The 576,716-nt window shown below is 34.3% G+C and overlaps 15 protein-coding genes, 2 long non-coding RNA genes and 2 other non-coding genes across 32 annotated transcripts; 10 read left to right on the forward strand and 9 right to left on the reverse strand.

Moving 5' to 3' along the window:
* Positions 1–25,493: 25,493 nt before the first annotated feature.
* LOC125056817 lies at positions 25,494–28,983 on the reverse strand. 4 transcript variants are annotated; one of them, XM_047660110.1, is made up of 4 exons: positions 28,637–28,983; positions 27,902–28,381; positions 25,849–26,062; positions 25,494–25,626 (listed from the first exon to the last, which is right to left on the reverse strand). In XM_047660110.1, the coding sequence occupies exons 1-4, from the start codon at positions 28,639–28,641 to the stop codon at positions 25,570–25,572; spliced, it is 756 nt and encodes a 251-aa protein (XP_047516066.1). In that variant the 5' UTR covers positions 28,642–28,983; the 3' UTR covers positions 25,494–25,569. The 4 variants fall into 4 exon arrangements, with proteins under 4 accessions (XP_047516066.1, XP_047516070.1, XP_047516069.1 ...); XM_047660114.1 differs by having other exon boundaries at positions 28,791–28,982; XM_047660113.1 differs by having other exon boundaries at positions 28,751–28,982.
* Positions 28,984–29,454: 471 nt separating this feature from the next.
* Positions 29,455–57,580, forward strand: LOC125056683 (UHRF1-binding protein 1-like). The gene is made up of 29 exons (XM_047659941.1): positions 29,455–29,657; positions 30,088–30,289; positions 31,044–31,154; positions 31,355–31,432; positions 31,826–31,930; positions 33,503–33,629; positions 34,303–34,463; positions 35,179–35,329; positions 35,867–35,993; positions 36,630–36,735; positions 36,853–36,964; positions 37,043–37,134; positions 39,006–39,141; positions 40,218–40,390; positions 41,326–41,440; positions 42,331–42,462; positions 44,006–44,175; positions 45,341–45,513; positions 46,289–46,428; positions 47,712–47,849; positions 48,423–48,594; positions 49,855–49,972; positions 50,550–50,684; positions 52,164–52,175; positions 53,738–53,869; positions 54,472–54,615; positions 55,534–55,826; positions 56,478–56,589; positions 57,472–57,580. Exons 1-29 carry the CDS (start codon positions 29,614–29,616, stop codon positions 57,508–57,510), a joined length of 3,750 nt encoding a protein of 1,249 aa, XP_047515897.1. The 5' UTR covers positions 29,455–29,613; the 3' UTR covers positions 57,511–57,580.
* A 1,681-nt stretch (positions 57,581–59,261) lies between these two features.
* Positions 59,262–60,682, forward strand: LOC125056808. The gene is made up of 2 exons (XR_007118117.1): positions 59,262–60,137; positions 60,169–60,682. It is a non-coding gene; the product is annotated as an uncharacterized LOC125056808 (long non-coding RNA).
* Positions 60,683–62,056: 1,374 nt separating this feature from the next.
* Positions 62,057–162,804, forward strand: LOC125056977 (protein kinase C and casein kinase substrate in neurons protein 2). 7 transcript variants are annotated; one of them, XM_047660371.1, is made up of 13 exons: positions 62,057–62,182; positions 89,510–89,594; positions 117,066–117,310; positions 126,756–126,904; positions 138,537–138,725; positions 152,309–152,320; positions 155,354–155,580; positions 155,821–155,941; positions 157,285–157,539; positions 158,240–158,341; positions 158,900–159,039; positions 160,325–160,524; positions 161,056–162,804. In XM_047660371.1, the coding sequence occupies exons 3-13, from the start codon at positions 117,094–117,096 to the stop codon at positions 161,166–161,168; spliced, it is 1,725 nt and encodes a 574-aa protein (XP_047516327.1). In that variant the 5' UTR covers positions 62,057–62,182; positions 89,510–89,594; positions 117,066–117,093; the 3' UTR covers positions 161,169–162,804. The 7 variants fall into 7 exon arrangements, with proteins under 7 accessions (XP_047516327.1, XP_047516328.1, XP_047516325.1 ...); XM_047660372.1 differs by lacking the exon at positions 62,057–62,182 and adding an exon at positions 67,738–67,851; XM_047660369.1 differs by lacking the exons at positions 62,057–62,182; positions 89,510–89,594 and adding an exon at positions 112,658–112,781.
* Positions 131,554–131,637, reverse strand: Trnal-uaa. Its single transcript has one exon. It is a non-coding gene; the product is annotated as a tRNA-Leu (tRNA).
* Positions 162,805–163,481: 677 nt separating the features above from the next.
* LOC125056732 lies at positions 163,482–166,536 on the forward strand. The gene is made up of 4 exons (XR_007118102.1): positions 163,482–163,579; positions 163,652–163,810; positions 165,739–165,900; positions 166,249–166,536. It is a non-coding gene; the product is annotated as an uncharacterized LOC125056732 (long non-coding RNA).
* Positions 166,537–167,240: 704 nt separating this feature from the next.
* LOC125056855 (myotubularin-related protein 13) lies at positions 167,241–263,916 on the reverse strand. 3 transcript variants are annotated; one of them, XM_047660172.1, is made up of 40 exons: positions 263,501–263,916; positions 249,515–249,600; positions 247,015–247,170; positions 218,061–218,177; positions 216,428–216,647; positions 214,931–215,172; positions 214,329–214,579; positions 213,062–213,253; positions 212,091–212,199; positions 206,437–206,570; positions 205,802–205,913; positions 204,882–205,066; positions 194,567–194,702; positions 194,216–194,337; positions 193,503–193,600; positions 192,594–192,756; positions 192,275–192,380; positions 183,160–183,294; positions 181,994–182,162; positions 181,397–181,533; positions 180,651–180,808; positions 179,995–180,149; positions 179,454–179,619; positions 178,451–178,582; positions 178,008–178,116; positions 177,494–177,645; positions 176,940–177,076; positions 176,275–176,470; positions 175,663–175,798; positions 175,311–175,493; positions 175,006–175,173; positions 173,296–173,445; positions 172,284–172,429; positions 172,053–172,200; positions 171,670–171,870; positions 171,343–171,472; positions 170,975–171,101; positions 170,362–170,441; positions 169,834–169,916; positions 167,241–169,085 (listed from the first exon to the last, which is right to left on the reverse strand). In XM_047660172.1, the coding sequence occupies exons 1-40, from the start codon at positions 263,553–263,555 to the stop codon at positions 168,993–168,995; spliced, it is 5,775 nt and encodes a 1,924-aa protein (XP_047516128.1). In that variant the 5' UTR covers positions 263,556–263,916; the 3' UTR covers positions 167,241–168,992. The 3 variants fall into 3 exon arrangements, with proteins under 3 accessions (XP_047516128.1, XP_047516127.1, XP_047516126.1); XM_047660171.1 differs by having other exon boundaries at positions 176,940–177,082; XM_047660170.1 differs by having other exon boundaries at positions 176,940–177,094.
* Positions 198,634–203,994, forward strand: LOC125056856. The gene is made up of 4 exons (XM_047660173.1): positions 198,634–198,703; positions 200,428–200,586; positions 201,413–201,574; positions 203,787–203,994. Exons 1-4 carry the CDS (start codon positions 198,635–198,637, stop codon positions 203,958–203,960), a joined length of 564 nt encoding a protein of 187 aa, XP_047516129.1. The 5' UTR covers position 198,634; the 3' UTR covers positions 203,961–203,994.
* A 291-nt stretch (positions 263,917–264,207) lies between the features above and the next one.
* On the forward strand, positions 264,208–266,774 carry LOC125056807 (putative Ras-related protein Rab-33). Its single transcript, XM_047660094.1, has 5 exons — positions 264,208–264,588; positions 264,788–264,907; positions 265,037–265,186; positions 265,649–265,762; positions 265,940–266,774. Exons 1-5 carry the CDS (start codon positions 264,388–264,390, stop codon positions 266,015–266,017), a joined length of 663 nt encoding a protein of 220 aa, XP_047516050.1. The 5' UTR covers positions 264,208–264,387; the 3' UTR covers positions 266,018–266,774.
* A 1,348-nt stretch (positions 266,775–268,122) lies between these two features.
* On the forward strand, positions 268,123–268,194 carry Trnaw-cca. The gene has a single exon. It is a non-coding gene; the product is annotated as a tRNA-Trp (tRNA).
* Positions 268,195–269,951: 1,757 nt separating this feature from the next.
* Positions 269,952–324,055, reverse strand: LOC125056776 (E3 ubiquitin-protein ligase UBR1). 2 transcript variants are annotated; one of them, XM_047660063.1, is made up of 30 exons: positions 323,805–324,055; positions 322,033–322,147; positions 307,111–307,259; positions 305,994–306,158; positions 304,787–304,941; positions 303,866–304,008; positions 303,429–303,525; positions 302,330–302,472; positions 301,123–301,215; positions 299,934–300,187; positions 298,533–298,711; positions 297,469–297,666; positions 296,611–296,797; positions 294,626–294,811; positions 292,693–292,841; positions 291,353–291,518; positions 290,840–290,954; positions 283,847–284,058; positions 281,442–281,608; positions 280,390–280,565; positions 279,975–280,060; positions 278,939–279,066; positions 278,312–278,428; positions 277,065–277,291; positions 275,885–276,077; positions 275,029–275,268; positions 273,710–274,702; positions 272,863–273,054; positions 272,002–272,101; positions 269,952–270,350 (listed from the first exon to the last, which is right to left on the reverse strand). In XM_047660063.1, exons 2-30 carry the CDS (start codon positions 322,119–322,121, stop codon positions 270,304–270,306), a joined length of 5,346 nt encoding a protein of 1,781 aa, XP_047516019.1. In that variant the 5' UTR covers positions 322,122–322,147; positions 323,805–324,055; the 3' UTR covers positions 269,952–270,303. The 2 variants fall into 2 exon arrangements, with proteins under 2 accessions (XP_047516019.1, XP_047516018.1); XM_047660062.1 differs by having other exon boundaries at positions 301,123–301,236.
* LOC125056777 lies at positions 286,788–289,832 on the reverse strand. The gene has a single exon (XM_047660064.1). It carries the CDS (start codon positions 289,727–289,729, stop codon positions 288,575–288,577), a length of 1,155 nt encoding a protein of 384 aa, XP_047516020.1. The 5' UTR covers positions 289,730–289,832; the 3' UTR covers positions 286,788–288,574.
* Positions 324,056–325,094: 1,039 nt separating the features above from the next.
* LOC125056754 (protein arginine methyltransferase NDUFAF7 homolog, mitochondrial) lies at positions 325,095–327,186 on the reverse strand. The gene is made up of 6 exons (XM_047660032.1): positions 326,632–327,186; positions 326,387–326,527; positions 326,177–326,296; positions 325,822–326,082; positions 325,505–325,696; positions 325,095–325,334 (listed from the first exon to the last, which is right to left on the reverse strand). The coding sequence occupies exons 1-6, from the start codon at positions 327,052–327,054 to the stop codon at positions 325,146–325,148; spliced, it is 1,326 nt and encodes a 441-aa protein (XP_047515988.1). The 5' UTR covers positions 327,055–327,186; the 3' UTR covers positions 325,095–325,145.
* Positions 327,187–327,808: 622 nt separating this feature from the next.
* Positions 327,809–337,889, forward strand: LOC125056643 (RNA-binding protein 28). The gene is made up of 11 exons (XM_047659859.1): positions 327,809–328,156; positions 328,641–328,775; positions 329,270–329,533; positions 330,034–330,201; positions 330,493–330,685; positions 331,033–331,210; positions 331,507–331,666; positions 333,297–333,402; positions 336,370–336,534; positions 337,193–337,292; positions 337,376–337,889. Exons 1-11 carry the CDS (start codon positions 327,889–327,891, stop codon positions 337,871–337,873), a joined length of 2,235 nt encoding a protein of 744 aa, XP_047515815.1. The 5' UTR covers positions 327,809–327,888; the 3' UTR covers positions 337,874–337,889.
* A 3,241-nt stretch (positions 337,890–341,130) lies between these two features.
* On the reverse strand, positions 341,131–369,166 carry LOC125056495. The gene is made up of 8 exons (XM_047659620.1): positions 368,812–369,166; positions 367,481–367,558; positions 356,295–356,437; positions 350,030–350,195; positions 345,924–346,054; positions 345,418–345,555; positions 342,619–342,796; positions 341,131–341,453 (listed from the first exon to the last, which is right to left on the reverse strand). Exons 2-8 carry the CDS (start codon positions 367,550–367,552, stop codon positions 341,313–341,315), a joined length of 969 nt encoding a protein of 322 aa, XP_047515576.1. The 5' UTR covers positions 367,553–367,558; positions 368,812–369,166; the 3' UTR covers positions 341,131–341,312.
* Positions 369,167–369,343: 177 nt separating this feature from the next.
* Positions 369,344–374,337, forward strand: LOC125056494 (probable ATP-dependent RNA helicase Dbp45A). Its single transcript, XM_047659619.1, has 9 exons — positions 369,344–369,535; positions 369,648–369,841; positions 369,917–370,128; positions 370,209–370,344; positions 370,550–370,719; positions 371,182–371,409; positions 372,763–372,890; positions 373,189–373,342; positions 374,002–374,337. Exons 1-9 carry the CDS (start codon positions 369,463–369,465, stop codon positions 374,321–374,323), a joined length of 1,617 nt encoding a protein of 538 aa, XP_047515575.1. The 5' UTR covers positions 369,344–369,462; the 3' UTR covers positions 374,324–374,337.
* Positions 374,338–374,987: 650 nt separating this feature from the next.
* LOC125056648 (toll-interacting protein-like) lies at positions 374,988–384,174 on the reverse strand. Its single transcript, XM_047659867.1, has 8 exons — positions 383,973–384,174; positions 383,516–383,635; positions 383,343–383,418; positions 382,557–382,668; positions 378,640–378,754; positions 378,022–378,108; positions 377,469–377,639; positions 374,988–376,363 (listed from the first exon to the last, which is right to left on the reverse strand). The coding sequence occupies exons 1-8, from the start codon at positions 384,015–384,017 to the stop codon at positions 376,253–376,255; spliced, it is 837 nt and encodes a 278-aa protein (XP_047515823.1). The 5' UTR covers positions 384,018–384,174; the 3' UTR covers positions 374,988–376,252.
* Positions 384,175–388,264: 4,090 nt separating this feature from the next.
* On the forward strand, positions 388,265–452,380 carry LOC125056424 (myotubularin-related protein 8). Of its 2 annotated transcripts, none has more exons than XM_047659510.1 (18): positions 388,265–388,545; positions 436,063–436,179; positions 437,319–437,481; positions 438,228–438,385; positions 439,168–439,340; positions 440,617–440,704; positions 440,935–441,067; positions 442,328–442,403; positions 443,003–443,159; positions 443,582–443,725; positions 444,166–444,272; positions 444,605–444,733; positions 445,584–445,710; positions 446,323–446,453; positions 447,812–447,923; positions 448,767–448,901; positions 451,839–451,965; positions 452,255–452,380. In XM_047659510.1, exons 1-18 carry the CDS (start codon positions 388,522–388,524, stop codon positions 452,281–452,283), a joined length of 2,130 nt encoding a protein of 709 aa, XP_047515466.1. In that variant the 5' UTR covers positions 388,265–388,521; the 3' UTR covers positions 452,284–452,380. The 2 variants fall into 2 exon arrangements, with proteins under 2 accessions (XP_047515466.1, XP_047515465.1); XM_047659509.1 differs by lacking the exon at positions 388,265–388,545 and adding an exon at positions 389,717–389,952.
* Positions 452,381–455,564: 3,184 nt separating this feature from the next.
* On the reverse strand, positions 455,565–457,664 carry LOC125056823. Its single transcript, XM_047660123.1, has 4 exons — positions 457,299–457,664; positions 456,933–457,114; positions 456,251–456,636; positions 455,565–455,889 (listed from the first exon to the last, which is right to left on the reverse strand). The coding sequence occupies exons 1-3, from the start codon at positions 457,465–457,467 to the stop codon at positions 456,307–456,309; spliced, it is 681 nt and encodes a 226-aa protein (XP_047516079.1). The 5' UTR covers positions 457,468–457,664; the 3' UTR covers positions 455,565–455,889; positions 456,251–456,306.
* Positions 457,665–576,716: the final 119,052 nt, after the last annotated feature.

Consider the following 576,716-nt stretch of genomic DNA (forward strand, 5'->3'; position numbering starts at 1 on the left):
TAGTTGTAAGATTACGTATTAATAAATAAATACGAGGTACGCGCGGCGGAGTAGAGACTCTTGGGCCGTGGGGTTCAAGTGAACAGGCGCTAATTAAAGATTTGAGTTGACGCCTGGTAGATTGTACCGGTGACCCCAGAGCTGGTGCTTTCCTCGCTCAACGAATAAGTATCAAATAGAGCGAGAAAATTCTGGCAGCATTTCCTCGTTAAAGGTAAACTGCCACAGGGACCAAACCTTTAAAATTTCTTTTAGTTTTCTTTTTAATCATTTTTATTTTTAACAATAATAATAATAATTTATTTATTGCAATAGTATGGTACAAAAATGTGTAAGGTGGTACAATCGTAAGTTTTCATAAATTATTAGTACCTATTAGTCAAAGTCAATTCTTATATTATTTGTATCGTACATATCATATCATACTTTATTAAATTTATATCAAATACAGTGTCCCACGCAAATAATCATTTATTGAATTCTAAATTCGACTTAAAAATATGTATGTTTCTGTGCACGAATAAGGATATTTCTAAAATATAAATACATGGAAGAGATAAAATTTAGAGCTTCTTAAATACGCAACTATCAAGACTGTTTGCTCCACAAATTGCTGTAATACATTTCTTTTGAGCTTTAAATACCCTATTTACTTCGACTGAATTTCCCCAAACTACTAGTTACTTTGTACGTTAAGAAAATTGTAAATACAAATTATACGTAAAATGTAATGAAATTTAATAATAAAACTAATATATTCAAATAGTTTCCAGATGTAATGAAGATACGGTGTATAGAATAACGAAAAACAGCATTGACGTCAACAATCCCTGACCTACATAATGTTTTCATCTGCTGACCGGGAATATTGAATTTTCATTATGATGGAGTACAATATCGGTTTATTTTCATGTGAAAAGCATTCGCACCTTAATAATAGTTTAAGTAGTTTGATTAAATAGTTTTAACCCTTCAAGTCCTGCTTTCTGATAGCTTTTAATTAAGAAGTATTTTACAATGCATGAACATTTAATATAGAACTAAAATAATATAATTTATAATTAACAGAGCAGTGTTGGCCTAGTGGCTTCAGCGTGCGACTCTCATACCTGAGGTCGTAGGTTCGATCCCCGGCTGTGCACCAATGGACTTTCTTTCTATGTGCGCATTTAACATTCGCTCGAACGGTCAAGGAAAACATCGTGAGGAAACCGACATTTCTTAGACCCAAAAAGTCGATGGCGTGTGTCAGGTACTGGAGGCTGACCATCTACTTGCCTATTACATTTAAAAATGATCATGAAACAGATTCAGAAATCTGAATCTAAAGAGGTTGTAGCGCCACTGATTAATTATTTTTTAGTAACATTTAATATAGACAGACTTACTTGAACGGTCTTGGTAGCTCATCTTTTTATATGGATGATCAATGAGGATCAGTATATTTTTTAAGTGTATTTCCTATGAAAAGCAGAGTTTCAGATAAATGATAGTATAACGCATCATTTCTCAAAAAAGGGGTCGCGACCCTTCGGGGGTCGACTTTGTTTTTAAAAGGGGGTCGCAGTCTGTTGGAAAATAATAAATACAAACTACATATAAGGTATATAAGGTATAAACTATATAGGTACAAGAGATTCGTTAAAAATAGCGCGCTATGTTCATACTATTATCATTTTACAGTCACGGGGTCGCATGACTGTTTAATGTTTTACTTTTGGCTTTTTCATGGGTACAATGTTATCAAATATGCACCATATTCCACAATTAGCCGATTCGCTCAATATTTACGTTATAGACTTGTAATTTGTTTTCATATGAACCGCAAAGATTACAAATTGACATTCATAAAAGGGGTGATGGTGGTAATTATCCTTAAGAACACATATGTACATAGCATAATTGTGGTTTTAGAATAACTTATTGTATATAGTTTAAAGGCATCATGCATCATGACCTAGCTTCGTAAAGGGAATGTCTGGGTAGCAGGATCGATTGCAATTCAATTTTAGTTCGTTCTCCGCCACACGGATTACAGTTCACTGTAAAGTCAAAAAGATGTGAAAGTATGTGGGAGACCAAAAAAAATGGCGATTAAAAAGAGTGGCGGAGAGTTTATTGCCAGTTCTTCTCTTCCGTTCTACGCCCTTGATTTGAGAACTGGCAGTAAATGAAAATTAGAAGCATTAATATGTATTTCTTTACGGACGAGTCATAAGTGTACATTATATTACCTATATGATTAAATGATTTTTTACCAATACTTTTAAAAAATTAGCCTCAGCAATTCTCCTATTGTATAAACCCTAATATAATAAGGTAATAAAGCCCTAACAAAAAACTGTTCTTTATTTAGACGTATTGTATGGTAAACGAAGAAGAGCCCGACAACGCAAAAGATGGAAGGACGAACTAACAGTAGGCTACAACTGGAAAGGAGTCGCAAAGGATAGAGAACAGTGGAAATAGTTAGAGGAGGCCTTTGCCAAGAGGCACACCGAACTCCAAGATATACTGTAGTGAAATTAAAGAACACATATCAGAGTTTCGGAATGTAAAGGCTATATTATTATTATTATTGTATGGTAAGTTGCACAAGCCTACCTTGCGTGACCATGCTATAATACTTTAAGTGGATTTATCGTAATGAGACACCGACCTTCACTCACTGAATGCAATCTTGTCCTCAATGCAATTAATTTAATTTGCATTAATACTAATTATAAGGGGATTTTAATTTCTAAAAAAAATACGGCCAAACCAATCAATTTCGTATTTTTTTTAAAGACATATTAGGTCGCCAAACTCCAAAAAAGTACATATATTGTTTCTTTGCATTTTTCGTCATCGTTTCTTGAAGTAGGGCAAATGGAAAAAATATATGGTGGAGTTGAGTAGTTTATGTATCCATTTTGAAAGATCGATACACGATTTCAATAACTTCGCTCGAAAGAAAAAAAAAATACAAATATAGCCAATTTTTGACACTGAATTCATTTTATGACGAAAATGTATATAGAACATGATTTTGAAATTTACACGATATATTTTATCGCAAGCCAAGTAATCCATTTCAGAAAAAAAAATTGATAACATTACATTAATTTAATATTTTACATAACTAATTGTTATTACGGCCCGCCTCAGTGCTCCAGCTCTCCACTGCGCCCCGGAGTCCACCCCTGAGACAGAATTTCGTGATGGGATAGGGCCTTAAATGGATAGTAAAAATATATCATTTATTTTGAGTTCTATTGAATTTTCAATAAGAGCTGTTGCAAGCAAGTGTTGTTGTTGTATGTTTGGATGTCGTAGGTTCGAACCCGGCCGTGCTACAATTTAATTTCTATGTGCGCATTTCACTCGGTGAAGGAAAACAACGTGAGGAAACCTGCACTAGATGCAAAAAGTCGACAGCGTACTATTAGAAATACACAAATAATCACGTAACAGTTATAAGTTTATAATTAAAACCACTTTTATTCATTTCGCAATCCCACAGCTAACATAAATTTTATATAACAGAAAACAATTGTTATAAAGATATAACCATAATATATACAAAAAGGTTCAAACATTTACAAAAGGAAAATAAACAATAAATATTATTAAATACATTTAACTAGGTACTTAATTCGACTGTGTTGTGTGATGGTACGAAAGTGCCGGTATGTACGTAAGGGTGTGTATGTAGGTTGTGCTCATGATGCAGGATTTAGCGCTGTGGACATTCTTAATATTCAAGCATATTCCGCGATAGCTTAGCTTGATTTTCTTAACCAAATAAATGTCTCTGTTTCTCCTATATTAAGTAAAAATTCGTTAAAGAAATTCATTGTAAATATGTCGTATGTAAACATATACAGTATTAATTTATTATCACGAGAGAATGGGTTTGATGTCCGCGGCGCGACGGTTGGCGGGACCTTTCCCTGTGACCCCGTGACCTTAGAGGGAGAGGGTGCAAAATATCAAAGGTCTCAAAAGGTCGGTATTCTATTGCCCCTTACATAATAACGATATAAAAGAACAAAGCAGCAGCCATTGTGAATTTAATTTTAATTATTTGAACACGAAATGTTGGCGTTCTAACACATGTATCCTTTTTCATTGGTAAGTTTCCCCACTAACGGAAATAAAAAACAAAAACAAACAATATTTAATAATAATATGTATTGATTGTAATAATTGAGGCGTAATTAACAAATGAATAAACATCTAATACATCGATAACAATTTTCCAAAACAATATTTAGATTGCAAACAATGTTATGTATTTTCCAATCATAATTTATATTATTACCTCCAAGTGTACTTGAAATTAAACAGTAATTAGGTCAAGATTTGATATTTTTATTCTATCACTTAATCAATATGTAATTACATCAAATTGATACTAATTTCATTTTGTATTACCAAAATATAATTTTGATAAAATAATAGATATAACAATTTACAAATCGTGGCAATTACAGCTAATATAAAAACCGGGACACGGCGCTGGTGCTGCTTCCCTTCTTCCCCATGTTTCAGCTTGAGGCTAGCATTGACTTGGTTAATCTAACGTATAGGTCTGCCACAGAATTGTCAAATATGTCACTAAGAAGAATGGTAGACGAGGTGACGGGGGCCCGCCGGCCAGCGGGCTCCGACTCGCCCATAAATATAAGGATATTGTCGGAGTAGTTGTCGCCAGGGTCCGGCGGGAGACAACCAAGCCCACCAGACATAGTTTAAGCAAATTAAGCCCCCCCCCCCCATTTTTATAAATGGGGAGGTTTGACACTCCCCTGCTTACACAGATCTCGACATCAGTTACAGAAACCTATAGGAAAGTATGACACATTTTTCCTATAGGTTTCTGGACCTATAGGAAAATATGACACACACAATGACACATTTTTAAACAGGTGACAGACGTAAATGCAAAAGAATTGGATTTCCCCGTTTTCCTATTGACAATTTATCGTAGGAAAATAAATGTTCTCAATACAATTGCCTATTTTCAAAGCCAATATTATCAACTCTAAATATAAGTTTAAAATTACAAGGTCACTTCTTCTGCTGTTTTTACAAATATTTAGCTCTTTTATTTTTTAAACCAATAATGACGACCAAAATTTATATTCCTCGGACTAAATTTAATATGCAATAAATGTATACTTAGAATTAATTTAATTGTCAAGGGAATCTCCATTTTGTTGCGTTTTCCCACTAATGAAAACATGACATAGATAATGATAGAGATAGATTGGGCAAACCGATGACTAAAGATTACAGACTATCAAACGCAAAATGGCGGGAAGGTTTAAAGAACTATTATCAAGTGTGGACATTTATTTGTTTGAAACAGCCAGATATAATGTTGCAATGTTTTAATAATAATAATAATAAAATCCCGTTTTATTGCTAATCTTTTCCAAAAGTAGAATATACTTCCTTCAGTGCCATTGACCGGAACCCCTAAGGGAATCCTCCAGCTTTTTCCAAATATTTTCCATTGCTTTCTTTCTCCATTCCTCATCCCTCTCTTACCCTTTCGTGCCTTCCATATTGTCTTTAAAGCATTTTTGCATTCTAATAGTGAATTTATCTAACATACAAATCTTTTAAATTAATAATTTTATAGGTAGCGACGTTTACTATCGTATGTTAAAAATTATAAATTCTATATGAATTATTAATATAATCTTTTGCGCACAAGCACGCACCTAGTTGAAGGTATGATAAAACTTCAATGAACCTATCTTCCTTATCACGTATTAACCTTGTTATTTATACAGATTGAACGCAATTAATAAAAATACATTTCACAATATACGCAAATGGTTTGGATAACATGGGCAGAGTCTGCCTAGTGATTAAACTATTGTTTCCCAACCGTTTTTGTGCTAAATTCTTACGCACACACATAACTTTCAATTAAAAAAAAACGTGTGTGTACTTATGTGCACGCGTTAGAAGTTATACTTCTTTGGCGTAACAAGATAATTTTTTTGACGTGATAACGTCTTTAAAATCGTTTTAGTCGGGTGACATGTTCAGAAACTTGTGTCACACCAAAACCTCAGGAGCGCGATCGCAGGTATAACGAGAGAGAGACGGACCGATCTCCCGTCTCATCTCGAGCGCTGCCAGTCATTCCGTGAATGTATGAAGAAAAATGTATATCATAGTCGAATAAGTAAACTTGTCATTTTACACCCGAAATTTATCATCAAAAGTGTGAATAAAACGATAGATGTAATTTAAAATTAGAAAAAATTGTTATCTTCATTAATTCCTTACTTCCCAAAAACTTATATCACCAATAAGACGTTATCACGTAAACATCTCGATCGTAAACCTACTTTACAAACAACCAATATTTTTTTTCAAAAATTTTATTCTACATCACCCCACATCCCCACACATCTCTAGGCAACGCCAAAGGATCAAGTTACTCGGAGATGGATTGGTCCCTCTTCGTTGAATACGGTCAAGTGGAAGTAGCTGGTACTGGGGGGAGCTCACCCAGAGGTGAAAACTCCATGTGGGGCCGAAATTGCGCTTTATATAGTTGCAAGTTGGAGTGAAGTACCGTCTCGCCCTGCTGAGCACACCAAGCTTTTTGAAGGAACGTCGTTCGATATGTCAACGCCAAGTATTCCAATGCTGGCTGTGGCTTTAAGAAGAGTGTCTTCGAAGAGGAGCAGCGACAAAGGGTGTTTTTTAGCGGAAAACGCGCAAACTTTTCCACTTGCGTCGCTTGATCTGCTGGCTTATTTATTTTGTGATTATAATTGCTAATTAAAGTTCATTTGTATGCTGAGTAGATTAAAAAACCTAAACACTGGTACTTCCTTTTACTTTACAATGCCTCCTGTCCCATAAAATATGTCCAGAAATGTGTCTCAAAATAACTTAGTTATTTTAGTTGTGATAAAATTAATAAAAAAAAATAAACAAATTCGTAGATAATTCAACCTAATACATGTCCAAAAATGCGTTAATAAAAATCTACTGGACGCAATTTCACGTAACTTGGACTGACCTAACGTCTCTATCGTCGACAAACATACATACATTTAAGAAATTTAGCACACGCGCTTGTAAGCCTATTTAGATCTCACAAATAATATAATGTAATCAATATCGTAGATATAGGTCAAACAGATAATTTCCTTTTTGATTCGGTTAGTAATAAAAAGAGAGAGAGCAGTGTGGGCTTGGCTTCAGTGTGTCTCTCATCCCTCAAGTCGTAGGTTCGATCCCCGGCTGTGCACCAATGTATCTACCTACATTTAACATTCGCTCGAACGATGAAAGACAACATCGTGAGGAAACTATCTTGGCTTAGACACAAAAAGTCGACGGTGAGTGTCAGGTACAAGAGCTTTGTTTACTAGATTGACAAATGATCATGAAACAGATACAGAAATTTGAGGCGCAGAGCTAAAAAGGTTCTAACTGTACTGGTATTATTAATAAAATCGCGGGTGAGCTCTTTGTTTTAAATATTTCATCATTTAAAGGATAAAAAATTTCACGACCTTCAAATGCTAATTGAATAGCTATTGTTCATAAAGTAATTATCAAACTGTTTTAAAATATTTGCGCAATTAACTTTATTTTACGTATTATAAACGTAAGGAGAATTAAAGAATAGTGTTCTAGTGTTTAAGCTGATATTCTATCTACCGCATTTACCTCAAAAAGAGTTCAATGGATTTATTCGGATCATCTGCAATTGAGTTTCATCATCGGACATCAAGGCAGATAACGAAATACCACCCGTATCACCCGTATCCGTCGTTCCACAACTGAGCGTATTTTAAGACCCCACACCAACTCTATGTGAAACCAGCTGGAGCTTGCAGCAGTCCTTCAAGAATAGAGCGTACCAATTCATAAAGGACGGATGGACTTCCTAACCCTCTGGCATTGAGAATATCACTTAACATAAGATGAGCCTTCAGCCCGTTTGCCCCCTGTTATATATGTCACCGTAAAATTGTAAACACCGTTAGATTGTAATCTATCTCGCTAGATTGTAAACTGTCCAAAGATTGTGAACCTCAACGAACTGCTTACAATTTAACGTATTATTATTCGGTAGTTATATGAAACTGTTGGGAAGTAAAATTAATCTGTAATTGACCAAAGAAATTTGAATGATAACTAAGTTAGTGTAGTACAATCTACCGAATAATAATACGTTAAATTGTAAGCAGTTCGTTGAGGTTCACAATCTTTCGACAGTTTATAATCTCGCGAGATAGATTACAATCTAACGGTGTTTACAATTTTACGTTAACATATACATAAAAAACATTCAATGGAATATAATGTACCCGATGAAGGAGAACTTCGTGAGGAAACCAGTCTTAGACCTAAAAATCAAGATCAGTATTGTGACCCATAAATCTTTAGCTATTTAAATGTAAAGTGTGGTGTATGTAGGAATAAAAACCAAAGGAAATTTTTTTTTCTGTTATTCAAGCGTGGATTCGTTTAGAAGCAGATTCATCGTAGAACAAAGTAACCCAAGCAAGGACCAAGAATTCGCTTATTAGCCCTACAAGGTATTAATTATGAAATACACAAGTTTGTGTTTGTATTATGTATTACCGATTTGGAACGTTTTAAGAACGGACGCACTTTTGAGCCTTCTGGCAATGTGTCCATGGGCGGCGGTATTACCATCAGATGAGCTACCTGCCTGTTTGCCTCCTGTTGCAAACGACCACAACTCCCATAACCAATCCCAAGGATCCACCCATGGCCGGTGGGGATCTGGACCGTGTTGCTAATCCAAATATAATATTTTCCCGAACATTGTAAATCTGAAATAAATTATGTAAACGTTAAATGAAGTACATAATAATCCACTTAATATATATTGGACCCGTTTTCCTTATTATCAATCCATAAAAATTCCTGTAAAACAAGATAAATGTAAACACAGTTTACTACGAATTGATCATTATTTTATATTGCGCGGGCGCCGATGGCCTCGCTGAAATCATCTCTGAAAAAGTTTAAACTGAAATAAAAATAGGGCTTGCAAAATGTAGTAGTTTTTTTGATATTATAGATTGATTTATATTTATTTATTTATTAGTAATCTTACTGCTAACATACATATTATAAAATAAAACACTTCGACAATATACAAAGCCAAAACAGATTACATTGATAAACAATATATATAAAACAGAAAACATAAGTATATAGTATTGTATATATACATTATATTATTTAACATTAATAGACAAAGAAAACTGAAATTTAACGTTAAACAAACGACAATATTTCTTTTAGAGTACGTTTATTATTGTTATTTTAATTTTATTTCTTACCTTTTTAGTTTTAGTTATTATTCATTTTTATTTTTTTGTGTCTGTTTGTTTTAATTTTTCCTTTGATTACTTATGTTCTAATATAATTGATGTGTATGTGTAGTGTGTAAAATTTGTGATGTCATATTTTCTTTTATTTTTTTAGGCATACACATCCTAGACGACGCCAACATCTTCCAATTCATAAAGTGCAACAGGCTCAAGTGGCCGGGACATGTGCACCGAATGGCGAACGACAGAACCCCAAGGTCTTTACTAAACTCACAACCCGGTGGCAAGAGAAAACCCGGTAGACCGAGACTGCGTTGGTGGGATGGTGTTGTCAAGGACCTCGAAACAATAGGGGTTCGCAATTGGACGCGGGAAGCACTAGATAGATTCCGATGGCGCAGTGTACTTGCGGAGGCTAAGGCCCACAAGGGGCTGTATATTGATGATGATACACATTGTTTTAGAACTAGATGACCCCGTGAACTTTGTTTCACCAACATATATTTGTGTCAAAACTTTTAAAACAGACCAAAGAGGTCGGCGCTCATACAGCAGACTACATACTAATACTATGAAACACATATTTTTGAAAGATTCTACAAATATGTAAATGACAACCAAGTGACAATTTTTTATTTCTAAAAAGACGTCCATTTCCCCATCTAAGAACACTTTGTATAGGGAAATTCAATTGTCGTTTTTTAGTATTTTTCTTTAATTATTATTGACGTTTCCCATCGTTTAAACCTTCCCTGATCTTCCACAAATATTTTCAGATCATAATTAGCCAAATCGGTCCAGCCGTTCTCGAGTTTTAGCGAGACTAACGAACAGCAATTCATGTTTATATATATAGATAAATAAAAGAACTAAATTTATACTGCTAAACAAAGTCAAAGTTTTCCCGCCACTTCAAATATAGGAAATTTTCCACATCCTCTTTGGTGAGGTGGTAAATATCAACATCCTCATAATAAGTCTTATATACAAATATTTTTTTAGGTTATAAATATGCTGCCACCAAAGATTTTCAAAGTACATGGGAACGTTTCATTTAGTATATCAAATACCAAAATTATGAAAGCGAATGTATCAAAGTTGCAATTAATTAAGCTTAATCAATCATTTCTCATACATTCTTAACAAGCTCTAGACGAGCATGCTAGATAAGACTCCCCCAAGGCTGCCCTTAACAATCCTGGCGACGGCCAGAGGTGGCAGAAGCACGAGTCATGGGTTGATATGGCCTGAAAGGAAGAGTGTGGCTCAAAATAGAACGCGATGACGATGCACTGTGGACAAAAGAGGGGCCACCACAACAATAGCGACTTGGGAAATAAATAAATGTTTTAAATTCCGACTAGTAAACAACTTTTCTTTTGATATATTTTTATATGTTTGTTGTTGAGTTGTTTGTAGATTCTTTTAGTATTTCTAAAAGAATCTATGTACCTACTTGGTTATACAATAAACTATTGAATGAAAAACTCGACCGTTTTTTTTTTTTTTCATTTTATTTGGAAAATAATTTAAGGCCAAGATCCGGCCTCCACTCCTTTGTCGCCCTTAGGCCTCCAGGCCTCTAAATTAATCAAATTCTACGGCTTCATTGAAACATCCTGAATCGTTCCTCTAACAGACACGTCATGTGTCCCGTAACATTCATACCAAGTGACATTCTGTGGCTGCCAAAATATTATCTCGCCGGGTATCGATCCAAGTACCTCCGACTTAAAGCCACGATATGCTAACTAATCTATTATAAATATTTGTAAAACCCTAATTTTAAACTACTTAGCGAAGCACTCATCAAAACAGATTTACTGAAAACATTGATTTCATGGAAACCCATTTTCGCGAGGTTTGGCGATTTTCCAAAACCCGTATCCGGAAATGCAGATAGCACGTATATATTATATTCAAATGAGCGTGTAATTTATAGGATGTGGAGGTCAGAAGGCTGATAATTAATTAGTTATGAAGCTGCCGTCTCTATTGTCTTAACAGAAGCGATATTTTTTTATAAACATGTCTTCACTGAGGCATCATGGAACATAACGATATTTTTTTTTATTGTTGGGAAATCAATTTGACGACTCATTGGTCTAGTGGTTAGTACCCCTGACTACGAATCCATGGGTCCCGGGTTCGATCCCCGGCTGAGACGAACATCGATGTGATGAGCATTTGGTGTTGTGCTTAGGTCTTGGGTGTTTAAAATTTAAATATGTATTTATATGTCTATCTATCTATAATATGTATTTATATCCGTTGCCTAGTACCCATAACACAAGCTTCACCAGCTTAGCATGGGACTAGGTCAATTGGTGTGAATTGTCTTTAAAAAAAAAAATTACTGACCCCCGCGCCGGGGCAACGATTTTAAAGTGACACGGGGAGTGTGGGGGTGAGTCCATGGTGCAATGGACCCCTACCCACTAAAGCCCAACAGCCCCATCTGTTCGCTATGGACGGGAGGCGCGGTAACAGTTACCCTTAATCCGTTTCTCCGTCATGAGCGTCTGCTGTGCGAGCCCAATTTCTGAGTTGCCCAATTCGGTGCGAAGGTCATAGTGGAGTACGTGCGTAATCGCGTCGTTGACTTCCAGGCTGTTCTTGGGTTCTTACATTAAGGTCCCAATGGAGGTTGTTATTGCGAATGTACCAGTGGCGATATTGAATAGACGAAACACGAAGAACAAATTTTTTTATTGAAATCTTTGCTAAGACTTGTTTAAAATTTCGAGTAACTTTGTCAAAAAAATAACATTATAAATTTCAAAGATACTTTTATTATTATCCAACAAAGAATAAAACGTTTATACTGATAAAAAACTTTAATTATTGTTATTAGTATCCGGACACTGGCCTTAGAATATTAATTAAATTATGAACGGATATAAAATCCAAACTAAATCTACTAGGATTCGGACGTTCATTTCTATTATACGTATACACTAGTAGACCGTAGATTTTTAGTAGATCATGTATTCAATACAAAAGTAACACATACGACTAAGCCAGCAAGGAGGTCAGGATTTGGACAGAATTTGAAAAATATTTTAAAATAGTTGCTAACCCGGCTAACATTTTTTAGTGCATAAAAATAACTATCTACTGTAATAAAAAATGGAGGTTGATCGTAGTGGGGTGAAAATTAAGGGTTGTATGTATTTTTTAATGCCACATAATAAAAAAATATAAAAACCAAAAAAGAAAAAAAAATGTTTTGGGGTGGACACCCCTTATCACTTAGGGGTTTGAAAGATAGATAGTAGCCGATTCTCAGACTTACTGAATATGCATAAAAAGTTTCGAAAATACGGCAAAGAGAAGTGAACCCGTTTGGTAGATGGACTCTAATGCAATCAATCAATCATAATATGTTTATTCAGTTTAGATGCATCTTAGGGCATACTTATGAATGTCAAAAACGTTTACAAAATTCGCGAAAGAGTAAGACTACGTACAATAACAGCGTACAACGTGGGTGTCATATATTTTTCTTTTTAAGTCTTTAATATTTTTTTTTTCTCATGTAAGTGACATTTATGTTTTTATTGAAAATAAACTTCTTTATAATATATTATAATCGATACTTTTAACTGTATTCGTTACAAAAATATGTCTTTCCTATTTATAATATTTGATTTGATTTTACTTTTATAAATGATATATTTCTCAACAATCCTTTTCACATGTTTTAATCTATAATCATTATACAACAGCTCCCTCATACAGATACCATGTGTATAGACCATACACTCCGAAGGGATCCCAATCATATTCTCAAGCAGGCGTTTGATTGGAACCCGCAAGGATAGCGTGTGTGGTAAACAAACTTGGCGACATTCAGTTGCAGATGAGGCAAAGAGAACCGGAAAGACTTGGAGCGTAGTGAAATACGAGGCTCAAGACCGAACCCGATGGAGACTCATTGTGGACACACTCTGCCCTATCTAGGGGTTATAGGACATTAAGTCAAGTAAGTCCCTCATGTAGATAAGCTAAAATCGCTATATTTATTGTATATAAGAAATAAACCTATATATAAATACCAACAATTTATTAACTCCATCGATAAAGTGGTATTAAAACTCTAATAATAAACTTTATCGCTTGGACGTTAATAATTATGGCACGTGTATTACTCCACAGGTGTGGAAAATTCAAGGATATTATGAATATATAAGTATATTTCAACTTACTAAAGAATGGCGTGTAAATTCTTGTTTTTTTATAGAACAGGGGGCAGACGGGCAGGAGGAAGACCATGGACATTGGACACCTAATGCCAGAGGAAGTGAGGGGATCCTAAGTCGAATTTGTTCGGAAATACTTCACTGGGCAGCTGGTTCCACATAGAGGTGGTGCGCGGCAAAAAATTCCTTATGAAATGCTTAGTTAATGACGGACGTCGTGGTGCTACGGGTAGAATTTTGTATTCTGCCTCGATGTCCGATGATGAAACTCAGCTGCAAGTAATAATCACTTAAAAGTCTCCGTGGTAAATACGGTAGAAGATGCAGACCCCACATTTCTACGCCACGCCAAGGGGTCAAGCCGCTCGGAAAGGGATTGGTCGTCGACCATTCGAACCGCTCTTCGTTTAATACGGTGTTGGAAGGAGCTGACATAAACAAATTATAATAACTTAGATTATTTTACTTTCTTTTTTCTTTTGCTTGTTATCCTGTATCCTAGCTACCTTCAGTACCGTCGATCGGAACCCCTTCACGGGTAAAGGCCTCCTCCAGCTTTTTCCAACTGACTCTGTCTATGGCTCTCTTTCTCCATTCGTTTCCTGCTACCGCTTCAATTTCTTCTGTCCATTTATTTGTGTATTTTGTTATATGCCCCGCCCATTGCCACTTCTGTTTTAGGGCACAACAATAAATATTAAGAACTTATTTTCGCTAACGATTAAAGTAAAAGCCCAGTAGGGAGACGGCTGATAGCCAAAGTTGGTGATTCCGTCCATTCTTTTGTGCCTGTCACACGCCGTCGTGGTGCACAGCCGGCGTTCGAACCTTCGATCGCAGGAGAGTCTTACGCTCAGGCGAGGCCAACACATTATAAACATGATAATGTATTGAATTAATGGATTTTCTGTTTATTGTTTACAGAATATGATAGTAATATCGAAATGTTTTTCGACCTACAAAGGTACTACTTTCGGAATTATATTTTAATATTTTAAATGTATTATTATTTGAGTAAGGACATTTATTGAGTAAGGAGTTTTATAGTGGACTTTTGACACCCATCCAATTTTGATAAATGATACGCCAATCTGTTTTTGGCGCTATGTAAATGAATTTGACACAAGACAAGATCTGAAAGATTGACAGCTAAACTCCATTATTATTATTTATTATTATTTTTCATGCGTCCTATCTCAGTTTAGTTTCTTTTTGTTCCTGTTCAGTTTCTATTTCTTGATAACTAAATATAATACTTGTATTTTTACACTTCTTGCCTATCTTATGTAATTTAATACATATTTTTTTCTTTTCTCACATTGGTTGCCTGGAAGAGATCGCTCGAAAGCGATAAGGGCGCCAGTTGCCTTTCCTTTACATGTAATTATGTTAAATTTTTATATTATAAAGCAACCAAGTGTGATAAATAAATATTACAGAGGCTGAAGAAGAAATATTAACAATATCAATAACATTATTTGTATGACGCTATCTGTGGGTGTAACCCGTAGGGACGAACATAGACTAACTAGAAATATTTACTGCCTACGACGAAATATTACATATAATACCACACCTTCACAATTTCACGGAATAAGACCAACCCATAATTAATATTTAAATTAATCCATAGTGTTTCACGGAAGTATGGCTAAACTTCAACTAAAATAATATTATACAATTCAGTTATTTTAATTTAAAAAAAATATATATAAAATTAACAGAAAACCTTTTGCTATCTATTAATCTATTCTAAGATTTAACATCTCAGTATTGCCCTCATACGCTTCACAAAAAGGTCGCCTCCGAAGAGTCAAGAAAACTATTAAGCTGCAAGGGGAATGGGAGTTTGTTGACGCTGTACTGTGCAAGTAGCATACACAGCAAAAAGGTTTCCAGCAGTGGTGATAAGCGTCCTGAACGTACATACTAACGACCATATTTTACTACTATTTATGCATATGCTATGGCGAATATATGCACCCCAAGTTAGAATAATCCTTACCACAAAACACTTACCACTTTTGAAAACCCAGGGCGGGTTTTCAAAAGTGTCTACGAGTACGTGAAGTTTGCAGATCACAAAAATTGGAGTTCTAGTAGGACACTTAAGGATTCTAAAGTTCCTGATAGTTATTAGGAAGATTTCTAGCCATCTAGGTCCAGAAAATGATTTTATTTATAAGCTTAAAATGCTGTGCCAATCTCACATAGCATTTATTCTGGATTTCATAAAATAAGGTCTCAATAAAACAATACAAACAAATGAAATAGTTCTCTGTAATTATTAAGTAAAATATTGTGTTCTGCTAACTTCTTAGACACTTTTTATGCTTAGAATTTAAGACGACAATTCTTTGTTTCCACGCGAATGATTTCGAAGTGGGCAGCAACAGCAATCTGCAATCATCCACATTACAAAATATATATCCCAATCTGCACTAAAAAGTATTAAATAACCATATTTCTTATTCGTATTGAGTGGTCTAATGCCAAGAGAATTAAATAAATTGAACTATAACTAATTTATGCAGCCTTGGCCAAGTGGCTTCAGCGTGCGACTTTCATACCTGAGGTTCGATCCCCGACTGTGCACCAATGGACTCTCTTTCTTTGTGCGCATTTAACATTTGCTCGAACGGTGAAGGAAATCATCGTAAGGAAACCGACATTAGACCAAAAAAGTCAACGGCGTGTGTCAGGCACTGGAGGCTGATCACCTACTTGCCTATTAGATTTAAAAATGTTCATGAAACAGATTCAGAAATCCGAAACCAAGACCTAAAGAGGTTGTAGCGACTGATCCACAGAGGTGCTAAACTTGAACATACTAATTATTATATGGTCAAATACAGAACAGTAACCTCTTTACGTTATCGTCCCTAATTCATTCCCAAGGTTGGGCAGAATTTTCCAAATTCCGTCTACAAAAACAAACCTAGGAGTTCAGTCACCTCTCATTCGAATTATTCGGGAATATAACAGAATAAACACTACTTATTCCGAGCTTGATAGTCGGTAGTGGGCTGATCAATTTAAAAAAAAAGCGTTGAAAAGCGCCTATCTAGTATTTAATTCGTATTGTCAAGCAAATTAGTTGTGAAAATTGTAATTGGAAGGGAAATTTGATAATTTTTTTGTGAAATTTATGTTCACCATAATTGTTATGTATTTAGAATAGATTGTAACTCATACTATATAAAATGCATTAAATATGATGTGGTGTACTTTAGTAAATAAATAAATAATACACAAAAAAACAAACCAGATTTGGCGAGAGAAGAGAAGAAGAAGGAGATTTGGCCTTCCTTCGGGGCCTCGAGTCTTCTGGTCTCTCGCCAAGGCCGTCCAAGAGAATTTTTGTCAGCCTTCAATTCCACCACTGCACAGGAAGGATTTTCCATGTCTTTTTAGTTTTTATGATATCTGGTAAAATAGGATTATGTGTTTCTCCGACCCACATAATTCTTGGGAGAACTTCATTCTTACCTCTCGGATTGGGTCACAGGGCGAATCTATAGGTTGTCAAATCAGTTTGGAATATAGAGTATGAAATATAAAGATATCGTAAATGAATTAAACGCTGTTAATAACCTGATCATTATTCAACCCTAGCAACACTTGCAATATGAATTTTACCCTAGTCTACCCCAGAATATTGCTATGACACTGATTCTTACCCTAGCACTACAAAGGCTTAGAATTATCAAAGACACTTCAAGTAACTTATTAAAATTTCTGTTCCTAAATGTCCGTAATGAGATATGAGAATTTTATCCGTTTCATTGTAAAGGAACGATTATGCATTTACGCCGGCAATCGAACCAATCAGCAGCGCCATGACAACTACTAGTATTATGAGTTAATTTATGTAATTTTAAGTAGTTAAGGTAAACTGTTTTTCTTTAAGTTAGACTACAAACAATAGAAGACGTAAATGGTTTACGTATGCATGATAATGACGACATTAGTACGCAAATCGTTAACGTATTTACGGGTTTTATAGTCATTTTTAATTCGCCGTATCGCCGTTATGCTAAACAAAAGATTGGAAAAATACTGATTCATTGACGTATATTTGACCTTTTTATATATGTGTTTATATCTCTGTATTTTTGTAATTTATCTTACCCAGATTGTCTATATCCTATCCTTACACTGTGATTGTCGTAGTACTTTATATTTAAGGACCGATCTGGTCGCCAAACTCAAAAAAAGTACATTGTTCTTTCCATTTTTCGTCATCGTTTTTGAAGTAGGGCGAATGGAAAAAATATAGGGTGGAGTTGAGTACTTAAAGTACCTATCCATTTTGAAAGATCGATACACGATATAAAAAAATCCAAACAGCTAATTTTTGACACTTTGAATTCATTTAATGACGAAAATGTATACAGAACATGATTTTGAAATTTACGCGATATATTTTATCCATTTCTGAAAAAAAATTACATTAATTTAATTTTTTTGTTGAATTTCCACCTTTAGATTTATTATTTAACTGTCTGCGTGTGTCATTAAGTATGTTAAAGGAGGGCCTCGAGGCTGATCCCCTTTGGTGGGCCAACCTCCTATAGATTTTACCATCATCCAAGCGTTAAACCCATATAGAGATGAGGATTACCCGTTCTTCGGGCAATGTACCCCACCCCGCCTATTTCCATTTAAACTTATACGCCCTTTTGGCCATGTCAGTGACTTTAGTTCTACGGATCTATAGAATATAGTAATATTTATTTATAGCTATTTTCCAAGCAGCTTTTGACATTAAAAAATTGACTGACCATACCCCACCCCAGGCTGATCATTTATTGGGTTGGGTTGACTCTCTCCTCCTAGGTACTCACTACTTGTACGGACTTGAATTCGTGTTTTGATGTTAGTTATTTCGACCATGTATTTGCGTTTGTTCCCACGAGAATGTTAGTACGTGCTCCTATTTCACCATGCCTCCTGCTGATAGATGTCTAATCTTTGTTTTTAATTTATTTTATTATTATGAATTAACTATTAATTAATAATTGCCTAGTGTAATATTTTACCTAAGTCCAGCGTACTCTATGTACTGTTACTTGTTCGCCATGCGACTTGCCTAGAACTTCATTAAATGGCTCGTGAAACCTACTGTAGGTGATTGATTAACGTGTCGTATTGAAACAGTGATGTGTTCAGACAAGAACATATCAGAATAGTTACGGTCGTGTGTTCTGAAAAGAACAGTTTCATCGTGTCGTAAGACACGGTAATTTGCCCTGACAAGGGCAGTTGTCAAACGTTTTCGTCGTGAAACAAGAATAATATGTCCTGAAAAGGACAGTTGTTAGACGTTTAGTCGAGATACGATAATTTGTCCTGAAAAGGACAGTTTTCAGCGTTATCGTATTGCTACGATACCGAAGTGTTCTGAGAAGAACACGTTCGTACGCTTCGACGGCTGCGTGCAGAAAAAGGCCAACTTTTTGCCGTGCCGCAGTTTTATCGCCTACTCTGGTACCTGCGCAACCAATCAACGCTCCGCATCTTGGCACCACATGTCAATATTAGTTGTAAGTGTAGGATAATTTTTAAGTATAATTGTACACAGTTTTGTAAATAAATTCATTCACTATTCCATCTTCACCTCTTCTCTACAAGTAATTAGGGAGTTTTATTTTAACATCGACCAAATAATTCTGAACCAGTCAACCGAAGCAACATCCCTAAAGTGGTGACCCCGAGAAGAACAACCCCGAGAAGAACAACCCGAGAAGATCAACCCCGAGAAGAACAACCCCGAGAAGAACACCAAGAACATTGAAGATGTCGACAACAGAAAATTCCGGTGCAGAGCGTCTAACTTCATCAACACCGTCGAGCCAAGAAGTCTCCGGTATTTCACTGTCGCTCCGCGTGCCACCATTCTGGCGTGACCAGCCGCTCCTCTGGTTCTGCAGTTTCGAAGCAGCAACCGCCGATTTAAAACGAAGCCAGGCCCAGCTTGCCCAGATGGTCATCGCACAGCTTGAAAAGCAAGATATACAAAACATCGCTGATCTCATTTGCTCGCCGCCGGAAGCAGATTACTACAACGCAATTAAAGACCGTTTAATATCGCTATACGAAGAGTCTAACAGCGCACAAACGAAGAAGCTACTGTCGCAAGTCGAGCTCGGAGACCAGAAACCCAGCCAGCTGATGAGGCAAATGAAGCAGCTTAATAAGGATAAATTTCCGGAAAGCACCATCAAAATGATGTGGCTCGAGCATCTGCCGCCACACATTCGTTCCGTGCTAGCTGTCAGCGAAGCGTTTAAAATCAAAACGACGCTTGACGACCTTACCTTGCTCGCGGACAAAATGATGGAAGTCCACACGCCGTCGCAACACATCGCTGCCGTCGCAACGCCTTTCGCATCTGTACCATCGCCACAACCACCTCATCCGCAACAATCAACCATCGACACACTCATCGGTGAAATAAGAAGATTGTCTTTGGAAGTGGCTGAGCTACGAGCACAACCTCGCGACAATTACCGCAACAGTCGCTCTCGCCACCGTTTCCTATCACGCTCGCGGAACGCATCTCCATATCACAGCGAAAACCGACGAGAGTCGCAGATGGAAGACCGAAACCGAAAAAAATCTCCGATGCCGTACTGCTATTACCATCATCGCTACGGTATGGACGCGAAGAAATGCGCACCACCCTGCAGTTTCAAGCCCATTAACCAGTCGGAAAACTAAAAGTAACGCTGGCCGCGGCGGGAACTGGCGTTACCGAATCATCACACCGCCTTTTCGTTACCGACAGGGTAACAAAACTTACCTTTTTGGTCGACACAGGAGCCAATATCTCCGTGCTACCAAAGAAAAAAGGCTCACGCGAAAAACCACTGCCGTTTCAACTGTACGCCGCCAACAACACTGTAATTCCTACATACGGAGAGAAGTCACTCACACTCGATCTCAACCTCCGAAGACCATACACATGGAAATTCGTCGTAGCAGATGTGTCCAAGCCAATCCTGGGAGCAGATTTCTTACAGTACCACCACCTCATTGTCGACGTAAAAAACCGACGATTGATCGACGGGAAAACACAGCTGGTAACTAACGCTCAACTCAGTACTGCGGGCATACCTACAGTTCGCAGTATAGACATTGGGCAAAATTACCACAGCATACTAGCAGATTTCCCAGGCACAACTAGACTCACTTCAATGAAGCTAAGTCCTAAACATTCCGTCGAACACTTCATTGAAACAAATGGACCGCCTCTTCACTGCAGACCACGCCCCATTGCGCCGCATCGCTACGAAATGGTCAGGAAAGAATTTCAGAACATGATTAACCAAGGGTTATGCAGACCAAGCAAAAGCCCTTGGGCATCACCTCTTCACGTCGTGCCTAAGAAGAGTGGAGAGTTACGCGTGTGTGGCGATTACCGAAGGCTCAACGCCATAACCAAGCCCGATCGGTATCCCATACCACGCATACGTGATTTCACTTACCAACTCGCAGGGAAAAAATTTTTCTCCACACTTGACCTCAACCGCGCCTACCAACAACTGCCAGTCAGCGAGCAAGATGTGGAGAAAACCGCCATCATAACACCATTCGGCCTTTTCGAGTTCCCGCGCATGTGTCCTGGTCTAAAAAACGCCGGCCAGACATTCCAACGTTTTATTCACGAAGTACTGCGCGAACTCGACTTCGTATTCCCTTTCGTTGATGATTTACTGATAGCGTCAATCGACGAGGAAGAGCACCGAAAACATCTACGCACCGTATTACAGCGACTAGAAGAATACGGCATTACTATCAACCCATCAAAATGTGTTTTCGGCCAGCCAACTGTCAAATTCCTCGGTCATCAAGTCACGGCGGAAGGAATACAACCACCCCAAGAGAAGGTACAGGCTATCACAGACTTTCCAAAGCCACAAACCGTAGAGGAACTGCGACGTTTTCTCGGTATGATAAACTTTTACCGCGAAAATGTCAAAGACGCCGCCTCCATACAAGCGCCGCTAAATACTTATCTGCACAACATCAAGAAGCGTGACAAAACGAAGATCGACTGGACCGCTGAATCGACGCAAGCATATGAAGCATGTAAAGAGAGCATAAAAAACGCCGCTTTACTCGCTCATCCGTCTCACCATGCGACGCTTGCTATATTCAGCGACGCGAGCGACAAAACAGCTGGTGCCGCACTAAATCAATTTGTGAACAACACATGGCAACCACTCGGCTATTTCTCGAAGAAATTCAGCGACGCACAGACTCGATATAGTACCTATGATCGAGAGCTACTCGCCATCTACATGGCTGTCAAATATTTCCGAAAAATGTTCGAGGGACGAGAAATCATAATATACACGGACCACAAGCCGCTAACTTTCGCTTACACAAAATCAAATACAAACAGCGAATCACCGAGACGCACCCGACAACTACTTTATATCAGCGAATTTACCACTGATATACGACACGTCAGTGGGTCTCAAAATGTAGCCGCAGACGCATTATCACGCATCGACGCAATCACATGTCCATCGCCGATCGACTACAATTTACTTGCAAAAGCTCAAGAGCGCGATAGCGATACAATGCAAGCACTCAGTCTACAGAGCAACCTATCTTTCAAGGAAGTTAATCTGCCCGCGTCAAACATCAAATTAATCTGCGAAACTTCAACCTCATACATACGTCCGTACCTACCTGAAGAATACCGACGTACCGCATTCGACGCAGTACATAACGTTAGCCACCCTGGAATAAAGACCACGAGGAAATTAATTACGCAACGCTACTTTTGGCCCTCAATGAACGCAGATGTCGGCAAGTGGGCAAAAGTATGCATACAGTGTCAGCGCGCCAAAATACAACGCCACACAACAAGTCCATTGTCAATTTTTTCACCAACCGAACGATTCGAACACGTGCACATCGATATCGTTGGTCCGCTACCTACCGCGGCCACCGGTCATCGATACCTAGTAACAATGATCGACAGAGCGACAAGATGGCCCGAAGCATACCCATTATGCGAAATAACAGCCGAAGACGTCGCCAAAGCATTATACGAAGGTTGGATTTCCCGTTTCGGTTGCCCTGCTACAATAACAACGGACCAAGGACGCCAATTCGAAAGCAGAGTATTTGCATCTCTTTCTCACTTACTCGGCATCGAAAAAACGCGTACAACTGCATACCATGCACAGTGTAACGGTATCATCGAAAGATGGCACCGTGTCCTTAAAGCCGCATTGAAAGCAAGACTACAGACCGCAAGAAGCTGGATTAACGAGCTACCAACCGTCCTACTCGGATTACGCGCCGCTATGCGAAGTGACACCGGCGTAAGCGCCGCTCAACTTACCTACGGATGCAACATACGCTTACCCGGTGATTTCTTATCAACGACCCGCGATAACGTCATTATGGACTCTGCCTACATAGATCAGCTGCGCGACGCAATTCGTAACTTGCAACCAATGCCTAACCAACCACACAGCAATACAAAACCTATATTCATAAACCGCGACCTGCAGACATGTGAATACGTATTCGTACGCATAGACGCCGTAAAGAAGCCATTACAAGCACCCTACGACGGACCCTATCGCGTGCTGAAACGAGACAGCAAGATATTCACGCTGCAGTTACCTAACCGTGAAACAAATATCTCTATTGACAGACTCAAACCCGCCTACACAATCGCCGAGCCAGATGTGCCGACTGATACAATACCGAGTACCTGCAACAAGCAAATCACATCAAGTGCGACCGAACTACTTAAACCATCAAATAGCCTGAAACATCAAAACGACAACAACTTGAAACATCAAAACGATAACAACCTGAAACATCAAAATGACAACGACCTGAAACAACAAGACCTGAACAACTCAATACCTACAAGGACAACTCGCCGAGGCCGCGTTATACGCCTGCCGGTACGCTTCGCTAGAGGGGGAATCCTGTAGGTGATTGATTAACGTGTCGTATTGAAACAGTGATGTGTTCAGACAAGAACATATCAGAATAGTTACGGTCGTGTGTTCTGAAAAGAACAGTTTCATCGTGTCGTAAGACACGGTAATTTGCCCTGACAAGGGCAGTTGTCAAACGTTTTCGTCGTGAAACAAGAATAATATGTCCTGAAAAGGACAGTTGTTAGACGTTTAGTCGAGATACGATAATTTGTCCTGAAAAGGACAGTTTTCAGCGTTATCGTATTGCTACGATACCGAAGTGTTCTGAGAAGAACACGTTCGTACGCTTCGACGGCTGCGTGCAGAAAAAGGCCAACTTTTTGCCGTGCCGCAGTTTTATCGCCTACTCTGGTACCTGCGCAACCAATCAACGCTCCGCATCTTGGCACCACATGTCAATATTAGTTGTAAGTGTAGGATAATTTTTAAGTATAATTGTACACAGTTTTGTAAATAAATTCATTCACTATTCCATCTTCACCTCTTCTCTACAAGTAATTAGGGAGTTTTATTTTAACATCGACCAAATAATTCTGAACCAGTCAACCGAAGCAACATCCCTAAACTACTTTAGCCAACTTTTTAAAGAGCTTGTCATTGTCAACCATGTCAAAAGCTTTTCTTATGTCATAATAAGCCACTTACTCATGTCCGTCGCTTCAGATATAAGAATAATGCGTCAGGTAGCTTTATAGATTACACCCGTTACTTCTTGTTAATCTAAATCCATGGCATATAATATGATGTGTTCATAAAAATAGGGAGTTTATTTCTAAGTTTCATTCCTGAATTTTCCGTTACATTCATAATCGTAACAGAACATATGTATAATATACATTAGTTTTTGACAAAATAAACGATACAATTTGTGAAAAAGATTCTTAAGAATTCATACCGAAGCGTAAAATCTCGAATCTTAATATGGTGATTGTAGCAAAATGATTGATTATCTAAACTAGTGAGAGAAAATTAGATGTAAGATTAGGAGGTAAATTATTAAGGGATTTTGTTTATAGAAATCACAACTGAAGCCTTTACACCAAAACGACAGCAGTGAAGCAATACTGTACCAATTTTTATTGCTAAGCTTTTTTAAACAGGCGCGTTTCCAATAAAGGAAATCGCTACGCTTAGCCTCGAATTATTTTAATGTATTTTAGAGCTCTAAGTATAATTGAATGGTAACAATTTTAATAGATTTACTAATAACCTAAATGTTAAAAAACAATAGTAGGACCTTGTATGTGAAAATTATACGAATTTTCATTTTATCCATCGCGCCAAAAACTATTACAGTTTCACATAGACAAAATACTGAATTTGAAATTAAACTATCACGGCTTTGCATAAAAATTATTTAAATTCGAATTGCGCACCAATCCATAATAAGTCTGTAAATACAGATTATAGATTCTTCAATTTCAGTCTCATTGCACCTCAGAGTAAACCAAAGAGTATAAATTATGAATAAACGTAATACAAATGCTCGCTGGCATGGGCGGGGCATTTAGCAAGAAGCATAGATAACAGGTGGATTTAAAAAAAAACTATATGGAAAGGATCAAGGATAAAAAGGAGAAAAGGGCGCTCATTATTATTGTTTGGTAACAACTGTTTATTTTTAACCAAAAGAAATTTTTTTTTTGGGTTATCTTGTAAAAATTTGTGGGTTATTCTTACCGTATTATATTACAACTGCTATGGATGGATTTCGGGAGGTACGATTTGAAAGAATCGTGTAACTGTTTTAGGATAATTCCGGTGTCGGACTGGTGTTGGGTATGGCGACACTTATTAAATTTGCTGTTTTATTGTTTATTCCAAATTATATATATTATTTCCAAAATTCCGAGAAATTGTGTACTTTTATTCTGCAGAACATCTAGAATTATGTAATGTAATCACGTTTAGTAAACGAATAGGGTACAAGAGCGATTTGAGACACAGAAAGAGGTTAGTGATTAAATAAAAATTCTTAATAAAATTAGTAGTAAAAATATATTCAACAATGAAGAGGAATCGAGTGCCTGCGCGCAGCGTGGCGCGCTGTTTATATCAACGTCGAACACTGTAGGCCGAAGATTTAGCCCGTTGTATTTTTTTTAATAGAATCTGAAAAGATAGATTCATCACTGCTCTACCTACATATAGTATTTCAAGTTAGGCATAGAATTCCAAAATAACATAAAATAAATATTAAAATAATAAGTAATAAAATTATCGCTTTAAATAAAAAAAAATATTTATATATTTATAACGAAATTTGGTTTTTACAGAGAAGCTCTGTTTATCCATGTTTATTCACAAATACAGTAAAATACTAATAAGTGTTACCATATTATCATGGTCAATTTGTCTCTGTTTGAGTTTTCTATGGACAGCAGCGGAAGGTACAGGTTTTTTGGCAGGATCTTTCGCCGCACACTTTTTGTTATTACGAGCACCAAGAATCTTGTTCAAGAGAATGTGATTGTGCCTTTCAATCTCTCGTAATCTTTCATTCGTGAAGGACATATTAATTCGACGGGTTTGGGGTACTGAGATTGATCTGAAATAAACATTAAGGATTAACCAAGAACGTGTTGAGGTTGTAGGTTCCATCCCCGGCAGTGCACCAATGGACTAGTCTATGTGTAATGGGTAAAAGAAAACATCGTAAAGGAAACCGGCTTGCCTTAGACCCAAAAAGTCGACGGTGTGTGTCAAGCACAGGAGGCTGACCACCAACTTGTCTATTAGATTGATTAGATCATGAAACAAAAACAGAAATCTGAGGCCCAGACCTAAACCGGTTGTAGTGTAATTGTTCTACAGATTTTATATTAATTACCTCCTATAAATCGTATTTACTGTTTTATAAGAATCGTATTTTACCTATGATTTGCGTGATAGGTTCTATTCAATCAGGGGCTTGAGACAAAATCACGTGACAAATCGTGAAATAATGTCAATACATATTCGTTTAGCGTTCACGACTGTCGTGAAGTGGTTTCAAACCCCAATACAGAATTTTAAATAACTTGTTCAGTAGTTAATTACATTACAAATCTCAAAATGTTTTTATAAAAGTGGAGATCGTACTGATAAGTGATAACATGTAGTTGATTCATTTACATTACACTAACACATTCACTCACATGCATCCACACTAAAGGCCTCTATTCACTTTGATTAGTGCGTGTGCAAGTGATTAGTAATTGAGGATGATTAGTGCAGGTCGGCAGGAGGTAGTGCAAGTAGTGTCCAATTCTTGTTTAGTGGCTCTGTTAAGTAAATTCGAGAAGTTAAACATCAAGAAGCGCGCTTGCGATTGGAAGAAGTATTAAACGCGGTGCTATCTGAAACCGAAGAAGTTTTGGAAGCAGAACTTGCAAGACCAAGAAAAGTATGGGTTCGAAAATGGATTAATAGTAGACCCATTCATGGCGCAAGCTACCAACTGTTTAAGGAATTGGCTGCTGAATATATGACGGAATATTACTTTGCTTTCAGGTTGACCAAAGAGTCCTGCTGCCTATCTAGACTAGGGATGCTCGATGATCATCGATGTTGAGAGCAAAAACATCGATGTTTTGACATCGATGTTGCTATAACAAAAATATCGTAACATCGATATTAACTGAATCGAGCATCGATGTTAACTCACGGTCTTCCGTCCTTCCGTCCAATGCAACTTACGAAACAAATTATGTCTTCTATGAACGCATCCACAAATCAGGTTTATTAAAATTTTGAACGCATATTCATTATTTGCGCCCAGGTAGTAGTAGTAGGCATAGTCTCGCTCGCCATAGCTCTCTCACACTTCCTCATTACTCTTTATCAACAAAGAAATATATTAAAAGGTTCTTCCTTATCAACATTACTTTTCATTCAGTCAGTTGTTAAAAAATATGGGATATGTATTATTAATGCAAAAATCATCGATGTTGTCCAACATTCGGTTTTCGATAAACATCGAACATCGATGTTGGGCTTTCGGATGTTTTTCTAACATCGATCATCCCTAGTCTAGACGTGTTTTGGCAGGGGGAAGAGAGGGCGCACGGGGCGTGGCTACTCGCAGTTCACTCGAAAAAAAATAGAACACGCTTCTAATCACTTTACTACGCAGGCAACTAATCAGTCGCTGTCCACACTTGTTTTCTCCTAATCTGATCACTAATCAAAGTGAATACTGGCCTTATCACGCTCGCGCGTGTTACGCGTCGCGTATGCTGTTAAAAATTAGGAGAAGTTTTAAAAAAAACTTAGGCTTTGTTATGGAAGAGCTAGGAACCCTGACTCGGGTATTTTTTACGTGCAGGGGTTTCCAAATCTTACACGTAGTAATGTGTATCTACTTATAATTAATAAACTTTTTTATTATATAATTTTTAATTCTTACCCATAGTCAGATCTGCCAGATATAGACTGAGGTTTGCTCGATACAGATGTATGGCTTTTCGACATCTTAACCGATTTATTTGTTTGATCGTTATCCAATTGTGTTTTAGATGAACTACCGCTGACAGATTTTGTAACTACTTTTATCTCCTCCACCTCACTATCCTCTTCAAACTCATCTGAATAGTGATCATCATTTTCATCGTTTTCTTCAGATTTTTCACTTTCAGATTCCGAATTGTATACACACGTCTCGACGCAAATATTTGGCGGTCGTTTTACAGTATCAACTATGCATCCCATGTCAAAATTTTTAGTAATTTCATCGATATCGTTGTTATTTTCTTCCTGGTAAAGCTGTTTTAATTTCATTTTGTTAGTGTCACCTCCAGAATATTTAGTATCTATGTATTCACTTATTTTTTCTACTTTGCATTCAATCTGCGACATTAGTGCCAAGCGTGCGTCTTTGTGGTCAAAGCTAAAAAATAATAAATAATAAATCGTCAATGCACTAACATATTCAAGCGATTTATACTCGTAAATGAACACGTTAACTACTTCTACGCAGACCTACTACAGTATGTCTATTGCAGTAGTTGCTGAGTTAAAGTATATTAACTTCTACATAGACTCTCAACTAAAATGTGCTTGAAAGATTTTTTTAACTTACTTAGAGTTTATATTGTTTACAAACTTTTAGATAAACTATACTCCGAGCACAAATAATAGTTACCACATTATATTTTCAAAATATGTTAAAAATTATAATATTTTGTAAAATTCTCGATCACTACGAAATAATAATTCATAGAAACACTTAAAAAACCGTTTGACAATGACAACATACGAATATGTAATTTTCTTTTTTTAGCGTTTGAATTTCGCACCCCAATGATTTAATATTATTTGCAGCCAGGAAAACATTTCACTAAAATTTTGTACAGGTGTACTTCTTTATTTACAAAATTTTATATCAATAACTGTTAAAACATTAGCGAATGAAAAATGTTCATTGTTGAATATCATCTTCGAATGTTCAAGAACTGTAAAATCAATAATGACCTATCAACATGTAAACAAAATAATAGGAACCGCGCCGTCAGTTTAAATAGTTTTCACAGACTAAAAAGACAAACATTACAGGTTAAAGAATATTGTCGCTGTCTTGAATGTAGATATATTATATAAAACCTGAAAAGATTAAAGGGTATGGTTATGGTCAAAATCCAATACTTTTTTGTCACATGTAAGTAACACTTAGCGCTAAGCGCTTTCAGATACATATAGTACCATTTAATACCTATAGAAATTCTGTTAGTTTAAATCGGTATACACTTAAACGAGAATATAGAAAACTAGGTATTGCTCACTAATGCATTTTACTGATTTTGGTTCTTCTACTGATGCAAGTAATAATACACCTCTGTTATATACCTTAAGCTACGATAGTAATCACAGCGCAGTCGCTTTCCTGTGTCTTGTGATTCTGTGATTTCGAGTTTCGACTGAAACATTAAACGTCAGTCAGAACTCAGTCAGAGTTAAGAGTATTCTATGTTGCGAACGGTGAAGTGTAAACGTCAAAATTTTTCAACGAAAATAAATCACTGTACAAAAACTTGTTTTTTTACGATAAATTACAATTCGATATGTTTTTTGCAAAGATTCTCTAAATAAATTCGATATTAAAAGGGTTATCGACACTTCGAAATGGTTACAATAATCAAAAACCAGCTATTGAAACACTTATCCAGGTACTTTATGATATCGCATTGATATTTATTGTTATATTTATTTACGATAATCAGGAGGATCGTAATGCGCTAATTAGATATATATATTAAGATTTTATTAAGGGCACTGATATTGTAATAATACTCGTAATAAATATAAGTTTTACATAAGTTATCTTACTAGTAAGATCTTTTCTATGAAATTGAAAAAAACTATTTTTATTTTTTTTACTTGTCATATTACTTCAGCAATGTAAGGTAATGCTATAAATCTTATTCTTATTGGATTCCTCTACTTCATTATTGGATTTAAAATAGCAAAATTAAAGTTATTAGTCTGTATTTATAGTGCCTTTTTAAAATACAATATCATAACATCTTGTAATGATGAGTAACAAAAACAAAAGACAAGTAAAATTATTCTAATTGATAAAAAAAACTATTATTCCAGATATACAAAGAATTTATCACCTGAACAAATATCATTGTCAGCCCTTCGAGGCTCTGGTGAGCTTCAGGATTTGACCTTAGATGAAGATTTATTGACAGAATTGTTGGAACTTCCTGGCTGGGTGCGCTTGACGTCAGCTAAGTGCAACCGTGCCTCATTTAGAATACAATGGACCAAGCTAAAAACAGTACCCATTGTTTTGGTAAGTGTATATAATATTCGAAAGATTACCTTTTTATATTTAAGCCTAGCAAGTACACAGTCTTATGAGAAATGATTATTGTATTTTTTTAAGCCAATGTCAGTAGATCAAGGATTGGTAATCAACGAAGCGAAACTTAATTAGATAATGCTTGTAACTATGTTATTAGTTTTTATAGCATAATGGTTTATGAAATTGTTGTAATATTTTGCTACTGAATAGGCATGTATTTGCAAGCATTGTATTAAGATTTTTTCAAGACCACCTGTTTTCATAAAAAAATTAAAATTATTCCAATTTGTAAAAAAAATTCAGATGGGTGGGGATTTATAGACCTATTCTGTATAAAAGTGCTAAAAGCACCATCTTAAGAAGCTACTTTGGTATTTACTTATTAATGTAAGTAAAAACATTCATTAAGGTAATTTTTTGGTATGGTTTGACATGGTGTAGACTTAAGAAGATTTCTTAGTAATTTAATTGCTTGTCCTGAAAAGTAATGAAATTGCATTTATCATATTCTGACCTATGGCCACAGATATATAGATATAATGAAACAACCTTATCTTTAAACTTTTGAGTTTTGAAAAGTATACATCCAATATTACTTTTCAATCGAGTTCCATTTACAAACCAAAAATATGAGAGTGTAAAATTAGACTATTAAGTATATGTACATATTTTACCATAAATAAGGATATGATATGTAATAAACAAGCATTACATTGATTTTATGCTTAATGAGTTCTTTCAGAACCTAGACGAAGTGCATATAGCATTGGAAGTATGTGCGGAGCCGCGGGTCATGAATCCCAATGCGGCAGCAGCTATGCCTGTTCCTGGGAAATATAGTTACATACATAAGGTAATATTTTGTTAGTCTAGTTGGTTAGTGTGCTATCATCATCCATTCACAAATGAATTGTTTTTATAGTACAAAAATGCTTACATACTAACAGCTTTATTTACATAAATAAAGTTCTGAGTATGTAAGCATGTATAATCTATATGATGAAAATAAATATGAAAACTTGTATAAATAAAATAAGTAAAAATTGATTTCAGGTCATAGATGGCATCTCAGTGGCTGTGAATCATGTTCAAATAGATTTTAATTGTGATGCATTCACCAGTAGTGTTCAGGTAAATTATATATTTATTTATTAAGTATTTAATTTAAAATATGGTAAACACAATCCAGTGTTATACAACTATTGTTGTGAAATAACTGTTATGAAATAAGTTATTATAGTAGGTAAAGTTCATAACATTATCATGGATGGACATCAGGGTCAAAATGCAAGCTTTAGAACGCGCCATTCGTACTTGCATAACATGTTAATATGATCATAAAATCAAGATGAGATATTTCATTTAAAAAAATCTATAATAACACCATTTATTCCTCACAGATCAACACACATGTTACCTTAAAAAAAATTTAAATTGTAACTAAATTAAACGTCATATAAATTTTGTTAGTTTTCATTTTTTTAAATGCTACATGGGTAATAAAAACAAAACATTCCTATCTAGATCTCAAGAGTGACGGTAGAGTCACGCACACCGGATGGCAGGAAGGGTGATCTAAGACTGACTAGAATCAAGTCACCCGACACTGGGCAGCTGCTTATATTTAAGGTAATTTAGACTAATTAAAAAATGTTTGATATGAATTTCTACTGTTTTTTTTAATAGGAAAGACCTTCCATTTAATTGTAATTGGTGCATAAACAAAGATGACTTGACTTTCTGTTTGACTAATCTCAAAAAGTTTGTTTTCTATTCCATATTATTTTGTATTTTCGTGATTATTTTGCATGAAAACTCTAAATCAGCGTTTCTTAACGTGGGGCCCACGACCCACAGGGGGAGATATTTATTTGTTAAGGGGGTTTACTCGAAAAATAATTAAAATAATTTGGTATATGAATTTCGGTTTTTCATTATATGTTTTGGTAACAATTTCCTAGTAATTTTTACCTAAACCTATCATTTAAGTTTCTTAAGTGTACAATTAAATTTTTTATTTAAACTTAAAATTTTAGAAAAGCTAAGGTAAAAGCAGTGAATGAATGGGGGAATGGTACAAGAAATTTTGGGAAGCACGGCTTTAAATAATATGTTAAGGGGCCATCCATAAAGTACGTCACACGTTAATGGGGAGGGAGGGTATCACCGAAATATGACATCGTGTGACAAGGGGCATGGGGGGGTCCATACTTTTGTGACGTCACATGTTAAAATTTTAAATACTAAAACCATTGATATACAAAAAACCCAAGATAGAGTAGAGTAGAGTAGATAGAGTCTCGAATAAAAGTAACCCTCGAAAGTGTCCCGAAACACTATTTCTATCTCTTTCTATAAGTTACAAGCATATATTATTGCAAAATCAACCTTACGCGAATTGTTTAAAGTTGTTATTACAACGATTATTTTTAAATACATACATAAATTTAAAAAATGTGTGACGTCACATCAAGAGGGGGGGTTATAAAAATGTGACAACCTGTGACAAGGACGGGGGGGGGGGGTTCAAAAGTTCTAAAATTCGTGTGACGTACTTTATGGATGGCCCCTAACTTCTGAATCTACGAAAACAAATTGCAGATTATTTTAAAAAATCGTCCCGCTTGCTTGACTTGTTACTTAAAGCTAACCTAAAGCGGCGTTCCCACGAAGCGTTAATCACGACAGTCAACCACGCTTTCGTGAAATACACTTCTGTGTGAACGCATAGGCGTTAAACTTGCTTTCGTGAGGAACGGCGCACGACTCAAGCGTGGATAGATCAAACGTGTTTGATTTTCAGTCGTGATATACTGTTCGTGAAGCCAAGATATCGTCACAACAACGTGGAATTCAGTTTAACGACAGTGAAACTACGCGTTTTTTGGAGTTATATTCTATGGAAAAGGTGTTATATGATCCAAGTTTGGAGGAATACCGTCTAATAGCGAATAGTACCGGATGAATATGGATGTTTCGATAATGACTAAGTCGAAACACGAAGCGTGAACGGCACGAAATCCCCCAACCATGTGAACGTTTCATCAATTCACACTTTCGTGAGTGTCACGAACGACAGTTGACTAGCGTAGTTGACTGTCGTAATTAACGCTCCGTGGGAACGCCCCATAAAGCTAAATAGAGACGTAATTTTTTACGGCGTTTCAACTCTGTATTGTATTGTTTATCTTTTGTTTAAAGGAATTGGAGTGGCAAAGTGCCAGAATAGAGGCGAAGGCTCATGGGGTAGCGGCAGCTAATTTGCCGCCTTTGCGTCTTCTACTTGGAACAGCGCATTGCCGCATTGTGATTAAGAAACGTCTGGCTGGTATGTCTTACAGATTTTGTTCTATCAATATATATACTAGCTGATCTGAATATATTTTATTTCTAGAAAACATTTTTTTGGTCCAATAAAAATAACTATCTAATATAATAAAAAATAGGGGTTGTTCGTAGAGGGGTTGTATGTATTTTTGTATGCTGTATCATAATAAAAATAAAAACAAAAAAAATTGTGTATTTTCTTTGGGGTGGACACCCCTTATCACTTAAGGGGTTTGAAAGATAGATAGTAGCCGATTCTCAAACTTACTGAATATTTTCTAAAACACGTAAGCAGAGAACGTTTTCATAACATAATCAAATAAATAACACTTTAACGTGGACAGAGTGGTATACAATAAATATAAAAATTTAATCTATACAAACTGCATATATATGATATATTACGTCAAGATTATAAATGGAAAAGACTAGACTAGACTAGACTACTGTACGGCACATCCTTTTTTAATATGTCTAATAAAGTTTTTGTTTATTTTTCGTTTCTCTCTAAGATACAAGAGGTACAAGTTAAGGCTAGAAATTTTTTCCGATCAAGTTTTCTTATTTTTATAAGCGGACTATTACAAAAACAGATGTTTGGAGTTGTTTAAATTTGTATTATCTGTTTAGAATTGTCTAAAAGCCGAACAAATAATATGTATTGGAATTTTTAGATTGTGCAGTGCTCGGCTCGCGTTTAGTATTGCGTCCTGAGCCGTTGGCGTGGGCGTTAACGGACGGACAGTTACGTGCAGCGGTCGCGTGCGCGGCCGCATTGGCCGGACCAGTACATAAAGCGACGCAGCTCGCTACTAGGACTAAAGCTGCTAAAAAGGTATGAGATTACCACAAATTTGCACTATACTTAATTTTTATACAAAATAAGGTTAAGTTTGTATGTATTTAATACCGTTGGTATTTGGAACCAGCTGCCCACTGAAGTATTTCTGAACCAATTGGACTTAGGGTCCTTCAAGTAAACAGCGTACCAATTTTTTAATGGCCGGCAACCAGCTTTTGCGTCAGGCTGTGTGTGTGGTCGGGGGTCACATCAGATGAGCCTACGTTTGCCCCCTATTCTATAAAAAAAACACGTGTGCTGAATTTCGTAAGTGATAGTATGTTGTCAACGAATTTATCTCAAACTTTCCATTTAAAATATTCCAAGTTAGGAAACAGTTTAAGGTTCATCCAAATCGGTAGTTGTTTTTGACATGTTGACAGGTATATCTTAATTATTATTTATTGTATTTAAAAAAATCAGTGGCGCTTTAGATATGGGCCTCAGATTTCTGAATCTGTTTTATTTAATTTTTCAATCTAATAGGCAAGTAGGTGACCAGCCTCCTGTGCCAGACATACGGCGTCTTCTTTTTGGGTGAAAGAACTGTCGGTTTTCTCAAGCTGGTTTCCTTCACCGTTCGAGCGTATATCATATGCGCCCATAGAAAGAAAGTCCATTGGTGCACAGCCAGGGATCGAACCTCAGGGATGAGAGAAAGCTGTAGCCACTAGGCCCTGCTCTTTTTTTACGTTAACATTTTTAACAGATAGAGGAACCAGTGCAACAGATATCGACCCGATCCAGTTCAAGCGAGCGCGACATACTCGCTCGAATGTTCGCTAAACATGACGTGCGAGAAACATCCTACCATTTGCTGGCACCGAGGATCGACTTGCATCTGTGTGATGATCCAGGATGTGAGTTACTTATAAGGGAGCGTTCAAGTATTACGTCACGCAATTTGGGAGATTTTTAACTCCCCCCCCCCCCCATGTAACGCGCCGTAACGTTTTTCTGTACCTAAAAGTTAGCATTATGTGGTGTAAAGTACTGGAAAGTCGAAAATAATATTAACAATAACGCGTAATTCAATCCCCGCCCCACATCGTAACGTTTTATAATAGGACAAAAATTCGTTACGTAATACTTGAACGCTCCCTAATAGTATTTAAAAAAAAGCTATTTAACTTTTTCTACAATTAATTTAAGTAATCTCAGTGAGTACTTAATTTCTGAATTTTCCAAAAGATTTATTGTTTTAATTATTTTCTAAAGGATTGTAAACAATTGTTTTAAGAAATAATACACAGCATTTTTAATGAATTAGTGAAATTGTACATACATAATTTTATTATTACTTTTAGTTGTTTTTTTTTTTAATTTTAGCTAGTGATATTTTTGCAATGTTTTTTAGATTTAAAAAAGTATATTCTTATTAAAAACATAACTTTTAGTGGGTAGATCAGAAATGCCTCAACTGGCGAACGGTGGCGCTCTCCAAGTGACGCTGGTCAGCATGCAGGCGGATCTCTTCCCCTATCACAAGGCTTCTGATGATAGAAGGCATTGGAGGGGATATAGGTAAAAATATTAATTATCTGAATTATATTAAGTACTAGCGGATCCGATAGACGTCCTGTACACATGTCGTACATACAAATCAAATGCAATAATCTTACAAAAATTTCATCAAAATCTGTCCAGCCGTTTCAGAGTTTAATATAGTGAGTACGTTAACATGCACAGAAGATTTATATTATATATATACCAGCTGTTTATTTGCTGTATAGATAAATAACCTAGATACCGACTGCAGCGCCATCTGCTGGGCTGATTGGAACTGAAAAATGCACGGCGCTAGCCAAACGCATACAAAAAAATTCATTCAAATCGGTCCAGCCGTTTAAGAGGAGTTCAGTGACATATACACGTCCAGTAGAATGATATATAAAGATAATTAATTATGTTAATTTCAACTCTATCTCTTTAATAAATATTATTCCGGCATTGTCTTTCAAACTAATACTTTGAAGTGTGAAAGAAGTTGTGAAATCAGTTAGGTTAGGTGATTTAAAAATTTACTTTTATTCATAAATAGTTGGTGTTTTGCAAAAAGCGTCATTTAAATTCGATACGAATTATAATATTTTATTCTCCATTCTATTTCAGTGCTTTCGAGAATTTTTTTTAAAATATTTTATGCATTTTTTTGTATAGAGAAGCAGCCACTCCTCACAGCCAGTGGTTATCGCAGTCTCTGTCCTCTTTCTGTGGATCTCTGTTAGATCTCTTGGATCCCAAGCCGGTTACGCCCAGTGCAAAGGTAAATTAAAATATTTGTACGCAAGATTATACGCGTACTAATATGTAATTCTAAATTTTTTTTTACAAAATAATAATAATTAAAATTGACATATCTGATTAATGTTTAATATTCTAGCCTAGCAGTAAAGAAGAGAGAAATGAAGAGTCGCTACCGAACGGCGTAAGTCATAAGCCGGCCTCGCAGACATCTACTTCTAATGCTCCGTCCACACAAACTACCTCACAAGGTAATGAACAATATTATATCTTTCGTAAGGTTCATAACAGAATTGTTGTGGAAATCTTATAATTCATTGTATTTCCAGCATCGCCAACAAGAACGAGAATACTCCAGCAGTTGGGCAAACTGATGACAACGTGCTTAGTTTTAAGAATAGATGACTTTACGGTTTACAAGGTATGTTAAATGAACCACAAAATGATGAAAGATAAAATTCAATTTTATACTCAGATTTTTATTCCGTAGAATTCTGACATTTCATAAGTGTTGCAACTAAAAAAGTTCTCCACCGATAAAAGGACACATTTGACTTATTTGAGGGCAATAAAAATGCTACGTGTTTTTTAGGTTTTGGTACCAAAAGGTAAATCTAAATATTTACTTACTCAAGTGACCTAATACAAAAATAACAAATATTTCAATATCACGAACAATATATCGAATTAACCTTAATTACTTTATTTTATTCTTTAGCTGGCATCACTGTCTACTAATACCAGGTTTAGTAAACCTTTAAAAAAAATGTTATCTTTACTTTAGCGTTTTATTTTCTACTTGTGATGAAAAGGGACGTAATTATCACTAGCCGTTAAACCACTTTTAATGTGGAGCACCGCACTTAATAAAATGGGTATATTAACAATAAAATGTTTGTATAGACTCAGATGTTCAGACTCTTATTGAAATTGAAAAATGTGCCCGTCCAAAAAGGTTTGCAATCTCTGACATGTCTAAATATGATAGCTGTCAGAATTATACGGAAATAAAAATCAGTTTATAGGTGACTTGAAATAATATTTGAAAAAATTTACAAACACAAGAAAAATAAAACGCGATAATAAATCAAATCGAATTAATATATATAATAACCAAAAAAGCTAAAAGAATGAACGTACTATATATTGTATATTTTACTTTACACTTACAATATTCTTAACCTACACAGTAATAATAATAATTAAAAACTGATAAATAGTATATTAAAACAAATTTAAAAATGGTCCCGGTGGCAGTGTACCATTAAGGCATTTCTTCGCTGTATTGCGATACTTATTCGTTTAGCGAGCAAAGCACCAGCTCTGGGGTCACCGGTACTATCTACCAGGGGTCCTGTGTACTTGCACCCTCACGGCCCAACAATTTTGTTCCCTATGAAGTAGAGATTTCAAAATCAAAGTCAATATAATCTATCGGGCTAATATAGTCAATCGGGTTGACAAGTTAAACTATTCGTAACAAAACGCTGTTAAAACTGATGTTTAAAATATCGGTGACGTTAGTAATTAAAGAATAAAGTGAGATGGAGAAAATTTGTTATATGGATTTAATACAGTGTAATATTTTTTAATGTCGTGATAAAAATTACTTCACGATTGCTATCTTTCTGTTCATATAATGTCATGTTCCTTGAATAATAATAATTTATTGCAAGAATATGGTACAAAAATGTGTAAGGTGGTACAATCCTAAGTTCGCATATTGTACCAGACATAATGGCGCGCATATTTGTCTTTAAAGGAATTTTACATTTTTAGTCATGAATTGGTCAATTCTTATATAATTTGTATCGTACATGTCATATCATACGTTATAAAATTTATATCAACTAGTGTCTCACGCAAATCATCATTTATTAAATTATACGTTTTTTTTCCAAAATTTATATCGACAACTCTTTGTTAAGACTGAAATTAAGCACTCCCTTAACCGTCGCTGTAATGAGGACAATCAGATACTTTGAAAATATGTTATAGAGAACTTAAAAAGGTGTAGCGCTAACCTGATCCATGCAACTTCGCTCACAATATCGCACACAACTCTTTATATTGAAGAAATCGCATCGGTCTTCAAAGCATCCGCGAATATACAATGTATTATTAAATACATACATATTTATTATGTAAATACATAATAAATATTCCTACGAATAAAGAAAATAATAGCAAATAATTAACACAGCATAGCTCCTTAAACGACTCGGTGAATGGTGTTTTTCATCACAGATAGATTCATATAGTAGAGTTAACAATAAGGTTTTGTGTCTATAGGTATCAACGGGTTCTAAGTCGAGAGAAGCCCCTCGACCACTAGTTAGCGCAGAAAAGGCCACATTGCCCGGTGATGCTGGCCTTTTACATGCTGAACTCACTTTCTTCTATTATCCGGGGGATGTATGCTTTCCTGGTAAGTATTGATGAGGTTCAATCCGTTCCAACTACTTACACATTAAATTATTTTCAGATTTATTTAGTAGATTTTTAATAGGATTTTTAGTAACATCCTTGTGCCCCAATCATTCCATTGGAGAAATCTACTCCAAAGGACTCCAACTTGAATAAAATAAACATAAAAAAAAAAATACGTATTTGCAATTATACCCAATAGACTCCCTAGATATGAAACCGAAACGAGATACTGACCAATCAAAATGAAACGAACTGTTTCGTCATTCGTTTTACGCAAATTAATTGTTCTGCAATTTTTTTTTATCATTTGTGATTGTTTTAGGAATGGTAGTTAATTCACATAATAGTATCTTGTAATACAAAACATCTCCTGATAAAGAGGACTGTATATCAGGAGTGACTTACCAGTTCCATGTGTTTATGTATTTATGTGGATAGCCAATAGCTTGTATAAGAATTACAATGCTATGCAAATGTTAATGAAAAAAAATCTATATACAGCCTATTGTAAAAAAACGAAAACAATTTTAATTGAATTAAATTTACTATAATTATTCCAAATAATTTAGTACATTTTCCAAATGGTTGTTAGGTTTAGATAGTTAATAATATTAATATACGTGAAATGCCCCTTATATATGAAAAACAACAATTTTACTAATGATATAGCCAGAAAATCTACGAAATTTACGAAATTTGGAAAAAGAAATCAATATTTTAACCAAAAATATCTAAATTGGTGTATGTATTTTTCATTAATGTTAAATTCATGCTACTAATTTAATTACATATTGTTATGTTTAAAATTTTGTCCTATCTATTGTGCAGGCATATTTCTGCGTCTGTTTATGTTTTTTTTTTAATTTCGTTAGACATAATTAAAAGTATGTATATTTAAAAAAGTGCACTAGCCCCCACACTAGGATTGCCTGTGTCGTGGGTAGCTAGTCTCTTCTGTTTGACATATTAGCCTCTGCCTATAATTTTGAAGCTTACCACCAGTTAGCTCACAATGTTTTCCTCTATAGTTGCTCATAGATAGATAAATCTAATCTATCTAATCAACAATTTCAGTGCCATCGCCAAAAATGTACGTACAAGTGTCGCCCGTGCGCGTGAACGTAGACGTACCGAGCATAGTTTGGCTAACGGCGTTCCTGCCGCACGTGGCCGCCGCAGTTGCTTCGACTACCACGGATGACTCATCTACATATATGGATGTACGGTCGGAGGTTATTATGCCCAAGGTATGATGTAGATAAATTAATTAATAAAAAATTGCGTTCGTGTGTGTAAGTGTGACATGACTATATACTTTGTAATTAAGTTTTAGATTTTTATTTTAATACGTGAATATAAGTCGATATATTAGGTACGAACTGTGATTTTCAGAGAAAAGTTATGTTTCCTTGTGTTAAGGGAAAATTTAGTCTTGTTCACTGCTTTGAGGCAAAAAAATTTCTAATTTTTTACTGTTTCTAATCCTCACACCAGTTTCTCACAAACGTAGACAATAGATGTGTTATTTATCTGTAAATGAGAGTGTATGGCGTGTGTATGTAGTATTCAATTAATTTTTTATAATTTATTTCGATCTAAATCACAGTAAAGGACGTTCATATCAACTTAATAAGCAGACTCAAATTAAATTTCTAAATATTCTAAACAAACATAGTATATTCACATAAATTCTCATGTTCCAGTAGCTTTAACCAGACAATATTTTCGTCTCGACATATACGACAATACGATAATTTCTTGATGTTTGTGACGCCTCTGACTGACTTTTCACACAATTTCTGTGGTTTACTACAACTGTTCTAAACTAAGCATGTTCGTACTTTCGCTTAGTTCAACTAACGTTTACAATACTATTGAAAACAATTCAATTAGACCTATTAAAAGGCTCTTTTGAAAGTCAAAATTACAAGCTAAAATATTAAAAAAAAAATGACTAGTTACCCCAAAAGGACACAGCAAGAAACTCCATACTTACTCTTTTAAAATAGTTTTTACAAAATTACATGGATTTGATAATTATATGTGAAGACCATAAAAAAATTATTATGTAAATACATGGTATTCCTTTACCTATTCGATTTCGTGCCAATTTTTTTTGACTAAATGATTTGTATGTCCTTGTCTTTTATGGGATCATTTAAAAGGTATTTTTTTCCTGTAGATAGTGTTAGAAGCAGGCCCGGAACATATATCCCAACAGCGTGACAGGCCCAAGGAGTTGCACGTTTGTACTGCACGGGTCACATTCACAAATGTGCGGGAATCAGCAAGGGCTAGTGAGTAGTACAGTTACCTAGTGCGTACGTTGTACGGACGCCCGAAAAGGGCAGTCATCGCGGCCCATAGACACTCATGTTTAGTGGGTGCGTTGCCGGCTTTTGGGGGAGTATACTCTACTTTGAAAAAGAGGTCGTATCTCTCATGGAATATTCTTGTAACATTAAAATGTATTTGTTATTACTTAAATAAAAGTTTTCTTATGATTATATATTATTGACGTCATAACGTCTTATAAATGGATGAACGCCGGCAGCAAGCCCAAAAAAACATGACCCGTTGTCATGTCCTATCTGAGCCGAGCCTGATTTCTGAATCTAAACCATACAAGGCGCCACCTAAACGCATACAAAAAAATCATTTAAATCAGTCCAGCCGTTTAACAGCCGTGTGACATACACACGTATAGTAGAATTATATATATACAGGGTGGCCAAAATGTCGTGGATCAAACGCTATAAATAGTATGTCTAACGCAAGAACTCATTAGTACCAATCTAGTGGATATTATGAAAAAGATAGATGTAGATTTTTTCGAATTTTAATAAGAATTAGTGAAAAAAAGTCAATTTTCTTATAAAACGCAAAATAAATTATAACTCTGCAGGGGTTGAGCTTAGAGACCTCCCGTAGAACAATTTTTTGCAGCTGATGACCTCATCTATTTGCGTTTGATCCACGACTTTTTGGCCACCCTGTATAATGATGTGTAATATAGTGTACATTATATGTATTTTGAAAATATAATTTTGATTACTAAAACGTTATTATTTATTTATTTATTAAGGAAACTAAACAGATATATCTTTATACAGAAAAAAATAAAATTAAATTATAGTATATAGATTCGATATCGAGACAAAAATACTGAAGGAATTTAATATTCTAGATACAGCAGGCACAAGAGCGGATCTAGCGTCCATAATCGCCGCTCTACGTCGCCTCACTCCACGCGGCCATTTTCCATGCGCAGACGACGATATGGACCCCATACACCAGCAGTTTGTTTTACATGCAGATAGTAAGTGTGATGAGATGTTAATTCTATACTCTGATTTTTAATTCCGTAGAATTCTGACAGCTATCATTTTTTGACATGTCAGAGATGGCAAACATTTTTCAATTTCAATACGAGTCTGAACATCTGAGTCTATACATACATTTTATTTGTTAGTGAATGTATCCATTTTATTAAGTGCGGTGGCTTTACGGCGATTGATAATTACGTCCCTTTTCATCACAATCAGTAAAAAACGCACATGTATAGATAAATTTTTTTTTAATGTTTTACTAAACCTGGAATTAATAGGCAGTGATGCCAGCCAGCTAAGTAAGTAATTAAAGTTAATTCAATGTATTGTTCGTGATATTGAAATATATTGAATTAACTTGTATGTTATTTTTGTATTAGGTCACTTTGTAAGTAAATATTTTGATTTACCTTTTTATAGATAGAACATAAAAAATACGTAGCATCTTTTTTTATTGCCCTGAAATAAGTCAAAGTTGTTATCAACACTTATGAATTGTCAGAATTCTAAGGAAAGAAAAATCAGAGTATAGTTTATTTCTTTGTAATTTTTGGTTTGTCTTTCTGTGAATGATTTTACTTGTGATTATTTGTCGTTTTCCTCCATTTAAGAACTTTAATCCTACGTTTCAAGGAAGAAATGCAGGAGTATGTTTCAAACAAAAGCTATTCTGCTTTTATTCAATTATATTTATTGGAGAAATATTGGCTTCTTCGATAGCATCGTCATTACAGGGTGTAGTGGCCGTAACATGGGTAAAGTGCGAACACAAAAGACACGAATATTGATGGTAAAATATTTAATTTAAATGGTTTCCTTATAACACTTTAAACGGCATTTTAAATTATAATGAACAGCGAGTTCAAGCACAAATCTCTCAAACCCAACTCGGTCCAACGTCTATTCACCACAATGCTTCACCGAATAATCAAAGAAATGTGTCGCGTTCCCCCGAACGCACTGTCCAAAGACAAGATGGCGCCGCAACCCCACTCGAGCCATATGCGCTGCTCTGATTGGTCGTAACAATACTCGTACTTTTATTCGTTAAGTTATGATATTAAAGTAGGAAACAATTCAATAATAACAAAACAAATTAAATAATTAATCTTAAAAGTAATACAAACAAATCAATGATTAGCAAAGATTAAAATACAACGGTCAATTGACTTGATTTACATATAACCCAATGATTATAAGGAAATGATAAAAAATATGTTCTCTGATATATTAATTCATTCTGATTCTTCTATAATTGAATGAAAGCAGAATCGTTAGCAAAATCATTCCAACATTCCATAACTAATGACGTCATTGTTGTTGTATAGGAACATGATTTCTAAACCTACTTTTTTGTTGGAATAATCGACTCCTGTTCCTTGAACCATGAATGAATGTTGAACCTCTCTTTAGAAGGATTTTTTTATTTACAATTCAAGAACTAGATACACATCACAGCAAATAGATTTTAATATAAAAAAAGATTTTTAAATTGAAGAAACATACATAAATACAGTTATTTTGAATAATCAGGTCTGGACGACATAGACCGCGGCAATTCAGTAACTCCTGAATTACTTTGGCGCGAGAATCGTTCAATTTGGTGCGCAAGAGCCGAACCTTTATGGATCGACTTCAGCGGCGCAAGAGCTACTAACTATAAACCCTCGCCCCTGCTTGACGCCACGCCTTTGACCGCTTGGGTGAGTTATATTTAACTGATATGGAAATGAAGGAAGGAAGGAAAAATAAAATTTGGTATTTTTGTTTATGTATTGTGATGATTGCAAGAGCAGTGTTGACCTAGTGGCTTCGGCGTGCGACTCTCATACCTGAGGTCGTAGGTTCGATCCCCGGCTGTGCACCATTGGACTTTATTTCTATGTGCGCATTTAATAGTCGCTCGAACGGTGAAGGAAAACATCGTGAGGAAACCGATATGTCTTAGACCCAAAATGTCGATGTCGTGTGTCAGGCACTGGAGGCTGATCACCTACTTGTGTATTAGATTTAAAAATTATAATGAAACAGTTTTAGAAATCTGAGGCCAAGACCTAAAGAGGTTGTAGCGCCACTGTTTTTTTTTATTGTGATGATTAATAACGTTTTTATTTACTAAAGTTCTTTGAAAGAGCAGTTTTAGCATGAAGCTTGAGCGTGATAAATCAGCCTATTTAGTTTTTTTTACATATGGGGGCAAATGGGCAGGAAGCTCATTTGATGTTAAGTGATACCGCCGTCCATGGACGCTCACATTGCCAGGAGGCTCGCAAGTTCGTTGCCAGTCTTTTAAGAATTACTTAGTTCGCTCTTTTCTTGAAGGAATGTCAACCATAGATCAATTATTAGCCTATTACAAAAAATGGGATGTGGCTGTGTCATGGACACGGCCGTGTACAAAAACGCGAATACGTTATTTAATAATAAAAAAAGATAGATTTTGACCACAACTGATGATTAAAACTTAAACATGGTAGCTTCTTCAAGTCAAAAGTTATACAAATTAAAAATCTCGATAAGCAGCAAAATAACTTCAAAATGGCGGAGCTTCCCCCTTCACCGCGTGTCCGTCCACCGTTACTCTTATCATTATCGTAATGAATTCTTTGATCCTTAAGCGAGTTTTAATTCTGGATGTAGAGGATAAATTCGAAGTGTATCCCCCGATTTTGTTATAATTAGGTTTTTTTGTTATTTGCTTAGACCATAAGTTTTGACAACAATTATAACTGTTCTTATTATTATGACATGATAATTAATTGACTTGACATGCCTATCTTTTAATGGCTGATTGTGCGTTTTTTTCATAATTAATGAATGTACTACTTTCTATGCAAACGGATTATTTTTATTTAATAACATTTTCAGTTATGTTTTGAAGACGGCTTCAATCGTATCTGGATGATTGGGCGGACCTGTGGTTTGGCTGGTTTACAAATTAACCACTACCAGCTGCTGTTCCTGCTGAGACAGCTGGAGAAGCTCTCGGAACTCACAGCTTGGCTCTCACACCAGGCTGGAAGGATGCCTGAGGATCCTGGGTAAGTGTTCTGTGCCTGCCTAAAGGAAACGTAATCTTCACCATCCTAAATAATAGAAACGTACTACTCATATTTTCTGAACCGTTTACTTATTGTTTAATATTAAAGTCATTTTACGTCTCATCTCACCGTCATGTTTAGTAAAGTGGTTTTTAAGTGACTAATTAATTTTAAATGTATTTTTGACGTGACAACGGCTAATAAATCGATGAACGCCGGCTGACTCACGAAAACGCATGACTCTTTGTCCCGTTACGCTCACTGTTCCGTTACGCTCACTGTACCGTTAAGCTCATTGTACGCTTGCGCCGCATCTATCTCTTTTCCACTCGATTGGCCTATGCGTCCGAGGAGTCACTCCATCTTTGTATCAATACAAAATAGTGATAATTCAATAAAAGTTATTAAATTTTTTGGTTAAATTTCATCAATGCACAAAATATGACGTTGTCACTTTAAACTATCGTCCGTAAATCGACTTTACATACCACCATTTTTTATTTTTCAGTATCAACAGAAATATCGAAATAAGTGTTCTGTTTCCATATATGTTATGACTAACGAATGTTCTTTCTTTTTTCATCTAGAAATTCTCGATTCATTCATTTAAATGTAATTATTCAATAATCATTGATACTGTTTAAATATCTTTCTTCTCGGAGTTCTTCTATCTTTTTGGGCCATTCCAAGTGAGGACTTTTTGACCCATCTACCATCAAAAACGCGATAAGCTAACAAATATTATCAAATTATTGATAATGGATTTTTATTACAGCACAATTGTGGTAGGAATGGTGGTTCCAGCTGTGGAAATGACGTTAGTGCTTCCAACGAGTTGTCCCGGACAGGAAACCTCTTCCAGAGATCTGGATAGTGTTCCACTCGACTCATCCAGCTTACAGGACCTGAAAATGGGTAACTATCATGTCCAAGTTCTTATTAAAATATAAATATGTTTGAGGTTATGATGTTTCGAGGGCATACATTAAGAAATTTGTAAAAAGGTGATTTAAATGTTATCAAAACTGTATCAGTGTTTATCAAAAGTGTATTCTAAATAAACGTAATTTTGAAATGGTCTTAGATTCTAGATAAATAGGGACTTACTCTTGGCGTAGTTTTCGGCACCGACTTTCAACAATTGTTAAGGGGTTATATGTATATATATTATATTGTTTACTTTTAATTATATACTATAGTTCACCACATATATATTCAATATCAACAGAATATGTCACAAGCTATTTTTCATAAAATACGTGACAATCCATAAACATAAATGTATCAAAAAATAAAAATAATAAAATATTACACTTCCAATTATAGATTTTACTTTTCTTTATTTTGAGGATGCAAACTCACCTGATGTAAAGTGGATATCATAGCCCAAGGACACTCACATTGCTAGAAGGCTCGCAAATGCGTTGCCGGCCTTGTAAATTTTGCTTAACAATGCGGATAGGCACTTAACAATTCTATTTTTAATTAACACCATTACTTCTCTAATACAGTGACAATTAATAAATAAAAATGTTGTTTTTTTGCCTTCTTGGAGTTGGCTATAATTATTGAAAGGATAGTCTTGTTAATTCTTGATTTTGAGTTTTAACGTTTTTAGAGACTAAAAATTAAACATGGACATAACATTTATTACTAACAAAAACACGCATAATAACAATAATAAAAATAAATATAATGAGAGATAATTCCTTTTCCCTTTCGGTTCGTTTCAAGTGTGTAATGCGTGTGTGCTGTGGTTGTAATTGGCCCTGGCTCAGCGTTATGCTGAGGTGCAGACTGTTCCTTAAAACTACGGTTTCCTAGAAAAGCGGTGCCGTTATCTAACGGCCATAATGTAACGTTGGGTGACGTCACCCATACGTTGTCTATAAATAACATCGTAGTAGGTTTTCTAGAGAACGTTGAGTGTCACCGTAACGTCAAATAGCGGTGCTGTCATTTGCATGACGGCCGTCATAGCGGTGATAAACATTCGTTCAACGTTTTTGCGTGTAGCGGTGCCCATATTTAATTAATACAATGAGTGGAAACGTGACTTGGTCGAGCGAAAATGATTGTTTTTTGCATTATGTTAAAAAGTAAAGACGGACGTTAGTTAACGTCACCGCTTTTCTAGGAAACCTAAGCTTAATAAATGAGTTGAAGCTATTTAATAATTTTTGTAGGCACCTCCCTAGGTTCCGAATCCACGATGGCTCCGTCAATGATGGACAGAGATAGCGGAGTCCTAGCCACGCACTCCATAGAAGTGTGCACGGCGCAAGCTTTGCCCGCTGAAGAATTAGCACCACCCAGCCCTGGCCTAGGATTTAGCAGTGAGTAAATTTATAAAGGAGAGTTAATTTCGGTGGCAGTTGTTGTAGGTTTATCTCTTCCCTGTATTTATATTGTAGAAATATCCTTATTCGTGCAAAGAAACATACATATTTTTTTACAAACTGGCTGTGCTGAAAATCAATTTGGTACTGTTTAGGAAAAACACCTTTTGTATGGCAATTAAAGTTTACAATAATTTAGCAAAAGAATTAAAAGATCTCCCGACTAGAGTCCTTAAAAGTCGACTTGGTGTATTACTTTTGGAAAAAAATGTACTATTCAATAAATGATTATTTGCGTGACACACTGTAGTTGATATAAATTATATAAAGTATGATATTATCGTATATATCATACTTATTATTTAAATATTTTGTAGCAAATCGCTTTGCCTACAATTATTATTATAATACACATATTTGTGCAGTTGTGTGTGGGTGACTTAATTAAAACGAAACTGGCTTGCGTAGATATATTAATAAAATAATTGGAATGAATTGTTGTTTACTTAAAACATAGCGTCGTCCTTCTGAGTTTGTACGTATATATATATAATAAGGATTGTTTTAAAGGTTTCTCGTCTATGCGCCGAGGTCTGACATCTCTGGTGACGTCAATTGACAGTGCCCTGACCCGTGATGAAGGCAGAAGTGACGCCGCATCTACGGCGAGTTCTGACAGCGAGCGATATGTCATTGTGGGACTTGCTGCTGAATCACCCTTGGATGCTGATATGGCATTCAGGTATCAAATACAGTCAGTAAAGAATACAGTAATTACTACTAATAATAATATTTCAGATACTTTCCATTTATATTTCTGTTATCTCATGAATTCCTAGATATCTGTGTTTCCTTTTCTGGCAAAGGCCTTCCCCAAATTCTGCCATTCTTGTCTCTACTCTCTGCTACCTGCTGTTTCCTTTATACCTTCTAAATTGTCTTATTTTGCGTTTATTATTTTTGGCACCAGTTTTATACTACACTCTTCTTTTCTGTTCTTGCCATTCTTGACCATTTCCACTTAAGTTTATTTATTTTCATTGAGACTTGCTACCTTGGTTATTCTTCTTAATGATGTATTTTTTTTATCTATTCTTCTCTTCCCTATCATACATAATAATAATAAATTGCTACTAGACGTTTTCTATTAAATACTCATTTTCTCCCGGTTTATTTGTCTGCTATTCTAACTTTGTATTGGCACTTATTTCTAAAATTTGTTTAATAATTAAAAAAATATATCTCCCATGCTAATATCATGGGTGGACCCAAGGGAGGTCACTGTCCACTAATAGACTTACGCTATATGTGCGCTTTTAACATTTGTTCGCACGGTGAAGGAAACATCGTGAGGAAATTTGGCTTGCCTTAAGCTACGGTTTCATAGAAAGTAGTGCGACCGTATTTTTGAAGTGTTATTCCAATTTCGTTTCACAAATTTTGCTTCATCTGAGCTTGTCTGTACTCTATGGATTTGATATTGTACAAAGCTTCATGATTTTTAACAAAATCAATTAATTGTTCATCATTTTCGCTCGTCCAAGTCATTGTATTAATTGAATATGCGTACCGCTACACGTGAAAAACGTTGAACTACTGTTTATCACCGCTATGACGGCCGTCATGCAAATGACAGCACCGCTATTTGGCGTTACGGTGACACTCAACGTTCTCTAGAAAACCGACTCCGATGTTATTTATAGATAACGTATGGGTGAAGTCACCCAACGTTACATTACGGCCGTTAGATAACGGCACCGCTTTTCTAGGAAATCGTAGCTTTAGACCCAAAAAGTCGACGGCGTGTGCACAGGAGACTGATCACCTACTTGCCTATTAGATTGACAAATGATTAAAAAAACAAATAAATCAATGGCATTATATTTTAACAACCAGCATTACGCGACGCGAAACATGTGTGAGTGAGTGTAATGCGTATAAATGTGTAACTACACGTCAGCTTAGGAAAGCTTTTCAACAGCTTTTATAACTTTTCTTACAGGGAATTTGAACACGGTCGCACTTGTAACAGTGGCGTGGAAATGGCTGCGGAGGTGGTGGAAAGATCATCATCACCGTCAGACCACTCCATCACCAGCTCGTGCAAACGGAGAGATTTGGTAAGCAATATTTTAAACTTAAAGACATTATACTGTTATTTTCAATTCCGTAGAATTCTGACAGCTATCATTTTTTGACATGTCAGAGATTACAAATCTTTTTAGCCGGGCACATTATTCAATCTCAATTCGAGTCTGAACATCTGAGTCTATACATACATTTTGTTGTTAGTTAATGTATCCTTTTTATTAAGTGCGGTGCTCCACATTAAACGTAGGGTTACGGTGACTGATAAATACGTCCCGTTTCATCACAAACAGTAAAAAACGCACAAGTAAGGATAACATTTTTTTTAAAGGTTTACTAAACCTGGAATTAGTAGGCAGTGATGTCAACTAAATAATAAAATAAAGTAATTAAAGTTAATTCGATATATTGTTTATGTTAGACACTTGAGTATGTAAATATTTAGATTTACCTTTTTGTAGGTAAAACATAACGTAGCATTTTATTTTTTATTGCCCTCAAATGGGTCAAATTTGTCCCTTTTTTAGTAGCAACACTTATGAAATGTCAGAATTCTACGGAAGAGTTTAGTTTATATAATATATCTAATGAAACATTATAACTGTCAAGATTTCCACGTGTACTTGGCGTCTGAACAACATCTTCCTCGTTCAACAAAGTGTTCCGGGAAAAACGTCTTTACGTCTAACAGCAGATGACCTAAACTCCGACGAATGCTCTTCCATACCTTGGGATGAATTTCAGGTATATTATTTTAAGCGCCTTCTCTCTTATGTTGTATTAAATCGAGCGAGATGGCAATTCACACATTGTTGGGTCAGTTGTATTGGGGTTTTATCTAAATAAACTAATTAAGACATTTATTTATTTATGCACACTTTTATATTTATACAAAAACAACAACAAAATAAAAATTATAAAGCAATGGGCGGCCTTATCGCTATCAAGCGATCTATTCGAGGCAATCTTATAAAAATATGAACCTAAAATAATACAAAATATAAATTTATGTAATAAATTTAGTACTTCTTTGAAAGTACGTATTTCTATTTGTCTTTTGTCCCATTTATATATTTATAAAGTGATAAACACAAAACATACAGAAAGTTTCATAAATGGGGTACGATTTTGGTTTCTCTGATATTTTATCTCCCATATTTTCCACTTTTTATAATAAATAAATTGTAGAAATATTATGTTTAATACATAATTAAGATATTATAGCTAACCCAACTTTTTCCCAACACAACATGCGTCATGACATTTTCATCAAAAACTATTCATTGACCTAACATTTTCCAGAATTGCCACACTAAATATAAATATTTTATTTTAACATTTTCAATTTCATACACCTTCAGAACACAATCTCCACCAAAATATTATTTAAAAAAGACGATTACTACTATTTAGATTAGTTCTTCACAGTGCCACATACTTTTCTTGGCCGGCAAGAGCGTCGCTGTCATAGATATTAGTATTGCCAGTAAATAAAAATTAACCATTATAATGAAAATAATTTGAAGTCATACAGGTTAACTTAATAATTTATTGAAATGTCTTAATAAAACAATGTAGACTATCTACAAAATATAGTTCTAAGCTTAAATAAATATGAGATATAGATTTGTTACCTGTACTATTAATATAATTGTATCTTTAAAGATTCCTAGCAATCAGAAAGGTTCGATAATTAAAATAAAAATAAAAACATTTTAGTTGGATTTTTATTAGATGTTGGTAGATTGAAAATTATGCGTTGTATTTGAGAGTTAACTGACAATGTCAGTCTGACATTTCAAAATGGCGACGGTAGTACCAATTTCAGCCGGACAAGAAAAGTATGTGGCACTATAAATGTCTACTACAGCCACATAGTACAGATCTCTGCGATATACTAGGCCATAACTGTGAATAAAAAATAATAATAATCGTCTATTATAAAAATGTGTTAACCAGTCTAATCACTTTATTTTTTTATTAAAATCTCTAGCATGTTTTATTTTTCGATTTTAAGTCTTATATCGTGTCAATACTCCACCATTATTATTGGAAAGTGGTAACACTAATGGTAGAGGATTGCCCAAATGCATGATCATCATCATATCATGGTCCATCGTATCCCCAATTGAAATTAACAGACTAAAGAGGAATGCAGTTTCTAATTTGTTGTCTATGTGTTTTTCTCTATGGCAACACCGCCCGCTCGGCTATCGTGAACAGACCCGGCTCAAGGTATTTGTGAGGAAAACGTAGTGTATTGTTAAGTGCCATAGATGTAGACGTTTGTGTCGTAGCCAAGGGGGTTTTGAGTGTGTGTGAGATAGATATTTTCGTCTTACTCTATTTTATTTATCATTAAGCAGTAAAAAGAGACTCCATTCAGCTCGCATTGAGAACCTTATTCAACGAAGCTGATTGGCTAAAAGGCAACAACCATATTAATAAAATTGATAAAAAATTAAATCTAATAAAGATTTACGTCAATAAAGATGAAGATATCTATAATAATGTGCTTCAATCTATGCACCTTACCATCCACATGACATCACCCTGACAACGTATACGTATGTATACGCAGATCACGAATAAATATTTGTTACTTAATAAACCTGGGTAGCAGGTTATTATCAAATTAGATTGTTGCATGTATTCATTGTACATTTCATAGCCATCTCATGACATTGTAGAATATCTTCTTATTCATATAAATAGTCTGTCTCTTTTCGACATAGCGTTAAGATAATTTGACAGAAAGAAACAAATGAGTGCTCTAAAACAGAAGGACTGATTTAGTTTTTATGAATAAGGAGGTTAAGTGTAAAATAGCAGATTTAGTTTGCGAAGGAAAGGTATTGCAAGTATTTGTATATATATATAGATTTACACATTACATGACATGACATTCACAAACATATAGGATATGTTTTTATATGTGTATATATAGTCTGTTGCTGATCAAAAACTGAAAATGAATTTTATAGGGAAACTGCTACTTTTGCTAGATACATGAAAGCTTCGCATGAAAATGATATTGCTAAAATGCCTTGAATTTAATTAAATTGTCTTCAGTAAACGACCGCTGAGTCTCGAGCTATTCATTAATGCTATAACGAAATTTAACCGAATTCAAAAAACCTAAAATCTACCCGCAAATTTTTGGTTTAGTCAGGAAATTTAGCTCTAATACCCGCTAAATGTTCTTAAACATGCGATGACAAACGCGTTGATGCTGTTAATAGACCTCCGCTGTGAAACCTCCACCATTTGAGAAATAACAATCGAAAAAAAATGTGGCTTTCGGTCAAATCGAAAGTCCATCTTTCCTGACGCTCTTATAAATCATCCTTATCATCCCCTCAACGTCCGTCGTTCCACAACTGAGCGTTATTGAAGGCAGTGCCACGCACCACCACTATGTGGAACCAGCTGCCCACTGAATTATTTCCGAACCAATTCGACTTAGGGTCAAGAAAAGAGCGTGCCAATTCTTAAAAGGCCGGTAACGGCCTTTTGGCAATGTGAGTGCCCGTGGGCGGTAGTATCACTTAACATCAGGTGAGCCTTCTGCCCGTTTGCCTCTTATTAAATTAAAAATATTGGTGATTGCTACATGTTTCCGATCACTACAAAATGGCGGCCAACGTTCAGAAATGGCGCCTGAGCAAATGAGCGAAATTACGGTAGATAGAGACATCATAGCCAGTTTTGTCGTTTGAGTTTCGCAGCGGAGGTGCGCTGACAGCATTAAAGTATTCTAGAATCAAAGTTACGATTAAAATTTATCAAATGTACAGAGTAAATTTTCAATGCGCGCTCGGGCTTGGAACGAACCTGTTGCGAGCGAAGATGACACGAAACCGCGGGACAGTCCGAAGATCGCTGCTAGGCTTGTTAGGATTGAACAGCCTAAGGAGTTGAATGACAAGGTATGTATTAGATTAGGGATGATCGATATTAGAAAAACAAATTAATACATATTTCGATATTTTTATCAATTGACTGAATGTTAAGTAATTATGAGAAAGGAACCTTTTATCTATTTCTTTGATAAAGAGTAGTGAGGAAGTGTGTGAGAGAAAGAGCGAGCGAGGTTAAAAGGGAACGACCGATGCGCAGTTGGTAAAACGTTACGAAGCGGGATGGGGATAGAATTACGCGTTATTGTTAATATTATTTTCGAGTTTCCGGTACTTTACACAACATAAATGGTATCTTTTAGGTATAAAGAGTCACTGGGTGGTAGTGAAACATTTAACTTTTGGGTACAGAAAAACGTTACGGCGCATTACATGGGGAGGGGGGGAAGGTTCAAGACTATCCAAAAATTGCATGACGTAATACTTGACGCTCCCTTACATAAAAATAATGTATTATGTGGGTAATATGTGTAAAAAAATAATAATTACTAATGACGTAATCACCAAATATGAAAATCAAAGACAATATATTATCTCTGGTATCTTTGAGTTTAAATTATCGAGAGTCCACTGTATCATCATTTATAAAAACGGTTCCATATATCTTTCAGGGTGAACCAACCGGACTAGCGCCATTTGAAGAGTTACTTGAAGCTCAGATTAAAGACTTGAACATGTCCTTAAATATGAGTACAGCACTTGCACTCTCGGAGTTCATTGAGGATGAGGTGATTGCACCCCCTATGCCTTTGGAAGTAAGTTCTCTCTGTTTTGTACATAATTAAATAAGAATAAGTCTCTAACATCTTCTAATATTCCTTTTCTATATACATTTTTATGTTAGATGTGTAAAATTCAATATATTCTTGGTACTTGGAGGCTTTGCCGCTACCTTTTGCAGAAAATAGGTAAAAATAGTGTAATTTGTTTTCATTTAAGAATTGTAATAGAATTTTTAATTTGTTTATATTTTAATCAGCACATTTGTTGTCTAATATAGTTTAAAAACTAGGTCAGAAGTAGAAAAGGCTGCAAATTAAACAGAATATTACATTCTGTAACTGTTTAGTCTTCTTGAAAATCTTCTCTTCTGCTTTTTTATTACACATATAGGAGTTCCCCTAGCAGAGGCTGGGTTAGAATGTAAGAATACGTGCGTTTGATTAAGAAACATGTTGTTGTTGACAGTAATGTCAAACAACGTTCATCTAGAATCACCCTAGACCATTAGTTGTTGACTCCCCCAGGTGCACGCACGATTTGGATCGTCGTTTCCTAATGGTTTTGGTCAGATGTACCCCTGGAACTTTAACTGAACTGACGTGTAACTCCTTGCCCCATCTTTCTTCTTCTTCCTTCCATCTTCCCTACATAGTTTAATATGTTAATTTATGCGGCAGTTAAACTGGCCGGGACAGAAGTGCCTTCCAAAAGACATCTCACTTAACATCAGCTGAGATTGTGTCAGCTGTCCATGTCTGTGTAAAATAATGTCAATTTAAAAGCTTTAATTTTTTGCCCGCTTGGAGCGGACTGCTAACCAATCACAATAAAAAGAAGCACGACATCATCTCTTTTCTGACATTCTCCCTCAGGGCTTCTAAAACTTCACGTCACTTGAGTATTTTCAAACCAATCTTGGATATCTTGTAATTCTTTGTAAACAATTCCAGGTTCTAATATCCAATCTAAAACTCCACCTAATAGAAGATAGACCGACCAGGTCCATTTCCTCTCCACCACCACAGCCATTAGACTTGGATTTAACTACCCTTCGACTCACGCGGGACACGAAAGGCATTGTCCACTTGGGACCGCCACAAGTTGAGCCTCCGAAGCCACAGAATCCGCCAGAATTGAAAGAGGCTAAAAAGGAGATTGAGAGGTTGAATAAGGAGAACGAGGAGTTGAGGAAACGACTCGCTACTATGGACAGGATTTCGGAGGATAATCGGGAGTTGAGGGCGTAAGTATACTGGGGACGCTTTATTTTATTTTGGTAGCGTATAACAGGGAACAAACGGGCAGGAGGTTCATCTGGCATTAAGTGATACATGGACACTTACATTGCCAGAAGGCTCGCAAATGCGTCGCCGGCCTTTTAGGAATTGGTACGCTCTTATCTTGAAAGATCCTTGGTCGAATTGGTTCGGTAATACTTCCGTGGACAGCTGGTTTCACATAGTGGCGGTGTGGAACTAAAACTGCCTTAAAATACGCTTAGTTGTGGAAGGACGGACGTCGAGGTGACAATCACGTATTCTGCCCTGACGTCCGATGATGAAACTCAGCTCGAGGTTGAGCTCATAATAAATCTTCTAACAGGATCATTTTTTATTAACGTTTTAAATTCTCGTGGATTCCAGTTGCGTCTCTTTTACTGAAGTGGAAAGTGTATTTTCCTTTGCACAAAATATTAAACTGATGTTGGATCTTTATAATAAACGGAAACCTTGCGCATTCTTAAGTTCTCATATTATTTTCATTCACATATATATCCTTTCTATAACATATATTCATAAGTATTTGATAGTCCTCATTGCAACATGTTTGATGAGAGCAAAAAAAAACCTTTTCAATTAAAATTAAATAAAACGATGGTTTTTATAATTTCCAGTGTGGCTGAAGAAGTGTCGGTATTGCGTCATTGCGCACGCGCAGCGCAACAGGAAGCGTCGAAGCTTTTGGCGGATAAACAAGAATTGTTGGAAAGTTTGCGATTGATGATGGTAATATTTTGATGATTTAGTCATTTTTGTAACAAATTATAGAATATTGATTTATATTATAACTATACTAAATTTAAAAAAATTAGTGGCGCTGCCTGTTTAGGTCTGGGACTCAGATTTCTGTATATTGTCAATCTAATAAGACAAGCCTGTTTCCACACGATGTTTTCTATACTATAACTATACTAAATATATGTTAAAATAGTTTAATATTGATTTGATAATATTCCAAAGTTATAAAGAAAGGGACGTTATTTATCTACCTATTTTAAGAAAAAAAAATCTCGAAATGGGATTTTCATTTTGCTGTTTATAAACAAAAAAAGTGCGTGCGTACAAAGAACACATTTCAGAAGTGAAACTTCTTTGGGAAAATAATTTATAACTCTTGTTCATATTTATACAAATCTAAAACTTTAGATTTCCGAGACTTAGAGGGAGGGAAAAAGGTAGGTATTAGGAATTTACTAAATTTAATTGTCATTAAAATGTCACAAAAAAGTGTCGAATTTTAATACAAATTATAAATTTATTTCTTCGATAATAAAACTGAGTGGCATTTTAATTTACAATTCGTCATTTGAGAGTTCAACAAATTATTTTGCATAAAATATAAAATACTAATATTTCGTAAATTCTCTTTACGAAATTTTAATTTTAAAAATATAATTTCTATAAGGTGATTCGCCCTTCTCACTCTCTCTCAATCGGGCTCAATCGTTCTCTCTCTTTTCTTCGACATAAACGCTGAAATCTTCGTGACGTTCCGTAAAAATTTACCCTCATACGCCTAAAGAAGTTTCACTTCAAAAATTCTCAGTTTTTTTAATTCAAAATTCAATATTTAATTTTCCAGCGTTAATACTCTTAATTTGTTTTTAGGAACAAAATATGTCGACAACATCCCGTGGGAAGAGGTAGCGGTCGCCTTGCTCGCTGGACTGTACGGCGTGCTGTCGACATACCAAGGACTAAACATACATATATGTTCCAAAAAATTGAACTCGGGTAAAAGTTTAGTCGACCATTTCAAATATAAAAGTACTATAAACCTTATTTAGCTAAATATGTACTGGATAGTGTGGGACAACGGTGATTTCTAGTGTATTTTTCAAAATGTGACATAACTAATTGAGGTTTATAGTTTCTGAATAAGTTAATTAACTAAAAGGTTAACTTAGTTATCGCATATCTAACTATTTAGGCTGACTTAGCCAGGTTCTGAGACCTGTACGTACCCATAACACGAACACGGAAAATCGACAAAGAATAAATTTTTGTATAGAAAACAATGCGCTGCGCGTGTATTTAGAAATGAAAAAGATAAAAGTGTCTTTCAAGCAGATTATGGAGAGTTGAGCTGTCAAAAATGAAATCATATGAACGTATACTTGACGGAACTATCATAAAATTCGTGCTTCTGACGTTTTTAAATCGACTTCAATACAAAAACAAATACTATAAAATGACCGTTCTAGTACTAAATTCGATCGTTTTTTTATGTATTCTGAAGAATTTTTTTTCTATATGATAACCTACGAGCCGTTAAAACAACGACTGATAATTTAAAGGCTTGGATGAGATTACGAGCGATAAGTTTTTAGGACTGCTAACAAAGAATTGCCAAATATTGGGGTAATTGTATATGTTGAGCGAGCCCGCTTTAAATAATTATCAAGCACCAATTTAGAGCAGCTATTCCCAACCTGGGCTCACGTCCCACAGGGGAGCTGTTTGATTATTAATTTAATTCGAAAATTATTTGGAATTTGCATTTCAGATTTAGTATATGTTTTGAAAATTTACTGTGTTTTGTTAACAATTTCCTGGTAATTTCTTCCTTTAACCTATCATTTACGTTTCTCAAGTGAACAATTCAATTTTTTAATATTAAAAATTATTTATGCCATTGGGGCATAAGAACGTTAGAAACGCTACGGTGGGGCATGGCACAAAAAGCTTAGAGCATTTCGCATTTCATCTATTTAAAAATCTTTGAAAGTATAATGAATTGCAAAATTGCAAATAAACGCTTCTACGCGAAATTTACGTAATTTTGGTAGTACCAAGAGACCACTGGCAACATTTTGAAATGTTGCTATATCAAAAATAAACACTAAAAATAACATTTTACGAAGACTTGTGAACAGTCAACAATGTGTAAAAATTTCGGTAAAGATTGTTCCATAGAATTAATTCACAAGTAATAACACTTAGTGTTTAAATTTCGTGTGGATAAATTCTTTGCCTTAGAAATATGTCGACTATGGGGACGGTTTCTTGGATGGGCTCATGCCCATGAACGGGACTATACATAACAATTATTTTTATATTAATCGTCTCGCCAGTGATCTTATTTATATTGTTAAATAATAACGAAAATATTCGATTTAGATAAATGTCGTTTTGTATCTGTTTAATCAAAGATTGACATTGACAATTGATGTATGAGGTCACATTTCGAAAAAAAACCTTTAATACTCTGAGGTTTAATATTGAGAAAAAATGCAACGCAAACAAAAAATTATGCAAAATCTCTTTCAATATTATTGGTCTTTGAATTTGTATTTTGTAACATAACATAATTGTTTTTTTACGTGTGTCAAGTCTTAAATAATTTTATCGTCAAGATATTGTTATACTTATATACAATTTTCAGTTATTAGAATATTTTAGTTGTTAAATAATTTTTTTGAAGTGTTAAATTGGCGAATAGAAAAAAAGCTAAACATTTTTAAAGACTTAACAGAATTTCTTGTAAAATATAATTGTTTAAAAATGTACTTAAGATTTCGACTGTTCTCCGTGTTTGATGTGCCCTTTAAATTATGCGAATTAACGTAGTTTGTGCCAATACTATGTAAAATAGGTCAAGTGAAAGAAATATTTTTTGTAAGGTCCATTTATTTAATCCTATCAAGTATCATCGGAACTATAAAATTTACCTATTACACTTGATAAATAAGCAATAAGACAGCTGGCTACAGTGTTACCCCGCACGAATATTTTCCCAATAAATAGGGAGATTATGTTTTATATAAAAATATAATCTCCCTATTTTAATATATTTGGTATGTTGAGATTAAAAAAAAACCAGTAGCTTATTATTATAAAAACTCTATATCAAATACTCCCTGTTCGTTAGATATCTAGGAGTATAGTTTATTGGAAATTGTGCCTGTATTGATCATAATCATATATAAAAGCTTGATAAGTGTTGTGTCACTATTATATTATATCAATCGAAGTATATACTCGTAAGTTAGATAGTATTTGATGGTAATTTCTTAATGGGCGTATTTTTCTTATAATTGTAATGTTTTTTGCTACGGTTACTTCATTTATAGCGAATCCTATTAAAGTTGTAGTCATCTTAATATAGTGCAATAATTATGAATTAAAACAATATAATATATACATCATTTTTATTACAATACAATATGTCTATACTTTTTATCTGTACATCATAGCATGTATAAGAAATTGTGTGTCCATTTAAATTTCAAACATAACTAATAAAAAAGGTAAATAGTATTGACTTCTTATAGGTTGTTACATAAATTACTTAAATAACGTTAGTTCCTGGTTTCGTTGTGGATACAAAAATATAATAGGTAACATTTACTAAGTTTAGGTTGTTTAAGAATTGAAATTTTGACTTTATTTATGAAATTATTGCTATCATTACAATTTCGTTTTAATCAAATATTTATTATCCGAGTACTTACTTTCATGATTTATATTGCATATTAGTATGTATAAACCAAAGCCATTCAATAGTGAGGTACTTTTTCATTGATTAGTAAGTACAATTAATTATTATAATCACTAAGGTTTTTAAAGAATTAAAATATTTTATACAAAGTTTACAAAACTTTTTATTTAAACAAATATGAAAGATCTCCATTTCTGAAACTTATTAGGACTTTGTTGCATTTCCAATACATTACGGTAAGAATGTTGTATGTATTGTAACTTGTAAGGGATTTTTATATATCTACTCGTACGCCTATAATATACAAAATGAAATTGTTGCAATATTATGTTTAGTTAAGATGGAATTGTTAAAATTAAATATCATATTCTTTACAAATATTTGTTTTAATTGCTTTAAAAAGCACCAACACCTAATGCATGCGAGCATCTCCTGATCGAGGTCATGCTCAGTAAAACTAAAATTCTCCTTGGAGTGTTCTACTCTCCTTCTCTTTCAGTCGCAGGTTTTGAAAGTACTCTTGAAAGGTTTGCTCCTCTCTATAAAAACATAATAGTTATGGGTGATTTCAACACCTGCTTAATGAAAGACGACTGCCTATCGAGAAAGTTGCTCTCCATCACCGACTCTTATAATCTTCATAACCTGCTACTTAGTGCCACGCACAAAGTTCCGCACTCCTTCCCTATTGGACCTTATATTTACCTCTTCTCCTGACCTAGTTACTAACCATGGCCAACTTCCTGCTGTTGCTTTTTCTCATCACGACCTTTATTTGTCACTCAATCTGAAACCTCCTAAACTAAAACCCACCGAAGACCTAAGACGCAATTTCGCTGCGATTGACACCGAGCGTCCACTTATCAATGCGGCCAGAATCGACTCAATGGTAAAGTTAATTTATTATATGCCTCCATTACTAATCTTCATGATATATGCCCCCTTGAGGCCCGTTAAACTGAAGTATTTACCTGCTCCTTGGCTCAACGATGAAATCAACTTTGATTAAACAAAAAAACAGCGCTAAAGCCAAGATGAGAATGGCCAAAGAACGAGTATTTCACAAAACCTTGCGCAACCGTTGTAATACGCGTTGCCGGGATGCGCAGAAGCGACACATTCACGACTCAGTGTCAAACTTGCCTACTGATATCGAAATAAACAGCCTAAATGTGTTTAAAAGTGGTTGCCTGGAAGAGATCGCTCAAAAGCGATAAGGCCGCCAGTTGCCTTTCATTTAATTTTGTCAATTTTATTATGTTATTGCAACGAAGAATAAATAATAAATTAATATTAGATAGATTATACTTATATTTGCTGTTACGTTATTGAAATTTGTAAAATTATTAATATATAAAATTAAAGTCGCAGTTGCTTTACCTCACTAAAAGTACTTCATAATAATTCAGATAATATTTCTAAATACCCTAGTAGAATTAAGTATAACTAATACGTTTTTTTTTATATAATCGTTAAATAGATGTGAACGAACAGTAGTGAATTTCATTTCTTAAACTTGTAAATAAGTTATAAATGTAGGGAAATGTAATGAATAGAAAATGGTAACATCGACACGTGAGCAGAAAAATAACGTGACTGATAATAATGGCAACATCTTCAGTTATGGCCGTCAGTCAGTTGGAAAAGAAGTTTGTGGTTGTTGCTTAAGCTTCACAAAAAAATATAAGTTTCTTAAATTTCGTGGTAGAGTGTTAATTGACAAATTGATAACATTTTTCGTGCATTAGTGCTTGACTAGATATATCACAATAATTTTCGTGGAATGTTTTTGTGCCTTCAACAGTAATAGGATCAGAGTAGTGATCGCAGTTTAATATTGGATTATAGTTGCTGTTTACACATTCATACATTGCCCAAGTAAGTTGCTTTCTTGTTGTTAAAATAAGTAGGGATATTTAATTAAGAATACTTAAATTCCGATTTTCCGCCACGAACTCGATTTTCGAAGTACTTGTACAAAACCGGAGAGATAACGGCGATTTGAAGCAGATTGCGTTTAATTCTGATAAAATACCTTTCTTCGTGACGTATATAGGTCTAAATATAAGATAGAAGTTACAAATATAACCCCATAAATCTCGGCGTAAAAAGTACAAACTTTAATTGTTGATATAATTGCATGCTCTATTTCCCTCTGAAAGCCAAATCATAACATATTTGAAAGGTGAGCGGTGTTTTCGACTACATTTAGTGCAATAAAGTACCATTAAGACTTTCATAAATACTTCTTTAAATTCATCTTATGTAGATACTGCTTGCATAATAACTTTCTGATTCACAGTTACTGAGTAATCAGAGTGTTTTTACTTATTCTACACCTTTAATTTTTTCGACCACACTATTAAACTATGCTTTTGTCAGCTTAGAAGTTTAATTGGTATTGCATTATATTATGAGTTTATTAAATGAAAACTGTATGTATTGCTGCTGCTTTGAAAATGACGAACCCTTATTTTTAACCTCTGGTGAGTCACAATACCTTACACAGATTACAACTCATGGTATAAAAATTCACTTAATTCAAAAATTATCACTTGTGTACACAAACTGAAATCATCATAATTCTGCAATTCAAGGTTGTTGTTGTGTTTTCTTATTACTCATATTTCGGGTTAACATTCGCATTTATGCTAGTACATTAAACAATTTTGTATTCATTATTGTTAAGTGATGTAACACATGCCATATATATTGCTTAATTATATGGAAACTAAAAATATATTCTTTAAAACAAATAAGTCCTATTCCAATGAATAGGTGAGTGATATTTCACTACGAAAGCAAGTTGTAAATATTGTATGCCGAAAATTGGTAATGTTATAGTGATGATAGTTGTTCAGAGCTTACAGTCTCCACATAATTTCTACAAATATATGCTTTATAGTTATGTAGTATCTTTCTATTAAAGCTTGGACTAAGCTAAATACAATTGCATGTTTATTAAATATTAATAATGTTTTAACATGTCAGTTTTATTCAAGACCCGTTTGGAACTATGATTAGTAACTGATTTATATTATTAACAGGTTTAAAATTGAAGTAGAATAGATTTCAAATTATAGTTATTATACTTATTCTCTTTTTCTATCAGTCACATAATTTTAATAGACTTTGAACCACCTGTTCAATTAGGTTAATGATAATTATATGCTAAGAATTTAAATGGAAATTATAACCAAGGATATAATAATTATTATAAATAGAAATGAACACATTATTATCTACAATGATAACAATGGAAGATTATACAAATTACATTTCACTCATTATGATAATATGTTTCTGACCATTTCACACTCACCTGCTTGTTATAAATTTGCAATTACTTATAAGATTCTTAACTAAAGTTCTATATTAAAATTGCCCTCTTGCTGGCCTTTGATGTTGCATAAGCTATCAGCTTAAATCATATTTATCGTAATTGCTATAGAAACTACTTGCCAGTACTACTATATCTTAAGTGACAGTCACATTAAATATGTTTTTTAGTTACGTCATAAATATGCTGAAAAGCACTACTTGATCTGTGACTGTATTCAATTTCCATTATGGAATTTATTTATTGTTACACTTTATTGGTTTTGTTATTTTTAGGGTGTTTCCTATTTAAGATAAGCATGACAAATAGATAATACATTGGTTAACTTACTGTATTACTAGTCAATTTGTATACTTATAGTATCACACTTTGCTTTCATTTGGAAAGTACGGAGGTCCTGGTATTTGGTCATAAAGTAAAATTATCATTAAAATACAATGTTATAACTCCATAAAAGTGCAGTTAATCTAGCTATATACAGCTTACTTTGAAATTTAGTTTTCCATAACTAAATTATATGGATATTTTGGTAGTATTTATGTAAAAAAATTTAAATTTACTAAACCGATTATCAAGTTCATTGACCAGCCGTAATTTGAATACCAATAAATGTATTGACCGTAACAATACAAATTATTGAATCGGCATTCGGTGACCAATGAGCAAGGCGCGGTCGGCCTTGCTTTGGTTGACCGTAACCAATTCCTCAACTGAATAGTTGAATACCATAGATGCAGTTATGTAGGGCGAAAGGCTGCCTTGACTGGTGGCAAATGTTAAAGGCACTAATAGTTACCAAAAATTTATTAAAAATAGCTTAGGTGTATATTTTCATTTCTGATTCCCTTGAACTTTATTGCCATTACCATATATGTAATTAATGCTTGTTTTACGCCTTCTTCACCCACAAGGGCAAACATCTGTGATATAATATATGGGATAGAGTTAAGGCCCTATCCCAGCACGAATTCCTGTGTCAGTGTCTCGGGGTGGACTGCGGGGCGCAGTGGAGAGCTGGAGCACTGAGGCGCGCCGGCCCGTAGTAATAATTAGTTATGTAAAACATTAAATTAATGTAACTTTATCAATTTTTTTCTGAAATGGATTACTTGGCTCGATATAAAATATATCGTGTAAATTTCAATATCATGTTCTAAATAGGTACATTTTAAAATTGGCTATGTTTGGATTCCTTTCTATCGAGCGAAGTTATTTAAATTGTGCATCGATCTTTCAAAATGGATACATAAACTACTCAACTCCACCATATATTTTTTCCATTCGCCCTACTTCAAGAAACGATGACGTAAAATGGAAAGAAACAATGTATTTTTTTGGAGTTTGGCGACCAGATAGGTCCTTAAGTGTGATTTGCTCTACCATTGGTTCTCAATTACTCTGTTGTTTATATTTACCCATATAAATTTATGATCGCTTTCAAGCCTCAGTTATTAAGATATTTTTCGCTCGTTTATTATCAATGTAACATGAGAGTGATAAGCGCAATTTAATAGCCATTTCAGGCTCACGTTTACGCCTTTTCTCGCCGTAGTAATTCAACTTTACTTCGAACAATGAAACAAATTATTTACTTTAATATGTCATTTGTAAAATACGCTACAGCCAATGGAGTAATATTTCGATAGTGTAGTACGATGGTAAATATAAAATTCATCGGCCACCTGTTATGCAAATTGATTTATATGCCTTTATATATTACGCAAATCCATCGTACTATCGGAATGTTTACTTTCATAACACATTTACGAGATTCTTGACAATACATAATCAATAATTTCATCATTCATTTTCAATTTTATAATCCGGATTATAGTAGTAATTAAAAAAAATAACATATAAAAATAATATGCCCAAATAGTTTGGGCCTCAGATTTCTATATCTAGTTCATGATCAGTTGTTAATTTAATAGGCAAGTAGGTGATTAGGCTCCTGTGTCTGACACACGCCGTCGACTTTTTTGGTCTATAAGGATTCCTTACGATGTTTTACTTTACCGCTAGAGCGAATGTTAAATGCGCACATAGGAAGAGAGTACAGTGCACAGCTGGGGATCAAACCTACGACCATAGATATGAGAGTCGCGCGCTGAAGCTACTAGGCCAACACTGCTCATAGTACTGCTTACAGTAGTAATTAGACCACACTAGAATTAGAATATTAAAGGGTTTCAATGGTATTTCATATAAAATTAAGGCACTAGTCGAAATAGAGAGCCCGTCCCTTCATTAGTAATATATGTAGATTGTAGATTGCCGGCATTTTTCAGAATCACCAGAGATAAACGGAAATAATAATAATTTTTACCCTGTTACATCAAACAGTATCCTTATTCAACTAGTTATGACACATTAGTATTTCCTAATTCTAAACAAAAGCATTCATTATCTAGTTTTATAAGTTACAAGTCCTTCATAGAACTGATATTTGTATTGTACATTTCATAGTTGGTAAATAACATCCGAAATTGCGTCTTAACGACGTATTTAGAATGTTCTAATGAAATCGTTAAGATATCTTTGAGATATATTTAATTAGAATTTATTACAATGGGACTGTTATTTGGGTCTGTTTACAAATGACTGTTTTAATTAAGAAGTTTATTATTAAACGTTATATGCCTTCCCAAAAGTTCAAGATCATCTTGATTAGTTATATATTAGTATTGTTCATTCATTACTGTACTTACAAATAAAGTCACAATGAATAGTTTGTTTTATTTAATAGAAATTTTATGATACATACAATTTATTTCTTCAACCAAGAATACATACGAAACAGTTATAAGTTAAATGTCCAGTCGAAGCTAAATGTATGCTTGTGAAGAGAGATTATGGGATAATTGTGGGTATGATTTCTCATAAGTAAATAAATAATTAAAATAAAAAACTAAAGTTGTCCAATATTAATGCAATGTTACTTTTGATATAAGAATGATACAAATGTATCCTTTTAATTAGGGATGCATCCGATACCGATACCGATATATCGGCGATACTTTGGGTTTGCCGATATATCGGTATCGGCGATATTTTAATTGCCGATACAACGATACTTTTCAAATTTCGCGCTTTAAAAAAAGTAATGTAAACGCGCATCTTGTTTGATCTGGTGTGTGGGAAACGAGGCACGGACTATCTATGCCCCTCATACCCGCTTAGTCCCCGCGTATTCCATTTCGCTAGACACTTTAGTTGGTTTTTAACTGCTATCGCGCGTAGTATTTTTTCAATACCAAATTAAATAAAATACAGAATTACAAAAATCTTATCAATGTTAATTTTAACTATTAACAGTTATTTATTTTATTTTAATTTAACTATTACTCTTAATTCTTGATTTAATTCACTAAACCTTTAATCTTATTAAAAGTTTGTGACTGTTTATATTTAATAATAAAGAAGAAAAACTTTAACCAAACTTGATATATTTTACCTTAATTTGAATTCAATAAGCATTAGTATCGGTATCGGTATCGGAATCGGCGATATTTCTATAAGAGTATCGGTATCGTATCGGCAAAAAGGCGTATCGATGCATCCCTACTTTTAATACATGAGGTGTTTATTTTCGCACTGATAACAAAGCTTCACCTATTTTAAAGCTCTGTTTATGTGGTGGTAACAACACCAAAACTCTACCAATTGTATCAATTAATAAATAAATGTATACAGTATGTCACAATATACAGTGGCTTAGATCTTCACGGAGAAATAAATAAATACGTTATAAGTTTTTCCAGAGATACATAAACCGATTCCATAAAGTATAGACCAAGAAGTAGTAAGTAATACTTGTTAAGGAAATATTAAAGTTGTTTTTAGTCAAATGAAACTAATTTGTGTTTTTTTTCGTACACAAAAGGATATGTGCTATTACAATAATTCGATCTACAATTCCAAACATATATTGTGTAAGCAGGTTTCTCCAATTAAACAAAAAAAACTAAACATATCCTGCGATGACCCCGCTGATTTCAACAAGTTCAGGAAAACGGTTATATATTATCCGCTTCATATTAGTAGTTGTTCGCTTTGTCGGCGTTTTGCAATTCGAATTATATCCGGATGTTGAAATTTGACCGGAACTACTTGCCGGTGCGATTTTGTGCTAGAAGAATTTTAGTTTAGTATACTCGTTGTGGTGCTCGCGAGTTTTTGGTGCTGTGATTGTTTTAATTTGATCGCGGTAAGATTTTAATTAATCTAAACTAATATTATTAGGAGGAAAGATTTGTATGTACCTACTACTGTATCGATTATAAAGAAATCTTTGACGGTTTTTTTTTCAGTTATTAGCTAGTCTTAAATATAGTTTTTGGAACTGTTTTGTTTATAGAAGTAGAGTTCTACGCTTTTTAATAGAATCTCACCAGGTCTTAAAAGCAATCGTTGGAAATACTTATAAAGAATTTATTTATTACTCCGTGAAGATTGAAGCCATTATATATTGTAACGTACATTTATTTATTAAAACAACTTGGACATTACAGACTTTTGGTGGTGTTAGACCCACCACATAAACAACATCATTAAAATAGGTGAAGCTTTTTGTTATCAGTGCCATTTTTTTTATTATTCTTATATAAAAAGTTATCATAATATAAGAAAGAAAAATTAAATCAAAAGAGCTTCAAAATACTTTTTTAGACAGACCAAGATTACTTTTATTACATTTGCGCTCTCTTCTTAAAATAATCTTCTTCTCAGAGGACAAAGCAGTGTTGGTCTAGTGGTACAGTGTGTGTCACATCCCAGAGGTCGTAGGTTTGTTCTCCGTTTGTACACCAATGACTTCTGTCTATGTGCGCATTCAACACTTGCTCGTTATGTGAAGTAGAACAGCGTGTACTGAGACGGTCACAGCGTAAAGTTGCCATAAGAATTGCTAGGGCATACCGTACCGTATCCTGTGACGCGGCATGTGTCATAGCCGCCACTCCGCCTTGGCATTTGGAAGCTTTGGCTTTGGGTGAAATTTTTTGGAGACTAGCTGAAGCCAGGAGTGGTGGTTTTGACCCACCTCTGGAGGTAGTCAAGGTCTGGAAGGAGGAGTATCGCCGCCTAATTTTGCTAGAATGGAGGGATGAGTTAAGTGAATGTCGGTTTGGTTTACAAACCGTTGATCTTATTCGTCCCTTCTTGAAACACTGGGTGGACCGACGGTGGGGATCGCTTTCCTATCGGCTCGTTCAGGTTCTCTCTGGGCATGGATGCTTTGGGAGTTACCTGCATCGAATCGTTGGGAGAGAATCGACACCTGCTTGTCATCATTGTGACTGTAGAGAGGATACGGTGAGGCACACTGTTGAGGAGTGTCCGGCTTGGGACGGCTTTCGCTCGGTCCTTGCTGATAGCATTGTTGGCAATCTGTCGCTTCCACTAATTATCCAAAGAATGGTGGAAGCTGACAATGACGGCCCATGGAATGCCTTCAAGGCTTTCTGTGAGGCCGTCATGACTGAGAAAGAGAATGCGGAGCGTCAGCGCGAAAACAATTCTGATGCTCCGCCGGTAAGAAAACGACGACTGGGGCAGCGACGCCGTGCTTTCGCACGTCTGCCCTAAGTTAAGATGATGATGATTTGTTCGTGGGAGGAGTCACGTTGATATTGTGGCATTCGCGTTTTGGCGGGGGTAAGGATAGGGCACAGCTGTTACCTGCCTCCGCCCTTTGGCGAGCCGAAGGCATCCGTCAGGTTTTAGTGGGTAGGTGTGTATATATTATGTCTGAGTCCCACATAATCCCTGCTGGAGTAAAATTCAGCAGGGATATGCGTAAAAGCATTTCCTGACGTTAAAAAAAAAAAAAAAAAAAAAAGTAGAACAGCGTGTGATTGGCACAGAAACTGCCGCTGCAGAAGTTGTTACTGAAATCTCAGATTCTAGCTTACTCAGACCTAAAAGGTTGTAACGACACTGATTTTCTCAGAAGAATGTCGGCGCATATTTTTGTTCAATGATTAGTCACCATTGTAGCCGTAACGAGGTCGCGATTCAGCTTACTCGGTAATTAACTGCACGATAGATGCGTTAACTAAGACATGCAACATTGCGTTGTGCGTTTGCGCATTGGTTAGAATGCAATTACTTAATAGACGTAAGATATACTAGATCGTAATGGAAAGGCTTCGATGCGAATGTTTTAATATGTAATTTTAATGAAAGATTCTACATGACATCTGATATCTGACAATTGACAACTTTACGTGGTTATTAGAGGCAAGATTTAAAAATCGACAGACTCTCTCGACTATTATTATTAAGTATTAATATAGTATTCAAAGGGATATATGAAAACTGTAAAATTTATACATAAATCTCTAAGGCATTATCTGCCGCGCACCACCTCTTTGTAGAATCAGCTGCCAGGTATTTCCGAAAGGGGCCTTTAAGAAAAGAGCGTAACATTCCGTGAAAGGTCGGCATCACATCCGGCGTTGCAGGTGTCCATGGGCGGTAGTTATCACTTTATTTAAAGTGACCCCAATTTGCCCCCAGACCCATTAAAAACCAATTCCTAAAATGCTTAGCAACGCCCTTGCATTTGCAATTGTGAATGTCTAACGGCAGTGATATCTTGACGTCAGATTAACTCCTGCCCATTTGTCCGCTATTTCATAGTGTTATGTGGTCCCCACTATATTATTAAACTTTCAACTGTTATTTTTTGCCTTGTATAAGTTTAACCATATGTTCATGTAGTGATAAGTTATAGTTAAGTACCTAATGACATTGTTTGTTCCCCTAATGTATCCCTACTCCTACCCAAACCTTTAAGTACCAAATCCCGATCCTTTCAAAGGCACTTCTATTCCATATTCGAACTCCAACGTTAGTTTTTGTAAACATAATTTTAAATAAAGTTTGTTAGTTTTAAAAACAAGTTTTAGTCACTGCCTCATAACAAATTTGGCGCAGTCGGTAGGATCTACTTGTGTAGTAAGACGAAGCAAACGTACAAAGGACTAGCATCGCCTAGTACGGTAGCCTTAGGCTTTTAATAGTTTTCGCCGATACTATGCTCTTGTGGTTCGTGTTACTGTGGTAAGTGGCATTTTACTTGTGGCTCATTCTTTTCCTATATTTCCATATTTTGTGTGTTTTATATATATTATCCTGTATTACTATATCTTATATTTCATTTAATTACATTATTCATATTTAACTACACACGCATTCTACATTTTAATAATCATCATGTCATTAAAGACCGAAAGCATAATGAAGGCATCACCAGTTAATATTCAAACTCTTATAAATCTTATTCCTATATTCGACACAAACAATCACGATGAAATTTACGGTTACATTAGGTCCTGTGATACTGTGTTTAAACTGTCATCTCCGTTTGAACGGGAGACTTTGTTAACTTGTGCTCTAAATAATATTAAAGGCATCGCGGCCTCAGAAGTTCGGTGTAAAACTTACGAGACGTGGGATGAACTAAAGAGATTTCTTATTGAGAGATTCGCGAATACCAAGACGATTCAACATTTGAATTTAGAACTTCAATCGATTTTCCAGAGACATGATGAGTCCTTAACCCAATTTTATCATAGAGTAGATCTTTGTCGTTGCAAAATCTTAGAAAAACTACACTCAGAAATTTGCGATTCAACATTAGACGGACGTGTAGCAACCACCGAGGAAACCGCCTTAAGCATATTCCTCAACGGTCTCTCTACAGACATGGGTATAATGCTCAGAACAAAAGGTTTCGATACCTTGAGAGAAGCAGGTCGTTTTGCAATGCAAGAAGATCAAATTAGGGCTATGAACAAAGCTAGGCAATCTTTATTTAGACCAGTTCCAACTCCTAGGCCAGCAATTAGGAGTAATGCATATCAAAATAATTACCAATCTATTAGAAACCCAAATATTCCATTCAGGCCTCCTAATCCTAGATTTTCTCCAAAGACATGTGCTTATTGTAAAAATATTGGGCATTCAATAAACGAATGTCGCAAGAGAGCATACAACGAGCAAAATAAACAACGCGCTCTCCCTGCACCAATCCGCCATTTAAACTTAGAAGCGACCAACGAAATGAGCGACCCGTTGGAAATCGCTACCAGCTCCTACTCGATGAACCCAGCTCTTTAGACTATTCAATGCTTCCTCAAATTCCAAAATCAAGTCGAGTGTTACAAAGCACTGTGCCTGCATCCTTGCATAATAAACCAGCCTATCGGAGGCAATGCAAAGAAGCTTGCACACAGACAGATTTCGAAGCTAGCTTTATGCAGACCTACAAACAGGGTAGCCAGTCCCAAACCTTTGGTCATAATACGGATTCTACTATTTCTTATAAGCACGATGAATCTCCAAAATCCTCTGAATCTAAAAATCGCACTGTATCTTCTAACCCCACTGTATCTCAAAATATCGCTGAATCTTGTAAACCCGCTGTATCTCATACTACTACTAAATCGAATTCAAAATACCATTATAAAAAAAATAAACGTAAGTCGAAATCAAACAACAAGAATATTAAATCTTTTTCAATCTCTGCTTTAAATGATATTCCTCCAGAAAATCTCTTACATGCTACATTTTACATAGATAATAAACCTGTGACTCTTTTAATTGATACCGGTGCTGGTATATCTGTCATACGTAAAGATAAAATAGGTTTAGCTTGCATTAACGAATTAAATATAGTTTCTATTCAAGGTATTTCCAGTTCTCAATCTCAGATGCTGACCTTAGGAACGGCAAATATTTCCCTTGACAATTTACCTAAACATAAATTTCATGTTGCAAACCTTAACATAAAAGCTGACGGTATTTTAGGTAATGACTTTATGACTGAATATGACTGTAAAATTGAAGTACAATCGAAAATCTTAACAATTGGCGTCAAAAGTTATGACTTATTTTATTTACATGAAAAACTACAAGATTTAAATTCACAGAACTATACTGTATCCCTCGAAAAACAAGTAATTAACAAACGATCGGAAACAGTAATTAGATGTACAACAAATTCTATGAATTTTGGCGAAGCAATCGTTGAAAAACATACATTAGATCATGGCATTATTATTCCACGCTCATTAGTGACCGTCGCAAACAACTCTTTTCTTACAACTTGCATTAATTTAGACAAACAAGATAAGATTATTAGCACTCCTTCCATCCCTGTTACTATTTTTGACTTTGACAAACATACTAAGGAACAAACTCAACATGAGATAAATAATTTTAATTGTATTTCCCAAACAGATCGTCAGAGCAAAGTTTGGTCCCTCATTAGAGGCGACCATTTAAACAAAGAAGAATCAAACTCCCTAAATAAAATCGTAATTGAATATTCTGACATATTTTATACAGAAGGTGACAAACTGACATTTACAAACCATACTAAGCATACTATTCCTACCACATCAAATATTCCAATTAATACGAAAACATATAGGTTTCCACATATACATCAACAAGAAGTAAAAACCCAGGTCGATAAAATGCTAAATGAAAATATAATACGTCCGAGTACTTCACCATGGAGTAGTCCTATCTGGGTAGTCCCTAAAAAAGTAGACGCCTCCGGCAAACAAAAATGGCGCGTCGTTATCGATTATCGTAAACTTAATGATATAACCATAGGTGATAGTTATCCTTTACCTAACATTACAGATATACTCGACAAGTTAGGACATTCTGTTTACTTCACTACTTTAGATCTCGCCTCTGGATTCCACCAAATCGAACTCGAATCAAACGATATTCCTAAAACTGCCTTTAATACTCCGTATGGACATTATGAATTTTTAAGAATGCCATTTGGATTAAAGAATGCTCCAGCAACTTTTCAACGTGCTATGGATAGCGTACTCTATGGATTACAAGGTGAACGTTGCTTTGTCTTCTTAGATGACATAGTAGTCTTCGCCTCTAGTTTACAAGAACACGAACAAAAGCTATACGAAGTCTTCAATCGACTTAGGAAAAATGGCTTAAAAGTTCAACCAGATAAGTGTGAATTCCTTAGGAAAGAAGTAGCCTATCTAGGGCATATAATTTCTAGCGAAGGTGTAAAACCTAATCCTGATAAAGTTCACGCAGTCGATAATTTTCCAGTTCCCAAATCATGCAAAGACATCAAGTCTTTCCTTGGCCTAACCGGCTATTATCGCCGTTTCATTTCTAATTTTAGTAGTCTAACAAAACCTTTAACTAGTCTCCTTAAGAAAGATGTTCCTTTTGTTTGGGGTGAAACTCAACAATCAGCCTTTGAAGAATGCAAACATCTCCTTACCAATCCTCCTATTTTACAATATCCTGATTTTACTAAAGAATTTATTTTAACAACAGACGCTTCTCTTCATGCGATTGGCGCTGTTTTATCGCAAGGGCAAATAGGTAAAGATCTACCTATTGCGTATGCATCACGTACTCTCAACAAAGCAGAATCAAATTATTCCACCATTGAACGTGAATTATTAGCCATAGTTTGGGCTGTTAAGCATTTTCGTCCCTATTTATTTGGTAGAAAGTTCAAGATCGTTACCGATCATAAACCATTAACATGGCTTTTCTCTATAAAAGACCCTGGAAGTCGTCTCGTTCGCTGGCGTCTCAAACTCGAAGAATATGAATACGAAGTAATTTATAAAGCTGGTAAAAATAATACTAATGCCGACGCACTCTCTAGGCCTTCAATTCTTAACACAAATACTATTGACTTAACTTGTGACAAAAATACTGATAAGAACGAAATCGATTCTCACGACGACTATTTACAATTAAACTATCAACACTTTACAGAAATTTCAGATTATAGTTTCGACACTCCAAATCTACATATTTCACCAGATAAGCTGTTAGACGAACGACATAAAGACATATTTATTGCTATTTCTTGTGACATTTCCGATAAGAACAATCTTTACAACGAAGCTATTTCAATGTGTTCTCAAGTGGAACCATTTCTAAAAAAGTCTAAAGCACTCTACGAAACTGACTTATTGGTTTCCAACAAAAAACAAAACATTTACTTTAACTATTCTCGACCCTTATATTTCGATCCTTGGGATTCTGAAAGCTATTTTAAGTCACTTCTTAGCTGTTTACAGAATAACGATTTGAAATCACTTTACGTACCTGACTTAAAAGATGACGCAACTTGTAAATTAAAAGGCAATGAACAACTACATATTACATCTTATTTAGCAGACATTTATAATTGTAAGATTACTATCTGTGAAAACAAAGTGAAGACTCCTAATCCTGAAGATATTCCTTCTATTTTAAAATCTTTTCATGATGACCCTTTGTCTGGTCACCGTGGTATAGTTGAAACCACACGAAAAATAAGATCAGAGTATTTTTGGAAAGGTATGACCGACACTATTAAAAATTACATTGACAAATGTCAAATTTGCCAACGGAGTAAGATACAAAGAAAAACTTATAAAGCTCCAATGGTAATAACTTCATCATCCACTGAACCTTTTGAACGTGTCTCTATCGACTTAGTTTCTTATTCGGAAGTAACCCATGACTCTAATAAGTACATCTTAACCTTACAAGATGATTTAACAAGGTTTGTACAAGCTTATCCTATTGTAGATAAACAAGCAATTACCGTAGCAAAGACTCTATTAATCTTCTGTCAACATTACGGCGTTCCCAAACGATTTCACTCAGATCAAGGAACAGAATTTGTAAATAGCATCATAAAACAATTAATGAAATTGTTAGGTTCAAATCATACATTGAGCACAGCTTACCACCCTCAAAGTAATGGTTCTATAGAACGTTTCCATGCTACTCTTAGAGATCATATACGATCGTATCATAAGAAAAATAATTGCAATTGGGATCAAATAATTCCTTTCGCAGTTATATGTCATAACACAGCAGTTAATCAATCATTGGGTTTCACGCCTCATGAATTACTTTTTGGGTATAAACCTCGATCACTCTACTCTCTAAAAGAATTAAACGAATATACAACCTGTGATTATTTACATGATCTTAATGAACGACTCAAAGTTTCTCGTGACGTTGCTTTACGTAACTTACAAGCGATGAAGGAAAAAGCTAAAGAACGTTATGATAAAAATATTAGAAACATCGCTAAGTATAACGTAGGCGATTACGTAATGCTCAAGGTGCCTAACCCTAATAACTTAGATTCGAAATGGGAAGGTCCTTATCTTATTGTCAGAATAGGATTCAATGAAAATTACATTATCAGAAAGAATGGAAGAAACCAAATAGTGCATGCAAATCGTTTAAGACCATCGCACGAATCATAAATTATTTAGAATAATTATCGTTACTAGATTTTTTTTTACAAACCAATTTTAATTCTATTTCAGTTTACCAATTGCTATGGCATTTCCCAATACTATATCCGACGGAGAGGAGAATCCTAATTATATACATTCGTTTTATACACACATGAATAATCCTTATTTTAGTTTTATCATATGTTCTATAATAAAAAAATTATTTTACATTATACTATACAAAATTTATATAATTATAAAGAAAATAGTTACAAATAGGTTTAATTCTAATTAGAATTCTGAATAGGTCGTAGTCTAATTCTTGAATATTATTATATTTCTTTCAATATTATATTTTACAAAATAGTTATTTCCATATTTCAGGTACTCCACAACCTTTGTTGTCGGGGATACCCACATACAAAATATACCTTCAAACTCAGGACTATATTATGAAGAAGTTGGTGAAGTTCTAGTGTCGGAAAGTTCTTGGAAACTCATTATATATAGAGATATCGAACCATTATTCTTATCGAGGGATTCTCTAAAACGATTAGTAAATAGTTATAATTTTATAATCAAACAAAATTCTAATTTACCTAACGTCGATACTACCAGTTCTTTTATTAAATTAAGTATTATGAATATAGACTCAAGGTTGGATGAATTTCAATATTACACAAGCGACAAGCGTTTCAAGCGCGAACTTATAGACGGTCTAAGCTCAGTTCTAAAATGGCTCATTGGTACACCAGACGCAAAAGATGCCGAATACTATAATGAATGTATAGATCTCTTAGAAAAGCAACAAATTTCTACGAATGATATTTTAAAACAACAACTCCAAATTCTTTCTTCAACCATTACTAACTTTAACAATACCATTTTAAAAATTTCATACGATGAACACATGATCAATGAAAATTTAATGAAAATTAACTCCTATATTAACTCAACGAATACTTTACTTTTTAATCTCAGTGTATCTGAACAGATCTCAACTGTTTCTATACAAATTCTAGAACTCGTCACGTCTCTAGAAAAACAAATTGATGATATCGTTGCGAGCATTTTATTTATTAAATCGGGAGCAGTTCATCCTTCGGTCATATCGTCAGTAAGTCTTTACAAAGAATTATTAGCATCAAGTCATGCTAGAACATCAGGTAACCTAGTGGCAACCGTGAGTCTTCAAAACATTCATAAAATTCTAAACTCTGCCACAATTACATCATATATTTATATGAACAAAATTATATATATATTAAATTTTCCTTTAGTCAAAAATGACATACTTACCTTATACCATTTAATTTCAATTCCTATAAAACATCCTGAGTCCTCCTTATATTCCACAATCCTACCTGAGCACATGTATCTTGCTATCAGCAAAAACAGTCAACGCTACCTGACGACGAACTCCGTGGATAAGTGTCATGAATTCTCTCCAAACCTTCATGTATGCAGTAAGGTCACAATCTTCAACTCAAACGCACAACCAATCTGCGAAGTCTCCATCTTGCTGACGAATTCTAAAGACATACCTCAAAACTGCGAGGTATCCACATTCTCTGCGCATTTCAACACATTTCATCCATTAAAAAATAACAAATGGATTTTCATACTTTCGAAGAAAATTACATATGCTATGGAATGCAACGGAAAAACTACACATGGCGAAATATTTGGACACGGAATAATTCTGCTACAACCTGCATGCAAATTTTATACACCAATGGTTACACTCATCGCTGAAGACTCGAAATCGAAAAACATAAGTCATCCCATTGTTACTGTCGACGTGGAAAATCGCTGCATCGAAGGAACTCCAGATCTTTATAATCCAAGACTCGTACCTATCCAAATTAACGATGTTTCCTTAGACTCTCTCAATACTATTAAAGACGAGATCAAACATCACTCTAAAATACTAAATCAAGACAAATATATCATTCAAGAACATCCATACAATTTCACTCTAATGAGTTTATCACTTGGATCAGTCCTTCTTATTTATACTCTTTACAAGTTTTGCAATTGTTGCAACCTCTTCAAATACTTTTACCCAAGAAGAAACCCTCACGAACAAGGATGCATTCAAATATTTAATAATTGCTTCGACCAATCCCGAAGACGACAACAAATAGAAATCCCGATGTCTACATACAATACGACGACGACGACGACGGCTTGCATCAGCTCGGACGACGAGGAAGAGGACGCCCAACAAACTTCTTCAAAAAGTTCACGCCAACAGGCGCAACCTTTATTTTAAGGGGGGAGGTGTTATGTGGTCCCCACTATATTATTAAACTTTCAACTGTTATTTTTTGCCTTGTATAAGTTTAACCATATGTTCATGTAGTGATAAGTTATAGTTAAGTACCTAATGACATTGTTTGTTCCCCTAATGTATCCCTACTCCTACCCAAACCTTTAAGTACCAAATCCCGATCCTTTCAAAGGCACTTCTATTCCATATTCGAACTCCAACGTTAGTTTTTGTAAACATAATTTTAAATAAAGTTTGTTAGTTTTAAAAACAAGTTTTAGTCACTGCCTCATAACAATAGTCTATTTTCCACCCAAAAAGTATATATATATATATATATATATATTAATCTATACGAAAACCAATAATACAATGCCATTAAAAATGTTATTACTTCAATCATTCTTCATTCAACAAATTGAGTACAAATTCAAATAGGCAATTTAGACCAATCATTTTTCTTCAACAAACATAGGCTCGAAACAATCGCAATCGATTGAATATAATTAGTACGTATTCAAAACGACTCATCATCAATCTACAGGTATGCGGGAGAGTCACGATTTAAACTGGTTTTATGTCTCGCGGCTAGTTATTTAACCTGCTCACTATAGAAACCTAGTTTTAATTTATTTATAACTTGCATAAAATTATACAAGAAAATATGACACAAATTTTTACACACAAACGTCAATTGTATTAGAACATAAGTAAGCTAAAAAGGCAAAACACATCCACATAGGCCTCAAACAGCAAACTATTTTAATGCGACTGTAAGCATTTTCTTTCCGGACCCTAACAGCTTTTTCATCAAATTCATGTATTCATATAGGTAACACAATGTACACTTATGAACGTTAATTAAGAAATACATATTTAATGCTTCTAATTTTACATTTACTGGCAGTTCTCAAATCAAGGGCGTAGAACGGACGAGAAGAACTGGCAATAAACTGTTCTTTTCAATAGACCAAAATCTACCTAACTGGCAAATAAAAACCTAGTGGTTTCTTAGGAATTCTACCTTTTTGAAGGAATGCTGCAATATCCTAAAAAAATAACAAGTTCAAAGTCATGTAAATTATGTTTGGTATTCATTCTTATTAGGATGGAAATATTTCAACAAAAAGTGCATGTTTAACCTTGGCAATGATCGTGATTGGCTTGCGGTATCTTGTGGTTAAACCTCTCAAGATAGAAATATATTAACAAGTTTGGTACTGTCGTGTCTCGACTTATTCCAGGTGTGATGCTTTCCTCTTAGTCTGTGAAATTACGTTTTGATTTATACTATAATATAATATACGAAATACTTTTTGAAGTGAAACTTCTTTAGGCGCATGAGGGTATAGTTTTTAAGCATGAAATAATAATATTATTCACACAAAGCTGTGCAGCGTTTTTGTCGAAGGGAGAGAGCGATTGAGACCGATTGAGAGAGAGTGAGAAGGGCGAACGTAGCATGAAGCAAATAACCATGGAGCGAGAGTAGGGAGCAAGCAAGTGGGAAAGAGAAAGAGTGAACGTCGCATCACGCGCAGTTCCATGGAGCGAGAGGTGGGAGAGAGCTTTAGTGAGAAAGATTGAGAGAGCTCTCACTCTCAATCTTACACAACATAACATTTTTATATTTTAGCATGATATATAATCCGCATCAATGATTGTTTTCATCTATTTTTTTTTGTTTTGTTTCCACAAGTATTGCAAAATTAAAGCAATATGAAATGTATTCTTTGTTTTGTTTCTCATTTCTCAACCATTCTATCACAATGTGCCAGGGCACAGCTAGTATATTATATGTTTTGAAATATGCCCTTAGATTTTAAATATTTACGTATTTATTTTAGAGTGACCTCGTTCGTGTTCTCAAATATCGTTAAATCAACAGATCGTTGGAACAAATTAAAGTAATACGCTCTGTTGCCTACAAATATTATTTTTGTTACAAGATTTGGTATTTATAATTGGCGTACGAAAACCACATTTCGTTCAAGTTTATATCCATCATTTATGTTATGATGTGATGTGAAAGTAAAATACGGAATGAGTATTTTTTTTAATTAAAGTGATTATAAATATCAGTTATCAAGAAATATGAGGATATTTTATTAACAGGGATAATTTGTGAACAAACAAACACTTGCTTATTAATTTGGAAGCCTAAATATTTTTTTGTAGAACATGGGCAAACGGGCAGGAGGCTCACGTAATGTTAAGCGATAACATAACACATGAACACTCAATGCCAGAAGGCACGCAAGTGCGTTGCAGGCCTGTTAAGAACTGGTACGCTCTATTCTTCAACGGCCCTAAGTCAAATAAGGTTTAAATCACATATATTTGTTACATAGAAAAATTAACACTTGAAGTTATCAAATAGTAAGGTTTATAATACGGAGAAAATTTTATAACCTTTGGCTTTCTCATTCGATCTGGCAACTTTTTCCTAAGATTATTTCTTAGTAAAATTATGTAACCCACTTCGTGATTAACGAAATGTTGTCTCATTCCAAGCTTCTTAAATTCTGTGTCTTGCTAGTTAATTGTCAGCTATTTAGTGCTAAATAACTGGATATCTTTGCAACTCAGCCAAATATAGAGTGGAATGTGCAGACTAGCTCTCACAATTCAACTAGTTGCTACCCGATCTGATTGCTCCAACCTATTTTGTATGAGCAGTAATCACATAGTATTTCTATATGTAATTTCCGGTTGTTGATATTTTTGTTTATATTTAGTAGATTGGGTGAAACAATTGAAAAGTAAGCTCAATTTTAGTTCATATTCGACGTTTCGAGCGCTTATATTAAGTAATGTCCCGGAATCTTAGGAAAGGCTTGATCTTCTGTATATGTTCCTATACGATTTAAAAAACAAATAGCCTGTGTTCGAGTGCTACATAATCAGGATTACATTACGTCCATGCCATTATGTTTAACGTCAGTACACGACCTCCGACGAAGAGAAGACCTCCAAATTCTTCCACTTTTCTCTCATCCATGCCAACATTTTCCCATCCTTCCCCTGCTATTATATATTCCATCTTCCCAGGTTTCTGGTGGGCATACTCTACTATATACTTTATAATAAATTTGAATTACCTCAATTGCAGCGCTACCTTTTATACCGGCAACGACCAGAAACACCCTACTGCTTTCAGTTCCTCCTACATTTAATCACTAAACTATCCATTCATTATTAATTCGGCTACGTGCACTGCACTTTTTCAACATATTCAATTCTCCTTCAAACATTGTTAAAACACTATCAGACATTCACAAAATTAAGCCGATTTTAACACAAGAGCTTCAGTTACAGACACACAAATACAAACCCTACACGCATTCTCTCTGTGTATATTATTGTTTACTCTGTAAATTTGAATTGGCGTTTCGATTAAATAATATTTTTTATTAGTTAAGTTAGCTGTAAGGTTTTTCTAAATAAATAAACTATTAGTGCAAACGGATCTGTAGTAACTTATGTTTTCACTTAATTTCTATTAATATAAATTTTTACATAAAAACATTTTAGCTTCGGGTTTTATTATACTTTATATAGTAGTAGATGTTTTGAACCTGTGTTAGTTTTCTAATTATATAACATTAAATTGGTAGCGTGACCAGGCCAATAATTTTCGAAGACCTGAATTGGATTAACCACATGTGACCTACAAAGGCGATAATGCTGCGGCTATTATCTGTCCACTATAATCAGTGAGCTTAAAAAGCAACATACATTCTGCTACTATTTTTATCTCGTTCTCGAACCAATGAGGAAAATGTGTTTCAATTTCCCTAGAAACACGGCGCTTGGTATTTAGGAGTGTTGATTTTCATGTAGAGGTTTACAGTTCATTATAAGATTTTTTTATTTACTAAATATGGCTGCTTTATTTGTCTTTCTTACAACAGATGTTTATTCATTATTATACATATAAAAGAGTCGAGTTAATACTGAATATATATTTTTTTACAGTTAACATAAAAATGTGTTTTATGTTTACTAATATTATAAACAGGAAACATTTGCGTTTTGTATATATGATTGTATTGTTTTCACACAAAAACTACTGGACCGATTTCAATAATTCTTTCACTTTTAGAAAGCTGCATCTTGGGCTGCCTAACAAAATAGGCATACCTACCTAATAAAAATGGAATAATATAATCCGAGGTGTTGTACAGTATTATATAATGTACCTATCAATATGTATCTACAAAAAATAATGTTTTACCCATGGGCACAACAATTTTAATAATCAAGCTACAAATTCCTGGACTGATTTCATTACCTACTTCATTACTTGCTACCTTGAAATCAAAAATTTTCAATACCTGTAGAGTATTTTTAAATGTACTAATCACGGACATTCTACGTAAATGATGTTACGAATTTAAAAATGTAGGACTTTTATTATAACAAAAATATATATATTATATATAGTAGACTTTCCACTACCAATAGATCGGAATCTACGCGATTAAAACCGCGGGGCATTGCTAATTCATTATAATAAATGCATTACAATGTGTAAGATTTGAGTCCTCTCCAATAACAAACTTAATACTTAATTCCCTAACAAAGTGCTTAAATACTGATATAGTTTTCCATATCCTCATAACAACTAATAGTAATGACCTGACAGAATCATTCACTTCCTAATTCACTTGTCTATTCACAGCGCTGGGAGATAGTTGTAATAGCGAAATAACATGTTTGTTGAGTTCAACCGCAGTGCCATTAAAATAACTCTTGCCCACGCACTTATACAGTACAAACCAATGTGAACCCTAAACCTATTAAGATACAGTCCCTTTTCCGTAACAACCTCCCTTATACCATAACTGGTAACAATTTATCGTCGTACGTATCTGAAGATTTATCTGTTTTGCGACGCGCATTGATTATGCGACCTTGACCGTCAAATGTTAATATATCATGATGCATCCAGTGTCTAGTCTTGTCTATTGTATGCGGCAAGTATCTATGCTGGTTTGAAGAATAATTGCGATACAATTTTTTATATATTTATGCCGATGTCTCGTCACATATCATGCTGAAATGTGCTGTCCAAGATCTATATTACTATATTTAATAGCTCTGCACCATTTCTTTTCTAAAGTCTTGACTTAAGGCCCTATCCCAGCACGAATTGGTGTGTCAGTGTCTCGGGGTGGACTGCGGGGCGCAGTGGATAGCTGGAGCACTGAGGCGCGCCGGCCCGTAATAACAATTAGTTATGTAAAACATTAAATTAATATAATTTGATCAATATTTTTTTCTGAAATGGATTACTTTGCTTGCGATAAAATATATCGTGTAAATTTCAAAATCATGTTCTATATAATATATATACATTTTCGTCATAAAATGAATTCAAAGTGTCAAAAATTGGCTGTTTGTTATTTTTTTCTATCGAGCGAAGTAATTCAAATCGTGTATCTTTCAAAATGGATACATACACTACTCAACTCCACCATATCTTTTTTCCATTCTCCCTACTTCAAGTAATGATGACGAAAAATGGAAAGAATCATTGTACTTTTTTGGAGTTAGGCGACTATATTTAGGCAAAGTTATCTTGGAATCCAATACTATTTCTATATACGGGTGTCATACTCAAATACATAGTAAAGACAGACCTTTAAGTCTTTTAAGAAAAGACTTAAAATATCGGTGAATCAGGAGCGCTCTGAGGTGTCTATGGGCGGTCAACTTCGGTTCAAAGATACTTTATTTCTCAAAGAATTACATTCACTTAGTAACTTAATATTCGTTTCTATCAAAATATTATTTATCAATATTACCCGAGGTTAATTGAATTTGTTACAACACAATAGATTATGATTTATATTTATTCCAGCAAAAATTACTTCAACGTTTTAAAATAGCGAAATATTGCGACTTTAGCCAGACCAATGGCAAAGCTAATAGGATCATGGGTTTCAACGGAATCCGGATTTTGCTTTATCTGTTTTCGTTGGCTAAATCTTTTTCTTTCGAACTCCTAATCGCAGAGCTTCTAACACAATAAATCTTCTGTTAGTAATTTAAGTACACATAACATGCCTTTTAACCAATCGTCTAGCGGAGACAAAACCTTCAAAACTATTTTTACATCAATTAACTAATATTCTTAACTATATGTTAATGTAATGCCCGTGAAGTGTTAGTGAGATGTGTGTTAATATTTTTTTATATAGAACAGGGGGAACGAGTCCACATGATGTAGTAATACCGCCGCCCATGGACATTCTCAATGCCAGAGGGCTCGTTGCCGGAGTTTTAAGAATTGGTACGCTCTTGAAGGATCCTAATTAGAATTGGTTGGGAAATACTTGGGCAGCTGGTTCCACATAGTGGTGGTGCGTGGCAAAAACTTAAAAAAACGCTCAGTTGTGGAACGACGGAAGTCGAGGTGATACGAGTGGATTTTCGTATTCTGCCTCGACGTCCAATATGATTTTCTTTATACGGTACGAGGCTTTGTGGGTGTGTTATTAAAAGACGTAGATCAAGCTGATAAAGCACTGTCCCTTTGGAGGTGATTCATAAAGAAAACAGATTACCTTTAAATGTGTAAAAATTTATGTCAATGAAAGACAATACTAAGTGATTCATAAGTTTAAAGGATACAGACTGTACGGTTCTTAGGTCATCGAGGTGCTTTAAATATTAGAGGATTTTATTTTTACTGCATATTAACCACTCGCGTACAATAATAGAATATAAGCGAAATAATGAAATGTTAATTGCTATGAAACGAATGAATGGAATGTAACAGTTGAAGAGAGTGCCTACGTCTGGCTATATTCTCGGGGCGTGACTCCGACGATTTAGGAAATCGCCACGCTATTAAAACCAAGAAAGCCTGAGTGAGCAAAATAGCGTTGTAAAATTCCAATTTAGGTATTATTAAATCGCCTCACATGTCAACATTATAATGAGCGTAATACATTTAACTGGTCACATAGCATCTGTAGGAGAGTCAATTGATTATTAATTAAGAGAAACCAGTGAGGCCCGTTTGAATACTGATTTGAGACCGGTTTGTGATAGTCTTTTGTTATTAATATTACATATACTAGATAAAATGTTTTTCATGGAATTTGTATCGACTTCGGTCATTCAAAAGAGCATAAGTTCACGTGTTAATCATAATCAGATTAGGGTAAAAAAACCGTCTTCACCGTGGTAGGCGAGGCCCTTTACTTCGTACTTAGCTCACTCCAGTGAGCTTCCGTCCTGCCCTTCTGGTGATTGACCACCCCGTGACGGCCCAAGCCGAGGTTCGAGTCTCACAGGAGACGCCCTTGCGCTAGTCGTAGGAAAAACGCCCATTCAGACTGAGCTACGCTCTCCAAAACTGCCCGAGCTGAGATGTAAAGGCACTTAAGGCAAACAGCGAGATTCCATTAAAAAAAAAAAAAAAATTTACGTGTTAAAAAGCCGGCAACGAGCTCTCGAGCCTTCTAGCATCGTGACTGTCCATGGGCGACGGTATCGCTTAACATCTGTGCCACTGAACCTAGTAACATATGCAGATGAATGTAACTAAAACCAAGTACGCTTATGAACGTCAACAGAAAAGATGTTTAATTGATTCTAAAATTATATTTACTACCAGTTTGCAAGTCAAGGGTGTAGAGCGGGCAAAAAGAACTGGCAAGAAACTCTCCGCGACTCTTTTTAATCGCCAAGTTTTGAGTCATACAAATTGTTTGAACTGTAACAAATCAATTCCAAGGATTAGTCAAATCGCATACATAGTTATTCATTCATAAATTCGTTTACATAATTATGATCAACGGCTTGCGTTACTTTCTAAACATCGTTAACTGCTGATCGCGTGTCGAGTCGCAATCACTATCTCGCTATCAGGGTCGCGCTACATTTAGCGTTTTTTACACTTTTTATTACATTTCGAACACAATGATGGGAAAAAAGGTACTTTGGTATAGAAAGTTTGAATCCTTGAGGTGATATAACGTATGCTTTCGTGTTTGTTTGATTTTGTAGTGTCCAAATATATTTTAATATAAAAAATTTAGACCGGCAACGTACTTGCGAGCCTTCAGGCCGCTTGCCTCAACAAAAAAAAAAGATTTTGCACATACAGCGGAAACTCTTAATACCGAATTTCAAGGGACCGAGAATTTTTCTTCATTGTAGAGAATTGCTGTTAAGTTATAAAGAGTTAATTAATGTATGGGTTTTGTGTTAAACCAACCAAAGTGTATCTTTTTTTTATGTTATAGAGAGGGTTTTGAAATATTGAATTTGAAATTAATTTGAAATAACGTTATAAATAGTTTACACTGTATATAGTGCATCAACTTCAAATCCATAGATTAGGACAGAGTATTTTTATAGATCCCGCTTTATGTAATGTTCATCAAAATCTACAGCCTTTCCTGGAAAATTGATGTCCAATGCAATGTTAAGTGTAACTCATACATTTATAATAATCTTTTTCCAATGTTTTATTTATTTTACAGAATAATACAATCTATATTACATTTGAAAACCACTGTAGTCTGTATGTAATAATATATAAACTATATATATAACAAAGTCGGTTTATTAAATCTCTAAGTAAGGGACCTTCTGTCTTAAGTTATTACGTAATTAGCTAACCTAACAACATCTTAAACTGACTAAATATTTTTTAATGTTTTTAATATATAGTTTGACTTGGCAATCTAAGTTAATGTAACTTGTGAGATACTTTGCATGCGATGGCCAAGTCAATGTATTTATTTATCTGTTTAACGCCGATTAATACCTTATTAATGAGATACTTTTATATAGTACCTAAATAACAAGATAGTTCTCATGGCGACAAAAAACGCATACTAAATTCAAAGGCCGCAAATTTATTTTTTAAGCAATCAGCAATGGTATTAACCACGGCTAATTATGCGCTGGGTTTTTGGGTTTATGATTTGCGTAGGTCATTGCTCTGTTACTCTAGTTTACAGAAATGTGGCTTCATTTTCATCTTTAGATTGTGAAAAGTGTGCTACCATCATATGGTGTTGTGTAGGTACAAGTGATGGATAACATTATCAGTGAAAATATGCCGTGGAGAAAGTTATATTCATAAAAAACAATTGCATCCTTTTAACTTAAGTACTTTTTTGTGATGAAAAGAGACTAGACGGATTTATTTTATTGAATTAGGGGGCACATATCGCAAATATAGTCTAGTTTCTACGGTATTCTGCAGCTCTACATAATTTATTAATTACACATTTAATTATCCCATTAATAATATAAACGTGTTAAAATATTTACGTAATTTAACGCGCATCACAGCGAGGTTAGCGAGGCACACTCTAATATCCGCTAACTAGATGATCTTCGACTGTAAAAGGCTAGATTTATGTAAATAATTCTACAATCGTGTTTATATCCGTTACTGTTTTATATATTATACGTATATTTTATATCGTAGATGTACTCTTAATTTAACTGTTAGGTTATTTATTTTATTTTTGCTCTCAAACATTACACATGTTACAAGAAGTACAGTCAGATACTTATGAATAGAAAGGATATATATGTGTGATAATAACATGAGAACTTAGGCGCAGCGCTAACCAGATCCATGGAACTTCCTCACAATCGATTAGCCCGCAATATAGTGCACACAACTCACGAGGGGACTCTTTGTATTGAAGAAGTCGTATGGGTCCGCCAAGCATCCGCGAATGTACACTGTAAATACATAATTATGTAGGAATTAATAATATAATGAAAGCAAATAAATAATACAGCAAGGTTTCTAAAACGACTCGGAGGAAGGTCTACGTGGAGTTGCTGAACATGACGCTACAACCTCTTAAGTCTTGGCCTCAGATTTCTGAATCTGTTTCATGATCATTTGTGTGATAGGCAAGTAGGTGATCAGCCTCCAGTGTCTGTGTCCACACACCGTCGACTTTTTGGGTCTAAGACATGTCGGTTTCCTCACGATGTTTTCCTTAACCGTTCGAGCAAATGTTAAATGCGCACATAGAAAGAAAGTCCATCGGTCGGGGATGGAACCTACGACCTCAGTTATGAGTCGCACGCTGAAGCCACTAGGCCAACACTGCTGAACATGTCCACCGAGGCATTTTGTCACGGTTTTATTATAAATCCTTTTAGTACAACATGAGATATCCCGTAACCCTTAGTAAATAAACTTATAGAAGACCATTGGAATCTTGGAATATTCAAAAGATCGTTTTGCAACATGACAGCACTTAGTCGAAGTTGACGCAGCTGCCTCATTCCCTAAAGCCAGTTCTAATCTTCACGTCAATAACGTGATTTAACCCTTATTTGACAGATATAAGGTTGCTTTTAGTTTGTATCAGGTCCAGCTAGGGTGTGATGAGGGATGACCAAGGTCGCTCATTGTGTGGATCCGGTAGCCGAACCACTTATGTGGATGTCGTAATTACTACCTTTTTATGTGGATTTATTATTGGCTCATTTTAAAGGGGATCTTGACTGACAAAAATTTACCTTAATTCAAGCCTGGCCAAAAGTTGACAGATTTTTAGTGACGATGATTGTGTGAAAATGCGATTGTAACTTTAGGCTGTACATTTTTACTATTACAGTGGTTTTGGAAATGATAATATCCAAAGAATTTAATAGTATTCGGCTAAGAAACGGAACACAGGTATCAAAGCTCAAAAAGATATCCTTAAAACGCTATCAGTCATTTAATGTCACTATATCAAGCCGATTTTAATACACAGGCTTCAGTTACAGACACACAAATACACACCCACAGCCACACACTACACTCATTCTCTCTCTTATATATTTAAGTTTGTAAATTGGCGTTTCGATTTAAACATTATACTACAACATATAATACTAAATAAATAATAAAAATACATCAGTGGCGCTAAAACCTTTTTATATCTGGGCCTCAGATTTCTGTATCTGATTATTATTTTCAATATAATAGGCAAGTAGGTGATCAGCCTTCTGTGCCTGACACACACCGTCGACTTTATGAGTCAAAGGCAAGCCGGTTTCCTCATGATGTTTTCTTTCGTTCGAGCGAATGTTAAATGCGCACATAGACAGAAAGTCCATCAATGCACAGCCGGGAATCGTACATACGATCTCAGTAATGAGAGGCGCACTCTGAACCTACTAGCTCTGTGACTCCTAATATAGATCTAAATGTTGAGTTTTTGTACCACACAGTTTGCGCTACGGATGTTGAGGGTACTACATCGAAGTTGCATAACAAGCCACTTTCGCCAGCGTGCTGTTTTGATTATTACGTAGTTAAAAAATCTTTAACATTTTTTTTCTTTTTTCAGATTGTGCTCAGTGTAAAGTATAGATGAGACGCCGGTAGAGTCCGGTATTCGGCGAGTAACGCCACGCTGCGCTTATTGTATACTTGTAAGTTTTTATAACATTTATTACAAATGTATAGAGAATTTTTTTGAAGTTATACTTCTTTAGGTGCGTTATGAAAAATTGATGAGAGTGAAATTTTACGATGCGCGCGCACCGTGACACAAAATTAACAGTATGAAGTTGCCCACGGAAGATGCTACGGCATTGGACATAATTTAAAAACAACATTCGAATAATAATAGAATTTATGTTACACTTTAATGTAAGAGAATAATAATAAATATTTATTTATTTAATTTTTCAAATGTATTGAACTTTATTGACTATAATGATTCCTTTTCCAGTCTTTGATTATTAAATTGTAATTAATTATTTGCATGCAATCAAAAACTATTTTTAATAATGCCAAAGAAGTATAACTTCTTCTTACATAAGTACACGCACCCTTTTTTTAATCTTCTGCAATCAGCCTCTTTTATCAGATTGTATAGAGAATTAAGTCAATCTTGGATGAGCGATTTCAAAAGATATATGTTGGCTATAATTTATATGTTTATCACCTTATCTTATGAGTTCACGCGTCTCAGTTGACATATGCCATAGCAGCTCTAATTTGATTAACTTTGTTAGTCATCAGTTAGTAACTATGTTGTTAAATGCTCGCTTTTTTATTTTTGTACTAAATGTTAAGTTTAGTTTCTCGTTAGATTTTTGCCAGCTAACATATCAATATTTAAAATTGTGATTTTTTTCCTGTGTCTTGTATACACGATTTATTTTTTATTTTTACACAATAACAGGATATTTCAGTAAATTAATTAAATTGCACTTAATTATACAAATTGACTCAACTAATTAAAATATTAATTTAAATACTCTGGACTGAAATTTGCTAGGCAACCCATATGGATTATATTTATTGACATATTAAATTAAATATAAAATAAGTTTCATTAAATAAGCATCTCGGTGAAGGTCGTTGTAAAGCGGGATCTTAGACCATAAGTATTAGTTGTATTATATTATTTTTCTTATTGCGACTGAGGCGGAAACTAACTGCTGTGGTCTCTGGCAGAATGACCAGCGCTGTGGAACAGTCTGCTTCTCAGCAGAATAATAAGCCATGGCCAATTACAACCACAACACACACGCATTACACACTTAAAACGTACCTTGTTCTTTAAAAGAAAAATAATTGTTATCTCTAATTCTTTTTTTTGTGCTATTTTATATATTTCTGTGTGTGTGTTTTGTGAGTAATTATTGTCTTTGTCTATGTCTAATTAAACGCATAGTAATCCGGTTAAACTGTATATTAAGACTTTATCCCCTGAAACTGTCCCATTCCCATTAAGCTGGTCAGTCTCCGGACGAGTGACCCGTTCACCTGACACGTTCAGTTATTTCCGTCAGCTGAGTCGAGCCGAGACGCCTCAATTGCTCTCTATTCATCTAGTTACTGGTGCAACGACCTTGCAGCACGATTCATGGGACATTCACATGTTGTACTAGGATAATTGATGGTTAATGACAAGGCGAACAAGCAAACTATCGAATATCAAAAATGCTCATCAAAATCATTAGAACGGGATTAGTTAACCAGAAGAGCCATTCCGATACTTAAGTGGTTTGATACTGCTCACAGGCACTTTTGACGCTGTGGCATTCTACTGGATAAAGTATACCTATGATTTCGTGCTTGTAGGATTCTGGTGTTTATAATAATTATAATGTATTTGCAAGAATATGGTAAAGAAATGTTATGGTGGTACATATAATGGCCACATATGTCGTGCAAATTTGTCTTAAAATGTAGAATTATACATAGAAGTTATAATTACATTATGAGTGAGTCGTTATAGTCATTTGAATAAAACACTATTTTGACCGGATTTAGTTATGTATTATTATAAATTTACAACTATTTAACATAATTTTAAATTTATCCGACGTTTTTATAGTCAATTCTAATATTATTTTTTCACTACATCATCAATTTCACACTCAAATAAACAATGATATTTTTTTCCCAAAAGTTAAAGTTTCCTAAAAGTTTTTTAACTAAAATGACAGCAACTTTTGTAGTAATATCTTGAAAGGCGGAAAATAAAGCTTTTAGCTAAGCTTACGTTATTTATGAACAAGAAAATTTCCGACAGTCTTAAATTAGTGCAATATTTTATAAGTATATAAAGTTTTATGTTTATATTGGTGAGGAGCCGGTCAACGCCGAAAGGCTGATGAAGAAAAAATCTAGAATAGATGTAGAAATAAACATTATTTATTTTTAATGAAATTCCAAATTACGAAGAGTTCAAATTACTAACCGTTTTAATAACCACGAGGGGGAGTGGGGACTCAAGTAAATATTATTTCTATATTATTCTTATTTATTAACAATTAAATATAATTATTAACAAGTTTTTATTTCGAAAAGGAGTTCGTAATCTTTTTTTGAGTGATCGATTACAGTCTATAATTGTCCAAATAATTTTAAAAAACGATTGACAGGTATATGATAGACACTTAGAAGTTATCGCATATTTGCGAGCAAAATACTATTTCTTCATCTTCAAAGTACCAAGATGGGTGTCTATGGGCTGCAAAGACTGCCCTTTTTGGTCGTCCCGCAAGCTCGTTTGCCCCCCTAATATATATATAAAAAAAAAGAAAGAAGACCAGTTAACAAGTGTCAAATAGAGGCGACTATATATCCCAGTAATGCGAAAAATATATAGAGCCTGTGCAGGGCCACATTTTATTATTACTATTTGATAATACATAATATTTAATTAAACACACTATTATACTGTTTATTTAGTATGAATCACACGCGTCACGACGTGAGCGCATCGTGAGTTTCGAATAGTCGGGATCTATTAAGACCAATACGAATGCTAATTTGTTGGTTGGAATTCTGATCATGTTAAGTTAGACACGTTTTTAGTGAATGTCGACTTCTGTAGCAGTTGAAATTCTATATTTTATTATTTGTTGACCGTTTAGCGTGGGTGTTTTATGTGTTTTAGTAGTTGTAGTAGTCGAAAACGGTAACCGAAAGGAGTGGCCCAAAAGGACAAAGAAACAAGCGCAGACCAGACTGAAATGACAGCTGGCAAAAATTTGATGAAAATATGTTTCGATGCGCAGCCTCGATCCTAATATACTATTAATAAAATAAATCAGTGGCGCTAACCTCTTTAGGTCTGGGCCTTAGATTTCTGAATCTGTTTATGATCATTTTTCAAACTAAGAGGCAAGTAGGTGATCAACCTCCAGTGCCTGACACCCGCCGTCGACTTTTTGGGTCTAAGACATGTCGGTTTCCTAACGATATTTTCCTTCACCGTTTGAGCGAATGTTAAATGCGCACATAGAAAGAAAGTACATTGGTCCACAGCCGGGGATCGAACCTACGACCTCAGGGATGAGAGTCGCACGCTGAAGCCATTAGGCCAACACTACTCGAAATCTACTATATCCCATATATACTATACTTGGGTACAGTACTGTACATGGGTTTTGAAAAACGTTACGACGCGTTACATGGGGGGGCCCCCCTCAATATCTCATATAGGTCAATAATCTCCAAAAATTGCGTGTCGTAATATGTATAGTGTGTATAGTGTATACATGGCTTTTATTTCACTGTAAATTCTAGAATCTTTCTTAGTAGAAGCTGAGAAATGAATGCTTAGAATTGGGTAGGTCTTTGTGATTCGCAAACTGATCTAAATTCTAAGTAATAATGACCATTTATTTTCTATTTAAATGTACATCACCGTTTTAATGTCTTCTTTTAAATTACAAACACTACGTCTCCATAAATACAGTAGTTTATGACTGTACTCGACTTGAAACGTGTTTCTTTTATGTCCATCGCAGCGCAGATTTATCGTTATTTTTTTCTAGAAACAGACATTTTATTTTCTATATACGTTCCTGTTAGGGCATCTTTACTTGCTCTAAGGTGGAGAAATAACGTCTTCGCAACATTTATATTGCCTCTGGTTGCTATTTCAACATTATCTCTAAGTGGTTTGTAAGACTAGTTTTTTTGTGTGTAAGAAATATCTCAAGAACAGGAGCTGTTTTGTAAATTCTTTTAATATAAAAGATATTTGCAAACTCTTAATCCCGCTTACGGATAATTAATAAAATTCTATTGAAGTGAAACTTCTTTAGGCGCATGAGGGTAATTTTTTTACGGATGAAACGCAATAATAATAGTAGCGTCACGAAGATGCTCAGCGTTTTTGTCGAAGAAAAGGGAGAAAGCGATTGAGACCGATTGAGAGAGAGTGAGAAGGGCGAATTACCTTTTTTATTTTTGAAATTAAAATGTCGTAATGAGAATTTATGAAATATTAACTATGTATTTTATATTTTGTGCAAAATAGTTTATTGAAATCTCAAATTACGAATTGTAAATTAAAATGCCACGTGTTTTTATCATCGAAGAAATAAATTTATAATTTGTGTTAAGTAATTTTCCACACTTTTAATATTTTAATGACAATTAAATACATTTATTAGCCCTAGTAGCAAATACCTCAAGGTTTGACGACGTTGTTAGCTCCCGACAGGATGAGTAGGTCATGCTCAACTCGTTTTTATGACATTTCGAAAAAAAAATTTTTTAAATACAGTCAAAATCTGTTATAACTACATCGAAGGGACTACTCATATTTGGTCGTAAAAACCGATAGTCATAACAGCCGATAACGTTGTTATTAAGTACCTAATACAATAGAATTCAGCCGGGACTTTTGAATTTGGTCAATATATAACCGGTATGTTGTTCTAAGCGATGTCGGCGTAAACGGTTTTGACTGTACCTTAAATTGATAACATAAAATACAACAATAGATATATTATCTACATAATTAACTAAACCTTAAAATAAATAAATTAACAATAATGTAAGAGACCTAAAGTAATAAAAATACAAGTATATGGTTAGGTCTAGTCTCCTTGAGCCTGGACATTGTGTTGTAGAATATGTCTATTACATTCCTTGCCAACAGAGCGGTTACTAAACTGATTGTATCCGAGATCGTTGAACCTATTAAATCTCTATAAACTCATAGACCCTTGTTACCGAAATAACGTCTTCCGTCGGGCACCTAGTAACGTTGCAGTCTTTGTGTTGCCAGGTGTAGATTGAATTGTAAAATTCCTTGTACTCTTATGTAGTGAAATATGATTTGCCAATCAGTTTATCATTAGTACAGTGAAATCTCTATAACTCGAATGTCAAGGGAAATGCAAAAAAAATCGAGTTAACGCGTTTTCAACTTACAAGAACTTCGATAATCATATGATTTAGCTGTTGAAATTTCATTATATTCCAGATATTTAGGGGTTCAGCGGAAGGGAATGACAATTTTTTTCGACTTAGGTACTGAGGATTTCGACATAAAGAGGTTTGAGTTATAGAGATTCCACTGTATTTTAACATTCGCTCAAATGGTAAAGGAAAACATCGTGAGGGAAACGGCTTGTCTTAGACATAAAAAGTCGACATGTTTCAGGCACAGGAGGCTATGACAAATGATCATAAAAGAAATCTGCGGAATATTGTGCTATTTATTTATCGTCAGTGAGTTGGGGAAATAAAAGAAATCATACAGTTTTATTTTTATTTATTTATTTATTTATTTATTGTATACATGATCCTAAATAGAAAGAAGTTGGCGTGGTGGAAACACAAACTGGACACAGTTAAGTTTATGGATTAAAGTAATAAATATTTTATTAATGTAGGTACACATTTCTTAATCAGTTTCAAACAGCATCCCGTTGAGATGCAAAAGCGATTGCATTGTTGAATTTTTTAAATTATTGGGTGCTTATTAATAACATTATTTAACATTGACATACTTTATGCAAATAATTGCTACAATCGTTAAGTATGTAGTTATCAGTGTTGGGCTATAAATCAAACTGTCAGATAGCCAGCGCTGATACAGGTCTGTGACAGCGACACATCGGTTTTAGCGTGAAATGTACGTTGATAGAATGTAAGCAACGGCGTATAAGAGTCCGATGTGTCTGGTTGGTTTTGGCTGATTACCTTCGTGAGCGGGGTTAAAATAGGTCAATTTCACCGCTGGTAATATAGCGATACTGTAACTAATATATTTGTATTCAATTCCGATGTCTGTAGAGCAGATGTCGATACACAATGTGGAATAAGTGATACCTGTATTTTATATTCCATAAGAAACATAACACATTGAAGTTGAGAGTGGAAGCTACAGAGTGCCTTTTATGTATAGCTGAGTTTCATCAGACGTCGAGGCTGAATACGAAATTCCAAACGTATCACCTCCCCGTTCGTTCGTCGTTCCACAATGGAGCGTTTTATAAGCAAATTTTGCCGCGCACAACCACTGAAACTAGCTGCCCACTGAAGTATTTCCGAACCGATTCTAATCAGATTCGAGAAAGAACATAACAATTCAAAAAAAGAACGCGCCAATTCCTTTAAGGCCGACAACGCACTCGCGAGCCCTCCGGCATTATGAGTGTCCATGGGCGGCGATATCACTTAACATCAGATGAGCCTCCTACCCGTTAACCCCTCTTTTATAGGTATTAAGATTAAGATTGAAGTACTAAGATTCATATATAATCCAAAATTGCTTTTATGTTCTTTCCATATTTCTTTCTCCATATCTCTTTTGATGTTTATAACTGTATACATTGACCTATTTAATTGTAAAGATCGATTTCGTATTAATATGCTCTAACTAATTTAACGGATTAAGATTCTATGCCCAGCGAATAAAATCAATTATTGAGAAAAAATGAGAGCGTGTTGTCGTGTGTTAGGTACGTCGTTATTTTCAATTGAGTATCGTTAGTCGTTACTATTAACTTACTATCGTTAAGCCCTCTTTTTAACTATATGTATATACCAATGGGCCTCAGATTTCTGTATCTTTTCCGTGATCAAACTCAAAATAACTTTATTCATACAGGTAAACAGGTAAAGAAGTACACTTATGAACGTCAACAGAAAAGATTTTAAATTGATTCTAAATTAACATTTACTACCAGTTAACAAGTCAGGGCTTAGAGCGGGCAAGAAGAAGTGGCAAGAAAATCATTACAGAATCAGATCATTACTAATAGGCAAGCAGTAGATGACCAACCCGTGCGTGACACACGCCGTCTACTTTTTGGGTCTAAGGCAAACCGGTTTCCTCAAGATGTTTTCTTACACCGTTCGAGCGAATGTTAAATTTGCACATAGGTAGAAAGTCTATTATTGCACAGCCGGGGATCGAACCTACGATGTCGCGATGAGACTCACACGCTGAAGTCACTACGCCAACACTGCCCTGCGATTCTGTAACTCACTTTTCGAACTCACACAGCGGTTTTCGCATCGGCGATCGCTCTCAAATCAGTCTTGAAGCAGTCATTTTATGATTTGGCATTCTTAAAAGGTGGGAGCTTGTAGTTTATTTCGAAAAATAGTTAGAGTTCGAAAAGTGAGTTACAGAATCGCAGGGCAGTTCTCTTATCCTATTTTTAACAGCAGACCCCATTATTACGTTTTGTTTTAATTATCAATATTATTATATCAATTTATTAATGTAAAATAATAAGTCTAATACAAGTTGTTAAATATAATTTTTGTTTTTGTTAAATATAATTTTTTTCTTTAAGTAGCGAATTACATAATACTAATTCTTGTACTACTTTCCATGATTTAAATTTCCTTTATTAATTTCTTCTAGAAGATCGCATTAACGACCCTCAGTTACAGAGTCAATACTTAGCGCTGTTTCGTATGTCAAAAACGTACTGGATTTATATATGAGAGTCATAGTTCGCGCCAAGTCTCAATTAACATTACTTATTGTTATTTCACGCACTTCTTTTTATTTTACTTATTATTATAGCATTAGTGTTAATTAATATATATTATGGTTGATCATTTTCGTAACTCACCCGAGCGTACCCGAGCGCTATTTTCACATTATAATAGTTGTAAATAACGAGAAAATGATGGAATCGTGCGCATCGCATTGTCGTGTTTCCTCGTGTTAGTATGAGAGGTGTCAAGAGTTCTGTAAATTATATAAGTGCATATTATATACATAGTTATCAGCTGGCACTATTGTCTTCGACTGCATTTACCATGTAGAGTGTTCAAAGGAGTTCTTCTTGATACCTGAAGCTGAGTTTCATCATCGTCGTTCCACAACCGAGCGTTTTATGGCAATTATTGCCGCGCACCATCACTATGTGGAACCAGCTGCCCACTGAAGTATTTCCGAACCAATTCGACTTAGGGTCTTTCAAGAAAATACCGATTCTTAAAAGGCCGGTAATGCGCTCGCGAGCATTCTGGCATTGATAGTGTCCATGGGCGGTGGTATCATTTAACATCAGATGAGCCTCCTGTCCGTTTGCCCCGTGTACTATAAAATAAATGAAAATGCATGCAGTAATTGCAAATGAAGAGGTTATTAAGTATTATGGGAAAGTAAAGGAAGAATTCATTTCAAAATCATCGTAGGCACAACGGGTCACTGTCAGACAATGCTGAGGCTGTTTCAGCGCAGAGTCACCCACGTAGTCCTGGAATGCGTGGCTGTGACTCCAGAAATCCTCGGAGCAGTGAGATCGCTCCGTGAAGCCTGCCAGGAAACTTCTACGATTCTGGATGGAGCTAGGCTTCAACGATGTGTTACCCATGCGCTACAGCTTTTATACTTTATTCCCTTCTTTGACACGACACCCCATTCATACCACAGAATGAGTTACCTGAACAACTGTGGCACATGAACGCTTACACAACATTAAAAGCATATATTGCAAAATATACAGTATCGAATTTACTCGCAAACTAACATCGATTGGTTTAGCATCACCCACAAAGCTGGGTAAATTGGCTCTACAGAAGCAACAGAAGTAACAACTAGAGTAGCACACGCGGTGTCCAATTATAAAACAAGTGGAAATGTGAATAATAATGCAATAACAGTGATTATGTTAACCACAATTAGTGGGTTTAATGACAAGAAAGTGGATTGAAGCAATTCAGACTTTAAAAATGAACAACTTTCCTAATCATTTTAATTTTGTTCAGTGAGAAAGTTACATTTGTTTGTTAGGTGGGTTAGGTATTAACCAGATGTCAGAGTGTTTCGCAGACGATACAGCGCAACACTTTAGAGGTTTGTCCGGAGTTAGTGGAGCTGTGACCGCCACTTTCGGATTGGATCTGTCATAGTGAAAGCTATGGTGGAGACAGCGACGGCCCATGGATCACTTTCAAAGCGTTCTTTGCCGTCGTAACACTTAAAGACTACGCGGGGAGGGTTCGGGAGTGTAAGCCAGACGCCGATCCACAACGCAACAAAAAGGTTTAGGAGACGACAACGAGATTTCGCACGTACTTGACTGTGACCTTAGACAACTGTATGGAATGGATGCAAGATGCAGGTATATACAAACTGGATTGCGACTGTGGCCTGTCTTACATAGGGCAAATTAAACGCAATATGTCCAGCAGACTCAAAGAACACATTGCAGACATAAGACATAGACGACACACAAAATCAGCAGTCTGTGAACACATACTAGATAGGCCTAATCACTACATAGGCTTTGACCAACCGAAAGTACTTACGAAAGAGAAAAGATTCTTCCCAAGATTGGTACGCGAAGCCATTGAAATCAAAAAACACCCCAATTTCAATAGAGAAGACGGCCTAAAATTGTCAAACACCTGGGATCCAATAATATCCAAATTAAAATCTCAAAAAGAAAAATAATCCGCGAAAATAGAGGACACCGTGAGCCATTTTTGCCAAAACCATCCATCTTTTAGTCGATACCAACTACGGGGAAATAAATACAGATAATGCAACTTTCTCTGCAGTCCTTACTATAAAGGACTATTCCTTGTTTGTAGACTTAATATTAACCATATATTTTATAATTACATTTTAAAAAAACCGGAGACACTAAAAAAGGTGTCAATGGGCTGCGATGACTGTCCTATATAAAAAGAGATGAATTTAATTATCTATAAATATCTTCACCGCAAAGACAAAATAAAACTAATTTAATTAAACAAGCTATAGTAAAGTTACGGGTTAAGGAATTATATCGGATGAATGTATTGAAAGTAAAAGTTGACAAACACTGCTTCTGTGATGCAAATGAGTATTGTTTAATAATATGTAATTGTTCCGCCTTTCATGACTGTGTTGCGTGTTTGACTTGCACTTGAAAAGTGTGTTACTGTAACTCCACGGTTAATTATACTATATTATATATCTTGGAAACAATGGAAACTTGGGCGTTTTGTTTGTTTGAATTTGAAAAGGCTTTTAGATCTCTTTTAATCATCATAAATTATGACGTCCCATGAATAAGTAATGTGTGGCACGCGGCGTCGTTCATTTTCGGTTATATCCGCTCAACCTGTCGTTCGCTACCTGTATCAAGCAACTGTTAGGATAGTGATGTGACATTTGTCTATAAAAACGTTAAATATATTTGTTTTTTATGTGTGGTGTAAATTGTATTCAATTCCGCTGTCTTTGTGCTTAACAAAATTAGGGTTTCGTTAAAACAAATCGTTACTAAGTTATGTCAATGTATCAGTAAAAAAAATTTGCCCGACACGAATAAAAATTTGTATTTTTACACAACATATTTTTCTTCAAACTAGGTATAAAGTCTTTAAAAGATAAAGCCAATATATTTATTCAAGAAAAGAGCTTTCCAATTCTTAAAAGGCTGGCAATGCACTCGCCCACTGACGTTGAGTATGTCCATGGGCGGGGGCATCACTTAATATCAGGTGAGCCTCCTGTCCCGTTTTATACCGTACAAAAAAATATAAACGATTTTAAAACAAATAGTGACTTTCACCAGTATAATACGCGAAATAGTTCTATTTTGTTTGAATGTTGAACTTCTTATATGGAAATTGTATTCGTTTTTACAACAAACTCCACAACGTAAATTAATTAATGAAGCTTTTTATAAATTTGACGAATATTTAAACGATCCTAATCCTTGGGATTGGTTTTCTCCAGTTCAAACTATTTGTATGACTCAATACTTGGCGATTAAAAAGAGTAGCGGACAGTTTCTTGCCAGTTCTTCTTACCCGCTCTACGCCATTGACTTGCGAACCGATGTAAATTTACAATTAATTTAACTTCTTTTTGACGTTCATAAGTGAACGTGTTTACCTATATGAATAAAGTTATTTTGAGTTTGAGTTTATATACAAAAATGACATGCATGAATAGTGGCTTGAGGAAATATTTTAAGCAATTCTTAGTACAAAAGAGATAATGTTTTGAAACATTTATGCAATAAACGTAAATCTCGACTGAATCGTAATCTGACACATCACTAGTTCCGGAATCGGCTCGCGTCATGTCCCGTTAGTAGATGTGTGGGCGCACATTTGTGATTCAACCGTCAACGCTTAATCCGTGTAAACATGTGCGTTGTATAGTTGTATACGTTTTTGTCTATTCATTGATTTTTTTGTTTTGTCACAATTGAAAATTATTTTTACAATATCTTTAGGATTTTCCCATTTAATACAGAAATATTACAGCTGTATGTTTCCAAGTCTTTAACCAAAATATATTTCATTCTAGACACTTTGGATTTTGAATCACAATTTAGACATGTTTTAATAAGTTTGTATATTTGTATAAAATTAAGGCTGTTTATCATGAGATACTTACATAAAAATCTTAAGAATAAAATAAGATTTTTTGTGTTTTTTTATTTTTTTTCTACTACAAAAGTTAATAATTACATTATTAAAACTATGTAGCTGTAGTACAACATACAAGTTTATCAGATAAATTAAGGTTCTTAACAGGCAAAAGTTAATTTAACATAAACATAATTTCTAATCTAAGTAATGCATATGTTACATACAGCTACACAAGCTTAACTTCATTAATATAAAATCTTGAATTCTAAAAATTTATGAATGACATGTTTCAGAAATAAAAGATCAGAAAATGTATACATTTTTATATACAGTGGTATATCGACATACGAGTTTAATTTGTTCGCGACCTTGCTCGTATCTCAAAGCAAAATTCCATTAATTCGTTACAAGTTCAGAATCCAAAACCTCAGATGTTAAATAGTTTTTAATAAGAAAATGATTTCTCGATAAAATTCATGAAACATCATCTTCGGATCCACGGTTATGAAAATCTAATAATGTTTTGTGAATGTACAAAAAGCAAGAAAACGCGAACCCAACTTATTACAAATGCGTCGCAAAGAAAGACAAACAGACTGAGTCTGAGGTGGGAGAAACTGGTAGTAGTGTGGGATTCCTCGTATCTCAAATCTGGCTCTCATCTCAGCAAAATATCACTCGCTCGGCTACTCCTATCTAGCCTCAGTTTAAAACTGGAAATGAAACAATGAATCATTACAACGCCATTCATATTTTTCTAAACAATAGCAATTCGGACGAGTCCGTGAAAAATTGTAGGTCGAATGCATTTGAGTGGCGAATTGCGGACAATCGGACAATAGTGTATTGGTTACGGGGAATTTTTTGGGTAATTTGGTTGTTTAATGAGCCTAGTAGCCTAGTGGCTTCAGCGTGCGATTCTCCCGAGGTCGTTGGTTCGATCCCCGGCTGTGCACCAATGGACTTTCTTTCTATGTGCGCATTTAAAATTCGCTCGAAGGTTGAAGGAAAACATCGTGCGGAAACCGGCTTTCCGTAGAAAAGTCAACGGCGTGTGTCAGGCTACGGAGGCTGATCAGTGATCACCTACTTGCCTATGAGATTGAAAAATGATCATGAAACAGATTCAGAAGTCTGAGGCCCAGACCTAAAGAGGTTGTAGCGCCTCTATCTTAATTAGGTTGTTATTCTTGACGTGGTACGATTTATATAAAAACATAATAAATGAAAATGCTCTTTTTTATCCTACTCTCACTTCCACTAACAAACTATATATTTACACAAAATTAAATGTACATTAAGTAGCTGTATATAAAACATGCATTTTAGTTTAAAAAATTGCTAATTATTTAACTTCCCACACTTAGCCGGAATAACACTAATTTTATACAAGTATATGTACCTAAAATCAGAACCGAATACGGTAGCAAAAATATAACTTATTTCGGGGCGAGTTATAACAGCTTACCTCTTGACCTACGGGAAATAGTAGCAGTGGACCAGTTTTCAAATATGAGTGCGAAGATTTTTGGTGTATGGACTCTAATGCAAACAGCTTACGACCGTGGTGTGATATATTTTAGTTTTTAATGAGAACTTCTAAGTTAGATTTATATGTATATGTTACATGGGTATATGTATAATTTAAGGACGAGTCGATTTTTATAGGTTCCTTATTCCATACATTTTTGGCTGTATTTATCATTCAGCAACGAAGTATTGAACTCGTACCCAACAATTTACACGTAGAAGGTGGATAGATTAGATTAAAGAAACAATAGATATAGAGTACTATTACATATATATTATATATATATAATATATATATCTATAGGGCGCGATACGGAGGAGGCCTTTGCCAAAAAAGGGCACACTAGATATAAAATATAATTAAATGTAAGGTCTCTGAAAAAAGGCTTATTATTATTATTTATCATTTTGGATCTTACAACTTACTTTTTTGATACTTGTTCATATAAGCACGAATTGGCTGAATATGCGAAGTTATATTATTTTTAATTTTATCTAAAAATCTGCATACTATTAATAAATAATCCTTGGATGGGTGATAATAAAATATTACGCATTAGATACAGCTAGTGTGCACATTGTAAAATCAATCTTTGCGAATGACACCATATTTAAATCGAGCACATTGTTCACACAGAAGTACATACAGGTGACATACATATGTGATTGATTAACAATATTTGCTGAGACGAAACGCGTAATCTCGGCCGTATGCCACAAGTGAGGGCGATATTAATTTTCTATTCACAAATAACGAATAATTGTAGGTCTAGAAGGGAAAAGTAATGTAATGAAAGTTTACAGCTCTTAGATTTATTGCATTTTTATTTTAATAGATAAAACTGAGAAGGTATAAAATAATTACTTACCTATATGACCGATTATAATACCAACTGATAACCTAGACTAGATAAAACCTATAAATAAAACTAAAATATTACATACTATTTGTGTAATTTTACTTCAGTCTAATAATGGTAAGCGAAACTATCCGAAACTAACGGATAATCCGAAATAATTACATATCCCTAACCGTATCCGAAACCGATATAATTTAATTCCTATATCCATATCCGAAGAGATCCATAGTTACACCTTCGAGATAAATGCGTGATAATATTAATTAATTAATTAATAATTAATCTAAATAAACAGCAAATCTAATAAAATCAAAATTATTTGTAAATCAAACATACCAATGCTGCCACAGATATTCCCGCAACAGCGGTCCTAACTAATGTTCGTAGGTTGTCAATATCAGCGGGATATTGGGAGAAGTACGTCGTAAATAGGTACAAAAGGGGTGTTAATCTCGTACGAAACAGTTTGTGTTGTGTACGGTTCCTGGGTCTTCGGAATGTTAAATAAAACGGGATTTTATTTTCACTCTCACATTGTACAACAATAGAATAGCTGTTAATTGCTATGTAATGAATGCCATGTAATATAAATACTGAAGAGAATGCTGTGTCTGGCTATACTCTCTGGGCTTGACCGTCGATTTAGGTAATCGCCACTAAGGGTGAGATCTATAGAGCGCACTTAGACATTGCTCAGACTTAACTATAACCATTCTTTACTTTTTTAAAGGATAATAAAGAAGGTATTGCATGAAATGAAACATCAATTTCTATCTTAGCTTGAGCTTAGCTTAATCTCACCGTTAAAATGTCTATAAATATACTAAATCATAGTTTAACCTTAGTGTTTTTCGTAAGTAAAGTCTGAGCAAATTCCAAGTGCGCACTATAGATCTCACCCTAAGAATGCCTGAGTGAGCAAAATGTACAGCGTCGGCCCGTACACATTTTGTATTATCAAACATTTTGATTTTCTTGAAATTGTTGGCCTTGCATCTTGCATTTTATTTCCCTTATTAGATTAGATTTTTAGCAGATTATATAAATGTCTTTATCAATGAAACTAGACTGTGAAGTTTAATTCAAGGTTTGGTATAAATTTATAATCATAATAATAACGAAAATTATAATCTTCTACAATATGAAAGGATTTTACTACATGTATAACAATAGATAATAATTATATGTTTTATTTATATGTTTTATAATTTCTCTTCGAGCTTATGCTTTAGACCAAGCGATGTGCGCGCGCACAATAGGCGTGGTGAGACGCACGCGCACACAATGCCATTTGATGTTGATCGCTGATACCCTCAGCATACAAAGCGTCCAGCTTATACAGCTTAGCTTCTCGTGTTAATGGAATTTGTAACTGTTTATTCTTTTTGATTGGCTTTAACAGATGTTATCTTGGCTTTATTCTAATCGCAGTATCAAAAGTGAGGCCGTTTTTGTTGCTAACATTTTTAGTATCAAATTTTGTTTTACGGTTAAACATAGAGCTTGTGAGGTAAGGCGTGGCGGTTATGCTAACTGGTATATTTGCTACTCGTTACTTTATTCCCAAAACTTATAAATACTTAAATATTGAGAAGGACATAATTTTGTGCCTAACATGCGTCGTCATTATTGGGTCATCATGAAAGAAATCATTATAAGTGATGTTCTATAGTCAGAAATAGTAGTTTTATAGGTTTTTAATATTTGTAAAAGCAGTGTTAGCCTAGTGGCTTCAGCGTGCAACATTCCCGAGGTCGTAGATTCGATCCCCGGATGTGCACCAATGGACTTTCTATGTGCGCATTTAACATTCGTTCGCCTTGCCTTAGACCAAAAAAGTTGACGGCGTGTGTCAGGCACAGGAGGCTGATCACCTACTTGCCTATTAGATTGACAAATGATCATGAAACAGATACACAAATCTGACCTTCAGAAGGTTGTAGCGTGACTGATTTATTAATATTTGTAGACCAGTGGTCACTCAAATAAATTCTTCCTATATTTTAAATTTGTGGAACATGTTTAGTTTAACTGTAAATAAGGTACTAATGTACGATGCGAAGGCTTAATGTGCGTGAAATTTATGTCCATACAAGTGTATTCGCTAGAATGGGTTTGTGTATTCTCTGTTCGTTTGTTTACCTTAGCTTTGACCACTATTAGAAAGACTGTTTTGATTGAATTGCGTCTTTATTTATTTGGCGTAAGGTTTAGTATACAACGCACACAAGTAATGTATCAATCTGTGTTTTAAAATGTTATTGCAATAACTTTATTGATGCTATTATTTGCTAACTACAAAAAATATTCTTGCCTTTTTTGACGTGACAACGTCTAATAAATCGATGAGATAATACGAAAAGTACGAATAATTGTCCCGTTACGCTCATTGTCCCATTATGCTCATTCTACGCTTGCGCCGTATCTGTATGTTTTCACTTGTCAAACATAATCACAAAATGCTAAAAAATAGTTTCTATTTAACTTATAAAATATGACGATAGTCGAATACAACTCATGATACTTTCTATTAGTTGGTCATATTATTTTTTTAATAAGAACATATTTTCTTCATCAATCTTCATTTCCAAAAGGGATCGTTCAAGTATTACGTAAGGTGCATAGGGGTGAAGTGGGGTCTTTGATTTTCTTATTTACTGATTACGTCAACAGTAATTATTTTCTTTTTTACACATATACCCACACATTGTCTATGCTTGAAAACGAAATGCATTTTCGAGGATTTCTACAAAAAATTAATACGTTTTTGTAGTATTATTTTTGAAAGCTTTACTTACTTTTGCTGACAAGACCAAGGGGGATAAATTGCAGTAAATCTGCTTACGTAATTCTTGAACTGCCTAAACAATGTCTCAACCTAATATTCTATATTATATACTCTCTGACAACTTGTCAGAGTAGCAAAAAAGTTATAAAACATTCACCGCTTAAAATATAGTACATCATGCAATAGTGTAACTGAGGTTTAAATATTAACTTTGTGGTCATGCCTTGAAGTGCTTGAGCGCCTCACTTCCGAGTTCGCTTCCTAAAGGTGAACCGGTGCCGCGTCTTGAGGCAGGTCGGGTCACATTCCACTGGCTCATGAAATTATATTGGTATTAAAAAGTAGCCTGGATATAGCGAATGTCGAAGCTCTGGTATTTAAGATATATATTTATATCACTTGATGGTTAACGTGTTTATATATAACGTTAAATTGTTTATATATATAATGCAAAAAATACTTTTTATAGTTTCAAGTCTAGTCATCAAACCATCTCAAATCTCATAATCATTATCAAAATTTTTGGTTTAAAGATTTAAGATAAATTCAGCAGTTTGAGCTAATAACATAATACTGAAAATTGGCTACAATTAAAGTAGAAATATGGTTGTTTGTATGTATGTATGTATTACCGAAATTCCTTTGATCTGAAAAAGATGAACAGGTAGTGAAAAATTAAAAATAAATAGTGGCGCTAGTTATGTAACCTTACATTAGTTAAGTTACATATTATATAATTTATTTTAGTAAATAATTAGAAGCGCAAACCAAATGTTAGCCATCGTCACACACATGGCACCAACAACACACGCCCATGGAGGCTCATGAATTGTAATACAATATTCTTGTTTCCGATAATGTCCAAAAAGCTCGATTTCACTTGTATTGAAATGTCACTTAGATTTATTACTCTTAGATGAGCCAAATTTTTTTTTTAGTGTCGCAACCCGAGTCATTTTATGTTATATATATATAAGCTAATGTTTTAAACCATTTAAGCCATCATCTCCATACAACAACCGCCATCGAACTTAATTCGCTACAACCTATTTTTTTAGGTCTGGGGCTCAGATATCTGTATTTGTTTCATTTGTCAACCTAATAGGCAAGTAGGTGATCAACCTCCTGTGCCTGACACACGCCGGCTTTTTGTGTTTAAGGCAAGCTGGTGTTCTCTCGATGTTTTCCTTCACCGTTAGAACGAATGTTAAATGCGCACATAGACAGAAATACCTTAGTGCACAGCCGGGGATCGATACGACCTTTGGGATAAGAGTCGCACGCTGAAACCACTAGGCCAAGTCTGCACTTAAACAAGTAGTAACTAGTTTTTTATTACATCAAGCGTAATAACATTATTGATTACCCAATAACCGAACGGATGTATGCATAGTAATTATAATGAAGCTTGTCGGTTAATAGGCCGAATCGCTTACATTAAATTTTCAGTCCATCGTAACGTTACTTTGCTTAAAAGCGCCAATTAATGTAATTAATTTCGAAACCATTTTACTCCACATTTTGATGGTATTACATTTTACGCAAGAGATGTCTTTGTGTTGATAATCAAAAGTAATAAGGATCGTGTCGCGTGTCTGTTGATGGTGACAGATGCTGATGGGGACATTTTTATAACGGGGGCGAACGGGGAGGAGGTTCACATTACCTGGAGAGTTGTTACCGGAGGTTTTGAAGTAGTAATCTCTTTTCTTGAAGTCGAAACAGTACGTTTTTTTATCTGATTTTCGTTTATTTCAATAAACTTTTTAGCTTCTCAAAAGCATTTATTTTTAATAAAGTTTAGTGTTTAGCTTAGAGCAGTGTTGGCCTAGTGGCTTCAGCGTGCGAATCTCATTCCTGACGTCGTAGTTCATTTAGTATATTTTAGAATGAATGCCTGTATGCCTTACAGGCTAAGCCAAGCTAAACAAAAATTTAGAAGGTCAATATTAATCTATAAAAATAGGAAAAGTAAACATCGATCAAGTCATCTTTCAAAGTACTTTAAATAAATATTTAGAAAGTGATTTCTATTATCTACAAATTACCGGACGTTACGTGATATTTGTGGTATTTGAAATAGGCTTTGATCGCGCGCATGCGTATAATGAATATTAATTCTCATCTTACCACATTTTTGAGGTACAATATTTTATTTATTTATATTATTCACAAATATTGGTACCTCCATTATATTTACAAAAATAAAATAAAAATATATCATTGTCGCTACAACCTTTTCAGGTTTAGGCCTAAGATGTCTGTGACTGTTTCATGATCAGCCTCCTGTGCCTGACACACGCCATAGACTTTTTGGGTCTAAACCTAGCCACTAGGCCAACACTACTCAATTGATAAGATATAAGCTTGGACTAATCTTAGTCATTCATAATAAATTCTAAGGTGGGGCATGGCACGAAATAGGTTGGGAAACACTGGGGTAAACTGATTTAGAAAAAATTTCAACTCCGAAAAGACACCGATACATATTCCCAGATATGCTTATAATTTATTTATTTAGTTTTATATCATTACAATAGAAGTAAAAATAAATCAGTGTCGCTACAATCTTTTCAGGTCTGGGCCTCAGATTTCTGTATCTGTTTGATGATAATTGGTAAATTTGATTCGCCTACTGTGACACACGCCGTCAATTTTTTGGATCTAAGGCAACCCGGTTTACTCACGATGCTTTCCTGTATAGTTCGAGCGAATGATACACATAGACAGAAAGTCCATTGGTGCACAGCCGGGGATCGAACCTAAAGCCGGTTGCAGACCGAAAACTAAGCTATGCCAAGGCTAAACTAAGCTATGCCAAGCAAGCTAGGCTAAGCTAAGCTAGAAATAAATAGCGTGCACACCAACAGCTAAGCCAAAGCTCAGTCAGTGTGGCGAAGGATGTGCAAATGGTGTGCGGGGTAGCGGGAGGGGCTTAGCTTAGCTCGTGTAGCTGCGCATCGGCATACACAACTAACTTAGCTTCGCATATTTTAGTTAGCTCACATAGCTTAGTTCGCATAGTTTGCGGTCTGCACACAAGTATGGAAAACTGCGTCAGCTATGCGAGCTAAGCTAAACTAACTTAGCTTAGCTCTTGGTCTGCAACCCGTACAAGAGTCGTACGCTGAAACTATAGGCCAACACTGAACTATAAATATCATTTAGGAACACAATTACTGACACATTATTCTCATATGTTACCGTTACAATTTTAGAAATGCAAAACTCACAAGGTCATTGCCACCGTCCATATTCAATAAAGTAACGAAAATCTCCATTTGATAACACGCCTTATGCGAACGCTGAATCAGGCTTTACAAGGTCATCGAAGCCAGTTTTTCAGTACCAAAACAAGTAAGCTATAAGGTCCAAAATGGCGTGGCATATAATTTTTTTGGGGTATAATCATCATTTTGACTCATTTCGACGTTGAGTGTCCGCGTTGAAGGTTCAAAGTATCAATGTTCTTGAATAATGTGTTTGTGTGATGTGTGAAGAATCTCGGATAATTCTGTCGTCACGGGCTAAATATACGCGGTTTGCCGAAATTTAAGTGGGCTGTTTTGTGTAGCAGTTGGTTTTTATTTCGGGCTGGGAAGTGTATTAAAATATTAGCGACTTTAAAATGTAATATAACGTAGATGTTTCTCGTTTAAGGCTTTTGTCTTTTAAAGGAAATATAAAAGAAGAGTACTGGCCAGAATACTGATATTTTAATATCGTAATATTATTAGTATATAACATTTGATTTAAGTTTAAGGAATTAATTATTATGCTAGCTGGTCAATATATTCTTGTTGTAAAAAAAAATATAAACGATTTTAATTCTGTTTCGAGTATTATACTAAGTTAGTATAATTCTCGAAAAGGAATTAATCTAAGCGTACGATCAACCAGGCTCCAGAAGATAAAACACTCCTTATATGGAAATTGTATTCGTTTACAACAAACTCAAGGGAAATGAGAGAATCATCACTGAATAAATTCAAGACTCTCGTTAAACGTAAATTAATCAATAAAACTTTTTATAAATTTGACGATTATTTAAATGATTCTAATCATTGGGATTGATTTGCTTCAGTTCAAACAATTTGTTTGACTCAAAAGTTGACGATTAAAAAGAGTGGCGGAGAGTTTCTTACCAGTTCTTCTTGCTCTACTACTAATTTAGCTGTTTTGTGTGATGGTGTAAAAGTAAGGGGAATGTACGTGAAGATGTGTATTTAATAAGAAAAAAATCCTCAGTAGGTAGGTACTTCCTTTTCGTAATGGTGATAAAAATAAATATATTTCTATTCCAATTTTTTTAAAATGTTGAATAAATGTGAATAGAATCATCTTACCTTGGGCGCATTAAACACCTCTCCATTAACAATTTTTAAAGTTGAGAACCGTGAAATTGGTTTCGATTTAGGGCCAATTGGCTAAGATTAATAAACAATTTGAGTAAATTAAATCTCAATTAATTAACCTCGACTAATAACAGTTATCTGTTATGTTGTAAGTTTATTTATGACGGAACCTGATGTTTAAAATTCAGCCATTTATTCTTTAAAATGTCTAGTATTAGAAATTGGCTGAACTATAAGTCTGAGCGTCAAATTGTAATATGTATTGGTTTTTATCCAAGTAAGTGATGCACTTTTGACGTGTGTCTTCTTGTAGGTATGAGTTTCTAAATGGTTATCGTCACACAAGTGTTAATTGCGTTCATAGGAAGGAGTTACACAATATGTTTTATATACGAGTGAGACAGAGGCTGAACATTTTATGACAATTTAAGATTAATACGGGTTAATAAATAAGTTATTTTGTCGGATAAAATAATTTTAATTTAAATACCGGAGGCAGAATTTATTTATTTAACAGTTTATTGACAATCTACGGTTTTTTAAAGATAATATTAACAATTTGTAAATTAAAAAATATAGTCTAACGGATACACTATATATACGGAGAATAACTACTATACTAAAACGTTATGTACTTAAAACAATTAACTAATAGTTTGTGTAAGTGAGTGCGTCTTATTGTGATCTTTAAAATCCATTCGATTTCGATTTGCTTATCTCCTTCGAAAAGACGCGTTTGGAGATGATATGGAATGAGACGTGTCTTTATATAGATTTATTTGAGTAAGGGTCTGTTTCACAATGTACGGATAAGTTATACGTAAGTTCCAAATTAGCTATTCATTACTTATTGGTAGGATAAACACTATTGTTGCGTTTCACGACTGTTAGTTAGCGCTATTCGTTACATAAAGTCCATCATAAGTTATGAGTCCGATGAATGTCAAATAGCACAATTTATCTTCCAAATAATTTATGTGTTGCAAAGCTATTTGCTACTTTATCCATACATTGTGAAACAGACCCTAAGTCTATTATTATGAGCATAGTTTTTACTAAGATATACATATGAAACAGCTCAGTATGACAAGTTTTGTGATCGAGTACATTTATAAACAATTTAAGGCAATCAGTCTCTCTCACATTCTAGAAGTATTTGAGACCGTAAAGTTGGAATTATTAATTAAATAAGTTCGTCGTCGAATGGAATAACACGCTCACTTCATTTATAAATACCGATTTCTCTGCCGTTTAAAGAAACATCTTTCATTGACTTATGTTACGTAGGCCGACCGGTTGGTATGCGTGCGCGCACCCGTAACGCAACCCGTCTGGTTACCTGCTATCAATATTATCTTACGTACGTATTAAATTTAGCTGATATCATTGCGCGTGCGGTGCTTTTCATTTAAGTACTAGATTCTCAGACGCTAATTTATAGTATATTATATATATTCTCCAGCCACACACAGCTACTATGTGGAACTAGCTGCCCCCTGAATTTAAGGTCCTTAAGAAAAGAACGTACCTATTCTTAAAAGGCCGGCAACGCACTCGCGAGCCCTCTGACATTAAGTGTCCATGTGCGGCGGTATCACTTAACATTAGATGAGCCTCCTGCCCGTTTGCCCCTATTCTATAAAACTGTTTGAATCTGTGGAAAAACATAGCATAGTTTAATTTATCAATACGAACAAAACTTATTATAATATGTTAAATAAATCTACGTACATTACTAACGTGCACATACAGAATTATCATTTACGTAGACTAAACAAAAAACGCTGTGAATAATTCATATTAATTGTTCATCCGAGATTCTATACACATGCCCGAATACAGATATAGTGTCTTTAGTTCGTCGTCTGGTTTATCATAACTGAAATAGTCCCTAAGTGTTTGTGTGAATATGGCTAAACTATGCAAGAAACGCGGAAGACGTTGCCGAAGTAAAATGCATCATTTGATGCACACTTTAGGGTAAGTTATAACTAATAAATATAGTTTAAAAAAACTATAAAACACGCTTTTAAAGCACATCAAACTAAAAAGTGAAAAATAATTCCTAATTTAGGCTGAAAATGGTAATGAACAAAAAATACTGGTATTATTGTGAAAAAGGGTGGGTTGCTCGATAGACGAAAAATATGGCACAGAGCACCATTTTCAGCCTAAATTAGGAATTATTTTTCACTTTTTAGTTTGATGTGCTTTAAAAGCGCGTTTTATTGTTTTTTTAAACTATATTTATTTTCCACTTTTTAGTCCTAGCAGCAATACGTGTTGTTTCAATATAATCGTATTGCTTTGTGGACTTAAAAAAAATTTCATTGTTTTTTCGAGATAAACCTATTTTTTTTTACTTTTATAAATTATTATATTGTCGCTGGTTCTTTATAAGTGTACAAAGTTTGAATTAAATCTGTCCGTTTAAAGTGGGTCAAAATCGAGTCCGAAGGAGTCGGTTACATACATACATATTATATACATACAGGTGAAGCTAATATAAAGCGTGTAAAAATAAATCACAACTTCTTTTTCAGTAAAACTTACACATTTATAACAAACCCTTAAAGATTCATGTGGTATCTCGAATTGTTGCCGACATATGGAACCAGGCTAGAACACTTTAAGAAGTTGTCATTTGTTTGAGTTTAAGATATTTAATAATCAGGTTGATTGCCCCAACCTTTAAACTAAATATATACATTTCGTTTACCCTCTAGATATCCTGGGCATCCCATTTGTACCTCCAATGAACGCGTTTTTCCCAAAATATCGAGCATTCTGATAAACGAGCTAGGTCTGGATATCCATAGTTGCTCCCCCACACTTTAAAATTGTGAAACTATTTTTTTTTTGTGTTTTTTATGTTTGCCTATAAATGCTTGTCACATTGAATCTTGTATTTTACTTTTCGTGTGCCGAGCCTTGGCAAGCTTTTGTAAATAAATAAGATTGTGTATCTAAAGGTGTACTCTGATGATACAAAGCTATTCGTTATGATCTAATGGGTGATGCAATCGCATATCAAGGCAGGTGATGTCGGCTCATTATGTGATTAAATGTGATCTTTGAGATGTTTGCACTGGAGTAATTAAGACGCTGTTTTGCGGAATTTTAATCGTATCATTGAGAACGTGACTAATGTTTCGTTATGTGGTCGTAACAAGAGTTGATGTGGAAAATATTTTTTATAGGACTAATGTTTTTGATTGTTAACTCGTTGTTGCATTTATAATTTTAAAAAAAACATTTTATTTTTTCGATATAACTTTGTTTTTATTGTTTTATGATACAACATACCAAAATACATACAACCCCTAATTGTCACCCCTCTACGATCCACCCCTTTTTTATTATAGAAGATAGTTATTTTTTTTGAACTAAAAAAATGTTTCCTAGAAATACATGGCAAAACAACGTTTGCCGGGTCAGCTACTTATTATACAGTATAAAATCAGGTAATTGACTTGGTGGCCACGATCGGCCTTATCACTAACAAGCAATCTCTTTCAGACAACCCTAGTACGGGTAGTAGTCCCTTTTTTTAATACCAGCCGTCTTTTCTTTTTTATTACGTTTTCTTCTCGCCGCTCGAAGCCATGATTTCTTACTTCTCCTTTTTTTACTATACGTCTGTATCAATGGCATAATTTTGTTTATTACATTATGACATTCATACCCATGGGCGAGCTTTCTATCTTTTTTGAGTCTGCTGTGTGATCTCTATAAATGAAACAATATAAAATACACTACATCTTCTATATAAAACAACACGTCTTTATATGAAATAGCGAAAATTCTACGCTTCGCTGCTAGCGTATAGTAATTAAATTTTATTTCATGAATATAAAGCGTTTTTATTATTAAGAATGGATATTTCTTTTGTAAGACTACGGTCCGTATTTACGTCATTTGAACAATACACGCTCACATATTAATATGTCGCAGTGCAGTATGTGCTATTCAATATCTAATGTAACTAAGATAATAGAAGACTATAGAGTTTTTAAATATGTAGAAATCATGTCAAATATAAATGATAAGATATTCACAATTGTTCAAACCTCGTATGAACACGAATTATCTGCGTGTTTCGGAATTGTTTCGGGTTTTAGCTAACCATAACACTATGAAGATGTGGACATTTTCTACCTTACCAAAGAGGCGTGAGGAAATATTTTTAGAAGCGGGAAGACTTTCTCTATTTATTAGTATTAATTTCTTTTCTTTGAAATATTAAGTTGTCGTTGTCCAATGATAACTTCGTTTTTTTTTAAATATTTGTGTCCTTAACTTATGTTTTCTGTTTCGTATATTTTGTGCACGTAATGTCTTTTGGCTTTCTTCATATCTTTTATTAAATGGATATGTGTAGGTAGCTGTAAGATTACTTATAAATAAATAAAAGATTTTTGTGTACGAACAGAAATCGTTGCCTTAATATTTGACTTAATAAACATATTAATATCAGAAGTAAGGGTTGGCCTGGCGAAACCAGAACACAATATAAATTACTTATTTGGACATGAAAGATACCAAAATTGATATTTCGCTTTTGCCACTTCGAGCGTGCGACTCTCATCCTTGAGGTCATAGGTTCGATCTCCAGCTTTGCACCAATGGACTTTCTGTCTATGTGTGCATTTAACGTTCGCTCGAACGGAGAAGGAAAACATCGTGAGGAAACCGGCTTGCCTTAGACCCAAAAGTCGACGGCGTGTGTTAGACACTGATCACCGATTAGATTAACAAATGATACAGAATTCTGAGGCCTAGGCCTCAGAATTCTGTATCTGTTTCATGATCTCTGTTTGTATCTGTTTTAGGTTTGGACCTAAAAAGGTTGTAGCGCCACTAATTTTTTTTTATTTATTTAAAAAAACATTGTTTTAAAAATAACACAATATTAGTGATATGTCTATTGTCTATATCGACCTCGGCCTTCTCGAGGTCAGCAATAAGATTTTCCGAGACACGTCTTGCATTTTCTACGTGATTGATGGAGCCTTGAACTGTAGGTCAGTTTCATCGATACACCCGGAAGGATTAGCAGTTTATACTAAGGTTTGAAGGGAAGTTGTAAAAAACAAGGAAGATTTTGTACCGGACAAGTTGCTGTTACTGAACCGTTTGTGTCCCTCCCTGTACGTTCCTTTCTTATGCAAGTAGTATCGTATATTGAGAACATTTAACATACCCCAACCCAACCTTTTAAGGTCTGGGCCTTATATTTTGTATGTGTCGTGTTCATTTGTTTTTGAAGTTATAACTTCTTTTGGCGCGTTAGGGAAACATAGTGAGAGTAAATTTTTACGATGCGCGCGCACGCCGTCACAAAAAACCAACACCCTGAAGTTAGCATAGTTAATATTTTAAAATAAAAAATGACCATTTCTTTTATTGTGTAGAAATCATTATGAGATATTTATCTTACACGTTATTTAACTAGATTATGTCATAATAAAACGTTCTATTTATAAAATACTTTTTTCTATTGTTAGTGTAGTTTTTTTGACAAACGTAGAATAAGACGAAAGATAAAATTTTATAATCACTAGTAAATTTATAAAGGATAATGAAAAATTGGAATTTAAATTCCAAATAATTTTAATAATAATTTTCTATATTAATTTAGTGAGATCCTTGCGATTAGGTACTGTACAGAGATTTTATATTGGCTTCCAATTTGTTTAGCTTCAGTCTCAAGTCTCCATGTTGTTTTATATCCAGCTGATTTCGATTGTCCCCCTTAACAATCAAATTTGCCCCCCTGTGGGCCGTGAGCCTCATGAGAAACACTGCATTAGAAGTACTATTTCGAATTGGGTATATGAATGAACTTTTCCCTCCCTACAAGTTGAAGGCCGCTTCGATAGATGTCCTGTCTTCTATTGACCACCGAAAGTCATAGGTGTAGACGCTACCGTCATAATTTAATTGTAAGATGTCTTCAGGGTCATTCACCTATCCATGAATTTTCTAACACCTCGATTTCACCATTTCACCATTCACCATGCCTCCTGCTGATAGAGGACAAATCTTTATTTTTAATTTATTTTATTATTAGATGATTTTGACTGACTTTAACACAAAAACTTAAAATTTATCACATTATAATAATAAACAGTAGCCATACAATTTCCGTGTATTTCAAGTAATAACGTCGAGAAAAAATTCTTACCAACGTCTTGTACTACAGTACCATCTAAAGGTTATAATGATACATCAGTGTTACATATGTGTTATTTATTGTTACAGAGGGGCGGTGTGTGAGTGTCGCACCGCCATGTCGCACCACAGCGACGAACAAGCGATGCTATCGGTCACCTCTGACTCGTTCTGGGAGCCTGGTAACTACAAACGGACCACCAAGCGAGTGGATGATGGACACCGGCTCTGCAGTGAACTGCAAGGCCTGGTGCAGGAGCGAGCTGAAATAGAGAAGACATACGCCAAAAGCCTTCGAGGCTGGGCGAAGAAATGGAATGACCTTATTGAAAAAGGTTTGTACCTTCTGCTATATTAAATTCTACTCATTCATCAGAAATTTGTGTAATCCCGACCAAGTTCTAGTCATATATGTGTCGCAGATTCAACGCGATTAATAATTACTTTATTACTTAAACACAGTCAGTGCGCACGTCCGGCGCAGGCGCCGATCGGAAAGCAACTCTAGCATTTCACGACCGATTTTACGCACTGCTGACAAATTGACTTTGACAATTGACACATTGACATTTTACAACCTGTAAGATGTCTATAATATTGCGTAGTGTTGCCATTGTAATAAAACAAATTTCATCGTATTCTATTATAACCTAATCTCTGACATATATATATATTTTCTATTGCAAACTTAATTTATTTTAGGTTTTATTGGAATTAATTTTTGCAACATAATATACATAATTATGAGATATAACGCTTTGTGTACTACTATTAATCTATTCTAAAAAAAATTAGTTTGTTATGGGAGATCTGGGACCGACACGGGTATTTTTCACTTAAAAAGGTTCCCAAATCTTACACATTGAAGTTCATTGTTATAACGAATAAACACATTTTTTTTTAAATACATTATGTACTCAAGTAGTTCACCAGTATAATACTCTAAAGAGAACTAATCTAAGCGTACGACCAACCAGGCTCCAGTAGATAAACCACTCCTTATATGGAAATTGTATTCGTCTTTAAAACAAACTCCCAAGTAGTCCATTGAAAAGTTACATTTGGGGTTGCGTTTTTTAGAGGACGCAATTTTATTTATGGAACATGTAGGGGGGGTCAATACAAGCTTAACTCCAAGTTTGTGGGGTTGGCGTGCTTGTCCCCCGGCCGCCATCTTGGATAAAGGGGTCCAAAAACCATGTTTTTGGCTATATCTCCTGAACTATCCATCGTACATAAAACTTGCAAAGACACATTTTGTAGCAAATCGCTGTGTCTACGATTATGTCCATGTAACTTTTTATCATAAATCCAAAATTCAAAAAGTTATAAATAAAAAAGTGATAGCTAGCTACCATTCTAATAACTGATTGATAATATAATTATGTCGAAGATTACCATATCAATGGAATAGGCCTACTAGGAATACCAATAAGTAAAATTGTAGGAATAAAAAAAAAATAAAAAAAAATAAATTTGGAAAATTTGTTTAAAATAAACGAGAGATCTTAAAAGTAAGGTAAAACTGCTGTTTTGATCGGCTTGTCATGAGCATTGACGCAACTAGTCAACTTTAGAAATAGAAAATATTTTCACTTTTTTTACTTATAACTTTTTAAATTTTGGATTTATGATAAAAAGTTACATAAACATAATTGTAGGCACAGCGATTTGCTACAAAATGTGTCTTTACAAGTTAAATGTAGGATGGATAGTTTAGGAGATATAGCCAAAAACGTGGTTTTTGGACCCCTTTTTCCAAGATGGCGGCCGTGGGACAAGGGTGGCGACCCCACAAACTTGGTTTTAGCTTTACACTGACCCCCCCTACACATCAAAAAAATAAAATTGCGTCCTCTAAAAAACGCAAGGTTAGGCCTAAAAAATGTAACATTTCAATGGACTAAAGTGAAATTAAAGAATTATCACTGAATAAATTAAAAACTCTCGTTAAACGTCAATTAATCAATAAAGCTTTTTATACATTTGACGATTATTTTAATAATCCTCATCCTTGGGATTCATTTGCTCCAGTTCAAACAATTTGTGTGACTCGAAATTTGGCGATTCAAAGAGTGGCGTAGAGTTTCTTGCCAGTTTTTTTTCCCGGTCAAGGGCGTAGACTTGCGAACTGGTACTAAACGTAAATATTTTCCGTTGACGTTCATAAGTGTACATGTTTACCTATATGAATAAAGTTATTTTGAGTTTGAATATGAAACGAATCCCTTCTCCGACCGAAGTTTAAAGATTTATGGTATTGACCACTTTCACAATTGCTTTATACCTAAAGAAGTATTGAAAACAAGTAGATGCAAATTTTATAGCTCGGAAGTCAGTCACAATTGGAGAAACTCCCAGGTCAGGTGAACAATGTTTACTAACTTAACCTCACTTAATTCCTATATGGTATGTGTTACGTATGATAATCTAAACATATTACGTATATATTGAGGAGAATTGTTACTAAGAATAGAACATAAAAACAGATAATTAATATGAAAGTGAAAGGGATAGGAGTTTTATAATGCAAATAAAGTATTGATGTAAAAAGCTTTCTGTACCGGAAATAAATTATATTACTGTAATGTTGAACGTGCACTCACAAAGCAATATATGATAGTGTTTTATATGTACAAAATGTTGAAGGGATTGTACTGGGGCCATTGATTTGTATCTAAAGCTTTGAATGACCGGCTGTCCCTTATGGGCTCAGCTTCAGTGACGTAATCCTGGAATGCGTGTGGCTGTTCCTTCCCAGCTGATACTACCTACCTCTCCTACAAATTGGAACATTCAATTGTGCCGCGGGCGGGAGTTTGCGTGTACGTCAGAGAGGATATCTGTTCTCGTCGCCTCGGGACGCTTGAAGGAAGGGACCTATCCAACCTCTGGCTGCGCGTAGACTGCGATGACCATCTGCGATTGGCTTCCCAAAGAACAGAAATCCTCGGAGCAGTGAGGTCGCTCCTTGAAGCCTGCGTGCCTAGGAAAGTTCTGAGCTTCGGGAAGGAGCTAGGCTGGCTTAATTAGCCAGGACTTCGACACAACAGACCACATGAGCGTCTAGCGGAAATTGAGTCCACACTACAAACATACATGTTCCTTAGATGAGGTATTTTCAGCATCACTATCGATCGCTTTGATTTTGTAACACCTATTATTTTGAGGTGTGGCAGAGAAAGAATGAAAGTAGAATAAATGCCGTGGAAATGAGAGCGTTAAGAAGATGTGTAATGTAACATTGCGTAATAGGATAAGTAATAGTGAGATACGTGAGCAGTGGAAAAGAGTACGCAATGATGAGGATACGAAAGGGGGGTATGCTTAAATGGTTTGGCCATGTAGAATGGAAGAATGAGAAGCAGTTAACAAGTAGGATATACAAGGTATGCGTGGTTGGTGTCGGGTTGGGTAGGCCTTGTCGTATTAACCTGGATCAAATCCAGCAGGTACTAGAGAAGGGACAAGTTAAAAGTACTCATAGCCGACCAGCTTGCATGGTGAATGTCCAGAAAGTGGATGAGGCGAGTATGTCAGGATCTACGATCCTCCATGTGGTGAGGTCTTCCCCTTCGGGAAAAAGGCGTCATAATTCAAATTAATTATTTTGAACAGCATTCCGCCTCGGTCCACCGGTCTGCATTTGACATATATAATTATATATACAAAATGTGAGATTATTTTGTAACCGGGAGCATATTTTATACTCTCATTGCAATTCCGTCCTTACCAATACAAATAAAATTCCTCAATTTTCATAGTAAAAGCTGAAAACTGAAACCTAATATAACGCCGTGTCACTGATGCTTACATAAGTTGTTCGTGCCGTGTTTTGCGAAATGTCAAGGTCAGCTAATTTATATGCCTCACTGTCTACCCTCTGAATTGTCTACCTTCTGACGTAGGAACGAACTAAGTCATTGTTACCAATTGTGTCTTGAGTGTTAAAGTAAACTTGAAATAATATTATTTATAAGTAATCTTACAGCTACACATATCCATTTGTAAATATAGAAAGCCAAAACAGATTACATTATTAAACAAAATATACGAAGCAGAAAACATAAGTCAATTAAGTACATTAATAGATAACAAAAAGAAAACTGAAATTAAACAAAGTACAACTTAAATTTTACAGAAAAAAATAATTGTTACTTCTAATAAATAGAGTCAAAATCCTTTCGCTTCCCAAATATTTTCTCATATCCTCTTTGGCAAGTTGGAAAATGTACACATCTTCATAATTTGTGTTATATATATATACTACCAGACCGGCCAAGCGTTGCTGTGGCTAAGGTTTTTGTTATATTACATAGTAGCAAACTATTCAAAGGAAACGGCAGGAAACCAACAGCCATGGTGATCATCATGCTGGTGGCTATGCCATTAAATTGTAGCTTATGTGAAACGTTGGCACATTCAACACAGCGCCATCTGTTAGAATTGTGTCAAATAATAAACAAATAATTTGCAATAAAATAATATTGCGAGTATAAATTGTTAGTATAAATCCTATCTTTTAAGTTAGATCAAACTGCACACGGTGTGCAAATTTGATTGATATCGGTTCTGTAGTTTAGGAGTCCATAGCGGACAAACAACGTGACACGTAATTTATATATACATATTAAGATTATTAGTCGCTTATATAGTTAACTACGCATCGGCGAATTACGCAGATAACGTCGTACGAGGCACATGAATATCTTGTCGCATACGGGAGATATAAAAAAATAATGACAGCAAATAGGCCATAATAACGGCCCATTAAGATTTGTTGCCTTTATCTTGTGTAAAGAATTATAGATTAAACGGAGATCTAACTAGCTAACTATGAACGATGTCATTGTAAAAGAAAATTATAAGTAAAATTTTTCTTACTGCAATCAAAGACCTCTAAAGGGCCGTTTGAACGATGAGCTTTCCCACCCCAGAACGGCTCAGGCGCCGGGGCTGTATGGAATGTTGAGTAGGACAACTGAATATAATGCTGGAATTCCTAAGTCCTTATCGCCTATCAATAGATTGCACTATCTTAATTCATTGAGATAGCGTTCTAAGTAAACCAGGTGACATTATCATGAGAATCTAAGGAGTAATATATTGATCCCATATCAGACTTTTTTGTCACGACATATATACTATCTTAGACCGTTAACTAAAGCACTCGTGAGATAAACCTGAAAAATTCCAAAAATCCTTCAGGAAAGGGTTCAGAGCAATTTAGTTTATATGATTAGATTTCTCGTGAGATTTGTTTATTATTAAAATTAATACAGATATAATGTTTCAACTGTTTTATAAACACAAATATCATAAATTAAATCTTTGATTTTCTTATTCGGTGATTACGTCATCAGTAATTATTTACTTTTGCTCACAAGAAGGGTGGGGGGGAAGGTATAAATTACAGTAAATCTGCTTACGTAATACTTGAACAGCCCCTTTCCCCTGTTCTTAAAAAAATATAAATGTCCCAAACAATCCTTTGGAAAAGTAATTGATTAAAAAAATATGGTTGCTCTAGTTTTAATTGAAGCAAGTGTGTCATCCGTTGTTCCGTATTAAACTTTATCAAACTATAAAGCAATGTAGCGATAATGAGATTATCACTTAATTAAAAGCAAGCGATTAACACAGTAGCGGATGCGTTGATCTCTGATAATTTCTATCGTAAACTGCACTGTTCAATTAGCGATTTCCTCACCATATAAGGCACCAACTTTGCTTTATAAACACGATACCGGATTTATATTTACATCTTTATTTTTGTTTAAAGTAGTAAAAAAAATCAACAAACACTTTTACGAAAAACGAGCGCCAAAGGGAATGTACGTTTTAAGGTTGATTTCAATTATTTAAATGATAAATGATATACAATTTTTATCGTGATATCAAAATGAAAATTTGTATCTGTAAATCAAGTTTTAACTCTGCTTTCGATAGTTGAATAATGGAAGGTCAACGACCTTTGGCCGATGATAAAAAGCCTACCGATACTCTTATATAAGTGTTGAATAAGCTAATATATTCGAAGTGCTTGTGTAATGCACGATAAATATTTAACACGACGCCCTCACGTATTTGTTTGGTGAAATTGAATTGCGTTTAACAAGGACTTTATCACTTTAAGGTATTTCACTCATATTGCGCTGTGTCCAGATACGTGAAATTTATGTTCAATTGTATTGTTTTTTTTAAAATTGTGTTTTATTGGTTTGGGTAAACTAAAGATTTTCGTTATTGAATGAATGAAGCCGTTATATCAAACAACGCAGTTCTAACACTCAATAAATATTGAATTTATATATTTTGATATTTAATATTATAATAAATTTACTTAATCTTCCTTGATGTTTGTTTATCTTCTGACATAGGCCTCCTCCAGATTTTTCCACTGTAGTCTGTCCTGGGCTGTCCTTCTCCATAGAGGGCCTTGCTGCTTCTTTTTTAAGATCGTCTTCCCATTGCATCAAAGGTCGTCCTCGGTTTCTTTTTGTCGTTTTCGTGTTGTCTTGGATACATTCTACAATATCTTTATTTCAGAAATAAAGTAGATGTTTATTTCGATTAATTAATAATAATAAAAGCCTTTTTCTGTCTGTTTTTTGCCACTCTCTACCATGTGCCACCTGTTGTTTCATTAATTTGGTCTATCCACCTTCTAAATTGTCTTCCTCTTTTGTGTTTCTATTACCTTGGGCACCTGTTTAATACTTTGTTGCTCCACTTTCCTCTAGCCCCGCTCATTTCTTTGCTACCTTAGTTATTCTTCTTAATGATATATTCTTTATTTGATTTATTCTTATGGTAGGGAATAGAGAACATAGCGTTTATTTAGATATCAAATAACAGTTTTAGAGAGCTTTTTGAAATACCCTTTTCACAGCCGGGCATTAAAACGTTTAATAGTTTTTCTGAGAATTACAATTCTTATGATATATCCCCCTTGTTATGTAATTTATGTGGACACAATTTGATTTAACAATTACCGTGCGTGGACGTGAAGAAAGCTATCGAAACTAAAAGTAAGATTTCCACTAATTGTATTCAACGCATGAGCCACGAATTCGACACGTACCTTATTCGAATCGAAAATCGAAAGTATTTAACAATACACACGTACGTAATTTATTAAATGAATAGTTTTTATTTTAGTATATAGAACATTTATTATTATTAGTTTTGATGTTGTTTCTGCACTGGGTATCTCCACGATTGATTATTATATCTTTAGTGGTCGTTTAAAAGGTGTTAAATAAAAGTATGCTCACCCATTCAAAAGCACAAATCTATTCTGCTTTCATTAGTTACGAGAACCTCAAAATCAGGACTGTCAAAGAGGAGATCAAGACCTGAAGTATGAAATACAGAAAAAGGCTAGAAATACATCCTAATAAGCTTGCCACGCAACTAACTATACCGGACCTAATAAATAGGCTTAAAAGGCGACGAATCCTAAGTCTTGATAGACACGGTTGAAAGAGAGGAGCAGTCTCGATGGAGATGTTGCTCTGAACGCCTAACAGCTCTCAACACATCTGCTCATAGTCTAGCTGACTGATTGCAAGATAAAGACTTATATAAAAAAAAAGTTTTGATGTTGAGATTTTTTTATATCACTTATTTATAAACGAAAGTGTAGGCCTTTTGGGAGATAAGTATGATAATAGGGTCCTTCAAGAAAAGAGCTTACCTATTCTTAAAAGGCTGGCAACGCACTCGCGAGCCCTCTGGCATGGGCGGCGGTATCACTTAACATCAGGTGAGCCTCCTCCCCGTTTGCCCCCTGTTCTATAAAAACAAACCGAATTTTCAATTCACCTCGTTCGTTATGTAGAAATAGTCACTCGAAACGTTAAGTTAGGTAAATATAATATTGACTTATAGTATTATAAAAATCACAGACGAAAATAAGATTTTACCTACTCTGCCATCGCATATAAGGCATCGCATTTGCTATCGGTCGGATTTCATTCATATTACCTCCATTTATATTTTCCGTCTTAAATAAAATTGTATAATTAAATCAAACTCAATTCTCGGTAAGAGCTATTGTCAAGGATACATTGTATCTCGAAAATTCGGTGATAAATGGTTTACTAAAGGAATAAATTTAATTTTCACGTACATATCTACAATACTGAAATGTATGGGATTAACGATAATACACGTAGCGATGTTTGTGTATTGTGGGTCACCCAGAGGTTAATCTTGCGATTACCTTGACTAAAGTCTAATAAACAACTACAAAACAATACTGCGTACCTCATTACCAGAAGTTTTTATCTTGTGACGAACTGAAACACGAGAGCTGGGAATATAATAAATGGAGCGTTCCATTCCTTAATAAGCCAAGATATCTCAAATGAGGCTGGACTGGCCAGACATAGGGGAGTGCTTATCTATTTACATACCGCAGTGAATTTTGGGTGTGGCAGAGAAAGAATGAAACAATAAATGCCGTGGAAATGAGAGCGTGATAGGATAAGTAATAGTGAGATACGCGTGTGGGTTAAAAGAGGATGTAATGATGAGGATACGAAAGGAAATGTTTAGGTGGTTTGGCCATGTAGAATGGAAGAATGAGAAGCAGTTAACTAGTTCTAAGTACTAAGGTAAGCGTGGATAGTGTCGGGTTGGGTAGGCCTTGTCGGACAAACCTGGACCAAATCCAGGAGGTACTAGAGAAGGGACAAGTTATAAGTACTCATAACCGACCAGCATGCATGATGAATAGATGAATCAAAGGAGGTATGTAGGGTACCGTAGCAAATGGAGATCCGTGGCCTTTCCCTAACTCCTCGGGAAGTAGGCGTGAACAGTTTTGTGTAATTCGTTATTTTTTTTATTGACAACAATTAAAGAAACCAAAAAAAAGGAACTGTTTTTTAGGATAAGTGATATAATACCTTTTTAATTTTCTATTCGACGTATTTAGGAAGCAATATTTCAGTTGCTATTTTATATCTCATTATATATCTTTGTATTTAGGTGAACATTGGTATTGCATATACAATGTCATTACTATGTTATTAGCGGAGATTAAATCTAGATTCGCCCGGAATCCAATGAGAGCTCTGAAGACCTTTAAGGTCAAAGTGAGGTCGAGGTCGCGGAAGTGTACTAGCATTGGCAGTGTATTTAGTGGAAATGAGCTAAACAGATTTTGTATCTGTATTCATTATTTTAGTTTAACATTTAATATTAAATAAATTTATTTCTTTGTAATGGTTGTACGGTGTTCGTAAAGTATAATTTAGCAATTTAAATAAATTAATAATAAATGTTGATGTGCATGTGTCGTAATTTTTTAATTTGAACCCAATAATGGATTTAAAATTTTACCCTCCACTAGTCTACCACGATTACGATAAATAAATAAAATATCTTTATATTTATCTTTGAGTGTTTCTTGAGGCAGTTCTTCTCCGCGCACCTCTACTACGTGGAATCTGCTGCCCTCTGAAGTAATTCCGAACCAATTCGACTTAAGGTCCTTCAAGAAAAGAGCGTACCAATTCTTTAAAGGTCGGCAACGCACTTGCGAGCCTTTTGGCAATATGAGTGTCCGTAGGGGGCAGTATCACTTAACATCATTGGAGTCTCTCCGTTTACCTACTGTTACATAAAGAATAAATATCATTAATAAAAATGTATTTATTAGACTCGAAAATGTCCCAATTGGTATTTAGCGGTTGTAGTCACAAAGAACTTAAAAAAATATAATAAAATAAAAATCAGTGGTACCTATAACGTTATTTAATTTATTAAAAGGACCGGAGTATGGCACGATGGAGGCGGCGTGGAAGGGTGGTATGGTGGAAGCCGAACGGCTGTCAGACCTCCACCTCAGCGTGAGGGACCGGCTCGTCAACGACGTCATGGCACAGATCAAGAACTGGCAAAAGGACACGTATCACAAGGTCAGTTTAACTAAAAAATTGGGAATTTATTCCTGCGTAACCTTAATATGACTTGTTTTAAGACGTCGGCTGTGTACCAATAGGGTTTTGGTTTCTATATGTCCAGTTAAAAGTAGCGCCTTAAAATCGAAATCTTAAACCAAAAAATAGATAACGTATGTCAGGCCGAGCGAATGTATGTATCATCCATTGTAGAGTATCAGCTAAATGGGCATCTTCTAGACATCAAAATGATTTACATTTACTGCCAGTTCTCAAATCAAGGGTGTAGAACGGAAGAGAAGAACTGGCAAACTCTCCGCCACTCTTTTTAATTGCCAAGTGTTTTGTTTTACACGACGTTTGTAAGGAGCTGCAACCATTACACCATGTTCCACATGACATTTTAAGTAATAAATAATAATAAAATAAAGATAAAACAAAGATTTGTCCTCTATTAGCAGGAGGCATAATAAATAAATAAATAGGAGCACGCACTTAAATTCTCGTGGGAACAACACGCAAATACATAGTCGAAAATAATTATATATGTATTACATTTCCTAATTACATACTACAATTCAACCTGTCTTATGTTTTTTTTTTAAATATTTATAATAATAATATGTTAGTATTTATACCGAGAATTGATTTTAATTTGAATTCTCATTAGGTAGGTCTTACATACAAACAGACTTTGTAAAGGCAAGTAGGAAGCTATTTAATGTAATGTGTGTGTGAATGAGGTTTACGTGAGTTCTTAGGCTTCTTAGTTATTTCAACAAGACATACTTATGTTAACAACTAACGCAGTTACCTGTACACTGTACAGTGAATTATTATTTTGAATAAAAAATAAATACATCGGTAGCGCTCAGATTTCTGAATTATTTGTCAATCTAATAGGCAAGTAGGTGTCGAGGTGTTTGTGTCTAAGTCAAACCAGTTTCCTCACGATGTTTTCTTTACCGTTCGAGCGATTGTTAAATGACACAGAGAGTCCATTAGTGCACAGCCGGGGATCGAACCTACGATTTCAGGGAGTCGCAACTGAAGCCACACCAAGATATAGATATAATTTAATTGATGATTAAAATGGCAGATAACGGAAGGTATAGCTTATTATATTAAAATACCCGTCAGCTCAAAGCAATGAATAAGTAATAAGTTGTCGTTAATAGTCAAGGATGATGTAATTAATATTTGAAACGCAAATGCATTGTCTTTGAGATTCTATTCATGTTAATATTTATAAGTGGCTGTACTCATTTCTATTTCTGTACTGCAATACAATTGCGAGAGTTGCAATATGAAGTAAATAAATAAAATATAATAATTTAAAATTGCGTTTAGCACTGGAGTAAGTAAGTAAAAGAAAACAGGGAAGATGGTTGGTTAAATGGTATTAAATAGCAAAAAATGATTGATACAAACAGAAAATAAAGAGAGAGCCTAGAGGAGGCCCTCATACTCCAATAAGGGGTTCATGCGAGATAAGCATGATAATTAATGAATTAAATAAAAATAAAAATAAAGTTTTTATTCATTTGACAACATTTAATTATGTGTAAGATTTGGGAACTCTTTTAAGTAAAAAATACCTGAAGTATTTTATTTTAGTTGTTTAGTATATGTGTATTCCTTTATTGCCTATTGTTTTGTGTAACTGCCGTGTGGTAGACATTGTTAACGGTCTAAGTGCAGTTAAATATTATTTTTTTATATTATCTTACATAATATATTTCATCATATAATAATATATAATGTTATTTGACTCGTTAATCAAATATTTTTCTTAATTAAACAAAATAAAATGGTAACAAACAATATTAAATAATTAAATGTCTTAATTAGTTTATTTATATAAAAAGTTTTAGAAAAATGCCCCATGAGACTGCGCAAATTCGAGCTACTAGTAATAATATATTTAATCTATTTGTGCGTATTTTTTATATACAGTGGTTATTTGCAGAGGGTCTAAATTACATTTAGCGTCACGCAAAGCGCTCCTACGGCTTTCTGCAATTTGATAATGGATTATCATAATGCTATTAAAGTTAACCCTTCCTAATAACTTAACACTTTGCGTGATAACTTTTTCTAACCCCTTTTCACCCATTATATGTAGGCAACTCTAACGTTAGATTGGTATTATATATACCTATTACCTATATGGCGACTTTCACCGGTATAATACTCGACACAGAACTAATTTGAGCGTACGACCAACCAGGCTCCAGAAGATAAACCACTCCTTATATGGAAATTGTATTCGTTTTATAACAAACTCCCAAGCGAAATTAGAGAATCACTGAATGAATTCAAACCTCTCGTTAAATGTAAAGTTTTTATAAATTTGACTATTTAAATGGTCCTAATCCTTGGGGTTGATTTTCTCCAGTTCAAACAATTTGACTGGACTCCATTTTTAATATGACACATAAATTAGCGATTAAAAAGAGTGGTGAAGAATTTCCTGCCAGTTCTACTTGCCCGCTCTACGCCCTTGCGAACTGGTAGTGAATGTAAATATAGAATCAATTTACCATACTTTCTGTTGACGTTCATAAGTGTACTGGGTTACCTATATGAATAAAGTTATTTTGAGTTTGAGTATATATAATATATACTATGTATATAACACGTGCGCGATAAGTTGGGACCTTCTAGGAATGTGGCTCCCCGCCCGCTGCCCCTGAACTTCCCTGATGGCGCCCGTATTGTACCGTTCGCATCGCAAGTTTTTTACTAGGATTTTTAGTCTCCTTTTAGTTTCGTTTGTGTTATTGTTTTGTTGTTGTAGTTTTTGTTGTTATAGTTCTTGTTAAGTTTTTTTTTGTTATCATTATGAAGGGTAAACCTTTACATAGCGGAGAAAGAAACCTCGTACTAAAAGTGTTAAGAGTTTTTTGAAAACGAAAAACGGAACAAACAGTTTTGTGTACCTGTTGACCAGGTAGTAAAAAGAACATGTATGGTAACGGAATATCGAAAACCACGTTGATGAGAATAAAAAAGGAAGCCAAGCGCTTACAAAATACTTTACCTTCCTTCATTTACAAAACGTTACCTTCCTTCACTTTCTGTGATACATAATTAAATAGTATATTATATTATACTATTGTATTCAAATAGTGTAAAAATTAATAAAGATTAGATAAAAAGCAGCATCATCCCTGAATAACATAATAAATTAGGTTAAAAAAAAACAAGGACGAAGCCGCGACGGCTGCTCGTTGTGTTCGCTTTTTTGCGGACGGTACAAACACGCCACTGTGACGTCACCGCGCTCAGGTCCAAACTTATCGCGCACGGGTTGTATATCTATATCCCTCTTGCCTGAAAACCCACGAATGAAACTCAATCACAACATCTTTGTTATCGATTGCCAACCTTCAATTAGGCTATCGAAGACTGATGTATTCCAATAACATAAAAAGCTATGAAATTTGAAAGGTTTTATTTAGAGCTCTTCTGATCGGAGGGTATTGTATTATATTGTCTTTTATTAACATAACTTTTACACATTTAAAGAAAACACTTTTTTACCGGATTGAAGTTATGTATGCTTCGAGGTGCTTTAAATAATAGATGATTTTATTTTGACTCTATATTAACCACTCGCATACAACAATAGAATATAAGCTAAATAATGAAATGTTAATTGCTATTAAACGGATGAATGCAATATAACAGTTGAAGAGAGTGCCTGCGTCTGGCTATACTCTCGGGGCGTAACTGACGATTTAGGAAATCGCCACGCTTATAAAACTAAGAAAGCCTGAGTGAGCAAAATTTACACAGATACTATTAATTCCTTAAACATGTTATCAACAAGTCTAGACTCTGTCTCTGTACTCTGTCATTCGGTATTCCGTACACGACCTATCATTGAGATGCGACGTTTCACGTTGTACTGAAGTTTAGTAAAACTATAACAATGAATATATTAATAAATAACTGTGCATTTTATACGTTTTTTATATACAAACTAGCTGACCCGGTAAACTTTTTGCCTTGTATATTAGGAAACATCTATCATCTACTATAATAAAAAATAGGGGTTGATCGTAGAGGAGTAAAAATTAAGGGTTGTATGTATTTTTGTATGCCGTATCATAAAAAAATATAAACAAATTTGGTATGGACACCCCTTATCACTTAGGGGTTTGAAATATAGATAGTAGCCGATCCTCAGACATACTGAATATGCCTAAAAAAATCATAAGAATCGATCGAGCCGTTTCGGAGGAGTATGGGAACAAACATTGTGACACGAGAATTTTTTTATAGAGAAATTGAGATTATGTATTATTTATTTCATGATAATGACAATTTAATATAAAACAGATGTTTCTAGCTAAATAATTATGAAATTCCAATTTAATTTCCAAACAAAACGAACGCAATAAACCCGGTGTGTATCATTATAGCGTAATTTCGTTATGTGTGGTGATTTTAAATTATTACGACTCGCTGATTCGCTTAATGCATATTTAATTTAAGTCGAATTGCTATGTTGTTTATTTTTTTATTTATTGTTATGTAAAATAAAACTTGTATAAACATTGAATCAGAATTTTTTCAGTTAAAATATATTTTGGTGTAGGATAGATTTTTTTATATAATAATAAATGCTTAAAATAAAATAAAAAAGGTGTTTACACTTTTGTCAGGTGTGGGGTTCGAACCCACGCTCCCTCTCGGGAACCAGAGCTTAAATCTGGCGCCTTAGACCACTCGGCCAACCTGACTTATCGGTATTTCTTGAATATATTAAGTGGTAGGTGCCAGTGTCCTTTTATTTCTTAACTACTGACTCAACCTGGTTTTGCTCGTAGGTTAACAAATGTAAATTTCATTTAGATCAATAAGTATAATCCAAAAAAGGTTTAAATTGAATGAAAAACTAAAGGATATATGTTACATTACCAAATTTTTGGGCGTTGCGTACAGTAAGAAGTAAGAACGCAATAATTATTTTAAAAAAAACTATTCACAATCGAACTTAAGAATCAAATCCTTTTCGACAAACGGAATATTTTTTTTTTGTAACAGGAGGCAAACGGGCAGGAGTCCCTGCCAGTCACTTAACCTGATGTTAAGTGATACCACTGCCCATGGACCACTCACATTGCCAGAAGACTCACAGTGCCGGAATTATAAGAATCGGTACGCTTATTCCTTGAAGGACCCTAAGCCGAATTGGTCCGGAAATACTTCAGTGGGCAGCTGGTTCTGCATAGACGTGGTTCGCGGCTGTATTAATAAACTCTCAATTATAATGATTTTAATGAGGTACTTTTCGGCATTTAATTTTGACATCATAGTTTGCCAACGATTACAACTGTTTGCTATGTAAACACAATTTTCCGCATAGCATACTAAATTATAGTTAAACTGCGCAACTCTTATCAATGTTTGATAATACGTAATGTAAAGAGTGAATATTTATTTTTTATAATACAGATCTTTAAAAAAGTATTAATAGTTTTGTCTTACGTTCGATATTGACTATATTTGGGCCTGTTTCCTCAAGATGTTATCCTACTGGTAGCCAAATGTTCGCACATAGAATCTAATAGTGTACAGCCTGGATTGAAACGCATGACCAGGCTACGATTTCCCTATGAATATGTTTTATCAAAATCCAATATGGTTTTTTGGTATTCTTAGAGGTCAGTTTCGACTTTGGGTCAAGTGGTAAAATTTCTCTTAACTACGTATAAAATATAAGTTGTGGGAAAATTGAATAAAGGAAATGCGTTTATGTAAAGGATAAAGATTATACAGATTTTTCAGCCTTAAGACTTGAATGACGATGTCTTTGGTTTAGTACAATTCCATTTTGGTACAATTCCAATTTGGTACAAATGGTATCAACTTCGGTACAATTTGTAGTTTTCGCGACTTCGTATTTGTAATTAGTTATATATTAAGAATTAGTTAATATAAAGAATTTCATTATTTCTTAGGCTAGTATTACACATGTACCTATATATTTATTTAATATGAACGCTTAATAACATTATTTACAGATACAGTAAGACATCACTCGTAATTTTTGGATTTTTTCTCATAATTTATATCTTAATTCCTAATGTTCCTGAAACAATTTAATATCTAACACAATATCTATGACTTTATAAGTATGTAAGCACACAATACATATACTACTCGTTAATAATTGATTAAGTATCTTTTGGCCTTGTGGCTTCAGCGTGCGACTCACATCCCTGAAGTAGGTTCGATCCCCGGCTGTGCACCAATGGACTTTCTATGTGCGCATTTAACGAACGGTGAAGGAAAACATCGGGACGAAATCGGCTTGCCTTAAATCCAAAAAGTCGACGGCGTGTGTGAGGCACAGGAGGCTGATCACCTACTTGCCTATTATATTGACGAATAATCATGAAACAGATAAATCTGAGGCCCAGATCTAAGAAAGGACGTAGCGCGTTGTTATATTTTATTATAATAATATAATAATTGAAATTGAATTTCAATACATTATCTCTCATGTTACGTAAATGAAGTGCTCAAGACATTGCATCGATTCGTGATAGTGCTATCGTGCACGTCCACAATCGTGACAATTTGCTTATCTTCAAGAACCTTATCAGTGTCGAGTGTTTTCGTATTTTACATTAGCGTCTAGCGTCTTCACAAGACGATTAAGTCCCAGGTTCGATTGAAATTTCATTACCTACAAGAATTACAACTTAAAAACAATTACATGGTTAAACAGGCTACCTATATCTACTAAGTGATCTCTTCAAACCGTATTTGAAACAAACTGTTATAATTGGAAAATATACAATAGTACATTTTTCACTATAATTTTCCGTATATCAATAACATATTATATTCTTCCAATGGAATAGTTTAAATACAGATTTGCCCCCCAGCGACTTTCTCTTGTTCTTAAGGCCGATTTACATTATCTTAGTGTTTAGGAGAGTGCTTTAGGATAGTACTTTAGTTGAAACATGTAAACGCTACTTGCTTTAGTAAACGCTACGCTAAAGAACTTGCCTTTCAAGTTGTACTAAAGCACTCTCCTAAACACTAAGATAATGTAAATCGGCCTTTAGACCTCAAGAGAATGCTCACTGGACAGAAATTTTATTATAGTGAAGAGTTGGAAATGGAAAAATGATTTCTAAAAATTGTAAGACCGCTAAAACGGTTGTATGGCTCTCGAAGGCGACATATTCAATAAAAAAAAATATATTAAATCGGTGTCGCTACAACCTCTTATTAGGTATTGGCCTCAGATGTCTGAATATGTTTCATGATCATTTTTAAATCTAATAGGCACGTAGGTGATCAGCCTCCAGTGCGCCGTCGACTTTTTTGGGTCTATGACATGTTGTTGACGGTTTCCTCACGATGTTTTCCTTCACCGTTTGAGCGATGTTAAATGCGCTCATAGAAAGAAAGTCCATTGGTGCAAAGCCGGGGATCGAACCTACGACCTCATAATGTACCTTATTCCTTTTTTTATTTCTTTCCATAGTTTTTTATTATTATTTTTTGATTATTTTGACTATTATTTTGTGTGTTTCGTTAGTATGTTACGTTATATTAAATTCTATTAAGAAAAATATTTGTTCTATGTTAGCATACGAACGGTTTAACCCACTTAATAAGTTCAATAGATGTAAATATATTTACATGATGTTAACAGCCTCACAAAAGTTAGTCATAAGAGTACGGATGTGATTTTTCACCATTATGCAACTCTCATGTAACACTTGACATGAATAAAATCGGTGAAATCTCATTTGGAATGCGACCTCAAGACCTTGCTTTACGACATTTCTTTCACCAGCCTCCGTGCCATAGCCATGGAAAATCCCACGGCTCCCAAAAGTAACAGAAACAATTATTAAGGAGACGAAATAGATGCCGTGATACAAATAGCGTTAATCGAATTTTAGTACAGAAATCCAAATTTTTTTAAAAAACATTTTAAGGTTCGTAAAAATCGCGCTCTTTCGACATGTATAATATAAAATAAAAAAATAAAAATAGCCCATTCTCGAGTACTATTTAGGATTACATTATGTTTATGTTATTATTGTATTAAATACACATTGTATCCCTAACTTTCATACTAACTACTAACTGACGTGAGACTGATCTTAAATTATGATTCATGTGCACTTATTACCTACTTTTTATTTTTCATGTATCCTTTAGTTTGTTTTTGTTCTTGTTAAGTGTTTTATTTCCTTAATAACTATATGTAATATGTATTTTTGCACTTCTTGCCTACCTTATCTAATTGAATACATTTTTTTTCTTTTCTCACAGTGGTTGCCTAGAAGAGATCGCTCGAAAGCGATAAGGCCGCCAGTTACCCTCCTTTACATTTAATTATGTTAAATTTTTATATTGTAATCCAACAATGTGTAAATAAAATAAAACATAAATACTGCTGAATATGGTTAAAATGAGTATTAAGAATATTCATAACGCTAAATCACCTGCATCACGTACATACCCTCACGTTTACACCATCACACAGTACAGCAGAATTAGGTATTAAGTACGTATTTCATAATTTTATTGAATTTTTCCTGTTGTCAATATTTTTGGCTTTATTTTTAGTGTACATGTTTGCTTTTATATATAATTTTTGTTAGCTGTAGGATTACGAAACAAATAAATTATATTAGTTTACGTTAATAGGTATTTGATTTTTTTCTAAATAACGACATTTCTGCTATCAAACATTTCAATCTGTTTATTTTATCAATGTTATCGATTGATATCAACACGTTCCAAGTAAATTCGTATAAGTGAAAGAACTGATGAAGTCACCGCTAAGCAGGTTCCATATTGATTCCTTGTGTAACACCTGACATGAATATCGTTGACATCTCATAATGCATTCGACCTCGCTCGTAGGAGCTGTTGCAATGGTACAATGGAATCGTAGTTTCACTTCATACGAAAGTATAAGTAATATTATAAGGCCGGCAACGCATACGAGAGCCCTCTGTCATTGAATGTCCATGGGCCGCCTTCCCGTTTGCCCCCTGTAGTATAAACAAAGTTTCTCAAATATTTTTTCTTACTGGCATCGCTACCATTATTAGTATAAGTTATCTTATAGCTAAAAACAGTGATGGTCTAGTGGCTTCAGCATGCGACTCTCGTACCTGAGGTCGTAGGTTCGATCCCCGGCTGTGCACCAATGGACTTTCTGTCTATGTGCGCATCTAACATTCGCTCGAACGGTTAACATCGTGAGGAAACCGGCTTGCCTTAGACATAAAAAGTCGATGGCGTGTGTCAAGCACAGGAGGATTACCTACTTGCTTATTAGATTTAAAAATGATCATGAAACAGATTCAGAAATCTGAGACCAGGACCTAAAGAGGTTGTAGCGCCACTGATTTATTTTTTTATCTTATAGCTACACAAATACAAAGTATGTATAAAAGAAAACACTTAGACAATCAAAGCCATAACAGATTACATTGTTAAAAATATACGAAACAGAAAACATAATCCAATTAAGTACATTAATAGATTAAAAAAAGAAAACTGAATTTAAAGAAACTACAACTTTAATTTTACAGAGAAATAAATTGTTATTACTGTTAAATAAAGTCGGTCTTCCATTTTGACGATTTACAAATTAAATTCGATTACTGATAGCTTAAAATCGTGTGACTAAAGACTCGTTTCAGTTAGGAGGATTTAATTAAACTTTTTTTATAAGGAAACTGTTTTTATAAAATAAAAAATATTTATTATGGAATATAAGATACAGGTATCACTTATTCCACGTCATTAAATTTGTATCGGTAGACATTCCTACTCATCGGCGAAGAAGACAGAGAAAAAACTCTCGGTACTCTTTTAAAATATCAAATCATCATACAAAATGACTGGCAATATTATACAATAGGATCAGCCTCGTGGTTAAGATGTTTCATAAGGGACTCGTTTCCCGGTCGGAGCACAGATTATAATAAGGGTTTATTAATTATATTTTAGATCTGCGGTACATTAGGACTCCTAATCTAAATTTCTTGGAGCGGTCCTCAGGGAGGCTTATGCAAACTAAGATAAGTACGTACCTAAATCAAAATATATAACTCGCAAATGTTTCGGGTTTTATCTATCTATGACACTAATTATGATGATGTTGCCTCTTCACAGGATGTGTTCCACCTGGGATTCACTAACATCGACCCTTTTTCGCACTCCTCTACTGTTTCATTTAAGAATAAGTTTAAACTCTTAACGCTTAAGCCTTGTAACTTCCTTGTTTTTTTTAAATAGCTGCTAGTTTAGTATTAAATTTTGTGCTGTCATGTTTTGTCTTGTTTTACTTTGTATTGTAGTTTTTATCAGTGAAACTTTTTTTGTGGATATGTCCAATGTGTCTATTTATTTTATTTTCACTGTATAGAGAGGTATCTGTTTAGTTTCCTTAATAACTAAATAAATAAATAGATGTTTTCCAACTCACCAAAGAGCATGTGAGGAAATATTTAAAGAGGCGGAAGGACGTTGACTTTGTTTAGCAGTAATGATTTAGTTTTTTCTTTGAAATATTATGTGTTAATTGTCGTTTGTTTAAATGTTCTGTGTTTCATATATATTATTTATCTCTGTAATATGTTGTGGCTTTATATTTTAGAAGTGTTTTATTTTATAATATTTATGTTTAAGGGGCCGTTCAAGTATTACGTAAACAGAGCAATTTATCCCCCTCCCCTTCCTCTTTTCAGCAAAAGTGTACAAAAGTAAGTAATTACTGTTGACGTAATCATCACATATTTAATTAAAGACATATAGTGCTTACGTAATACTTGAAACGCCCCTTAGCTGTAAGATTACTCACAAATAAATAAAAAAGTAAAATATATAGTAATGAGAGCCTGCCATATAAACTTACATAGTTATTGTAATTCTCAAATAGTTGCTTCCTATGTTTACATTGATTATAACGTCCGCTTATATAACAGTGACGTAAGTAAATAAGTATCGATGTCATCCTGTCGTGTACGGCCTTGCAATGAGCAAACAAGTGCATGTAATATTCGAATTTCCTCTCAACATTATTCCATGTAGTATATATATAACGGTGTAATGTTTCTATTTAAATTAACTTGCTGATGCTGCGGAAATTATGAAATAAGACACCATTTCATTATGATACGCGGTTAATTATGATATAGTTACTCAGGTCATTTGTGAACGTCTCTACTGCGTTCCCGAAATTGGATATATTACTTATATTTTTAACTCAACTACTATTAATGTCTTCCAAATCACTCCGAGACTCAATGTATCACTTCGAAATAAGAGAATTTACACACCAATGCAAATGATATGCAAACCTAATCTCGCCCGACTCTACCTATTTTACTACCCTCACCATATCAAACCTATTACTGCTATCAGCCCACATTATTCCTGCCAAAACTGTAAAACTTTTACGGTCGTAGATATGGAAGTTCCAAATAATGTAATTTGATTTACTTTTTTTAAGGAATACTAATAATATAATTCAAATAAAGTGAGCTTAGTTTTAAAAATTTAGGATTAATTTAGCTGTATAGGAATTAGTTTAACTATTTAGGCATATCTTCCAAAATATCATTTAACGATAACTTGTTGTCCACAGTCAATGATTCAGCTTAAAGAACGGAAAGAAATGGACGAGGCATTCAAAAAAGCACAGAAGCCCTGGGCGAAATTCTTGCAAAAGGTAGAGAGGGCGCGGATGGAGTACCACACGGCGTGCAAACAGGAGAGAACAGCGCAGAACCAAGAGAGAAATGCTAGTGGCGACAGCTCTTTGAGTCCTGACCAGGTATGTCCAGTAATATACAAATAACATGTTCTATAATAATAGCAATATTACATGTTAATAGTATACCAATAGCGCTTAGGCCTGGGCCTCAGATTTCTGTATCTGTTTGGTAATCATTTCTAATTGACAAGTAGGTGATCAAACTTCTGTGCCTGACACACACCGTCGACTGTTTTGATAAGGTATGCCGTTTTCGATCATAGACAGAAAGCGACATGAAACTCAATTTAGTCTTTAACGTTATCACTAAAAAACACCCGTGTTAAATGAATGGTGTGATATAAAAGTATTTTTTTACTAACAAGTTAAACATACAATATACATATACAATTTTTAGTTGTTGAAGCTAGGGAAAGGTTAAAGGTAATCTTCACCTTTTCATCGTCAGGGTAATTATAATATAAGGGAGTAGTTAATTACATTATTAATTGGTTTAGGGATTCAATTATCTCGCAACCCTCTAATTTAATAATCTTATCGGCTCGTTCGATTGGTAAGCTATCAAATTAGTAAAATTTATTTATAACTATACAAATACCGTAACATCTAATAGCCAATGCGACAGTTGTGTCGCTTCATTATAGCTTTGAGAACATATAAGAAAGATAAAATATATTTTCCTTTTCATGTGGTAACTGTGATACTTGACAATAATTGCTACATAACACTTACATTTTATAATTAAACTATTGAATAATAAAAAATAATCGATTTTTCAAAGACTATAGTCATATAAGAATATAGTCATAGTCAAGGCAGAATACAAAATACCATCTGAATTGACTCGACGTCCGTCGTTCCACAACTGAGCGTTTAAGGCAGTTTTGCCGCGCAAAGTGCGGACCAATTCTCAAAAGGCCGGTAACGCACTTGTGACCCTTTCGATTATTATTTATTTTTGATAATATTCAATACGATTCCATTTAGTTAAGTATTTCTTTTATGATTTTAGTTTTCGTAGTTTAAATGTTAAATACACTTCAAAGCGGTCAAAGTTATTTCAACCAGGTCAGAAAATTTCTAGTTAAGAATGGAAACGTATAATTTGACGATGCATTTTTAATATAAATCGACACGTATCTGGGTCGTTTAAATCCATGTAACTTACTACATAAACAATTCATCGTATTGGTAAATCAATTATTTCCGCGGTTCACCGACAATTATAAAGTAATATTCTAATAATTCAATAAAGCGTTCGAATGTACTTTGGAAATTTGTTTACTAAAATCGGAGCGTGACGCAGACACAAAATTGTCACTCTATAGTTGCACGACATAATTATCAGTCTTATTTACCAATATGCTACTAGCTGTGCTGTGCTGTTCCACCCGCGTAGCGGTCGTAGCATGTAGCCAAAAGCTTTTGTCGGTAAATAGAAATTCAATAAGTTTTTTTAATGAGAGTTGTTTGTACTGTCTCCAGGACATAGCCTCGAATTTATGTATCAGTTTCGTTTATTTTTTATTATATGCTGCTGGCTAATAGGGCTCGGCTTGGGTCTAAGTTGTGTTAATCACGATGATTTTCCATCACCGTACGAGCGATTTCTTTGGCACTTGATTCATTTGTGAATACACTGTACTGCTCAAAGGCAAATACTATCATGATAAAGACATTAGACAGAAAATTATTGCAACAGAGGTCAGAGGGCTGATCACATTTGTATTGTCACTACTAAATGTATTATATATCTAATTATTTATTTATTTTATTTGTTCAGATAAAATAATCATCCTTATGTTAGTATAAACTTACAGACTAGTGTTATTATATTATTATTAAAAGCTAAACATAGTAAAACTCATGAAAAAGATCTGAACTGACAAGTGTACGCACAAAATGTCATGATAGGTGAAGACAGGCCATCTGCCACAGTCTTCAAGATGCTGTTCAGCCCCATACACGGTTCAACAAAGACCCTGATTTAATTCTAATAGTAGCCCAGAAATCATTTGTGCGGGCTTGGGCGAATATCTCCGAAGCACTGCAGAAACGAGGCAGTCCCAAGAGCATCCTAAAAGCATTATTGTATTGAATACACATGGCAGTTAGTGGTCTGACAGTATAGTTGACTCATAGACTACTCATGTAAAAGTTTTGACAAAACGCTTTTCACTTGTTTACTAGAACCAGCAAATCTACGAGCCAACATATTACCTCTGGTCGCCATTGCCCTGCGTTCCCGTTCAATATCTATTATATCTTTTAGGTTTTCAGATAGCATATGCGAGATATTTAAATTCCTTCGCTCTCTCGATGCCTGACGAAGACTATTTAGAGAAAAAAAATGTATGCTCTTTAGTAAATTTATTCAAACGTTAGACTCCTTAAGGACACGAGAAATACAGCCTTTAGCATAATCGCACCTCAACATAGTTATCTCTATCGATCCGTTGGCCTCTTCAAGTTCTTTGACCACTTGGCCCATTTCTAAGGCTTATTGAACGAGACTAGACTAGGCAATTTACATTTTTTAATAGAATATTTATATTTTTTATCCAAATCGATACTTACGGCGGTTAAGTAGTTCGTATCGGGAATTGGAGCGCAAATTATATTAAAATTTTGAATTTATTCTTCACTTGTGGGTTTGTCTGTTGTGTGCGCTACTGCTGTCCGAAGGGACAGGAACGGGAAGGGATACAGTAAACTCCCCTATAACGCGTTTACGTATAACGCGATTTCAGTCCCCATAAAACGCTGTACTTCCCCCCTATAACGCGGATATTTATCACGTTATATTTATGTAGTGTGAAATTGTTAATGTGAAAATCATTATAAATTTCAGTCCATAAATAGTTTTGGGTACCTTTGCACATGTTTCAACCTCTGGACAAGTACTCAAAATGTTGTTTTTCGTTGTAAGGTGATATGATTAGGGCTCTTTAAACGTTATTAATTCCAGTCATCATTCAGTAATACTGACTATCACAGTAGTACGAATGTTCATGGCCTTACAAAATAGTCTGAAAATAATCTACTTAGTTGCGTCATAGTTTAATTTAGCGATGTGTTTATTGAAGATATTTTATAAACTACTCCACGGCCTTGTGGTCACGTGCTTATGTAAATCACCGTTTTAAAGGTGATTTATTCAACTGGAAAATTTGTATGCGTAATAGCCAGAAATTTTCACCTCTTCTTTCTCTATAGGTCTTATAGAATATTTAATGAATCCCAAATGACTATAATTTATTTTTATAATCATGTTTTTATATTTGCATTTGTTTTTCTCGGTTTTTGGTAAGTTTATAACTTATTACTAGTCTTTATTGTATGTAGCACTTCTTGTTTTTACTGTTTTCTTAAGTAGGGTTGACTGAAAGAGATTGCTTGGTAGCGATAACACCGCTGGTTGCACAACGTTTTTCAATTTGCTGTTACTATCTCATATGCATTTTTTCAAAAAGTTAAAAAAACATATATACCTGTTTTTCACACTTGATTTTCGGACTGTTGGAGGTAAGAATTTGTTTCTTGCTTAATATGAACAAAGAAACGGACAGCTTTGCCTTGCCTTTATGTTCTCTTATGGATCTCATGTTTGAGAAATTGCTCTATTATAAAACATGAACCGAAACCCCATGTCATCTCCTAATACCGCTAAATAAAAACGCTTTTCATATAAATGATATCTTGACCTAATATAAATAATTTAAAATCCATTCAAAAGTATTTTCCAGTTCGTTGACGTGGAAAATTGTTAGTCTAATTAAATAAAGAAATGTTACAAATGGAATCCAATTAAGCAAACTTAATTCTCCTTCTAGACGCCATAGCGATAAATGTACAATTGGTTTTCACACTGTTTTACTCGAAAACTTAGATATTTAATATAAACCCTTATTGATAATAATAATATATTTTATTATTGTACACTAAACTACTTGATGTGCTGTCAGGAAAAGAAGGAATTTAAATATGTTATAGAAGGCAGTTAAATGTAGGTACATAGGTTCGAACCCCGTGTACCAATAGGCGCTAATAGAAACTGGCTTGCCTTAGACCCAAAAAGTTGACGGCGCGCGTGTGTCAGGCACAGGAGGCTGAATGACTTGCCTATTAGAATGATACATGATCATCAAACAGACATCTGAGAAGATTTATTTTATTTTATATTCAATGTATTGTACCATCAGAAATTATTTTTTTATTAAATAAAGTTTGGAATTAAATTAATATAAGTTTGTAAAATATTAAACGAAAATTTATGATCTGCATTTTTCATATTTATGCATCACTAATAAAATCAACTAGGTCAATATTATAATTCTAAAATTTTCAAGTCATTAATGAGTTTTCCTCCTATTTTCCCGAAAAGGGAAATCACCTTCACCAATCCCAATTTGCTACTTACGTCCGTACCTACTCTCGCTCCTTTCATACACTCTCCGTGTCTGACCTGTGAAATTTACTAGAAAATTCAATACATTTGGAATATTCTCCGGCAATACACTTGCAAGCCTACTGGTACTGTGTGTCCATGGTTTTATCACTTAACATAAAAAATGAAATCAGTTAATTTCTTTTAATTAATTTGCTGATGGTACGTCCGGCGAATTAGTACCATACAAAGCAGATGAATGGGTGTTGTAAATGGTAACATGACCACAATCTACGTGGCGTATGGGCCATTGTCTCTATTCAACCAATTAGGCGAGACTGTCCGGTAGAGTTACCATGAATTAACAATTTTAGGAATACTTTTGGCTCTGAATTTAAATCATTCTGTGTAGCTTGATGTTTTGACTTTGGCTTGATGAATTGTGTCGTTTGAACAATTTTTGTCTGATTTTTATGCTATATCCTATAATCTACGTAGGGTCCTTCAAGAAAAGAGCTTAACAATTCTTAAAAGGCCGGCAGCATACTCGCGATTGTGACTTTTTTAAAACAAATGTCCAACACACATCAGTCGATCTTCTTTTTTAAAATTGTTAATTGTATAACCGATTCTCTTAACGTTATGCCCATCATCGCCATTTGATGATGATGGAGAGTTGAGGGTATCTTACTCTACAAGGGACAGCTAAACTTTACTATAAATATATGATATTTTTCTTCTGATCCTATAGAATAAAAGTTTTGTTACCATGGTAACCAAAACATCTTTATTTTATAATGAGGCCCTTAACATTTATTCCTAAACCAAGGTGTTTACCAGCACCTGGGGGTGGACAACCCTAGTGGTCTCCAAGAACTGGGTCTCTTTCTACCTAGGGGATATGTGATGGCGAAAGCCAAGGTTGTTTGTACCAAGGGCCTAAACCAGTCTGTTGCACAGGTCCCCGTTAACAAAGATGTTGCGCTCACTCAATGCTGTGTACGATACTATCGACGTAAAGATGTTCGCAGAGTGAGTTCACAGTAGCGTTATTGTATATTATGTATTTAATATTATATACTTTACATATTGTATTGGTTTTGTACTGTAAGGATAGCGTATGTATTTTTGTTAATTTTCGAGGTATTGGTAACAATCTTTTTCTTAATGGTTCTATTTTATACAATTTACGGGTAGAAATTAGTTAACCAACTACGACGTGTACATGTAGGGACGATGTCTAAGTTGCCAATTAGTTTTGACCTTTCGGTACGCAATTAACAAACATCACGATATTGATGATATGGTAAAGGTATATAGAAAAGCTTGTTAAAGATTTATATGATAATAATAAAAGCCTTTATTTACTAATATATAAAATTCTCGTGTCACAATGGCTCGATTCTTATGAATTGTTTTATACATAATCAGTAAGTATGTGAATCGGCTACTATCTATCTTTCAAACCCCTAAGTGATAAGGGGTGTCCATCCAAAAAAAATATTTTTATTTTTTAGACAAAATTTTTGTTTTTATTTTTTTATAATACAGCATACAAAAATACATACAATCCCTAATTTTCACCCCTCTACAATCAACTCCTATTTTTTATTTGTTAGTTAAGAACTTATAATTTGAACTCTGAGGTTTTTATAGAGAAAAATCACAGAAAAACCTAAAAAGTTTTCATTCCCAAAAACCGAACCGTCTCTCGAGTAGCATAGCAAAATGTTCCATGTTGGTATGTACTAAAAAGGTAGGCTAGGCAGTAGGGAGAAGAGAAGTTCGCAGGGCAGCTAGTTTACTAATAAAATTGTAATTTTAACCTTTTTTTGTATATGTTTTTTTTTAATTTTTCTATCACCGAGTCATCCGACATTTCCCTTGTTGTTTTTTTAACGTGCTGATCTTTTCCATCCCTCCTGTCTTCCCATCTCTTTATTTGACGGTCTTTTTTCATTCTCCCGTCTCTGGGATTTATATATTCCATTATTGTTCGAATAAATAGGTAGGTACAACATCCACCATCCAAGGAAAAGTACGTTAAAATTAGGACAGTCCATATGTGTTGTAAGACCAACGATTTGCTACTTATTCTATTCAAGATTTTAAATTCCGGTCTATACAAAGAGCGCCTCGTTACGCTTGCATTTTGCAAGTGCACGTTTGTTGGGGAATGTGCATTGCTTTCCTGAACTGCTTTGAATCGCGTTAAGTAGGAGTTCGTGGTTATATAATATTAGATGATGCCTTGGTTTAGATACGTTGAAAACTTTATTAAGCAGATTCGATATACATTAATTACTATGCCATCAAATTCGACAGTGTCCTTCAAGAAATGAAGAATAATCAAAGAATTTAGAATTCATATTTAAAAAGCTGTATCATACCTTGCCGATAGACGCATGGTGCACATAACATCCCGCATACGGTGAGATAAGGCATCTTGAGGAAACTGGCTTGCGTCATACACAGAAGGCTCATTAACTACAGGCCTATTAGTAAAAATAATAATTACAAAACAGATACAGGAATCAGAGGCTATAATATCTAGGATTGTAGCGGAATTTGTGTTTTTCTAAATTTCAAAATATTTATAATTATTCTAAATTTAAAGTAAGGTTTTTCGGGGCCTATGGATAAATTATAAGTGAATGTGATTGATTGTAATTTTTTACTTACAAAAGGATTTTGTTTTCTGTAATAAAATTCTTCTAAGTTCAATGCTAGCTATGCTACCTCAGAGACGGTTCGGTTTTCCGGAATGAAAACTTTTTAGGTTTTTCTGTGATTTTTCTCTATATAAACCTCAAAGTTCAAGTTATAAAATCTTAACTAACAAATGAAAGATTAAGGTTGATCGTTGAGGGTAGATGAAAATAAAGGGTTGTATGTATTTTTGTATGCTGTATCATAATAAAATAAAAACAAAAATGTTGTCTTAAATATTTAAAATAAAATTTTGGGATGGACACCCCCTTATCACTTAGGGGTTTGAAAGATTCTCAGACTTACTGAATATGCATAAAAAATTTCATAACAATCGGTCGAAATGTTTCGGAGGAGTATGGGAACGAACATTGTGAGACGAGAATTTCATATATATAAAGATGATAGTCGCATCCTACCAAGGTAAAATTCAGAATGATATATTATGTCAAACATTCTTGCGATACTGGAATCGTACTTTACATACTTAACTTCCGTTTGGAGTCGCTTTTCGCTCTAATTCTTGTCTCTGAATATCTTTTATGTTTTGAACTACGCAGAGGATTTTGATAGGAATTTTATCAGTGTTTCAAGGATTTATATGATAATAGTTTATCATTAAATATAAGCCCTGACAAGTTTATTAGTATTGTCGAATTAATGTAGAAGTTTCGTGGTTAAAATAATAAACTACTCTTGTAAATAACTCTATTGGGATAAATTGAGCCATTTCCCAAGGGATAGGTTAACCAATTTCAGTAAAACGCTTCTTAGATGGTTAAATATTAACTTGTAGTTACTGCCAATAAGTTCTTGCGCTGTAAGAGGATTTGAAGTTAGATTTAAAGTTTTTTTTTCAAATTTAAACCTAAAATTAAGTTGGATAACGCAAGTAGTGCCTCCTGGCGTAAAATGTTTTTTTTTTTTTGTTGAAATGTTAGGTGATACCACCGCCCATGGACACTCAATGACAGAGGGCTCGCGATTGCGTTGCTTTTTTATAGTTGTACGGGATTCCTGGGTTCGGTTTTCAGCGAAGTCATTGTTCTATTAGCATGGTTATGTTTAACACAAATGATATATTTGCTTATATCGTAAAATCACTTTGTACTTAAATTATTACTTTAAAACGGATTTACTAGCAATTCGGTTACCATACTTGCTGTAAAAAATCTCAGAACATGGGAATAGATTCATCTTAATTTGATTAAAATATATTTTAGAAATTTATAATTATCATGACGTGAACTGAAGTATTTATTCATGTGAGACAGAAGATAAGATTGTTCAATCTCGTGAAAAACAAAAGAAACTCACTGCAATAAATGTTCAAAGTTAAAATTTGATATTTTTGTTGTCATAGTTGTAGACAGCTGTTGGAATAATTGCTGTGATTCACATTGACCTAAAAAGACTTTTGTGCGAAAGGCAATGAGCACCGTTTTATACTAAATATAGTTCAATTTTTAGTCAAATAATTTCAGTTAAATTTAACTACCTAAATTACAAAATTGTTAGTATACAACTGAATGAATAATGAAAAAATATAGTAAATGCATGTAGGCCAGTGATTCCCAACTTTTTTTGTCCTATACCCCTTAGCCTTTCTAAAATTCTTATGCCCCCGAATCTAACACAATTTTTTATTTTAAAAATTGAATTGTTTACTTGAGAAACTAAAATGATCGGTTGTAGGAAGTAAAGTTTCAAAACCTATAATAAAAAAAACTGCAAGAAATTATAATTCCAAATACTTTTAATAAATTTCGTTTGGGCTATAGAATCAAATTGCCCCCCTCTGGGGCATAGGCCCCACGTTGGCAAACACCGATGTAGGCGTTTCTTATGGACCTGACACGTCCTGTGTTTTCCTTTGATAAGAGGAATTGCGTAATTAGGAAAATGTCTGTACTGGGTACTGAACTTATACATTTTTTTTCTATAATTAGGTTAGAATTGAAAGCAAAGTTTGTAATATGAAGTGATTTAAATCTTAAAAAAAGGTTTAAATTAGGTTTTATGTCTGGACTTAAAGCGGCACGTCAACCTAGAAAGTTGACGTACCTCTGGTTGTAGGAAATTAGCTGTCTCGCTTGCTGAGTTCCGTGGTTGGAATAGTTAGTCTGTAATGTTTAAGTTTATAGATTATTTTATTGTTAATAACAATAAAAGCCTTTTACTTCAGATACTAACAACACAAAACATTTATATTTCTATCATCTCATTCTTTTTAGGTATATGTGGTGGGCCCTTTTATGGTAAACCTGAATTTTTATCTGAATAGTAAGGATGTAAGTGCCTTCTTGATAAGACCGTTAAGGACAGAATATGAGCTTATGGAAATCAATTAAAATAATAAATAAATACGGCATTAATTAAGCGTAAATCAAACACTGACTAAGAAAATATATAGAATTTAATACTTATATAACACCAACGCGTGCAATGTCCTTGCGCGCACGCAGCGTAACGCCCTTGGTAACGCACACCTTGGCACACATTGCGGGTGCAATCTTACATCGCCAACGATGGATAAGGAAATGATAACATTCCTGAATTTTTTAATTGAATTCACGTTACAAATTATGTAGTTTTTGTTCTACGAATTATAAAAACACATTTGCACAGATATTTCTCCGTAATATTACAAAGAGGAATTTGTGTGATTGTACTAATAAAACTCAAAAAAAAACGGCTGTGATTTCGGAGTAAAATACACTTAATGTATTTACAAAAGGTTTACAATAATTTGTCCAAAGAATTAAAAGATCTTCCGACTAGAGTTTTTAAAAATCGACTTGGTGTATTACTTTTGGAAAAAATATATTATTCCATAAATGATTATTTAATAACGTATGATATGATAATATGTACGATACAAATAATATAAGAATTGACCAATTCATATGACTAATAATGTAAAATACCTTTTAAAAAAATTTGCGCGCCATTGTGTACGATTGTACCACCTTACACATTTTTGTACCATATTCTTGCAATAAATTATTATTATTATAAAATATTTAAAAACATAAAATGTCCCAGCCGTGTGTGTCGTAGCCCGTGTAAACAAATGTATCGAACTCCATAGCGAGATGTATACTTTGAATAACCTAGGTAAAATTACAATGTTCTAGCACCTCTCTGTACATTGAATAACCCACTGCAACCAACATCTCCCTTCCGTCACGGTACAGTCTTTTAGTGTCTTCACTACCACAGCGGCCACTAGAGAAATATTAATTTTCATTGATTTTCCGTTTCTTTTTGAACAGTCCTTGCACGTCTTGCCTCTTGCGCGAAAATTAATCGAGAGGTTGCGTTGAATTCTTTAAATTGCTAAGACTATAGAGATTTTATTACGTTCACTTATTACATTTTCACAAGAGAAATTAAAGACATTAATTTTTCTTAATAAATTGCACGTTTATAAGTTAAAGCTGTTTTCTACATTATAAGCTAATTTAGTAGCTATTAATGCAAAGAGCAGTGTTGGCCTAGTGGCTTCAGCATGCGACTCTCATCCCTGAGGCCGTAGGTTCGATCCCCTGTGCACCAATGGACTTTCTATGTGCGTACAAATATCGGGGAACCGGCACTAACCGGGAACCTTAGAACCAAAAAATCGACAGCATCTGTTAGGCATAGAAGGCTGATCACCTACTTACCTATTAGATTAAAAATGATCATGAAATATACAGAAATCTGAGGCCCAGACTTAAAAAGGTTGTAGTGCCAGTGGTTTTTAGTGGCCATTAATATACTGTGACTAAACATTTCTCGTTCGTTACCTGTAGGAAATAGTTATTTAATGCTTTACTTTTGCTTTGCTTTAGACTAGTAATCAAAAACCCCCACCACCAACCACATCTCATATATTTTTTATTTCCTAACTTTTATTCCCATCAAGACTACATTCTCTTAAAATATTGTTTAATATTTTCAAAAGCTGTTAAGCTATTCGAGTGGCCATCGACGTGCCAGGACTGCGAAACGTGACCAAGGGCAAGGTATTGGATTCTTATCGAATTCCACTTAAGGGTGTGAACACACAGGCTATTCACTAGTTTCCGCGTGATTCCGCTTGGAAACAAGAAGCCGTAGTTTAAAATATCTAAGGGTCGAAATGACAACGGGAGAGGAAAGTTATTTTGTTTAGGATAATAAATCAGTTAACATAAATCGTTGATACCGAGAACACTCATACTATGATAACAGTAAATAATAATAAAAAAATAAGCCAGTGGCGCTACAACCTTTTTAACTATCTATGGGCGTCATTTCATAATCATATGTCATTCTAATAGACAAGTAGGTGATCAGCCTCCTGTGCCTGCGCACGCTGCTTTTTTGGTCTAAGGCAAGCCGGTTTTCTCACGATGTTTTCCTTTCACATAAAAGTCCATTGGTTCACAGCCGGGGATCTAACCTTAGGGATGAGAGCCGCACGCTGAATCCATTAGGCCAACACTGCTAATAATAATAAAGCCCGTTTAATTTAAGTCTTTACAAAAAACAATTTAAAGTTTTTCTTTTATTATTCGTTGTCGAAACTTTGTCCGTAAAAGTCGGAACTCCTTCACGGGTAAAGGCCTCTTCCAGCTTTTTCCAAACATGTGTCCATGGCTTTCTTTCTCCATTCTCTTCCTGCTAACGCTTCTATTTATAGGACTTTAGTCCAAATGTAATAAAGTACTTATATTTGTAAAATTTTCCTCCGTTTGCTTGGAATTTATCAGTATGACATAATATCTCGATACGATGATCCGTGTACTTAACATATCTATGCTATTCAATCTTATATCTATTGCGACGCTATGTAGTTTTAGTATTCAATTTCGTTTTGTATTTAATTTACTAATTAAATACTTAAGAGTATTGCGCAAACTTCCTTTCTCTAGATTTCAAAATTCCATACTTTATTACATTACTGCTATTAATTTTAGCTTAATTATAAGCGAAGGAAATATTAATTACAAATTAAAGTTAACTCATTATTGCTTAAAGTCTTAAGTTGGTTTAAGATTATTCTAGAATCGTGTTATTTGTTTATTCACATTTGAATTGTCGTAATCTTAGGCTTATCATTACGATAAAAAATACTTACAACCAAATATAGAAGAATTCGAAGAACTAACATTAGAAAAGAATAGACGCAGCGGGAAGAGGCCTATGTATTAGGTCACGCTGATAACCAAAACTGACTCATCTGATGTATTAGATTATGTTAGATTATGTGACTTAAACAAGTGTTTATATATTATATTTCCTTATATATATTTTTCGGTATTTACATTACAAACTTTTACTGATAAAACAATGTTAAAACAGTAATACCTATATCGTTCATATTCTAATATGTTCTGCTCTATATAAGAAACAATGGACTGGTAGGTATAGAATGCGGGTAGATGTAAAAGTTTTAACACTTAGACAGTGCGGGAGACAGTCTCATTTATCACGGGAGAAGTGTCACTCGAGATGTACATTATTCTATGTTCACATGAATTCAGACGTTTTGTCTGATAATAGAGTCTCGAGAGTTTAATATTAGAAGAGGGTAGAATATGTCAAACAGTTTTATTTGGGGGCACAGTTAATAAGTGTAATGTTTAGTATATAGATGCTAAACATTTTCACTTAAATTTGCCCATAGGGGCCTGTAATAGAAGTGAAAACATTCTATCATACCTATCCTACTGGCCCAGCCTTTCGATTCTGTAACTCACTTTTCGAACTCTCACAGCGGTTTTCGCAGAGGCGGTCGCGCTTAAATCAGTCGTAAAGCAGTCATTTTATGATTTGGCATTCTGATAAACAATGAACAAAACAAGCTCCCTCCTTATCAAAAGTGAGTTACAGAATCGCAAGGATGAACAGGACAAATCACTCAGGGAAGTTTTTGATTTTGACAGTAATTTCACCACATTCCCTTACATACTGGAAAACACGAATAGATGAAACAAGTTTATTTTGTACTTATTTAAATGACTGTATTATTTGTCTGAAATAATTTCATATAAAAAAATGTTGTTCATAAAACGTTAAATGGAAACTAAAGTAATATTGCAAAATTCTATTTTAACCAAAGAATTTAATTGTAATTGTCCGTAGTAGATAACTTCAATCGAGATTGGCTTTGATTATCATAATTGCGTTGTATAGATGCAACCTTCCTTTATAATTTCGATTTCTAATACTATATCTATGACACGGAACAATGACCCTTGGCTGGATTAATATTGTGAGCACAATTCTGTCACCGACACTCGCCTTGGAAAGCTGCCAATAGATAAATGATAATTTCACGAATGTTCATAGCTATTATTTATCGCCACTTGGGAAAATAATAGTTTTGTGGATTTACCCATCATGGCCTATACAAATGTCCACATTTTTAGAATAAGTTACCAATCTTTGCCGTAACAACAACTGTTTCAACGGGAATGGAACCCGGGATTTTCCGACATACAAATAAGTTATTTCACAATAATATTTGAATACTACTTTTATTACTAAAATACGTTATATTTTGTGTTGCGAACAGAGAGAGGCGATGGTAAGACTGTAACAGCTAATACAAATTATCTTTTGTGTGGTAGAATCGCTAAGTTATTTTTTTTTAAATCTTATTGGTCATATATTTATATATGTTTTATGTGATATGGTGAAGTTTTTTTTATTTGTATAAAATTTTGCATATAAGCTGAATCGGAGATTTATTTTAGTTTTAAATCGTAGTCGCAAATGATTAGTTTAAATAATGTTTATAGTGATTTACAGCAATCGTGGTAACGTGAAATTGAAAAAAAGTTAAGAAAATAAAAAAAAATCTTTATTCAACATAATTAATAAAAAATAATGTATAGTTATTAGAGAAAGTACACTAGCCCCCACTAGGCTTCTCTGTGTTAGGCTATTGTGCGTGATAGTGCGCGACCTATGTCAAAATCCATAATTTTTTGACGTACATGTGTCCAACTAAGCGGTAGGCCTTGTTTCTGAATCTAACGTTCCTACGCCTAAGATCATTTTTTTAATATGATCATTAACGATTTTTGTTTGGGAAGAATTTTTAAACAAGTCACTAAAGCTATCCCGTTTTTGGTGTTATAACATCGCATCTGTTTGATTAAATTTTGTCCCAAACTTGGTATTTCCCTCAGGACTCCAGTGGATAAGCTTTTACGGAGTCGTAGACTTCAAATCTCTTAAAGTATTAAACGCTCAACATTTTATATTTGTACTATTGGTATTGTGATTATCTATATATATAAAAATGAAACCCGTTTTCCGTTGTCACGACATCTGTCTGATTTTTTTTATATAATATACCTTGAAGTACGAGGATGGTTCTTACGGAGAATATTAAAAAAAAATTGAGTGAAAAAGTCTAAAAACAACACTTTTCTATATTCCCATACAAAATATTCGTAATAATACTTAAAAGTCAATTTGAACTTTAATACCATAGCATAAAGTTCAAGTGTTAGTGGAGGGGTTCCGGGAAGGTAAATTTTTATTTTTTGACATAATGTATTTGTTGTCTTATCATTTTTCTTTTTTTTATCTTACTAGCTAGACCGGTGTCCCGAATAGCAGAATAAGTATTTTAAACAAATAAAGAATCGACTGTTAGGCGGTACGATGTTCGCCAGGCCAGCTAGTGTTTAATAATTATCATAAGGAGACAAATGAAAATTAAATTGAAACAATCTATTTCAGATTTTTTATAAGTTAATCTTAAAAAAGTTACTTATTAAGTCACATATAATAAAAGCAAAAGACTAGGATTACTTAAAACATTCAATAAACCTTTTCAGTGAAATTTTGTAGGATTAAATTTATGAATAAAACTCGTGAGATTCGCGTAATTAGCACATTTCCAGGTCCTAGTGAAATGTAATTAGTGCTGTGCATACAGTTTTTATATTTTGAGTGACGATTTATTTAAAATATGAAAGTACTGATCATTTTTCGTAAATAAATTAAGATATAATTATCTTTATTATCAGGATCTCTTGGAAAATTGGGTAGTTACAACACACTCATAACTTTATTATATACTTCTAAGGAGCTCTAGGTACATTAAATAACCAATAATATGGCACAAAGTGATTTTTCTACATAATTTAACGACAAAACAATTAAATTTCTCTCTCTTCGTTTATTAAAAGTTTATTTTTCGTCACAAGTAAATGCAATTTTATTGTTACAAAATTAATTATTAAGTACTTAATTATATGTAAAGTATTGTTTATTGGCGTAAAACGAATATTATATTTAGTAAGAATTAAGCTGTTTTCTCAATAATTAAAGTTTAAAAAGTAACGAACGTAGCTAAAATATAAAACAATTTATCATACAAATAAGTTATTTATGTATAAAAACTGCACACTGCGTCGCCGCCGGATGAAGCGATAAACTGGAAGCCGCATAATTATTCTTCCGAATGACGGATCTCATCCAGACAGTGCGTCTGTCACTGAAATTACATTTAATGCCTGACGAGGCCTGACAGACCTATTACGTTATCAGAGACACGATAAAATGGCCCATTTTATCGACTGCTCATATTTCCTATTAGAATATTTCCACTGGTACTAAATCTTTTCTTTTTTTCATTTCGTTGATTAAGTTTTTATTGATAAGGGGTTTAGTACTGATGTTATATTTCATAGCATGATTTTTTAATGTTCTCAAATAAACTATCTATCTTTTCTCAGCTCTAAGCTCTTCAGTAATATTACACAATTTTAAATTAATCACTCATTTGTTTCGTTGGAATTCATTACTGTTGGAAAAAGATCAGTGTTTTAGTTGATAGATAGGAGACGTTTTATAAAAAATAGGATTTAGCGTTTAAAATAGATAGCAAAGGATTGCTAATATACTTTTTATTGTAAAGAGTATGAGAAAGGGAATTTTTGGTCGCTGCAGTCCTTTTTGTGTCGCTGTTAAGTCATTTTTGTTTGGTATAATCATATTTAATATGAAAAGAAATATGCTATAATTAAATATATAACCACCCCGGTTCTCTTTCTTCACGGTCTAGTAGAAAGTCAGGTTTCAAGTTTGCTTGAAGTTATCAAGAACTTCAAGCAAACTTGAACTTCGTAAAGCTAAGTTTGCAATCTTAATTGGTTGCTAAGTGAAGTCTTCATATTATCCTGTAAGCTATTTGTTGAACTTTGTGTATTGCTAGCAGTATCTTTGTAGTAAACTTAGACACTTGTGTGTGGGTATAATAAATTTTTTGGTAGTCAAATAATATCCGTTCCGAATCGGCTGACAATCATATGTTATGATGGCGTAGTCTTACTCTTTTGCGAATTTTGTAAACGTTTTTGACATTCATAAGCATGCGCTAAGACGCATCTAAATTGAATAAACGTATTTGGATTTGATTGATTTGATATGAATATTTTGCAACTGTCTTGTAAAAATTCGTTTTCCAGAGAAGCCCGAGATTTACTGTAAAATAAAGCCAATTAAAATAATTTTTTTAGTTATTAGTATTCACGAAAACCAAAGATAATATCTGTTATCTTCTTTTCTAGAAGTCACCTAATAATACCGTTAATAATTTCAGATTAAGAAAATGGCGGAACGTGTGACAAAATGCCGTGATGACGTAGCGAAAAGTCGTGATAAGTACCAGGCTGCATTGGCTGAGATTACGGCCTACAATCCCCGATACATTGAAGATATGACAGGCGTCTTTGACCGCTGTCAGCAGATGGAGGCCCAACGACTTGTGTTCTTCAAGGATGTGTTGTTTAGCTTCCATAAATGTTTGAATATTAGCCAAGAACCCATGTGAGTATATATACAATCTTCTTACTTCTATTAATTATTTTTATCATACCGCAGTACAATCAGTAGATAATAACATACTACCTACATAGTTGAAATATTATCTAAATGAAGCTCAATAAAAAGAGGGCCGAAATCCAACAAATTGGCATTTTTTTTAAATTAAGACTTCCCCAATAGTTACTATCCAAAGAGCATTTTCGTCTTAGATAAATCGTTGAACAATTCCACCAAATTTTTCAGATTACCACAAATATACGAAGAATTCCACCATACGATCAACAATGCTGACCACCAAAAGGACCTCAAATGGTGGGCGAACAACCATGGCATCAATATGGCCATGGCGTGGCCACAGTTCGAGGTATTTTAAGTCCGCAGCATTACATTTCCCTATTGGTACACTGACAGCTAGCTTCGTGTCTACAATATAGTTATAACCATCGAAGCCTACTTTTATGGGAACTAACCATTCCAACAGCTAACAGTTTTAAGGTAGTTTTTGCCGCGCACCATTATGTGGAATCAGCTGCCCACTTTTCCTAATTCGAATAAGGTCGAATTAGGCCTTCAAGAAAAGAGCATACTAGCTCTTAAAAGACTGGCAAAGCAGTTTTGGTTCTGGGAATGTGAATGGGCGATGGTATCACTTAACATCAGATGAGCCGCTATTTGCCCCTGTTCTATAATTAAATAAAAATATTGATAGCTATAGTCCTCTAACATTAAAAGAAAGATTTTGGTACTTCATCAGTGAATCTCATGAGCTACTTACCTGGTTCTGTGTATATTAATTTTTTATGCTTCATTGTATAAAACGTGCCAAAGTACGTCTTTTATCATTATATTTTCCCGAAGCAAAGCCCTTTGAATACTTAAAACCTGTAATCATGTAGGTAAACATTGATAATGACAGTAGACAAATTTTCTCTTACGTATTATGATGACAAAGCAGCTGTCAGTGTCAACATATAAAACAACTTATGTATGCCTCTAACTATATGCTTTTTTATTAGATTTTGATTTGGACGAAAAGAGTTATTACCATCAGAAATTTTTAAAGTACCGTTGGAAGGTTTTCGAGAGACTCTTTTCCTCTAAACAAATATTAGGTACGCATGTTAGAGAACTCTTTTTCTTCTCGATTGGCTGTTTTAGTTCAGAATATGCCTGCTTTAGCCTTCGAAAGTTTAACTTTAGCTTAGTGTAGTTAACTCCAAAGTAAACTAATATTGAGCCGTGTTTGAACAGACACAACGTCATTACAAAATCTATGAACAAACATAAATTTTGAAACCTTACTCAAGTTCTACACGTTCACACGATTAAAACTTCTCTCATATCTTTTGTTAATTAAATTCAAAGTTACACCAAGATTCAAATTATAATTTAGCTGAATCCCGAGACTTTGGGATAAAGAAAGTTTCAACAGGACTGTGTAGGCGGATAGACAGCGGTCGGCACAAATTACGAATAAAACTACAAACTTTTATAGGTACTCCGATTACTATACAAAGATTAGTCTTGTAACTTTTTGTTACCGTTGATTAATATTTCTATACATAAAAGTAAATCACACAACACGCATTTGGCACAACAGAACAATGGAAAACGTTCGCTTGAGATAGGCATGATGCCAAACAAAAAACACAACAAAACCACACCGAAGCGTTACGAATTTATGTGCTAGACTAGAATAATCATTAGGACGAACCGTCGGAGACCACAGAGCCGATACGATACAAATACCTTCCCGCTGCGGCGTCAGCGGTGATAGACCGCGTGGTGACCACGGCAAGACGACCGCGAAATATCTCCGTGGGTGCGCTGTGGTCACGCACACAGCGGCATCTGCGACTCGCCCTGCCATCTATCTGCTTCAGGAAAGAGAGGGACCCCAGAGTGGCGCCCTCTGACACCACTAGCGTGTATAAGGGAGAATATTTTACCAACTCCTATATGGTACGCCGTCACGGTGTAGGTGCGGCGATTTTCAGAGCAGGCTTCGTGGTCGACAAGATGGATGGCACATAGGGATTTTACACATAGGAACTACGGCTCCGGCTCGAAGGACCAGAAATGTATCACGCACTATCACAAAGCTCTGTCAATCGCCAAAACAACCGTTGCACGATTGCTGAATGTGACTCTTCACTGGTTTTGGACATACACCGTGATGGTTATTAGAATGTGGACACTGCACTGTCATTGAATTTGTAACTGTTAAAATCTCATCGACACTTAATAGGGGAAATAAATTGGTTACTATAAATTAATGTAAACAAATTAAAGATTTAATTTGAGTCTCTAGCAGTTACAATAACATTACACAATATATATATAGCACCACGCATAAATTTTCAATATGTTAAAAAATTAAATGCTTTTAATAAATCCCCAAGCAAATTAATTCTCGACTTAAGCATGGCAAACCCATACTTAAAATAGCAGAGCTTGTTGTCGCGGCTTATTGAAACTGTAAAATAATGTTTGTTTTAATTTTTTTAACTTTGAGTTTGCCTTCGTGGCGTGAAGTTGGGATCTTATACCAGTAAATACTTGGTCGCTTAAATTCATCGACTTCCGGTTTGATTTTGGTCATCCCAACTTCCGCCACTGTGTGTAAACGTTCCCGTCGCTTGATCGCGTGTTGGAAAACCAGGAATACACGGAGGAGTTCCGGGACATCGCCAAGGGCAAATCGAAGGAGAGCCTGCCCACCGGACCGATCACCTTACTCAACCAGCGCCCTGTCAGCGAAGACGTACGTCTCTACGCTCAGTTGCTTCATTCGACATTTCCTTACCGCACTTTTCTCAGAATTATTTTCCTTTAGTTTAGTACGTCCAGAAGTCGTTATAGATCATTTTTAGATGAATTCAATGATAAAGAATGTCGAGTGGAGTAATTAAAGCGATTTGTTTTACTTTTAAACACGAGAATATTTTGTTAGTCGATATTAGAAATTAATAAAAGCTACGTGTTGTATAGATTTAGATAGACGAAACAAAATATATTAGTGTGCCTCAATGAAGGGCTAAGCACATTTTTGATTGTAACGCGGAAAATTAAATTTACAAGTACTGAGTGTGATTAGGCCCATGATGGGATTTAAATGAGAATGAAATATGATGCTGTCTGCATGTTTATATATTAATTTATATAATATATTGGGAGCGTGGGTCATTCTCATTTCGATCTATATAGTTTATTTTTATCAATGTTGCATGATTGTTGCTTACGATATGCATATTGGCACGATTATTAACTCAAAATCGATATTTTTTATATCGCAATATCTAATTATGAAATATCGATACAGGAACTCCCGCCAATAACAAACAACAAAGTGAAGGCAAATCACACGGAGCCTGTAGTACAAGTGAATAACGCGCCGTCACAGAACAGCACAGCCAATAATACCATAGACAAGAAATCTATCAGTGCACCGATCGCTGTCACGTGAGTATTCCTTCATTTGTTTTTAGCTTATAGTTCTAGAATTAAATTTATTTTAAATCCCTCTTGTATTTTTAAATTTGATTCTAAGAAAAAATTGTCTATGAGAAAATTGAGTCTATGAAAAAAAGTATACAATCTCTCAACTTCAACGCCCAACGGGATTTGGACATATTTCTGTGTCTATAAAGATTTAAACACAATGTACACTTATGAACGTCAAAAAAAATTAAATGCTTCTAAGTTTACATTTACTGCTAGTTCTCAAATCAAGGGCGTACAACGGAATAATAAAGATCTAAAATTAAAATAGATGGTTTAAAAAGTCAGTAAAAAATTAACCGGGGGGGGGGGAGGGGGGAGAGTATTAAAGGGGTGACCACTGTGTTATTCGTTTAATTCTGATTGGTGAACAGAATCTTGTCTGATGACGCGTTGCTATGTGATGCGTCATCATACGTCTATTTGACCAATCACGAACGCAACAGTTCGCCTACCGTTAAACATTCCCCATTTTCCCATTCCTAATCCTGATCCGTGTCCTAGTATTGAACGTTTGGAGATCTACACGTGTTCGTCGACGTCTCACGCACCCGTTCGCCTTGCGGTACGATCAGACAGGGCGCAACATTCACGATATACTATATGTGAAGTCAATGATGGGTTCGATTGGCAGTTATGTATATTTTAAGTGGTATTTTATCTCTAGTTTTTGTATAGAGCAGAGCAGGTTGAGGTCGTAGGTTCGATCCCCGGCTGTGCACCAATGGCCTTTATTTATATGTGCGCATAACATTCGCTCGAACGGGGAAGGAAAACATCGTTAGGAAACCGACATGTCTTAGACCCAAAAACTCGACTGCGTTTGTCAGGCACTGGAGGCTGATCACCTAGTTGCCTATTAGATTTAAAAATGATCATTAAACATGTTTTTGTATATATAGAAAATATATTACCTATCTTTGCTGCACTCCATTTTTCCATATCCTACAATTTTTGAATTTACTGAATTTTTATTTATAACTTTACGCTACGTGAATACAATATGAAATTATCAATATTAAGATCGATGGTCTATAATAATAAGATGGTTCGTAGGCATTCACATAACTACTACTTTTTTGTATTATTATAATAAACATACTGTATGTTTTTTTATGTTATGTATATGTTAAGTGTAAATAAAACTAAATAACGCCGGTTCACTTATTATTTTTGCGATAAGTCGCAAGCCCGTTGCGATGGTGTTTTCTGAATATAAAATACTAATTAGATGCTTAAATTTCAGAAACGGTACAGCATCAGCGCCAAAATCCAACAAGTCGTCGCCCGTGAAGGAGCCAAGCCGGCAAGATAATCCATTCGAAGAAGAAGAGTGGGAGGAAGAGTCTGGAGGTCCTTTGACGGACACAGGTGAACCAGGTGTGCCCGTACGAGCTTTGTATGACTACACTGGCGCTGAAAGTGACGAGCTTAGCTTCCGGCAAGGTAAGTGCTGCTTTAGGGTTTGATTCACTTTGAACTTTTCAGCAAAATATACGTTATTAATAACAAAAAGAACGTGTGGCACTCGGGGACTGCCGAAGCTATTGTATAGCATTTTTTATCAACTTATGCAATTATATTCTTTTTTCTTTGATATTAATTAAATCTACCACTCTACCAGTCTCAGCCTAACACGCCTATATAGTCTGTCTCACTATAACGCGTACCGGCTGCACCGGCCGCGCTTACGCTACGTCAGCGATCTCGTCAGAGAGATGTGAATACGCAGTATGCGTTCTGTCCCACTCTAACGCACCTGCGCTACGTCACCATTCACGCCAGACCGACGTGGGATGCAGTATGCTTTCTGTCCCGCTCTAACGCGTATTGGCCGCACCTATATTACGTCATCGTGTGTTAGGATTTTATTTGCGTTACGGAATTTCTTGATTCGGTCGCCTCGTTCAAAGCCCGCGATAAAATTTATGCAAAGCTTAATATTTTAAATATTTAACTTTATTTTACTCTTTCCAGGTGACTTATTCGAAAAACTAGAAGACGAAGATGAACAGGGATGGTGCAAGGGGCGAAAGGATGGCCGAGTTGGGCTCTACCCCGCCAATTACGTGGAGCCAGTGGGGCATTAACGCCCTATTGCCCCTTACCCTAACTGCGCAACTATATACTTGTGAAAATGCCGCGAATTATTTAATACCACATAGAATCCTGAAGGAGGTCATTTTAATATATTTTTAAGTTAAATAAATATTTAATTGTAAAACAGTTTTGGGTAATACAATTGTATTCCATTGTAATAAGATTGATTACAAAAGTTAAATTTCGTGACATTTTCGCGAGACTAAATCTGGACGTAGTGTAACGTCACTCGACTTTGTAAAATGACGTAACCGACTCTTTGTATTGTGTATTAAAGTTTATATTTACTATTCAATACTTATCGAAGCGTTGTAAATTAGTAAATTATATTTAAATCGATTAGCGGAAATAGCAAAGGTATTTGTTACGTTGTGGTATAATTGACGATTTATCGACTTTAGAAATTCTTTAAATAGCAGACGTGTGTTGGGGAATTAGATTCAAAGTCTCCTACGCCTAACCCATTCAATGTGAATCAAATATCTTATGTTTGACAAATTAATAAGGTGGTGAAAATCAGTCTTCGACAACTTCAAAAACAAATAATTAAAGTCATATGAAATTTTAAGAAAAGCATCTAAAAACATCTATAATTTATTAGTATGTATAAACTATAGATGTATGTGTAAACTCAAATCTCAAAGAAATGTTTAGTTTAAACAATTTTGCAATTCATTTGAATTTTTTTTGTCTGACAACGCGTAAGCAAGCTATAAGCTAAATAAATGATTGTAAAATGTTGCCAAAAAAACTGAATTTGAAAAAAAAAAATAGCAGACGAAGATGAACAGGGATGGTGCAAGGGGCGAAAGAATGGCCGAGTGGGGCACTACCCGGCCTATTACGTAAAGCCAGTGGGGCAACGCCCCGTATTGCAACATATATACTTAACATATCCTATAGATTTTGTTATATCTAAATAGAAATTGGATTGCGCTGAAGGTGTATGAGATTTTGATTTTAATTTAAAATCCAATTGAATAGTAGATTTGGGTGTAGAATCAATGCAAGTATTTAATTACGATTTTTATAAGGTATAAATGGCTCTAAACTGGCTTAACGAGTGATATACGCGTGTGTTTTGACGTCGTTTTAACCGCGATTTTTTAAATCTAACGTGCACCTAAACGTTTTTTACTCTTTTTATACGGAGTTTGAACGGCCAAGGGTATTTTTCGAGGTTATGTACACGGAAACCAAAAATTTTAAATTGTAGAGCGGGTTTAAGGGTTTGAAGACGGCCTCTCGGCGCTTCGGTTTAGAGAAATGTTCGGTTCGACCGACGACTAGAAGCCAAAAATGTACGTTAACGCATAGTTCTGTACATGTCTCGTAGTGTATTTATTTCCTGTATATAAAAGTATTTACGAAGCGAAGGGAGCCTTTAGATGTAATGTATTAATGTTTTCCTTTTATTTTATACCTCGTTTTATTGTTGTATCGTGAAGTAGCAACGAGTCACTAGTTGAGGCAGCGTATTCTTGACTTGACGCGGTCGTAGGTTTATTTGTTATAGGTTCAGAGACCACTGAGAAATTCATTGTATATTATTATCAGAGAGGGTGGCGACGGACCACTTATGTTAATATATTATTAATATTGGTAAAATAAATTGTTACAATATGATGTTCGTTGTTTTATTTAGCAATTCATTAAAAATTATAGAGGAAAATCTTTAGAAAGAGATCCTCTACAAAATTGTTCTGACGTATTTTTTTGATAAAATCAAAAGGAAAAAAGTTATAATTATATATATAAAAATCCTTTTTAGTAAATTAGGTTAGACTTAAATTACTTATTAGTCTTAAGTTAGGCTAGATTGTAATGGTCCATGATGTCTTACACATGTAGAAAGAAAAAAAGAAAAAATTTATTAAGGAAAAACGGATTTTTTTCACTTTTTTACTTATTACTTTTGAATTTTGGCTTTATAATAAAAAGTCACAAGTCACAGACATAATTGTAGGCAAAGCGATTTGCTACAAAATATGTCCTAACAATTTTTTTGAACGATGGATGGTTTAGTAGTTATAGCCAAAAACGTGTTTTCACCCCTTTTTCCAAGATGGCGGCCGGGGGACAATGCGCCAGCCCCACAAACTTGAGGTTAAGATAAATAAAATTGCATCCTCTCATAAATGTTCAGTTTGGCCCTCAAATTGTACAATGGACTAGTTATCAGATAGTAAATCGAAATCCTTTCATCTATTTCCTGATTTAAACAATACGTTGCGTTTAACACGAACGACAGATACAATCACATGTACTATGGGAGTGTTCATTATGTTTAAATAAAAAATAATGTAGTGACTTGTAAATCATTTATTCGAAAATGTTGAAGCTTATACGTGTTACAACGCTTTTTTGCGTTATATATTTTACTAAAGCTTCTGTAAATTTGGTAAGAGCCATTTAATTTTTACATATAACAAATTCAAAAGGCTTGATATTTAGCTTTTTTTATGAAAATCAGGGTTCGGGTCTCTGGTACATACACACAATTCTCGACTGCAATGATGAATTACCGCGAATGGTAGGCAACATAACCATCGACAAACATAAATTGAATCGTACGCATGACATATATGACTTGGACATGGATGTATATGAAACCGTTGGGAATACCTTTGGGGTAAGCTAATAATATCTGCAAAACTTACAATTACAGTAGAGGATATGACATTTTCTTTCTGAAGTTAAGTGATACCGCCGCCCATGGATACTTACATTGCCACAGGGCTCGCAAGTGCGTTGCCCAAAGTCAAATTGGTTAGGAAATACTTCAGTAGGCAGCTGGTTTCACATAGTGGTGGTGCGCAAAAACTGCAAAAAAACAAGAAAGACAAAGAAACTTTTAAAAAACAAAAGCGCGCCAAACGTATCTAAAAGGCACCAACAGTGTTGACACTTGTAATCGTAGCAGTCATGCTGTTAAATAGTTGCGCTCCCTCAAACGTCAGCACACTTGCAGTAATTTGTGCTCATATTTGGCAAAACAATGTTGTTTGCTCGCCTAGTGGTCGGCCAAATGTGTCTTTTCGTAATTAGATTAGCGTGGATAGGACTTTAGAGACGAGAACAAAGACATAATTTAAAAAAAAGGGTGCGTGTACTTATCAAAGACTGGAAAAGGAGTCATTATAGTCAATAAAGTTCAGTTTACATTTGACAAATTAAATAAATAAATATTTATAATTATTCTCTTCCATTAAGTGTAACATAAATTCAATTATTATTCGAATGTTGTTTTTAAATTATGACCAATGCCGTAGCATCTTCCGTAGGCAACTTCATCCTGTTAATTTTGTGTCACGGTGCGCGCGCATCGTAAAATTTCACTCTCATAAATTTTTCATAACGCGCCTAAAGAACTTAAACGTAACTTCAAAAAAATCGGATGTTAAGTAGACCAGTGTCACACATCTTGCTGTTTGTGTTCTACTTATAATTAATGTGGAATAAAGATTTTACAAATTTATTTTGCCCAGTCTTGGTTAGCAAGCCTAGTTTTTACTGCACTGCCCAGTATTTCAATGAGAGAGCATAAATGGGGCTTTATATCCTAGTGTAGATGTAGATTTCTTGGAAAGTAGCGAGATAAATTACATAGTAATCCACAACGCGTTATAAATTATTCTTTTATGTAGTTTATGTGGACCGACCGACCACAGTTAGTTTACTTTCAATATTTAGCCCCGCATATTTTACGTGACTTTGTTTCTCGATTGGCACATCGTTAATGGTTAAAGATATATTACATTAAATATAACGTAGCATGTTTAAGTATTATTGATAGTTAATATGTTATATTGGAACCACTCGTTAATAATATTTACGTTAGTTTCTGCTTGTTCAGCGATGTTGTGGAGTGTATTTTCTGTATATAATTTGGTTTCCGTAAAAAGAATACTATGTTTCGGACTAAAATCGTATTTGGTCTTAGAAAGGAATTTAAAGGAATTCAGGTGTTTTGCTAAAAACCAAAATTCTTGAAATTACCGGTAATACAGGATAGGTAGTTGCTGTATAGGAGATACTTTGGACACCTTAAGTGAATTTGGAAATGTACCTACAACTTGTTAGAAATTGATTGTATGAATTTAGGTTGTTTATTGTGTTAATAATTTATTCTGGAGTACACGTTACAAAATTAGATAGTGACTGAATATTTATGGTTCCCATAGTATTTTAAGGGTATTTTGTATTGTGAAATACTGGTTAAAATAATGCCAAAAAACTTCGGGTGTGTTTTTTCTACTGATGTACTAACAAGTTTCGGAGTAGCGCGACTTTATTGTTTGTTAAGCTATTGATAAATTTACACATATTTTAGGGTATTTACCATTATTTGGTTTGTGTTTATGGTAATATGCCTGCATCGTAATTTGAATTTGTTTGTTTACTTTTTAAGAAAATCATGCTGTAATGCGTTTTCAACTATTTTTCTTAAACGTACTCCGTATGACATTTTATTCAATAATCTGATGTCTTCATCAGTCTTTCTGTGGCTTATTAAGAATCTTAGTTTTTTATTAACGTAATTATATAACCTTATTTTAGGTACTAATCAATTTTTACAAAAAGACAGACGGCGGTAGCAAGCTATTTCAAGTGATGGCAGATAATGATATAGAAAAGTTTGTTGAAAAGTATGCTCCTAATAACGCGAAGGTAGTGTTTACTAAGGCTGGAATGGATCCCCCAGGTTTTCCTGTCCAAGCGGTACAAACTCAGATATTTTTAATTTTTTTAGTAAATTTTGAGTTAAGGCAACAAAAAAGATTGTGTGTTAGCCAGATACAATTCTAATATTTTTTTTTAAGCAGTGTTAGCTTACATGAACGAGTTTCTCAATACTGAGATCGCAACATAGACGCTGTGGACACCTGGTTTTGAGAAAACTGCATTTCAGCCCTACAAACCGACGTCGCGGTGGCGTTGCAACACTTTTCTAAGAACTCTTTTCTTCTTTTCTTTTAACAACTCCTTTATTTCAAAATTTTAAATTATTGCAATTGTGGTACATAGAATAGCTTGTCTCGGGTAAAAATACAGATATTGTGTTTTCAGGGTTCATACAAAATAGAAGACTTCTTCTTTGACCATTGTGAATTGCCAGATATTGCCATATATGGGGAGTTCACCGTAGATGCATTTATCGTGAAAGATGATATACGAGTGGCATGCTTCAGGGGACACGTTGAATTCAAGGAGGACGAAGACGATATTTGCAAACGAACTTCTTCCACAGCAGACCAGATAGGGAATTTGAAGACGTTCTATTGAAAATATCCTGATATTTATAAAGACATGTTTTCTGTTTCATATATTTTGTTTATCAATGTAATGTGCTTTGTGTCTAAGTGTTTTCTTTCATAATATGGATATAGGTAGATGTTAGATTACTTATCAATAAAGAAATAAATATAATCCCCGGCTGTGCACCAATGGACTTTCTTTCTATGTGCGCATTTAACATTCACTCGAACGGTGAAGGGAAACATCGTGAGGAAACCGGCTTGCCTTATCCAAAAAGTCGTTGGCGTGTGTCAGCAGGAGGCTGATCACCTACTTCCCTATTATATCATCAAACATATACAGAAATCTGAGGCCCAGACCTAAAAATGTTGTAGCGCTGGTTTGCTTGTTTATTAAACGAAGCTTTATGGTGTGAAAACGAAATTATATTAATATTACCAAGAATATTTACAAACTTAATCCTCGTGTATGTTAAGTTTAAAATAAAATTAAGGGACCGTTTACTAAGTTCTAAGGCAGGAAACTAACCCAACTACGATGAAAGAAGGTTCAGCTATAAAAAGTTCGCATATTTAGACTTTCTACTTCAACTGAACAAAAAAAAACGTATGTGTACTTATGTACACGTGTTAGAAGTTTGTTGAAAAACCGACACTAACAATAGAAAAAACTAAAAATGTTGACTATAGCTAACTTCAGGGTGTCGGTTTTTTGTGACGGTGTGCACGCGCTTCGTAAAAATTTACTCTCATCATTTTTCCCTAACGCGCCAAAAAAGTATAACTTCAAAAGAAAAACATATATTTCAAAATCTCTTTATTTCCATTGTACGCAGTTACACATTCTGTCACGCGCCAAGCGATACATCAAAATGGGTTTTGAAAAAAATATTCTTTTCCACTTTTCTATGAAGCCAACGGGAACATCGATAAGCGGGTAATAAGATCTTCAATGCATTGTTTGGAACAAACTAAGGATTTACAGTCCACCGATGTGACAAGTCTAGGGCATTCTAAAGGTTGGTCGCAATGACGTCAAAAACATTTTAGATTCCGACGACATCAATGCACGATTCGACTCTGAATTTTACCCTGATTTCTGACTTGTTGAATCTAGTCCAGTTATCAAGTTAATAACAGGCGAAATGTGCTTTGGAATACCCACTCAAGTAACTCCAAATCACATTTGTTCCGCAAATAAGAAAAATATGGCAAAAAGAACAGTAAATTAGTAATTCAAGGGATTGGGACAATGCAATAAAAGTCCAAAATATTTTGTTTTTCGTGTAAAACTACTTAAATTATAATAGTTTTAAGCTAATTTTGAATATCTCCAATCCCCTTATGCTGTTGAATTGCAATTCGCACATAGGTATATCCCACTATACCGACGCAGCAAAACATTTATCCAAAGCATTTTTTTATTAAAACACATTTGTGTCCAGGATTAATTAGCTTTAGACTGAACTTGGGTAAATTCTGCCCGATTCTTTTTTAAATGCATAAGCTCACAAGCATCGTTCCTTAAAGAGATTTACGCCACGCCGGCCTCACTGATATGTGAACACAAAATATTTACATGAGTAACCATAATTGATGGATTCAGCGGAGATCCCTTAAATATCACTTCGAAACCTACACAGTACGACATACACTCCGGCCGAACTAAGACTGACGGATGGCGTTCAATGAAATACGTAATTTTAAGTGTACCAATGGACACGGCGGGAATCGTATCTAAGACCGAGGTTCTCCTTTAAAATATGAAGGATTGAAGCACAAATCAATTGGCAGGTTTTTTACCCTGTTACTTTAATAGATATTCTGATTTCAATATTAAGTACCTATTAAAATAAATAACATCGAAAATGTCATTTTTAAACGCTAAATTAGATATTTTTAATTGAGGGTAGACAGAAAAATTATCTAAATAAAGGTACCCTCTTAGGTGGAAGAAAATATTTATTAGATTTTTAATATAAATAAAACAGTGTTAGTTCGGCCAGAAACCACTACACAATGCGACTGGAATTCTCATAAATACTTTTTACGAAAATATAGAAAATAAATCTAAGTTAAAACGTAAATAGTGGAACAGAAGTCTTTACACAACAATTAATTAGGATTAAATATTTACAAATTTCCAACATAACAATATATTTGTTGACAACTAGCGTTAACAATTTATTTTACCTTTGACAGATTCATTTTTAAAAACGAATATAAAATTTCCCTTCAACTGTCTAATGTTCATAAAGTATTTAATTATTCATTCAAGAACATCGGTCAAAAATTACGAATCTTTATGTACTTCTATCAAAAGCAAAATAAACGTATTTTAAATATCAGATAATGCAATACGTGAAAATTGCATTTTCAAAGTACAAAACAATGAATAACTATAACAATAAACGAGGTTTTCAAAAGGTATCAAACAATTTACATAAAATGCTGAGAAATGCCTAAATAACGAGAAAAGTCACGTGAAAAACCTTTGTGACACAGTGTGACAGATTTGACAGCTGACAGATTATATGACACATGACGTATGACACTTCACTGTAGGCAGGCCTGCAGCTTCTCGATCCACTCCTGAGCGGCATTCGCGTCGCTCGCGCAGAAATTGTACGTTCGTCTGCTCGTTCGTAACTGGAATTTTAGAAGAAAAAAAATATTGGTTGTTTGTAAAGTAGGTTTACGATCGAGATGTTTACGTGATAACGTCTTATTGGTGATATAAGTTTTTGGGAAGTAAGGAATTAAGAAGATAACAATTTTTTCAAATTTTAAATTACATCTATCGTTTTATTCACACTTTTGATGATAAATTTCGGGTGTAAAATGACATGTTTACTTATTCGACTATGATATACATTTTTCTTCATACATTCACGGAATGACTGGCAGCGCTCGAGATGAGACGGGAGATCGGTCCGTCTCTCTCTCGTTATACCTGCGATCGCGCTCGTGAGGTTTTGGTGTGACACAAGTTTCTGAACATGTCACCCGACTAAAACGATTTTAAAGACGTTATCACGTCAAAAACTAATAATATCTCTTTGCAAATACCGCAATTTTGTTATTGCTACTACTGACTGTTCCGGCTTTGCAAAGATCTACTTTTCTTATTATATATTCAAGTAACAAATGTAACCAATACAAGTCAGAAATACTGTAATAGGAAAAAACCTTTCCAGTAGTTTTTCAAAATACCTGTTTTGTTATTTTTAATACCTTCCATAGATTATTTTATTAATGCTTTTTTAAAGACGAAGTACGTCACTGGGTTAAATTGATAATTCCTTATAAGTTATTACTTTGAACCCTATTATGACTAAACAAGATTTACTAATGTGATTATAAAAAGTGTTTGAAAAAGTAAAAAAAATATACTAACATCAAAGAAAGATCGATCGTCACATTTCTTAGGTGGGCCGGGCGCAGGCGCCGCACCGGACACCGCTATCACTTCCGCTAAATCTGAAATTATATAGATATTGCATAGTATAGTTAAATTAATAAAATTTGCAGCTAACAGGTTGACATGCTGCAATTATTGACTATCTTTGTGAGAATAGAAAATAGACAAAAAGATGACTACATACTATGACTAAAAGTAAAGCATACGTATATGTGGGTGTGTCAAGATAAGAATGCTTGGAAACATGCTGGTCCTGCTCCATAGGACAATCGTAGAGCCTGGACAAAATCAAATTGGTTGCTGATTTTTTACTTTAACATATTTTTGTTATTCAGAAAGAGCTTTTAATTATTTTTAATTTTGTCTGTAATTATTAAATATAAATATCAAAATAAATTTAAATAATAATTTTAAATTATATGTTGCAACTTAGCAACATATATTGCTATGTGGGCGACTGGGGATAAACTCCGCTAAATACTATTTTCAATAAATCCAACTCACCAATAAATCCTTTACAATGAGAATCCTCCATCGCGTCGTAATATCGCAATTGGTGTTTTATAGAGTCCAACACGAACCATCTGAAATAAATATTTTTTTATTGAACAAGCATAGGAACAGAGTTTACATTTACTGCCAGTTCTTAAAGGACAAGAACAAGAACTGGTACTAAACTCTCTTACACTCTTTTAATCGCCAAGGATTTACAAGATCTTTCAAAATCTTGTTAAAGCAATTAATTATAATAAAAAAAATAAATAACCGTGCTTTCTCTACTAGATCTACTAGTGAAGTAGGAGCACGCACTTATATTAGTGTGAGAACAAACGCAAATACGTCAACGCATGCGTTTGTATTTTTAAGACACGCATTTTACGTACACATTTAAGAAGACGATTTATAAAATAACATAAATGATTAAATTTATAGACAGAAAAAACAGTGCCTTTCATCATCAAAATCATTTTTCTCTAGAAAAAAATAAAAAAGAGTTTTGTTTGGTTTTTGAAAATGAGCTATATTTCAAAAATATTTTATATTTATAATGTAACTGTGTAGCCTAGTAGTCTAAATAAAAAGGCTGCGACGGACAAACAGACGAAATATATATAACCTTTGTTTCCAGCCCTTGAGGAGAGCCCCTCTCTTGTAGAGGTGACCTTCGTGGGTCCTGTTCTCTGCTACGTTCGATGAGAACTGCTCGTAATACTGCTGGGAACTCGATTGAAGGGTTCCTACGCCTGTAAAATTTAGTGGTCACGTGACTATTAAAAAGGTAGTTTTCTTGGCAAAATTGTGCACACAATATACAAATAACACACAATACACAAATACAATTAATACACACAGAGGGTAATTTAGAAAATTTTCTTCTTTAAGAATCAGTCACGATAAACCATTATTTACATTTATATTGTCATTTGCAACAAACATTTATTTCAGAGTTCAAACAATCCAAAGAAATTAAAAAGTGTATCATACTGTTAGCGAGCGGCATCTTGGCGTCTCTGTCGGGCTGCGGCGGAGCCTTATACTTGGTGCAAGGCAAGGCGAAGGACTCCGCGCATCTCTCGTGACACGCGGCGCCGCAGTCTACGCACCGGACGCCCGTCTGGAACGTATACGTACATATAGTTTTTTTATAGTTTGTTTAGCTTAGCATCAACTGTTATTATTACAGGACAAATAACTGTTTTCGATAAATTAGAAGTTAATACCTACTCTGCGTAGTAAAGAAATGAAATATTTTCTTAAAATTTACATCAAACATTGAACAATTTTGGGATGGCTACGACTTAAAAGACTTACCTCCAAGGGTCCCCACAACAAGTCAGCACAGTGATCACACCTGGCCGGGGCCGCGGCTGGCGCTGGGGCGAACCTGTGATGAGGAGCGGCGGCCGTCGGGGCGGCTGCCAGTCTTCCTCGCACCAGCACTTCCAGAGTCCCTCGACGGTGAGCTGCGGCCGCTGCCACGCGGACTACGCCGCTGCACATCGACGAAACCCGCTGCAATTAACAAAGAAAAACATCAGTATAATATGATTTCAATAATATTTCGGGAACTGGCATAAAATATAAATGGTACAAGCGTATACTACGTAATATAATATAAAACTTAGTAGTAATGAACAGTAAAATAAAAAAAAAACAAAAAAATTTGCCAGCAAAATAAAAGGCTAAAAAGTCACCTGCAACTCTAGTGTATTAGGTAGCTCCAGCTGTTCCCATCTGACTCTCCACTTCTGAGGTAAGTGACCCAGCTCCAACTCCAGCTGTCTCAGTCTCTCCAAGAGACCGCTAAATGCGTCCGGCATACATCGAGATATACTGTCATTGCTGCAAAATTTATTTATTATTAATATCCAATACACGAACACTGCCAATCGACGGCCATCTTTAATAGGTAATAATTATCATACCCGGCCGTAACAAGTCTCCTACTGGCTTTTGGCTCTGGGTCTGTGGGCCAAAGATCAGGTTCGTAAGGCGCTCCGTGAGACAACTCCTCGGTCACATAGTAATCCCAAACCTCCAGCCGGGAGACAGCGGTGACAGGACGCAACACCTGGGAGGACATTTTTCTCTTTCAAGTGTATAATTTTTACACGCTTTATATTAGCTTCACCTGTAAGTATGTATGTATGTATGTATGTAACCGACTCCTTCGGACTCAATTTTGACCCACTTTTAACGGACAGATTTAATTCAAACTTTGCGCACCTGTCAAAGGTCGATGACAATGCAATAATCCGAAAAAAAAATGAAAAAAATTAACTAAAAATAAAAAATAAATAATAGTTTAAAAAAACTAGAACACACGCTTTATAAAGAAAACTAAACTAAAAAACAAAAAATAAATTTTAATAAATATTAATTAAGAATAATGTAAAAAATTATATAAGTTATTAATAGTTTGAATATGAAAAAGAAATGTTTTATTTAAATTATTATTTATTTAATATTGTTTTTATACGCGATTCATGTGACACCAAACGGCTACAGATTAGTCGATGATGACGTAGTATGCTTGTATATATAATATCATTTCTTAGAATTAAATTTCGTCGGAGACCGTTCATTGAAAAATATATGTATTTGAGTATATTAAAAATTATAATTAACATGTCAAAAACTTGTGACGTTTGCTTTCACGTTTACACCATCTTACCTAGAGGACGTTCGCGGCTCCTTAAAAAAAATATTTTTGATATTCTGTATATGTGTCATGATCATTCGTCAATCTAATAGGCAAGTAGCTGATCAGCCTCCTGTGCCTGACACATGCCGTCGTATGTTTTAATTGAAACTAAAACAGGCGCAAAAATGTGTCTATCCCTTGCCCAATTAGAGGGTTACGGATATTCCAGTGTGTATATAGATGCTTCAAGTGATAAATCTATGTCTGAAATTGAATAAAAAGCTATGGCTAACCGGATTATCCAAGTCCGGTGCATAGAGCAGATTGAAGAATATGGGCGATCTCTGATGAAGCCTGTCGATGTACTCGAACACGCCCAGACCGCCTCGGCTCTCGTCGTCTCCGTTGCCACCTTCAGCCCCGCCGCTGCTGGTTTCCATTACCTTAAGGTAATTCAAATATAAATTATTAATTAAATATTAGTAGTGATAAAAATCTAAATGTAAGTTCTTTACGGGTGCGTATTTGTGTACGCTAATGAACAACTTTGTGTTTACCGTGCGTACTTTTATTAATCTTAACTAGTAATTCCTAATGTGCATAAAAAAAACGTGTGTGTACTTACGTACACGCGTTAGAAGTTATACTTCTTTGGCGTAACAAGATAAAAATATTTTCAAAATTTTTATCTTTCGCCTTTTACGTTTGTAGAAAAAACAACACTAACAATAGAAAAAAATTACTTTCATCATTTTTCCCTAACGCGCCAAAAGAAGTATAACTTCAAAATAAAGGGTGCGTGTACTTATGTACGCGCTTAAGAAGTTATACTTCTTTGGCATTATTAAAAATAGTTTTTGATTGCATGCAAATAATTAATTACAATTAAATAATCAAAGACTGAAAAAGGAGTAATGACTCCTTTTATATCTCTCTATAATGATAGTCAATTAAGTTCAGTTTATTTGAAAAATTAAATAAATAATTATTTATTATGTTTCTCTTACATTAAGTGTAACATAAATTCTATTTAGTTAAAAGTATATATTATTATATATTTAGAACAACTCTACCAAACACTAAGATGTATGTTGTAGCTTTGGCAGTATTGCACAATATAAAATTAATAAATTTCTTTGAAAAAATAATTAAAACTCCTTTATTTGTTTAAAAGGTAAATGACAAATGTCATTATGGTCATTCAAAATTCTTGGCATACGAACTTCATGCATATTCTATTTCTTTTTACTTGTAGATTGTCTTATTCCTATCTCGCTCGCGCACGCTATAATCACACTCCCAATTTTGTGTCACAGGTGCGCGCGCATCGTAACATTTCACTCTCATAAATTTTTCATAACGCGCCTAAAGAAGTATAACTTCAAAAACTAAAATCTTGACTATAGCTACCTTCAGGGTGTCAGTTTTTTGTGACTGTGTTCGAGTGTCGGTTTCTTGTGATGGGCGCGCATCGTAAAAATTTACTCTCATCATTTTTTCCTAATACGTTAAAAGAAGTATAACTTCAAAAACTTATTTCTTACAGTATAGGAACTCACACGAGCAAACCTTTTGTAACTTCATTCAACGGATAATAATTAAAGATTACTGTTATAAGTCGGTTATCGAAAGCTGGCGGGTTCACAGTAGTCACACTAATGCAATTTCACATAAAGTATGTTTCAAAATATGATTTTTTTGCCATGCTATACATTTTAGTCCACTCATACACGACGGACAGTCTATTCATGATGTATTTGTGATTGTATTTCAGTTTGACATCACGTCTCGCGCTTATTCACAGACACTACACAAGCACAAAGTGTAAATGTGTTGATGCCGCCAGTTTTAGTTAATATACCTATAATAAATGTAGTTCCTTAATTATTTGCATACATTGTGTTCTTGTCGCCACCAAAGTCCTAACGTAATCAGGCACCCTGAGGCCTACGCACTGAAGCACCGCCGGATTGTTTTCCTTTCCTATAATTAAAAAGACTCACCAGCCTGCCAACATCTGGTCTCCTTTCATCAGGCGAAAGTCCGATCTCCGCTCTTTGAGCTTCATTATCGAAGAGGAAGGTCCGAAATCGACAAGACACGCTGTGATACGCCACGAAACGGAGGTAGTAATCGTTGAACTCGAATGCCAGGGGAAATTGTTTTTGCAGCTGAAATATACATTTATATATATTAATAGCGTTTTTAGTTAATAACACTTCGTTGCGTAGAGAAATATAATAAAATATACATAATTAAGTGAAAAGGAGGATTTTTCTAACATAAAAATATAATCGAATCAAAATACCTGATGTACAGCATCCAGGAACATGAGGAACGTCGGAGTGAATCCCTGCTGAGGTGTGGCTCCCAAGTTTAATCTCTGTTGAAACTTATGGCCTAAGGCCAGCCATTCCTTCTCTATTAATATCCGGAATCCATCGATTGTCCGGTAGTACGGGTCTAGGCAAATTTGGGCTAAAGACGAAATCTGAAATTAATCAAAAATCATTCATTGTACATTTTATTAATTTTTAAACGTTAAAATTTGTTAATTTATTCTTGTACCTATTGAAGATAGTTGTTGAGTCTATTGCAAACAATTGTTTGAATCTTTAAAACTTATCAAATTACTCTGGAAAATATTTGTAAAATTATACCTGCGCACACGCATCCCATCCGTCCTCGAGCGAGAGAAGGACGGAGGATCCTTGCACGTCCAAGAGATCGAGTACGCACCCTGACAATTGTAGTATTGTACGCAATTGCCATAGCCATCCCGATTCCTCAACTAATCTGAAATTTTAATAAAATGTCATATTATGTTTTAAGCAGATTCTCAAGAATACAAGTCGATATAACTGATGTGTGTGTGTTTATTTATACATTAATTCATTTGGACAGCAAACTACGTATGGAAGAGAAACATCCTAGGCAAGTTTGTAATATTAATGTCAGTTTTTGACAGATCTAAAGCATAGATTTTTAACATAATTAATTACGTATACGTGTTCGGGTTCGTATACGCACTCGCAGCGGAGAACAATCGTTTTTAAGGCCTCTTGAACGGTTAACGAGCATTTTTATATAAATATTAACAAACGCATGTATTTTTAATTTTTCTCTTGAATTTCTTGAAAAACAATTTAAACTAGCTTTGATAACAAATTAAAAACGTAAGCATTGACCGTAATTTGTACATAGATACATTCGCGCCTAACACGAACACACAATGAAATTTTATACATATATGTATAGTCCATACAACTTACTTATAAAAGCTAGGTTCAGGCGAGGGGGCGGAAGGCGCTGCGGCTCTCAACAACTTCTTGAAGGCATGTTTAGTGGCTCTGTTATCCGGGTACTCGGCAGGTACGGGTTCGACTCCCGCTGGCCAACCAGCCCCGGCGCCTTTCTCCGTCACCACGTACAATGCTGCGCGCCGTACACCGCTCGTCTCGCCCGAAGCTGTCGAGCAAAAATGTTTTGTAACGTTAAACTCTGGGTTCGATAGCGGGAAACAATAGTAATGAGGTAACCCATCTATACTCTGATTTTTAATTCCGTCGAAATCTGACAGCTATCATTTTTTGACAAGTCAAAAATGACAAACCTTTTGGCCAGGCACATCTTTCAATTTCAATACGAGTCTGAACATCTGAGTAGACTCAGATGTTCATACATTTTATTTGTTGGTGAATGTATTCATTTTATTAAGTGCGGTTTTCCACATTAAAAGTGGTTTAACGGCGAGTTATAATTACGTCCCTTGTCATCACAAACAGTTAAAATACACAAGTAAAGATAATATTTTTTTTTTTCAGAATTTCTAAAGCGGTGTAGAATACTTAATCTAATTCAAAATTTGTATAATAAAAGTATCATCAGAATAATTTTGATTTTGCTGACGATACTTTTAATCAAATCCTAAACTCACCAGAATCAACTTCAGCCGTGGACAGTCTCTGTCGAGGGGCGTACAACTCCAGATGTGAGGCCTGTCTTCTATCCTTGAGGGAACCCCATCTTCCAAAATGTCTGCCTCCCGTCGCACTATTTCCACCCTTTCCGCCACTATTTCTGCCAAGAACTCTGGAAGTTATATCTCTTCATAAATATGAAAATTTTGATACATTTCAACTCAATAATATGTATATATATACAATCTACTATATAAAAATAAGTCGGGTTTTCCTTCCTGACGCTATAACTCCAGAACACATGAACCGATTTCCACGGTTTTGCATTCGTTGGAAAGGTTTCGGGCTCCGTGAGGTTTATAGCAAAATTCAGGAAAAATTCCAACAGAAAAGCGGGATCACCAAACGAAATGTTACATAAAACGAAGTCATCTGGTGGCGAAACGGAGTTCGCCGGGTTTGCTAGTACTTTATAAAAATAATTACTCGAAAAAGCACATAATCCTCATACAACTAACTCTTAAAAACCACTGTTCTGACGGAATGGCTCACGGCATCAAGAAAATCTCACCCCAATGTCCCAGCAGCCTTGGTGAGCAGCGGGGTATGGTTGTGATGCTGCTCGTCACAGCAGAGCAGAAGGGAATCTAGGCTTAGGCTGGAATCTTCGAGCTCACCGCGCGACGCGGGCGTCAGATTGACTAGAGTTGACAAAAATCTCTCCTACAGACAAATATTAGTGATCAAACCATCTATTGGGATAAATATACTTTTACGTGCAGTGGCAAATTTTATAACTATAGTTATTTACTCTAAAAATGTGCAAATTAATAATTAATTCTGTCTAATTGCAGATTTTAACCAAATTACGCATGTCTCTTTTCATCACAGCGTAAATATAATTTAACAAGAGACAAAAAAGTATTTAGTAAGAGTTATTTTCTTTAAATAAATAAAAAACAAGGAAGCCTTGTAGAAAATTTATATCTTTAGTCAAGAATTTAGACGTATTTAAGAACTCACTTAATTCTGGACACCTCCAATTAAATAATTTGAAACAGAAAGGGAGTATAAAAAAATGTTACCTGTTCCAAACTTGAGGTAGTTTCGGCCCCGGGCTGCGCAGGCGCAGGTGTCTGATGACTGCTTCCCTTCAACATACCCATCACACCTTTGTGGTGGGACGCTGCTGACCTGCACATAGCAAAGATTAAAAAAATATATTTTAGTAATGAAGTACACAATTTAAGGGTTTATGTAATCACGTAAACATTTATTTAAAATTAGTTTTAGTTAAAATTAGTACAATAAAGCAATATATAAAAAAATATTTAAAGAAGTATGAAAAACTTTTAACATGCACTTTTACCAAGTCAGAGAGATATAATGAAACAATTATTTACAAAAAACACAATCCTGTCCTAGCAGGTCAGGTCACCAATAAGAATACATAACTAATGAAAACAAAATTTACACACAAAAATTTAATAAAAAATATTTCATAATTAAAAAGTAAAATTTTCAATACCTGGCGAGTAAAGCCCGTGTCCGAGGATGTCTCCACGTGAGAACCGGCAGACGATTCTGTCTGTAGCCTCGCGCTGCCCGACGCAACGACTCGTCAGATATACATTCTGGAACCGCCACCACGGCTGGGTAACTGGAATAATAACGATGAAGGATTCTTACAATTGTGAAACGCTGAATATAGGTAAGAGTGGAGGAAATTGTGCACCACTAACACGATCTTCAGAAATGAAGAGCGCAGCCGAAGAAGACAATTGTAAAGAAGAACTGGAAGACCTACAGTCCCTACGACGCACGGACATTCTAAACTAGTAAGTAGTAACCAAGTAAATTAATAATTATTAATTAAATAAAGCAAATATTTATTTGTATTAAGTATTATTAGATTTCAATTTCAAAAACGGAAATCAGCTTGATCTATATGTTAAATATTTAAATATATTTGTGACAAGGTGTTGTCTGTAATGTATGTTGTTATATTATGTCTGTTCATAATATTCTTCAGTTGTTACATTGGTACTTAGTACTAACTGAAGTCAGAAAATTTAAAATGTCTGAATTGTGAATAAAGGAATTGATATAGTTTTTATGTATGGCCCTTTGCCAGTTCTTTTTGCCCACTCTACGCCCTTGACGTTCCTAAGTGTACTTGTTTACCTATATGAATAAAGATATTTTGAGTTTGAGTTTTAAACCATAACCTGTCTAAGTTACATCGTTGTATGTTTGAACACAAATTCCTCAGAAACTAAAATTCTAATCACGATGATCCTTCTTAATTTATAACAGGTATTTTCCAACTTATGGAATAGTCAACAAAATACTTTCAATAATTCCAAATAAACACCTGATAATTTCTCGGGATGGTTCAGTCTTTTTCTACCAATTGAAGCAATCAAATTATGACCCTATACTTATTGAGCAATAATAAACGTATATCATGAGCATAAATCTAAAGCAAGCTTAAATTCTACTAAATATACTTAATATTAAATAACATTTACCTCCTACACAAGGTATACACAGCATTGGCGTGCGCGAGTCTAAAAGGAGCGCTGGCCAATCCGAGCCTCGTCCAATCCCTCGCGTACGCACGTTCACGCACGCGCTCCAACGTACGCGCTGCAGGCGCCTCTGCACTTTCGCTGCTGCCTAAATCCAGTTCCTCCACTGAAATATTATAACCGATAACCCTGAATTTAAATACAATTGATTTACGAATATAATCACATTATAAGGCTACGCAAATAATCGACACCCAACTGCTCTCTACGTTATCACCGCTACACGAATACGTAGGCTCGTACACACACACACACACACACACACACTGAATTAAATTCCTACTGTATGAATAGTTTACGTCTAACATTAAAATCTCTGAAATTTGTAAGTATTCCGTCAAAACTAGAAAGATTTTACCCAAAATCAAGGTAGTATCGAAGATTTAGAAAGCTTAGGGCTGCCAAAATCTATTGTCATTATGTTATAAAAGCTCATAAAACTGTGTATAACATTTATAACTATTTAAATTTACAAACTTACAAGACAATGTGTCAGCCGACAAGGACGACATGAGAGGCGGCGAAGTGAGAGATCGCGCATCTGCAGATGGCAGCACGTACTTCTGACGTTTCGATGGCTTGGGTTTGAGTCCCGCGCGACGAGCTGTTTTTAGGAGTGTCTTCTTCGCAAAACCTCTGGTAATAAATACAGCACATTATAATATCGCAAGAGATATCACGAGGATATTTCCGGAGTAGTTGGTGCCGGAGCCAGGCGGGAGACGCCAATTCCACCATATCTAAATTTATGTAGCGCTCCTATGTACTAAAATAATGTCACAAACATTTAATTATTACGTATTAATATACTTTTCTATTGATCGTAAAATCGTTTTATTAAAATGGCCGATGCAATTACCAGGAAAAGGCAGGTCAGTCGTCATAATTAAAAGATAATTGAGACAAATTTAAAAAGATTGGTCCATGTGGCAGTGTACCTTTAATGCCAGGATTTCCTCGCTGTATTGCGATACTCATTCGTTAAGTGAGGAAAGCAACAGCTCTGAGTTTTACAATAATTAAGTATATCAATTTAATTACAAGCTTGTTGCTTATATAACAGGCCCAATCTGCATGATAAGCAGCTTAAGAAAATAATTAACACGATATTAAATAGTAATAAGTTTATATACTGACTTGAGCGTATGATGCTTGGGCGGGGCGAGGGCGGGCGGAGGCGCGGCTCTAGGCGCCAGAGCGAAGTGTAGCGAGGGATGCTGCGGATGCCGCTGCCGAGCCACTTGCTTGCGGAAGGCTTCGGCCTGCTCGCTGCTCACCTCCTCGTCTAAGGCCACCTGTAACCAATGCTCAATTAGATTGCTATGGCGAAAACTTGAAAATTCATGCAAATAGTTTTTTTTAACAAATATGTCTCGAATTCCAAATAGTTTAGTCAGAAATTTATATATTTTTGAGCTATTGCATAGATTTCGCAGGCTTTGAGCGCGGCGACCGAATCAAGAAATTTCGTAACGAAAATAAACCTAACACACGATGACGTAATATAGGTGCGGCCAATACGCGTTAGAGCCGGTGCTGGCGGTACGCGCTAGAGTGTGACAGACTATATAGCCGTGTTAGTCTGAATCTGGTAGAGTGGTACATTGAAATAATATTTAAAAAAAATGAATTAATATCAAAGAAAAAAAAATACTGCACAAATAAAAAATAAAAAAAATTACCGTGGCAGTCCCCGAGTGCCACACGTTTTTCTTTGTTTCTATATTTTTTTGTCAAATATGTCTTTATGTTATATATTCTAGGTATATATAGTCTAGTATCTATAGTCTAGGTCTCTCACAGGTTTTATTAGGATATCGCGGTAGTCCATCGATATCTATATATGAACACAATTACATTGTTTAAATAAAAGATAAAACTACCTTAATAAGCTGTGAAGTGGCGGATCTCAGTTGCAGTCCATCGTGAAGTGCGTGCTCGAGATGCGCCTGTGTGCGTACGCCTTTTTCACGTGTCAACGCACACACAGGAAACGCACGGACTACGCTTTGCTCGCAAGCTGAAAGGCACGTTGTTATATTTTGTATAGAAAAACCAGTAAGCAATTAACTTTTAATATTAGGTCCTTACATATTAGAAATTGGCGTTTTGACGTACCGGCCACTTTGACCTCAGATATCTCCACTTTTGGGATATTCGTTTTTTTTTCTAACACATCCATCGTACTCCCCAACCTTTGCTATTTGATTGATTCCCGTCCCAATGGTTTTTTTTAGTAAATGGATCAATGAACTACTTATAAGACGGCAAATCTACTTTTTGTTCCCCCCATATCCCAATTTCATATGTAAGGACCTAATATTTAATGAATCTATTGTGCTATTCTTTTTATTAACATAGAACAATCAAATTTTCAGTATTGATTATATTACTATTAAAAATAATTAATAATTCAGTGAGCCTGAAAGGTATTCCAGAAGAATCTGTAAAATTGTAAATTTTTAAACTAAAAATCTTACCGTACGGGTCAACAGGGGTGCCCTTAAAAATGATCCTGTAATTGGTGAGGAACAGGGCTCCCTCAGCGGGCAACAACGGTGCCTCTCGCCCATCTGCCACCAGTAATGCTCGTAGGGCGGGCGCCGTTACTGCCTCACCACTTACTAGGGCGGGAGATACTATACGTGGCTGGAAGTAATTTTAAAAAGCAACTGCAAATTTTTTCTAGACTAATTTATTTAAGAATCCCTTCCGCGTATGTGACAAGATATTTACGATTGTTCCATGTGTCTCATACGAACGCGAACTTTCGTAATTCGCCAATGTTTCGGGATTTAGCTAACTACAATACAATTTATGAAGATGTTCACATTTTCCACCGTACCAAAGAGTTCTGAGGAAATATTTTATGAAGCAGGAGGACTTTGACTTTATTTAGCAGTAGTAACTTTAGGCACATGAGGGTAATTTTTTTACGGAACGTCACGAAAATGGGCAGCGTTTTTGTAGAAGAAAAGGCAGAGAGCGATTGAGACCGAAGAGACCGAGAAAAAAATATTCGTGAAGAGAATTTATGAAATATTAGTATTTTATGCAAAATAATTTATTGAAATATCAAATGACGAATTGTAAATTAAAATGCCACGTGTTTTTATTATCGAATAAATAAATTAAAAAAAAATATTATTTGTATTAGGTAATTTTCGACACTTTTAATATTTTAATGACAATTAAATTCCTAACAAAGGAATTAGGAAGGTACCTTTTTCCCTCCCTCTAAGTCTCGGAAATCTATAGTTTTATATTTGTATAAATATGAACAGGACTTAAAAATTTGTTTACCAAAGAAGTTTCACTTCTGCCATGTGTACTTTGTACGCACGCACTTTTCTTTCAAATATTAAGTTGTCGTTAGTAATGATTAATTTAAGTTTTCTTTTTTTATATTTTAATGTACTTAATTGGCTTATGCTTTCTGTTTCGTATATTTTGTTTAACAATGTTATCTGTTATGGCTTTGTATATTGTCTAAGTGTTTTCTTTTATAAAATGTATGTGTAGCTGAAATAAAGACATATTTTTTGTGCCAAATGAGGAATTTGTATGAGAAAAATTGTTATAGATATTCTTACCAATGAACAACATATATTTAACAATTATACAAACAAAACAAGGAAAATCATACCTTGTGTACGGGAGGTAAACGTCGACTTTCTCGTGCCACAGCATCCAGCGTCTCCAAGTGCATGTGGACCACGCCTGGAATCATCTGATGCAGGCACCGGATGTGATCTGCCGTCACTCCTCCCTCTGTACACACCTGAAAACAGTTCCTATATCTAACTAACCGACAAGAAATCATAGTTTAAAAACCATAAATATTATTGCTGCAATTATTGACCATCTTTGTGAAAGGGTGGTGCCTATAGAAGTCCTGTGATCACCAGCCTTCCATCGCAGATAGAAAATATATAGTCTAGTCGACAAGTTGAAAATGGAACAAAATAGAGATACTGCTCTTAAAATTATGTGCGATAGCTCATTGGATCCGGAATGACGTCTAGAAAAATGTGCTAAAAGCGTGTATTAGCACATAAAAAATTGCAAAAGTTATAGACCATTAAAGATGAAAAAAAAATGGCATTTAGTTTTTTGCCAATATTTAATAAACTATTAATGTTTAAGAAATTTCAAATAAAGATACTGAAAGAGGAGGAAATTTCCAATAAAAAACTCCCGACTCCCAGAACTCTATCTCCATTATTTATAATGTTAATTTAACGCTGAAAATAGGTCTGCGGGTGACATTTTTAGGATTCGCGCGTGGCGTCAAAAGCGACTACGGCACATTTATTAATTTATTTAAGGTATTGAATATTTTTTTTTAAATTTGAAAAAATTATGGTGTGTTCTGAACACTATAATTAATTTATTCCCGTTGAAAATTTTACTTAAAGTTAATTTTTCAACAAGTTAAATAATTGTTAACTAACGAAATTTTCTCGAACGACCGTCTTAATTGTAAGTGAAAAAAAATGTTTAAATAATGGTCGTAAAAATATTTCGCTTCGTAGAGCCTTTCTTACATTCATACTTAACAAGATCGTGCCATAAAAGTTAAAAAAAAAATTATACTTTGTTTATAACAATTTTTTTACTTAAACAAAAACTTAAAAATCCATGTAATGATGTTAAAATTTTTTTTTTTTTTCTAAATCATCATATAATCGTTTTTTTATTAATACAAGATATTTATTGATTTGCAAAAAAAAAATTCCCGCCATTTGTTGATAATTTTTTTTTAAACAAATTGATTAAATCAATATTTAAAAAAAAAAATTTAACACAACTTTATTACATTAAAAATTTTATGATTTTTAAAAAAAAATTTTTTCCTTAATAACAATTTTTAATTGTTTATAATCGTTTTTTTTTTAATTTTCTATTGTTTAAATAATTAGTTAAGAATTTTTTTTTTTCTAAAAATCATAATTGACAGTCCTCTATAAAGTAACAGAAAAAAAATTTTTTTAATCAACAATTCTATTGTTTATTAACTTACCAATTTGTTATAAACAAATATTCAACTTATGTTTATTTTTTTTCTAAAACTTCTAAAATTAACAAAAACAACCATATATAACAAAGGAAAGAAAATTTTTTTTTGTAAATTTTTTGATTATCATGAATATTACTTTTATTTAAAATTAAAATTTTTTTTTTTCTATACTTTGTTATATATGGTTGTTTTTGTTAATTTTAGAAGTTTTAGAAAAAAAATAAACAAAAGTTGAAAATTTGTTTATAACAAATTGGTAAGTTAAAAAACAATAGAATTGTTGATTAAAAAAAAAATTTTTTCTGTTACTTTATAGAAGACTGTCAATTATGATTTTTAGAAAAAAAAAATTTCTTAACTAATTATTTAAACAATAGAAAATTAAAAAAAACGATTATAAACAATTAAAAATTGTTATTAAGGAAAAAAATTTTTTTTAAAAATCATAAAATTTTTAATGTCATAAAGTTGTGTTAAAAAAAAATTTTTAAATATTGGTTTAATCAATTTGTTTAAAAAAAATTTATCAACAAATGGCGGGAATTTTTTTTTTTGCAAATCAATAAATATCTTGTATTAATAAAAAAACGATTATATGATGATTTAGAAAAAAAAAAAATTTTTTAACATCATTACATGGATTTTTAAGTTTTTGTTTAAGTAAAAAAATTGTTATAAACAAAGTATAAATTTTTTTTTAACTTTTATGGCACGATCTTGTTAAGTATGAATGTAAGAAAGGCTCTACGAAGCGAAATATTTTTACGACCATTATTTAAACATTTTTTTTCACTTACAATTAAGACGGTCGTTCGAGAAAATTTCGTTAGTTAACAATTATTTAACTTGTTGAAAAATTAACTTTAAGTAAAATTTTCAACGGGAATAAATTAATTATAGTGTTCAGAACACACCATAATTTTTTCAAATTTAAAAAAAAATATTCAATACCTTAAATAAATTAATTAATGTGCCGTAGTCGCTTTTGACGCCACGCGCGAATCCTAAAAATGTCACCCGCAGACCTATTTTCAGCGTTAAATTAACATTATAAATAATGGAGATAGAGTTCTGGGAGTCGGGAGTTTTTTATTGGAAATTTCCTCCTCTTTCAGTATCTTTATTTGAAATTTCTTAAATATTAATAGTTTATTAAATATTGGCAAAAAACTAAATGCCATTTTTTTTTCATCTTTAATGGTCTATAACTTTTGCAATTTTTTATGTGCTAATATACGCTTTTAGCACATTTTTCTAGACGTCATTCCGGATCCAATGAGCTATCGCACATAATTTTAAGAGCAGTATCTCTATTTTGTTCCATTTTCAACTTGTCGACTAGACTAATATTAAAAGTGGACTACATACTATGACTAACGGAAAAGCAAAAGTATCTGTGGGTATATGTAAATATGTGTAAGGGTGTGTGAATTAAAAGTGTATGAAATAATTAAATTTAAAGTCTAGTTATTGTTCGGAAAGTAACCGAACACCTTGTAAAATAGCATAAGTATATATAGTTAGATCGCCGCCTGCGCGCGACTCTTTTCTATAACATCAGTGTATCATCAACCATCACCGCGATCACTCATTAAATTAGTTTTTAAGAGCAAAGCAATCTTTTATTTAAATATCATTAAAGTGTTTTGGCAGCAGCCCGAACATTTTTGGTCCTTCGAGCCTCCGTACAGGCGGGACCTGGAACGCGAGTTTTCGTGAAAGTTTCGTGTGTACGAAGTGCTAGCACCATTGCATTAAATCATCAAGTGCGGTGAGCTACACCAGCTCCCACACATCATACATCACAGCATACATCAGTTCTGGTTCAGCAAGCTAGCAGGCTTGCTACCAGGGATAGCATCAGCATCAGCATTCGTGAGGTGGCCAGGCAGGCTAACCACACAACAGCATCATTACCTGTGGGCGAGCCAGGCAGGCTTGCTACGCAGCAGCATACAGCAGCAGCATACAGCATCGACAGCACCACGCGGGTTCGAGCAACAGCACAACAGTAACAGCATATCAAGTGAGATCTTTCCATATTACTGCTTAATCCAGTATGTATCTCGATAATCTTATTGAAAAACAAAAAACAACCTTTGAGGCTCTCGAGTCGTTACAAAGAAATATTAAAAAAGACCCCGCGGAAAGAAAGTCGCGACCGGACTATGCTAGGCGTAAGTTAGCTAATCTGGAAGACCTGTGGTCTGACTTTCAACAAAATCACATACAGTTGTGTACCTACGATGAAATCAAACAGCATCCGTACATTATCAATTCCGAATATCAATTGGCAACAACTTTGTATGAATCTACAAAGGAATTAATCAAGCAGATACAAGCAAGAGGTTCTGTCCAACAGCCTATATTAGAAAAGGCATCTATTTCTGGTGTAAGGGATCGGGCAGCCTCTCCTCTGTCAGCTAATAAGCCAGCAGCAACCATTGTGACTCCAGACGCAGCAGCACAGCATAATCAAGGTTATCAGCCTAGTCAACAGCAAACATCGTCTACATATGAATCAGTACAGCAAGCAGAACCCCCGAAATCCAACGGAAAACTTCGGGAGCTCCTTAGAAAGCAGATATCAAACTTCAAAGCATTCGAGAGAACCGTTAGCAATATAGATTTAAGTAGCATGTCCGAAAAATGGGAGTTTGAATACACCCTAAAATCAATACAGCAGCGCTGGTCAACTATAGACTCTCTTCACTGGGAGGTCGACATGTACCAAGAAGGTGAGGATGAGGTATATCAAAACATATTTTCTAAGCATGAACGAACATACAACGAGTACATCAAATCAATCAACAGCAAATTATGGTCCGTTGCACATCGCGAGTATTCTACGCCCAAAATGGATATTCCAGTTTTTACGGGTAACTACCAGCACTGGACCTCATTCAAGGACCTTTTCCTAGAAACAATCGACCGCAACCCGTCCTTATCAAATGCACAAAAAATGCAGTTTTTGAAGAGCAATGTAAAAGGTGAAGCCGAAAATTTAATTCGTCACCTACAAATCAGTTCCGAAAACTACTCTATATGGTAGGGGAGCCCAAGAGGGGATTTCGGGATTTACTAAAGCGCGGCAGATTAATATATAGGGGGATACCTTGTACCCGGTTATGTACCTCCACAAAATATGAGGCCCATATATAAGGCCGCACGTGAAGGAGACAGGATCAGTTTAGTAAAAAAAAATTGACCATCAGAAATTCCCGAGCGCGTCAGATTAAGGTAGGGTGAGTTAATTACATCCTAAAAAGTGTATATTCCACTAATCTGACAATTTGAGAGTGACGGAAAAAAAGGAGAGGGCATCAAAGTTGTAAAAAAAAAACGTCATCTCGACATTCTCGAGCGCAGCTAATTTTTTTTTTATTTTGAAGGAAATAATTCAAGAATAATGAAAAATATATAATCTGACGATTTCCGCAAGCCGAAATAACAAAAATTTGTCGATAAAGTTAAATGCGTGCAGCTGCGTGATGCCTACATTTCCTTAAACCGATCGGAATCTACTAAACGGCGTTCTAAATATTTCCCTCAAAATTACATTTCCTGTGAATTTGAACCGATTCGGACCGATAGATTTTGAGAAATTTTGAAAAATCTTAAAAAAATAAGAAATATTTTTTTTTAAAGTGGTTTCTTTATCGATCAACTTCAAAAACGAATCCGCCTTTGAGCTTAAAAAACCACGTCGATCGCCACCAAGATGGTCAAAAGCGGTTGATTAGTTCGAGAGATATCGTGAACGAAAGAAACCCGAAAAAGTGTTTTTTCCGGATTACTCCGAAATTTGTGGTTCGATCAATTAAAATTGCAAATTACTTATGAGGATGATAAAACTGCGTCGAATGCCGCCAACCGCGTGAAAATTGCTTGATCCATTCAAAAGTTATTGCGGTTTGAAAATTCCAAAAATAGTGTTCTATGAAACTTCTATCAGACTTTCGAGCTGGGAGAGCTCAAATGCATAGAAATGTTATTTCTTTGAACTCAGCGAGCTCAAAATATCAATTTTATTAAGCGCCCAGGAATGGAATTAGCGGGAAGTTGCAGGGATGGCACTTTAGGTGAACCGTTTTTCAAAATTTTTTGTCAGATCAGGCGAATCCCTCTAGATAATCGTCAGATTATGAGACAGTACGTTTAGAACATAAAGATGAACCACATATATCTTAATCTGACGCGCTTGAGTATTTCAAAATTGCGATTTTTTTTTGCAAATTAAGAAAATGGCTGTGGGTTTGCGTCCCATCGAAATCGTCAGATTAGTGAATGAGAGCTTTTTTTTGGTGCACTTAACACTCCCTTAGAAAATCTGACGCGCTCTATAATTTTTATTTTTTTTTCATTTTCAACCCTTAAATACAACCACCCGCATCATGCAAACGATCAGATTAACATACGTACATTATTAAAAATACGTAGGGCATTGATGCTATCAATATCTGACGCGCTCGAGGATGTCCATGCAACAGTTTTTTTTTACATATTTAACTATCTATAGCCGCTTCCCCCACCGATGAAAAGGAATTTATCATATAACATTTTTTTCTTCTTTTTATCTAAGCTTTGCATCCCAATAGGTCTCTACGACGCTCGAGTAAATCCCCATTTAGCATCGTGGGCTCCCCTACCAATATGTTGGGAAATTCTAAATAACAGATATAATAATCAAAGATTAATATTCACATCACACATGAATATTCTGTTCAGTCTCCCAACCATGCAGCAGCAGTCATTGATCCAGATCAAGAGGATGCATGACACAGCAGTCGAGGTACTTAATGCTATAAAGAACCTAGGTGTCAACATAAGCACCTGGGACCCCATCATAGTTCATATCTTATCACAAAAACTCGACACAGAGACCCATGCAGATTACATTGAATCAGTCAAAAATCCCCGTGAATTGCCTATTTTACGAGAGTTTATCGACTTCTTAGAATTGAAATTCACTACCCTAGAATCGTCTCGCAGAAAACAAGACTTTTCGACTCAAAAAACAAATCAAGGGACTCAACAAACTTATTATCAAAATCGAAAACAGCATTTTGAACATCAACCATCAAACAAAACTTTCCCACCGCGTCCCATCATGAAAGCGCTTCACGTATCTACGGGTATCATATGTCCATTATGTTCCCAGGCACACGGCATATTCCAATGCAATAATTTCTTGCAAATGCCGTGCGAATTGAAACTTAAAACCGTGCAAAAGTTACAACTCTGTGCAAACTGTTTGTATTCTCATAAAAATAATAAATGTTATTCAATAAAACGATGTCGTACATGTAATGAAAATCATAACAGCCTGTTACATGACGCCTTAAGCAAGCAAAAACCAACCATATCAACCGCAAGTACTTCGAAGTCTCACGTTCAACAAAATACCAACGCAGCAACTACGCCCCATGTAGCCGTGGGAATGGGAACCGAAGTTCTCTTAGCGACCGCAGAAGTCAAAATCACGGCAATCGATGGTTCACAGCAAATAATGAGGGTCCTGATTGACCAAGGATCCCAGATATCATTAATTTCGGAAAAGGCTGCTCAATCATTAGGTTTACAACGGCAAAAATGTAACGGCTCTATCTTTGGAGTCGGTCAAAAGCAGAATAATTGCAAAGGCATGCTCACTATCAAGTGCGCGTCTGTCAACGATGATTATTCATTCGAAACCGAAGTTTTAATTATCAACAACTTAATCAAAAGCTTGCCGAATCACAGCTTCGATAGACCGTTTCTACCGTATTTAGATAACATAAAATTAGCGGACCCTAATTATAATATGAGTAGACCAATCGATCTACTATTCGGAGCGGATGTCTACGCATCTATAATCTTAAACGGGATAGTCAAGGGCGAACATCAATCACAACCAATAGCACAACAAACGCGCCTTGGCTGGATTCTCTGCGGAAACATGCCCCAATCATTTCACTGCAACGTTGTACTCAGCAACTTCGAAGACCTGAAACAATTTTGGGAGATCGAGGGTATAACGGAGGAGTATTCAATGTCCACAGATGATCAACATTGTATTGACTTTTACAAGCAAACAACAAAAAGACTCGAAGACGGACGGTACCAGGTCAGGTTACCAATGACAGAAAATTTTGAAGAGAAACTAGGAGAGTCTAAACACATAGCAATAGCACAATATCGAAACATCGAAAAGAAACTAGCAAAGGATCCTAATTTGGCAACAAGTTACAAACAATTCATGCAGGAATATCTAGACTTAGGTCATATGACACCTTGTATATACATGTATAACGAAAGGGCTTCCCCGGAATGTTATCTCCCGCACCACGGCGTGCATCGTGCCGACGCGAGCAAATTCCTACGCTATGAGTGGGTCAGCAAAGACGTCGTCTGGGTTCAGTCTTAATGATTTAATGTACAAAGGTCCGAATTTACAAAAAGACTTGCAATCACTAATTTTATCATGGAGACAATATAAAGTCGGCTTCGTCGCCGACATAGAAAAAATGTATCGGAAAATCTTGATATATGAAACCGATCAAAATCTTCAAAAAATAGTAAGGAGGAATTCACTAGAGGAACCTATCTATTTAACGCCGCACGAGCTACAATATGCAAGTCGGTTGATCATTATCAATGAGCAAAGATCCGCATTCGCAATCGATATAGAACATTAAGAGCAACATGGATGAAATGCCTGAGCTATCGAGCCACGACATACATCAATACTCCATCAGCTACAGCCTGGTTGCCGCGTGCGCGTGCGCGGCGCTCGTCGTCGCCTGGAGGAGGTGTCGGCGTCGGCGGCGTCTGGTGCTCTCACCGGGCGCGCAACGCAGTGATAATAGTGAAATACAATCAGTGGTTCACAATGACATAGACAGACATAGACATAGACATAACATTTATTACAAACAAAAACACACACACATAAACACACGAAATAACAATACTTAAAGAAAACATAAAATAAAATAAGACATCACAAACAATAAAAATTAGAAATTAAAATTAAGAAATTTTCTTTTGCCATTCGGTTCGCTTCTAGTGTGCAATGTGTGTGTACTGTGGTTGTAATGAAATACAATGAAAGTGAAAGTGTTAGTGCGCGAAAGGCATTCTCGATAATCGAAGATAGTGTCGTGTAACATAAACACTCATTTTTTTATTATTTTTTTATCAGTAAATTTTTTTTCTATCATGTATAATTTTAAGCATTTTGTTTTTTTTCTTCTCCCGCCCGGGAGCTTGTTCGGAAAGTAACCGAACACCTTGTAAAATAGCATAAGTATATATAGTTAGATCGCCGCCTGCGCGCGACTCTTTTCTATAACATCAGTGTATCATCAACCATCACCGCGATCACTCATTAAATTAGTTTTTAAGAGCAAAGCAATCTTTTATTTAAATATCATTAAAGTGTTTTGGCAGCAGCCCGAACAGTTATTATAACTAGACTTTTAATTGTATTAAGTAGAATCAACACGTTTTTATCAGAACAAACTAACCTATCATAGTTTCTATCTATTTGTTAAAACAATATAATACCCAATACGCATTATTTATCAATCGTGAATTAAAATAACAAATAATAATAATAAAATAATATTATTATATGCCTTAAGAACCAAAATCTGGAGCACGTCTTCTAGAAATTTGATTCCCTCAATAGTCATATCTACTGTCATTACAGCTAAAACACTCATTTACGGAAAATTCGGGCGATTACCCGTTTATGTACCTTATCAACAAATCTGGAGACCATCTTGATAACGTTGTTTCCCGCTTCGCCAGGGTCTGCCTCCTCAAAGCCGGATTCTGCATCAGCACTATCTGATTCCGCTACACTGAAGTAAGGAGAACTCTGTTAACTTTTATGAAAAACCAATGCATAGAGGAGTTTTACAAATTTTATAAAAACTGCTTATTTAATTCGACTTAGGGTCCTTCAAGAAAAGACCGTACCAATTCCTAAAAGGCCGGCAACGCACCTGTCTCCCTTTATGTTAGAGGAACTGTCCACCTGAAAAAACCTTTATAAAAAACATAAAGAACATTACCTATTGCTAACACTATTAGTGCCTCGATCGTCATCCGGCCGGACATCCGCTCTTCTCCCGGCGCCCTCTAGCGGCAAAAGCAAGTACACCATACGGTTCGCGTAGTGTATGGCCTGGCTGTATAGGGTCGACTCCTCGCTCGCTATCAGCTCCGCTTGCTTCTCTGGAAGGTACACGTACTACAACGATATTCTGACTATTCTTTAGCGTTGGAGATGTTCCGCAAATAGGATAGAATAGATTTCTTAAATTCAGTTGCATTTATTACTGACGATGTTCCGCGTGAATGAGAGCGCAGTTATGGAGGGATTAAGTTAATTAAAAAGGTTAATTATTAAGTTAATTCTTTAGGCGCATGAGGGTAAAAATTTTAAAAAAACGTCACGAAGATGAGCGTTTTTGTCGGAGAAAAGGGAGAGAGCTATTGAGACCGATTGAGAGAGTGAGAAAGGACGAACATAGCATGAAGCATATAGCCATGGAGTGAGAGTAGGGAGCAATCAAGTGAGAAAGATCGAGAGAGAGAGTGAGATAGAGCGAACGTCGCATCACGCACAGTGACATTGAGCCATAGGTGGGAGAGAGCTATAATGAGAAAGAGAGTAAGATAGATCAAGAAAAAATACACACTATTGGTTGATGTATTCATTTAGTAGCTACATATTAGAACTTTCGAAGGCAATTCTGTCGCAAAACGTCTTGAGCGGTAAACGCTAATTTTTAATTTATTTATATTATCATTAGCACATATACAGTGTGAATATAGATATACAAATACATGGAGTGATCATATACTGGTACATGATCATCTATTAGGGCTTTTACCTTAGTAATAATTAATTTACAAAGAAGTTTCACTTCTGACATGTGTACTTTGTACGCACGCACTTTTTTAGTATTATTGCTTACCGGAAGCCAAGGTCGGCCATATTCTCATCTGTTCGGCCGCTATCTCTAACGCACTTGGCTCTTGTGCCTTCAACAATGATATGTATTCTTCATCTTCTCTGAAACAAGATTATCTTTTAGTCTTTTATTTTTAACGCATTATTTGCACAATAACTGTATTTTACGAAAGAAAATATTTGCCAGGACTTTCCCCGGTTCTTCTAAAAGTGAAATGGCAAAAAAAACTGCGCCAAGTTTATGTTAATCACTAACACTACACTATCGTCAAATTTTTTCTTCTTCTATAAATACTTGTACATATGTCACCGTAAAATTATAATTACCGTTATTTTGTAATTTATCTCGCGAGATTATGAACTGTCGAACGTGCTTACGATTAACGTATTATTATTCGGTATATTGTAATCTATCGAAGTGAAACCGTCAAATATGCGGGCCCCGCGCCACCATATTTGTTGGTTAATTAGTTTGTTGTCGAATGTATGCCGTTCAACGAATCAGCGCGCGAGGTGCGTTCCATTTCACAATTTGACATGTCTTAGACCCAAAAAGTCGTCGGCGTGTGTCAGGCACTGGAGGCTGATCACCTACTCGCCTATTAGATTGGAAAATGATCATAAATAAAGAGGTTGTAGCGCCACTGTCCACCGCCACACCATTCATTTTTATCACAATTCCCTGGTTACAGAACTAGCAGCAATTTCAAAGATTACCTGGGGCTAGGCACCCGTTGGTGATGCGTTGGGCTCGGCAGGTAAAAAGCCTTGATATCTTTCTGTACGTCTTGATAGAACGCAGCCTCCCAGAACTGCTGACTCGTCCATACTGCATGTTCCTGGAGAGAATTAATATGAACACCAACGAACGTTAACATTGAATTTAACTATATTATAAATGCTACACTATTTCTGAGTAACGGGCTATAATTATTGTGAAGATTTATTCTGTTCCCGGAAAAGAACAAAACAAATGTCAAAAGAACCAATAATGAAACTTCTAGAAAGTACCTATATATAAAGTGGATATGCGGGATCTTTTTAAATGTTAATAAATATTTTAAATACCTGTATACACATATAGGCGTACTGAATGACGCCCGTACACAGTTTTCTGCAGTACGCAGTCGCTAGAGGAAGAACGGCCGCCGCTATCGTGTGCTCGTCCAACGCCGTCGCTGATTGGAGAGCGCAGTTTAGTAACCTGAAAGAGACATATAATATACAACTTTTGTTTAATGAACTCTCAAAAAGTTCAACCTGTGGTCGTTGGGAATACATAAGAAAGAGAAAAGGAGTATTTAAATACCTGTAATCTTTTAGTATGTTTAGATTATTTATTTATTTATTTATTTAATAACAGCACAATGGCCAAACTTAGACTAAAAAACAATAAACAATACAATAAAATACAATTAAGATTTACAACACAGGGTAGCATTACCCCCCTTATCCCCTCCAGGTACACTCTGAAAGCACAGTATACCACCCCCATAAGCTTCCCAAACAGGTCGCTCTCCGGTGAAGAGTCGAGAAACCCATTAAGCAGTGAGAGTAGCCGGGGAATGGGCGCTTGTTGTCGCTGGACAGTGCGAGCCGAACGCACAGCGAAAAGGTTATGTTTCCGGCAGCGGCAATATTTGTCCGGGACGTATAGCCTCATGATCTCTCCCAGCAAGTATGCGCTTTCCGTTTCATTCTTAATTACACTCAAACCAAACCTGACCACCGAAAAATCCCTACGAAGCTCTAATGAATTATACCCTAACACCCCCATCAAGAACTTTGTAGGGTAGAGGTAAGGAAAGAAATTGTATCTTCTTTTATACAGATTTCTCAGGAACTTCTTTTGAACTCGTTCAATCATATCCCCATAATACCTTTCATAAGGGGACCATATGACGCAGCTGGTTTCGAGAATTGGCCTTACTAATGATGAATATAGCACCCTAGTGGCAGTGTCCGTCAGACCAACCGAATTTCGCAGGACAAACCCTAATCTCCTAAAAGCAGCATCCGTAATCGTCCGAATATGCTCCGCAAATGAAAGATCGGGCACGAAAAGGACACCCAAGTCGCGGACTCTGTCTACGCGCCTAATAACTTTCGATCCTATGCCATAGTCGCAGAGTATTTTATTCGGAGAGGCACTAAAGGTCATCACTTCACATTTGTCATAGTTGAATTGGAGTTTATTTAATTCACTCCAATGCAGCAGTTCATCCAAATCAAGTTGCATACACAGACGATCATTGTCAGTCTCAATTATTTTAAAGACCTTAACGTCGTCAGCAAATAATAGTATTTTGGAATATTTGATAACGCTTGGAAGGTCGTTAATCATTATTAAAAATAGCAACGGTCCCAGGTTTGAACCCTGGCTAATACCAGAAATTGTCGGATAAGGCTGCGAGATATATTGTCCATATTTAACATATTGGTTACGATTTGATAGGTAACTAGAAAAAAACTTAAGCAGAACAGGTCCACACCCAATTGCGGCCAGCTTTTGGAGAAGAATGTCGTTGTCTACTCGATCAAACGCTTTGTGGAAATCCAAATACACTACATCCACCTGACACCGCCTATCAATTTCACGCGATACCATGTCAGCCAAAGTCAATAGATTAGTATTAACTGATCTGCGTGGAAGAAAGGCGTGCTGGCAAGGAGTGATGTGGGGAATGCATTTAGGCAACATTAATGAGTGTAAGGACATTTCAAACACCTTCGCCAGCGTACACAGAATCGCGATAGGCCTGTAGTTTTCAGCTCTGCTTCTACAATCAGCTTTATGGTAGGGGAGCCCAAGAGGGGATTTCGGGATTTACTAAAGCGCGGCAGATTAATATATAGGGGGATACCTTGTACCCGGTTAAGTACCTCCACAAAATATGAGGCCCATATATAAAGCCGCACGTGAAGGAGACAGGATCAGTTTAGTAAAAAAAAATTGACCATCAGAAATTCCCGAGCGCGTCAGATTAAGGTAGGGTGAGTTAATTACATCCTAAAAAGTGTATATTCCACTAATCTGACAATTTGAGAGTGACGGAAAAAAAGGGGAGGGCAACAAAGTTGTAAAAAAAAAAACGTCATCTCGACATTCTCGAGCGTAGCTAATTTTTTTTTTATTTTGAAGGAAATAATTCAATAATAATGAAAAATATATAATCTGACGATTTCCGCAAGCCGAAATAACAAAAATTCGTCGATAAAGTTAAATGCGTGCAGCTGCGTGATGCCTACATTTCCTTAAACCGATCGGAATCTACTAAACGGCGTTCTAAATATTTCCCTCAAAATTACATTTCCTGTGAATTTGAACCGATTCGGACCGATAGATTTTGAGAAATTTTGAAAAATCTTAAAAAAATAAGAATTTTTTTTTTTTAAAGTGGTTTCTTTATCGATCAACTTCAAAAACTAATCCGCCTTTGAGCTTGAAAAACCACGTCGATCGCCACCAAGCTGGTCTAAAGCGGTTGATTCGTTCGAGAGATATCGTACACGAAAGAAACCCGAAAAAGTGTTTTTTCGGGATTACTCCGAAATTTGTGGTTCGATCAATTAAAATTGCAAAATTATTTATGAGGATGATAAAACTGCGTCGAATGCCGCCAACCGCGTGAAAATTGCTTGATCCATTCAAAAGTTATTGCGGTTTGAAAATTCCAAAAATAGTGTTCTATGAAACTTCTATCAGACTTTCGAGCTGGGAGAGCTCAAATGCATAGAAATGTTATTTCTTTGAACTCAGCGAGCTCAAAATATCAATTTTAAGCGCCCAGGAATGGAATTAGCGGGAAGTTGCAGGGATGGCCCTTTAGGTGAACCGTTTTTCTATTTTTTTTTGGCAGATCAGGCGAATCCCTCTAGATAATCGTCAGATTATGAGACAGTACGTTTAGAACATAAAGATGAACCACATATATCTTAATCTGACGCGCTTGAGTATTTCAAAATTGCGATTTTTTTTTGCAAATTAAGAAAATGGCTGTGGGTTTGCGTCCCATCGAAATCGTCAGATTAGTGAATGAGAGCTTTTTTTTGGTGCACTTAACACTCCCTTAGAAAATCTGACGCGCTCGATAAAAATTTTTTTTTTTTAATTTTCAACCCTTAAATACAACCACCCGCATCATGCAAACGATCAGATTAACATACGTACATTATTAAAAATACGTAGGGCATAGATGCTATCAATATCTGACGCGCTCGAGGATGTCCATGCAACAGTTTTTTTTTACATATTTAACTATCTATAGCCGCTTCCCCCACCGATGAAAAGGAATTTATCATATAACATTTTTTTCTTCTTTTTATCTAAGCTTTGCATCCCAATAGGTCTCTACGACGCTCGAGTAAATCCCCATTTAGCATCGTGGGCTCCCCTACCATTAGGAACTGGGGTCACGCGGGATGTCTTCCATAACGTTGGGTAGACCCCTGAATATAAAATAATATTGAAAATATGCGATATAGGCAATATTAAATATTCTGCCAGTCCTTTAATTATATAAGCCGGAATCATATCTGGACCCGGAGGTGTATTAGATTTTAGTTTATTTACACTACGCATAATAACTTCTGTTTCGAAATTTTTTATAAATTATAAATGTCTAAAATTGGAAAATTAGCAGAGAGTTGTGTAAAGATTTAAACAAATGAGAGAAAAACATAATGATTTTCTACAATCTATAATAATTATTTAGTGTGTGTGCTAATGTAATAAATACAATATTTTGCTTAATTTATGTACTTTTACGTCTAGTTTTAAGTCTTTGAATAATTAGCAGAAGTTATGGTACCTGAAGGAATATTAAAAAATTGAAAGAAAACCATGCACTTATTTTTCCCTTCTATATTCTTCATACACCTACACTAAAAATAAATGTGATTAGTTAAAGAGAGCTATTACAGTTCTCGGTCCACGATCTCTTCTCACTTAACAAACAACATATTTATTTATCAACCGAACCCCAAAATTCTCCAAAGGAAATATTGACCATGTAACAATACAATAGTAAAACGGATATTCAAACATCGCGTTAGTCACGGAATGAAGATACAACCTGTGATAGGAATTAATCGACGTATTTATATATGGCGAGTTCGTTGCGAGTACTATTCAAAATGTTTGTCCTATTTTGTATTACGGCGTTGCTTTGCGCCATTAATTACGCCCACGCTAATATGGATGGGGTAAGATATTTGATATTAAAAATATATAATGTTTAGATCTTTTCATGCTTTCAATTGCACCTCATTATAATTTATAAGCTTTTAAACTATAATCAAAGCTCTTCACTTCTCGGTAGAATACTCTTTTCAAAATTTATCAAATTTCATTTTACATTTCCTTAAGTTCAGCTGATTGTTCATAAAGGCGTTCTTAATGTTAAGTCTCTGGGTAGTTTATAGTGATTGGATTAGACTTAATTCGAACCCTGAATACGTTTGTAGGGTAAAATAAATAATAGTTTTAAAAAATAAAAAACACGCTTTTAAAGCACATCAAACTAAAAAGTGAAAAATAATTCCTAATTTAGGCTGAAAATGGTAATGAACAAAAAATACTGGTATTATTGTGAAAAAGCGTGGGTTGCTCGATAGGCGCAAAATATGGCACAGAGCGCGCCACGCTTTTTCACAATAATACCAGTATTTTTTGTTAATTACCATTTTCAGCCTAAATTAGGAATTATTTTTCACTTTTTAGTTTGATGTGCTTTAAAAGCGTGTTTTTAGTTTTTTTAAACTATTATTCATTGTTTAGTTAATTTTTTTTTTTCGGATTATTGCATTGTCATCGATCTTTGACAGGTGCGCAAAGTTTGAATTAAATCTGTCCGTTAAAAGTGGGTCAAAATCGAGTCCGAAGGAGTCGGTTACATACATACATACATAGATACATACAGGTGAAGCTAATATAAAGCGTGTAATATGAATAGGTACTTTGTCGAATACTCTGTATGTTTCATAGAAAGAAGAAACTTTAATATTCACAATAAAAGGAGATTTAGTTAAAAAGAAACAGTAAGAGTCCCTGTTTCGTGGGCAGTCAGTCTCTTCCTTTTGACATGTTAACGGTACTTGACTGTGCGGAGCAGTGTTGGCCTAATGGCTTCTGCGTGCGACTCTCATCCCTGAGGTCGTAGATTCGATCCCCGGCGGTGCACCAATGTACTTTCTATGTGCGCATTTAACATTCGCTCGAACGGTGAAGGAAAACATCGTGAGGAAACCGACACGTCTTAGACCAAAAAAGGCTACGGCGTGTGTCAGACACTGGAAGCCTACTTGCCTATTATATTTAAAAATGATCATGAAACAGATTCAGAAATCTGAGGCCACTGATATTTATTTATAAAGGTTAACAATAATGTTTAAAGAACTTTATTTCACATTACAAAAATTATTTTTTATTACCATGAGAAATTTAATATAAAGTATATACGAACGAGATACACGTCGCCATCAGCCCAATTTTAGTCTAATGGGCTCATTCTGATGTGTATCTTTAATGCCCTTTTGAATTAATCACGCTAATGTTACGAACCATAGACGGCAACTGATTAAACAATTGCACACCCTCATACCTCTTTAAATAATTTGTGCACGGCTTTGGCAAGATAAGCAAACTCGCTCGACGAGTATTGCGTGTAGTGGTGTATTTGATTTTATTAAATAACTAGTGGACCCGACAGACGTTGTCCTGCATGATATTTCAAGCGATTAGTAAAGCAAAGTATGAAAGTACCGACTGCAGCGCCATCTGGCGGGCTGATTTGTGAATCTAAACCATTCCCAGATCCCCTTGAACACACACAAAAAATTCCATCAAAATCGGTCCAGTCGTTTGAGAGAAGTTCAGTGACATACACACTCACAGAAGAATTATATATATAAAGATTTAAACATAACAGGGCCCTGGTCTATGGTTTGTCCACGGAATAAATAATTGCGATGAAGAACTGCCACGAGTCGCCGCCAACATCACGGTCAACAAGCACAAACTAAATCGTACGCATGACGTATATGATGCAGCATTGGACGTATATGAAACCGTAGGCGATGGCTATGGGGTAATTTTGCAGAAATTATAGGATTAAGATACAAATGTTTCCATCCCTGAGGTCGTAGGTTCGATCCCCGGCTATGCACCAATGGAGTTTCTTTTATCAAATTTAACATTCGCTCGAACGGTGAAAACATCGTGAGGAAATTCGGCTTGCCTGCAAAAGGTTGACGGCGATCATTTGAACAGATACAGAAATCTGAGGCCCAGACCTAAAGAGGTTGTTGCGCCACTGAAATTTTTATATAAACCTATCGAAATTATTTGTACTTCTCTAGGATAGTGGCCACAATTATAGTAATAAAGTCTATATATAGTATGACGTTTGAAAGGAATGACTAATGAAAAGTAAACGTTAACTTGCTGCAGGTCACGTACGCACTTTTTTCTTTTTTTTTTCACGAGTCCACATACAAATTCCAAGTGTCTTATATAGAATTTATTACTTTAGTGTCACTTGCACTAGAATAGTTCCCGCACTTTTAGTTCTTTTGATAAATTCGAAGAATGAATTTAACAAATTAAAACATAAATTTTCCTGTTATATCCACTTCCAAGGAAGGAGATATCTTTTCCTGTGGTATACAGTTTGTTACTTACGTTTTATTCCGTATCTTCAATAATTACTATTTTTAAACGATTTATTTATGAGGACTGGATGTTGACGTTGCGCCTAACCGCATTGAAGACTGTTATTTTTTTCTATAAATTTAATCAAGTGTAAATAAATAAATAATAGCAAACATGTTTCATGATTACTTTCAAATGTAATTTATCAATTGTTAATACTAAGCAATTCTGATCAGTTTAATCCATGTAATTTTGTTTTACAGATTTTAATAGACATTTGCAAGCATACAGACGGTGGATGCAAACAAGTTCAAGTAGTTACAGACAATGATATAGGAATGTTTGCCGAGAAATATGCCAAAGAGAATATGGAAGTAGCTTTTACTATGGGAGGAATCGATCCTCCACGTTTTCCTGTCGAACCGGTGAGTATTATTTATATTGATTAAATAGCGGACCCGACAGACGCTGTACACACATCTTAAAGCACACGGCCCTAATCTCAGTGGCGATTTCGGAACAATAGTGGTGGGGATGAAATCGGTAGTACGAATCAACAGTAGCATAGTTTAAGTATTACGTAACGAATTTTGGGGGAGGGGTCCTTTTGTAAAACGTTACGATGCGGGCGGGGTTTGAATTACGCGTTATTGTTAATATTATTTTCGACTTTCCAGTACGTTACACCAAATAATGGTAACTTTTAAGTATAAAGAGTCACTAAGTGGTCACGAAACGTTTTACTATAGTTGGGTACAGAAAAACGTTACGGCGCGTTACATGGGGGGGGGGGTGTCAATAATCTCCAAAAATTGCGTGTCGTAATACTTGAACGCTCCCATACTCAAATTAGGGTAAGATTTGCCTACACATGAGGCGATCTAGGGTGCTCACCTCGGGGAAGTGACTCCGATATTGCCTCTGATTTAAGGGCCGTGTGTAGACGCTTTTAAATACAACACATCAAACTAAAGAAATTTACAAAAAATATCTAACTGTAAATAACCAGACTTTTCTCGAATCCACTTAAACTCATCAAAATCGGTCCACCCATTGATTGCATTACGGCTTTGCCGGAAAAAAAATTGTTTGGTCGCAGCAATGTCAATGATGATGTCGATAAGCTAATAGAAACTCGAAATAAACACATCAACCGATCAACTTCAAAACTTCTAACTGTCAAATTTTGTGTAAATAACACAACTTACTTTTACATATTTAGATAGATATGTATTCACTGCATCGCAAGATTTCAGGGGACATATCGCATTTTAGTAGTGACGGAACACGGGTAACAGAAGATAGACCGACTGTTTTTTTTCTTATGTACACAAGAAAAATTAGAAAAATTAATCTGATAGTCTTAAAATTTGTAGGTAGGAATTAATAACTTTGTAGCATTAAGTTAAAGACGTTATTATAGAAATCTTTTCAAAGAAATCAAAGAAAAAAAATACCATAAATAAATAGCCAATCAGATAAACGTACGCAAATACAATGCCTATTTAAAATCTCTTCTTTCTCTCTCACACACAGGACTACGTTTATAAGAATTTTCAATCTCTAATATGATATCATTTAACGCCATTAGGATTTATTTGTGATAGGTTATGCTAGCAAAGAGTTATTTATTCAATTTTTAATATCTACCCTCTTATTCGTAAAAAACTAAACTATTATATTTACACACATTTAACAAAATTACTCTTTCCGTCTCTTTCTGACACTGTGATGAAAAGAGAGATATGACAGGCATGATTATTTTACTTATTGATATAAATTTAATAAAGTATGATATATACGATACAGATAATATAAGAATTGACTTTGACTAATAATTTAAAATTCCTTAAGACAAATTTGCACGCTATTGTATGTGGCAGAATATGCGAAATTACGATTGTACCACCTTAATATTTTTGTACCATATTCTTGCAATAAATAAAAATGTGTGCGTGTACTAGGTGTACACACGTAAGAAGTGAAACTTCTTTATGACCTTATTTTTCGAAAAATGATCTACTATATGCAACTTTACAGAAATTGGTTAAATAAAGTTAAATTAGATAAAGTTTAACAAAAGGCTTTTATTATCATAGACATGAATACAAATACAATTATTTCATTATTTCATTTTACTACTAAGATTATTACAGAATTTCATTAATTATAATAGAATTATTACTATCATTGTTATCGTTATTATATATTTTTGTTACTAATGGCTTCGAATCTCTTCGGATCAACCGCGGTAGGGACAAGAAAAAGATGGCGCGTAACCGAAAAATGTGTGTAAATTTTTTTCCAACGCCGATAAAGAAGTTTGACTTCAAAAAGCAACATGGCGCGTAACCTGCTACAAAATTTCTCCCATACGTCGATAAAGAAGTTTTACTTCAAAAGATGGCGCGTAACGAAAAACGTGACGCGTAACGAAAAAATGTTACACTAAATTTTTTTCCAACCCCGATAAAGAAGTTTCACTTCAATAAATTATTATTATTATAAAACGGTGCAATTAGACTAATCTGTTTGCAACCAATGTTTAAAAATCGGAGGATTATCAAATTCTTTTCTTATGAAAAGGAGGTCACTTTGTCTTTTGAGTGTGACATGAGAAGAAATAAAATGTTTCAGGGTTCCTACAAAATCGAGGACTTCTACTTCGACCACTGTGAGATGCCAGAGGAGTCCATATATGGGGAGTTCACCGGTGACGCATTTATCGTGAAAGATAACGTCCGCGTGGCGTGCTTCAGGGCACACGTCGAGTTTAGGGAGGAAGAAGACAATATTTGTAACAGGGGATAAAGGTTTATGTTAATAAATATCTTCCTATAATTTATAAGTGTACATTTTTTTTATGACGAATGTATGACGGAAACTTTTCAACTCAAAAAAAGTGCGTGCGTACTAAGTACACATGTCAGAAGTGACACTTCTTTGGCAAACTAATTTTTAAGTCTTGTTCATATTTACAGTTTAGATTACCGATATTTAGAGGGAGGGAAAAAGGAAGATATGTTAGGAATTTAATGATTTAAGTGCCATTAAATATTAAGTGTCGAAAATTAATACAAATAATAAATAAATTTTTTTTTTTAATTTTTTTCTTCGATACTAAAAACAAGTGGCATTTTAATTTACAAGTTACAACGTCATTTGAGATTACAATTAATTATTTTGCATTAAGTATAAAATACTAATATTTCATAAATTCTCTTTACGAAATTTTAATTTTTAGAATAGAATTTCTATAAGGTTATTCACCCTTCTCACTCTCTCTCAATATTCGAAAAAACGCTGCACATCTTCGTGACGTTCCGTAAAAATTTTACCTTAAAAACTAAAGCGCTATATCCTTTGATCGTGACCTCAAACTTCTGTACCTTTCTCGTGATCATTTTGTGGGATTTGACCACTTTTTATATCTTTTTATTGCCGGCCTCACAACGTTGAAAGTACAATACTACACAGCCGGAGTTCGAAACTCAGCAACGATAATCGTACAATTAGACTACTAGACCATAACTGCTCTCTTTTACCTCTAAAAGGTACATTTTGGTTATTACTCATAACATTTAAACACCAAAGGGAAGTGGGAAGTATTACTAGTATTTATCGTTAGTTTCAGTCGACTTTACGACCTATCTTAAAGTAGTATGATTAATTGAAAATAGTGAAATTTGGTGAATTGTTACTATCTTACAATGTGTGCAAAAGTTCACATACCTCACAATAAGATCGAACTGATGATGATGGAGTATATGCTTGTTGGTCGGCAGTCGTGACGCCAGGTCGTTGACGAGCGCGGTCCGTGCGTTCGGCGCGCGTAGTGCACGTAGAACCGCGGGAAAGGATTTGCGTGCGTCTGCGTAACGACATTCGAATATCGCCGCTATACACGACCTTAGCACCTGGAAATTAAATTGGTTTATATAATAAAATAAATAATATATAAAAATGATAGAGTGCCCCATAAAGACATATTGCGTTAAGTAATTTAGACGTTTTGGGGAGATTTTTATTTATTTTATATAATAGGGGGCAAACAGGACGCCCAAAAAGGGCATTCATCGTAGCCCATGGGTGCGTTGACGGCGTTTGACCCCTCAAAAAGGAGTTCACTCTAATTTTAAATAGTTGAAGGTCGTATCTCTCAGGGAAGACCCCCAACGGTAGTCGATTCCACAGTTCGCAAAAGAAAATGCCTTGTGAAACGGACTGTGGAAGACTTCCAGACATCAAGTGATGTTGATGAAATTTGGAATACGACTCGTACGGTGTCGAAACGAGGCAGGTGGGACGAAGTTAAAAAGCAAAACAATTTAAAATTAGGGAGCGTTCAAGTATTACGTAATGAACTTTGGGGGGGGGGGTCCAATAATCTCTAAAAATTGCATGACGTAATACTTGAACGCCCCCTTAGTGAAATCTTATATTTGAGGTGAGAGACACCCAAAACGTTAATTTAGCTTAACTGATACATTATTAAAAATCCTTCTTAGTTTGGAGAGTACTGATATAGGTATAAAATTTAGACTTAAAATGTCTGCGTTTCAATCGTTAAATAATTATATCGGACGAAGAAGTCTGATCCGTGTCATAAAGAATAGATTTTAGACAAATTATACTTATACATAATGACGTACCTCAAGCCGTCTCGCAGAGTTAGTGAGTAATAGTTGCGTGAGTTCCACGGCGCCGGTAGGTGGCGCTGCTGGGGGTATTATTCGTGGGGCTGGTAATCTTATCGCTTGTAACCTGGAATATTACAAGATATGTAAAACGACAAAATCTAAATATGCCTTTTACTTCAATTATTTATGTATTTATTAGTAATCCTTCATCTAACATATATATTATAAAAAAGCCAAAACAGATTACATATACAAGATATATGAAACAGAAAACATTAATAGACAAAAATTTTAATAAAAAATGAAAGAAAACTGAAATTTAACATTAAACGAAACAAAAAACATTACAATCAATTATACGAAGAAAATATTTCAATGCTTTATAAGAGACTGAAGAAGAGATAGAAAATAGGGATCCCGTGGAAAAAAGGTTGATATTAAAAAATAATAAGTACATATAATTAAAATTTTATCCTTTTAGGATGAGATCCGTCATTCCATCATTTTATTCCCAAGATCTTAGTATAATTTTTAAGAAGTATAGTGTGGTACTACTGAACGTGTATTGTGAATTCTTTCACTAATAAAAAACTATAGTACTCATGAGTGACACAGATACACATTTGTGTTATTCACAAAATACTTACTTCTCAAGATTATTAGTGGCGGCTCTCTCGTCTATGACTTGTTGCACTCTGGCAGCGCAAAGCGTCGGTAAAGGCGGTTGGTGTATTCTCGATTCAGCGCCCTCTGGCGGCCGAAGGATACGTTGTTGGAATATCTACAAATATGTTATTCGTGTATTTTAATATGACGGTTTTACATAACAATAAAACCGATATTATGTGCCGAGAAGGAAAACATACAGCATTGTATAATGAAGAAGCAATGTATACTTAGCCATGAAGTGCGATACATACCGAGTGAAATAGTTCCGCTTGGATAGAATAGATGGCGCTGTAATCGCCTCAACTTCATACTTATCTTAACCAGCTAGGACGTTGTCATTTCCACAGTCATAGAGTCTTCACCAGGAAGAGCTTCCTACAATGCTGTATGTTTTCCTTCTCGGCACATAATATCGGTTTTATTGTTATGTAAAACCGTCATATTGATGTGCCTCCGGAAAACATACAGCATTGTATAATGAAGACGTGTTTGTTATCTGCTGGTGGATGTATAAAGTACAGTATAAAACACAACGCTATGATGATTATGAAGAATTAAAGGCTTTAGCTAAAGCCGTTATTGTTTATATAACTATTTTATTTACTTGCCAATATTCTTAATCAAAGCATAAGTATTTAGCAATAAATATTATTCTTAGTTACGGTATAAATATAACTATATTGATTGAGATGTACAATTAACATAATAATATAAACTTCCTATCATCACAACAAGGTATTTCTATAATTACGATGGTGCAAATGTATTAAAGAAAGAGTGATGAGTTTTCTCTACGAGAGTATCTCGCGGCAGTAATGATTAAAGAATGTATGTACTCGTATTTGAAGATTTCCAATTACTCCGTGTAATAAAAAATTTCATCTAGTGGTTGAATTTCGACCCAATTATTTTGCTGTTGATGGATATAAAAATATTGTTTAAATTTTTTACTTGAGATCTTCTTGTACCTATTACTCAAAGCTATATTTTTTTTTTTTTTTTAAAGACAGTTCACACCAATTGACCCAGTCCCATGCCAAGCTGGTGAAGCTTGTGTTATGGGTACCAGGCAACAGATACACATACATATTATAGAAAGATAGACATATAATTACATATTTAAACACCCAAGACCAAATGCTCATCACATCAATGTTCGTCCCAGCCGGGAATCGAACCTGGGACCCATGGATTCGCAGTCAGGGGTACTAACCACTAGACCAATGAGTCGTCAGGACTAACTGAAGTCTCACTAAAGTGATAGGGCACATGTTTTATCGTGGTGTTCAGAAAGTTTCCATGTTGACTGGCGTCTTGAGTGTCTGTCTTAGATTCGAATACCGGTGTTAAAGAAATGTTACCACCATCATCCACGAATTGCTCGTTAGTAATTTCTAATAAAGTGAAATCTGCGGCCCAATGCTAAATGCAATACTGTGGCTGTTCTGCGAGCCGTATCGAATAAAGTGTCCCTAGGAGGGTTGGATGAAAGCCAGTCTAGTACTATTCGCGGGTCCCACGTGACGGATGATTTCACGACTTTTGGTTTAGCTACTCCTAATACCCTGAGGGTGTGTTTAGTAATAAAATTTGAAAATGTTTGTTGTTCTACATGGGGACCGCAAAAAGTTAAAATTGCCGATTTGCGAACAAGGATGGTTGATAGGATAAATTTCTGTTTTGGCTTTCTGTACTGACTAAGTGTTTGTTTTGTAATATTATGTATGTTAGCTGTAAGATTACTTATAATTAAATAAATAAATAAATTTTCTTTTAGAAAAAGTGATATTAAATTTTTTGCAATATCGGCTGTTTGAGGGGATTTTGGGTTCACTTGAGAGTTGTCACACCATGTCAGCCCTCTTTTGATTGCGGGTAAATAAGTGGACAGGTGCAGTGACCAACTCTTCAAAAGTAGATCTTTTTCCAGTGTGGACCAGTCTTTTATTTGGGCACCCCACCCCCAATTTCCCAAACTTTTAGGGTCAATGCTTGTATTTGTGGAGGAGACAGTGCAATTGTCGTATCTAGGAGTGTCTGCGATAGGTGTTGAATTTCGTGGGGGTGATCTAGAGACCTGGATTTCAGGTCCTGCAGCCAGAAACCTCGCGGCCAATCTGAAGCAACTATCAGATAGGTTCCCGTCGCCTGGTTTAGGTGTGCTAAAACTCAGGGATTTGGAGGGGGAAACACCCATGCTAGTAGAGGAAGAAGGTGCCACTACGCAGCCTTTTTTCCCCTTTATAATCTGTCTGCTATGATCACCCTGGTAGGTAATGTACCGACAGAGTTATGTTGAATTTGTCCGTCAGGTGCAATAGTTTGAAGGTTAGTGTAAGTAACCCTATCGATTTCGTTCCACGTTTGAATGTATGCAATCAGAGTTTCATTTGTCCGATTGTATTAACACGTGTGTGTTTTGTAATATTTTTACATTTATTTTTATTGCGGCTATCACTGCATATAAGTCCTTTTTGTTGCAGTGCCATGTTTTCTGTTGGTATGACCATTTTCCTGACAAGGTTCCCGTCAAGGAGATGTGGCCCCCCCCAACCCCAATCCGAGGCGTCCGTCGCTAGCAAGTGGGTTGCAGGTTCTTTGTGTATAGGCGTCGTCTGATGAGTAGCTCCGAGCCACCACATCAGTTCCTGCCCTACAATCTGAGACAGCAGTTGACCTCGACGGGGTCGGATCTTGTTGAATTGTCGCAGAAAGATTTGTAGCTGGTGACCGTGAAGCCTCCCACGACGGGGCACGACAAAGTTTGCGAAGTTTACTTGCCCTAGCAAAGCTTTGTAACTCGCGAATACAACGCATAACTATGGTTTTTGCGCTGTATTTGTACCTTGGGTAGCGACATCACATTGACCATAGTATTCCAGCGAATTCCAAGGTATTCTAAATTTTGGGTTGGTACCAATACGGATTTTTTGGTAATTGATTTTCAAACCTAGGTGTTCCAAGTGTCTCACGGCCTCCGCGGCCTGAGAATCTAACTTGGAAGGTGTTCCAAGTGTCTCTCGGCCTCCGCGGCCTGATAATTTAACTTGGACGGTGTTCCAAGTGTCTCACGGCCTCCGCGGCCTGATAATTTAACTTCGACGGTGTTCCAAGTGTCTCACGGCCTCCGCGGCCTGAGATTTAACTTGGAGTGGTCTTGGTTGACCAGAAGGTAGTCGTCTAGGAAGACTAGCACTCGACATCCCTTCGCACGTAAGGTCTCCGCGACCCAACATGATACTGCAGAGAAAAGGTGTGGTACTGACGCTAGCCCAAAAGGAAGGCAAGTCATATTTTCGTATAACTGCCCTTTTTAGCTGAGCCTTAAGAAAGGTCGGTGTAATCTCGCTGCCGGTACATGAAAATAGGCTTGTGATAAATCTATTTATCATCCAGTCCCCTGGTTGAAGAAAGTCTGGGACTAAGCCGTGGGAGATCAACCGAAAATGTTTTGTCTTCAAGAATCGGTTTAGTTCTCGCAAATCTACAATAGGACGCATCGTGCCGTCGCTTTTCCTGCGAAGAACCATTATGGATATAAAACTGAGGGTTTTGTTGAGAACTGTTTGTAGGATACCTTGCCTGATTCAGGAGTTCTTTGATTATCTGCGATATCGCAGGTGACGGTTCGGTTGCGTATTCACTTACTATTCGATTTGTTGGCATTAACAAAAGCGGTTTCTTGTACAGAGGTATGCGGAATCCTTGAATTGTGTTGGATAGTAATTTTTTTCCGTCATTGTTAGACAACGGGTAGTTTGATTTTCGTGTTAAACGTTCGCATCGTTTCTTGTTTTATGTATGTATTACAAAAATATTTTTTTCCATTTTGTGCCTGGACTGGCTGACGATTCTTTGTATCTAGGTTTAAAAAGCTCTCTTACTCTTGAAGGTTGCGGCGGAGATAACCAGAATTGCGGCCCACCAAGGGATTGTATGAGGGACGCGAGCTTATTTTTGTCAAATAAAAATTCCTCGCTATAGGAGGTATATTACTAAGCGCAGTTTGAATACTTTTGTCCGAAATCTCACTTATTAATTTTTTACGCGTAGTTTCTATACATTCCGCTCGTTTTCCGCATACAATTTGCAGGGTTTGTTCATGCAATTTGTGAGAAGGTGATTCATTACCAAAAATATTGGATATTTTTGTGAAAAGATTTGCGGGTTTTAATTCCGTTGGGTTATTACGAGTCCAGTTTATGATTTTTTGTAACCCAGATTGTAGTAATTCCCTTTGACATAAGACGAACGTATTTCGTCTTTAATTTTAAGGTTACAAAAGCCTGGAGACGTCATTATGTCTATCAGGGCTTTTTTGGATCTAATGTGTTACCACGTGGGAGTATTAAAATGTTGGAGTTTTATAAGCTCAATATATTATTATATTTTTATAATTTTTATATATTTATTTTGTAATGTTTTTCCCGGTCGACGGATTAATAAAAAAATCGCTATAGACCGACCAACTAGGTCGGGCGGTGGGTACCCTCGTCATTGGACGCACTGGCGTTGACATTTGGTACATATTGTTGATGCATTATAAAATTTGTGAGGAAACTCACCTGATTATATAACGCGTCGATCGTGGGATCGACCGTTACCTGTGCTACTCGTTTCCTTTTCTTTTGTGGCGGTCCCTCGCGCTCCGACTCGCTATCAGACGCGCTGCTGGTGCACCTGGAGTCCTCTTTGTCTTGTTTGTGACCTTGCTCGACACTTTTTTAGACTACCTGCCTGATCGGCCCCGGCGCCGGCCTTATCGGCATCGTGAGTCTATTACGCACTTGTAATGTATAAATAATACGTTTTGCTAATAATTAACACTAAGAAAGACTATAAGGTTTTAAGTCGTTATTGAGTCGTTTCGGTTTCGACCGCACGCGGCGAAAGTACACAACGCTATGACTGTGGAAATGACAACGTCCTAGCTGGTTAAGATAAGTATGAAGTTGAGGCGATTACAGCGCCATCTATTCTATCCAAGCGGAACTATTTCACTCGGTATGTATCGCACTTCATGGCTAAGTATACATTGCTTCTTCATTATACAATGCTGTATGTTTTCCGGAGGCACATCAATAGATTTCAATTGTTTTTTTACTTATTTGACGCTTCACAGCATGGTCAACAATAATGTAATATATTGAGGTTTATCTATTAAAATATTTTTTATAAAAACAATAATTTTTGCTTTAATAGATAGTATTATTTAAAAAATCCTAATACAGAATGCATTGTAGGAAATTTTTTTTTAACAAATAAAAACCTAGAAACACGAATTTAATAAAGTTGTTTTGTTTAATTTTATAACAACACAATTGAAAAATGTGCAAAAGTACGGAAAACTAATCATGGACTAGACAAATCATTATAAATTTCACACTACATATAACTAGAGAAATATCCGCGTTATATGGAGGTAGGAAATCGCGTTAACCTACGCGTAATTGGGGTACCGCGTTAGAGGTGGTATTACTGTATATGTTTACACTTATTGCACCGTGTTAGCGTGATTTATAACATTTTTATAAACTCAAAAGGGGTTAAATAATGTTCTGTCCCTTTTATTAATATAAAAAGTGACATGAGAGCGATAAGGACAAAACCTTCAATATAAGATTAGACATACTTGTGGATTCGGGTTTTCATTGAAATGCAGTTGCATTGCCAACTCCTGTATGTGCGGTAACTCCAAGTCCGAATTTATTGACTCTAATCGCAGCTGTTCTGGGAGATTCCTGCAATTAGTATATTTGGAGATTAGAAATAATAAAACCAATGGCGCTGCGACCTATTTTATTTAAATAATTCCTTAAAGTCAATTTTATATTTAATTTCGTATATTTACAATGCAGACTTTTACAAGAAGTATAGAGTCTGGTTAATGAAAGAAGATAAATGAATTATTTGAAAACTTTCGAATGGCAACATAGAATGTCATTGAATTTCTTAGGTTAGTATGATTTATTGTCTTAATACTTTATGCAATAATACTCATTTTTTTTTCTATTACATATTTTTTCCGAATAGTTAACAGGTATATTAGCCTTAACTTTGTTTTATTGATTTTATGGATTCTGATTTTGATTATTCCGAATAACGTTGTTTTAAAATAAATATAGTTTTAGGTTTCTATGCAATGCTAGTCATTTTAAGTATCAATAGTAAAAGACTAAATACGTATAGTACTTAATTAAGAAATACAATTACTATCAATGTAAAAAATAATAAAATAAAATCAAGTATCAAGTAAGTAATCCACAAAATATATCAAACTTTTAGGGATACCATACTATTTTTTTTTTATTTGCCGCGCTTTTTCGTTATCTTGTTTCATTAGCAAGACTCTATATACTTTTACTTTTGAACTATGGTTCAAAAAACCATAACAAGATGGCGCGATAATAAAATAATTAAATAATAATACGACGATAATATAAACTTTACAAAACGCTCAGTGTTTTGTTGGCCAGGCTAAAAAAATAGATATAAAAACAAAAGTAGGAATTATTTGATTTTTTATTTTGTAATGTTTTGGTGTTCCTACAAACTTTTCCAATAAAATCACGCTTCAAACAAATAAAATTTAACTGTACTTACAGTACAAGATCGTCCCATATATCAGTAGGTCTCCAGGGCGGTCCCCGCTCCGCAACCAACCCATTGAAGAACATCGAGTCCAACAACCTAACAGCGAAAGGGCACTGCGATAGGCCGCGAGCACCCAAAAAACCCGCCTTGTGGAAAGTTAGTACGGGGGACGGATGTATCCGGATTATTGTCAAGCAGTGTCTGAAAGGAATAGTCAATATTTTAAACTAATACATTTTCGTCAAAATTCTTTAACAATTGAAACAAACTAAAAAAATTGCAATAATTTTTCAAAGACGGAAAGCTCTGGTTAATAAAACTTCGCTAATATGGTTGTTCCACAAAAAAATCGTAAAAAAAAAGCGAAACGATCCAATATATCAATAGTTGGAAGTTGATGGTAATTCATAATCATATACCGTAACTAAATTTGTTCTAAAACAATCAATTGTTATCCGATAGTGCTATATCAACACGACTTTAATGAATCTTTATGCAAATATTAATGTATATAATTACCTAATTTTACTCATTATGTATGTTTGTATTATATTTTATCCCTGAAACAAACTTGCCAACAAGGAATGTACTAAATTCAAAACTAAAGGGCAACATAAAAAGTACATAAATAGTAATAACAAACAGGATTGATGCAATATACTTAAGTGAAAATGTGCGGGCCTCATCGCATGTACATTGGCATATGGACAAAGGTGAAAAGGTCCACCAGGGAAAAGAAAGAGAGGTTGGCCGAGGTGCTTAAAGAAGTTGTTGATGAAGATAGAAAGAAAAATGCTGGAGATAGAGAGAGATGGAGCCTACTGGAGAAGGCCTATACTCTACCTATTTTTGAATCGCCCAAAAAATATATTTGTCAAATTCTTAACAATTATTATTACTTTTAACTTTTATTTTATTTTATTTACTTCACACCAACTTTTTTTTTTGAAAAATATAATAGAAATTTACTAATATGTATTAATATTTTCTACTAAGTATTAATACATTCTTTTTTCTTTTTTTTTGCGACTGAGTCGCAAACTAGATGATGTGATCTCTGGCAGAATGACCAGCGCTGTGGAACAGTCTGCTCCTCAGCATAATGCTGAGCCAGGGCCAATTACAACCACAGCACACACGCATTACACACATGAAACGAACCGAATGGGAAAAGGGATTTCTTTTTCTATGATCATTGTTATTTTGTGTGTTTATATGTGTGTGTTCTTGTTAGTAATAAATGCTATATCTATATCTAAATACTTTCATTACTTACCTATACCCTTGTAACAATTTCGCCAGCGTCCTCATGAACACAGCTCTGATTTCCTTATCAAGCATTTGAGGTAGGGACTGTACTGGCGGCGGTGGGGCGAATGCCGAGTCGGCAGACCGAAGCTCCGGCTGGAGGACCAAGGCGAGCGAGTCCTGGAGGGACGATAGGAGTTTGCCCTCTGGACGCGGGATGTTGACACTCGGTGGTATGTGGAGGGACCCCGTATCGAGGTCCGCTATTATAACGTCTAACTGTAATTTCAAAATTATAATTTTTCAATAAAAGATTAGACTTTTTTTTAAGCTTAGACATAATTTTTCATTATAAAGCTGATTTCAAAACGATTCCTAGGATTGAATCTCCTCCATTAATTGTCCTTGATGCGGTTTAAGACATTTTACAAAAATAATATTAAAGGAACACGCAAATGTGTCTGTCTAATACACCATTCAAAATTCAAAATTAATTTATTCATATAGGTAACAAAATTAACGAAACACTTCGCAAATGAAAGTTACAGCTTTGACAATTTTTCTTTTACCTAAAAATACTTAGTCAGACATTTATGCCACCAACTAATGTTTCAGTCAAATGTGCCTTACCAATTCAGAAACCTCCTCCTTCAAACTGGAATGTACACCGATGAGAAACGGCGTGGGCGTGGCCAGTACTTCGGCCAGGCCAGCAGGTAGCAGCGGTATATACACGTGTGCGTATCTAAAGGGAAACATGAGGGCGGCTAACGCTCGACAAACGGCCGACAACCGTGCGCCTGCGAGCGATACCAATAATACTTTGTGCTCGCTCATCACCGCACACCAGAGGGTGACCGAGTTGTGTATACCTGAAATATTAAATAAAAAAATACTTTAGCCATAGACACAGAAACACACAAAATAATAATAATAAAAAAATCACAAAAAAATTGTGGAAAAAAAATAAGTAATAAGGTACATTTTAAATGTGTAGGTTGTAACTGGCCCTGGCTCAGCATTATGCTGTGGAGCAGACATGTTCCACAGCGCTGGTCATTCTGCCAGAGACCACAACAGTTTATTTAATTAAAAAAATTAATATTTCGTCATTTAATTGTAATTTAATTGTAATACTATGGTAAATATATACTAGTGTTTCCCATCCTTTTTTGTGCCATTCCCTACCTTAGCCTTTCTGAAATTCTTATTCTATCTCTCTATCCTCCTATTTCATTCATAATTACTATTTAAAAAAAAAACAATTTAATTGTTCACTTTCGAAACTTAAATCAAGAAATTACTAGGAAATTCTTAACGAAACACAGGAAGTAAAACATACAATGAAAAACTGAAATTCCAATGACAAATAATTTTAATAAATTTTCAAATTACAATCGAATTGCCCCTTTGCAACTTAATTACTTTTTTAAAACTTCCAATAGTAAAAGCTTCCTCTAAGGGGATTTAATACAAAGGAAAAATCTTCGATAGACTTGGCGATGGATAGAGAAAAATAGAGTGATCTGGAGGAGGTTTACTCGTAAAGAGGTGCTTACAACTAAGGAGTGACTTTCATTATTTTCTTGTGTTAAATACATAATTTTTTTTTTTTGACAATTCACACCAATTGACCTAGTCCCATGCTAAGCTGGTAAAACTTGTGTTATGGGTACTAGGCAACGGATATACATACATATTACAAATAGATAGACATATAAATACATATTTAAACACCCAAGACCTAAGCACAACACCAAATGCTCGTCACATCGATGTTCGTCTCAGCCGGGGATCGAACCCGGGACCCATGGATTCGCAGTCAGGGGTACTAACCACTAGACCAATGACTCGTCGAATATTATATGCCTAGACCAGCCATAAGTTCTGTGACACATGAATATGATTTTTTTATAATTACATTAATATTATTACATATTTATTAAAGTCTCAGCAAAAAATAAACAATATTCTATTCGAAATGGCCACCTTTACAGGCCTTTAATCTTTTTGGTCACGAACCTATGGATTTACGCACTATTTCTAAGGGAAATTTCGCCACTGCTTGCTTAAAAGATTTCTTCTCTTTTTATATATATGGCCAGAGTACTTATATATTTTACGTACCTAATAACCTAAGTAACATATGAACGGAGGTATGTGTAACGGGCATAGGAGGTGCCGCAGGGGGCTGTAGCGCCTGTCGATCGCCGGCCCCGATGCTGAATCGGACCTGAGGGCCGCCTGGAGGTGGGACTAGAACACATCCCACCAGGTTCCCGACTAACGTTTCTAGAGGAACACCGAGGTTCTCCACCCATACTGTGTAGATTATGCCTAGGCAATTCTGAAATTAAATATGAAGAATTAATAAAAATATTATTTATGACGCGCTACTGGAAGGTCTTATATCATAATATATGTTAAAAAAACATGTGTTTGTGTAGAAGTTATACTTCTTTGGCGTAACAAGATAAAAATATTTTTAAAGTTTTTATCTTTCGCCTTATTTTACGTTTGTAGAAAAAATGACACTAACAATATAAAAAAGTTTTATTATAACGCATTATCTAGTTGAATAAAGTTTATTTAATTATCCCAAAAAATATTTCTACATAATTACAGAAATGGACATGTTTTATTTTAAAATGTTGACTATACTAACTTCAGGGTGTCGGTTTTTTGTGACTGTGTAAGCGCGCATCGTAAAAATTTACTATCATCATTTTTCCCTAACGCGCCAAAAGTATAACTTCAAAAAATTGTTAGTTGGTGGACTCAGTTTCCGCATTTAGATTCTCAGTATGTCCGTTGTGCGTAAAGTCCTGGCTAACTAGGCCAGCCTAGCTCCTTCTAGAAGCACTGAAGTCTACTAGGCATTTCGCAAGCTTCACGGAGCGACCCCACTGCTCCGAGGATTGTTTTAGTTATTTTGTGTATTTGTGTAAGAGCATTCGGGGGCCGTTCAAGTATTACGTAAGGGGACATCCATAAAGTACGTCACACGTTAATGGGGAGGGAGGGTATCACCGAAGTGGGACATCGTGTGACAAGGGGAATGGGGGGTACTTTTATAACGTCACATGTTAAAATTTTAAATACTAAAACCATTGATATACAAAAAACCCAAGATGCACAGTCTCGAATAAAAGTAACGTTCGAAAGTGTCCCGAAACACTATTTCTGTCTCTTTCTATAAGTTACATGCATATATTATTGCAAAATCAACCTTACGCGAATTGTTTAAAGTTTTAAGAATTTTAAAAATGTGCGACGTCACATCAGGTTATAAAAATGTGACAACCTGTGACAAGGACGGGGGGAGGGGTTCAAAAGTCCTAAAATTCGTGTGACGTACTTTATGGATGGCCCCTAAGCAGATTTACTGAAATTATTCCCCAAAAAGACGTGTGTAAATTTAATGAAATCGCTAGTAACAGCTCTTGGTTAAACTAATCTGCTCTAATTTGTTTATATTTTGGCTCCATAATACGCGCCATTTGGCTTGTCATCTGAACTTACAAATAATTGTTTTGAAAAACTATTATGAAAGAAACTCTAAATTTTCGTTATATATTTCAGGTTACTGATTATTTAGATCTTCACTGGTCTTCAAATAAATTTTGTTGTTAAAAACTAAGTAAACCTATAATTATTTCAAAAACATATTACATAGTCATTTAGCTGAATTTGTGTTGAATAATAAAGAAATGTCTGTTATTATTGTCATATAATATATTATATTCACAAATAATGTTACCCGAAATGTGTCTATGTAGTCCTGTCTGGAGACGATGACAAGACACTTGGGAGCATACATGATGCTGTGGTGCGTTATATTCGCCACCGTACGCGACGATTCCAAAGATTCCTCGTCCTGAAACCAAACATTACATCCTTTAATATAATAGCTTTTAAACTTTATTTAATTCAATTCTTCATAAAGAATCTAGATATAGGAACTCATATGCCGTAGTTCCTCATTTGACTCATACTGTTTTTTGACGTCGAAAATCCCGCCGAAGTGGGATGGTCGAGTCGGAGTAGGGATTAAAATATAAAGTACATGCGCAGGGGCATCGATCTCGACCACGACCTGGAGCCATGGTCCATATGGTAGCGAACCATAGCCCAATGGATGAATGGCGTCCACAGCCCACTTCGACAAGGCTAAACACCATCCCAACCTAGTAGGGTAGTAATTGGTGCGTAAAAGCATCAATTACTACCCTTTTCCGACTAAAAAGGCCCGTTGGAGGCCCCGCCACGCTCTAACGGATCCGTCAAAAAGTCGGAATCGTCAGGGTAAAAAACCGCCTTCACCAGAGAAGGCTTCCGTCCTGCCTTACAGGTGATTCAACAGGCAAAGAGACAAGAGACTCATCTGATGTTAAGTTATACCGTCTCCCACAGACACCTAATGCCAGATAGCTTGCGAGTGCGTTGCCTGCCTTTTAAGAATTAGTATGCTCTTTTCTTGAAGGACTCTAAGTCGAATTGGTTCGGAAATATTTCAGGGGGCAGCTGGTTCCACATAGTGGCATTCGAAAGATACTTTTGTTTTTGCAATGAAAAACAAAAGTATCTTGAAACTTCTGTAGGCTTCTTTAGGCGTAAAAAAATTACGGAACGTCACGAAGATGCCCAGCGTTTTTGTAGAAAGGGAGAGAGCTATTGAGAGAGTGAGAAGGGCTAATTACCTTATAGAAATTCTATTTTTAAGGACTATAAGTAGAATTGGTTCGGAAATACTTCAGGGGGCAGCTACACAGTGATGGCATTCGATATTATATAGGGGAAGATCGTTACCCTTCGTACGCGGGGCACATTCATACAGTCAAAATAAAACTTGAACGAAACCAAGTACAGTCTTGCTTTTGTATGTGTGCATGAGTCGAGGTACCAACTATACATCAACGAAGTTTCGTGAAATTCGCACCGATGAGAGTGAAGTTACAGGCATGGACGTGTTTTCGCGCTCGGTAAGTAATTTTTTTATCTATGTTTTTATCTCTTGTTACCGTAGATAAAATAAGTTTTCGTGTAGAGTATTCTATCAGTAACTAGCAAAATATACTTAAGATACGTCTCCAATACTTAATTTATGACGTTTTCCTATTAATATTAAAATAAGTTATATTTTGTTGTTATTCAGTTAGTGGGGTACATTCGGACAGCACTAGATGGGGCACATTTGAACGAATTGTACAACTAAATTTGTATAAAAATTTGTCGACGCGAACTGTCTTTTTCATACAAATTAAGTTTTCGACTTTCTACATATTACACTACTGTTAAGGCATCTTGACTAAGGTTGATTTTGATGCTTGTGAACCAGATGCTGTGAATAATTTACCAATCCATCAAATAGTAGTTCCTTCGAAGTCAGTTTCGACACCAGAGGCATTTCGACCCTATTCGCATTGTGTAAGAAGTAATAAAACAAGCAAAATGACGATGACGGCCAGGAAAACCACGAATTTATACTGCCACACCCGATAATAAGAAGTTCTAATCCACACCAAAGAGTAAAAAATGTAATTCTAAATCTAAGATACCTAACTAATTAAATTTTGTTTTACATAAGAAAAGTATTTTATTTTTGTTTAATAGAAGTTAAATCTTATTTTTGTGTTTAATTTCATTGCTAATAAATGAATTTTGAACTACCCCACAGCGTAAGAAGGTACCCCCAACACTGTACGAAGGTGCCCCGTTGATGGGGCAGATTCGTACGTATTTCAGATTTAGTTTAAATCATAATTATGGTTGAAACATCGGATGAAATCATTTGTCATTTTTTTATTTGAATCTCAGACCTCTAAGATCTCAGATCTCTAGTATAACTAACTATAAATTTAAGCTATCAGGTGATTGATTCATGGAAAAAGAAAAAAATAAAAAAATAAAATGTGAAAACCGTACGAAGGGTCCCCACCTTCCCCTATATATATATATATATATTTACTTTTTTTAAATCCCAATCTCAATATACTATTATATTATTTATTTTTTGGCAAAAAAATTACGTTTAAAATTACACAGTTTCGAGAAACTCGTAATTGTAAAAAAAAGCCCAATTTAACAATTTACAAACTGGGTCGTTGTTCGCGTAAGAATGGAAAATGCCCGGGGCATTCAAATCAAGTCGGTGCTTACGTTGGACTGAAATAAAACTTTTTTGTATTATGTATGTCGGAGCAATGGCGCTGGTATCAGCTGCGATTGTCATTATAATTTAATGACATCAAAGTCAAATTAGTTCAAAACTGTTATTTGATTTGCCAATATTGATAGATCTAGCAACATTGACAAATTAAGGGTATGTTCCGATATACACTGCGAGTACTGTATAGTGCTCCCACTGTTCAAAAATTCGTTCCGCTATGGACTGCCAGTACACAGCCGCAGCGTCCTAGGGAAATATATGACGTCACAAATCCCCGCTATACTTCTACTGCGAGCACTGGCGTACTCGCAGTGCTTTGATCACGTGATCAATCAAAACCACTTGAATGCCTAACGGCTGATATAACTTTCAGTTTCATAACAAACATTTAAAATTCTAACTTACTTTCTTTGTAGTATTAATTCAATTGACAGTTAATATTAATATAGATTTTTTTTAATGCGATAATACTCCAATAATAGTTTTTCTTGTTGAATTGAAAAACTTTGATGCACTCATTTGAAAACTGTGTCGAAAAACGAAGCTGACTAGTATACTGGACTGCGTTCCGTTTTAAATTGTAACCAGTATAGCTGGCTATAGAGAAACGGTTTCACAGTATACTAAATTGACGGTACTCTGTACAGTGGTCGCAGTGTATATCGGAACATACCCTAAATAAGCAAAAAAATTCGTATTAAAGGTTTTGAACTAATTTGACTTTGATGTCATTAAATTATAATGACAATGACAGCTGACACTAACACCATTGCTTTTAAATTAATAATTAACATTATGATATTACAACAAACTATCAAATAGTCTGTGAATTTGTAGATCTATTAATATTGACGCACTTGACGTTTCGAGTGCTTTTAAAAAGATAGAAGATGGGATTTCAAATATTTTATTTAATCTTAAGACGTCGATAGGACACAAATAATAATCAATAATATACTTTAAGAAAATGTCAAAAAATATATTCTAGTAGGTATTTAAAGAAAAAACTTTTTAACCGTATTAAAGTTATGTATTATTATAAATTTACAATTATTTAACATAATTTTAAATTTATCCGACGTTTCGCGTGCTTTACAGCTCATCATAACTTTAATCCGGTGAAAAAGTTTTTTCTTTAAATGTGTAAAGGTTATGTCAATCAAAGACAATTCTAGTGGGTATCTAATTCTTCAGTATTCAGAGCTTAAAAGAACTTTTTACGCACCACACTTAAACGAACCACTTTTTCTTACGCATTTTCCTTCTAAAAGCCTCCTTAGGGAGCAAGGTCAATTGAAAAACCTTTGCGCTATAAAACCTCTTTTCAAAAGAAAATGGGTGTTTACTTTGTGCCTTTTTTTGAAAAGGGAACAATATTTTTATACAGCACATGAGTTATTTATAATTTCCGGCCTTTGACATATTTAGAGTAAAGTTTTTAGTCTTTATAAGTGAAGGTGTATTTTTCAAAGCATAACTTTTCAATAGAACAGGGGAACACATTTGAATTCTAAAATAAAATATCAGAACAAAATATATATACAGCGCAATATCTGCGGGCAATAACAGCGACAAAATCCATTTCGTTTCCATTAAGTACGCAATCACGAGACACATTGATTTGATTTGAAATTTATGTAATAAATCTCTCATACTAAAATATCCTTAACTGAACTGAATGTTTGTAAGGCAGTTTTGCCGCGTATCACCACTATGAGCCTGCAATTTTTGTTTTTTTAAATGTATGATTTTGTATATTATGGTTAAACTAAGTGTAAATAAATAAATATGTGGAACCAGCTTCCACTGAACTATTTCCAAACCGATTCTACTTAGAGTCCTTCAAGAAAACGCAGCAATTCTTAAAAGACCGGCAAGGCGCTCGCGAGCCCTCTGGCATTGAGAGTGTCCATGGGCGACGGTATCACGTAACATCAGATGAGCCTCCTGCCCGTTTGCCTTTTGTTCTATAATAACGGCATACAGAGCACTTGTTCAACTATTGTCTAGTTGAACAAGTGCTCTGTAGCAGTAGCAGTATTTTGAATAATAATTAAAATAAAAAACAATAAATCAGTGTCGCTACAACATTTTCTAGGTCTGGGCCTCATATTTCTGTATCTGTTTCTTCATTTGTAAATCTAATAGGCAGGTAGGTGATCAGCCTCCTGTGCCTGACACACGCCGTGGACTTTTTGGGTCTAAGGCGGGAATCCTCACGATGTTTTCCTTCACCGTTGGAATGTTAAATGCGCACATAGAAATAAAGTCCAATGGTGCACAGCCGCGGATCGACTCTACGACCTCAGGGATGAGAGTCGCACGTTGAAGCCACTAGCCCAAATTCTATATAATAATTACATTATATAAAAAGTTAGTGACTGAGACGTAATCTTCAGTCTGGAAGATTATCATTTCGGAGGCCTAGACACTTGAGTGATAAGAGTGCAATATGCTGAATTTAGGAATAAAAATTGTATATATTGTACACGAATACAACCGCAAGGCACAGCTAGTTTAATATAAAAAGTTGTGTAATGACACAACAGAGAATAGTGCAATTTAGACCCCAGAGCAACGGCGCCGCCGGAATTCATTACTACCCCGAGTAAAGAAACTCTGAATATTTTAGTTTATAGTACAATGCACTGTGTAGGGGCAACAAATTGGGGCGAGTTTTAAATTTCAGTCTTCGGTTCACTAGTTACATTTTAATTTGCATAGAGATATGGGGTCACTCTGCATCTTCTACAGATGAGTTTCACCATCGAACGTCGAGGCTGAACTGGGCGTTTTTATGGCAGTTTTTGCCTACACCACCGCGATGTGAACTAGCTGCCCACTAAAGTATTTCCGATCCAATTCGACTTAGGGTACCTACTTCAAGAAAAAATAAAAACGTACCATTTCTTAATAGGCCGGCTATACACTCGCCAGAACCCTTTGGCATTGGGAGTGTCCATGGGCGACGGTATCAGATGAGCCTCTTCCACATTTGATATTTGATTTAAGGAAAAGGATTTTTCTTTGGTAAGATTCGGAGTCGAGACATATGTCAAAATCCTAATGTAAAATACAGAAATCGTGCCCTGACGTACATATGGACCTCAATCTTGGGCGCCCACTAAATCACAACATACAAAGCTGCGGGTGTGTCAAAGATCGATGGAATGATGTATAGGGAAGAAAAGGATAGCCAAATAAAAAATACAACTTTAAGATGATCTCAGGTAGCAGATGTTACAATAAAAATTAATAAACTTAAGCTAAAATGGGCGGGGCACATGGCAATAGGAACAGAAAAGTTGAGCCGGAAATTTTTAAACTGGTGCCCAACAATACAATACATGAAGAAAACAAATTAAGAAGGATAGACCAGATTAAGAAAACAGCGGATACATGGCAAAGAGTGGCACAGTGCAGTGGAATGGCGGATTCCGAGGAGGCCTTTGATAAACACACACAGATATTTAAAAGAACGTGTGTATAATGTAAGAATGTATTTGAAATAACAGGCTTTTAATATTATGACACTGCATATTACTATATAATAATCTAATATATAAAATTCTCGTGTCACAATGTTCATTCCCATACTCGTCGAAACGGCTCGACCGATTCTTATGAATTTTTTATGCATATTCAGTAAAACCGAGAATCGGCTACTATCTATCTTTCAAACCCCTAAATGTTCAGGGTGGTCAACGGACCAAGGTTTTAATTAATAAAAAAATTTTTATGATACAGCATACAAAAATATAGATAAATAGTTATTTTTATTGAACTAGAAAATGTTTCCTAGAAATAATATACATGGCAAAACAACGTTTGCCGGTTCAGCTAGTAAAATAATACATTTAAGCCCCAAACATACACCAAGTATAAAACGTTCCTACGACGATTCTATGCAAATCAAGTCGCTACTTATAATTCGCGACACGACGTCATCTGCCCGCTTGAGCGGTCTGCCAGGCGCATTGTTTTTATGGTGATTCAATAACGGTACATATCACCTTCAACACAGCTACATGCGACTTTAATAACACGTGCAATAAATTACATAACAGCTTATTAAAAAAACGTAACGGCTGTAAAAGCCGATCATCAGATTTATATCGTCAGAAAATAATATTATTACAATAAAGTTCGGTGGCGGCTGTGGTATGTTCAAATATATGTTGTTATTTTTTTAAAGACAATTCACACCAATTGACCGAGTACCATGCTAAGCTGGTGAAGCTTGTGTTATGGGCACTAGACAACGGATATACATACATATTATAAATAGATAGACATATAAATACATATTTAAACACCCAAGACGTAAGCACAACACCAAATGCTCATCACATCGATGTTCGTCTCAGCCGGGGATCGAACCCTGGACCCATGGATTCGCAGTCAGGGGTACTAACCACTAGAACAATGAAATCGGTAAGTCGGCATTATTTCCAAAAGTAAATATCATGTAGGTAGTTCTGTTTAAAATAAATCGCTGATGTCATAACACAGATGATTCTCACAGCTTGTGAGAATTATGCTAACCAAATGGTATCATAAATCGGTAATAGCAATTCGATTCATGCTATTGCTGTAACGCGGTCAAAATTCATATAAACTTAGTTAAATTTAAGACCTATTTCCTAGTTTTTATTGTAAATGTATGAAAAAAAACTAGGCCTCCTATTTTTGTATGTTTCGTGATCATTTATTTTTTCTAATAAGCCTTCTGAGCCTGACATACGCCGTCGGCTTTTTGGGTCTATGGAATGCCGGTTCTCTCACGATGTTTTAATTCACCGTACGAGTACGTACATAGACAGAAAACCCATTGGTGCATAGCCGGAGTTCGAACTTACGTCTTCGCATGAGAGTCACCTGAAGCCACAAGGCCAACTATGCTCTAAATGTGCTGAAGAAAACGTAAAACGTGAAATTCGGTTCTAAGAGTCACCAGTCACCCGCGTAGATCTGTGATCGAGAAGCTCAAAGAAGGAGTGTCAAATCTCTCTTCCCTAAAAAGGGACACTATTTGCTTTAACTAGGTCTGGTGGAGTTGGCGTTTCCCGCTGGGCCCGGGTACTTTCCACTATTAAGCAGCTATTAAGTAAGGTGCCGGTAGTGGTCCATGCTCATAAGACCCCATTCATCCTTGACCTTCGTTCACTTTATTTCGTTATTTGCGGCTCATCCCAGATTCGCACGGGTGGACATTTATTTTTTAAACATTTTTGAAGTTATACTTCTTTAGGCGCGTTATGAAAAATTTGTGACAGTGAAATTTTACGATGCGCGCGCACCTGTGACACAAAATTGGGAGTGTGATTATAGCGTGCGCGAGCGAGATAGGAATAAGACAATCTACAAGTAAAAAGAAAAAAAATATGCGTGAAGTTCGTATGCCAAGAATTTTGAATGACCATAATGACATTTGACATTTACCTTTTAAACAAATAAAGGAGTTTTGATTATTTTTTCAAAGAAATTTATTAATTTTATATTGTGCAATACTGCCAAAGCTACAACATACATCTTAGTGTTTGGTAGAGATGTTCTAAATATATAATAATATATACTTTCAACTAAATAGAATTTATGTTACACTTAATGTAAGAGAATAATAATAAATAATTATTTATTTAATTTTTCAAATGTAAACTGAACTTAATTGACTATAATGATTCCTTTTCCAGTCTTTGATTATTTAATTGTAATTAATTATTTGCATGCAATCAAAAACTATTTTTAATAATGCCAAAGAAGTATAACTTCTTACGCGCGTACATAAGTACACGCACCCTTTTTTTTTGTAGATAGGTTCTTTAATATTGTGCAACATTATTTTTTCTATCATCAATAGTTTTCGCAGCGCATGCGATATTATAGGCATTTTTTTCCACCTTGGGTAACATTATTGCAGTTTTAGTAGTGATTCTCATAATTTTCTTGCAATTAAAATGGCCTATATTAATCGGTGATAATGTAGCATTCAAATGGTGAAAGAATTTCTAAAATCGGTCCAGTTGTTTTTGAGCCATTTCATTACATCTTACAAATCTTTTCTCTTTATAATACTATAGATAAGGCAAATAAAGTTCCTTTTAAAAAATCGGCTAGAGACCACTTGGTAACATTCAAATTTCATAATACTAATAATGTAGCACAAAAACTAAACACCGAAAATCTCTATACTATAATAAATCTATTTAAAAAAAGCGTATTCCATTCATACCACATGTGCGTGTCAATGTCCGATCCAAGCGTTTACGATCTTTTTATTAGCTTCCTACTATCGCCATTCTTGATCGATCTATTTTGCTTACATTTTTGTTTTCACGCATTTGGGTCAATTAAGTTATTTTAAATATAGATTGAAGATATTTCAGCGTTTGTTTGTATTGTATATGTTAACGTAAAATTGTAAACACCGTTAGATTGTAATCTATCTCGCGAGATTATAAGCTGTCGAAAGATTGTGAACCTCAGCGTACTGCTTACAATTTAACGTATTATTATTCGGTAGATTGTACTACACTAACTTAGTTATCATTCAAACTTCTTTGGTCAATTACAGATTAATTTTACTTCCCAACAATTTCATATAACTACCGAATAATAATACGTTAATTTGTAAGCAGTTCGTTGAGGTTCACAATCTTTCGACAGTTTACAATCTCGCGTGATAGATTACAATCTAACGGTTTTTACAATTTTACGGTGACATATACGTAACAATTTAGAACTCAAAATAATTTAGTTTTTATGACATGGTTAAAAAGACGCCCACTAGTAACCTGGGACGATTGAAATAATAAAGATAGTGGGGATAGATTAGAAAATAGTGGAGATGAAATACAAGTGGAATAATTTGGAGCAGGCCTTCACTTAGTCGGAGGACTCGGAGGTCGTGTCCTAATATTAAATATAATATCATAAACTTAATTTTATAGTACGCGAATCCATTATTTTAATTTTATTTTAATTGTCAATACCTTCTGCGTTTAATTATCTTGATCAATGATTTTTCATACGACGACCTAATATAGAGGATACTTGGGTATTAAGTCATAAAAAAATATGCTAATTTAATTATGGAGATACAAACTAAGAAAAATTTTGTACATCAAAACAAGATTAGGAAGCTACAGACATACTGCTTGTGGTTTGAGGTGAAACATGAACATGTGTATCACGCACTCCCAAATTTATCAATTGTTCTTTTATTGTACCTCAGAACAGCTCACCCAGGAATATCCTAGTGTGGTATCGCTGTAAAATAAAGCTGTCGAATAAAAAATAAAACTAACAAAAGCAATAAAAACAGACAACTCGCGCCCTAATTACATAGAACTGAATAATTCAACACACTACAGTGAATGTCTGACGCCTCGGAACATACTCAAAGCTGGTGAGCGAATCACTTGAATGTTTTACTTTTATCTAGCTTTTAGACTCTTGGGACACATCAAGATTCTATCCGTATATAAACTAAGACTTTTTTTCTGCGGGTATTTGCAATCAACCCTAATGAGCAAATCTGTTCTGGAGTACTATCATGTGGAGTGGCTTCCCACTAAGCAACTACTAATCTGCTGCTTAAAGCTACTGTCTAGCTCCAGAATATGGTGACGTTTTAATCGACTCACATACCTACTGTTTTATATAGTGAGCGTGACGTTTGCCCAGTCAGCTAGTATGACTATATAGATATATAGATATATATTTGAGAAGAATTATATAATTCTTCTCAAATCACTCGATATGATTAAGGTTTGCAAACAAAAATTGTCGACAATACATTCCAAGATGTCCCCATACGTAAATTAGATGAGGCCATTCACCCAATCGTAATACACCATCACGCAACCACATCAATTCGGAAACAGAATTCAGAAACGCAATCTGGAAAAGCAATCTGCCATCGTGGTTCCTTGTTAAACTAAATATAGAAGACAGATCCAAACCGTTTTACTACGAGATAAAACTCAAAATCCTTTATCAGGTAACGTACATCAGAATCTTATACTGTATACAATTTTGGAATTTTGTTAACCACCTTATCATTTCGCTAAGGGCGCGTCAGTAATGATACAAGAATATTGCTATGTTTAATTGTAAAAACATTGGTATAAATGAATAGGCTGTATAAACACTGTGTGTACTGTGTAGCCCTTCAGGCACCGAGATGCCCCTTAGTAGGTTTATTGTACTCTCAGTTTGTTGATGTTTCAGCAATAATAAAAATTAAAAAAAAAACGTCATTCATGAGTGATGTTACACACTGAGCGGACCACGCGTTTGAACTTGAAATGAATTAAGAACAAATTTTAACCACGACGTTTATCGAAACAGATACAAGAAAAAACAAATTGTTGACGTTAATTTATCTATGAAGAGCATGTCTCGTCAAATCACAGACATGCGACACAATCTTTGGATCAATCAAAAACGAAACAGATCAATGCATATTTTATTTTCTCAGGATTCAGAAACAAACATTTCTGTACAATGTAGTCTGGTGTTTACAGTACCTAATTCTTGATATCAGATGAAACAAAGCAACATATAATAACAACAAATATTCTTAATATATGATGGGCGTCAATTCTGTATGTTTCGTGATTTCTTTTAAATAGACAAGTAAGTGCCTTATTTTGACATACGCCGTTGATTTTTGGATCTAATGCCATCTTCCATTCGATATTTACCTTCCTATCAAGTGGTGAACGTAGAACTCCCTTGATTCAGCCGGGGTTCGAACCTACGATGATAGATGGTAGTCGGACGCTCAAGTAGGCCAACACTGCTCTTCGATTACTTAGTAGATTTTATCAGACTAACTTAAATTATCAAACATTACACTTGTTTATGCCGGCCGTCGAAAAACACGAAATCTCGAGATATTTACTAAATTAAATATTATAAAATAGTCTTAAATGTGTATTTCCTATCAGCTACCTATGTAACTAATTCATAAACCTTACGATTTTTTTTTAAATTTGAATAATTCAATCCGTTCACACAGGATCGGCACACGTCAAACGTGGTCAAAAAACATATGTTATCAACCAGTTATTGAACCTGTTTACGATGTAATTACGCTTTCTTTATGCACTAGTTAATTTCTCTGACATGGGGTTATTCAACGGGTGTGTTGTTTGTAAAAATGGTACGCTCTTTTCTTGAAGGTCCCTAAGTCGAATTGGTTCTAAAAAAAACTTGAATGCCTCTAAAAAATCGATTAACTTAAAAACTTTATGATTTAATTGCCTTCATTCAAGCTCAGTAAAAATGCATTAAATCAAAAGCTAGTTAAGAAAAGCAAATCGCACGGTTCCATGATAATGACAATTGTTGTATCCCCTCTTTTGTTAGGAAACAGACAGACTATGACAGATTCGCATTATCTCGTACTAAAAGAATATCGGTGGAAGCTTTCAGGGACAGATTGCAGCAAAAAATACAAAATACATTTAGTATGTGTTTTACAGTATTTGGGAGCGTTCTAGTATTACGTAACGTATTTTGGGAGGGGGGGGTCCTTTTGTAAAACGTTACGATGCGGGGCGGGGATTAAATTACGCGTTATTGTTAATATTTTTTTCGACCACATAATAGTAACTAAAAAGTCACGAAACGTTTTACTATACTTGGGTACTGTACTGTACTTGGGTACTGAATAACGTTACGGCGAGTTACATGGGGGGGGGTCAATAATCTCTAAAAATTGCGTTACTTAACACTTGAACCCTCCTTTTGAGGACATTTAAATATATCACCTGCATTATGAGCAGAGCATCTGTACTTTTACTAGAGATTCCACTGTATTCATTATTTAAATATAGAAAAATGAATAAATAAACAATATTTATTCCCTACTGTACTTACGAAACTGCTTTAAGAATTGGGCCTCTTTAAGATCACTTCAATTAAACCATTGACAGCTTACATCGTTACTAGTCAGTTAAATGGAGGAGGCAATTCCAAATAAAATGTCTTAATATATTTAGTGATAATCCCATATATATGGAATTATAGATTAATTATTTGAAGTATGACAGCAATTTGCACTGTCTTATATTCTGCCCTAAAACAGAAGTGGCAATGGGCGGGGCATGTAGCCAGATAAAAGGTGGACTTTAAAGACAACTATATGGAAAGATCAAATTAAAGAAACAGCAGGTGGTACATGGCAGAAAGTGGCAGAGTGGGATGGAAGATTTGAAGGCCTTTGCCAAAAGAGGGCACACGTATTTAAAAGTAAAAGTATCTAAATTAACAGGCTATTATTATTATATGGAAAGACTTAGAAGGCAAAGAGGGCACCCAAAAAAGGTGGATAGAAGATACAGAAGTGTTAGCAGAAAGCGAACGGAGCGTGACGGAGAGTGCCAGCCAGTTCTTCTCGTCCGTTCTTATGACAACTGGCAGTAAATTTAAATATAGAACCATTACTTATGTTTACTAACGTTCATAAGTTACCTATGTATAATATGTTCATTTTGGATTTGATACATTTTATAAAGCAAAAATCCCTTTTTACATTTTAATTGGCGAGCGTATTGTCTACTTTATATATTCTATTTATATATTTTTAATTAAAATCCATCCCAGTGGTAAATAATGATTTTCGTAGTTCATATCACCGTTTATTTAAAATAAATTAGCCGTATCCAAAACATACACGAAATATAAATGATTCAGACATAGAGGCAAGGTCGTTGACCTGGCAAGGATGTTATTATAACCCCTCGTATAAAACCATCATCGAATGTAATCAACTATTTTTATTTCGTATCGTTTAATACGATGTACATATTATCGTTCCTAGGCTACCAATTTTTTACTATTAAAAAGTTTGAAAATCTATGAGATAAAGCTGCTATCATGGGCCAATTGTAGCGAATTCTTAAAAGGACGGCAACGCACTCGCGAGCCCTCTCCATCCGAGCTATCTTAACCTGATGTTAAGAAGAAGCCTTCTGTCCGTTTGAACCCTATTTTATAAAAAAAAATGGAAGCTAATAAAAGTATATCTTCTTCTTATAGCTCCATCTCCTTTCGAAGGTTGGCGATTATCATGGCTACCTTTTTTATGGATGCCACACTTCTGACTTGTGCTATGTGCGTGCTTTGACCAAACCCAAGATTCTTCAACCCACACCTGCGTCTGCGGCTAGGTCTTCCACCTGCCAAAATGCCTTGAATGATTAGTAGAAAAGGTCGTACTTGGTGTAACGCAAGCCGTGTCCAAAATGTTCCAGTCTCCTTTACTTTACCGTCATAAGCACTTCTTTGTTCTTCTGCATTCCAGATTGTATTTCGTATGCGGTCTGTTCAAGATTACGTCATAGTCAATAAACACAGGACCCATCTGCACGCTTTTATTTCTTTGGACATAGTTTCCACCAGTATCCAGATTTTACACCATCGAGTAAAAAAGTCTATGCTGCACAATTTTTACCTACATCATTCGTGTATTCAATTTCTGGCTTTAATGTTTAATTTTCAATTGGATTTCTTTATCAGCAGTTATCGGCACATTTAGCAAGGTAAATTACCAACATATAATAATTAACACTGAAACCTAATTAAAACAGTCATTAAAATATATTTGTAATCATGATTAAACATTATAAATCTCTAGAGATAATAAACTTATTTGCCAGTCTTTATCTATACTAAAATTATAAAGAGGAAAGATTTGTATGTAAATATGTTTGTAACGAATTGGCTCAAAGAGTACTGGATCGATTTTAAAAATTATTTCATTTGAATGCTACCTTATCACTAATTCATATAGGCAATTTTAATTGAAATAAAAAATAATGATCCCTACTAAAATTACAATAATGTTACGCAAAGTGTAAAAAAATGCCTATAAAATATCTTTCATCGCATACGCCGCGGAAACGATTGATGATAGAACAAAAAAAATGTTCCACAATATTAAAAAAGATATCAATATCTACGAAAGATGTTTAAAAAAAAGACGGGAAGCTAGTCTTACATAAATTTTATCAATCATTTCCCAAATTTTTTTTTTTTTTTAAATATATATCATCATAGTAAGAACCTTGTCAGCAATAATGCTGATTTTACAAATGTCCCTACACAGTTCGTTAATTAGGTCATATGGTACTACAAAAACAGCTACTTAATATGTTTGGATCAGGTGACATGTTATATCCGGCCTTGACAATTCTTCAATGTATTTTCAAAACAAAACATTTCTCAATCTCAAACTTAAAATAACTTTATTCATATAGGTAAACAAGTACAGTTATGAACGTCAACAGATAAGATGTTAAATTGATTCTAAATTTACAATTATTGCCAGTTCGCAAGTTCAGAGGCGTAGAGCAAGAAGAACTGGCAAGAAACTCGCCGCCACTCTTTATAATCGCCAAGTTTTTGAGTCACACAAATTGTTTGAACTGGAGCAAATCAATCCCAAGGATTAGGACCATTTAAATATTCGTCAAATTTATAAAAAGCTTTATTGATTAGTTAAAGTAATAAAGTGACTCGACCAGTGTGAGTAAAAAACGACGTGGTGACAAGGATACGAAAGGGAATGCTTAGGTGGTTTAGCCGTGTGTAGAATGGAAGAATGAGAAGCAAGGTAAACGTGGATGGTGTCGGGTTGGGTAGGCCTAGTCGGACAAACCTGGACCAAATCCAGGAGATACTAGAGAAGGGACAAGTTAAAACTACCCATAACCGACGAGCATGCATGGTGAATGTCACGAACGGGGCCGTTCAACCCCCCCCCCCCCCCATAATAGGCCATAACGTTTTTCTGTACCCAATAGTAAACGTTCGAGACCACCTACACCTATACCTAAAAGTTACCATTATATGGTGTACTGTAAAGTACTAGAAAGTCGAAAATAATATTAACAATAACGCGTAATTCAATCCCCGCCCCGCATCGTAACGTTTTACAAAAGGACCCCCCAGCCCCAAAATTCGTTACATAATACTTGACATAATACTAACGCTCCTTAAGCAGCTTTACTGCGATATATTCCCCCCCCCTCTTGTCGGCAAAAGTAAGCAAAGCTCTCAAAAATAATAGTACACCTCGAAAATGCATTTCGTTTTCAAGCATAGACAATGTGTAGGTAATTTGTGTAAAAAAGTAAAAAATTACTGTTGACGAAATTACCAAATAAGTAAATCAAATACCCCCTACCTATAGTGCTTACTTAATACATGAACGGCCCCAAAGTGGATGAAGCGATAGAGGTATATCAGGACCGTGGAGATCCGTGTCTCTGCCTACCTTGGAAAAAAAGGCGTGAATATATAAATAAATAAAAATACAAAAACCAATCAAGAAAGCATCCCATCCGACCTTTTCACACAAATCAAAGGGGGTCGGATGTGAAAAACAACAAAGTACTCAAGACAATAGAAGTTTCAGCCCCAATTCTTTTGAAAAACACTCGAGTAAAAAGCGCCCTAAAAGAGGTCAACGACGCTCTAATATCAAAACACATATTATCAAACAAGGAAACAAAACTTAAACCTAATTAACACTTAGATTAACGGATCTGACTTTTTATCACAGCGTTATCACAATTAATTAACGAATAAGTATTATAATCATGTAGTTTGCGACTCTCAATCCGGCTGAACTGCTATCCAACAATAGATTTTTATTTATTTTTTTATAGAACAAACGTTTAGAAGGCTCACCTAATGTTAAATGACACCGCAAATGGACACTAAATGCCAGAGGGCTCTATTTAGGCTCTATATATTATTTATTTCGCTATTTATGAAGGACCCTAGGTCGAATTGGTTCGGAAATTCAGCGGGCAGCTGGTTCCAGATAGTGGTGGTGCGTCAAAAACGCTCAGCTGTGGAACAATGGACGTCGAGGTGATACAGGTAAACCGTAAGCTTTCTATATGCATTAAATACTCGCTGCTATGGTGAAAGAAAACATCGTTTGGAAACAGGCACAGACAGCTACCTATTTGCCTATTAGGAAGAAACATGAAGGTTGTAGCGCCGCTGGTTCACCATAGTTATTTGTGATTAAATAGCGTAACGAAACTTCAAAACAAATTATGTATTTTAACATGTCCAGTGAAAGTATATGTAATTGAAATACTGACAAACATTTAACATTTCTATTTTTACCGCTCTTAATTAGATACTATTGTATTTTAACAATTTAAACCTTAAAAAACTCGAAGGAAAAAATGTACAATTTGGTGAGAATTCTATTGAATACTGCACCACGCTTCACTTGATAAATATGTCAAGTGAAGCGTGGTCAGTTCCTTACAATTTCCTTGTAAGACTAGGCGATTAAAAAGAGCGGCTTAGGGTTTATCGCCAGTTCTTCTCACCCACTCTATGCTTTGGGACCTGTTAGAAAATGTTAATATAGTTCTTCCTTTTTTAGGTAATAGGGAGCGTTCAAGTAATACGTAACGAATTTTAGAGGGGGGGGGGGGTTCCTTTTGTTAACGTTACGATGCGGTGCGGGGATTGAATTACGCGTTATTGTTAATAATATTTTCGACTTTCCAGTACTTTACACCACATAATGGTAACTTTTAGGTATAAAGAGTCACTGGGTGTCACGAAACGTACAAAAATATTGGGTACAGAAAAACGTTACGGCGCTTTACATTGTCGTCAAGAATCTCCAAAAATTGCGTGACGTAATACTTGAACGCTCCCATAGATAGATTTTACACCTTCATAAGTTCATAATTTAGAGAGCAGCGACTCCCATTCCTTGGGTCGTAGGTTCGATCCCCAGCTGTGCACCAATGGATTTTTTAACTCGCGTGTACGATGAAAGAAAGAATTCTTACTTAGACGCAAAAGAGTCGACGGTATGTGTCAGGCACAGAAGGTTGATCAACTACTTGCCTATTAGAAATGATACAGAATTCTGAGGTATAGACCAAAAAGGTTGTAGCCTCATTGGTATTTATAAATGTGACAGATATGATGTTACTAAATGCTGCTCATTTTTCCCACTGTGGGTGTGCAAATGTCATAAAAATGTTATAGTCTGATGTTTCATTCCGTAGAATTCTGACATTTCATAAGTGTTGCTACTAACAAAGTTCTTCACCGAAAATGGGACAAATTTGACCTATTTGAGGGCAATAAAAATAAAATACTACGTATTTTTTTATGTTTTACCTACAAAAACGTAAATCTAAATATTTACTTACTCAAGTTATCTAATACAAAAATTAATAGCAATATATCGAATTAACTTTAATACTTTTCTATTTCTCGTCTGATTAATTCGTTAATCTAGTTCTATTAAGCTTTTTAATTAATTAAATTCGCAATGTATCAATCATATCTCACTTATCAGACTGATATAAAATTACGAAAGTAACCATTTACTTAAAAGGGTAACACATTGTATATAATGTTACTTTCTATATTTTATATAAAACAATTTTAAAATACTCAACTATTTATGTGGCGTATATATCCATTGTAATAACTATATATATAACTTTCTATAAAAGACAATACATATTGTTCTTCATTATATGTAAATTGAAATTACGTTTTATATAGAACAAAAATATTTGCACTTTATCATATATTGCGCGGCCCTTAACAATGCTTTTTTAAAATTGATCAGCCAACTACCAAATATCAAGCTCTGGATTAGTAGTGTTTATTATGTTATATGCGTGAACTCAACTGAGTGGCGCCTGAACTCCTAGTTTGGTCTTTACAGGGAGTATTTGGAAGATTCCGCTGATTTTGAACCTTGGCAATTAATAAGGGATGTTATGTAAAAAGTTACTGTTCTGTATTTCACCATTTAAAAATTTGTACCAGAACGTAACGTAACGTAACGTAAGAGCAGTGTTGGTTCGATCGGTCGTAGGTTCGATCCCCAGCTGTGCACCAATAGACTTTCTTTCTATGTGCGCATTTAACATTTGCTCGAACGGTGAAGGAAAACATAGTGAGGAAACCGACATGTCTTAGACCCAAAAAGCCGACGGCGTGTGTCATGCACTGGAGGCTAATCACCTACTTGCCTATTAGATTCAAAAATGATCATGAAACAGATTTAGAAATCTGAGGCCAAGACCTAAGGAGGTTGTAGCGCCACTGATTTTACAAGAACGTAACACCGGCTAGAGATCTCGGATCGTAGTGACATCATTTTAAATTTCCTAAGTCGTTGATGGCACCCGCCTATGATAAAATCCTCTACTAATGATTGGAAGGTGTCGAGTAAATGATCTGTAGCTGTATTGAATTCTTTATATAATTTGGAACATCTCTACTTCCACAACTGAGCGTTTCTTAAGGCAGTTTTTGCAGGACCACTACTATGTGGAACCAGCTGCCCACTGTAGTATTTCCGAACCAATTCGACTTAGGGTCCTACAAAAACGTACGTAAGAAGTGTTAAAAGCCGGCAACGCGCTTGCGAGGCTTCTGGCAATGTGTCTTCGACAGTCTTCGTCAGTCCAAAAAAACAAAGGGTTAATATTGACAAAGAGTAATTAGACATTTTTCGTTGACGCAAACATTACATTTGAAACGTAGGTACAATTAATAGATAAGGTAAAAGACCTAACCAATATGAATCATCAGTTTTCTGTAATGAACGGATGGCGATACGGGTCGGTAAATACATAAATAATACCTACTTTATATTATGACGTTGAAACCGCAATGTTGTAATACTGTATCAAGTAGTTGAAATTACCAATGGAGTGATACTGACTCTTAGTTTGTCATAGAGGTATTGAATTTCGACATACTGTAATAATGAAATAAATAAATCAGTGGCGCTACAACCTTGTGAGGTCTGGGCCTCAGCATGCATGCTTGTAATATATCATTTCTAATCTTTTTTTTTTTATAAAACTTCATCTTATACTGTCTTATCAGTCTGTCTAATAAATGTGTATATCAATAATGGTAATTAACATTTCAAAATTTGTGTGACGTTTGCTTTCGCGTTTACAGGCGATTATTTGGTGATGAACTTCTATGCTATACTATGTATCTAGAAGCTAAAGAAATTGCGTTTGCTTCAAAGCGGCCCTCAAATCCTAGCAATTATTAATACTACCTCGGAAAGAAAACATCTGGAAAAATATCGGGATGTTTTAAACATGAATATCAAGGAATATATTATATATAATGATATGGTGATTTGCCTATAAGGAGCATTTAACAATAAAACTACAGAATCAAATGAATATCATACAGGGTCGTTTAACGATTGACCACTAACAATCAAATAGACTTCTGAGAACTATTTTTAGATGTATGACTCACATATCAAAGATTAGGACACAAGTTCATTCCGCTTTTGTTTAGTATAAAACTTACGACTTTTTTATTTGATAGCTGGGCAAACGAGCCCACGGTGAGGCCATAAAAGGCTGCAATGCCCGTTGACACCCATGTAAGTTACGTTGCCGGCCTTTAGTAAAAAAAATATTTATGTAAGTGTGCTTGTGAATGTCAGATACGATTTGTCAATTTAAATGAACTGTGTCTTTGTTTAATTATCTATTAGTCTGGTTACCATCAGTACAATGGTTTTAAAGGCAGGTAACGCACTCACGAGCCCTCGGAATGGCATGAATTTTACCATAAACAAAAAAAAATTACACACGAAACAAATAAAACGTAATACAAAAAATAAAAAGAATACAAAAAATTAACTCTTGTAACAAATAATAGAATTTTTGTCGTGAACTAAAGTTACATACAGAATCATATATTATGCCCTTTTTAGAAGGTTAGCTCTGTGTTACTCAGCTATCAAAGATCTAATAAAATGATTATTAACAGGTTAATACGATTTTGAAATCAAACTAATCGTAAATACAAAACAATATATCATCCTCATATGACATCACTAGCACAGTTTACTTTTTTTACAATTGTGGGAACAGGGCGAAAGTACGCTCATGACTCACTCTATCGTCATCCTTTTGTCTATTGAATATTTTACTCATATCGCATTTTTGCTGATAAATAACCTAGATACCGACTGCGGCGCCATCGGCCGGGCTGATGATAAACCATCCAGGTCGCCACCCAAACGGATTCAAAAATATTAATTCAAATCAGTCCAGCCGTTTAAGAGGAGTTCAGTGACATACACACGTACTGTCTAAGTATATATAAGATAAAGATGATAATAATAACTAATTCCGTATTAACTTATACTATTGTTCCCACGAGAATGTAAGTGCGTGCTCCTATTTCACCATGCCTCCTGCTGATAGAGGATAAATCTTTGTTTTTAATTTATTTTATTATTATTAATTACTTAAGATGTCATGTGGAACATGGTGTAATGGTTGCAGCTTTGCAAACATTGTGTAAAACAAAAAACTTGGCGATTAAAAGAGTGACGGAGAGTTTATTGCCAGTTCTTCTCTTTCGTTCTACGCCCTTGATTTGAGAACTGGCAGTAAATGTAAAATTAGAAGCATTTAATATTTATTTCTTTTTTGAAGTTCATAAGTGTACACTGTGTTACCTATATGAATAAATGATTAGGATTTGATTTGATTAACATAGAAAATGTTAGTATTGGTTAGTAAACAAAACAAAACAACAAAAAACTCCTATAGTGGGACATGGACAGCATATAAAAAACAAGTCATGCGCCGCGTTTCTCTGCCTATCTGTTCGCGATAAACTCAAAAACTGCACAGAATTGATTACACATAAGAAATATATAGATATATATATATATATTTTTAAGGTCTACGGGTCACGGTTGCATCTATCATCTTAGTTTCAGTAAGTAGTATATAAAAAAATGACATTAGACAGGTATTTGAAGTTGATATAATCACTAAATTACAAATTTATAAAGCTCCAAATTTATAAACTTTATATTTATAAAAGCTCTAGGAAACACGATAAAATTAATATCAAGTGAACGCAACAAAATAACAGGAAGGGATCGAGCGGAAGGCAGCAATCAAGTCACCAGGTGTAACTATTTTAATAACACTGACGAAATTCGTAATAAAAAAATTCTTATAGAACAAACGGGCAGGAGGCTCATCTGACGTTAAGTGATATGCCCATGGACACTCTCAATGTCAGAGAGCTCGTCATCATTTCATCATCACTAAGTATTCAATCTCAAAAAAGCAAGTATTTCAATTATATACAGTGTAAACTCTTTATAACGAATTTAAAGGGTCCGAGCATTTTTATTCGTATAAGAGAGAATAATTAATGTATGGGTATTGGGTTAAACCAAATAAATTTAACTCATTTATACGTTATATAGAGTTATTAGTACACTGTATTAATATTATGTGCTGTGCCGAAGCATTCAACAAATACCCTCCGTATTTTGACACAGTTTTAAAAAGATATGTTTGAAAGAATTTTTTAAAGGTTTTCGGTAATTACTCTTTACAATCCTGCTTGCCTTGTACTTTTGTTTTTTATTGGATAGGTAAACGAGCCTACGGGAGACGCCCTAAAAGCATTCATCCATGGAGACCCATTTTAAGAGGGTTCTTTTCCGGCATTTGAGGGAGGACTATACTCTTTTTTTAAACATCTTACACATTTTGCAAAAGAAAATGTCTTGTGAAAAACTCCAAGGTGATGCGGATGAAATTCGTTTCTTCCTTTAAACGTAATAAGTATTTAACCATAGTTCACCGACCTAGGTTATATTATAACCGTCTAACAATTCTAAGCAAATTTAAAATCAAACTCGTCATGTAATAAATTACTTTTCCTGTTATCAACCCTGCACGCAACCACTTACACATCTATCCTGACATTCCGTGATACGAACTCATGAATATTAAACATTTCAGGGAAAAATAACAAAAAATCATTCAAAGTTTGTAAACTTTTACATTTAGTATTAGCTATAATAATAGAATATCAATCTACGTGAATTGTCAAATTTTGTCGAAACATCGAATCTTATATAGTTGTTATGTGGAAAGGAAAACAATACGGCGGTGCTTCAATGCCTAGGCCTCAGGGTGCCTGATTAGGAGAGGTAGTGACATGGGCACAATGTATGGAAATAAATAATGCACTGCATAGATCAAAAGACGTTTGGAAGTGAAACATCTTTAGATGCACGAGGCTAACATTTTTACCGATGAAACGCAATAATAAAAATATTAGCGTCACGAAGATGTGCAGCGTTATTGTCGAAGAAAAAGGAGAGAGCGATTGAGACCGATTGAGAGAGAGTGAGAAGGGCGAGTTACCTTACAGAAATTCTATTTTAAAATTAAAATTTCGTTAATATTTATGAAATACTAGTATTTTATATTTTATGTAATAAAATTTATTGAAATATCAAATGACTAATTGTAAATTAAATTGCCACGTGTTTTTATTATCGAAGAAATAAATTTAAAAAATTAAATTTCTAATTTGTATTAATTTTCGACACTTTTAATATTTTAATGACAATTAAATTTTGATCTGTAATGGTAGATTATTTTTCGAAAATAAAAATAAACAAATAAATTTTTATATTAAGAGATCATTTTACATCTAAATCCCAAACTATACAATTTACTCTACATTGAAACAAACGAAATCCTACTTTCATCTGACTCATCAGACATCATTTAGCAATTTTAGCATAACAATAATACAAATTACAAACAAAATCATTAGCCACGTATCTATTTTAATAGACAATCCCGAATTGTATAGAAAAATAATAAACACTAACTAGTAACACAATGTACACTTATTAACGTCAAAAAAGGCATAAATTAAATGCTTCTAATTTTACATTTACTGCCAGTTCTCAAATCAAGGGCTTCAAACGGAAGAGAAGAACTGGCAATAAACTCTCCGCCACTCTTTTTAAGCGCCAAGTTTTTTGTTTCACACAATTATAATAGACAAATATCATTTATTGTTATATTTGCTAATCGTGTACCATGTTTGGGGACACAATAATTAAATAAATTCAGTCTTTATCTAAATCAAATGCAAGGTTCTATGAACATTCAACTGTTCATTCACAAACACCCCACGTGAACAGATTTACGACGAAGAACGGAAGCCCAACGTAAACAGATAATCTTGTTTATTTTAGACATAATTTATTGGTGTATGGAAGGAAATTCATCTTTTTACCTTATATTCACATATATAGTTATGTACGGCTTTCTTATTTCTGATGATGTTAATAGCCCGGTCATTTTAGACAATTGAAATAAAGAAAATTCCGACAAAGCCAAATCTTCGTAGAGACCTTAGGTTTACCACAAGGAATAAAGTGTCAAAAGTCCCCATCAGTCCCATGTGAGCTTAGGGACTTATTCGGGGTCCAAGGTCAAAATTTTAGGTTTTTTGGATTTTTCTCGAAAACGGTACGTTTTATCGAAAAGTACTTTAGAGCAAAGTTCTAGATCTTAAAATTCTCTATAAAAATGGTCTCTATGATTTTTTCTCTAAGACCCACTAATTCCAACATATTGCGCTTGTAAGAATCACGTTCTACATAATATGCACACATTAATTCATCACCACCTGTGAGGTAGTGTACTCGGCGCGTTTTTTTTTAACGTGGCCCGGTAGGCCTATTCCACGAACCTTTCTGACGTTATTTTCAGGAACAATAATTATTTAATAGTATGAAGATTATTGATATGGGTTACTGAGTTTAACTGTCATTCAAACTTTTTTTTATTACTTTAATCTGACTCATACTCTTCATATTATTCAACTTCAACAATCACGTTTTCTTCAATTTCTTTTTGTTCTTCTTCTTCTCCTTCCTGTTGATAAGCGCTTAGAAATTGTTCAAATGAAGATGAATCAGTTGTCTCTTCATCAAAATCACATGAATCTTCCTCTCTTTTATTTAATTGAACATTTGAGCAAGAGACACCTTGGCAATTGGTACACGCTGGAGAACACTGCAACCCTACTTTTTTACAGCCACATTTGGCACTACAACCTTTCTTGCAATTGCAAAAAATAGTGTTAAGAAGTTTTTCTGGAGCAGGGGGCAGTAAAGTTCGAATCGGTTCCAAAGTATTATTTATCAATTTCCAACCCCAGACTTCAGGGTTCAGTTCATTGCCTTGCCATGTCTGAACTTGATAGTATACTCGAAACAAATGTTGACTAGCAGATGCCGATGTTGGAGGAAGGCAAGATAGCTGTACCTACTTGCTTTTCGTTTCGTGTATTTTTTACAAATGTTAAATATCTGTACGTATCTATGCAATCAATTTTTTTTGGAGGTCCATTAACCGCAAGAAAAAACCGAATTCCTTTAGTAATTAGTATTTGAGGTGAAGAATTAATTTCTGTAAATACTTTTGTGCAGTCAATCAAATCATTTTTTTTTCAAATCATTTTAATACTGAATTTTTGCCCCTTCTAAACATTTCTGACGTAGTATCGCATCCGGTCATCGCATGTAAAAATAAAATAAAGTTTTGGCATTTTGGATAAGCTGATAAACTTTTAGAAGAATATATTTCTGTCCGTTGCTGCGCCTTCCCAGGTTATACTAATAATGTATACATAAAAGAGACACGAGTAGGCATTTTTGCTTGCTTGAGTACCTAAATATGTATATACGTGGCATATGTGTGCATACTATGTAGAACATGATTCTTACAAGCGCAATATCTGGGAAATAGTGAGTCTTAGAGAAAAAATCATAGGGATCATTTTTATAGAAAATTTTAAGATCTACAACTTTGCTCTGAGGTACTTTTCGATAAAACTTACCGTTTTCGAGAAAAAACCAAAAAACCTAAAATTTTGACCTTTGACCCCGAATAAGTCCCTAAGCTCACATGGGACTGATGGGGACTTTTGACACTTTATTCCTTGTGGTAAACCTAAGGTCTCTACGAAAATTTGGCTTTGTCGGAATTTTCTTTATTTGATCACTATTTTTATGTCTAAAATGACCGGGCTATAAGTAAAATCAAAACATATAAAAGGAAAAGTTGTTACGAAATGTAATAAAGTAAATCAGTGGCGCTACAACCTCTATAGATCTGGGCCTCAGATGTTTGAATCTGTTTCATTATCATTTGTCAATCTAATAGGCAAGTAGGTGATCAGTCTCCTGTTTTTGACACACGCCGTCGACTTTCTGGGTCTTAAACATGTCGGTTTCCTTTCCATTCGAGCAAATGTTTAATGCGCACATAGAAAGAAAGTCCATCGGTGCACAGCCGGGGATAGAACCTACGACCTCAGGTATGAGAGTCTCACGCTGAAGCCACTAGGCCAACACTGCTCTACATATATATAAGAAATCTAATACAGAAATATTACATTTTTAACATCAAAAATTATATTATTCTAAAAAAAATATTGATATTTGTGTTGATTAGGACGATGTTTTAAATTTGGCTTAGATATTAAATCAAGTTTATCTATAACCAATGTAAGATTCATATTAATATATCTAAAAAAAAATTTAAAAAAATCAGTGGCGCTACCACCTTTTTTTTAGGTTTGGTCTACTCGTATATCTACCGCACGTATTGTATGATGAATATTATGGTGTGGTGTTAATGGGATATTAGGATATCAATGACGTCAGCATTGTCACTAACCTTGAGAATACATGACAGCCAACTTCCGGCGTCCGACGGAAATGCATCCACGCCAGATGCGTGTCTATCGCCATGTGATTCCCACTCCTACGACGGTTATTCTTAGTCATATTGAGACTATACTAACTGCCCCCGCGAACTTCGTTTCTCCTTGCCTAGCCTACCTTTTTAGTACATACCAACATGGAACATTTTGGTATGCTACCCCAGAGACTGTTCGGTTTTCCGGAATGAAAACTATTTAGGTTTTTCTGTGATTTTTCTCTATATCAACGTCAAAGTTCCAGTTATACGTTCTTAACTAACAAATAAAACATAAGGGTTGATCGTAGTGAGTAGATGAAAAAATAAAAAATAAATTTTTGGGGTGGATACCCCTTATCACTTAGGGGTTTGAAAGATAGATAGTAGCAGATTCTCAGACTTACTGAATATGTATAAAACATTTCTTAAGAATCGGTCGAGCCGTTTCGGAGGAGTGTGGGAACGAACATTGTGACACGAAAATTTTATAAATTAGAATATTACGAACTTTTAGGATAAATAAACCCCAATTATAATAGCAGTCAACAGGCTCGGCAAGTAATGAAACGTCATCGATCCAAGTCGTTTTCCTAGCTGTTTAATCAACTGGCTGAACATCTTTCAGGGCGCTAGTTAAACGGCGTCGTTTAGTTAAAAAGCTAGGCTGTTAATTGAACGGCAAATTAAGCTAGTTGGCTGCGACATATATATTATGTATTCCATCTTAAGTATAATAATTGTTTTGGTTGAATATAATTTATACTTAAGGATATGGAAATAAGAAGGGCTTTATTATTATTATTAATTCACAGTATCCCATTAAAACTTATAAGTGTTCTAACGGATGTGTCTACTAACCACTGAATCATAAAAATACGTGTGGCACTCAGGGACTGCGGCGGTAAAGCTATTGCATAGCACTTTTTATAAACTTATGCAATTATAATTATTTATGTATTTTTTGCAGTATTTATTTTTTATTTGATATTTATTCAATCTACCACTCTACCAGACTCAGACTAACACGCCTATCCGATCACGCTAAACCGATGTGAGACACAGTATGCGTTCTGTCCCGCTCTAACACGTATTGGCCGCACCTATATTACGTCATCGTGTGTTAGGTATATTTCGTTACGGAATTTCTTGATTCGGTCGCCGCACTCAAAGCTCGCGATAAATTCTATGCAATAGCTTAATAAATGCTGATACATGTAACAATTAGTATTCAAAATGGGCCGTCTTATAGCGTTTAAAAATCCCCTAAAAACCTCATTCATTCATTAATCAACGCATATCAGAGGAAGTTGTGACATTAACATAGATTTGTCGCGGTCATTCCCGGAACGTTACTGAATGATAATATATAGGGTTACCCCAGTTTTTCATATAAATATTCTAATTAAAGTATCCATCTATTCTAATTAAAGATTACTTTAGTTGAAAAGAGTTAAATTAGTTTAATTTTAATACATAAGGGGGTTAGTTTCGTATAATCAAAGATACATTTTAACCGTATGTTTTATATATCACGCGAATGATCTAAACTAGTTCCATGCAGGTCTACACAGAGCAGTGTTGGTCTATTCAACGTGCGACTCTCAACACTGGGATCGTACGTTCGATCCCCGGCGGTACAGCAATGGACTTTCTATGTGCGCATTTAACATTCACTCGAGGAAAACATCGTGAGGAAACCGGCTTGCCTTAGACACAACTAGACGACGGCGTGTCAGGACAGGAAGTTGATCACCTACTTGTCTATTAGAAATAATCACGGAATAGATACAGAGATCTGAGGCTCAGAACTAAAAGGTTGTAGCGCCATTATTAATTTAGCGAATATTCAGAGACTTGTTACCAAAGTTTAATTATTTTAAAATCTTTGTTGTAATTGTTTAATCTTTTGTGTATGTACTATAAATAGCTGTTTACATTCTTGTGCCTATTAGTTTTATTTGTAATTTAGTTATTCCATACATTAAAAAAATCTGGAAAACAATTTAAGGACACAAACTTGTATATAAATTGATAAATAAAGTTACTGTAATTATAATAATTTTATAAAACTTACAAAGATTTTATGCAACATAAACGAACTTCTGTACGTAAATACAAAATTGGTTATTCCGCTTAGCCAACATCCCGTTCCCCAATACTGCGCCGATGTTTATGAAACACGAAAGTGATGATGCAAGCTTAAGATTTCCTTATGGTGTATGAGGTTGTATGGAGTGTACGGTACACACAAATGGGTACAGTACCAACTTTGTCTGTCATGGATATGGTAGGATAAAACAAGTTAGAGGTCAGGAGGGGCCTTACTTTCACATTATATTTTTTCCTTAGAGAAATGCGAAAATGTTAGAGAGACTGGGGTTGCGAGTTCTAAATAATCACACTCGGCGTGGTAAGCGGTCGCAATTAATTGCAGTGCCTCCAGCGCATACAAATTTACTCAAAGAAGCACCATTTACGCGTGTCTTGCGCACCCTAAACAGCTATTGCTTGTGAGACGGATGTATTTAGTTGCACACTGGCTGAATTCACAAGAATTGCATTATCTATAATTAGTTATAAAAAGGTTTAGGTTTTAAGTTTTTACTTGTTATGTTTCTATTATGTTTTTAGTTTAGTTTTCTATTGTATTAGTATTAAGTGACTATAAAAATAGGAAATAAGGAAACAAACAAATTATCCTGTTATCCACATACTTATATGTTGAATTCACAGTAGCGATATTCGGTATATTATGTGGTTAATATACCGAATTATATATATTTATATACTATATATAGTAATTAATTATATTTTATTCAGTTTGCTTAAAAATTGTTATACTTTGTTTATAGACCAAAAAAAAGGCGTGGTCGAGTGATATTCGTACAGCACATCAAGTGACCAAGAAAAGGCCTATAATATAAGAGACAACCAACCTCGTCTGCGGGCTTTGTAGGTGTGATGGCTACGGTCTCGTTGAAACAGAGACATGCGCAGTAGTGTCTGTTTGCATCGACATCTGTCAACACTGAAACGTAGAAGCGCGGTTCCGAACGCTCCGTTGACAGCGCCCATCCTTGTGGCTGACAGAACTGGAATAAAATAAACTTAGTTGATACTAATAGCTGTCAAATTTCTTCATTTGTGTTTCCCTTCCATTAGACCAGTGCAGATAGCCTTCAAAATAAATAAAAAGTGAAAAAAATTACAGTAGGATGAAACCCATTAGAAAAGCAGGGGAATATGATCAAAATGAAAGGAAAAATAAATTACGGTCGATCTGAGGTCGGGAAGGGGTAGGGGGGGAGGTTTAAGGTTAAAAAACGGTTTATCTCGATTTCCGGCAAAACTAAAAGTCCTATCGAAAAAAGTTAAATGGCAAAGTTGTAGGTAATAAAAAGATCTAAAACTTTTGTATTCACACATTTTTCACATAACCTCAAAATTTATGTGAAAAATTCAAAAAACCAAGTTTTTGGTTTTTAATTTTTATCTTTTACAAATTTCTTTTTTTTTTAACGAAATTTGGTGAAAACTTACCTTATTATGTCCCAAATATACTGTAATTTATTTGATTAAAAATATTTATTTTTTCACCTTATTTTGAATTAATATCGAAAAAACATCCTAATTTTCAATCGAAAATTCTGACGTCAAAATTTCAGCTTTTTTCAAAAAGTTGGTGTGATTTCAGTTCGTTGAAATCTCTACTTTCCTATGGTAAAAAAATATATATATATTACCATAGTAAATCTTCTCAGAAAATGCAAAAAATCGTACGCAGTAACGCCCAGACCCGTCATCCCCTTCCCTACTTCTCTATGAATCTTCTTTAAATTATAATTAGATGCCTATTTATAACTATTTTAAGATAACTTATATATACCTGAGTGACCTAAAAAAAATTTTTAGCCTTTAGATGGGCTAAAATTTTCGTATTTCATAGAGAAGTAGGGAAGGGTATGACGGGTCTGGGCGTTACTGCATACGATGTTTTGCATTTTCTGAGAAGATTTACTATGGTAATATATATATTTTTTTTTACCATAGGAAAGTAGAGATTTCAACGAACTGAAAGCACACCAACTTTTTGAAAAAAGCTGAAATTTTGACGTCAGAATTTTCGATTGAAAATTAGGGTGTTTTTTCAATATTAATTCAAAATAAGGTGAAAAAATTAATATTTTTAATCAAATAAATTACAGTATATTTGGGACATAATAAGGTAAGTTTTCACCAAATATCGTTTAAAAAAATAAATTTTTGTAAAAGATAAAAATTAAAAACCCAAAACTTGGTTTTTTGAATTTTTCACATAAATTTTGAGGTTATGTGAAAAATGTGTGAATACAAAAGTTTTAGATCTTTTTATTACCTACAACTTTGCCATTTAACTTTCTTCGATAGGACTTTTAGTTTTGCCGGAAATCGAGATAAACCGTTTTTTACCCTTAAACCTCCCCCCCCTACCCCTTCCCGACCTCAGATCGACCGTAATTTATTTTTCCTTTCATTTTGATCATATTCCCCTGCTTTTCTAATGGATTTCATCCTACTGTAATTTTTTTTGGTTTCAAAAATTATCGGCACTGGTCTACATAGGTAACACAGTAATAAAATAAACTTAGTTGATACTAATAGCTGTCAAATTTCTTCATTTGTTTTTCTCTTCCATAGGTCTGTAAGTATTCTTGTCTCTTGCTGCGCGATGTTTTCTTCCATCACATTAGCAGTAACAGGGGACAATAGCAGGAGGCTCGCCTGATGCCAAGTGATACCGTAGCCCATTGACACTCACGTTGCCAGAATACTCGCAAGTCCGTTGCCGGCCTTTTAAAAATTAAATAAGGGGCCGTTCTAGTACTACGTAAGCAGATTTACTGCAATTTACTTTAATTTTAGAAGAACTGGCATTGACTCGCCGAAACTCTTGATCGCCAAGTTTTTTGTTTTACACAATGTTTGTAAAGCTGCATACCATTACACCATGTTCGACGTGACATCTTAATTAATTAATAATAATAAAATAAATTAAAAACAAAGATTTGTCCTCTATCAGCAGTAGGCATGGTGAAATAGGAGCACGCACTTACATTCTCATGGGAACAACACGCAAATACATAGTCGAAATTACTAACATCACCGCATACTCGAATTCAAGTCCGACCAGTCACAAGTAGCACCCGTTCACGAGTATGACGCATGGTCAGCCATCGGCCCCCTCGCCAAATTTTAGAGACATATATGTAACTTATCTATTGATATATTAACTAGTGTCAAGGCTTATTTTACAGGTTAGACTTTTCCTCACTGGTGTGACTATGTTTTGTTATAACTGAACCAAGTATAACACAACCCATTATATTTTCTGTGCATCTTGACATCAGTCATGCTCCAATTAGTTATTTTCTAGAACATGCTTAATTAAGTGCGTACCCATTCTATGCCGTCGTGGAAAGGTGTGTCGTCCCAATTAATCTCCGGGAACCGCTGGAGGATGACGCCGTTGCTAAGGCCGCCCCCTGGAAATAGTTTATATGTGAATACAATATCTTGGACCAAATTAAAAGTATATATACCAAATAATAAGTATCAATTTTAGCGATTGTTTATTAAGTAGCAATAAACTTAACAACTCAAAATGAATACATATATTACATATAAATTACGCGTCACGTTGTTTGTACTTTAAATTTTCAATCAAATTTGTACATCGTGTGCAATTTGATCTAACTTAAAAGATAGGATAGCTTACATATATATATGATTCTACTGTACGTGTGTATGTCACTGAACTCCTCTTAAACAGCTGGACCGATTTGAAAGATTTTTATTGTATGCGTTTGAGCCCTGGATGGTTTAGATTCACAAATCAGCCCGGCAGATGGCGCTGCAGTCGGTACTTTCATACTTTGTTTAATACCCTAATTGCTTGAAAGTTGAAATATCATACAGTTCAACGTCTGTCGGATCCGCTAGTGTGTATATGTTAACGTAAAATTGTAAAAACCGTTAGATTGTAATCTATCGGTTATCGGTATTCGGTAGATTGTACTACACTAACTTAGTTATCATTCAAACTTCTTTGGTCAATTACAGATTAATTTTACTTCCCAACAATTTCATATAACTACCGAATAATAATACGTTGATTTGTAAGCAGTTCGTTGAGTTTCACAATCTTTCGACAGTTTACAATCTCGCGAGATAGATTACAATCTAACGGTTTTTACAATTTTACGGTGACATATATGGGTGATTCTCTTATAAGAGGTAACTATGGTGGCAATCTATTTAAAAGTGGTTTTTTAATCTATATGTTGCTATTTTGTGCAATGAATCACTTCTCTTAAATGTCCTTTATTAAATAACATTATAATTAAATGTCTCATTAAAGCATATTTTTGTAAAACTCGTTATATAGTCTAAAAAAGTCTCTACCCTGGCCTGTCCCCTTACCGGTTTCAGCTTAACTAGCATACAATACATACAATATTTGTATTATTTGCTAAAACAAACTATGTTTACCACAAACTTAATTAAATATACTTAAATATTATTAAAGAAAAATTGAAAAATATTTGCTTATTTTCAATAATTTTTAAAACTTAATTGTTGTCCCGCTTTTTTTGTGTATCTACCCTGGCAATATTCGCACGCTGCTAGAATATAAAATATAAGACGGCCACATTACCGAACTCGCTCATTGACAATTAACAACGTGAAGTTCGCAATACTAAGCACAGAAGCGGTTAGATCGACGCAATTTGCCAGTTTTTGTGTCACGTCCGTGCGATGTAACGGTTTCGCAAGGTCATTGTGTCTCTCCACTGGTAAGTAATAAAAGTTATAATAATCATTTTATTTATTTGCAATTCCTGTCCTAATTGAGTAATACTGTAATAGTCAAAGCTTGCTTTATTATTCATTGAAAACTTTCTTGGATAAACCAAAATAATGTATTATGTTATGAAAACGTCTTTCCCCTGGCGTCTTTCCCCTGGTAAGATTACTATCAGGGGAGAGACTTACTGACCAGGGGAGATATGTATCATAGTAATTGTGCCACCTATTTAATGTCTGTGTGTTGCACACGCCAATGTGGATCTGATTCTTACGGCACTATTCCAAGCCAAAGTTACATCAATATCAAACCATCAAAATCTTCTTCTTCAAATTTGTTGCAATAGGTGTAACGAACAGTGTCTATCGCGAGAATGCATTGTAAAAATAAAAGGACTTCTATACAAAGAATTTTATATTAGTAAACAAATTTTTGCAGAAAGTGGGAATCCAAGACTACCAATAAAAATATAACTGATCCTAAAAGGCATAAGACCAGAAAGGTGACTAAATATTTGAAAAAGGTGATTCAATTTTATCTACGTGATTTGATTATACAGTTAGAAGACAACTTGGAGTATTTTCTTCACCATGAACTGAATATAGTCCACCAACATTCTGCTTTTAAAATTAATAAGACAAATTTGACAGTATGAGAAGCTGTGATTCATGTGAACCTTAGTGACTTTAAACAAAATACGCAGAAGAAATTCAAGCATTCCATTTTGGAGGTGCACGTCAACAGATAAGTCTGTACACAGTTGTAACTTACACGAAAGAAGAGGCATCAGGTGAAGTAAAGACAACAGATTTTGTTACATACGCCTCCAGCTATATGGGCACACTTACAGCCAATTTTGAACAGCTTGCCACCAGAAGTAGAGATCCTCCATTTTTGGAGCGATGGACACAATATCGCAACAAATAAATGTTTTATTTTCTTGTCACTCGTTTAATAGAAGTTTACCCACCTCTTAGAGACTTTACCTGGAATTACCATGAAGCTGGACACGGTAAGGGAGCTCCAGATGGTGTTGATGCTGTTTGCAAAAGATCAACCGACCTATTGGTAGCTAGTAGCAAAGATATAGCATGTCTGAGCGATTTGTCAGATGCTATTCAGAAAAACTGTCCTGGCATTAATGTTTTCGTTATGACAAAGATATTTTAGACAAAGACGCTTTGCTTGCTAGTGCTAAAACACTCATAAAGACTTTTGCTGGTACTTTGTGCGTCCATCAGGTGTCATGGAACATTGAAGATCCGACAACATTGAAAATGAAGTCTTTAAGCTGCTTTTGCAATGAAGATATACATTGCGATCATTTTAAGCTTGGTGTCATGACATACTCGTCTAATAAAAAATCTCGTCTCCGAGTCGAGGATGTTAACGTCCCTGATTCAGAGTCCGAAAACGAGACTCCTTTTGACATTGAACAAATAATAACTTCAAAAGATCGCAAGCACCAAATAAAAATATTCAACAACCGTTGACATCCAAAGAAACGCTTAAAAACGGCGCATTTAGTCTGATTAATAATAAATATGATAAAAAAATGTTGCCTGATTATAAATTTCAAGAACAATCTTTGATAAAAGTTGATTAATTCAATTGTATTCTTTGTTTTATTGCTTCTAATTATCTCCCCTGGTCAAATACGTATCTACCCTGATCTTCATGTCTCTACCCTGCCTGATGTATTTACCCTGGCCCTCTAAAAAGTGACAAAATATGTTTTAAGTAACTTGCCCTTACGGGAGTAGATACACAAACGAGCCAAAAATCATAATATATATGTATAATGGATAAACTCCAACTTTTCTCCTTGGCCGTCTCCTCCATAGACGAAAAACCTCTTATATAAGAACTACCCATATATTAAAATATTTTGGCTTGACTTAAAAAACTTCCCCTACAATATCTACTGGTGAAATTCTTTGTAGTTTTTGAGCATACTGACAAACAACTAACCCGGGAGTCTTCTCTTTTATAATATGTGGGAACCCTAAATCATTTAAATCTGCACTGATAACCCACACATCCATACGGAGTTGTGAATTTGTAACATCTAATAAATTGTTTCAACTTTATATTTAAACGGCGCCGACGAAAAAACTTGGTAAGCCATTGATTTAAGGGTCATACATGTTTTGTCCCTACCTAACTCGCGTCACTTTGCATAGAAATACACGTGACAGAACATTCTTCAATTGGCATTTGAATAAGCCAATTACTTTGATTTAAAACTACACGTTCAAAGGTTACCCTAATGAGAAGACTAAAGTCAAAAAGCTAATGAACGTGTGACGACCTTGACCGAGTCAGTAGGTACTCCGTAAGTAGGGACAATATGACTTGAATAACACAATTGAAATGCTTGTGTAAGTAAAATAATAATATACAGTGTAAATTGGACGTAACGTCCCTCGACTTGTCTTCACATATAATTATTTAACTAATGTAAACAAAATATAGAAAACCTACTTTAAAAGAGTAAGTGTGGAGTTTCTTGCCCATTTTTCTCCACACAAAATGTAAATTAAATATGGTAAACCTATTTTGAAAGAGTAATTGTGGAGTTTCTTGTCCATTCTTCTCCACACGAAACTACCTTTTGGAAGGGGAAACTAGAATCTTCTTTATATTTTATTTGACGTTCAAAGGTGCCGTTTTAGGTGGTCTAATTGAAATAAATGATTTGACTTGACTTGACTTAACGACAATCTCCCTAAAGAATCTAAATCTCTCGGCTTTAATTGGTTTAGCTTGTGTTCTAAACAATGATTGACTCTACATAGCATTATACCCACCCTCTAACGACAATTAAATAATAAAAAGTACTTTTTAAATTGCCGAAATCAGTTAAAACTGCGGAGCTGTGTACGTTATTTCGTCGCTTTATTGTCCTAGCTTTTAATAAACTCGACTTTCGTCATCATAACACCGAACTTTCTAAGGTATCCGTTCTTTTGTTTATAAATTGGGATTGCTTGAACGTGCTTCATCACGATGATGCCTCAATATCGCAAGATATGATTAAAAAGTACAACATAATTACTAACACTAGTCTGAAATAAACTTTTTCTTTTTCAAATACAGATTTTTCGTCTTTCCATTTTGACATAACAAAGAGATGTGGTTATCTCTTTGTTATGTCAAAATTTGCACAAACCCTTGAGTGTCGTTATATATATAGAGTTTACATTGTATATTAATACCTCCCGCTATAACCAATTGTTCAAGGTCAAGCAAGCCCAGAGGTTTTCGACAGCAACAGAACAATTGTATCACTGTTGAAGACACCTAATTATTTTTGTTAATAAGTCATGATAACCAAAATAACAAGAGGAAATTAATATAATAAATCTAACTCATTTCTTAGTTTATTCGTAATTTAATATTCTCAATTAAATTGCAAATAAATGAGTGGAAAAGAGTATTTTAATTCGGTGACATTTAATGTAGAAAAAAGAGTTTATCTGGAGACACGGCAGTGCCATCCTTTTCTCGAAGCAGTTAGGTTGTTTTGGATAAAATTAAAGAATCCTTCGGTTACCAAACGGGCAATGCATAAAAACGATAAATTTCAAAGTTCATATAATTCAGTAGTTTAAGAATTAATTAAATCAAACTTCTTAATTTGTGACTCACACATTGACTGATCATCAAAATGCCGTGCCTTAGAGCACTTCTTGCAGACATAAAAGCTTCAAATTTAGAATACAATTACTGTTGTATAAATCCATAAAAAACTAATATATTTTGCAATTTCGGTCCGGAATGTAATAAATTAACCGACTTGGTATTAGATAGATCTCACAACTTTTTACTGTAGACTTCGATTTTTTTTACATATTTTTTTGATGGCATATAAATTACTTTTATACATTTATAACTGAACGCAACATATGATTATTTCTACCATTACAGCAACTTAACACTAATTCAATAGAAAATGTATTTTTGTGTGTATTTTGTTCTCGATTTCTAATATTCAAAAATTATTATTTAATCATATAGTATCATTGTACACTTATGATAGTCAAAAAAAATGTATATAAAATGCTTCTAAACTTTAAATTTAGTGCCAGTTCTCAAATCAAGGGAGTAGAACGGAAGAGAAGAACTGGCAATAAACTCTCCAACACTCTATTTAATCGCCTTTTTTTTAAACAACGTTTGCAAGGAGCTGCAACCATTACACCATGTTCCACATGACATCTTAAATTATTAATAATGACATAAAACAAAGACTTGTCCTCTATCAGCAGGAGGCATATGTGTGTGTGGCAATAGTGATATGTATAAGCAATGTGTGTGTGTGTGTGTTGTTAAAAGAATCCGTCGAATTCAAAACAGTCAATCTATTATAAGCCAGTTCTGTAATTTTGTTGTTGAGATGAATTTTTAATGAAACAAAAAAGACCACTCTCTATCTATTACTATCACTAAGACATCAGAACATTACGATCTAGCCTAACGTAAGACTAATAAGTAATTTAAGTCTAGGTTAGACTAAAAAGGATTTTTAACATAAGGAAATGTCCAATAACAGTACTTACAGTCTCTGATAAAGGGAAGACACTCTGTTCTTGTGTTATATTTTTTCACTCATTGTTAAGCACTTACTAACGTGCACTAACATTAATTTACTAGTAATGGTTTTGTCATTTTCAGTCTTCTCACAAAGCAAATCGAATGATACTCAAACAAATTGCGATTCTATTGAACTCACTTAAAAAACAACCTTCAAATTGTAGCCTGAATCGATTTTTTACGTACGTCGTAATACAAGAAATGATTCCAGGTATATTGTTTAGGTTAGTGCAAGTATCTTCAGTATGTGGTACCTAAGTTCAAGTTTTCAAAGACAGTCAACAGTATTGTTTTACATTCATTAATTGCGATATTTTTACTTTTCAAAACGAAATCATTATTAATCCATTTAATGACAAATTGAGTTTAAGCTTATAATATAAAATAATGTTTATTATATCGCGGCGAAAAATTATTTTGTGCATTAGAGAAAGATATTAACTATTTTATAATTTCCTTCCCTGTCATTTGTTTCCTTTCGTTTGGGTGTTGAGTTGCCTTTATGTACAATTATAATTAGAAAATATGCCGGTTTTGTATGACTTTATCCTTTAAACGCACAGCATGTCAAAACCAAAAACAATACAAGGACTGTATTACAATATTAAATTAATAGTATATATTTATATATGGAATGTAAGATGGAATTCTTACAGATTCTCATTTGGGTAACAGAAATCAATCCGAGACCTAAACACCTACATATTACGCTATCAGGTCATTGAACTTTGACATCGCGCGACCCATCGCTTATCTACTGTAATAATTCTATAATAGAAGGGACATTTAACATAAATTTGATTAACCTTATTACCCTTTTACGCTTTAAAATGCCAAATTTATATTCAAGTCGAACATATCTTTGCGAGAATTGTTGGCCTAGTGACTTCAGCGTGCGACTCTCATCTCTGAGGTTGTAGGTTCGATCCTCGGCTGTGCACCAATAGACTTTATTTCTATGTGCGCATTAACATTCGCTCGAACGGTGAAGGAAAACATGAGGAAACCGACATGTCTTAGACCCAAAAAGTCGACGGCGTTTGTCAGGCACTGAACGTTGATCACCTACTTTCCTATTAGATTGAAATATGACCTAAAGAGGTTGTAGCGCCACTGATTTATTTATTTTTTGAACATATCTTTATGTTTATTAAATTGCCTACGTAACCGTTAACTCTTTATAAGGCTCTAAATATAAAAAAATCGTAACTATTTTGAAGCTACGCGTTGAAATAGTAATCTAATTCCGATCCAATAGCATTGCTAGTTACTCTAACAGAAGGCCGAGTCTACGGCCTTGATAGGATACACACCTTACCCACCTGAGACTGAGTTTAAACGTAATACTATCTATCTATTTAACTTTTGATAGTTTCCTCTTACTACAGTACTTCAGCAATCACGGCCGACCTCTTACACGGCCTTGACAGATTGTAAATGCTACCATACATCTAACTGGCTCTATAATTCATCTTTGAAAGGAAATATGCTTAGGCACAATAATCAAATACTTATGGCAAACTTAGTGTTCCGATATATTTTATTCTAATATTCTTTTATTTAAATCTATAAGTTTGACATAGTATAAACGTTAAATACAAGGCGTATACGTCAAACATTTAGGGTCTGTTTCACAATGTATGGTTAAAGTACCCAATAGCTTTGCAACACATAAATTATTTGGAAGATAAATTGTGCTATTTGACATTCATCGGACTTATAACTTTTGATGGACTTTATGTGACGAATAGCGCTATCTGACAGTCGTGAAACGCAACAATAGTGTTTATCCTACCAATAAGCAATAAATAGCTAATTTGGAACTTATGTACAACTTATCCGTACATTGTGAAACAGACCCTTATACTGTCATAGACCGCCCCGTTTATAAATGCCGTTACTTCTAGTAAAAGATTGACATGGACAGTACACATTATGAGAGAAGACAAAGATAAATGAACGAAGAAAGCGACGGAATGGATTTCACGCTATGACAAAAGAATACGAGGAAGACAAATAAAAAGATGGAAAGATGATATAAGTAGAGCATGGCCCTATGTGGATACGTAAAGCTAGACACCGAGAAGAGTTTGAAGCTCTTAGAGGAGGCCTATGTCTAAGGACAAGCTGTCAAACAGAAATTAGCCGGCTTGCCTATTAATTATTAGTGTTTAAATAGTTCTTGAAATATGTGTTAGGATAAGTATTTTACAGGAATAAAGGCTTTTATTATGATAAGCCCGCCCGAAGATTTGCGCAAAAATATTATTCATACATGATACATTTGATGGGTACTGATAATTACTTTAACAAACCAATGCTCTCATTGTGCTTATTGTAGTAAATTATCGTGTATTTTGTTCAAACTGTTTTTAGACTGAATTAATTTTTATGAAAAGGGGGATTTAAGTTAGAGTTGTCTCGGCACCTCAAGCGCATGGGCCAAGATCGGACACTGAAGGAAGCTGACATCAAGATCTGCTGCAGCTGGAAGGAAACGCATAGAGAGTGCTGGATTTTTTTCGTTTCGAAGGAAAATATACATTTTGGTCGCAGAACCAGAGAAAGTGTGACTTAAACTTGCAGAGTAAGTTCTAAGAATTAGAATTAGTAGAATTCTGTAAATACTATTATTTTCAAGGAGTAAGATAAATGAACTATTTTATGAAATTATATAACAGGTAGTAAAAATGCTAATAGCCATTGGTAACTGGTTAACGAGTATTGACCCCCTTATTAAATCACTTTCACAGCTTCTAGGAATATCGAAGTGCGTGTATAAAAAGATTTTACACAAATAATCTACTTGGATATGATTTTAGATACTATATATATATGTTAACGTAAAATTGTAAAAACCGTTAGATTGTAATCTATCGGTTATCGGTTATCTGTATTCGGTAGATTGTACTACACTAACTTAGTTATCATTCAAACTTCTTTGGTCAATTACAGATTAATTTTACTTCCCAACAATTTCATATAACTACAGTGAAATTAGTCTCGAGAAATTTTTGCATATGTAGTGGTGTGTATATTACTCAGATCTTAGAGCGCGTTTCCACTATATCGTTCTGGCCTATACAAAAATGTTTCGATATCCTAACATTACTATTTAATATTATACTTATCCCTAGCAACACTCTGATTTTTGTTATCAATAAAAACAAGTTTTTATTTAAAAAAAAAGGTTTTGACTTTATAAAAAAAAGGTGTGTGCGCGATTCACACACGATAGAAGTGAAACTTCAAAGAGGAGAGACCGATATATATTTTTTTTTCCTTTCATCTAGGTTTTTAAAACTCCGGGGGGTCTACGGGGGGGTCAAAATTTATTTTTGGCCTAGGACGCACCGTTTCCGAGATATTTCAATCTAAAGCAAAAAATCGTCACTTGATAGTGGAAAGTGGAAACACGCACAAAACCAGAATAAACCAGTTTACGCTGTCCGCAGGTGCCACGTGCAGTCCGGCGTCAGTCGCTTGGTACTGTTAGAACATAAAGCACACATTTCATTCAAAAATTATAATTATTACGTTAATTGTTAAATTTTGTATTTGTTGATTGTTGTTATTGTTTGTTATTATTGTTATAATATTTGTTGAAGTGTTTAATTTGTGTGTAAGTGTTGCAACTTTATATTGTTAATTAAAAATGGCTCCAGTGTTAAAACATGGTCGAGGCAAGCCTTTGACTTCTCAAACTAAAGAAGTTTTGTACTGTTTGTACAAATATTTCGAAAATGAGTGTAATAACAACCCGAGCAGTATTATGACTCCCACTCAATTAGTTGCTAAATCAACGGGAATTTCAATAGCATCCGTCAGAAAGGTAGTATCAGAAAGCAAATGTCGACCTTCAGATCAGGAAGTAACATTTAAATCTCCTAAAAAGAAACCGAATCGTAAACCTACAATAGTAATCGATAACTTTGATCAGCAAGTTATCAGAAGAACAATTCATGACTTCCACATCACAAATAAAGAAATTCCCACTTTGAAAACTTTGCACGCAAAATTAAAAGAAGATATCGATTATAAAGGTTGTGTCAGCACGTTACGAAAACACGTCATGTCATTAGGTTTTAATTGGAAGCAAACAGAAGATAACCGGAAACTTCTTATGGAAAAACACGAAATTAGATACTTGCGAATTAATTATTTGATGAAAATTGCTGAATATCGTGAACAACGCCGACCAATTGTTTACACCGACGAAACATATATACATACATCACATACCCTCTCGAAATCTTGGTCAGATGGAAGCACTTCAGGTTTGAAGCAACATATATCGAAAGGCAACCGCTTAATCATTGTTCATGCCGGTGGTATGGATGGCTTTATACCAAATGCATTGCTTATGTTTAAAGCCAACCAAAAAAGTGGAGATTACCACGACAATATGAACTATGACAACTATTCAAGGTGGATTCAAACTCAATTAATACCCAACTTACAACCAAATAGTGTTGTTGTTGTTGACAACGCACCATATCATAACTCAATACAAAATCCTGCACCGAATAGTAATTCTAGAAAACAGCAAATGATTGACTGGCTGACATTGCGAAACATTGAGCATTCATCCACGTTGCTTAAGCCTCAATTATATGAACTGATTCTGCAAAACAAGGCGAGATTTGTAGAGTACAAGATAGACGAAATATTACGACAGCACGGTCATACTGTGCTGCGTTTACCACCATACCATCCGGAGTTTAATCCTATAGAAAATATATGGGGGATAGTGAAAACATATGTCGCAAAAAAGAATGTCGCAATGAATATGAAGGTTATAATGTCATTAGCTGAAGAAAAAATGAACGCCATAACTGTAGAGGAATGGAGAAAAGTTTGTCTGCATGCTATTGAGGAGGAAAACAAATATCAGGGTAGAGACGCAGCTTTAGACACAATATCAGAACGAATCATAATTAATTTAAATAATTCATCTGATGAAAGCGAGGATGGGGATGATTGTGATATGCCTGGGGTTGATGAATTATTAGAATAAAACATTTATGGCCGGAGAACACCTAATTCATACACGTCTTCACTGAAGTGAAAACCGGCATTCACTGCTTGTAATATTTGGAACTGGCTTATCTGCCTCATACAGTTCCATAGATTACAATGCAGTGGATACACATTTTCACGTCCGTATTAGTACGTAGTGCGTATGCGTAGACGTGTACGCATTTGGTGTGCTCCAGCCACAAACGTATATTACCTTTAAAAAAATAAAAACTAAAAATAAAATGTTGTTTTTTTTTTTATTTGCTGACCATACACTACTACAAACGCAAAAATTTCTCCAAGCTAATTTACCTGTACCGAATAATAATACGTTAAATTTCAAGCAGTATGTTGAGTTGACAATCTTTCGACAGTTTACAATCTCGCGAGATAGATTACAATCTAACGGTTTTTACAATTTTACGGTGACATATATATTAGATATCAATAGTGTTATATTCTTTGTGATACTATGCGTAATTTTTTTTATTTATTCGTCACTGTCAAACGCGGATTATTATGTTTTGTAAAATAGTTTTATTCATGCATTTTAAAAGATTTTAAAACTACAAACTGGCAAACATTTGTAACAGTCAATGAACGTCGTGTTACAGATAAGCTGAATACAAAATAAAGTTATTTTATTTATTTATTAACACTTCGTTGCAGAAACATAATACAATTGACATTCATACATTCTACATTTTTCAAATCAAATATCCCTTTGATTTTAATTTTAAACCTTTATTTAAAAATACGTTCTTTAATTTGAGGAGAGATTTTGTGGTATCAATGGGATGATCATTAAATGTTTGCCAGTTACGAATAAAGCATCATCTCATAGAGAACAGTTGCATTGGTTTTGTTTTTATATTTTCACGTATATTTTTTTCAAAAATCGGTCCAGCCGTTCTTCAGTTTTAAGAGTTGTTTTAGCAATTCTTTTCAGCCCTTACTGAGCAAAGAAAAATCAGTCCATTACTCTATTTTAAATAAGATGTGATATGCAACGGATATTGAGAGTACTAAACCTGAATTGCATACAACAGCGTTGTGATCGCTATTGGGAGTTTCAGAACACCGGTGCTTTACTTCGTTCCTCAACCAAATGCTATTTTGTAAGACGATTTGCTACCTCTTTTGTTCTCTAACAAGGTAAACAAATGAAAGAGATGTACTACTATAAAGCAAAGGTGTCACAATATTGCATAAGACGTGATATAAATCAATTCACACGAGAAAACACTATCCCTGACCTTAGAGGTTACTCACACGTAAACACAGATGATTCATCACTCTAAATGTTTGTCTGTTTGTCTCGCCGGTCACAAACAACTCAGATATGAATTATGAGATATCAAAAAAGTAAACAGTGTATAATGTATTGATAATAAACGCTCCTTCCACTTCTGTTGATTCGACCTCAACCTCAAGAGTTTCTTGTAAAAACTGAAATATTTCTGTGATCAACAAATAAGCGTGAACTCGAATAAGATATCGTAAAATAAGCATGTGTATTTTCTTAGAAGTCTCCGTCTGTATGAATTAAAAGAAAAAAAATAACTACACTTTCACATAACCAGTTCCTCCCTATGATTTTACAAATGGTAATTATAACCTATTCAACTATTATTACCTTAAAAAAATTACAAATCTAAATCCTAGTTGATGTTGCTGAATATTCTGTAGACAATGTTAGTGACATTGTAATAAAGTAATAATTCGGTAACAAATTGTTTTAATAGAAAGTGTTGAATAAAATTATGAAAAAAATAGGAGAAATAGGAGACTGTGTTTTACAATCAAATTAAATGAAAATATTGTTGTTTGAGAACAGTTTCTGAGGGTTATACAGTTATATGGTTAGGAAACTTAGTAAGAAGTCTGACTTCTGTATGTAAAAAATATATTGGATTATCATGTATTTCAGTAAATTTGGTATAGGATGCAGTTTGTGCTAAGTCTCGTATCGTTGTTGTTACCTTACAGGAAATATGCCACTTTCTAAAACTTAATGATGATGATATTAATTAATCCCTAATAGGAAACGCAAAGGACTTTAGTCCAAACAGCCACTCAGTCCTACTTAAATCAGTAATGACAGCTCAAACAAATTAAATAATTCAACTTGACCTTGAGTTTGACCATTGAACAACAGAAGCAATTGAAAAGAAATACTTTGTCAAGACTTTCTATACCTATTTATTATAAAAAGGCTAATTAAGATTCTCGTGCAGAAATATTCATAATATCATAAACACATTATGACTGTGATGATAATTAGAGATGATTTCTAGCTTATTGTGCAAAAATTATAGAGGAAATTTATATAACAATTACTTACCCCAAATTTAAACTATTTAAAACATCAAGTTTTATTATGGAAACTAGACTATAAATAATAATAGAAATAGAGGTATTCAAAATAACTATGCAATGTACATGCAAATGGACAATGAAATCAAATCAATTGTATCATATCACAGCATCTACCAAGCCCAAGGCTGTATTTGTTAGTTCAATACAATACATACTGTTCTAGAAACAAATTGATAAGACATTTTATTTGTCTACGCAAAGGGATAGCTTATAACCCCATAGGTACCCCAATCGCAAAATATTTTTTTTTATTGACATGTCAAAAACAGCCCAATTTTCTTGTTATTAAGATGTTAATAAATAATTAGGATGCTATAATATACATTTTTAAGAGATTTTATAATTAAGTAAATATATTTCTTTCCTGAAAAACCATTTTGCTTGATTTGGGGCCTTCGTAACTTATTCAATTAAATATCAGAATGTCAGGTCGATTTCCGAAAACTAACTGAACAAATCACTTAAATATACATTGAGGCATTGAGGGTAATCACTTCAGCTTGACACAGTAAGTAAAATATAATATATATTAATACGTATATACAGGTTTTAGGAAACAATATGAGCAAAATATTTGTTCTTACTTTCTTTTTCGTGGTCGAAGCCCACAATCACGAAATAGTCGACGAGCCTAGACATGGCAAGTCTACCGCATCATCCGTGAAACACCACAAATACACTTAGATATTATTTCATTACACAAAACGAAACACATTGTTAATTTTTTTACAACATAATTAATTAAAACTCATGTGAACACACCCACAACACGTAACAAACCATGAACTTTTCGGAATATAAACACTTCAAACACTCGTTTATTGCGATCAGAAGGATTAATTTTTTTGACAAGTTTTTAGCACTGATTACTTTTTTAATTATTACAAAAGGAACAAATAAAAAGAATAGGATATGCTTTCAACAGGACTTTCTTAGTATTTCGCGAAAAATCTTAGAATAAAATGCCAAACGTAATGTACTCATTCTACTGAACGACAGACTTCTTTTGAGAAGAAATGTCAAAATATGTCAGACGCCACCCTATCATTTATCGTTAAGGTGATACATGCCATCATCATCACAGACAGATTATCACAGACTATAATAGGATGTATTCATATAATATGATTTACATGTTTGTTAACAAACAGGTATGCAACATATTTATGAAAAATTCTCTTAGCCTCGAATTGGTAAAGCATTATTTGTAATGGTAACTAATAGACTAATAGCTTAATAAAAAAAAAGACGATTATTGAAGATGGTGAAAGAATCGCGACGGCGTATAATTGGTATATGTCAAAATACCCACGTCAGAAGTCAAAAGCAAAAACCTGTGTGCAAAAATATTTACATTATTATTTATTACAATTATTGCAGTTTGCACATAGTTCATACTTCATAGTTCTTTTAAAACGTTCAGGTTTTACTCAAATTCAGTAATATTATATAGTGATTGCCAGTTCAGACCATGTCTACTTCTGCTAATGAGTCTGTACCTGGGTTAAAACAGAAAAAAGTGTTTAAAATTATTGTATTGGGTGATTCTGGAGTCGGAAAAACATGTTTAACTTTTCGCTTTTGTGAAGGACAGTTTTTAGATAAATCAGAGGCAACTATTGGCGTAGATTTTAGAGAAAGAACAATAAAGATACGAAATGAAGATATTAAGGTATACATTGAAACTGAACTTGTTTTATCTATTAGTCTTGCTGTTAGTTTCTCACTCTCTTCTCGAATTTTCCTGGTATATAATCAGAATCTTATCCCATTAGCCTACAGCTAGACTACCAACTCAAAAGTGTCATACAATAAATACACTGCATATAGTACTACTCATTGAAGTATAATAATCTTAAAATAAATTTCAGCTACAATTATGGGATACAGCTGGTCAAGAACGTTTTCGTAAATCGATGGTGCAACATTATTACAGAAATGTTCATGCAGTTGTTATTGTTTATGATATCACCAAACCAGAAACATTTCATGTATGTATTTTATGTTTTTGAATGAATATTGATATAATCAAAAAAGTTGTTATTAACCACTAAAAATATATAAAATACTTACATTAATAGATGATTTCATTAATGTTTGAGTTGTGCCTGATATTTCAGTCAATAGCTAGTTGGATGCAAGAGATAGAATCCCATGGATTGATGGGTGCTCCTCGAGTCCTAGTTGGTAACAAGTGTGACTGTGGTACTCCAGAATCACGGCTTGCCACCACATATGCTCAGCGATTAGCTGATAAATATGGGATGCCTGTTAGTATTATTATGGATTCATTATGATAAAATAATGTCCCTAGAATAAAATACATATGTAAACTAAATTATACTAAATTTACTCATTCAGTTATGTTTTGTTCTTAGTAAAGTTCTCTAAATTAATGAATCACTGTAGCTCTATTAAGACTATAGCAAGTATCTTCTACATAATGGACAAGTAATAGTGCACATGTATGTGTGTAATCCAATGGCACTGGACCATGACACTTATTGTCTAGTTGTGTCAACACTAGAGTAATTTCATGTAGGGTTAATGATGTGCAGTTAAACATGATAACCACTAAACCATGATGACAAAGTCTTAGAAGAGAGAACCCTAGAAATCTTGTAGACGTTAAATTTACTGGAATTTTTCTGATTTAATACATTTCTACATATAGATACTAAATATACACAAAACAGCAATTTTGTACATTTCATTAATATTTTACCTTACAGCTTTTCGAGACATCAGCACTATTGGATTCTGAGTGTGATAATGTAGAGTCAATATTTATGACATTAGCACACAAATTATACTCAAAGCAGCCACTGCGAGTAATAAGTGTAGAGGTAAGCTTTTCTTGTCACATTATTATGTCATTAGCAAAATATTATATAAAACATCTGTATAAACTTCAATTTTTTTTTATATACAAGAATTCAGGTAAATTTGAACATTAACATTTTAAGTATAATGACAGGACTAAAAAGTAATACATGATTATTAAGGAAAAATCAATATTTCAGGGTGAGCTGGGTCCTCGTAGAGTGACTCTATCAAGACAAAAGCGTCCAATGCGAAACGATACATGTTTATGTAGCTAGTGAGTGAAATTCAAGGTTTTGAAGGTACTATTAATGTATTATTACTGTAATAACTGGTTTGATGGCAGTATTAATCTATAATGTATTAATGTACCGTAATAACACATTTTGATTATGATGAATTGTAAACATGTTTTCATGGGTGAACTATTGTAAATTATAAAATTGCCAAATGTTATAGAATATAGTCTTGCCACATGTGTTTAGAAGAGTCATAGAAACGGTTTTAAAATAGTTTTTATAAGTGACAGAGATTATTTGTATATTTTTTTAGTATTTTCAGAGGCTAGAGATTTAAGTGAGTTAATAATAAACAATAAATATTATTGTGCCAAATTGGTATATAATTCTTGTATATTATTAAGTATTTATAGAGTGGATGATGGAATAATTCCAATGTCAATAAAAAGAAAGGCAGCTCTTTGCAAATATTAGTAAGTTTAAAGTATTGTTAGCATTTCTGTGTTGTTATATTTTTAAGTAATTCCATATTTATTTGTAAAAATTTATTAACTTAATAGTATCAATGATTTGCGAGGAACCAGTGTTTTACAGTTTATTTAAATATAACTAAGAACTTGTCTAATATATGATTTTTATATTATTGCCCCCAATTGTATTTACGATAATCTTCAATGGAATTTTATCGCAGTATTAAATAAAAAAAATCTTTTTGTGTAACCACCAAAGTAAGATAGTGTCTCACACATGATAAAATGTCATTGAAAAATATTTTTAGAATAAAATAAGACCAATACAAAATCTTTATAGATGCTATATTTTATTGCCCAAGTGTTAAGACACACTTTAGAAAATAATATTTTTGATCTCTTTTTATATTTTAGTTATAAGATTGATAATAAACATTTTATTAGGGTCACAACTGCCCCAAAGAATTCGTCTAAAGCAGCAGTGCTATCATCCCGTTCTTGTCTATGTAATACTTAAAAAATACTTCTTGGGTTAACCGCCATTGGCTTTGTGATGAGACAAAAGATGTGCAATTTTTAAAAAGTAGGTTAATTTACTTTAGAAATATGACTCTTACAGTAAAAGTTACTTAAATATATAATTGTGAATTTGTTACATTATTCTTTTATTAAACAAATGTAAATAAATGAAGTAAGTTTTGTTTAAAGATTGATATATCTATTAATATATTGTAGAATCTAGAAAATAATTTATATTTAGACCTATAAGATTAATGGTCAACTTTTTAAACTATTTTTTCAATAATTCATATATTTCATCTTTTCTTATTTAAATTATAAATTGAAATTAAAGGATATATTTTATACAATTGATTTTTATTCCAAGTTCCAAGCTTTAGAAACCGGTATCCTACTGTAGTGCATTTAATCGTCTATCTAGAAAATGGTCAGAGGGTCTATTTTACATCAGGTCAGGCTTGCGATTCTGTTACTCACTTTTCGAACTCTCACAGCAGTTTTCGCAGCGGCGGAGACGCTCAAATCAGTCGTGAAGCAGTCACGATTTGGCATTGAAGTTATACTTCTTTAGGCGCGTTATGAAAAATTTATGAGAGTGAAATTTTACGATGCGCGTGCACCGTGACACAAAATTAACAGAATGAAGTTGCCCACGGAAGATGCTACGGCATTGGGCATCATTTAAAAAAAACATTCGAATAATAATAGAATTTATGTTTCACTTAATTTAAGAGAATAATAATAAATATTTATTTTTTTAATTTTTCAAATGTAAACTGAACTTTATTGACTATAATGACTCCTTTTCCAATCTTTGATTATTTAATTGTAATTAATTATTTGCATGCAATCAAAAACTATTTTTAATAATGCCAAAGAAGTATAACTTCTTACGCGCGTACATTACACGCACCCTTTTTTTTACTTTGTTACTGGATTTGAAATAAAATAAAACCCCTACGACAGTATTTTCTGACTATATTATATAACTAGTATTGTGTGCAATTATCTATCAGTATCAGCACTGGCCTTTAAAAAAAAAGAATAAATGTCTATTATTTTATTAGAAATTATCTTTTATTTAATGCAGTAGTGTCTCGGACTGACGTTATCAAAAGGCAGACACAAATACACTTTTCCATGATTGTAAGTAGAGACTCCGTGGCGCAACGGTAGCGCGTCTGACTCCAGATCAGAAGGTTGCGTGTTCAAATCACGTCGGGGTCATTCTCAATTTTTTTATGTATTACATGCATGAATACTTATAAAATTAGATTATTTTTACTGTAAATTGTTATAGATTCATTTTTTCAATGTTATGTCTGTATGAAACTGGACTTAGTTAAACTATTTTCTTAAAGTACGCAGCTACTGTATGTGTAAATATTAAAAATAATTGATAAACGCTTTCAACCCAGCTTGAGTTTGCCTTCCAGCGTCAACTTTTTAAGGAGCAGAGGTGATCCTGAGGAACTTATTAGGTCACACTTCTTGGGCCATGAGGTTCAAGTGCACAGGTGGTAATTAAAGATTTAAGTTGGCGCCTGGTTGATTACCGGTGACCCCAGAGCTGGTGCTTTCCTCGCTCAACGAATAAGCAACGTTAAAGGTACCCTATTCAGGGACCAGGGACTTATAAAATTTGTTATAATTTTCTTTTTATTCGATTTTAATTATTTGGTAATAAGATTAGGTTAGTAAGTGTAGGTTCAGAAAATTTAAAAAAAATATTTTTTTTTTAGTTTAGTACTTGCATTAAAATTGTATGTATAATAAAATTAATTATTTCGTCTTAGAAATATCTTCATGTGCATAATGTGTCTTATATATGAGGAAGTGGCAAGCAGGTAAATTGAGAAAAAACAACCAAATATTAAATAAAGCATTTATATTAAATACCAATAAGATTAACAAAGAAAATAGTTGCTACCGACAAAGGCCTCTAAATCTACTGCAAAACAAGTATCTAAGTAAGGGAGCGGAAAGTATTACGTAACGCAATTTTTGGAGATTATCCCCCCTCCCCCATGTAACTCGCCGTAACGTTTTTCAGTACCCAAGTATAGTAAGACGTTTCGTGACCACCTGGTGACTATTTAGTTATGTGGTGTAAGTCGAAAAAATATTAACAATAACGCGTCATTTAACGCCCCGCATCGTAACGTTTTACAAAAGGAAACCCCCCCCCCCCCTCCCAAAATACGTTACGTAATACTTGAACGCTCCCTAATTTGAAATATCTAAAATTCATTTAAATATCTGATGTCCAAATACTCTGTTCTCTATTAAATTAAAATAAAGTCCATTAAACACAAGTTTCTTTTGGCACAAAGTCATCATGATTAGCGATTTGCCAAAAGATAGGTACTTCAAACGAGAGATTTATACAGCAAGATTATTTTTAATTTATTTGAATCATATGAATTTGTTTTGTTTGCATAAGTTTTACAACTTTAGGACATCTCCATTTTAAATTCACATTATAATATATATTCCAAGAGATTTCTAATTATTTAAAGAAATTAACAAACACATCAGAAAAAAAATTGCACAATTTTTCTAAATTTTTATTAAGACTAAATAAATGTAAATACACACAAAATATGATATAGCAACAAGATATAACCAGTCGTGTTATACCTGACATCTTTCTAAGCCTAAACACTCAATTTAACAGGCAAAATAATATACGCCGGAAGAAATAATCGAACCTATAGTCGTATTTTTAATTAGACGAAGCCAACTGACAGTAGCTAATGTCACTTTGTAAAATAATGTTGCCATATTTAAATATATAGCGTTCAGTTCTTGTTCACTCAGATGAATGAACAATGAGTGTGAATCATTTCATACTATAAAATAATATTATTTCAATTTCAAAATTGTATTAAAGTGCTCTAATATAAGTTAGGTACTAGTACTATGTAACTACAATCAGTTTTTTGACGGCTTATTACAAAGCGCGGCGCGGCGACTAGTGCCATCACCGATCATTCATTCAGGGGTTTTTACTTTGTCACAACACTATTTTTATTTCATTAAATACTGACAACACCGTAAACGTCAGTTGACTTCGTCTAATCAAAAATACGACTATAGCTGTCACTTTCTAATTAGACTCGGGCATATACTATTCTGTGGCTAATTCTAAGGACATTTTACGTAGTAGTAACAACCGAAATTATATTTGACAGAATTAATCATAAGATTTGTCACTCATAGTACATAATATCACAACTAATCACTGTCCAACACGATACAACATATATCGCCTCACATGTTGAGGGTACGCGGAAATGTTCTTCGGATGAATAAGACGCGTCGCCGGGGCTGGCCTCACATGTTCTGCCAGGTGTTAGTCATTATCATGTTTGTGTCGATGCCTGAAAAATATAGTTAAAAATAGTATTGTCTTTTATTGACATAACTTTCACACATTTGATAATAAAACAATTTTATCACCGGATTGAAGTTATGTATTTACAACTATTTAACATAATTTTAAATTTAACCGTCGTTTCGCGGGCTTTACAGCGTGCGTGGTCACGGTGACTGAAGACAAAAGGTGTTGAATGTCAAAAAGTATCACAGCTGTAGAAAAAGTTGCATTATCTGTATTTATTTCCCCGGAGTTGGTATCGACTAAAAGGTGGAGGGTTTTGGCAGAAATGGCTCACGGTGTCCTCTATTTTCGCGGATTGTATATCTTGAGATTTTAATTTGTTAAATTTAAAATTATGAAAAATAATTGTAAATACATAACTTCAATCCAGTAAAAAAATTGTTTTAGTATCAAATAGTTAAATCAAGTTTATATTTTATATATATATACAACTAGCTGACCCGGCAAACGTTGTCTTGCCATGTATTTCTGGGAAACATTTTTTTAGTTCAATCAAAATAACCATCTCGATAATAAAAATAGGGGTTGATCGTAGAGATGTGAAAACTTAGGGTTGTATTTTTGTATGCTGTATCATAAAATAAAATAAAAATTTATAAAATAAAAAAACATTTTTTTGGGGTGGACACCCCTTATCAATTAGGGATCCGATTCTCAGACTTATTGAATATGAATAAAAAAAATTATATGAATCGGTCGAGCCGTTTCGGAGTATGGGCACGAACATTGTGACACGAGAATTTTATATATCAGATTTAAATGTGTTCTAAATCAATAGAAAGAGTTTTTAGAAAGCCTTTTGAGTTTTTTTAATAGATCGTTGTATCATTATTCTCCGATTTATATATTTTTTTAAAACTATATAAATCGGATAAATTTAAATAATCGCATAAAATAAAAAACAAAAAAATAAGACAAAAACCAAAAGTGATTGATGCCTTACATGTTCCAAAATAGAAGTGGTGGCGGGGTTTATAGCAAGATGCACAGATAAAAGGTGGACTGTAAAGACAACTATATAGAAAGAACCAAGGGGAAGAAGAAGAGGGCGCCCCAAAAAAAGGTGGATAAAAGAAGTTGTTAGCGAGAAGCGAATTGAGAATGAAATATCTTCCATAGACAAAGATTTTTGGATAAAGTTGTCGTGAAAGGGTTCCGAGTCTACTGAAGGAAGCTAGGATATTATCTTTATATATATAATTCTTCTGTGAGTGTGTAAGTCACTGAACTTCTCTCAAACGACTGGACCGATTTTGATGAAATTTTTTGTGTGTGTTCAAGGGGATCTGGGAATGGTTTAGATTCACAAATCAGCCCGCCAGATGGCGCTGCAGTCGGTACTTTCATACTTGCTTTACTAATTGCTTGAAATATCATGCAGGACAACGTCTATCGGGTCCACTAGTATCTATAATCTATATATATTAAATTATAGGATATATAAAAAAAAAATTTTATAACAAATCTAAGCTGTATATTCTACTTTTGTAATGTTTAAAAATGATTGAAATTTATAACTATTATTATTTACAAGTCTTGTTACATAAAGATCAAAAGCGGCGAATTTTTTCAATATTTTAAACATAATTATACCGTGTGACTATGTCATTTTAATATTGAAATATACTCACCCCGTGTGATTCTCTCGTGTATGCCGTGACTCAGCCACATCATTCTCAAGCTCTCATATCGCTCTGGACACAGATGGAGAGGATTTCCACGACGAAGACCCTAAAATTATATTAATAGTATAAAACGGAGCACCATTCTTCATATCCTTAGTACATTAGTGTTGGCCAAGTTCCACGTGCGACTCTTATCCCTGGGGTCGTGGGATGGTATTAGACCCAAAAGGACGACGGCAATTGTTGCACAGAAGATAGATCACCTACTTGCCTATTAGAAATGATCACAGAACAGCTACAGAAATCTGAGGCCCAGAACTAAAAGGTTATAGCGCCATTGGTAAATAAATTTTATTTATTGGTTTATATCTGTTTTGAAATTAAAAATGACCTAGTTTATTAGATTAATATTTGTTTAATAGTTGTATGATCTCTTCTTTTACCAATGTATTAGTGTGTCGAGCGTTGGCAAGCTTTATATCAATAATTTTTTTTTGCAAAAATGTATTATTGCCATTTTTATTACATATATTAAAATTAGAATCTTAAGTAACTTAAGTACTTACAGTTATATACTAAATATTTGTGTACATGTAAGGAAAACATATTTTCCTATACAAACTCTTTTTATATTTTATTTTTCTTCTTTGCCGTCTGATCGACGATGTTTAATTTGTGACTTGGCATAATAGATGTAAGATGTTTTAATTTTTTTATTTTATTATTTTATTTTATAAAACCTAGAATATAGGCTTTAAATGTTGTTTCTTTTGTATTCACAGAGAAACGCAGTTGCGCCTTATTTATTCCCAGTACTCGTATAAGCGATTGATACCATTATATACATTTAATATTATAAAAGCTAACCTGATCGGTCTCCCCGTAAGAGTCCAAGTAGGGCGCGGGCATCATGGAGCCTCTCGTGGGCGAGGGCGCGGCCAGTAGGAGCAGCTCGCACTCGCGCACTCGCAGGAAGAGGCCGGCACCTCCGCCGCAGCGCTGCGCGTGCGCAACCACCGCGCCTACCAGCTCACCCGATGTGCCTGCGCGGCTGCCGGGCTAAGGCGATATTTTTAAATTATTGATAACAAAACAAGGCTCGAAGGTGAATCACGTAATTAGTAATGTCAATACTTCTCCAAAATAATGTCAGTAATACAGTCATACAAGTAAAAGTGTCTACACACATCCCCAAAATTATTAGAGGCAATATAGGGCAAGTGGTGGGGAGCACCCTAGATCGCTCCCAAGATCGCCTCGTGTGTAGGCAAATCGTACCCTAATTTTGTTATCAACCCTACTTTATTCACACCACCATTCTCCCGATATCGCCACTGACTTTAGGGTCGTGTGTAGACGCTTTAATAAGTAATGTCTCAATATAATTCGCTTTCATTTAAGCACATGCTTCAGTATGACGCTAGAAAATTGTATCAAAATATTATTCGTACTCAGAATATTTACCATAATCTTATTGACAATTAAGTTATTGTTTGTTTTTATTTATAGAACACCCTGCAAATGGACAGGAGGCTCACCTGATGTTAAGTGATACTGCCGCCCTTAGACACTCTCAATGCACGAGGGCTCGCGAGTGCGTTGCCGGCCTTTTAAGAATTGATACGCTCTTTTCTTAAAGGAGCCTAAGTCGAAGTGGTTAGGAAATTCTTCTGTGTATGAAATTATTATTTAATTGTCAAATGAATCCACTTACTTTACTGATTTCAATCTGGCAGCAATAGCTCTGCGAACACAATATCTGCCCGCAGACCAGACACATCGTTGGATTCTTGCTGTCTTCCCGCTCAGAGTTCGGACACGAGAACTCCGACACGATATTCATCAGCTCCGAGAAATCTTCCGGCAAGGTGATCAACCTGGGCGGATCGGGCTCCAGCGCTATCCGCCTGGGTATCGTCCCTTTGAACCACTCCTCCGAATGACCGACCCACTCTAAGGACTTCACTCTGCCTCTGTCCTCCATCAGTTCTCTGTAATCGGTCGGCAGATCCAGATATTCGCACATCGTCTCCCACGTGTCTCCCCCGACCTCCGTCAGCTCCGTGGGCGGGATGATGTCGCTCAGGAAGTGGAAGAACAGACAGCAGCATCGAAGGAAGGTGTGGCACTGTCGCTTGGCGTCCGCCCAGACTTCCGCCGGATCCACGTTCTCGATGTCCAATTCGCCTCGCCTCAATAGCTTGACGTGAGCGAGCATGTTCTGCAGGCTGCGGGGAGTGACCCTCTCGACGCCCTCCATCGGTTCGCTGGGTTTGATATCGATGACCAAGAGAGCCCTCGTGATCTGAGCTCGAAAGGCCTCCAGGGTGAAGAGCCTGGCCAAATGGGCCGGTCTGGCCGGGCCGGCCGACTTCGAAAACAGGGACGGCACCGTCAGGACCATCGTGACTAGAGTGCTGAAAATGTGATGCGAGAGAGGAGACGAAGACTCCAAGACGCTGAGGGTGCTGAGGGCGTGGTGTGATATATGTTTAGGGGCGAGCCAGACGGAGGGCAAAGCCGCGGCCAGACGAATTAGAGCTTGAAGGGCGTCCCTGTGCCGCGAGGGCAGGTCTCCTAGCAGAGGTCTCTTCTCCGCCTGCAGCACCGCTTCGGTGCTCATGACGGTGTATGAAGTGGCACGATAGAGAGCGGCGAGGGCGGTGAGACCTCCCGGCTCCGCCTGGCCGAACACTCCTGGCACCATCTGAATTATTCACAAACAACTTTTGAAGGTATCTATAAGGTGTCGACTTGATTATAATTTAAAGGTAATATATTGAGAAGTGAGGGTAGCATTCAAAATTTATTTAATGAATTTTGACATACGAGAGTCACAATTAGCTCTAAGTCTCATCTTCTCTCTTCTCTTTAAATCTAACCCTTGATCCTTTAAAAACGCTAGTTTAAATAACTATAATGAAACATAAAAAATAGTTTTTCCCGTAGGGGAAGGCAGAGACTATGAGTCCCTTCTTCATTAAAAATAGTTAAATCTTGATTAAATAACCAAAAAAAAAACTTAAGACTCACCGCTACAAACTGTTCAACCAACTGCTTGCTGGTCTCATTGTACTCAGGTATGGGGTTCTCAAACTGCGTGATGAACTGGTGCGGAAGAAGGTTCTCAGCGTGAGTGCTTACGTATACCTCGGCTTCGTCAGCGCTCTCTTCTTCGGGTTCGGAAGATAAAGCGCCGACGCTACGTGCGCGTGCTTGACAATGCATTTCTTCGCAGTACTCGGTGCACAGGTGCACGGATGCTGAGCATACCTGGTGATATTACGTGTATAACTTAGTATGTATTCAAAACATTCAAAATCATTAATTCATATAGGTAACACAATGTACACATATGAACGTCAGAAAAGAAATATATATTGAATGCTTCTAATTTTACATTTACCGCCAGTTATCAAATCAAGGGCGTAGTACGGAAGAGAAGAACTGGCAATAAACTCTCCGCCTCTTGTTTTAATCGTCAAGTTTTTCGTTTTACACTACGTTTGTAAGGAGCTGCAACCATTACACCATGTTCTAAATGACATTTTAAGTAATTAATAATAAAATAAATTAAAAGCAAAGAGTTGTCCTCTATCAGCAGGAGGCATGGTGAAATAGGAGCACGCACTTACATTCTCGTGGGAACCACACGCAATCACATAGTCGAAATAACTAATTCAAGTCTGACCACCACAAGTAACAACCGTTCACGAGTAGGCTAATACATATTATATATTTTAAAGGATTTGTTCCCCTATAATAATTGCACTATTTTATCTACAAGTCAACTGTCTCTTTTCATCACAGCGTACACAAAAGAGAGAGAAAGGAGACTTGAAAAATATTTTGATTCCCTTTAATGAATGTGTTAATTCTTCTTTCATACCTGATGCTTCATCCTGAGTATAAGATCGACAGCACAGCCGAATATGCCCTCATCTAGAATGGGGGGGTTGCCGGGCATCATGGGCGGCGCGGGCAATAACGGCAAGGCCGTGTTGCACAACCGCTCACACAACGGACATAGGTATTCCTTCTTCTCAGTGTCGAATGCGACGGGTTGACGGATGCGGTAAGGTCTGGAATAAAAGAGATTTAAGTAAAGTCTAATATCAAAAAACGTATTGCACTTGACAAATGAGAATAATTCGTACAGAACGTACACAATTTGGTAAATGGTTTGTACTATGAAATTTTGTCGCGTATATTCAGTGTATGTTATGAAATCACAAATGTCGAGGCCTTCTACGGGCCTTTTTAGTTGGGATGGGGTAATAATTGATACTTTTACGCACCAACGGGTTGGGCTGGTGTTTATTATTGGGCTATGGTAGGGAGCTCCAGGTCGTGCTGGAGCTCACGTAGAAGGGCGCACCGGTCACGATTCTTATGAATCGCGACTGAAGCACCTGTAGCCGGTGGATATGGAAGGGGGCACAATGCGCGAAGAACGCTAGCGTAGGTCATGCACGGTCGGATACAGGCCTTGTACCTTGACTTATGTCTAAGGGACATGTTTCCTTCTCTCCTTTTATTCAGGAGAAAACAGACGCGAGAGAAGACAAAAGAGGCTTTCTTGCGAACGGCGCATATGTGCTTTCGGAAGTACATGCCGCCATCGAGCGTGACTCCTAGATATTGGACGGACTTTTGCCACGAGCTTGTAACTTGGCATTATATAGGAGCCGCGCACATCTACGTATGCCCTACGTGTACGCGTATTGGTCATAATGTGCCATTGTTTAGGCCAACGCGAGTCTCTCTTTCTTGAAAGCAGTTTTATTGAATGTAATTCGAGTTTTTCTTTTGTTGTATATGAGTGGAAATAATATCCTATATGATTTAATGCAACCGGGAAGGATAGACGTTGATAAATTTTTAAGTAAGAAGCTTTATTTTATTTTATTTTAATGGAAGGCATTTAATGTATTTAAAATTTGCAATTTTTATTGTTACTTATATATTTATTACTTAAAAAGAATCGCTTATACCTAGTATGAACATTTTAATGTATATAGAAAATGTATTTAAAGAGAAGAAATAAAAAACAAATTATTTGGAGATACCTGAGCTTCTCCTTATTCTGAACTCCGTCGACGTACTTCCTCCAGCAGCGAGCGTGTAAGGCGTGTCCGCAGCAGGACACATGTGGCTGCGCTCCGATGTCGGCCGGGATCTCAGCCTGCGCCTGGTCCGTCTGCGGCACTTCGGGGGGCGGAGATCTGGACAGCACGCGGGACTGCTGCACGAATGCCACCAGCACTAGTGGCTCCGTCATTGTTTCTACGCGGTCCTGTAACGTGTTTGGCTTGGAATAATCTAATATATAAAATTCTCATGTCACAATATTCGTTCCTATACTCCTCCGAAACGGCTCGACCGATTCTTTTGTTTTGATTTTATGCATATTCAATAAGTTTGAGCATCGGCTACTATCTATCTTCCAACCCCTAAGTGATAATAGGAGTCCATAGCAAAAAAATATTTATTTTTTTACTTTTTAGACTTTTTTTGTTTGTATTTTATTTAAGATTCAACATACAAAAATACATACAACCCCTAATTTTCATCCCTTTTATTTATTATAGTAGATAGTTATTTTTACTGAACAAAAAAATGTTTTCTAGAAGTAATATACATGGCAAAACAACGTTTGCTGAATCAGCTAGTACTAGGTTATAAATTTAAATTGTTTATCGAGAAAACTGAAAAAAGGTTTTTTAGATAGCGTGTTAATTCAATAAAATAATTATTTACTGGATCAAAAAGTATATTTTACAAATAATATATAGATAGCTAAATCATTGCTTATTGCTGATAGAGGAAGATAAGAGAGTGACCTATCAGCAGATACGGGCAAGCCTAGGCATTGGTATAAGTTCAAAAAATATTACACCAACATTTAGGCGTTAGGAAGCTTTGTACCAGATGGATTCCCCATAACGACCAGAAACACCTTTGCATGGACTGGTGTCGTCAAATGTTAGATAAGTTGAACGGCGGTGAGTCAAATGCTGTATTTGACATCGTCACACGTGATGAAAGCTGGATATATTGCTACGAACCCAAAACTAAAGATAAAATTCGAGATATTCTCTAAACATTTTCAGTTTTACCTAGGTATAACTAACAATATATACTTTTGAATAACATTCAAAATGTCTGCATATTATTTTCTCTCCTTTCGTTGTTAACATAAATAGCTAAGTTAAAGCGTGTTTATAGTGCGCTGAATTTAAGTGAGGACACGAAAACCACAAAGATTTATACTAAGTAATATTCCCTATAAGTTTTCAACGAATTCCTAACTCACCTGTTCCTGACACATGATGCAAACGCGAGGCATATCGGTAACGCCTCCACCCCAAACGCCCAAGGCAGAGCCGCAGTACAAAGATGCAAGGTTTTCAGATTCTTCTTCTTCTGTTATCTGGAACATATAAAGGATTCTTTTGAATCCGGCTCGAAGGACCAAAAAGACCTTTACTAAAAAGACAAATCATTTGGAAATTTTATAGACATTTCGATTACATGGTTTATATTTTGAGGCCTTGTACGAACCAAGGCTGTATGCATTTTGCTCACTCAGGTTTTCTTAGTTTTATAAGCGTGGCGGTTTCCTAAATCGTTGTAGTTACGCCCCTAGAGTACTCTAGAGTATAGCCAGACATAGGCACTCTCTTTAACTGTTACATTGCAATCAGTACATAGCAATTAACATATCATTATTTCGCTCATATTATATTGATGTACGCGAGTGGTTAATATAGAGTTTAAGTTAAATCTTCTATTATTAAAACCCAGAAAACGTACAATCCCTACAATATGCAACAATATAAAGTCATATATGATATCTTAAACTACAAAATTAACTAAAATTTTGTGAACTTAACTCTGTTGTTTTAATCTGAATTATTAAAGTTTTTACATGAAATCTCACCTCAGTGATGGTCTCTTCAAAGAGCGTCGAATTGCTGGTGATAAAGCTGTTCATCTGCGCTTGCATCTGAGCCATCACCTTAGCACGCTTTTCAGCAGCTAATTTTGCGCGACGAACTTTCTCCTTCTCTAAAATAGTGAGGTTTAGATAAAAGGCCGTTTACTTCCTTATCATATTTAAATAAATAAAATCTTATCACTTGAGTTTTGTAACCTAACATTAGTTAAGTTACATGTATATTGTATATATTTTAGTTAATAATTAGAACACACTTCAAGCCAAAACAAAACCTTTAGTTTCTTCCACACTCATAAATTGTAATATAACATTCTCGTTTCCGATAATGTCCAAAAAGGTCGACTGTACTTGTATTGAAGTTTCACTTAGATAAATCAAGTTAGTTATTGTAAAGGCCGATTTACATTATCTTAGTGTTTAGGAGAGTGCTTTAGTACAACTTGAAAGGCAAGTTCTTTAGCGTAGCGTTTACTAAAGCAAGTAGCGTTTACATGTTTCAACTAAAGTACTATCCTAAAGCACTCTCCTAAACACTAAGATAATGTAAATCGGCCTTAAGCGTCGCAACCCCACTATCCCTAATGTAATCTTAGACTGGGTTCACACGGCATTGTCCTGCAAGTTTTTTTTGCAGTATACGTCTCAACGAATAAATGGCACATGTATTGTACATAGACCCATTCACACGGCGTTTGTACTGAAAAATATCGTACACCGTTTATACGTCCAAACGAATACTCAACGGACTTGTCAAGCAAATCGAATGAATTTTAACGTTAATTCGGTTTAGAGAGGCACATAATATAGCTCTGTCTCGTTCTCGCTCACTGTGACAACTGTGTGAAGACTACGGCTATTCGTATTTTACACGAATGAAAAGCGGTCTCAGTTATAAGCTCATATTTTAAACAATTAAAGCCAGTTCAAACAAAGTGTTTCATTTAACATATATCTGAACATATCTACAATAACCGCCACCGAACTACTCTTATTTATTTATTTATATAAATACAATTACCGGCCGAGGCATTGGCTGGCGTGTCGCCATTATCTACATCCATTTTATCACCATCACCCGTTTCATCTGGTCGTCCTAATAGTGTCCTGGAAAAAAAAATTTATACTTTGTAACTTTAAGTATTTTGAAGGCTTTAAGTCATTTTGGCGTGACAACGTCTTATAATTCGATGGAGCCGGCTGCACGCACGAAAAAACATGACGCATGCGGCGATACCTCTGAGGCGTTCCATTTGGCTTGAAGTGCAAGGAAGAAAGCCGAAGGTTAGTTAAAAAGCCAATTATCGCAGGTCATGGAACGCATCATAACGGAGAATATGTCTCGTGAAGCCAGTCCAGCCAGTCATTCAGATGATGCTGATGAAATTCTGTAATTGGATTTATTAAAACCAGCAGAAGTTGTTTTTAATATTCACCTGATCTTAGCAAGCAGCCAGTTAGCAAGTGCCCGATGTGCGTCTACGCGCGGGCTGACGGCCAACTTCTGCAGCAAGTCAACGATTCCAGCCCTCGCCGCACTCTCCGCGAACGCTAGGAACTCGTAATGGCCGCTCTCTTCGTCGCGTAATGCGTAGCCGATTAGGTGTAACGCCTGCAAGTTAATACGGTTTGAACAGGTGCAAATAAGGCTAACAATTATAAAAATCTTAGCTAAAAAGTGGGAATTAAACTTATAATACTTTTAATTGAAAAGCAAAAAATATCAATTTCAATAGAAAATGTTTTATTACCCACCTATATTCTTCAAAATATTTTCATAAATTTTGATGAGGGTGATCTAAAATATTTTAATTTAAATTGATTGACTCAGTGTTTCACTCGGATTGTGATGGACGCGTTTATTTTTGATTACCTTTTTGCTAATTAATTTTACATAATAATTACGCCCTAAATTTTATAATTTTCTAGTGAGTTTTATGTGCGTTTTGTGACTATTGTAAGGTATCAATCAGTCTAACCCCTCTTATTGTTCCTAAACTAATATATTTTCTCCATATCCTTACGACTGACTTTGTGCCTTTCGGCTTGGTAAGGATATATCGAAAATAGGTATGTACTCAAGACATATTATTTTAGTATTAAATTGTGTATCGACGGCCATCGATCCGTTCTTCGTGATATATATATGTATTATAAGTTTCCTTTTCGGAAATGTGTATTTGTGTGATTCTTAACCAAATTTAAGAAAACTTGGCCCGTTCCCTATGTTGGAATATATAATTTTTGCCAACTTAGCGAACAGCCCGATATAAAATCGATAATCTCCTTCATATATACGCGTACGGAATACAGCACACGATTTCAGAACCCGAAATAGATCAACATACTTAAATATAATTTAGGTGTAAAATTTAATTTTTTGAATAACAAGCAATGTTTTTAACATCCGGGACTCATACTTGGCTATCTCTGAATCTTACCCCAAGATCTCTCTTATCACAAATATTTAACCACATAAAAAGCATACCTTATGAACTTGGGGCTCAGAGAACGAGCGCGCACGTAAGTCGATCGCACGTTCGAGTACGCAACGCAGAACGTGCAAGGCGCCGTCGCATTGCAGAAGATTCGCGAGGAGACGGAACGGCGGTGTCAGCTTCGGTAGGGCCGGGGGCGGGCAACATTCTGGAAGGTCTGCAAGAAAGAGGATATTGGTAAACCGCTTGGTGCTTTAAAAGTAAAATTAAAATTGATAAGTTAAAGGAAAATGCAGTTTAATTAACAAGTTCAGTAGAAAAAACTAACGTAACAACGAACGCAAAATATTTTGTTTTTAAAAATTCCAGAATAATAGAAAAATTGCTTTTCCTGCCTATCAGACTCGTAATCGTGCTTTGTTTCATGTTCTTCACATCAACACTAACTAGGCAAAAAACTCAGTTTTGTATCGCGAAGCCCGGACGTACAACAACCAATATTTAAGCCTTGACTTGTTTAAGCTATCCATAGCGCAAAATCGCCTGCATGATGAGCATACCCCACATATACACGTTCACGTACTTACCCTCACTTATACACCACAATACATCCAAATTGGGTATCTCTTAGTTAAATATATTGAATAATTTTTATTGTTTGATACCTTTTGTAAATGTCTGAAATATTATGTATTCTGTTACATATCCCATTGCACTCTCTTTGCTCCACTCTGACTTAACACCATTATAAAAGGAAGACCGAACGAGAACAGATACCAACAGCTTTGATCGGATAATTCACACCGGACCGGTCAAATTCTCAATTAGTAATAAAGTCTATAATATAGATTATTTGTCATGCACCTCATATCGGGCCGATTAAAAAGTCATATTTAGTTAAGTTCAATAATTGTAAAAATTAAATTAAAATAAATTTGTTTTTTTTTGTTATTTACCGCTGGCCCTCACTTAATTATTCGATATTTGGCTATATTTTTACTGTAATTGTTTGTTATCTATATATATATATATATAAATGAAACCCGTTTTCCGTTGTCACGACATCATATGAAAACGGCTCGACCGATTTGTCTGATTTTTTTTTGTTGTTTTTGTAATTGTCAGGAGAAGGTTCTTATAAAAGAAAAAAAGAAAAACTTTGCGCGGAAAATTAGAAAATTCAAGAATACTTAACCACCATACAATTCGAACTTTTTGGTGTAACATGGCGTTTGACATAACACAACATTGACAGAATGCGTGCTGCAAATATCGTCAGAGGATGTAAGAAAAATGAATATCGTTCAAAATAAATGCTTCGATCGGAGTTATGATATTGATAATATAATAATATGTGAGCCAGAAAAACAAACAAAGAATGTTGTATAACATAAAGCATTAGAATAATAAACACTTTGTTTCTGAAATATTTTTTAATTCATTATACCAATTTGAAATCAATATTCATAGTTAAGACAGGACAACGTCTGTCGGGTCCGCTAGTTATATATAATTTTTGTTGTGTAAATAGAAACCTAAAATAAACCGTCTCTTCCACGGTAGTTTACGAAATTGAAGAATGGTTATCGATAACGTAAACAAATATTTAAATAAAACTTATGATAAGCATTAATGCAAGTAAAAATTGCCTCGTTATTATTATTACACCTTCATCAATTAATCCATACAACATTTGGTTAGTATACATTCCTTAATATTGGTATTAGTTGTGTTAGTACCTATAACTTTATTTTTTTTTAATTTTACGTAAGATTTCTTTTTCTTTAAAAAGAAAACTTACGTTTCTTTTACTGTAAAAAAGTAGTAACTAAATATCTTAAATCGCTTGATTACCAAAGCACAGAAAATCTATTACAACCCCTAATTTAATTTAATAAATGGAACGTTTTTCTCGCCCACACTAGTCTCAATTTAGCTCACTCACACACGCACACGCACTCACACTGATCCGTACACTCTCTCACACACACACACTCACAAATGCTTTAACTTTTTTCTATTTTTTTATTTTTATTTATTTTCTATATATATTTTTATAAATTATTTACGTTCGTTCGTTTTTAAAAACTTGTTAGCAATTCGCAATAATTTTTGCAACACTATGTTCAAGAGGGACTGGTGACTTGTAATAACAGGTTTTCCCAACCTTTTTCAAGCACCAGTCTCTCAGTATAATACATAGCTTTAAGCTTATTGTCAAGTTTATTATTAATTAAATTAAATTAAACTATAAGGTTCTTTACTCGTGGTCTTAGTTTTTGTATGTCTCCAATTTTTCCACGCTAGTTCTATAATGTCATATGTCCATCTTTTCTTTTGTCGTCCTATACATCTCTTTCTAGTACTGCTTCGTTATAAAGGTCAAATTGTCAAATTTTCTCCTCCAAAATAAAAAACAAGTTAAATTGTAAAATAATAACTAAACATTACTCACTCGCTGCCTTCCTTCTATTCCTCTGTTCTTCTTCACTTCTAGAAAGATCTTCTCTGGTGTAGTGGTAGAAGAACGCGTCATACTCGTCATAGAGATGCGGTTTGAGTTTATAAACGCCCCGATTGGTTCCACTGGATGGTTTGGTGAAGTCAGCCACCTCGTGGATCACGCCTTCGAGACCCGTCTCGTGCAGTTGGTCTTCGGGCAAGGATCTGTAAAACGTGATTATAATATAAAATCGAGGGGCCTCATAGCCTAGCGGTCTTATTAAGTGGCAGCTAGGTGAGGGGTACCGGGTTCGAGGGCAAGTTTTAATTTAATTTAAATTTGTTCTCGGCCTTTGGGAGGGTTGTGCGGTAGCGGGCGAGTGCCTAAACCGTACATGGAGGACACGGTCGAATTTCTAAAGACAAGCACGAAATATATAAAAAAATCCTATACTTGACGCTGGCTAATGCACAAATCGTGCCAGAGCCATAAAAAAAAAATAAAAAAAATCGTGAAATTTAATAATTATTTTAACAATTGCACATTACAAATACTATATACAGAAAATTGGTGTGGGTGGAATTTTGATGTTGTATTTTATGCAAAATAATAACCGAAGTGAAGTGATCATATTTAAATAATTATTTGTGGAAAATATAGTGGAATAAAGACACAAAGACGCAAAAAAAAATCAAGTTATAATCTGTTTGACAGGTATTGGACAATAGCATACAACTTATCAATTGTCATTTTTTTTTTTTTTTTTTTTTTAATTTATTTATTAGCCGGATACAAAGTCCATTGGCACTTTAAAAAAAGGTATAACAAAATATCTTACACAAATAACTATACTAACTTAACATAAAATACAATCAATATAAAACAATGGTGAGCTTTAAATTTTCTCAACTGTGTTTTTTATATAATAGAAAATAGCTTTGAATAGAACTGGACATTTAAGTAAATCTTGGACACGGCGGGGAATTTCTATTTGTGATGGTTGACATTGATGACTACCATTTGCAGTGACTGATGAGTCTAAAGCTGATCTTGTCGGGTTATTTGCTAAAGAATTTCCAAGTTTAGTCCGATTATTCTCATCAAAATCCATCAACTTCATAATATCCGTTACTAGTATTAATCGTTGAAATTTAAAGGTCGGGCAACTCAAGATGAGGTGGGATAAGTCGGCATCATTTCCTCCACAGTATGTACATCTGTTATTATTTATAATTTTAAAACGAAATAAATGGCTTGGAGTCTGACAGTGGCCAAACCTCAAACGATTAATAATGGTTATAAATTTACGTTCATTGGCTCCTTTGTATTTATCATACCAAGGTTTACATGGGAGTTCCTTTTGGATCTCTGCATACCAACTGCCTTTATGCTGTGAGGATAATTTCCAATAGCTTTCCCATAACTTGCGACTTCTTTCTTTTAAGTCGAAAAGAAAATCCGTAAAAGGAACTCTGCATGTAATACTATGATCCTCATCATAATTAGAATTGACAATACCATCTACAATATCATTTCCCTTGATACCCCTATGAGAGGGCACCCATTTAAATGTTACTGGAGTATCCAAAGATATCAATGCTTCTCTAATTTTATACAATAAATAATTATTTCTATAATGAGTATGACATTTATCTAAAGCCATTAACACACTTTTTGAATCTGAAATTATTAGGAACTCCATGTAGTTATCGTTATTTTGTAAACTTTGTAAGTACAATACAACTTGATAGATAGCATAAGCTTCAGCCGTAAATATGCTGCAAGTATTACTTAACATAAAACATTTTGTGGTTTTAGCCTGAGGATCATAGTAACCCGATTTCACTGCAGATGAAGATTTAGACCCATCAGTGTAGACTTTGTAACTGTTAGTCTTGGTACAGCAATAATCCAGAAAGTCTATATTATCTACTACACTGGACATATCTATATTTAATTTACACATAAGAGCTTTATATTTACAGAGATATACAGGCCATAGTTCAGATTTGTACATATTATCAGATAAATCAGTCATAAAGCTCATAATTCCCAATAATTCAGGGATCTGGTTATTGAGAACATTAGTCGCTGTTATACTTGAAGGCAAATCTGGTGTATTAGTGATAGTTATAGAATAAGAAAGTTTTGGAAGAAGAACATCATTCTGAGAAGTTATCACTTTGAGGCAAAATTTTTCAGCAATTAATACTCGCCGAATACATAGTGGTTCTACACATGACTCAACCTCCATAGAATTGATAGGAGTGGTACGCATTGCACCAGTAACAATTCTAAGAGCAATATTTTGGATAACATCAAGCTTTTTTAATAATACAGGACTAATATTCATATATGCCAGACAACTATAATCAAAATGACTACGTACTAAGCTTTTGTATAATAAACAAAGAATTTTTGGATCAGAACCCCAAAAAGTTCCTGCTAAGGACCGCAAAATATTGATACCTTTCAAAGCTCTACTACAAATATAGTCAATGTGTTTGGTAAACTTTAATTTAGTGTCAAAAATTACACCAAGAAACTTTTTTTCGCTATTTTGAGGGATTAAATTATTGTTATACTTAACATTTACATTAGTATCAATACCATAAGCTAAAACTGAACTTTTACTACTATTTATATTTAATTTAAGTAACTCAGTATAATAGTAGTTAAGTTGACATAAAGCTGAATTAACTTTTGCTTGAGTAACCTGTAAATTACTGCCTACACTATATATTAAGATGTCATCAGCAAATTGTAATATTTTTACAGATTCAGTCACATATGTATATATTTGTGAAGTATAAAGGTTATACAGGATTGGAGATAAAGAAGACCCTTGCATCAACCCCTTGAATGCTAATTTTGGACCATGAAAAATATTATTGTATTTAATGTATAAAGAACGACCATAATACATATGGAAAATCCATTTTAAAAGCTTTCCTGGGAAGCCCAAAGAATATAGCACCTTAATTAATTGGTGAAGATCTACATTATCATATGCCCCCTGAACATCAAGGAAAACACAAATTGCAGTAGAACCTGATAACAAACACTTCTTCATATCAGACAGGTAAGCTATAAAACTTTCTGCTGCACTTTTGCCTTTTCTGAATCCAAACTGACAAGAAGGAATAAGTTTCTGGTTTTCAACAAAATAGTCCAGTCTAATCTTAATCATTTGCTCAAACAATTTCCCTACACAAGATGTAAGAGAAATGGGTCTGTACGAATTAAAATGATCATTGGGTTTGTCAGGTTTTAACACTGGTATGACACATTGCAACCTCCAGGATTCTGGAATCAATTGCTGAGACCAAAGCGAATTTAAAATATTAAGTAGAATATGTTTTACAGAAACATGTAGATTTTGAAGCATAATATAAGGAATATCGTCAAGACCAGGAGTTGTATTCTTTCTTGAAGACAAAGCCATGTCAAGTTCTTCAAAACAAAAAGAGTTAAGTAGAAACTTGCTCCACTGACTTCCATCATTAAATTCGAATAAACCAGAAATATTATCGTTGTTATTACTAGGTTGCCCTAACTTCTCTAAAAAACTTGTTATCCACTCATCATTTTTGGACACATTTCTATTAATGTTAATTCTCTTAAATCTTCTAATAAAATTCCACACTCTGGATACTGGAGTGAATCTATTAAAAGACGAACAAAGACTTTTCCAACTGTCTTTCTTAGCCATTTTTATAATAATTTTTTTCCTCGAATCTATTTTCTTATATTCTATATAATTGTCCATTGTCATATTACGTCTATAATTAGCTAACGCTTCTCTTGATTTGGTTACAGCCTCGGCACAAGTATCATTCCACCAAGGAGCTGGAGGAGCAGACTTTTTACTAGAAGATTTATGCTTTAACAATGGAACACAGTTTTCTTTTAAACTAAGTAGTAATTTAGAAAATTCATCATATTGAACTAAAGGATCAATTGTTGAAGGAGAAAATTTATCAAATATATCTTTGGATTTATCATTGTACATATTCCAGTTTGTTTTATTATATAAATACTTATGTATAGACTCTTGAACTGTATATTTTTGAGTTGAGGTAATGATGTTAACAAAAGTAGGTAAATGATAGCTCCCTAAAGAGTCATCACCGACATACCACTCACAAAGTGGTGCAATATCAGGGCTAACACAAGTAACATCAATGGCTGATGCATTATTACCAGGTCTAGAAATAGTAGTAGGGTCACCAGAATTTAAAATACATAAATCAGCATCATCAAATATATCAAATAATTCACGACCTCTTGAATTGGTAGTATCACAACCAAAAGCTATATTATGAGCATTAAAATCACCAGATACAAGACAAGGCTTGGGTAATTGCAAAATAATCTTTCTCAAATTAATCAAACTAATTGAGCTATTATTTGGTGGACAGTAGACACAGAGCACTGAGACAGGACCACATCCTGTTATTATAGAAATAGCTATAAATTGAATATTTTGATAGAAAGTAGTTTTTAAGACCTTAAATTTAATATCATTTTTTATTAAAATACCTACACCTCCATGCTTATTTTTAGCATTTTTTCCAACAAATATATAACCAGGCATATAAAAAGGCAGACCAGAATCTTTTAACCAAGTTTCATTTAGCAAGCACACATCTATTTTATTATCATATAATAAAGATTTAAGAAGAGGTTTTTTATTATTGATACTCTGTATGTTATGTTGCATTAATCGTAAATAATCCATTATTTTGTTAAGTTTTGTATTAATATATCCTTAATGTGTGCAGTTGTGTTTGCTGTATTAGAATTGCCTAACATAACTAAAGTTTTGATAATTTTACCCAAGAACTGATCATCTTTAATGAGGTGATCATAGGAACCACTATTAGGAGGAGTAGACTGGACTGAAATTGAACTATCTGATGAATTTTGTGATAACTTTTTTTTCTTAGGTTGGACAGTAGGTGAAGCTAATTTATTGTGAGCCAACTTTACAACTGATTTATCACTAGGTAACTGAGGAAAATCACTAGACAATAATACAGTTGAATACATTTTAGATGAATAATTATTTTCATGTTTTTTAATCTGAGCTGCTTTTTGAGGACAAAACCTGGATACTGCCAAGTGGTCTCCTCCACAGTTAACACACTTTAAAAATTCAGCTGAGCATTCCTTATAGGAATGATCACCTGAACACTTTGAACAAACCTGATTGTTTCTACATACTTTGGCACTGTGTCTAAATTTCATGCATTTAAAACATTGCATGAGAGGAGGAATATAAGTGAAAACTTTGTAACGCCAGTTGTCTAAATAAACATACTGAGGGAGAACAGTACCTACAAAGGTAACGCTTATAGTAGTAAGGGGTTCCAGACCATCACAAGTTCTTTTCATAAAACGTCTAACACCAACAATTTCAGAGTCAGCCATTAATTTGTGGTATAAATCCGCGTTACTGCATTCTTTAGGGATAAAACGAATTTTACCCACTCGCTCCACCGAAGAGGCTGGTACAAAAGCTTTCATATTATTGTCACGTAAGCTAACGTGACTCAGAAAATCATTAGCAGCTGCAGCTTGTTTGAAAACCAGCATAATTTTGGCCGCATTAACTCGACGACATTCCTTAATGCCCTTCACGTTTTTGAAAATTTTTGATAAATGCAAAGGATTTTTATTACCTATCTTATCTTCCAGTTTAATTCCCTGTACGTAAACGGGGAACTCTTCTATGTTACTATTATCCGGGTAGGATCGCTTATAATCGGGTTTAGAGTAAGGCTTATACTTATCGACATCGTTCAATTTTAAAGAGTTATCTAATCGCCTCTTTTTCGAGTCTACGGGTGACTTTGTAGACCCGTCTTCATCACCATCACTCTCTGAAGACATTATTCTCCTCCAAAAGCACTCTGTCTTGAAAAAGACAATTTAATTTAAAATAAAACAAAATTTTATTTGAAAAGCGCGGCTCTCCTTTTCCCGCCAAAAAGGAAGTCCCTATCAATTGTCACACGACTTTCGATTGCCACTGTCATTTCGGTGCTGCCAGAGACTAGAAAAAAAAGGAAAAATCTACAAAGAAGAAACGTTCCGTTAAACGCAATTTACATTGAATTCGTATTAAGAAAAATAATCTGTTAACAACAATGGAAGACCATTTCAGATATTGTCTGAGAAAATGAGAATGGAAATCAAGGAACAGAATAACAGACTGAAACAATCGTTAACAAACAAAATAATAAATAGAATACATGAGAAGTTAATCTTAGCAGAAAACTTAAAATTAATTTTCAGATGTTATATGAGAAAATGAGTAACTAAATAAGTTGGAAACTTAGAAAAAGAAATCGCACATTTAAGGGAAATAAAGGAAAATAATTTAATAATTTTTGACTTGAAAGAGGAAGAACGTAGTACTACCGAGTTTCTGCAGAATGTCTAATGGCAACAGTCGAAAACTCAGAGATAAATAAAATATATAGTATCGGAAAACCGGAAAAAACGGGAAGAAAAACCAAGGCCGATTTTAATATCCTTCGTTAATAGTTGGAAGACGCATGAAATCTTAAAAAATAAGAAAAAATTCAAGCAATTACTTATATCTGAAGACTTTTCCAAAGAAATGTTAAAAAAAGGAAATTATTGAAACCAAAAATAATAGAAGAACTAAAGAAAGGTAAGATTGCATATTTAAAATATGATCAACTTATTGTCAAGGAAAACGGTTCTACGACAGACAAAAGGAAGATAGAATAATGGGCTTCTCCACAAACTGAGGCTCAACAGGCACTACTATCGTCAAAAACTAATAGAACAAATGCTTTTGACATGAAGAGGGCCAGATCTAATTCTCTTTCTATGCCTACTTCCTCTGATAAAAGACCATAGCAACTAAATGTTGGTAAGCAGAGAAATCAACTCAACCAGCAAAACAAACTCTTCAGACAAAACCAACCAACCAAAACCTGACAATTCCTAAATGACCACATTGTATCTTACTTGTTAAGCTCCGAATGCGGCATGGACTTGACGCAGAGCATCTGGATGATCTCCTTCTTGGTTCGATCTTCAGACGTCACCTCTCCAACTCCAGGAACGTATCGCGATCCAACGACTGAAAATAATTACATTTACATTTAATAATACGGTAATAAATGCTAGAAGTAACACGTACACGCACGATTTTTTTTAAATCTTAAAATTGCATCAAAATCAATTTAAACTTCCCTTTCCACTGCCGTGCCCATATCGGTCACTTGTGCCTGACCAAGTAACTCAACATGGATAACTCATAACTAATCTTACATTTTTAAGTGGGTTGGAAATTACTAGAGATTTATTTGGTTAAAGGCCGGCAACGCACTCGCGAGTCCTCTGACATTGAGTGTCCATGGGCGGTGGATTCACTTAACATCAGATGAGCCTCCTGCCCGTTTGCTCCCTGTTTTATATAAAGAAAAATCTGCTTAAATAGAGGGAAAGAATGCCAGACTTCGGCAACCATAAACTTACTAGTGATTAGCAGAGCCAAGAACTCTTCTACCATACTGATAGTGTGTCGTAAGGTGTCATCTTCTATTGGTTTCTGTTCGAAGTCGGCCTCAGCCCATTCCAGAAGGTTAAACTTATTCAGGACGTGTATTATGAACTCATTGCTTTCAATAAGAGATGCACCGATCTGCAAAAAATTTAATGAAATATAAAAATATATAATATTTCAACATTTTGAACTTTTTTTATTATTGTCTGTCTGTATTGTTGGTTTCACTGTTTATATGTTTTAATTGCTTTGCTTTCTTCCATTAGTTCTGTCTATACTCTGATTTTTAATTCCGTATAATTCTGACAGCTATCATATTTTGACATGTCAGAGATTGCAAACCTTTTTAGCCGGGCACATTTTTCAATTTCAATACGAGTTGATCTGAGTATATACATACATTTTATTGTTAGTTAATGTATCCATTTTATTAAGTGCGGTGCTCCACATTAAAAGTGGTTTTACGGCGAGTGGTAATTACGTCTCTTTTCATCATAAACAGTAAAAGACGCACAAGTAAAGATAACATTTTTTTTTAAAGGTTTACTGGTATTAGTAGGCAGTGATGCCAGCTAAAGAATAAAATGAAGTAATTAAAGTTAATTCGATAAATTGTTCGTGATTTTAAAATATTTGTTATTTTTGTATTAGATCACTTCAGTAAGTAAATATTTAGATATAAACATAAAAAATACGTAGCATTATATTTTGTATTGCCCTCAAATGGGTCAAATTTGTCCCTTTTTCGGTGAAGAACTTTTTTAGTAGCAACACTCATGAAATGTCAGAACTCTACGGAATGAAAAATCGGACTATACCTTAAGTTATGTCTTATGTAATTTTGCATTTCTTTGGCTCACATTATTTATTTATTTTGTTCTCACAGTCGTTACCTGTAAGACGTCGGTCAAAAACGATAAGGCCGCCAACACAAGTTGCCCTCATTTCTATTTAATTATTTAAATTGTACTGTATTTCAGTTTACTAAGGGAGCGTTCAAGTATTACGTAACGAATTTTGGGAGGGGGGGGGGTCTATTTGTAAAACGTTACGATGCGGGGCGGGGATTGAATTACGCGTTATTGTTAGTATTATTCTCGGCTTTCCAGTACTTTACACCACATAATGGTAACTTTTAGGTATTTAAAGAGTCACTGGGTGGTCACGAAACGTTTTACTATTGGGTACAGAAAAACGTTACGGCGCGTTACATGGGGGGGGGGGTAAGGTTTTTAAATAATCTCCAAAAATCTGTTTTTTTTAAGAAGACAAAGAGCTCGGTTAAAATGTATTAAATTATCAAATTTTTAACCTGCAGCATAACGATATCCCTGTCCAACATCTCAGTCCGGCATTTCACGTTGTGATAGAAGAACAATTGGTTGAGCAAAGTGAATCCATTTCGCCTCCACATCCCCGCGTGGACCTGTCCAATCATTGCCGCCGTGCGAAGGACGGGCTCTGAAATAACATTGTTACTCTTAGTATGTTGTAGTAACGCCAGAGGCCTTAGTCAAGATGCCTTAACAGTAGTGTAGGTAGAAAGTCAAAAACTAAATATGTATGGAAATGACAGTTCGTGTCGAAAAGTTTTCATACAAATTTAGTTTTTGACTTTCTATATACACTACTGTTAAGGCATCTTGACTAAGGCCCCACGGCCAATTACAGCCATAGCACACACGCATTACATACTTGAGACGAACCGAATGGGAAAAGGAAAAACAAAAAAATATTTTTATATATCTCTCATTATACCTTTTATTGAATTTTCTCTCTTTGATTATTGTTATTTTGTGGGTTTATACGTGTATGTGTGTGTATGTGTGTGGTGTGTGTGTGTGTGTGGTGTGTGTGTGTGTGTGGTGTGTGTGTGTGGTGTGTGTATGTGTGTGTGGTGTGTGTGTGTGGTGTGTGTGTGGTGTGTGTATGTGTGTGGTTTTTTGTTTTGTAATAAATTATATGTCTATGTCAATATGTCTAATGTATCTGTGTACATTTCTTAGAAAATATTTAAAAAATCGAATCTGAAGTCCTGAACCATACTTTAAAAGATGTATTGTCTAGAAACATATTTATTGACATGGAATAAGTATATTTATTATCTCTTATATGTATAAAATTCTCGTGTCACATAATTAAAAATAAAAAAATCAGTGGCGCAACAACCTCTTTAGGTCTTGGTCTCAGATTTCTGCATCTGTTTCATGATCATTTGTCAATATAATAGGCAAGTAGGTGATCCCCTACTACCTGACACACGCCGTCGACTTTTTGGGTCTAAGACATGTCGGTTTCCTCACGATGTTTTCCTTCACCGTTCGAGCAAATGTTAAATGCGCACATAGAAATAAAGTCCATTGGTGCATAGACGGGGATCGAACCTTCGACCTCAGGCATGAGAGTCGCATGCTGAATCCTAGGCCAACACTGCTCATTACAGTAAAATATTGGTATGTTATTTAAAGCTGGCGGTTACACTTTGTGCTTGTGTAGTGTCTGTGAATAAGCGCGAGGCGTGATGTCAAACTGAAATACAATCACAAATACATCATGAAAAGACTGTCCGTCTCTCTCGCGCTCGATCAAGCTTATGAGTATAAAAGTGACAGTTATTGTTGTGCTTTTGCTACTGTTTATGTTGATCTTTACTGTTTGATATTATTATTGTTTTATACATGTTGATCTTTTTTCAAACATTACCAGGGCAATCTCGTGAAATGGTGCGCAATGTTTTTAATTATTTTAAGCATCTTAATAAAAGCAGTTTAATGAAAAAATGTTATTTTTAATTTGACATCAGATGCGACTAGGGTTTCTAAGAGGAGTATTGAAAGAATTGTTAGTGAAGTAAAAGTGTAGTGTGTTGAGCTAGATGGAGCTTATGTCGAAAAATTAAAATTATTTACACAAACTACTCTTTTCCGTTCTTGGTTGGGCTTAGAACTTTTGGATCCACCTTCGTATGCACATAATATTTATATGAATTTGACACATTTTTATTTATTTACAACTTACCCAACCTTACTAAAACCTGAGTAGAGTAAAATATATAGCTTGGCAAAAAAGTCACATTTTTAAACATACTGTATAGTGAAATTGCATTAGTGTGAGTACTGTGAACGCGCCAGCGTTCGATAACCGATCTATAAGTAAATTTAGCGTAATAATATTTTTGTTATAAATTTATTTTTAATATTTTTTTTTTGTGTGATTACTAACAATATTATAACAAAATTTCTTACCAATAAGTTCTTCAGGCGTCGGCTTAGGTTTGTCGGCCTTCTCAAACTCGCGACTGTGGTAAGACAGGCCGTGTTTGTGCAACTGCAAGTGCAGCCCAGCGATAAATCGGGACAGAGGCCGGTGGACCGACACCGGCTCCTTTGACACGTCGTATGGTATCACGAAGGCGCTCTGGGTGCCAAGTTCTGGATTTGTAAGAACATTAATTTCAATAACATTATATATACAGTCACTATTCAAGCCTCGACTTATTTAAGTTCTAGCTATGCTCAAAAGTAGTATTAGAGCTGATTTACACAGGGTCAGTAACTGACTACAAATTCGAGGCAAGTCAGTGCTGACCCGAAAAAAACCCTGTGTAAACTGATTTGAAGTCAGTACAGTGGCTTAAAGTCAGCGCTGACTTGAATATTCGGACACGAATATTTTAAAGTCAGTTGGCGCCCCCCGCCACCCGCGCACCCCACACCAGCCAAATAAACCCCGTGTAAACTGTAAACAGACAAGTCAGAGCGTGGTTAGTCACTGCCGCTGCGTTGTAGAGTGACCACGTTTTTTTCGCTGGCGATAAAAATGAAGCTTAGCGAAGACGAAACCTTAAAATTGGTGCAATTATATGGCGAAAACGAGTGCCTTTGGGATATTAAATCCCTAAATTACCGCAATAAAGAAATGCGGTCAACAGCGTTGCAAAATATGGCTCAACAAATGCAAATCGAAGGGCTCACTTCTACTGAAGTAAAAAATAAAATTAAAGCCATAAGGGCTACATATTATTTAGAGATCGACAAGATACAAAAATCCACCAGATCTGGCGCTAGTGGGAACGTATATGTCCCAAAAGTCAAGTGGTTTCAAGAACTGGACGGCTTTATAAAAAATGCTATTGTAAATAAATAAATAAATTTTTCAACAAATAATTAAATCGTCGTTTCAGTTGTTTTCGCGAATTCATTTTTCCCACTGACTTCACAAACGTGTGCTCATCGTGAGAAACGCACCACTACTACTTACTTCATGTAAACAGTTAAAGTCAGTCGCGGCGTCGACATTGGCGCTGCGACTGACTTGTCTACTGACCCTGTGTAAATCAGCCATTATGAATATTCGTAGCGCTAAATCCTTTGCATCATAAGCACACCCCACATACACCCTCACTTTCACACCATCACACAACACAGCCGAATTATGTATTATCTAGTTAAATGTAAAAAAATTTATAATTTTTTTTCTTTTGTAAATTCTTGAACCTTTTTTATTCCATCTTTGGATGAATCTTTAGCATAATTGTTTTTTGTTAAATATATATATAGTTTATGTTAGCTGTACGAAATAAATAATGACATTAAATTTATTGAATACTGTTGACGATTTAAAAACAGGCTGGAGGCCCATCTGATGTTAATTGATACCGCCGCCCATGGACACTCTCAATGCCAGAGGGCTCGCGAGTGCGTTGCCGGCCTTTTAAGAATTGGTACGCTCTTTTCTTAAAGGACCCTAAGTCGAATTGGTTCGGAAATACTTCAGTTGGCAGCTGTTTGTAGAAATAGTGCGAGTAACGGTTTAAAAAACATTAAGAGTGTGATTCAAAGTAGAAACTTATCTCCAAGTATGAGTTCCGTTGGTTAAAAACGTGTTGCATTATTACCTAACTCTTAGTATCCTAATACTATTATATCATAGTATAAAATGTTGGTATGTTTTTGTTAATTCCTCTGTCAATCAAAGTAAGCAGTTTTATCATCGGACGTCCAGGCAGAATACGAAATTCCACCCGTATCACCTCGACGTTCCATAACTGAGCGTTTCTTAAGGCAGTTTTTGCCCACTGAAGTATTTCCGCACCCAATCCACTGAGTCCACCCAGTTCTTAAAAGGCCGGTAACGCACTTGGGCCATCACTTAACATCACATGAGCCTCCTTTCAGTTTTCCTCCTGTTACATTTAAAAATAAGGTTCCAAAATTTTAATTAAAAATACCTCTGAGCTGCAATTCAGGGTTATGACAGGTGTCTGCGTGTCTCCTTAACGCCATGCGGTATGCGTTAGCGCAAACTGCACGTTCCGCAGCGCACCAATCCAGCGCGAGCGTAACACTGTGCGCTAACTTGACGTGCAAATTAAAAGCCGATTCCCATTCTGGCTCGTACTCCATATGTTGGCCCACCTGGATAATATCGCCATATTAAAAACTATTTAATTATTTGTCCTCAATCCCAAAATAACTTTATTCATATAAGTAAGTACACTTATGAACGTCAACAGAAAAGATGTTCGCTGGTCGTGTCCACATGTTATAGGGACGGCACCGCTTTTAATATTTATGTATGTATGTCAATTTTTATCATGTGTTTGTCCTAATTTTGTGGTCCAAATAAAAAATAAAAAATAAAAAAAATGTTCATTGATACTAAATGTATATTACCAGTTCGCTAGTCAAGGAGCGGGCAAGAAGAACTGGCAAGAAACTCGCCAAGTTATGAGTCATACAAATTATTTGAACGGGAACAAATCAATCCCAAGAATAAGGATCATTTAAATAAATGTCAAATTTATAAGAAGCCCGGAAAATCTGTTATACGCTCAGAACAAGTCGAGATAATGGCATCAAGATTAAACTGATTTGATTTTCATTTTAAATTAGACTGCGGACATATTAGGGAAAATAGAATACGAGAAGATTCCACTCTCTCAGATAAATATATCACGGTGGGGCAAACGATACATAGGCCCAACAAAGAAAGTTTTAAGCAAGAGATTTCTGACGAGATTCACCTGCGAATATATCATCTAAATAAGTTCATCAATAAAAGAAACACACCAGTTAGAAGAAGTTACCTGTCTCATAACAGAGTCCATATCCTGCATCATTACCAGGAGATTCAGCATCAAGGATAGTCCGTGCAAGAATCCCTTGCGAAGGTCGTCGTCGAATGTGGTCGGAATAGAGCCAAGAAGATACTTCACGTCGTACAGAATGAATTGTGCGCGTTTGAACGCCATCGAATGATGGTTACGGTCAAATTCGAGGCGACCCTGAAAGTATTTAAATAAATAAAAAAAATACGAAAATTCTACACGTTATCTTGTTTTTGTCGCTTAAAATATTTATTTATTAACAATTCGTTGTATGTATACAGACATATAGTACAATTAAATAAAAAGGAGGACAACTGGCGGCCATATCGCTTTCGTGCGATCTCTTTCACTGAGACAAAAAATAATGATATTATGATTATGAATACATAAGACATAGTTTTTACAAAACTGATTTTGATTTATTTTTAAAAAGTCAAAATAACGAAACATATACCAACACTTACACAGAACATGGATCTGTATCAATGACTAAATTCTGGCTAATGAAAGAAGATAACGAAAAAGCGCGGCAAATCAAAAAAAAAATTAGTATGGTATCCCTAAAAGTTTGATATATTTTGTGGTGTAAACTTACTTGATACTTGATTTTATTATATTATTTTTTACATTGATAGTAACGTATTTAGTCTTTTACTATTGATACTTAACTAGCATTACATGGAAAACTAAAACTATATTTATTATAAAACACAACTTTATTCGCAATAATCAAAATCAGAATCCAAGAAATCAATAAAACAAAGTACAGGCTATTATACCTGTTAAATATTCGGAAAAATATATAATAGAAATAAAAATGAGTAATTGCATGAAGTATCAAGACCATACTAACCTAAGAAATTCAATGACATTCTGTGTTGCCATCCGAAAGTTTTCAAATAATTTAAAGGGAAACATTACAATTATAAAAGAAATAATACAATAAATATAAACTTTATTAAGAATTACAAATATGCAATTTAATATTATATATCTTCTTTGCAAGTGTTATTGGTGACGGAACAACAATGGCTGCATCTTACCTCAGGAGTACAGCGTCGATTGCATTCGCTGACAAACGTATTCATGACCACATACAGCGCGTCATGCTTTCCAATGAGAAGATGCGCAAACGTCGGCGTCGTGTACAATTGCACTGACAGCGACGAGATCGAGAACGAGTGATCGTGGTCGTCTCGGATGAAATCTTTGAGAATCGTACCTGAAAAAGAATATCAAAAATAATTAAATAAATCAGTGGCGCTACAACCTTTTTAGGTCTGGGTTGGATTATCGTGTCTGTTTAAAGATCATTTGTCAAGTACGTGATCAGCCTCCTTTACTTATGCACGCCATCGAGTTTTTTGGGTCTAAGGCAAGCCGGTTTTGTCACGTTTTCACCGTACGATCGAGTGTTTAATGCGCACATAGAAAGAAAGTACATTGGTGCACAGCGGGGGATCAAACCCACGATGAGATGGAAATCGCACACTGCTCAAAATTTAAATTTACTTCGCAAATCAAGAAGATTAAAAGAACTGTCAATAAACTCTCCGCAACTCATTTTATTGGTTATATTTTGGACGAAGGATCATGTAGTATCGCATGTCTTTGATATAGCGCTTATATCCCTGATTCAACAAATAGTTGTATGTAATATGTAAAATTGATGATGTATGGCAATCGTTAATCTGAACGAATAATCACAGCTTTTAAAATCTTGTATTACCGTTGTACGAGCTAAGGCCGTCCATTTTGCTCACTCCTTTCTAAGTTTTTTAAGCTTGGTGATTACCTAAATCGTTGGAGTTACGCTCCAAGAGTATATATCTAGAAGCAATTACTCTCTTCAGCATTTTTTAAGCATTTCATAGCATATTATTTAGCATATACGCGAGTGAAAGTAATATCCTCTATTAAAGAATCCCGTTGATACAGGAAGCGCAATAACGTGGGAATGCCTTAGCGAGCATTACGTCACGCAATTATTGGAGATTGACCCCCCCCATGTAACGCGCCGTAACGTTTTTCTGTACCCAATAGTAAAACGTTTCGTGACCTCCCAGTGATTCTTTATACTTAAAACTTACCATTATGTGGTGTAAAGTACTGGAAATTCGAAAATAATATTAACAGTAACGCGTAATTCAATCCCCGCCCCGCATCGTAACGTTTTACAAAAGGAACCCCCCCACCTCAAAATTCGTTACGTAATACTTAAACGATCCATTATCTAAAGTTTTACTAATGAGCTACAGGAGTTATTACGAGTGCACTATATTGCATAACCCGGAACGATGCACTGTCTCATATACTGCGCATAGTTTTGGAGGAAAAACATATTGTATTTTTGTTTAGCAGTCTTAATAAAATACAAAACCAACATATGAAGTAACTCACAAAACTTCGTTGTTTATATATTAAATTTAACTGAATCTACTCACCATAGTTCTTCGTGAACAAAATAGCCATGGTCCTCTTAGTAGAATAGTCCATCAAAGTAGTGGCGATGAGTAATCTATGCCACGCAGTCCTTGCAGCTTTCCACATATGGCAATCATTCTGCATCACACCGGCCGCCACGCCCCCTGACATGTTGGACAAGGATAGACCGCTGCTCAATCCTTCTTCTTCACCTAAGGCCACCTGGCTGAGCACCAGACGAAGGCTGGGCTCTTGGCTCACGAAGTTCTGTAGCCTGTGTTGAGGTGGATAATAAAATTTTAGTACTAAGTAGGAAATAAACTTTGCTATAGGCGCCAGTGATCGAATTTGTACGGTCACGTGACACGGTTCAGCTTATGTCCTTCCCAAATCTGTGGCGCTACAACCATTTTAGGTCTTGACCTCAGATTTCTGAATCTGTTTCATGATCATTTTTAAATCGAATACGCAAGTAGGTGATCAGCCTCCAGTGCTTAACACACGCCGTCGACTTTTTGGGGTCTGAAACATGTCGGTTTCCTCACGATGTTTTCCTTCCACGTTCGAGCAAATATTAAATGCGCTCATAGAAAGAACGTCCATTGGTGCACAGCCGGGGATCGAACCTACGACCTCAGGTATGAGAGTCGCACGCTGAAGCCACTAGGCCAACACGGCTTCACTTTTTTTTGAATCCAAATCTGCCCTATGCTATACAGAAATTACACGGTTTTTCAGCTTAGTTTGCTTATGATTTGAGACTTTTTGACGAGTTAAGATGTAGTCATCTCGAACGTTCAGTGTAAATTTACTATAATTTTACTACATTAATTTAGCATTAATTTAAGCTGATATTTTCATAAAAGTCTCAATGGGGTAGACCCCATTTCAGCGACTGTTCATTAATCCGTTATTTTTAGTTCCAAACAATTCGTACGGGTTCTAAGTTTCATAGAAAATACTAGCGACCCGCCCTGGCTTCGCACGGGTGCAATGCTGAAACTAAATACACGACAGAAAAACTATGAACGTCGTCTGTAAGCGGAAACAATGTAATTATTTACGACATCACATTAGAAACAAACACTCTATCTATTAAAAAAAACCGCATCAAATTCCGTTGCGTAGTTTAAAAGATTTAAGCATACATAGGGACAGAGAAAGCGTTCTTATACTATGTAGTGATTAATTTCATATTGTTATACGTACCAGTTAAGCAGCTTCATGGCGAAGGTCTGGTGCGCGATGACGTGCGCGTGCATAACGAGCACGCGTAGTTCGGGCCCGTGGCGTGACGTGAACCTTTCGAACATGGCGAGCCCGCTAAGTAAATATGCCCGCACTCAACAGCGGTATCGTTTGACAAGTGCTTAGGTATTTAAATTAATTTCAATTTGGCGTAATATAGCTAAGGTAAATTGTATAAGGATGTTGTGGGATTCGATTAAAAGATTAAAAAAGGCCGTAAGACTTTGTAGAAGCCCGGCCGAAAGTCTTGTAATGAAACATTAATTCTTTACTCTATGGTAACATCATAACGAAACTGTCAATTTAAAAACCATTTGTCAAACAACACCACAGTTAAGAAACATGAAAACATTAATTTCTACAATACGCCAACACATCAATTTCCATTTTATATATTTATCGAAATTAAGCTCTATGGCCTTATAACATAAGTAGTCTATCATAAATGTATTTATAAATTGTTTTTGTCTGTCAATTTCATTAATTTTCATTTATTCCAAACCAAAATTAATAAATAATGTAAAAATTCCGTCTACACTAATATATAATTTTAATAGCTCTTACATAGTAGTGTACACATAGATGTGCTTTTAATAAACGTAAGGATTTATAACTATCCCAATTTATTTAACATTTAATTGGACTTTTTTTTGACAAAGGGGCCGTTCAATTTATTACGTAATCACTATGGGGAGAATTTAGATTTTCTTATTTGAAGATTACGTCAACAGTAATTATTAACTTTTTTACACATTGACTATATGCCTGAAAACGAAATGCACTTTCAACAATTCCTTCAAAAAATTAATACGTTTATGTACTATTATTTTTGAGAGCTTTGCTTACTTTTGCTGACAAGAGGAGGGGGAGAGGGGGATAAATTGCAGTGCCCAAAGCACACGAAACGTCCGGACATATTACTAATCGTATCATTAAAATAATGCGTCTAGTGGTTGAAGTCATTTGTTATATAATTAAATTTAAAAGATTTAATTAAGAATACTTAGTTTTTTCATATAAAAATAAATACAATAATTATACAGTACCCAATAATGCGTAATTCAATCCCCGCCCCACATCGTAATGTTTTATAAAAGGGACCCCAAAATTCGTTACGTAATACTTGAACGCTCCCTAATGCAATAGTTTTAAATGTTTTACAACTTACATCTCAATATCAGTCTTGAGTTTATCACAAACTTGGAACGAGTTACACTTCACCAGCGCGCGACCCTCGCGGTCAATGAGACTCACTAACTCCACTGAGTCGCGGTAGTTGCATTTCATTACACGCATCAGTGTTGTTATTACCTGAAAATATTTTTTAATAATTAATGAATACAGTTCGCCTAATAAGCGAAAAAATTAAATATTATGACACTATCCGGTTAATATATTTTTGAAGCCTTGTTGTATGTACAAAAAAATATAAACGATTTTAAAACAAATGGTGACTTTCACCAGTATAATACGCGAAATAGAACTAATTTGGCCACGACCAACCAGGCTCCAAAAGATAAACCACTTCTTATATGGAAATTGTATTCGTTTTTTCAACAAACTCCTAAGCGAAATTCGAGAATTATCACTGATTAAATTCAAAACTCTCGTTAAACGTAAATTAATCAATAAAGTTTTTATAAATTTAAAATCCTTGGGATTGATTTTTGCTCCAGTTCAAAAAATTTGTATGACTCAAAACTTGATATTAAAATAAGGGGCGGAGAATTTCTTAGCAGTTCATCTAGCCCGCTCTACGCCCTTGACTTGCGAACTGTTAGAATCAATTTACCTTTTTTCCGTTGACGTTCTTAAGTGTATTTGTTTACCTCTATGAATAAAGTTAGTTTGAGTTAGAATAATCCTTTCAAACAGAAACAATGTTTATATTAATAATCAATGATTATTTTAAGGATATAAAAATTAATAACATAGCAGCGTAAAACAATAAAACTAAACTCTTCACAATTTTCGATTAAATACACAAATGCATAGTCGCGTGACCATGCGATTGTCACGACAATATCATTAAATACTCCCGGATCTCATTATCACTATATTCTATGGATATTGGATACAAAGAAGGAGTGAATACTCGGACGCACAGGGCAATCGAGTGGAAGAGAGATAGATGCGTAACGGGACAAAGAATCATTCTTTTTCGTGCCTGCAGCCAGCGTTCATCGATTTATTAGACGTTGTCGAATTGATTGTAAGCGTTATAAAATGGCGTAATAGTCGTAAGCGTAAATAAAATTATTATTCACCTGTTCAAATGTGTGCGTTTCGTCGTTATACAATACTGTGCAATAACAGTCCGGCTGATCGAGTATTTGTAACAGATCACGTTCGGCGTCTTTCAATCTGAATTAAGATTTAAAAAACATATTGCATTACAGTGATCATAAGAAGTTTTTTTTTCAATTAAAATATGTAAGTATGTAAAAATTGAGCGTTTTTTTAAGGCAGTTTTTGCTGCGCACCACCACTATGAGGAACCAGATGCCCACTGAAGTATTTCAGAACCAATTCGACTTAGGGTCCTTCAAGAAAATAGCGTACCAATTCTTAAAAGACCGCCAACGCACTCGCGAGCCTTCTAGCATTGAGTGTCCATGGGCGGCAGTATCACTTGAAATCAGGTGCCCGTTTGCCCCCTGTTCAATAAAAAATTAATTAATCAATAAAAAAATATTAATATTACCTGAGATCATTGGGAAGCCCAGGCGCATGGTCAAGCGTGAGCAGCCTAAAGCAATAAGACAGACAAACAGACGCGACTATCTTCATACGCTCTACTATATCGGGGCTGATGCTCGTTTGAATATCTTCTTTATCGTCAGTGCCCTAAAAAGAAGCACAGAATAGACAAAAAATACAATCAAACAAGTTAGCAATAAGGTTTTCCAAGCTTTTGGAATATGAACATGAGGCTGGAATAAGACTGGTATTGCTTCCTCTATCCTTGTTAATTGATACAATTAATTGATTTTGTTGAAAATCATGAAGCTTTGTACAATATCAAATCCATAGAGTACAGACAAGCTCAGATGAAGCAAAATTTGTGAAGCAACTCTCCTCCAAACGCTTTTTTTCATCTTCTGATGACTCTTCATCATCCAAAAATACTAATAATGCTATGTCCAAATCGTCCATTTTTTACCAGTGCACCACCTAACGCTCGAGTGACTACTGAATGGCTACGATTGAATACGGTCGCACTACTTTCTAGGAACGGCAGTTAGTTAATGGCACCGCTTTTCTAGGAAACCGTAACTCTCATGTCAATTAACTGGTAAAATCATGAAGAAGGTTATTTATAAGTCCTTTTAATATCCAAAACTATAGACAAAACACAATAATATTTTAACGAACATAGACAAATTGAAACATTTTGCGTTTCTTGTAATGTTTGGTTCTCTGGACATACGAGGTTATCATTCTACAGCGAGGTTATGTTCATCAAGGATAATCTACATTCTAATGTTAAAAGAATTTTTCAGATTGTTCCAATAGTTTTCAACAAACCACAAAATCTTTCCCCTTAAAATATTATCATTTTAGTTCTCAAACGTAACGTTTTACTTCGGTAGAGCATTACATATAATCTTGCAATCGGTCTCACCGCATGTAGTTCACAGCAGGGCTCCCTCTTCCAGGCCTCTGTATCACCACAGTCGCAGCACCCACCTCCGGAGGACTGACCCATCTTGTACTTATGATGCCTGTGAGCTGACACCTTGAAGCACTCCACGCATAGCACGCACGTGTTGTCCATACCTGGAAATGTCATCTTAATAAGCTTCAAATAAGTCAAAAGAACGGTGTTTTACTATGGGTTATTTATGTTACATACTTAATATACAATTACTATCTGACCCGGCAAACATTGTTTTAGTTCAATAAAAATAACTATCTACTATAAGGAAAAATAGGGGTTAATCGTAGAGAGGTGATAATTAAGGGTTGTATACGTATTATTTAGCCGTTTTGGACGAGTATGGGAACGAACATTGTGACACGATAATTTTTTTATATTAGATATAATGACTGAAATAAAAATAAACCAAACATTAAGGTAGGTGGGAGGACGATTTTTTGATTACTCTACCAAAACGTTTATTTGGTAATTTTCACCGCATATTGTTTTAATAATATATACATAATTGTTTTCTAATACCATCTGTATGGTATCAAAGCTAAAAAAGAACATTTCAAATGACTTCAAATAAAAGAAAACTTACCCCTTATTAAAACTTAAAAAAATCCCCAATTAAAATATTATTTCACAAGGAAACAATTAATAATTCAATAGTACCTACATTTTATTTCCTACTCTCAACTAACTAGGTTGCTCGAAGGGTGAAGGATATATAGTGAGCGCTAAGTATGACTCCCATATGTCAAAAACGACATGACGTGTTTGACACTTCAGAACAGGTGGCAAACGGGCTGTAGGCTCACCTCATGCTAAGTGATAACATGAGGTGTCCCCCCCGCCCATGGACACTCAATGCCAATTGGTACGCTCTTTTCTTGAAGGACCCCAAGTCTCGGTAAGGAAGAAGGCCGGCTTCCCAGTTTCTAGGTCGTGCGCGTTGATATTAGAATTGAGCCCCAAAAATCCACAGTGAGTGCGAAAGGGGTAGCCTTCGGTAAATTCTTGTATGCTCCGAGTTTTTAAGCGTAGTTGTGCCTCCCCATACGAAGCCTGTGCGTCCACCACCGAAATCCAAATGACCCGATAGTAGACGCCTAGATGGAGGGGCAAATTACTGCCCCCTAAACATAATAGTAATAGAAAGAGGTAGAAAAATTGAAGAAGTTCTTACCACACTCCCTGCAACTATACGCCGGTTCGCCCTGCTTAAAAACTCTGCCACAAAGCGTCTGTCGACGAGGCGGTGGACGCCTTAATGTGTCCGCTGTTCCCCACACAAACTGCTCCAGGGGCTGGATTAGAAGCTTCAACGCTAATTCCTCATCGAAGGACGAATCTGAAAATCAGAATGTTTATCGAATCTTCTGAAGTAATTTAAAAGCTATTTAACCAATGAGCATTATGGTTAGTCAAAAAGACTTTAGATTTGGCACACGCGAGCCCTCTGGCATTGAGAGTGTCCATGGGCGGCGGTATCGAGAGATATTTACAAAATTCACGAAAGAGCAAGACTACGCCATCCGTTCGTAAAACTACCAGGAGGCCTTGTTCTGAGAAGAACGGGCAAGAAACTCAGCAAGTTTTACCCTCCCTCTACATAACAATTATTCAAAGGAAAATGTCATAAACCACAACGTCATTAAAGTTAGATAAGTAAAAAATAACAGTTCTGTGCTTTATCATATTCACCATTACTCACATATTCAAAACACTTCAATTTCGATAACAAAACAATATTTTTAAAACTATTGCCAAGCGTTTTTGTGTTCTAAAATTTATCCTTGGACTTTCTTTCTATGTGCGCATTTAACATTCGCTCGAACGGAAAACATCGTGAGGAAACCGGCTTGCCTTAGACCCTAAAAGTCGACGGCGTGTGTCAGGAGGCTGATCAAATACTTGCCTATTTTGAAAAATGGTCATAAAACATACAGAAATCAGAGGCACAAAACTAAAAAGGTTGTAGCGCCACTGATTTTTTTTTATACAACACAACACTCTTTTCTGACAAACATTTTTCCCTCTTGTATCTAGTGCTAAGCCAACGAAAGTTACTATACAAAAATAAAAAATAAAAGCGTGTTTTTTAGTTTTTTTTAACTATTTTTTTTTTTTCGGATTATTGCATTGTCATCGATCTTTGGCAGGTGCGCTAAATTTGAATAAAATCGAGTCCGAAGGAGTCGCTTACATACATACAGGTGAAGCTAATATAAAGCGTGTAAAAAAGCGAAAGATATGCTCTATTGGTGGATGATGTAAAGCTCTTTATTCCGCAACATACTAACCACGACATGTCCTATTGGGTTGCGGCGAATAAATCCTGGGTACAGTGATACGCCAATGATCCTGGAAATGTGTTGGAGCCAGTACGCCTTCCTCCATTTTCGTCCTCCATAGCTCCACCACAGCGTCACCTCGGGCTGGCAATGTGAATCTGAAAAGGACCACCTCGTTATCATAAATTCTAGAGGGGTAATTACTTCGCCTGGGATAACCTGATTTGGTCAATGATAGCGGTTACATAAAAATCTTTTATTTGTCTGTCTGTCTCCGTCTACGTCACAGAATAATCACGTCACATCTCAATATTTATTATGAGTGTATTTGAGAGATAGTACAATTTTGTATTTATGCATATTATGATATTGTTTATAACGAAAAACCTCAAAACTTTTGGAGCAATTTTAACATTTAGAATTCTCCGTCTGAAGAATTCTTCTTTAACGCATAGCTTAAATATATAGAACCCTCGGTTGGGATTATATCAAGTTTTTACATTTACAAAATAGAACATAAATTTTATTATATTGAATACTCAAACTCAAAATAACTTTATTAATATAGGTAAGCAAGTACACTTATGAACGTAAACAGAAAAGATGTTAAATTGATTCTTAATTTACATTTACTACCAGCTCAAGTCAAGAGCGTAGGGCAAGAAGAACTGGCAAGAAACTCTCCGACACTCTTTTTAATCGCCTTGTTTTGTACTGGAGCAAATCAATCCCAACGATTAGGATCATTTATACAATCGTCAAATTTATAAAAAGCTTTATTGATTAATTTAAGTTTAACGAGTTTTGAATATTGAATCGAATCTAGATTCTATAGCTCACTTGAGCTCAATAAAATGGAATGGCTGCATAATTTAGTCAGTCCATTTTCTTTTTTCCGCTTTAAATTTTCATAGCAAACTTGTGAAGTCAAAGGTCAAATGGATCGATAAGTCTTAGGATCTCCGCACAAACTATCACTCTCGTATGTTCTTCAATACATTTTTGATATACCGGAGACATATAGTCGACTCTTATTAATTTGAATCTCTTGATAATTTGACTTAAATACAAAATACTGGATACATTGATCAAAATCAATGTTTATTACTCCCTTCGGTATTTGAATTTGAGGGAATAGTATCTTGCTCGCTCAAATACGACATTTGAAGACCAGGCTTCCAGTACATCAACCATTCATACTTGTCTCGACTTTGAATCTTACCCTAAGACTCCGTCGAAACAAGACACAAACGTCAAGATATAAAACTGGACATATTGCACAGAAACAGGAAAACACACTATTCATTTCTGTATCCGTTACATGATCATCTGTCAATGTAATAGGCACGTAGGTGATCAGCCTCCTGTGTCTGACACACGCTGTCGACTTTTTGGGTCAAAGACAAGTCGATTTTCTCACGACGTTTTCCTTCACCGTTCGAGTTAAAGACGCACATAGAAAGTCCATTAGTGCACAGCAGGGCATCGAACCGAACGACCTCAGGGATGAGACTCGCACGCTTAAGCCAGTAGGCCAACACTGCTTATTATTTTAAAAACCTATATAATATATTAACTAAGTTCCTCAACATCTTAAACTTAAAACACGTCTTTCATCAGGGAATGTAACGGGAATGCAACATTTAAATATAAATCCGAGACACGCTTTCATTAGGTTGATGTAGAATGTTTATTTTGTGAAAACTAGGACATTCTCCAGAATTTAAACACGGCCATGATCTATATTTATATATCTTTGAACATTTAATTACGATTAGAAACTTTTAAATATACATAATTTGATACAAATTAAAGCTAAGGCAAGCTTTTTCTCAATAAAATAATTATGAGTAATTTTGATTCAAATTTGTTATGTATTTATATTATATAAATAAGGACAAAAAATTTCTTAACTATTTAAGTCGGCCATGGATTTTTTAAATTTATTATTTTTATAAATTTTCGACACTTATATTTTATTGACAATTAAATTCCTAACATATCTTCCTTTTTCCCTCCCTATAAGTCTCGGAAATCTAAAGTTTTAGATTTGTAAAAATATGAACAAGAGTTAAAAATTAGTTTGCCAAAGAAGTTTCACTTCTGACATGTGTACATACAACTATTTTTTTTAAACAAACAAAAGTTCTCTCAATATACTATATCTCACAAGCTTATAGTACGACAGTTGTCATAAAAATAGTGTAAATACGTCTTTTGAAGGTTAGAGGCCGTTAGATAGCGGCACCGCTTTTCTAGGAAACCTAAGATTTAGGGCTAACTACAAATCATATAATTTATACAAGTACCGCCATCTATGTGTCAACCTACGAACTTTTCAGCCCACCGATTAAAGGCTATATTTACATAAAATATATTATTCAACTAAAAAGCTTTTAACAATATCGAAAAAAAAAACACTTTATTGCAAGTTCCGTGCCACAAATCAATAATTAATTCTTAATTTTTAAACAATATTTTCCTGTTATAGTCATGAATGAAATTGAATTTTAATGAAAGAAATCTTAGAAATTAGTCACAAAATTACAATAACTATAAAAACATTTGTTGATATGGTTAATAATATATATTTGATTTAATAAAACTTGTATTTTAATCAAATCTGTTATTAAAATACACAAAAATTAGAATAAAAATCTGCTCACTCCGAACCAAGTCTTAAAAGGCCGGCAACGCATTCGCGAGCTACCTGCCATTGAATGTCCATGGGCGGCGGTATCACATAATAGCCAAAAAATAAAACTCATTAAATATAATATATGAATGTTAAAATCGATTCGAATCGATAAAAATGAGTTTACATTAACATTACACAAATAATTATTTACACAATGACATCAGTGTATAAAAATACAATAGTGATATCATTAGCATCGCAAAAAAATACATAAAATTGCGAAAGGGACAGGAAAATTATTTAAAAAATAAAACGTCAATTTCGAGAATAACGCCGGCTCCACATGTGGGTCCCAACGCTCGTACCAACGTTAGACTGAAAACTCGGTGAGGCGTACACACGTTGGCTAATAAACTAGTTCTGTGTCTGTCCCGTCAGGGCCAATGTGAAGATGTCCGATACAGAAATCGAAACTGCTCTGAGCGCGTTTATAGTAATGATGAGTGCACATTTATATTTGTTACTGAGAAATTATTTTTATGATCCTTTCGAGTTGCGTCCCATATTAGGATGTGCTTGAAAAGGTTCAATAAATTCTATTACTTTTTCATTTGTCCATGCCGGTGGCGATTTTGTGGATGAGGAAGCCATTCTCGCTCGACGTACGCACTCGCTGCGTGTTGTAACAGAACTGAGCAAAGCGCCAACGTGTGGACAGATCGCGAGCGTTGGCGCAGATTCCTTTGATGAAACCGACACGAGCCGGCCAACTACCAATATTGGGGCCAACGTGTGGAGCCGGCCTAACAATAATATTTATGATAGGATATAAGTTATAGTCTGACGCGTGTGGAAAAGAGAACAAGATTACGAAAGGGACTAATGCCCGAACCCAATCAGCTATCCATCCACCATCTGAGCTAGTAATCTTAATTCGAATGTTGTAACAAGTATGCCAATAACCAATCGACGGATTGTAATAGCCATCTGTCGTTACAAGCTATCCATGGGAGGTCGTATCGGTGTCTATGGATAGACCTTTGTATGAAAATGACAGTAGACGAAAGCTCGATTTCAACAGTTAATTTTTATATTTTTAATTTTAACAGATTTTAACCAACACCAGTTTTTTAAATAATTAAAAAAACTGTTTGTTATGTTTTAAACATACACCAAAAATGGATTGTCTTCGTAGGGTTTGATTATTGGGATGCAGATAGGAGATCGATCGACTGTGAGTGAGTCACGGTCTGTGAGTGTGAAAGTACTTTTTAATATTTAATTGTCGTTATTGAGGGTAGGTGTAATGCAATGTAGAGTGTATCATTGTATGATAGAATAGCAAAACCAACCAAAGCCGAGTGTTTTCGACGCTTTAAGGGATTTGTGGTTAAATCGAGCGACGTTACATGGAGTTAACACAGTACTATATGTATATGTAGTATGTGGTCATACTACATACGAGTGAGTTCTATTTGAGTGGAGAGGAGTTCTCTATTTCTTTGGGTCCTATGTTGTAGGTTATTATATGTCTATCGATATTATATATAGTGCAATAACCATGCTTATGTATATTTTGTACTTGTGAAAACAGAAAAACGTAGAAATATCTACATACTTATATATATATGAAATTATTATTCATATAAAAAATTTCCTCAAATTATTGTGTACTAACTAATTTCGTGAAAACTGGTTTTATACTACATATACTGATTAATAAAAACAAAATTGTATATTAATACAAATGGGTTCGTCGGTCTGTTTGTTTCCTATAAGTAGCACGATTTTAATAGATTTTGGCAACTTCACAGCTCGGACAGATAAAAATACCTAGCAAGGTAAAGCCACATGCAAAGATTAGTGTATCACATATAAAAATAAACAAGGGCACACCATATTACATGTTTTTATTTAACAAATAATAATAATTCAGTGGCGCTACAACGCTAAATAGGTCTTAGCCTCAGATTACGTCCGTTTCTTTTATAATTACATATACTAGCCACCGCAAATTTTGTTTCTCCTTAATGTGATTTTACTTAGCCTACCTTTTGAGTACATACCAACATGGAACATTTTACTATGCTACCCCAGACTGTTCGGTTTTCCGGAATGAAAACTATTTATATTTTTCTGTGAATTGTTCTCTATATAGACCTCAAAGTTCAAGTCATAAAATTTTAATAAATAAATAAAAAATAGGGGTTGATCGTAGAGGGGTGAAAATTAGGAGTTGTATCATAAAAAAATAAAAACAAAAAAACTTCTAAAAAGTTTAAGGGTGGACCACCCTTATCACTTAGGGGTTTGAAAGATAGATAGTAGCCGATTCTCAAATTGAATATGCATAAAAACATTCATAAGTATCGGCCGAGCCGTTTCGGAGGAGTATGGGAACGAACATTGTGACACGAGAATTTTATAAATTAGATATTCTCTGTAATAAAATAATATAATTGTACTAGTATGGGCGAGATTTGATAATATGTATGTTTTTATTAAAAAAAATGGTACAATTTTAGAACCACTAGTGATGTTACGCCTTAGTAAAATCTACGACTCGTAAGTGGTATTAGTACCTACATATTGAAACTGGGAACGTGTGCAATTTTTATGACCATGACAGAAACATATCCTAAAGCTTCTGCCGGAACTACATACCATTGAAGGTCAGTTCCTAGTTTGCTTTTAGGTCACATTTGTTGCTTTCAAAGCTTCAAATAAGGCTGAGTATATAACAGATTGCAAAATAAAGCTTATGACGTGGGAACAAAGGTGCGTACGTAATGACTACGGTATTTTCATCTCGGTCAACGACTCTGGATATTTTATAGTTCGTACGAGTATTAAACCTTAATGTATACTTAGAGATGACTGTACTAAACACAAAATATAAATTACATTCATCGTCACCATCATCGCGGTAAACCCTGACCGCGTTATAAGATTTCGCGTTGTAGAAGTATTCTCGTAAAATAATTCAAATACTAGAACACGAATTAAATAACGTTATTTAGTTATTTTACAATTAAAACAGTTGAACCAGTTACGCAAAACCAATTATGGACTTGACAAATCATTATAAATTTCACACTACAGAAATATAACTTGAGAAATCTCCGCGTTATAGGAGGAAATATTTGTTATATGGACGACGAAAATCGCGTTGAAGGAGGGATTACTGTACCTACTCCTTTATATATCTTTCCATCAAATTGTATAAATTAGGTTGAATTAATATTTAATTCAAAAAAATCAAAATCTGTATTCATATAGGTAAAACAATGTAGGTACGCTTATGAACGTCACTTTAGTTGTTTTATTATTTATATGACAAAATTTTAATAGAATTTTGCACGTTTTTATCATTAGAACCTTACAAAATAGTATTTTATTTTATTTATTGAGAAGGATTTAGAGCTTATAACTAACTTACTAAATATAATGTTCTTTTTACGCCATTAAACAAATTTTAGAATTTTACTCTTCATTTTTTTTTTAAATAAGTACTAATAGAGTAAGATCCCAGAGCGTTCTGACATAACTTATTTTCACATGGATGAAACCTTCACGAATTAGTAACGTCTAGTATACTTTAAATACCTGCCTACTTGTGGAGCTTGCCCTGTGACACCTGGGCAGGTACCAGGTGAGAAAGGTAACTAAAAATATGAGTTATCTAACTTAAATTTGTATGGCTGAATTTTATATATATTTTGTAGAATATTATTCTAAACTAGAATTATAGAGTGTCAGACACTTTTCATGGACCAGAGCTTTTGTCAGACGCTTTAAAGCTCGACAAAAAATTAATGAACTTTGAAAAAAATGACTTTTAAATATATTATTCAAGTAACTACTACAAAGTTATATTTCATCAGTCAGACAAATGCGAGTGACCAAACATCCCCTAAACACAAAGTTATTCAGCCGGGAGTGCGAGCGAAAGAGCACTATGCGCATGCATTGCAGAGCGAGTGAGACGTTCTCAACAACTCGGTTCCTCTTCTTAAACTCACCATCTGCTCCACTTTACAGCAGTGTGACCAGATTTAGTAGATTTCTACTTTTTTGGTAGATTTTGAGGTACTGTCAACAGAATTTAGTATGTAAAAATTACTTGGTATATTTTAGTAGAATTCACGCTTTTCAGTCATTCTAGTACTTTTTTTGGCATATCGAATAAAAGCGAGGTATTCCTCTTTCATCTATTGGATTATAACTATTTAATGTTCATTCTTTTCGTTACCATTCGTGCCGTGAGCATAGAGTGTGATGTGGAATTCCTTTATTGAGAATTTATATAATCGAGTTTAAAATGAAACATAAATATACACTATGATATCGCAATGAATAGTAGCAAGATCCCTTATTTAAAGTTGGTTATGTAAATCTACAAAATTTTACGTTATTTTTCAAAGTGATCAGACCCTTATTCATAAAATTGAAACAGACATACAAAACATGATGAGTTCCATTTTGAGTTGCTTTATGAAGATAAATTATATAAAAACTACTCCGCTGCAGTCAATAGATCTGACACAAGTATATTCACTATCCCAAATACATGCAATAAATAAATTCACTTTAATATTTATTAATTTACAACTTAATATTGAAGCTCATCCCTGATTAGAAAAAGAGATTTGAAAAGATTCGAAATGGCTCAAAGAGATTAAAAAAGATTCAACTTGACAAATATATAGATACTAGCGACCCACCCCGGTTTCGCACTGGTGCAATGCTGATACTAAATACACTACAGAAAAACTGTGCGGCCGGCCGGTACCGCCGCAAACGCTACGTCCCGCAATTTTTAAATCTGTAATATCTTCGAAAATATTCACTTAAATCATACGGTGTAAAGGGCCATATAGATCTATATTAAATGAACAATGTATTTAACGTACTTAATTGGTTAAGGATTAATGCTGTATTGGTTAAAATCGCTTCGAAAATTAGCCATTATTTGTCGTAAAAAGCAAATGACAAAAAAAAGTTATTGTGGGTTATCCATAACAGATAGACATATACCATCACGGACTTTTCTGTAGACCTTTTCAATGTCTACAATACTTAGTACATTATTTTGATAAAACTCGTAGGGTTCAGCCTGCGTTTGCAATGAAGCGAAAAAAATTTAATTATTTACGACATCACATTAGAAACCTCAAAAATAACAGTACTTCTCCAATATTTAATGGATGTTATTATACATATAAACCTTCCTCTTGAATCACTCTATCTGCTAAAAAGTTTCAAAGATTTAAGCATACAAAGGGACATAGGTACAGAGAAAGCGACTTTGTTTTATACTATGTAGTGATACATTTTGACTGGGTTGAATCTTTTTTAATCTTTTTTTTTTAATAAGAGATCTTACTGAAATAAGGATGTAAAAATCTTGGATTGAAATTAATAAGTATTTTCAATACATTTCAATTTTTTACTCTGAAACGCATGCGCATAGTGCTCTCGCGCTCGCACTCCCGGCTGAATAATTTTGTGTTTAGGGGATGTTTGGTCACTCGAATTTGTCTGACTGATGAAATATAACTTTGTAGTAGTTACTTGAATAATATATTTAAAAGTCAGACATGAAAAAATAAGTAAAGTTCATTAATTTTTTGTCGAGCTTTAAAGCGTCTGACAAAAGCTCTGGTCCATGAAAAGTGTCTGACACTTTATAATTCTAGTTTAGAATAATATTCTACAAAATATATATAAAATTCAGCCATACAAATTTAAGTTAGATAACTCATATTTTTAGTTACCTTTCTCACCTGGTACCTGCCCAGGTGTCACAGGGCAAGCTCCACAAGTAGGCAGGTATTTAAAGTATACTAGACGTTACTAATTCGTGAAGGTTTCATCCATGTGAAAATAAGTTATGTCAGAACGCTCTGGGATCTTGGACTATAATAATTAACTGGATTGGCAACATTAAATGATTTTAATCAACTATATATATATATATCAAAGAAAGAAATAAACTAAGTAAAAATTAGGTAAGTAACACTAGGGTATAACTTATATAAAAACTTATGATTGACTTTTCTAGTGAGGAGCTCAGATATCATAGCTCTCCTTGCCGACACCACACTTGAGGCGAACAGCTCAATATCACAAGTTAAATTGTTAATGCAACCTACATTTCTTTCTCTTACTACCGGGTTCACGTAGAACTTAATAATAGTACTACGTTTGGCTCATGACCAAATATACGTCAGTCGAATTTGTGCCCTTGTATGAGCAACACTGAACTAGTATAAACAGGAAATATATACTATGAAACACTAGCCAATCGTGACGTGAATAAAAAACCCTTACTTCGGCGTAAAAAATTAGTGAAACCTTTTTGCTGCCATGAATTAAAAGTTTATTTAAAAAAAAAAATTTCCAATAATAAATTACAAAATATAGCCTAAACGGATAACACTATACGAAGAATTACTACTAAAGACAATTTACTAATAATTTGTGTAAATATGCGTTTTAATGTGATCTTAAAAATGGATTTCCTTCTAAAAGACGCCTTGGTGATAATATAGTGTTCTATCGTAGTTGAGGCTCGCGTACTCATTATACTGGTTTCGTGTGATTATGTTACACCACTTATAAAACAAATAGGTACCTACTCTAAAAGTTTTGAAAAGATAAATCTTTGTGTTTTCTCCTATTTAAATAGTGTAAACTCTTTATATCATCATTACTTAGAACGAAAAACTCTATATTAAGTGAAAATTAGGTAAATTTATTTGGTTTAACAAATTTGTTATTCTCTCCATATAACGAAAGCTCACTATAACGAATATAAATGCTCGGTCTCTTGAAATACGTTATAAAGAGTTTCCACTGTATATGTACATTACATTCACGTTATATCCCAAACCTAACCGAAACTTGTTGTGATTCAATCACCTTTTATATAAACTTGCACACATTCTTTATCTGTTATTTGTTTATTAAATTCGTTTAATATTTTCGCCAATCATTGTATTTTTAATTATGATTGCTATTAGACGTGGAAGTTTATCACTAAATAAATTCAAAGCCCTCGTAAAACGTAAATTAATCAATAAAGCTTTTTATAAATTTACTCCAGTTCAAACAATTTTTGTGACTCACAAAACTGGCGATTAAAAAGAGTGGCGAAAAGTTTTTTGCCAGTTCTTCTTGCCCATCGTCTAGACAGATGTTTGAAACACAAATACAAAAATGTCGTTTGGACCGACATAAAACATACATATTACATTATCCGTGAATAAAAAAACATAAGCTTTATTTATTTGCAAACACCAATCGTAAAAAGCAAACATACACACTGCAATACGTGCACAAGGCACACCTGTGTATGTATGAGAGATTGGACTATTTTTTCTTTTTAAAGCTATTTAAAAGACAACGAACTCACAAAGAAACAATATAGAGGTCATTGCCGATTTTGTTTTGTCTGCTTTGTCATACGATCTGATGTCTTCAAAGCTTGATAGTATTTTAACGACGCAATCTACACTGTTTTGCTTCCTTCACACAAAGAGATAATCTCTATTGATTAGATTGCAATAAAATATCTGGTATAAGCTAAACATTTATTTTGATTTATAACAAAATAAGCTACCGTCACAGACTCCAACGCGGCAACTCATAACTATTTCAAATAACATTAGCTGACCCGGCAAAAGTTGTTACGCCATGTATTATTTCTAGGAAACATTGTTTAGTTCAATAAAAATAACTATCTACTATAATAAAAAATAGGGGTTGATCGTAGAGGGGTAAACATTAAGGGTTGTATGTACGCTGTATAATAAAAAAATTAAATCTAATAAATTAAAAAATTTTAGGGGTGTGTAACGGTATATAGTCTGGCGAACGAATCAGGATTTACGTGCAATTGTTGTGAAGGAAAGTATAGTAGTATAAAATACGAAATTCCACCCGTATCACCTCAACGTTCGTCGCTCCACAACTAAGCGTTTTTAAGGCAGTTTTTGCCATGTATATGGAAACAGCTGCCCACTGCAGCATTTCTGAATCAATTCCACTTATGGTCCTTCAAGAAAACCGCGTATCAATTCTTAAAAAGCCGACAATGCATTCGCGATCTCTCTGGTATTGAGAGTCTCCATAGGCATATCACTTAACATCAGATAAGCCTGTCTAGTTCTTATGAATTTACTTGACTTTAGGATTTCATCAGATTACGATTATGTTCTATTAATATTCTAAATAACCGATCATTCTATATGTATCAGCACGTGTAGCTTATCACGTCGCAACAATGCAGTAGATTACATCACGGTGAGAATATGTAACGCATTCAAATTAGGTAACAACAGTCGCCGAGACGACAATGACAGCTATTAAAAAAAAGATAGTTCTAAAAGCTACGATGAGATGGCGCTTGATCGCAAGGGTTTATTTTTTTTTCTGGAATGCTTTCCTATGGTCAACCCAGGCTTTACTTGTTGGATTGCTTGAAGCCACTGTACTCTTCGATGTTCATTGGTAGGGAAATGGTGTGTACCATATTTTTTACACGTTTTAACAACACAAGGATGATGAAACGTTTTTTCCATGATTTTAGCACCCAAAGTTGCCCAAAGACCAATCACAATCAAATGCAAGAGCCAAAAAGAGGAAAGACCACAGAATAAACTGGCAAGTAACATATAATAACAAAAACCCTTACTTGAAAATGCCATCTATTGACTAATTTGGAACTACTTTTCTTAGCTGTCAGAAAAATCCCTCATTACATTTGATAAAACATTTGGAAATAAATAAAACCTAGGTTACGCAGGGATAATGTATACATATTATGAAATTGGCGGTTTGTCGTACTGTCATGGGCGGATCGTGACTTTGTGAGGGCTAGGGGCTAGGTAAAGAGTACCGAGAGTTTTTTACGCCGGCTTTTTCTCTCGGCCTACACCCTCTGTCTTCTTTGCCGATGAGTAGGGATTAATAATTTAATGACGTGGAATAAGTGATATCTATATCTTATGTTCCATAATAAACATATTTTATTTAGGGGCCTACCTAATTACTCAACTAATTGCTGTTTTCTATAGTGATGTAGGTAAGTATAGCGACGGGGAATTCTCCGTTCAGGTCGATAGACGCACATGGGTTGATTTATCGTAAGGACGCCAACCTTATGGATTTTTTAAATTTCAGATATATTTTTTTTAATTCAAAATATCGGCTATTGTTTTCAGTGGAGACAGAGGGGCCCTTTGTATCCACGGGGCTCTGGGCTGCGGCCCCAAAAGCCGTTAAGTAGATCCGCCCCTGCATCAACGTAATGTTAATGAAATTTTTGATTGATACGGCTCGAAACGAGGCAGGAGGGATCAACCCAAACAATTCTTAAACTGACACTATTCCTACACACGGTAGAAAAATTAAGTACTTTTATTGGCTTTGGTTATTTTATCACACTAGACCTGATATGAGTATGCTATATGGTTAAATACGCAAACGAAATGATCACATATTTTTCGTTTTCCACTAGGAATGTATATAAAATTTACGATGTATAACGCGGTGCAAACTGTTAGATTTTTCAAAATTATTTATTGCATATCAGGTATATAAAAAAATATTTGCTGCCTAAACTGTGACGAAAGTTTCTTGCCACTTTTCTCGTCCATACTACGGCCTTGATTCGAGAAATGACAGTTAATGTAAATTTAGAACCATTTAATTTTTTATTGACGTCCATAAATGTCAATTATGTTAGCTATAAAATCAACCAGTGGCGCTACAACCTTTTAGATATGGGCAGATATGGGTATCTGTTGTTTTTTCTAATATACTCGTACAAGTATGTGATCAGGATTTTCCTTCACCGTACGAGGGAATTCTAGAAAGTCCATTAGTGTAGGTACATCAGGGGTTCGAACCTACGATCTCAGGGATTACCCAACACAGATTTTTTTAGTTTTACTGTACTGTAAAAAAAAATAAGTAGTTTATGTTGTTAATATTGCCTATTGTGGGAAACAAGGAAAATAGGTTTCTTGAAACAGGAATTTCCTAAGGATTGGTAATTATTGATCAGTTTCGTCATGAATTATAATGTCTCACCAGTGTATCTGCCCTTAAAAGGCGAGAATTCCTATTCTAAGTAGGAACTAATATTATGTACGTTTAATCCTACTGAAAAGTCCTACTTGTTAGGTTCTCGGAACAATAAAAACCAGTTACAACTCAAACTCAAAATATCTTTATTCAAGTGGGTAACCAAGTACACTTTTGAATTGTCAAGTTAAATTAATTGTAAATTTACATTAACATTTATAATTTAAAGATACAATAACATCGTCAAGTATGGTTTTATATGGTGGTATTATATTAATATGGTTATTAGTTGACCCGGTGAGTTTGTATCAAACCAAAGAGACCTTACACTACAGAACGAAACACAAATTTTTGATGGCATGCATAATATGACTACCAGGTGACAATAAAAAAACAAAAGACGAAAGAATTCAATAGTCATTCTTAGGATTTCTCTTTACTTATTATTTACATCTCCCACCGTTTAAACCTTTCCTGAAGTTTCTCAAATATTACAAGATCATAGCCAAATCGGTCCAGCCATTCTCGAGTTTAACGAAGACAAATGAATAGCAATTCATTTTGATATAGATATATTGGTACGGTGCATTTGATTCGATTTTTTTTAATCACTTATTATTTTTAACACGCTGTGCACGTTTTGTATTTATCGTAAAGAGTCGGCTATATAAAAAAAAAACAAAAGCGGAACAAACTGCAGGTTCTTAGTAACGAATAAGTCCTCGACGAAGTCCTGATAAGTACATTGCCTTGAAAACTTGTCTTCAACTTACAATTCTCACCTTCCGACTTCCGGGTTATCCGCGTAATATGTACTTGCACAGAATCAACCCCGAAAACACACGCAGTATATATTTATATGTATATTTGTTCATTATTTCAACACTAATTAACAAATGTTTGTTTTGAATAACACATTTAACTCAAACTAACTTTATTAATATAGGTAAACAAGTACCTACGCTTATAAACGTCAAAAAATAAGTTAAATGAATTATAAATTTACATTAACTACCAGTTCCCAAGTCAAGAGCGTAGAGTGGGGAAGAAGAACTGGCTAGAAACTTTCCGCCACTCTTTTTAATCACCAAGTTTTGAGTCAGACAAATTGTTTGGACTGGAGCAAATCAATCCCAATTTTGCTTGATTTACGTAGCATAAAGCAGTTTTTCAGCTTTATTATTTGATATATGACTCAGCATTAACGTCAATTTGTATGAGATTCGTATGCGGCCCTGATGTAGTACAAAACACGCCTATTAAAAATATTTTAGAAAAACTATTTTTATCTTTACTTGCAGCCAAAAATCTTCAAAAGACGGTTTGACGTTTAATTAAGGTATTATAGTTGCACTTACAAATAACATTGGCTGACATATAGCTTGTACCTGCTTCTTTACATATATAGACTACGGTGATTCAAATAAATTAGTTAACAAACTAGTTATTTAAAAAGTGGATTTAAAAGTGTGCAAATATGACTTTTACTAAGCTAATAAAACGTAACCTAGATACGAAATCGGGCTTCGGATAACCAGTATCCATACAGCTTGCAGAGAGCATTGTCAAGAATAACACTGTCAACACAGTAGACGAACAAACTTGGTCGCTATATTGTCAGTATGTGAGACCACTAAAACGTCACCATATTCTACAGCTAGAAGACCAGCAGTAGCTCTAGGCATGACAGAACCACAGAACAGATTCGCTCAAAGCCTTAGGGCTGATTGCAAATAACCGCAGAACAAAAACAGTACACAGCCCAAATTATTAATATTTTTATAACCATAACTTTTATCTGTTATATGACAATAAAACATTTCCCTAATTCCCCTAATTATTTACCAACACTTACTGCTGACTACTTGGTTTGAGTAATATTATACATGAGACCCTTAGGTTTAAGTAATATTATATTAAACTGTCAAAAGCAGTCAATCTTATTTATTTGAGTTCTAATAAAATCTACTATACATACTTAGAATAATACAAGAGCATTGTGCAATCAAGGAGCCTCACCTGATATTAAGTAATAACTGCCGGCCCTTGGATTCTCACAAAGCAGGCTTAAGAATTTTATTTTTTTATACTTAATCACATTATTTTTTAATACTAATGATAAACAATTTTACTATGATTATATTACTTATATGATGATACTAAACTTAGTAGTTATTTAAGCAACATATATATATATTCACCTGTCAGCCGGGATCATATCAGGTGTTTCGTCTTCCATTGACTCATCGCCAACCTCCACCTCCACCTGGACAGGCGGCGGTGAACTCATTGCAGATCACCTCGCCTCACAGAAATCTGTAAAGCCCATTGTTTTTTATTGATGCAAGTCTAATTTAGAAGGAACAGAAACTTCTGTTGAATTCTCTAATCAGGCATGCCGCATGGTACAGTTACATTTCTGCTTGTGTTTCATTATTTGTTAAGACAATTAACACTTAAGAACTTCAAAAAATAATTAATTAGAAAACATTATTTTTTTTTAAATTAAGTCAATCTCAATCTGCAAGTACCTGATCAACTACAACAAAAAAATCAATATGCTGTGTGTACACAATATTTTTTAATACAAATGACTAGTGTTCATTATCTCACGCACGCACAACTAAAAATATATAAAATATATTTGACATTTAAACCCGTTTTGCCTTAATAATGGTCATGATGAATAATTTTATTTTAATTATTTATTCAAGTTATTAATAGGCATAGATATACAGTTAAATGAGCACCGTTAAAGGTGCTTGAACTAAATCTTAATTAATCAACAAAAAATATTTTATTTTGAATAGAATAAAAGTTCTTATTATCAGACTTTTACATAGTTTAACAGCAAGATTTTTTCTGCTCATATGTGTCTATTATACATGTATATTATATGAGAGTAAGATCTAAACATCAATGACAATAGATTCAACTATTTGTTGTGTCTGTGAATAATAAAGGTGGTTAAAAAAAAACAAGTTTAGTGTAATCAAATTTTAAAAAATATAACTTTTTTAATATAAACTCTATCTTGTATAGTTAGATTTAGTTAGTTATTTGTTAGATTAATAGATACTAAAGTTACTATTAATCTATTTTGTTACCATTTATTCAATTACAATTTTATGCTTTAATAAGAATTGGATTAAATAACACAACATTTTAAAATTATTACTATAGTTAATTTTTTTTTATTAATACATATAAATAATCAGCAGTATCATCATCATACAACTGAAGAAAAACAATTACTTCATTTAGTTAAGATAACTTTCAATTTGAAATTGAACTCAATACCGTGACTCAATTAGTGAAAGTTAAACAATGCCTAGGTTCTAGTTTCACTGAATATCTACAGATATATTTCTTTATTGGTTGAATTAGCCTTTAGTTTTGGCAGCAGAATTAATTTTAGTAGAATATAGATTATGTATGGATATTTTTTTTTTCAAAGCTTAGAAGTTTAATCAGTATCTTACTATTCAAATGTTAAGAAAATGTATTAATGAGGTCTTATAATATGGCTCTAGGCCTATTAAAACGAAAAAATGTGGTGTTGAGGTATCAACCAAAAGTAATGTTTATTTACTGTATTTGTAAGTGATAATAAAATATTGTTTTCCAATAAAGAAACACCAGTTAAAATGGTATACTTAAAATTATTTAACAACACTAAACTATTAAAAACATTAGACTAGATTCCTATAGGGATTTGATAGGTATATTTACTGATAATTATACATCTAAGCGTTTCAATATGATTTGTATATAGTATTTAAAATTCCATGTTTATAAAAATACGGCAATGGTGGAATTGCATGCATTTAGCATTACAGAAAATAAAATGTTAAGTTTAATTGTTTACGTAATGTATAAATTCAGTCATAAAGTTTCAAATAGCTCGATATGTTGTTACGTTTTGAACGGTGAGTAAATTGCGTCGGATTAATATAACAAAAGAAAATCCTACCTTCTTTGAAAAATCGTTAAATCATCCAACAATTTCTTTGTTCATAAAATATATTACGCCACTTCGACTACAAAAATAATTAGACCAATACTTTTTTATTGTCATTGATTTTCTAGAAAATTAGACCACCCTTTTCTTAAATGCACAATAATTTCTCTTTCATTGGCAACTCAAGTAAATTCACTGAAAAGTTGACGTTTCATCACTTCACATGCCGCACCACAATCACCATGAAACTATCAAACTCAAAGCGAAAATTATAGTCAGAGACAGTCAACGTTATTTAGGATATAATAATAATCAAGTCTTGAATTTTTTTGAAGGTGTAGAGATTAAAGCATAGGTATGGTATATATGCAATTAATAATATTAAACAAGAAAATAAATATATTTTATACCATTTAAAAATTAAAACAAAAACAACTTCCGCTTTGTTATCTATATTTTTATTATCTGTAAGAAATTAGACAGGGGGTAGTCAAGATGACAACAGAAGTGTGTAGAAAGTCTAAAACTTAATTTGTATGAAAATGACAGTTCGTGTCGACAAATTTGGCACTGACAAATTTGTCAGGGAGATGTAATGTTCGAATTTCCGCAAATTGCTAATGCGCCGGAACATTGACAGAATTTAAGCAAGAATTTTAAACATTACATTGAATAATATCCTTACAATCATATCATAATTATCAAATAAAACATTAAATCTTTTTATCCCAATCAACAAATAAAATACATAGTATATCGTATTGTATTGACAATAGAATAGTAAAAGGTCAATAAAAGTTCTCTGTATAAAACAGCGATCAGGCAATAACTGATTAGTTATGATCAACTACCCTCAACTATTACAAATTAATAATATCATAACGCAATACACGATTTTTTTTATTGGGTACGCCAATTTTTAATCGAGTGTTGTTAGTGTAGTAAATAGTAATCAATACCTCTGAATGCATTCCATACCCCCCGTAAACCACTGGAATTATATTTCTTTGTGCGCAATTAACGCTGAAGTCTAAACATCGTGAGGAAGCCACTTGATCGCCTACTTGTATGAAGTGTGTATAAAGAAAAATTATCAATGGAACAGAAAACTATCAACCCCATGGAGTTAAGAGACTTCGTACCGCTCAACACACGTAAAGACGATCTAATCTAATTAGCGGTATCTACTTATTTCTTTGCCTACATGTAACTGTTTTTAGAAAGATCTCTTCTCTCTCTCTCAGTCTTATGTCGGCCATATTACTTTCGTGGGTTTACTGACGTTTTTCGTCAAATTCATCAAACAAAATAAGTATTTTTATTGAAATAGTACAATTTGCTACTTATTACATCCTATTCGCTTCTAGCATCAAGATTAGCAAATCCAACTGGTGGATGCTTTTCTAAGATCTCCCCCATTGAAGAAGGGTAGAATGCCATAAATTTGAATCTGTCTCCCATTTTCTGCGGATCAACCAACATATTATAGGCAGCCATTAATTTTTCTTTATCTTCTTCATTCTTTATATTTGTAAGTAAGACCTGAAAAATTTACATGATGTTGCTTTAAAACAATAAAATTATAAGTCCAAATTTTGTATGTATTGAAGAAACTTATATTAAAAAAATTAAGACTGCAAATCACTTCAGCCACAATAAGATCACATTGCTGGGTAGTTTGAATTTTTTTTTGATTCTTATTTAATTCTTACCTCTAACCGAACTTTGGCCTGCATTCTTTCCAAGAAGTCTTTCTGTTTGACTGGTCCCAGTACAATAGCATAGTTATCATTCCCGGGTGTCATAGATGCTGCTACTCGTAATTGACTGAAGTCTACATCAGCAGTGAGATCCGACACACCTGGGTTCTCTAATGGGTCCACTAATTTATGTTGGTGGAAAGCCTGGAATAATAAAATATTCATGAATATAGTTTTTATACAGTTAGGCCTATTTTATTCACATTAGCATCTTCTCTCTGCGAGAATATTATGATAAAGAGTTTACTGTGTTACAGTATCTTTATTACCCTAAAAGTATCTCCTTTCTCTCCTTCATGTCCATAATCCGCTATTAAGGCTAATCCTCCAAATTCATCAACTCTCTGAGCTAACTGCCTTCCAATACCCAGAGCTCTGGGGCTGATCTCTAAATCCATTCTATCACCACCATTCAGTGGAGGACGGATGAGCATCTTAACACTTGGCGTTTCTTCTGCTGATATTCTATAGTACAGCTTTTGATTTTCATCTAAATCAATAAGTATTTCCCTCCACCCTTTTTCTGTTTTCTGTAAAATGGTATACATATTAAAAATTTTATAATTAAAGTAGTACACAACGGGTCTGTATTGTTTTGTTACATTTTAATGTGAATATTCTTACCTCAAATTTGTGTACAGGCAAAACATCAAAAAATTCATGTGCTATGTACCAAGAGAAATTCTGTGGAACCTTTTTTAGATCATTATACCAATAAACTTTTATTCCACTTACGGTTACACCCTGAAATAAATACATATTTTAATATTAGTTTTCTCCAGATAATATGAACTTACAAAATATAAAAATTTGTCAGATAGAAAATAAAATTACCTCTCTATTATAAGGTAATTCAATATCACTTTCCTTATGGCTCGCACACAATTTATTTGCTTGTAGCAACTGCATTGTAGAAGATATTTCCACAAGATGAATACTAAATTCATTTGGCTTATACTTCAATCTATTTAAAACCTGCAATGTAATTTTTCTTAATAAATTTTCTTTAACAATGTGAAAAAATCTAGAATAATAAGTTGATAAGTATATTAGAAAGACATGTGAGGAAGTACTAATACCCTTAAGACATCTATCATCAATGTGCCATTTCCTGGACCTAATTCAACAATTTGTAGTGGCTTCCCCGGTCCCATCTTGCGTGTTTCCGAGAAGAACCAGATAGTTAAAATCTCACCAAATAATTGACTAATTTCAGGAGAGGTGACAAAGTCACCTTGCTGTCCAATTACATCTTTTTTCATGTAGTATCCTTCTGTAGGGTTTGTTATCACGATATGCATATATTCAGCCACTGTAATAGGACCATTAAGGCGAACTTTTTCTTTAATTATATCTAGAATACTAGGTGCCTCAGTTGATGTAGGCATTTTGAGGGTTTTTGGATCCGGTCTTTTTACAACGACGTAACCCTTGGTTCGTTTACATATCGATGACAAAACAACTCTTTTATCAAATAGGCGACATATATTACGATAGTTCATTTTGTTTAGTAGATCTTATGAATTACCTAATTGTATGTGTAATCCTAACCTAATGGTCTATCTATATATCTCATATGAGTATTAGGTTTCTGTGGGTTTGGGTTATTATTATAATTTTTTAATATAAACATTGTACACTGTACAGTACATTATGTACTTTTTGTCAGCTGTTTAATGTTCAGAGAGAATGTCAGAAATCATGATTGTCACTTCACTTTATTTATAATGGCGACATCTGTGTAAATCACAATTCCGCCAATGTCACGTTCTAAGTCTTCACACAGTGAGGATAGATTTGATAATTTTGATAGATTTAATTTTATCTAAGCAGAGTTACCCAAAACAAAAATGACATCACAATAAATACAACACACACAGACATCTAATAATATATACAAGAGGTTAACATTTTACTACAAGGTATGAAGGGGAGAATCTTATTTATAAGTTATAACTTTAATTTATTAACAGAAATAAATTTCCCTAAAATCATGATTGTCATTTCTCAGTAACTTGAGTTTAGACTTCAGAGTTCAGAGTTCAGACTTGACTTGACACTAGACAGTGACAAATCGGTTTATAATTGCTGCTACAATCTGGATTTCTTGAAATTTTTAGAGTTTATGAAAAATTGCTGTAAGAAAATAATAACATAATATGTTATAAATTATATTATAATTAAAAGTTTATTTTATATATAAAATACTTAAGCCTGTCGAATTAATTTAATTAATGTTTTCATACCTTTCTTAAATTTAAGAAAAATAAAAGTGCTGTTAACCTTGTGTTTTGAAATATTGGACACACGTGTTTATTCCCAATTAATAATACATCATGCCTGAAGACGATACAGTGGAAATTGAAACAAATACGAAGTATAAGGATGGTGTTAACCGCAATGCAAGGCTTATTATACGTAATATATCCTTCAAAGCGACAGAAGAAACGTTGAAAGAACATTTTTCGAAATTTGGTAATGTTGAGGAAGTTAAATTGCTCAAAAAACCTGATGGAAGGCTTGTGGGTTGCGCTTTTGTACATTTCACACACGTGCCAATGGCAAATAAGGCCATGACTGAAACAAATAAAAAGCCATTTTTGGGTATGTACTTAATTTATTTTTCAAGCTTATCCATAATACCAATTTTCTTTATTTACCCATATACTTTGAATGCTCTTTTTAGAAAGTAAATTTAACATGTATAAAAATTCCATAGAAATAGTAAAAAGTAATTAAAATTATTCCTATTTGTAAATATAAATACACTCCATCCTCACTTATTATAACGGCCACACATTGGTTCTAATTAATATAACATGAGGAAGTCTGCAATAGATTTTGCCGATGCCTTTCAACTCGTAAGTTGACATTGTACAGTTGGTTAAACAGGTAGATCGGCACCCCCCATCCGGTAATTGACCTCTGCAGCCTCAGCTTACACTTTGTACAAGTGTAACAAGCAAAATTGAACAAAATATATTTCCTTCTTCCCAAATTATTTTTCATGCAACTTCAATGTTTATTTAATTTAAGACATGACAATTGTAGCGGCAAAAACTGGTTATAATGAAGTACAAACTTTCAGGCAGGCCTATTTATGTGTCTTGGGCTGTTGCTAAACATAAATATGAAGGAGAAGTCCCTAATAAGGACATAAAGCTTAGAACTGTTAGTTTTTCATCAGATGGTGAAGCTGAAGACTCAAAACCAGAGGAAAAAGGTATGTTTAATCTTCATAAATGTCTTAGAATTTTTCTTAATTACTACATTTTTATACAAGATTATAAATTGATATTTCAACATATTAATATTAGGCAGTGAAATGGGTCACTATTTGCAATAATGTTATCCCCCCCCATCCACCCAGTGCATTAATATAAGGGAGAAAAAAAATTATTATTATTATTAGGGAGCGTTCAAGTATTACGTAACGCAATTTTTGGAGATTATTGACCCCCCCCCTGTAACTCGCCGTTACGTTTTTATGACCACCTAGTGACTCGTCAGTTACTACATATTATGTGGATTGTGGTGTAAGTCGAAAATAATATTAACACTCCCCCCCCCTCTCCCAAAATTGAACGCTCCCTTATACCTAGTAAAAAAAAAACCATTTTCATCTTTCAGCTATGCAAGGTCGAAAAATTAAAAAAAGTATCAATTTAAATCTCATTTATTCTTCTTAATTCTGAATGTTAAAATCTTCTTTTACAGTTCGAGAATATACCAAAAAACAACCTAAAAAAGAAGAAAATAAAGTCAGGATAAATAGAAATGCTCGGCTTATAATCAGGAATGTTTCATTTAAGGCTACAGAAGAATCTTTAAAAGAACATTTTGAATCATATGGACAAATATTAGAAGTTAAATTATTAAAAAAACCAGATGGAAAACTAGTTGGATGTGCTTTTGTGCATTTCAAAAATGTACCAATGGCTAAAAAGGCTCTTTTGAATACAAATATGAAGCCATTTTTGGGTAAGATCATCTCTATATATATAAAATTCTCGTGTCACAATGTTCGTTCCCATACTCCTCCGAAACGGCTCGACCGATTCTTATGAAATTTACTATACATATTCAGTAAGACTGAGAATCGGCTACTATCTATCTTTCAAACCCTTAAGTGATAAGGTGTGTCCACCCCAAAAAAAAATATATTTTTTTATTTTGTGGCATTTAAATACATACAACTATATAATATATACAAATTGTTTTTATTTGTTAATGAAAACTTATGACTTGAACTGAGGTTGATATAGAAAAAAATTCACAGAGAAACCTAAAAAGTTTTCATTCCGGAAAACTGAACATTCTCTGGGGTAGCATAGCAAAATGTTCCATGTTGGTATGTACTAAAAAGGTAGGCTAAGTAAAATCACATTAAGGAGAAACACAGTTCGCGGGGGCAACTAGTTGTTATTATATTTTAATAACCAAATATGAAACAGTTTTTAACAATTAAACTTGAATTACAGGACGACCAATATCAGTAGATTGGGCAGTGGCTAAAAACAAATACATGCAACATGTTGTAAATCAGCAATTGGAGATGGAAGAGAATGTGAAGAAAGAAGATTCTGACAGTGACAATGAGGAGCAACCCTTAAATATATCTACTGAGGAGGTCAAAGATGAAATCAAAAGTAACTATTATCTTTATTACATAATATTTAATTTATCCAATTTTTTAATAAGTAATAAAGTGTAGTAGTAAAGTTTTCTTTTATATACACTAATAACTTTTTTAACAAAAGAAAGTTTTTTAAATGGTCATGTTGTGTAAAATAAATTGACAAGATAATTATTAAAATGACTTATTAAATATTAACGTGAAATTGTAATAACAAAACCAATAAATTGATTTTTTTTTCTAATATTGTTATTACACATAAACTGCCGTAATTACTTTTGACTTTGGTGTTTTTTAATCTCAGATGAATCAGACAACAGTGAAAATGATGATGAATCAGATGATGAAAAGCCTGAAATTGATACCGACAGTGATGTTGAGGAGAGTGAAGATGATAATGACAGAGAAGATGACAATGAGGATGATGATGAGGAAGATGAAGATATAAAGGATGAAGATGACAAAAGTGTTACAAGCACACAGCCTGAGTGGCAACGGTGAGTTTATATCTCAATAATAAATTTGGAGTCATAATTCACATTGGTAAAACAAAACATTGTATTGGTTTCTATGTACTTTTTATTTCTGTAATGTGCAAAAAAAAATATGTGTTCATAGAAAACAATGATATAAGATGCACTAAAACTTTTTACTTTAAAATACTGTGCATATTATTTTTCTAATTAAAATTGTTATACCAATAAATAATTAAGTTAGTCTTTATTTCTACTATTTACAGTGAATTAATCATAGTTGTCGATTACCATAGACGTATGTCTATGTACTCCTAACTTTCTCCTCTTTTCTGAATACCCTAATTTTAATTGCATGTGTTGCCTTATAGGACCAAATTGAATGATGCGGAGGATGGTTGCACTGTGTTTATAACAAATGTGCCATTCAGTGTTGACAATGACCAGCTCCGACAGTTTGTGGAGCAAACGGGGCCTGTAAAGTATGCACTTGTGTGTGTTGACAAACTATCGGAACATTCAAAGGGATCTGCCTTTGTTAAGTTTGTGGTAAGTTGTTACGGATATCATTTTAAACAGCCTAAAAAATGATCATTTTGAATTTGAATTATTGGATAATATTTGATATATATGGTATTTGATAATATATGTTAATCTATTTAGTTTTCCTATGTGCTTAATATTGTAAGTATGTTTTTCCACAAATTGTTTGTAAACTAAAAGTCCTTTTGTGACAACAGATGTATTCCAACTTACTGAACAGTCCAGTCCGTCCACTTGCATTTCTGGAAGAATTTTTTTTCGTAAATTTAATATAAACATATGATTTTCTATTCGTTTTTCAGAACCAAGCAGATGCAGATAAATTTCTGTCACTCCCACCAAGTGAATTGCGATTAGATGGACAACTGATGTTGGTAAAACCTGCTCTGAAGAGAGAAAACCTTGTCAAAGACAAGAAGCAACCCAAAGATAATAGGAACTTGTATCTGGTTAAAGAAGGAGGTGTGTTTACTGATATATATATATTATTTATGATATCATAATATTGATCTATTATTTACCGTTTTATTTCATTTTTATAATCGTAGTTTTAATTAAAAACTAAAAAACAAATTCTATCTGTACACATAATAAATGTGTTGATTTGATAATATATAAGTTCATTAACGCGAAGATATAATAAATAAGATCGATCGGAGTCCATTTTTATATATTAGGTCCTTACATATGAAATTGGCGTTTTACGTTTTGACCACTTTGACCTCAAATATCTCCTCTTTGGTTAAGAATTCCAAATTAAAATTTGTACAGCTATTTACTCATGTATTTGTGCTTCGATGACCGTCATTGATTTGTTTTTTTCTTCTGTTTTTTTCTGTTTGCGTCACTCATTTTACAAAATGGAAAACTTAAAGTATCGCATTATTTACGAGTACGAGTTCCACCGTGGCACTAGTGCTGCGGAAACGACTCGAAGGGTGAATGATGTGTATGGCGGTCATGTTGCAAAAGAAAACACAGTTCGTTTTTGGTTCCAACGTTTTCGTTCTGGAAATTTCGACCTGCAGGACAAGCCCCGTGGACGGCCTGAGACCCAAGTTGATAATGAAGTATTGAAGGCTATTGTGGAAGCGGATCCATCGCAAACCACGTCCGAGTTAGCTGCAGGCTGTGGTGTTAGTGATAAAACTGTTTTAATTCACTTGAAGCAAATTGGGAAGATTAAAAAGCTTGAAAGATGGGTACCTCACGAATTGACTGAAGCAAACCGGCAAACGCGCGTCGACTGCTGCGTTACATTACTGAACCGGCACAATAATGAAGGTATTTTAAACCAAATCATTACCTGTGATGTAAAATGGATTCTTTACGATAATCGGAAGCGCTCAGCGCAATGGTTGGATCCTGGCCAGCCAGCCAAATCCTGCCCCAACCGAAAATTAACCCCAAAAAAAGTTACTTGTAAGCGTTTGGTGGACTAGTGCCGGTATTGTTCATTGCAGTTTTCTCAAATCTGGCCAGACTATTACGGCTGATGCCTATTGTCAGCAATTGCAAACCATGATGGAAAAGCTAGCGGCTAAACAACCTAGGCTGGTCAATCGCTCCACGCCACTGCTACTTCACAACAACGCTAGACCACACACTGCACAACAGACGGCTACCAAATTAGAAGAGCTTCAATTGGAATGTCTAAGACATCCTCCGTACTCCCCGGACCTTGCTCCAACAGATTATCATTTTTTTCGAAATTTGGACAACTTCTTGCAAGGGAAAAAATTTAACTCTGATGGGGCAGTCCAAATCGCCTTTACAGATTTTATTGATTCCCGTCCGACTGTTTTTTTTAGTAAAGGGATCAATGAACTACCTATGAGATGGCAAAAGTGCATAGAAAACAATGGTTCATACTTTGATTAATTAAATATATTATATTTAAAAATATTCGACTTTTTGTTCCTCCCATACAAAACGCCAATTTCATATGTAAGGACCTAATATTTCTTCCTTGAAACTTTGATTGTTAATTTTTTTAAAGTTAATCAATAAAATTTTTTTTAATTGTAAATCTACTCAAAAAAGTAGGTAAATAAGCCAATTTTAGTATTCCTAAATAAAACTTTGTTACCAGTGGTTGTGGCCGGTACAAAAGCTGCTGTCGGATTGTCAGCATCAGACATGGCAAAACGACTGGCTTTGGAGAGAAGCAAGACGCAGATGCTCAAGAATTTAAACAGGTACTTCTTTTTTTAATATTTGGCACAATTTTTTATAGTCTAAAATAAAATAAAAATAAAATATGTTTATTATCGAACATAAGATACATGTATCACTTATTCCACGTTATTAAATTTGAATTTGTAGCCATCCCTACTCATCGGCAAAGAAGACAGAGGGTGTAGGCCGAGAGAAAAAGCCGGCGTAAAAAACTCTCGGTACTCTTTTAAAATATCAAATCATCAAATAACACTTCTTCTGATTTCTGATTGGGTCTACCGTCTAAACTGCGAGTTTTAAGTTCTAATTTTTTGTATATACTAGGGGACAAACGGGCAGGAGGCTCACTTTAAAAAATAAAATATGTTTATTATGAAACATAAGATACAGGTATCACTTATTCCACGTCATAAAATTATTAATCTCATCGGCAAAGAAGACAGAGGGTGTAGGCTGAGAGAAAAAGCCGGCGTAAAAAACTTTCGGTACTCTTTTAAAATATCAAATCATCAAATAACACTTCTTCTGATTTCTGATTGGGTCTACCGTCTAAACTGCGAGTTTTAAGTTCTAATTTTTTGTATATACTAGGGGACAAACGGGCAGGAGGCTCACTTTAAAAAATAAAATATGTTTATTATGAAACATAAGATACAGGTATCACTTAATTCCACGTCATAAAATTATTAATCTCATCGGCAAAGAAGACAGAGGGTGTAGGCCGAGAGAAAAAGCCGGCGTAAAAAACTTTCGGTACTCTTTTAAAATATCAAATCATCAAATAACACTTCTTCTGATTTCTGATTGGGTCTACCGTCTAAACTGCGAGTTTTAAGTTCTAATTTTTTGTATATACTAGGGGACAAACGGGCAGGAGGCTCACTTTAAAAAATAAAATATGTTTATTATGAAACATAAGATACAGGTATCACTTATTCCACGTCATAAAATTATTAATCTCATCGGCAAAGAAGACAGAGGGTGTAGGCCGAGAGAAAAAGCCGGCGTAAAAAACTTTCGGTACTCTTTTAAAATATCAAATCATCAAATAACACTTCTTCTGATTTCTGATTGGGTCTACCGTCTAAACTGCGAGTTTTAAGTTCTAATTTTTTGTATATACTAGGGGACAAACGGGCAGGAGGCTCACTTTAAAAAATAAAATATGTTTATTATGAAACATAAGATACAGGTATCACTTATTCCACGTCATAAAATTATTAATCTCATCGGCAAAGAAGACAGAGGGTGTAGGCCGAGAGAAAAAGCCGGCGTAAAAAACTTTCGGTACTCTTTTAAAATATCAAATCATCAAATAACACTTCTTCTGATTTCTGATTGGGTCTACCGTCTAAACTGCGAGTTTTAAGTTCTAATTTTTTGTATATACTAGGGGACAAACGGGCAGGAGGCTCACTTTAAAAAATAAAATATGTTTATTATGAAACATAAGATACAGGTATCACTTATTCCACGTCATAAAATTATTAATCTCATCGGCAAAGAAGACAGAGGGTGTAGGCCGAGAGAAAAAGCCGGCGTAAAAAACTTTCGGTACTCTTTTAAAATATCAAATCATCAAATAACACTTCTTCTGATTTCTGATTGGGTCTACCGTCTAAACTGCGAGTTTTAAGTTCTAATTTTTTGTATATACTAGGGGACAAACGGGCAGGAGGCTCACTTTAAAAAATAAAATATGTTTATTATGAAACATAAGATACAGGTATCACTTATTCCACGTCATAAAATTATTAATCTCATCGGCAAAGAAGACAGAGGGTGTAGGCCGAGAGAAAAAGCCGGCGTAAAAAACTTTCGGTACTCTTTTAAAATATCAAATCATCAAATAACACTTCTTCTGATTTCTGATTGGGTCTACCGTCTAAACTGCGAGTTTTAAGTTCTAATTTTTTGTATATACTAGGGGACAAACGGGCAGGAGGCTCACTTTAAAAAATAAAATATGTTTATTATGAAACATAAGATACAGGTATCACTTATTCCACGTCATAAAATTATTAATCTCATCGGCAAAGAAGACAGAGGGTGTAGGCCGAGAGAAAAAGCCGGCGTATAAAACTCTCGGTACTCTTTTAAAATAGCAAATCATCAAACAACACTTATTTTAAAACAAATATCGCAAATAAATTAGAAGTAGCCCGTCTAGCACTAGTCTCAGGCCCTTTTATCAACTAGATAATCGTTAACTTTATAGTGAGCCTTTAGCATTAAAGAAAAGCTGTGTAAGCTTTTCTTTATTTAATACATTTCTTAAATTTATCAAAAGGCAGAGATAAAAGAGCCTCTGGGATTTTATTAAAGAAGAGAATCCTTTTCCCAAAAAAGAATTACTAACTTTAGATAGTCTAGTACGGGGAAATTGCACCCTGCGTTTGTTCCGAGTATTAATTGCTTAATGTTAAATGCCCATGGATACTAGATTTACCTGAAGACTCGCAAGTGTATTATCGGCCTTTAAAATTATGCATTATTAAGTAGGTATACCTATTGATGCACAACCGGGATTCGAACGCGACAACCTCGAAATAACAAGACCATATTCCTATATATCGAGACAGCGTAATTCATATACTATTCGTATTGGTCTTACGTTTAGCTCCATAGATATTGTAGATCTATAGACTCGCTAATTAATACAATAATACCACCCTACCTGTCTTAATTAGTTCTGCAGATCGTCAGGTATGTTTGCCGAGACCCGAACTGACGGTTTTAATGCCACCTCTCGGAAAAGGTGGTACTTGATACATCGTGTTAGGCATAGCACCAATGGCATCCTGAATATGTTGATTACAAACAACGCGCATATCTCAAAACGTTGGTATGCTGTCCGTGCCCCTATAGGAATCTTTTTGTTTTGCTTAATAACTAATACTGACATAACAAACTCAAAATATCTATTGAAATAACCGATTAAACTGTCAATGAACCAAATAATTGAATTATTATTTCCCATTTCCTAGATTTGTATCGAGGTATCGTCTAGTGGTCTCCAACCTGACTCCAAATTACACAGATACAACATTACGCAGTCTTTGTAAGCGGTTCTCGAGTAAGAATGCGGTGATCACCGAATGTCGGGTGATGAGGGACCTTCGATCACCAGTTCAGAAGGATGGACGGCATCCGTAAGTAATGTTTTTTTGCACCTTAATGATGATAGGAGTCAAATCTATTTGGGTTTGTTAGTGTGTGTTTGTCCACTAATTTCTAGGAAGGTTTATGAAGATCATTTTTTATTTATATTAGTGCTGTTTCATTAAAATTAATTGTACTTGTATTTACGATTTTTTATTTCATATTGAATCGTATTTACAGTCGTTTTTTTTTCTAAATTATTCTTATTACGTAGTGACATCAATCAGCCTTTAACATTTACGAAAACCTAAACCGTTTTACATATTCGATAGATTTTTCTAACTCGTAGGTAGCTCATTCATCGTGACGTCGCTGGTTACGTGTCCAAACAATTTGTATTGAAATTTATGGTAGTTAACTCACTTGGCGAAGGTTCCAGAAAGGAAAAAAAGAAAGAAAAGAAGGTTTTAGAAAGGTCTTTGAGGCTTTGAGGTCTGAGGATAGCATCCGTAATTTAATAAAAATAAATGGATTGCCAGAGTTCAAATATTTATATTCAAAGACAGTTTGACTATTCTTTGATAGAACAATTTTTGTTATACTAAAATCATACTTTGAACCTCAAATTAAATCTTAGTTCATAACTATTATCATTATATGTTATATAATTTAAAGGCATTTTATATGAATAAAATATAAATTTTCCAGTTCAAAAGGCTACGGTTTCGTGATGTTTACACGACACGAAGATGCTTTGGGCTGCCTCAGAAAACTAAACAATAATCCAGACGTTTTTGATAAAAATAATGTAAGTATTTATTAATCTACAATAATTTGCTGAATTTCATTTGAATAAATAGTCAAAATTTTAAATATTTTTATCCATTCCAGAGACCAATTGTTTCATTTTCAATAGAAGATAGAACAGCTCTGAACGCAAGAAAGAAGAGGTTAGAAAAGTCAATAGCAAATAATCCGTTAGCGAACAAAGACAATTCAGAAGAAAAAGGAAAGAATAGGAAACGTAAAAGGCCGTCCGTTCCAGACGAAAGTTACGTGAAAAAAGGCAGATTTGAAAAGAAAGATGTTAATGAGAGTGTTGGAAAGTTCGTTAGAAGACAAAAAGACGTTGAAATGGAAGAGTTCACAGGTTTAACAGCGAAAGCAGGAGCGCCGCATAAAATGAGAAATAACCATAAACTAAAGATGCAAGAGGAAGTTCATAAGCAAAACGTAAAAATGGAAAAGAAGAAGAATGGCAAGTCATGGCGGTTGAAAATGGCGGCTCGAGAAAGAGTAAAGCAACCCAAACAGAAGATCAATAAGAGTAAGATTGGAAAGAGGAATAAAAAGAAAAATATTAATAATATTAAGGACCTTATACGTTAATAAATTTTGTTTTTAATTTTGACATTTAATTTGTATATATAAATAAATAGCCCTTGATTAAAATGTACATTTTAATTTATTAGGTACCTATATAGACCAGTGCAGATAGCCTTTAAAATAAATAAAAAGTGAAAAAAATTACAGTAGGATGAAACCCATTAGAAAAGGAGGGGAATATGATCAAAATGAAAGGAAAAATAAATTACGGTCGATCTGAGGTCGGGAAGGGTAGGGGGGGGGGTTTAAGGGTAAAAAACGGTTTATCTCGATTTCCGACAAAACTAAAAGTCCTATGGAAAAAAGTTAAATGGCAAAGTTGTAGGTCATAAAAAGATCTAAAACTTTTGTGTTTGCAATTTTTTCACATAACCTCAAAATTTAGGTGAAAAATTCAAAAACCCAAGTTTTTGGTTTTTTATTTATATCTTCTACGAAATTTGGTGAAAACTTACCTTATTATATCCCAAATATACTGTAATTTATTTGATTAAAAATATTTATTTTTTCACCTTATTTTGAATTAATATCGAAAAAACACCCTAATTTTCAATCGAAAATTCTGACATCAAAATTTCAGCTTTTTTCAAAAAGTTGGTGTGCTTTCAGTTCGTTGAAATCTCTACTTTCCTATGGTAAAAAAATATATATATATTACCATAATAAATCTTCTCAGAAAATGCAAAAAATCGTATGCAGTAACGCCCAGACCCGTCATCCCCTTCCCGACCTCAGATCGACCGTAATTTATTTTTCCTTTCATTTTGATCATATTCCCCTCCTTTTCTTATGGGTTTCATCCTACTGTAATTTTTTTTGGTTTCAAAAATTATCTACCCTGGTCTAATATAAGATTACCATGTAATCTTAGTACCTAATTTAGAAATAAAGACACGATTCCCACGTGTAATGAATGATTGAACAAGAAAGATGCATTCACAATTTCCATTATGGTACTATTAGTGCAATGTATCGATAGTGTGGTAATAATTACGTATATTCCAGTTACTTCCATAGTGTTATGGTATGTTGTTGTGGGGCTCAGCGACCGATATTCAACATATTTTTGTATTACAAAAAAGAAAACCGCGTGCCTCATTAAAAGAATTATTTAAAGAAATCAGTATTTTACCAGTTGCCTCCCAATATGTGTATGAAAAAATTATGTACGTTTATAAAAACATAAATACATTTCTAAGTGCTTGTTCACGTTGGAAAGCGCGGAGAAGTACTTAGACCGCACGTGCGTTTCGTACTTGGATATTACGCCATATGTTTGATATTTCGTGACCGCGCCCGCGAATCAACGTGAACAAGTACTTAAGCGCAGTGACTATCACAATTTAAACACGAAGTAGGAATAGACTTGCTTTTCCAGCTTTAAGACTTCATAAAACTGCTCACTCATTTATGGGGAAATGTATACACGTATATAAAAAAAATCCAGATTCTATCAAACTTCCGCTACATAAGTTTAAATTATACATCAGTCATGCTCGAGAATGTCGAGATGACGTTTTTTTACAACTTTGCAGCCCTCCCCTTTCTTAACTTTACTTGCAAATTGTGAGATTAGTGAAATATACACTTCTTAGCATGTAATTAACTCACCCTACCATAATCAGACGCGCTCGAAAAGTCTGACGATTATTTTTTTTTACTAATCTGAACCTTTATCCTTGACGGGCGGCAATATATATATTTACTAGCAGACCGGCCAAGCGTTGCTGTGGCTAAGGTTTTTGTTATATTACATAGAAGTTAACTATTCAAGGGAAACTGTAGGAGACCTTATGTGAAACGATGGTACTTTTAACACAGCGCCATCTGTTAGAATTGTATCAAACAATAAACAAATATTTGCAATAAAATAATATTGCGACTATAATTTGAGATTTAAACTACGCTATCTTTTAAGTTGGATCAAACTACACACGGTGTGCAAATTTGATTGATATCGGTTCGGTATTTTAGGAGTCCATTGAGGACAAACATTGTGACACGAGATTTATATATATTAAGATGGGGCTCATCTTTGGTAGAGATACTTAACCGGGTACAAGGTATCTCCCTGTATATTAATTTGCCATGCTGTACTCAATCCCGAAATCCCCTACTATTATGATAGTCATAGTCTGAAATAGAATTTTGCTTGCGGATCTGGGTTAAGTCTTATAGGCAAATTTTGGGTAAATTATACATTAATATGTATGAAATAATTAAAAACACTTTCTACAAATACTTTATTATAAAAACATCGCTCTTAATTTCTAAAAGATACACTACGTTAATAGGAGAACTGATATTTGAAAACATGAAAATAGTTCACGAAAAATATGGTTCTTGAGTAAATAGGAAATCCTCAAATTTACCCATATGAAAATTCATAAAAACACAATTCGTATATTGTATGATTTTCGTAAAATACTTAAAACCCTGTAATCATATAAAATTAGGGCGAAAAACTTTACTTCATTCCAATAGAATTTAATAACATGCCATATTTATCTTTGATTTCCTCAATTTTTACACAATTTCATAGGATTTTTAATTTTGACATTTGACCAATCGGTTGTGAGTTCGACAGGACCACTAAACTATACTTCAATCGCTATTAAATATAAATAATCTGTGTCATTTGAGTAAATTATTTTTTGTCTATGCAATTTGTTAAACTATAAACATTGAATAAAAATTTTAAAGTATAAAATCTTAAAGTTCTCTAAAGTCGTCTAAAATTCTATTGGAATATAGAATACATATAAACGCTTTAATTTGCAAATTTTACCACTTTACCAATAATACTAGTTACGATTACCTAATACTACCAATCAGTCGAGTTTTTTTCGCACCCGTTATATAATCACCATAAATTTATTTGGCTCTTTACAACTTAAAATATGAGATAAATTCTAGAATTATATAAAAATTATATTTAATGCAGAGTTCAGATATATCGTATTCGCTATTTGTATAAAAATCAAAATTTATATAAAATCTAAACCCTGCTACTTTACTAAGTGCTTATAAGGCATTTTAATCATAGATAATAAACTGAGTAATTTTTGTATTTACACAACTCGGTCTTGCGGCTCCCATAGATTCCAAGTAATTATTCTTACGTGCGACGGCATAGGCCAAAGTTGTTTGCGATACCAAACCAGTCTGTTACGCTTTCTGAATGCTGTCTCAGACACTATCGACATCTTTATATGTTCGCAGAGTGAGTTGTGTATCTTATGTATTTAATATTTTATAATATCTAATTTTTTTCGACATTGTGGCCTAACACTGTAAAGATTTTGTAAATAAATAAAAAAATACATTCTCCGAGTCCAGCTTTTCACAAACGAAACTTCGAGTTGCGTAAATAATGTAATTAATTCACAAAGATTACAGTTTATTATCTACGTAAGAAAAAGTTAATATATTGCGGAACTATTTAAACCACCGCGCGATTTTGTTCCCGATTAGCGGTTGGGACGTGTTCGCTTAGATGCGCACGCAGAAGGGTCACGTACTCGTCGCGATGTTTGTTGAAATGCTGTACGTGGGGAGATCGATCCCAGCAGTTCCATGTACACTGGGTAAACAAATTAATAGATTAATACAATACGATCTGCCTGTTTCTTTGTACAGTAAAGGAAAGTAGGTGCTGCTCATTCTCCGACCTAAAGGGAAGATCCTCGACCAGTCTAGACTAGTTCATCGCAGTGATTACTTTTGTATGTAAAAAACGTTTTGGATTTCTACATACGGGAGTTCAAGTTTGCGAGTCTCGACTCTGCATGCGGTATGGTAGTTAACCTAATTTCTAAAGGACGGCTGTACATTTATTTTAAATTATTTTGCATATAGACGTAGCCTATGTTACCAAGTTGTTGTCAGGTGTACCATTCAATTGTTTATTTTATTTGTATATGATATTACAACCTCAAAGCTTTACTACTCATTAGAGTATGTATAGAACTACTAGCGGAAATAGTTTTATGGATCGATGTCGCTCCGGGAAGCCTGTGAAATGCCCAGGAGACTTCTGTGCTTCTGGAAGGAGCTAGGCTGGCTAAATGAGCCAGGTCTTTAACGCACAACGGACCAATCAGGAGTCTAATTGCGGAAAATGAGTCCTACAACCCTAACCCTAGTTTTATGGACGGCTGTAAATATATATTTATCTAACCCAGTATTTCCCAACTTCTTTTGTGCCATGCCCCACCTTGGCCTACCTAAAATTCTAATACCCCTCTATGTAACATACATAATTTATATATTTAAATAATTTAATTGTTCACTTAAGAAATTTAATGATAAGTTTTTGGAAGAAATCACTAAGAAATTGTTAACGAAACAATAAGTAAATTTTCAAAACATAATATACTAGAATTCCAATTAATCCCAAAGATTTTTCTACATTGATTTAGTGAGATCCTTGCTGCATAGATTTTATATTATTTCCAATTTGATAAGCTGTAGTCTGTCTCCACATTTTATTATATCCAGCTGATTTCGATTGCCCCCTTAACAAACAAATTGCCCCTCGAGGCATGGGCCCAACGTTGGTAAACACTGATCTAACCAGTCAAGACCTATAGAAGAATGATTTGTTTCATATCGAATTTCATATGTTTTAAATGGCATTATATTTATTCTATGACCTAATATATTCTCGGTGAAACATTTCAGTGTTCTTCAAAAGATCTAACATTAGGAAACTTTTGCCACAGAAATACGTTATTGCGAAAATCTACCTTCATGCCCATTTTGGCCCAGCTTTCATACACAGCTCTGTTGCTCCTTTCGGCTCCCACAGTATCACTCGCCGACAGTAGGAACAACGCGGGCGCGTGACAAAGGTTGGTGTGGAACAACTGCGATGAACGGATGTAGTGCACTGTGGCGGCGTCGTGGAACGTTTTAAGGTGGTATCTGATAAAAAAATTGAAATTTAGAAATATCCGATGACTGACGACTATACGATATTTTGATCGCGTTTTAAAAAATAAAAAAAAATTAAGCGCAAAAATACGTAAGACATAATACAGTTATTTAGATAAAAGTAATGAAACAATACAAAGCAATTAATAATAAAAAAATCTACCATCCTCAAAGCGAAATTAAAATATAAAATGTCGTACATAATCTTTATAGAATATACATTATAAAGGGTATTTCAACAAGAAGTTTGTTTTTCAATTGTGGCAACACCGAGAACGTGATAGTTTTGACATTTAGTTTTTGGCGGTATTCGTAGCAGGTGCTTTGGCAATTATTACAATGAATTCAATTTCGCTCGAAAATCGCATTAAAATAATTCAAATCCACTATAAAAATGGTGGTTCTGTTAAAGTTACATTTCGTAAAATTCGTGATATTTTCGGCCAGCATAATCGTCCTTCTGAGACCGCTGTTAAGAATTTGGTCGCGAAATTTGAGTCGACAGGCTCGGTACAAAATGTGCCAACACCAACACGTGTTCGACCGGGTCGTTCAACAGAAAACATCGCCGCCGTGAGCCACAGTGTTGAAGAAGATCAAAATTTGTCAATTTCACGACGTTCTCAACAATTGGGGTTATCCAAAAGCACAACATGGCGAATTTTGCGAAAGGATTTGGCTTTGAAGCCTTACAAGATTCAACTGGTGCAGGAAGTAAAGCTGATCGACCATTCAAATCGCCGCAGATTCGCTCAGTTCATTCAGGAACAACCTGCTGGTTTTTCTGAAAAAATCATTTTTTCAGACGAAGCCCATTTTCATTTGTCAGGGTACGTCAACAAGCAAAATTGTCGCATTTGGGCTTCTGAAAATCCTAAAGCAATTATTGAGAAGGCTTTGCATACTCAACGTGTTACTGTGTGGTGCACTATGTGGTCTGGAGGCGTGATTGGGCCGTTTTTTTTCGAAGATGAGGCTGGAAATGCGGTAACAGTCAATGGATCACGGTATCGCGAGATGTTAACCACTAAATTTTGGCCTATTATTGATGACATGGATATCACTGAAATGTGGTTTCAACAGGACGGTGCCACATGTCACACAGCCAATGAAACGATCAATTTATTGCAAACCAAATTTCCCGAGCGCCTAATTTCGCGAAATTCAGCTGTTAAGTGGCCAGCCAGATCGTGTGATTTAACACCACTGGATTATTTTTTGTGGGGCTATGTTAAAGACAGAGTCTATACGGAGCCAATCGAATCGATTGCAGCCTTAAAACTCAAAATCCGTGATGTCATTAACGAAATAGACCCTCCATTTTGCCAAAAAGTGATTAAAAATTTTGATGAAAGAATCAACATCTGTCAGCGTGGTCGTGGTGGACATTTGCCAGATATCATTTTTCATTCATAATTGCCAAACTTTTCTCTTTGTAATACAATAAAAATTTTATTCATTTTCCTCTAAATTCTTTGTTTTATTTTGTTTTAGAAAACAAAGTTCTTGTTGAAAAACCCTTTACAAGGCAACCGTGGATGGTGATGATGCCCCATTTTTTGAAGAAATTCGTGGATAAATATAATTATAACTTAGTACAAACTAGCTTAGCTACTTTGTCCATATTGCCCGAAGAGAACCAAATAGTCTCGGCAAGTTGTTAACGGAGCGTTCAAGTATTACGTAACAAATTTGGGGGGGGGGGGGAAGGAAGTTCCCTTTTGTTAAAACGTTACGATGCGGGGCGGGGATTGAATTACGCGCTATTGTTAATATTATTATCGACTTGCCAGTACTTAACACCACATAATGGTAACTTTTAGGCATAAAGAGTCACTAGGTGGTCACGAAACGTTTTACTATACTTGGTTACAGAAAAAAGTTACGGCGCGTTACATGGGGGGGGGGGTCAATAATCTCCAAAAATTGCGTGACGTAATACTTCAACGCTCCCTAATGGTAGGGATGAGTGATGACAGGAGAAGTCGGGGTCGATCGCATACCCGTTGGTCTGACCAGGTAAAGAGAAAAGAGTGGTATGGAGGCAGCAAGCACGACCTTCAGTACCTAATGAAGTTTACGAAGTTGTTTATGGCAACAATCGCGTGTCATCCCCTTATCGAAAAGTTCCGATTCAATTAATCGTACGTTTTTTTGCAGTATCATTGCCGATTATACAAATTACGGATCAATATATATAATTACGTCATCATTGCATTATATATCACAAGGAGGTTACTAGTATCAATTTGATAACATATTATTCCAAGGTTATATGTTGACTTTGGAAGGATATGACAAAGTTATCTATCAGTCCAGCATTAAACCACATAAACAAATGTTTAAAAAATAAAATAAATAAGTGTCGCTACAACCTTTTTTGGTATGGGCCTTAGATTTCTGTATCAGATTCATGAGCATTTGTCAATCTAATTGGCAAGTAGGTGATCAGCCTCCTGTGCCTGACACACGCCGTCGAATTTTGGGTCTAAGGCAAGCCGGTTTGATCACGATGTTTTCCTTCACCGTTCGACCCAATGTTAAATGCGCACATAGAAAGAAAGTCCATTGGTCTTTTTAAGTAAGGCACGAATAAACAAAGACATACTCACTCCATATAAGCCTTGAGCGTCTTCTGCATGATCTTGTTCTTGGGGAAGACGGCAGCCGGTACTCCGATGGTGATCTCTGTTATGTCAGCAGCCGAATCCCACACTTGAGCAGACACTCGGTCTAGAACCGGCTGGTACCTGGAAATATATATATTATTAGAAGAACCAACAACATACTCGCAAACAGTAGTACTTAATATCGTGTCGTCTCTTGTTCTGTAAAATTAAGCGGCGCTCTTTAAATCATTTAATATTGTGCAATAAAGTGTAAATAAAATAATAGTTAATCACCCAGTTTTTCTATCCAACCAATGGTAAATGCAAGGAGTCGTTATTAAACGTACGTCAATGGTTTCTAGTAAAAATAATAAAATAAAATCAAGTAAGTTTAATCCACAAAATATATCAACTATAACTTTTAGGGATACCGTACTATTGTTTTTTTAATTTGCCGCGCTTTTTCGTTACCTTCTTTCATTAGCCAGACTCTAATTTATCATACTTACAATTCCTTGTTCTTCATAACGTGTACGCATAGCTCGCCCCAGAGGTAACCACCCACTGAAAATCCGTGCACCACTAGCGGCTGATCATTCTCGTTCGCCTGCATGAATCGCAGAAGATCACCAGACACCAACTATAACATTTAGGTGAAGTTGAAAAATCGCTTTAATTAAATATATAATGGTAATTAAAATACCTTATTTATTATTTATGTGGATTATATTATCGTTATAATAATGAATAATTATTTAGGTACTTTATTTAACATAATACAGGTATGCCATGTTAATCTCGAAAATATATAAAGTTATATATTTTCTAGATTAATTGGCCGATGGCTCTGGCCATGCATCGTACTCGTGAACGGGTGCTACTTGTGGTGACTGGTCGTACTTGAATTCGTGTATGCGGTGATGTTAGTTATTTCGACTATGTGTTTGCGTGTTGTTCCCACGAGAATGTGTGTGTGAGTGCGTGCTCCTATTTCACGATGCCTCCTGCTGATAGAGGACATGTCTTTGTTTTTAATTTATGTTTTTATTATTTATTACTTAAGATGTCATGTGGAACATGGTGTAATGGTTGCAGCTCCTTACAAACGTTGTGTAAAAAAAAACATGACGATTAAAAAGAGTGGCGGAGAGTTTATTGCCAGTTCTTCTCTTCCGTTCTACGCCCTTGATTTGAGAACTGGCACTAAATGTCAAGTTGAAGCATTTCATATACATTTCATTTTTTGACGTTCATAAGTGTACATTATGTTACCTATATGATTAAATGATTTTTTACTTTTAACTAACTGCCCCCGCGAACTTCGTTTCGCCTTAATATGTTATTTTACTAAGCCCACCTTTTAGTAGCTACATACAAAGTAGGAAGAAAAACTTGGTAGGAGGACTATGGGAACGAACATTGTGACACGAGAATTTTATATATTCAATTTTTTACCGTCGTAAAAATGGTTGACAACTTTAGTAGGCGATATTGTCAGAAGGCACGTGCTTTTCGAAAATTCAATTCATCCGGAGCACGAATACTCTTTACACTGGCCTTGCAGGTTTGTTTCGGAGAGTTGTCGATCAGTACCAGAACAAACCGGTGTCTGAAGTCGAAACTCTTCTACGTCTCGGATTTCGGTCGACTAAACCTAGTCACTATTGCAACAAGTTGGCGTGTATTTCGCAATAAAAATACACCTTTTGTCTCTAATACTATCCTCAAAGACACTCCAGCATCGGGGTAAGGGGCGTTGACATATCGAACGACGTTCAGTTTCGCGGAAAAGGCTAAAGTAGCTAAGCAAGGCAAAATCGTGCTTAGCTCCGGGCAATCGCTTGCAATTCGGCCCCACGGGGAGTACTGTTCTCACATCTGGAGCTTCCCAGTACTACCTTCCACTTGAAAACAAAAACTTTGGGATGCTACGGACCTATCAATACCATATGCAGAAATGGAGAAAAAGTTACTTTTCTTGAGATAAAAGTAACTTTTAGGGAGACTCGGATTTTTGTCTCTGTTTCGTGAACATTTATTTTTCTTAATAGACAACGTGAGTCTTCTTCTGAACACGCCTATTATTTTGTCTCCATAGATATCTTACGTCCAAGTAGCAACTAATGTCCAAGTCATCGAAGTCATTTACACATTGCGTGATTACGAGCTTTATAAAAAGTTGCACTTCAAGGTTTCGCCATTTTTTATCATTGGTAAATCCTCGATTGTTTGGCCAATACATTATGTGGTTGCAAACTGATTGCAATAAATTACTTGTCTTTGTTTGATTTTTCAAAAAATTGTTAATTGTTACCCTTGTCGAAGAATTCATTTTTGGGAATAATATTTTTCTTTAGTAATAATATATGTGATGTAGTGCCTCTGAGTACATTAAAACGATTTTGAAATGAGTGTTATTATATGACCCGAAAAATGAAAAAACTTTTTCATGGTAGTCGGATTTCGAATATTAAAAACCGTCAATCAAAAACGTTTCTGAGTAACACTGTTTTAACGATAAGATATAATTGAGTTTTAGGGAAAAGTTGTAGAGCTTGATAATGTCTGCAAATAAGTCTAGACCTAAAAAAACTGATTTATTTTATTTAACAAAAAGATAGTCTTATAAATATAAAAATATCGTTTGATCCCTGATACTATCGCCTTAATCCACCCTCAAATAAAGCAAAGAATACTAAAAATGAATACCACAAGCAAACCAGGCCACATACTAGCGATACCAATCTCAATAAAGTGTTTTTGTTCCGCGAAATCCCAAGGTTACAGCGCTACGGATATTGACAGCACTACATCCAACTTGCATACAAATACATCCCAATCGGTTGGGCGCTGGAACTTGTGAGTACTTCATTCCTTATGACACTCGAGATTTTTTTTTATAAAACGGGGGGCAAGAGGCTCACCTGATGTTAAGTGATAACCATGGGCAAAGCCAGAAGATTCGCAAGTGTCGCCCTTCGGTACGCTTTGAAGGACCCTAAGTCGAATTGGTTCGAAAATACTTCAGAGTTTCTTAACGCAATTGAAAAAAGTGCGTGCGTACAAAGTACACATGTCAGAAGTGAAACTTCTTAGGCAAACTAATTTTTAACTCTTGTTCATATTTATACAAATCTAAAACTTTAGATTTCCGAGACTTAGAGGGAGGGAAAAAGGAAGGTATGTTAGGATTTTAAGGAATTAAATTTTCATTAAAATATTAAAAGTAATACAAATAATAAATTTAATTTGTTAAATTTATTTCTTCGATAATAAAACACGTGGCATTTTAATTTACAATTCGTCATTTGCGATTTCAATAAAATATGGAATAGATACTAATATTTCATAAATTCTCTTTACGAAATTTTAATGTAAATAAAAGAATTTTTATTAGGTAATACACCCTTCTCAATCTCTCTTAATCGGTTTCAATCGCTCTATCCCTTTTCTTCGACAAAAACGTTGCACATCTTCGTGACGTTCCGTAAAATTTTACCCTCATGCGCCTAAAGAAGTTTCACTTCAATATTACTTGGTGTAATAAATGTATATCTATACGAGTCTTAAGTTACTAGTAAATTAACGGTTTTAGGATTAACATCTACATGACAACAGTTACATGATTAAGTATTCACAATTAGCAAAAAAACTTATCAACAAAAAACATAGTTTTAGAATGTATCTTATATATAAAATTCTCGTGTCACAATGTTTTTTGCCATACTCCTCCGAAACGGCTCCACCGATTCTTATGAAATGTTTTAAGCATATTCATTAGCTCTGAGAATCGGCTACTATCTATCTTTTAAACCCCTAAGTGATAAGGTGTCCATCCCAAATTTTGTTTTTGTTTTATGGACAATTTTTTTGCTTTTCTTTTTTATGATACAGCATACAAAAATACATACAACCCCTAATTTTACCTCTCTACGATCAACCCTTATTTTTGAACTCTGAGGTTTATATAGAGAAAAATTCACAGAAAAACCTAAAAAGTTTTCATTCCAGCAAACCGAACCGTCTCTGGGGTAGCATAGCAAAATGTTCCATGTTGGTATGTACTAAAAGGTAGGCTAAGTAAAATCACATTAAGGAGAAACGAAGTTCGCGGGGACAGCTAGTAATAATATACATTAGCGTCCATAAATTACGTGAGGTGTTTTTTTAAATTTCCTGTGACTCTCTCCCCCCCTGGTGAGATGTCGTGAGATTTTATTCAACCCCCACCCCCATCCCGCAATCTCACGTGAGATTTTTCAAAATGTGGGTTTCTTACGTAAACGCGTTGGATTGTAAAAAGAAAAAAAAAATTGCTTCGTGCTTTTATTTACGACTAAAACAAAATAAGTGAAATGTTGAGCGTTTAGGTATGGAGTTAGCGGGAAGTTGCAGAGATGGCCTTTAGGGTCAACCGTTTTCCAAAAAAATTTTTTTCAATCAGAAAAAAATTGCGTGATATTTGCCGAGACCCCCCCTCTCTCCAACGTAAGATTAAATGAGATTTGACTCTACCCCCTTTTAAACTTTAGTGAAATTGTATTCTAACATTAAAGTAACATCTTACTTAAATGAAATTCTGTATCGCCAATTTTAAATAAAGTTTTATACATACTTGGGTGCCCTTCTGTGGCCACATGAGTTGCCAGGGTGTACAGGATACGGAGATCACATCAAATCCCTGCTCCAAGTAGAGATTGGCATACTTCATGACGTGCTTCTGTCTCGCCAACAACCAGTTAATCATCACACACATTGGACGGTTAAGCTGCTTGTCTAGCCTGAAAGTTAGAAGAGAAAATATAAACGGGACATTTAAAACCTATATCAGACAAAAGATAACTTTGCTATTTTTGTATCTGATACGCAAAAGATGTATGTATATGTAGGTACTTTTAAAACTAATACTAAACTGTTAAGTGTTACTTAACAAATTTTTACTTAGTTTATTATTTTCATTGAAATATGTATATTGTTAGTAATAAGCTGCAATTCTTTCTCAATAAATAAAAAAAAAAGAAAAAAAAAATGTTTTTTTTTTTACTTTTTTAATATAAATGGCCAAGGAGACCTAGAAACCAACGCATCCCAAAAAACCGTCTACGTGCTAAAATCACGAATAAATCGTGAGCTCACCCGAACCAATTTCTGAGTTAGGGTTGATAATACAACTTGGGTACCATTTGCCGACACAGGAGGCGATCTAGGGGCTCTATACCCGATATTACCTCTGATTTTAGGGCCGTGTGTAGACGCCTTATGCCTAAAACCTGTGCCGTCATCGCAGCCCATACACACCCATTTTTGGCCGATTGAGTATAGGTACTCTTTCTTTTAACAATCAGCCGTGTCTCCCAGGGAAAATCCCCACCAGAAGTCAATTCCAGAGCTCGCTAGTATACTACAGTATCTCCTTTGAAACGCTGTCACTCGAAGCCAATTTCGGTGGTAGTTCGCAAATTGTTGGAAAATATTTTAAACTTTGGATTCAAAAATCCACTAAGCCTACACTGTTCTTTTATCATAACGTTGCTTTAAATAAAAAATATAATAATTCATCATAATTACTTTAGGCTTAACAAAGCGTACATAAAACTTAATCGTTGATAATTAAACCACAAGTTAGAATAACAAAGTCTAAATTAATTAAAACTAGCGACCCGCCACGGCTTCGCACGGTATTTAAGATAAGGATTAATGATATATTGGTTAAAATCGCTTCGGAAATTAGCCATTATTTGTCGTATAAAGTAAATGACAAAAAATGTTATTGTGTGATATCCATAAGAGATAGACATATACCATCGTGGAGTTTTCTGTAGACCTTTTTAATGTGTCCAATACTTAGTACATTATTTTTATAAGTCTCTTAGGGTTCAGCCTGCGTTTGCATTGTAAGCGGATAAAATGTAATTATTTACGACATCACATTAGAACAGTATTTCTCCACTATTTAATGGATTATTATACATATAAACTTTCCTCTTCAATCACTCTATGTTATGTTAAAAAAACCACATCAAAATCTGTTGCGTAATTTTAAAGATTTAAGCATACATAGGGATATAGGGACAGAGAAAGCGGCTTTGTTTTATACTATGTAGTGATGACTCAGTTGCAAGTAATAATCATTATCATTAATAAGCATTTAATGAAATCAAATGAAAAAACATACAACATATCATTATTGAATTGTGAAATGATACTTTGTACTATGACCCACTTAGTGTTTCCTATATATTTACGATTATGTTATGAAAAATGACATTATAAATGTAGATTTAACGTATTGAAGAATGGTATACCATTCCTATAGGAACCGACTTAAAGAAATTTACGCTTAAACAATTCTTAAAAGGCCAGCAACGAACTCGCGAGCTCTCTGGCATTGAAAGTGTCCATGGGCGGCGGTATCACTTAGCATCAGGTGAGCCTCCTGCCCGTTTGTCCTATTTAAAAAAAAAAGTTTTTTCACAAGTATTTTTTTTTCGGCCAAATGAAGAGGTTTATACGACTTCATGTTTAGGTGTCTGTTTGATTACTTCTGTTACGTGAGGGCACAGATTCGCATGTGCCCACAGCTAGGAAGCTTCTAAAAAGGGACCATATGATTCTATTTATAACTTTACTTAACAAATTGTAAATTTTAACGGTCCATTGTTATTGTTTGTTGAGTGAACTGACAAAAGGGGCATTTCACATGAAGCGGTCGTAAAATTTGTTTATATTGAGGATAATGACACTTCTAGTGTGTATACGTAAAAAATGTATGATATTTATATTTTAATTGAGCATTTAAAAATAATGCTAATTGAAATTCCGTTTATTTTTGGAGTAGATTTTTTTAATACATACACTTGGCGTCAAAAAAATCGCACCATTCTTAAAATTCTTGACAAGCGATTATAACTTCTAAGATCCTTCCTGTACCCTATCATTATTAGTATCATTTAAAAGCTCAACTAATAAGCTTTCAAAAACATAATCATTTGTTTACGGAAAATCAAAAACCACAAACCGCCAGCATTTTGATTAAAAAGTGGCGATGTACGCGTTTGGAGGCTCAATAATAATTGTACCACCCTGGACGCGTATAAAACGAGGGGGTAAAAGTCAATTATGGGTTATTCGCTATTCAGACGTCACAGAGGTCACACCTGAAGAGCCTCGACAAGAAAAAAACCCAGTGAAAATGGATACCATGGCAGAAGAAGCAGCTCAAGTGGTGGCCCTACTGCAAACCGGACTACGGCAAGTTGAAATTGCTCGGCAACTGAAAATCAGCCGATTTCGAGTGCAACAGGTATACCAACGGTTCCAAGAGACTGGAGGTTACATCAGGAGACATGGATCCGGGAGACATCGCTGCACTACCGTCAGAGATGATCGCTACATTGTGTCGACGTCTTTGCGGAACCGCTTCTCCAACGCTGTGGAGCTGCAGAAGCGGCTTCAAGCTACTCGAAGGACAGCCGACAGCGTCTCCACTATCAGAAGAAGGCTGTGTGAGAAGAATTTGTTGCCCCGGAGAGCTGCTACAGGCCCCCAATTGACTGCCATCCACCGGACGAACATTAAGCGATTTTAGGAAACGCACGTGCCGTGGACATTAGACCAGTGGAGGAATGTCCTGTTCTCCGACGAAACCCGAGTGTGCCTGTACACCAACGACTTGCGTAAGAGAGTCTACAGGCGACCAGGGGAGCGTTTCACACCACCCTGCACCGTGGAAACCATCGGGTATGGAGGAGGATCCTGCATGTTCTAAGGCAGCATTTCTATCGACGGCAAGACAGACAGCTGGAGATGGTCGCGGCCAGGGGTCTCTGACTGTCTACCGGTATATCACCGAGATTTTGGAGGAGCATGTGGTCCCATGTGCAGGTTTTGTCGGTGCCAACTTCGAGTTCATGCACGACTACGCCCGCTGCCACACAGCCTTGATTGTCAAGGACTACCTACGTCGAGTTGACATCAAGGTTATGGACTGGCCAGCAAGAAGCCCCGACCTCAATCCTATCGAGCACCTCTGAGACGAGCTGATACGGCGAGTTCGGGCCCGTAATCCAGCTCCTGCCACTCTCGATGAGTTTCGAGATGCCGTCATCGAGAAGTGGGACAACATTCCCCAGGAACACGTCGTGACGCTCATCAGGTCCATGACTGACCGCTTGGAAGCTGGTCGGAGGGCTAGAGGAGGCAACACTAAATTTTAAGACTAATTTTTAGGGATTGTTATTGTTTATAGTTTTAATTTTTGTATTGTTCCTTTTCTTTGTAATTTTGATCAGAATACACATTTTTCCAGAATTTTCTTTTTTTATGAGGGTGGTGGCCAATTTCCTACCGTTTTCAAATAAGGGATTTCATTAGCTTTCAAATGATACTAATAATGATAGGGTACAGGAAGGATCTTCGGAGTTATAATTTTATAGATTTTTTTGACGCCGAGTGTATAACAGGTTGCAGTTTGTAAATATTTTCTTTCATTTATTGATTAGAAAGAAATATCCTCAAAAATCAGAAGTAAAAATTTCAAATGATTTTTCCAAAAGTTAAACCAATTTTTTTTAATTTTTTCTTTTCTAATGAATTACTTACAGTATATTTTTAGGTATACTAAGTTTAATAGTGGGATGGTTATGAAGATAGGTAAATCAATGTACATGCATGTCGCACTGAGTTTTATTCAAGCAAGCAAAATAAAAAATTACTGAATATGCATTTGAATTCTCCGGATTAAACAACTAATAGGATCAAATGTTTCATCAAATATTTTTGCTTTTTTTATAATTCTCACGTGTTTTATTCGGAATCGGTTTCAAATCCGTCAACGGAGATCTATCATTACTTTTTTTTTTAATTTACCCAAGAAATTCGATTATAACACACAGACATGTAAACAATGCTTGACCTGTGGCTTGTTTCACAACCGTATGGTAATAAGCTCAAGTGGAACAAATGAACTGATATCTGATTACAATGCATTAAGGTAAATATGCATTAAATATACTATAGACATCCGACATATCCAACAGTCCTGTCGTTGTACAGACGTTTTACATACAAAAAAAATTAATGATATTCATTCTCGACTCCACTTGAACACAAAAAAATCATCAAAATCTGTCCATCCGTTTAGGAGTTTAATTACGAACACATGCACGGAAGATTTATATATATACCAGCTGTTTATTTACTATATAGGTAAATAACCTAGATATCGACTACAGCGCCATCTGCCGGGCTGATTTGTGATCCCATCCAAATATAAAGAAATTCATTGAAATCGGTCCAGCCGTTAAGAGTTCAGTGACATACACACGTATAGTAGAATGATATAAATATATATCCTAAATATGAAGATTTTTCTTTTAGAGGGTCGCCCAAAAAGCCAGTCAGTCATCGCAAGCCAAAGACATCCTTTTCAGTGGATGCGTTGCCGGCCTTTGAGGAGTATGCTCTATTTTTAAATAATTGCAGTTGTCAATACTTTATTAAATACATGACGCAAATAATAACAATGATCGGTAAATGTTGTTTGCCAATTTATTCAAACGCTTAGCAATTTCAGCATAAAAAGTGTAATCTCCGACTGGCGACATTTAATTATGACGAAGTGGAAAATATATGAAAGAAGAATAATCGTCAATTTATATTACCTTATCATAAATATTATTAATTATTATTCTCAACATTTCTACACCATACATTATTTTTCGATTTATTTAACAGAATAATACAAACTAAATCATCTAATATATAAAATTCTTGTGTCACGGTGTTTGTGGTTAAACTCCTCCGAAACGGCTTGACCGATTCTCATGAAATTTTATGTGCGGGTATCGGGTGTGTCTGCGAATCGACAACATCTATTTTTTATCCCCCAAAATGTTAAGGGTAATACCCCTAAAATTTAATTTTATAGACTACTTTTTTTGTTTTTCTTTTTTTATGACACATCATACAAAAATAAAATACTAATCAGCTGGAGAGCTTTTGATGAAATTTTTTGTGTATTCAAGTGGAGTCGAGAATGATTTACATTAGGTATTAGATGTTTTTCTATGTAAGACGTGTGTATAGGCCGTCTCTCGGATCCGCTAGTGTATACATATTATATGTGTATAGCAGTACTATACACATATAATATATATAAACTAATAATAGAAGGTAGTGCATTTATTAGCCGCGCTAGTAAATACTTTAACGTTAACACGGGAAAACAGGCCCCGGAAATACAGTTCTCACTCCATCAGGAGCCGGGGGTACGTGGCCTGTCTTCTCTCAATCTATTATTGGCCATACATTATTATTATATTATATATATACTATTACTGATATATATTTAGATAGACAGATAGATTGTTTATACCCGAAAAACCTAACAATCCCTGGAGCCTCTACGGCTGTGTGTGAAATGTGGAAGGCCACTAACGACATCTCACGGCTCTAAGTCTTCGTCAACCGCTGCATTTGCCGTATTCTGAGTATCTAGTGGTCCGGGAAAATCTCCAACGAGCAACTTTCAGTACAGCAGTACCCCGATTAGCCAGCAGAACAAGCGGCCCAAATGAAAATGGGCCATACACGCCGAAGAGATTACAATCACATCCGCAAAGATAGCAGAAGCGTGGTCGTTCCAAGCAAGCCTGGAGTACAGTTGCAGATGAATCAAAGAGAGCGGGGAAAACTTGGAGCGAGGTGAAATACGAGGCCGCCTGCGATGGAGACTCACTGTGCCCCGTCCGGGTCACATTGAGTCACAGATTCGAAAGTACGAATACGTCGGTAGGTATGTCAAAGAATATTATTCCATACTCCAAATCTTAGCCCAGGAAAAATAATAGAAAATAAATTTTATTGAATTTAATACTAACTTCATTGTCTTCGGATCCGTGGTGAGCTTGACCTTGTCGTTGCTGATGTACTGAATGTTCTTGGTTAGGTCCTGCGTATGCGCATTCCTTTCTCCGTACACCATCATGACAGGCGCGCATGACAACAGCGGGCGAAGACGAAGCTAAGGAAAAAAGTTTTATTAGTAAAAATTAAAAATAAATCAGGTGCGCTACAACCTTTTTAGGTCTTGGCCTCAGATGTATCTATTTCATGAACATTTGTCAATTATAAACACTTTCGTAATCGATAACAAACCAATTATAAACCAAAAAAGCAATAAAACATAGTAATAAGCATGGATAAGAACACATCGATTGCGCACGTGAACAGCCAACTCGCTGCCAATTGAATCAGCATATAAATAGATACATTATTGTTTATGTATTATGTACCTATAAGTAAAGGACAGTCTTTGTTTGAAATATTATTTCATTTAGTGTAAGGCTTTTTAGAAAATCGTCAAACATTTGCCTTTTTTATACAGTGTAACTTTAAACTCTTTATAATATAAATTTCAAGGAACCGAGCAAGTTTCTTCGTTATAGAGAGTATTCCGTTATAGGCAGAAGAGATTAAAACACCAAATTTAACCAATTACAATATTTTATATATATATAATAGATATGTAGACCAGTGCCTTTAAAAATAATAAAAAGTGAAAATAATAATAGTAGGATAAAACCTATTGGAAAGGGTGGATAATATTATAAAAATTAAAGGAAAAATAAATTACGGGCGATCTGAGGTCGGGAAGGGATAGGGGGGGGGGGGAGTTTTAAGGGTAAAAAACGGTTTATCTCGATTTCCGGCAAAACTAAAAGTCCTATCGAAGAAAACTAAGTGGCAAAAATATATATATATATTACCATAGTAAATCTTGTCAGAAAATGCAAAAAGAAATACGAAAATTTGTAAATTATATATAAAGAAATACGAAAAAAAAATTTGGGTGTTAAACCCAACAATTTTTTTTTACGTTATAGCGAATGACGTTATAATCAGTTTACACTGTATATAACATTGTTCAAGGCGAGATACTACGACTTGTTTCTAAATCTTGCTCTAAGCCTGAATCTAAGATTTCGTAAACGGTTCGATAGAACCACAATAAAACTAGTTGGAAAAATTTAAACAATAAAATCAACGACCCAATTTACGATAAGAAAAATGAATGAAATGCTGTCTGGTGATTTTTATCTATACCGATTACTTAATGTTCCACGTCGGAACCGCGTGATTATCATACGAGTTGATAAATATAAATAATGTATACGCTTAGGCCCTTTCTCCACTGCTCCGGTCCGGCGTCGGATACCGGAATGAGTCATGAGAAAAATATCGGAAGGCCTGATTGCGCTTCTCCACTATATCCGATCCGACAATAATCGATACTTGTATATTTATAATGCAACACCTATATTAACTAAAACCCATATACTTTAATTTATTAATAAAACGTTCCAAATTCTGAACATTTTATTGCCCTGGCAAGTTTATTCCTTTTTTATATTGTCTATCTCAAAATATTATAATCTACTTAATAAATAGTTCATTAATACTATGGTATAAAAATATAAATAAATAGCGACATAATTTGGTTTGGACCAGCTTATCCAGATTCTTTCAAATTAAAGAAACTATAAACCTGTGAATAATAATTTATAACCTCTTGGATACTTGGACCGATAAAACACCGTCGGATCGGTAATTAACGTTGGCCGGACCGGAGCAGTGGAGAAACGGCCTTACGATGAAAATTATGACCCTGGTGAACGCTGTTTTTCAAGTAAGAAAAGACAAAATAAATTTTAAGTGGACGAATATTTAATGCACACAAAACAAAGCTGTTTTTGTTTTTCGTCGACGATTCGCTCTTCGTTGAATAAGGTCAAGGGAAGGAGCTGGTACTGAGCTCTGGTGAGAACAGTACTCCACGTGGGGCCGAATTTGCGCTTTATAGAGTTGCAAGCGGTGGCCCGGAGTTAAGTACCGTCTCGCCTTGCTGAGCACACCAAGCTTCTTAGAGGCTAACTTAGCCTTTTCTTCCAAATGACCGCGAAACTGAACGTCATTCGATATGTCAACGCTCAGTATCCCGATGCTAGCTGAGGCTTTAAGGAGAGTGTCATCGAAGAGAGGAGTAGCGACAAAGGGTGTTTTTTTAGCGAAAAACGCGCTTGGGGTTAACTTGTTGGGGTTAAATTGGACTATAAGTAAATCAAACGTCAGTTATTTTATTTTAGAAAATTTTATATTTGTTCCTCTATAGTCTATACCGTTACATCGATTACTCAGAGATAAAACTTTTTGTAATATGTTTTTATCTAGTTTTATAAACCATCAAAGTTAAGTACCGTTACGAAAAATACACTTGAGTCGTAAGTGAAAAGGAAGTCATTAGAAAAATATGTCAAAGTACAAACTATTTTTTTTGTCCTTTAAAAAAAATCAGTTACGCTACGACCTCTTTAGGTTTGGGCCTCAGATTTCTGAATCTGTTTAATGATCATTTTTCAATCTAATAAACAAGTTATTAATCAGACCCCAGTGCCTGACACACGCCGCCGACTTTTTGGGTCAAAAACATGTCGGTTTCCTCACGATGCTTTCTTTTACCGTTCGAGCGAATGTTAAATGCGCACAAAAAGTGCACAGCGAAGGGACCGGAACCTACGACCTTACGGATAAGAGTCGCACGCTGAAGCCACTAGGCCAACACTGCTCATTTTTGTCCTTTATCAAGGTTAATATTTGTTCACAACAATTACCAGAAAAAAGTGTTATTCATTACATATCTCAATTTGCTAAAATAAATAAAGTTTTAATTTATACATTTATAGCATTTGGAAATATATATATAATATATTTGAATTAGAATTAGAGTTCTGCCCTGCGATTCTGTAACTCACTGTTAATCCGTGAGTCCACTACGCAGTAACAGCGCTCCCTTCGTCACTGACGTAATTTTTGGAATCTCATGGTATTCTGTTAAGAAATTTTACATTACGTCTTGATAAGTGGAGGCAGGTAACCTAGTAAGTTGTTGTCTATTAATATCGTGACAATTGACTCATTTTATTTTATAAAAAGAGTAAATTGTCAAAATTTTCATCATACATAAACAAAATATTTTTAATAAAACAAAATAGAGAACAAAATGGTCGACGTTTGAAATAAAATTAATAATATTAAAAAAAAGATAAACTGCCCTGAGATTCTGTAACTCGCTTCACACACTCTCAGCGCTGAGTTTTGCTGTCAAATCGTTCGTTTCGGTGTCATGTTACAATTTGGTATTCTGTTAAACAATAACCGCGACAAAAGCGCCGCTCAAATAAGATTGTTCACATTTGGAACTAAAATTTGGCACTGCTACACTTACGCTCCAAAATTGTTGGTATTTGGTATTCTGATACATACCATTTGACATCTCATCTCATTTAAATGTACATTTTGTACGTCAAATTAAAAGTTGCTCTTCCCTCGCTGAAATCGTCATTTACCAGTGAGTTAGCCATTTTTAGCGAAGTTAAAACTTGTTTTATGTGAAAATATTCTAACATAGGACAATCTATATGTATCTTGGGGTAAGTTTATAAAATAATATTTATCAATACAGCATTATTTTACGAAAAAAATTATATATATAAACATTAAGCTTCGTGAAATTGAACTTTGTTATTGTTACAGAAGGCCCGTTTCCACTTTTAAAGTTTAAACCTCTATTTCAAGAAATAAATGATGTAATCCATTAAAAAATACTTAATATAATATCTATAGATGGCGAAGAAAATGTAGGCACGAAACGACCAATTGGTTTCTCGGCGTTGGTTATTATCGCTTTTTTCCAATACTCAAGAAATTATATGGTACTGACGAAACCTAGAACATATGCTGCTGAGATGAACGAAGAGTCTAGTAAATACTAAATAGATGATCTAAGGTAAACATTTTGATTACTTTAGCATTAAAAATATAATTTTTATCCAAGAACCAATTTTTCGATGCAGTCTTGATCATGTCTTGTCTCCAGCAGAGATAAGTCGAACAAAAAACGATAAATAAGATAGGTAAATATTGTAATATATTTGTATTTTTCTACTATACTAAAATTATAAATCTAATAATTTCAGAGATCCCCAAATGTTCAAAATTCCTGATAGAAAAATACATTCTGCCTTTGAAGAAGAAGAATATTACATGTGTATCATACAACAAGGCCCCTGGATATAAAAAGACACAATAGTGCAGACATTTTCAAATTATTGAATTTCGACTATCCTTCAATTTATAATAAATGATAACACAGTACAATTTCGGTTCCTATATTTTTATAAAATATATTGATATAACATTAAGGTTTTGGATAAAAACATTATTCTGCTTTACACAAGTATGAAATACCATCATTACATACATGATGGTTTAAGTACTTATTAAGCTTTTTTAAATTTATCGTTCATAACTATTACTTTTTACAAACTAATTAGAAAATATATTAAAATAAATATATTTATCTACAAAATAAAGTAGATGTTATTGATTAGCTCTATGTGAGGCTGTGTTTTAATTAGTTTTTATTATACTTAAGTTTGTTTTACTGAAAGTTATTTTGTAGTGTGTTAAAAGTTTACTATAATCATTAAATTAAATGTTTAAAGTTATTATATTGTTCTTTTATTCACCTATAAAGTAACATGGCTTATATATTTTTCATTTCGGCTTAGCTATGTATTTAACTCGGTTACTACGTTTTCTATAGGCAGTCATTAAATAAGTGGTAGATTTAATTAATCATTTTATTAATATAATATTATTAGATACAAAAAAAATTATTATGAAGTACACAATTATCTTAAACACGGTAATACAATTTTTCATATAAAAATCATAGTTGTCCAAACTGCATTCAAAATAGATTAGTGGTCTCGGTTTAATATCTCTTCTTAACATTTCAATAATTGGTCATTTTCTTCCTCATTCTTGACAACTACCACTGATGGCTGTAATACAATGATTATCTGTTAAAATTGTAAATAGGAAAATGTGGTAGGTCACTGTACTGACACAATAATATTGCATAGCAATTTAATTATTGTAAAGTTAAGGTAAATAATAAAAAAACTTGCATAAAACACACAAAAACTTATATATGGGATATCTTTGTATTTCTAAGTAAAGTATCTTAAAAACATGTTTGATAATATTATAACTAAGCCAAATATTATTAAAAGTTTTATGGTAACAAGGCTTAGTAATTTCGCACAGTATTTGATTCAGTACTATGAATAAAAAAAATCTTGAGCAAACCTATATTTAGACTCAAAAATCCAAATCCAAGTATGTACTTTAAAAACAATTATTTATTAATGAAACAAATCCAAGACCCATAAAGGGTATGTTTAGTTTTAAAGTGTAGTCAGCAGCAATAACTATCTTTTGATTGCTTCATTAAATAAGTTATGGCAATGTTGTTTCCAACATTTAAAATTAACGTTGATCACTTGAAATGGTATGAATTTGAGCAATAGAAAGCTTATATATTTGATCCAACATACCTAACATGATTATTTATACTTGTATTCTGAAATCTGAACAATTAAATTAAATTCAACTTGATCAGTTAAAATTAATACTTCTTATATTTCATGAATGGAATTTGAAGTTAGGAAACCTAAAAATATTTTTTTATTTGACATTTTTAACCAACAATTTCATTATTCTTTACAATGTCGCTTCGATTTAACCTATTACATTTGACTTCAAATTTGCCATCAAACAAACAAACTTTGTTAACTGTTTTACTAGTCACTACTTATTCCTATTTATTTACTATGATAGTTATTATATTTCTAAAATAGTTTTAATAGAATTCGGTTTTTATGAGTGTTAGTAAAAACATAGGTAATATTGTTGTTGTGTGTTTGACCTCTGAATCACTTAAAAAGGTTGCAATAGTAGTTTCATGGCATCTAAAAAGTACCAACACTAGCACTTACACAAATGAATAAATATATAAACACTAATTTTTCTTCTTTATAGATAGGTACCCTTTTATTTTATAATTACTCAACAAAATATTATATGAAAACATTGGTATTAACCTTGGTTACCTTTAGTAACATTTTGAAAATTTAAAACACCTATCCATCCTGTTTACTTTGAATCCGTAGGCCATTTGCTGAGAGAATCACTTTTAGCGTGACATCATCTTTTATCTTTTTGTTAAGATAACATTCTTAAATTTTTTACAATATATCCAGATGTTAGGTATCCCTTGTTTCGTGCTGAAACATAATTAATATTTTTAAGTTTCTGTCGCTCATATACACCACGGCTGGTCAGTTGTCGGGTAAATACGAAATATAAACTCTTAATTGGAAGTTATAAACAAAATACGTAACTTACGATTGACTAATAAATAAACTCACTACTTACCTTTAAGCGGCCCCATTGCCAGATGGGTTTTAATAATTTTCCTCGCTATTCTATTATTTTCCATCAGATAAATCATTTTTGAGATATTTTCACGGTTTATCTTTTTTTTTAATATTTTTTTTAATTTAAACGTCGACCTTTTTGTTTTATTAAAAATATTTTGTTTATGTATGATGAAAATTTTGACAATTAACTCTTTTTATAAAATAAAATGAGTCAATTGTCACGATATTAATAGACAACAACTCACTAGGTTACCTCCCTCCACTTATCAAGACGTAATGTAAAATTTATTAACAGAATACCATGAGATTCCAAAAATTACGTCAGTGACGAAGGGAGCGCTGTTACTGCGTAGTGGACTCACGGAATAACTATTATTTTATAAAAAGAGTTAATTGTCAAAATTTTCATCTTACATAAACAAAATATTTTTAATAAAACAAAATGGTAGACGTTTGAATTAAAAAAAATATTAAAAAAAAAGATAAACCGACAGAAACTTAAAAATATTAATTATGTTTCAGCACGAAACAAGGGATACCTAACATCTGGATATATTGTAAAAAATTTAAGAATATTATCTTAACAAAAAGATAAAAGATGATGTCACGCTAAAAGTGATTCTCTCAGCAAATGGGCTACGGATTCAAAGTAAACAGGATGGATAGGTGTTTTAAATTTTCAAAATGTTACTAAAGGTAACCAAGGTTAATACCAATGTTTTCATATAATATTTTGTTGAGTAATTATAAAATAAAAGGGTACCTATCTATAAAGAAGAAAAATTAGTGTTTATATATTTATTCATTTGTGTAAGTGCAAGTGTTGGTACTTTTTAGATGCCATGAAACTACTATTGCAACCTTTTTAAGTGATTCAGAGGTCAAACACACAACAACAATATTACCTATGTTTTTACTAACACTCATAAAAACTGAATTCTATTAAAACTATTTTAGAAATATAATAACTATCATAGTAAATAAATAGGAATAAGTAGTGACTAGTAAAACAGTTAACAAAGTTTGTTTGTTTGATGGCAAATTTGAAGTCAAATGTAATAGGTTAAATCGAAGCGACATTGTAAAGAATAATGAAATTGTTGGTTAAAAATGTCAAATAAAAAAATATTTTTAGGTTTCCTAACTTCAAATTCCATTCATGAAATATAAGAAGTATTAATTTTAACTGATCAAGTTGAATTTAATTTAATTGTTCAGATTTCAGAATACAAGTATAAATAATCATGTTAGGTATGTTGGATCAAATATATAAGCTTTCTATTGCTCAAATTCATACCATTTCAAGTGATCAACGTTAATTTTAAATGTTGGAAACAACATTGCCATAACTTATTTAATGAAGCAATCAAAAGATAGTTATTGCTGCTGACTACACTTTAAAACTAAACATACCCTTTATGGGTCTTGGATTTGTTTCATTAATAAATAATTGTTTTTAAAGTACATACTTGGATTTGGATTTTTGAGTCTAAATATAGGTTTGCTCAAGATTTTTTTTATTCATAGTACTGAATCAAATACTGTGCGAAATTACTAAGCCTTGTTACCATAAAACTTTTAATAATATTTGGCTTAGTTATAATATTATCAAACATGTTTTTAAGATACTTTACTTAGAAATACAAAGATATCCCATATATAAGTTTTTGTGTGTTTTATGCAAGTTTTTTTATTATTTACCTTAACTTTACAATAATTAAATTGCTATGCAATATTATTGTGTCAGTACAGTGACCTACCACATTTCCCTATTTACAATTTTAACAGATAATCATTGTATTACAGCCATCAGTGGTAGTTGTCAAGAATGAGGAGGAAAATGACCAATTATTGAAATGTTAAGAAGAGATATTAAACCGAGACCACTAATCTATTTTGAATGCAGTTTGGACAACTATGATTTTTATATGAAAAATTGTATTACCGTGTTTAAGATAATTGTGTACTTCATAATAATTTTTTTGTATCTAATAATATTATATTAATAAAATGATTAATTAAATCTACCACTTATTTAATGACTGCCTATAGAAAACGTAGTAACCGAGTTAAATACATAGCTAAGCCGAAATGAAAAATATATAAGCCATGTTACTTTATAGGTGAATAAAAGAACAATATAATAACTTTAAACATTTAATTTAATGATTATAGTAAACTTTTAACACACTACAAAATAACTTTCAGTAAAACAAACTTAAGTATAATAAAAACTAATTAAAACACAGCCTCACATAGAGCTAATCAATAACATCTACTTTATTTTGTAGATAAATATATTTATTTTAATATATTTTCTAATTAGTTTGTAAAAAGTAATAGTTATGAACGATAAATTTAAAAAAGCTTAATAAGTACTTAAACCATCATGTATGTAATGATGGTATTTCATACTTGTGTAAAGCAGAATAATGTTTTTATCCAAAACCTTAATGTTATATCAATATATTTTATAAAAATATAGGAACCGAAATTGTACTGTGTTATCATTTATTATAAATTGAAGGATAGTCGAAATTCAATAATTTGAAAATGTCTGCACTATTGTGTCTTTTTATATCCAGGGGCCTTGTTGTATGATACACATGTAATATTCTTCTTCTTCAAAGGCAGAATGTATTTTTCTATCAGGAATTTTGAACATTTGGGGATCTCTGAAATTATTAGATTTATAATTTTAGTATAGTAGAAAAATACAAATATATTACAATATTTACCTATCTTATTTATCGTTTTTTGTTCGACTTATCTCTGCTGGAGACAAGACATGATCAAGACTGCATCGAAAAATTGGTTCTTGGATAAAAATTATATTTTTAATGCTAAAGTAATCAAAATGTTTACCTTAGATCATCTATTTAGTATTTACTAGACTCTTCGTTCATCTCAGCAGCATATGTTCTAGGTTTCGTCAATACCATATAATTTCTTGAGTATTGGAAAAAAGCGATAATAACCAACGCCGAGAAACCAATTGGTCGTTTCGTGCCTACATTTTCTTCGCCATCTATAGATATTATATTAAGTATTTTTTAATGGATTACATCATTTATTTCTTGAAATAGAGGTTTAAACTTTAAAAGTGGAAACGGGCCTTCTGTAACAATAACAAAGTTCAATTTCACGAAGCTTAATGTTTATATATATAATTTTTTTCGTAAAATAATGCTGTATTGATAAATATTATTTTATAAACTTACCCCAAGATACATATAGATTGTCCTATGTTAGAATATTTTCACATAAAACAAGTTTTAACTTCGCTAAAAATGGCTAACTCACTGGTAAATGACGATTTCAGCGAGGGAAGAGCAACTTTTAATTTGTCAATTGTCGTACAAAATGTACATTTAAGTGAGATGAGATGTCAAATGGTATGTATCAGAATACCAAATACCAACAATTTTGGAGCGTAAGTGTAGCAGTGCCAAATTTTAGTTCCAAATGTTAACAATCTCATTTGAGCGGCGCTTTTGTCGCGGTTATTGTTTAACAGAATACCAAATTGTAACATGACACCGAAACGAACGATTTGACAGCAAAAATCAGCGCTGAGGGTGTGTGAAGTGAGTTACAGAATCGCAGGGCTGATATTTAATAGCTGAGTTGTGTTAGGTCACAAACGTGACTGCTATACACATAGGCCATAGCACGTGTGTCTATAGCTAACACGCATTTCAAGGGCAAAATGAACGCAGGCGCAGTTCGCTTACAACCAGTAATGAAACATACTTCATAAACAAACAAGTCTAGCTACTAAAGGTTAATGATAAACCGGAATTCAAGTATTGGAAAAGTGTCATCTGCCACATCACATTGTCTAACTTACAAAAAAAAGCCTTTAGAATAAGACTGTGGTTGAACTGGTTATATCAATAAAAACATAATTCTAAATTACACTGCAATATGGCTTGGCTTAGACAATTAAATAAGCAACAGCAGCAATGAATTGTACATTACCAATGTTGTATGTAAATGATAATTAGAGAATATATTAAATTATTAAGCTATGATAAAATTAAATACATGCATTATATGCACTAAAAATTGTTTATACTGTGGAACGAATACAATGTAGTATTTGCTACTTGGTTGTGTGAGCTAGAATGACAAAAATAAACACCTAGATGCATTAGAAAATAGCTTCCTACTTAAAGAAGAAACCATAAAGGAATTTTCCATACATCTGAGAAAGTTTTCTGCTATTTTTCCTACAAAAATACATTTTAACTGCTAATCATTTTATTAAATTTTGGTATATTATACATGAACAAAGAAATAAGAATTCTCAGATTAATTTAAAAATGTATTAAATTTTAAATTATGGTGCCTATTATGTACTTGAGTGTGATATAAGTTAGAAAGTCATTTATGGCCTAAATGTTTCATAAATGTTCGTAATAGAATATGGAATATTTGACTTAAATAGGTTGAAAATACCCTTTTTCTGACATGAAGCTTGCAAAACAAATAACTTTCAATTAGCATGTGTAGAAAATGGTATTATATATATTATATAGTATAAGTAAAATAATTAAATAAGCAATTGCATAAATCCTGAAAACTGGTGCTTCATATAGAATGTTCAAAGGTCATACTTGGAACAAAGACTGTAAAGATTTAATTACATTTCTTGTTCTTCTAATATTAGTTTGAATATAAAATCAATTACAAGATATACTTAAAAACAAATTACTTACATTCCCATTATTTCTTACACCAGCTCTTCCACTGTTGATTGCAAATGTCACTGCAGTCTTGCACAAACCCATCTTGGTCTGAAAATACAAGAAACATTTACTTGCTAAAAATAAATATTAAAAAAAATACTTAACCACTAAATGTATACGGACTTGTGTATCATTAGTTTTTGATTACTCTAACTACATAGACCATTAAGACATCCTTATCTCACTATTAATAAAATGTTTGCTTGTAAACTTATAGGAGATGATTTGTATATATACAGGGTCCCTAAAAAGTCGTGGATCAAACACAAATAGAGGATAGATGAGGTCATCAGCTGCAAAAAATTGTTCTATGTGAGGTCTCAACCCCTGCAGAGTTATAATTTATTTTGCGTTTTATAAGAAAATTGACTTTTTTTACTAATTCTTATTAAAATTAAAATTTAGTTTAATTAGAAATCTACATCCTGTATCTTTTTCATAATATCCACTAGATTGGTACTGATGTGTTCTTGCGTTAGACACACTATTTATTGTTGTTTATTGAGTGTATTGATGATAATATTAAGTTATACAACATACAAAATTTTATATCATATAAGTTTATATTATCTTCAATAAACAACTCATCTATCCATTATTTGCGTTTGATCCACGACTTTTTGACCACCCTGTATACATGATTTTCAATAGTAAACTTTAATCAATTTTATACTAAGAAATTGAAATTTTATAGGTACTATACACATATTTAACTTGTGTTACAGTAATTTTCAAAATTAATTGTTAAGTGATTTATTATTATATGCAATATTTCAACTTAACTTAAGGGCCGATTTACATTATCTTAGTGTTTAGGAGAGTGCTTTAGTACAACTTGAAAGGCAAGTTCTTTAGCGTAGCGTTTACTAAAGCAAGTAGCGTTTACATGTTTCAACTAAAGTACTATCCTAAAGCACTCTCCTAAACACTAATGATAATGTAAATCGGCCTTAAGAGCATAGAAAAGTAGTAACCAACATGGTTAAAATTTAAAGTCAAGATAATGGAAATAAAATGATAATTGATCACGGTAACAAGAAACGCGCGACTGGTGCATCTATTAGTTTATATATATGTATTAGTGTTCTAGTTGAAGGATTTAATCAAACAAAGATTGTTGATAGAATAATGTTATTAGTATAATAGTGGTAATATATAATATTATGTTAAGTCTATAATTGATGTTGTCCGGGCCGTAGATAGAGGACAATTTTTTTTTAGGTCTGTTACATTGTAGACTACACGTTGCTAAGCGATTCAATAATGCTATTAATAAAGATGGATTGTATATGTAGACTTACCGTAAATGTATGTTTCTATGTATAGGGTAATAAAATACTTGTGGTTTCCGAGAGTACGTTAAGAAGTTCGAAGAGCAATTTTGAAGATGCACTTTTAATCACACATTCTTACGACAAAATTGCATGAAAAGTAGATTATGTCAATGTTTATTAAGTTAAATTACACGAAAATTTTGACCCAACCCCTAGCTTTATTGCTTTAACTACACAAATATGTATTTGATTAAAAAGGGGTATTTTAAAACCGTGCGTTTCTACAAAATGCACTCAATATTACAGTGAACTTAGCAGCATGTACACCCCGCTAACCGCACGTCCGTGCACCTTATTCCGACTTCCGTTCAAAACTGTAAAAAATTAGATGTGAATTGTCATAAATTACTAATAGAGAAGATAAATGGATAGATAGTGAGTGATACATAAAAAGTGACAATTAAGCTTCGAAGACAATCCTTGAATTAACTGACAGCTGTCAAAAGACGACACCTGATAATAAAATCTGAAGGACAGACTACTAACCGCTGCCGACTGACAAGTCAATCATCACGATTTACGAACATGTGTATAGTGTAGAGTGTTGTTCGTGTTGTTTACCTTTTGCGTTTCGGGTTGTAAATATTATTTTATTTCAAGATATTTCATCTATAAATAATGCAAGAAGCTGGGAAAGAGTTCTCAAATCTAGGTGTTAATCCATGGCTTATCAAACAATTGGATACATTAGGTATAAATTTATTTATGTGTGTAGGTTAAGTGTGTATTTTGTTATACGTGTTTAATTAAAAGTGGATGAAATTTATTTAAATGACATAGATTTATTAGTTTAAATATTATAGGTATACGTTCTCCAACGCCTATCCAAAAAGGATGTATAACACAGATTCTAGACGGTTATGACTGTATTGGTGCGGCTAAAACAGGATCAGGAAAAACATTTGCTTTCGCACTCCCAATTTTGCAGCATTTAGCTGAAGATCCATATGGCATATTTGCTTTAATTTTAACACCGACACATGAACTAGCTTATCAGGTAATTTAAATTATTGACTTTATATTTAAGTCACATATTCAATAGAAATAATCTAATTGTATTTATTATTTTTAGATAGCAGATCAGTTCCTTATACTTGGACAACCACTTCAGTTACGAGTATGTATTGTGACTGGTGGTTCTGATCAATTAGACGAATCTTTAAAACTTGCCAAGAGGCCACACATAGTAGTTGCTATGCCAGGCAGATTAGCTGATCATATTACTGGTTGTGATACATTTTCATTGAAGAAAATAAAATATTTAGTCTTGGATGAGGCTGATAGGTACTGTATTCAAGATATTTTACATAAAGCCAAAGTAAAAATTCATCAATTTAATATAATTATGTGTTTTTGATTTCCAGATTGTTCAGCGAATCATTTGAAGAAAATTTAAAAACAATATTCAGTGCTTTAAACCCAAAGAGACAAAACTTATTATTCTCTGCAACCATCACAGATGATGTCAGTGAATCAAGTTTATTACCTTTAAATAAAGAGGTAGGTTTAAATACAAATTATGACATTTATAATTTACTAACTACACATTGTGATAAAGAAACTTTTTTTTTAAATATTCAAATGCGCAACAGTACTGAACACAGCATGCGTAACTGTTAGGCTAAGATTGTTCACCAAGTTTAAATTTGAATTCTACATGTCCGTATTTTTGTAAGATCTATTAAAAGCAAATTTTCTTATTCAGAAATTAGTGACATGGTCGGAATCAGATCCACAACTAACGGTATCAACATTGGAGCAACAATATGTGGTGTGTCCTGCATATGCGCGTGACGTATATCTAGTTCAGACACTCCGCAAGTATCGAGACACGAAGCCTAGCTCACATGTCATAGTTTTCACAGATACAAAAAAGTGAGTAAAAAAGATTACAAATGATTTAAAAAAAATTGATGAATATAATAGGTTAATACAGATAGTGTTCCTGGGTTTGGTTTCTGGTAAAAAATATTTGTTTTGCATTGTTAGAGAAAACCTTTATAAAAAAAATAGAGGTATAACCCCTCAAAAGAAATAGATATTTGAGAATTAGCAGTAAATGTACAATTATCAGCGTTTAATATATGTTTCTTTTTTGACGTTCATAAGTGTACATTGTGTTACCTATATGAATAAATGATTTGAAAAGGCTAGCAGAGGCTATAGAGTCTTGAAACAACTAAAGGTGTTTGTGTAATGTGTTGTAAAACTAAATTTTCAGTGAATATAAACAATTCAATTTACGTAAAGATAATGTATGTGTGATGGTCCACTAATCGCATATTTGTTATTAACTCGGAAAGACTTTTATTTAGAACTATGATTTACTATTTTCAGAGAATGCCAAGTGCTGTCAATGATGCTTAATGCGATTGGCATGGACAATGTTTGCCTTCATGGTTTCATGAGGCAGAAGGACCGTGTGTCAGCCCTCACTCAATTCCGTAGTAATTTAAAGTGTACATTAATAGCCACAAATGTAGCCGCCAGAGGATTGGATATTCCTTCTGTAGACTTGGTGGTGAATCACAAGCTGCCCTTGGAGCCTAATGAATATATTCATAGGTAAGTAAATTCTTAAAATATTTATATGAAACCTTACAGCATAGGGAGTGTTCAAGTATTACATCACGCAATTTTTTAACGTTTCTTTGTACCCAAGTATAGTAAAACGTTTCGTGACCACCTAGTGACTCTTTATACCTAAAAGTTACCATTATGTGGTGTAAAGTACTGGAAAGTCGAAAATAATATTAACGATAACGCGTAATTCAATCCCCGCCCCGTATCGTAACGATTAACAAAAGGACCCCCTCCATATTCGTTACTTAATACTTGAACGATCCCTTACTTAACTATAAAACAAAATAGTTTTTAAATTGAAACGCCAATTAGATTTACAGACTAAGCAATAATATAAACAGAGAATGTGTGTACAGTGAGTTTGTATTTGTGTGCAACTGAAGCTTATAAGTTAAAATCAGCTTGATTTAGTGTATGATAGTGTTTATGCGATTTAAATAAAACAACTCCTCAAAAATAAAAAAGCAAGGCAAGCAGTTTTGATTTAAAACACAAATTGGTAGATGGGTTGAATTAATCTATGTTTTACTACAAAGAGTTACCAGAGACAAAGCTGCCAAGTTGGAGGCCTTTGCCAATTTGGGCATACATAGAACCAATATTTAATAAGTAGTTAATTTGTAGGCAAATACCTATCCTAGCATAATACCTATAGCTGTCGAGGTAGGAAGGTGTATGGCCCGAAGTCCCCAATATCTAAGGTCGAAAACAGTACATTAGTGTGATTCAGGGAATGATTTAAATTGCACTCTTTTAGCTAAAGTATTATTTCGTCTCTTTCTGTCTTATTGTGTTTAGGCTATGCTGGAAAGCGACAGTTGAGTTGGCTTTTATAAATCGATATTTTATAACAAATTATGGTTTTGATAAAAATACATTTATTTATGTAATTGAAGTTATACTTCTTTAGGCGCGTTATGAAAAATTGATGAGAGTGAAATTTTACGATGTGCGCGAACCGTGACACAAAATTAACAGAATGAAGTTGCCCACAGAAGATGTTACGGCATTGGACATAATTTAAAAACAACATTCGAATAATAATAGAATTTATGTTACACTTAATGTAAGAGAATAATAATAAATATTTATTTATTTAATTTTTCAAATGTAAACTGAACTTTATTGACTATAATGACTACTTTTCCAGTCTTTGATTATTTAATTGTAATTAATTATTTGCATGCAATCAAAAACTATTTTTAATAATGCCAAAGAAGTATAATTACTTCTTATGCGCGTACATAAGTACACGCAGCCTTTTTTTTATCGCCGCATACACATTAAGGCATCCCGTCTTCTCTTTATTTGATTAATATTACTGTTCTTTTGTAGAGTAGGAAGAACGGCTCGCGCAGGGCGGAGCGGTTTGGCGATATCTCTTATTACACCATACGATATTCTGCGACTTGGAGAAATTGAAGACAAGATAAACACTAAACTAACGGAATACAAAATTGATGGTGAGTTTATATAATGATCGAATCATTTAAAATTGATTGATTTAAATCTGCGACTTTAGTTGTAATAGCAGATAGAATCTTTTTTATAGAACAGGGGGCAAATAGGCAGGATGCTCGCCAGATTTTAAGTGATACCGCCGCCCATGGACGCACTCAATGCCAGAGGGCTCGCGAGTGCGTTGCCGGCCTTTTAGAATACTTTTATTACTTAATAAGCAAAAAAACAGCCACTGGGGCCTTTCGACTGGTCGATCCATTCTTTTCTGAAAATATTGTCTTATGAAATAATACTTCGCAGATGAAGAAGCTGTCAAAGTGTTTACGACAGTTAGTGTTACAAGACGTGAACAAGAGGCGCAACTCGATAACGAGGAGTTTGAGCAGCGCAAGCGCAATTATAAGATCAAGAGATGGATTATGGCTGGTGTCGACCCTGATGATATGGAGGAAGGGTAAGGAATATTAAATCATAAAAAAACTTTTTCTGAAGCCCGTATTCTAAATCTCAAGATACAATCACGTCTTGAAAATTGTAATATATGCCAAACTTACTCGTGATATAGTTTGTTACAAGAATACGGGCCTAAGTCTTATCTGGCAATATATGTAGATATGACGTCACTCCATCGATTTGGACATTAGCGGGTTTAATGGGAGTCATGTGGGTAAAGTGCGAGCACAAAAGACACGACTAATTATCGTACAGTATTTCTCAGCTCTGATTGGTCGTAACAATATTCGTAAATAGTAAAATTATGAAAGAATTATACAAAACAAATTAAATTCTGATTATTTAAAGTAATAGAAGGAAAGTAAATGTTTATTTTATATCTTTATCTTGGTATTTGTTGGCTTTATTTCCATGATTTAGTTCCGTTTAAGTGGAAACATGCAGCAAAAACTAGTCATTCAATAAATTACGATGCCAAAGTGACATAAACAAATAAGACTCTAATAAATAGGACAGACTATACAATACCATACCTACAGATTATTTTAGTCGGAAATAAAACTTGAAAACATTATTTTTTTGTTACAGAAAGTAACACTATAACTTGGTAATAATTTTTAACACAATAAGCCACTATCATTGATAATTCTTTTAATACAGGTTAGAAGAAATGCGAAGAAAGCGAATAAAAGCAGCGAAAAAAGCAAAACTAGCAAAGATTAAAGAAATTCAGGGACAGATTAAAAATCAAGACCAAGAGAAACAGAACGATTCAGAACGTTTACAACAGAACGAGACGGAAGATATAGACAAAACCATAAAAGACAGTATGAAGAAAGTTAATAAAAGTTTGATGAAGAAAGACGACAGATTTAAGAATGTCATAGGGAAAGTAAGTAAGATTAAGCGAAAAGCGGAAAATGCTGAGAGGCAGAAACAAAGCATGGAGAAATTGTCGAAAAAAAATAGAAAAGTAAAATAAAATATTTTTTTGTATTAACTGTATTTTTATTTAATTTAAATTATTATTTTCTTCTAACTGTCAAAAACTATCATATTTTGTTCCGTCGCGATTTGAACTCTCAACCAACATTATTTTCTCATGACGGGGTACCTTAAACTTCTATTACAGTTAGTAAACTAAATTAAACATTGAACGCATTGATTTTAGAAAATCCTGCAAATAAATGTGGATTATACTATTTATTTGGCGTGCACGAACATTTTGATATAAGAGTGGATCGGTATACTATATGCTTATATACTATCATAATTTCTACTTTAATATTTGTTATTAAATTTTTGCGACGATACCCTTTAAATAAATAAATGGCGATTTCTTCATGAAAGATTTGTCTGTAACGAATAAATGCAAAACTACTGGACCGATTTCAGGAATTCTTTCTCCAGAATAATATATATTATTCTAATAAATGTCCTTCTTCTATTAAGGGAAAATTCTAGTTGAGACTGATTGATGAAGGTAAGAGTACCTGTGTTACAGGTCATCAGGCCTCCACCACTTGGTATCGATAGGTCTTAAAAAAGTAGAGAAAAATTTAGTGTGATCTTTGACGATTCGAATCGCTCTTCGTAAAATACGGTCAAGCGGAAAGAGCTGGTAGGGAGAAAATGAAAATACGCAACACTTAATAAATCATTTATATTTAATTATAAATAAATATAACAGGTATAATACAAGTAAAGCGTGGCAAATTATTTGGCACATATTCAGCTAGGTGCCATATTAACAATCTAATAAACATATATAAAAACAGTGTAACTTGTTTGCCGTTTGCTTATTAAGTCAAAATAAACTAAAATATTTTTTTACATAGATTTTGGTAATAAATCTATTTTTTTATTTCCTCCAACTAAACTTAAATAGATTTTTTATGATAAGGCATTAAATGTACAGATACCGGCAAACATCTTGAACAAATGTCCTTGCCTGCGCAGAAGCTATTTTTAGGTATCGTGATCGTGGTAAATCAGTTGACGTTTGTGTCCCGCGATGCGCAAACTTTCCCCCACTCCCTTGTTTAATGCTCAAGAAGTTTGCCGGTATCTGTATAGGCTGGATGTGTTAAGCAGCGCCTCCGAGCCATGGGAATGACGCACTGAAAGCAAAATACACAGTACTGCTCTGCTGGAGGTTCATGCTTGACCAGGTGCAAGGTGCATAGTGCTAATAAATAACTTCATTTCTAAGGCTATAATGGCATATGAAATTTAATTTAAACAATCTAATACAAATTAAAACTACTTGATATATGAGCACGTAAAAAATACAAAATTGCTAGCGATTTTCGACTAAGACCTAACGGAAAAGCTATCATAATAAGGCCTTTAATGGTAATAACAAAAACCTTGTGAATATAAACATATAGTAGCCAGTATATATTTTTTGAAATTAAAAAAATTCATTGTATCGTAATCTACCTGGGGTCGTTCACCTTTAAGGGGTCATGACCTCAGCATGACCTTATCAACTGAGATACAAGAGAATTTTGAAATAAGAATTTCTCGGGGTCCCTTGTTTTTTTTTAAATATTTACATGATTTGGAGACAAGGTCTTTGGCCAAAATTTTCTACTTTAAGTAGTTTCAAGTTACAACTTCACACGGCTTTTGTTATGTGTGAATATCTAATTATACATTGAAATATATTTTAATTAGCATTGTGATTTATCCGTCAATAGAACATTTCAGTCAATTCATAAAATCTCGTTAATTCATGATTGTTCCGTCTTCATACAAATTTGAAAGGGGACTTTGTTCCGCACTGTGGTAAAATAATTTCGAGTATTTATTCAATACTATTCAAAATTACGGATAAAATATAGGAATCCAGGTAAATCTACTGTTTAATATTAATGATTCTTAAACATGATTATAAGGCATACATTCATTATTCTGACATTTGAAGTAACGAGTTAATTGTCGCTTCTTTGTTCCCGCGGTTCACTTCAGCCACAGATTTTATCACGTCCTTGTCGATGCTTGGGAACATTTCGTAGATCTGGAATAGAAGAATATGTAATCATTGAATATGAAGTCACCGTGACCACGCACGCTGTAAAGCACGCGAAACGTCGGATAAATTTAAAATTATGTCAAATAATTGTAAATTTATAATAATACATAACTTTAATCCGGCAAAAAGTTTTTTCTTTGAATATGTAATCATTAGTGGTGCAAATTACTTGATGGGTTTCAATGAAGGCAAGTGTTAAAGAAATATTACCAATATCTATTACGACAGTGTACACAGAGGTAAACAGATATTATATCATTAATTTCTGTGTTTAGACCCAAGGGCACTTTATTCTATTTTAGGGAAGTTTTAATTTATGTTATAATTATTAATTACTTAATATGTCATGTGGAACATGGTGTAATGGTTGCAGGTCCTTACAAACGTTGTGTAAAAAAAAGGGCGATTGAAAAGAGTGGCGGAGAGTTTATTGCCAGTTCTTCTCTTCCGTTCTACGCCCTTGATTTGAGAACTGGCAGTCAATGTATAATTAGAAGCATTAATATGTATTTATTTATTGACGAGTCATAACTGTACATTATGTTACCTATGTGATTAAATGATTTTTTACTTTAAGCATAAGCTTATAATGGATATCCAAGTCATGAAAGGTGCTCAAACACCATTCACATTTATTAAAAAAAAAAAAAAAGGGATTAAAGTCTCACGATCTTATCACGGAGTTAAATAAAATAATAAATAAACCTACTTTTATTTCTTGCAAAAAACAAAGTAATCTTAATCTTATTACATATATATTTTTAATTGATTTTAACAAAATAAACTACACATTTTTTTTTTCTTTTTTTATATCTATTTCCTAATTAATTTGCAATCCCTTCCACCACTGAGCCAGTTAAGATGTCTTAAATATAGATACCATAGATATTTTTCGGCGTTGTTTAGAGATTTCTTAAAAAATTCAGTTTTCGTTTTTATCTGTTCTTGTTGTCAAAGTGTAGTGTTTGTACATTGTTTTCTTTTATATTATAGATATGTGTTGCTGTAAGATAACTTACAAATAAATAAGAAGTGGTTATGCTAAATTCAATAAAAAATCTAGCAAACATTAAAAAACAATTATTTCTACCTGAGCAAGGTCTTCCTCCGTAATGGGTTGTGGTTGTTGGGGTTGTTGCGGCTGCTGTTGCGGGTACGTATGGGGAGTACCTGCTGGGTACATTGGCATGGTAGCGTAGCCCATACCTGTCGATGGCACCACCAGAACTGGCGGGAAAGTCGGTACTGCGGCTGGGCCAACCTGGAAAATAAATTAGACTCCTTGTTCTATAATCTGTTGGATTTTTTTGTGACGCAACTGACAGCGTCTCTAAGCAATGTCACATTTAGTAAACTTAGTTGACTAAGCGTAAATTAGAGTGTGATTCGTCTTAGATATTATTTTTCTTTGATCCAGCTTTAAATTCTGTACTCAGAGCCGAGATTTAGTTAAGCACATCTCCCGCATGTCAGTCTAAAGTCTAAGTCTCACCCTAAGGATTTTCTAGAAAAATCTTATAAATATTAATGTTACAATTTAAAAAAAAAAAGTTTCTCAGTCACGCAATATGCTTTTTGTTATTAAAAGTACATGACCATTTGCTCACCAAGCAAAAAATTTATATTTATATATCTATACTTACTGAGTAACTTAAAACCAGGTTGACCATCCCCTCCACTCCATCTCCTTGCTTGCCGGTTAATGGATACCAATCTTCGTGTGTTTCACCCTAAACATATTTCGCATATTATTTCCACGCTTATATAATAATGGCTCGATAACCTATATTGTTTTACACATACTTTGACTTTGTAAACTCTAGTTATAAATTTGATGATTATTTAAATGATTATAATCCTTGCTATTGATTATAATGTTTGACTCAAAACTTGGCGATTAAAAACAGTGGCGGAGAGTTTCTTGCCAATTCTTCTTGCCCGCTCTACGCCCTTGACTTGCGAACAGGTAGCAAAAGTTAATTTATCAAATTAACATCTTTACTGTTGACGTTCATTTGATAAGCCCACTACCGAATTTATAAAGCTCTAGAAAAAAAAAAAAAAAAAAAAGAAAGTAGTGTTTATTCTGTTATATTCGCGAAGAATTGGTATGAGAGGTGTCTGAAGTTCTAGGTTGGTTTTAACTACGTAATTTGGAAAATTCTGGTGATTGGCCGTTTAACAATTTATATAATAACGTCAGATCTCCGATCGTACAGTATAAACTCGCATAAACAAAAAGTTTCATTGTTGATACATACATTGAGTACAGCAGCAGGTATCTGTATGTGAGTCCAAGCAATCAGTTCGTCCATAGTAAAAGAGCACTCGTCGAAGATTTCCAGGTAAATGGAATTTACGCCAGGAGGGAGCAGACTGAAAACGAAATTTAATGTTTTTAACATACTCTCATGTTCACTACTTAGTCCTAATCATAATATCACAAAAATAATGATATGCAGTATTTATTTACACTTCGTTGCCATATACAAAAACATACATATAAAAAACAACGGCAACGGACGGCCTTATCGCTAATAAGCGATTTCTTCCAGGCAACCCTAGTATAGAACAACAAAAAGAGAAAAAACCTACAGGGGGTTAAAGTACAAGAAGTGCATAAATAATTAACAAAATAACATGTAACACTACTTATAACTAAAATAAAGTAAAATCTTTAAAAAAATGTAAAAGCTAATCCAAGGGTTACTCAATTAACCCTTGGATTAATTGAGTAACCAACCACAATTATTTATATAAGATCTATAAATCAAATATATATGGGCATAATTTCTAACTGCAGCAAATTGTATATCTTTTAGTGTTCGTTATTATCAGGTCGCAATTGTTAGCAGTGCTACTCGCGTGTACAAATTAACCTAAAGACGCACCTTTTACGCGTTTCTTGCGCACTCTGGCTGAATTCACAAGGATTGCATTATAATTTGTAATAAAAGGTTTAGGTTCTATGTTATCTTGTTTTGTTTATATGTAGGATATTCTTAGTTTAATTGTATTAACAAGTATCTGTTTTCTCTATTAAGTTACTGTAAGAATAGAAAATAAGAAACTTTTAATATATTTAAATACGAAGGTTAAATAACATCACAAACACACACTAACGGAGGTGAATATTCCAATAACAATCCTTTTTGTGTTACTTTTATAATTACACTGCCACATATTGTAATGATATTTTAATACTGATCATAATAATATATCTAATATAATTAACACTCTTTTGGTTTACGTTAAGTTGATGGGATTTTACGAATATTAAATTACGTATAATAGTTGTTAAAGATTATCAGCCCACATGTAGGCTTATACATGACGCATTATTTCGTCACTACATTAATTAATGTTTCTTATACAATAGCGTCTATGTCAGCCTACGAACTTTTCAGGCCACCGATTAAACTGTTAGTATATTATTTTTCTTCAACATATCACTTTTGTACATATAGGTAATACACAATTTGTATGAAATCCTGAATCTCTAAACTCGAATACTTATAACTTGAGAAGGGCTGGACCGATTGCAATTTCTTGTATATGTATCCGTATTGCAATACAAAATGTAAATTGGTTTTGCAACTGTTAAACATTTAATGTTCATCACCTCGATACGGTAAACTCTCCCTCTTTATAATGCTATTCGTTATAACGAAATCCTCTCTATAACGTAAAAATTAGTTAAATGTATTTGGTTTAACCCAATACCCATACATTTGTTCGTCTCTCCGTATAACGAGACTTCCCTATAACGAATAATAATGCTCGGTCCCTTGAAATTCGTTATAAAGACATTACACTGTATAAGTGTTAATTTCATTAAAAAGTTGTGAACTTCATATTTTTTTTGAATTAATTATATTACTTTCATATAATAAATTAAGTTCAATCTGACACGACATTCATTGACTGTTAGGCGGTGCGTAGTTTTCCGGGTCAGCTAGTATTAAATACAATGAAACCTTAAAAACATTTATTAATTACAGTTTGGTCACCGCTGTTACGTAGATACGTCATTTATTTAAAATCTGAATGAATGTTTTATTTGCTAAGATATTTTATACTATATTAACGTGCTAAACAAATATAAAACATATCATCTGGGTCATTCTAGCAATATACTTATGCAATGTGTCACAATTATTCGACTATATTTCTAAGAAATGTTAAAATGCAAATGAATGTAATATTTCTCATTTATAAAGAATTCGAGGTAAAATAGTTTTAAAACGATTCAGGCCATAATTTTCTAAACATATTTCATACTGTAAAAACAATACTATTATTGTAGAGTTTTGTACTTTATTGCGTATAAGAATCTAGATCAGTGTTTCCCAACGCCCACGCCCCACAAGGGGGCAATTTGATTATTAAGGGGGCTATTTTTTTTTTTTAATAATTATTTGTAATTTCTTACTAAAACCTATAATAAAAGTTTCTTAAGTGAGCAATTCAATTTTAGATATTACAAATTATGAATGTTACATTATCATAAGAATTTGAGGAATTGGAGAATAGCACAAAAAGTAAATATCTTCTTGACATTGTCATAGACATTCGAAATAAAAATTCACCTTTCGAGTCAATTAATTTTTACCATAAAAGGAATATATTAATTCTAACACTATTATTAATTATACGTAAATTAGGTTAGACTTAAATTACTTATTAGTCTTAGGTAACGCTAGATCGTAATGTTAAATGTCTCAGTGTAGAAAAGAAACTATAATGAAATAAATTAAATATATAGCATTTCCCTTCGAAAGAAATACGACTGTCAAATGTATGGAAAATTTGTCAACGCTAGTACAAAGCAATCTGGTTGTTAATACTTTAAGGTCAACTACGAAAATAAAAATCCTGTTTATAAACATTCGGAAAAACAACCAGATCGAAAATATACCCTATTTGTTTATTTAACAACAGATGACGCAGCTTCAGTCAAATAACGCAGAAATACAGAAATCCCCGCGGACCTACCGCGTTATAAGAAATTGTAGAAGTATTCTTTGTAAAACCTTTGAAAAATTGAAAGATAGTAACCGATTCTCAGACTTACAGAATATGCATTAAAAAATTCATAAGAATCGGTCGAGCCGTTTCGGAGTATGGGATCGAACATTTGTGACACGAGAATTTTAAACATTAGACTCATTAACCCTAAGATTAGCTTTTACATTTTTATTATATTATTACTTTTTATTTAGGCTTAGTTTTAGTTAGTATTTCTAGCTTAATATGTAATTTTGTTTTTTTTGTTAATTATATATGTACTTTTTGTACCATCAGTTGTGTTTCTGCTATATTTTTATACCTGGTTGCCTGGAAGAAATCGCTTGTTAGCGATAAGGCCGTTGTCTAAGTACTTAAGTAACCTGTTTTTAAATGTATGTTTAAAGTAACGAAGTGTAAATAAACGTATCTAGATAATAAAATAAACGTATCAATAAGACATAGGTAACTGTATAATAAACTCTACATCTCCAATTGTACGGTTTATCTTGTTAATAATTACGTAATAGATTTTAATGTAGTTTTAATTGCCTTATCATTGACCATTTGAAACTCTTTAAAAATTGCTAAATGCGTAAATATATCTAGGACATACAACCCTTGAACACATTGGTAGTGACTTAAAACGTAACATATTTCGTAATTAATTAAAAGTATAATGCTATACATAAAGTTATAATAAAGTACATTTCGAGTTAGTGATTATTTATGTTATGTTAGCCCTCAATAAAATAGCAACAAAATAATAAAATTGTAATCAGATAAATCCTTTTATGCAAAACGTAATAAAATATTTCCTATAATAATACCAAAATGGTTTTAATAACTTCATGATTTCTAAGGCCTAATTAAATCAGTGGCGCTACAACCTCCTGATAGCAGTGTTGGCCTTGTGGCTTCAGCGTGCGACTCTCATGACTAAGGCCGTAGGTTCGATCCCCGGCTGTGCACCAATGGACTTTCTATGTGCGCATTTAACATTCGCTCGAACGGTGAAGGAATGTTTTATACCCAAAAAAGTCGACGTCGTGTGTCAGGCACTAGAGGCTGATTACCTACTTGCCTATTAGATTGAAAGATTCAGAAATTTGAGGCCCTGACCTAAGGCCTATAATAAAAAAAACATTGTTTCATAAATAAATATACTAACCAATGTATCATCTTGTTCCATTTAGGTGTCTTACCCCCACTTGGGTCTGTCTGCGTCTCATATATGCAATGACCGACTCGCAAACGAACATAGGGGTCCATGCGGGTTAGACCTAGGAAAGATTAAAAAAATCATAGTGAAAACTTTGGTGATTAAATAATTTGTTAGAAAGTAGCTCATGTATATAGATTTATTGTCTATGATAGCAGTAAACATCTAAAACTCTAAACCATAAACCTGTTCATTCAAATTACAGCTAATGTAATTTTCTCTCTATGTTCTTTATTTATACTTGCTACTAAGGTGAAGGCTACTATAGTAAGAAAACTGTCAAGTCTATTAAAAAATCAACAACATGTGTCAAGAACAGGCTGATTAACGATTTACACAGAATTTTTATTACCACTGTATTATTATTAAGTTATTCAAATTACTAAACAATAACTCTATAGAACAAAATTTAGCAGTAATGCGGAGTAGTAAAACAAATGGTTAGTAGCCCTAGTGATGATTTAGACTACTTCCGTCTCTATGGATTGTAAATTTATCACTGTCAGATTAAATAGGCTGATCCTATTTATATCTTTAAAAAAGAGCTGTGCAACAGATGCAGAAATTTGAGGAAAGGAACCAGGTTGTAGTGCTTCTGAATGTGCATTTGTAATTAGGATTTTACAATTAAATATTGATTAATATGCTATAACAAATTAAATGTATGAAACATGTTGTTTATAAACATTTCCATTTTTAATATAATTTTGAGAGAATTTGTTAAAATAAACTTACCATAGTTCTTTACCAGCTTAGCTTGTACTATAGTTACACTTAGACGAGCAGTCAGAGGAGGTCCGGCTGCTGGCATCTTTAAAAAAATTATTTTTTACAAAATTCACACTAATGTAACAAAAAAGGAAGTTATGCTTAAATGTTATAAGCAATAAATAAATACAAACACTTACTGTAGCTCCACAAAGCTGTTGCTGCAGAGCCATTGCAGCTTCGTAATCTACATCAACAGATTCAGGCGGTCCATCTGAATCTGCTCGTAGGAAACCAGCTGGTAGGGGTCCCAGGAGAACCTAATAATAATACATTGTAAAATGCAATTTGTATGTAAACACTACTCAATGCACATAATTTTTACCAACACTATCGCAGTAAGGAGAAAAATAAATAAAACAATGCAATGTCTTAATCTAATAATAAAATCTTAAGTCTAGAATATCCCCTAAGAAAACTCGAGAATTTTCTGACCATAATATAAATATTAAAGTTTTACTTTTAAACAACCGGTTTAAACAAAAACAAAGCTCGAAATTATGGCGTAACATCGATAAGTATAATAATTTCTATTATGAATATGATTCACCTAACATCAAAGAAACCTGAATGATATTGTTATTGAATTTCGCTTACCCGACGACGGCGATCTTCTGTTGTGTCGTTTGTTGTGGCAGCCATTGTAATCGGTACCTAGTCGCAAAACCCTCACAATATATTTCCTAGACGATTAAAATCAATAATTTGTTTAAATTTTTCAACCACTACGTATATATTAACTTTTCCGCAAATATCTGCGTCAACAACTCAGTCAAGACTCAGCTGCATTCCTATAGCACTTAGCACTTAGCAGTAGCGAGTAGCGACCACAGATATAGATTTAGATTATAGTACTAGCCACTATTAACTATGTACTAGTGAATTATCATTACAATTTACATTAGATAATGACATTAGACATGACAAAAACATGACAACTACTTGACAAGAAAAGTAAAGTCCATTGTGCGAGCCTAATATCAATTTATTCTGTGGTAATATGGTTAGAGGGCCTTTTTAAGTGTCAATATTAATTGAATTTATAAAGAAAGCCATATTACATTTCTTAAGAACTATACCATTTTACAACAACAATCAGTTAAGCGGTGGTGGATTTACAAATTTTCAAGGTAGAGGCTGGGAAGTTTGTGCCGCTCGCGCCTCTACAATTGTCATGTCCTAGATTACTTTAACAATCCAACAATTTCAAATTAAATGGCAGGTAAAATAATGTTTTGATTTTTGAGCACAAAATTATACACAAACCATCCAGTTCGCAGCCTCCAACCAGTAGTAGGACTGACATGTATAAGTTGATAGGGCGAAGAGGGAAATACATTTTCTGCAATTTCGCTCTTTTCACTTATATAAAGTGTAGGTTGAGGCTGGGGAGCACAGATGGGGGGCGGCGAACTAGCTGTTTTACTCTTAAATATGGAAGTTTGCTACACCATATGTACAATGAGTCAATGTGAGTGACACAACAAGTGAGAGGGGAAAGTCGTCGGCAAAAGTTGTCGCACATTTGTAAAACATCAGAAAACGTCAAAATCTGTTTGATTTCTATTAGGTTGCAAAAAAAAAATGCCGCCCAACAATATGCCGCCCTAAGCTCCAGCGGTCCAGCCAACTCATTATTGTTTAATTGCTAAATTTAAAAAATTGTTTTAGTTGTTTTTGAAGTAACCATTTTAATAAAAAAATAAAGTTCCACTTTTTAATGAATATTCATAAGTACTACTGTAACTGTAATTGTAATAATATAGTTAAAAGAAGGTATATATTTATAATTTTAGATAGTCTCTGTCTAGTCTACCCATACGCACGTACAATATAATCGGAGCAAAAGATTCCTTATTTTTTTACGTGATACACTGGAAATTTTCATTTGTCCGGAATTGTTAATTACAAACGGGTTATTTTTCATACTCCCTGTTAAAATTTATTTATGACTTTTAATACATTTTAGGAGATTAATTTTTTTGGTGTGCGCGCTTGAGCGTTGGCAAAGATTTTTGGGTGCGAAATAAAACGTTGAAAATAAATTTGTGTGCGAGTAAGTTCGGTGGTGGTTGTTGTATGGAGATGTTTAAATAAAACTCTTTGTTTGAAGCTTACTGGGTAACAAGTGACTTTAATGGTTTAATACATGAGCTTATAACTACTAGACCACAAGCCCATGAACAAAAAATACCTGTGAAATGACCCAACCTGAATTACGCTTAGAAGGCTGTTACTATATCTGAAAATAGCTCTGAGCACTATGCCGTCATTTCTGAGCGGTACATGTGAGTACGTGAGTGAATGGACTTTCTCAGGTACAATGGGGGAATTTCGACTAATTATTTATGTACGGCTTTGTTATAAGTGTATAGATGATTAAAAATAAATGTCGAAAAACCTAGTGCCGTACAAAAGTGATGGTGCCGGAAGTCGGTGCAAATTTTTAATTCGACGACAGTTGCAGAAGCAATATAGGTTATTTATTACTGTACGGCATTTGTGTGATTCCTTTTGGACACATATACAGAGACTTTACCCGTAAACGCCGTACATATTCCCAGCGGAGCGGTCGAAAGCCAAGGGTCGCAACATAATATGTCTGATTAGCATATAGGTGATGATGATATGAAACAACATAAAATTAAATGATCTTGAGAGTACTTCACAAATAGATAACATTTTCCAGCATGCCGTACATTTTTTGTGGAACACATAGGTGTATGGGGTAAATTACTTGCCTCAGAAAAGAGTCATTTTCCGGTGACTTTTATCTGTACGGCAATAACACAGGTTATTAATAGTTTAGACAATCTTCAATAAAAGATAAATGCCGTACACTTTCGATAGTCCGCTACCACCGCCTACCAATACAGGGCGTCCCAAAGTTATGGGAAATGAAGGGAAAGTACCTTAAATATCGTAGATAGGGTATTTTACTAAAAGAAGACTTTATGTTATTTTTAAACGTTATTAATTCTGCATTCAATTTTTTTTTTTAATTACTTGCCTCGTCTGGAAATCGAACCGACTTAAATGTAAAAAAAAACACCCCTACTTTTATGATGCCAATCGAAAGAATGGCCAAAACCTAATAACTCTTCTTAAGTAACATAGTATTTTAAAAGAAAGGAACAGCGTGAATATATCTTTTTAATCAAATTAAAAACATTATCTATCGTATTCGGCCTAAAAAAATCCCCTACGAGTCTGTTACTTTAGAAAAGTTATTAGGTTTTGGCCATTCTTTCGATTGGCATCATAAAAGTAGGGGTGTTTTTTTTTTTAATTTAAGCCGGTTCGATTTCCAGACGAGGCAAGTAGTTTTAAAAAAATCTTTGAATGCAGAATTACTAACTTTTAAAAATAACATAAAGTCTTATTTTAGTAAAATACCCTATCTGCGATATTTAAGGTACTTTCCCTTCATGTCTAATAACTTTGGGACGCCCTGTATTATATTTTTATTTTTGTTAAAAATATTTTTCCTTTACCTCTCTCTGCTGGTACGATAAGGCTGTAAATATACTTTACAGCCTTATGGTAGTATACTCAGATATGTACAGTTATTAATGACCTTAAGGGACACCTCAAACGTCGTCGAAATTTTTATCAGTTGTAAAGAATAATCTGGAGTAAAATGTACGGCATCTGGTTTTTTTTGTTTATTTATATTTGTTACATATAAAATAACAATAATCTTTGAAAATATTACTCCCCATATTACTCTAGGAGCATTTGAAAAGTCATCTAAATTTCGGAAATTTCATATATTTTTTATCATAATATTTTTATTTGTTACCATTTATTATGAACGGCTATAATGTACAACGGTAATATTTAGTAACATTATGTAAAAAAACAAGTTGCCGTACATTATTCTCTGATCTTACAGCAGTAAGAACTTGGTAAATCCTGAAATTTCGATAAATATTTAATTACACAAATATTAACTATAATATTTGGACGGCATAATTATAAAACATTATTGTCCGTGTTAAATAATATTTTGAACATGTTGCCGTACATTTTACAATGACCTTAGGGTATATGGGTGTAGGGGTAGGGTTCCGACCTTTGGCTTTCGACCGCTCCGCTGGAAATATGTACGGCGTTGACGGGTAAAGTATCTGTTTATGTGTCCAAAAGGAATCACACAAATGCCGTACAGTAATAAATGACCTATATTGCTTCTGCAACTGTCGTCGAATTAAAAATTTGCACCGACTTCCGGCACCATCACTTTTGTACGGCACTAGGTTTTTCGACATTTATTTTTAATCATCTATACACTTATAACAAAGCCGTACATTAATAATTAGTCGAAATTCCCCCATTGTACCTGAGAAAGTCCATTCACTCACATACTCACATGTACCGCTCAGAAATGACGGCATAGTGCTCAGAGCTATTTTCAGATATAGTAACAGCCTTCTAAGCATAATTCAGGTTGGGTCATTTCACAGGTATTTTTTGTTCATGGGCTTGTGGTCTATAACACAAAATTAGCGGTATAGTGGTTACGAAGAGAAGGCTTCATAAATCTAAATGACACTTATTTTATTGGACATTATTGGAAACGAGAATGTTTAAATACAATTATTTATTCGTTTATAAAAACTATACCAGTAGGGCTAAATATTGGCTTCAAGTGTACAATGTTTGTTAACATTTGGTTTACGCTTCTAATTTACATATTACCTAAAATATTTATATTTAACTTAACTAAAGTTAGGTTACATAACTCGCTACATAGTCATTAAATACGAAATGTTCATTTGAACGACACCTCCAAGTTCTTGCCTTTATTTCATGTAATAGTAAATACCGTTATCTGTGCTAAATAGAAATTATATATTTCATCCTAGTCTGTGATCACAGATGATCTGTCATATGTTATTAATTTATATTTACAGAAGGTAGCATATTATTATCATAGCATGAATTTGGTTAATGACCAACATTTTCTATTTATTCGTATCGTTCTAGTGGTTGATGTGTAATTGCATTTAATTTACGAATTATAAAAGTTAACTAACAAAAGTGTTCCAATATTTTTTTGGTAATAGTTTAGTAAAAATGATATAATATTAGTAGGCGTATCGATTAAACTTTGATAAAGAGTGACAAATAAACAAAATAAACGATGGATATTGTTCAAACACCTAAGGTGAGTGCCATTTATATTTATTTTTAAGCCTATTGTTACCACATAAACATTGCAAAATTGTTATGGTACTTTAACTACCAGCTTAGAAATATACTGTTAGTATATGTCTTAATGCCCTTAATTATTACTATAATTATTATATTATTACTTTAGTGTTTTGCTAAAGATGATATGTTATATATAAAAATTCTTCCATGATATGTTATGGTTTTTAGGATATCCTAGTTAGGTAAAATAGGTTAATATAACAGCCTTAATTTGGAAAAAGAGGTGGAAACTGGGAAATTAGTATGTTTCATCTTTTAATACAAAAAATGTTTGTATTTGTACACTTCTCATTATAAACACTTGGTTTCCTTACATAAATATAAACCTTACTTACTTATTAATAAACTTCATCTAACAAAAATCAAGAATTTTCTATATTATCTGTGTAATTATACAGTGTGGTGTGTGTGTCATATTTATACAGTTATATTGCCATAACCTAATTTTCCAGTTTAATATTAAATATTAAAGTAGAAAGGTTTCCTGTTCGATTTTCATAAAGGCTAATTATTTCATATGTAGAAAGTAACAGACAACAGAAACGCAAGTTTAGCTATTTATGTATTGTTATTATTATTTTTTCGCACAATTAAGTATGTAAAAACTGTAAACTGTAAAATAGAATTTAATAACTCATATCTTGTTTAATATTACAGTAATCTAAATTTTTTTTTACAATGTTGTGTTTGCTGACCATAGGTGGTGGTGGAGACTTGGTGTCTTCTTATCAAATTTAACAACGCAGAAATATTATTTTGTGTAATACTTCCATAAAATTAGCCCTTTTTTAGAAAAATCTTGTTAGAAAATAAAATCTCGGTACATATTTAGAATTATTCGGGTTGAGTATTATGTTGTTGTTTTTTTTTTGAATGATAAAAAACTTAATAAATTGTATTTAAAATTGCAAATCAACTTCTGGTGTGTTAAAAAATTCAATTTACGAAATGTAGTTATTCCCGCGCATGCGCCATCGACCTTTGACATTCGAAACTCGATTCTACCCCTCGGAGATAAAGCGACATCTACGCTGTTTTAAGGGTACTAAAGCGGTAGTCTATTTTGAGCAGTCTTGTCTTTACCTTTCCCGGCGAAAGGCTCCCCGAAACGCGGGAAAAAGATCGCGCGTGTTACGTTAACGCTTTGTTATTGTCTCCTAGAGTTAACAGAAAAATACTGTTTTGATGTTGAGGAATTTATGAGATTTGAGCATTGTAATTTGAGTTTTTGAACGTATTAATCATGGCATTCTCTTTGACACCAATAAATATGCTGGGGGAGTTAGGCCGGTTTGCAAATTGGTTGAAAGGTGACTGCGTTGCCGCTGAAGAGTTTGAAGGCTTTTCTGTTACCGAAAAGGTGAGCTAGAAGGAGTCTCAGTAAGTCTAAAATTTAGTAGGTTGCATAATTCGGAAAGTTAGAGATGTGGTGTAATGCGTAGAATTAAAACTTATTATTTATTTCCCGGTTCAATCTTCACTGAATTCAATAGAACAAAAAGTTTTTAACATTTGTTTTTACACTTACTTGTGTTAACGATACAATTGTAATAGTTATAATTGAAATTTAAGGTTTATGGAACTCATGACAAATTTGTATTAACACAAATTGTGTCGGAGATGTTCTTTTACGATAACTGCGCTGGAAATTATACGTATATATTTTTTAAATGAAAAAAAAAAAATATTCATTTCACAGACTGAAGTATAATAATATAAATGTTAGTATATATAGTGAAATTTGGCTGTTGGAGAGTGAGATGCGTTCAGCTCATCAGCACCATTTCTAGGAAACTATTTTTGAGTTCAATAAAACAATACTTTATTAAAAAATAAGGGTTGATCGTAGAGAGGTGAAAATTAAGGGTTGTATGTATATTTGTATGCTGTATCATAAAAAAATAATAAAAAAATTGTCAAAAAAATAAAAATTTAGGGGTTGAACATTTAGTGGGATGGAAAATATATGTTGTCCGATTCGCAGACCTAACCGATATGCACCCAAATTTACACGAAAATCGGTCGAGCCATTTCGGAGGAGTTTAATTACAAACACCGCGACACGAGAATTTTATATATTAATTTATTCGCTAATGCAATACATAAAACATCGTATTATTTTAACTTTAAACTTAAAACTGATTTGCAATACGGGTACATGCGATAATAATAAATTAAATTTGATAGTAATTCTACGGAGTAAAGCTTGTCGTAGGTTCGATCCCCAGCTACGCACCAATGGACATTCTACGTGCGTTTAAACACACTACGCTGAAGGAAAATATTGTAAGGAAACCTGTTTGATCGAAAAACTTGTCAGGCACAGAATTCGGATCGCCTACTTGCATATAAAACAGATACAGAAATCTAGTCCAAGACGGAAAACGTCCAAAGGATTGTAGGCCAACCGATGCTCTATTCTTTTCGGTCTATATAAATATTTTCTGTAACGTTTATTTATATATGTCACCGTAAAATTGTAAACACCGTTAGATTGAAATCTATCTCGCGAGATTGTGTACTGTCGAAAGATTGTGAACTCAACGTAGGTACTGCTTACAATTTAACGTATTATTATTCGGTAGATTGTAATCTATCGAAGTGAAACCGTCAAATTACAATCTTAAAATTGTCAAATTGTTAACTCTCCGAAGGCTGTCCCTGATTGGTCGGCTTTTTAGTAGACCGTTCTATATCCATAGAGTTAGGAATGAAACACGGGTATCAGTCAAATTATCTGAATACGTTAAATTGTAAGCAGTTCGTTGAGGTTCACAATCTTTCGACAGTTTACAATCTCGCGAGATAGATTACAATCTAACGGTGTTTACAATTTTACGATGACATATACAAGCGTTTTGGGGTATTAAAAAGAAAATGCAAAAGTTCTGTAACCTAAATTATATTGTTATCGTATCAATCGTGACAAGTAAATGCCATTAAATATGATAAAACGTTATAATGTGGGACCTGTTGCTCGCATCGTTCCTTGTTTGCGGGATAAGGAGAGTTATAACAATCTATATTGTTACTTTATTTCGTCTTAATAGAAACGGTTTAGGAAGTTAATCGTTAGATTATAAATTAATTGTAAATCAAGCTGTTTGGATATTGGTTTGGGGATTTAAACAATTTATGCAGACATTATCTATACTTAATATTATAAAGAAGAAAGGTTTGATTTTTTTGTTTGTTTGAAAGGCTCCGAAACTACTGGACCGATTTCAAAAATTCATGACATAGGCTATGTTTCATTTTCAAGGCTCTCAAGGCAAGGCTCTTTATTCGTACCTAGGTATTGATCCTTATCAAAATATTTACTAACGTTTCATATAAGCTACAATTTAATGGCATAACCACCAAAAAATATTAAATAAAATAAAATATATCAAAATATTTACTAACGTTTCATATAAGCTACAATTTAATGACATAACCACCAAAAAAGCATGGTGGATTGGTGTTCTCGTGCCTTTTCTTTTGAATAGTTTACTACTATGTAATGTAGCAAAAATATTAGCCACAGCAAAGCTTGGCCGAGTCTACTAGTTTGTTATTGTAGAAAATAGTATAAAGCAGCCGCCCACTGAAGTATTTCCCGAAGTAAAGAGCGTATCAATTCTTAATAGACCACAAGCCCATGAACAAAAAATACCTGTGAAATGACCCAACCTGAATTACGCTTAGAAGGCTGTTACTATATCTGAAAATAGCTCTGAGCACTATGCCGTCATTTCTGAGCGGTACATGTGAGTACGTGAGTGAATGGACTTTCTCAGGTACAATGGGGTAATTTCGACTAATTATTAATGTACGGCTTTGTTATAAGTGTATAGATGATTAAAAATGAATGTAGAAAAACCTAGTGCCGTACAAAAGTGATGGTGCCGGAAGACGGCGCAAATTTTTAATTCGACGACAGTTGCAGAAGCAATATAGGTCATTTATTACTGTACGGCATTTGTGTCATTCCTTTTGGACACATATACAGATACTTTACCCGTAAACGCCGTACATATTTCCAGCGGAGCGGTCGAAAGCCAAGGGTCGGAACCCTACCCCTACACCCATATACCCTAAGGTCATTGTAAAATGTACGGCAACATGTTCAAAATATTATTTAACACGGACAATAATGTTTTATAATTATGCCGTCCAAATATTATAGTTAATATTTGTGTAATTAAATATTTATCGAAATTTCAGGATTTACCAAGTTCTTACTGCTGTAAGATCAGAGAATAATGTACGGCAACTTGTTTTTTTACATAATGTTACTAAATATTACCGTTGTACATTATAGCCGTTCATTATAAATGGTAACAAATAAAAATATTATGTTAAAAAGTATATGAAATTTCCGAAATTTAGATGACTTTTCAAATGCTCCTAGAGTAATATGGGGAGTAATATCTTCAAAGATTATTGTTATTTTATATGTAACAAATATAAATAAACAAAAAAAACCAGATGCCGTACATTTTACTCCAGATTATTCTTTACAGCTGATAGAAACTTCGACGACGTTTGAGGTGTCCCTTAAGGTCATTAATAACTGTACATATCTGAGTATACTACCATAAGGCTGTAAAGTATATTTACAGCCTTATCGTACCAGCAGAGAGAGGTAAAGGAAAAATATTTTTAACAAAAATATATATAATACAGGGCGTCCCAAAGTTATGAGACATGAAGGAAAAGTACCTTAAATATCGCAGATAGGGTATTTTACTAAAAGAAGACTTTATGTTATTTATAAAAGTTAGTAATTCTGCATTCAAAGATTTTTTAAAAACTACTTGCCTCGTCTGGAAATCGAACCGGCTTAAATTAAAAAAAAAACCACCCCTACTTTTATGATGCCAATCGAAACAATGGCCAAAACCTAATAACTTTTCTAAAGTAACAGACTCGTAGGGGATTTTTTTAGGCCGAATACGATAGATAATGTTTTTAATTTGATTAAAAAGATATATTCACGCTGTTCCTTTCTTTTAAAATACTATGTTACTTAAGAAGAGTTATTAGTACCCTATCTACGATATTTAAGGTACTTTCCCTTCATTTCCCATAACTTTGGGACGCCCTGTATTGGTAGGCGGTGGTAGCGGACTATCGAAAATGTACGGCATTTATCTTTTATTGAAGATTGTCTAAAGTATTAATAACCTGTGTTATTGCCGTACAGATAAAAGTCACCGGAAAATGACTCTTTTCTGAGAAAAGTAATTTACCCCATACACCTATGTGTTCCACAAAAAATGTACGGCATGCTGGAAAATGTTATCTATTTGTGAAGTACTCTCAAGATCATTTAATTTTATGGTGATTCATATCATCATCACCTATATGCTAATCAGACATATGTTGCGACCCTTGGCTTTCGACCGCTCCGCTGGGAATATGTACGGCGTTTACGGGTAAAGTATCTGTATATGTGTCCAAAAGGAATCACACAAATGCCGTACAGTAATAAATGACCTATATTGCTTCTGCAACTGTCGTCGAATTAAAAATTTGCACCGACTTCCGGCACCATCACTTTTGTACGGCACTAGGTTTTTCGACATTTATTTTTAATCATCTATATACTTATAACAAAGCCGTACATTAATAATTAGTCGAAATTCCCCCATTGTACCTGAGAAAGTCCATTCACTCACGTACTCACATGTACCGCTCAGAAATGACGGCATAGTGCTCAGAGCTATTTTCAGATATAGTAACAGCCTTCTAAGAGTAATTCACGTTGGGTCATTTCACAGGTATTTTTTGTTCATGGGCTTGTGGTCTATAAAGGCCACTAGGCGGCGGTTTCTTAACATCCTGCCCGTTTGACATCTGTTCTATCAAAAAAAAATTCAATTCTAAACCTGTGTAAATGTTGTATCGTTTGGTTCCTCTGAAGTTTTAGTCCGAAATACGATATGAAGGTAACCAGTGGCCGTTCCTTATATCATATTTCGGTCGTTGTTTTCTGTAATTTGTAAGCTTTGCTCCTCTTTGTCTTTTATTTATTTATTTATTTATTGGAAACTAAACAGATACATCACTATATAGAAAAAATAAACATAAATGTAAACATAAAATAAATAGACATATTGGACATATCCTCAAAAAAAGTTTCACTAATAAAAAATACAATACAAAGTAAGACAATACAAAACATGACAGCAAAATTTGACACTAAACTAGCAGCTACAAAAACAAACAAAAATAAAAAAATACAAAGACGACACAAAGCTTAAGATAATAAGAGTTTTAACTTATTCTTAAATGAAGCAGTAGAGGAGTGCGAAAAAGGGTCGATGTTAGTGATGGAATCCAAGGTGGAACACATCCTGTGAAGAGGCTCACGGAACCCAATGTTGGTTCTGGGAGTCGGAAGGTTAAAAGTTTTGTGCGAGCGCAGAGATCTGGCAGGAACATTAAATGGTATCAGTTCGAGAAGATGGGAACAAGTTATTTCATTTACACATATTTTTCTAACAGTGACACAGTCTGTCAAATTACGCCTAGTACTCAAAGAAAGTAATTTATATTTTTTTTAAAAGTTCCTTATAACTAGCCCTACCACCATTCATACGATAATTTAGAATACGTAAGAATTTCTTTTGTACAGCCTCCAGTTGTGCGACATATATAGCGTAATGGGGATTCCAGATTTATGTATATATATATATATATAAACATATATAAACTAGCAGACCGGCCAAGCGTTGCCGTGACTAAGGTTTTTGTTATATTACATAGTAGTAAACTATTCAAGGGAAACGGTAGGAGAACATCAGTTATGGAGACCACCATGTGTTTTGGTGGTTATGCCATTAAGAGCTATTACGCACTGTCGACTTGTCGCCGGCGACTCGGTCGTCTGGGCGACCAAAAAATAGGCAACTAGGCAGGAGACCAAGCTGAGCGACAGTATTCCAAGTACATTCGTATATATACGTCCGGTCGTTACGACAGTTGCTCGCAGTGTGAATGCTTCCATTTGAAGCCGTGCTCCTATTGGTCGCCAGCGACCGGCAGTCGCTTGTGTGTCGCCACGACGCGGCGAGTCGCCCAGTCGCTTGGGCGACCGACGACCAAGTGCGTAGACATCTATTTAAACTGTAGAAACTCACAGTCGCCAGCGACCGAGTCGCCGGCGACAAGTCGACAGTGCGTAATAGCTCTAAATTGTAGCTTATGTGAAACGTTGCTACTTTCAACACAGCGCCATCTGTTAGAATTGTGACTATCAAATAATAAACAAATATTTTGCAATAAAATAATATTGCGGGTATAAATTGAGATGCAAGCTATCCTATCTTTTAAGTTAGTTAACTGCACACGGTGTGCAAATTTGATTGAAATCGGTACTGTAATTTAGGAGTCCATAGCGGACAAACAACGTGACGCGTAATTTATATATATTAAGATAAATATAGCCTTTGTACGAGCCAAGGCTGTACATTTTGCTCTTTTGCCTGGGGGAGTATGTACGAGCCAAGGCTGTACATTTCAATTTTCAAAATGAATATGACGGTTCCTGGATCATCAGGGGTTCGAAATAATAGAATAATTTGCACTTACTCTATATTTATCACTCGCGTTATACAATAGAATATGAGCGCAATAATAACTGGTATGTTAATTGCTATATAATAAGTGCAATCTAACAAACAGAGAGAGTGCCTACGTCTGGCTATGCTCCCGGGGTGAAACTCCTTTGACTTAGTTAATTACGAATGACTGCATAGTAACAGTCGAAGAGAGTGCCTGCGTCGGGCTATACTCTCGGGGCGTGACTTCAACGATTTAGGAAATCGTCATGCTTATAAGTGATCAAACTGTACAGCCAGGACACGTACTTACATAAGACAAACATCACGCTTGTAGATGATCGGAATGTACGAGCCCTGGCACGTACTTACATAGGGATTAATTAAGCTTATAAAACTAAGGAAGCCTGAGCGAGTAAAATGTACAGCCTTGGCTCGTACATACTCCCCCAGGCAAAAGAGCAAAATGTACAGCCTTGGCTCGTACAGCCTTTATTGTCAATCTTATAAGTTACATTTTATTTTATTTCTACTTAGTTATTAACGAAATTTAGTTAAAGTAAATAATATCTTTTTATTTCCTATTAGACACCGGTTTCTTGATCGTGTTGCTTTTCAGCATAGGCCTCCCCAAGTATTCTCCACAAAGATCTATCTCTTGCTTTCTTCTATGTGTATGCACACGACTAATTATACTGCGCGATCGTTTTCGAGACTCACAATTAGCATAACTACCAGTTTATCAGAATTTTCGTGTTGAAAGATCAAATAAATTTTGCTATACCTAGTATTGTCTTTGATTGACATAACCTTTACACATTTAAATAAAAAACTTTTTTGACCGGATTGAAGTTATGTATTATTATAAATTTACAACTATTTAACATAATTTTAAATTTATCCGACGTTTCGCGTGCTTTACAGCGTGCGTGGTCACGGTGACTGAAGACAAAAGATGTTGAATGTCAAAAAGTATCACAGCTGCAGAGAAAGTTGTATTATCTGTATTTATTTCCCCGGAGTTGGTATCGACTAAAAGATGGAGGGTTTTGGCAGAAATGGTGAACGGTGTCCTCTATTTTCGCGGATTGTTTATCTTGAGATTTTATTATGGATATTATTGGATCCCAGGTGTTTGATAATTTTAGGCCGTCTTCTCTATTGAAATTGGGGTGTTTTTGATTTCAATGGCTTCGCGTACCAATCATGGGAAGAATCTTTTCTCTTTCGCAAGTACTTTCGGTTGGTCAAAGCGTATGTAGTGATTAGGCCTATCTAGTATGTGTTCACAGACTGCTGATTTTGTGTGTCGTCTATGTCTTATGTCCGCAATGTGTTCTTTGAGTCTGCTGGACATATTGCGTTTAGTTTGCCCTATGTAAGACAGGCCACAGTCGCAATCCAGTTTGTACAGTTGTGTTTGTATCAATGTGTAAAAGTTATGTCAATAAAAGACAATACTAAGATTAAATAAATTTTGCTATACCTTCTCGCAATAATTTTTCTTTATTATCTGACAGTTGAAAGAAATCACGGACGAAGATAAATGACGTCGCAAAGCTGGAAAGGCTAAAGCTGGCACGGATTGAGGCATGTCATGCTCTCATTTCCTTTTCCTTGGGGTGTAATAAACTTCCGAATGCCACAGACTATTTTTCAGTTGGGAAATATTATAGGATACGCCAATGTTGGCGGTTTAGTTAATAATATATTTAGCCTAGGAGGCAGTGAGGAATAATATTTTAAAAGTTTGAAAGAACATTTTCAATATGCTGTGCTTTATTTTGTTCTATGTTTATTTCACGGATACACTAACCATAGAATAAAATAAAGAAGAAAATTATGTGAAACACCAAAAGTGCAATTAAACGAATATACACAAAAGTAAACTAATCAAATCAAATTAAAATCATTTATAGATAACACAATGTACACTTATGAACGTCAAAAAAGAAATGTACATTACATGCTTCTAATTGTACATTTACTGCCAGTTCTCAAATCAAAGTCGTAGAACGGAAAAGAAGAACTGGCAATAATCTCTCCGGCGCTCTTTTTAATTGCCAAGTTTTTTGTTTTACACAATGTTTGTAAGTAGCTGCAACTATTACCACGTTTGCAGTTGACTGCAAACTGATTGGAAACGTTCTACTACTAATACTACTACTAGACAGAACTTTTACGGTTATAAAAATACTTTATAATAAATACCCAGTTTAAAAATATTTTTCACTGAACATTCCGTACACTGCATTAAGAGAGATGTTTCAAGTAACAGTCGGCATATTTTAACGACGCAATCTTATCCATTAAATTTGAGAAGTTATTTTTTTATATTTATGAAAAAGGACGAAATTTCTTTTAGCATCACATATGTATAAAGAAGGAAAGACTTATGAAAATATTTATAGAATGTTACACACATGTGTATGCTACACATGTGTGTAACATGGGAGCTTAGAAGGCGCAGCGCAAACTTGATCCATGCCACTTCCTCACAATCGAGTAGCCTAGTACATCACCATTAGAGAATTCATACACTAAAAAAATATGTACAGTAAAATATGTATGTAAAGTATACACAATTTAAGACTATTGTTACAGCGTCATAATAAAGCATGAGTTTGAAATATAATATATATCTCTATAGACTAATAAAAAAAATCTCGTGTCATAATGTTCGTTCTCATACTCCTCCGAAACGGCTCGTTCGATTCTTACGAAATTTTTCATGCATATTCAGTAAGTCTGAGAATCGACTACTATCTTTCAAACCCTTAAGTGATAAGGAGTGTCCACCCCAAAACTTTTTTGTTTGTTAGATTTTGTTTTTGTTTTAGGTATTGTTTTATGATACAGCATACAAAAATATATACAACAGCTAATTTTCACCCCTCCACGATCAACTCCTATTTTTTATTGTAGTGTACTATATGTTATTTTTATTGAACTAAAAAACATGTTTCAATGTTGCAAAACCAAGTTTGCCGGGTCAGCTAGTATTATATATATATACATTTCCTATTATTAGTATTGTCCAGTGATTCATCATTCAATGCGTAACTCAAACTGAAAATAATCATATAAGTACCTACACTTATGAACATTAACAGAAAAGATGTTAAATTGATTTTAAATTTACATTTACTACCGGTTCGCAAGTCATAGGCGTAGACCGGGCAAAAAGAACTGGCAAGAAACTCCCCCACTCTTTACCAGTACCGAAGTAACTGATGCTTACAATTTACGTTCCAACGTAGAAATGCTTAATGCTTAGTTTAATTAAAAATCCAAGGAATTTTTCCACTCCATTAAAATAGCTTTTCGTTACTCAATTGTGTCGTAACGCGTTACGTATCTACAAAAGTTATAGAAGTCAAAAATTTTCGAAAGAAAAATGTGATAATTAAGAAACAATTAACTCTACTCTATAGTATTCAAATATTGTAAGATTTTACAGTAAACCCTTCGATTATTAACGCTTCATTGCGATTGCTCTCCTTATTAGTTCCTTTTCAATGAACTTGAAGGACGTTTGATAATTCTGTCAGTAGAGATAATGTATGACGTTACATTATTTATCCCTTCGAATATTTTTTTAATTGCTACTATGCAAGAAATCTTTCTTCCATACTTTCCAATTTGGGAAGGAATGATTTGTATTTTGTATGTTTGTAACTCAAATTTTTTGCACCAATTGGAAAAGGTGTAATATAGCATTTGTGAATTGCTACATACATAAAGTCAGCCCTTGTGGGCCTAAGTATATACAAGCATCGCAAGAGAAGCCGCAAAAATAATTATGGATTTAAGTGTTAACAAAAAAATTAAATAATTATTAATTTTGAAATATATTAGCTTGCAGTAAGGCCCCGAGGGTCAAGGTTCACCCCCTAAATGACCTTTGGAACACATTTCGTTACTTCTACAAGTATTTATTAAGTAAAATTACTTTACCGGAAACTGAACTCCGATCCACCGGGTTAGGTGCTAAGATTCAGTACCAGTGGTGAGATTAAAAAAAACATCAAACATTATAACGACATCGAATGGACTACTCATATTTGGTCGTAATAACCGATAGTCGTAACAGCCAATGACGATATTAAGAACCTAATACAATGGAATTTAGCCGGGACCTTTGATTTTGGTCAATATAACCGGTATGTTGTTATAAACGATGTCGTCGTAAACGGTTTTGACTGTAATAACTTATATGATGTTTTTATATTATAAATATTACATTAAAATGAAAGTTTAATGAAGCAAATTTATAACAACTTTTGTTTGGAATATGTCCCTAATACCAGTGTATAATGCTAACAAGGGTTTTGTCCCTTGCCTTCGGGGCTTTTGGCGCAAATCCTCTATACATATGCCATTTATAGATTGAGTATATAGTTTTCGTAACTCCGTTCTCCGGCTAAGCTTTATCCATCCATAACGAGGCTTAAAAGGCAAAGGTTATAGAAATTATAAAATACTAGCTGATCCGGCAAACGTCGTTTTGCCATGTTCATTTATAATAAAAAATAGGGGTTGATCGTAGAGGGGTGAAAATTAGGGGTATGTATTTTTTAATGCTGTGTCATAAAAAAATAACAATTTATCTAAAAATTAAAAAAAAAATTAGGGGACTACCCTTAACATTTAGGGGGATGAAAAATGTGTTGTCCGATTCTCAGACATACCCAATATGCACACAAAATTTCATGAGAATCGGTCAAGCCGTTTCGGAGGAGTTTAACCACAAACACCGCGACACGAGAATTTAATATATTACATATTTCATATTACATGTAGAAAATCATCGACATCGCTCGCTCGAATAACGTTGTGGGGAAATCACTTATTAGGAAGGCCTTAACTGACTGACACTAAAATCCACAAAAATCACTTGTGTCTTAAGAAAAATCATTAAAAACATGAAGCAGTTAAAACTAAGCGGATTTCTTCAAACTTTTCACCAGCAAAGTGCCAGCTGCAAAAATATTAAGGTTTTGAATGAAAATAATATAATAAATAAGCCAGTTTTTATCAAAACTCTACCTAAGGCGAATTTCAATACTCGATTGTCCGTGGATTCTGAGTTCTTACGACCGATCGACCGTCAGTTTTTGTAGCATTTAATGTTCTCGTGATGATATACGGACCGAGTACAGTCGAGCGAAATGAAGGCGTGGTTGGTTTGTTATTTAGATTATAATCTTGAAATCAAACAAACTCCTTACAAACAAATATCCTTGGTAGTAATTTTTTTGTTGGCCTAGTGGCTTCACCGTGCGACTCTCATCCCTGAGGCGTAGGTTCGATCCCCGGCTGTGCACCAATGGAGTTTCAATGTGCGCATTTAACATTCGCTCAAACGGTCAAGGAGAACATCGTGAAGAAACCGGCATGCCTTAGACCCAAAGAAGTCGACAGCGTGTGTCAGGCACATGAGGCTGATCACCTACTTTTTATATTTTGCCTATTAGATTGACAAATCATGAAACAGATACAGGAATCTGAGGCCCAGACCTTAAAGAGTTGTAGCGCCACTGATTTATTTATTTTATATTACGTAATATTTTATGAACCTCTGGTGCATTGGTCTCTAAGGTGCATTGTATGGGTTATAGAACAAATTATAGATTTTTTGATTAGATATACAACAAGGAAATTGGTTTGCAGCAAAGAAACATTTTTCACAACCTGTATAATATAATAAACGGCAATCATAATCGAGGGTATAAAAATCGTTTTTTTTTGCGGAATACCCTCAACATATCAATGTTTGCGAAAGAAAAACTTTGATCACACTCCAGTCGTTGCCAAATTAGCACTTTACGAGGAATTCAATACTATACATACATTATAATTACATTCAAAATCTAAGATATACATAATCCAACAAAAACAGGAGAGGAGCTTGATCCGCTGCAGGCAAAAGTCTGTTTTCTAAAGCTAACATGGTTCGATATGCCTAGATGGGTCAGAGTGAGTTACCTTGGGTTACCAGGAGCGTTTAACATCAGCCAATTAAGTTATACGAATATTAATATAAAAAAGTACCCTCAGATCTCAGACTCATAGTAAAAGTCTATCAACAGTAGTGACCTAATATTATCAGTGCTTATTGTAAACCACTCATAATGCTTAGATGCCTACTGTAGAAGTATTAAAGTAAATGCGGATCGCGCACGCCCAAAACTATACCTGTGGCTACTCTGGCCGCACAGTCAGCCATTGTTATCTGGACAGCCGCGGAGAACGGACCTGTATGTGGCTATTGCTTTGTTTTATTCCATACCAAACCATAACACGTTTTTACTTCCTTTTTTAATTCTACTTGCTGGTTGGTAATCACGCTGGCGCGAAGTCAGAAGCAACGGTTTCATGTGTATGGAGGTGTTCAATCGTTCTTGCTATTGAGCAATTTCGTGACAGCTATTTAAACTAATCGATTTATCTGATCCACTGAATACTTAGTCGACGCAATCTTCAGTATCAACAGTGATTACGACAGTGTACGTAACTTACAGTAAAGAGAACATTTATGTTTCCTAGAGCCTCTGACATCAGACTGGGTTTCCAAAGCTTTCACAACTGTTGGAAATTACTTACTGTGTCAGTAAATCAATTTAGCGTTTATTGTATTATAGGCTTATAGCTAAGGGATATATTTCATTTATAGGTTCAATCAGTAGGAAGTAATCAATTTTCTGGCGTCAAATAGTAATTAGTTCGATGGGATGATAATCGGTATTTTGTTAGTATTAGTAATTATTTGATAGATTATAAAGACTTTATAGATAATCTCAGAAATTTCATAGCTTTGAATACACTGACTTACAAATGTATTTACGCGGCTATACAATGGCTACGAAAACCGTAGCCAGGTGCTACAACGTTTGGTTGAATTTTAGTGCTACGAAATTAAAGAGCTACGAAAACTGAGCTTTGAAGCAGCGCTACGACATTTCTGTATGTTTTACTTTTGTAAAGTTTTCGCTTTTTTACCAGTGCAACTCTGGGAATCTTATTCTGATTTATAAAATGTTTGCATACATTTGTAAAGCGGCAAGTTGGCTTCTAGTGTCTAAAACATGTAGTTTTTCGATCGGACAGCTGGTATTAAAACAAGACCTTAGGACTGTGAACCTTCTACTGGTGACACTGCTGTATTTTGCGCGTAATTAATCAGTATATTTCAATTCAATACTCTACAGTCTACACGATATTCTATATTTAGTATCAAATTTTCGTCGTGAAAATGGTTTATCAATATTCGACACATTCCAAGCAAGATTTGCTATGCCACGCTCGTAGAAATGGCACGTCCATGAAAATTTATTGGAAATTGCAGTGGGAGCTGTGGAACTCAATTAAGAGAGGTCACGTGCAAGGGTTATCTTTCTTTTATTTCTTAGTAAATTTAATTTGTAAGACCCTTAACGATTAAACCAGTTAGCATTAAAAAGAAGCAAGAACATTGAGCCGAATGATTACCACGAATATGTTTTTATCTGAATATGGAATTAGGGTTATATTATTGTAATACAGGGTGTATTTTTGTGAAACAAAATTACACATATTTCATTTTTTTTTTTAATCTTTTCCTTTTGTAAATGTTTGAACCTTTTTGTATATATTACTAGCTGCCCCCGCGAACTTTGTTTCTCCTTAATGTGATTTTACTTAGCCTGCCTTTTTAGTACTGGTCTACCAACATAGAACATTTTGCTATGCTACCCCACAGAGACGGTTCGGTTTTCTGAATGAAAACTTTTTAGGCTTTTCAGTGAATTTTTCTTTATATAAACTCAGAGTTTGTCATAAGATTTTAAGTAACATATAAAAAATAGGGGTTGATCGTAGAGGGGTGAAAATTAAGGGTTGTATGAATTTTTGTATGCTGTATCTATATATATCCGAGAAAAGTGCTAGCATACTGATTTTAAGTCAGTCACCACAATGATATTTAACACCCCGAACCAATGACCATACAGACGTTGCATTGACTTTATAGTTTTAATTCAACATTAATTATTAAAAATGCTTTTTGGAGTTCTAGTGTTTGTATTTTTTTTTGTAGGCCTTAGATTTCTTTGTTCATTTGTTTTTTCTAATAGGCAACTAGGTGAACAGCCTTCTGTGCCTGGAACACACACACACACTCGAACGCGTGTTAAATGCGCACATTGGTTGACAGCTGGGTTCAAACCTCAGGGGTGAGAGTCGCTTGCTGAGGCCACTAGGCCAAGAACTATTTGTAAATATATTTAAATAAACAATAGATTCAAGACTATTTATTTTAGTGTTTAAAAAAAAAAATCTTCTTATTATTGTATCGACGATTATGTACCGGTAAAGCTATAATCTGAAAGCAATGTTTGTTTTACCCACACATCATTATCGCACACCCACTGAAAGGTTGGCCAATGTTTGCTAAAAAAATATTGACCATACATGAAAACATTTTGTGGAGTTAATGTTACATGGGAATTTATGAGCTGTATACTTTAACCACAGATTATAAAAGTTATGCTTGCTTCTAACTTCTGAATTAAAAATAATGAAGAGCATTTTATGGTGGCTCAGGATACATCGCTGTGTCTTCTATTTCGGTATTGATTTTTTCGATAAATAAATAATGTTATGTAACCGCGAATTTAAGCCTATATATAAAGTTTAAATGTGTAGTGTGGTTCTTCAGGCACCAAGAATTTTACGTTGATTTAATTATATTTAAGTAGTACACATAGTTAAAACAATGACCAGTATGACAAGTATAAAAAAAATATATCTGATTTGGCTGTATTACCAGTGTTTTTGGATCCCCATCTTACCATAAAACAAAATAGACAATTAATACGTCAAGGATTGACAAGTAATATGACTTTTAATTCCTCACTCCAATGAAAACTTTTACGATCCAATATTATGTTTTATAGATATATAAATAACATTTGAAACCATCATTCATTAAAGCTAAATTATATAGCACTTAAAGTACACAAGTCTGTCATGTAGGTATTATTTTCATGACAAAATAATCACAACTATTTTAAAACTCTTTTACATAAATATTTCTTAACCATATCCTATCCTGCTAAATCATGAATTCTTGTATTTCTTATTCTTTTGTATCGCAATTCATGAATCCGTGAGATTAAATTTTTAGTTTTTATTAAAAATTTTAAAGGTTTTTATAAGAGTAGGTTATGCGCTTCTTGCACTTTACTCATTATATTTCTTTTTTAGTTTTTTTTTCCTTGAAATTTTAATAAAATATGTTTATTATGGAACACAGGTATCACTTATTCCACGTCTACACACATATATTTAAATATACAATTTATGTCAATTAAATTAGGTAGTGTACCTAAGTCATAATTTAATTGTATGTTGTTAGTTGTTAAATTATTGTGCAACAGCATGTTCAACGTATATCTAATTTTATTTTCCCTTTGTGCACCTTTGATGTAAGGAAATGTAAACAAGAACAAGATGTAAACAAGAACTTACTAGGGTTGCCTGGAAGAGATCGCTTGTTAGCGATAAGGCCGCCCATTGCATCCCAAATAATTTTTTGTTCTTTCTATATAATATGTAACGAAGTGTAAATTTAGTTAAAAAACGATTTAGTTTTTGTTAATGGGTTATTGTATGGAAAAATATGACTTAAGTATAATTCCACTTTCCACATTAAATTTGTTTTCTGTAGAAATTAGTGAAAACCAAGCTTTATATATATCAGGTTTCGATCGCTTATTAAGGTAAGCACGAGATAATTAATTGGCTGTTGATTATCTTTCACATAATTGCATAATCACTAGAGTCTATATATATATAATATTCCCACCAGCGTTGCCATACGTCCCGATTTTTTAATGAAAATGAAATGTCCCGCGCGGGACAGACTTTTTACCGCTTTTTGGGGTTAATTCAACTGTCACTCAAGACACCACTGCCATGCTCAGAAATGGCACCAGCTCTTTGAACAGCTACCAAAAAAAGATACCAGGTACATATATCATATACTCATTCCTCAGAGTTCTGACTATTGTTTGAAACGCCATAATTGTCTAATGAATGATTTTTTTGGTTTAGTTTTGTTTATTTTTTTTTTTTTATTAAGAAGAAAAGTATTTAACGATGATTTAAAATATCACCTTTAGACGATGTCCCGCTTTCGAGTTTCGACGAGAGATTCCCACTTTTTTAACTCAAAAAGTTCCAAAATCCCGCCTTGGCAGTAAAAAAATCTGGCAACGCTGATACCCACGCATATTTTAGCTTATTCAGAATATTTTTTTGACGTAGTTTGTACACTTATATAATTGTGAAAATTAAAACGCGTGTAGTGAATTCTGGCAATTTTTTTTTTAATTTTAGACGAATTCGTTAAAATCGATGTACACGGTAAAACAATAAGAAGTGGTCGGCAATAAAGACAAGTAGATGTTTTTACTTTTTTTATAAAAAAGTAACAAATATACAAACCTAATAAGGAGTGTGTGACCACCTCAAAATCAGCTTGAATCCCTCTGGGCATCAATCAATCGAAATACGTTTATTCAGTTTAGATGCGTCTTAGGGCATGCTTATGAATGTCAAAAACGTTTACAAAATTCGCGAAAGAGCAAGACTACGCCATCCGTTCGCAAAACTATCAGGAGGCCTTGTTCTGAGAAGAACGGGCAAGAAACTCAGCAAGTTTTACCCATGATTAGTGTTGCCCAAATGCAAGACCAAGACGAGACTTAGCCCAGTCTTGGTATTGTCTTGCGACAATACACCTGGTCTTGATCTTGGTCTTGGTATTGCGCTCTCAGTCTTGGTCTTGGTATTGGTCTTGCAGCAAGAGTCTTGCAAGTCTTGCGAGACTTACAAATACCTATTAGCCTATTGCTATTTATTGAACACGTTAGTTTAAATTAGTTTTATTTATTTAGTAAATTTATTTAATTATTTAGTAAAGACTATTGTCTTCAGCGATGATTTACTAACTAATAATAATTAATTTGTTTAATGGAATGGGATGGAAGAGTTGTAGAATAAAGACAATCTATGCAATTTAACATTTATTTAAATAAAAAAATTGCAGTACAGTACAGAATAGCATCGACATAATTAACTTCCATTAGACTTGCAAACGTTATACAAAACGAGTTCAAAAAGTTATAAGTACAAGTCAAAGCGTTTCCTTACACAAAAATTCTCCTAATGTACCTATGTAAATACCTATGTATTATTGTATCTACCTATAAATTGGTAAAGAAATGATATGAACGGCTCGCCAACATGCAGATATAAACCCCGAGAGGTTTTTGTTGTGTGGCTAAAACTAAATATGAATATGGTTGTTTTCGAATTAAAAAAAATTGGTTACTTTATATTAATTCTTTTGACCAAGAATTAATACAAAGTAACCACCTCGCTGATTCATCACTTAATCTATTTCTATGTTTTCTAATTACTAGCGATGCTTTAGAAAATAATCTCTCAGCAGGTACTGAAGTTGCAGGTATCGAAAGAAAATCACGAGCCATCTTGGATAAAATCGGATATTCCGTCTCATGCGTCCTCCACCACTCTAAAATGTCTTCCGAGCTGGCGGCTCTCGGTTTACTTAGATACTCCTCCAACTCGTCAGAAACTAAGCCTTGAAGACAAGATCCAGATGACGACGTAGAGGGACATGCATACAGTTTCTCAAAGTCTATTACATCTTCATATTCCTCATCCTCACATACTTTGTTTTCATTTCTTGGTAATTCTGGAGATTTAGACACCGAGTGTTGCTGTACGTGTAGACTTTTATATTCTTTATAAAGTTCATTAAATTTGTGCAGGCTTTCTGTTTTAATTTGCTGCCCCCATAATGTAATATCAAAAGTCTGAGCTTTGTGCCTTGGGTCTAAAATTAAAGTGGTACAGTAAATCCAGTTGCTCTTCTTATAATGTTTAAGCATTTTATCTCGGGCTGCTTGGAAACCTAAAATGAGCCTTTCATCCACTTCAGTTCGATTTGGTTTCTCATCTAATTGTTTTACCATTGATTCAATTTTATCAAGCAATAGATTGAATGATACAATGACTAGCGGTAATGTAACATATTTTTCTCCACCAAGTTTCGTTGATAAAAGTTTAAAGTTTATTAAAAACTTATGTATTTTTTCGAGTATTTGCCATTCCGTTTCTGTGATTTGAAAATCATTCAATTCGGTTACTGAAACGCATAATATGTTAATGCCAGGTCTCACTTTTAAACCAAATCCAATCATATCATGTGTGGAATTCCATCTTGTTGGACAGTCGAGTATAGGATTGAGATTTGATGGCACGCCAACTGCTTCACAAGCAGACTGGAACTTCCTCTTCAATATCTCGCTTCTTTTTATTTTACTGGAAATACTGCGTAATTTTGTAATACCTGTACGTGAGTCAGCAATATTTGGCACATATTCTTCATCTTCCTCAGTTTCGTCTTCATAGTCTTCATACTGCTGTTCTTGTTCTTTATTGTCAGTTTCAATGTGTAAAGCTAAGGTCTTTAGTAAATCTTGTACACCAAGGTTCAAAATGTGAGCAAAGCACCGGAAATGTTGATTGTCTGAATCAAAATGCAGCAGTTGTTTGCCAAGTTCACACATAAATTTGGTATTTGCAGTTGCGTTGTCCACCGTGATACCCTGTATTTTATTAATTATGCCATATTCCAATAAACATTCGTGGAAAATCGTTGCAATATCTAACCCAGTATGTCGACCGCGCGATGGTATAAAATCAAGGACTACAGATCGATACTTCCAGTCATTGTCTATAAAATGAATTGTGACCCCGTAGTAACTCCTACCAGCAATGGACGTCCATCCATCAATGGTAAATGACATTTTACATGAATATTGTTGTAGTCGATTTTTAACATTCGATTGTAGTTCTTCAAATCGCTCTTTAACTTTCCTTCTTAGTGTCGACCTTTTAGGAAATATCGTATTCGGGCATATCGATCGAAAATATTCCTGTGTATCTTCATCATCGAAAAATGAGAAAGGAAGATATTTTTTTACAATCCAATCAACTGTAGCTGTCATGAAGTTGTCACTTCGGTTTTCAGATACTGACTGAAATAAAATATTAAAATATGTGTTAATAATAGTAATAATAGGTACCTATTAAAATTTAAAACTATGAACATAGCATGATATCTATAAAAATATAATATAGGTACTAGAAAACCTAAACTATACCTAAACTAGCTTCGCATTTGAATAAATTACCTAGGTATAGGTCTGTACCTATATCTAGGTATCCTAGGTATACCTATAATCTGTATTATAATCGTGTTACGGAAAGGATATACTTAATGTACATACATATCAAAGGCACGGATTCCTATGGTGATAAGTGATAAGAAACCAATAAGGCAACATTTTTCAATACCTATAATTACCTACATAATTATTAATGTTTGTAAGTCTATACGTACACAAATCATTCATTACATAGGTACCTACGTCAGCTGATCGGTGTCAAATAGTGTCAATCAATTAATAATCGTCCCCGTAGAGCGAAAACACATTAGGTTGAAAAATGCCCAAATCGAGTTAACAATGCCAATAAAACTATAGTTTTTTCCCCTATTTAACTGTCTAACCGTCAATTTTGTAGGTATCCTAGTTTCCGATTTACAAAAAGTGAAAATTAAATAAATCTATTCTTTGGTCCTAATAGAAAATAAGAGAAATTACGAAATCATGTTAACTATTTTTTTATTTATCAAAAACTTACATAGCTTATAAAATAAAAGATTACCTAAGTTACTTTTATATTAACATTTTTAATTCATAGGAAGTGTAGAAGATTTTTTTTATATAAAAGTAGTTAGATTTTATACTATTATAAAACAAAATGTCTTTTAACTCTTAAGTTTTTTTTCATTATGTATATTTTGTATATCTACCAGTTAGTCGTAAATTACCCAAATCAAGTACATATAACATAAAAATAAACTCGATCTGAGTGAAAAATCACTAACTAGGGGCAAATATTAACTAATTCATAACTACATCGGATATTCTACAGAGAACAAATAACTAATTGGTTTTTTTTTTAGGTTTTCTCAGTAATAACTTAATCATCACTTTGGGTAGCTAACATTTTAACTTAATTTGATTTCCTTCAAAATGAAACTAAAAACATTAAAATATGGCATGACATGCTAAAGTTATGGCAATTTATATTTTTCAAAACTTTAACCCTCATTATCTCAAAACAGGTTTTTTGGACTTAATGAATTTTCGCTCTACGGGGACATATATTCATCCAAGAAACAACTCCGTATAACATTTGTTTTTCTGGTATTTTTATTATTATATTGATAGTTTTATGCCACAAAATAACAAATAATTGAACACATATTAGTTAGTACAAAATCGAAGTAGGTTTTGTAGCTTGGGAAATTGTTTTTTGTTTGTAGTAAAATAAACTTAAGTAGTGCCGCGGCTGCCTCAGTAATTAAGTAACTATGTACCTGCTTAAGTAGAGTACTTTATTTAGCTCACGGTTCAAATGAATGCAGATTCTAAACCAGATACCTACCTACCCTTTCTGTAACACGTAATACAAGGATACCTATACAAACACCCGTTTGTAGAAATAGAGATTAAAATCGTAAAAAAATTTAATAACTACGAACTACTAGAACGTCCACTGCTGGACAAAGGCTTCCCATTCGGGGTGTAGTTGCCCATAATTGCCACGCTGAGGACTACGTACTACTAAATAATTTATAAAAAAAAAAATTTAAACTATAAAAAGTAAAGTAGGTATTTATGAAACACCCTAATTTGCATTGTTTTTTTTTTCATAAATTTACAAAAATAAAGTACCTACGAGAAACAGCTAGGTACTTTACTCTGGAAATTACTGTAATTATTAATTGGGTACCTAGTATTTACGTAACATATTTTTTTCTTACCTGTCTACTTATTGCAGTGGTTGTTAAAAACCTTGTGATATCTCCACTTTGACTTTGACTTAATGTTGGTTTTCTTACAGGAACAAATATTTGCGATTCCTTCCCGTGAAAAGATACTAGATGCTTTCTTAAGCCTGAAGTGTTTCTGTTTTTCATTTTTATTTCGACTTTCTTATGTTGGCACAATTTACACATACCAATTTGGGACGCATGAGTTATTTCGAAAAACTCGTCATATTTGCTTTTAAGTCTTTTAGATCTAATTCTGCAACTCTCACTACTCCGACTAGAGCTATTTGAATCTTCGTCACTCATGTCAAATTGTAAACATTCACTCCGAAAGTAATAAGGATTTAGAGTATCTAGCTAGGTAAATCGGCGAGAACAATAAATAAGATAGACTCGAAGCGGAACTCAATTGGAAATGACTGAAAATTATTTAAAAACTCATATTTATAAGCACAAGCCGAAGACCGACAAAGAAAAATGCGGCGTTCTTTGATAGATAGAATAAATCTTTGAAAGATTAAAAAACAGAAGTATCAGAATCAGAATCAGATAGGTTTTGTGCCTACGCAAAAATATAGTGCAGATAATAAATGCAAATAATATTGTTTATCACGTTCCTTTTTTATTGGAACTAGGCATGTTCCGTTAGGTCATGCCTCACGTCATGTAGGTACGATAGAAGTTGATAAACCGACACTTTAAATCTCGATTTTTGGAAGTGTGTGATTTTAAAACAAAACCCACGACGTCACTCATATTTGGAGTTTTTCCACGTTTCAAGTTTGTTTAAATTAACCCACTTCCAAATTTGCAGTGCAATGTCCTTTAAAAAGGTATAATAATAATATAAACTAGGTATATTGTTATTACAATTTTTTTTATAATATGCTTACGACTACAATCTTCCTTGCGAGGACAACATAATCTATTGGCGTCCGTTCTGAGCACCCGGAAACCTATTTTATTCTTTGGAACATGGGCAGTGGCGGCGACCTTTGACATGAAAGCGACGCGACGGCGGCAACACAAAGTCTAGGACTAAGGCGGACTAAATTTTTACCTATTTTGGTAGGGTTGTCAATGCTGGCATTAGCACAGAAAAATAAAATTAAGTAAACACAACGTTTTAACTAGGTATCTACGATAGAATATTTTTTCTACTAATTCCCTAAGTACTCAGTCTAAATATATTTTTCATAATTTGTTGTGTGTAATAGTGAACTCTAAATCTTACTTAAGAGCTTTTTTTAAAATAAACTTATGGAAAGCACTGACATGGCATATACAATTTTCAATCTTGCTGCTCACATTTTAGTACCTAGGTATATCACTCACTATCTATCATTTACCGATATTAACAATGATTATTTCGAAATTAAAATATTCGAAATTCAATAGATGCAATACCTACTTAGTTATTAATTATGATCTCGCCGGACAGCCAGTGTGAGAATGTATTTGTACAAGAAACTCAGAGCATTCAATTTATACCTACCTACTGCTGAGACATTTAATTTTATCCCCCTATACCAACCCTACCAAAATAGGTAACAATTTTGTGTGCCTCTGTCCGTACTCTTTGTCGGCAAATGCGGCGCTCAAACAGTGTCAAATGCTGTGATACACTTGTTGCAAACCGCGGCGTCTTTGTCGGTAAATTATCAAATAATTAGGTATATAATACACCGACCGACCAACAGTTTATTCGCAGAACGTCACATTTTCCCAATTAACCTTGAACCTTAATACTCTAGCGATAAAGTTGAAAATCTGTTAAAGAAATTTGACAGATTGTAGGAGCTCAATGTGCTGGCGTCTGTACCATAACATTGGCTGCCGTAGAAACTGTTACTAGACCTACTCGACTCGCTAGCTTGTTAGTTTTAAATTTTTCTGAATAGAAGAATAATATAAACTTTGAAACATAAGTAGCTACCTACATAATGTTTATATAATTTTGTTGGCTATAATTTTAAGCACATACCAACCTACGAGTACTAACGTAAAATCTGCACATTAGACATAAACAAGCATAATATATTATTATAGGTAGATACCAGCGTTGCCATACGTCCCGATTTTTTAATGAACATGAAATGCCCCGCGCGGGACATTTTTCCCGCTTTTTGGGGTTACTCAAGACACCACTGCCATGCTCAGAAATTGCACCAGCTCTTTTAACAGCTACCAAAAAAAGATACCAGGTATATCATATACTCATTCCTCAGATTTCTGACAATTATTTGAAACGCCATTTGTCTAATGATATGAATACTTTTTTTGGTTTAGTTTTGTTTTGTTTATTTTTTTTTTTTTATTAAGAAGACAAGTGTTTAACGATAGGGTAACTCTGATTTAAAATATCACCTTTAGTTACTATGTCCCGCTATTGACGAGAGATTCCCACTTTTTTAACTGAAAAAGTTCCAAAATCCCGCCTTGACAATAAAAAATCTGGCAACGCTGGCAGATCTGTGGTAGATCAACAAGGTATGAACTTTGCTAGAAAGTTATTCTAGGTACATTTACATCACATGGGATGATGGGAACAGATTTGTGAGTATTAACACGCTACCTACTTAATAAATAGTTGAAATATAATAAGTACTTACCTACCTAATCAATACAATACCTTTCAGGGTTCTTTCAGACGAGCGGCACGTTGCCAACTGCAGATACAACTGCAGCCCTTAGTTTAGTGTTATGACGATACCTACGGTTTTGATACTGGGGAACGTTTCTCAAAATCGGGATTTAATACAAATACCTACTTAATAATGCCCAAATCTCAGTTTGACTTAACTGCAAGACGCAAGAGTCTTGCAGGTTTAAGTATTGTCTTGCTCAAGTCTTGCAGGCTTCAGTCTTGGTATTGGTCTTGCTACAATAAGGCGGTCTTGGTATTGGTCTTGGTCTTGCAAAAGTGCAAGAACAAGACCAAGACTGCAAGACCAAGACCGATTTTGGGCAACACTACCCATGATGCATGATTTTCACGATATTTTTAATTTAGAACGTAAAATTCCTTAGGTGCCCGTTTTTTTCCAAAGAGTTTATAATACAAAGATTATTTTTGTATTACAAACTTTGGTTTATAATAGAAAATTCTTTAATAAGCAGCGTATAAATCAAGAAAGCTACGATTAGCCAAGGTTTTAAAGCGTACTTAAAAAGCTACCTGCTTGACGTACCTTTTAAAACAGTCGTAATATTTTATGTTGATAGCCGTCTAATGTGCACTCGTGACAGTAACATTTTTACAATTCTCTCGTTTTAGATGAAAATTTATAACTCCGTAGAGTTTTTGAGTTAATATTTTTTAAAAATCAGTGTCGCTATAACTCTTTGTAGGTCTATTATGGGCTTGAGATTAGATTTGACTTGTATATTTGCACCTTTTTTTATCTTTGGATAGCATGGCTTAGTTTTCTGTGTCCCAGTGAGTTATGCCTCGAAGTGTGTACGCAACTAGCGTGATTAAAAGGAAATTTAATTGGTGCACAGCTTGAACTCGATCACACGATCTCGGGAGACACGTACGCTTAACTAGTCAAGGCACAAAGATTTTATTTCTCATAAGTATAACATGAGAAAAAGTAATCTTGTGAACTGGTTACTTACATTTGTATAAAATTAACTAAAATTAGATTGAGTAGTTTATAAAGCTGTACCGTATGACTTAATTACGTTCAAGAAGAGAGCGTACTACCTTAAAGGCCGGCAACGCACTTGCAAAGTCGGTGTTTTTTTAACTTAATTTTATGTAACCCGCCTACTCAAGTCCCTCAATAGAAGAATACAATTTTTTTCTAGACTTTTTTATTATTTTCTTAATTTTTAGTATTGTACACCAACATTGTACACAGTGCGTACAGATTAATTACGTTTGTTTGGACGCTAAAAGCAAAGACAGTAATGAAACAGATAAATAAAGGTATATGGTATGTATATCATATGCCAATGTAAGTGAACTTGGAACGCGATATTAATTAACATCATGTGTTTCCCTTTGTTCAATGTTCTATAAAAATAGCCTTTAGCTACTTGAGCAATATCTGCGGCAAGATGTCCGAGATCCCAAGTATTAAACCAATAAGTATAGTTGAAGAAATCTTACTCGTGCTTTCGATAAAAGAAAATTTATTGCGAAAATGGATGTCAATACGATAAGGTTCAGTGAGGATATTACATCCTATTTATTGTGTACAATTGTTTGTACGATGGAGAATATGGGAGCTAGAAAAAGCTTTGCGTGCTTCTTTCCTCCACCACCTTTGGAACCACCAAGGCAAACCCAAAACCAGCAGTTTTATACTCAGATTTCTTTGTTTCGTGATAATTTTTCATGTTGCGCACATAAAATCTATTGGTGGGTTTCGAAGCTACTGTCTTAGTGTAGATAGTCGCAGGCTCAAGCTATTACTTATATGTATGTACAATCATACATATACAAGTATTTGCATTTATTTATTTATTAACACTTCGTTGCATATACATTAATATAGTACAATTGACATAATTAAATAAAAAAGAGAGCAACTGGCGGCCTTATCGCTTTCGAGCGATCTCTTCCAGGCAACCACTGTGGGAAAAGAAAAAAAAAGTATTAAATTACATAAGGTAGGCAAGAAGTGCATAAATACACGTATTACATATAGTTTAAATGTTTAATGTTGTTTTTAATGTTTGGTTCTGTGGACATACGAGGTTATCATTCTAAAGTGACGTTATATATGTTAACAATAAAGATACTCTAATGGTCGTCTCTTGGACCTATTGAGAGTCTGAGTGCGGAAACTGATTCGACAAACCATACCATACCATACATCGTCGTCTCTTCCTAAGTTAAGTTTATTATCAATTTGTAATGATAATTCAAAAATCTATTATAATCTCTTAAGCATTGCTTGTTTATTACAGTGGACATTAATATCCTAAATCAATTTTCACGTGAGAGCAGAGACAACAGATTACAAATTACTATTGCAGTTAAATTTTACGGTTTTGATTTTACGTTTTATTGGGTGATAAAAATTGGATGTTAACACTAGTAGTAAAATATCGCTTTGTTAAGCCAATTATGTGTTTATATACAGTAAACAACTATTTGTTAAGTATTTGTTTCATTGGACATAAAGTTTAACGTGTTTGCTGAAAGCTAGGTGATTCAATGTGAATAAATAATAGATTTAAAATTTATTTCCTTATTACCTATTTTTACAGTAACTTAGTAAACTAGCTATTAATATAAAAATTAAACTAAAAACAATATAAACAAAACAAGTAAAAACTTAAACGTAAACCTTTTTATAACTAACTACCTGTACCCTACCACGCTTCGCTGTGGCACATGCTAATCGAATTGTGAGTTGCAATCTTTTAAATTGAAATGGTGTATCGGTCGGGATCGTAGGTATTCGAGGAATGAACATCTTCACCTTTTAGGCCCCGTTAAAATCGTTGCTTCCACTACGTTATTGATTAATGTACAATATTTTTTACAAAAATGCAGGTAGGTCGCATCGATGTTACAACAGGCATTATGTGACTAATTAATAGTAATAATTTCTTAAACGCTCGTTCACAGACATAAATAAATGCTAGAAGGGTCTTTTTGATGTTTTTTAAATACATAATATAAAGTGGTAGCAATATCACGTCAAGATCAATCAATCGTTTTTTTTGTATTATAATATTTTATCGTAAAAATGAGGGTATTTGTATTAAATAGCAAGTTGCAATCATACCATACCATGTGAAAGAGTTAAAAAAAATTGGATTATTAAAAGTGGTTGCAATCGTGGTTTTGCCTTCATAATATGACTAAGGAGCACTTATATCATGACTCTATAGTCTATAGTTTGTACTTGGCAGTGTCTTGTTATACGGCTTTGGAGATAGGTCAGTTGTTTTGGCGCAGGGATTAATAGTGCTTAACCATGCTGCTTGCCAACAAGAAGGTTATTTTGGGTTTTATGTAATATACCAGTCGAGGTGATATGGGTGGTATTTTGTATTCTGCATGATGAAACTCAGCTTATGAATTAATATATAAGTTAATTAATCTCATTGAATTCGGAGAATCTAAACAAATTTGCTTTATTATATTTCCACTCAAAATTCGGAATACAGGAACTCTTCCTGTAGAATCCCTCTTAATTGCAATTTCCCTCCTGAAAAGTTATTTAAATAGAAACCACATCCTCCATCTGTACTTGGTTTTAATTAGACTGTGCCATATTTACACATAGAAATTTATTAGCTGCTTTCAGGTTCGCTTCCTATTCTCATTCGTTCGTTCCCATACTCCTCCGAAACTGCTCGACCGATTCTTATGAAATTTTTGAAGTGAAACTTCTTTATCGGGGTTGGAAAGAAATTTAGTGTAACATTTTTTCGTTACGCGTCACGTTTTTCGGTTACGCGCCATGTTCCTTTTTGAAGTCAAACTTCTTTATCGGCGTTGGAAAAAAATTTACCGTCACATTATTTATTATTTATTATTTATTATTTATTATTTATTATTTATTATTTATTATTTATTATTTATTATTTATTATTTATTATTTATTATTTATTATTTATTATTTATTATTTATTATTTATTATTTATTATTTATTATTTATTATTTATTATTTATTATTTATTATTTATTATTTATTATTTATTATTTATTATTTATTATTTATTATTTATTATTTATTATTTATTATTTATTATTTATTATTTATTATTTATTATTTATTATTTATTATTTATTATTTATTATTTATTATTTATTATTTATTATTTATTATTTATTATTTATTATTTATTATTTATTATTTATTATTTATTATTTATTATTTATTATTTATTATTTATTATTTATTATTTATTATTTATTATTTATTATTTATTATTTATTATTTATTATTTATTATTTATTATTTATTATTTATTATTTATTATTTATTATTTATTATTTATTATTTATTATTTATTATTTATTATTTATTATTTATTATTTATTATTTATTATTTATTATTTATTATTTATTATTTATTATTCGACACTTAATATTTTAATGACAATTAAATTCATTAAATTCCTAACATATCTTCCTTTTTCCGTCCCTCTAAGTATCGGAAATCTAAACTTTTAAATTTGTATAAATATGAACAACACTTCAAGAGTAGTTTGCCACTGAAGTTTCACTTCTGACATGTGTACTTTGTACACACACACTTTTTTTTATTCATATTCAGTAAGTCTAAAGCTGCGTATAAATTAAGCGCGGCAGCCGCGCGAGCCAATGTTCGACCAGAGTTGACCTTCATTTGCCGCGCGAGCCAATATGAAGATGTAAATTTAGTTGGACGTGACTGCCGCGCGCGGCAGGCGATCGATCACAAACAGACCGCGGCAGATAGTCAGACCAGTTCACTCTTGTAAACCTGCGAGTATGGACGCGCGTGGTCGGGCGGCTGCCGCTTCCATTGTGATTCACCATCTTATTTGTAAAAAAAATAAAATAAAAATAAATATTTATTTATTTAATTTTTCAAATGTAAACTGAACTTTATTGACTATAATGACTCCTTTTCCAGTCTTTGATTATTTAATTGTATGTAATTAATTATTTGCATGCAATCAAAAACTATTTTTAATAATGCCAGAGAAGTATTACTTCTTACGCGCGTACATAAGTACACGCACCCATTTTTTTGTATGTAATTAATATATAATTTTTATATTAGTTACTTTATAAGTTATAGCTTTGTCATCAATATTTAAATCCAACTTTATATATGTACAACTGTATATGTACGCACCCATTTCTACGTATTCGCCGCGCGAGCCAAATCACCAAAACTATAACCGTCCCAACTGCGCGCGAGCCAACGACTGAAGCTCCTTTGATGCGGTCTCAAAAACCGACAGCGAGCGGATCGACCCGCGGCACGTTCGAGCGCGGCAATGTTCGACCCCGTCTACATAGAGCGCGGCCGCCGCGCGCGCCAATGTTCGATGGTTTGCCGCGCTTAATTTATACGCAGCTTTAGAATCGGCTACTATCTTTCTTTCAAACCCTTAAGTGATAAGGGGTGTCCATCCCAAAAATTTATATAAAATACATACAATCCCTAATTTTCACCCCTCTACGATCAACCCATATTTTTTTATTAAGGCTTTATAGATTAATTCCAAGGTCCCTAACTAAGACATTATTTTTTTCATAACTGGTACGACTTTTTTTAATGAAGACTACGAAGATACCTAGTGCGTCCGCAAACGTCCCGGGAAATTTAGTACAGTTTGTGTATTGTAAGGTACGTCTAATAAGTTTATATTGATGACAATGTTTGAGAGTATATAACAAAGTTTGTATATAAAATAAAACTAGCCGTTTCCCGCCCGCTTTGCTGGGCGAATTAAAATTGGAAATAAATAAAATTTTATGTTTCATTATTATTATTCTTTTCATATTTTTATTATTCTTCTTTTTAACTTCCCGCTAAGAAAATTCAAAATTTTCGAAAATCGAGTTTTTAACAGATGTTGACGTTTTGCGGTTCTAGGCAGCCTCCCCGAATGTTTCTGCGGTGAAGTCCGTATGCATAAATTTTCATAAAAGTAAAACAGCAATAAAAAAATGAAGGAACTTATACTTTAAATAAATAGTCATAAACCATCTAGGAAAAATTTCGCATCGAATGGCAGCAGTTTCATGTCGATACGATCAGTGGTTTAGGCGTGAAGGAGCCTCAAACGAAGACCATTTTTCTGAAATATATATAGATTATTTCTTTCTATATGCGCATCTAACATTTGCTCGAACGTTGAAGGAAAACATCGTGAGGTAACCAACATGTCTTAGACCCAAAAAGTCGACGTGTGTCAGGCACTGGAGGCTCATTACCTGCTTATTAGATTTAAAAATGATCATGAAACAGATTCAGAAATCTGAGGCAAGACCTATTTATTTTATTTATGTAATAAAATTGTTTTACATAAGTTCCTTCAGATTTGAAATTTTGACTCAATTCAAGTTCCTTTTGTAAGTCTCACTGACTTTGAAGTTAGCAAAGTTTGTCGAATTCCAACAATTATAACTTTTTGATCTGTTATAACTTTAGATTTCACATTGTTAGGATATTACTTCAGGTGGGAAATTGACGTATATTTTTATGTATTTAGATTTAAAGAAATTTATTCTCGTTAAAACCAAAAATTTGTATTTGACACTTACATGAGAAAAAAATATAATACGTTTAAATAACACTACATAATTACACGTCTTAATAGCGATGTTTTGTCAAAAATTAAGTTTACGTTTTCTAGTTCCATTAATAATATAGTAATTTACAGAATTAGTAAAATCATTAATCAAGAGAATTCATTCCTCAAGGAGAAAACTTATTTGTTAGATGAATTTCTTACCGCAATTGTGTGGAATGACTCAGCTGAAATAGATAAAGCCTTTTCGAGTGTGGTAATGAAATACGCAACCTGAATATAAATAACAGACGAATAATGAAGACCTCTTTGTTTGGCGAGGATTTAATTAAATTTGTTTCCTACCCATTATTTTGTAGCATATATATATAATAATTATTAACTACGTCCCTTGTAATTTTATTATCAAATAAAATTAAGCCTCGACAATTTAACGACTGTACTAACAATGTAAGATGTCAAACTAGCTAATGCTATGGAATTATTTATTTATTTACACTTGGTTACATTTATAGAAAATTAAAAACAATACATACAAATTATGAGGGATGCAACGGGTGGCCTTATCGCCAACAAGCGATCTCTTCCAGGCAACCCTAGTAAGGACAAAAACTAAAAAAGAAATATGATGGGTTAAGTGCAAGAAGTGCATAACCAAATGTTACAAAAACTGTAATAAAATAAACTAAAAAGTTAATCTCTCGGATTCGTGAATTACAAAACAAAAGAATAACAAATACAAGAAATACAAAAGTCACTGTTCAGCAGGATAGGATATGGTTAAGAAATGTTTATGTAGAAGAGTTTTAAAAGATATTAGGGAGGTAGCCAATCGTATGGAGTCGGGCAGCCTATTTCACAACTTAATAGCGGAGAACGAATTGCTTAAAAAGGATGAGCTGTGAGATGGAATTTCCATAAAGCAGCTATTAAAGGAGCATAATATATAGTTATAAGGACCTGAGAATTTGAGATTTTAAGACGAGGGAGTTTTGGGATTGAAAATAATTGAGTATAGAAGTTTTGATTTTTTTTGTATACAGAACTGGATAGATGGCCACAATGTTAAGTGAGATGCTTATTGGAGGTTACGCCTGTCCAGGAGATGCCTATTTATCTGCCGCTTGAATGAACCCATGTTGGACTGGACATAATTTGTTCCTTATGAATAATAAACAGCAATAAATAAATGAATAAACTTAAAACACAATAGTTTGATGAAAAATTATTATTTACATTACATTATCATTCATTTAGAATTTTTTAGTTCCTGAAGAGGTGGTTAAGTAATTTCTTGTCTTATGGGCTTAGAGAAAGATCAGTAATAATATTTAATTGAAGTTGCTGTCACCAGCAACACAGATTTTAAACTAGCAACCAAATGTTACACGTGGATGCAGCATGTATTGCTAGTTATCCCTCAGTGAATCTCTGGTTCGGAAACTTTTTAGATTTCAAAGTAATCAAAGTTTAATATTTACTTAAAGAAAGTTACTTTACCGAGATGAATAAATTTTGTTGTAACTTTTTTTGCTGTCTTTGGTTGGATGTTGCCATCACTCATGGCGCAAATGCAAGTTCTAGGTTCTATATGTGAAACAACAATTGTTACGCTTTAGTTTTTATGCTAAGTTTAGTTCTTCAAATAATATTAATGTAAAAAATTAATTAATGTTAAAACAGAAAATGATACGTGAAAAATAAATGCCTAATGGAAAAGTCAAAATAGGTTTTAATATTAGGTAAGTAGTTAAATTTAGATTCATCATTGGGAGTCGAGGCAGAATACGAAATTCCACCCGTATCACCTCGACGTCCGTTGATCCAATTGAACGGTTTTTAAGAAAATGTTTGCCCCACACCAACACAATGTGAAAACAACTGCCAACTGAAGTATTCCCGAAGCTGGAGCTGAAGGAGTTAAACACAAATTAAATAACATGTCGAATTCTTAACCCCAAATCCATAAAACAGTTTCGTTTTTTCCAAATACATATATAATTTAATTGTATCCGTAAATGTTTCAAAAAATGTGTATTTAATAAGCAATTCGGTTGAATACGCACAATTTCGTAGATCCGGATGAGATACTTTGCCCCAAGGGATGAATAATAAAAACGGTATGACGCATAAAATCAGGGCTTCAAATGAAGTGAGAGGTCAATGTTAGATGAAGATACATTTCTGTGTCTGTTTCTATATACAGTGTAAACTGTTTATAACGTCATTCACTATATATTATATATATTTATCGTTAAATTTGTCTATAACTCTATAACGTAAAAATGATATAATTTGGTTGGTTTAACACAAAACCCATAGATTAATTCCCTCTTTATAACGCGATACCCACTCTCTATTACGAATAAATATTTTCATATTAAGACATTAAAAACATACTTAAGTGTAATTGTTGGTATAATCAGATTCTACAAGGCACTTGAGGTCATTAACAGCCGTCTCGCCTTTGTTATTTTTAATTGAATTACACAATACACACGTATATTAAAATGTTGACTATAGCTAACTTCAGGGTCGGTTTTTTGTGACAGTGTGGGCGCGCATCGTAAAAATTTATTCTCATAATTTTTCCCTAACGCGCCAAAAGAAGTATAACTTGAATAATAATAAAAGCCTGTTATTTCAAATACATTTTTGAATTTCTGTGTGCCCTTTTTTGAAAAAGGCCTCCAAACCCCGCCATTTCTGTCTGTACTGTGCTACTGCCAATGACCTGCAGTTTACTTGACCTGGTATATGCACCTTCTTAATTTTTTTCCTCTTTTGCGTTTATTGTATCTTGGGCACCAGTTTTAATACTTTGTTGCTCCACTTTTCTGTTGTGCCCCGCCCATTTCCACGTAAGTTTATTTATTTGTGACATTTGCTACCTTAGATATTCTTTTTAAAGTTATCTTTATTTGGTCCATTATTTTCTTTCTTATACACCGCATCGATCTTTGTAGTTTTGTATGCTGACTAATACTTTTATTCATCACATTTGATATCACCTAGATCTACCTTAGCCTATCAACTGAAATTATTTTTTATCCAAAAACCCGTTGCCTTGTAAATTAACTATATACTTTAAATTTATAGTACAATCTGTATTTTTGTTTTTAATAACCTCAAAAACTTTGTGTTAAAGCTATATATTATAAAATGCTCAATCAGGGATAACCTGTGTGGCATATGCTATATTTTATATCCAAAATATATATGTCCAGACGTGCCTGAATACATGATACATACACGTACGTAAATATTAGATTTAGCCCCTTTGCATATTGTACCGTTATAATCCGGGATTCGTTTCAAAGCATTATGTGAGAAATCCACGATCATATAATGTATGTATGTATAATGTATATGATTTAAATATGTTGAAGTAGTTACGCTTTTGATGTGGAAAAGCAAACCTACACGATTTTTCTACAATGTTTTACGGGAATTTTAAAATAGATTTGAGACGAAAAAACTATTATTGAGACAAACAAGGCTTGGATATTTTTATTCATTGTATTGTGTATTGTATCTATAAAGCCTATATTACACCAGGGCAACACTGTGCGGCATTGCGGCATGCCACAAGGCCGCATGCTACAAAGTAAAAAATGTCGCACATTGTGGCAAGAGCCCATTGATATATAAAAAATCCAAGATGCACAGTCTCGAATAAAAGTAACGCTCGAAAGTGTCCCGAAACACTATTTCTGTCATTTTCTATAACAGTATGTCTATAACAGTATATGTTACAAGCATATATTATTGCAAAATCAACCTTACGCGAATTGCTTAAAGTTGTTATTACAACGCAGTGTATACGTACTTAAAGCAATAAAATTTTACGACCGACCGTGGTCGGTAGGACAAGGTATTGAGTGGAGTCGAACATTACTTTTTTATTTACAACTATTTAACATAATTTTAAATTTATCCGACTTTTCGGGTGCTTTACAGCGTGCGTGGTCACGGTGACTAAAGACAAAAGGTGTTGGATGTTAAATAGTTGGAAATTTATAATAATACATAACTTTAATCCGGTTAAAAAGTTTTTTCTTTAAATTAAAAAATAATTTGTTAGTAAATATATTTGTCAAAAACTACACACAAAAAAGTTCAAAAGTACATAAATTTATTTATAAAAAAAAACACAAATAAATAACATCGACTCCACGTATTAGACGCGAGACTATTTGAAATGAGTGCACAATTTAGAATGTTGCGCTCATTTTTTGAGGACGTTTTTTAGACGTTGATTGTGCATCTTGGGTTTTTTATATATCAATGCAAGAGCCGTGCGGTATGACAACATCTTGCGTCAGACTGTCGCAGCTTGTATCCGAGCACAATGGATTCCATGCGACATTTTTCGTGCGTCAAAACAGTTTGTAGGTTATTTTTGTTTTGGAAACTGAGAATAATCGGTCATAAAGTGGTGTAACGAAAAATATTTAGACTTAAAAAAATAAAACGTCTCAAAGTCCTCAGTTGACATTGTGGTAAAGTTTTTAAATAAGGCTCTATCGTCTGCCTTAATTTTTGTTAGTAAACTAGTCCGTGGGCAATTCTGAAGTAATCTTCTTTTCCACCAATGTTTCTTCTTCCGTTGTTTAGCTGCATGGCTTAGTAGTACTAAATAAGCTGCTGCTAAAGTTACTAGGTAGACCAGTAACACTCCATAAACAGCACAATGCTTTGGAAATTATCCAGGCACGATGTTGCCTCGGCGTAAAACAGGCTGCGCTATGCCACATATGCCGCAAATGCTTTCTATTTGTAGCATGCCACAAGGTGCCGCATGCCGCAATGTGTAGCATGCGGCACTGTCGCACGTTGTTGCCTCGGCGTAAACCAGCCTTTACGGTGTCAATAAAACAATTTTTAAATTATCTTAATGGCAGTATGTTAATGAAGATAATATTCATGTATTCAAACTTAATAAAATTCCTATTAATCTACGAATATAAAATGTTTACTGATAAATAATAAATAACGTCAATAATGTAATAAATACGTCACTGTATTCAAGCTTAATTCATTGTGATTTTAACAAGGATCCTAACATCATTTATGCGTATCAAGAGAATTTAAGTCATCCGGAAAATTCCTTTGATATTCAAATGTTCGGAAGATCGACTGAAACCGGGAATACCACAGACTATTATGAATGGAAGCGTAATGAATTGTAAATAATATCGAATGAATTGTAATTAAGATCGTCTTGAAACGTTATTCGCCTGAATTTGTAATAAAATTATACATTGCTAGCTGCCCACGTGAATTCCGTTTCGTCTAAATATGATTTTTACATAGCCTACTTTGCTATGCTGCCTCATAGAAACTGTTCGCTTTTGCGAATGATCGCATAAGTACTAAATATAACCTTTTTTGTAGTTTTTTTCTCTCCACAAAAACATTCCTAAAAAAGCTAAAAAAGGAATAAATAAGAACAATTACTCGAATTAGTCTAGCCGGTCGAGATATGAGCTTAGTAACATATTTGCGATTTTTTTGTATATTTAGATTTTTTTGCAAAGTGACACTAGTTTCAAATAAATCCTCCTTGCGTAATTTTTTCCGATAGTAACGTAATGATGACATTGATTGCAATAATTATTTGTTTTTCAAGTGTCCCGATTTTCAATGTTACGCAATACGAAAATAGATAGGAGTTGTAAATGTAAATTAAAAACTGATTTAAAATATTTAACTGCGCTACCTGGATGCTCAGATGACTTGGCCGCGGTGACGTCGCTGCCACAAGAATGGGCACCTCGTCGTGGCGGACCTACTCTTAAGAAATACCTTGAAAAGCGAGAGCAAGATCATAATAATGTAATATCCGATATTAAAAGGGAAGCCGATGCTGTCAACGTTGACATAGATGCCCAAGTAAGGTCACTAGCTGAAGTACTTCTTGCAGACATCAAAAAACACCAACAAGATATTGAATGTAAACTAATAGAATCAAAACCAGTTGATGTACTGAGTCTCGAACGTCGTAACGATTGCTTTAAGCTTATTACTGGAGTGTTTTCAAGTTGGACACAAAGCCTTGTTCAGTTTAAGCAGGAAGCACTTGGATTAGAAAGGCAGCGTCTTGATGGACTCAAAAGCGTTCTCAAGAAACAGTTTCAGAATTTAGTCGAAGTAGGACATAAATCTCCCAAAGATTTACTTCATGAGTTCGATGAACGTATGTACGCAATTAATCAGCAGCTGATAAGCAATTGCCGTGCTTACACAGAATTAGAGGCTCAGTTGCGGAACCAAGCCGACACCTATATCATTCGTATAAGGTCCTCACTTAATGAGATGTGTTTGGAAAAAACATGCTATATTAGAGGAAGAAGTGCTCTGCCCTGGATCAGTGAGTCAATAGAACGAAAACGGTCTTCTAGCTTAGAGCTGGAGACGATAAAAAAAACATCAGGCGCTTCTCCTGGCCCAAATATGGAAGAGTTTAAAGGATATGTAGCTCATTTAGTGCAGGCATACAGAGCGGCGATTATAAAACTTTGTACAGACTTTAGCGGCCAACTTAAAAATTTGCAAGAAGAAATCGATAATTACCTATATGTAGAGAAACCACGCAAATCTGTGTTGTCAAAAATACAAACAACAATTGATCAAGCTTTTGATAAATTTTCAAATAGCTTCACAGAGAGCAAAGTGCGCATTGAAAAATTGCTTCTTGATATTGCATTTAATGACGTCGTCAATATGCAAAAAAGTTTGTATCATTTTGGAGATCGTCTCCAAAGCACGTATTTGATCCTACACGATGCCAGCTATTTGTGGGATGACCACATATTACGGTCCGCGCTTGCTCAGAAACTTATTATTACAGGTGTTGAAGATATGATGACGGCTCACGATTCTATAGAACAAGCTAATGAGGTCGTATTCAATATTGGCTTAGAGCAGCTACAAGTTGCCTCTGATGTTGATAAGCTTCAGCAACTATTTGATAATTTACAAACTATGCTGAATAAAATTGAGGAAGTCTACCAACAGAATTATGAAATGGAGGTTAAAAAGATTGAGGAATATATGAACCTGCCACTTCTTATGACTAATATTATGCTAGCGGAATATGAGTGCTTCTTTGAAAAATATCCGAAATGTCCTTTAAACTCCGACCAAAGTTTGAATAGTTCGCCAGACTTAGTTTCCCCGAGACGGCAAACTTTAATCTCGTTGAGAGCTCCTCTTCCCCGTGTGGTTTTACAAACACATTTACAAGATGTTGCTCTATATAATTGGAGAAATGGATTTCTAGAGTCCTTACGAAATAACGTACCATTGGTCTCGGAAAAGATCAATTGTCAGGCCCGTAGGTGGATCGATGAGCGAACGATGCAAGTGAACATGCGTTACTCATTAAAGCTTATGTCTCATAGCGTGAGGCTTGAACGTCTAAAAGCCGCACGCGAGGCACGCTTGGCTGACTTGAAGTCTCACGATTATATTCTAGCGTCTCACTTAACTGCTATGAGTAAACTTGTGGAGAAACTGCCGATAGAAATAGCTAGATATTTAGGTCTAGACTCACCGGAATTGTATCCTCTAACGTATTGGGTCGGTAAAATTCAGTCTGATTTGGATCAGTTGTTAGCCAGCGACCCTGACCCCGAAAAGAAGAGATTGAAGATGAGTAGTTACGCCCCTCGACTTTTGATGTATCGGCGTAATTTTGAAGAGTCTTTAGACAACGCTATTGAGAAGTATAAAAAGGATATTCAACACCGTCTTCAGTCAGCTCGTATTGCGACGTTTCATTTGGTTTCGGATATAAAATTACCATTGGAAGGTGGGAGCTATGCAGCATCAGAAGCGGTTAAAGCCACTGCAGCGGTTATGAAAGCTTGTGATGCGTTCGAGGTGTGCGCTCATCGTAGCATGGACCTTGTACATCAAAGACGACAGCACATTATGGTGATGGCAGATCAGGTTCTTAGTCCTCTGAACCGTGTTGTTGATGAAGTATTTAAGGTCAATAAGAATAAACCGGCGGCTCCGACGAAAAAGAGATAATGTTAATCGATTTTTCTTGTATTTATTTTCTTGTAACAAATCAATACAGTCTACACCGAGCTATTTTTGTTTTATTGACTAGGTAACTTTCCACGAATGATCCTTCATTTCATTAAGTTTCAACAAAATAAACGTTTATTAGTCTGTGTTAGTGAAAATATATTAGTTTACATTGCGTCGTCTTTTTGTGTTATTTTTACTGCGATTTTTCCTGAGCATTTTTTATTAAATTACCTGTAATGAGCTAAATATACTTTGTTATTAAATTCGTTATATGATTCGTAGTAAGGTACATAATTGTAAATCAAATTCAAATTAAAAATCATTTATTCATTTAGCTAACACAATGTACATTCATGAACGTCAATAATAAATACATATTAAATGCTAGATGCTTCTAATTTTACATTTACTGCCAGTTTTCAAATCAAGGGCGTAGAACGGACGAGAAAAAATGGCAATAAACTGTCCGGTAATTTTTTTGCAAATGCCTTTAATCTCATAAATAGTACTCTTTTTATAAACACAAATTATTATATATTGTTGGCCTAGTGGCTTCAGCGTTCGACTCTGATCCCTGAGGTTGTAGGTTCGATCCCCGGCTAAGCGCTATTGGATTTTCTTTCTATGCGCATTTAACATTCGAACGGTGAAGGAAGAATCGTTCAAAATATCGACGGCATGTATCAGGCACCGGAGGCGGATTGACTTGCCTATTAGATTGACAAATGATGCATAAATCTGAGGCCCAGATGTAATAAGGTTGTAGCCGCTGGTTATGATTTGAGGCTAAAGCAACATTCTCCTTTACACCAACGCAATCGGTAAACAATCATCTAAGTATTACTAAATTGTTTTGTCTAAGCTTTTGTTAAACAAGTTAATATACATTGTTTACGTTTCACTGAAAATGATAGAAATAAATCTCTCTTTGAGAATTCTTATTTGAATGTTTACGAGGGATATTTGTTTCTATTTCGACGGAGGAAATTGAGGAAATAAATTTTGTTTGTACGTAAGTCTCAAGGAAACAATTGAAAAAATAAAATAAGTTACATTAATCTATTTGTATTGCGATTGAGTTAAAATCATAATCGAGGAGTTTCTTGATATTTGGTAATCATCATCATCCCTTTATTTGGTCAATTTCTGGACATAGGCATATATTTTCCTCCGCTATGCACTGGGAGCCAACCTTCTAGACGATGTCGCCAGTCCACCTAGTCGGTGGTCGGCCGCGCGGTCTTTTGTTGTCGAGGTCTCCATCTAAGGAGCCTACGTTTCCAACGGGTTTTGTCTATGCTCGCCATGTGGCCACCGCCACTTAGATGTGTCGACAGCCTTTACTACGTATTGGATAATACGTTGTATATAAAACAAAAGCTTGTGGTAACTCTTCATTACTGAAGGTTCGTCGTCAGTGTCGCAAATAATAAAGTGCAACATCTCCGGACTTGCAATACCCCTCCACTCCCTAACAGTATGGAGCCGATTTCCCTTCAACCAACACGACTTGGCCTGAACCCACCCATCTGATTTAAACTGTAATCTAGACTAAAAACAGTTACCTAAATGACTATACCTGATAACAGCTATAACTGCGTCGCAAGAACAGTTTATAAATTTTAAATAATACAGAGATTTTATAAACCCCTTGAGTCGCGGGAAATATCAGTTTATTAAATCTAGAACATAATTTACGCTAATGATATAGAAATTACTATAGTATATCTTAATTATTTACTAGCTCGTATAAATATCAATTAATGATGAGAGTATCATGTTCGAGTTCTCCAAGAGTTTCGTAATTATATAAAGTAAATAAGTCTTTATTGGATCGTAACGAAATGTAGTAATATAGTGTTTCACGTTCGATGTTGGCTAGATCATTCAAATATCATGTAAATTAAAATAAGCTCCGTATAAACAGGAACCTCGTTACTAAATAATGTTAAAATATTCTCTGGATGTAAAATAAATTTACAGCCATTCGAGGTTACTCAATATCAGTACTGCTACAAAAATCAATTTTTCTATTACGTATATTCTGTATATAAGTACTATTAGGTATTAAATCGAATTAAATTTATGTATTTCTATAAATTATTAAAAATTTAGCCAGATTTTAATATTTTAAAGAAAATAAGAAATCTAAAACATACTACTAGTAAAAAAATATTTTTTTTTAATTTGATTTTCATTTTAATTATTTCTATTATTACTTTGTAAAATTGTAAATACTGTAAACTTAATTTTTTATAAAAATTTTACTAGTAAATGTTACGGTTATATTAATTTAGATTTTCATCTCCAAGTATAAATGCCTTAAAATATGAGCACCGACGAAAAAAATGATTTAAAAAGATTATTTCTTATATCTATTGATTGGTCTTGTCGAAGAGAATTAAATGTAATATCATTTTGTATTTATTTGGCTAAGAAGATACTCTACTTTTTGGATGGTGCCTGATATTCTTACCTACCTGTGCCACGGATTGTGCCATGACCGCTACCACCTCCGTATAATGGGTAAAATCCAGAGTAAACGGTGTGAGAAGGAAAATATCATGGGTACTGCGACGGCAGAAGAGCCTTGCTGCCTCTTGCAAAGGATTAGACTTTACGAGACTGACGGTTAACCTCCAGTAATCCATTACTGTAATGGAGTTATTCCAGTAATGGAGGGGCCAAAAAAAGAACATCTTACTAAAGTGATTTTTTAATCTTCCATTCCGCTACCGCTGCTGGTGAAATATTGCTCACATATATGGGTTCCGCAAAAACATTAGGGCCCTTTAGATGTAATGGAAGGCGAGAGATGATGGATTGAGATGGATGAATGACAGCTTCGTCATCGCCTGACTTATTGAAATATAAAAATATTTAGTACGACATTTTAGAATTAAAAGAAAGAAAGTAAATAAAACATATTAAAACTGGTACCAGGTGACGTACTTCCAAACCTATTCGACTTCTGGTTCTTAAAAAAAAAAAAAAAAGATCGGACCAATTCTTAAAAAGCCGGCAACGCACTCGCGAGCACTCTCTGGCATTGACTCTCATGTATCACGTAACATCAGCGGTATTACTTAACAACAGGTGAGCCTCCTGCCGTGCTCTCCGTGCGATAAAAAAAACATACGTGTACGAAATGTACCCTTTCGGATTTTAAGATTGTTTAATTCTTTTTAAGTACACCACATAACACACAAAAGTTACAATCTATTTTATTATTATATTAGACACTTATGGTGAACATAAATTACAAAAAAAATTATTACACTTTAAAAAGAAAGGCGACATCGATAAGGTTTTCTATGAGCTGCAGTCTTTATAGGTTATACTTATATATTATAAAAGAAATACTATATTATCTCTATATATATGAAATTCTCGTGTCACAAGGTTCGTTCCCATACTCTTCCGAAACGGCTCGAACGATTCTTGTGAAGTTTTTTATGCATATTCAGTAAGTCTGAGAATCGGATACTATATATATTTCGAACCCCTAAGTGATAAGGGGTGTCCACCCCAAAAGAATAACATTTTTTGTTTGTATTTTTTTTATGATGCAGCTCTTGAGCTCTGAGGTTCTCTATATAGAGAAAAATTCACAGAAAAACCTGAAAGTTTTCATTCAAGAAAACCGAACAGTCTCTGGGGTAGTATAGCAAAATTTTCCATGTTGGTATGTACATACTAAAAAGGTAGGCTAAGTAAAATCACATTAAGGAGAAACGAAGTTCGCGGGGGCAGCTAGTATTATTATAATTAACGAAAACTCGGCTTTCTGAAATTATATCCCGCTAAAACGTTCGTAAGCCCTTCATTTAACATAAAAACACGAAAACAACTCCAAATGTTTTATAAAAGGTCCATTGTCGATGTCATAACAAAGTTGAGCTCTAAAATGTTTGTCTAGAATTTGCGCGAACATCCCCCGGGCGATTGGCCTGGAGTGTTTTGTGTCCCCGAAGCGAATTAATATTCGAATTGTTATAATGAAGAATATTTTATTACATTTTTGTTTCTAAATCGACAGTTATATCGTCGCTGTAGAAAACTAAAAAAAAATATTATTATGTGCTTTTGTTCATAGTTTTGGATTTTACGACCTTATGTATTGTTTAAAAATAATATTAGTTTCTGTTCACGCCATGCAAGTAGTTCGGAGGAGTTGTTCGGATTAATACCTGCAGCTGAGTTTCATCATTGGACGTCGAGGCAGAATACGAAATTCCACCCCTATCACCTTGACGTCCGCCGTTCCACAACTAAGCATTTTTTAAGGCAGTTTATGCGCACAACTACTATGTGGAACCAGCTGCCCACTAAAGTATTTCCGAACCAATTCCACTTAGGGTCCTTCTTTAGAGCGTCTAAAGCTCTGGTATTGAGAGTCCATGGGCGGCTCTATCACTTAACATTCGGCGAGCCTCCGTTTGCCTCCAGTTCTATAAAAAAGTAATCGCCTCTCTGTTAATATATTTTGGACTAACCGCACCCTTAATCACCACTTGGTGTCTTTTGCCATACTCATGTAAAGGAATCATTCTACATGCTTTCGCAGCAGAACCGTGCAACCGTGAACGCAAGCTCACGCTTCTTGTTGCTTCTACGCTTGTGCTTTAGTTGTGTTCTTTTCCCACGGAGACAAGTAAAGGGACGGAGGACTTACGCCGCATTCCACTCCCCTCTCGGTCTACTTTTATGTGTCTTCGCGGCTACAGTTACCTTCATATAATTGAGGCACACATTCTTAAATACAGATAATTAAAAGTGAGTGAAGGATTTATAGACTATATTCATAGTCGACGATTTGACGCTTAAGTCTAGAAAATACCTATTACTCGAAGAAGTTTACCACAAATAGTATACACTCAGAGTGATTAAACCTAACACCAAAACATTAGTCTTAATACTCCCACGCGTTGTGTTTTGCGACTTGACATTACTGACTAAATGAAAGTGGTATGTTGTCTCGTCTATTTTATTACATTGTTCATAAAGTTCTTTAATAACTGGTAACATTGTCTCGTTCTGGCGAATTGTGTTTACGCAGTGACGAAAAGAGACGCCAAAGAGAGTCAGATATTAGTATAACTTTCCAAATAAGTACAGACGAATCCTGAAGTGAAAGTTTGAATTCATTGAATGCGATTGTACTAGTGAGCTGTTGGGACACCTTAATTTGTTAAAATTAAGCTAGCATGTTAATGCTAAAAAAGATGCACGCGTATTTATTACATTATATACACAACCAACACGGTTAGGTATATATGATACTTTCTGGTTAAAAAAAAATAGCATTTGCAACATTGCGTACATTTTATTAGATTAAGTAATCTAAAAATAAAAATTTCGTTCAAAAATATAATCCTCCTCTGATCGCTTGCTGCTGAGTGTCGTGATACCCCAACCCCGTCGTGGTAGTGCTGCGCTACTGCTTCCTGAAGATCTCTTACTATCTCCGGGCACGGGAGGCTGATCACCTACTTGCCTATTAGATTGACAATGATACAGAAATCTGAGGCCCAGATCTAAAAAAGTTGTAGCAGTAAGACCGTCCATTTACATCCTTTGTCTTCATTTATTTAATCTTATTTTTCTCCTGTTTTGTGTTATCGTGATGTAAATAAAATGCTATTATTATTATTCATCAAATCAATGTGCGAATCAAGATTTCATGAAAGAAAGGCGACCTCTACCGTTCTACAGATTATCGATCAAACAGAAATGTATCTGCCCTAATCTATAAGTATACTTTAAACATAACACGCTACATGTATTTCGAAAAGGTCTCAGCGAACACTTGATAGACAGGCGAACAATGCTTACTCATGTAAAGAATCTCCTTCGAAACTTAAGATCTTTTGTGTTCGTCTTCAGTGGAACGTATTCTTAGAAAGTCGCTTGATGGACTCGGTTTGAATTTCACTGGAACACAGTCTATGATAATAGTTTATAGAAATGTTTTATTATAACAGACAAAAACAGAAATAATATTAAATAAAGTAAAACGTGAAAAAAATAATACAGTGTAAACTCTTTATAACGAATTTCATGGGACCGAGCATATTTATTCGTTATAGACAGGTTTCGTTGTAGGGAAAGAAGAATTAATGTATGGATATTGGGTTAAACCAAATAAATATAATTGATTTTTACGTTATAGTCAGTTTTTCGTTATAACGACTTTACACTGTACTTCAAACAAAAGTTATAGATGCCTTGCATTATGGCCTAAACAGTGGTAATGGGCGGGGCATATAGCTAGATGCACAGATAAAAGTTGGACTTTAAAGACATTTATGGAATGGACCAAGGGGAAGAAGGAGAAGAGATTGCTCTAAAAAGGTGGATAGAAGATATAAAAGCGTTAGCAGGAAGCGAATGGAGAAAGAAAGCCATGTATATAGATATTTGGAAAAAGCTGGAGGAAGCCTGTACTTGTGAACAAAAAATGTACATAACAAATCTAAACTGTACATTTGTTAAGATTTGAAATTAACGGGCTTTATTATTTTTATTAACAAATAAAAAACCACTTCCGACTACTGTTTGATTTTTGAACGGTGTTTACCAATGAGAAAATTAGGGTTATGTCTTATGGTTTTATATATTGACTGAAACATATCATATTATTCTCCTGAACAATAGTTGACGAGGTTTCAGAAAATCTTTTCAAAGTACAGGAAGTAGCGCGGGTAAAGATACGAGCGGAAGATAGAAATGAATGTAAGCTATAGAGCAGTGTTTCCCGACCCCTTTTTGTGCCCCCTATGTAACTTACATAATTTTTGAAGTTATACTTCTTTAGGCGCGTTATGAAAAATTGATGAGAGTGAAATTTTACGATGCGCGCGCACCGTGACACAAAATTATCAGTATGAAGTTGCCCACTAACGAATTCTTTTTAAACCAGCCGGGCGCCGAGCGTGCGCAAGCGAGATGAGAATAAGACAATCTACAAGTAAAAAGAAATAGAATATGCGTGAAGTTAGCAGCTATGCCAAGAATTTTGAATGATCATAATGATCTTTGTAGTACCTTTTAAACAAATAAAGGAGTTTTAAGTATTTTTTCAAAGAAATTTAGCAATGCTTGTTCACAAAGACCTATTGTTACTTAGTTAAAAGGTTATGAAACATACCTAGTTATTAAATTAAATGAATAATATAATAAAATAATAATAATTATTATTATTCATATTAATTAATAATTCAATAATATACTAAATATTATTAAATTATTAACGTTAAATATTTATTATTAATTATTTAATATTTTAAAAAAATAAAGAAAGCCAAAGAAGTATAACTTCTTACGCGCGTACATAAGTACACGCACCCTTTTTTTTAATATTAAAGAAGTATCTGTTTACTTAAGAAAATTTAATTATAGGTTTTAAAAAGAAATTACTAGTAAATTGTTAACGAAATACCCTAAATTTTCCAAACAATTTTTGAATCAACCTTAACAATTGAATTGCCTGTGGGGTATTGCCTGTGGGGTAGGCCGTTTACCAAGTGTACGATTTACGCCTTTGATAAAGTATATCAATCCCCAATGGGTGAACTCAACCCGAGTCCAGCATCTATTATAAAAATATTAGGAAGGATCCAAATAAACATGTATTGATTTATTCTTATGAATACAATGCCATATTTATTCTATTGTTACAGTTGGAGAATGTACAGCTGCTGGACAAATACAACCTTCGGAACCCATCAAAGGGCACATTGTACTTCGCAACAACACACCTCATCTTTGTGGACCATGAGATGAGGAAAGAAACATGGGTAACAATAAATTAACTTTTATGTGTGTGTTATTATAGAATAGTATCTTCCTTACTAAATAAGGAAGAGTGGTGCCTAAGGAGTAAGGGAGTCTGTAGGTTAGTTTGTCGGTTTGATAGATAGACATTACATTTACGTCAAGGCAAAATACAAAATACCATCGGTATCACCTCGACGTCCATCGTTCTACAACTGGGCGTTTTCTAAGGCAGTTTTTGCCGTACTTAAAAGGCCGACAACGCTCTCGCGAGCCTTCTGGTAGTGTGAGTTTCCATGGGCGGCGGTATCACTTAACATCAGGTGAGCCTCCAGCCCGTTTTCCTCCGAATACGTAAGAAAAAATAAGAATAGATCCTAGAATTTAGAATAAAAAGACAGGACTTAGCAGTCGATAGATACGACTTTTGAGTGATTTTTTTTTAAAGGTTCGGTAGAGGTTGTTGTAGGGATGTTCAAATAAATTAAACACTCTCATTAAAACAAGAGCTATTATTATTATAACAGCATTAGGTTAGGGGTAGAGTAATAACTTTATTTATGGGTTCTCAACTCAAAACTAAGTGACACATCTGTCACCTATAAAGGATATTAGATATGCCCTATACCTATTGTACATTTTCGAAAACGAAAACGTTACGATTTATGAATGTATGAAAAACTAAAGGGCTCATTTATTACTAGCAACACTGACGTTTTACAATTTATTGGTTATAAGTGTAAGATGATTGTTAATATTTAAGGGTCCGGTTTCGCACAGGTGAACATTTATTTTTTTAAACATATTTGTAGATATTTATGTTCTTTATTATTGTGATGTTATATCATCGATAGTTTTCGCAGCGCATACGTTGAAAGATATTTTATAGGCATTTTTACCTACCCTTACCCTTTTGACCCAAGATGTAAATCTTGGGTAACATTGTAGTTTTAGTAGCCTTATTCTTTTCTTGCTATTAAAATAGCCTATATTAATCAGCGATAATGTAGCATTCAAATGGTAAAAGAATTTTTAAAATCGGTTACAAATATTACATACAAATATCTTTTTAATAGTAGTAGACTAACGCTAGGTTCCATAACTCGTGTTTTCATAACAAAACTATGGTTAACTTTATTAAGTTTAAATTGAATAATTTCAGATTCTCCTCCCGCACATATCAACAGTGGAGCGTTTACCAATAACAACCACAGGGTCACCGCTACTCGTGCGCACAAAGACTTTTCAGTCAGTCTTTTTTGTCATACCTCGCGAACGTGACTGCCATGAGATGCATCAGACGCTGATGCGGTTGAGTCAGCCTGGTAAGATAAACTAGCTAGCTAAGATATGTCCAAAGTGGTGTATGGAGTAAAGCACTATGTGTTCCCTTCCCGGGGAAAATAATAAGCCATGAACAGGTTTGGATGCTGTTTTATGGATAACTAGCTGTGTCCTGCTGTATCTGAATTAATTCGGTCGTAGCGAGATGTAATTACGTATTCAGCACAAAATAATTATACTTCGTTACACCAAAAACAGGTGTTATAAGGCAACAGCTTATGTTATTTATTGATAATGTAATTATTATTTTGCTTGGTGAAAATAAATTCGTTTCAGTCAAATCTTTACTCTTTAAATATTGGTGTAGTAGTAATAATATTTTAAACATACACTTTTATCTGTTTTATTATTTTTTTAATTAAACCTCGGCTGTGCACCAATTGTATTTCTATGCGCATTTAACACTCGCTCGTACGGAGAAGGAAATCGTGAGGAAAGGAGCATTACTTAAACCCAAAAGGTTGACAGAAAAAAATCACTTAACAGATACTGTTTTTTTTTATGTTAAGGTAGTAAAATTGGATTGTTTTTTTTTTATAATAGGGGGGCAAAAAACGTCAGTCATTGCAGCCCATGGACACTAATTTTTAGTGGGTGCGTTGCCGACCTTTGAGTGAGGAGTACACTCTAACTTTGAATAGTTGGAGGTTCTTTCGTAGTTACCTGATTATATGTTAGCGATACGGCTAAGTTATCTTTTTTTGATATTTAATTGTAAATATTTCAGTGAACGTAGAAGAGCTGTACTGCTTCAACTACAAGTCGACTCCGGAAGACTTACCAAAGTCAGCGGGTTGGAATTTCTTCGATATACAAACGGAATACCAAAGAATGAATGTTCCTAATGAGCATTGGGTGCTGTGCAATGCTAATAAGGACTATGAGGTAGTAATAATATCTAGATCTTCAGTCAAGTCTTTAAAAAAAATTAAATTACTATTTAAAAAAACATGTGTGTACTAACATAAGATAAAAATATTTTTAAAAATTTTATCTTTCCCCTTATTCCCAACAATGTGCCACAGCGAAGCGTGGCTGGGTAAAGCATATTATAAATGATTATGGTTTCGTGAAATTAATTGGAATACAATCTGAAATGTTGGTTATCGCGTTTCCTTGATAAATTAAGAAGATTATTAAACGATTTGCAACATTTGAATTAAATCTAATAATCCGTTTGGTCATTATATTTTTATTAGTTTTTACTACAAGTGGATAGTTCCATTGACATGACCCATTGACGAAGATACGTTTTGTGTTACGCTTTTGTGCATAAGTCCTCAAATTTCTTGGAAATTAAAACCACATCGCGATTATCGTTTTTGAACTAATTTTGACACAGTCAAATAGGTACGTCTAAGAACGTCTAAAAAAAGAATTAGTCCATTGAAATGTTACATTTGCTGAACATTTGTTAGAGGACGTAATTTTATTTATGGGACATGTGAGGGGGGGGGGGGTCAATACAAGCTTAAACCCAAGTTTGTGGGGTTGGCGCCCTTGTCCCCCGGCCGCAATCTTGGAAAAGGGGGTGAAAACACGTTTTAGCGTATACCTAAAAATGTAACATTTCAATATACTAAATTGTCTATACACACATAATTGTTTTTCCATTGGCAAGTGTGTGAATTATAGTGTAATTTAAATCACATTTTATTTATTTACAGCTCTGTGATACCTACCCAAATGCTATATATGTACCTGCGCGTGCGTCGAGCACAGTACTCTTGGGAAGTGCGAGCTTTAGATCACGCGGTCGGCTGGCAGTTTTGGCTTATTTACACCACAATAATGCTGCTATTACGAGGTGCAGCCAGCCGCTTAGTGGGTTTTCAGCTAGGTGAGATATATAAAAAAAAAACTTTAGAGGTGTCAAGGGACACCCGGATGGAACGAAATTCCTTTCGATTAATTTATATGTTAATTGGTATCATAACAGTATGATAGATTTTCTCGACACCAATCTTACGACGAAAAAAAAAGCCAACATCACGAGGTGTTCTCAGGCGGTCACCCATCCAAGTACTGACCTCGCCCGGCGTTGCTTAACTTCGGTGATCGGACGAGAACCGGTGTATTACAATAGCAAATAGCAAAAAAGTGTCGTGACAACTTTTCGTAAGAATTTTTTCCGTCTAGCCCCCTTTCACAACGCGCGATAGGGAACTTCGTTCCAAAAAACATTTAATCACATAGGTAACATAATGTACACTTATGACTTGTCAGTAAAGAAAAAATATAAATAGAGAGTGAAGAAGAGATATATGTCGGAGAAATATTGTAACTCCTTCGATTTGGACATCGTCATTAGCGGGCGTCGTGAGTAGAGTCACAAAAGACACGAATAATTATCGTTCCTTATTTAACTTAGATTAATTTCTTTTAACATTAAAAAAAATCAGTTTTAGCTTAAATTATACCGAGCAGCGAGTTTTTTTTATAGAAAAGGGGGCAAACGGGCAGAAGGCTCACCTGATGTTAAGTGATACCGCCGCCCATAGACACTCAATGCCAGAGGGCTTGCGAGTGCGTTGCCGGCCTTTTAAGAATTGGTACGCTCTTTTCTTGAAGGACCCTAAGTCGAATTGGTTCAGAAATACTTCAGTGGGCAGCTGGTTCCACGATTCTCAAATGTAATAGAAGGAATCTCAATGATTAACCAAAGCACGATTAAGAATCAACGGTTAATTGACTCGATCCGAACATTTCATGTTAATCCCCCTTATTCATAAAAAAATAATTAATGTATTTTTTTTATGACTCTGGCACGGTTTGTGCATTAGCCAGCGTCAAGTATAAGATTTTTTATAATTCGTGCTTGTCTTTAGAAATTCGACCATGTCCTCCATGTACGGTTTAGGCACTCGCCCGGTACCGCCCAACCCTCCCAAAGGCCGAGAACAAATTTTAAATTAAATTAAAACTTGCCCTCAAACCGGGATTCAAACCCGGTACCCCTCACCTAGCTGCCACTTAATAAGACCGCTAGGCTATGAGGCTCTTAATTAATGTAATTGTGCTATTGTAACCAACTTAATTTGACACTAAGAGACTTATTATTTTTATGCCTGGAATAGAACCTTCATGTTTTAATCTTTACTTTTAATTAATTTCAGATGTATGGAAGATGAGCAAATGTTAGATTTGATTCGGCGAGCGAATCCAAATTGTGGATATATGTATGTAGTGGATACGCGACCTAGGGTGAGTTTAAATAAAAGTTTTAATATAAACGTGTAGACGTTAACCATATTAAATATAGGCCGGCAACGCACTTGAGTGATCTGGTAATTATGTTTGAACAATTTTACTGATTTTCAGCTTGTTGGGACTTTATGTACTTTCACTCTCATTTTTTGGTCTAGATTGATCGGACTATTTATAGAAGAATATTAAATTATGTATACAAATTAATTTAATATAATATTTTACAGATAAATGCGATGGTAAATCGCGCGGCCGGCAAGGGGTATGAAAACGAAGCGTTCTATGAAAACATCAAATTTCACTTTATGGGAATCGGGAATATACACGTGATGCGCAAGAGTTTACAGAAAGTTGTTGAAAGTATGTGTTTTCCTTTAATTACATTTGAAGCGTAGAAAAATATTTAAAGTGAACTTTAAAATGAATATAGCGAGATAAATATTAAAGATAATTTCCAAAGAGTTTCTTAATATGAACGAACAAACACTACGACGACTCATTGGTCTAGTGGTTAGTACCCCTGACTGCGAATCCATGGGGTCCCGGGTTCAATCTCCGGCTGAGACGAACATCGATGTGATGAGCATTTGGTGTTGTGCTTAGGTCTTGGGTGTTTAAATATGTATTTATATGTCTATCTATCTATAATATGTATGTATATCCGTTGCCTAGTATCCATAACACAAGCTTCACCAGCTTAGCATGGGACTCGGTCAATTGGTGTGAATTGTCTTAAAAAAAAATAAAAAAAACACAAAAGCTGGCGCAGAGCAGGAAAATAATAAACGGCTCAAATATCGAAGAAACTTTCTTCCAACTTTGATTTTCCCTTTGGAGTAGCGTAGTACTGAATTTGATATTATTCTGAACTGTATAGGTCCTTGAGGCCAACAGCAAGATCCATTTTTTTTTTTTTTTTTTTTATATAACGGGGGGCAAACGGGCAGGAGGCTCACCTGATGTTAAGTGATACCGCCGCCCATGGACACTCTCAATGCCAGAGGGCTCGCGAGTGCGTTGCCGGCCTTTTAAGAATTGGTACGCTCTTTTCTTGAAGGACCCTAAGTCGAATTGGTTCGGAAATACTTCAGTGGGCAGCTGGTAAAAAAAGGGTGCGTGTACTTATGTATGCGCGTAAGAAGTTATACTTCTTTGGCATTAAAAATAGTTTTTCATTGCATGCAAATAATTAATTACAATTAAATAATCAAAGACTGGAAAAGGAGTCATTATAGTCATTAAAGTTCAGTTACATTTGAAAAATTAAATAAATAAATATTTATTATTATTCTCTTACATTAAGTGTAACATAAATTCTATTATTATTCAAATGTTGTTTTTAAATTATGTCCAATGCCGTAGCATCTTCCGTGGGCAACTTCATTCTGTTAATTCTGTGTCACGGTGCGCGCGCATCGTAAAATTTCACTCTCATAAATTTTTAATAACGCGCCTAAAGAAGTATTACTTCAATTAGTGGGCAACTTCATTCTGTTAATGTTGTGTCACGGTGCGCGCGCATCGTAAAATTTCACTCTCATAAATTTTTCATAACGCGCCTAAAGAAGTATAACTTCAAAAATCATTATGGATTTTTGACTGAAGTACTTTGGTTTACAGCTTGTGAACAAAATACACCAACGATGTCGTCATTCTTAAGTGGATTGGAGTCTTCGGGGTGGCTCAAACATATCAAGTAAGCATTTGGTTTTTTTATTACGTAAGCACTATGGGGGGGGGGGGGGTAAGTTTTTTTAAGTTTCTTATTTGGTGATTACGTCACCAGTAATTATCTACTTTTTTACCGCGATAAAATCTATACAATGCATTTTCGAGGATTCCTACAAAAAAATAATACGTTTGTGTACTATTATTTTTGAGAGCTTTGCTTACTTTTGCTGACAAGATGAAGGGGGGGGGGGGGATAAATTGCATTAAATCTGCTTACTATTAACTTTTTTTTTACTACGAATTAATTTTTGACATTGCCCGATGTTTCGGAGTATAGCGAAATATTGCGATACTTGAACGAGCTATAACTGTCAAAATACATTATATATTTTTTAATTTCGGTTTTTTGAACACATTTATAAAGTCAATATTTTTCTACAATATATTTTTCCATAAAATTCCAGAATTTTCTTTACGTTTTCCTAATTAAATTATATTCCGACTCGAAAACAGTCCAAGTCCAACAAAAATGATGATTTTTGAGTTACTACTGCAGTTGACAGTTATTTGAAATATTTTTTTTTAATATTACATCTTATTTAACTTTCGCTCTCAATATTTCAGGTCGATACTAGACACATCTTGGTGGATAGCGAGCGCGATAGATAGCGGTGTGAGTGTGTGCGTGCACTGTAGCGACGGGTGGGACCGCACTGCGCAAGTGTGTTCGCTGGCCGCTGTTTGCCTCGAACCGCACTACCGGACTATTAATGGATACCAGGTGAGAGAACCATTAATGGTCAAAAAAAAGTGCGTGCGTACAAAGTACACATGTCAGAAGTGAAATTTCTTTGGCAAACGGAAAAACGGAAACGAAAAAGGAAGATATGTTAGGAATTTAATTGTCATTAAAATATTAAAAGTGTCGAAAATTAATACAAATTATATTTTTTTTTAAATTTATTTCTTCGATGTTAAAAACACGTTAAAAACACACACAATTTGTCATTTAAGATTTAAATAAACTATTTTGCATAAAATATAAAGTACTAATATTTCATAAATTTTCCGGAAGTCCGTTCCAGCGGCTTCGGCCGTCCATGTTTTATCTCTGCCCCTTCCAATAAGGCTGTATTCTGGTGAAACACGTTTATATATGACAAGAAGGAATTATTGATATTAAAAAACTATATAAACTTGCAGGCATTAATAGAGAAGGACTGGTTATCCTTCGGTCACAAGTTCACATCCCGGTGTAGTCACGTGGCGGGAGACCCGAGAGAACGATCGCCGGTGTTCACGCAATTGCTGGATTGTACGTGGCAGCTTTTACGACAAATTCCTGAGGTAAACAGTTTTATGAACCCTCTTACGTTAAAAGTACCTGTGTCAGGGCTCCCAGATCTTCCATAACTAACTAAATACTTAGTTACATTTAAAAATAAAATTTGTTAAAATTTATTAGTAAGTGTGTGAGTGAATGAGTGAGTGTATGGGTGCATGTGAGTGAATGCGTAAGTGTGTGGGTGCATGTGAGCGAATGAGTGAGTGTGTAGGTGCATGTGAGTGAATGCGTATTAGTGTGTGGGTGCATGTGAGTGAATGCGTATTAGTGTGTGGGTGCATGTGAGTGTATAAGTGAGTGTGTGGGTGCATGTGAATGAATAAGTGTAATGGGTAAACTATAAATATGTGATCTCAAAAGCGAAAGATTTAAATTAAAAAAATAATTAAAAAGTTATCTCTAGCTTTTACTGCTTGTACTAATGAACATATTGTTTTTTTAGGCTTTCCAATTCAACGAACGGTTTTTAATTACTCTACATGATCATGCGCACGCTTGTCAATATGGAACCTTTGTTGGGAATTGTGAAAAGGATAGAAGAGATCTTAGGTATCGGTATAGTTATCTTTTGACATACTTTTACTGACTTATGTCAGTATGTTTGTGACAATTGTTTTTAAATTTGTAATTGTCAACGCTAGCATGTTTTTGTATGAAAAAAGCGTTTCCGTACATACGAACACACATATAGAATAAAAAAATATTATCTGTGTCTATTTAATTATTGTTCTCGAACATTCTGTTTTTGGTTGGCAATAAAAGCAACAAAAACATAGAAAATGTTCTATGATTAATTACGAAACTTTATTTTATTATTTTAAAGTTACCTTGACTATATATAAAAGTTCTAACTAATCTTGTAGAGAAAATATATTTTTCAGATTATCCGAGCGCACCTTCTCTCTATGGGGTTACATGGCGAGTCACCTGAACGAGTACAAGAATCCTTTATACAGTCCCAAGGCCCATCCGGATATTTTGAAACCCGATCTGTCTGCCCAAAGTATCAGGTAATATTAAAAAAAAAGTTATTTAATATATTTTGAGAATGCACAGTGCACAGCCGTGATCGGAACGGTCAAAGGCTCTAGGTGCACTCAAGCCACTGGGGCAACACTGCTTTATCAGTATTTATTTAATATATGTATAATTATTTTATTTATAATGTAGTCCAATCTATACATAATATAAAAACGTTTTCCATGTTGGTAGTAATGTTTTCGTTTAATAACATATAATTCTCTCACACTAAGCAGTTGCGCCGCGGTAGGGTGTATACCCTGTATATATGCATTTCATGTGGGTGCATGTGAGTGACTTAGTAAGTGTGTGAGTGAATGAGTGAGTGTGTGGGTGCATGCGATGGCATCGGGAGCCGGGGAATGCCGTCGCTCGGGAACTTATGCAATTATAATTATTTATTTTATTTTATTTATGCAGTATTTTTTTTCTTTGATATTAATTCAATCTACCAAACTCAGACTAACCCGCCTATATAGTCTGTCTCACTCTAACGCGTACCGTCTGCACCGGCCGCGCTTACGCTACGTCACCGATCTCGTCAGAGAGATGTGAATACACAGTATGCGTTCTGTCCCACTCTGACGCGTATTGGCCGCACCTATATTACGTTTATTTTCGTTACGGAATTTCTTGATTCAGTCGCTGCACTCAAAGGCCGCGATAAAATCTATGCAATATGTAGCTTAATTTTTTAACGTGTGCCAAGTCTGTGCGTTCAAATCACGGCTGTGCACAAAAAGATTTTTGTCTATGGCCGCATTTAACAAGCGTTAGGAAACCGACATGCTTTAGACGAATGTTTTTATTAAATAATGTTCAAGTTTTTCCTTTTAACAGGTTCTGGAGCGGTATGTACTGCCGTCATGAGAGCGGTGTTCATCCACGGGAATCCCTTCCCGATCTCTTACCTGCTGCTGTAGAGCATTCGGCCGCCCTTCACCAGCATATAGACTATTTAGCTAAGGTAAAATATTGAGCATTTTATAAAGTACTGACATATATATATGTTCCTGGAGAATATATATGTATTGGCGGGATTACGAGCCTACGGGACAGCCCTAATAGGCAGTCGCCGCTATCCATTTTAATAGGTGCGTTGCCGGCCTGTGAGGAAGAGTTTTTAACAAATTTTAAACTTTAAATTATATTTAAGTGTTGATTATTAATAAGTGTGAGAAAATGAATTTTATTATCCTAATAGCGTTTTTCTTAGAGTAAATGATATTGGTCTTTATTTAAATAGGTAACACAATGTTGAATATTATGTTGACGTGGTTTGCCAACGTTTACTTTTAACCTACCTTATGCAGGAGGAAGTTTTTTTTTTAAATGGCTCTGGCACGATTTGTGCATTAGCCAGCGTCAAGTATAGGATTTTTTTTTTATAATTCGTGCTTGTCTTTAGAAATTCGACCGTGTCCTCCATGTACGGTTGAGGCATTCGCCCGGTACCGCACAACCCTCCCAAAGGCCGAGAACAAATTTAAATTAAAACTTGACCTCGAACCGGGAATCGAACCCGGTACCCCTCACCTAGCTGCCACTCAGGAGGAAGTTATGTATTTATGATTTTCAGCGAATAACGACATTCAAGAAGCTGCTGTCAAGTAAGAAAGACAAGAGTGAGACGTCCGTCAATTATCAAAATGGCAATTTGGAAACTGTCGAGATCGAAACGAGGACGGCTGGAATGCATATTGATAACAAGTAATTATTTTATTTATTCACACTGTTGCGCAAAAACGGTTTAGAAAACATTAAATAGAAAATTCAACGATTAAACATTGTTTTAACGTGTATAACTCAATTTTGTCACAACCATATTTCGGTTATTGATTTATTTATTTCGTAATCTTACTGCTAACATAAATTATACATAACAACCAACAATTATACTACACATATAGCCAAATATGGAATACGTAAATACAAAAAGATTTAGGAAAGAAAACAACAGTAAAAATTATTAACAAAACTAAGTAATACCTAATTCGGGTGTGTTGTGTGATGGTGTGAAAGTAAGGGTGTGTACATGAGGGTGAGTGTGGGGTATGCTCATGATGCAGGTGATTTATACAGTATATATATATATGTATTTATTTATTATTTTAATATTATTTTCATTATTATTTTCAATAAAGTTGTATTATTATTGACGTGACAACGTCTAATAAATCGATGAACGCCGACTGCACGCACGAAAAAGCATGACTGTTTGTCCCGTTACGCGCATTGTCTCGATATACTAATTGTAATTACGATTGTAATATTAAAAAAAAAAAAAAGTCAAAAGGCAAAAATCATTTAATCATATAGGTAACAATGTACACTTATGAACGTCTAAAAAGAAATGTATACGAAATGCTTCTAACTTAACATTTACCGCCAGTTCTCAAATCAAGGGCGTAGAACGGAAAAGAAGAACTGGCAAAAAACTCTCCGCCATTAAACCATGCTGCAACCACTACACCATGTTCCACATGACCTCTTAAGTAATAAATAATAATAAAATAAATTAAAAACAAAGACTTGTCCTCTATCAGCAGGAGGCATGGTGAAATAAGAGCAAGCACTTATATTCTCGTGGGAAAAACACGAAATTATTACTTCATCTGTTTTCAATTTCAACTTTGTAAATCAATTTTCAGTTAATGTTTGGCTATCGTGCTATATTACACGCTTTATATTAGCTTCACCTGCATGTATGTATGTAACCGACTCCTTCGGACTCGATTTTGACCCACTTTAAACTGACAGATTTTATTCAAATTTTGCGCACCTGTCAAAGATCGATGACAATGCAATAATCCGAAAAAAAAAAAATTTAACTAAAAAATAAAAAAAAAATAATAGTTTCAAAAACTAAAAAACACGCTTCTAAAGCACATCAAACTAAAAAGTGAAAAATAATTCCTAATTTAGGCTGAAAATGGTAATGAACAAAAAATACTGTTTTTTTTAGTTTTTTTAAACTATTATTTATTTAAACATATTTTTTTATTGATTCGTAAAATTAGCGTGAATTATATTCTACTTGTATGTGTATATGTTTTTATGTTATTTAGATTCATATACGAGTCAGGCGCCAATCTGTCAGAAATGGAGTGCGCAAACCATGATCATCCCCTCAAAGAGACTAAACCACAGAAACCCACCAATATACCACTTATAACTGAAGTAAGTAAATATTGCGCTGAATGGCTTGTGATGAACTTTCGTATGGAGGTAACAATTACAAGGACTTAAAACTTAAGTACTATTTATCTCTTTTCGTCACAACGTAAACACAATTCAACAGAAAGAGACGAAAGATTTAAGAACAATTTTTTTTATGATTGGACAATTCACACCAATTGACCTAGTCCCATGCTAAGCTGGTGAAGCTTGTGTTATGGGTACTAGCCAACGGATATACATACATATTATAGATAGATAGACATATAAATACATATTTAAACAACCTAAGCACAACACCAAATGCTCATCACATCGATGTTTGTCTCAGCCGGGGATCGAACCCGGGACCCATGGATTCGCAGTCAGGGGTACTAACCACTAGACCAATGAGCCGTCAAATTAGACCTAGTTTTTATGATCAACTATTTTATTAACATCCCGTCAACTATTTTCTGTTTTAGAAGCTAAAAAAAATACATATTAAGAAGGCATATGTAGTATGAACTTATTTATAAAATTTTAAAATAGTTTGTTATTTATGGTAAAATTATTTTTTCATATTTTCTTTTGTCTATGTTTAATATGTATTATTTTCTGATATGTATAGTAGCTATATAAATAAATATGAATCGCAAAATATGATGCAACACTTGAAGGCGGCTGGACCAATTCAAGATTTTTATTTATTCCTTGAACTCTGAGGAAGGTTTTTATGGAGACAAATTTAGTACTTACCTTTTTATTCTGGAAAAAGTTGGTATGTAGCTACTAAAAAGGTAAAGTAAAAATTACGGCGTAACGAAGCTCGCGGGGGCAGCTAAAATAAAATAATATTTATTTCAGAAGACAGATGACATGATCCCACCGAGTTTGTCAGCGTTGGAGGCAGAAATAAATTCAGTTGCCTTAGACTGGAAGAGTATTAAAAATGTCACCGAATGCAGTTGCTCTACGCCCTTGGACCATTTTAGTAGAAAGGTGAGAAATTTTATTTTATTGAAAAAAAAAAAACCGCTTCTACTCTTGTTGACAGAACCATAGTGCCACATACATTGATCGTCACAGGTGAAAAGGGTTTTGTCGGGATATTATAAAGGGTATTTCAACAAGAAGTTTGTTTTTCAATTGTGGCAACACCGAGAACGTGATAGTTTTGACATTTAGTTTTTGGCGGTATTCGTAGCAGGTGCTTTGGCAATTATTACAATGAATTCAATTTCGCTCGAAAATCGCATTAAAATAATTCAAATCCACTATAAAAATGGTGGTTCTGTTAAAGTTACATTTCGTAAAATTCGTGATATTTTCGGCCAGCATAATCGTCCTTCTGAGACCGCTGTTAAGAATTTGGTCGCGAAATTTGAGTCGACAGGCTCGGTACAAAATGTGCCAACACCAACACGTGTTCGACCGGGTCGTTCAACAGAAAACATCGCCGCCGTGAGCCACAGTGTTGAAGAAGATCAAAATTTGTCAATTTCACGACGTTCTCAACAATTGGGGTTATCCAAAAGCACAACATGGCGAATTTTGCGAAAGGATTTGGCTTTGAAGCCTTACAAGATTCAACTGGTGCAGGAATTAAAGCTGATCGACCATTCAAATCGCCGCAGATTCGCTCAGTTCATTCAGGAACAACCTGCTGGTTTTTCTGAAAAAATCATTTTTTCAGACGAAGCCCATTTTCATTTGTCAGGGTACGTCAACAAGCAAAATTGTCGCATTTGGGCTTCTGAAAATCCTAAAGCAATTATTGAGAAGGCTTTGCATACTCAACGTGTTACTGTGTGGTGCACTATGTGGTCTGGAGGCGTGATTGGGCCGTTTTTTTTCGAAGATGAGGCTGGAAATGCGGTAACAGTCAATGGATCACGGTATCGCGAGATGTTAACCACTAAATTTTGGCCTATTATTGATGACATGGATATCACTGAAATGTGGTTTCAACAGGACGGTGCCACATGTCACACAGCCAATGAAACGATCAATTTATTGCAAACCAAATTTCCCGAGCGCATAATTTCGCGAAATTCAGCTGTTAAGTGGCCAGCCAGATCGTGTGATTTAACACCACTGGATTATTTTTTGTGGGGCTATGTTAAAGACAGAGTCTATACGGAGCCAATCGAATCGATTGCAGCCTTAAAACTCAAAATCCGTGATGTCATTAACGAAATAGACCCTCCATTTTGCCAAAAAGTGATTAAATTTTTTTATGAAAGAATCAACATCTGTCAGCGTGGTCGTGGTGGACATTTGCCAGATATCATTTTTCATTCATAATTGCCAAACTTTTCTCTTTGTAATACAATAAAAAATTTATTCATTTTCCTCTAAATTCTTTGTTTTATTTTGTTTTAGAAAACAAAGTTCTTGTTGAAAAACCCTTTAAATGTTTAATTTGAATTTTTAAAGACCAAACTTAATTGAATATGAAATTCCACCCGTATCACCTCAACGTCCGTCGTTCCACAACTGAGCGTTTCATAAGTCAGTTTTTGCCGCGCACCACCACTTTGGGAAACCAGCTGCCCACTGAAGTATTTCCGAACCAATTCGACTTATGGTCTAAGATCCCGCTGCAGGATTGGTGCGCTCATCGACTATTTGTTTAAAACCAAATTTTTATGTTTATTTATAATTAAGAGAATATATATTTACTAGGGTGCCTATCAAAATTTGGCCGCCATTATTTTTAATTAAATTATTTTTAATTGATTTTTGGTAAAAAATTTCGTTCATTTATTATTTAAATAAAATAACGTCTACATCACGGTAATTAATATGAAGATTCTAAAAAATTACGGGTGCTGTTGCGCACCTGGCCGCACCTCTTTGCAGCCAGGTGTAAACAGATATGAATTGGCTGAATTTGTTGCAATTTTTAAATTTGTCATTTTGAAAAAAATTACATATTTTTTCGAGTATTTATTATAAGTCGTCTCTATTACTCCCCGGTGGTTGAGAACACTAACGTTCGACGCATGCGCAATGGCTTAAAAGCGTTGCACAGCCGACAATCGCTGTCCTCGTCTGACAAATGATGTTACGCGCTAACTCTATTTCACTCTACCTTAAATATTTATTATCTTTAACAGCCAGTAGCCCTTATTTGCGGCCAGATTTAATTAAGCAACTTTATATGATAATTAATAGAAAAAAATTAGCTTCAATTTGACATATAATTAATAAAAATAGGTTATAAACGTATAAATTTATCGAAATCATACCTGTTTACACCTGGCTGCAAAGAGGTGCGGCCAGGTGCGCAACGGCACCCGTGATTTTTTAGAATCTTCATATTAATTACCGTGATGGAGACGTTATTTTATTTAAATAATAAATGAACGAAATTTTTTACCAAAAATGAATTAAAAATAATTTAATTAAAAATAATGGCGGCCAAATTTTAATAGGCACCCTAGTAAATATATATTCTCTTAATTATAAATAAACATAAAAATTTGGTTTTAAATAAATAGTCGATGAGCGCACCAATCCTGCAGCGGGATCTCGTACTATTAGGGTCCTTCAAGAAAAGAGCGCTAATTTTTAAAAGGCCGGTGACGCACATCATCTATTTTATCTTTTTAAATTTTTATCATATCTATATTTGATATAATACTCTTGAATTGACGACTCATTGGTCTAGTGGTTTATATAATAATTAATATAAAAAAATCAGCCGCCTGTGCCTATCATCATGGATTCGCAGCCCCTGACTGCGAATCCATGGGTCCCGGGTTCGATCCCCGGCTGAGACGAACATCGATGTGATGAGCATTTGGTGTTGTGCTTCGGTCTTGGGTGTTTAAATATGTATTTATATGTCTATCTATCTATAATATGTATGTATATCCGGTGTATGCAATTGGTGTGAATTGTCTTTAAAAAAAAAATATTTCATAATATCAGCACCACTGTTGGGGCTGCGGCGGGTGCGTGTGTACTCGATGCGTGTCCCGTGCCCCTTTGCCTGCCCTCGCTGCCCCTGCCCCTGCGCCTCTCTGCGCAGCCTGTGCCCCTCCAACGCCGCACGCCTGTTAGTATATGTCTTATTTAAGAAGAAAAGAACAGTCTTGATACATTTTTATTTAATGTATATTTCCAAAGTGTCTATAAATTTATGTACTTTAAAAAATTCTCTATGCTAATAATATAAGAAAATTTGTATTTTTGTCGAGAATCGAACTCAAACACGACTGGACGATTTCTTAAGTAGTAAATACAATAAAATAGGAGAAACATAGACATTATATTTTCAAAATATATAAAAAAAATTATCCAGCCCGGAAAGGTTATGAAACAATAATTTAGTTAATTTTTTTCAGACATAAATCACCAAGAGCCCAAAAAGTGAGAAGAGCCATGATTTTGTCAATGCCAACACGAGACAACTGAAATGTGTACATAAGTTACTGTAAATCATTAAAAATTATGTCGTTTAATAATTATTGTTACGAAAATCAAAGATAATCTTGGATCAGGTGGAGAAAAAACCGTAATCACAGAATATGGTAAAAATTAAGAACCCAAAAATTCATTAAAAAAATCCTGTATTGGCGACTTAAATTTAGTGAAACTTCGCAATTTGGTTTAGGTTCTTATTTTCAGTAAATAGTGCTTATAGTCGTATTTTTAACTAGACGAAGTTAACTGACGTTTACGGTGTTGTCAGTTTTTAATGAAATAAAAATAGTGTTGTGACAAAGTAAAAACCCCTCAATTAATGATCGGTGATGGCACTAGTCGCCGCGCTGCGCTTTGTAATAAGACGTCAAAAAACTGATAATAGTTACATAGTACTAGTACCTAACTTATATCAGAGCACTTTTATACAATTTTGAAATAGAAATAATATTCTTTTATAGTTTGTAATGAATAACTATTCACACTCATTGTTCATTCATCTGATTGAACAAGAACTGAACGTATCACTATTACTTTAAATATGGCAACATTATATTACAAAGTGACATTAGCTACTGTCAGTTGGCTTCGTTTAATTAAAAATACGACTATAGTTATTTTTGTTAGGTTAAACCGAGCATTTTTGTAATTTTATGTTTAAGTTATTTGTATATTATGAAAATTGTAAATATTAGATGCATATTAAACACTACTACAATAAATATAGTTTTATTCATATACTTTACAATGGTTACGTAACTAAACAGATTTTGATACAATTTAAAATAACCAATCTATTGAAATATATAAATTAATTTAAAAAAAACAAACAAACTGGTTGTAGCGACACGGCCAATCTACGATTATAATCTGTATCTCTGTAATCTGGAAGTAATTCTGATGGCTTCATTTGAGCCAATCATTTGTTAGACTGACGGAGATCCTTCCTACAATCGTAGGAAGAGCAGCACCTTGTTAATAAAAGTGTGAGGGCATGGGACAGACTTGTCTTCTTCATTTATAGCTCAGCATGTGAACAGCCTACTTGCCCACGTTGTCTACACACACAGAAAACTACTCGTAATATCAGCAATAATTGCACTAAAATATAAAATTGATTGGTCTATTATAACTAACATCGTTAAAAATAACAAGCCAGTTAAAATTGCGTGTTAGACAGATTTTCAATTCAAACCGAGAAAATGCTTGCAATTATTGTTTTATATTTTTTTCGAATCGCAAGTTGTGGTGGTTCGGAAGTAGTTGGCGTGGAAACGGGAAGTATGAGAATAAATAATATTAACCAGGATACAAAATTGAAAGAGAATAATCTGGGTACAGTATTTTTCTTTGTTTATTTTATATCAAAATTCATCCCTCAAGAATCCCAAAATCATAGACACAGGTCTATGATCTTAAATTACGGATTCTGTGTTTCATATTTTATTGAAAGCAAAAAGGTGATCCTTATCTGACACAACACAATTATGGTTTTTACAACAAACTCCCAAACGAAATTAGAGAATTATCACTAAATAAATTCAAAGCCCTCGTTAAACGTAAATTAATCAATAAAGCTTTTTATAAATATGACGAATACTTAAATGATCCTAATCCTTGGGATTGATTTGCACCAGTTCAAACAATTTGTATGACTCAAAACTTAGCGATTAAAAAGAGTGGCGGAAAGTTTCTTGCCCGCTCTACGCCTTGACTTGCGAACTGGTAGTTAATGTAAATTTAACTTCTATTTTGCCGTTCATAAGTGTACTTGTTTACCTATATAAATAAAGATATTGTGAGTTTGAACCCGAGCCTAAGCCACGAACACTGAGATTGAGATTTTTTTTCCAACAGCTCGTTACAGAGAGCTGAAATTATTTCGTTTTCTGACATAGATATATGTATAAACTAAAAACAATTATACTAACGATATAGCCAAACATAGTTTAATGTTGACATGTTAAAGTTTATTAAAAATAATAGGAATAGATACAATCAAATCTCGGATAATTTAATAGTAAATAAAAACTGGCTTTTACTGTATAAATTTTCGTCTTCCGTAACTTAATTGTAGAAATGGCTTAGAAATTAGGAGATTATTATGACATTTGGGGTTTGATGTCTTCTTTAGATTCAGTAGTTTTTCCGAAACATGTTATTTAGTAAAAATATATGGTAACCCGACAGAAAAAGAACCAGGTTGGTCCTATAATCCTATACCAAACGAAGTCTCAAGACACGTCCAAGAATTCAAACGCAACATGTCTGAATGTTTGAAAGAGGTACAGAGGAATGATAAGAGGGAGATCAAAAGATTGTCACCAAAGATGGAGTCACCAGTACATGGCGAGTGCCTTATCGCTTGCGTACTTAAACGAAATGGTGTTATTGAGAACGGAAAAGTTGTAAAAGGTATATTATTAGTTTTATTCAGAAGTCTATCACAACGTAAATACAATTTGCCAGGAGTGAATGATTAATTAAATGCGACGAGACTTTATTTAAGGGCAAACAGGCACGACGCTGATGTTTAGTGATACCGCCGCCCATGGACAGTCGATGCCAGAGGGCTCGCGTGTGCGTTGCCGGCCTTTTAACTGGTATTTTTTCTTCTTGAAGGACCCCAAGTCGAATTAGTATTAGACTGAATGAAATAATATATTAAAAATTTGTTAATTTGGTGAAATATCTTTTTTAATGTAAATAATGATTGAAACTTTCTTAATAGATCTATAAGGCGATATTCATATCTAGTATAGAAGAGTTGCGCTGATAATGTCTGCTTAAACAACCAAAAAAGAGTTAATAAATCCAAGAGATAAATTCAAATCAAAAATTAGTTAATTTTTTTATTTTGACGTGATAACGTCTTTAAAATCGTTTTAGTCGGGTGACATGTTCAGAAACTTGTGTCACACCAAAACCTCACGAGCGCGATCGCAGGTATAACGAGAGAGAGACGGACCGATCTCCCGTCTCATCTCGAGCGCTGCCAGTCATTCCGTGAATGTATGAAGAAAAATGTACATCATAGTCGAATAAGTAAACTTGTCATTTTACACCCGAAATTTATCATCAAAAGTGTGAATAAAACGATAGATGTAATTTAAAATTTGAAAAAAATGTTATCTTCATTAATTCCTTACTTCCCAAAAACTTATATCACCAATAAGACGTTATCACGTAAAAATCTCGATCGTAAACCTACTTTACAAACAACCAATATTTTTTTATTAAATGATATTTGTATCTCCAATTGTGATTTTAACAGATAACCTTATTGGCCTAATCACCAAGTTTTATGCAAAGGAAGATAAATTAATAAAGAAGTTGGAGAGGAATATCGATAGATGCATAAATACAAGTATCAAAAGTAAAGATGAATGTTTGCTTGCATCCAATCTGAATCAATGTACCAATGACATAATGGCAAACAATAAACACATGATATCTATTTAATAAAAATGTATTAAGTAAAATTTATTTTTATTTTTTTTATAACGTCTTTGAATGTTTTTTCATCTCCCTCTCTTCTGTGTCAGTGCAGGAACATCTATAAAACAAAATATAGATATATAATATTGAATCTAAGTATACTTTACTATAAGCCTGAATATTATTCACCATACAAATTGTAAAAACAAATGATTGTGTCTGTTCTATGAAATTTAGAAATTCTTGATTCTTTTTTCATTAAAAAAGTATTTGCTGTCTTTAACTGCATAGTAATAAGCTAAGCCTAATTATTGTCAAAGTCTGGGATCTTATTTTAATCAAATTTGGCGCAGGAAAGTTTGCACCTGTGGTTTTTTTAAGGCAAGCCGACAGGAGGCTTACCTGATGTTAAGTAGCTAAACAAAAATAAATGATATAAAATTAAGGATAACAACTTATTTTCTCAGTACTATACCTACCTAGTCAGCTTTTCAGTTTTTCAAGATATTTCCAACATTATTTCGAATTAATGTATTCAGCTTCCTAATGAATTAATTTGGCTATTTTCATTTGCTTCCAAGAGTTTTAAAATCTCTTGACCTGCACATGTAGCGTCAATTGATCTCATAGCATTCAAACGCTCTGTGACGTGACGCCCAAAATACCAATAACTAGAGCACTCTGATGATGTTTTTAATGGAGCCATTGCAATTAATAAGTTGTCCAGTATGTCTTTACATTGTTTGAATTTCTTTTTAGTTTTCTTTTTGGGTCTATCAATATGCTGTCCTCTTTGGCGTATACTAATTAATGTTTCACTTAAATCTGGTTCTGGTTTTAAGCTGCTTTCAATAGCTGAATATTCCTGAAAAACAGTTATATTTTATATCTATTTAATAGTAGCTTAAATTCTATAGTATTTGGCATTTTTTCAAGGGTAGAGTTTAATAAAAGGATTAGATGGCCTTTCATTGAATGCTGTTGTTTTTACTATAAAAAAAAAATGTACTTCTATAATGCAATTTATACTGTTCTATTATATAAATAGAACATAGAAAGCAATATTTATTACACTACAGGAAAACATGCATTTTCAACTTTTAGAACATTTAAAATAAAATTTAAGTTAACTTTAAAACACTGATTTTCATATTAAATTACCTCATAAAAGCTGTCTTCACTTTTAGAAGGGTCTTTAAGAAATTGAAGGGGCTTCCATAGTGGCCAGCAAGGAGTGTACACTTCTTCAGGACATTTTGCTGTTTCCTGAGACTTTAGAACTTTTCTTAGATTGTGATTGAAAGTGCTTCTGATGTTCACCCAACGATCCCTTACCGATCTAGCTGCAAGTAAAAAAAATATTTCTTACAAAGGACACACGCTTGTTAAATCATCAGAAAAACATGTTTCTTATATAAAATATAGTCACATGGTTAAAGCCTTTAGGGTTTTATATTAAATAATTGTAATGAGCAGCTATCTTAAAGTGAAGGTGTTTATAAATAAGATAGTATTTAAAATCAGTACCTGTAAACCCAGGCCCTAGTATTGATGCGAACTCAGCATAGGCTTTATATTTCTGCTGAATGTGATGATTTGTGTTACCGATAGGCTTCCAAATAAATTCTTTTTGGCGGACGAATTCAACTAACTGTAATTCAAGTCTGCGCGTCCAGTAGCACGGCTTTCTGGGCATGATTTAAGATACTTTTTAATACTATAGTGTAGCTGTTTAATATCTTATACAGAATACTTCTATTATAAATCCAAATATTATGTCAGGCGACTATGTTATTTTTTTTAAAACTGAGTATCACATCATTTATTGCTATTACTATTTATTCACACAATGGAATACTTTTAAATAAAAATTAATAACAAAACAAATATAAACAAAAACGACTCTGATTTTGGATAAGGAATTGGCATTTGGCAATCCAACAAAATACAAGAAGGAAATTGGTCGATGCACAAAACATCACAAAATTCCTTGACAGTAGTCAATTACATTAGGAGTGTCAAAGTCTTTTTGGCGCCATCTTTTAAAATACAGCTAAACGATGAAGCTAATTTTTACTGTAAACTCACTATTAGAAGAAGCACTGATATAATAGTTTAATTTCTAATAAAATAGATGTCGTCGTAACCATTATTATAAAAATGTCTAACTTGAATATTAATAGGTATTAGAATTGTTAATCCTGGTTAAAGGTGAACCGCCTTATCTTATGTAGTAGGTAGTTTGTTAGTAGCTATTCTTTTTATGCTTGCAGATTTTTCTAAACCTTATGGAATAAAAATGAGAGCCTGTTTAGTTTAAAACAGTAAATTAATCAGTGTAGAAATAATATAATACATGTTTATATTTAACGTCTAAACCCAACTATAATTAGAATCATTTAAGAAAAAACCTTTAAGTGACATTTAACTACAGTATTATTATACATTAGTATTTTATTCATAGACAATGTTTAGGAACAATAATACTAAACATGAAAATTAAATAGCAATAGAGAAAAGGGTCCATATTAGAATTTCATTTTACTTTAATAGTGTAATATCCTAGGGCTCAATGTAATAACGTGAATTGCTATTGTTATAAATGTAATCGTTCGGCTCGGGCCTATCTTGTTCATTGTTATTTGAATACTCTATAGCGATTTACCTAATTTATGCTGAGACATATGCCTAAGGAATGAAAACGCCGTAAGGCTAATATTAGGACTATACTTTTCCGATAATTTAGTACCTCGTAGTCGTTGATGATATTATTTGTGTTATATTTCCGGCGAAACAAATAAACACTATTGTTTGATTTGAACAATTGATTTCGGTTCTCAAGTTACGTTTCACGATCGTTATTATCTTGATTAATATGTGCCGACAGACATGAAAGAAGATAATAATAAAATTAAATGTATCAGTTTCACAATTTTATTAGTGAACGATTTTTTTATTAAACTCGCTCGGTTCGCTTCTGTTAAACAATGGAAGAATTGATTTGAATTATAACCTAATACTTATCGAAATACATATACTCTGAAATAGTAAACCTAAAATTACTGTGTTCAACGTTCAGAACTTTCTGTGGCCTTCTTACAAAGTTCGAGACAGGTACGTTGACTTTTAGCGTCGACAGTCGACACTAAAGTGCTCAGTGCTCGCATCGTAAAAACGTGTACCTATTACCATATTATGTAGGGTAGACCGAGGCGAATCGGATCACAGGGCGAATCGGATCAAAATAAGAAATCGGTTGATAATTCAAATATCGCATTCACATAGAACGCACTTAACTGGCGTTTTGCGTCCCTCCCTTTACTCCGCACCTCCCGACATAAGCAGTATTTCGATCGCGCTTGTGAATCAGTAGCAACGCCGCTCTTCAGCGACTCGGTTATTTGTGTGTGTCGCAATTTGGCGCTCATCTAAGTTACGTACTTACGATTTATTTGTGTCATATGACGGATTTGTGTTCAAACTCAACTATATTGGTTTATATTGTTAAGCAAGGTATGTATATTAAAAAACCAATTCGCTTTTAAGTATAATCTTAGAGGTTAACGTCTAAAATATTTATTTCAAAAGTCTTAATTATGGGGCTAATCGGATCATATCCTCAGGGGCGAATTGGATCATACTTTTAAATTGATTTATTACATGTTTGAGGTTATTGATTCATATTTATTTCATTGTAGATGGTTCGCACGTACAAAAGAAAGACTGATGCCGGAGAATGGTCTCAAGAAAAAATGAACGAGGCTGTTAATAAAGTCCAGAACAAAAAGTTGACCATACGACAAGCTGCTAAGACTTTTGCAGTACCGTTCACGAGCTTACAGAGGAGAGTTACTTTATCCAGGGGTACTATTAAGCGTCGAGGTGGACAACCAGCTTTAGATGAGAATGCAGAAAAGAGGTTAGCTGACCGCCTATTGCACTTGGCAAGTCGTGGCTTCGGTATTACACCCAAAGCGGTACGTAAGTACGCGTTCGAATTTGCAGAACGACAAAACGTACAACACAAATTTGATAGAAGTGCTGGAATGGCTGGTCAGGACTGGTTTCATCGCTTCTTACAAAGAAATAAAAACATATCTATTCGGAAGCCGGAAGGTCTCTCAAGAGCAAGGATTAATGGTATGAAGGAGGAAAAAGTGGCAGAATTCTTTAATACTTTGAAAACAGTAGTAGATAACAACAATTTAAGAGGAAGACCTGAATGTGTATACAATGTTGATGAAACGGGGATGTCGCTTAATAACCGCCCACCCAACATTATAGCCCAAAAAGGTGCTAGAGATGTTGTCAGCATGACCAGTGTTGAACGAGGTGAAAATGTAACAGTTCTAGCCTGTATGAATGCAGCAGGACAGTACATACCTCCATTTGTTCTATTCAAAGGTGTGCGTAAACGTGACGATTTTCTGTTAGGTATGCCACCGGGTACTGAAGTTGCCATGACAGAAAAGGGCTGGGTCACCGAAGAAGCGTTTAAGTTGTGGCTGCAACATTTCAATCGCTACCGGACCTCAGGAAAAGTAGTTCTAATTTTGGATGGACATGCATCACACACCAGCTATTCAGTGGTTGACTTGTGTGACTCTTTTGAAATTGAACTTGTACTTCTTCCTCCACACACATCACATGCCTTGCAACCACTCGATGTATCGTTTTTCAAACCGCTCAAAACCTATTATCACCAACAAGCTACAGCATGGCAACATTCACATCCGTATCAAGGAATCACAAAAGTCGCTTTTGGAGCACTTTTCCAACGGGCTTGGAATCAGGCTGCTTCTGTTGGGAATGCTACAAAAGGCTTCGAAAAGACTGGAATATTTCCACTAAACGCCAATGCAATACCTGACTACAAGTTAATCGGTGATATAGAGTCGGATATTGTAGAGTCCCAAGTCTAGTCCCCAAGTTCCCAACAAATGCAAGCCACAAATACACAACCACAAGCTGATACATTGTCATCTGCAAGTTCACGACAGTCTGATAAAGCCCAGTCTTCCACCTGTGCAGATGAAGACAGAAAGAAGATGAAGAATAAAGCAACGCCTGGGATAAAAATTAAGAGTTCATCAGCAAAACAGAGAGAGTGTCAAGTGCCCCAAGTCCAATCCACGAGTTCCCAACAGGTGCAGCCACAAGACCAATCCTCAAGTGCAGAACAAGTGCAGTCAAAAATAGAGGTCCAAGTCCAAGGCACAAATACAAAACCACTTGATGATATAGTGCCATCCACAAGCTCGCAACAATCTGACGAAGTCCAGCCTCCCACCTGTGGAGAAGTAATTAAAGAAATTCTCCCATCACCTTTAAAGTCACCAATTGCTTCTAAGAGGATTCGTAAAGTTTCAAAACTGGTCTTGCATTTAACATCACCTCAGAATAAGACTACTCTTCTCGAAAAAGAAACAAAGAAGAAATTTAAGATAGAGAATAAAGCCAAGGAAAATAAGAAAAAGGCTGTGGGCAAAGAAAATACTATGAAGAAGATGAAGAATGAAGCAAAGCCTGCGATAAAAATTAAGAGTTCATGTGCAAAACAGAGAGAGTGGCACTGCATTTACTGTTCCGAAATATTCGTTCATCCACCATCAGAGGATTGGATTCAGTGCAATGCTTGCGAAGAATGGTGCCACGAAAAATGTGCATATAGGGGGGGGGGGAGAAAGGGCCATATATATGTGATTTATGTGGCAATAATTAAAATTGATCTAATTATCAATTTTTTACTGATTCCAAAGTTATAGTGTTAAGAAACCTTAAATTATGTTACATGTTGTGTACGATCCGATTCACCCCGTAAAAGGGGGGCGATTCGGATATTTTCCTTTTTTTAGTTTTTTTATTGATAAAATCACAAGAAGTACTAATTAGTACTTCTTGTGATTTTATCAATAAAAATAACATTATATAACACTTTAGTATGATTTGCTCAACCTCAAAGAAAAAGTGATCCGATTCGCCTCGGTCTACCCTAAGTAACTGCACTGCAATAATAATCTAGTGGCGCTACAACCCTCTATGGGTTCTGGTAATGGTAATGGTAATCATAATGGTAATGGTATCTGAGATCGCATCCCTTTCACTGATGTTTTTATAGACAACTAGTTGCCCCCGCGAACTTCGTTTCTCCTTAATGTCATTAGCCTAGGTACCTCTTTAGTACATACCAACATGGAACATTTTTCTATGTTACCCCAGATACTGTTCGGTATTCCGGAATAAAAACTTTTTAGGTTGTTCTGTGAATTTTTCTCTATAGAAACCTCAGAGTTCATGTCATAAGTTTTTAATTACAAATAATAAATAGGGGTTAATCGTAGAGGGGTGAAAATTAAGGGTTGTATGTATTTTTGTCCACCACCCTTATCACTTAGGGGTTTGAAAGACAGATAGTAGATAATAGATTCTCAGACTTACTGAATTTGAATAAAAAAAAAATCAAAATCATAATCGGTCGAGCCGTTTCGGAGGAGTATGGGAACGAACATTGTGACACGAGAATTTTATATATTAGATTAGATTATCTGACGAGCAGTGTTGGCCGTAGGTTCGATCCCGGTTGTGCACCAATGGACTTTCTTTCTATGTGCGCATTTAACATTTGCTCGTACGGTGAAGGAAAACATCGTGTGGAAACCGACATGTCTTAGACCCAAAAAGTCGACGGCGTGTGTCAGGCACTGGAGGCTAATCACCTACTTGCCTATTAGATTTAAAAATGATCATGAAACAGATTCAGAAATCTGAGGCCAAGATCTAAAGAGGTTGTAGCGCCAATGATTTATTTTTTATTTTTTCTAGATTATCAGACCGTAGTATATTTTTGGGTTTCAGATATGCAGGTTTGCAGTTAATATTAAAAAGCTTCAAATCGCATTTGGAAGATTTCTGCAATAGAATTTTAATATACGTCACTCTTTGCAACAAAAGCGTACGGGAATCGCGAGACGGCGGGCCTCCACCTGCCTATAAATTGAATATTATTGAAGAAGCCAGCCCGTCCTGTTGCGAGTCTTCTTAACAAAATATGTGAATAAAATAAGGTCCTGCACTACCTGCGTTGGGATTAAGGAACTTATAATAATAAATAAAAGATCTGTCAGATTCTACGGTAAGGGTTAATACATAGCAAGTGAAATTCCATTGGGGCTCCGAGCACGACTTCAAGGTTGAGAGTGGTGCTTAAACCACTAAGCTAACACTTATGAATTACTTACAAAATATTTTTGTGAATATATTGGTACATCATATCTATATATATAAAAATGAAACCCATTTTCCGTTGTCACGACATAATATGAAAACGGCTTGACCGATTTGTCTGATTCTTTTTTTATAATATTCCTTGAAGTACGAGGATGGTTCTTACGGAGAGAAAAATTAAAAAAAATTGAGTGAAAAAGTCTAAAAACAACACTTTTCTATATTCCCATATAAAATATTCGTAATAATATTTAAAGGCAATTTGAACTTTAATACCATATCATAAAGTTCAAGTGTTAGTGGAGGGGTTCCGGGAAGGTAAATTTTTATTTTTTGACAAAATGTATTTGTTGTATTATCAACTTTCTTTTTTTTATCGTACTAGCTAGACCGGTGTCCCGAATAGCAGAATAAGTATTAAAAAAAATAAAGAATCGACTGTTAGGCGGTACGATGTTCGGCCAGCTAGTAATAAATATTTGTAATTGACGACTTGATTACGTACCTCTAGCAATTTTTTTTCATAAAGGTATTTTTGTGTGTGTTTTATGTGTTATAGTTTTAATGTCGATGTTGGAAGATATGAAATACATAATAGGCCGGAGATTTCTTCGTCATAATATTTTGTAAAAAAATATAATATACTTGGGCGTAACGTAGTATTGGAATGGTGAAAGTATTTTTGAAATCGCTCCAACTTTTGAGGTTATTTGTTCAATCTATACTAAACACTATAAAATTCATAGTAGTGGGGTAGAAACATTAATTATACATAGTTTTTCTCTCAAGACGTTGAACAGCGTATTTACTAAGACTAATAATGATAATTTATTGCAAGAATATGGTACAAAATGTGTAGGTAAGGTGGTACTGTACAATCGTTCGCATATTCCACCACACACAATGGCGCGCTAATTTATCTTTAAAGGAATTTCACATTATTTATTAGTCATATGCATTGGTCAGTTCTTATATTATTTGTATCGTTATTAAATTTATATCAACTACATTGTCACACGCAAAACATCGTTTATTGAATAGTACAATTTTTCCAAAAGTAATACACCAAGTCGATTTTTAAAGACTCTAGTCGAATTCTTTTGGTAAATTATTGTAAACCTTAATGGCCATACAAAAGGTGTTTTTCCTAAACAGTTCCAGATTGTTTTCGGCATAGCCAATTTCTCCCCATGTCTACTTCTTACTTCGACATAAAAATATGTATGTTTCTGTGCACCAATAAGGACATTTCTAATATATAAATACAGGGAAGAGATAAAATTTATTTTTCTTAAATAAAGGTTGCGTACCTTCTACTACTCTCTACTATTAAGATAGTTTGCTCCACAAATTGCTGTAATACATTTTTTTGAGCCTTAATGATAATATATACGAGTATGTAACAACAAAATTCAAATTCATTATTACGAGGTGAAATGCTGCGATGCATGATAAAGCCATCGTACTGAGCTCGTTAAAAAACACATTTTGGTGGCAAAATTGGTTGCGTGACCACACGAATGCTTTGATTAGCATGTGGTTGCATTATATAATAAATAGATTGACTTCACACGTAATAAACAGTTCGATTGTTTTACGCGTGTGCTGTTTGGTTTTTCAGTAATGACAATGTAATGTCAAATGTAAATCAAGTGTAATGTACCTATGAATAATCAGACATAATTGTCCATCCGAAATGCACTTGGACTCTTTGCCTACCATCTTCCCTGAAAAGTCTAATATGGGATCATCTAAGCGGCGGTTAAATAGATATCTCCTGGACAGGCGTGCCCTCCCATAGGCCGCATCTCACTTATCATCAGGTGGGATTGTGTGCGTGCCAGCTGTTCTTAACCACGGATGGGTTATGGGGTACACACATTTCTATCTTTGTAACATTGATAGCTTCAATGTTATGAATAATTGTAGACATTATTTCGCAGAGAATAGATACGCCATCCCATCATCCCATTTGGCCCTCAATTCAGAAGAACGCATTTTGGCCAAACCTCACTGATAAACGTATCGCAATGCTCAGGATAGCTAGGTCTGTTGCTCATAGTTGCTCCCCACTTTAAGCCACTTAATTTTCCTTTAGTTTTTATAATTTATGAATAATTGTATTCTTTTATATTCGTGTTTCTTATGTTTGCCTATGAGTACTTGTCATATTAAATCTTTTGTTTTATTTTTTATATCTATGTATACGCTCACAGCGTTGGCAAGCTTTCGTAAATAAATAAGAATCGAACCCACTATTTCTAATACAAAGCGGTGACACTGATCATAGAACGAAATATACTATTTCGTATTGGTGTATACGAAATAGTATATTTCGTTCGACCAGAATAAAAAAAAGTTGAAGAAAAAAAAAATACATTATTATTATGGTGTGGTTATAAACTTCTAAGTTCATTTTCCTTCAACCCAAATTCAGAAACTAAACAAATTAAGGCCAAACAAATGTTTCCTTCAACTATTGCCAAAATTAAATTAACATTAGGATCGGTAGGTGCTAATTTTGTTTCTAACTTTTCACATTCGATCCATAAAGGGTATTCATCATCTGTTGTCAATTACCATAGAGAATTACAAAATCCTTGAGCTATTTTTTGATTTTTATTTATTTATCATAAGGCATTTTCTACACGATATGTTACAATCTATCTGTTCTAAGATACATTTGGTGAACACATTTTTCAAACAATAAAAAGATAAAAATTCAATACAAATATTACACTTCCAACTACATATTTCTTATTTGAATTTATTATTTCCAACACATAAATAAATAGTGTTTACAATATTCTTAATAATAATTGAAATTGATTAATATAAAATTAAAACTTATTTAAAAAGTTTGGTAATATATATTTGACACTGGCAGCATTTCCTCGCTGTATTGCGATACTTCTTCGTTGATCGAGGAAAACTCTGAAGTCACAGTAATATCTACCAGGCTACTAGTGTTATGTTCCCTTTGGAGTAGAGACTCTTGGGCCATGAGGTTAAAGTATACGGGTGCTAATTACAGATTTAAGTTGGCGACTGGTAGATAGTACTGGTGACAGAACTGGTGCTTTCCTCGCTTAATGAATAAGTATCGCATACAGCGAGGAAATGCTGCTAGAGTTAAAGGTACACTGCCACAGGGACCAAACTGTTTACATTTTTTTATATTTTTTTTTTGAATTATTACTGTCAGTTAAGAAAAATGTAAAAATGTAAAAAAAAAATGTTTATTTGTTTGGTATATATATATGTAACTAAACACAGGACAAAATATCTCTTTTTCTATTTTTTATTTTTTATAGAACAGGGGGGCAAACGGGCAGGAAGCTCATCTGATATTAAGTGATACCGCCGCCCATGGACACTCTGAATGCCAGAGGGCTCGCGAGTGCGTTGCCGGCCTTTTTATTATGTTTAACTTTATGTTTGTATAATGTATTACTTTATTAAGTAGCGACAATTACGTATTAAAATTAATAAACTGTTAAGGATATTTTAATATTCAAACCGAACTTAACTAAAGTTGAGTTATTTTTACTCGTATAAATAACCCCGCAATATGACAATCTCTTATATCATTGCATGACGCGTGAAACTACATTATAAGTTTAGTTATAAATCTAAGAATCACGCGATATCACCATTATTAGGTATTATTGGTTGCCCTCGAACTCTGAAGTTTTGCCACAGTTAAAAGGAGCCGAAATATGAATTTTCTATCAAAACAAATGTTTGATATCGATGAAGCGAAGCGAAACGTAGTGCACAAATTTACCAAAATGCGCAAGAAAGAAGTCCCTTGGAGCATATTTAACAAAGCACATCCTGGAATATATGGGATAGTTTAGTTACTTCCTAAATTTGTATGTAAATTTTCTTCGTAAAGCTAGTTAAGTTCGATGGCGGTTGTTGGATTGATAGACAAAAAAATACACTTTGTTTGAAGCTAAGTGTCAACTGTCATTAATCGCTTAAAACAAGAGCTTATAACTAACATAAAATTAGGGGCTATTTAGTGGCTAACGAAAAATTGACACATCTGCCCTGCGATTCTGTAACTCACTTCACGAACTCACACAGCGGTTTTCGCATCGGCGGTCTCTCTCAAATCAGTCGTGAAGCAGTCATTTTATGATTTGGCATTCTGATAAACAATAAAGTACAAGCTCCCACCTTTTCAGAATGCCAAATCATAAAATGACTGCTTCACGACTGATTTGAGAGAGACCGCCGATGCGAAAACCGCTGTGTGAGTTCGTGAAGTGAGTTACAGAATCACAGGGCTGTTACCTATAAAGAATACATGACGTGTAGTCTACCTATTGGACATTATGGGAAACGAGAATGTTATATTACAATTTATGAATGTATGAAATCTAAAGGGCTCATTAATCTCTATCAACACTGACGTTTTACAATTTATTGGCTACTGGTGTAAGATGAATGTTAACATTTCGTTCGCGCTTTTTATTCTAAACTTATGTAACCTTACCTTAGTTAACTAGCTACTTAAAAAAATAATTAAAAACGCAATTTGTTATATAATATACAGTCAAAAACCTATGTTGAGAAAAGCTAAATATATACATTATACCTGTAACTCAATGAAATCGTAAGTCGAGTATAAAACAAATTCGTGACTTGCAATTTAAAAATTTAATTAAAGGTTCTTTAACAATAGCGAAGTCGTTGAAATAGAAAAGTTTATTCAGGCAGAAATCGGTTTGAAGTGTTCTTCGTATAGCTTGTGTTAACTTAAAATTATTCTTTAATTTTTTTTTTTAAAGACAATTCACCCCAATTGACCTAGTCCCATGCTAAGCTGGTGAAACTTGTGTTATAGGTACGGATATACATACATATTTTAGATAGATAGACATATAAATACATATTTAAACACCCAAGACCTAAGCACAACACCAAATGCTCATCACATCGATGTTCGTCTCAGCCGGGGATCGAACCCGGGACCCACGGATTCGCAGTCAGGGGTACTAACCACTAGACCAATGAGTCGTCAATTTTAATTAAAGTTTACTAAAATTAATGAGGTGGTTTAACTGCTGTATACAGTATAAGAGATTAAGGGATAATTTAAAAAAACGTTTAATGGCTTTGCTAATATAATAAGTTCTCGTGATATCAGGGCCGGATTTAGGGCAACCAGGGCCACATCACCGGGGCCTCCACAAAAGAGGGGCCCCCACAATAGACTACAAAAAAAGGTTTTAAATTCCGACTAGTAAACCACTTTTCTTTTGATTGGTTTGTCGCTGTTTTCCCTTTACCTTTGTATAAACATTATTATATTGTTCATAAAAATTAACAGAAATCATTGATCTGTAGGTATTTATATTTCTATATGTTTGTTAAATACTAAAATAATCTACTTGGTTTCTCAATAAATTATTGATTGAAAAACTTGTCTTGATTGTTCTTTACTTTTTATTCTATACGCACGTATAACCTTTTAAACTTATGGACATATTCTTATGATTATGGAGGGGTATTTTACCGCTATATTTTTCTCGATCGTAAGAGTACTGCTCTGCTCTGAACTGCTCACATAGATATTTATACCATTGGTGCACTGTTGGGGTTTGAAGGAAAATTTTAGTGTGAATATCGCATGTCCCTCCACTAAGCTTATGTTTACTAAAAATATCCCTAATTTCCCTAAAACGATTTTCCCGATTTTGATTCACCGATACAGAAAATGTCCAAAAAGAATAATGAAAAATATTATATTTTCAAACCCAATACAATAAAAACATCTTTCGTTTTTCCTTTATTAGATGACCCTAATCGACGCTGACAAGAGCCCACGCCTTCATCAGACAAATAGTTCAACAAAGGTATGTACTTTGTCACTCGGAGACAATTTTCTTTCACCTTCGTAATTTGCACGTATTGCTGTGGCGTTAAATAATTTAAAAAGGCTTTTTAACCATCAAAACGCATCTATAATAAATAATCAGTGGCGCTACAACCTCTTTAGGTCTGGGCCTCAGATTTCTGAATATGTTTCATGATCATTTTTCAATTTAATACGCAAGTAGGTGATCAGCCTCCAGTGCCTGACTCACGCCGACAACTTCTTTGGTCTAAGACATGTCGGTTTCCTCACGATATTTTGCTTTACCGTTCGAGCGAATGCTAAATGCGCACATAGAAAGAATGTCCATTGGTGCACAGCCGGGGATCGAACCTACGACCTCAGGGACGAGAGTCACACGCTGAAGCCACTAGGCCAACACTGCTCCAAACGCATCTAATACTGAATATAAGAATCATTCCTCTAACTTCGATTTAGTTCCCTTTGAAGTAGAGACTCTTCGGCCGTGGGGTACAAGTGCACAGCTAATTAAAGATTTAAGTTGGCACCTGGTAGATAGTACCGGTGACCCCAGAGCTGCTGCTTTTCTCGCTCAAAAAATATCGCAATACAGCAAGGAAATGCTGCCAGCGTTAAAGGTACACTGCCACAGGGATCAAACTTTTTAAATTTGTTTTAATTTTCTTTTTATTAATTTTTAATTTTAATTAAGAATTATTTTAGTTAAGAAAATTTATAATTTGATTGGTTTACAATTACTAGTAAACATAATCGCATATATGATAAATTAATTATTAAATTTTAAATTCGTTAAGAATTTTGTTAAAATATAAAATTAATATCAGTATTACAAAATTCTGGCATCAGTGTGGTGGAAAATGAGTTTTTCGCATTTAACGCGTAAATTTTTCACGCTATTGAACGATTAATTTCATCACAGTGAGTCTGCTTTCCTTTTTAAATATACATTTTCCCATAAGTGTAAATTAAGTATACACTTAGAGCTTTTACATGGTGCGTAATTATTTTATTTCAAAATTAAATTTGTTTAACTGATGATATGATTTTAATATTTACATAATGGTTTGTTGGTTTTACCAGATTCAGTAAAACAAACGTAAACACGTACATACCCTCACTTTCACACTATACACAACACAACCGAATTAGGCGTTACTTTTTTTTTTAAAGAAAATTCACACCAATTGATCTAGTCCCATGCTAAGCTAGTGAAGCTTGTGTTATTAGTACTAGGCAACGGATATACATACATATTATAGATATATAGACATATAAATACATATTTAAACACCCAAGACCTAAGCACAACACCAAATGCTCATAACATCGATGTTCGTCTCAGCCGGGGATCGAACCCAGGACCCATGGATTCGCAGTCATCGTACTAACCACTAGACCAATGAGTCGTCAAACTTAGTTAAATGTATTAATTATTACTTTGATGAGACCTCCACTTCTTTGAGGTCGGTTAAAAAGGTACCACTTAAAGATTCCAATACCTACGTCACGTAAACAGTCAGCGAAACGTGAGTTGGTCCGTAAATTACGCATAACGTACGGTCACTCGTAAAATGTTATGATCTCAAAAATATGAGGGCTTTGAAATATTATTGATATTGGGACGTTTTCGATTTATTGCAATGAAACCTTTAATAACTTGAAGCGTTTAATTTAATTATGTTATTTGTTCCGTCCTGGGAAACTGACTTTACTAAAGAAGAGAATAAGGGTCTGTTTCACAATGTACGGATAAGTTCTACATAAGTTCCAAATTAGCTATTTATCACTTATTGGTAGGATAAACGTTATTGTTGCGTTTCACGACTGTCAGATTGCGCTATTCGTCACATAAAGTCCATCATAAGTTATGAGTCCGATGAAGTGTCAAATAGCACAATATACCTTCCTAATAATTTATGTGTTGCATAGCTATTTGGTACTTTATTCATACATTGTGAAACAGACCCTAAGTAATTTAAGTCACACCTAATAGACCGGGAGATAGTGACACAAAATATTGGGTCATTTGTACCAGTATGGCGGTTCTTCAGGGGTCTTATTACGCAATGAAAAAAATGAAAAATGATGGTCATAGCGCTAGTACCGGCGGCCCAATCGCGTGGGCGTTAGTCGAAGTTGTCGGATTAATTACGAGTGTCAAACGATTTGTTCCACAAAAATTCTAGTATTTTCTGAAAGTGCATACTTCTCCGGTGTGACTTACAGCCCGTCATACCGACGTGAATGCGTTAATTTAAAAAAAATTCAAATATTTGTACTAGGCTAATTTTTGCACAGCCATTTCCGAAAATAACCATGCCATGCTTTTCGGACGGTTGCAAATGGCCGCCATACCGCCGAAAATCGTCAATTTTTTTGCCAAACGATTGGTACCAGTATTGCACTTGAATTTTTGGAAAGTATTTGATAAAATGTGACCGTTGTTATATTTGCCATCCTTGAAAAACTTATTTACCAAGTATATACGTAATTAAATTCCCAAAATAATTTAATTAATCACATGGAATGTGTATAAATGTAAAGGTCACATAATTAGGTCCTAATCCTCAAAATAAACTTCACACAAAAGTAATTTTAACTTTAACTCATTAGCAACTACACTGTTTGTTAATTTAATATAACACGGGAGGGACATTTTGATATTGTTATCCCTCATTAATACTCGTAAATCAAGTGTCTTTGGAATTAATATATTGTGTTGTGTTAAAATAAAACTCCCTAATTGTTTGTAGAGAGGAGGTGAAGATGGAATGAATTTTATTTTCAAAACTTTGTACATTTATACCCAAAAATTATCCTACACTTACTACTAGGGTTAACATGTGGTGCCAAAATGCGCAGGGTGCGTAGGCGATAAAAAAGCGGCGCGACAAAAAGCTGACCCTTTTCTGCGCGCAGCCGCCGAAGCGTACGAACGTGTTCTTCTCAGAACACTTCGATGTCGTAGCCTTACAATAACGCTAATAAACTGTTCTTTTCAGAACATACTATTGTTTCTTGACGAAAACGTTTAACAACTGTCCTTGTCAGGACATATTACCGTGTCTTACGACAACGATGACAACTGTTCTTTTCAGAACACCGTTTCTTTAACTCTTGATCTGTTCTTGTCAGAACACATCACTGTTTCATTACGACACGTAAACTAAATAATATCATTATTATTAATTGTTGTAATTTGATTTGAGGAAGATTTTGTTTAAAAAAAAACGAATCATTACATTTACCTTTATACAAACCCCTCTTCCATTTCAACTTTGACGAGAGCCTACAAACTCGAATGGATCGAAAGTAGAACGCCGAAATTTATCCAAAACGCCGGCTTTGTGAAATTCCACGTTTTCGATTGCATTTTTCAACGGCTTCACATAGCTGGAGCTATATTAATGGACCTATCCACTATGTAAATAGAACGACGATGTTTTTATCATAGTAAAAATAAACTATTGTAATGTGTATTTTAGAAAAAGTTTTCTAAAGGAATTGCAAACATTTATTTTGTATGTTACGTTAGGTTTTATTTAGGCCTTAAAAAAAAGCCTGTTAAGTGCCTGATAAAAAACTGCATTTATTAGCTTCATACAAAAAAAAATTAGACAGACAATCAAAAATAAGCTTATTTATTTATTAACACTTCGTTGCATATACAGAAATATTTTGCATATACAGGTTATAAATATTTTTACAGTTTATATACAATTTACATAATTAAGTAAAAAGGAGGCCACTGGCAGCCTTACCACTTTCTAAACTTATCTAAACAATGAAAACGTACACATAAATCACGATTATTTTAGATCAGTTTCAAATCAGTTAGTATGAAACTTTGGGCGATATGGACATGTTTGTACAGTAAAGATTTAAAGGAATTAAGTGAAGAAGCTGAGCGAATAGAGAAGTGAAATCCATAGCCTCACTGCAGATTCCTTAAAGGATTCGTCAATAAAGGATGAGTTACAACATGGAATTTCAAGTGAACAGACATTCCAGATATCAGCCTTGCTATTCTGTAACTCACTCTTCGAATTCGCACAGCGGTTTTCGCAGCGGCCGTCTCGCTCAAATCAGTCGTAAAGCAGTCATTTTACGATTTGGCATTCTAATAAGGAGGGAGCTAGTAGTTTATTGTTCGAAAAGTGAGTTACAGAATCGCAAGGCAGGTGTAAACTGATTCGGTTTCGTAGGAAAATATTGTCAAGTTAGTTTTAGTGCCAGTACCCTTCAACGTTGATTTGGTGCTTGCAACCGAAGTATTATTTTAAATTAATAAAAAGAAAATATATACAGTTTAACAATAAATTTAATATTAGTTTAATTTTGCATTCTGTGGTATGCCTAATGAACGTTTAATGAACCGTTATATTGGTATATTGTGATCAATGTTTTATTTCTCCTAGAGCAAATTCAGTTTTAACGGTCCAAATTCTACATCTAATACAGCAGAGTTCAAACTGACGAGCTTACAACACTGCACTGTGCTTCACAATTTTGGCATTCATACATACATACTAGTATACTTACTATGCTACAAAAGCTTTAGGTTACCGGGGTAACGTCATAAAAATATCCCCAAATGTAATTGGAATGTCCAATTTCCTCTTGTAAAACTCGTCAACAGTCCAGCTAATTTACCGTGATTATTTATTAAAAAAGGCCGATTGTGACCACCCCCAAATCCAAAGAAAGGCCGAGGGAACGATTCTCATCCCGCAAATATCCCGCCGTATAATTTTGAGTGTGTTTCTCATTTTGAGGTTATTCCTCGTAGCCTCTTGAAGGGCTGTCCAATGAATTCCGCGTTCCAATTTACGTTAATTCTACATGAGATTTTGTCTATGCTGCTTGTACTGTTATCTTTAACTTAAAATGTATAACTTATATACTTGGCGATAAAGTTATAAAATTAATTCTAGAAAATTCCATGATTTCAAATATCCACCCCGGCTTTCCCGATCCCGAACTTTTAGAGAAAATAATAATTAAAACATTATATAATAGTATACGTTTATTAATAATCATAACAAGCAAATATACATTACTAACAATTTAATAAAATAACAATAAATTAACAATTTAATACTAAAAAAACATAAATAACTAAACTAACCGTTGACATGTTAAAGATACATAATAATTGTTGCACAATAAGAATATTTTCTGTTTCAACATAGGACAAATTGAGAAGATATTATTTAAAATTTGTTAGTGAAAATTATGTTTTAAGAAATTGGTTAAAGATGAAATGGTCTATGAAGGAGAAAAGCGTTGGGCAAAGTTGTGGGTTTATGGGTTGCTTATATGTAGGTTTTCGTTGTGTACGATGTGGTGTCGGTGTTTGTTTCTGTCTGCATAAAAGGAAAATGGTGGCAACCCTATCAGCGTCCCGTTGGGTTTGAGCGATACGGTTTTGATGAAATGTGTTTTGTTTATGATTTGTTCTGAATAGGAAGATGTGAGGAGCTGAGTTTTATTATTATTAACATGTAACATTATGCACCCTTTAAAGTTGTAGATTTATTAGAAAAACTACGTCAATACATGAGGCCTCCGTCGCCTGATCATATAGTTATTACACATATCAGACGAATATTGTAAAACTATTGAATTTTACACGGGCTATAATTGTAATGATTGGTTTCGTATGAGTGTTTATAGGAGAATACACCAATAACAATTGCAAAGAAGAAATATATGAAATTTTTCTCGATTCATAAATTGCATATTTGATTTAATATTTGTATTTATGAATCTAGTTTATTGTCTTTAATTAGAAATGTTTTCTTTTAAATGTTGTGCTTCTTTGAGAGCCTCTCCATTACTGGAAGTTGGCCTTCAGTCTCTTGAAGAACGTCATGTCCTGTGCCAGATGCAGACTTTTTTATGGTGACTGACTAACACGGAAAAATATTGAGCAGTGGTTTCCTGTTGCCTTGTACCCCAGACATTTATGGGATTCTTTTTTCCCAAGGTCGCTGTAGGTTCTACTTATCCGTTGCCGGATCAGGTGTGTCTTGGGGCACAAGTGTGTTGTGTGTGGGGGGCTTGCCTTTGGGGAATACTGGCATGACATCGTGCGGCGGGAACCAACACCGATAGGAGTGTGGCACAAATGATGACACTGCACAGCATACGTTGGAGGTCCGCAGTGGTCTCAGCTCCATCTTTGTTCTGTGGTGGGTAATAACCTTGCTTTGCCTTGTGTTGTACAAAAAATGATCGGCAGTGACGAGGTATGGAATGCAGTTGTATCCTTCTGAGAGCATATTATGCTACAGAAGGAGACAGGAGAACAAGAGAGGGAGCGCTTTAAAACGAATCCTAGGGGTAGAAGATGGTGAGTAAATAAGAAAAAATATGCCCATCTCCTACCTTATATGTAGTTTAAGTGTAACATGCCGTTGAGGTCCTGGTAGAATGCGACAGCGACCCCGGAGCCTCTGTAACGCGGCTTTGTAGGAACTACTCGAGGTAGTTTTAGTGGGTATTGCTCACCCAGTCTCTAAATAGCAGCGATTTTGGCGTGGGTCGATATTGAGTGTGTGTTTTCTTATGTATTATTTTAAAATAAATAATATTCATAAGTAGACGTCAAACAATATATGTCACTTTACATAACAACAAAACTACTCCAAAGTTGAAAATTATCAATCGTAGTTAATAACTTTGATGCTCACGCACAAAAGCCTTCCAAAACTTTGAATATTATTTCTAACTACCCCAGTTTAAAGCCTCTAAGCCATGTCTAATGGTCTAACTACCCTCTGGAACTTAACCAAGATAATACCACATTAAATGCGTGGATTACTTAGGCCTTGGGGTAAGATTTAAAAGCTTGAAATGTAAGCCAGAATTCATAAAACAATTGTGTTTCAAATCGTATTCATATATCTATTCAAAACAACTTTTGACATTAGGCGAAATAATACGTGGTTAAAGATAGTGTACCTACTGATGTAGTTCTTATGAATAATTAGGTTGGAATTTGTGAATTTTTCCAAATAAGTTTCAGTTACTGTTAATTTACATAGAAAAAATGGAAAAATATATTTTTTTCCTATTGCATAAATTTTTTTTTTTACGAAAATTAAGTTCGGTTGCCGTTTTTTGTATGGAGATGTTGAAATAAAACTCTTTGTTTGAAACTGGGTAACAACTGACTTTAATGGTTTAAAACATGAGCTTATAATTAACTTAAAATTAGGAGTAGTGGTGGCGACGGTAACCAAAACTAATTTGGCTTATCAAGAGTTCATATATCTAAATGACACTTATGACTTAACGAGAATGTTAAAATAGAATGTACAAGTGGGGTGAAAACTAAAAAGCTCATATTGGCTTCTAATTTTTAACTAAAATATATATATGTAACTTAACTAATGTTGGGATACATAACTCGAATATGAACACGAATTTATTATTTACATAACAATTTTAACAATCGTGGTCGACGAGACTGTCACAGAAAGTTGTTAACTGTTTGATATTATGATTACCCCTCTCATAAATTGCAAGTCTTATAAATTTGGCCATATTTTATATACATTTAATTCATCTACACATCTAATATAAAGAAGCAGGTATTATTACGCTGAGAGCTGTATTTTTAGAGAAAATATGCAAAGTACACTTCTATCGTCCAAGGTCTGGCGGTAATTTCTCATTCTTAAAAGAATACAAAAGCTTTAGACCTCTTTGCTCATATGAACGTTTTTCTTTGTAAATGTTAAAGCGGAACAATTTGTAGGCATTGTATGGTTACATATTACAAGGTACTCGAATGGAAAATATTACCTCTTAAAAATCATCATTATTATCTGTATATACCTTTAATTTTTCAGTCACTCCAATCTAACAATGCAACCGGTTTCGATGTGGCCTTGTACGAGCTAAGACTGTACATTTTGCTCACTCAGGCTTTCTTTTTATTTATTTATTTTATACATGAACTTAGATTCTAACTGAAAATAGAAAATAAGTTGGTGTGGTGGAAACACAAAATGGACACAGTTTTTCTGTCCATCAGGACGTCGAACATATTTAAGTAACTAACTCATATACTAAGGCCAGTGACATATACACTATATAACATTATAAACATTAAAATTGTAAGTAAAACGTCACAAACCAATTGAAACATTGACGCTCCACAGTTAGCCGACGCAAGAAACCTGTTCTTGACGAGAATTCTCATTCGAATACAGGATGTATTCCTATATTCGAATAAGAATTAAATGAAGATGATGTCTGATTAGCATAATGTTTGTTATGCATATTTCATAATTGTTTGATTTATGTAATAATTTTTTAATGTAAATTTAATATTGTTTCTTGTAATATTAGTAAGAAATGCAGCTGGTAGTTTATTAAATTTGGAATAAGATAGTCTAATGTTTTTTTCCATATAGATTATTATATTTAGGTAATGTATTCGTTTTTTAAATTACTACGTGTTGAAGAGTGATGGTGAGTTTTAAGAGTTTTAAGGTAATTTTCTGTAAAGTTGTTTTATATACGTGATGATTTTCTATGTACGTGGCTTTACATTTTGATCACTTATAAGTGTGACGATTTCCTAAATCATCCGAGTTACGAACCAAGAGTATAGCCAGACGCAGGCACTCTCTTCGACTGTTTCTTTGCAGTCATTTGTTTCATAGCAATTCACTAAATCATGGGAGTAACTCCCATGATTTAGTGAATTGCCCCGAGAGCATAGCCAGACGTAGGCACTCTCTTTAACTGTAACATAGCATTCATTCGTTACATAGCAATTAACATTTCATTATTTCGCTCATATTCTATTGTTATACGCGAGTGGAATATAAAGTAAAAATCTTCTCCTATTTAAAGCACTTCAATGACCCAGGAACCGTACAGGCCTCAAACAGTCTATCCGGAGTTTTGCACTACATTGATACATACATTACGTAAGCGTTTAATACTTGCTCAAAGGTATTGCAAATAAATCAAAAGGTTTTATAAACATACGAGGTCTGAGCAAGTGTAAGGCTTTTACGCAAGTTCAGACCCTGAAGTGATCCCCTTGAAGACACGTCATCAGTTCGATATGGGTCAGACCAATGACGTGACCTGATTTTTAAAAAGCCAGCTGCAACGTACGTAGAAAGTTTACGCTCGTAACAGCTGTGGTTACACCGAGCCTGCGCGAAACTTTTCTTTGCGATTAATCGATATATTGCGTTCGAATTAAGTCCTAAGAAATAATATGAGAGTGTGTTACATCATCGGATGATGAGGCAGAATACGATATTTCACCCGTATCACTTCGACGTCCGTCGTTGCACAACTGAGCTTTTTTTTTACTGTTTTTGCCGCGCACCACCACTATGTGGAACCTGCCCTGCGATTCTGTAACTCACTTTTCGAACTCACACAGTGGTTTTCGCAATCCAATCCAATCGTGAATTATTTCCGGACCAATTCGACTTAGGGTCAGGGAACGCACTCGCGAGGCTACTGGCACTGTGAGTGTCCATGGGCGGCGGTACTACTTAACATCAGGTGTGCCATCTCCGTTCTATAAAAAATATTTTAAGAAGAAACATTTGTGATGATCACTTTTATAGGCATTTGGAAGAACGCGTCCTGAACTGCTTATATTAATTAGTATGAATTGTGAAGTTTTATTTTGTAGTATTAAAATTTTAAACTATGGTTAAAAAGTTCTCAACAGTGTGTAGCACTTAGCCGTGCATCGATAATTTTTCTTTAAGCGCTTAAAAATTAGAATCGTGAGAATCATATTTTCACCCAAACAATGTGTCACAAAAAGTTAATTAAAAAAAAAGAGATATTGTGGATACACTAAATTAAATACTTATTTAACATTGATACTTAACTTTGACATAGAATCCAAAATTTAAAATCTGTCACTTAAGCTGTCCCGGCACTGGCTTAGCTTATTCCAAAGCTAACGACAGCTTAATCCGTAAAAGCCGATCGGTACGCTGTTTTAAAACAGCTTAAAAATAGGAGCTTAAGTGAAGAACTGGCTTTTCAATTACTCGCTTCGAAGCTTGTTTTTTATTTAACTGATTAAACGTGGAATTGGTTCTCTTGTTCGTTGTTTTCGATAAGTTTGTTTGAGTTAGTTTCGCAAAAATCGTAGGCTATTAATGCATAATACTGCCAAGATCGTTTCAATACTATTGTACAAGAATAAAGCCAATATACTAATAACTGTATTGTGCACTGTGTTGTGCCCGTACGCGAGTTCGAAAGATCTCGGTAAAGATTTAGTGTCAAAACTTAGTTTTTTTTTTATAGAAGGCTTGATGTTAAGTGATATACTGCCGCCCCTGGACACTCTCAATGCCAGAGGGCTCGCGAGTGCGTTCGGGCCTTTTAAGAATTGGTACGCTCTTTTCTTGAAGGACCCTAAGTCGAATTGGTTCGGAAATACTTCAGTGGGCAGCTGGTTCCACATAGTGGTGCGCGGTAAAAACTGCCTTAAGAAACGCTCAGTTGCTGTCGAGGTGTTATCACCAAATACCATCCTTATGGATGGTATTTTGTATTCTGCCTTGACGTCCGATGATGAAACTCAGATGCAGGTAGTAGTCCGAACAGTGCCTCTGAACACTCTCCATGGTCAATGCGGTGAATACGGTGCGAACATTCAGTGGCGCTATAAACTTTTAAATAGTTTGGAAAATCCAAAAGTGCACGCCTCATAGCGGTCATTCACATTAAAAAAAAAAAAAATCATTCGTTTATATTTTGATTTTTTTTTTATTTTTACTTCTTACTACTTACTTAATACAATAAAAAAATATATAGTGGCGCCATAACTCTAAGGTGAGGAAAAAAAATATACTAAAATAAATGTATATATAGATATACAAATACACAGTCGTATTTTAGTTTTTTACAAATTATAATTAAACGACAGTACTTAGAACGCTAATATTAACTAGGAATCAATAAAAAATACCATATGTGCTTGATAGATTATTTAACTCGATTTAAGTGCACTCATATTATCCTGTAAGTGTTATATTAGTGAGAAAAAAGTCATTCAAGTTTCGAAAGGCTGGGTTTTTTGACATGTCGAGAGTAGAGCACTGCGAGGCGTGCAATTGGATTAGTTTAAAAATTAAAACAAAATATAAAAAAAGTATCAGAGAGGTGTATAAATAACTTTGGTTAGTAATGACGCTACAATAATTCATCTTTATCATAATAAGCTTATACGTATTCAGCTAACACACATTTCTATCGACTAAAATATTTAGAGTTTTGGCAGAAGTTTTGTTTTTCTACAGCTGTGATTTTTTTTGCCATTCAACACCTTTTGTCTTCAGTCACCGTTCACGCACACTGTAAAGCACGCGAAACGTCGGAAAAATTAAACTTAAAATTATGTAAAATAATTGTAAATTTATATATTTATTTAATAATACATAACTTCAATCCGGTAGTAAAGTGTATTCTTTAAATGTGTAAAAGTTATGTCAGTAAAAGACAATAATTATTGGACACTTTCTAATGTTAAATATCCTTATTAGCAAATTAGGTTAGACTTAAATTACTTATTAGTCTTAAGTTAGGCTAGATCGTATTGTTCCATGATGGCGTAGTAAAGACACATGTATTTAAAAAAAACAAAGATAAATTAGTAATATTATGATACGAATATTAAAAAAATGTTTATAAACGGTTTAAAACCGTAACAAAAATTCTTAAATCAATGGATTCGAATGTTCAAACTATGAATTGAGAATCGCATCATAAAAAAATACTTTCATAATGAATAAACCATATTTATGAACGTACTTCACCGTATATCACAACCCCGGTTCAACTATAAAGCTTAAATTTTAAGTAAAGCTCCCGTTGACCTGTTGGGAAATAATTGGAAAAGTTTTGTAGATACGCCTCGACTAACTATTGCATATTACTCATATTTTGTTTAAACATATTTAATAATAGCCTTTAAATTCATAGACATAGACGTAATATTTATTACTAACTAAACACACACATAGAAACACACAAAATTATAATAATCAAAAACATATTTATTTATTTTGTAATCCTACAGCTAACATAAATTATGTATAATAACAAAAAGATACATTGAAAATATAGCCAGAGATGGAATACAAAATACATTTTACTACAAAAAGGTTAAAAAATTTACAGAATCAAACAAACAACAAGAAAAAAACATCAATGAAAGATATGTTTTTTCTTTTAAAGAACACGGTACATTTTAATTGTGTAATGCGTATGTGTTGTGGTTGTAATTGGCACTGGCTCAGCATTATGCTGAGGAGCAGACTGTTCCATAGCGCTGGTCATTCTGTCAGAGATCACAGATCACAGCAGCTAGTTTGCGCCTCAGTCGCAAAAAAAGTTCAGATACTTTTACATTTAAACACGTTTCTATTTCAATCTTCTTTTAGGTATCTGTGTGCCCTTTTTGGCTAAGGCCTCCTCCAAATCCCGCCATTCCTCTCTGCACTCTCTGCCTGCTATTTGTTTGATTTGGTCTATCCACCACTAGTTGTCTTCCTCTTTTTAGTTTGCTGTACTTTAGGCACCAGTTTAGTACTTTTTGCTCCACTTTTCTGTTCTACTTGACATGTGCCCTGCCCATTTCCACTTAAGTTTTTTTTTTAACTGTAACATCCCTACCTTAGTTGTTTTTATCTAACTTCAAAAACCTAAGTCTTACGAAGCTCCGTCGACCGATTTCAATGATTGGGTGCCAACCGATTTTTGCAGCTCTAGGTGCATAGATTTTTCTAAATAATAAATAACAGAAATAGCCTGTATCCTACAAAATGTTGATGACGAAGCGAAGAAATAAAATAATATTTTCGTAAGTGTGCAGCTGCGGAAGCATTGACGTGCGGCGTGTGGTGTGGTCAGTGACCTCAGGCGATTGAACAACCTTCTAGATCTAAATAATAACTCATATTTTTGCCCATATTATAAATCAACCATTAAAGATATAAAGTTATCTAAATGCCTCAGGCGCTAAAAGACTTGGTGAGTCTTCTTCGCCAGTATTAATAGAGTAAAATGTAATATATTACGATACCGATACCAACGTATTTGAATGCAATTCCATTATATTCGTTTGTAGCGCTGACATTACAAAATTGAACAAAATGGCACTGAAGTCCGTATTGACTCCTGGCCAATTAAGATTTCATTTGATTTTTATTGCTGGATCATTAAACAAAAAATATCAATGATAAAAAGGCTTTATACATATATTCAAATTTGGAATGTGCTTCATAAAACAAATGAAAAACTCAATTACCGCAGTCCACGCATACCTTATAATTAACTCGATTTCGTAACAATTTACTGCGCCTGCAAATGATAAATGATCATGCAAACGTTATATTAAAATTATAAATTAACATAGAGTATTTGTAAATACTACAAATGTGTTCTCCTTTGTTGCATATGGCCAATCTTTCTACGGCTGTGAAGCTTGGACAATTAAAGAAGATACCCGCCGGCTCTTAGAAGCATATGTGATGTGGTGCTATTGTTGCATGCTTTGTGCAACAGTCTCAAAACTTCAGCTGGGGAGCAGACCTCTGGCTTGATGCATATCCAACCCACTAGACACTTTAATAAAGACGTTGTAATCCATAATGTGTAATGTAGGTATAACATCCTCCAAAACAAAAAAAAACAATTTTATTTCTCGCAAAAGAAAAGTTATACTGATTTCTATAAAAAAAAATTTTTTTAAGAAAATAAATTACTCTAATTATTTTTGACAATTTTTATCTCTAATTAGTTATATCTATTTCCTAATTACTTTATAAAAACCCTTCCACAGGTCCAAGGCCTCTAAGGATCTCCAGGTATCTCGTTCCAGGATGAGTGGCATCCAGATTGAGCCAGCATTTTAAGTGATGTCATCCGCCCATCTCGTGAGCGGTTTATTTCGTTTTCCAATAGGGCCTCCCCGGATCACCCTTATGGTCCATTGATAGTCAGACAGTCTTTCTACATGTCCTGCCCATCTCCGTTTAAGCTTTGGAGCATAGTTTAGGCCATCAGTAGCTTTAGTAACGCCTCTTATCTATGATTGTGTCTTACTTTAAAAAAAAATTAAGCATCTATGCCCCTTTGACAAGTTCTGATTCTTTTTATGTTCTCTGTATATTTCAAAACACTCAAGACAATAAATGTAAAATTCATTTCTTGTCTAACTCGTATTCGTTACATTCGAATTGCATTACATAATGCTTCGAGTTTCGTGCAGCGAAATTGGTAAATGCAAGAACAAATATTTCAAGAGATGTAATTAAGACGCTGAGAGCGAATCGTAGTTTACATTGCGAGCTAATTCCTACAGTTTGTATTTTCTTGTTAGACAAGATTTTGTTTGTATGAACTTAAAGGGAAACTACAATACGAAATATGTTCAGTGTTTAAGTGAAATAAAATATGCACATGAGAAAAGGTTGAGTTAGTTAGTTTTAAAACTAAATTACTGTGTTATTTAGTTTTAAAACTAAGAATATAATTTATTTCATTTCTTTATATATTTTATTAGAATTAGTTTATTAAAAATGTTAAGTACTATACTCTTTTGTCGCAACGTGTTAAATAAATAATGTATAAGAATAAAATTAAGTATAATAAAGCATGCCCTCTCACAACATTGCCGTGCCTAACCAAGGTCCTTATTGTAACAAAACTATAACATGTCACCTGTAAAGTACTCGTATGAACATAAGGAATGCAATAAAGATTTGGCTTTAAAACCGCCCGCAACTTTTAGTGACCAGACATTGAGAGCTTTGATCGGATACCTCATATCGGACTGGTCAATTCTCAAAAATTTTAATATAAATTATTGATTGTGCACCCCATATCGGGCCGATTAAATTGTCATATTTAATTAAGTTCAATAAATATAATAGTTTAATTAAAGTAATTTTAATATATTTTGTTTTTTTTGGGATTCACCGCTGGCCCTCTCATAATTTCTATTACCCGTTGTGGTGTTTTTTCTATGTGCATGTATTGTTTTGTTATGTACCTATATGTAAAAAGTTGCCACTTTCAAGAAATCTGTAATGGTAGCATATTTTGTTAAAAAAAACCAGTAATTTAGGACTATCTATGATGATGGTCTTATCGTAACCGTATAATAAAACATATTATTTCTAAATGCGTAAATATCCATTACTCATTTAGGTACCTCGATGTACACTTATGAACCTTAAAAAAAGATATTTCTAAACTTACTGCCAGTTCTCAAAGGGCGTAGAACGGACAAGACGAACTCTCCGTCACGCTTTAACATCGATAAGTATTTCACATAATAATGTATAATTATGTGAAATACTTAATTGAATTTAAATTAATATAAATTAGCAACTGGACCATTACATTCTCCTCACCATAGTTAATTATGATAATGAAAAATATTAGGCGAAAAGTTGAAGCACTACATTTTCTTTATTCCGTGATATTTTAAACTTGATTTGTCGAACATCCACAATTACACACGGCATAGTTAATATATATGATGGACGGGTTAGAAAAGAGCGAACAATGTCAAGCCCGTCACAGACTTAGCTATAATATATATTAATATACCATACTATAATATATATTATAGCAAGCTACCACACACTGAGAAATATATATTTGCCTTCATTTAATTGATGGTCGTCCTAGTCTTGCTATACCATAATATATAGTAATATGCAATAATGTATATTACGGTATCGCTTGGTGACGTCACAGAAATATATATTATAGCTGAGTGTGCGGTCTAGCGAAAATGAGTATAGAAAATATATAGTAATAGGCCTAGCCATAAAAATATTAATATATATTATAGCTAAGTCTGTGACGGGCTTCAAATTTTATTTATTTGTTTAGTAAAATACGAATTGACAGCTACTGTTATTTATAGAACGCGGCACTTATTTTCCAGTAAAAACCTTAGTAGCATTGCGATTGTGATTAGCTGGTTTGTAGAAACAAAATGTAGGTAATGTAAAGATTTGGAGTAAAAAATGAGCAATATTTTTCAATAAACTGCCTTTGTGACTGGAGCACATCCTATATGCGCACTTAAATTCCCCGAGGGCACTCTGACGTTTCCAATATTCTAACCCATTTAAAACATTTCGATCGACGTTTTAAGATTTTTTAAAGCGCTCGAGGAATCTGAACAAGATTTATCTCAGGCGCTATTTGCATTTTAAAGCAAATTTGAATTACGAATAATCGACCAAGTTAAATTTTTATGTAATCATGTAACATTTATTTATTTATTTACACTCGTGGCATACAGAAATATAATGCAGATGACATAATTAAATGAAACTGGCGGCCTTATCGCTTTCGAGCGATCTCCTCCAGGCTTCTTAGGTAGTAAGAAGTGCAAAAATTCATAATACATATAGTTATCAAGACCAAACTAAAACAGGAACAAAAATCTAAACTAAAAAAAAACATGAACAAGAGAAAGTGAAAATGAATCACGATAATTTTAGAACAGTACAGTAGAGATTTAGTTTGATGTTCTTTAAAAGCGTGTTTTTTAGTTTTTTTTAAACTATTATTTATTTTTTTCATTTTTTTTTCGGATTAGTGCATTGTCATCGATCTTTGACAGGTGCGCAAAGTTTGAATTAAATCTGTCCGTTAAAAGAGGGTCAAAATTGAGTCCGAAGGAGTCGGTTACATACATACATACATACAGGTGAAGCTAATATAAAGCGTGTAAAAAAAACTTTGTTACACATATGAAAGGATGTATATTGTATAGGTTAAAATTGGTGACAATTTGAGGTCTAATAAGAATTAAATTGCAACAAAAATTATCCTACAGATTTGTCGTGTATTTATTGAAAGTTCCTCAAGGGATTACCACGATAAATACAGCGGAATGTCAGCGTCAATTTTCCGATATTACGAAAAAATCACAAACAGCTATAATTATGCAAAACTGAATTTGCAATCTCGCTGCATATTCATGTTCAATATTAGTTTGCTAACTGGCAGTTGACGTATTTGCTCACTATTTCCATAACGACTAAACTTTGGTTTAAATACTTTATTAAATATTTTAATGCTAATTATCAATATATTTTAATTAATTTAAGCAAAAACTCATACGGCCTACTAAATACGTAACTATGGCAAGGAATATGATACTTTTGAAGTGTCAAAGGGGCGTCTTAGCCTAAACAACCAATACGTTTTTGACATAATAAATATAAGGGAATGACGCTAAAATGTGAGTTAAAGTCTAAATTTTTACAAATGCCGGCAACGCACCCACTAAAAATGGGTGTCTATGGGCTGCAAAAACTGCCCTTTTTGGTCGTCCCGCAAGCTCGTTTGCCCCCCTATTATATAAAAAAAACGATAAATTGCATTACGCGCAATCGCCGAAACTGAAGCCTATTTTGAGGCTAAAACAACTCGTGCTATAAAATTCAAAAATTATACCTAATACAACAAAGACCCCAATTTTACATCAAGCATTCTCAAATAGTTAAATTCAGTTATCTATAACATGTTTTTATTTAATATTTAGAAACAATAAAATGTGTGTAAAAAATTAATACAAAAATAGATAAGTTGTAGTTAAATTAAATCCAAAATTTTGTTCACGAATCGTTTTGCACAGTTCCACAAAATCTTTTTACCAATAATGCCGACTTGATATTCCACAGATGCCACTAACATTGAATATTTCCAAGAATACCTTCAATTCAGTTTACCTTGATCTAGATACGATTATGACAAATGGAATAGATTACAATATTAGAAATGTATGTAATACGTAGATAAATTTTAGTGCAGATAAAGTCGAAAAGGGTTGGCTGTGTTGGCATAGTAGCTTAAGCGTGCGACTCTCATCCCTGAGGTCGTAGGTTCGATCCCTGGCTGTGCCCATTGTCTTTCTTTCTATGTGCCTATTTTACATTCGCTCGAACGGTAAAGGAAAACATCGTGAGGATACCGGCTTGCCTCAGACCCAAAAAGTCGACGGCGTGCTTCAGGCACAGGAGGCTGATCACCTACTTGTCTATTAGATTAACAAATGGTCATGAAACCGATACAGAAATCTGAGGCCCAGACCTAAAAATGTTGTAACACCACTGATTTTTTTTAAAGGGTTGAAGACAAAAATATGTATATTAAATTAATGAAAATAAAAAAAAAAAAGTTTTAACGCGTTAATTTGTCACATTTATTGGTTGTCAATCCGATTATGGTTGTTTCAAGACACGCGAAACGACTGTTTAAAATTCAAAACATTTAATGAGTAAGTCAAAGTCAAAATTAGCAACAAACATTATTTTTTAATGATATCAACGTCGATTTTGTTTAATTTGGAGTAGAGACTCTTGGGTCGTAGCGTTCAAGTGTGCAGGCGTTAAAGATATAATTTTGGCGCCTGGTACATAGTATATCGTAATACAGCAAGGAATCGCCGGCATTAAAGGTACACTGTGACAGAGACCAAACTTTGTAAACTTTCTATTTACCAATTGACATTGTAAATACTGTATTTAATTATGTAGATAGAGTCTTTAAATATGTAAAATATTAGAACTTACCTTATAAAACTTTAAGTTCAAATAGGTGTAGTGTAGAAATATGCTTTCGGAGTTGGCTGTTGAGTGACAACAACTTATTGTCTAGGTCACGAAACAAATCTACAGTTTTATTATTAAAAACACAATTTTAATAATTTAAGTATTATTTTTGTAAGCTTTACAGATGTAGTTTAAATGATTTAAACTATTGTGTTTCTTTTTTTTTATGCTCTCAAACATTATATTTTTAAGTTTTTGCCGCGCACCACCACTATGTGGAACCAGCTGCTCACTGAAGTAGTTTCCGGACCAATTCCACCCAGGGTCCTTTAAGAAAAGAGCGTAACAATTCTTAAAAGGCCGGCAACGCACTCGCGAGCCATCCTGCATTGGGAGTGTCCATGGGCGGTGGTGTCACTTAACATCGTGTGAGCCTCCTGCCCGTTTTCACAAATAAATTTTTTTTAAATAAAATAAATATGTATGTTATAGAAAATATATATCTCTCTCTTTAATCGGCAGCTCATGTCAGAGCGTGGTAAACAAGGAAGCATATGGAGCTGACAATCTGTTTCCACGGGTTTCTGTCCAGCGCCTCTCTAATAACAGTGTAGTTTTGAGGACGATGACTTCGATCGATGATCGGTTCATCTGGTTGGTGAACGGCCACCTGATCATTTGCCTTCTGTATTACCAACCACGATCAGTTTCACGTTTGAAAATGATATGATACCTGAAGAAAGCGCAGAGCTAAAACTGCATGTTTCATCCCACGTTGTATGCAATCGAGTCAAAAGTAATTTTGGGGGAAAATTTTGCAGTCTTCATCGTACATAAATGTCACACAAATCCCTTGAGCGTCGTCTGTTAGTCTCAGAAGTTTCAACAAATATGAATCATTTACTCGGACAGTTAGATACAACCGTTGTGGGTCTTGGCTTCAGATGCATGTTTTATGTTTTTTGTTTCTTGCACCGGTGGCATAATTGTTGATAAAATCCACTTGTATTATGGGTTACGTACACACGGTCTTAGAGTTCAGAGTCCCTTATATGGTACATATAAAAAATTCAAGAGGGAGAGGCAATCGCGTGCCAAACAAACATTCCTAAACGAAATAGTATGAAAGGGTGTGGCCTCGTAGCCGATAAACTTCCTTAATATGTCTGTGGACATTCAAACAAGCCCTTTCACATATAACAAATATTATAAAGATACATTACCTTTTTGCGTCAATATACGGATAAAATTTGATGATTCTTTCAGCTCTATGCCAGGTTGGCCAAAAATACCTTTTGTAACTAGTCTGGCCATAAATACTTTTACATAAAATATTTCTTTTTTTCAACTTTTTAATTATTTTGAATTTGGAACACGTATATTATTTGATTTTGCGCCATTTCACATATTTTTTCGTGTTCATTTTCGAATTGTAATATGGAATGGGGTGTTAAAGAAAATAGGATCGCCTTTCCACAAAGTGGGTATAGAGCCGACGGTGATATTCCAGACAATTAAATACATTACTTCATTAAACAAAATGCATTTTCATTTGTAACAGGACTCATGGCTGGACTGGGTAGGTACCGTTTACTAAATAAGACGTTATTAACGATAAACCAATTTCGGACACAATTCAATTGTGGTCTCTATTTCCGTCCCATAACATTATTATTCAATGACGTACAGTCAATCTACTTGCAAGTGTTTGACCAATAGTTAATTCATAGAACCCAAAGCAATCAGGGCCAGATAATTTGGAGAGTATGGTATAGGATAGTTTCCCCACACCCAATTAATAAAATACTGTCAGGGCCTTTTACTACACAAGTATGTAGAAGTGATAGTTTATCTATTTCTGCGATCAATTTATTTTTAAAACAAGTAGGTTTACTTGCTTTATCTTAAAATCCAGTGACCCAGAGCTGGTGCTTTCCTCGCTCAACGAATAAGTATCGCAATACAGCGAGGAAATGCTGCCAGCGTTATAGGTACACTGCCACAGGGACCAAACTCTTTAAATATTTTTTTTACTTTTTAACAAGACTCCTTTTTAAATTATTTTTATTATTACTATTCAGGTTAAGAAAATTGTAAATACTGTTATTTGTTTGTTATGTTTAGTTACATGAAAAGTTAGCTAGGTTATGTGACTCTCATGTCAAAACCGTACGGGAATCATAATTTTCGTTTAGTTCCGAGTCTAAGTAATGTCGAGTCGGTAAAAATAAATGTGGTTTTTTCACTAATTTAATATAATAACTATTTAAAGTTTGAACTGCATAATGAAAAGAAACATGTTTTTCAGCAATTTTATTAACGACTATTATCAAAGTTATTTGCGTGTTTGTTGTTGTCCATTTGAGTTCAGTTGTTAACCTAATTTTTTATCTTATAGTTTTTACCTGGGTGCGAAATATCACTGCATATAATATATATAAGAGAACGACCACTGTACACCTATACAAAATCGTATTGTCTAACAAAATTGATGAATATTTGACTTTGCACCGGCTTAAATTTGCCTTATATGATCTTTATATAAGTATGATCTTTTTATAAGTAAAAAAATTAACACTTTATACATTTAATTATTGAATACAAGGCCAATCAGTACTATTAAATTTTTTTTAAATTATTTGTTTGTTAAAACGGAATTTATTTAACTGCAATTATATAATATTAAAGAAAATATTTTTTAAAGATTATGTAACGGTTACAATAATAAACGCCTTATAATTCAGATACTTTTACATTTAAACACGTTTCTTTTTCAATCTTCTTTTTGGTATCTGTGTGCCATTTTTTGGCAAAGGCCTCCTCCAAATCTCGCCATTCCTCTCTGCACTGTGCCACTTTTTTCCATGTGCTGTTTCTTTCATTTGGTCTATCTACCTTCTAAGTTGTCTTCCTCTTTTTCGTTTATTGTACCTTGGGCACCAGTATAGTACTTTCTATTCCACTTTGAAGTAACGGTAAACTCTTTCGTATACTCTGAGTACCATCAGAATAGAAAATTATGATGAATCAATAATATGTATGAATCTAAGGGTAGCGCCGTATAACATAAACGGTGACTAATTTTAGATGTAAATTGACTTTCGAGGTATGGCCTTAACGAAACGAATAATTGACAAGTCTAGCTTCTGTAAATGGCAATCCGAAAGTTCAAAACTAGATTTAGGGTTTAAAATAAGTTTCTAGACAAAAATCTTCAACGTAGATTTCTCACTCATACTCATACATACGCTAAATATATGAGAGTAAAAAAAGCAAAAGACGATGTTTGGATAAGATTCCAAGTCCAAACATTTATTTATTTACAGCCAAAGCCAAAAACACTATAAAACTACAATACAATAAAGCCACCTTTACAAAACCACAGAAAACCTTTGCTTTCCATTAATCCTTTCTAAGTATACCCTCAAATCATACTATAATACTCCCATATGCTTCTCAGCTTCGTAGCGTTTGACTCTCGAATGTCAAAAACTATTTGCAATACGCATTGTACACCACGAGAATGTAAGTGCATCATCCTATTTCACCATGCCTACTGCTGATAGAACATAGTGTAATGGTTACAGCTCCTTACAAACATTGTCCTTAAAAAAAGGCAATTAAAGTTTATTGCCAGTTCTTATCGCCCGTTCAACGCCCTTGATTTGAGAACAGGCAGTAAATGTAAAATTAGAAGCATTTAATGTATATTTAATTATTGACGTTCAATCAATTATACGTTGTGTTACCTAAATGGGTAAACCCTATTGACTTTGACTTTAACTTTGTAGAGACAAAAGGTTGCTAGCTAAAAAAAAATATGTTTATTATGGAATATAAGAATCACTTATTCCATTGAAATTGGGGTGTTTTTTTATTTCAATGGCTTCGCGTACCAATCTTGGGAAGAATCAATTCAATAGAGAAGACGGCCTAAAATTGTCAAACACCTGGGATCCAATAATATCCAAATTAAAATCTCAACCAAAACAATCCGCGAAAATAGAGGACACCGTGAGCCATTTTTGCCAAAACCCTCCATCTTTTAGTCGATACCAACTCCGGGGAAATAAATACAGATAATGCAACTTTCTCTGCAGCTGTGATACTTTTTGACATTCAACATCTTTTGTCTTCAGTCACCGTGACCACGCACGCTGTAAAGCACGCGAAACGTCGGATAAATTTAAAATTATGTTAAATAGTAGTAAATAAGTTATGTATAATAATACATAACTTTAATCCGGTTAAAACGTTTTTTCTTTAAATAGCAAATCTTCATACAAAATGACTATGTCAAACAACACTTATTTTAAAACAAATATCGCAAATTAATTAGAAGTAGCCTGTCTAGCACTAATCCCAGGGCCTTTTATCGTTAATCGTTAACTTTATAGTAAGCGTTTAGTCAGCTTTCATTTAATAAATTTCTACTATCTAAATATTAAATAATATAATGGAAATGGAGAATTGAGGTTGTAGCGTATTATTATTGTCAACACACATGCCAAAGGGCTAAAGGCGCTAAAGCATAAAATGCCTCAAAGTAGACCGAGAGTTCCCGCACTTATTTTATGTGAAAGTTGGGAAAAGAAAAACAAATGAGTCTCAGTAAAATGTTTTTTCGCTACTTCGTCGAGTCGAAACGCTTTGCGTGACACATTGGGCGTAAGAATGTGAAAATAACGTGTCGTTATAAAAAAAAGGGTGCGTGTACTTACGTACGCGCATAAGAAGTTATACTTCTTGGGCATTATTAAAAATAGTTTATGATTGCATGCAAATAATTAATTACAATTAAATAATCAAAGACTGGAAAAAGAGTCATTATAGTCAATAAAGTTCAGTTTACATTTGAAAAATTAAATAAATAAATATTTATTATTATTCTCTTACATTAAGTGTAACATAAATTCTATTATTATTCGAATGTTGTTTTTAAATTATGTCCAATGGCCGTAGCATCTTCCGTGGGCAACTTCATTCTGTTAACTTTGTGTCACGGTGCGCGTGCATCGTAAAATTTCACTCTCATCAATTTTTCATAACGCGCCTAAAGAAGTATAACTTCAAAAATAATATCAGTCTTTTTCTATATGTAACCAAAGGGATGGTTTTAAGAATGTCTATTGCAATATATAGTGTGAGACTGAGTTCGATAAGTGAAATATGTTTCAAGTTGAAACAGTCTGACCTACTCTATATGCAAGAACAGAGCCATCTACCAAAATATTTTACTAACAAATTTTATATATAAATTAGAGTAGAGTCATCTATATCCATACCTTTTAAAGTCCCAGAAATCACTAAGTGGAATGGAAGTTCCCAAATAAGACTAGGTATTTTCTAAATATGCACTCATTCATGGCATCGAATATCATACATTTGCTAATAATCCTGTTAAAATATAAGTTGTCTATAGTTTATAATGAATTTATACTCTATGGTAAATTACGCGCCATTCTATGACGGTTAGCAACATCTCTCTATTTGCTCTGTGACATAATAAAAGACCGTTCGTTGTACTCCAAAACGTTTATTACCCAAAAGCAAATCCACTATTGTAACAATTCCACTATTTATTTAATCAAAACATGAAACCAGGTGAGGTTTCCAATTTTTCCAAATTACCATAGTCAAATAACAAGCCAACTTGGCTTGTATAAAGAGGACCAAGGGAAGAAGAAAAGGCCGCCCCAAAAAATGACGAAATAGAAGCGTCAGCAGGAAGCGAATGGAGAAAGAAAGCTATGGACAGCGATGTTTGGAAAAAGTTGGAGGAGGCCTTTTACCCGTGAAGGGGTTCCTATCAACGGTACTGAAGGAAGCTAGGATATTAGGATAGCAAAAAAAATTTAAATAAAAAATCTAAGCTAAATTACAAACGTAGAATACGTTTGTAATGTTTAAAGAATTTTATTTCTCATTACAATTTTTTACACGAGGAACATAATTTATACGAACGAGAAACATGTCGCTATCCGATAGCCGACAGCCATCCTAAGTACCTAAGTCTACTACGCTCATTCTGTCTTGCGATTCTGTAACTCACTTTTCGAACAGTAAACTACAAGCTCCCTCCTTATCAGGATGCCAAATCGTAAAATGACTGCTTCACGATTGATTTCAGCGCGACCGCCGCTGCAACAACAGCTGTGAGAGTTACAGAATCGCAAGGCTGATATGTATCTTTCATGCCCTTTTGAATCGGTTAAGCACGCTAATATTACGAATTTTAGACGGTAAATAATATATATTACCATTGTATAAAAAAATCGAATTTTAGTTCCATGAGTTCTTAACATCTGTATGCCACAGTGAAACTATTCAACATTTTATTTCATATCGCGATATGAAACTTCTTGTAGACACTTCATCTCCCGGGGCGCGTGTTTACTTTGCGCGGAATTATTCTCAAAGACATTTGCCGCTATCGGCTATTCCATATTTGCTTATATGAATTAAATCATTCCTATTTATTTACTTCGCGAAGCACAGACAATGTTTTCTTTATTATAATAGATTGTTTATTAAGAATGAGTTTATAGTGTAGTGGAACCACATATTTACCAATCGGACTTTACAACTTATTTACCAATGACAATATGTTTAGGTAATACAACAAAATCAAAGTATGGAAACGTACATTACATTAGCCAGCCAATTATAGTAGAATAGTTGATGCATTAATTTAGGATGGGGCTCCGTCGCTATAGCAGTGCGTCTATAATGTTTGGTTGTTCAGGTGTGGACTGTCTTTACGCCACGATGCGCTGAGCTAGTAAGGTGTAAGGTGCGGAGGAGCCCTAACAGCATGCTGGCGAAAATAGCGGGAAGGCTGGATTGCCCTTACAGGGACATTGCAATGGATTACGCCCTTTTTTAGACGGCTCATTGGTCTAGTGGTGCGACTGACCCCTGACTGCGAATCCATGGGTCCCGGGTTCGATCCCCGGCTGAGATGTGATGAGCATTTGGTGTTGTGCTTAGGTCTTGGGTGTTTAAATATGTCTAGTACCCATAACACAAGCTTCACCAGCTTAGCATGAGACTAGGTCAATTGGTGTGAATTGTCTAAAAAAAACTTTTTAATTTTATGATTTAATACACTCTAAGCTAATCTACTAAAATAATATTTAAGACATCATTGTAACTAATACAATAACTATTATGTGGACTTATGATTGTCTGATTGAATAAATAAATAAGAATTATTATAAATTATTTATTATTATTTTTGCATTTAGTTATTATAATAAACGAAATCTCATATAAAAGTCCAAGTTTACTACTCATATAATGAAATTTCTATTCTTCGCGTTCCCATATTTCCCTAGTTTGTCACTAAATACGTGTTTTGTTCAATTGATTTCCATTCATTTTTAAAATAATTTCACAGATTCCGAACACGTAAGCTAAAAAAAGTTCCCTTAACGAAGGTTTAGGATAATTCAAGCGTTAAACGAATCGTGAACGAAGTTGAAAATTACTCATTCAAATCCTGTTAACGATATTCGATTTACGTCGTTAATCTTAACTGTTTTACTTCATTTAGGTGACAATAAAAAGATTTTTAATGTTTAATTTTTAAAACTCAGTTTTATATCGCGCAGCCCGGACGTACAACAACCAATATTTAAGCCTTGATTTGTTTTAGCTATCGCGCAATATGGTTAAAATGAGTATTAAGAATATGCATAGCGCAAAATCACCTGCATCATGAGCATACCCCACATACACACCTTTACGTACAAACCCTCACTTTTACTCCATCACACATCACAGCCAAATTAGGTATTACTTAGTTAAATGTATTGAATCATTTTTATTAATTTTTTTAAAATTTTGTAAATGTTTGAACCTTTTAATTTTAAATATTATGTATTCCATCTTTGGCTATATTTTCAGTTTTATCGTTTGTTATTAAATATATTTTATTTTGTTAGCTGTAGGATTACGAATAAATAAATAAATGATGTATTCTATTAGTTACTAAGGTAGCAGATAAGACATTAAAAATAAATAAACTTAAGTGGAAATGGGTGGGGTACATGCCAAGAGGAACAGAAAAGTGAAATAATATAAGGAGACATGGCAAAGAATGGCACATTGCAGACAGGAATGGCGGATTTGGAGGAGGAACCTAAAAATAATGAGATGGAAATGTGTTTAAGTATGAAATATCTGAAATAAAAGGCTATTATTTTTTTAAAAAGGTTTTATAGGTAACTATAGCGGTCTATCGCGGCTTGGCATGTCTGATAATTTATATTTAATGTTCTTTTTTTAATCGGCACACAATTCAAATATTTCATCTCTATATATATATTGTATTATAATTTTTTGTTGCAAGTACTCAATGGCTCCATAACACTTTTAGCTTAAAAAATTCAAAGGAATTATATATGTTTTATTAAATATAGAGAACTTTGATTCTGGATTTAAAATTGACTTTTAAAAGAAACGCTTTTAGAGTTTCTTTTATATTTATTGGTTTTACTTTGTCTATGAGTTCCACGTAATTATGAATACTTTAATAACTGAAGGTTTTTAGGATTTACCCATTGTAGAGTGCTAAATATTTTTTTTAAATGTTGCCCATTTTATACGGACTCACCTGATGTTATACCGCAGCGCATGGGTACTCTCAATGCCAAAGGATGCGTTGCCGGCCTAAGAATTGGTACGCTGTTTTATTATAAGTAATATTTGGTAAAGCCAAATACTAAGTATGAGTTGTATAAATTCGAGTTTCATATACTAGAATATTAATATATGTTTTTGTGTTAAATAACCACTTTTTAGTTTGTTTGTCATGGAAGGCTGTATCACCTATGTAAAAAAATATCTGCTGCGTAAATAACCAGAGTCAACATTGGATTAGCCAAAGTCTGGAGTCAGTTTATAACAAACGTCCTTAAACAAGATAATGTCACTGTAAACTATTCAAAGTTAAAGTGTACTCCTACCTTAAAGGCCGGCAACGCACCCACTACAAATGGGTGTCCATGGGCTGCGATGACTGCCCTTTGTAGGCTCTTTATTAGATATTAAAAAAACTAGAAGATAATATCAAAAATACATGAAAGGGTAGTAAAATGCTTAATGGTTTTAAATTAATAAACATAAGTATAACAAAATATCAACCCTTGGGACCTGAGGGTGAGGTTGTAATTATATTACACTTAAGGTGGGAACTGACCAATGTTACGAGGTGTAATGTAACATGTAATGTAATGTTGTACAGCGAGCATTCGTGCAGTCAGTACGTCGTGTTACGGGGAAAAACAACGTAACACGACGTACTGACTGCACGAATGCTCGCTGTACAACATTACATTACATGTTACATTACACCTCGTAACATTGGTCAGTTCCCACCTTTATAGTAATACATTAGTGCTCGGTTTGTAACGCGTCGTAGAATGTTTAGAAAAACGGTATTCAGAAATAACTACTCGTAGATAATACGTGTGGTATTTTGTTGTCTGTTAGACAATGTTTTGTACATACAATACAGTGATTCTTTTTTTAATATTACTATTTTTTTATACATTTACGTCTTTATCATTACAGACAAGTAAGTTATAGTCACAAAAGGAAGATTTTTTAGAAAAAAAATTATTGTGGAAGGGGTTTATTCTGTTCTGTTAAAACTCTGAACAAAAATTTACATAAAGAGTACTTAACTAAAACAGACTAATAAGTTTTATTTTTAAGACTGACTTTGACAGTAGCCTTTGTAATACACGTGGTATTTTGTTGTCTGTAAGACATTGATTTGGACGTAATAAACAAGAGATTTTAGCGTAGATAGAGTATAGAACTAGATGAGCTTCTAAAATAACAATAATAACTAAAGAGAGAAGGCATGAATGTGAAATACTTAAGTGCGAGCGAAACAAAGTATCAGTTTTTCTGTCTCTATTTGCGTATCGGGTTTTATTTGTTTACCACCGAGCCCTTGGTGGTAAACAAGTTTTCACCGCTTATTGATAAATCTGTGAAACCCAAGTCAAACCCATATTTTAAGACTTTATCCTTATAAGAGGTGTATTTAAAGTGTCAGTCATGGTGAATTGTTGCATAATTGGCTGTAAAAGCTATAGTGAACGTAAATAACTAAACATAACCTTTCATCGGTAAGTAGCTTATTTTGTTACGACTTAGTAACTTTGTTCAGGAATTATTAATTCGAATGTGTGTTTTGGTCAATAATAAGCAATCTTCAATGAATTAAAACTGTAAATACGTCATATGTCGATCATTCGCTATCTCACACGCTGTACGCTGATGCTTGGTCTATACCATAGTCCGTCTACAGATTTTAGGGATTCTTCGTCTTTACAGGCAAGAAAATTATAGTTACAAAAGGATTATATTTGAAAATAAAAAAAATTGATTTATTGTGTTCTGTGTAATGTTACAAGCTAAAAAGTTTTTTTTTAAGACTGACATTGACGTTACCACATATATTATATTTTGTCATAATGCATGACTTTTTGAATATGTTTTACAATGATTATTATTGTATTGGTTTTCCTTTTAGCTAAACCTATAAAATCATCATTATTATCACGTGTAAAAAACCGATACGAGTATTTACCTCATGAAGATACAGATTTTGGGTCGGACGACTTATACGACTTTGTGAGCACCAATGATTTTTTACCAGAACCAAAAAACATTGTACCCAAATTGTACGATTTAAATCCAAACAGTTATAAACAAAGAAAAACAACAATGCATGAGATCCCCTATAGTTTCGATAAAATTCGTAAAACTATTGAAAATGAAGAAGTTTTTGAAGAAGCGCGTCAAACTATACACGATAAAATTACTTTAAAACATCGTAAGACTTTGGAAGATAAATTGAATATCCCGAACATAACAGATAAGCTAAACATATTAAATAAACACATTTATGACGTTGAAACATATGTTTCATTAAATAACAATTATTCTACAGAAATTTATCTAAAGGTTGGAAGTAACAGTACAGTTTTTCCAATATCACTTGAGTGGAGACCAACTAAAAATATGAGCACATATATAACAATAAAAAGGCGCAAGACTTTTGCATCGCTTTTTCCAACTAGAAGAAACTTAGATACTATAACAGGTGCGTTACAATCACCTGATTTAATTCAATACGCTGAGTAGAATTATATTTTATTTATTTTCTCCTCTGAAATCACACATTTTAGAATAAGGACAATAGAAAATATGTTATAGATATATAATATATATGTATGAAGATAACATGAGAACTTAGGATCCATGCAACTTCCGGTCCAGCCTTAGCCGCTACGGCTTGCATAATGCCTGTGCTTTGTTACAGTGGGTGGGGACTGCTCTTCCTCCGCGCCTCCGATTTTTTATATACACTCTAGGGGTAAGGCAGACTAGACTTGTGGTGCTCTGATACGGTTTTGGGTACTTTTTGATGAGATTTTTTTTTGGCAAAAAAGTTGATGCGCCATCATAACAACACTAGTTATGGTGCTGACAACTCATGAGGAATCATAAAAAAAAATCAGCCTCAAAATCGCTGGTGGCGCGATACGGAATATTATCTCAACTTCCTCACAATCGAGTAGCCCGCGATATCGCAGCACACAACTCACGAGGGGACTCTTTGTATTGAAGAAGTCGCATGGGTCTGCCAAGCATCCGCGAACATACGCTGTTAATACATAATAATAATAGCAAATATTTACACAGTAAGGTTTCTAAAACGAAAAATGTCTCAAAAAATTAACGAATATGTTCAAGAAATGTGTTATAAAAGTGTATATTAATAGTTTCAACAGAATTCTTACATTCTGTTCTGTTTAAATACAGAGGGGTCGCCGGTTTGGTTCTTAATTAGAACGTACAACTTCAATGTTGAGATTTGCCTTACCCCATAGACTAGATTTTACTGATACTAAGTAATACTATGTTAGTGGTTGTTACAGAAACCACAACATCACGTAGACGTACAACAAAATACCCAAAATGGCTGACGTGGCAAACTAATGCATCAGATACGACTGCCACATCCTTTTTTGAGAACTTAAAATCTTCTGCACCTTCGCAAAGTCCATTAACGTCTGTTGATACGCTTGAAATGACTCAAAGTGCATCCAAAGGCAATAAGATGAAGTCAAAAGTTAACTCTTGCTATATGTGCGGAACATTGAAGATGGGAATACCGAGAAATCAAGAATGCTACCAAGTTTTTGATTCGCCTGATCTAAGGTAGGAAATAGGATAATTTATAATTGGCTTAAAGTAACCTATTGTTTTGAGGTTATGAGTCTTAGAAGTTTTTATTTATTTATTCGTATCATACAGATAACATAAAGTAAATATATACAAAAAGAAAACAATAAAATTAAACATATAGCCAACGATGGAATACAAAATATATACAAAAAGGTTCAAATATTTATGAAAGACTGCATGAAAGTTGTGTGAAAGTGAGTGTGCTTATGATGAGTGATTTAGCGCAATGCATATTCTTAATACTCCAAAGTAAATATTGGTAACAAATCGCGTGTAGGCGTTTTTTGCCGACTTATTATTGAAATAATATTTGCATGAGTCATTTCAGTTAAAAAAATCCATGCATAAAAAACACCTAGTTTACAAAATCCATTTCTTTCCAAAAGACTATTCATTAAAATAATGATTAAATTTTTATACATATTCTGGTATACACTAGGACAATCTTGTGTTGGTTAAAAAAATAAAGTGTAAAAGCACTTGAAACTAAATTTTGCCTAAATAAGCTAGCAATCGCACGCAGCGTAAATTGATAGTGTTCGTTTGGAAAATGTTTCCTTCTCCGTAATTCGTCTCACCTCACAATTGTTTTTTTTTCGTATAATAATACTAACATAGCAACTAAGACCGATTTGTTACTAACTCTACATAACTAAAAGTTAAGTTTAGTTTGTTAGTTATGTTGTTTGATAATTGTTTAATTTAGTTCAGAATCGACCTGTTGCACATGGGCCTGAGTAATTTTATATTACTGCTTTTTGAAGATATAAATGGATTCCTGAAGGTCTAACAATGTGATAGATTCGTGTAACTGTTTTGGGATTATTCCAGTGATTGACAAATTTATTATTATTATTGATATTATTATTAAACAGATTTTGATATATTTTTCGATTTTACAGATACCGATATAAGAAAAAGCGGTTCCGTGTTAAGTGCGTCCATAACACGGTAACTTATTGGTCTGGTCGAAACTTCTATGGCCCGTTCTTTCGCGGTGGTTGCTTCAAACGATTCCTTGATATAGGAACAATTTACAATGAACGAGGATGTCGGGTCAACTCTGAATGGTCGAAGCGAGGTACCTACGCCTCTAATAGGTTTAGAAAATTGGAAAAACTGCTAAATAAAATTGATGATGGATGTGTGTCGAGTCCCCATGCATCGCTTACTCCCTTTAGTCGAGCTATTTCTTTATATGCGAGGTATCACGTTTGTGTTTGCAAGAAACGGTATTGCAATGCCAGTACTATGTTTGGCTTTAACGATTTATTATATGTATACAGTTTGGTTTTATTAAAGTTTTAAATAATCTAGGATTTTTTTAAGCCTTTGTTACGGATCATTGTTTTTAACGCACAGAAGCGTGGACATATAAAGAAAAAGGTTACATCTACACATTTTTAATGCCTATAATTTTTTTAAGAGCCACTAGGCCACTGCGTCACTTCAATTGTAGGTTCAATCCCTAGCTGTGCTACATTGGACTTACTGTCTATAGGCGCATTTAACATTCGCTTTAAGGGTGAAAGACATTGTGAGGAAACCGGCTTGCCTTAGACCCAATAAGTCGATCGCGTGTGTCAGGTACAGGACGATCACCTACTTGCCTATAAGATTGACAAATGATCATGAAATAGATACAGAAATCGACCTAATCTAAAAAGGTAGCGGCACTGATTTTTAAAAAAATAGATTCATGCCTGAGTGATAGATAGAGCCTCATTCAGATTGATATATTAAGAAGTTATTAAGATGGTGTGATAAAATCAGGAAGGATTCAATCGACTTAAAAAGGTCAATTCAATTTGACCCGCACTAATAGAATTCGGCCCTCTTATAAAGGTAAAAGGATATATATGTTATTACCTTATAGATATATGTAGTTGTGGCTTAGTCGTGGAGCACGTGTGATATTTCTGGCAAACAGAGGACAGATCACCTAATTGTCTAAAAAAATGCCATAAGTTATTTCCTGAGCGCTACGAGCTGCTATGTGGAGACGTAGCGGCGTAGACGGCCATTTAAACGATATAAACTTAAATCTAAGTTGCGATAACCCTTTTTATATATATAATCGGACTCCAACATGATCTTTCACTGCCTACAGAACTGAACGTTAACTACTTACTTAGTTAACTAATCATTATTGTTCAGAAATTTGAGAACTGAATTACGTATTAATACATTTTTTACCGCATCTACTATTATAATAATACTAATAGCCTTTTATTTTTGTATTAAGATCCCACCATTCCTGTCAAGTGTTTATTTATTTATTTCGTACTCCTACAGGTAACATATATTATATTTAATAAAAAACAATTATACTAAACATATAGCCAAGATGGTATACATAATATAAACGAGAAGGTTCAAATATTATAGAAGGAAAAGCGATTAAAAATATAAATTATTCAATACAATTAAACTAAGTAATACCTCAGGTATGTACGTGTATGTAGGGTGTGCGCGATGGAGATGATTTTGATATTCTTATAATTCCTTTTAACCATATTTCGCGATAGCTGAAACAAGTCAAGGTTTAAATATTGGTCGTTGTATGTCCAGGCTGCGCAATACAAAACTGAGTTTTTGTCATAGTTGGCGTTGATGTGAAGAACGTGAAACAAAGCACGATCACGATTCTTGTAGGGAGGAATATGGAAGGGCATTTTTCTAGAAGTAATCTGCAATTAATTTTATTTGATATGATGCTATGTAGTAGCAGGAAATAGTATTGCTTTCGTCGAAATTCATGTGACAATTTTATAATGTTCACACGCGTCTTTATAGGTAATAACTTATTATCTTATAGGAGATACATTTTATAAAGTTGATTTGAATCTTTTCAATTTATTGAGCCACTCTATGCCATGTACCACCTGCTGTTTCCTTAATTTCGTCTCTTCACCTTTTTCTTGATCTTTAACCTTTATTTTACCTTGAGTACCTTAGTACTTTCTCGCTCCTCTTGCCATATGCCCTGCCCATTTCCAAGTTTACTTATTTTATTGGAACTTCTCCGACCTAAGTTATTCTTCGTAATGATATTTTTTTATCTATTATTTTTTGTAATATTTTTTGTCTATTATTAGAAATGGAAATAGAAATGAAACGAGTAATGTTTTACGTAAGACAAAGTTAAAAAATGTCAACTTTTATTTAAAGTTAAAATTTAAAACTATAAAAGTTGCCGCGTGAAAAGCATATAGCTAAAGCAATAAAGTTAGGCGTCAAAAGAACACACGAGAGGCTCAGATAGCTTTCAAAGGCTTCGACTGGGAAAGATATTAAAGTTTTAAAAGCTCCCGCTTCTGCCAGTTACGATTTTTAACTTAACTTTTACTCCGTTTTAGTGTACATTGAGTTTAATTTGTTCGATTAAGTAGTTCGCGTCTTGAATTTCTACAAAGCTTCGTCTGTACTAGACCTGTACTTGACTTTGTGCATAGAATAATGATTTTTTTCTTATGTAAAATGTAAATAAATGGTTCTGCATTATTTATTAATACTTCTTTGTATAAAATATAATATAATACATTTCAAAGATTTCTTTTCTTTGCAGAATTTTTTCATATAATTTCAAATATGGTACGCATTGAAATATTATCAATGTCACTTGAGCGTTGAATTTAACTTGAGCCTTTTCGGATCTGAAGTTTATTTATGTGAAATTAATACTTCATAGAGGTAATGTTAAATCCGAACATAGAAAGAAAGTCCATTGGTGCACAGCCGGGGATCAAACCTACGTCCTCGGAGATGAGAGTCGCAAGCTGAAGCCACTGGGCCAACACTACTCATCATCATTATTTGGAGATATTTGTTAGTTAGTTATTTTTACTATGTATTTCCGAATTGTTCCCACGAGAATGCAAGTGCGTGCTCCTATTTCACCATGCCTCCTGCTGATAGAGAACAAATGTTTGTTTTTAAATTATTTTATTATTATTTATTACTTAAGATGTCATGTGGAACATGGTGCAATGGTTGCAGCTCCTTACAAACGTTGTGTAAAACAAAAAACTTGGTGATTAAAAAGAGAGGCGGAGAGTTTATTGCCAGTTCTTATCTTCCGTTCTACGCCCTCGGTTTGAGAACTGCCAGTAAATGTAAAATTAGAAGCATTTAATGTATATTTTATTTGACGTTAATAAGTGTACATTGTGTTACCTATATGAATAAATAATTTTTGGCCGTTAACTTTGATTTAAAGCTCCATTAAGTGCCAATAATTGCAATATATATCATCTAAGTTAATGAAAAGAACATAAATCGAATAAATTTTTAAGAAGAAAAGCACGGCAATTCGTCTATCGCATTCTCTCAATAGTCTTGTAACAAACAGTAGTGAATGTATTGCCAAGTTGCCAGTCACGTCTGCTCCGGAAATAAATCGTCGCTTCGGGACAGTCTGTTAACTCAGGGAAATCGTTGATTAACGTTTAACAGACATTTAATCGTTTGTACCGGGTTCATAAGATTTCCGATTCTAGGTGCCTGGGTATTTCTAGTTTGCTAAGCCGATAGTTGACTCTTTTACATGCTTCATATTTTCCATTCACAATAGACACGCTATAGAGGCTGGTCAGTAGGTACACTAGTCTAGAGGGGAAGAATAGACGAGGCAGACTGGTTCTCTAGCTTAGCAATACAGCATGTTTTCAGTCTTATTACCCAGCTAAACATTACGAAACATATTGCACACTCACGCATTGTTTGCGTGTAAAAACTATTTATGCTTTTTTGGAATGCAACAATACTAAAATTATTAAAGGTTATTTAATTATTTATATCGACATTATTAAAATAACTTTAAGTTTTGATTGCTCTACAGCAAGTGAGAGACTGTTACACGACTGGTTAGATAACTATTATGTTGATAAGAGTCTATTGAAACTTTGCCATACTAATGACATCTATTGCCGCGAAGTTGATATTGCGAGATTTCGCAATTTAGCTTTTTTTTATAGAAATGATTTGTTAAAATTTTTATTTGACAAATAAAATTTAGAAATTTTATTAAGTATGCCGAAAAAATTTAATGCACAAACCACTCAGTTTTCCCTAAGAGCCTTGATAAATTCATGAAAGTGAAATTTATGGCGAAACTTGGCAAAGTTTTGTTACTTTATCTTTATGAATTTGGTAACTTTTGAAAAATATGTTTTTGCCTCATCAGTAGAATTTACATAACACCTATACAGACAATAACACATAATGTCTAACTAAGATGTTCAAATAGTATTTTTCATCTACCACATTACTTCCATGATTATTTATTTCGTAATCCTACAGTTAAGAAAAATTATAAATCAAATCAAACACTTACAAAAAGGTTCAAACATTTACAATACGGAAAAATATTCAATAAATACCTAAGTAAATACCTAATTTTCCTGTGTTGTGTGATGGTGTAAAAGTGACGGTATGTACGTGAAGGTGCGTATGCTCATAATGCAGGTAATTTTAGTAATTTTGCGCTAAGTATAATCTTAATACTTATTTAAAATATTTTAATTTCATCTTGGTTGGTTGATTTAGACTTGCTAAGTCCGCAACAATATAGATATTGATGTCAGTATATGTAGTCTACATACTACATATAGTAATAAAACGATTTTTTACCGGATTGAAGTTATGTATTGACAATTATTTTTCATAATTTTAAATTTAACCGACGTTTTTCGTGCCTTACAGCGTGCGTGGTCACGGTAAAAAAATGTTTTATTATTAAATGTGTGAAAGTTATGTCAATAAAAGACAATACTATGTACATACTACATAGTTTCAATTTCACGGAATGATCTAAGAAGCTTGGTGTGCTCAGCAATGCAAGACGGTACTTCACTCCGAGGCATCGCTTGCAGCTGTAAAACGCGCAAATTGGGCCCCACGTAGGGTACTGTTCTTACCTCTGGGCGGGAGCTCCCTAGTAGTAGTTCCTTCCACTTGACCGTATTTAGAAGATCGAAGTGCGGTTCGAATCGTCGATGACCAATTCCTTCCGAGCGACTTGATCCCTTGGCGTTGTGTAGAGATGTGGAGTCTGCATCTCCTACCGTATTTACCACGGATTTTTGTTGAGATTTATACCAGCCTTGCGATTCTGTAACTCACTTTTCGAACTCTCACAGCGGTTTTCAACAATAAACTACGAGCTCCCTCCTTATCAGAATGCCAAATCGTAAAATGACTGCTTCACAACTGATTTGAGCGCGACCGCCGCTGTGAAAAGTGAGTTACAGAATCGCAAGGCTGCAGCTGAGTTTTATCGTCTGGCGTCGTGGCAGAAAGGCAGTTTTTGCCGAGCCACCACAATGTGGAACCAGCTATCCAATAAAGTATTTCCGAACCAAATCGACTTAGGGTCCTTCAAGAAAAGAGCATACCAATTCTTAAAAGGCCGGCAACGCACTCGCGAGCCTCCTGCATTGGGAGTGTCCATCGGCGGCGGTATCACTTAACATCAGATGAGCCTCATGCCCATTTGCCCGTTCTATAAAAAAATGCTTGTAACATGATACTTGATGTTCTTTCGATGTCGCTATAAAAACCGCGGTTCCACGTAGTTATTGAGTCGATAATTGGAAATCGGTTATTACTTTTATAGAGTAGTCCTGCAGATTTAGCTCTAAAGTTCATATAAAGCCTTCTGTTACATAACTGTTATTATAATAGATAAACCTAAATTTTTCGTAGATTAAAGAATTTAATAGAAACGAGTATGGTACAGTCATGTGTGGTTTTCTTAAATTAAACAATGCTAGCAAATGGAGCTTCTGTACCTGAAAAGGTAAAATAAAGGCGTATCAAAATGTTGACTGACAAATGAGCCAATTAATCTATAGGGACAGGAATCTATGCTAAGGTAGCGAGATAGATAGCGGTCGGGATTTGAATCCACGACCCCTGTCACCTTCAGACATAAATCTCGATAGCCTTCCACTTTTACTAACAGTTTACGTGACACGAGAGGTTTTAAAATGTATAGCGTAGAAGAAGAAGGGAATAAAGAACTGAGCAGCATTGGTGTGTTGTGTCATAGAATTCCTGGAACCTAGGGTGGATAAATCTATTTTAGTGCTTTTTAAAACAGGGTCACTTTTCGGTAGAGTAATTTTTTTTCACAGTGGGGTCCGAAGTAAACAAAAAATTATGATTTGAAAAATATATATATCGTATAACTTAATATTATCTTCAATACACTCAATAAACAACTATAAATAGTATGTCTAACATAAGAACTCATCAGTAACAATCTAGTGGATATTATGAAAATGATACAGAATGTTGATGTTTTCGAATTTTAATAAGAATTAGTAAAAAAAGTAAATTTTCTTATAAAAACGCAAAATAAATTATAACTCTGCAGGGGTTGAGCTTAGAGACCGCCCGTAGAACAATTTTTGCGGCTGATGACCTCATCTATCCCCTATTTGCGTTTGATCCTCGACTTTTTGACCAACCTGTATATATTAAGATATTATAGCCTATTTCTGCATAAAAGTCTATAGAAATCGCTTTTGCGCATAATAGTTGCATAATATTTTTTGCGCATCGCGGCGGTATTTATTAATACGTCAAAGCAGTCAAAGTTAACAACCACACGACCTATTATATTCTATCTGGACCACAATCTGACCCTAAGATTTCTATTTGTGTAAGGAGTCCGCCTTTCTGAAATTTGCTTGTATCAACAATCTGTAGTGCTTTTTATATAACAGGGGGCAAACGGATAGAAGACTCATCTGATGCTAAGTGATACCACCGCCCATGGACACAGGTATTGCCAGAAAACTCACAAGTGCGATGCCTGCCTTTTCAGAATTGGTACGATTCAAGATGCGGACACATTTCCGAACTAATTTGGTTTAGAATGTGTCCTACGCGTTGCCTTGTTGCTTTGTCTCCATACCAACACAAAGCTTCCCGCGCTTTTAAGCTTTTTGAAAAGCATCACCACAATAGGGACTTTAAAAAATATATTGAAATTTTGGGGTTGCATGCATTTTACAAATTCTCATAGGATTAAGTTTTTCACTGCTGTTTGTACCTCAATTTGTTTAAAAAGTGCCGGTTACAAATCCGTTGCAACCACTGTACGATTCAATTGAATGAGTGAACGAAATTAAATCGATCGCCATTTCATTCGTTACGGTCATTGCCTAGTCGAACACCGGTGCAAATGTTTTGAATGAATGTTTTTGAATGCCGCACGTGAAATCAATTTATCATTTTAATGATAAATGTATTCTATATTTGTACATTGGTCATTATTTTTAGGTTCTATTTATAAATAAAATACTGTATGGATAAAGTACCAAATGCAACACATAAATTATTTGGTAGAAAAATTGTGTTATTTGACATTCATCGGACTCATAGCTTATGATGGACTTTATATGACGAATAGCGCTATCTGACAGTTGTGAAACGCAACAATTGTGTTTATCCTACCAATAACAAATAAATAGCTAATTTGGAACTTATGTAGAACTTATCCGTACATTGTGAAACAGACCCTAATAATAATTTATTTGCTAGAATATGGTACAAAAATGTTTTGGTGGTAAACTTCGCATATTCTGCCACACATAATGGCGTGCAAATTTATTTTAATATGTAGAATTTTAAGTGGAAGTTACATTATGAGTTATAGTGAATTATTATATTATTTCATCACCACATAATCAAATTATTAAAATATATAATTACGTTATCAAATTAATATTAATTATTTTCACGCAAATAATCGCAAGGGTTGCATATTTCTCAATAATCGAATATTTCATTAAAATTCTAACAATCAGTTACTACACTACTTCAATTTTAATATATGGCATAGTTGTTGAGTGTGAGTATGAACACGCTGGGGTTGTAACACCACGGCTGTGCACTCTTCATTATTTTATGTGTGTAATACCACTTACGAAAAAAAAAATACTTTAGTAGCATCACAATCCTTAAGGCCGATTTAGATTATCTTAGTGTTTAGGAGAGTGCTTTAGGATAGTACTTTAGTTGAAACATGTAAACGCTACTTGCTTTAGTAAACGCTACGCTAAAGAACTTGCCTGAAGTTGTACTAAAGCACTCTCCTAAACACTAAGATTATGTAAATCGGCCTTTAGCCTCAGTTTGCTATATCTGTTTCGTGATCACTTGTTTTCTTTTTTGGCAAGTAGGTGATCAGCTTTTGGGTCTAAGGCATACCAGTTTAAATGCGCACATTGAATGAAAAATCGCTTTTTTCATAAAATACACCATACAAAAGATTTCTAAGTACATTTGTACTTAAAAATCAATTAAAATCAAATAATTGTAGTCATTCATTAATTTATTTAAATTAGTACGCCCAAAAGAGCTGCATTTCTTAAGTTAAGATAAAAGTAAAAGTCTGTAACATACTAAATTGAACTAGTATTTTTTTATATAATAGGAGGCAAACGGGCAGGAGGCTCACCTGATGTTAAGTAACACCGCCCGCCCATGGACACTCTCATTGACAGATTGCTCGCAAGTACGTTGCCGTCCTTTTAAGAATTGGAACGCTCTTTTCTTGAAGAATCCGAAGTCGAATTGGTTCGGAAATACTTCAGCTTAATTGATGTTAACATAAAATTGCAACAAAAAATATATCTGCGCTACTTGCTTTATAATAAGGACCAAAATGAAGATATATAACTATAACAGGAATAAGAAGAAACATACAAATATAAGTACATGATTTCACAAGAGTACCTTCCTGTTTCTATATTGAGCTTATAACATATATGTATCTTCTAGGGGCATTATAACTGATTATAGGTAAAGTTTTAAGTAAGACATTTATTAGGTTTTATTGACTTTAATACAATTTTGAAAGTAATAAAAGATTAATATTCTGTAACCTGAATTCTTGTGTCTAGACGAAATAAATCGTTACCTTTGAAACGCCCCAATGGAGCATGCAGGCACCCCAGTAATTTTGGTAGGGGAGCCCAAGAGGGGATTTCGGGATTTACTAAAGCGCGGCAGATTAATATATAGGGGGATACCTTGTACCCGATTAAGTACCTCCACAAAATATGAGGCCCATATATAAGGCCGCCCGTGAAGGAGACAGGATCAGATTAGTAAAAAAAAATTGACCATCAGAAATTCCCGAGCGCGTCAGATTAAGGTAGGGTGAGTTAATTACATCCTAAAAAGTGTATATTCCACTAATCTGACAATTTGAGAGTGACGGAAAAAAAGGGGAGGGCAACAAAGTTGTAAAAAAAAAACGTCATCTCGACATTCTCGAGCGTAGCTAATTTTTTTTTTATTTTGAAGGAAATAATTCCGAAAGCCGAAATAACAAAAATTCGTCGATAAAGTTAAATGCGTGCAGCTCCGTGATGCCTACATATCCTTAAACCGATCGGAATCTACTAAACGGCGTTCTAAATATTTGAACCGATTCGGACCGATAGATATTGAGAAATTTTGAAAAATCTTAAAAAAATAAGAATTTTTTTTTTAAAGTGGTTTCTTTATCGATCAACTTCAAAAACTAATCCGCCTTTGAGCTTGAAAAACCACGTCGATCGCCACCAAGCTGGTCAAAAGCGGTTGATTCGTTCGAGAGATATCGTGAACGAAAGAAACCCGAAAAAGTGTTTTTTCGGGATTACTCCGAAATTTGTGGTTCGATCAATTAAAATTACTTATGAGGATGATAAAACTGCGTCGAATGCCGCCAACCGCGTGAAAATTGCTTGATCCATTCAAAAGTTATTGCGGTTTGAAAATTCCGAAAATAGTGTTCTATGAAACTTCTAGAAGGAAGTTGCAGGAATGGCCCTTTAGGTGAACCGTTTTTCTAAATTTTTTTTGTCAGATCAGGCGAATCCCTCTAGATAATCGTCAGATTATGAGACAGTACGTTTAGAACATAAAGATGAACCACATATATCTTAATCTGACGCGCTTGAGTATTTCAAAATTGCGATTTTTTTTTGCAAATTATGAAAATGGCCGTGGGTTTGCGTCCCATCGAAATCGTCAGATTAGGGAATGAGAGCTTTTTTTTGGTGCACTTAACACTCCCTCAGAAAATCTGACGCGCTCGATAATTTTTATTTTTTTTTCATTTTCAACCCTTAAATACAACCACCCGAATCATGCAAACGATCAGATTAACATACGTACATTATTAAAAATACGTAGGGCATTGATGCTATCAATATCTGACGCGCTCGAGGATGTCAATGCAACAGTTTTTTTTTACATATTTAACAATCTATAGCCGCTTCCCCCACCGATGAAAAGGTATATATCATGTAACATTTTTTTCTTCTTATTATCTAAGCTTTGCATCCCAATAGGTCTCTACGACGCTCGAGTAAATCCCCATTTAGCATCGTGGGCTCCCCTACCATTTGCTGTCCAATATACAGCTGAAGTTCGTGGGTTATCATCAGACGATTCTGTTTAGCCAGGTTCTTCCTGGATAAACAGAATGAAAATCATGAAAATATGTATTAATAGGTTTTAAGTTAAGTTCTATATTTGACAGTGTGATCCCCTGACGTGACCACTATTTCAGCTGATGTACGGGTTTGATGTTTTTAAATCAAATCAAATCAAAATCATTTATTAATATAGGTAACACAATGTACACTTGTGAACGTCAAAAAGGAATACATATTAAATGCTTCTAATTTTAAATTTTTTGCCAGTTCTAAATCAAGGGCGTAGAACGGAAGAGAATAACACTAGTTTTGCTAATAATCTTCATGACGTAAAGGGGACTGGGAAGAAGGTAAAATTTCTACAAATAAGATTACAAATTCTACGAAGTTTAGAGATATAAAGCGAACTAAGAAATCATTTTTATTGAATAAACTTGAAGACACAAATGCATTCCATACAATCTCTGTTTTGATAAAATATGCTGCATGTCTGACGCTTTATTGAATACCTAGTTTGTGTTAATATTCATGACCTAAGGTGGTACAAATATAAGAAACAGGCGTTTTTTAAAATAAAAATTATTATATATATCCCTGCATCTTCTACCACATTTACTATGGAGAGTTTTCAGAGGAGTTGTTTGGGTTAATACCTGCAGCTGAGTTTCATTATCGGACGTCAAGGCAAAATACAAAATACCATCCGTATCACCTTGACGTTGGGTTCCACAACTGAGCGTTATTTAAGGCAGTGCCGCCCACCACCACTATGTGGAACCAGCTGCCCACTGAAGTATTTCCAAACTAATTCGCCTTAAGGTCCTTCAAGAAAAGAGTGTACCACTTCTTGAAAGGCCGGCAATGTACTTGCGAGCCTTCAGGCAATGTGTTGATAGGCGGTATCACTTAACATCAGGTGAGCCTCCTGCCCCCTTGCCTTCTATTACATAAAAAAAATGTCGAAGCGCTATTGTCATTATATGAGATATCACAGAGTTCTTAAATTAATAACTCCAAAGTCTAGTTGCGACTAGTGCAAGGGCGCGTGCTGGGTGGTAAGGAGCTTAAAGAAGTTGGTGGGAACGATTGGGAGAAATATCAAGATAGAGAGATGGAGCCAATTGGAGAAGGACTATACTCTATAACAGGACCTTGAAAAAAATATATAATTTATTTATTTTTAATTATTTCTGAATTCAATTTTAAGTGCTTGTATATTTTGTAAAGATGGATGAATAGTTCAAGAATTAAATGAGGCTTAATTATTATTATTTGGTTTATTTTTTTGAAAAGCTTACGTCCTATTGGGCGTTAAAAGCTCTCTAAAAGTTTTGTTTAACTTTTCATAACTTAGGTTATTAAGATAAAGCTTACTATAAAGTTTTGATTATCTAGTTGATTAAAGGGCCATATATATATATGTTTGCCATAGTCATTTTGTATGATAATTTGCTTTTTTAAAAGAGTACCGAGAGTTTTTTACGCCGGCTTTTTATCCTCTGTCTTCTTTGCCGATGAATAGGAATGTCTACCGATTCAAATTTAATGACGTGGAATAAGTGATGCCTGTATCTTATATTCCATAATAAACATATATTTTTTTTTCATGTATTTAAAATCGCTATAGTCTCACCTTTGAGGCAGTGTATCATTGACGCAGTAATGTTTGTAAAACTTCACATGCCGGGTCACAGTCACTCAGTCGGCACCGATTGACTTTCATGAAGTTTTCTGCAATCGATGCCCTCGATATTCGATTCTCTTGTACTCGATTGTGAATCGCGATCAGAGATGTATGAATGAATAAATTATCTTTGAATGAAATGATCAGGGTTTTCTGGTTTAAAAATAGAATTCTTTATACTAATAAAATGTATTGAATTGTGCCATCCGTCCCAAGAAAACGATTCATACCTTACGTTACTTGCTTATGAAAGGCACTATGCTATGCTTATACCGGCATTGATGGCAGCCCACGCCAGGAATTTAATTATTCCTCAAAACTCATCGGCCTTTAACAAAACACATTATTTTATAATTACGAGTAAGGTGATGTACTCCGTAAGGGTATCCTTTTATTCAGAGGTTCTCAATGTTGTAACTATTTAAAATAAATGTTTTGACTGGTTAAAAGATGGATCTTGTTAGAGAAAGATAGAGATGACCCATCACAATCAAACGTAACGCACGTTCGTTTTTTGTTATATATTTTTTTATGGAACACATAAGACACAGGCTCACCTGATGTTAAGTGATACTGTCCATGTACACTTTCAATGCCAGATATATGTTTTTTTGTAAATGAATACAGGGACTTAGAATATTATATTTTTTTACTGCGCACCACCACCAGCTGCCCTATACTTCCGAACCAATTCGATTCCTCTCAATTCCCACCGAAAACATTAACACAATCGCGAGCAGTATCACTTAACATCAGTTGAGGTTCCTGCGCGTTTTTCTATATAAAAAAATAAGGCTTTCATGCTCATAACGATTACAATTATAAGGAAATACAGCAACGGAAATAGACTATTCAGTGTTATGTGTCTAGTATTTGTTAGAAAGGTTAAATAGTATACAGCCGAGTATCGAACCCACGATCTCCGTGCCTCTATGAATGAAAATCGTGAAAGCGGTTTTACAGCCCACAGCCCACGCATCTCAGCGTATGAAGTTTATTTGTTGTAATAGTTTGAGAAACTTAAGGTATACTCTGAGATATAAACAACCTGTGGTTAACAGTAAGCACTGTTTACGACCTCTATTACGTTTAAATGAGGTTTGGGCAAATGTAGGTTCGATTTTTAGATCACAAATGTAAAGAATTGCGCAACGCCATTTGCATTACAGGTAGGTTACGTTGGTTATTTCTCTACGTTATAAACCAATATTAAACCGGCGTCGGCCAAGGTTGTTTGCGATACCAATCTGTTGTACAGATCACAGTTAACAAAGACGTTGCGCTTACTGAATGCTGTCTCCGACATTAAACATATCTTTATATGTTTAAAGTAGCAATATTACCTTCTCCTATCTTATGTATGAAATATTGTATTTTTTCGACTTTATAGGCTTAGTACTGTATAGATATTGTATGCATTTTTTTATAATCAATAAATAATAGGAATTATGAATTGTTTAAATAATTGAATCGTTGCTGTGAAAAAATACATGAACAAAAATTTACATAATATACTAGCTGATCCGGCAAACGTCGTTTTGTCATGTTTATCATTTATAATAAAAAATAGGGGTTGATCGTAGAGCGGTGAAAATTGGGGGTTGTATGTATTTTTTAATGTTGTATCATAAAAAAATAAAGAATATTTTTTTTATCTAAAATTAAACGACTTGACGACTCATTGGTCTAGTGGTTAGTACCCCTGACTGCGAATCCATGGGTCCTGGGTTCGATCCCCAGCTGAAGCGAACATCGATGTGATGAGCATTTGGTGTTGTGCTTAGGTCTTGGGTGTTTAAATATGTATTTATAACACAAGCTTCACTAGCTTAGCATGGGACTAGGTCAATTGGTGTTAATTTTCTTAAAAAAAAAAATTTGGGGTGGACTACCCTTAACATTTATGAGGATGAAAAATAGATGTGGTCTGATTCTCAGACATATCCAATATGCACACAAAATTTCATGAGAATCGGCCAAGCCGTTTCGAGGGGTTTAACAACAAACACCGCGACACGAGAATTTTATATATTAGATTTATTAAGATGCTTTGAATGGAATTTAAAATAAAATAAATGTTAAATAAAAGTTGATGATCATACTGCCGGGATCACGTCTATTTGTAGGTTTAAGGCAGGTAAGATAGGAATCATAGGGTCCTCCCTATGTTTTCCATCAACAAGCGAGTGTTAAATGCGCACATAGATATATTTATTGGCTGTGATTCGAACGCACGATATCAGGGTTGAGAAACGCACGCTAAACCCAACACTGGTCTTTTCATATTGTTTACTAATTAAAATACAAACTCTGAACATAACCTGCCAGTTAAATTGGTAATCTCTCACTGTGGCTTGATCGGTATCCGGCACAGATCAAAGGATTAATTAAGGGTAGCTTGACTTCAAACTAGGGAGCTGATATTTTGACTTGTTGATGTTAAACAGAAATTATTTTGTAAATTTACCCTTAGTATATTGATTACTTTGTTTTGTTATCAACTATATTATCGCAGTGATAAATTAGTTATAATAAAAGGTATTACTACACTTACTACATTAAGTATAAGATATTTAAAAACTTTAAGGCCTTATTATTTAAAGTCAAAGACAAAGTCAAAAATCATTTATTCATGTAGGTAACACAATGTACACTTATGAACGTTAATAAGCCATTTACATTTAATGTCAGTTCTCAAGTCAAGGGCGTAGAACGGAAGAGAAGAACTGGCAATAAACTCTCCGCCACTCATTTAAATCGCCAAGTTTTTTGCTCCTTAGCTCCTTACAACGTTTGTAAGGAGCTGCAACCATGATGTCCACATGACATCTTAAGTAATAATAAAATAAATTAAAAACAATGATTTGTCCTCTATCAGCAGGAGGCATGGTGAAATAGGAGCACGCATTTACATTCTCGTGGGAACAACACGCAAAACATAGTCGAAAAAACTAACAACACCGCATACACGAATTCAAGTACGACAGTCACCAGTTTAGGTCTGGGCCTCGGATTTTTGTATTAATTCCGTGATTTGTTCTTCTAATAGTTAAATAGAAGGTCAGCATTCAGCCTGACACACGCCGGTTTCCTCACGGTATTTTTCCGTACGAGAGAATGTTAAATGCGCACATATAAAGAAAGTCTATTCAAAAAAAGAAAAATTTAAGAAAATCTAGGGTTGTACTATTGGTTCGCCTCAAAATGTCTGTTCTGATTAATTCTCTTTATGGAAAAGTGGATGATCCTTCTGGGTCTAAAACATTGTATTTACTATATTTTTCTTCACCAGCGCAAGTAATAATTGCGTATACTCGATTGTTAAACAGATTCGCTAGATATGGCTAGCGGCCGGATGGAATGTCGTTGATCCCTTTGTATATGGGACGGGCTTTGGTTTGGGATGCTACTTGTGGAAACGATGTCCCGTCTCACCTTCCTCAGACAAGCAAAAAAGCTGGTACGGCCGCAGAGCATATAATATTCTTTCCTCCAACTTCGATTGTTCTTTTGGAGTAGAGACACTGCGGCCGCGGGGTTCGAGTGCACAGGCGCTAATTAAAGATTTAAGTTGGCGCCTGGTAGATAGTACCAGTACCAGAGCTGGTGCTTTCCTCGCTCATCGAAAATCGCAATACAGCGAGGAAATGCTGCCAGCGTTAAAGGTACACACAGATGCCACAGAGACCAAACTTTTTAAATTTTCTTTTTATTAATTTTTAATAATTTTTCTTTTTACTATGTACATTAAGAAAATTGTAAATACTATACATTTGATTGTTATGTTTAGTTGAATAACTAAAATTTGATTAACGATAACAATATTATTTATAATTAAGTTTGTTATGGAAGAGCTTTTAGAGCTAGACAGGATTTTTTTTACTTAAAAGGCTTCTCACATCATACACAATGTAATGCATATTGTTGGAAGGTCGTGATGCTGTTCACTTATACTTGTCTATGATGTACTGCATTTGGATTTGGATCATGTTTTTAACTTTTGATATGCGTTGTTATTATGTAGTACAAGTAAACGCAATGTTTTCAAATATTATTTACATTTTCCTTAATTGCTATAGCCGCTTGTACATATCACTATTGTACTTACAATGAATAAACACATTTTAATTTTATTTATTTTTATTAATATTGATATTTTTGTTCTTTTGAAATCCGAATAAAACTAAAAGGCATTACCTAATAACCATTTTATTAGTTGGTGAGAATCATAAAACGTGTATAGTGTTCGTGACTATATGAAATAACAAGGTTGACAGACACACGAACGGCGTTGCCTTGAACTGTGTCGAAATGCTAACAACTAACTATTTATTAGTAAGTGTTAAAGAGCTATTTTTTTTTAAACCTGATGTAAGTTGTTGTGTTGGCTGTGTGATTTGCTTTCTGTCTTGTTTTTCATCGGTCTTTGCTTAACAGTACTTGATTTAAATGAGACCAATTGCACAGATTTTTATGAATAATAGGTTTGTTTCAACTTAATTTAAGTTAACAATAAATAAAAGTTACCAATAACCTTACCAATAACTCTCAAAGCTAAAGTTATGAACTCATGTCTACTACCCAGCTTAACTTATGGAAGTCAGACCTGGAAATTCTCTACACAAGCTGTGAATAAAATCAATGTATGTCAAAGAGGTTTAGAGCGAAGCATGTTGAACATAAAGAGAATGGACAAAATAAGACACACAAAGATAAGAGCCGTCACTAAAGTTACAAACGCTTTAACTTTTGCCCGAAAACTGAAATGGCATTGGGCTGGCCATGTAGCAAGAATGTCTAACAGAAAGTGGACCAAAAGAGTTACCCAATGGAAAGGACCACCAGGCAAGAGGCGGAAGGGGAGACCCTTAGACCGCTGGGAAGATGACCTGAAAAGATCAGCTGGCAAAAACTGGCACTCCATAGCACAGGACCGACAACAATGGGCATCTTTGGAGGAGGCCTTTACCCAAACCGGGGTTCCTGTTAAATAAATACTATAAATATATATTACTAACCTAATTTAAGCTAACCTACTAACAAAATCAATATTTTTGGTTACTTTAATATAACAACTACCAACTATTGTAAAACAGGAAATAAAAAGGCTTATTATTATTATTATTATTAATAGTGGAGTCCGTGCGGAAAGAGAACTGTTATGTTACTATAGTAAGCATCTTAGTACTGAAACTATAAAACACTAAAAATAATTAGTTGAAATTACAATAGCACACATTATTTTACTAGTTCGCACAATTGCTACGCCATTTCTCGTATAGACAGATATGAATGATTGTGGTGAATTAAAATGATTTAAGGCCAGCGACGCACTAGCATGCCTTCTGGCAATGTGTTCATGGTCTATAAAAAAATTGTTATTAATTTCGACTAATTTTAACTTACACAACATTCATTACATTTTTTTACACGAATAGATAACGGTAAACCATGGTATTTATTTACAAGCGAGTAGTAATAAGCTGTTGCTGTTTAATTATCATTTTTTTTATTTATATAAGATTTTATGAATAGCGATCAATCAAGTTGAGTGGTTTACGCACATTGCGTTTAAATCGGATCTCCCTAGTTGATTTCTGGCAAAAAAATAATGATGGCTTATAATATGGTCCTTCAAGAAAAGAGCGTACCAATTCTTGAAAGGCCGGCAACGCACTCGCGAGCCCTCTGGCTTTGAGAGTGTCCATGGGCGGCGGTATCACTTAACATCAGGTGAGCATCCTGCCCGTTTGCCCCCTGTTCTATAAAAAAAAAAATCAACGAACCGTGCTGTGTATGCCACACGTTTCATTAGTTACATGCATTTTCTTGCAAGTATTTAAACCTTGCAATAAAATATTGTCATAAAAAGCTTCTACAGTAGTAGAAGTTCAGTTTGGCTATAAATTTATTGGATATTTATTGAGACCTTGATAACTTTACTAAAACTAAATTCGTATTTGGATCAAACTAATCTGAACTAAAACCGAGCGCTGAGTCGATCGCTGTCTGTAACCGTATCGCGTAGCACTGCTACGGGTTTACGACGGAACGCTACGAGCTTCAGAATTTTGTTGCCTTTGTTTAGTAAATAGGTCTTAAAGTTAATGATCATGTTTGAATGTTTTTGTAGTGATTATGTTTATTAGCATACAACAAGGCTAATTGGCATATATATATATATTTTTTTTATATTTAAGCATGCTGGAGTTTCACCTCTTCGTTGTTGACAATGCATTTGGCTCGTCGTTTCTTGTAACAGCAAAGGAGTGGGACTGCTTGTCTTCTTCCATTTTCCCTAGACAGTTTAATATGGGTTCATTTAAGCGGCGGTTAAATAGGCGTCTCCTGGACAGGTGCGCCCACTAATAGGCCACATCTCACTTGACATCAGGTGGGATTGTGGCTGTCCAGTTCTGTATGAATAGATGTATATATTTGGCCCATTTCAAAGCGTAGCTCGAAAATTGATATTGTCAAATCTTGAAAGTCTCTATGAAAGAAAAGATACAAAAATGATTTAACATTAATTTATTACAGCACAGCTAACACATATCCATGTTATAAAACAAAATACGTAGACAATGCCAAGCCAAAACATATATTGATAACAAAATACGAGAAACAGAAAATATAAGTACATTAAATGGATTAAACCTTAAACGTACGTCCGTTAATACTTAATATTTTAAAGAACAAACTAATAATTAAAAACTATTTTGTATAAATACTACTGGAAAGTTTCATGCCCTATTTATCAATAAAAACTTAAGGAACAGGAAAGCTGAAAAGGAATGTTGTGTTCCTGAAAATACAATGAATAATTTGCAACCAAGACTGAGCTACAGTTAGTTATAAATAAGTAAGGGTGAGGTAGGCGCGGCTAAGTGCTGAATACTCTAATAAAGTTGTTCGGTTTTGTTAGTACGAATATTTAATTACAGATAATATTTATATCGGGATTACATTTCGGTAGCCTTGGTAGTTTGGTTGTGTAAAAATAATAGCAGTAAAAAGATATTTTACTAGCTGTCCCCGCGAACTTCGTTTCTCCTTAATGTGATTTTACTTAGCCTACCTTTTTCTCTATATAAACCTCAGAGTTAAAGTCATAAGATTTTCATTAACAAATAAAAAATAAGGGTTGGTGATAGAGGGTGAAAATTTAGGGTTGTATGTATTTTTTAATGCTAGCATAATTTTTTTTTCTAACAATGAAAAAAAATATTTAGGGGTGGACTACACTTAACATTTAGGGGGATGAAAAATAGATGTTGTCCGATTCTCAGACATACGGAATATGCACACAAAATTTCATGAGAATCGATCAAGCCTTTTCGGAGGAGTTTAACTACAACCACCGCGACACGAGAATTTTATATATTACATTATATATTGCGTAGAATTTTTTGTATATTATCAGTTATGATTGGTCACTTTGAATAATATCTGACCGTATCGCAGAGTCTGATGTCTTGGGTTCGTTGAAAGATTGTTTCTAATACACGTATAAAATTATTAAAACAAGACATGTGTCTGACCAATACTAAATGGTTTGAGTCTCTTTGCATCTTTTACCGCATTTACCATGGAGATTGTTCAGAGGAGCAGCCTTGCGATTCTGTAACTCACTTTCGAACTCACACAGCGGTTTTAATAAACTACAAGCTCCCACCTTATCAGAATGCCAAATCATAAATTGACTGCTTCACGACTGATTTGAGAGCGACCGCCGATGCGAAAATCGTTGTGTGAGTTACAGAATCGCAAGGCTGTTCAGACTAATACCTGCGGCTGAGTTTTATCATCGGACGTCCAGGTGATACGGACGTGATATGAATGACGTGAGTGAATTTCGTATTCTTCGTTCTACAAATAAGCGTTATTTAAGCCAGTTTTTCCCCGCACTAATATGAGGAACCAGCTACCCACTGAAGTATTCCCGAAGCAATTCACCTTAGGACCCCTCAAGAAAAGAGCGTACCAATGCCTAAAAGGCTAGCAACGCACTCGCGAGCCGTCTGGAATTGAGAGTGTCCATGGGCGGCGGTAGCACTTAACAGCGGGTGAGCCGTGTGCCCGTTTGCCTTCGTTCTATAAAAAAAATATATAAGGCAGCTTTTTCCGCGCACTAATATGAGGAACCACTGATGTATTTCCGAAACAATTCACCTTTGGACCCTATAAGAAAAGAGCGCTTAAAAGGCAGACAACGCACTCGCTAGCCCTCTGACATTAAGTTTCCATAGGCAGCAATAACAATTCAGGTGAACATAGGATACAAATGCTCCTACATTAAGCACGTACAAATAATATGTAATGTATTAAGTTGTAGGTTGGCATTCGCAAGATTTACACGCGGAAGCCCACACTGAGGAAACTTTCCGCTTGCGGCTTTGTGTTTACCTTATCATATAATATATACCTTAACAATAGTTGGAATTTCTATCAAGTATGAAACTAAATAATATTATTCCCTTTGAAAATGTTGATATTTTTCTACTGTGTTTGTTTACAAGTGTAGTAAGAATTCAGTTGAAAGCTACTAATAAGGAGTGAACTACTCTTGGTTATAAAAAAATCTAAGTTTTGATCTGATTAGACACAGGAAGTATTAATTAAGGTAGACGATAAATTCTCGAGGTCGAAGGTTTGATCTGTGCAGTGCTTTTGACATTCGCTCGAACGGTGAAGGAAGACATCGTGAGGTATCCGGCTTGCCTTAGACCCAAAAAGTCGACGGCCTGTCAGGCACAGGAGGCTGATCACCTACTTGCCTATTAGATTGACCAATGATCATGAAACATAGAGAAATCTGAAGTTAATAGGTTGTAGCGCCACTGATTTACTTTTGATAGTTTAATACCAGAATTTAAATAATTTGACATTTAATTATATAAGTTAATAAAGGTACTTGCAGGTTTTATTATTTCCATCGTAAGCTGAATTATGTCTGAATTGTATGGAGCTCATAAACCTGCTGGTGAGTTTCAGTTATATTAAATTTATTCTGGTTTCTTTTATTAGTTAAGCAGGGTCTCGTAAATATGAAACTTTTATATTTTACGTTCTTTATTTTCACAAAATATTGTCGGTGATTTTGTGGTGTTGATTAAATCGTTGCTTTTTCTTTTGTTAATCAAATTCTTTTTGTGAAAAGGTTGTTTGATGTTTTGGTTTTTATTTTGGGTCCCTCCCAAAATAAAAACCAAAACATGATGATTTTAATATATATATTGTTGGTCTAGTAGTTGAGCGTTTTTTAACCCTGATGTCGTGTGTTTGGGTCCCGACTGTACACAATTTTCTTTGTATTTTTTTTCATGTAATAGGAGGCAAACGAGTAGGAGGAAATTTATGTATATTTTAAGTGAAATATAAGAGATGGAAAACAGTCGCTGGACCCCAATGGCAGGGGAGTAGACCTAGAAAAAAAAACGGGCAGGCGGATCACCTAATGTTAAGTGACACCACCGCCCATGAACACTTACATTGCCAGAGGTCTTTCAAGTGCGTTGCCGGCCTTTAAAGAGTGTAATAAATACTTGTTCGTATGGTACAAAAAAGTGAGGGTCTGGGAACTAAATAATCGATGAAGGCAACTAAATCATCACCACGGATGAAGCTTACACATGTAATTTAGATTATTCTTCTTGAGTCCCAGTGTGTGTTTGTTTTTATTTAATGTTAGATACAGACGTCGTAACACATTCAAAAAAGTTAAAGTGGAAAAGTGCCGGTCACATTGCCCGCGTTTATGATGGACAGATGGGTCAAAAATACCCTTACTTGGAATAGCCCAGTGGGAAGGAAAATGAGAGGACTACCAGAAACCTGGGAAGATGGAATAGTGGGCAAGGATTGGAAAATGGTGACGAGGATGAGAGGCAAGTGAAAGAATTTGTAGGAGACAGTTTTTTCCGCGCACCACCACTTTGTAGAACCAGCTGCCCACTTAAGTAAACTTCAAGGAAATAGCGTACTAATTCTTAAAAGGCCGGCAACGCGATCTAGAGCCCTCTGCCATTGAGAGTGTCCATGGACGGCGGTATCACTTACCATCAGGTGAGCGTCCTGCCCGTTTGCCCCCTGTTCTATAAAAAAAACTTAATGCAATCCTGATTATGTAGTAGTAGTATTTTTTTTTTAATTAATCTTATTATTTACTCACTACAATTTATCAATAATCAAAAAACTTTCCTCTATGTATGGCTATGTAGAAAAGATATTTATCGGTTGAATTAATAATTTCTCCAGTTAAAGGTTTTTGATTCGTTCACGCAATTCCCTTGAACTGCGTAATTTATAAAGGAAAAGTTAACCATTGACCTCATTATGGTTTCGGTTCACATGCGTCTTATTTCCGCTTCACATTTAACGTTTAAATAAATTGAATCAATGGAAATGTATTCATTTATACTTTCAACGCCTCTGCGGTTGATAACGTTTTTATACTGTTAACAATCTAACATTTCTGCTTATACTTCATTTATGGGCCTAAGTATACGCTGCTATAACATGGTTCCTAGTGAAATATTAGAACTTCCTTTAAACAAATTCAAAACACATATTAGAAAAACATTAACGTGTAAAGGTTACTACACAGTTAATAACTACAAAGAAGACAAAAACGCGAGGCAATAGATCTAGTTACATTGTTATAATTTGTTTTGTTTTCTTTGAAGTGTTGTGAATATGTGTGTAACGGTGAATGTGGTGAATCACAGATCAGATTTTTTTTTTACTTATGTAACTTTAAAGACGTTGTGGTTTATGACATTTTCCTTTAATAATTGTAATGTAGAGGGAGGGTAAAACTTGCTGTTCTTTCCAGTTCTTCTCAGAAAAACGCCTCCTGGTAGTCGAACGGATGGCGTAGTCTTGCTCTTTCGCGAATTTTGTAATCGTTTTTGAGATTCATAAGCATGTGCTAAGTCGCATCTTAAACGTATTTTGATTTTTGCAAAATTTCAAGGAAAGATACGTAAAAAGCTTGTAGAAGGAAGAAGTCGCGGAAATTCTAATTAATTTGCGATATTTGTTTTAAAATAAGCGTTGATTGATGATTTGATATTTTAAAAGAGTACCGAGAGTTTTTTACGCCGGCTTTTTCTCTCGGCCTACACCCTCTGTCTTCTTTGCCGATGAGTAGGGATGCCTACAAATTCAAATTTAATGACGTGGAATAAGTGATACATGTATCTTATGTTCCTTAATAAACAATTTTTTTTTTAATGTACGGGACTGGACCAGCATCACATCCGCCAAGGATATTTTAGACTAGCGCATGATACGCGGCGATTGAATTTAACAGCCAACCTTTAGCAACCTATGATAGTAAATGTGGTAAATTTTAAATTATAATAAATTTAAGATCTTATCTGATGACGTTCTTAAATGTACTTGCTTTCCTATATGAATAAAGTTATTTTGAGTATGAGTTTAGTAATAAAATGGCACCTGAACTAAATAATCGAAGATGTGTATCAGGTACACAGGTCGATCACCTACCTTTTTAAGACCCATGAGAGATTAAATTCTACTGGTAAAACCAAGTAAACCAATTTAAATCCAATATAATTTAATATTCGATCCAACAAATTGTGGTCACTTAATCGTACATATAATGTTGACAAATGGCCACTTTAGTTATTACGTGTCGTAATTTCTCGAGTATTAAGTTTAACTGCATGATAATTTGATAATAATCTATGGGGTGTACTGTATAGTTATCCATTCCTACAGGGGTACTATGTAATATATAATTATTGGCTAAATAATTCCATAAACCAAATTAATTATATTCATTAAATCCTCGATCGTCTAAATAATTGGCTGGCATCACTCCCTAACAGAACCTTAATAACGTCATCTAATTACGTAACCTGATGGTACAAATTTGGAATTACGTGAAGTTTGTACAGTGCTTGAACCGTGAGCTAATTCAAGACTTTTTAACAACTTATTGTTTGTGTTTCTTGGTTGACCAGATAGTGTAGTAATATACTTTGCCTTTAAACAACAAACATTTAAGAAATTCTTAATTTAAATTTACTGACAGTTTTGAAATAGATCGAACGAAAAACTGACTCTTTGATCGATCAACAATTTTACAAGGTTTATTTATTTTCTACACACAGTAACTTAATATTAACCTAATAGAAAAGTGTGCAACCAAATATATCTCACATGCAATAGTATTCAGTGTGCGCAAGACGTGCGTAAATAGTGCTTTCTTAAGTAAATTTGTACGCGCTCGTCGCACTGCCTAGCAATTGCGATCGGGTACCACACCCAGTGTGATTATTTGCCACTGGCAGCCCCAGTCTCTCCAATATTTCCGCTTTGTGGACCTTACATAAAAAACTAAACAATGGCGCTACAACCTCTTTAGATCTGAGTCTCAGATTTCTATTTCATGATTATTTGTCAATCTAATTGCCTCCAGTGCCTGACACACGCCGTCGAATTTTTACGATGTTTTTCTTCACCGTTCGAGCGAATGTTAAATGCGCACATAGAAAGTACATTAGTGCACAGCCGGGGATCGAACCTATGACCTCAGGGATGAGCGTCGCACGCTGAAGCCACTTGGCCAACACTGCTCTTTAGAATTATAGCGCCTTAACTATACGTGTAGTAGCCATATCCAAGACAAATAAAGTTGGATACAAGCCGGATACATTCGTAAACTCCGCCGTGTATCTAGTAAATTTAGTTGAATTCGCGCCAACATTATAGAATAATTTTTGTTCTTGATGTTATAGTCTTTATAATATAACTGGAGCATGTAATTGACAATGCAATTACTGTAGTATTCTATTATTGCATTGACGATAAATTAATCTAATGCGACAGAACATCTGTTACGGAATAACTAATGTATTTGCCAATGACAGTTTATATTATTTGAAATGAACTGAATTTGTCGATTGAATAAATTATTAAGGTTCCTTTGTGTTTATTTTATATAAATAACTATTAATAAAATATAAATATGAAATAGATATATTAAACTAATAAAAAAATATCTTATAGGAACTACGTTTAAGGTTTTATTTATTACCTATAATATAAGGCAGAGATAATGTGTATGCAATGGCATAGATTTACAGGTAGTAGATTGTCAATGCGTCAAAGTTAATTTGTCAGTGTTGGATCAATCGTTGACTTCAGTTACTCTGTATGTTCGACGAAGGCACCGATCACATTTTAAAATTAAATCCAAATATCGGATAACGTTAGTGAGAATAACTTGGCCATGATTCTAAGCGATTCATATTTAATTGCATCGAATCGGCGACACACATCTAATATATATATATATTATATTAATTTGCGAAATATTTGAGGGTTTTTTTATAGAACAGGCAAACGGGCAGGGCTCACCTGATGTTAAGTGATATCGCCGCCCATGGACAAACAATGCCAAAGGGCTCGCGAGAGCGTTGCTGGCCTTTTAATATCTATAAAAATTCAAAAAATTTGGTAATTTACGGCACGCGCCAGCCTTAGGCTTCCAGACTCAATAGATCATAATTCTCAAATCACGTACATTACAACAATATCACTTACTAACAGGTCTGACAAACATACTTTTTTGAAGTCGGCTAAAGTTGCTAATGCGCGTTTTTTAGTCTGATATTCCTAAGAAATGTTCAGTGTGTAATATAGCCACGATGTATCTCAGTAATTCAGTACTACGACCTAATTTATTGAACTCGCAATGAACAAGGTGTTTTTCAGACGAAACTAAATTGAGCTACACTCGATCACAGTTAACTATAGCAACAGTTGGTTAACGTGAAATTTTTAACTCTTGATCATATTTATACAAATCTAAAACTTTAGATTTCCGAGACTTAGAGGGAAGAAGGAAGATATGTTAGGAATCTAAAGTTTACGATTTGTATAAATATGAGCAAGAGTTAAAAATTCATTTGCCAAAGAAGTTTCACTTTTGACATGTATAATTTATACGCACGCACTTTTTTTATAAGATTTGGTTATGCCCTTGCACTTTGCCCATCATTTTACTTATTTTCCTAACTAGTGTTGTCTATATGAGATCGCTTGTTAGCGATGAGGCCGCTTAATTTTTGTGTATTATTTGTTTTTCTATAAATGTAACGAATTGTAAATAAATAAAGTGTACATGGACAATGCCAGAAGACTCGCAAGTGCGTTTCTGGTCTTTTAAGAATCGTTATGCTTTTTTATTGACGGACACGTGAAGCATGTCAATTTGGGGTCCAAGTTCTGCAGAGTGTGAACACTATAATAATAAAAGTTAGTATAAAAATAACCATACTTAATAGAGACCCGCCGACAAAATCTCCCTAAAGATTTGACTGCAAGCAACTGTTTAAACCATCCTATCACCCAGCTGGTGTTACAGGCATCTGCTCATGTAATCCTGACTTAATCCGCTGCGTCACTCTGTACGTGGGGGATTTTGTGACGTCACTTCCCCGGCTTATATTGTGTGATCGAAACTGATGTTCTAGTTAACTCGAATTTATATGTTTGCTTAATCGCTTAAAATATTTTTAATAAAGCTTCCACAGATTTGAGCAGTTTTGGAACTAATTAATAAATTTCATCATTTCCGGAGTTCTGGTTGAGAGTCCCACGACGGAGTCAAAAAGATAGCGTTAATAAACCAAAAGAACAGAGTTTAATATATATATATAACTTGGTCTTGGATAATCGGTAGCGCTACAACCGTTTTAGGTCTGGGCCTCAGATTTCTGTATACGTTTCATGATCATTTGTCAATCCAGTAGGCAAGTAGGTGAGGCCTCCATTGCCAGACACTCGCCGTCGACTTTTTGGGTCTAAAGCAAGCGATATCCTCACAATGTTTTTCTTCACCGTTTGAGCTGTTAAATACGCACATAGAAAGAAAGTCCATTGGTGCACAGCCCGGGATCGAACCTACGACCTCAGGGATGAGACATGCACGCCGGAGCCACTAGGCCAGCATTGCTCATATATATATAGTCGATGTATAATTTGAGCACGATGGGAAATTGTAATATTTACGTTAAGCATTTACAACACAGAACTAAAATATACTTTGAAATTAACTCAAGTTTAACTTAGAACTCAGTTCGCGACTTTGATTTTAATCCGAGGATGTTTAAGTATGATTAATTAGTTTACTTGTAGGAATATTAATTGATTTCACTAATTATGACGTTTGATTGATGTCCTTATTTTCGAGGATATTTTAGCTTCCGTCACTCTGTATTCAAACATAAAAAGGGTAACAACTCCTAGGCTTATTAAAAATACTTTTCTTCGTCAATTTTTAAAGTAACAAATTGAACAAAAAATTGAATAACATAATTATTATTCAGGAAGGAAGCATACAGGAAGCTCATATGATGTTAGGTGATATCGCTTATCAACACACACATTGCCATAGGGCCTTTGAACTATAAATACTTTGGTAAAATATGCTTTTTTTTTTGGTAAAATAAAACTGCTTTTAACCAACTTTAAGGACTTGTAAGTAGCTGAATGTTTAATATGTATTAAGACAATACGAATCTCGACTAGAACTCCGGTTTTGGTCGTTGTAATATGCAATTCTGACTAATGTAATTGTGTATATGTATAATTATAATATCGTACGTTTAGCGATCAAGCGATTCACTGATATATATTTATTTATGTTAGGTGAAGGTCTCAAGTTGTGGACTAAATGAATTAAAAGATTGAATTGTAATATTATAAGATAGATCTCGTACATTCTACATTATAGCTTTCTACATTTTTGCAATTTTTTTTTTTAATTTAAAATATGAGATTATTAAACCATTTCGAACAACGATCATCTAGAAGCACGCTGTATTTTCATCCCTTCGTGGTTGATATCCCGTCGTCATTTCTTGTAAAAGCTAAGTGCAACTCCTAGAAGCGGTAGCAGGAAACGAATGGAGAAAGATAGCCATAGACAGAGTCAGTTGGAAAAATCTGGAGGAGGCCTTTCCTCATGAAGGGGTTCTGATCGATATATGGGATGGCTATGATATAGGATAACAAGTAAAAAAAATGTATAAAAGTGTTTAATATTCTAAAGCGTATATTATAATTAGTTTATGTCATGATTGGAAATAAAACGGGCTTTATTATTATTATACACGGATATCACGGAAAAACTTATAAGATTTTGACATATATGAAATAGTTAAACCAATATATAGTATTCACTAATTCCATACACAACTAAAAATAGATAGCACCTTTGTAACATAAAACTTAAAAAAGCAGACGCAAAGACTCCTAAGAGGCTTCACGATGTTTGAGGGCCATTCAATTAGTACAGAGGAAAACAGTCTTTATTTTCTACGTCGTGAAGCTAAAATTGCGTAATGTAGTTACATAATTATCTAGAAGATGTCTGAAAGGGTGTAGGGTCTTGTGAAATCAAGTGAAATGGTTTAGTATAGAAAATAAGCATTGTGTTTTGTCGCCATTGTGTTTGGAATCAATTCTACCCAGCCTTTGTAGATTAAGCCGCTGTGAATTACCTAATTTTATATTTGCTAGCACTGACCTTCTTAAGGTTAGGTCCAGAGTCGTGACTTAGCTAAGTATGGCTCTTATATTGTTAATTTCAATTTGTACTGTACTGGTTGGAATGTATACATTTTAACCTTGATCGACTACGTGTTTGTGATTTGTTCTCACTAATATAAGTGCGTACTTCTAATTTACTATTTTATAGTTAGTTACTATGATATTTTGTTTTTCACAGGATGCAGATCCTTACTAATTACCTTACTAATTACCCTAATTACCTTGTAAACCAAATATTCGGCGAGTAATAGTGTACCCTTAATTTGGGTACTAAAGTTAAATTTAGATTTTATAAATATGTTGTAAATTTTATACAACCACACATTAATTTCTTTCATTCCTAGACTAATAAGACGCCATGTTTCTACTAAAAATAACTTCACATCATCAAATAGATGAAACAATTATGCAGAATACTATATAGCTATACTATCTATGCTGGCTAGCAGTTCCAACATTTAATTATTGCATTATTACTATACATTTTAGTGGCGTCGTCTAGGATGTGTAAAGCAATTGCATCCACAGTTTTAAAAATTAACTAAGGGCTTTAGAAACTAACTGTGGATAACTACGACAAACTTGAAAATGTGTTCGGGCCTTATCCATTTTATTAAGGGTTCATAAACTAGCGTAACTAGTTAATCAAAATTCTGGCGATTAGGCAATAAATATTTCCGATACTCATAAGACTTTACGCTATTACCGCGTTTAATTAAAAGACTTACGATCTTGGCGTCGTGCCAGGTAGGGTCAATGCTCTAGTCTAGACTAGTACTAAGTTCTGACCGCGGCTTTCCTCTCGGCAAGTTTTGTGATAAACGGAAATTAATACTATTTGGAAGGCGTGAATATAGCTTATTTAACTAATTATGTGAAAAATTTTAAACAATTCTGGAGACAAGATAGCATAGTAGTTTCACTTGACACATTAATGATAAATTCTCTAAAAAATATTACTCAAATCAAATCAAAATACGTTTATTCAATTTAGATGCATCTTAGGGCATGCTTATGAATGTCAAAAACGTTAACAAAATTCGCGAAAGAGCAGGACTACGCCATACTCACATTAATATTTTCAATTTAAATCAATGATATCCTTTATATTCCATTTCATGTCATTTTCATTTAATCAGGAAAACTCTGTTCCTTAAAACTGAAAAAAGAAGTTCTCGAACACGTAATAGCTGCTACAAACTACTTCAGGAGGCAGCTAACAATAAAATCCCGTCCTAAACCAAAAAAATCCGGCTTCCTTCCATTCCGAGTACCAAAATCAAATCAGTCATCCAGGCAACCTAAGTAGAAAATAATATACTAGAATGTGGAAAAAATAATGATAAAATGAAATTCCTAGTTCATTTAATATGTAGGAATCAATCGTTCATATAACGTGAATCGTCAGCACAATGTCAGTAAATCAATCAGTCGCAGAAATTGCTACGTTTTAGAATTAACTGAACCGCGAAACGTGGTTATTAACGCAAACACATTTGCAAGTTTATCACAAATCAATGCATCGCAAATTTATACCAACCCCAGGACGGACGGTCCTACTAATAGCCTCATCTTATCAAAAAAAAAGGCTTTTGCAGTAGTTAAGTTGGAGGTTGTTGGACGGGGCGCTCTTAAGTAAATTCAGTTGTCATACATAGTTTGTCAGGCACGCTGCGAGTGAGGGGGAAGGAAGGGACGACGTCACTACTCGCAATTCACTCGCAAAAAATAGAACACGCTTCTAATCACTTTACTACGCAGCCAACTAATCACCTGCACGAATCAGTCGCTGTCCACACTTGTTTTCTACTAATCACCTGCACTAATCACTAATTAAAGTGAACACAGGCCTTAAGCGTTGTTTATACGAACTAATAACTACTGTTGTCATAATCATTGTATTATTAAGTTTAGGTTCAGTTAGTTTAATAGGTTCAGTTTAAAAGAAAACTTTACTCAAAGCCAAAAGCATCTTAAGCTCTAAGATAACCCTCGAATACTGGCAATACATCAGATGCACCTGCAGCTGAGTTTCAGCTTAACAAAGAGAAGCATAATGGCGTCATCTTTTACAAGCTGCTATTAGCTTTAAGCTGTTTTAAAGCTTCATGCCGTAGGGAAATCAGAAAACGTCCCAAAAGTATTTAAAAGTTAAGATTTTAGACTTAGATAGTTCGGTGTGAGAAAAATGATAAATGAGTTTCGTAAATTAAACTGTTTAAGACTTCCTGTAAGGTACGGATAGTTTTGATAATAGATGTGAAGTTAAACGGTACAGTTGATCGATGCATCTATTGGTTATAACTTTAGTTACTGAGCGAGAAAATATAAATTTCCGGGTGTTTTTAATATTATACGTATACCTATTATTAGATATAGAATTTAGTAACAAAATCCAGGTGATGATTTTCAGGTGTATCAATTTGTAAATAACATAACTGATTCATTTTAAACTCAAAATAAAAATAAAAAATACAATAAAAATAGCCTTAATTCGATAATAAGGACTAGATTAAGTTATTATATTTAATATTAAGACACAACCTCTGACGGAATTAAAGCATACTCCTAATGCTTCCATTTGTCTCTCATCTTCCCTACTATTTTCCAATATTTCCTCGCTATCTCTTTTATTTCCTCTTCCCAGATTTCCGTTGGGCATCCTCTCTTTTTTCTTCCCACTGGGCCATTCCAAGTAAGGGTCTTTTTGACTCATCTGTCATCAGTTGGGCCACCTTCCCACCCATCTGTCAGACCACTTTATCTATTTGAGTGTGTTACGACGGCAGTTATTATTGTTTATTACACTGTTTTTTATTTATCTTAATTTTAAACCGAAGAATAGAACGCTCCAAAACCCAAAATTATAAGTCATAAAATGTTATTAACCAAGCAATTCTTTATCCATTTCATTACTTTATTTTAAGATAAACGTTGACCTTGGACTGACATGGCTTTATAATATTCTGTGTTAAGTTTTGTTGTCTCACATAGGCATTGTAAAAGTTTTTACAAGAATCCATTACGTTCACGCTCTCATGACTAATTCAAATTTCATGTTTTCAAGTATATCTTTGAAATTATACTTACATAGTTTTAATAGTTGCAAAATTATACACATATATTATTTTATGTATTTATATTATCGCGCGTTGTACCGACGGGGTGGGCAGAGACCATGGATCTCCATTTGCTACGTTCCTGATACCTTTATCCACTTTCAATTTATGATCGTCGGTTATGATTACTTATAACTTGTACCATCCTCTAGTACCTTATGGATTTATTTGGTCCAGGTGTAAGACACGGTCTACTCAACCCGGTCTTATCATATATCTTACGTGTCACGTTGTTTGTCAGCAATGGACTTCTAAACTACAGAACCCATATCAATCAAATTTGCACACCGTGTGCAGTTTGATCCAACTTAAAAGATAGGATAGCTTACATCTCAATTTATACCCGCAATATTATTTTATTGCAAAATATTCGTTTATTATTTGATAGTCACAATTCTAACAGATGGCGCTGTGTTGAAAGTACCAACGTTTCACATAAGCTACAATTTAATGGCATAATCATCATAAAAGCATGGTGGTCCCCATGACTGGTGTTCTCCTACCGTTTCGCTTGAATAGTTTGCTACTATGTAATATAACAAAAACAGCCACAGCAACGCTTGGCCGTTCTGCTAGTATATTATATGTTTTTGAAAATTTAAGTTTTTACATAAATGCAATTTTAGACTTAATAAAGCAGCAATTTAAACTTCCCTTTGATTTTTATATTTAAAACAATCTGTTTCTAAATGTCAAAAAGAAAAAGCCGCCCAACTCAAACTAACATTAAATTAAATGCATAAAATATGAATAATTCCCAGAGTTTACAGGAAATATAGTTTACTTTCGTAATTGGATTGAATACATTCGCGTTCAAAATATATTTTTAAATTAATTCAATTAACCATTGGATAATTGAATTAATTTAAAGAATTTGATGCAATTGGTCTTTAGGCATAAATAATATATACAAGAAACATATATACTAAAGATATAGCCAAAGATGGAATATATAATATATACAAAAAGGTTCAAACGAAAGGAAAAATCACTTAATATGATTAAATACATTTAACTAAGTAATTAAAATAAAATAAATCAATGGCGCTACAACCGTTTTAGAACTGGGCCTCATATTTCTGTATCTGTTTCATGGTCATTTGTAAATCTAATATTCAATGCTTTTTGAGTCTAAGGCAAGCCGGTTTCCTCACAATGTTTTCCTTCACATTTGTCCATTGGTGCACAGCCGGAGATAGTACCTACGACTTGGCCAACACTGCCCTTAATTAATACTTAACTAAGTAATTACTTTAGTTTTTTTATGAAATATGTATGTTTAAACGAACCTAGATACTTTGTACAAAATTTCTCATCTGTTTAAAGGTATCTAGGCGTTGTCAAATAAATTAAATAAATTAGATTAAAATAATAAAATAAATATTTTTAAAAGCAGGTTTAAATGCCAGCATACTTAATTCACTATACTAATTTATTTTTTAATATAATAAGTTAATAAGTTACTAAGGTTGGTTAAAATATAGTTATGTAAGGATAATATTTACTTTATAAAACATTGTTTATAGAAATGAACAGGAAGTTCACGTGATGTTAAGTACATCATGGACTCCAATGAGTGCGAGTGCGTTGCCGGCCCATTGAAAATGGTACTTCTTTTCTTTACCATTTGTTGTAGTTTTACGTGCTTGGTGGTTTGACAATATAATGAAGTATAAAGTGTGGAACAAATCGATTGAGCCACGTTTTCTTTTATAATACATTGTTAGCCTCGTTGCTTTCCTTATTCCTTATCCATGGTACCTTCGTAGAGCAATTATCAAGTATTAAGTTACGGCATAGTGAAGTCCAAAGATATATACCTGAAATAATTATTGTTTGATTAGCATAGAAATAAAATTATAGGAAATAATAGTACATTTTTATTTTAAACTTACTTGTAAAAATGATCCTTACATATCAGATTTTATAAAAGAACAATCCATGAAGAATATAGATTATTCTCCACTAAACGTTTAATAAGTTACATATCTCTCTCTCTTTCATCAGCTCATGTCTGAAGTCAGCAATGAACATCTGGAGCGGACTATTTGTTTCCACTGGTTTCTGTCCAGCGCCTCTCTTACAGTGTACAGTTTTGAGGACGATGAGTCTTTCACTTGATCGGCCCACCTGGTTGGTGAACGGCCACGTGATCTTTAACCTTCTGTTTTGCCAACCACCAAGTTTCCCAAATTCTCATCGCCTCTGCGCATTGTATGACCGATATGATATAATTCGTTGTCGGCATATGGTAGACATGCGAGTCCGTGCGGAGTTGGGTCAGGATGTATTAATTTTTTACCGGCTTTGCTTCTTAGCTGGGTTTTGTTTTGTTTTGTATTCTTTTCTAAGAACTGTCTCAATATTGTATAAATAAGGGAAGTAGCGAGCCAACCCCAACACAAGTGTCCCTGACTACTTACGGGGGCTGTCTCAACTCATGTATTTAAAGTAAAATTTGGGATACAAATAAACATTTTCATTTCATTTCATGTATTGGTGTGATTAGCAGTCTAATTTAACATACAGTCATATCAAATTATTCACATGACTGTACAAAGACGCCAAAAATTGCCTTTAAAGCTTGATACTATCTAAAATAGCTGAAAACTAATTTTAAACCCGACTATAGTGGAATTGTACGTTTGTAATGTTTATGTTGCACGCGATTGTACTGAGATTTATGTTGCAATTGTTTTATTTTAGCAGTTGGTCTACGCAAAACTAAGATTGCGAATAAAATAAAAATTATATTAGGATTTTAGCTTTTTCTTCTTCCTTTCCATACCGTTTGCTTAACACAAAATGTTCCTGTTGTTAACACTTTAATTCAATCACAATCTTACTCAACATCTTCTCAACCCCTATATAGAATCGAACATATTCTTATTGTGCAATAATAGTTTAATTATAAAATGAAAGTGTTATGTAGAAATTGAACCGTTACCATCCTAGGGAATCCTAGTGTGAGAACTAGTGCACTTTCTTTTTAACTAATATCCAGTCCAATAATAAAGTTGTGTCTTTTTTTCTTTAGCTAAGTTCAATACAATTTATGGAATATTTTAGGCAGTGACTTTGCCTTCATTTAGCAGGAGTAACAATTTCTTTTTAAAATATTATGTTGTAGTTTAATGAAAGTTTCATTTCATGTTATCTATTAACGTACTTAATGGACTTTTATGGTATGTACTAAAAAGGTAGGCTAAGTAAAATCAAATTAAGGGGAAATGAAGTTCGCGGTTACTGGGAAGTAATTATAAAAATAAATAATGCTATTTTGGTAAACACATCAGTGTTGTATGATAATTTTATTTATATGATGATATACCGTAATATAAAAAAAACGACAAACATCATCAACAACCACTATCTCTTGGCCTTAGACACAGTTTAAATAGCCAAGTAGGTAATCAGCCTTGTCTTACACAAGCCGTAAATTTCTAGGTGTAAGGCATGTCGGTTTTACAGGCCATTCAATCCTTAATCACAATTGGAGGCAAAATGAAAAAAAATTGTAAAGGCTGGAGGTTCCTCCGTCAGGCCAAGGCCCGATGGGCTGTAGCGCCTTGTTGATTGATTGATCGTTTTCCGTGCGTACCATGAGTTCGTTGACCGTACGAGCGACTATTAATTGCGCTGATAGAAAGAAAAACCCATTGACGCACAGGCGTGATTCGACCTAAGGGCTGAGGAACGCCAATCGGCCGACACTGCTCTCGGTAATATAGCAATGTAATAATGCATCATCATTGTTTTAAACGACCAGAAGGCTCGCAAGTGCGTTGCCAGCCTTTTAAGGATTGGTACGCTCTTTTCTTGAAGGACCCAAGTCGAATTGGTTCGGTAATACTTGAGAGCTGGTTATACAGAATGGTGGTGCCCGACAAAAACTGCCTTAAAAATCGCTCAGTTGTGGAACGACGGACGTCGGAGGTGATATGATGGTCTAATAATTCATATTTAATTGATGTATGATGTAAAAGATGATGATGATTATGATGGTCTGTATATTATTTATTAATTTCCACGCTTTCTGGCAGAATTTGCGAACAAACTGATTATTTATATCATATTCAAATGATTATTATTAAAAATCCAGTCACTAAGAAGATATGATCCGATGTGGAATATTCGTCTATTTCTACTTGTATGGGAGAAAAGAACAAAACGATACCAACACCTGTCACTTTTCAATACATAAACTTGATAAAACTGATTTGTTTTTTGGCAGGAGCAAGAAGCCTTCGAGAAGAACAAGCCAAAAAGTTTATTTATTTATTCATTCTAGTACTACCTCAGATCTCTGCATGTGTTTCCTATGTAACTTTTTTTTAGATGTAGAAAGAATGGTCTGGTGTGTAGGAAGAATGGTGTACTGTCCATCCTATCTAAAGGACTGACTGGCCAGTCCGAAGTTACTGAGGTCCAGATGTTGCACATATACGTATACTCAGCAAACGGAATCACTTGCAGCCCGATACGCTACTTAATCTGGCGCAATATTTTGCGGCTTGCTCTAAACGCCATAATAATTTGAAGTCCCTAAAACACTCAGTACGATTGGCAGTGAAGAATTTTCCTATGGAAAGAGTGTGTGCTTCTATTTGTAACCTCAACGTTTAAAGGACTGTAGCTAACGGAGACCACTTCGAATAAGCTTTTATATTTTAAATTGTTTTATATTTATGTATTAAACTAACCCACTGGAAAGGAAGTATATGCCTGTATTGATTGTATCCGGAGATTATAGGTGATACATTTATAAACAGTCCAATAGTGCACAGGCAGGGTTCAAAAATATTCCTGACGTACACAACCTATATATCGCTTATATGTTAAATAATTTTACATATTTCATTACAAGACATCGTTTGAATCAAACTCGCGTACTATGTAGACGTGTATCACTTAATTATGAATTAAACAATCCCATCAGCTTGCTTTAAAATTCACTTTTAACTTTTCCCGTTAAATTGGATTGCCTTGAAATTACGTTAACTTAAATGCATTCCATTTTTAAATGTAATTTGCTGATTTTAACTGATTTTACACTTGATACAATAAATGTGAACGGGGCTTGGGACTTTTCTTTAACTGTCTACATAATTTGTCCCAATGAAGGTTTTGTAGGAGGCTCTATTAATGTGTTTTTAATTTTTTTTATATAATAGGGGGGTAAACACGCCTAAGGGACGCCCAAAAAAGGCAATCATTGCAGCCCATAGACACCTATTTTTAGTGGGTGCGTTGCCGGCTTTTGAGGGAGTACACTCGAGTTTTGAATAGTTGGAGGTCCTACCTCTCAGGAAAGACCCCCACCGGGAGTCGATTCCACGGTTCGCTAGTTTGAAAGAAAATGCCTAGTGAAACCGACTGTAGAAGACTTCCAGCCATCAAGGTGAGTACTACGAGCAGTGTAGTATCGATCCCTGGCTGTGCACCAATGGACTTTCTGACAGAATGCATTTATCACTTGCTCGTACCGTGAAGAAAAAACATTGTGAGGAAATGCCTTACACCCAAAAAGTCGATGTCAGAAGACTGATCCTTCTTAAAATTAAGAAAAAACAAATGAATGCGAACAGAAATCTGAGGCGTAACCTAGAAAGAACCTTAAACCTTAAACCGGCGTTTTTTCTACAAACGTTTCTACGTTTATATATTATTTATTTTTGAAAAGATTTTTATCTTGTTACGCCAAAGTATAACTCACGTGTCACAAGTACACACATGTTAATAGAAATCATCTGATTTTAAGTGACACAGCGGCATTGAGAGTGTCCCATGGGCCCCTGGGGCCCCAGAGGGCTCGCGAATGCGTTGCCGGCCTTTTAAGAATTGGTACGCTTTTTTGTTACATAATAATAACAGCATTTTATTTCAGATATTCACACTTAAATTTATATTTCTATCATCTCATTCTTATTGGGTACCTGTGTGCCCTTTATTAAAGGGCTCCCATATTTCCCCTTGTAATCTGTTCAGATAAAAGTTGGGGTCATATGCCCTTTACGATTCTCGTCTAATGGCCCCATTGAATAGCGGTGTTGCTAGTTCCAATGATGTTTATAACTCACTTAGTTTTAAAATACATATGACAGCGTAACCTTCATGAGGCAGGGTTCGAGTGTTTTGATCAATAAATGTTTGTTTTCAATGCCTCAAGTAGGCTACCTACTCAGCTATTGTTTCGCAGCCGTCGATTAATATGTATAAAGGTATACGCTCAGTTTCAACAGACGTTGTCCTGTACACACGTCTTACATAAAAAAATATCTAGTAATGTAAATCATTCTCAACTTTACTTAAACAAAAAATTTCATCAAAATCGTTTAAAAGTTTAATTACGAACACATGCACAGAAGATTTATCAGTTGTTATAACATTATTTTTCTTAGTATTGTCTTTTATTGACATAACCTTTACACAGTTAAAGAAAAAACTTTTTAACCGGATTATAGTTATGTATTATTATAAATTTACAATTATACGCTGTAAAGCACGTGAAATGTCGGTTAAATTTAAAATTATGTTAAATAATTGTAAATTTATAATAATACATAACTTTAATCCGGTTAAAAAGTTTTTTCTTTAAATTATTTTTCTTGTTAAAATTTTAGAAAATATCATTTAATTTAGCTGTTATCTATTTTCAAAGAAGCATTTTTAAATGGTCCAAAATAGTAGACTCTATATATACTTTAAAAAATATACTAATAAAGAGGAATTGTAACATTTTTTTTGTAACGAATAAACTGACTAATGGACAGACAAATACTACATTATCACTGAGTTTCCTTAATATAAAAACAAATCCAGCTATGTGTAGCTAATTTCACATAGAAGAGAGGTTATTTTTTAGTACGTCTAATGGCCCCACGGTATTAAATAGCGGAATATCGTACCGTTCTGTGCAGTGCATCGCTCCAGTGGAATTTATTCAGTGCATTACCTCCGATGCTCACTTCATATCTAACTCGTATACGTTGGCTGTTCTATCTATTTACACAAATGTTCTAAACAAAAACTCCAGAGCTAAGGGACCGATTTGAAAGTTTTACCATTAAAATCATCCCTGATTATATAATAGATCGATCGAAGTGTACAGACATTTAAAAAAAGTACGTATTACTTTACTTTTAGAAATAAAAAAAAATATATATCCAACCCTGCGAAGGCTATTTTAATTATTATAATTAAAATAGCCTTCGCACCTTAAGATGTGAGGAGAATGATGTCGGTAAGTCCTTACAAACATATTTTATAAAAACTTGGCAATTTAAAAGTGAGTAGGAGTTTATTGTCAGTTCTTCTTGTTCTACGCCCACGATTTGAGAACTTGTAAATTTAGAAGCATAAATTTTTACTGACGCTCAAGTTAGTTAAATTGTACTTTGATTACCGAGTACATACATAAATATTACATCGGAATCTGTTACAAAAGTAAAAAAAAATTCTATCGGATATTATATCTAATGTATACAAATGAACATATATTTCACTGGTCACAAATAGCTAGCTTGATGATGTTTCCGCGGAAAAGGGTTTTATAAAAATTTTAGGTTATATAAAAGAAATATCGTCACTCTATCGATATTGACCTCGTCATTAGTGGGTTTAGTGGGAGTCATATTGTGTCTAAAGTGCGAGCACAAAAGAAACAAATAATTATCGTACATTGTTTAATTTAGATTGATTCCTTCTAACACTACAACTACTGTCCTGCGTCCCCTGATATAAATTTAATGTTTTCTAACAATACCTTCTGTGGAATCGAACCTACTAACTAGTTTCAATATCTTACCTATTTAAGGCTGAGAAGAACAGTTGTCAAATGCACGCTATATAAAAAAATTCATAATTTTCTGGTATTTTGAAAACAAAAACAGAGGAATCGTGACGGCAGCTAAAAAGCGATCATAATTAAAATTCAGTACCATTTATGAACCATCTTAAAACTAATACCAAAGTGCACTTCCTCGAGCAACAAGTTATATTGTCTATTTGAGTTCTCAATACACTTACGTACCGTTGGGAAATCCGCGGACGTGTCTCTAGATACATAGGTAGGTGCACTTTTATCTGGACGTTACGACCCAGTTCCCGAGATTAAAGTTTTAAAGGCGAGAATATACTTATTAATACATTTTAAACTACACTGTTCGTACACTTATAAAATGAATTTAATCGCCGGCAGTACGAAACATTGCAAGGGAGTTGAGGCAAACCCCTCTTCCAAAAGTGGGATAAATATTTATTTATTTGTACAAAAATTATATACAATTACTAGCTGCATAGCTAGCTAGTTCGCTGAACGTCGTTTCTTCTTACCAACATGGAACATTTTGCTATGCAACCCAAGACTGTTCGATTTTCGGGAATTAAAACTTTTTAGGTTTTTCTGTGATTTTGCTCCATATAAACCTCAGAGTTCAAGTTATAAGTTATTTACTAACAAATAAAAATAGGGGTTGATCATAGAGGGTAGATAAAAAATAAGGGTTGTATGTATTTTTGTATGCTGTATCATAAAAAAATAAAAACAAAAAAATTTCTAAAAAATAAAAAAAATGTTTTTGTGGTGGACTTCCTTTATCATTTAGAGTTTTGAAATATAACTATAGTAGCCGATTCTCAGCCTTACTGAATATTCATAAAAAATTTCATAAGAATCGTTCCAGCCATTTCGGAGGAGTATGGGACACGAGAATTTTATATAGGTAAATCTGTAAATTCTCGACTAGACTTATTATAATTCGACTTTAGTATCACAGACTAAATAGTGTCAGGACATCACCAAGTCCACAGATTAAAATTTGTAATAATGTTTATCTGTCAATTCTTTGACGTACATTTGTGTGGATAGTGCCACATATTTTTCTTGGCCGGCGGCTGAAATTGGTACTACCGTCGCCATTACAGGCAAAACACGTATCGAGTGCTACTAGCAATAAGGCCGCCAGTTGTAATGTTTGTGTTTATTTTCTGTAATATCTTGGTGCATATAATAAATCATTTTACTATCTACATCTAATAAAAATCCAACTAAGATGTATTTATTTTTATTCCTTGCATTATTACTTACAATGCCAAAGTTTTAATTATCGAATGGTTCTGATGGTTTAATATCTTAAAAGATATTATATTAATAGTACAGGTAACAAAACCTATCATACCAGTGTTCATAAGTTTGTGTCACATGTATTTAAGCCTAGAACTGTATTTTCTAGAAATATATATACAAACAATATATACTATATATATATATATATATATATATATATATATATATATATATATATATATAGTATACATATATATATAGTATACATTGTTTTGTAAAGACATTTTAATAATTTATTATGTTAGCCTGCATGAGTTCAAATTATTCCCCTTATAATGGTTAATTTTTATTTACTGGCAATACTAATATCCATGACAGCGACGCTCTTACTAAAAAGTATTAGGCACTGTATAAATTTTAATCGTTAACCTACAACATACCTTTAAGACATTGTAATGACATAGTTCATCATTTTTATTTTACGGAATTTCATGAATTACATAACGTTATAATATAATCACTATTTACAGTTATGAGTGAAGTATGTTGTATGATTATTATTATTCGCCTTCAGGCCACGCTCCAGTCTACAGACTATATGTTTCGGTAGTAAACTCCACTTCGTAGTATAAAATTATTTAACACCATTAACACCTGCCATTTTTATTTACTTCACTTGAATGGCGAAATACGCGCGAAATTGTTGCGGCCACAGATACAGTATAGAGTATAGACTATAGAAACTTATTGGTGACAAAGTAATTGTAATCCTAAGATGGCGCATACAAGTTGACGTTCAACAACTGAATGTTATTTACGGCAGTTTTAGCGCGCACCACCATTATGTGGATCCAGAACCCACAGAAGTATTTGTTTTAGTTTTGTTTCGTGATATATCAATTATGATAACACGTATTCGAGATGGTTTACTGGGCAGTTTCTGAGAGACGCTTTAAAGACACCTAGGGATACAGGAATAAGCAAGATACAGGAATTTTAAAACAATACCTGGATCCTGGAGTAGTCTATAATAATTTGAATTGATACAAAAATTTTATAAAACAAAACTATTTATTAATTTTTCCGAAATATAAATAATAGAGATTCCGGATTTTAATAACTGACTCAAAAAAAAATAGGGTTAAAAACAATTCGATTACATGTAAATAAACCTTAGTTTCAGTTAAGTAGCGTTTACGTTTTTCAGGATATTTTAAAACACATAGAAAATAAATTTCGTAAGATGAAAAAATCAATAGTACCCAAAGAACACTTCTTGATCAAATCGTTCGTTCCGGAAGAGTATTGGAATTAGCTTCTCAATAATTCACAGCCAATGGGCCGAGATAGAAACATGAAAGACGGTCGCAGTACTGAAAAAACATACATGACATACATTTGCTTTCTATCAACCATTTACCGTTTAGAGCTCTTAAATATGTACCACAGAGATGGCTCTCGTGTAGGGAATAGAGTCTGTACGAATAGCAAACATGATTTTTTGAAGTTCTACTTCTTTATATATAAAAATTGATGAGAGTGAAATTTTACGATGCGCGCGCACCGTGATACAAAATTAACAGAATGAAGTTGCCCACGGAACACTACGGCATTGGACATAAAATAAAAAAAAACATTCGAATAATAATGGAATTTAGGTTACACTTAATGTAAGAGAATAATAATAAATATTTATTTATTTAATTTTTCAAATGTAAACTGAACTTTATTGACTATAATGACTCCTTTTCCAGTCTTAGATTATTTTATTGTAATTAATTATTTGCATGCAATCAAAAACTATTTTTAATAATGCCAAAGAAGTATAACTTCTTACGCGCGTACATAAGTTCCGCACCCTTTTTTTGCTATGTTATTATTAATAGGTGCTTAAGACTAACTTATGGGATTGCTCTTATAATGAAATTGCTTTTTTAATACAGTTGCTCAAAAAGTGGCGTATTGCAGGGACGTATAGCGTTCGGGATGTGGGCTATTACACACTCGTGCTTTTTCTTTACCATTTCCGAACTCGTGCGTTCTCTTTCCCAGCTGTCAAAATAATGTCTATTAAAAAGAAAAAAAACAACCACGAAGTTTTTACTAAAAAAATTCATAGAAGTTTTTATAATTCATGCAAATATTTCTAAAAAGAAGCTACTAATTTGTTTTAATATCAGATTTAATGATTTGATTCAATGAGTTTAAGGTTAGGTTTCATTTTATTTCATCTCATTAAATTTCATATCAAACAAAAAATTCTACTGAAGACTTGGCTGTTTGGGCATTTAGTTCCCTTTGCCTACCCAGAATAGGTGAAGAAAAAAAAATCTCTGCTTATATTCTTTTACAGTTGGCGCCATTTTCCAAAAATGTTCTTTGCTAGTTTTGTTGTTTGTTATATTATATATTAAATATAGATGAACAATCATACGAAATTAATAAGTAGTTTGTCTCAAACAGTAAATAAATATGCAATCTAAAATTTCTCCAGTTAGTATAAAAACTGTACCAATTTCAATGTATATATGAATTATAACTTTTATAAGAAATAAATGATTAGTTAGTTGAGTTTATTGTGTTTTTATTATTTTATTAAATTGCTTAATTTTTTCGCAACTGTATTAAAAATTGTCGTTCAGTACACGTGCGGAACCATCATTGCAACTTGTTCCGACTGTCAACCCTCACCTTCGGCTGCGCCTCGGCTCGGGTAGACATTTGTCGGAACTCTTTGCAATGACAAGCTTTCCGCACTCGTAATGAAATATACTATTTTTTTATTAGGCGAGGCTACTGTTCCTGACACCTTGATATTTGGGTCTAACGTGCAATGTAAAACGAGACTGTAAGTGCGTGCTCCTATTTCACCATGCCTCCTGCTGATAGAGGACAAATCTTTGTTTAAATTTATTTTATTATTATTTATTACTTGAGATGTCATGTGGAACATGGTGTAACGGTTGCAGCTTCTTACAAACATTATGTAAAACAAAAAACTTGGCGATTAAAAAGAGTGGCAGAGAGATTATTGCCAGTTCTACGCCTTTGATTTGAGAACTAGCAGTAAATGTAAAATTAGAAGCATTTAATGTATATTTATTTTTTGACGTTCATAAATGTAGATTCTATAGTCTTTAGATTTTATTTTATTTAATTTTAGTTGCATGTTATTTTTACTATGTTTTTGTTAATTAATTATGCATTTCTTGTTCTTTACCCTCTGTAGGTGTTCCCTTTTTTATTGTTCCATATTAGGGTTGCCTGGAAGAAATCGCTTATTAGCGATAAGGCCGCCCGTTGCCTAATAACATGTAACCTACTTACTTTTTGTTTATTTTTTATAGGTGTAATTATGTGTATTATGGCAAGTATAAATAAATAAATAAATAAATAAAGTGTACATTGTGTTACCTATATGAATAAATGACTGATGGATTGATAGATTGATCGAATGTTTTCTATACGAGTGTTTTTTGTTATATGGACCAACTGCTCCGTGACGTCTCCTGATCTCTATATGATTGTAAAATCCTATCCATTATCACTTAAGGTTATTTTACCCATATAATATATACAGTTAAAAAAACGATGAAACTGTTTCGGAGTAGGTAGTTTTATAAACACTGACACAATATATGTATAGATTTAAATAAGCCAACCTTTTAAGGTATAATACACTTTCTCGAATACGTATAGTACTGAGTTAAAAATAAATTACTAACTGGGAACAAAAGATGCCGGCTAAAGTGATTACAGGATTAAGCGAGGCTTCCTCCACATTTCAAATTAAGTCGTGGACACTGCAGCTCACTTAACTTATTATTATGGCTTGAAACATTCTACATTGTTGCCTGAATACAAAAAGCCGTACTAGAAACAAACAACTAACTGTAGTCGATTGATTTAAAAATATCTTTACTTTATTAACTACTAGTAGACTCGGCCAAGCGTTGCTGTGGCTAAGATTTTTGTTATATTACATAATAGTAAACTATTCAAGAGAAACGGCAGAAGAACACCAGTCCACCATGCTTTTTTGGTGGTTATGCCATTAAATTGTAGCTTATGTGAAACGTTGGTAATTATTTTGATAAGGATCAATACCTAGGTACGAATAAAGAGCCTTTTCTAGTGGTGGTATTTTAATAAAAAAAAATTAATAAAAGGACGCTTATTGTGACGTAACTATAAAAGATAGAGACATGCTGTCGCGACATTTTTTATAGATAGTGATGTGTCCTGAAAAGGCATGAAACATAGCCTATGTCACTCGGGAATAGTGTAGCTTGCCAACAGTGAAAGAATTTTTGAAATCGGTCCAGTAGTTTCGGAGCCTATTCATTTCAAACAAACACTTTCCTCTTTAAATTATTATATATAATATATATATATATTGACTATGGTTGAAGTCCGAATGTATTTTTAAAAAAAATAATGTAGAAAATTATTTTATTTATTTATTTTCATGATCGTGATCAGCCTCTTGTGTATCACACACACGACTTTTTGGATCTAAGGTAAGCCGGTTTCCTCACGATGTTTTACTTTACCGTTCGAGCGAATGTTAATTGGGAACATAGAAAAAAAGTGCATTGGTGCACAGCCGGGGATAGAACCTATGTACTTTGGGATGAGAGTCGCACGCTGAAGCCACTAGGTCAATACTGCTCAACAATGCAAGAAAATATAAATCCTACACCTTTTTAAAACAAATTATATATCCTTATGAATTCAGCCAGTATGCGACCAAATATCAGTCTCACATGCAATAGTAAAGCTTACCACCGAGTGTGATTATTTGGCACCCGCAGCTCTAGTATCTCCAACATTTCCGCATTATACTAAACTAAAAGAGGATGAACTTCAGTTCTTTGCCTGTCTCTGCCTAAGTAAAATTATTAAGAATATTTGAAGAAATTTAAAAAAGAACAATGTCACACTGCAAATTTACATTTAGGCAATTTCTTTGAAGACGAAATTTCTATAAAATCGTTTCGTGATTATTGTGAGCTCTATTTGTACACGAATGATTGGAATATATTTTATTAAGTTCACTCACCGTCTGACATTCGAATTTTCGTATTGGAATTGACAGCTATTTTATGGTAATTTAGAGTTATAAATTACATATTTATTACGTGCGAATGGTTTTTACAGTTTAGGTACATTTAGAAATAATACGTTTTCTAAATGTGCAATTTGAATGTGCTGGTACTTATATATATTTTTGTACTAGGGTTTTATAAAACAGACAACAGTTTTACCTGCTCACTTATAATTTCGTAAATCAGGGTGTAGGAGTCATACTTATACCCTTTTTTTAAAAGGCCGGCGATGCACTCGCGTCCCCTCTGGAATTGAGAGTGTCTATAAGGGGAGGTATCACTTAACATCAGGTGAGCCTTCAGGTAAGGCCAACTACCCGTTTGCCCTCTGTTCAATAAAAAACAAGTTCATATAAAAATATCTATTGGGCATTTTAATTTTTGTCCCAAAATATAAACCTCATAATGAAATATGGGGAAATTTAGCCTTCTTTTGATATATATGTATTTGTATATGTACTGTACTTTGTAATTTAGTAATAATAACATTTTCTTCTTTTCATTTAACTGAAACTAAAAAATTTGCTTTTACGACTTCGTTCCTCGGGGCAAGCGATATATTGAAAATTGAAATCAATATCTGTAAAGTGCGGAGTTTATAAAAAACAAAGTTTTAGATAACCTTTACTTCCAAAACTAAGCTTAACTTAACTTACTTGAAGTTTCATTTATATGGATCCTAAAAAATTAACTTTTAATAGTACGTAAAATACAATGTAACATTTAGCAACTTCATATGCTTGCATTGTCAGGTTTTGGTTTGTCCACCGTTGGACATTGGCTTCCTCCATCCGGTTTCACTCGTGTCTGTCGTGGTCCAGGCACAGCCAGGATGTCATCCACCCAGCGCCGCCGCCGGTACCAGTGCAGCGCTCTCTCGCTCCATCTGTTGTTCCACGTTCTTGCTGTGTGCGCCGCCCAACACCATTTCAGGCGGCTCGCCATTTTAGCTTGTTTCGTATTGCTGTACTATATCCTGTTTCTCAGATTCAAGCCTAACATGCTCCTTTCGGTGAAATGTTTGTATTTTCTTCATTATTTCAGCTGTGATAGACCACGATTGACAGCCGAACTGTAGTTGGTGTCACAATGGAGTCCATTACTTGACCTTGATTAATGATTGATTACCAATATGAACTCCTGGCTTTTTGAAGTTATACTTCTTTAGGCGCGTTATGAAAAATTGATGAGAGTGAAATTTTACGACGCGCGCGCACCGTGTCACAAAATTAACAGAATGAAGTTAGTGGCGCATGTTGGCACGCACGCCGCCTCTGTTCACTGTGTAGGGTAAGTAGGACTCCTTTCTCCGCAATTAGACTCGTAATTGGTCCGTTGTGCGTACACTGTGTATTTATATTTATAATATTTATGTACATGCTTTGAGTTTCTACATTTAAAACACGTGTTTTCATTTTATTTTCATTATACAAGTGCGAATTTTATATGTGCGTCTGAATTATAATTAATATTATAAAATAATAATAAATATATTATTAATAAAAAAATTATTATTTAATTTTTTTATTAGGGTTTTCTTGATGCAAAGTTTAAACTTATGTAGCGGAAGTTTGGTTACATGATTTGGAATTTTGTTTAATTCTTATCTCTACCTCCTACTCCTGCTGTTGACAAAAAATCGTATTACATTAAACTAAACTGAAATGTAAATACTACTTAGTTAGTGGATAATACAAATCTTAAACCCTATATAATGACAAAGTCTCGACATATCTCAGCTCTCATTAGAGTCTCAATGCCACACAAATCGTTAGAATAATTAAGGTGCATTCTATGCGTATTTCCAGTGCACACTGATTAAAATACAGTTAATTGCTTGGAGAACCGAATATTTCAACTGCTAGCGATGATATCCAACGATCTGTTGGCCGACTAGTTGGATGAATTGTTACATTGTTTAGAAATTTAGACTCTCATTGAAGCAATTGTTTAGATTTCTTGTAATTGTGTTTTGAATTAGTACTGAAATATTAACTTTGACAATTTTAGTTTTACTGTATGTGATGTTGGTAGAAATAAACACCTGTAAACACTTTGTAAAAATACCTTGGCGAGTTAAAAGAGTGACGGAAAGTTTATTCTCGTCTGTTTTACGCCCTTTGAGAATTGGCAGTAAATGTAAATTAAGATTGTATTTTGATTTTGTCAAAAAATAAAAAAAATAGTTGGGGTGGACACCCCTTATCATTTAGAGGTTTGAAAAATAGATAGTAGCCGATTCTCAGACTTATTGAATATGCATTTAAAGTTTCATAAGAATCGGTCGAGCAGTTTCGGAGTAGTATGGGAACGAACATGTGACGCGACATTTTTTTATTTATTACTAGCTGCCCCCGAGAACTTCGTCTCTCCTTTATGTGATTTTACTTAGTCTACCTTTTAGTACATACCGACATGGAACATTTTGCTATGCTACCCCAGAGACTGTTCGGTTTTCTGGAATAAAAACTTTTTAGGGTTTTCTGTGAATTTTTCTCTATATAAACCCCAGAATTCAGGTCATTAGATTTTAATTAACAAATAAAAAATAGGGGTTGATCGTAGAGGGGTGAAAATTAAGGGTTTTATGTATTTTGTATGTATCATAAAAAAAATTAGGGTGTGACCACCCTTAACATTTAGGGGGTTTGAAAGATAGTAGCCGATTCTCAGACTTACATACAGACTGAATGTGTATAAAAATTTTCATAAGTATCGGTCGAGCCGTTTTGGAGGAGTATGGGAACGAACATTGTGACACGAGAATTTTATATATTAGATATAACTACTATATACAGAAAATCTTACGAGGCGAATAAAATACTGCAATAATTTATTCGTTGTCGTTTGAACCATGTTTTTGTAAATTGAAAAGCTATGCAAATTTTAAACAATTGAAAAAAAATATTCCAACGTTTGTCATTAATGACTTTGATGTTTTAAATTTCAGTCGCCGTAGGGCAATGCCCCTTGTAACGGGGCGTAATACAAATTTTTGATTGATATTAAAAAAAATCAATTATAGGTTGATTAGTAAATTTTGGTAATATACTAGAAATATCTCCAACTGAGTAGAGAAATAAAAAAGGTTTACATACTTATGGGTATTCCTGGAATTAGAGTAACATAATATATAGTTATGTCCACCAGAAATATACAATATTTATAATGCGCTTAACCTACATAGTAAAAGTAAAAATAATTAAAAGTTGATAAATAGAATTTCAAAACAAATATAAAAAGTTTGGTCCCTGTGGTAGTGTACATTCAATTCTAGCAGCATTACTTCGCTGTATAACGAAAACTATTCGTTGAGCGCGGAAACCACCAGCTCTGGTGTCACCAATATTTTCTACAAGGTGCAAACATAAATCTTTAATTAGCGCCTGTGTAATTGAGCGTGGGGCATAAAATCAAAGCTAGAAAAAATATTCAATTAAGGGTTGTATGAATTTTTATATCTTGTATCATAAAAAAATTAAATTAAAAAAAAAGGGGCGTGTACTAGTGTACACACGTTAGAAGTGAAACTTCTTTATGACCTTATTTTTCGAAAAATTATCTATATGCAACTAACTTTACAGAAATTGGTTAAATAAAGTTAAATTAGATAAAGTTTAACAAAAGGCTTTTAATATCACAGACTGGAATACAAATAATACAATTATTTCATTTTACCTTATTACCACTAAGATTATTCCAGAATTTCATAAATTGTAATATAATTTTTAGTATCATTGTTATAGTTATTATATTTTTTGTTATTAATGGTTTAGAATCACTTCGAATCAACCGTGGTAGGGACGAGAAAAAGACGCGCGTAACGGTCAAATGTGACGCGTAACCGAAACATGTGACGCGTAACCGAAAAATGTTACACTAAATTTTTTTTTAGTTTCACTTCAAAAATTTTGTGTAAAAAATAAAATATTATTTTTTGTCACTTATCACTTTGGGGTTTGAAAGATAGATAGTAGGCGATTCTCAGACTAACTGAATATGCATAAAAAAAATCATAAGAATCGGTTGAGCGTTTCTGAGGAGTTGGGAACTTGAGTGTCACGAAAATTATATATATTAGACTACAACACTACACTTAAACTAAAATCTATTTCAAACTTTGCCTAAAGATTACTAATGGTTACACCCGTCTCAAAGCGTTAAATTATCCTTAGATAATATGTATTGCTATAAAATAAAATATAACATATACATCAGTGGCGCTACGACCTTTTTTAGGTCTGGACCTCAGACTTCTGTATCTGTTATTATATTTGTATTATATGCAAGTAGGGGATCAGCCTCCTGTACCTGATACACACCGTCGAATTTTTGGTTCTGTGGCAAGTTGGTTGGTCTCGATATTTTCCTCACCGTTCGAGCGAATTTGCACACGGAAAGAAAGTCCATTAGTGCTCAGCCGGGGATCGAACCTACAATTTCAGAGATGAGAGTCGCACGCTAAAGATAGTTCTGAGAAAAATCTCGCCTACGAAAGCATACTTTTGTTATTCTCTTTCACAAACAAACGAAGTCAGTTTAAAGCTTTTCTTAGACTAAAAATAACAGAATCTTGTTTAAAGTTACTTTAGTCATTATTTAGTCAGGATAATAACTAAAACTATTTACCGAGAGCACTTTAACTTACAATATTCTCCACTTCCGCCTAACTTAGTTACAGTCACAGACGGTTCTCGTCTTATGTAAATACGGTCTTACTTTTCCATTCTAAGTTACAGACGTTTTCAAATGGCCTGAGGAATATTTATGACTATAGTCAAATGTGATTTGTAATTTTAAGGGTAATAATGAAAATATAAAATTATTTTACAAGATGAATTTGATAATTGGCGATTATAACAAAAATATGTACAGTAGTGTCTCGCGATTTAGTGGTATGGTAAACGCAGTTCTGGGGTTCGATTTCTGGAGAATATAAATTTTTCGGTGCACAGAATGCTGATCACTTTAAAAAATTTGAAAGACCCAAAAATGTGACGCAATCCAAAAAAATATTTATATGGTAACTATTTGGTTTTATATCAATATATTTTTTTATTGTGTCCATAATTGGCAAATCTTATTTATATTTGATCACCAAAAACTTTTCAAATAGTCACAAGATACATACAATATGTAAATATCACCGGGATTGAATCCAGAACTCCTGGGAAGGAATGCACGTCAATGCCATGAGGTTATCTCAAACCGTTTCCTATTAAGTTTAATTTAATTACACAGACGTCCAAGCTCTCGTGTCTCGGGAAATGGTTTGTGAATAAAATATTAAAAATGTGATCTAAATATGTTGTAATAATAATAATAAAGATCTATGAGCAGTGTTGGCCTAGTGGCTTCAGCGTGCGACACTCATACCTGAGGTCGTAGGTTCGATCCCCGGCTGTGTACCGATGGTCTTTCTTTCTATGTGCACATTTAACATTTGCTCGAACGGTGAAGGAAAACATCGTGAGGAAACATTCATTCACCAAAACACTGTTTGTTTACATTCGACAACAAACGAATTAACAAATAAATATGGTGGCGCGTGGCATATTCCGTTCAATGAATCAGCGCGCGAGGTGCGTACCGTTTCACAATTTGACAGTTTCATTTCGATAGATTACAATCTACCGAATAATAATACGTTAAATTGTAAGCAGTACACAAAGGTTCACAATCTTTCGACAGTTTACAATCTCGCGAGAAAGATTACTATCTTACGGTATTTACAATTTTACGGTGACAGATACATCATAATATGTAGGGCATCCGCCATTGCGTTCTTTCTTAAGCCAGGCCCCAATTTCTGTTTACATTAGCTATATCGCTCGTGTTTCAGGTGCCAGTCACCAGGGTAAGAAAGTAAAACAACAGACGTGAGACGAGGCCCGCTGATTGTGATTGGACAAACGGATAATATCAAGATGTATGTTGCGTGTGACTACAGATGCTGTTAACCGCGACGTTTTTGTTTTCAAGGTCAAATTACCTTACCTTATAAGTCAAACGTCAGGGGCCTCATAGCCTAGCGGTCTTATTAAGTGGCAGCTAGGTGAGGGGTACCGGGTTCGATTCCCGGTTCGAGGGCAAGTTTTAATTTAATTTAAATTTGTTCTCAGCTTTGGGAGGGTTGTGCGGTACCGGGCGAGTGCCTAAACCGTACATAGAGGACACGGTCGAAGTTCTAAGGCAAGCACGAATTATAAAAAATCTTATAATTGACGCTGGCTAATGCACAAACCTTGCCAGAGCCATAAAAAACACGAATACCACGATTGCTGGAAAGCACGTCATGAAGTAGTTCGTTCGTGCGCGATTATTCATTAATATGTCATGTCGCCATCATCAATTTAAATTGAAAGTTTTGATCATATGCTTAATTCTACAATCCAGCCACCACGATATATATTAATGACAACTAAAGTCAAATTAAAGTTTTTATTATAATAAGTATTTTTTATCCGTCACTGACTCTGAGGCCGAGGTGGTCCTGCAGGGCACGGAACTTTTTGTCCCATTATCTGCGGTGCCGGTCCGTAGCAAGTCCCAGCCTTGGTTAAGGCGTTCTTTGCATGATGGGAGATGTGGGGTATCTCTGCATCTTCTAACGCATTTGTCAGGGAGAGTATTCAGAGGAGCTGTTCGGACTAATATCTGCAGCTGAATTTCATCATTGGACGTCAAGGCCGAATACAAAATACTATCGGTATCAACTCGGCGTCCTTCGTTCTACAACTGAGCGTTCCTTAACCACTATGTGGAACCAGCTGCCCACTTAAGTATTTCCGAACCAATGTGACTTAGGGCCCTTCAATGAAGGGCTTACCAATTCTTCAAAGGCCGATAACGCACTTGCGAGCCTTCGGGCAATATTAGTGTCCATGGGCTTTATCACTTAACATCAGGTGAGCCTCCAGCCCGTTTGCCTCTTGTAACATAATAATATTAAACACATTAAATAAAATATATTTATATTTTATATATTTAATACATAAAAAACATACATTAAATAAAATTACATAAAAATCGTTCGCCTACAGGCTTTTATTATTTTCTGAATCAAACGTTTAAAATATCTAAATATTCAATGAAAACATTAGTACAATTCATATTACTGTGTTAGTTTTACTGTTTTCGGTCTGTTTAACAATTTTATATTTAAACAAAGTCTATTGAAAACGCTATAGGATGATTTTGTTAATTTAGAGACGCACCAACCAAGGGCTTCTTTTCTAAAGGGAATGACAAATTAGCCCTTTGTGATTACTCTTTTAGTTGTGTAACAATGTCAAAAATTTTAATTTTGGCGACAAGTAATCGTGGCATTCATTTTACAAACCCTGGACTGTAATCAATTAATATTTAATATTACTTTGAGCTTCCAAGACTTAAGCTCAACTGTCAAAATGATTTATAGAAAACACTTTTTTACGGATTGAATCCTTTTATTATTATAAACTTATAATTATTTTACATAATTTTAATTTTTTACCGACGTTTCGCGTGCTTTACAGCGTGCGTGGTCACGGTGACTGAAGACAAAAGGTGTTGAATGTCAAAAAGTGCACAGCTGTAGAAAAAGTTGTATTATCTGTATTTATTTCCCCGGAGTTGATATCGACTAAAAGATGATGGGTTTTTGCAGAAATGACTCACGTTATAAGTTTATAATAATACCTTCATCCGTTAAAAAAGTGTTTTCTTTAAATGTGTAAAAGGTATGTTAATAAAAGACAATACTATGTGTCAAAATGATTTCACGCGTTTATGGTTTATACCATGTATTTTATTTTTATTCTTTACGATACCTCTCTCCAAAAAAATTTTGTTATAATAAGTAAGTTAATTTCTTTTATTTATTTCCTTATTTCCTATTTTTACTGTAACGTAATAGGAATAAAATAGAAACCTTATTAATATAAAACAAACATAATGTAAACAAAAAAAGAAAATATAAAACCCAAACCTTTTTATAAATAATGCAATTCTTATGAATTAAGCCAGTGCGCAATTAAATATATCCGTTCTGTTTGATCAACTGAATATCTTTCAGGCCGCTAGTTAAACGGCGCCGTTTAGTTAAATGCCTAGGCTGTTAATTGAACGGCTAATTAAGCAAGTTGGCTGCGACATATACATTCTCGTGAGTATTCTTAACAAAATACCTATATGTATAAAATACGGTCCCGCACCACAAACGGGAGTTTAAGAAATGTATAATGAATAAAAAAGGTCACAATCGTAGTTACTTATTATAGACAAATAAACAAAGCAAAACAACGAGTGGTAATCTTTTGTGTCTATGACATTTTTATAGTTTATTCGAAAACGTAACACATTAATTCGAACTCAATAGAGCGTGGGAAAAACATGTTTCTGCACTTCCCTCATCATTTTTCTTTATAGCGCCAACTTGAAACTGTTACTTCAGCGACATATTTCACACTATTTTCAAATACTCCTTGTGATATATGAGTATTTTATTTAAAGCAGGATCCGTCTGTAATGATTAGTTAGGTTGAATCACTCCAAAGAGTCAACTAAAAGTGCAGCGATAAGAGACGAACATAGTGTTCATCATCATGTACAGTTCATCTTTTATAGGCAATTAATTTGGGATCTCCGCTATTAAGTTGTGGAATAGGCTGCCCGACTCCATACGATTGGCTGCCTCTCTATCATCATTCAAAACTCTTCTGTATAAACATTTCTTAACCTTATCCTATCCTGATCAATCGGGACTTGTGTAATTCGTGTTACCTTTTCTTTTGTATTGCATTACTATTATCTGTTCATGAACTGTAAGATTTGCTTTTAAGTTTTAGCATATTATTATTTTTTTTGTGTATTTCTTTAGATTAAGGTTCTATATTTTTTTTATATAATATTAGGTTCTCCACTTCTTGCACTCATCATGTTTCTTTTTTTAGTTTTTTTCTTACTAGGTTTGCCTGGAAGAGATCGCTTATTAGCGATAAGATCGCCCATTGCATCCCTTATAATTTTTATGTATTGTGTTATTTGTGTGTTCTCTTATTTTTATTGCAACGAAGTGTTAATAAATAAATAAAAAAATAGTGTAAAATCATCAAGATAACGCACCAGAAACCAAGTCAGAAATCAATTTAAACGATATTCCGTGAATTGGACCTTGGCTTCCGCATCCACAGTATTCTCCAGATATGACCTGAGCGACTTTTTCCTATTCTCAGATCTCTGGATATTACCGCTGGACTGATTTTGCGCTGATGAAGAGGTAATCGCCGAAACTGAAGCCTATTGTGAGTTATCAAAAAAGTTCTATCAAAAAATATTTGTTTCTATGTTAGCCTACGAACTTTTCAGCCCACCTAATGTGTTATATAATATAATGTGTAACAGCGTAGCTTCGTTTAATGTAATTTTTTTTAAAATCAGTTCTGTTTTAAAGTAAAGAAATAAATATCGAAACAATCCATTCCGTTTTCAGTTTAGATCCCTAAAAGCGTTCGTAACGTAGAAAACTCACTTCCATATTGATATTACTTCGGAATTAAGACTTTTCAGAGGCTCTTGGAGTTTTCAAACAAAATCTGTATCCAATTTTAACTAGATTTAGAATTGCCGGCAATGACGGAAGTATGAAAAAGTTTAGCAATTTAACTTTCACTTACCACAGCTAGATCGTAAATACAAGTGATATTTACTGGCCTCGTCATCTACAGTTCATTAAAAATGTTTTTAACCTTTAGAAAGTTCTGATAAAAGTAAACAATGTATACGCAATATATAATAGAGACTGACGTATCAATTTACAATTGTTTTCATGATATACAAACAAATACCGCATTTACCATGGAAAGTGTTCAAAGTATTTGTACGGATAATACCTATACTACATATATGTATATGGAGGATGTAATACCTGCAGCCGAGTTTTATCATCGGGCGTCGAAGCAGAATACGAAATTCCAACCATATCACCTCGGCGTCCGTGATTCCACTACGTTTTTTGATGCAGATTTTGTCGTGGACCACTACTATTTGAAATCAAATACCCAATTGGGTCAAGAAATTGCCGTACCATTCCTTAAAAGGCCGGCAACGCACTCGCGAGCCCTCTAGCTTGGAGAGTGTTCAAATCAAATCAAAATCATTTATTCATATAGTAACACATATAGGTAACACATTACACTTACGAACGTCAAAAACAAAATATATATTAAATGCTTCTAAGTTTACATTTACTGCAACCATTACACACACCACTTTCCGCATGATATCTTAATTAATTAATACTTAATTAATAATAATAACATAAATTAACATCAAAAATATGTGATCTATCAGCAGTAGGCATAGTGACATACGGCCAAAACCAATATGCAATATCAATCCAATTTTAGCTGTCATAGACTGACAATTTAATCCATTTCTAAAGAAAAGCATGCCAATATTCAATACATGGACTGAGATACCTATCTAATTATTCAACCAATCGTTCAGAGGGCGGATAAGAGATTGAAGATTGCCCTCTGTATGAAAATGAATGTTTACTCATGCCAACAACCTATCTGTCCATTTTGACTGTTGTTTCGATTGGCCAAATCAATCTCGGATTGCTATCGGTGAAACTGGTATGATTTGGGTTTGGGATTGCGACCTAACTTAATATTCATTGGGAAAATTTATTCATCTTCGTCATCTTCCAGTTCTAGTGATAGTGATTTGGAAGTTTAAATGCAATTATCCGATTGGGATAGTAATTCTGAAGCTGGAAGAAGACAACGTACTTCTGTGAGAAGACATAAGAAGACAAGATTTTATTATATCCAGAGCCTGAATGAAGCCGAATTCACATTTAGATTTAGGTTAACAAAAGAAGCTTTGGAGACACTTTTACACAAAGTGATGTCTATCATATATGACTTCTTGCAGGTTTCATCTTTTCATCAACTTTTGTAAAAAAAAATTAAATATTAGCTACAACCAAAAATATTTGTTACTATAGATACTACCTACTAACTCCACTGCAAAACCTCAAGACTCCAGCAGAACATCTTTATAACGAATCTCAAATACGAAGCAGAAATGTGGTGGAAAGGACATAATATGGTGTTTGGAAAAAATCGGTTCCCCATAATCGGTTTGTCAAAAAAGGTTTCGCTTCAAGTATCTCGTGTACAAGCCGTGATAGTGGCATGTGCAGTGTTGCACAATATTGCTATTGATATGCGAGATGAACATTTTCATTGAACTACTGCAACAAGTAGATGAACAAGCTGATGATATTGATCAAAGCGCAATTGACAACGTGGGAAATGCAAGTTTGCGAAGTAATCTTATAAGTGATTATTTTGCTTTATTACTATAATATTTTATAAATTACAACATTTTTGAGATAAATTAAATAAAAATTCAATGTTTTTATTTAAATAAAAATACAAATTTTTAATACAATACATCCTCGCTCCAGGCACAAAATCTATTATTTTTCTAATTTATTTAACAATATATTTTTTTCTATGGCCCAGAATTCTCTTTTATGCTCTCTTTCTTCATCTTTAAATGCCCATTGCTTTCTCTTATTTAGAAGCTCTTCCTTTCAATTGACTTTCATTTCCTTTTCGACAGACAACAATATCATGTCTTTGACTTTTTCCTCGATAGGGGGTAAGAGGAGTAGCAGCACTAGGGCCACCTCCTGTACGATATGTTTCAGCATGTATCAAGGCAGACCTTTTTCTTGTAGCCCTCTTTAAGCTTTAGCACTGCGAAAGTTTACCCCACTTGTGCTATTAAACAGCGCCTCCAGCGTCTTCCAGCACTGCTCTTTCTCCTGCCAGGTGACTGAGTCACTCTTTTTATTTTCTAATATATTTTTATGGTCAGCAACAAGCGAAGTTAGAAGGTCAACGTCTTCCCGGCTGAAATTGACGCTTCTTTCACGTTTTTACGTAGACATTTTTTTAAGTTAAAGAACCAACCTCGAATCACAAAAACAACATACACAAACTACTCAGAGAAAATTTATATTTGTAATAATATGTACTAAAATACTCAATAACCTAACAAACAATAATACCATATGAAAATGACAGCCCGTTTCGTTACAAGTAATATTAAATGACCAGCAAAAAGGTTAAGGTTCTATGTTTGTTCTATAGAATTTTGTAACTTTATTTGTTCGTAACAAAAAAACAAACAAAACGTTGCATAGCTATTTGCTACTTTATCCATACATTGTGAAACAGACCTTAAGTCTTACTTATTTTATTTCGTGCCAAAAACAGCAAACTTTTGGTATGCTTGAACACAACATATTGCATTGAACGAAACGCGGTCGAGAGGCAAGGATCACGCAAAAGATTGCTGTCAATCTTTTGTCAAATAAACAATCGGATAGCAGAAATGTTTATTGGCATGCAGATTGGAGATCGGTCTTTAGATATGAATCAGTCCAAGATTGGTTATAATCATAGATTGAGGATACATTATTAATTTTGGCCGATAGGAGCACGCGATTACATTCTCGTGGGAACAACACGCATAGGTATAACCTAACATCAGATGAGCCTCCTGCCAGTTTTCCCCTGTTTTTTTTTAAATGTTTGAAGTTGAAACGCACAGAGGTAAACTTAACTTTGACATTCTTTATAATTCACCTTTATCTTTCCACGCTTTATAATAATAAATTGCCGACAAATAACAATATTAATAAAAGTAGATATTTGCGCGTAGAAATTATAATACATTGTAAAATTATACATATCTGGATTGCAAACACATAATATCAAGCATTTATCTTAACTAGACACAAACACATTAATTTAATTTACAATTATTCTTATTTTTAAACTTTTAATTTTATTTTATTTATTGTACACCCTTACACACACTGCTAACTTTAATATTATTATTATTATTTTCTACTTAGTATTACTATTATTATTTTTCTTTGCTACTGAGGCGCAAACTAACTGCTGTGGTCTCTGGCAGAATGACCAGCGCTGTGGAACTTTTTGCTCCTCAGCATAATGCTGAGCCAGGGCCAATTACAACCACAGTACACACACATTGCACACTGGAAGCGAACCGAATGGCAAAAGGGAATTTTTAATTTTTATTGTTTTTGATATGTCTTATGTTATTTTTTCTGTAAGTATTGTTATTTTGTGTGTTTATGTGTGTGCGTTTTCGTGTGTAATAAATGTTATGTCTATGTTTATGTCTAATGTAATTCTGAATCTCATTACTTTCAAGGTCTGAAAAGGCGTGTTCTGCAAATTGTCTACTTAGGATCTTATTCACCTAAAACAGTCCATTAGGCTGCCCTAATTGAGGACCGTATTGTTCGCCAACATTTGTATTGAAACGCAAATACTGTAGGTAAACAATATAAGGTCTTTATTTGCTTAGTACGAGTATAAAATAACTTTATCATGTATTATATCAAGCAACTGTTCGCACTAATTAATCTAAATAAATAAAAATTTTACTCAAAATATGTTACTAAGCGCAAAACTTAGACGGCTAGACAAATTAAAAAAAATCATTGGCGCTACAACCTCTTTAGGTCTTGGCCTCAGATTTCTGAACCTGTTTCATGATCATTTTTAAATCTAAAAGGCAAGTAGGTGATTAGCCTCCAGTGCCTGACACACGCCGTCGATTTTTTGGGTGTAAGACATGTCGGTTTCCTCAGGATGTTTTTTCGTTCGAGCGAATGTAAAATGCACATAGAAAGAAAATACATTGGTGCACAGCCGGGGTACGAACCAACGACCTCAGGTATGAGAGTCGCACGCTGAATCCACTAGATCAACACTGATCCACAAATTACAGTAATTAAAGTAATTTTTTATTTTATTTATTCCTTAAACTTTTTATGGAGAGATAAATTGGAATCATAAAAAATTGTTTTATTTGGTACTGAGGTGTTGATTCCGGAAAAGCGAACAGTCTCTATGGGATAGCATAGCAAAATGTTGGTACGTAGCTACTAAAAAGGTAGGCTAAGTAAAAAATTCATATTTGGGCGAAACGAAGTTCGCGGGCGCAGCTAGTAGAAAGATAAATCTGTCATAAGGAAGCTTGTTAACAGCCAATTTTCAGCGTGAATTTCAATTTTCTTTTGTAAAGCTTAGTCATAGCTCGGCACCTTATATAAATGACTTAAAAGTAAGGTTCTATATCCTCTAGGTACGGCAGAGTGTATCCAGTGTAGAAGACCTGATCGATCTTGGATAGCTATTTTATTTTGCTCCAGGTCATTCCAGTTATTTTCACCTCTGCAATCATGCTTTGGAGGGCTTTGGAAAGTTTGAACCGAGTTCACTTTCGTGATTGCCAGACTAGCCTGTAACGTCCAAACGTTGTTCTGAAAACTTGTTCCAAACTTACAGAAGTGTTTTATTGTGCTTCGGAATATTAGAGCAAAAAGCGTCTCTTGAGTCCGGCATACACAGATTATTAAAAGAATTTTTAAATGTAAAAAAGAGGTTAATTGTGATAATCTCTATATTACTTTAAGTCAATGATTAATTAAAACATATCAGTCAAATAGTACCGTTTTGTTTGTCTCTTTTCATCATAGCGTAAACAGGATTTGTCAGAATGAGCCGGTAAGTCTTTAAAATATGTAGTGCTATAATATAATATGGGGGTACGGTTTTGTAAGAATCTATTTAATACGTATAGTCTTCACAACTGCGGCATTAATGTAGTAGCAACATATACACCACGAATACCTGTATAATCAAGCCTTCGTTTTCATTACCGTTCAATCGTCCGTTAATTGCTCAGCATTAGGCGGAACTAATGCGGTAGTAATCGCCTTAATCAGAAGTGGATTAGTTTACTGATATAATGATAAGTACTTTAAAATCGTTTTAATTATATAACCCTGATTCACATTAGTTATTAAAAAGCGTTGTCTAAATGACAATAGTATTTTGGAGTCATGATTAAATACCTTGACACCTTTGCATACATTGAAATAAAGTTGTTCAGTATATTTTGATGCACAGTGGTTACACATTCAAAAAATGTACCACTCCGCTGGCTGTCAAATGTGACTCATGCCCGAGTTACACGAGGCTAGTTTTTCAAGGTAGGATAACAGGCTAGTACTGACCTGGCTTGGAACATGCTAGTTCTGTCTACATGAGGCTAGGATTATTTAAAGGTAGTACTATTTCTACCTTAGAAGTACTATTGCACTGACTGAGGTGACCGTACGTCCATCAGCCTCCGAAACGTGAAAGATTCCATTGCACCCTACGTACTTATAACTGGAATTTAAAAATAAGCTTTGATTTATTATTTCTTATAGTTATTTTCTTATTTAAAAAAAAATAACACAAATGATTTATTAAGTACATAGTCACACGTACAGACACACCAATATTTATAAGTATTATATATTACTAGGGTCGGCCGTTCATGGCCATTAATTAACATTTGGTTTAGTAATTTTTATACAAGCCAACAGCTACCTAAATAATTAAATAATAAGCCCCGTCAGTGGTTTTTTTTAATAGAATAGGGGGCAAAATGTTATGTGATACCGCCCATAGACACTCAATGCCAGAGAACTTGCGATTGCGACTTTGACGCAATTGACGCATTCATAAGAACTAAATTACAATTACGACGTTTTAACAAAAACTCGAATCTGTGAGGTATTCATTAAATTTTATATACTACTATCGATAGAAAGAGAAAAGATAATAATTATGTTTTAAATTCTCTCCCTATTAGAGTTATCTTTATTTGATTCTAATTATTTTAAGAATAATAGGCCGTTCGCTGCCAACTTGTAGAAGTACTCTGATCGCTGCCCTGCGATTCTGTAACTCACTTTTCGAACTCACACAGCGGTTTTCGCATCGGCGGTCGCTCTGAAATCAGGCGTGAAGCAGTCATTTTATGATTTGGCATTCTAATAAACAATAAACTACAAGCTCCCACCTTTTCAGAATGCCAAATCATAAAATGACTGCTTCACGACTGATTTGAGAGCGACCGCCGATGCGAAAACCACTGTGTGAGTTCGAAAAGTGAGTTACAGAATCGCAGGGCTGAGCTGTGAACAACAATTTAAATTAGGTTCAAATTTAAGGGCGTAACTAAATATGAATGATTACGCAATACATTACAGTAAAAATGTTATACAGCCTCCCACCGAATCCTAAGCCTTCTTACGATTTCTATAGAGCTATTTGTCATGTAATGATGTATGAACCGACCTTGTTCGAGGTGGGACAGGGACTTTGTGAGTTTAATGCAATAAGTAAATGGGTGAGGGATGTGTGGGGTTTTATGGATGAGGCACTTCTAGAATGTAAAGAGGGTTTAAGGAATAGTTTTTCCTTATACACTTAATAAATATTGCGTATTTGCAATTTGTATAAGAAAAATTGTTGGCCTAGTGACTTTAGCGTGCGATTCTCACCCCTGTGGTCGTAGGTTCAATACCTGGATGTGCACCAATGGACTTTCTGTATGTGCGCATTTAACATTCGCTCGAACGGTAAAACATCGTGAGTTGCCTTAGACCCAAAAAGTCGACGGTGTGTGTCAGGCACAGAAGGCTGATCACCTACTTGCCTATTAGGTTGAAAAATGATCATGAAATTGATACAGAAATCTGATGCCAGACATAAAGGTTGTCGAGCCCCTGATTATTATAATTCAATCTATTATCAGGATTTCTATACGCGTTATAAACTCGAAAAAAATATGATTTCATCAGGACTCTAACTAAGTGCGAACATTATATATCATGGTATTAAATTAATAATATATAATTATTAATTATTACATACTTTCACTCGAACTTCGATTTTTCGAGCTTCGAACCCTTTGGAGTAGAGACTCTTGGGCCGTAGGATTCAAGTGCACAGGCGCTTAATAAAGATTTAAGTTGGCGCCTGGTAGATAGTATCGGTGACCCCAGAGCTGGCGATTTCCTCGCTCAACCAATAAGCATAGCAGAAATGCTACCAGCGTTAAATGTACACTGCCACAGGGACCAAACTTTTTAAATTTGTTTTAATTTTCTTTCTATTAACTTTTAATTATTAGTATTTAGTATGTAGGTACTGTATATTTGATGATTATGATTACTAATAAACTTTAATTAAAATTTGTCTAATTTAAATAGAGATATATTAATATTTAAGCTTAAATCTAGTCGTAATATTTTTTAAGGAAAACCTTAATGCATAATTGTCCAAGGACAATCTTAGTTTATAATTACTGTAATTGCTGTCTAGTTGCTATTTAATTGATAGCAAATATAAATTAATTATGTATACATAATTACATAGTAAACAGCTTAAACAAATCATATAAAACGTATGGTTTCTAAAGAAACAAGATCAAAAACAGCAACCCGTCCCACGTAAAAGAAACAGTCACAAACCTATTTTTCTCAAATCCCCTTAAGGCTATAGGGGCGCTTAAAGATGCATTTATTATGTAAAAACAAATCCTTGGACAGTGAGCGATTTGGCAAAGAATTCCGATTTCTTTGTTTTGGTAATGAAATAATATTATACGTATATATACATATGGTAAGTAAAAATGATTTCCTTACACATATTGTATGTTCTTTTGATACATCTCTCTAGGTTGATAGACTTTTTGACTCTTACTTAAGGTCGTGAGTTCGATTCACTGTTGCGCCAATGCATATGCGTAATTATCACTTGCGTACGGTAAAGGAATATGACAAGTTTATACTTTAAATTGCTTGCTATAAAAAAATACAAGTTGTCTATCGATTAATATTATTGTTTATAAAACTTCTCCTTGTACAATTTGAATATGAATAAACTGCACAACAAGTTTTGCAGTTTACTAAACTCTTAGAATCAACAGTTGGGGCGACCTTATTTTATTATAAATTAAGAATGATAATAGAACTATGAATTAAATAATATAAATCGTGTTTAAAGTTTTCATCACAGCGTAAAGTATAGCGTAGTAGTAGCGTATTTGTAAAAGTAATGAAAATAGAGACTCACACTCTGCTGAATCTGCGAACCAAAAGAAAACATCTGGAATGGAGGAATTTTCTCGTTTCGGAGGCCAAGACAAATATTTAGATAATTTGTCTTTTAGGGAAGAAATAATCTAGGGTGCCCCCTATTTCTGTTCGTTTTTCCCCTCCTGTACAATTATATATATTACCAAGTAGTTGAATGTTGCGAGCGATTGCATAATTATAGACTATATGTTATAACTTATATATTTTCTACTAATATATAAGGTCGTCTTGGTCTAACCCAGTGATTCCCAAAGTGGTCTATATCGACCCCTAGGGGTCTATGACAACCTGCAAGGGGTCTACGTCAACGAAACAAAATTTGGGGGTCCATGAAATGAAAATGGGGGTCTACGATAGTGGATCTCAACACATACACTGATAGTACCTATTTACTTACATCATACTAACTTATAATATCAAAACATATACATTACAAACAAACAGATACAAAATTTTATTTTGAGTAGCTTTAATTTAAATTCAGTTAATAAATGTATAAATTAACATATGTTTTTACGTTAAGTTTTTAACACTAAACTTCACTACAATTAGAAATTTACAGGAAATCAATGTCAAGTAAGTAGGGGGTCTACCCAACACGGAAAAACATGGCAAGGGGTCTACGACACAAAAAAGTTTGGGGAACTCTGGTCTAACCCTTTAATTGTATTATAATCTTGACACAGAATAAACAAAGCCGACACCAGTACACTTAGTATATCAACACGTAACAATAAACACTGATCAGGTTTCGGAAGCCTCGCGGCGGCCTTCATGGCTGCACAGGCGTGAATAATAGTATATCTTACACTGTTATATGATATTTAGACTTCTTAATATACGTATATACTTGCTATATTCCGCCCGCAAATTTTATATTTTATTCAATTTACATAAAAAGATAATAACACATCTGAACCTTCTTTAATTATGCTATTTGAAATCCGTACTAAGACCGAACTATTTTGAGTTTATCGCGTCCATACAACAATACTTAATTTTTATATACGTATATGTTAGTTAGCAAATAAAGATAATAACTTTTTAAAGTTCGTAATTATTTCGTTAATATAATATATATAATAAGAAGGAATCTATTCATTTAGGTAACACAATGAACACTTATGAACTTCAATAAAGGAAAACAAACTTTATTCATATAATATTACAAACAAAAAAAATACAGAAAAACAATAACTAACCTTAAAATATATTATTTAAAGGAGTCCCTTAGGCGAGGTTCCGAAGATACTACTTCTTGTTTAGAAGGAATATACATTTGAAATATTATTGTGAACAACACAATAATATTTTTTCAATTCAATATATGTAGTATTTCCTCTATCTAGATAAGTGATTTGCCTTCTGTGCCTGACGCACGCCGTCGGCTTTTTGGGTCGGTTTCCTCACAATGTTTTCCTTCAAACACAACCAGAGTTCGAATTTTTTTTTATGTAACAGGAGGCAGACGGGCAGGAGGCTCACCTGATGTTAAGTGATACCGCCCATAGACACTCGCACTGTCAGAAAACTCGCAAGCGCGCTGCCGGCCTTTTAAAAATTGGTATGCCCTACGCCCATATCATTAAGCTAACACTGCTCTGAAAAAAGAGTCACGTTATATTTTATGACGAAGCATGTAAGCGGTATGAAAATTAAGAGTAGTGCAAATAGCATCACACACCAAAACTGTCTAAAACCGGCTTGTGACCAAAATACTCGTTTTCACAGCACTCATCATGCCCAAAATCTTTTATGCAAACCTTGTACTCTTAAAACCCCACAGCATATTTTTAACAGTCGCTGTATATATGCTATATTTATAAACAATTCTCAATCCTTGTCTAGGATATACATTATACAAGGTATAGTTTTGAAACAAGTCTATTAATCAATTTTATTAATATATTTAAAGCTATCGTTCGATATATAGCATCTTAATGTAGTAATTGATCCAAGCAAAACATCTTCAGTACAATTATTATATTTACCTTGGGTATATACAAAAAGTCTTTGACTTGGGGTAAATTTGAGTTACTTGAATCTATGCACTATTACTATGTTCCAAAGGATGTGAAACCCATCATAAGTAGCACGTTTTAATCTAAAATTTAATGTTTAATGGATTTACTCCTTACGAATTGTTATTTAATAAGAAACCAGATGATGTTGCAATAATAACTTATAACTAAATGGAATGTCTTGATTTCTATTTTTATAAATAACGAGATTTTAGGTATTGTAACTGAAATTTTAAAATTTTTACACTGTGGTTTTACACTCAAGTTTTAACTAGGCTATATGCAATGAAATATGTCACGGGTAGCCAACTTTCAGCCACACTATACACACGGTTGTTAAGACAGCTAAACAATTAAGAAAAAAGTTCACGAAATACGCAATTCGAGAATTTTCTAGAGACATTCATAAATATAAGTCAAGAAAGATTGAGTCAAGATTAAAATGTCAACATAAAATTACAAAACTTTACGATAAACGTGTTTGATAAAGACAAAAAAACCGAGGAGGTTATATATTATCGATTCATTTGTAATATTTTTTTAGATTAATTGTGTTTTAGTGCCTGGCTAAACTAATGGGTTATATGTTAATAATATGTTAGACATAATTTATTAATGTCTAACATATTGACGGTATTTGACGTAATAATTTCTACATAACACAATAATAATAAGCCTTAATATTATCACATCTTATTGCCACACATGATACAAAAAAAATATAGATAACTATTTTTTTACTCTAAGATGTGCGGGAGAAGTCCTTCTCCAACTTTTAACACCCTATTTTATTATTTGCCGTCGTCATTTTTTCTATTGGGCCAGTCCATCATCTGTCATCTATATAAGAAGTCTTGGCCTAGTGGCTTCAGCGTGCGACTCTCATCCCTGAGGTCGTAGGTCCGATCCCCGGCTGTGCACCAATGGACTTTATGACTATGTTCGCATTTAACATTCGCTCAAACGGTGAAAGAAAACATCGTGCGGAAACCGCCTTGCCTTAGACCCAAAAAAGTCAACACATGTGTCAGGTACAGAAGGCTGATCAACAAGAAATCTGAGGCCCAGACCTAAAATGGTTGTAGCGCCACAGATTTTTTTGTCATCTGTATAACGGGCTACATAACACTTACAATTTTAATTAACTACTGTTACACGATAAGAAAACTTGTAGAATTTCGATTTTAAGATCAGTGTGTCCCACAAATATGAGTAGAATAACAGATGAGGTGTGAACGTGATCCTCTAACTACGAGATGTAACTGCAACTTGGCTGTCTCAGTTAACCTGCACTTAACTGCGCGTGTTATTTCACTCAACTTTAACTTTTAATGACTTTAATAGAGTCTTATCGTATTTTACATTATTCTAAGATTATGCCCACGGTTTGTTGGAATCATTATTTTTAATGTACTTGTAGCTTGAACGGCTTTTTTCGATTTTAGTTTGTATATTTAGACCCTACCAACTTTATTCACGTAAATTTAATATGTTTTGGCAAGATTGCTTGCCACCTCTTCAACAATAGTTTTACATTTGAATGGATTTAGATGAAATTGGCGTCTTGTATGGGAGGACAAAATGTATTTTTTTAAATAGAATATATTTACTCGTATTATTGCAAATAATAATTTGTCACGAATATTTATTTCAAAAGTAAGGGAAGAGTCACTCAATGTCGTATTCCCCGTCAAAAACTGCCCATTGGATTTATTCTATGTCAAAAAAAGTCAAAAGTCATAATCAATTATTCATATATAGGTAACACAACGTACACTTATGAGCGTCAAAAAGATACATTAAATACTTCTACATTTATATTTCCTGCCAGTTCTCAAATCATGGGCGTAGAACGGAAGCGAAGAACTGGCAATAAACTCTCCGCCACTCTTTTTAATCCCCAAGTTTTTGTTTTACACAATGTTTATAAGAAGCTTCAACAATGATGTCCACATGACATCTTAAGTAATAAATAATAATAAAATAAATTAAAAACAAACATTTGTCCTCTATCAGGAGGCATGGTGAAATAGGAGCACGCACTTACATTCTCGTGGGAATAACAATGTAATATGTATTTAAATGGTCGAATACCTACCACTAATAATAGTACTTCCATTTCTCAGTCGAATATTGTTGTAGAATTATTTTTGACTCCAATAAAGATATTTCATATGAAATATACGCTATGAAGAATACGCGACACGTAATAAGCGGCTTTCCTCAATAAATTGATGGGTATTACGAGTGTGGCTTTATCGTTATCGCTTCGCAACAATTGTCATAATTAATAAATTTGCGGGTTTTTAATGTATTAAATGTATTTAACAATAGTTGTCTGTTATTATTACTTTGTAGGTTAAGAAAATTGCAAATACAAATTATACGTATGTAGAAAAAAAACGTTTGGCATTCGGGGACTGCTGTGGTAAATAGCATAGTATTTTTTATCAACTTATGCAATTATAATTTTTTTTTTATATATTTTGCAGTATTTTTTTTTTCTTTGCTATTAATTCAAGTGTTTTCTATGATATTAATTCAATCTACCACTCTTATCAGACTATATACGACACGCCTATATAGTCTATCCCACTCTAACGCACCTGCGCTACGTCATCGATCACGCCAGACCGATGTGAGACGCAGTATGCGTTCTGTACCGCTCTAACGCGTTTTCGTTTCGTTACGGAATTTCATGATTCGGTCGCCACGCTCAAAACCCGTGATAAAATCTTTGCAATAGCTTATGCTTATTATTATTATGTAATATTCATTGCGCGATTTTAATTCAAGTACACAATTGTCTTACACTAACACTGATTTGGTTTTTATTAATAAAGGGTTTTATAGGCATTTTTTGATGAATTATTTAACCAGTTTTGAATATTTGAATTTTCCATTTTCGACTCAAATCGCCCATGATATTATGTATATTTCTGCCCGATATGATCAATAATTATTTCTTGGTTATGATACTTTCTTGAAGTATGAGAATCTACAGTATTTAAACATATGATAGACACCAAAACCAATAAGAGTCTACATTAACCATTAATTTTGAACTTATTAAATTATGATAACCCCAATACCTCTATTTATACTGTATATTGCTATTGTAAAAAATATACGTTTTAATATTACAATTGCAAGTTGGCATGCGTTAGGTAGAATATAATCGCACAAATTAAAATATGAAAAACAATCTGCGTGCTTAATTTTGACAGAATTATAATTGTAACACCAACAATACCTGCAATTGTTAATTAAAATCTGTGTGTTAATTACGCCTGATTGATGAAAAACATTTTAATATATTTCGTGTTCAAATCTAACAAAACCTACCGACGCTTAGTTAAACTTCATTTGTTTAACACAAGCACATTACAAGCTGTTAAAAACAAATTTAACTTGGAAATGTGAACATTGTAGCATAATGTTCGGACATCGGAAGGGGAAGACATTTATTCGGGCAGGTGACCGATAAAACGTATTGTAAAGCTAATGCGACATTTTGCAGCCATTTTAAGTGATTGTTTGTGTGGTTCTTGTAAGAATGAGTTTTACAAAGTTATAAAACGCAGTTTGACTGCAAGTAACTCGCTTTATATAAACATAGCTAATAAATTATTAAATTAGGTTACTTAGCTGGCTTAGTTAGTCAGGTACTTTACGCACAACGGACCTAGTGATAGTCTGATTTCGGAAAACTTAGTCCACCAACATTTAACCTTCCTTTAGAACCGTATGTATGTCTTGAATTATCGTTGGTATGATGTTTAAGAATAAAATGTCGTACTCATTTTATATAAATGTTTAAAGAACTTTATTTCTCATTACAAAAAAATGAATTTTTAATTACTACATGAGAAACTTAATATAATACACGAACGAGATACGCGTCGCCATCAGCTATCCCAATTTTAGTCTATGAGGCTCATTCTAATATGTACATTTAATGCCCTTTTGAATTGATTAAACACGCTACTATTACGAATTTTAGAGGGTAATTGATAAAATAATTGCACACCCTCATACTCAATAGATTTCTTTAAATCACACTACTCGCAATACTCGTCGTATTGCAAGTAGTGGTGTATTTGATTTTTTTAAATGGAGTTATTCAATATTTTTAAATTAAGATACAGGTGCTATAAGCATATAGCTGTTTGAATCTAAGTTAAGCGTAGAGAATTACATTATACGGAACTAAGTAGAGCAAAGTGTCCGAACAATGCAAGTTTGTTCGTTGCACTCAAATGTGAAAACTTTAATTGTTTAAGTGTTGTATTGTTTTAAAATAGTCGTGCACTTTTCAGAAGTTTGATACAAAAAGATTTGGACCGCTTTCAAATTTTTTTGAGTTTAACAATACACGTTACTAAATGGATTATGTATGCATTGCTTTTCTCAGAAAAGTCTCAACTTCAACTATGTTTTTCCATTTCTGTCTGAATATTGAAATGAAATTTTATTTAAATAAAACCTAATAAATTGCACCTGTGTCATGTTTTAGAAAAGAGTTATCTCACGTCTTACAGCTGAAATGGAAATGGGCAAGCCATATTGCAAGGTACAGATAAAAGATGGACCGCCGAAGCCACCTGCTATAGGGGACCTCTAAGGAAAAGAAACGTGGAAAGCGAAGGGGTCACGACTCAGAGGAAGCAAAGCTGCAGACGAAATGGAAAGTTCGGGAGGCCTTTAACCAAATGGGGTCCATAGTGCAGAAAACGATATAATGGAAGTAACGTATACTAATAGTATAATATCAAAACTGACACCCATTTGATATTTAATTTTTAATAGTGTGTAATTAAAGTGTCAATATAATTATTATTTTTCTCATTAGACTCGACTGATTCTGCTCCTTCTCCAAAGAATATTAACGACCTACCATTATGTATATATTTAAAAAAAAGTAATAATGATTGAGGTCACGAAACGACTAATAAACTTCCATGTTCCTGCCTACCAGACTCGTAATCGTGCTTTGTTTCATGTTCCTCACATTAACACTAACTATGCAAGAAACTCAGTTTTGTATCGCGCAGCCCCGACGTACAACGACCACTTCTCTTAATTTAAGCCTTAACTTGAATTAAGAGGAGTATTAAGAATATCCAAAGCACTAAATCACCTGCATCATAAGCCACCACCCCATTACACAACACAGCCACATTAGGTACCTAGTTAAATATATTTAATATTTTTTATAGATTTTGTCCGTTGTTTTGCTTGTATATGATTTCTAGGAAACCTTTTTTAGTTCAATAAAATTAACTATCTACTATAATAAAAAATAGGGGTTGATCGTAGAGGGGTGAAAATTAAGGGTTATATGTATTTTTGTATGTTGTATCATAAAAAAATAAAGACAAAAAAATTGTCTAAAAAATAAAAATATATATTTTGGGGTGGACACCCCTTATCACTAAGGGGTTCGAAAGATAGATGGTAGCCGATTCTCAGACTTACTGAATATGCATTAAAATTTCATAAGAATCGGTAGAGTCGTTTCGAAGCAGTAAACGAGCATTGTGATACGAGAAATATATATATATTAGATGACACATAGATATATAGAAATGTGAGATGTTTGAAACACAAATGTATTTAAATGTAAACTATCTGAAATAAAAGGCTTTTAGTAATATTATTATGTAGGTAAAGTTCAGTGCAGGTTCAAAGCACCGATCTCACTTATCATAATCTACCAGACCCAACTCGGTCCAACGTCTCATCACCACAATCCTCTACTGAATACTCAATCATTACTGCCCCGCGATCCCTGTACACATTGAACATAGTCATAATGGCGCACTCGAAGCATTTGCACTGTTCTGTCGTAACAATATTCGTACTTTTATTCGTGAAGTAATGAATTTCAAACGATGAAACAATTAAATAATAAAAAAATCGGTTGTCTGTAAAGTCGGTTTACTGACGATAGTTGAACGTGACAACGTCATAAAAAAATATTGATGGGATGGTTGCATTTTTCAATAAAAAAAAAAAAATTTATTTGTTTGATAGGTATTTTGTTTGGATATAGAGAAGGAGGTAAATGGAAATCACAATTGAATTGATCAAGTTATATTTATTTGTAAGCATAAATACAATTTTAAATGGAACGCCTCAGAGCGAGGTAACGCCGCATGCGTCATGTTTTTTCGTGCGTGCAGCCGGCTCCATCGAATTATAAGACGTTGTCACGTCAAAAACAAATTAAATTATGATTCTTAAAAGTAATAGAAGATTATGATTAACCAAAAATACATCTCTGACATATATAATTATATTAATTCTTATTATCGTATCTTGTATTAAGAAAAACGGTATATCTATCGGTAAAGGTAAACAATATTATAACTCACGGTTTTCGTAACTATATTTGGTGATTAATAAATAAAAAAAAGTGCGTGCGTACAAAGTATACATGTCTATTTATACAGATCTAAAACTTTAGATTTCCGAGACTTAGAGGGAGGGAAAAAGGAAGATATGTTAGGAATTTAATGAATTTAATTGTCATTAAAATATTAAAAGTGTCGAAAATAAATACAAATTAAATTTATATATTCGATAATAAAACCACGTGGCATTTTAATTTACAATTCGTCATTTGAGATTTCAATAAATTATTTTGCATAAAGTATAAAACACTAATATTTCATAAATTCTCTTTACGAAATTTTAATTTTAAAAATAGAATTTCTATAAGGTAATTCGCCCTTCTCACTCTCTCTCAATCGGTCTCAATCACTCTCTCCCTTTTCTTCGACGAAAACGCTGCACATTTTCGTGACGCTAATATTATTATTATTGCGTTTCATCCATATTTCACCCTTATGCGCCTAAAGAAGTTTCTACCCAAATAACACTACAGTTTCATAAAGTACAGTTTTACATAATATTTTTTTATCTTCAGTTTGGACACAGAACTCCGAGCTACAATTAAATAAATTATTCACTGATGCAAGCAGTAAAGCAAGTTTGTGTATGTGAAGTAATGTTACCATTTTTACGTTAATGCCTCAATATTTCCTCATTTGCATTAAAATGTTTAAAAGGCTTGATATGCATGGCCGCGCTGACCCCCCCTGAGCCTGTGTGAGAAACATACTTGCGCCTTTTTTACGAATCATCATATTTCAACGTATTTCTTTTATTATTTGTTAATTTGATCAAATAAAATGTTCTCCAGTTTTAAATACTTAGGTTATATTTTCCTAAATAGGTAAATCCAGTTTGCTTCCGCTTGCTTTTTCAGTGAGAGGAATAGAGATAGCTTCGGCGGCATCATCTTAAATTAAAGACAGACTAACAAAGTAAATTTAAAACATAAATGTAAATACTATCTTGGGAACGTGTATAATAAGTGAAATATAATGTTAGGTGAGGTTTATTATGACTTTATAAAATGAAATTTAGATCAAGTTTTAACTTCTATTAATATTTTAAAATTAACTTCCAATTCTCAGTTTCCAATTTTTTTATTAAAAATTTGGAATTTAGACAAATACAATTGCAAATTGCGAGTGGTTGTAGTTCTAGAAATGTTTGTACTCAATAAATTTAATTGACTCAAAATATTAATACGTTATCCATATATTTTAATTGAAAGAAGTAGTATATACAGAGGTGTCTAAAGAAGATATTTATAATTTATTGCCCTGTAATACGTGAACATTAATATAAGTAATAAAAATAATATCTTGATACAATAAGTTATAGTATCTAAAATATATAATAAATTTAACAACAATATTACCAAAGAAATGACAATACTAAAATAACGTTGATAGAAATACTTTTAAGGCGACTCTTATACTTTTTTATACCCGGCTTACAAAATAATACACAAAAAAGTTGAAAAAAATACCGCGAAAAAATCACCTAACGAAATATCGTTTAGGCGAGATGTCAACGCCACGATCTTGGAACTTGATTAATGACAGACATGACAAGTTGTTAAGTCTGAATATGCCGAGTCACCAACCGATAGGCCTGTGATGAAATATTAAATAGTAAGACAATGCTTAACAAGGATCGTTTTGACCCCATTTTTGCTATGATTTAATAGTTAAGACGTAATGATAAATATTTCTTTGGCAGTCGCTTTTACGTGTGCCATCTAAGTTTTGGCAATTTATTTAATTCTACATTAAAATAAAAAAATAAGCAATGAAATTGAATATATGCGCTGCGGCATATAATGACAGTAACACTATTGCTACGACAAATAGATATGTTTTCTATACATGTAACCTGGGAAAACCACGTTATAAGAACTTTCCCTGTTTAAAAAAAAGGGTTGATGATGATTACATCTTTACAGTCATCACTGACGCGATAGAAATGCATAATGCCACCTACACCTGGACGAGTAATATAAAACTAGCAACTCTTGTGAACTATGTGTGTACCAACTATAACCACAATCCTTATCAATAAATTGTCTAAATGCAACAATAAACCAAGAATTTACAGAATTACTTTGAGATTCCCAGTCCTGCCTTGAGATTCTGTAACTCAGTTTTCGAACTCACACAGCGGTTTTCACAGCGGCAGTCGCGCTCAAATCAGTCGTGAAGCAGTCATTTTATGATTTGGCATTCTGATTCTGATCATTGGAAAAGTGAGTTACAGAATCGCAAGGCTGGTAGAATGCGAATGCTTAGAAGAATCTGAATTTATTTATATCAATAGGATGTCTATTCCAAACTAGACATAATTTTTACAAATCGTTTTAACGTATTTTTACTATAAGGGGAGTTGAAAAACATAGATAAGTTGTCAGGTACTACGTTCCTACAAAAATATGAAGTCACAATCTCGCAATCGGGCCACATTAGGCTCGTATCACCACTCTTTATGCCTTCCGTTTCCGTTAAAGCGGTTAACGCAGCCTACTGATAGCATTTAATGCATGTTTGAATCCTCGAAATTGAGATCTATGAAATGGGAAATGCTTTGCTCACGTGGAAAATTAGATCCGAAATTATGTGACTTCGTCTGCCTAATGTGATCTTATAATAATAATATCTCTATGTTATATATTGCATACATCACAACAGAAGAAACAAAAAAAAATTATTAAATACAAAGAGACGGTACAATATGTCTTTAGAAGATCAGAAAGATTACCTACTACAATTATCATAACAATTAAAAATATACAAGTTTAAGAAGGGAATAAGGATTTTTTGAATTCATTCTTAGTGTTTAATCAGTAGTGCGAAAAGAGGTCGATATTATAGATATACATTATAACATGCGTGGGTGAAAAGTTTGGCGTGTGCGTGAATTAAATTTTGTCTGTCTAATAGTAAGATAATCAGTTAAACAATTGCGTCTACTTGAAATGAACTCTTATAAAATATGATCTATTTTTAGAATTGATTGAAAATAAAGTCTTTGTTAGCATCGCTTGCTAATGTTACATGTTCAATACAACCTTTAAAAATTCAAATAAACAATGTACATACAAATATTTTGCTATATAATAGACACTTATATGAGTGAACTAATGTGTTCAAGAAATACCTTTGCTAATAATTGAGTAGCACTAATATATATGTGTTATACTTCGGTTCAGTTTCATAAATCATTCCTTATGAATTTTACATGACTTTCAATGTTTAATTTTCTATCGAAATATTAAATCTCTTTTAGCTAAATAAAACTGATTTTCACTCAGAATAATTTGATTTTAAAACCACTACAGTTGATTTTTGACTATTTGTTTTACGCAGCTAAGTTCATTTAAAGGCATGCACTATCATATTTAACAAAAAAAAATAATATTTTCAGTCTGTTTTATTTTCTGGCAGTAAATGTATTAATTACTCTTGATTATATAACATTAAAAAATAAAGATAGTATTCATTAATAAGTTTTATTTAAAAATAGTTTTATTTTACAT

This window comes from Pieris napi, chromosome 15, assembly GCF_905475465.1.
Source record: "Pieris napi chromosome 15, ilPieNapi1.2, whole genome shotgun sequence".
NCBI classification, from domain to species: Eukaryota; Metazoa; Arthropoda; class Insecta; order Lepidoptera; family Pieridae; genus Pieris; species Pieris napi.

Excerpts from the sequence above, each read along its gene's own strand:
- LOC125056817 (XM_047660110.1), bottom strand. Across the intron at positions 26,063-27,901 it reads TCTGGCAGATCTGACTATGG|ATCAATCTCAGTACCCCAAA; the intron begins GTAAGAATTAAA and ends TGTTTATTTCAG. Across the intron at positions 25,627-25,848 it reads AAATTGACCATGATAATATG|ATTCTATTAAAAAAAATACA; the intron begins GTAACACTTATT and ends CTATCTTTTCAG.
- LOC125056683 (XM_047659941.1), top strand. The coding sequence starts at position 29,614 with ATGGTTACAATAATCAAAAACCAGCTATTGAAACACTTATCCAG. Across the intron at positions 35,330-35,866 it reads TCTGTGTGATGATCCAGGAT|TGGGTAGATCAGAAATGCCT; the intron begins GTGAGTTACTTA and ends CATAACTTTTAG. Across the intron at positions 36,736-36,852 it reads CGGTTACGCCCAGTGCAAAG|CCTAGCAGTAAAGAAGAGAG; the intron begins GTAAATTAAAAT and ends TTAATATTCTAG.
- LOC125056977 (XM_047660369.1), top strand. The coding sequence starts at position 112,711 with ATGGCTAAACTATGCAAGAAACGCGGAAGACGTTGCCGAAGTAAAATG. Across the intron at positions 112,782-117,065 it reads CATTTGATGCACACTTTAGG|AGGGGCGGTGTGTGAGTGTC; the intron begins GTAAGTTATAAC and ends TTATTGTTACAG. Across the intron at positions 157,540-158,239 it reads ATTTTACCAACTCCTATATG|GAATACACGGAGGAGTTCCG; the intron begins GTACGCCGTCAC and ends TTGGAAAACCAG.
- LOC125056856 (XM_047660173.1), top strand. The coding sequence starts at position 198,635 with ATGTTTGTCCTATTTTGTATTACGGCGTTGCTTTGCGCCATTAATTAC. Across the intron at positions 200,587-201,412 it reads CCGTAGGCGATGGCTATGGG|ATTTTAATAGACATTTGCAA; the intron begins GTAATTTTGCAG and ends TTTGTTTTACAG. Across the intron at positions 201,575-203,786 it reads CACGTTTTCCTGTCGAACCG|GGTTCCTACAAAATCGAGGA; the intron begins GTGAGTATTATT and ends AAAATGTTTCAG.
- LOC125056855 (XM_047660170.1), bottom strand. The coding sequence starts at position 263,555 with ATGTCTAGGCTCGTCGACTATTTCGTGATTGTGGGCTTCGACCACGAA. Across the intron at positions 214,580-214,930 it reads AGGAGGAGGTTTCTGAATTG|TTAGACGTTATAATAGCGGA; the intron begins GTAAGGCACATT and ends TTGAAATTACAG. Across the intron at positions 170,442-170,974 it reads CTCAAGGGCTGGAAACAAAG|ATGGTTCGTGTTGGACTCTA; the intron begins GTTATATATATT and ends TATTTATTTCAG.
- LOC125056807 (XM_047660094.1), top strand. The coding sequence starts at position 264,388 with ATGTCTACTTCTGCTAATGAGTCTGTACCTGGGTTAAAACAGAAAAAA. Across the intron at positions 265,187-265,648 it reads CTGATAAATATGGGATGCCT|CTTTTCGAGACATCAGCACT; the intron begins GTTAGTATTATT and ends TTTACCTTACAG. Across the intron at positions 265,763-265,939 it reads TGCGAGTAATAAGTGTAGAG|GGTGAGCTGGGTCCTCGTAG; the intron begins GTAAGCTTTTCT and ends TCAATATTTCAG.
- LOC125056777 (XM_047660064.1), bottom strand. The coding sequence starts at position 289,729 with ATGTCTTCAGAGAGTGATGGTGATGAAGACGGGTCTACAAAGTCACCC.
- LOC125056776 (XM_047660062.1), bottom strand. The coding sequence starts at position 322,121 with ATGAGTTCACCGCCGCCTGTCCAGGTGGAGGTGGAGGTTGGCGATGAG. Across the intron at positions 304,942-305,993 it reads GTATAGTTGCAGGGAGTGTG|GTATGGACAACACGTGCGTG; the intron begins GTAAGAACTTCT and ends TGACATTTCCAG. Across the intron at positions 280,566-281,441 it reads CTGAGCCCCAAGTTCATAAG|GCGTTACACCTAATCGGCTA; the intron begins GTATGCTTTTTA and ends ATTAACTTGCAG.
- LOC125056754 (XM_047660032.1), bottom strand. The coding sequence starts at position 327,054 with ATGAACTATCGTAATATATGTCGCCTATTTGATAAAAGAGTTGTTTTG. Across the intron at positions 325,697-325,821 it reads AGAAAGGAGATACTTTTAGG|GCTTTCCACCAACATAAATT; the intron begins GTAATAAAGATA and ends TTATTATTCCAG. Across the intron at positions 325,335-325,504 it reads AGGCCAAAGTTCGGTTAGAG|GTCTTACTTACAAATATAAA; the intron begins GTAAGAATTAAA and ends TAAATTTTTCAG.
- LOC125056643 (XM_047659859.1), top strand. The coding sequence starts at position 327,889 with ATGCCTGAAGACGATACAGTGGAAATTGAAACAAATACGAAGTATAAG. Across the intron at positions 329,534-330,033 it reads AAATATGAAGCCATTTTTGG|GACGACCAATATCAGTAGAT; the intron begins GTAAGATCATCT and ends CTTGAATTACAG. Across the intron at positions 331,667-333,296 it reads GTATCTGGTTAAAGAAGGAG|TGGTTGTGGCCGGTACAAAA; the intron begins GTGTGTTTACTG and ends CTTTGTTACCAG.
- LOC125056495 (XM_047659620.1), bottom strand. The coding sequence starts at position 367,552 with ATGGGTTTGTGCAAGACTGCAGTGACATTTGCAATCAACAGTGGAAGA. Across the intron at positions 356,438-367,480 it reads GTGTAAGAAATAATGGGAAT|CTTCGTCTTCGCCCGCTGTT; the intron begins GTAAGTAATTTG and ends TTTTTTCCTTAG. Across the intron at positions 342,797-345,417 it reads ACGCTCAAGGCTTATATGGA|ATACCACCTTAAAACGTTCC; the intron begins GTGAGTATGTCT and ends TTTTTTTATCAG.
- LOC125056494 (XM_047659619.1), top strand. The coding sequence starts at position 369,463 with ATGCAAGAAGCTGGGAAAGAGTTCTCAAATCTAGGTGTTAATCCATGG. Across the intron at positions 369,842-369,916 it reads CACATGAACTAGCTTATCAG|ATAGCAGATCAGTTCCTTAT; the intron begins GTAATTTAAATT and ends TATTATTTTTAG. Across the intron at positions 370,129-370,208 it reads GTCTTGGATGAGGCTGATAG|ATTGTTCAGCGAATCATTTG; the intron begins GTACTGTATTCA and ends TTTGATTTCCAG.
- LOC125056648 (XM_047659867.1), bottom strand. The coding sequence starts at position 384,017 with ATGGCTGCCACAACAAACGACACAACAGAAGATCGCCGTCGTCGG. Across the intron at positions 383,636-383,972 it reads CAGAAGATCGCCGTCGTCGG|GTTCTCCTGGGACCCCTACC; the intron begins GTAAGCGAAATT and ends TATTATTATTAG. Across the intron at positions 376,364-377,468 it reads CGGAGGAAGACCTTGCTCAG|ATCTACGAAATGTTCCCAAG; the intron begins GTAGAAATAATT and ends CTTCTATTCCAG.
- LOC125056424 (XM_047659509.1), top strand. The coding sequence starts at position 389,836 with ATGGCATTCTCTTTGACACCAATAAATATGCTGGGGGAGTTAGGCCGG. Across the intron at positions 439,341-440,616 it reads CTTAGTGGGTTTTCAGCTAG|ATGTATGGAAGATGAGCAAA; the intron begins GTGAGATATATA and ends AATTAATTTCAG. Across the intron at positions 444,734-445,583 it reads CTGTCTGCCCAAAGTATCAG|GTTCTGGAGCGGTATGTACT; the intron begins GTAATATTAAAA and ends TCCTTTTAACAG.
- LOC125056823 (XM_047660123.1), bottom strand. The coding sequence starts at position 457,467 with ATGCCCAGAAAGCCGTGCTACTGGACGCGCAGACTTGAATTACAGTTA. Across the intron at positions 457,115-457,298 it reads ACTAGGGCCTGGGTTTACAG|CTAGATCGGTAAGGGATCGT; the intron begins GTACTGATTTTA and ends TTTTACTTGCAG. Across the intron at positions 456,637-456,932 it reads GTGAAGACAGCTTTTATGAG|GAATATTCAGCTATTGAAAG; the intron begins GTAATTTAATAT and ends ACTGTTTTTCAG.